This window comes from Capricornis sumatraensis, chromosome 8 (genome assembly GCF_032405125.1).
Source record: "Capricornis sumatraensis isolate serow.1 chromosome 8, serow.2, whole genome shotgun sequence".
In the NCBI taxonomy this organism is placed as follows: domain Eukaryota; kingdom Metazoa; phylum Chordata; class Mammalia; order Artiodactyla; family Bovidae; genus Capricornis; species Capricornis sumatraensis.
In genome coordinates this window covers 60,957,867-61,482,239 of record NC_091076.1, presented here as the reverse complement: position 1 = coordinate 61,482,239, position 524,373 = coordinate 60,957,867, and the positions used below count along the sequence as shown (strand labels likewise).

Genomic DNA, 524,373 nt, shown 5'->3' with positions numbered 1-524,373 from the left:
GCCCGGGGCCGAGGGCCGGAGGCGGGAGGGCCGCGCCGCGCTCGCCCCGCCGGCCGGGCTGCGGCCGCCGCGGAGCCCGCGGACGCTCGTCCCTCTTTGGGGGACGGAGGGGATGTGTGCCCCTGCCACCAGAAAAAATAATAAATTACAGAATAAATAATTAAAAACGAGTCCGAGAGGGCAGAGCCCGAGCCCCGGAGGCTGCTCCCGGGGCGGAGAGGCGCCCGCAGAGGGGCGGGAAGGCGAGAACCGGGAGAGAAGCCCAGGCCCCCGGCCCGGCGGCGGCGATGTCCTTAAGCCCAGAGTCTCCTCAGTGGCGGAGGTTGGTGGCGGCGTCTGCGGGCTCAGACCATTCTCTGGCTGTGTCTTCGTGTCGTCCCTGAGCCAGACCGGCCTAACGTCCGCTCTCCTGCGGCCTCACCGCCGGGACGCCGTAGTCTCCCCCATTTTGTGGGCCCAGCGGGCGGTGTTTTTCCCCCTTTAATCCGAATTCACGGGTTTTCCCTTCGCTTTAATGGCGGCCACAGGGACCAGCTCGCCCTCTCTGCTCGCCCATTGGCCGCCTCGAGGTCACGTGGGCCCAGGCTCCGTGGGGAGGGGGAGCGAGAAGGGAGTGAGAGAGGGCCGGGAAGCTTTCAAGCGGAGGCGCTGAGCCCCGGGGGACGGGGCAGCCGGCTGTTGGCCACCGAGACAGCGCCATCTGCTGGGTGCCCCGGCCAGTGTGCGATGACCCGGGCCCTGGCCCTCTCTCTCTCTCCTTACCCGGCAATTGACAGTACCAGAGGGTTCAAATCACAAATCTGAGAATTACGTTGAAATCAGTTTGGATTCTGTGGAAGAGAAAAGTACTGCAAAAATTCCAAGCCAATCTCACTTATTCCTCAAGGCTGTTGGGGTGCGGCACAAACCCCTGGGCTTGGGCGTCAGATCCTCTGAGACCGGACTCGGCCACTCGAAAGTTGGAATATTATGAAGGAAACATAAATGAAACAGTATAGCCTTGTGGTTCACAGCCGGGGAGTTAGAGTTACACTGCCTGGGTTCGAACTTTGAGCAGATCACTTACCTGCGTTCCAGTTTACTCATCTGTGAAATGAGGAAGACATGTCTCCCTCACGGGTTGTTGTGGTAAATGAGTTAATACAAAGAAAACACGTAGGTAAGCCTAGTGCCCGGCACAGATAAACACTGCTTAGAGTTGTCTATTACTGCTGTCATCATTACCTCGTGTGGTTATTGTGAGGAGTAAGTGACCCAAGTGTATGTAAAATGCCCACTGACAGTCATCTCTCCGTGAGAACCCACACTTACTTTGCTTTACCGCTGTATCTCCAGTGTCTCAAAAAGGTTCCTGGCACACAGTAGGTGCTTGATATTTGTGAATTTGCGACTGAATGGAAAGAAGTAGGAGCCCAAATGTTCGTTCCCGTTCCCACAAAACATTTCAGTTCTTGATTGGATCATACTTCAACGTAGGAACTCAAGACATTTTTCCAAAGTTTTAGAAGGGAGAGAAGGGGAAAGAGAGAGATGGAAAGGAAAGAGAGCAGCGAGGGGAAAAGAAGCGAAAAGGGAAGAAGGGAGGAAGAAGTAAAGGTGATTCAAAAAATTGGAGACCATCATCGAGTTAGGACTTTACCATAATTTTTCATCTTAGTTGCCTCTGTAAAATGATGGTGGATTCTTCTATGCCCCTTATTCAGCCACAGATTGGAAAGCCTTCCTCCTGTATTGATTCATATATGATAGTGAAGACCCCAGATATTGAAGCCAAAAACCTACAGGAGAAGTTCTGCCACTTACTAGTTGATCTTGGATCAAATTTGACTTTAGATCAAATTAATTTCTTCTGCTCTCAATTTTCTCATTGTGAAATAGGGATAATAAAAGTACTTTCCTCCTAAAGTGTCTGGTGGATGAAACATTGCAGACATAGGGTTTGCCACAGTGCTTGCTAAATGTTATCTGTTAATATACTTTAAAAAATCATTATTGAGCACACTCATATGAATGTGTTCCTGGTCTGTGCTAGGCCTGGGATACAAATATGAATAAGATATATGCATAACCCTCAACACTGGCCACCTGATGCAAGGAAGGAACTGACTCATTAGAAAAGAGGTTGAGGCTGGGAAACATTGAAGGCAAGAGGAGAAGAGGATGACAGAGGATGAGATGGTTGGATGGCATCACCGGCTTGATAGGCATGAGTTGGAGCAAGCTCTGGGAGTTGGGGAAGGACAGGGAAGCCTGGTGTGCTGCAGTCCATGGGGGTTGCAAAGAGTCAGACAGGACTGAGCAACTGAACTGACTGAACTGAACTGAAAGATTCCTGAAGCAAGGCAACAAAGGAACCATTTCCCACAGGATAAGATAAAATACAATGTAGGTAATTGCTTGAATAAGGTATGTATCAACTGGCACAAGAGGAGTGCTGGAGGAGAACCAAAGTCAGAGAAGGCAGCTCAAAGTAGGTAGCATTTGAAATCAGATTTGAAGGATAAAATGAATTCTTATAAAGCCCTTTGAAGCAGTTAAATCTTATTAAACCCAATTCAGATCCAAAGGCCACATATCAAAGTCAATTATGCAACCAGGACTAATTCAATCCAGGAGCTCAAATCAACTAAAGTTCACATCCTTTCTAACTAAGTTCCTGCACTGGGAGATGGCAATCTCCAGACCCAACAAGGTAAGAGACCCTCCGCTCATTTCTCTCTCCTGGAGTGAATCCTCAGGCCCTTGCTCCCACTGCTTTTGTCACCCTGAAAAGTTTTCCTCCGTCATTTATTTTATCTAAAACCAACCTTTTTAGAAGTCTCGCCCTCCACTGTCCTGCCCCCAACTTGAGCAACCTTCCTTAGGACTCCAGAGGCAGACAGGATCTGCCTGAAACCCACCTGATGGGAAGTAACATTTTGACTGGCATTTCATTTGAGTATCAATCTTCCCCTAAAGACAGGGATTGGGGGGTGGCCAAGAATGGAAGGAAGTGATGAAAAAGTAAAGAAAAACTGAGAGAGAAAGAAAGGAGAAGCAAAGTGGAAGAAAGAGACACCAACAGTGAGAGGAATGGAAACATCTTGAGATCTTGGGGAAGAGATAAAAGAACAATATATCATAGCCATCCGCATTCTCTTAAAATGGCATTTTCTGTGAGGTAAATAATAAGAAATAAAAATGTATATGTACATTGTCAAAAGTTTGGAAGACACAGGAAAGTGTAAAGGTGAAAACATTTTAAACACACGTGCTACCTCCTCCCCCTGTAAATGCCCATGAGCACATCACCATTCACAGTTACCTGTCAAATGTGTATATATGGGAAATACATATATGCATGGTTGAAGTCATACTATAATACATTTTACTACACACACTTGTCATCTAGAATGTCAGTCAGGTCATGAAAGGATAAGGTACAGGATATACAAGGAACTCATTCATAATCTTGCTAGATATGGCATTTAGACAGTTGAACAAACTAGTATCAAAACTCCACAAGATGCTTACTAGTCCCCTAACTTCCAAGAGTACTGGGTGAATGGTACCCCACTCCAGTACTCTTGCCTGGAAAATCCCATGGACAGAGGAGCCTGGTGGGCTGCAGTCCATGGGGTCACGAAGAGTCGGACACGACTGAGCAACTTCACTTTGACTTTTCACTTTCATGCATTGGAGAAGGAAATGGCAACCCACTCCAGTGTTCTTGCCTAGAGAATCCCAGGGATGGGGGAGCCTGGTGGGCTGCCGTCTATGGGGTCACACAGAGTCGGACACAACTGAAGCGACTTAGTAGTAGCAGCAACTTCCATTTATTCATTTGTAAAATGTATTACTGTGTCATAATAGTACCTACATTTTACTGTTGTGATGACAAGATGTAATTCAAGTGAAAGAGGAGAGCCAATCAGGAATCTCAAGATGAATCTAGAGGTGCCTTGAGTTGATAATCACCGATTGTCTTCTACTGTTTGAATTGTGGACTCAATGATCTACATTTAAAACTGTTGTTTCACTTCTTCATCCTTTTCAGGGCTCCATCCTGAGTGAGAAAATGGAGATCCCAAGCCTCCAGGAAGGGTGACCGTCTCACCTGAGACTGAGAAAGTCCAGGAAAGGGCAGTGTTTGTCCTTAGGACTCCTGCTTCCCTCCTGATTCTGAAGCAAGCCAGGGTCTCAAGCAGTAGAAATAATAAGAGCTAAATAAGTAACTAAATGTTTTTCGTAGCCACATTTAAAGAGAAAAAGAGAAATAAGTGAAATTCATTTTACTTTTGTACTATATTTCGGTTTCCCCCATGGCTCAGCAGTAAAGAATTCGCTATCAATGCGGCAGTCACAGGAGACGCAGGTTCAATCCCTGGGTCTGGAAGATCCCCTGGAGGAGAGCATAGAAACCCACTCCAGTATTCTTGCCTGGAGAATCCCATGGACAGAGAAGCCTGGTGGGCTACAGTCTATAGGGTCGCAAAGAGTAGTACATGACTAAAGTGACTTAACATGCACACACTCTATTTACCCTAATATAACATAAATATTATTATTTCACATGTAGTCAACATAAAAATTATTATTGGGATATTGTTTTTTAATCAAAACACTAAAATCTTCATGTATTATATTTTCACTTATAGCACATTTCAGTTTAGTCGCATTTCAAGTGCCTAATAGCCACATGTAGCTAGCGCTACTGTGGTGGATAATACAAGCTTACAGTCAAAAGCTAAAGCTAAGGACCAGTTAAGTTGTGGAAAGAATGGTCTTCAGCCTGGGGACAATATTGATTTTCTTAAGGTCATGTTAATGGTTTAATGTTGTACTTGATTCAATAGAAAACAAAACGCTGAGGCATCACAAACTATTTTATTTAGTGAATGCACAGACACTACTTAGTTGAAGATAGAAATAAAGAGATACCCTTGGACTGCAAGGAGATCAAACTAGACATTCCTAAAGGAAATCAACCCTGAATATTCATTGGAAGGACTGATGCTGAAACTGAAGCTCAAATACTTAGGTCACCTGATGCAAAGAACCAACCCATGGTTGACCTTGATGCTGGGAAAGATTGAAGGCGGGAGGAGAAGGGGGCAACAGAGGATGAGACAGTTGGATGGCATCACTGACTCAGTGGACAAGAGTTTGAGCAACCTCCAGGAGATAGTGAAGGATGGGGAAGCCTGGTGTGGTGCAGTCCATGGGGTCACAAAGAGTCCACAGGACTGAGCAACTGAACAACAATAGTAAATTAGCAAGTTGAGACAATAAGAAAACTTATTAGTTCTAAACCTTAAATATCCTGAATTATCTTGAAAGTTGCCCTGACTGGCCATTTTCTTAGTAGTACATTCTCTCAACCTTGTCTATTTCTCCATAAATGTTTTATTTTAATGTTAAATTTGAAGTCAGTTCCCTCTAATTTCCTTACTTTGAAATTAGACTTGTAAACCTTCATAAGTGAATCAGATATCTCCCTCCGCCATCTTTATTCCACTTGAGATAGTCTTTGACTCCTCTGGATGTCTGTTTCCTCAAACCTAATGAAAGAGATCAGATTAAATAGCTGGTATGATTTTATCACCTAATATGCAATACTTAATATATGTCAAGCACTGTGCTAAGTATTTGCATTCAGTTCAGTTCAGTTGAGTTCAGTTCAGTCTCTCAGTTGTGTCCGACTCTTTGCAACCCCATGGACTGCAGCACGCCAGGCCTCCCTGTCCATCACCAACTCCCGGAGTTTACTCAAACTCATGTCCATTGAGTCAGTGATACCATCCAACCGTCTCATCCTATGTTGTCCCCTTCTCCTTCCGCCTTCAATCTTTCCCAGCATTAGGGTCTTTTCAAATGAATCAGTTCTTCACATCAGGTGGCTAAAGTATTGGAATTTTAGCTTCAACATCAGTCCTTCCAATGAATATTCAGAATATTCCTTTAGGATGGACTGGCTGGATTTCCATGCAGTCCAAGGGACTCTCAAGAGTCATCTCCAACATCACAGTTCAAAAGCATCAATTCTTCAGCACCCAGCTTTCATTATAATCCAATTCTCACATCCATACATGACTATTGGTAAAACCATAGCCTTGACTAGACAGACCTTTGTTGGCAAAGTAATGTCTCTGCTTTTTAATATGCTGTCTAGGTTAGTCATAACTATTCTTCCAAGCAGTAAGTGTCTTTTAATTTCATGGCTGCAGTCACCATCTGCAGTGATTTTGAAGCCCCCAAAAAATAAGGTCTGTCACTGTTTCCACTGTTTCCCCATCTATTTCCCATGAAGTGATGGGACCAGATGCCATGACCTTCGTTTTCTGAATGTTGAGCTTTAAGCCAACTTTTTCATTCTCCTCTTTCACTTTCATCAAGAAGCTCTTTAGTTCTTCTTTGCTTTCTGCCATAAGGGTGGTGTCATCTGCATATCTGAGGTTATTGATATTTCTCCCAGCAATCTTCATTCCAGCTTGTGGTTCCTCCAGTCCAGCGTTTCTCATGATGTACTCTGCATATAAGTTAAATAAGCAGGGTGATGATATACAGCCTTGACATACTCCTTTCCCAATTTGGAACCAGTTTGTTGTTCCATGTCCAGTTCTAACTGTTGTTTCCTGACCTGCATACAGATTTCTCAGAGGCAGGTAAGGTGGTCTGTTATTCCCATCTCTTTCAGAATTTTCCACAGTTGTTGTGATCCACACAATCAAAGGGGATGGCATAGTCAATGAAGCAGAAGTAGATGCTTTTATGGAACTCTCTTGCTTTTTATATGATCCAACGGATGTTGGCAATTTGATCTCTGGTTCCTCTGCCTTTTCTAAAACCAGCTTGAACATCTGGAAGTTCAGACTTCACGTACTGTTGAAGCCTGGCTTGGAGAATTTTGAGCATGACTTTACTAGCGTGTGAGATGAGTGCAATTGTGCAGTAGTTTGAGCATTCTTTGGCATTGCCTTTCTTTGGGATTGGAATGAAAATGGACCTTTTCCAGTCCTGTGGCCACTGCTGAGTTTTCCAAATTTGCTGGCATATTGACTGTAGCACTTTCACAGCATCATCTTTGAGGATTTGAAACAGCTCAACTGGAATTCCATCACCTCCACTAGCTTTTTTCATATTGATGCTTCCTAAGGCCCACTTGACTTCGCAATCCAGGATCTGGCTCTAGGTGAGTGATCACACCATTGTGATTATCTGGGTCGTTTAGATCTTTTTTGTGTAGTTCTTCTGTGTATTCTTGCCACCTCTTCTTAATACCTTCAACTTCTGTTAGGTCCATACTGTTTCTGTCCTTCATTGAGCCCATTTTTGCATGAAATGTTCCCTTGGTACCTTTAATTTTCTTGAAGAGATTCTAATCTTTCCCATTCTATTGTTTTCCTCTATTTCTTTGCATTGATCACTGAGGAAGGCTTTCTTATCTCTTCTTGGCATTCTTTGGAACTCTGCATTCAAATGGGTATATCTTTCCTTTCTTCCTTTGCTTTTCACTTCTCTTCTTTTCACAGTTATTGTAAGACCTCCTCAAACAACCATTTTGCCTTTTTGTATTTCTTTTTCTTGGGGATGGCCCTGATCCCTGCCTCCTGTACAATGTCACAAACCTCCATCCATAGTTCATCAGGCACTCTATCAGAGCTAATCCCTTGAATCTATTTCTCACCTCCACTGTATAATCATAGAGATTTGATTTAGGTCATACCTGAGTGGTCTAGTGGTTTTCCCTACTTTCTTCAGTTTAAGTCTGAATTTGGCAATAAGGAGTTCATGATCCGAGCCACAGTCAGCTCCTGTTCTTGTTTTTGCTGACTATATAGAGCCTCACCATCTTTGGCTACAAAGAATGTAATCAATCTGATTTCAGTATTGACCATATGGTGATGTCCATGTGTAGAGTCTTCTCTGGTGGTGTTGTAAGAGGGTGCTTGCTATGACCAGTGTGTTCTCTTGGCAAAACTCTATTAGCCATTGCCCTGCTTCATTCTGTACTCCAAGGCCAAATTTGCCTTTTACTCCAGGTGTTTCTTGACTTCCTACTTTTCCATTCCAGTCCCCTAAAATGAAAAGGACATCTTTTTTGGGTGTTAGTCCTAGAAGGTTTTGTAGGTCTTCATGGAACAGTTCAACTTCAGCTTCTTTAGCGTTACTAGTTGGGGCACAGACTTGGATTACCATGATATTGAATGGTTTGCCTTGGAAACGAACAGAGATCATTCTGTCATTTTTGAGACTGTATCCAAGTACTACATTTTGGACTCTTTTGTTGACTATGATGGCTACTCCATTTCTTCTAAGGGATTCTTGCCCCCAGTAGTAGATATAATGGTCATCTGAGTTAAATTCACCCATTCCAGTCCATTTTAGTTCGCTGATTCCTAGAATGTTGACATTCACTCTTGCCATCTCCTGTTTGACCACTTCCAATTTGCCTTGATTCATGGACCTAACATTCCAGGTTCCTATTCAATATTGCTCTTTACAGCATCAGACTTTGCTTCCATCACCAGTCACATCCACAATTGGTTGTTGTTTTTGCTTTGGCTCCGTCTCTTCATTCTTTCTGGAGTTATTTCTCCATGGATCTCCAGTTGCATATTGGGCATCTACTGACCTGGGGAGTTCATCTTTCAGTGTCCTATCTTTTTGCCTTTTCATAGTGTTCATGGGGTTCTCAAGGCAAGAATACTGAAGTGGTTTGCCATTCCCTTCTCCAGTAGACCACATTTTGTCATTTTGTCACATTAATTTTGCATTAATTATCTATATAATCCTTGCCACAAGCTTCTGAGGTAAGTACACACTACTGATATATTATTCCAGTTTTCTAGATTGGGATAAGTAAGTGTTAGTCACTCAGTCATGCCCAACTCTTCCCACCAGGCTCCTCTGTCCATGAGCTTTTCCAGGCAAGGATACTGGAGTGGGTTGCCATTTCCTGCTCCAGGGATCCCTAGATTGGAATGCTGAGGCTTAAAGAGCAACTTGCCTATGGCCAAAGAGGTCTGTGTTATTTAGTCATTAAGTTGTGTCCAACTCTTTTGTGACCCCATACAGTAGTCTGCAGGCTCCTCTGTCCATGGAATTTTCCAGGCAAGAATATTGGAGTGGGTTGCCCATTTCCTGCTTCAGGAGATCTTCCCATCCCAGGGATTGAACCTGCATCTCCTGCTTGGCAGGTGGATTCTTTAACACTGAGCCACCTGGGAAGCCCAAAGAGGTACATAAACTATGCTAATCTACCAAGAGGGGCTCAGGACAAACCTCCAGGAGGGACAGTTGAAACTAAATCTTAAAGGATGAGTGGGTTGAACTAGAAATGCAGGTGAGAGGGGATGGAGAGAGACAGAAGGCACAGGGGAAGGCTGGAAAGCCTGGTGTTGGTAAGAAAATATTTGGCTAAAAAAGGAACCCTCAAGGCCAAAGCATGAAGAGTTTGGATTTAGTCCAGAAGAGAATTAATAATGATTGAAAACTTTAAACATGAGAGTGCCAAGCTAGATTTGTTTTTAGAAAGAAGATGCCAAGAGACTTGTGGGGGGCATGGTGGTAATCCAGGCAGGAAGTGAAGAGGCCTGAACTAATTAAAGGAGTTTATCTGAAAACATGCTTTCTGTTTCACATTTATTCGCTTTATTAAGGCATCGGCAAGGAAGACAGGGAAGTAGAGGAAATCACTTTTGCAAAATGCTGAGCATTCTTTTCTTACTGAGCAGATTATTTTTCTCAAAGTTGAGAGAGGAAACAAGTACAGTTTACTGAACCTGCTCCTCCTGTTAAAAGGTTCCAGGCAGGACTTTGGTCTCACAGAATAATTATTCCTGGCAAGACACAAACCGGTTTGCAATATTATTGTTCTGTTCACCCAAGAAAGGGTTCAAAGGAGTTCAAAGGATGTAACCAGCCAAGAAAATAGGAAGGTTATTCTAGAATCTTTAATATTGATACTAATAATAGAAGAAGGTAACAGTTTCATAGCATTTCTACCACTGACTTTGACATTCACTCATTCATTCACTTAATACCTACTGATATTTACTATGAGCAAGGTTCTGTACTATGTGTTATGATGTTGAGGGCAAGATGCAAGAGTATATTAGAAACAGATCTAATCCTCAAGAAGCTTATTAATGTCAGACAATAAGACATGCACTAAATAACTGTAAGTTGTGTTTGAAAATACCTTAACTGGGTATAGATTAAATGTTGTAGAATTGAAAGAAGATGAAGCTACCCCGGTTAATAAGGAACAAGGTTAGCAGAGAAAGACTTTGCATTTAAGTGGATAAGGGCTTACCCGGTGGTTCAAAATGGTTAAGAATCCACCTGCCAAGGCAGGGGACACAGGTTTGATCCCTGATCCGGGAAGATTCCGCATGTGGAGAAGAAACTAAACCCCAGCCAAGCCACAACTACTAAAGCCTGCACACCCTAGAGCCTGTGCTCTGCAACAAGAGAAACCACCACGATAACCCCAACCACTGCAACCAGAGATTAACATCTGCTTGCCATAACTAGAGAAAGCCCTCAGGCAGCAATGAAGACCCAGTGTAGCCAAACATAAATAAGTGAATAAAATAACGTGGATAATAATTGATGTCTAAGATTTGAGCTTGCAGAGATTTGGGGAAGACCCATTTAGGCCATTATTTCCCAAACTGGAGTTTGAGGTCATGTTTCTGAAGAGTGTATTGGGAATTCCATGTGAAAAAGGTCCTTGGTTGTGCTGGAAATTTGCCTATTTGTTTTCAGACTAAGTTCCTTTTCTTCCTCTGCCCTTTTTCTGTATTGCAAGAGGTTGCTGCTTGCAAATGACACTTTTCAGGCTCCCTTATCGATTTCCTTGTGGTTTGGTTTGGCCAATGGAGGCAGAGGTGAGACGCTGGGGCCGTGGAGAGAGTAGGTCTTTCCTTCTCCTTGTGCTTCAGGCAGTGTCTCCAGAAGCGGCTGCATCTTTTTTTTGTGACTCCAGCTGCAGATAGACAGCCCCTCCCTTGGTGGTCTCCGTTTCTGCTGGCAAGTCCTGGCTCTTGGTGTGTTTGTTATCCATTGCTGCATAATAAATTACCTTGAAACTTCACAGCTTAAAATAACAAACATTTCATTATCTTACCCAGTTCCTGAAGTTTATGAGAGTGACTTAACCAGGTGGTTCTGGCTCATGGTCTCTCATAAGGTTGCAGTCAAGATATTGGCTGGAGCTGCAGTCATCCCAAGGCTAGCGTACGGCTGGAGGATTGATTTCCTAGTTGACTCACATGGTTGTTGGCAGGACATAGCTTCTAGCTGGCCATTGGCCAGAGGCTTGAGTATTCTTCCAGGTGGCCTTCTCCTTAGAGCTATATACAACGTGGCAGCTTGCTTCTCCAACAGGGAGTTATCCAAGAGATGGAGATGGAGATGGAGAGAGAGACCAGGATGGAAGCTGAAGTCTTTTTAATAACCTATTCTCAGAAGTAACGTATATCATTTCTGGCACATGAGGTTGCTCACAAAGACCAACTGTGATAGAGTGTGTGTGTGTTCGGGGGAGGGGCTACGCAAGGGTGTGAATACCAGGAGGCAAGGATAATTGAGAACTACCTTGGGGGCTGGCTACCACAGTCCATCCTCTGGTCTCGTGATTCATATTCCTCCCACATGCAAAATACACTCACTTCCTCCCCAAGTCATCAAAAGTCTCATCTCATCATAGTGTCAGCTTGAAATCCAACATCTCCTCATCACTCCTTGAGGCTCCTTGAGTGTAGTTCCTTAAATACAGCTCCTTGAATATAGTTCCTCTCCCCCTGTGAAACTAAATGACAACTTATGTGCTCCTCCATACACCCAGCTCACAATGGTGAGTCAGGTGTAACAGGGTAACCGATACAGACAATCCTACTCAAAGAGAGGGAAAATGGCAGGCACATGGCAGTCACTGGCCCATTATACTTCTGAAATCCAGCTGAACAAATGTTGAACAAACCTTAATTAAGTCTCAAAACCTGGGAGTAATTCTCCCTGGCTCTCAGATCCATATTCTGGAGTCCTGGTTCTGACCCCTGAGTCATCCCCCGACACGCCCTTTTATAATGAGAGATAGCCCATGTTTACTGTCTCAGCCTACTTCTTGCCAGTGGAACTTTGAGGGTCCAAAGGGTTCTTTTCGCTTTGCTTTCTATATCCCTTTCAGTCCAAGGGATATGGATGTTTCTGGCAATGTTTCTGCACAAGTATTTATTTTTTTAAATGCTATGAGCCTTACATGAATGTTATTGGGGCCCACTCCACTAGATAAAAGTCACACCTACAAATATCTTTCAGATAAGTCATTCTCTCCCTTGGGCTTCTGATGAGATGACTGACAGACAGTGCCCTTATACTTCCTAGGTCCTTAATCATTTTCTTGAGAGACTGTGTGAAACACCTTTAATCTTCTTAGAGGACCAAACAGTATTCTGATGCACAACCTTCCATCTTTCTGAGACTTTAGGTAAAGATTTTGCAATCATACTCTTTGCTTTGTCTTAAGACCATGTACTAAAAGTGCCCTGGATTTGTAGCTCAGAAGGTACATCTTATTTTTAGCATTGTTTACCATATGAAATTAAAAGATGCTTACTCCTTGGAAGGAAAATTATGGCAAACCTAGACAGCATATTAAAAAGCAAAGACACCACTTTGCTGACAAAGGTCCATATAGTCAAAGCTATGGTTTTGCCAGTAGTCATGTATGGATGTAAGAGTTGGGCCATAAAGAAGGCTAAGCGCTGAAGAATTGATGTGTTTCAAGCTGTGGTGATGGAGAGTCCTTTGGACTGCAAAGAGATCAAACCAGTCAATTCTAAAAGGAATCCGTCCTGAATATTTCTTGGAAGGATTGATGCTGAAGCTGAATTTCCAGTACTTTGACCACTTGAGAAGAGCTGACTCATTGGAAAGTACCCTGATACTGGGAAAGATTCAAGGCAAAATGAGAAGGGGGCAGCAGAGGATGAGATGGTTAGATAGTATCACCAACTCAATGGACATGAGTTTGAGCAAACTCTGAGAGATAGTGAAGGACAGGGAAGCCTGACCTGCTGCAGTTTATAGGGTTGCAAAGAGTTGGACACAACTTAGTGACTGAACGCACACTGTTTAGAGAGGCTGAGAATTCTCAAAACCATTAAATTCTGTTTGCCTTTTGTTTAAACTGTTAACAGTTTGTCCTTTAGTTTACCTCTCTGCTCTCACATTTACTATAAGCAACAAAAGGAAACCTTTGCTTGGAGATCTCCCTAGCTAGACCACCCAGTTCATTACTCACATTTTCTGCATTTTGGTTACTGTGGGCAACAGTGTTACTTAACTTTTTGTACTATATATTAAGGATTTCCTTCCCTCCAGTTTCCTATAACATTACCTAATTTTTTGCAAGCCTTCACCTGCAACATATCAAAAATTGCGATGCTTATATAACAGTTTCTTCAACGTACCGTAGCCTTTCACTAACACTCTCCCCAAAGTTTATTGTCTGTTCCAAAGTTACTTATGGATCTAAGGATTTTGTTATGGCTGAATCTCACTTTCAGGTAGCAACATCTCTATTAGTTACCTAAAGTTTTAGGATAATTTGGTTTGCCCAAATAGGTAACTTAAATACACTACCATTTAAATATTGTTTTTCACAAAAGATGCCTATTCTCTTCCTAATTACCAGCTCAGTGGTTGTGTCGCACAGGCTTAGTTGCCTTGAGGCACGTGGGATCTTCCCAGTCCAGGGACTGAACCAGTGTCCCCAGCATGGCAAGGTGGACTCTTAACCACTGGACCACGAGGGAACCCCTATTTGTTGTTTTAAACTGCTAAGTTTCAGAATAATATGTTACACAGAAATGTTGCTATTCAGTCGCTTAGTCCTGTCTGACTCTTTGCAACTCCATGGACTGCAGCATGCCAGGCTTCCCTGGAGTTTGCTCAAATTCATGTCCATTGAGTCGGTGATGCCATCCAACCATCTCCTCTATCATTCCTTTCTCCTCCTGCCTTCAATCTTTCCCATCCTCAGGGTCTTTTCCAAAGAGGTGGCTCTTCAAATCAGGTGGGCAACGTGTTGGAGCTTCAGCTTCAGCATCAGCCCTTCCAATGAATATTCAGGACTGATTTCCTTTAGGACTCACTGGTTTCATCTCCTTGCAATTCAAGGGACTCCCAAGAATCTTCTCCAGCACCACAGTTTGAAAGGGAGTTCTTCGGCTCTCAGCCTTCCTTATGGTCCAACTCTCACATTCATACATGACTACTGGAAAAACCATAGCTTTTGATATAATATAGTCATAATGTTTAGCACAACGTCAATTAGAGTAAGGGCTCAATGAATGATAGTCATTATTAACAATTTGGGAGACTTCCCTGGTGATCCAGTGGTTAAGAATCTGCCTTTCAATGCAGGGGACTCAGGTCTGATCCCTGGTCAGGAAAACTAAGACCTCACATATGGGGTAACTAAGCCCACATGCCAGAAATAGAGACGCCTGTGGACTACAACTAGAGAAAGCCCGCATGCTACAAGGAAGACCCAGCGCAGCCAAAAATTAAAAGCCAAACAAAACAAAACCCCCAACAACAACAACGAGACAATTTGAGCAAGCAATGCTACCCATGAGAAGTTTTTTCTAGTCTTCACCTCTTACCTACTCCTAGTTACCTACTCCATAGCATCTATGAATGTAAAGTGTTAATCACTCAGTTGTGTCCAACTATGCGGCATCTGTGACTAGTGATTTCCATATATTGAAATGAAGGAATTATAAAAATAATAATGATTAAAAAACTCAATTTATGAGTGTGTTGCTCTTTAAAGTTTTCTCTGGATGAAAAGCAGTCCATTCAATACCCAATTTAAATACAGACTAGAAATTTTTTAAATTTGTTTTTTCGTACAGTAATGACTTTCCAGAAAAACAAGATACTGTAACACCACAAAATGGTCATTAGCTTATCAGTCTGGGCTTAATTTTCCCAAAGACATAAGTCTTGAGACATTTTGAGAAGTACTGAATGAACTTTGGAGGTATTCACCTTTGTAAGACTCTTTCCTTCTCTTTTGCAGATGGAAAGTGGAGAAGGATATGTTCCAAAACCCTTTTTTGTATATTCAAAGGCAGAATAGCCATGATCAAAGAGATGAATTACAGAGAATAATCAGGAATGTAAATATGTACACATTTTGAATCCTTAGTAAATAAGTTTGATACTTTACAATGCAAAACAATTTCGTACTTTGTATATATTTACACTTTGACCTTTTTATATACTGTAAAAAACTTAAATACAAATGGCACTTAGAAAAAACACAAAATGAGCATTCCCACTTTTAGGAAAAAAAATATAAGTAAATCAGGTTAAGAATACATGAAAAAAAATACATGATTTTCTTTTAAAAACTTAATTTGTGAAGCAGCTACAGATATTATATTATCAAAAACAGTTTAGACAAAGTAGGCTAGTTTTCTTTTGGGGGGAGGCAACTCAAAATGATTCTTAAAGGACCATAGCCTATATGGATATGATAGAATGCCACATAGCTATCCCAGATGACAAGAACCTAGCTTAACGACCATACATGAAAATGTGGACATGGAGTAAAAACCCAGGTCTCCCATATTGCAGGCAGATTCTTTACCATCTGAGCCACAAGGGAAGCCCATATAAACAGAAGAGACACAATATAGCATATGTGCTCTGATTAAACCATGTAGAAATGTATGCATATATATATGTATGACATAGTGTAATGGAAAGGAAAGTGGGAATCAGAAGAGGTGGGTTCAAGACTTTCCTGGTTAAGAATCTGCCTTCTAAAGCAGGGGACATGGGTTCAATCCCTTATTGCCTGTATGCTGCAATGAAGAGCCGACATAACCAAAAAGAAACAAAAGAAAAAGAAGGGCTGAATTCTAGTTTTAATAGGGCCTTACTTGGCTGGGCATCCATGTATGAGCAATTTATTTGCTTGTTTCCTTGCGTGTGAAAAACAGGAGTTGATCTCAACAGACTTCAAGGTCATTCATAAGCTGGCATTTAGTGATTCCATAGTTCAAAGATTTGGAGTGTCATAAATGTAGTTGACTATTTATTACCATCTTTCCTGTAAGGTTTTTGAGGTTAATAATAACCACATGTCTTTAGTAAGATCTAGGAGAAAAAATAATATTAATCAATAAAGAAGATTCAGCTATAGATAGATACACTATTTTAAACTTTGTTTTTTAAAAAAGGCAATAGGAAGTCACTGAAGGTTTTGGAGTAGAAAAGTGTCATGATAAAAGTAGCATTTTGAATCAGGCAATGGGACTTCCCTGGTGGTCCAGTGGTTAAAAATCCACCTGCCAATGAAGGGGGCATGGTTTGATCCGTGGTCAGAGAAGATCCCACATGCTGCAGGGCCACTAAGCCTGAGGTTACTATTCCTGAAGCCTGAGCACCCTAGAGCCTGATGCTCTGCAAGAGAGAAGTCACCTCAACAAGAGGCCCAAGCAAGGAAGACCCAGTGCAGCCAGAAGTAACACATGCAAACAAGGGAGGGAGTATGAAAGCAGAATGTGCCTTCCTGTGCTAAGTGTAGAAGAAACAAATACACTGTGAGTACACAATTATTCTCCATCCCCTTTTCCAAATTAATTATCTTCATAGAATTTATCATTCCCTGAAAATGTATTTAAATATGTGTTTATGTATTATTTCATTTTCTGCCTCACCCTCCAGAATATAAGTTCCATGAGGGCAGATAGTACCATATGCATAAGTACTCAACAAATTCTGGCCGAATTAAAGAATATGTGAAATTTATATTGAATCTCATAGACAAAGTCAAACATCTTTTCTGATACATTTCTATGGCTTTGCAGTTTCAGGCTAACTTAGCACCAAAATCCCTACAAGACCCTCCTATCTAAACTATCACTATGACTGCCCTCCTTTCAGCCCACTACTGAAGTATTTCTCCATAAATTTTGCTCCCCTTCTGTTCAAAAATTCTTCTTTCTCTGATGCAAATGAAATTAGCAGTGATGATGATGATTCGCTCTCGGCACTTCTTTCTGAATTACCTGTGTCTAGATATTTGTTTATTAACTTAATACAGTGGTTAAGTACTCAAGTCTTTTTCCTTGCAACTTCAGTTCACAAACTTAGTTGAATGTAAATAATACCAAGTACTTTCTCTCTCAAAGCTGTTGAGAGAAGGGACAGAGGTGAGTTTGGGGGGTGAGTACTGGAGTGGGGCTCAGAAGGTCTATAATTAGCAAAGGTTTTACTACGGTCTCTCTGTGGTTTTTACAACTCCCCACTGTCTTCAGCTTTAGAACTGCTCACCTCAGTCATGGGGCTCTAACACACTCCCTCTCTGAGTGACACTTGAATCTACTTCCCTTAAAAATAATAGCATTTCACATTTGTAGCATACTTATAAGTCTAAAATGCTTTTTGCCCCTATGACTTTATTTAAATCTTATTTAATCTCTTTGTTCTCGAATGGATTATTAGCTCTTGTTTTTGTTTTTCTAGGAGAACTAAGAGGAAGACTAGAGTAACAAATGTGGGGAAAGGAAATTTCTAGATAGTGAGTTATAAACTGACTAAATGCTAACACTGTAATCATGATGAGACCAAAGCTGTTTTGACTGGCTCAGGTTCCTCACTCTGGACGAAACTGATTTCTTACCTTCCAAGGGCTGTTTTTTCCCTTTGCCTTTCGCTGTCTGGGTTCTCCATAATCGGTTGTGTTGAAAGGTTGATACCACTCCAAAGGGAACACGGATCCCACTGGTCTCTTGGTCTAATCAGTACCTGGCTCTGCCTTTCTTGCAAGCTGGTTCCTGGCAGCTCCTCATCTCATTCCCCTCTTCAGGCAATCTCTATTAGCTTGTCCTTATGATAGCTCAGTTGGTAAAGAGTCTGCCTGCAATATGAGAGACCCTGGTTCGATTCCTGGGCTGGGAAGATCCCCTGGAGAAGAGAAAGGCTACACACTCCAGTATTCTTGGGCTTCCCTTGTGACTCAGCTGGTAAAGAATCCACCTGCAATGCGGGAGACCTGGGTTTGATCCCTGGGTTGGGAAGATCCCCTGGAAAAGGGAAAGGCTACCCACTCCAGTATTCAGGCTTGGAGAATTTCATGGACTATATAGTCCATGGGGTCGCAAAGAGTCAGACAAGACTGAGCGACTTTCACTTTTCACTCTCATCGCCTGCTGGGGGCCTACTGCCGACTAAGAAATAAATGTGGTTTATATATGGTTCTTCCTTTCATTCTGATATCTCTCCTCTAAATTTCTTCCTCCTATTCATTTGACCTCAGACAATTTTTATTTTCTCTTGTTGTTGTTGCTTTTCTGGCACTTCTTGCACTTGTGGATTCTCTTTGCATCTTCCATGTGGGCAGCTGATAAGCTGTTCTGTCCCCATTTTCTCAGGTTAACGATTTCACCTGATTTCTTGGGTATTCATCACTCACATGCCCTGGCAAATTGTGACTTCTCAAAGTCATCTCATTACATTTTTTTACCAAGGCAAGCCCAATATATTAGGGAGCCTGGTAATAATAAAATAATAATTACCATCATTGAGTTCTCACTGACACACAGTGCCAAGCAATTTACATAAGCGATATTATTTAATCCTCTACACAACTCTATGAGGTCAAATTTGAGAGGGTGGGTCAACAGAGGGTTTATTTGCATGACTGTAAATTAAACCATGTACAAAGGATAGTGGCTGGGTATGTTGGGGTATATAACCAGTCCTATAGGGCATCCCAGGTGGTGCTAGTGGTGAAGAACCCACCTGCCAGTGCATGAAACACAACAGATGTGGGATCGATCCCTGGGTCGGGAAGTCCCCTGGAGGCTGGCATGGCAACCTACTCCAGTATTCTTGCCTGGAGAATCCCATGGATAGAGAAGCCTGGAGGGATACAGTCCAAAGGGTTGGAAAGAGTCGGACACAACTGAAGTGACTTAGTATGCATACATACACTAAGACCCCCATCTCTCAGGAAACACTTTGTGGAGAGTGTACCACATGTAGAAAAAACTTATCCTGAATCAAAAGAGAGGTAAATCCTGGTGTACATTTACTGAATTCAGAGACTGCAAATGAAACTATTTCTTATGAATAGCAGTTATATTGATGACCCCCAATCAACCATACTTACTAATGTTTGTACCCTTATTTAGTCCTTCCCCTTGAATCAGGGGACTTTTTTTTTTTAATGTGTGGATCATATTTAAAGTCTTTATTGAATTTGTTGTTACAGCATTGCTTCTGTTTTATATTGTTTTTTTGGCCTCGAGGCATGTGGGATCTTAGCTTCCTGACCAGGGATTGAACCTGCACCCCCTGGATTGGAAAGCGAAGTCTGAATCACTGAAACACCAGGGAAGTCCCTGAGACTTGTTTTAAAGAATAGTAATGGCAGAAGTGACACTGTGTCTGTTCCAAGCCTTTGTTGTTGTTCAGTCGTTAAGTCGTGTCTGACTCTGTGATTCCATGGATTGCAGCACGCCAGGCTTCCCTGTCCTACACTATCTCCTGGAATTTGCTCAAACTCACGTCCATTGAGTCACTGATGCCTTCCAACCATCTCATTTTCTGTCTCTCCCTTCTTCTCCTGCCCTCAATCTTTCCCAGCATCAGGGTCTTTCCTAATGAGTCAGCTCTAAGCTTTAAGAATGTCTGGTAGCTTCTACTTTCCTTCTCTCAGAAGCCTTGAGCACCATTTGATAAGTTCACACAGAGACGGAGAAGCCCTGGGTTTATCTGGTGAGAAAGTGAGGTCTTGCCTTGCCAACATCCATTGCTGGGTCTGGCCTTCCAGACATCCCAGACAAGGTGTCAGACCCAGGAGAGAAGCCATCCTGGAGGTTTCAGCCCTAGCTGCCATCTGACTACAGCATGTGAGAGACCCAAATGAGACGAGCAGAACTGACCAGCAGAGCCCCAACCAGTCAACTCACATAACTATGAGAAATTAAAAAATAAAAAAAGACTTGTTTTAAGCCACTACATTTTGGAGTGGTTTAGTAAGCAGTCATAGATAACCAAAACACTGCTATTATTAATACTGTTAAGGTTATGGTTGGTTTCGAGTCTCATTGGTTAAGAACACCAGAATCAAGGTAGGGTTCTGGTATTCTTAAAGACGCTTAAGAACACCAGATTCTACCTTACACTGCAGCCATGCCCGCCCCTACATTTTTGGTCTGGAGAGAGAACCAGCCACAGGAGACAGTGGCAGAAGGAGAACGACACGTGAATTTTAGCTAAGCTTGCACAGTCTGATAAGGTCATCTGAGGCCACGTGCCTAGAACTAGATGCTTACAGGGCCTTTCTCATCGGCAAAATTAAAACTATGTGACCACCAGGACAGCTAGGATCCTGCCTAATCAAAATGGACACTGGCTGAGCCAGGCTGCACAGTTTACAGACTAGCTGACTTCTCTCTCTGAGCCTGAGAGCATGCCTGGGTTGGCGTGTCACTCAATCCCATGAGCACAAAGGGAGAAGAACCTGGAGGGCACCATACCCACATGCATGATCCAATGTGTCATGCCTGACCTTAACTGCTGGGAAATGGCCTGGTTAGGAATCCAGTCCACCAGACTGGTCACTCCTCTCGTGGGGGCAGGGGAACACCAAGGGTGATAAGAAAGACACTGTGGGAGTATCCCCTTCCCTGGGCTCTTTACATATTATCTCATGTAATTCTCACAGTAACTCTGAAAGGTAGGTCTTTTTCTTGCTATATTACCCACGAGAAATTTAAATATTAGAGAGGCTGAGTAACTTGCTTCAGGTTACACAGCCAGTAAGTATTATGAGGAATTATTATATATTAATATTATCACACGTATATTAGCATTATTATGCAATATTAGGAATTACAGGAGAGGGTTGGGGAGGTCAACAAGGAGAGATGACTTTTGAGTAGGGCACATTGTGAAGTCACTCACATTGCCATCTCAGTTTTTTGTTCAAGTGGAAAACAAAGTCAAATGAAAGTGCTGTACCATTAAAGGCACCCAAAGAAACAGGGCCCCCAAATCACCCTTTTCTGTGGCTTAATTATGGAACCAGGTGGGAGGAAGGCATCTCTCTCTGCTTCAGCAGAGAAGTTGCTGCGCGCCGGCTGTGGTTAGTGATATGAGTCAGTGAATGGCCACTCAGAAATGCATGTGAGACGTCCCCTCCCCCCATGTATCCTTGAGAGATACAGAGGGGACTTGAGATTCCAACAATCTCCCCGTGGAGGCTGCTTCTCTCCATATTATCCAGTTTTACCATCAAACTGGAGTGGCCTGGAGAGACGTGTGTTACACAAACATTACATCTCTGACAGAAAACTCCATACTTGTTCCACCCCCACAATTCTCCATTCAAGTTCCCAGAAGTTTGCAATTATCCTCACAAGACATTTCCAGACAAGGCTTACTCAGCTTTGGTTTTCAGTAGGATGAGATTATTTTGTCTTGTTTTGTCTTTTTCACTTCTTTAAATTCAATTGAGCATTCTCATTCAACCCCAGGCTGGTGTACACACACACACCTATTGCCGTTCACTCTTCCCCTGCTTGCTCTTTCTCTTCTCACCCTGGATTCTTGACCCTACACGCCAACCTATGTTGGCATCTCTCTCTTCTGTTGTGTCAACCCTTCTTCACGGGACCCTACTTTCTCCTTCAGGCCACTTGGACTTTGACCTCTTGCCCAGTTTTCAGTTGTTCTAATTCCTCTGGCTTGGTATCCTATATTGACTTAGCCAAGACTCTTCATACTAAGCCCTAGCATTGCAGAATTCCACCTGCCAACTGCACCTGGATGGCATCTATTTTCCAAGCTCTGTGCCTTTGGAAAGAAAACTACCTGACCAAAAAAAAAAAAAAGTGACAAAGGAGAGGGAAGAGTTGCTTTTAACTTGCACTTGCTGGGGCTGCAGTCAATTTTTTCTTTTTAAATAATATTTATGTACATATTTATTTTGTTTATTTGGATGCGCCGGGTCTTAGTTGTCACATGTGGGATCTTCGATCCTTGTTGTGGCATGGGGGTTCTTTAGATGCTGTATGTGGGATCTAGTTCCCTCACCAGGGACTGAACCTGGACCCCCTGCATTGGGAGCTTGGAGTCTTAGCCCCTGGACCACAGAAGTCTCTGCCAGCCAAATTTCTATCTGCTTACTTCTGCACCCCTTTCCTTCTGGATCCCAAGGATTTAGGAGGGATTAAAAAAAAATCCTTGGTTGCAACAAATGCTTTTCAATATCTACTAAAAATGAACATACGTACAACATCGGGTTCTACTCCTAGGTAATATTCATAACAGACATGCATACATATGTTTATCAAAAGATAGGTACAAAAATGCTCACAGCAGGACTATGCATAATAGCTAAAAACTGGAAACAATCCAAATGTCCAACAGCAGTGGGATGAACAAAGAGCAGTATATTCATATAATACACTATATGATACTGAAAAAGAACAGACTACTGCTATGCACAACAACGTGGATGAATCTTCCAGATACAATGTTGACTCGAAAAAGCCACATACAAAAGAACACACAGCATATATTCCACTTATATGAAATTCTAAAACAGAAGAAACTGATCAATGTTGGTAGAAGTCAGAAAAGTGGTTACCATATGGGGAGTGGTAATCAGGTGGGGATATGAGAGGACTGGATGCTGATAACATTTTGTTTCTTAATCTGGGTACTGATTAAACCAGTGTGTTCACTTTGCAAAAATCCATCCAGCTGTACACTTAAGATTCATGTATTTTCCTATACATGGTATCTTTGAATAAAGTGAATGACAGAAAGAAAAATTTTCCTTGTTTTGTTCTGGAAATGTAATTATAAAGGATATTCAAGGTTAGTGGTGGGGTAAATGGGTTTTCTTGTATTACTTATCATTTTGGAAAATGTAGCTATTCCTATCTTTCTAAAACATCTATGGATTCCTTTGCCATAATGGAAACATTTCCCCCAACCAAATATCATGATTCTCTTTTTAGTATTTATTTATTTATTTGGCTGGACCAGGTCTTAGTGGAGGCATGTGGGATCTTTGTTGCGGCATGTGGGATTTTTTAAAAAATCATGGCATATAAACTCTTCAGTTTAGTTCAGTCGCTCAGTCATGTCCGACTCTTTGTGACCCCATGAATCGCAGCATGCCAGGCTTCCCTGTCCATCACCAACTCCCAGAGTTCACTCAAACTCATGTCCATCGAGTCAGTGATACCATCCAGCCATCTCATCCTCTGTCGTCCCCTTCTCCTCCTGCCCCCAATCCCTCCCAGCATCAGAGTATTTTCCAATGAGTCAACGCTTTGCATGAGGTGACCAAAGTATTGGAGTTTCAGCTTTAGCATCATTCCTTCCAAAGTAATCCCAGGGCTGATCTCCTTCAGAATGGACTGGTTGGATCTCCTTGCAGTCCAAGGGACACTCAAGAGTCTTCTCCAACACCACAGTTCAAAAGCATCAATTCTTCAGCACTCAGCTTTCGTCACAGTCCAACTCTCACATCCATACATGACCACTGGAAAAACCATAGCCTTGACTAGATGGACCTTTGTTGGCAAAGTAATGTCTCTGCTTTTTAATATGCTGTCTAGGTTTAGCTGGAGCATATGGGATCTAGTTCCCTGACTGGGCTCAAAACAGGGCCCCCTCTATTGGGAGTGTGGAGTCTTAGCCACTGGATCACCAGGGAAGTCCCTGAACATCTCGATATTCAGCAGGACATGGTCGGTGGTATGGCAACACTCTACAGGTTCCCAGATGGAATGGAAGGAACATCACTGAGGGCCCAGCTCTAAGAAGGCTTCAAGGGGGTGTTCTGGGATGAGTTAACCAGGTTGACAGGATGAGACAGGCTGCCGAGCATGGAGTCATAGCAAATCTGGTCAAGGATCAAAGCTGGAACAGAGGACCCAGAAGAGTATCTCAGTGAAGTACCTGGCCAAAGAAACCTGCTGAGCAGCCGAGTCTAGGTACAGTTCAATGGGATAGAAATGGAAACCATAAGGGCAAGTGGGTTTGGTAGAAAATTAGTATGGAGATGAGCAACCACACGCTGTTTATAGGGCCTTTACAGTCTCAATGGATTAGGAAAGAACTGTTCTAGAAAAGAACAGGGCTTAGCTATTCTACACAAGAATGCTATAGTCTTTCCAGTGTTCTGGACGACATCCGTCACTCACATCTTCCCTCCAGACTCTCCTAAAATCTCTTCCAGGATTTTGATTCCTTGGCTATTTCCCAGTTCTGCTGGCTCTGATGATATGGCCATTTCCCACTATCTTAAGTGAGAAATTACACACACGGCCAACAACCTCCTGACCTGTCTCAGATCAACCATTCCCCAATCCTTCAGTCACCATCACCTTCTAAGAGGTGGGAGATCCTTGATAGAAAGAACCAACCAAGCCAGTTGCTTCAGATCTCAAGACCATTTCTTTGCTGCTGGAGCCACCGTATACTGTCTCTGTTCCAGTCTGTTCCCTTTCAGATTGTGTTATTGTACTTGGCAAATCCATACAAGCTGACATGGGAGCCTTGTAACAAAGTCCACTGGTATTTGCTTCCATGCTGGGAATTCCTCCAGGCTCTAGTCCTTTCTTTCCCCTTTGCTTCTACTTATTCATTGGCTCCCCTTATTTTCTTATCCATACTGATTCCATACCTTGGCACCCCTCTAGGACAGCAAGGGGACTGGGCACTCTATCTGGGTCTCTCTAGGATGCTACCCTACTCAGCCACCTTTGTTCCATTTTATCTTATCAGCAGAGGGTAATCAAAATTCCCGTTTGTTTGTTTTTTTCCCTATGGTATTTCTTGCTGCTTAACTGGCTATTTGATATTGTGTGTGTACATACTCAGTCGTGTCCAACTCTTTGTGACTCCATGGACTGTAGCCTGCTGTCCATGAAATTCTCCAGGCAAAAATACTGGAGTGGGTAGCCAGCCATTCCCTTCTCCGGGGGATGTTCCTGACCCAGGGATCAAACTCTTTATCTCCTGCATTGTAGGCCAATTCTTTACTGCTGAGCCACTGGGGGAGTTCCTACTTGATATTCTCTTTCCTAAAAGTGATGCTCAAAATTCTCCAAGCCAAGCTTCAACTGTACATGAACCATGAATTTCCAGATGTTCAAGCTGGATTTAGAGAAGGCAGAGGGACCAGAGATCAAACTGCCAACATCAGTCGGATCATCAAAAAACCAAGAGTTCCAGAAAAACATCTACTTTTGCTTTATTGACTATGCCAAAGCCTTTGACTGTGTGGATCACAAGAAACTGTGGAAAATTCTTCAAGAGATGGGAATACCAGACCACCTGACCTGCCTCCTGAGAAATCTGTATGCAGGTCAGGAAGCAACAGTTAGAACTGGAGAAGGATCAACAGACTGGTTCCAAATTGAGAAAGAGTATGTCAAGCCTGTATACTGTTACCCTGCTTATTTAACTTATATGCAGAGTACATCATGAAAAATGCTGGACCAGATGAAGCACAAGCTCGAATCAAGATTGTCTGGAGAAATATCAATAACCTCAATATGCAGAGCAGAAGGCAATGGCACCCCACTCCAGTACTCTTGCCTGGAAAATCCCATGGACAGAGGAGCCTGGTAAGCTGCAGTCCACAGGGTTGCTAAGAGTCGGGCATGACCGAGTGACTTCCCTTTCACTTTTCACTTTCATGCATTGGAGAAGGAAATGGCAACCCACTCCAGTGTTCTTGCCTGGAGCATCCCAGGGACGGGGGAGCTTGGTGGGCTTCCGTCTATGGGGTCGCACAGAGTCAGACACGACTGAAGCGACTTAGCAGCAGCAGCAGCAGCAGCAGACATGCAGATGACACCACCCTTATGGCAGAAAGAGAAGAACTAAAGATGCTTTTAATAAAGTGAAAGAGGAGAGTGAAAAAGTTGGCTCAAAACTCAGCATTCAGAAAACTAAGATCATGGCATCCAGTCCCATCACATCATGGCAAATAGATGGGTAAACAATGGAAACAGTGACAGATTTTATTTTGGGGGCTCCAAAATCACTGCAGATGGTGACTTCAGCCATGAAATTAAAAGATCCTTGCTCCTTAGAAGAAAAGCTATGACCAATCTAGATAGTTTATTAAAAAGCAGAGACATTACTTTGCCAACAAAAGTCCATCTAGTCAAAGTTATGGTTTTTCCAGTAGTCATGTACGGATGTGAGAGTTGGACTATAAAGAAAGCTGAGCACTGAAGAATTGATGCTTTTGTGGTGTTGGAGAAGACTCTTGAGAGTCCCTTGGACTGCAAAGAGATTCAGCCAGTCCATCCTAAAGGAAATCAGCCCTGGGTATTCATTGGAAGGACTGATACTGAAGCTGAAACTCCAATATTTTGGCCATCTGATGCGAAAAACCAACTCATTTGAAAAGACCCTGATGCTGGGAAAGGTTGAAGGCGGGAGCAGAAGGAGATGACGGAGGATGAGATGGTTGGATGGCATCACTGACTCAATGGACATGAGTTTGGGTGAACTCCGGGAGTTGGTGATGGACAGGGAGGCCTGGCGTGCTGCACTCCATGGGGTCGCAAAGAGTTGGTCGCTACTGAGCGACTGAAGTGAACTGACTAACTGCACTTCTTAAAATGTTGCCAACTAAGATATGAACCTACAACCACAATAAGGAGTAGTGAAAAGCTACATTTTGGAAACTGACAAAATGGAGCTGAAATCCTGGATCTGCCTATCATCTACTAGTGAGGAGACTTTGGACAAGTTACTTGACCTTTCTAAGTCAGGCAAGAGTCTCCAGGCAAGAATACTGGAGTCGGTGGCCATTTCCTACTCCAGGGGATCTTCCAAAACCCAGAGATTGGACCCGCATCTCCTGCTTGGCAGGTGGATTCTTTACCACTGTGCCACTTAAGCCCCTATGCTCTGTCTACCCACAGAGAATTCTGAAGGAAACAGTATTCATGTTGAATGTGGCAGCAGGCCGAGGGCATGAGAGAACAAGGCAGCAACAAGAAATGCCAAGGGTTTGAGCAGCAGTAAGACAAAGGCCAATTAATCAACAGAAATCAAGAGTGAGTAAATAAATATCAGAGGGCAGAACAAGATATGATGACCAAAGTACATGCAAACACTCTGCAGGGAGGAGAGCTGTTGATCAGTCAAACAGCTGGCACGTCACAGTGGGTCAGGGGAAGTGTGGGAAAGGCAGAGTTGGAAACAGAACATACAGTGCTCAGACCCGGCAGAGACGGACTCTCAACACACGTGGGTCCACACCGAGAAGGACCACATGCTCCCTTAGCCTCAGCAGCCATTACGGATCTCTCACCTTGGTGAGAAGCATCTGCAGTGAGCCTGGTCTGTAATCTGGCTGGTAATAGTGACTGCAAGGTTAAGAGTGAGGGTGAGGCTTGACAGAGCTCTCTGAAAAAGTATTTCAGTGCTGCCTTTGCTGGCTTCTTGGAGGCAGGTGTATCTGAGTGTCACTGATGGAAAGAGAGGACTTAGGGACTTCCCTGGTGGTCCCGTGGCTAACACTCTGCACTCCTAATGCAGGGGGCCTAGGTTTGATCCCTGCTCAAGGAAATAGATTCCCCATGCTGCAACTAAAGATCCTGCATGGCATAACGAAGTCTGAAGATTCTACTTCTGAAATTAAGACTGGAAGCAGACAAATAAATATTAAAAGAAAAAAAAGAGAGAGAGAGCACTTGATTGAACCATGAATCTGATCAGTAAATCCCCATGGGCAGTCGTCAGGTCCACAATCTTCCTGTTTAATTGGCAGGAGTATCCATGGTCTCTTTCTGAGGGAAGTACTTAGTGTGTTTAGCAGTTCCCCTGGTTTTATACCTCAGTGGAGAAATAGAGAAGATATTGTCTAGAAACATGTTTTTTTTAAGATGTGCAACACCAAGTATATCTTTAAAGAGTCCAGAAAAGTCAGTCTTAAAGCCCCTGAAAGAATCAAGGTGGCGGTGTATCAATTTTTATATGGATAAGCTAAGTTTCACAGAAAATTTGGAAGGCCAAGTGATATAGTGGAAGTGCATGGGTTTTCGTGTCTGAAAAATTAGTTTGAATTTCAGCTTTACCACTTAACAGCTACATTGCACAAATTATTTAGCCACTTTGTTTCTCCAACTATAAATTGGAGATAATAAAGCATAAAAGAATATGTAACAACAGTGTGTAACTGCGGAATAATTGTAGCAACCTAGATGTCCATCAGCAGATGAATGGATAAGAAAGCTGTGGTACATATACACAATGGAGTATTACTCAGCCATTAAAAAGAATACATTTGAATCAGTTCTAATGAGGTGGATGAAATTGAAGCCTATTATACAGAGCGAAGTAAGTCAGAAAGAAAAACACCAATACAGTATATTAATGCATATATATGGAATTTAGAAAAGATGGTAACGATGACCCTATATGTGAGACCGCAAAAGAGACACAGATATAAAGAACAGACTTTTGGATTCTATGGGAGAAGGCGAGGATGGGATGATTTGAGAAAACAGCATTGAAACATGTATATTGTCATATGTGAAGTAGGTCACTAGTCCTGCATGAGACAGGGTACTCAGGGCTGATGCACTGGGATGACCCTGAGGGATGGGATGGGGAGGGAGATGGGAGGGAGGGTCAGGATGGGGAATACATGTACAACCGTGGCTGATTCGTGAGAATGTACGGCAAAAACCACCACAATATTGTACAGTAATTAGCCTCCAATTAAAATAAAGAAAAGAGAAAAAAAATAAACAGAACAACAACAACAACAAATATCTGTGTCCTGGGACTTCCGGGTGGTCCATCGCTGTGACTCTGCGCTCCCAGCGCAGGGTTTAATCCCTGGTCAGGGAACTGGAATACACACGCCACAGCTAAAGATTCTGTGTGCCACAGCTAAGACCCAGTGCAGCGAAATAAATAAATAAAAATGAGTATTTTTTTTAATGTCCATGTCTTAATCCCTGTAACATGCGAATATCTTGAATGTGTTACCTCACTTGGTAAACAATATGATTGAGGTTAACAACCTTGAGATGATTATGATAGTCCAAGGAAGATTATTCTGGACTATCTATCTAGGTAGGCTCAGGATAATCATGTGAGTTCTTAAAAGCTGCAGACCTTTTCCACATGAGGTCAGTCAGAGGGAGATGTGCCTTTGGAGGGCAAGAGAGATGTGATGTAAAGAGGCCTCAACTCACCATTACTGGCTTTGAAAATGGAAGAAGGGTACCATCAGCCAAGGAATGGAGGGATCCTATAAAGTGGGAAAAGGCTAGGAAACAGATTCTTCCCTAAGGTCTCCATAAAGGAAGGAAGCCCTGATGATATCTTGACATTAGTCCAGAGGGGCATGTGTTGAACTTCTAATATTCACAGCTATTAAGACAATAAGTTTCTGTTGTTTAAACCACTAAACACTTATTGGAAAAGACCTTGATGCTGGAAAAGATTGAGGGCAGGAGGAGAAGGGGGCAACAGAGGATGAGATGGTTGGGTGGCATCATTGACTCAGTGGACATGAGTTTGAGCAAACTCCTGGAGATAGTGAAGGACAGGGAAGACTGATATGCTGTAGTCCCGGGGGTCACAAAGAGCCAAACTTAACTGAGCAACTGAACAACAACAAAGCCACTAGCAGTGTGGTAAACTGCTATAGCAGCAATAAAAACCAATATGTACAGGCAGGAGAAATGGCTCAGAGGACCTCCCTGGTGGTCCAGTGTCTAAGACTCCATACCTTCAGTGCAGGAGGCTTGGGTTCCATCCCTGGTTAGGGAACTAGATCCTGCATGCCACAACTAAAGATTCTGCATGCTGCAACTAAGATCCAGTGCAGTCAAATAAATAAATATCTTCTTTTAAAAAGCTCAGGACCATGGGGATAATTGACAGCATGGTGGGCCAATTAACCAATTGATGACTCATAATAATAAAGCAGTAATTATCAATAACATAATAAAAATGACCTTCACAACTCCTCATAAATATTATTCCAAAATAATACTTATTATTTCCTTCTGATCTCTTTTTAAAAATGTTTATGCATTTATTTATTTGGCTATGCCAGGTCTTGGTTGCAGTGCAAACTCTTAGTTGCAGTGTGTGGGATCTAGTTCCCTGACCAGGGATCAAACCCGGGTCCCTTGCATTGGAGGAGTAGAGTCTTAGCCACTGGAACACCAAGATTATTGTTGTTGTTCAGTCACTAAGTTGTGTCTGACTCTTTGCAAGCCCCTGGACTGTAGCATGACAGGTTGTTATGTCCTCCACTATCTCCCAGACTTTGCTCAAATTCATATCTATTGAGTCAGTGATGCTACCTAGCCATTTCATCTTCTGCCACTCCCTTCTCCTTTTGCCTTCAATCTTTCCCAGCATCAGGGTCTTTCTCAATGAGTCAGTTCTTCACATCATGGCCAAAGAATTGGAGCTTTAGCTTCAGCATCCTTCCAATGAATATTGATTTCCTTTAAGATTGACTTGTTTGATCTCCTTACAGCCCAAGGGACTCAAGAGTCTTCTCCACCACCACAGTTCAAAAGCACCAATTCTTCAGTGCTTAGCCTTCATTATGGTCCACCTCTCACATCTGTACAGGACTACTGGAAAAATTATAGCTTTGACTAGATGGACCTTTGTCGACCAAGTAACGTCTCTGCTTTTTAATATGCTGTCTAGGTTTGTCTTGGCTTTCCTTCCAAGGAGCAAGCGTCTTTTAATTTCATGGCTGCAGTCACCATCTGCAGTGATTTTGGAGCCCAAGAAAATACAATCTGTCACTGTTTCCACTTTTCCCCCTTCTATTTGCCAGGAAGTGATGGGATTGGATGCCATGATCTTAGTTTTTTGAATGTTGAGTTTCAAGCCAGCTTCTTCACTCTCCTCTTTTACCCTCATTAAGAGGGTCTTTATTAATAGTTCCTTTTTGCTTTCTGCAATTAGAGTGGTGTCATCTGCATATCTGAGTTTGTTCATATTTCTCCCAGCAATCTTGATTCCAGCTTGTGATTCATCCAACCTGGTATTAAGGATAATGTACTCTGCATATAAGTTAAATAAGCAGAGTGACAATATACAGCCTTATCATACTCCTTTCCCAATTTTGAACTATTGTTCCATGTCTGTTCCATGTTTGGTTCTAACAGGTTGCTCCATGTCTGGTTCTAAATGTTCCTCCTTGACCTACACACTGGTTTCTCAAGAGGCAGGTACAGTGGTCTGGTATTCCTATCACTTTAAGAATTTTCCAGTTTGTGGTGATCCACAAAGTCAAAAGCTTTAGCATAGTCAATGAAGCAGAGGTAGACGTTTTTCTGGAATTCTCTTGCTCTTTCTATGATCCAACAAATGTTGACAATTTGATCTCTGGTTTCTCTGCTTTTTCTAAATCCAGCTTGTACATCTGGAAGTTCTTGGTTCACCTACTATTGAAGCTTGCTTGAAGGATTTTGAGCATTATCTTGCTAGCATGTGAAATAAGCACAACTGGATAGTAGTTTGAACATTCTTTGGCATTGCCTTTCTTTGGGACTGGAATGAAAACTGACCTTCTCCAGTCCTGTGGCCACCGCTGAGTTTTCCAAATTTGCTGACATATTGAGTACAGCACTTTAACAATATCATCTTTTAGGATTTGAAATAGTTCAGCTGGAATTCCTCTAATCTTCAACCTTAAAATGCTGATGTGGCCAAGCAAATCTGGCTATCCTGGGTCAAGTGCGATAAGAGTTTTCTTAAAATGTGGGGTAAAAAAATAAGATAAGGATGGCAGGAGTTATAGACTAAGCCTCAACTGTCTCCAATCTGAATTCAAGTATGTCAGGACACTTTCATGGATGATGGCCACAGAAAGGGATAAAGTGCTTCATGGGGAAAATAATAATGATTCCTCGACTGTCATGTGTTATCTTCAGGCTCCCTAAAGCTGGGACTCCCAACAAGGGGCAATTCACTCAAGTTACCTTTACTAACAGATGGTTTATTATAAAGATAGTTATTTATGGAAACGCAGGGAAGGATGAGCCATCAGGATCAGGAAGAACAGGAATAGGAGGGTGGCTATGGATTCAAGGCAGTTCCAAGACCTCAGCTGCAGATTTTGTGAATCTTTATTTTAAGTGACTCAGCTACTCCCTGGGTGTCTCCCACACTTTCCACTCACTACTGCCTGGTTTTCTTCCCATCTAGTCTGTGCGTCTCTTTTGCATTATAGGTTCTGCTTACTCATAACTTAGGTTACTCATAACCTGACATAGTCAAAGCACTGACTCATTCAAGTCTCCTCCTGACTTCCCCAACTTCTCTGAATCCTTTCAGCTTTATTCATTCATTTGAGAAATACCTGTGGACCACACACTACGTGCTCCCATGCAGTTTATTATTTAGTCAGAAAGACAGACACTAATCAGATAATCACAGAAGTGCTTCAGGTGTATTCTAATTGCCTCAGCTTCTTCGTTCAAACCAGGCCTTGGGATCCGTTGTTGGCAACGCTGTGGACTAACTGGCTGCCTTCAGGAGCAGCAAGAGGCTATTATGTTTACCACTAAGCCACTCCCCTTTACCCCAGACAGAGTTGACAGGGTTGGCTTTTGACCAAGGACAATTAATACAGTGCCTGGCCAGCAACCTGCAGTTTAACTCAAACTAATAAGCTTTCCACAGAAGGAAGAAATTATAGTGTAGCAGACATTATATAGAATTAACATATTTACCACTGGGGGATAAGCTTACACACCAGAGCAGTAATCTAAATGTGGAAGGATTTCATCCATAGGGAGCTTTCTCATTCATGAGATGGAAAGTTAGAGGGCACTTATTTCCTTCAGGGACTCTGAGGAAGAAGCAGGGCAGAGGGCAGGAGTAATCTGAACATAACACAGGGCAAGGTTCATCACTCAAATCAGGAGCAGAGTCAGGCACAGGGAAACTCTGCCACTTTCCTTGCAGGAAGGTAGGGATAAATCAGTGATAGTTTCCATAAGGTGTGCTTCTCAGGGCTGCCAGGAAGAAGTGGCAGGAGCACAAGGTCTCTGGATCCTCTGAGACAGTCCTTAGTCTAAGCCTAAGTGAAGGGAATGGCAACCCACTCCAGGATTCTTGTCCGGGGAACTCCATGGACGGAGGAGCCTGGTGGGCTACAGTCCATGGTGTCGCAAAGAGTCAGACACGACTGGAGTGACTGAGCATGCAAGCCAAAGGTTTCGATGTAGTGCTGGTTTTTCATGCCAGACTTATGTCATTGTGTTTACTTTAAGCGGTTCCCAATGAAGTAATTCACTTTATTTTATCTTATCTTGGAGATCTTAGTTCTCCAACCGGAGATCGAACCCATACCCCTGCATTGGAAGTGTGGAGTCAATAACCACTGCGCTGCCAGGGAACTTCTTCAGTGATTTTTTTTTTTTAAGACAAGCCATGATATGCAAAGGCATCATGGCCACAACTATAGCATATGACCTTGAGTTCCCCTGTAGGAACCCATAGATAGTTTACATGGAGAATTTAGACTGAGGGGCAGCCTCCTACTTTGTTGATTGTGGGTTGGCAACAAAGTTGGAATGACTCAGTCAGTTAGAGGTGCTGTGCTATGTTATTATTGTGGCTGAAAAGAAGGTAAACCCAGGGGTACTGAATGGTAACAGCATTCTCTAGAAGGCAGATTGACAAAAGGGCTGGTGGTTCCTTGGAGTTTGTGTATTTTGGTTTTTGGAACAGAATGTCAGCACATTTGTTCTGCTGTCAGAAGATAGGCTTGATTTTGAAATGAAAACACACAGAGGACTAAAGTTCCTCTGGGACCATCTGGGATTGTGTCCCGACCCTAACTTAGAGACAAGTATTTGATGTCGGTCCATAGCTGCTCGAAGTTACGGTGGTTCATGCAGACCTAGTCACACTCCTGGAATTAGAGAATCAAGAATCCGGTACCTGCAGCTCTGCCAGGAGCAGAACAATGACCAACAAATAGGCTATATCAGCATTCACTGCAGAGCCCCAGGGGTTGGGGAGAGACAGACAGGAAGAACATGTCAGTATCTGGAAGAAATCTGACTGTGAGAGACCACTGGTATGCCCCATCCCAGCTCTGTACCAACCTTTAGAGGCCATCTGGTTCAGCGTTCTTGTGTTACTGGTGTACATATTAAGGCCCAGGAAAAGCCAAGTAACCTTGTCTACTTCAATCAACAGTTAAAGCAAGAACAGGACTCATGGGATGACTTCCCTATTAAACAAGGTCTGGCAGGGAATGATCACAGAGCTGAAAAGCAGGCAATGAAATGACTTTTGTGTGACCATCACATTTACAAGCGTACTTAGAATCTATGTGTACAATGGTTTCTCAGCCAATAGTAACAGTGTTGATAAAATAGTCCTGGAGTCTCATTTAATCATCAAGTGACACCATTCAACCAGTAAGCTGGGCAAGACAGAGATCTCAGGTGCCCTTGATCCCCAACTCATATTCAATCGAACACCATGTCTTGTCAATACCCTCTTCTCTCCATTTCTCTCCTTCCTCTCTATCGCCACTCTGGACTGAGGTATCATCTTGCCTTGCCTGGACTTCTGAGACATCTTTCTCATGATTTGCCCACATCTCCTCTGTCTCCAGTCTACCTTCCTACCTTCGTCAGTGGTGTTCCTCCTTCCCTATATTTATTTTTTTTAAGCAGGCCTTATCTCTTAGAGCAGTTTTCAATTTACAAAAACTGAGCACATAGTGCAGAGAGTTCTCTTATACCCCTTTCTACTCTACCCTCAGTTTCCCCTATTATTAAGATCCCACATTCGTGAGATACACTTCTAGCAATTGATGAAAGTGAAAGTTGCTCAGTAGTGTCTGACTCTTTGTGACCCCTTAGACTCTACAGTCCATGGAATCCCCCAGGCCAGTGGGAACCCTTTCCCTTCTCCAGGGGATCTTCCCAACCCAGGGATCAAACCCAGGTCTCCCGCATTGCAGTGGATTCTTTACCAGCTGAGCCACAAGGGAAGTCCAAGAATGCTGGAGTGGGTAGCCTCTCAATGTTAAAACACTATTATTAATTAAAGCCCATAGTTCATATTGGGATTCACTCTTTGTACGATACAGTTCAATGGGTTTTGAAAAATGCATATTGTCATGTATCCACCATTATAGTATCATGCATGACAGTGTCACTGTCCTAAAAAGCCCCTGGGCTCCACCTATTCACTCCTGGACAGTGGTCTTTTCAGAATGCAGATCTTACCCTGTCACTCCTCTCACTCAGCTTCACCTTGCACCACTCTCTAATTTTCTGTCTCCAACCATGCAGGTTTTTGTTTGTTTGTTTGTTTCATTTCCTCAAACTACAGTTCATTCTGCCTCAGAGTTTCACTCATTCTGTTTCTTTTTAAACTGGCAAACTTCTTTTTTAAATAATTCTTTAAAGTTGATATGTTGTATTTTCATTTTTATTCAGTTGAATAAATTTTCTTTTCTTTCTTTTTTTTTTTTTTTACTATGAGGCATGTCAGATCTTAATTTCCCCACCAGGGATCGAACCCATGTCTCCTACAAGGGAAGCACGGAGTCTTAACCACTGGACCACCAGGGAATTTCCTCATTCTGCTTCTTCTTCCTGAAATCCTCCGTTCTACACCCTGGTTCTGCTGCCCCCACCCCAGGGTCTTATCCTGGTTTGTGATTACATGTGTGATTATGGGATTGGCTTCCGTCTTGACTCTGAGCTCCTCAGTAGTAAAGCTGTGCCATTGTACCTAGCACATAGTAGGTACACAATAGATATTTGTTTAATTAATGAGTAAATTAATAAAAAAAAGTTTCACCTGGTCGTGTAGAGCTGAGGAAGAATAGTGATGGTTTCTAATAACTGCCAGACACTAAAGGGAAAGCTAATGAGAAACCAGTGAAAAGGTTTACCCAGTAAGCTGAAAACATAGCTGACAATTTGTAGAGGCCTCCATTCATCAGGTTGCATCAGGGGAGCGAGCCGGATGGGTAGTCACAGTGATAGAGAGTTTGCATTTTCCATGGTGGCGCTGTACCAGTGGTGACAAAGTACAGGGTGTGGCCATAGGAGGCACTAAAGTAGACTGGAACTGAAGACATTGAGTCTGAAAGGTCGAGAAACTAAGAAGCTGGGCCAGTGAGTGGGTGTTTCACAAAGTCAGCAAAGTCTCTCCCCAGAGGATGAACAAATGAGCCAGGCACTTAACAAAACCTAAGGGTGTAACCAGGTTGGTAGACGACAGGAGAGAAGGTGGCTAGTTGAATGGCAGGACCTCAGTGGGGCAGGGTTTTCATACTAGAAGAGAGAAGTTGCTCAATTTCTAGCTTCAGGAGCTAGAAGAATGTTGCTAGCGCCTCTCTACGTGGGGCAAGGAGGAATAAATAGCTTCTACTTGAAAGGACTGCAGGGGAAGTGGTAACCTCAGGGGAAAGCCAGGTTTCAGTTCAGGCTAGAAGGTGGTGGGAGATCAGCGAGGTCTCTCGTTGCATGTAACAGAAATGAACTCTAGCTCTCTGCGCAGCAGGGCGGACGGGGCTGGGGGAGTAACGGTGATGGGCGTGGAGAGGTGGGGCGAAGGTCTTGATGAGCTGGAATGGTCCTCCAAAGCGTGTCCTGAGAAGAAGCTGAGGAAATAGGAGCGTTTGTTCATCAACAGACAGCAGTCCTAGGGACACAAACGTCTGGAAGGGGTTAAAGAGAAGCAGAAGTAGAGGAGTGTGGGCATTAGAGTGTGGTTCTGGAGTCCATTTGTCAGGCAGGTGGTATCTAGAGTGGAGGACCTATAAGCAGAAGATGACAGTTGTCCCATCGGTCCAGTGCCTGAGCTGTTTCATTCCAGACCTCTGTCTGCACCTGACTCATCCTTACCCACTGAATCTGAATTTCCGACCTCTTCTGTCCTTATCCCCTTCCTTTAAACCCCAGAACATGTGCCAGATCCTCACTGTGCCACCCAACCCTCTCCGCCCTCCCTAAGAAGCTATATTTTGGATTCTTTCTTTCTTTTTTACTTTGGTTACACTGGGTCTTCATTGCTGTGCATGGACTTTCTCTAGTTGTGGCAAGCTTCTCTTGTTGCAGAGCAAGGGTTCTGAGCTGCAGCATGTGGGCTCTCTGGTTGCAGCAGCGAGTGGGTTTGGTTGCCCTACAACACGTGGGATCTTGATTCCTTGACCAGGGATGGAACCTGGGAGCCCTGCACTGGAAGGCAGATCCTTAACCCTTGGACCACCAGGGAAGTCCTTGTCCTCTCCTCTTTTAATGGAAGTTTCTGCAGAACAGGGCCACTTTTTTTGTTCTTGATTATATATCTCTCCTCTAATGTTTGTGATCTAGACACATGGACTGATTTATTGGATGAATAACAATGAATGACTGAGCGAGTGAATGGACTTTCATCTAACATTGCCCTGTTCCTGGAGCTTAGAAATGTTGAACTCAGAGGGATGGCCTCTCTGATGAGATTTTTCCATTCTTGACCACTGTTTTCTATGGTTACTGATTTCCTGGCCTTGATTCCAGACATAGACCATCTGCCGGGCTAGACAAATCTAGCTCATATGACACCCTGTACTGATTCTTCCTGGACTGTTTTCCCTGCCTCCTTCTGACACATGAGCCTCACACATGATGACTGTTTTCTCCACCTCCTAAAATTGAGAACTTTACAACAGGGTTTGAGTCCCCGTTTCCAAATACTTGGATTAGGGCCAGGATAAGATGAGACCAGAGACAGGCTACAGGGGCTTCACCTGTATAGGTCAGCAGTCCCCAAACTTTTTGTCACCAGGGACCGGTTTTGCAGAAGACAATTTTTCCATGGACCTCAGTGGGTGGAGAGGGGTATGATTTCGGGATAATTCAAGTGCATTACATGGTTTTATAATTTTATTTCATTTATTTATATACTTCTGGCTGTGCTAGGTCTTTGTTGTTGCACGGGCTTTTCTCTCTTTGGGGCAAGCAGGGGCTACTCTCCAGCTGAAGGGAATGGGCTTCTCATTTGGGGGCTTCTCTTGTTGTGGAGCACAGGCTTCAGAGCACACAGGCTTCAGTAGTTACAGCACAAAGGCTCTGTATTTGCAGTTCCCTGGCTCTATGAGCACCGGCTCAATAGTTGCGGTGCATGGGCTTCATTACTCCATGGTATGTGGGATCTTCCAGGATCAGGGGTCGAACCCATGTCTCCTGCACTGGCAGGTGGATTCTTTACCACTGAGCCACCAGGGAAGCCCTCAAGCACATTACATTTATTGTGCACTTGATTATTATGACATCAGCTTCACCTCAGATCATCAGGCATCAGATCGCAGAAAGTGGGACCCCTGCTACAGGTGATACTTTGTTTCTGAAGATGGGTACCTCAGGGTGCATTATTCTTTTTACCTTTTTGTAATTCTGAAATATTTTCATTTAAAAATTTAAGATGAAAGGCACAGTCAGCCCTCAGTATTTGTGGGAGAACTGCTTTCAAGCCCCTCTGCAGATATCAAAATCCATGGATGCTGAAGTCCCATAGTTGGCCTCTGTATTCTCAGACGCAGAACTGGTCAATATGGGGGCCAACTGTACTCAGCTTTGACTTAGTGGAATGCCTGCAGGTGGGTCTGAGGACAGGGACAACACTGGCTGATGGACTCTTGAGGCTATGAGGAATTCAATCACACGGGCAGTAGAGAGAGGACAGAGGGGCAGAGGAGGGCTCCTGGGCTCAGAGCCAGTATCTGAGACCACAGGCTGTAGGTTCCCAAAAGCCTTATGCATCTACTGTGTTTACCAGTGAAAAGCCTCAAAATATGCAATTTCCAGCTTATTAGTTTATTTGTTGGGTTGTTGTCTGGAACTGTGAACGAGTTTTCCTATAGAAACAATATTACAAATTGCGTCTCTGCCCCAAGGCCAGTCCACAAAAACTTACAGAGCCCTAATGTACCCAAATATTGTACTAATAATGCTAAAGACTCTGACCACCATTTATAACGGTACTTCTACGTGAAAGTGCATTTAGAGTTCTAGTACCAGTAACATATGCCTCAGCCCTGGGAGTCCTCGGGGCCCTTGACCTTATTCCCACAGTGCTGAATCTTATCAGAATGGCCCCATAGGTGGTGGAGGGCAGATTAGTTGCTTTCTATTACTATACGAATCAAACTGGAATTCCAAGTAATTCATCTCCACTGAAACGGCCCCAGCCCCCACCACATATCCTGCCCAGTGCCGCAGTCGCTCAGTCATGACTCTTTGCGACCCCCGTGGACCGTAGCCCGCCAGGCTCCTCTGTCCATGGAGATTCTCCAGGCAAGAATACTGGAGTGGGTTGCCTTGCCCTCCTTCAGGGGATCTTCCCGACCCAGGGATCGAACCCAGGTCTCCCAAATTGCAGGTGGATTCTTTACCAGCTGAGCTACCAGGGAAGCGTCCCAAGCACAATATGGAGCCTCATATTTGTCCTAGTTTCCCTGGTGGCTCAGATGGTAAAGAATCTGCACATCTCTGGATAGACACCCCGAGTCGTCATTTCATCAGAGAAGTGGTGTGAGAGATTCCTGAGTGTGATACAGAAGGGTGCCCTCGAATAGTCTCACTTGGAGAGCTCACTTAGAGAACTGAAGACTGAAGGATCCATATGGTATTTTGAGGGTCTAAAAACAGAGCTACCATTTCTCTGTAGGCAAAACATCTTGCCTGCTGGCTATAAAAGTTGTAGGAAACCTTTTTATCACATCTCAAGTTCCAGCCCCACAGAGGAGAAGCAGGGATTGCCATTCGATCAAAGTGGGTTTGAGAAGAGGCACTAAGGAGCACATGTCCAGGCACACACACTGCGCACCTGCACCTGTGCTGGCTGCGTCGCTGCTGAGCCACCTGCCTCATCGTCTGGACCACCACGGTCTTTGGGTCAGGCCAATCGTGCCTTCGGGATGGGCTCGTCCAGCTGCACATCAGCTAGGCCAGGCCTGTGAGGACTTCCCACCTGTCCTTAGATGGTGGCCATCTTGGCATCTTGCTCCACCTCCAAAAAAATCTGCACTGGAACACAGGGGCTCACCTGTGAGTCCCCTCATGTGGCAGAGCTGGGTGAGACCCTATACATGGTCATACACTGTTAAAGAAACCACAAAAAATAAAATATCCCAGCCTCAGTGGTAGAAGACAATGTCACATGGTGGTTCTGGCAACTAGAAGTGCTGAGGATTCAAATTTGACCCTGGGAGAGCTGCAGAAGCCACTGACGGAGAGCAAGCTGGGGCACTCAAGACTAGAGCAATGGTGATTGGCGGGGCTGAGGTGGGTGTCATCCCCACCTACAGAAACAATGATTCAGGTCATTGAGAAGTAATGGGCTCTACTTTACCTCAGAAGGCCAAGGTGAGTGGATAAAAGAGAAGGCTAACATAAACACTGTCCCCGGACTTCCCTGGTGGTTCAGTGGTTAAGAATCTGCCTGCCAGTGCTGGAGTGGAGTGGGAGTGAAAGTCGCTCGGTTGTGTCCGACTCTTTGTGACCCCATGGACTGACATGGGTTCAATCTTTGTTCTGGGAACGAAGGGCCCCCATGCTGTGGGGCAGCTAAGCCCAAGTGCCACGACGACTGCAGCCTGAGTGCTCTAGCCCATGCGCTGAAGCAAAAGAGCAGCCCTGCACGCAGCAGTGAGGAGCCCGTATGCTGCACAAAAGCCCCAGTGCAGCTAAAAAGTAAACAAACAAAACCCCCCAAAGCAAAACAAGAAAACATTATCCTGGGAGCAGGTTACCAACTACCAACGTTGCATTATGCTATACATCATGATGACACAATGATTAAAGTAGTGGTATTCAGTAGTAACCATGGCTTTTATCTAGCTTATTTATAGAAATAAATATATTTATTTACATTAATAGATAGGTGTTTAGGATAACAGGCAAGTTGCAGAGCCATTCCTTTGAAAGGGCTGAATTAAGATTCATCATTAAATTAAAAATAACAACTGAGACAAAGTGTGTCTGGAAGTGTGTCTGTAAATTAAACCAAACAGTTGGCCAAATAAAGTGAGGTCTATGTTTCAACTTAACTAGTTGAGATTTTCTATTTGTTTCACAACTAGCAGGCGAGGTGGCTGGGCTTGTCTAAAACAGAGCAGGCTACTTTATCTATTGAGCCTGGTGCAAATAGGTCTACTGGGCCTCAGTCTATGAGTAGCCTAGTTTTTAGGCTCACAGAGGGATGTTTCACATGTCAGTGGAACACAGGTTTGTGGGTTACAGTTTTCAGATTGAAACAAAGATGGAGGCCTTCCCTGGTAGTCCAGTGGTTATGAATCCACCTGCCAATGCAGGGGACATGGGTTCGATCCCTGGGCCAGGAAGATTCCACATGCTGCAGGGCAACGAAACTCGTGTGCCACAGTTACTGAGCCCGCGCTCTAGAGCCTGCAAGTTGCAACTACTGAAGCTGGCACGCCGAGAACCTGTGCTCCGCAACAAGAGAACCCATTTCAACAACAAGCCCGCCCTCCGAAGTGAAGAGTAGCCCCTGCTCACCGCAACTAGAGAAAACCCAAGTGCAGCAATCAAGACCCAGCACGGCCAATAAATAAATAAATAAAAATTATATCAAAAGCCAAAACCAGCCACATTAAAAAAAAAGAAGAAGAAGAAGAAAGTGGTGGATTCAAGGGGGTCAGACAGCTTTCTCTGGTCTAGCTGGTCTCTCTCCCGCCTGATATAAGACCACTGCAGGATGGATAGGAACTGGAGACATTCGATGTACATGTTGTCCCTTGATCCCTGGCTCTGACTGGAAGCCTATGACCCTACCACATCTCAGAAAACCCACTCCCTCTCCCCACTGTCATATTTCTGCCATCATTATAGCTTGTGCCTCCCATTACATCAGCTCGCAGGCAAGTCAGATCTCACCCATGATCTCAGTTTCCAGAATTCTGGATAAGCATGAGACTTCCAGGGAAGTGGCTTTAGTTTTTATTAATTCTTCAAAGTATTTATGTATTTATTTGGTTGGGCTCTGTCTTAGTTGCCGCACGCCAGATCCTTTAGTTGGGGCACGTGAACTCTTGGTTGTGGCATGTGGGATCTAGCACCCTCATCAGGTATTGGCCCCAGGCCTCCTACATTGGAAGCACAGAGTCTTAGCCCCTGGACCACAGGGAAGTCCCAGGAAGATGGTTTTTAGATACAGAAATATAAGAACCTCCTTACTGTAACGTAAGTGGGACAATTCAACAGATCCGGTGTCCTTCAGAGTCAGAGTCAGGGGCCTTCAGTTAGCAGGTGGAACTGGCCGCCTCTCACTTTGCGACAGTCTCATCAGTCTCATTGCCTCCTTCCTCCCAGTCCCAGCATCTTTTGTAATAAACAGGGGATTGTGCCCCTGTAGAATCAGCACAACTTCTACAAATCATTTGTCTGAGATCACTAACTGTTCCTACTGATCTTTGACATCTGGCATAGGTCCTTACAAAACAAAAACTTTTAAGGAACCTGCAACTTCTCCCTGATCTGGAAGGAAAATGAAAGAAAGACTGCCTATGATTAAGTCTTAAATACGTGGCATTGCTATGTTGCCTACGCGTTGTCTTAGTCATTTGTAAACAGCAACTTGTATGACTTCCTGGAGGTCATGCTCTTTCTGCAGAATCTCATGAGATACTTCCCCAATCTGACATAAGCCCGCAAACCAGATTCTTTGACCACTGGCAGTAGCAGGCTGACTAACTCCAGGCCAACTCCAAGAATTGTGTTAGAGATCCCCATGGATGTCCATGTGGTGGCCTTGTACTTTCTACTCAGCTGGGTTCATCAAAGGTATTGAGTTATTCCTGGAATTCTCCCAGGCCTCTGCCTTTCCTGGACCAAAATTAACCTTCTTAAAAGGTAGAAAAAGTCTCCCTCGGATCCAGAGTTAGCTAAAGCTTTCTAGCAGTTAAGGACTTGCTTGTCTCCTTCCCAACTTTGATTTACCATGATCCAAACAGCTCTACACCATTGAAACCAATGCCTTTGAAAGTGCAGTGACAACTGAGCCCAAGCCCTAGAGCCACAAGCTGCAGCTACTGAGACTGCAAGCCTCCTGAGACTGCCAAAGTCTGCACGTGCGCTAGAGACCGTGCTCCACAACAGGAGAAGCCACCACAGTGGCAAGCCCACACGCTGCAACTAGAGTAGCCCCACTCGCCACAACTAGAGAAAGCCCAAGAGCAACAAAAGACCCATCACAGACTAAAGAAATAAATACATTTTTAAACAAATGCTGAGGGCCATGTTTCCCAAATAGAAGACAGCCATGGCTCTGGCAACAATCAACACATATGGAAGAAGCTGGCCTGGTTCATATCAACTATCTGATTTAAGAATGGGAATCATTTATCGTCACTGCTCCCTCAGACGTTTGAAACCTTCAAGCTGGATACAGGTAACCAGTATCCTCTGAAAATGTGCTTGGACCACTGGAGCCTGGAGCAGCTGAGACAGATCCAAATGAACCCCTTTCTTCGAGTATTCTGATTTTACTGTCTCTTATAAACTAGGCAGTGAAACGGCCAAATGGGTTCCCTATTTCAAAGTACCAGGGAGCAGAGAAAACTTTGGAAATCCTCCTGCGGCTACAACTCACAGAAGCAATTCAGTGTCTGATGCTCATGGAACTAAGGGAGTCAGTCATGGAATAAACCAGGAAGACCCTGAATGCCGTGAAGCTCCTTCACCAGGACCAGTGCCTGTGTTTCACAAGGAGAGAGCCCTGTCACAAGTACTTTGCTTTGCTGTCAGGTCAGATGGTAAAGAATTTGCCTGCAATGTGCGAGGCCTGGGTTCAGTCTTTCGGTGGGGAAGATCCCCTGCAGGAGGGAATAGCAGTCTACTCCAGTATTCTTGCCTGAAGAATTCCATGGACATAGGAACCTGGCGGCTTACAGTCCATGGCGTTGCACAGAGTTGGACATGACTGAGAGAGTCACACACACACACACACACACACACACACACACCCCACACACACAAGGTACACTGATTCTCACCTTACATCACTTCTCAAAAGGAAATCCTGCTAATTTCAAGTGTTAATTATAAGATAAAATCTTAAAATACTAAATGAAAATACAATAAGATGAAAAGATGAGAATATTCACCTCATCTTTCAGATAAGGAAAAACTTTATAATCATTAAATCAATAGATGAAATGCCAAATTAACAAATAAATTCAATTAAATAGAAGAAATAAAGCAAGGTATCATAATAAAAATAGATGCCAATTGTTAATAGGACAAAAGGTTCACATACTTTAAAGAATTTATTGTTTAAAATTCTTATTTATTTATATTTTTTAAATATAGATATTGCTCCTACAGTTAAAATTTGTGGCCTTTATGTTTTGCAATTACTTTATGTCAACTTTTTTGCTGCATGGAATGTGGAATCCTAGTTTCCCAACCAAAGATAGAACCTGCACCACCCGCCGCATTGGAAGCACAGATTCTTAACCACTGGACCACCAGGGAGGTCTCTTAAAATCTTTATTATGTTTTATTTAAATAAATGCATAAGAAGAACACTGTGATCCAGATATTTTTTGTTTCTCTTTTCCTTTTCAGTTGCATCGTGTGACTTGTGGGATCTTAGTTCCCCATCCAGGGATCAAGTTCAAGCCCCCTGCCGTGGAAGGGGAATCTTAACCACTGGACTGCCAGGGAGGTCCTTCCAAATTTAGAAGAATAAATAGAAGACATAAACAGATAATTCATGACAGATGTACTATTGATTCAAATGACTAAAATTATTTTAAAATTTACAGTTCTATCAGTATTGTTTGTCAAAGACCATATTATTAATACTTAAGTAAACAACATTCAGTGCTGGTGAGAATGTAGAGATAATATAGATTTGGACAAAATGTCTGTGAAACAATTTGACCTTATATAGCAAGAGACTTAAAACACTCAGGCTCTTTGAACCAATAACTCTATTTTCCAGAATAGCTTCTAAGGAAATAATCAGAAACGTGAACACAGTTTTATGCACAAAAGATATCCATCATAGCATAATTTATAATTGAAAACAATCTAAATACTCAGTAAGAGTGAAAGCGTGTAAAAGTAATTTATCGTACATCCACATGAAATTCATGGCTCCCATATGCAGTCATTAAGAATAATTTTGTTACACAGGAAGATACTTGTAAACTGATGGTAGATGTAAAAGGCAGAATATCAAAATGAATATACTCATAAAGTGTATATTTAAAATAAGACTAAAAGACCAACTAAAATTGAGGGAGTACAAATCATTTTTGTTTTACTTATGCTTTTCTATCTTTCTCATATTTTTGAAGCCCAATAAGTGTTGTCTTTTAAATTGCCTCTGCACTGCTGACTAGCAGCACTTTTATTTTTTCTACAGATGTATCCTAAAAAGAATTTTCCCATGGAGCACAAAGTTGCTTCAGTTGTGTCCTACTCTTTGCAATCCTATGGACTGTAGCCCGCCAGGCTCCATTGTCCACGGATTCTCCAGTCAAGAATACTGGAGTGGGGCCCCATGCCCTCCTCCAGGGGATCTTCTTGACCCAGGGATTGAACCCATGTCTCTTACTACTCCTGTACTGGCAGCTGAGTTCTTTACCCCTAGCGCCACCTGGGAAGCCCATATATTAGATAATTATATATTAAATAACTTTGTGTTTTAATATTTATAATCTTGGAGCATGATTGAACTAATTAGCAGCGTTTATTAAGACTGAAATAATCATTCTGACAGTTCAGCCTGAACTGGTTTGAGAGTTTCCACATACCCCACTCAGACAGCAGCCTAGATGCTCCTGCCCTCCGTTGACTTTGCCTTAGGTCACATCTTCAGGCTCCATCTTGGTCTTGATCTTGATCTTTGCCTTCTCTGAAGGCTCTTCAACTCAAATCTGACTCTTATCTCTCACAATCCTCTTGTCTTGATGTTTCAACAGTTTCCTGGGTTTCCAGCCTGCTCTCTTTGAGACTTGGTTGTGTGAGCCTTCAACTCAGTCCAAGCTCATGCAGAGATTTCCTGAGGCTCTGGGTTTTCCTGGCCCAGGTTTCCAGAGTCTCCAGCTGGCATGGTGCCCCCAATAATCCAGTGAGGCACACACTTCTTTATTGGCCCTCTTTCCTTCCCTCAGTTTATTCTCCAAGAACAGCCTCTGAGGTCAGCCAAATTGCCTGGGCCGGCTCCCTATGCTGACGATCTGGCACCCTCCGGTGGTCATGGATGACTGTGGCTTGGCTGGCAGCTAGTTTCAGAGCAAGGTCCTACTTGAGAATCCTTGGGCCTGTTAGGGCCCTCCAGTGACAGTTAAAAAGAGCTGTTTTTAGAATCTACTGTCAGATCTTGGCAAACCTGACTTCTGATCGGTCCCTTGCAATTCAACCTCCTGCAACTTGCTGATGGAGAAATTTACCAATGACCCTGACTTTCTTTTTCCTGTAAATGTATTTGTATCAGATGCTAAGATCTACCTTCTCAAAGGAAAAGCCTTTTCTGGTTTTGCATTTGGCAGGGAAGTAATAATAAGAACTAACTTAATTGAGTGCCAGATGCTGCACAAAATGCTTTACATACATTATCAGACATAATATTCACAACAATGTTGGGAGATGGGTACCTATTTTTAATCTCCATTTTACAGAGGAGGAAACAGAGGCTTAGAGAGGTTATGCAGAAGTCAAGGTTAAGCTTAAAGGTCAAGATCTCCCTGCTAGGAACTTCCCTGGTGGAAAAATCCACCTGTCAATGAGGGGAACATGGATTCAGTCCCTAGTCCGGGAACTAAGATCCCACATGCTGTGGAGCAGCTAAGCCTGTGAGGCACAACGGCCAAGCCTACGCTCTAGAGCCCACGAGCCAAAACTGCTGAGCCCTCGTGCAGAGTCTGTGCCCTGTAACAAGAGGAGCCACCGCAATGTGGTACCGAGCACAACTAGAAAGTAGCCCCTGCTCATGGCACCTAGAGAAGGCCCATGCACTGCAACAAACACCCAGCACAGCCAAAAACAAATAAATAGACAGCTTTTTAAAAACCATAAAAGTTAAAAAACAAACAAACAAACAAAAAAAAACACCTCCCTGCTAGTTGATGGCTAAGTTTGGATTCAAAACGATCACACCTGACTTGGGGCCCATGCTCCTTAATCACTAAACCATATAGCTCTGCACACAACTGGGATGCTCGGAGGACACGTTTTCTATCACGTAGAGGGCCTTAGTCTGCAGCAAGGAGAGAGAATTTAAAAAAGGAAAGAGGCAGACATAAGAAGTAGAGCTAGAGTTCCAACAGGGCTTGAGTCCTTGGTTCGTTGTCCCTGAGGCTCAGGAGTATCCTTGTTCTTCTCCAGACTTAGGTTGTTTCATCAGATACTCCAGTTATTCCTATAAAAATCCCGCCTTTTCAGTCAATTTGATGTGGCTTTCTGCCACTTGCAATGCAGGAGTCCTATTTAAACGGGAAACAAGTAGGCTACTTTTGAAGATCGTCTAGGTATTAACACCCAGAGCAGCATTAAACAGAATAGTGATGTCTGATCCACACTGGGTTGGCTTGGTTACAAGAAACAGATTGAGTCAAGTTACTAAAGATAAATTAGTCATCACTAAGACACAGGTCGAAAGGAGGGATTCAGTTCAGTTCAGTCACTCAGTCAAGTCCAACTCTTTGTGACCCTATGAATCACAGCACGCCAGGCCTCCCTGTCCATCACCAACTCCTGGAGTTCACTTAGATTCACGTCCATCGAGTCCGTGATGCCATCCAGACATCTCATCCTCTGTCGTCCCCTTCTCCTCCTGCCCCCAATCCCTCCCAGCATCAAAGTCTTTTCCAATGAGTCAACTCTTCACATGAGGAAGGAGGGGTTATAGAAGATCTAATACTCTGGTCACCTGATGCAAAGAACTGACTCATTGGAAAAGACCCTGATGATGGGAAAGATAGAGGGCAGGAGGATAAGGGGGTAACAGAAGAGGAGATGGTTGGATGGCATCACCGACTCAATGGACTTGAGTTCCAGCAAACTCTGGGAGATAGTGAAGAACAGGGAAGTCTGGCGTGCTGCAGTCCATAGGGTTGGAAAGAGTCAAATACAACTTAGCAACTGAATAACAATAGAAAAAAAAACATATATATGCACTAAATTTTAAGTGAATTGAACCACAAGGGCTCAGGAAGAGGCCTGTACCATGGAACTGTAGCATAGCTACAGTAAGGAACAGACGCTCCATCATCTCTCAGGGCTTTTTGACCTCCCAGTGAATCAGCACCACTCTCTCTGGACCAGCCTTCTTCACTGACTTTTTGTACCTGTCTACAAAAGTGGCCACTCTACCCTCTGGACTCTGATAGCCTTCCAGTTCCAGGATATACCAAAATTGCAGCTCTCCTCTGTGTCTCTTAGTGTAGGTTCCTGGGAGAGCAGATTTCACTTTTTTTTGTCACTTTTTTTCTCTCCTTTTAAACCAAAGTACATGAGGTATATGTCACTGGATATAGTTTACGGTCAGGTGTCCAAGTAGCCATGGTAACGGTCATGTGGTCCACTGACCCCTCAGTAAGTTCAGTGGACAGGGATTTTATTAGAAACTGATCTGAGAAGGCCAGTAATAACTGGCATCTCTAATCAAGCCCACTTACATATAATTTGAACTCCTGCCAATAAGAAAAATTAAACATGTTGCAAACATGGGCAACCCATTTTCATTAATTATCTCAAGTTGGCAAGAGAGTTCACCTTCTGGTGCTTTTAGGCTTGTGTGCCATCCTCTACCTCAGAGTGCACCTTCTTCAAGCTCCCAGTCTGCCTGCACCTCCCCTAAACACTCTGCTGTGAGCGAGACTACTCCATTCACTTGGGAGTCCATTAATTTTTTTTCCCCTTAACCACACTAAAGACTTTGCTTAGTAAAGCATTTTGAAGATTTAGAAAGTGACTGCTCAGTCTGCTTAGGATTTATATCCCAAACAGATGTGCCAAGAAGTCATAGGAATCAAACTGCTGTTCTGTGAGTAGAATAATATATTAACTTGCCTTTTAGTAGTGTCGATTACACAGCTGTACAAATTGCAATGGAGTCTTCATAGCTTAAGTTGCTTTCAAAAATACATCACTTCTTCAGGCTGGAAGTTTTAACATTGCAGCTCGATGGGCATGCACCCTTGCAAAATACTTCTCATTATTTGAGAGGAAAACAGTCCAGAAAATTGAGACATGGCAGTGCTTAACTTACCTTGAGGAATTATCTGCTCTCTTTTGGAACTGGATCCTTTCATGATGAAAATAAGGAGCTCCTAAATAACAGTACCATCATCTTATACTTCTAGTTTTTCTGAGTCTTAATGTCCTCAACTCTTATGTCAGGATATTAGCATCCATTTTATTATGTTGCTGTAAGGAGCCAATGAGAGTTTTATAAAGAGCTTAGCAAATTGCTAAACATAGGAAGTGCGCAATAAATGGTAGTTATTATTATTAACTATTAGTTAATAACTATTAGTAACTATTATTATTGTATTTTGTTTCTCACCTCATTATTATTTTTCAAGGGTTTTGTTGTTGTTGTTGTTTGTTTTTTAGCACAGATTCTCATTTTCTCTTCACAAATTGTGGGAAGATATGGTGGTAAGTGGCTTCCCTGGTGGCTCAGATGGTAAAAAATCTGCCTGCAATGCAGAAGACCTAGATTTGATCCCTGGGTCAGGACGATCCCCTGGAGAAGGGAACAGCAACACACTCCAGTATTCTTGCCTGTTGGATTTCATGGACAGAGGACCCTGGTGGGCCTCAGTCCATGGGGTTGCAAAGAGTCAGACACGACTGAGTGACTAACACACTGCTGCTGCTGCTAAGTCGCTTCAGTCGTGTCCAACTCTGTGCGACCCCAGAGATGGCAGCCCACCAGACTCCCCCATCCCCGGGATTCTCCAGGCAAGAACACCGGAGTGGGTTACCATTTCATTCTCCAATGCATGAAAGTGAAAAGTGAAAGGGAAGTCGCTCAGCCGTGTCCGACTCTTAGCGACGCCATGGACTGCAGCCCACCAGGCTCCTCTGTCCATGGGATTTTCCAGGCAAGAGTACTGGAGCGGGGTGCCATTGCCTTCTCCGACTAACACACTATGCGGTGGTAAATACTAATCCCATTCCTGGGGCTTCCTAGGTGGCGCTAGTGGTAAAGAACCCGTCTACCAATGCAGGAGACCCAAGAGACACAGGTGTGACCCCTGGGTCAGGAAGATCCCCTAGAGAAGGAAATTGCAACCCACTCCAGTATCCTTGCCTAGGAAATCCCAAGGACAGAGGAGCCTGGCGGGCTACAGGCCACGGGATCGCAGTGAGTTGGACACAACTGAGTGCACACACGTGGTAGTATGTCCCCATTTGATAGTACAACAGATGGAAAGAGAGAGGTTAAATAACTTATCCAGGATAAGTGAGTTTTCTGAACACAGATAATAATTCACATGTATGCTTTCTTTCTTTTTATTTTTGGCTCCAGTGGGTCTTTGCTGCTGCGCGTGGCCTTTCTCTAGTGCTGGCGAGTGGGGGCTACTCTCCAGTTGTGGTGCACAGGCTTCTCACTGTGATGGTTTCTCTGGTTGCACAGCGCAGGGTCTAGAGCCCCCGGGCTCAGTAGTTGTGGCTCACAGGCTTATTTGCCCCACTGCATACAGAATCTTCATGGACCAGGAACTGAACCCATGTCCCCTGAATTGGTAGGCAAATTCTTAACCACTGGATCACCAAGGAGGAAGTCTTTCAACTGAGTATTCCTTCTGCATAGAACTTAAGTTCTGTGACAGGGACTTTAGTGAAAGGAGAGGCTTAATATTATACTAATGGAAGAATCCTCCACATCCTTCATCCAAGAATTGTTACTCAGCTAGAAATGTTGTATATAGACATCTATTTCTGGCAACCGGGAAAGCTAAATAAGCTGAAGGGCCATTAGCTATGAGAGAATTAAACCTGATTTGAATCAAAACTAAAAAGCACTTGAAAGGTTTTCTGGGGTTTCATGAAAGAGGTCAAAGAAGGAAAAACAGAAGTGAGCTCAGACAAGAACAGGAGGTGATAAGCAAACGTAAGAGCCGGAGCTGCCATGGTCAATGCCAGCAGCAGTCCAGGACGAGGAGACGATGCGCGAGGGCCCACTGCTAGGTGTCGGAACTACACCTGACCTTTCTCCTTTGAGCCTGGTTCTGTGAGAGGAGCTTCAGAGATCCCTGATCAATTGCCTCCCAGACCACCCCCTCAGTATCAAATGCAAGTACTCTCTGGAGGAAATTCCCTCCCAATTTGGGTCCTTGGGTTTCCATAAATTAAGTTCAATAAAATATGAGTTGTCAATTAAAAAAAAAAATCACCAACACATAAACCACCATGAGTTAGGATCAACAGAAAACAACAAAAAATAAATTTATAAGAACTGAAGAGCAAGAACTGGAATTGTCATTTACAAATAATGTTTTATGAGCCATTTAAAGAAATCAAATATGGGATTAAACAGATTAAGAGACAGACTATTAAAATGACCAGAATGATTAGTTAAAAAGCAGAACTTTTTGGCCAATAGGAGAAATTAACAACTCAGTGAATGTGTTAAAAACAAAACAAAAACAGCTAAATACAATATTAATAAGCTGGAAACCATATCTATTTAGAATACAGCACAGAGAGCATCCAGTTCAGTTCCAGTTCAGTCGCTCAGTCATGTCCAACTCTTTGTGACCCCATGAATTGCAGCACGCCAGGCCTCCCTGTCCATCACCAACTCCTGGAGTTCACTCAGACTCACGTCCATCGAGTCAGTGATGCCATCCAGCCATCTCATCCTCTGTCGTCCCCTTCTCCTCCTGCCCCCAATCCCTCCCAGCATCAGAGTCTTTTCCAATGAGTCAACTCTTCGCTTGAGGTGGCCAGAGTACTGGAGTTTCAGCTTCAGCATCATTCCCTCCAAAGAAATCCCAGGGCTGATCTCCTTCAGAATGGACTGGTTCGATCTCCTTGCAGTCCAAGGGACTCTCAAGAGTCTTCTCCAACACCACAGTTCAAAAGCATAGGAGACAGAAAATGTGAGAGGACTTAAAAGAAAGGATAGAACCAGGTTCAATATACGTCTAATCCAAGTTCTAGAAGAAAAGAATAGAGAGACTAGGAGAAAGGCAATATTGAAAAAGATAATGGCCAAGAATTTTCCTGAACTGATTAAAGACAAATCTGTAGATAAAGCACTGCATAGATCAAGCATGATAAATAAAGATAAATCCGGGACTTCCCTGATGGTCCAGTGGTTAAGAATTCACCTTTCAAATCAGAGGATGTAGGTCTGAACACTGGTCAGAGAACTAAGATTCCGCATTCCCTGGGGTAACTGAGCCCATGCAGGGCAACTGCTGAGCCACTGAGCCCTTGCAAGGAAAGATCCACATGACGCAACTAAGACCCAACACAACCAAATACATAAATAAATATTTCTATAAATAAAGCTTAAAAAAAAATAAAGAGAAATCCACACCTACACATACTGGAATAATGAACTGGTGTGATAGTGAAGACCTTAAAAATCCCAGAGGAAAAAAGTCAGAGCTCCTACAAGGAAAAAACAGTAAACTATCAGAAGATTTTGTTTTTAGAAGGAGGTAAAACAATAATTTATTGGTTCTCACAACAGTCCTGCATAGTAGTTATTATTATTGTTTATATTTTAAAGTAATAAAACTCTGGCTTGGGGAGAAAGCCCAAGGTCACTCAGATACACAGCAATAAGGATGTAGCTTAGAAACACAAGAGTGAGTGGAAAAAGTAGGTCATAAAGCCCTGCTTCAGCCATATGCAACAGCATATGAATCTTAGAACATAATCTTAGGATGAATCAGAAACATAACACTGGGTAAAAAAAGCAGGTGGCAGAAAGCTATATACAGAATATCACTTTTATAAGGTTCACAAAGAAAACTAAGTAATACACTGCTTAGAAATACATATACATGATTAAATTATTTTAAAAGCAAGAGTAATTGCTATAGTCTGAATGTTTTTGCCCCCCCTCCCCCCACCCACAACTCCTATGTTAAAATCCAATGCCTAATATGATGGTATCAGGAGGTGGGGTCTTTGGAAGGTGACTAGATTGTGAGAGGGGCCTGCCAGGTGGCCCTAGTGGTAAAGAACCCACTTGCCAATGCAGGAGACATAACAGAGACATGTTCAATCCCTGGGTTGGGAGGATTCCCTGGAGGAGGAACTGGCAACCCACTCCAGTATTCCTGCCTGGAGAATCCCCATGGACAGAGGAGCCTGGCAGGTTAACTTATATGCAGAGTATATCATGAGAAATGCTGGCTGGATGAAGCTCAAGAGGGAATAAAGATTGCCAGAAGAAATATCAATAACCTCAGATATGCAGATACCATCCTAATGACAGAAAGTGAAGAGGAACTAAAGAGCCTCTTGATGAAGGTGAAAGAGGAGAGTGAAAGAGCTGGCTTGAAACTCAACATTCAGAAAACTAAGATCATGGCATCTGGTCCCATCAATTCATGGCAAATATATGGGGGGGAAATGGAAACAATGACAGACTTCATTTTCTCGAGCTCCAAAATCATTGCGGACAGTGACTGCAGCCATGAAATTAAAAGAGGCTTACTCCTTGGAAGAAAAGCTATGACAAACCTAGACATTGAATTAAAAAGCAGAGACATCACTATGCTGACAAAGGTCCATATGGTCAAAGCTATGGTTTTTCCAGCAGCCATGTATGGATGTGAAAGTTGGACCATAAAGAAGGCTGAGCACCAAAGAATTGATGCTTTCTAACTGTGGTGCAGGAGAAGACTCTTTAGAGTCCCTTGGACTGCAGGGAGATCAAACCAGTCCGTTCTAAAGGAAGTGAAGTCGCTCAATCATGTCCAACTCTTTGCAACCCTGTGGACTGTAGCCTACCAGGCCCCTCCGTCCATGGGATTCTCCAGGCAAGAATACTGGAGTGGGTTTCCTAAAGGAAGTCAACCCTGAATATTCATTGGAAGGACAGATGCTGAAGCTCCAATACTTTGGCCACCTGATGCAAGGAGCTGACTCATTGGAAAAGACCCTGATGCTGGGAAAGATTGAGGGCTGGAGGAGAAGGGGGCAACAGAGGATGAGATCATTGGATGGCCATGAGTTATCAACTCAATGATGGTGAGTTTGAGTAAATTCCAGGAGACAGTGAAGGACAAGGAAGCCTGGCAATCTGCAGTCCATGGGGTTGTAAAGAATTGGACACGACTGAGCAACTAAGCAACAACAAAAGAAGCCTGACAGAGCTCCCTAGCCTCTTCCACCATGTGAGGTTACTGTGAAGAGATGGATGATAATGAACTGGGAATTGGGCCTTCACCAGACGTGGAAGCTAACCATGTGGACCCCCTGAATTTTTGACATCCAGCTGCCATTACCGTGAAAAAAATTTCTGTTGCTTTCAAGTCATCTTGTCTGTGGTATTTTGTTATGGCAGCCTAAACAGACCAAGACAGGAAAATACAGAGTACTTAGGAGGTAGAGCAGAAGAACTGGATAGGCAGAAGCACACGCTGCAAAGGCAAAGGCAAGGTTCTAGTTCTTACACGGGGCGGTCAGTAACAGGCAGGCACTCATCACTGTATTTAGACATGTTACTTCTACTCTTTGGTATGCACCAAATGTCACATAATATTAAAAATATCAGTAAAATAAAATAAGTTGCCAAAGGACTAATTTTTAACTGGATTTTTACAATATATATTTAAAAGCCACTGGTTAATCCTTCTGACTGATGGTTGAAAAATATAATCAGCCTCTAGAGTTTAACTGCCAAATTTTCGTAGTGAATCTCAAAAAGGCTTCCTACATAATTACTGGAAGATAATGATGGAAGTCACTCCTGGCATGGGATTTTAAATTCCTGGTCCTGTGTGTTTTCTCCAAATGGAGCAGTCTCGTCGCACAGCTCTAATAAGAGGTGTTTTATTCACTCTATTTATGTGGGTATCTTTAACTTTGTATTCCAGATAGTAAGGAAAAATTTCTACATGGGAAAAATTTGTTTACAAGATAACTATATTATAAAAAGCTAGTTTCATTTTGTGTTTGATGTCATGTAATTAAGTCAATAACAAGTGAAAAACTTTTTTTTGGTAGTCAGATTGCAAATTCACTTTCTCAGATCAAACTTTTTATGAATCAGTTTGCTCAGTTTTAAAGTAAATAAATGCACCTGGGTTTCTATTGCAGCAAGAGAGATTTACTCAACAAACTCGACACAGATGTATTTGTACTGGACTAAATTTATGTATTAATCAAGTTCTAATTGCTTTTTTTTTTAGCCAATTTTATGCAAATATGTTTGCTGCTATTTAAACATTTTTCAGAATGTTTGGAAAGTGCCCAAGCCAAAAACACTAATTAACAATAAGAAAGCAAAATCAAAATTGTTTGATATTTTCATACTTCTTAAGAGAAAGAACTCTTTGAAATGATATTGTTTTATTTTTCAGCCCTTTTATAAATTCACAATCACTAGATTAATTTTAAAATTATTTCTCCTATTCTCTATATTTCCTGCATATCTTAATAATTTCTGATTATTATTAAAGTATCTTTGAGTTTTCACTAACATTGTTTTCTTATTTTGTATAGGTGTGTGTGTTTAATGCAACGATAAAGGACTATACTGTCTTCCCTAATCTAAGTCCATCAACTTGATCTTCCTTTAAGAATTGCACCCAAAAAATCTTAACATCTCATATTCTCTTAGTACAGGAAAGGCTTTAGTATACATAATACATGCAATTTTTTTTCATGAAAAATGAAGATTAATTTGCTTTAATATAGGTAAACCAGCTTAGCGGTTTAATATCTTTAATGTGTTATGAATTGGAAGGCATAATTTTAAAGATTTCTGTATAATTTTTCACTCCTTTGATTAGGAATACAATCTGAAATCGATACTATAATCTCCTGAAAAAGGAAAAAGGATTTTTTCCATAAGTAATTAAGAAAAGCTCTTAAAATGCATCCCTACTGAATGTGTATTTACTAACATGCCAGGTCTCAAGCACTCCTTATGCTTTTTTTTTAAAGTTTTTAAAAGTGATATTCATTAGCTTGAATGTTTGTGAGGACTTCCCTGGTGGTCCAGTGCTTACGAATCTGCCTGCCAATGCAGGGGGCATGGGTTCAATCTCTGGTCCAGGAAGAATCCATGTATAGTGGGACAACTCCGCCTGTGCGCCACAACTGCCGCAGCCTGCACACCTACGTCCTCTGCTCCACAGCAAGAGAAGCCACACAGGGCAGCTAGAGATCGGCCTTCACACAGAGCTCACAGCCCTAAGTGAAGACACGGGGCAGTCGAAAATAAATAGATAAATAAACAGTATAAATGTATTTTTTAAATGTTTGTGAACATAGACTTTGATGTTTGCAAAGCATCTGTCCAGAGGCCTTTATGATTCCCCAAATTTAAAACAATCAAACAAAACAACAACAAAAGTAAGACTCTATAGCATAAAACTTGGTCTATGGAGAGAAAAATCAAATTGTGCAGAGAGCAGATTACAAGAGAGCCAGAATCTTAACAATTCCCCTGTGTCCGATGCCACTTGCTTCCTGAATCCTGGCTGTCTTCCAGCTTGAGATGACCTTTAACAAATATAATAAATCCCTCTTCAGCGTCAAGCTACTTCAAGTTGGTTTCAGTTACCTTCGTCAAGAGTGCTAATACACATATTTATGCTGCTCTATCTACCTACTGGGCTTCTCTCGTGGCCCAGAGGTTAAAGCGTCTGCCTCCAATGCGGGAGACGCAGGTTCGGGAGACCCTGGGTCGGGAAGATCCCCTGGAGAAGGAAATGGTAACCTACTCTAGTATTCTTGCCTGGAGAATCCCATGGACGGAGAAGCCTGGTAGGCTACAGTCCACAGGGTCGCAAAGAGTCGGACACGACTGAGCGACTTTTTATTTATTTTATTATCTACCTACTTGGTTTTCCCAGGTGGCTTAGTGGTAAAGAATCTGCCTGCAATGCAGGAGACGAGGAGATGGGAGTTCGATCCCTGGGTCAGAAAGATCTCCTGGAGAATGAAATGGCAACCCACTCCAGTACCCTCATGGACAGAGGAGCCTGGCAAACTACAATCCATGGGGTCATAAAAGAGTCCGATACGAGACAGACTAAACAACAACAAAAAAATCTATCTATCTAATCCTTCTGATAACTTACTGATGTCATGAAGTTAAGAATCTTTTTGTTAAAAAAAAAAAAAAGGTAACTGAACCAGCCAAATTCAGCCTGACTTTTGAAAATAAGATTTGGGGGGCTCAATAAGCACACCAAGTAAAGAGCATCCTTTACTGAAGGCGGCCCCTTCTCATCTGGGTGGTCCATAGGTTACACTGTGCAACTAGATTTAGAAGGTAAATTGAAAGAGCAAAAGGATTTCAGTATACCAGTTCTCTGCAAGATAGGTTATAACTTTCTTTGAAGCCTAATACTGAAACCAGATGCTTAGCATTATGACTTCCTTCTCTCAACAGCAAGATAAGAAGAAAAACATACATAAGTCAGTTAGTGTTATCAGGAAGTGATTATTAGTTTTGCTGAAAACATAATGCCTTTGGGGCTTTGAGTGAAAGTACTAATTTAAACCACTCAAAGAATGAATAAATATTCAAAAAGAGTAGTACATAAACTTTGCTTGCCTCAGGCTAACATAAGTATTTATGACTCCATCATGTGTTCTTTAAAATTGTCCTCTTTCATCAGAAAAGTGATTCTTTCACCTGGATACCCTTTGGGAATCAAATTTAGATACAAAGCAGCGACAGCTTGGATCTTGCCCTCTGTATAATAAATCAATTGATGCAACTCCTTTCCATTAAGAACTGCTCACTAATAGCCAAGTGGGCATGCTTTAAATTAACCTGATATGCAAGAGTTCAGTCGAGTTGTAAATCTATGGATTTCAGTCTCGCCATATCTAATTCCATGTTTTGAAAGAGTCTTTAAAGAGTGTACATTTTGTAACTATTAATAACATTCTAGTAACATCAGGATTGAAATCACATATAATGTTTCAAAATACCCTGTAAATTCCTTGGAACAGGGACTATGCCTTTCCTATTTTTAACTCCCAGCCTCTGCATGCTGGGGTGATTGAAGAGTTGTTTGGTCATGTGTAGAGCTGGATTAGTAGCAGTAAGAAATGGAGAGCTGGGCCAGAAGAGAAAAGATGAAACATGGCAAGAACGTGGTGCAGACTTAGCGAATGGGTAAAGACCAGGGCTAAAGAAAACATGGAAAGGAAGTGAAAGCAAGTATGAAACAAAATTTTGCTCATCCTGAAATACAGTTATACCTAGGATTCAGAAATGGCACATTTCCTAAACCCTGTTCTTTTGGATTTCAGGATTTGATTGGATTTAGTCAGTGAATCAAAAGAGTGGGGAGACAGAAGAGGAGGCATTGCTGTTAATTAAAGAAATCTATGATTCCTCTGCTTGCGGTGAAGTGAATATGCGTGTATGTATCGCAACCACAAATTCAGGTCTGCAGAGAATACAAATCTCTTTTCCTAAAATACTTAGTTTCTACTGAAAGTTTCCATTTCATTATGGGTATCAATCAGGATATACTAAGAAGACAGAAGCCACTGTAGGTGTTTCAGGTAGGAGATTTAATATGGGGAATAGAAGGCGTATAACCCTTTGGTGACTGCAGCCATGAAATTAAAAGACGCTTACTCCTTGGAAGAAAAGTTATGACCAACCTAGATAGCATGTTGAAAAGCAGAGACATTACTTTGCCAACAAAGGTCTGTCTAGTCACGGCTATGGTTTTTCCAGTGATCATGTATGGATGTTAGAGTTGGACTGTGAAGAAAGCTGAGCACTGAAGAATTGATGCTTTTGAATTGTGGTGTTGGAGAAGACTCTTGAGAGTCCCTTGGACTGCAAGGAGATCCAACCAGTCCATTCTGAAGGAGATCGGCCCTGGGATTTCTTTGGAGGGAATGATGCTAAAGCTGAAACTCCAGTACTCTGGCCACCTCATGCGAGGAGTTGACTCATCGGAGAAGACTTTGATGCTGGGAGGGATTGGGGGCAGGAGGAGAAGGGGATGACAGAGGATGAGATAGCTGGATGGCATCACTGACGCGATGGACGTGAGTCTGAGTGAACTCCAGGAGTTGGTGATGGACAGGGAGGCCTGGCGTGCTGTGATTCATGGGGTCGCAAAGAGTCGCACATGACTGCGCAACTGAACTAACTAACTCTTTGGAAAGGGTTGGGGGAACAAAGTTCATGGAAAAACCACCAATAATCTGAGGAAATAAGGAAATCTCAAAAGTTATCTCAGCTGCCTGCATAGCCAAGGAAGAGGAAATTCAGGTAGACATCCAGAGGTCACTATAAAACTTCCTTTAGCTATCTCTTGAGATCCATGTGCCTTTAACAAAATTTTTAAAAATCTTTATTGAATTGATTACAATATTACTTCTGTTTTCTGTTCTGGATTTTGGGCCACAAGGCATGTGGGATCTTCGGTCCCCAAACAGGGAATGAATACGCACCCCCTGCATCGGAAAGCAAAGTCTTAACCACTGGACCACCAGGGAAGTCCCAAGGCCCACATGCCTTTGATATTGGAGAAACAATAATGGCTTCTGCTTCCCTTCTACCTTCCAAATCTCCCTTGACAAGGCTATTAACAGGGGAGTTTGGTGAAAGTTGTTGCTGGGCTTCTTTCTCCTATAATAAATGGTACTGGGGAAACTAGACAATCACATGGAGAAGAATTTAAAATTGAATCCTCAGAAATCTCACTTGATCCTGGAGAATGATGCTTTTAATGTACTGTTCAATTTTCTTTGCCAAGTATTATGTTGAGGATTTTTTCATCTATGTTCACCAGAGATATTGGCCTATAATTTTCTTTTCACTTAGAAAAGTGTCCTTATCTGGCTTTGGTATCAGGGTAATGCTGGCCTCATCAAGTGAGTTTTCAATTTTGGGGAAGAGTTTGAGAAGAATTGGTATTAATTCTTCTTTAAATGGCTAGTGAATTTCACCTGTGAAGCCATCTGGCTTTCCTTAGAGATTTTTGATTACCACGTCAATCTCATTTCTCATTATAGATCTGTTCAGATTTTCTAAACTGACTCAATCTTGGCAGGTTTTATGTTTCTAGGAATTTATCCATTTCTTCTAAGTTGTCCAATTTGTCGGCATGCAATTGTTGGTAGAGTCTCATGATCCTTTTTTTTCTGTGGTATCAGTTTAAAGTTCCCCCTTTCAGTTATAATTTTATCTATTTGATTCCTCTTTTTTATCTTGGTTAGACTAGCTAACCAAGATTTGTCAATTTTGTTTATCTCTTCAAAAAACCGACTTAGTTTCATAAATCTTTTCTATTGCCCTTCTAGTCTCTATTTCATGTATATTTCCTCTAATCTTTATTTTTTTTTCCCTCCTTCTGCTAATTTTGAGATTAGCTTGTTCTTTTTCTGGTTCACTGATAAGTTTGGTTGTTTGTTTGAGATGTTTTTTAAAAAATGTAGGCACTTATTGCTATGAACTCCCCTCTTGGAATGCTTTTGCTGGATCCCATAAGTTTTGATATATTGTGTTTTCATTTTTGTTTGTCTAAATATTTTTGTTATTTCCCTCTTTATTTCTTCTTTGACCCATTGGTTTTCAGGAATATGTTGCTTACCACGTATTTGTGAATTTTCCTGTTACTGATTTCAAGTTTCATACCATTATAGCATGATTACAGAAAATATCCTTAATACGATTTCAGTCTTCCTAAACTTATTAAGACTATTTTGGGGCCCAATAAATGATGGAAAATGTTTCATGTGCACTTGAGAAGAACAGCATCACTGACTCGACGGCATGAGTCTGAGTGAGCTCCGGAGCTGGTGATGGACAGGGAGGCCTGGCGTGCTGCAGCCCATGGGTTCGCAGAGTCGGACACGACTGAGCGACTGAACTGAACTGAACTGAGAAGAATGTATTTTCTGCTGCATCTTAGGGGAAGTTATTCCTCAGGAAGGATTTCAAAGGTACAACGCAAGAGAATCTTGTAAATCCACCAATTTTATTATAAAGGAACCACTGCTGTAATCATCAGCGTCCCCCACCCCTTACTTTTCACTCATGTCTCTCTCTAATTTGCTCCGCCTTCTCCAGCTGTGTCTGCAGCTACTCCATCTAGGTTGAAAGGTCAAAGAACAGAGTGTCCCTAAGTCTCTTTGTGATGACGGCAGCAGACGCAGATGGCAAAGTCGAGGTATGGCAGGAATAGGAGAAAAGTAGAAACTCTAGACTAAGGGAAAGAGCGTGTATTTTCCTTGCTCTCATATCAGAGACTATTCCACAGAATAGATTCTCGATTATAAGGTACTGGGTGCCCACCTATGCTCTGTAGGACAGTAGAATTTTGCAATGCCTCTTAGCCCCACCTTCTTCACAGCTCCCCTGTGTCTCTTAGATCTATCTTCCCACTGCCAAGAACTCTGTTCTTATGTTTAAGAACCCTGTCCCCCTAGGACTTCCCTGGTGGTCCAGCAGATAAGATTCTGCCCTTGCAATGCAGGGGGTGCAGCTTTGATTCCTGGTCAGGGAACTAAGATCCCAAATGCTGGAACTAACAGTTCACATGTTGCAGCTAAGACCTGGCAGAGCCAAATAAATAAATTTTAAAATTAAAAAAAAAAGATCTCACATGCCAAAAAACAATAATGGCAACTTGCAAAATGGATTTTGTCTGCTTTCTCTAAAAACAAGCAAACAAAACCCTATTCTTCTTGCTCAGCCTTCAAGATTCAACTCGAGACATGTCTCCTCAAATCTTTACAGTCCCCTCTCCCTTCCTTACTTCAGTTTTTCATCCTTTCAGTTACCCCCCTCCTCTAAACTTCTCGAACACATCATTTACTCCTCTTTTATAGTGTTGATCACCCTGAACTTTGTGGCATACTTTAAGCAAATACCTTATCTCTCTTGACAGAGGATGGTGACCAACAGCACTCTTTGGGCTGAATCCATGTCTGATTTAAATGTTGCCCCTTCAAAAATAAATATGTGTACATGTATAACGAATCACCTTGCTGTGTACCTGAAACATTGTTAAGTCAACTATGCTTCCATAAAATATATATATATATATATATAAAGAAAAATAAATAAATCTGTGTCCCCCATAGCTCCTAGTATGGTGTCTTTGATACGGCAGGTGCTCCATCACGTCCACCGAATCAGCCACTTGGCCCTTGCTCCAGTACAGCTGCCATTCTCCTGAAGTTTGGGGCCCTGCATATGCTCACTGCAACTCTCTTGCCTACTTGGGAACCTCTCTCTATCCTTCCCCTCCCCTCCTCCATTGTCTCTCTCTATAGAAATTCTCATCTCTCACTCTCGCTTCCCGGTGCCATCTCCTAGTTAGTCCCAGACAATCTTTCTTTAGAGACATGCTCTTTTGGCAGCTGTTGATCTCGCTTTCTACCTCCTGATCCTCCTGAGGTTTATTTACATCCTTAACTCTACTAGTACAGAGTGCCCATGAGGCTTACTCTAACCAGAATTCACCTGTTCAAAAGTGGTACACAAGGGGATGTCCCTGGTAGTCCAGTGGTTAAGAGACCAAGCTCCCAATGCAGGAAGCACAGGCTCGATCCCTGGTCGGGGAACTAAGACGCATGCTGCACAGTGCAGCCAATAGATAAATGAAACTGATACACAAGAAAGCCTCAAAGTACAACTTGCTTCCAGTCTCACCCAGCCCTGGGGAGGACTCTTTGTGGAACTGAGCCCAACATTAATAACATGGTAAAAAATAAAATAACGTGGTAAAAAAATAAAAAGGGAGATGAGAGTGGTACCTGCCTTCTAATCATGGTGCATTAGCATTTTTATGTAACTAGTTTTTCTTGTGGGAGGCAAGACCTAACATGTTCTAGTTACAAATCCATATAATAAGCCAGGTTCTACTGTAACACTTATCCATTTCCTAATCTCCAAACACTAAACTTGAAACAGAAAGTATGCCTGTGAGAACTGAAAATTATCAGTTTGAATTTTTCTAGCCAGTGCCTAAACCACACACACAGACACATACACAGTGTTTTAGAGAAATTTTCTAACCATGACTCTGTGCTGTAATTAGAGGGCAGGTATAGCTCTACATTCTACCAGTAAGACTCAGGTCCATAGAGGCTTCCAGAGCCTCCAGCAAGAAATTAAATCTGGCTGAAAGACTGTGTTATATAGTAAGTGAACTTTCTTTGAACTCTCATCTCTCATTTTCTTAAACATGACCCTTAAGTTTCCATTTTTTTCCCTCCCAGGATGAAAATTTTTGCTAGACCATCTGATGTATGATAAGTAATTATAATGAAAATTAATATAACTATAGTAGACACTAGTGGTTGCCTACCCCAAATATGCTCTCTCCTTCTTTACTAACAGAACCCTTATATGGTTGGAGGTATTGATCTACCCAGCTAAAAACTCAACTTCCCTTAAAACCGTGTGACCTCATGACTAAATTCTGGACAATTAGGTAAAAGCAGAAAGATGATGTGGGACTTGGGGACAGACTCCTTCAAGGTAGAGAGAGAGTCCTTTTGCCCTTCCTCCTTTTCCTGTCTGGATTATAGACATGATAATCGGATTTCCAATAGCCATCTTGGACCATCACTAGAATGTCTAATCTGTAAAACAGAAGAAACCTGGTATTGGGACTTCCCTGGTGGTCCAGTGGCTGAGACTCCATGCTCCCAATGCAGAGGGCCTGGGAGCAGTCTCTGGTCAAGGAACTAGACCTCACAAGCTGTAACTAAGAGTTCACACGCCTGCAACTAAAGAACCCGCATGCTGCAACTAAAAGGTCCTGCATTCTGGAGTAAAGACCTCGCATAGCCAAATAAATAAATAAAAATCAATGTCAAAAAAGAAGAAACCTGGTGTCTGAAAACTGTTGGGCTGCCAAATCAGCACTAAATATCTCCTTCTAAACCTCTTTCAAGTGAAAAATAAATGAATGGCCTTACTTAAGCCATTGTTATTTTGAATTTTTAATCTCTACAGATAAATCTAATCATAAGTAATAAGATAAACAAGTTTAGTAACACATTTTATTGAATTCCAAATGGACAAATTAGGATTTACTTAAATTTATCTTTCTTCTCAAATGCATTATTAAATGACTACCAGCCCATCTATTTTAATTTTTAAATAATATCCTTTATCTCTGAGGGTGTAGTGGCTGTAATGAGGCACAAGGAAGGTCCTGGGTTGCCGAAAAAGTTGGTTTCTTGATCAGTTGTGTTCACTTTGTGAAAACACACTGAGTTGTATTTGCAGTATGCACACTTTCCATATATATATTCTATATCAATAAAGGTTGAAAAATATATCCACTGTAAATTTGTCTTTTTGAGTAGGAATTACTAACCAATTTAGTTATGATTAGAGATTTTAAAAGGTTAAGCCTTCAGAGAATTGTGATGATGAAAAGATATGATTAATATAAATTAGTCAGTTTTAACCTATTGAATCACACATCCATGAATGTTTTTGGAGAACTCTTACACACCAGACAAACAGGGTTAGCTGTGACTATTAGCCTTAGTGTAATTGTTTGCCAATTTGCATTCCTCCCATAGATTATACGCTTCATGGGGACAGGGACCTTATCTGTTTCTTTCCTTCTGCACCCACGGTTGTTTAACACAGTGCCAGGAAAATGGTGGCTCCTAAGGGAATGAATAAGTGAGTGAATATATTATAGGTTAAATAACCTCTTGTGGAACATTAGGAGACTGTGTTTCAGTTTCAAACTGACTTAGAAGTGATCTTTTGGAATTCATTTGTAAATTAAGGGCAATCTAGGGCTCTTCAGCACGGGTATTAAATCAAGAACTACAAGTAAAATTTCAGGCAATTCTCTTAATGCTTCAGAAATTATGTAGTCAAAAACAGAAGAGGGTGAAAATCATAATGCAATTATCACAAGAAACCATCAAAAGCTCTTAACTACACTAGCTAGAAAAAGTGGAACAGATTAACTTCTTGATATCATAAAGAAAATGCAAACACTATGACTAACACATACCATATCAAAATAGAACATTTTCATTGCATGGCAAGAAAGGAAATACATCTGTGTTTCTTAAGCGCTCAAAGAACAAAACTGAAAATGTGAGCAACTGGAAAATGGCAGCCGGCAGCCCATAGAAATTCCGTTAAAATACAGTCAGTGTGTGACTATAAATTTTCTTTGCAATTTAGAATATCTCTCTGATGGTTTTAAAAACTGTCTACAAATCAAAAGAAATAGCAGATTGACCTTTGTAGGAGACCTATTTTGGGGGTGCACACATCCTTTCAGATAAACTTGTCTTCTTGACAAAAAGCCAAGCCTACACAGCCATCTTTGACGTGTAACATCCCAGCCTCAGCTTATTGGACAACTGGAGAACTTGTGACCTAAGCTGAACCGATCCGGATCTTTCTCCTGAAGTTCTAAATGAGTAAGTATTGAGTCTGCAGCGGGCTCAGAACTTGAAGAATTCCGACTCATGTAGAGTCGGGAGACGGTTTGCAGCATTAGCCTGGAAGACTCATAGGAAGGCTGTCCAGAGTTTACAAAAGTCAAAATTATGAAGGAGCAGAAATTATACACAAGCAAAGGAAGGCTATTTTAAAAAAGGAAAATGGAATATTTATGCCAAAAATCACAAAGGCAAGATACCATGGGTACGGTGCAGAATAGGGAATAAACTCTGTTCCTGAATTTTCAGTTCTGATAAGATCTGGCTGACTTTTGTTTCTATTTTAACTATGAATCAACTAATACCCCTGTTGCTGTCCAGTGTCCTCAACCCTACTTTTAATCTGGACAAATATTTCTTCAGTACCTATCATTTGTCAGACACTGTTCTTTGTACAAAAAATATAGTAGTAAATAAAAGGGAAAAAATACAGTTGTTGGGATCAAGTGGGATCATTACAATGAACACAGAGAATGATAACACAGGGCAGTAAATGCAACGACAGAGAGAAATGCAAAATGTTATGGGAAAAGAATACTTTACTAGGCTTACAGTGAGCCTCACTCAACATTTTATTCGAAACAGTTTGTTTTGCATCTTGCAATCTAAAGAACAAAAGAAACTCTGCTTGAACATCTAATTTAAATTTATTTATGTTGTTTACCCTGTTCCCTCAACTCCAGCCAGTGGTTAAGAATACCTACAGCCTGCCCATGTTAGAATTTAGGCTCCACTACTCAGTAGCACGTGGTGTGGCACATATTATGGAATCTCTGCAGGCATTTTCTTTTACTTTAAGGGCTTGCTGTGAACACTCAATGGGTAATTCATAAGTAGAGCTTTAGAAGTATGCCTGACATTTGATAACTAACTCAACAATTGTTAGTTGCCAATATTGTTGTTGCTGCTAGGTTAATCTTGTCTTTGTTGCAATTTTAAGAAGTGTCAGCTGGGAAAGGCTAGGTAGCAGTACTTGTTTGTACTTGTGAGTGTGTGTGTGTGTGTGCTGTATACAAGTGGCACTAGTGGTAAAGAACCCACCTGCCAATGCAGGAGACGTAAGAGATGCAGGATCCATCCTGAGTCTGGAAGATCCCCCTGGAGGAAGAAATGGCAACCTCCTCCAGTATTCTTGCCTGGAGAATCCCATGGACAGAGGAGCCTGGTGGGCTACAGTCCATGGGATCACAAAGAGTCAGCCATAACTGAAGTGACTTAACGCATGCACATATATACACGAAACCACAAATAGTTATTTATTTATTGTCAAATAGGAAGCTCCTGTGAAGGTATGGGCTCCACTGATCAACTCTGCTATCAGAAATCCAAGCTGACCAATGCCTTCCATAAACATTTTCTCTTTACAAGCAGAGTACAAGACTTTCTTTCTTAGTGATTACATTAAGCCAGCCCTGCTCTCTGAGCCACCTTGGTTGGATTTGGGGTGTGCCCAACTCTTCAGTCCTACTTTCAGAGGATTTCTTAGATATGTCATTCCTGCTGAAGAATGATCACACCCATCAAAAGAACTTTTTGAGTCTTCTAATTTTATTTCTCAAAGAGGAATCTTAACTTCAGCTTTAGAGTGCATTTCAGTCATCCTCAATATGAAAGATCATGTCAACCATTTAAACATAACTTTATTCCATTTTAAATCACTGTATGCTTTTGTCCATAATGAAATGAACTGATACTCCTTAAGATGACTGGGGTCTGAAATAATCTTCTTCCCATCTTCTTGGAATCCTTGCTATTTAGATATCTCCAGAGGGGCAACCGCTTAAAGCTTTGACTCATCTACATGAATGAGAGTACTTGGCACTTAAGTATCCTTCAATAGCTATCACTCTACAGAACAGATGTTTGTGTGTTTCGTGGGCATCATAAATATTAAGAATGATGTTATATGGTTTGCAGAGCACTTCCCATTAATTGTTAATGCTCACTATGTGGATAAGAGAGGAAGATTCCTTGAGGGAAAATCGAAATAGACTTTTATGTCTAGCATTACTGTATTTCAGTTTCGGGGCTGAGGCTGGAAAGCATTGGTCTCTGATTTCTTGAATATCATATTATGATATTCTAATTACTGCAATGCTTGAGTGTTCCTTGTTCCTTACAGCTCCATAGTGAGGTATGTAATGTGTAACTATAACAGGAGTTATAGTGGAATCAGAAAGCAGAGGTGGATTCAAAGGCCAGTTCCATCTCTTCCTGGCTTGGAGATTATGAGCTTTTACTAAGTCTTTCTGAATTTAGTTATTTAACCTATAAATTAGAGACTAATAACATCTATTTCATAGGGGTGTTATGATAATTTAATAAGAAGTATGTGTAAAGATCTGTCTGCCTGGATATTAGTCTGTCTGGATTAGTCAGTATCTGGATTACAATCAATTTTGTTTTGTATCAAATTAGAGGTGGTGATTGATAGTGTGGACTCTGAACACACAAAAAAGAGCCAATGGGTGACTAAAATCTTTGAACGTTTGGCAATGTAAGACTGCTCAGGGTTTCTGACTATCATATAGAAGGCTCTGCCCATTGAGACTTCAGATCTTTCATTGCTGTCCCACATGGAGTCCTGGTGCCTGTTCATCTGTCTTAGTTCTTTATGGCATTTACTCATTCATTTGTTGAGGGCTCACTAGACGTCATGAAGATGATATGGTCTCTGACCTAAGCAAGCTCACAGTCTGCTGCTGCTGCTGCTACGTCGCTTCAGTTGTGTCCAATTCTGTGTGACCCCATAGATGGCAGCCCACCAGGCTCCCCCGTTCCTGGGATTCTCCAGGCAAGAACACTGGAGTGGATTGCCATTTCCTTCTCCAATGCATGAAAGTAAAAAGTGAAAGTGAAGTCGCTCAGTTGTGTCTGACTCTTAGCGACCCCATGGACTGTAGCCCTTCAGGCTCCTCCATCCATGGGATTTTCCAGGCGAGAGTACTGGAGTGGGGTGCCATTGCCTTCTCTGAAGCTCACAGTCTCGCAGAGGACAAAGATGCAAAAACAATTACAAATCACATGATGAACATTGTCTCTCATCAAGGCAACGTAGAGGGCCATGGAAAGCCAGAGGGAGCACACAGTTCCGTTCTGTTGAGGAACAGGGCTGGACTGAGGAACGAGAGATCCAGGGACTGGGCACAGTACAGGATGCCACCAAAACCAGAAATGTGCTAATTAACTCAGGTTTCTGTGCAGAACTCCTTAACTTTCTGGTGAAAGATAATTTGGTTTTGCTTCCACCAAAGATAATACTTTCACATGGACATAAAAAACCAAAGATCTCCTCTCTAGAGCTGACCTATGTCTGTTGATGAATTTTGCCGTGAGCAGCTGCAGATGAAGTCAACTGAAATTCTTAAATCAAGTCATGCATAGCACCAAGCTGTTTTTTCTGGAATGAATTTTAAATTGTTGAACAAAGCCTAAATTTTAAATTCTTTGGTATGTCTCCCAAGTAGTCTGATTCAGTAAATTGCAAAAGAAAATAGAAATGAGAAAAAGAATCACAGAAAAATGAGATTTCTTTTTTTCCAGAATATTGGCTCTACTTCACACAGTGGGAGTAGCAGAACTTCTTTTTTAATATAATAATAAAAATATTGGTTTCTCCCTACCCCACCTAATAGACATTGGATAAATATTTTTAAGTGAATTGTTTTGAAGAGGCACCAAATTATTAATATTAGTCTGGAATACTCTGTGTCTCAAACTTTCCCTGAAATAGGCATGGAATGGGTAAGTCATCACAGAGGAGGTGACTTGTGGGTACCTCCAGGGATGAAGTTTGTCTGGGAGGACGAAGAGAAGAAAAAGGAAGGCTCCTTCTTCCCTTAGATTCACCGTACTAAGGTCTCTGATTTCTTACACATGCTGTGTTCTTTCTTTGGAATGGCATCCTCTGACTTTGACAATTTCACCGTCATGAAGGTGAGGCAAAGCAATTTGGTTTGTAAGAATTTCTTAGAAGTATTCCCAAATTGGAAACCCACTAAGGTAATGGCCAAGATATTTCTTGACATATTATTATTATTAGCCATACCATACAGCATGTGAAACTTCCCCGACCAGGGACTGAACTCTCGCCTCCTGCAGTGGAAGTGTGGAGTCGTAACCACTGGACCACCAGGAAAGTCCTTGACACATTATTTTGACTTACAGTTATTATTAATGGTTAGGGGGCTTCCCAGGTGGCACAGTGATAAAGAATCCACCTGCCAGTGCAGGACATGCAAGGGACATAGGTTCAATCCCTGGGTCAGGAATATCCCCTGGAGTAGGAAATGGCACTCCAGTATTCTTGCCTGGAAAATTCCATGGACAGAGGAGACTGGCAGGCTATATAGTTCATGGGGTTGCAAAGAACTGGGTATGAATGAACAACTGAGCACACACACACATTAGTTAGGATTCCCATGAGGTATCAAACGTTTATTAGGTTCAGGCATGTTGAACCCATGGAAGGGAAGAAAATAGAGCCGTTGGCACAGGAATTTAGTTAGTTGGTCTTTAGGTACCAGGGAACAGAATCCAGGACTCTTCCCTTGATCTTCAAAGAGTTTCCCTTTAAATCCTGAAATGGGGAAGGTACCTCCAAGTACCAGAGGCTCCATGTAAAGTAGCTGACGACAGCTGAGCAGGGCTGACGATCCGAGTGGGGTCTCTCAGCGCTTAGGCTCTTTCTCCCTCAAGCTGAACCCAAGTGTGATGATAAAAGCAAAGCCTGGAACTTACTTCAAGCAATGCTCTTCTCGCCCTGCAAACCCAGGATCTGCACAAGGGAGTTCAGCTCATTCTTCCGTGCCTAGAGACTCCCTTCATACCTTGGCTGGGGTGAGACAGAATACTTTAAACCGTAGTTCCTGGAAACCGCTCCCACCTCCCCCCCCCCCGCCCCCGCCCCGCCAAGTACAGCAAGTTCATATGTCTCTTAAACCTTTCAACTTCAAATTCCTACATCTGTAATCCTTGTACCTTAGAGGGTTGGAGTAAATAATAAAATAATAAAAAGTAGTTTTTATTTTGGTTACTAGGAAAATTTGGACAATTAGAAGGGCCCTTTAGAATCACAGAATACCAGTGCTTCTCAGAGAATGTTGTCCAGATTCTTCATTGTACAGATAAGCTAAGGCCCCGAAAGGTAAAGTGTTTAGTCAAAAGTCTATGGCTTCTTTTTTTTTCTGCAGTTTTAAGTAGCAAGAGTTTTATTAAGCAAAAAGGAAATACATTCCCTAGAAAGGATGAGAGTGAGCTGTCTGGAAACCAGAGCGTCATACAGCTTCCTAGAGAAGGCACAGAGACTAGTGCCTAGGACTCCTCATCCAAATGCCCTTCTCAGTCTTCCACTCTGACTTGCACACAAAAACCCTGGCAGAGGGAATTCCTTTTTTTTTTTTTTTTTAATTTTTATTTTTACTTTATTTTGCTTTACAATACTGTATTGGTTTTGCCATACATTGACATGAATCAGCCACGGGTGTACATGAGTTCCCAATCCTGAAGCCCCCTCCCACCTCCCACCCCATATCATCTCTCTGGATCATCCCCGTGCACCAGCCCCAAGCATCCTGTATCCTGTATCGAACATAGACTGGCGATTCGTTTCTTACCTGATAGTATACATGTTTCAATGCCATTCTCCCAAATCATCCCACCCTCTCCCTCTCCCTCAGAGTCTAAAAGTCCATTCTATACATCTGTGTCTCTTTTGCTGTCTCGCATAGAGGGTTATCATTAGCATCTTTCTAAACTCCATATATATGTGTTAGTATACTGTATTGGTGTCTTTCTTTCTGGCTTACTTCACTCTGTATAATAGGCTGCAGTTTCATCCACCTCATTAGAACTGATTCAAATGTATTCTTTTTAATGGCTGAGTAATACTCCATTGTGTATATGCACCACAGCTTTCTTATCCATTCATCTGCTGATGGACATCTAGGTTGTTTCCATGTCCTGGCCATTATAAACAGAGCCGCGATGAACATTGGGGTACACGTGGGAATTCCTTAGTGGTTCAGTGGTTAGAACCCAGTGCACTTGTCACTGCTGTGGGCCCGGGTTCATTCCCTCATCAGGGAACTAATATCCTGCAAGCTGTGTGGCATGGCTAAAAACAAAAAACAAAACAACATACTGGTAGAAATCAGAATATTTTAAGGAGGAAGACTTATGAGGCAGTTTAGCACAGTGCAAAGAGCCCATGAATCGAAATAGGAAGAACTGCATTTAAGTTCATTAAGTCCATTTACTCATGAACTCATCATAATTACTGGGCATGCAGTGTTTTTGAACCCACGTTCTCAGTTTCTTCATCTACAAAATGGGATAGTTTTATTGTAAGACTGTTGTGAAGATAAAAGTACTTCCTAAATCATAAAATTTACAAACAAGGAGCTCTACATAAGGAGTCTTGGGTTGCAGGGAGGGCAGGAAGAGACAGTTTACAAGTTGGGCCTTAGGGCTCTGAAATGGTGTGCAAAGTGTTTTGTTCTTGTGCATTTTTCACAGTAGAGGATCCACAAGTTGCACTAGATTTTTCTTTCCCAGAAAAGGTTAAGAGAAGCCACTGATGTTAGTATTCTACACCAGTAACATTGATCTGAGAAACTGTTCTAGTTCTACAAAAAGATGAACAAAACTTAATTCCTGTCCTGGAGGGACTATTTTTGAGAAATTCAGAGTTTCCAGATAAAATAAAGGTTGACACTTAAATCAAATTTTCAGATAAAAAACATTTTTTTTAGTATGTCCCATGTAACATTTATCTGAAATTCAAATTTAACTGGGAATTCTGTATTTTTATTTGCTACTTCTGGCAACCCTAGAAATTTACTCTAGGGCTTCCCAGGTGGTGCTAGTGGTAAAGAACCTGCCTGCCAGTGCAGGAGACAAGAGACATGGGTTCGATCCCTGGGTCAGGAAGATCCCCTGGAGAAAGGCATGGCAACTCACTCCAATATTCTTGCCTGGAGAATCCCATGGATAGAGGAGCCTCGCAGGCTACAGTCCATAGGGTTGCAAAGAGTCTGAAGTAACTGAGCACAGCACAAAGTAGGCAAAAGGTGATGTGTTTCAGTGAGCTTGCCTTACAGATCTTATTGTAACACTTTCCTACTGGCAAAGAGTTGGGTAGGGATAATAATGTGTCCAAGAAGCAAAAATGAAAATCAGGGGCCACAATGAAGATTAGACAATTTAGGCATCATTTTGAATTCAAGCACGTCACTTTCTTTTTTAAAAACTAATTTTTATTTATTTTTATCTCTGGCTGCACTGGGACTTCATTGCTGCACGGGCTTTTCTCTGATTGCAGCGAGCAGAGGTTACGCTCTAGTTGGACAGCGTTGGATTCTCATCACAGGTACATTCTCTTGTTGTGGCGCACAGGCTCTAGGGTGCATGGGCTCCAGCAGTTGCAGTACACAGACTTAGTTGCTACGAAGCAAGTAGAATCTTCCCTCACCAGGGATCGACCTTGTGCCTCCTGCATTGGCAGGCAGATCCTTCACCACTGAGGGACCAGGGAAGCCCTAAAGCATGTTACTTTCTTGATGCCACAGAAGGGGAAGAGTCAATCTTTGTGTATCCTGAAATCCATAAAATTTCAGGAACCCTCTTTAAGAAAAATAATGGAGAGTTACAAATACAAAATTAGGTGTAAAAGAATATATTTATTCAAGTGAGAAAAAAAACTATAGTAAACTGGTTGGTGGTTTAGTCACTAAGTCATGTCCAACTCTTGCAACCCCATGGTAGGTAGCCCACCAGACTCCTCGGTCCACGGGATTTTCTCAGCAAGAATACTGGAGTGAGTTGCCATTTTCTTCTCTAGGGGATCTGCCTGATCCACGGATCTAACCCACGTCTCCTGCACTGCAGGCAGCCTCTGGCACTGCAGGCAATTCTTTACCATCAGAGCCACTAGGGAAGCTCCAGCAGTCAACTACTAAATGTTTAGTTGCTAAGTCATGTACGACTCTTTTGCAACCCCATGGACGGTGGCACACCAGGCTCCTCTGTCCTTGGAGTTTTCCGGGCAATAATACTGGAGTGGGTTGCCATTTCCTTCTCCAGGGGATTTTCCCAACCCAGGGATCAAACCCATGTCTCCTGCACTGCAGGCGGATTCTTTACCACTGAGCCACCAAAGAAGCCCTTACTAGATGTTTAGAACAGTGCCTGGTACATAGTAAGCACTCAATAGCTTTAAAAAATAAAAGAAAGAAAAAGGATTCTGGAAAGATGGCAGAGTAGAGAAAGCACCAGAAATCTGTCTCCCCACCTAGACAACAATTATAACTAGCAGAACCAGTCTGATGTAATTTTGGAACTCTGGAGTCTATCAAAGGCTCACAATTTCCAGAGGAAAGCTGAATGGTAAATTGTGCTTAATTTCAGTCAATTTCAGTTCTTATCACAGTAGTAGCTGAGCATCCCCACACCTCAGCCCCACTGTAGGCAGATATGCGTGTGTTCCTGAAGCAGCCTGCACACAGCTTGCAGAAACCAGAGAGGCCAAAAAGAACCCTGACTTCCAAATACCAGGGATCTATGCTTTACTCACTTGATTGCTGCTTCTAGACAGCATATTAAAAAGCAGAGACATTAGTTTACAGACAAAGGTTTGTCTAGTCAAAGCTATGATTTTTCCAGTAGTTATGTATAGGTGTGAGAGTTGTACCATAAAGAAGGGTGAGTGCTGAAGAACTGATGCTTTCGAACTGTGGCGCTGGAGAAGACTCTTGAGAGTCTCTTGGACAGCAAAGAGATTAAACCAGTCCATCCTAAGAGAAATCAACCCTGAATATTCATTGGAAGGACTGACGTTGAAGCTCCAATACTGTGCCCACCTGATGCGAACAGCTGATGCTGGGAAAGATTGGAGGCAGGGGAAGAAGAGGGCAACAGGATGAGTTGGTTGGATGGCATCATCAATTCGGTGGACATGGGTTTGGGCAGGCTCTGGGAGGTGGGAGTGGACAGGGAGGACTGGCGTGCTGCAGTCCATGGGGTTGCAAAGAGTCAGACACAACTGAGTGACTGAACAACAGTCACATAGGTGCAGATAAAGAAGCTGTGGCCATTGTTGCTGCATACCTTGCATTCCTGTTGTAAGCCCCACACGGGAAGTGAATTGGTTTTCAAAGGATCTGAAGGGGTCAGAGTAGGATATTTAAAAGCAACCACATATACAGGAAAAATTAGAAAGTAACCTCGCATGGCCAAGAGAAGGCCCAGGCTCAGAGGAGACCTGAGAAGACCTTAAGTTTATATCTCACTTTGGCACAAAGAGAGTCAACAATAATAAAAAAAAAACTAAAAACCAGAACTTAAAAAGTCACAGCACAAGAAAAAGAAATTTTTTGTAATTTTCTATGGTAATTAAATGGTACCTAGATTTAACATTGGGGTCATCTCTCAGTATATACAAATATCCAATCATTATGCTGCTCACATGGAACAATAGACTGGTTCCAAATAGGAAAAGGAGTACGTCAAGGCTCTATGCTGTTACCCTGCTTATTTAACTTCTATGCAGAGTACATCATGAGAAATGCTGGGCTGTGAGAAGCACAAGCTGGACTCAAGATAGCAGGCAGAAATATCAATCACCTCAGATATGCAGATGATACCACCCTTACGGCAGAAAGTGAAGAGGAAATAAAAAGCCTCTTGATTAAAGTGAAAGAGGAGAGTGAAAAAGTTGGCTTAAAGCTCAACATTCAGAAAACGAAGATCATGGCATCTGTTCCCATCACTTCATGGGAAATAGATGGGGAAACAGTGGAAACGGTGTCAGACTTTATTTGGGGGGGGCTCCAAAATAACTGCAGATGCTGACTGCACCCATGAAATTAAAAGACGCTTACTCCTTGGAAAGAAAATTATGACCAACCTAGATAGCATATTCAAAAGCAGAGCTATTACTTTGCCAACAAAGGTCCATCTAGTCAAGGCTATGGTTTTTCCACCGGTCATGTATGGACATGAGAGTTGGACTGTGAAGAAAGCTGAGGGCCGAAGAATTGATGCTTTTGAACTGTGGTGTTGGAGAAGACTCTTGAGAGTCCCTTGGACTGCAAGGAGATCCAACCAGTCCATTCTAAAGGAGATCAGCCCTGGGTGTTCTTTGGAAAGAATGATGCTAAAGCTGAAACTCCAGTACTTTGGCCACCTCATGCAAAGAGTTGACTCATTGGAAAAGACTCTGATGCTGAGAGGGATTGGGGGCAGGAAGAGAAGGGGACGACAGAGGATGAGATGGCTGGATGGCATCACCAACTCGATGGGCGCAAGTTTGAGTGAACTCCGGGAGTTGGTGATGGACAGGGAGGCCTGGCGTTCTGCAATTCATGGGGTTGCAAAGAGTCAGACACGACTGAGCGACTAGACTGAAGTGAACTGAAACTAATATAATATTATATGTTAATTATACTTCAATAAAAAATAAAATGACGTACAAACAAAATATAAATATCAGAAAAGATATTAGAAACCTCAGAAGAAACCATAAAGAAATTCTGGAGCTGAAAGTACAATAATTGAAATGAAAAGTTCACTACAAAGATTCATAGGTAAATTTGAGCAGATAGAAGGAAGAACCAGCAGACTTTAAGAAGGACAGTGGAAATTACTGAATCTCAGAAACAGAAAGAAAACAGGTTGAAGTGAACAGAGTCTAAGGGAACTGTGGGATACCATCAAGGGGACTGACATAACACATCATGGGAGTCCAAAAAGGGAAGAGAAAGATTTAAAAGGCAGAGAGACTATTTGAAAAAATAATGGATCTAACCTTCTCAAATTTCATGAGATACATGAATATAAACATCCAAGAAGCTCAATGAACCCCCAGATGAGCTTAGAGAGACAAACACCAGGATATATTATAATCAAACTGTCCAAAGCCAAAGAGAGAATTCTGAAAGCAGTGAGGAAGCAACTTGTCACATACAAGGGATTCTTGTAAGATAACTAGCAGGGATCAGTAAGATAACTAGCAGATTTCTCATCAGAAATTTTGGAAGCCAGAAAGCAGTGGGGTGATATATTCAAAGTGCTAGAAGAAGAAACTGCCAACCAAATAGCTTATATTTGGCAAAACTGACCTTCAAAAGTGAGGGGAAAATAAAGACATTTCCAAGTAAGTAAAAACTAGGGGGAATTTATAACCATTAGACCTTCCTGCAAGAAATAATAAAAGGAGTCCTGCAGGTTGAAACAAAAAGACACTAGACAGTGACTCATGAAGAAATAAAGATCTCAAACTTCCCTGGTGGTTGAGTGGTTAAGACTCTGTCTGCCAGTGCAGAGGACATGGGTTGGATCCCTGCTCCAAGAAGATTTCACATGTTGTGGAGCAACTAAGCCCACATGCCACAACTACTGACTCCTGTGTGCCTAGAGTCCTTGATCTGCCCCAAGAGCAGCCACCGCAAGAAGTCCGCACACCACAACTACAACTACAGTGTAGCCCCTGCTCACTACAGCCAGAGACAGCCCAAGCAGCAGTGAAGACCCTGTGCAGCCAAAACTAAGCATATAAATAAAGATCTCGGTAAAGGGAGGAAGCACACGGGCAGTTATGAAAGTTGGTATTATTGTGTAACTTCACTTTTTGTTTTCTACACAATTTAAGAGACTGATACATTTAAATATTAACTTGTTTTTTAGACATACAATGTATAAAGGTGTGATTTTGTGACATCAAAACTAAATGAGGTAATGATGGAGCTGGTAAAGGAGAAGAAATTTTGTATGTTATTGAAGATAAGCTGGTATAAATTCAAATTAGAGTGTTATAACTATAGTTCAAGGATGTTAAATGTAATCCCCATGGTAACCACAAAAAGTTTACAAAAAAGGAAATAGTAAATAAATTTAAATCTTTCATCACAAAAAAGTCAAACTAAACACAAAAGAAGACAGTAAAGTAAGAAATGAGGGTCCAAAATGCTATAAGGCATAAAAATTACCAATAGCAAAAATGACCTAAGTAAATCCCTCCTTATCAGTAGTTACTTTAAATGTAAATAGACTAAATTCTCCAGTCAAAAGACAGATTGGCAAAATGGATAAAAACACATGATCCAACCATATCCTGTCTAAAAGACTCACCTTAGGTCCAAAGACATAATCAGGTGGAAAGTGAAAAGATGAAAAGAAAATTCATGCAATAGTAAAATGGCTATACGTATATGAGACAAAACAGATTTTAAACCAAAACACTTAAAAGAGATAAAGAAGGACATTATAGATTAATATAACAAGAATATATTACAATTATAAAGATTCATGCACCTAATAACAGACCATCAAAATATATGAAGCAAAGACTGACAGAATTGAAAGATGAAATCGATAGTTCTACAATAATCGTTGGAGTTCAGTATCTCACTCTTAATAATGGATAGAACAACTGGATATCCACATGCCAAAGAATAAAGGAGGATCCTTATCTATCACCATGTACAAAAACCTAACCTCAAAAGAATATGTGACGTACATGCAAGAAGTAAAATTGCAAAACAAAGGAAAACATGGGATAAAATCTCCACATTTGACTTGACAGTGGTTTCTTAGATATGACACTAAAGGCATGGGCAACAGAGGAAAAATAGACAAATTCAACTTCATAAAAATTAAAAAAGTGTTTTACATTTATCTTTTAATTTAAAAGATACAATTAAGACAGTACAAAATCAACCCAAAGAATGAGAGAAAATGTTTGTAAATCATGTCTGATAAAGGATTAATATCCAGAATATATAGAGAATCCCTACAACTCACCACTAACAACAACAAGAAATGGACAAAGGATTTCAGTGGATGTTTCTCTAAAGAAGTTAAATAAATAGCTAATAGGGACATGAAAAAATATTGAAAATTGCTCATCATTAGGGAAATATAGATCAAAACTGCAGAGAGTTACCTCACACCTATTAGAATAGTGCAGTGCAGAGTTACTTGCTCTGTCGTGTCCGGCTCTGTGACCCCATGACTGCAGCCCGCCAGGCTCCTCTGTCCATGGGATTCTCCAGGCAAGAATACTGGAGTGGATTGCCATTCCCTTCTCCAGAGGATCTTCCGAACCCAGGGATTGAACCCAGGTCTCCTGCATTGCAGGCAGATTCTTTACCGTCTAAGTTACTGGGAACATCCTACCTATTAGAATGGCTACAATTAAAAAAAAAACAAACACAAGTGCTGGCAAGGATATGGGGAAATTGGAACATCCGTGCATTGTTGATGGGAATATTAAATGGTACAGCTGCTATGGAAAATGGTATGGAAGTTCTTCAAAAAAATGTAAAATAGAATTACCATGTGACTTAGCAATTCCAGTTCAGAGTATATAATCGAAAGAATTGAAAGCAAGGTCTTGAAGAGGTATCTGCACACCTATGTTCACAGCAGCATTATTCACAATAGCTAATACATAAAAGCAACCCAAGTGTCTATCAACAGATGAGTGGATAAGCAAAATGTGCTATATGGTATGTCTTCAGCCTTTAAAAGGAAATTATGACATATGCTATAACACAGATGAATCTTGAGGACATTTTGCTAAGTAAAATATGCCAGTCACAAAAAGACAAATACTGTAATACTGTATGCTTCCACTTATGAGAGATACCTAGACTAGTCAAATTCAGAGTCGGAAAGTAGAGCGGCAGTTACTAGGGGCCCAGGGGAGGAGGTGGAGAAGGAGATGGCACCCCACTCCAGTACTCTTGCCTGGAAAATCCCATGGACAGAGGAGCCTGGTAGGCTACAGTCCATGGGGTCTCTAAGAGTCGGACATGACTGAGTGACTTCACTTTCACTTTCCACTTTCATACCTTGGAGAAGGAAATGGCAACCCACTCCAGTATTCTTGCCTGGAGGATCCCAGGGACAGAGGAGCCTGGTGGGCTGCCGTCTATAGGGTCGCACAGCATCGGACACGACTGAAGTGACTTAGCAGCAGCAGCAGCAGGGGAGGAGGGCATGGAGAGTTACTGTTTAAGTTGTGCTTTTGAGATGAAAGAGTTCTGGAGATGAATGGTGGTGACGGCTGCACAACAATATCACTGCATTTAATCCCTCAGCACTATACACTTAAAAACAGCTATGATAGTAAATTTTGTTATATCTATTTTCCCATAATTAAAAAAATTGGGAAATAAAATAGAAATCAATGTTTCTTTCCATGAAACATAACACAAATAATGTCTGAGTGGTGCTGAAGAAGACTCTTGAGGACTCTTGGACTACAGGGGGATCAAACTAGGCCATCCTAAAGGAAATCAGTCCTGTATATTCATTGGGAGGACTGATGCTGAAGCTGAAACTGCAATACCTTGGCCACCTGATGTGAAGAACTGACTCACTGGAAAGGACCCTGATGCTGGGAAAGATCGAAGGCAGAAGGAGAAGGGGACGACAGAGGATGACATGGTTGGATGGCATCACTGACTCAATGAACATGAGTTTGAGCAAGTTCTGGGAGTTGGTGATGGACAGGGAAGCCTGGCGTGCTGCAGTCCATGGGGTCGCAAAGAGTCGAACATAAACTGAGAGACTGAACTGAACTGAATGAAAGTTTCATTTCCCATGGGAATATTCTCCAGGAATGAAAAGCAGAAAGATGTCACGATAACCTTCATGTCATTATTTCTTGAATTAATCAAAGAATTTGGAAAAACATAAAATATCTAAAAGGATGTAGAAACAATATATAAGTTGTACCTTTTCTCAATTTAACTCTTGCTTTCCTTTTTGAGCATTCTAGATTACAACTGCATGACAGAAAATTAAAATTTAAAAATACTGGTTTTCATATTTTGTATAGCCATTTTCCTCTTTTTTCTTAAAATGAAGAGCCATCTGTCCTTTAAAATAAGTTATCTACAATAGGTAACATCCTGATTATTGATCCCACAATTTACTGGCAATTTATAATGTAGTAATTGTCCACTTTGTCTTTGAATTAGAAATATCATTATAATAAATGCCAGCATTGTTTTTAAAAGCAGCTTATTTAATTTCTTTTTATATATGTTGTATAAATTTGTAAATAAAATTTTTCAGTTTTAAACTCTGGTTTTAAAAATATAGACATATATGGAATAAAAGGAAGTTTAAAAATTTATTCTATGTAATATGGCATGAAGCAATACTAATAGAGAAATTTCTGATACAGTTCTTTCTTAAAACATTTGAAAGTTCACAGAAATTTATTCCTGGAAAACACATGAAAGGGCACTTATCAAGATCTAGCAGTAATTTTCTATAGCTGATACTGAAACTATAGGCAATTTTTATCTTCTTTTTCCCTGTCCATATATTTTTTTAAAATTTTTCTCAAGTAAACATGCTAAAATGCAGAGATACCTCTTGGGGAAAAGAAAATTATTACATGAGAAATGATCTTTGGGATATTTAACTTGACATTTGGGAGTCTGAATTTTCACTTAGCATATTTTATCACCAGTAACGGATTGGAACTATAGTTCACCTTGCCATCTGTTAAATGGGAATGAAAGAAATAACTTCTTCACACAGTTACTGTCAAGAGCAGTAGAGAGCTCCTCTGAAGCATCCTGCATAGTGCCTGGCTCACTGTATGTGGTTAACAATGGTAGCTGTTGTTTTTTTAGTATATACTAAGATTATAAAAATCACACCCCTGGGCACCCTTTAAGCCTTTTAAACCATATTTTCAAGTCAACAGGAGGTAAACACTTTGATCCTTTAGAAAAGTAATCTGAATTAAGCAGCTTTTCTCTTTTTCATTTTCAAATTTTCAATTAGTGAAAAATTTCAAACATAAAGAAAATAAAAAGAGAAACCCACCCTCTTTCTCACTCTTCTTAGAAGTGAAATATTAGAGCCAAAACTAAAGCCCTAAATTCTCCCTTCATCTTTCCCATTTCTCCAGAGATAATCACAATCCTAAAGTTAATTTATATTACTCCCATGCATACTTTTGTACTATTTCTACTTGTACTCATATTATCCATGTTTACATCCACACTTACGTCCATAAATAATATATATGATTTTTTTGTGTGAGGAAACATGAAGCCTAATCAGAAATTCTTTTCACTTAGAGACGCTTTTCTTCCCCCTTTCCCCGTCTTAAACAAAACTTTTTTAAAATAAAACTTTGTTTTATCAATATGAAATGACTCCAATTGTAAATCTTGCACTCCATATTAATACACATTTAGCTTTAAAGCAAACAAAATTACAGAACTATAAGCCAAACCTCCCTGAGGCTACAAGTAGAATAGCTTGCAATACACATTCTAATTTTTGACTTTTAAAACATGCAACTTACAAAAGTAATTACATCATAATAAATTTATTTATTAAATTGAGTTTTACTCTAAAATATGTTCTTATGTAAACAGAACAGATATAATTAATCATGTCAACAAGGAAATGCAGTTACACATAGAAATAAAATCTTTTTCTAAACCTTATTCAATTTCAAAGTGCCAGATCATTGTTAGAAAACAATTACTACTTCTTCAAATTACTAAAAATGGCTGAGCACCAAAGAATTAGTGTTTTTGAACTGTAGTGCTGGAGAAGACTCTTGAGATTCCCTTGGATAGCAAGGAGATCAAGCTAGTCATACCTAAAGGAAATCAATCCTGGATATTCATTGGAAGGACTGATGCTGAAGCTGAAGCTCCAATACTTTGGCCACCTGATATGAAGAGCTGACTCATTGGAAAAGACCCTAATGCTAGGAAAGATTGAGGGCAGGAAGAGAAGCAGGCAACAGAGGATGAGATGGTGAGATGGCATCACTGACTCAAAGGACATGAGTTTGACCAAACTCTGGGAGACAGTGAAGGACAGGGAAGCCTGGCGTGCTGCAGTCCATGGGGTTGTAAAGAGTCCAATACAACTGAACGACTGAACAACAACAATAACAAGTTACTAATGCTCAAAATTCTCCAAGCCAGAGTTCAGCAATACATGAACCATGAACTCCCTGATGTTCAAGCTGGTTATAGAAAAGGCAGAGGAACCAGAGATCAAATTGCCAAAATCCACTGGATCATGGAAAAAGCAAGAGAGTTCCAGAAAAACATCTATTTCTGCTTTATTGACTATGCCAAAGCCTTTGACTGTGTGGATCACAAGAAACTGTGGAAAATTCTGAAAGAGATGGGAATACCAGACCACCTGACCTGCCTCCTGAGAAATCTGTATGCAGGTCAGGAAGCAACAGTTAGAACTGGACATGGAACAACAGACTGGTTCCAAATAGGAAAAGGAGTACGTCAAGGCTGTATATTGTCACCCTGCTTATTTAACTTCTATGCAGAGTACATCATGAGAAATGCTGGACTGGAAGAAACCCAATCTGGAATCAAGATTGCCGGGAGAAATATCAATAACCTCAGATATGCAGATGACACTACTCTTATGGCAGAAAGTGAAGAGGAGCTAAAAAGCCTCTTGATGAAAGTGAAAGAGGAGAGTGAAAAAGTTGGCTTAAAGCTCAACATTCAGAAAACAAAGATCATGGCATCTGGTGCCATGGATCTACTTCATGGGAAATAGATGGGGAAACAGTGGAAACAGTGTCAGACTTTATTTTTGGGGACTCCAAAATCACTGCAGATGGTGACTGCAGCCATGAAATTAAAAGACGCTTCCTCCTTGGAAGGAAAGTTATGACCAACCTAGATAGCATATTCAAAAGCAGAGACATTACTTTGCCAACTAAGGTCCGTCTAGTCAAGGCTATGGTTTTTCCTGTGGTCATGTATGGATGTGAGAGTTGGACTGTGAAGAAGGCTGAATGCCGAAGAATTGATGCTTTTGAACTGTGGTGTTGGAGGAGACTCTTGAGGGTCCCTTGGACTGCAAGGAGATCCAACCAGTCCTCCAGTACTTTGGCCACCTCATGCGAAGAGTTGACTCATTGGAAAAGACTCTGATGCTGGGAGGGATTGGGGGCAGGAGGAGAAGGGGATGACCCAGGATGAGATGGCTGGATGGCATCACGGACTCGATGGACATGAGTCTGAGTGGACTCCGGGAGATGGTGATGGACGGGGAGGCCTGGCGTGCTGCGATTCATGGGGTTGCAAAGAGTCAGACACGACTGAGCGACTGAACTGAACTGAATGCCAATCTTGGGGCTTCCCCAGTGGCTCAGCAGTAAAGAATCTACCTGCAATGTAGGAGATGCCAGTTTGATCCCTGGGTAGGAAAGATCCCTGGAGGAAGGCACAGGAACCCCCTCCAGTATTCTTGCCTGGAGAATCCCATGGACAGAGGAGCCTGGCAGGCCACAGTCCACAGGGTCATAAACAGTCAGACATGACTGAAGTGACTTAACACACAATGTCAATTTCAAATATTGTTTTTCAACCTGAAAATATAATTTATGGAGAACTCTTACTGCTAACTATTACACATTATTGTACGTGTACAAATAGAGGGTTACTAACAAATTAATGTCAACTTGAATGGTGAACCTGAGGCAGGAAGCAGATGGGCCCCGCCAAGGTAAAGCAACTGGAGATTCATTCTCTAATGACTGAAACTCCAAGACAAGAATAGCAGGGCAATTAAGGGAGGAGGCTGGACCCTGCACAGACCACATATTTCTGGTTCCCAAAGTCAGGAGACCTCCCTGACCATACATGCGTAGAAAAGTTTCCTTGGGGGCCAAATGGGAGTCATGTCAAGGGATGCTCTACCCAGATGCCTTTTCGGTAGGATCCATCTTGGCTAAGAGATGTGTGTGCACACATGGGAGGATCCTGAGATATAACAAATACAGACTGTGAACCAGGCAAATCAGAATGACTGGCCAAAGGAAACCTGGAAGAAATACCCCATAAAAGTAATTCAAACTACCATGAGAACACAACTCAGCAACTCAGGGACTCTCCCTCTGAGGCTGCCTGTGTGTCTATCCACACGTACTGTACTCTTTTTCCTTCTAATAAATACTTTACATGCAAAGCCAAAGGGCCAGGGGCTTTTTCAGATGGTGATTGCAGCCATGAAATTAAAAGACGCTTGTTCCTTGGAAGAAAAGTTATGACCAACCTAGACAGCATATTAGGAAGCTGATACATTACTTTGCCAACAAAGGTCCATCTAGTCAAGGCTATGGTTTTTCCAGTAGTCATGTATGGATGTGAGAGTTGGACTGTGAAGAAAGCTGAGCGCTGAAGAATTGATGCTTTTGAACTGTGGAGTTGGAGAATACTCTTGAGAGTCCCTTGGACTGCAAGGAGATCCAATCAGTCTATCCTAAAGGAAATCAAGCCTGGATATTCATTGGAAGGACTGATGCTGAAGCTGAAACTCCAATACTTTGGCCACCTGATGCGAAGAACTGACTCATTGGAAAAGACCCTGATGCTGGCAAAGATTGAAGGCAGGAGAAGGGGACAACAGAGGATGAGATGGTTGGATGGCATCACTGACTCAATGGACATGAGTTTGAGTAAACTCTGGGATTTGGTGATGGACAGGGAGGCCTGGCATGCTGCAGTTCACAGGGTCTGAAAGAGTTCAGCATGACTGAGCAACTGAACTTAATTGAATTGAAGGGCCAGGATCCTTGTCACTGACCACTGGGTCTAGTGGCTAGGATCTGGTGCCTTCACCACCATGACCTGGCCTCAATCTCTGGTTCAGAACCCAAGCCTTGCTCCAAGTCATTGCAGGCTGAGGCCACCTGAAATCAAACCCATGGTATCTCCTCTTTGTCACCACTTCTCTTCCTAAATAATCACAAACCATCCACTTTTTAAAAAATTAATTTATTTTTTATTGAAGTATAATTGCTTTACAGAATTTTGCTGTTTTCTGTCAAACCTCAGCATGAATCAGCCATAGGTATACATATATCCCCTCTTGAATCTCCCTCCCATCTCCCTCCCCATCCCACCCCTCTAGGTTGATACAGAGCCCCTGACAAACCATCCACTTTAAAAGCCATTCTAGGATATTGTCTGCACTAGCTGCCAAGCTGTTTTCTAGGACTGACAGAATTGAGCACCTGATTCATTTTGAAAAACAGCAAGTCTTGAGTCTTCCAGAATTTCTTATTCACATTTGAATGAAAATGATGCCAACAACAGAGTTATTACATCTGCAAGATCTTTCATTCTTAGCTGTAATCACTCTGGGCCAAAAGTTTTAAACTTAGTGACATCATACTGTATTCTTTAAGCATCACCACCATCATTGCTTTTCTCCTAAATATCTTATCACCTTTCCTGGTGATAGCAGCAAAAGAGAATTTGAATAGATCCCCTGTCTTTGGCTTTTCCCTTAACATGATGGCATCCGTATCAGAGAATCTAGTCACTGCCGCTAGTATTAAAAGCAAGGAAGAGAATAAAAGAGTTCAGTTTACCTCCTTCCAGTTCTTCTTTCTGCCACTGAGAAGCAATTAACGTTCAGCTTCCTTCTCTCCATACTCACCTCCCCAGTCATTGCCTCATAGGGAGATAAGTGTTAGTCACTCAGTCATGTCCAACTCTTTGTAACCTCAAGCACCGTAGCCCACCAGGCTTCTCTGTCCATGGGATTCTCCAGGCAAGAATACTGGAATGGGTTGCCATTTCCTTCTCCAGGGGATCTTCCCGACCCAGGGATGGAACCTAGGTCTCCCACATTGCAGGCAGATTCTTTACCTCCTGAGAAACAAGGGAAGCCCTTGTGGGAGATAAAGCCCTTTTGGAATTAGTGTAAGGGTAAAAGGTAGCATACATAAAACCTTGGAACAGTGTTTAGCACACACTTAGTGCTCAACAAATTTTAGGGTTTATTAATATTTACACAAAATAATCTAAATTTTAAAATGGCTAAATAAATCTTTCAACAAATGGTGCTGGAACCACTGAATATCAGCATGCAAAAGAATGAAGTTGGCTCTCTTCCCCACACCACACATAAAAATCAACTCAAATAGATTACAGACCCAAATGTAAGTGTGAAAACTATTAAACTCTTAGAAGAAAATACAGAATAAGTCTTTGTGATTTGGAGTTAGACAGAGCCATCTTAGATATGACACCAAAAGCACAACCAGCCAAAACAAATAGGTAAGTCGGACTTCACAAAAATTAAAAACTTCTGTTCTTCCAAGGATACCATCAAGAAAAAGACAACCCACAGAATGGGAGAAAACATTTGTGAATCATATATCTGATAATGGACTAGCATCTGAAATATGTTAAGAAATGCTTACAACTTAATGATAAAAAAACTAATAGGGATCGGGGGAGGGAAAGTTGGATGAAGGCAGTGAAAGGTATAAACGGCTAGTTATAAATAAGCACTAGGGATAGAATGTACAAAATGATTAATATATTAGGTTGGTACAAAAGTAATTGTGGTTTCAGACTATGAATTTTAAATCATTATAACTCGGCTCAAACACATCTTTATTAATCAAAATAGGAGCTATTACAATCAACACATTTTGGCCAACAAGAAATAAGTTTGTTTATTCCTGTAGCATAAAAATCTGTGCTTTGGGATTCGACGAACTCTTGGAAAGCATTTTCTGCCTCCTGCTGGTAGTGGAAACATTTTCACTGCAAAGTTGTCGAGATGTTTGAAGACAAGAGATCAGGTGAATATGGAGGATGAGGCAAAACCACATAGCCCAACTTGTTCAACTCTTGAAGCACTGGTTGTGGGACATGCAGTCAGGCATTGTCGGGGAGAATAATCGGGCCCTTTCTGTTGACCAATGCCAGCTGCAGGCATTGCAGTTTTCAGTGCGTCTCATCAGTTTGCTGAGCATACTTCTCAGATGTAATGATCTCACTGGGATTTGGAAAACTGTACTAGATCAAACTGGCAGCAGACCACCAAACAGCTATGATGACCTTTTTTTGGTGCAAGTTTGGCTTGCGGAAGTACTTTGGAGCTTCTTCTCGGTCCAGTCACTGAGCTAGTCATCATTAGCTGTCGTAGAAACCATCACACTTCACACTTTTTGTTGCACATCACAATCCTGATTGAGAAATGGTTCATTGTTGTTACATGAAATAAGAGAAGATGACACTTAAAAGCGATGATTTCTTTGCTTTGTGGTCAGTTCATAAGGCACCAATTTATCAAGCTTTTTCACTTTTCCAATTTGCTTCAAATGCCAAATGACCATAGAATGGTTGACGTTGAGTTCTTCAGCAAGTTCTCGTGTAGTTGTAAGAGAATCAGCTTCTGATGATGGCTCTCAACTGGTGGTTGTCAACTTCCGATGGCCGGTCACTGCTCTCCTCACCTTCAGGGCTCTCCTTTGCAAAACTTCTTGAACCACCACTGCACTGTGCAAGTGTTAGCAGTTCCTGGGCCAAATGCATTGTTAATGTTGTGAGTTGTCTCCACTGCTTTACAACCCATTTTGAACTTGAATAAGAAAATTGCTCAAATTTGCTTTTTGTCTAACATTTCCTTAGTCTAAAATAAATGTAAAATAAACACCAAGTAATGTTATTACCAAAAAACAAAAAGAGAGAAATGTACATTAAATGATGTATAACACAACCACATTTATTTAAGAATATGTTCCAATAACAAAAGGCAAAGTTCAACAATGCAAAACTACAATTACTTTTGCATCAACCTAATAATTAACACTGCCATATGCTATATATGAAAGTTGTTAAGAGAGTTTTAAAAGAAGGGAAAAAAAAGACCAATAACCCAACTAAAAATAAAGATCTGAATAGATGTTTCTCCAAAAATATACAAATGGTTAAGAACAAAAGGAAAGATGCTCATCATTAGGGGATGTTCAACATTATGTAGGCATTCTCAGAAAACAGGGATTCTCAAAAATTGGTCATTTAGAAAATGCAAATTAAATTGCAGTGAGATACCACTAACACCAATCGTGATGTGAGTCAAAAAAACAGGTAATATTGATGAGGATGTAGAGAACCTAAAATCCTTACACACTATTGTTGGGAATACAACATGGTTCATCCACTTTAAAACAGTCTGGCAGTTCCTCAAAAGGTAAAACATAGAATTACTATGTGATCTAGCAATACCACCCACTCCAGGATTCATGATGCTCTGAAACTGAGATAATACTTGTGTTTTAAGTCAACAATAGTGGGGTAATTTGTTATGCAGCAATAGACAACAAATACAAGGATGTTATAGATGGTTCAGGTATTGTGTTGGACTATTTTGTCTTTTATGATCCTTTTGGCTTTGAGAATCTAGGATTAGGTATGAGATTTTACTTGCCTAAAAGATTATTTCCCTATGAGGAGATAATGCTAAACAGAGGAAAACAAATTTCCATTGATAACATTATTTGGGGGCTGCAGAAATAACTTTGTTATATAGAACCTGACTTTAGTTGTGGTAATGAAATGATATTTCTTTGAGCCCCTTTTTGGGTGGGGGGGGCAAGAATACTGGAGTGGGTTGCCATTCCCTTCTCTAGGAGATCTTCTTGACCCAGGAATTGAACCCGGATCTCTCGCACTGTTGGCAGACACTTTACCGTCTGAGCCACCAGGGAAGTATGTTCCACGTTCAAGGTCAGGAGGGGCGGCCATGAAGAGATAACCCTTGTCCAAGGTAAGAAGCAGCGGCTGCGCTTTGCTGGAGCAGCCGTGAAGAGATACTCCACATCCAAGGTAAGAGAAACCCAAGTAAGACAGTAGATGTTGAAAGAGGGCATCAGAGGGCAGGCACACTGAAACCATAATCACAGAAAACTAGCCAATCTGATCACACAGACCACAGCCTTGTCTAACTCAATGAAGCTAAGCAATGCCGTGTGGGGCCACTCAAGACAGACAGGTCATGGTGGAGAGGTCTGACAGAGAAATATCAATAACCTCAGATATGCAGATGACACCACCCTTATGGCAGAAAGTGAAGAGGAAATAAAAAGCCTCTTGAAAGTGAAAGAGGAGAGTGAAAAAGTTGGCTTAAAGCTCAACATTCAGAAAACTAAGACCATGGCATCTGGTCCCATCACTTCATGGCAAATAGATGGGGAAACAGTGGAAACAGTGTCAGACTTTATTTTGGGGGGCTCCAAAATCACTGCAGATGGTGATTGCAGCCATGAAATTAAAAGACATTCCTTGGAAGGAAAGTTACGACCAACCCAGTTCAGTTCAGTTCAGTTGTTCAGTCGTGTCCAACTCTTTATGATCCCATGAATGCCAGCATGTCAGGGCTTCCTGTCCATCACCAACTCCCGGAGTTCACTCAGACTCACATCCATTGAGTCCATGATGCCATCCAGCCATCTCATCCTCTGTCGTCCCCTTCTCCTCCTGCCCCCAATCCCTCCCAACATCAGAGTCTTTTCCAATGAGTCAACTCTTCGCATGAGGTGTCCAAAGTACTGGAGCTTCAGCTTTAGCATCATTCCTTCCAAAGAACACCCAGGGCTGATCTCCTTCAGAATAGACTGGTTGGATCTCCTTGCAGTCCAAGGGACTCTCAAGAGTCTTCTCCAACACCACACTTCAAAAGCATCAATTCTTTGGCGCTCAGCTTTCTTCACAGTCCAACTCTCACATCCATACATAACCACTGGAAAAACCATAGCCTTGACTAGATAGAACTTTGTTGGCAGAGTAATGTCTCTGCTTTTGAATATGCTATCTAGGTTGTTCATATCTTTTCTTCCAAGGAGTAAGTGTCTTTTAATTTCATGGCTGCAGTCACCATCTGCAGTGATTTTGGAGCCTCCCCAAAAATAAACTCTGACACTGTTTCCACTGTTTCCCCATCTATTTCCCATGAAGTGATGGGACCAGATGCCATGATCTTTGTTTTCTGAATGTTGAGCTTTAAGCCAACTTTTTCACTCTCCACTTTCACCTTCATCAAGAGGCCTTTTAGTTCCTCTTCACTTTCTGCCTAAGTGTGGTGTCATCTGCATATCTGAGGTTATTGATATTTCTCCTGGCAATCTTGATTCCAGCTTGTGCTTCTTCCAGCCCAGCGTTTCTCAAGATGTATTCTGCATATAAATTAAATAAGCAGGGTGACAATATACAGCCTTGACGTACTCCTTTTCCTATTTGGAACCAGTCTGTTGTTCCATGTCCAGTTCTAACTGTTGCTTCCTGACCTGCATATAGGTTTCTCAAGAGGCAGGTCAGGTGGACTGGTGACCAACCTAGACAGCATATTAAAAAGCAGAGATATTACTTTGCCACGAAGGTCCGTCTAGTCAAGGCTATGGTTTTTCCAGTATGGATGTATGGATGTGAGAGTTGGACTGTGAAGAAAGCTGAGCGCCGAAGAATTGATGCTTTTGAAGTGTGATGTTGGAGAAGACTCTTGAGAGTCCCTTGGACTGCAAGGAGGTCCAATCAGTCCATCCTAAAGGAGATCAGTCTTGGGTGTTCATTGGAAGGACTGATGCTAAAGCTGAAACTCTAATACTTTGGCCTCCTCATGCAAAGAGTTGATTCACTGGAAAAGACCCTGATGCTGGGAGGGATTGCGGGCAGAAGGAGAAGGGGACGACAGCGGATGAGATGGCTGGATGGCATCACCAGCTCGATGGACATGAGTTTGAGTGAACTCTGGGAGTTGGTGATGGACAGGGAGGCCTGACGTTCTGCAATTCATGGGGTCACAAAGAGTCGGACATGACTGAGCGACTGAACTCAACTGAACTGAATGAAATGATACTTCTGTAGAGTTGGGGTTAGCTGGAAGGTAGGACAGGAAAGGCTCCAGTCTCCAAAGGCTCTGAGAAACCATAAATGAGAAGAAGTACTAATTAGGAAACTTGGGCACGTGAAAACCATTCAGAGTCTTGGGCATCCACTCTGAGGATATACTTTGCTTATTTCTTTTATGGTCTTTCTTGATCTGGATCTATCTTCGGTTACCTGGTAAGTTATTTTTCTCCAGGCATTACCTCATTTAATTCTTTGAACAATATGCTGAGAGTGATTTAGATTTTATTATTATCACCATTTTATAGAGGAACTGAGAGTCCCTTGAACAGCAAAGAGATCAAACCAGACAATCTTAAAGAAAATCAACCCTGAATATTCATTGGAAGGACTGATGCTGAAGCTCCAATACTCTGGCCCACCTGATGCGAAAAGGTGACTCACTGGAAGAGAACATGATGCCGGAAAAGACTGAGGGCAGGTGGAGATGGAGGTAACAGAGGATAAGATGGTTGGATGGCATCACTGACTCAACATTCATAAGTTTGAGCAAACTCTGGGAAATAGTGACGGACAGGGAAACCTGGTGTGTGGCAGTCCATAGGGTCACAAAGAGTTGGGCACAACTTGGCAACTGAACAGTAACAATGGAGGAACTGATCCTGATTTTTTCTTTGTCTATCCATTCCAACTCTCCATCCCTTTCTGGCTACTGGGTCTCTGCTCTTAGAATCCTTCTTACAAGGAGACCCACTGTCCCACTCTGCCATTTCTTTACTCTTGGTTCCACCCCTGCACATCCAACTACCTAATCCTGATTGACTTACCTAAGTTTTCTCAGAAGCAGGCTGTGTTCTACCCACCACATGCTGGCCATTTCTGATCTGCCAGAACTTGGGGATCATTATCCACTCTTGACCATGTTCCAGACCTAGCGATCTTCCCATCTAGCCAATATTCCAGCCCATCTTCTCTTCCATGCTGCCCTAGTCAGCAGGTCCTAGCACAGGGACCCTGTCAGGCACAAAGCTGTTAGTGTAAAAAAACAGGTGGGAGTCTTTTCTAGAAGGCGTCAGAGCTATATCATATTTGAACAGTCTCAGTTGGGGTGCCCATCAAGGCTCATTCTTTTCTGGAAACCTATAGTTTTGTGATTTCTACTCTACATCTTGTATACATTGGACCTTTCTTTCATTTAACTCCTTAAATGATTACCCAAGGTCTCTTCTCTGATAGGGAAACAAAACAATCTTTATAGATTCATTTAAACCATTTGTTTATAACATTTTAAAGACAGTTTTTGAGAGGTATCATAACCTAGGGATTGCCCCTAAGGCTCTCAATACAAGTTTAATAAAATAGTGATTCTTCTTAAAGAACAGGGCTGGGAAAGAATAAAGCCTAAAGAAACAGTGGTAGGGAAATTATAAAGTATGCACTTGCCTGTTTTCCTAGACTCTTAAACAAATTTTTGTACAAACCAATGCTGACAGCTGCATTAAAAGCAGAAGAGAAAGTTATTTTGGATGAGTTTTTAGCACCTACAAAATACTCCAGTAAATTGTGACTACTACTTTCAGTCAAACAGATGATCAAAGACATTCTCTCCTTTCGATCCTTGTTGTTCAGGTTCTATTGCCTTCCCCATCAGTAGGATTCACTCAATGTATAGATAAAATCTGCAGAAACCTCAGCAATCAACAGGCAACTCTACAGCCTTTTTTCTCATAGCCTTTTAGCTACGGTGCCTTACCTTGTTTTAGCACCTTATATTTCCCTACCACTTTACACCACGACATTCCTACATTGAAATCATTATGTAAAATGAAATGTGAAGGGAAGCACTTGTCAACCTTAGAAAGATCTGAGCATTTGCACACCTGGATCTTTACAGTGGTCAGTTCAAAGGCAAAGCCATCCATCTAGTCACAGAGGGAGGGGAGTTACACTGAAATTATGACTATTCAGTGTCTTTATTACTTTGAAGACCAAAGTGTGTTTGATCCTTGTTCTGATACCTGCTTCCTGGTAACACTGTGTGGAGAAGATGATGCATCTCAGCGACCACGTTACCATTTAATTCTTGCTTATACCACTTTCCCCAACCATCATGAGGAGCATAAGGAAAGAAAATAGTGTACTTAATAAACACAAGTGATGGAAATAAATACTTTAAACATAGAAGTTTTAATTTATTTGGCCAACGTAAAAGAAATATGTCCTTGTTAAAGAAGATTTTGAGAGTGTCAGAAAGGAGAAAGAAATTTTAAAATCGTGTTTATATACCCACTACCCAAAAAACCGCCATTAACAATACTTCACTGCATTGCCTTTTGGGCTTTTATTCATACACAGTTTTAAAAAGACATTGCTATGATCATTATATCTATATCTATATATCATGTGTGTGTCCTATTTTCACTTCCAATTATAACACAAGCAAAAATGCATACTTTCAAAGTTGTTAGTACAGAATTTAGTAAAAAATATGTGTTTCAGTTGAATTGAAAGTTGAGGTTATAATATCACTTTGAACATCATAATACATATTTCTTCATCATTCTACCTCATCCTATTGTTGCATTATTTAAGTTAAACATTATATCTTTTCTAGACTTTGGAGAGTGTTATCATTTTGGGCAGTGAGTATGATTGTTAGCAGATATTATATTTTATGACAAATTAAAAATGCTGCATTAAATCTGTTAGATTGCACTAGGTCTGACATTTATAATGTGGAATATTTTATTCAACTCATAACATATTACCAAAGATCTAGCATTACCTTTGAAATGAAACAATTCTATTTCTTATAATAATAATAGACTTCTGTCAATCAATGATTTAAAAACCCCAAATGACAAATATTTATTAAACCCTTCAATGTTACATTAGTTTTCCTCCCACACGCCCATGCTGCAGTCCTGATATAAGACACATAAGGAAGAGTAATCAAGAAGTAAATTTTTTTCTTTAAAAACTGTCAAAAGCTTGCTACACCAGCATCCAGCAACAGGAGGAGAAATGTCTCCAGTCTACTATACTCCCCTCCAAGCCAGGTTTTAATTTGTTGAGAAGGGGGAGAAAAGCCTATAAAAATCTTGGCAAAATACAGAGCTGCTAATTTAATCAATTTTAGTAGTTAAGGCAGTGATTCCAAGTGCTAACACAATCTGTTGAAAAGAACTAATTTCCAAGGTAGAGGAGATTCATTTATTTCTACTTTTTCTTGCCAGTTTTCCTATCTGAGGGTACGTGGGCAGCCATCATGCATCCACTGAGGGACCCCCTCCCCACCCAAGGTTTAGTAGGATTAGGTTCTAACTCAAACCCTGAAGTATCCGAGAAATATCTCTCCTTTTCCAGGGAGAGGGCTTTCCAGATGCCAATCAAGTAGACCTTGACTTATGTAGTAATAGATACCTGCCTGAGACTGTAACAAGAGATAAAATCAGGCTGAACCAAAAAAAATAACTAGGTGCTTTTTATGCTTTGCTGGAGAGAGAGAGAGAGAGAGAGAGAGAGAGAGAGAGAGAGAGAGAGAGAGAGAGAAGGGGTGGGAGACGCTCTACTTCTTACCTGGCACTGAAATCTTCCAGCTCTCATTGCCTCTTGTCATTAAATCTCTTTTATAGCAGTCAGTATAGTGGCACCATATTTTGATATATTTACAGATATGTTTCTAATTCCTGCTAGTTCATTTATGTCTTCAGTGAAAGCTATATTGTGAAGCACCGATTACCTTGAGGAAAGGCTGTTACAGCAGAAAACATTTTCAAATATGACAAACCCAAAAGCTGAAAATCTCATGAGTGTGGATAGTTTGGAAGATCTGAGGTCCCATACCACTGAGACTAAATAAGCAGTAGTAGTGTTAGGCACTCAGTCAAGTCAAACTCTTTGTGCCCCCAAGGACTGTAGCCTGCCAGGCTCCTCTATCCATGGAATTCTGCAGGCAAGAATACTGGAATGGGTTGTCATTTCCTTTTCCAGGGGATCAAATCATGGGTCTCCTGCACTGCAGGCAGATTCTTTACCATCTGAGCCACCAGGGAAGCCCAAGACTAAATAAAGTTTACTGGAACTAGAAGATGAAAAAAGAAATCAGAAGGAAAGCAGGTTTAGACACTGGTGAGTTCCTAAGAGAGAGTTCAAGGTCCTTCTCCAATTTATCCAATGTGCTGTGAGGAAACAAGGGTGGAGGAAACCCGTGGTGCATCCCCAGATAGAGCCCAAGAAGGCTTCAAGATACCAGAGTCCTCATTACCCAGCATGGCGAGGACGCCCAGGAAGCACCTGTGCCTTGGTGCGTGGGGAAGGGTTAGCCTCGAAGGCCCCCTTGGGCCTCAGTGTAGTGTGGAGAGAAGCAAAATGCTTTCCATACCTGAGAATAACACAGACCTGGGGCAGGAGCTGAGACACCCCACCTAGTTTTCTGCGGTCTAAGAATGGTGAGGGAACATGCAAGTAGGGAAAGAGAGCACATCCAGAGAGGCTTTGCAGCCAGGAAGAGAGACAATGGAACAACCACTTGGGCCAAAGTCAGAGGAGGCAGACAGGAGGTGGTACACTCCAACAGACGTGAGCACACCCTGATGAACAAGCACGAGGCACTACCCATTTCCACCCTGACACTGGGGCCCTGTGTAAGGCAGGAGGTCGCTTGGCAGAATGATACTGAAACGAGAGAGAGAAATTAAGTTGTAGAATAATGAAGAAAGATGCATTTCTTGAAAAACTAATTCATAGTAGGAGATTCATGCTGGTTATACGCATTCTACAGAATTTCCAATAAATGTACACCATGAACCACTTTTTAAAAAACAATGTCATATGTATTGGACTTTGAACAAGAACTGGACATCACGGAGGAATATGAAGAAAAGAATATCATTGTTGTGCTCTGATCAATATTATGCTCATATTGGAATCACAGCTTTATCATATCTCCTTGGGGGTGGGGTAACTATTTCCTTCATTTGTTCAAGAATGGATTGATTGAGTTATCAAGATTCTAGAAATAACTGAAGGATTATGCTGTACAGTCCAGCTTATACTAACTGCTCAGCTTGTGGACTGACAGAGTATTGTAATAATTTCTTCTCAGTTCTTGTGATGTCACTACCAGCATCTACTTCTCATCGATTTCTACATCTCTGCCACGCCATGATGACCTGGGATAAAGTCAGTGGCTCGGGATAAAAGTTGTTAGAAATCACAGATTAGACAAACTGAAAGAGACAGCAGGAGAGCATTTACTTCAGTTCTTGCTTCCAAGCAGGTCTGCAGCTAAATCATTCAAGAGGAATGCTTGTCTATTCTATTTTTAAAGATCCTGAAGGAAGGTAATCTTTAATAACATGTTTTGATATATAATCTATATTTTGAGAAGGTCCTGGGTCGGGGAGATCCTCTGGAGGAGGAAATGGCAACCCACTCCAGTATTCTTGGCCTGGAGAACACCATGGACAAAGGAGCCTGGCAAAGCTATAGTCCATGAAGTTGCAAAGAGTCAGACACGACTGAAGCGACGTAACAGAACATTCCTTTTAGCAAACCTAGACCTAAACCCATCTCTATTTTGTTCTCTTCTTAGTGAATTGTAATAAAAATATATAGTTTTGTTCTGAAATGATGTTTTGGGCTTAAATATTGGATTTTCGCTTAAAGACAGCATTTATTCTCCTAGACATGTTGACCCTTTTAGAAAAAAAGTTTCTGGATTAAATTAAGACTTCTAACATTGTTCTCTCAGAGGCAGATTACTGATTGCTAAAGCGGTGATTCTATGCTGAATGATAAACTAATAGCTGGGGTAGCTGACTCTTCCCTGAAGTGCTCTCTTTTGCTCAGAGGCTGCTTGTGGGGAGACACTCTCATAGGACCATAAAGAAGAAGGAGGGAAGGAACAAGAAGTGGAACCTGAGGCAGAACAGCTCATTACTTAGCCCAGTTCCAAAGAGGGTCACTTGAAGGGAAGTGACTGTGACAGGACAAGCCAGAATAGATGTTTTTGTGGTAAAATAGCCTCAAGTCCTGAAGTTTCTACACAAACCTTGAAAAGGACACTACTCTGAGACAAGTATTTAAGATGAGTTAGAAAACAGAACTCTATTCAAGCCTACTAAGAAAATCAGCAAAAGATTATTAAGTGATAAAGTAAATAAGGGGTAAAGATTAGTAGGAAATGTAGTACAATGTACTCGGGTATTTCTGGGTTTGTTTAACCCAATATTTCTAATTATATGAGTGATATTGAAATAGATTCTCTTTGTATAAAAGGAAACATTAATATTATGGCTAGAACATGGAAGACATGGAAGCAACCTAACTGTCCATCGACAGAGGACTGGATAAAGATGTAGTACATATATACAATGGAATATTATCCGCCATAAAAATAGAAGGAAATAATGCCATTTGCGACAACATGGATGGCCCTAGACATTGTCATACTGAATGAAGTAAGTCAGACAAGGAGAAATATCACATAACATTCATTATATGCAGAATCTAAAAAGAAATGATACAAATGAACTTGTTTACAAGACAGAAACAGAGTCACAGACTTGGAGAACAAACTTACAGTTGCTGGGGGAAAGGATGGGAGGAAGGGCTAGGGGGTTTGGGATGGACATTGCCATACATTGTTATATTTAAAGTACACATTGCTATATTTAAAATGGATAATCAACAGGGGGAGAATGTATACACATATATGTATGGCTGAGTCCCTTTGCTGTCCATCTGAAACTATCACAACATTGTTAATTGGCTATACTCTAATACAAAATAAAAAAGATATTTTTTAAACAATAGAATTATGGCTAAAGTCTCCTTTAGCCACTCCTTCCCCAAAGCTATTAGCTTTCCCAGGGAGCGGTCATTCCTTTGTGTTTTGGATATGACTGTTTTTCTGACCCGTACAACCCCTTCATCCTGGGGCAGAGGCAGATGACGAAACAAATGGTGGGGAACAGTCAGTATTCCCTCTGTTCTTAGACATTCGAAGGTTCAAAAGAGTGTCACTGACAGCTTCCAGTTCAACCAAATCATGATGCAATTAAAAAAAGAATCTATTTATTTTGACACATAGGCTTTCATTTTAAAATTTACACTATCATTGCCAACTTGTTCTTTTTTAAACTGTACAGAAATTTTAAAATTTCTTTGAGCCTTTCCAAAAACAATAGAGAGAAGACATATCAAGCCCAACTAATCTATCACCATTAACTTAGAAGGTTTTCATTCCACTTTCTGTGTGACCAGTCATCTCCTCTCATTTCTGGAATACTGTAATAATTTCAAAGCAGTCTCCATATATCCCTATTCCCTCCTCACCTCATATTTCCTCTCTCAACTCCTTCCTTACAATTCATCCAAACATTGTTATAAAATTTCATTGTCATTTTCATTTCGTGAATCTTCACAGGCTTCCCACTGCCTGCAGAATAAAGTCCCAATTCCCTTCAGGTTGGCATTCCACAATCAGATCTCAATATGGGACCTTAGTTATCCACACTTAACACTACTCATTACTCAAACTCTATTATAATCACTGTCCCTGAATATTCAATGGACTATGACTATCTCATGCAGAAGGAAATGGCAACTCACTCCAGTATTCTTGCCTGGGAAATGCAGTGGACAGAGGAGCCTGGTGGGCTACAGTCCATGGGACTGCAAAAGAGTTAGACACGACTTAGTGACTAAACAAGCTACCAAGATAAGTTCTAAGGGATCCAGCTGTCTCACGTACATTAGGGTGATGAAGAGGGGAGAGATGGCTTCCCTGGTGGTTCAGTGGTAAAGAATCTGCGTGCAATGTAGAGGATTTGGATTTGATCCCTCAGTCAGGAAGATCTCCTGGAGGAGGGCATGACAACCCACTCCAGTATTCTTGCCTGGAGAATCTCATGGACAGTGGAGCCTGGTGGGCTACAGTCCATAGAGTAGATGGGACAAAGAGTCAGACATGACTGAAGCGACTTGGTAGGCACACATGACTATCTCAACATCATTACCCCAGCTCTTATCCTGTCTGAATTCATTCCCCTTCGTTTACCTGAATTCAATCTGTACTGGAGTTACAATTTCTTTCCTTTTCTTTCTTTCTTTTTTTTTTTGCTGCACTGCACAGCTTGTTGGATCTTAATTCCCTGAACAGGGATTCAACCCAGGTCTACTGCTTTGGAAGTGTAGAGTCTTAACCACTAGGCCACCAGGAAAGTCCCTTGGAGTTACAATTTGATAATACATTTCAATAACCATGAAATGTTCAAATCTTTGGATTTGGTAATCCCACTCCTAAGAAATCATTTTAATAAACAGAAATAGAGAAAGGGTTAAATTAATTATGATACATATACTTAATAAACTATACATAGTTAAAATCATTATTAGAAACAGTATACAGCTTATGAAAATGCTGATGATAAATAGAAAAAGTAAAGTATAAAATTGCGATTAAATCTGGAAACCTGGAAAGGGAACCAGGGAAAGAGAATTTGTGAGGTGGTGGGATGGCCAAAGGGTAGATGATTCTTTTTCTTTTATTTGAATTCCCTCATGGCAATTTTAATGCTGTTCTTACATCTAATTGTCTTAAAGAATGATCTAGAGTCCAGATTCAAGATCAGACCCATGAGTTGAATCTTTCCCTTCTTAATAGTCTCTAAAATGATAGTAAAGGAATTAAAAAAAAAAAAAAGGTAGTAAAGGACTTCCCTGGCAATCTAGTGGTTAAGACTCTGTGCTTCCAATGCAGGAGTGTGGGTTCGAACCCTGGTTGGGGAACTAAGGTCCCATGCCACACCATGTGAACAAAGGAGAAAAAGGTATTAAAAGTACAACAATAAAGCCAATGAAGGCTAGAGCAGCTCTGTAATTTGGGATTAAGTTCATTTTGAATAACAGAAAAATCTAAAATAACAGTGTCTTAAATAAGATAGTTTATTTCTCTATTATGTTCCAGAAGGCCAGAAGTGGTCAGCCTAGTATTAGGGACCTCAGACTCCTCATCTTTTGCTCATCCTTGTTTCTATCCCCAAGATCACCTTAGGGTCCAAAATGACTGCTTGAATTACAGCCAGTAAATATTTAACAACATTGCCAACAGGAAGATGGAAAGGATGAAGAAGGATGTGCCTTCATTTTAAGGATGCTTCCTCATGAAAGAACACTTTCATTTATATCCCTTTGACCAAAATTTATTCCAGGGCTGTAGCTAGCTGTGGGAAGAATGACAGATGTAAACTTTATTCTGGGTGGCCACATATCCACTTAAAAATTGGGAGTTCTATTACTAAGGAAGAGGATACTGGGGGACAGCTACTATTCTACTATAGGAGTCATTAACAAATAAGAAATTGCCTTATCTTTCTGGAAGACAAAAAGCAACTGGAGAAATGTTACTGATTGATGAAGCAAAGCAAAGGAGGATGTAGCAGGAATATGCCCTAGGGAATACAGATGAGGAAGAAGTCAGTATGTCCTGAAGAGGTCTGAGATTCAGAAATAACTGGAACATTGCTGAGAAAAAGAAAATACAGGTAGTTATAAGTAACCTAAATCCTCTTCTTTAACACTGGGGAGCCAGAATATATTGTCGGAAGTTAGCAAGTTATTGTTTCAATTAGAAATAGTTTTAGGTGCAAGTAATGAAACTGTCTAATATTAGTCTAAGGTCTTGCTATTCAAAAAGTGATCAAGAGATCAAGATGGTGGAGTAAGAGAATGTAAAGCTCACCTCTCCACACAAATGCATAAAAAATACATCTACATGTGGAACAGTTATCACTGATGACTAACTGGAAACTGGCGGGAGTTCCCCTGTACAACCAAGACTGTAAGAAAGATACACGGGTAGTCAGGTAGGAATGGACGAATTGTGATCAAGTCTGGATCTGTGCCCCTAGGAGGGGACTCACAGGAGAAAGGAGATTGGATGGGCTGACACCTGCCCAGGTGAGTCAAGCCACAGACTGGGAATCCCAGTCTGGAGGCCCTACTTAAAGGAAACAAGTCCCTTTGGCTTGTTGGAGGACCACTGGATGGACAGAAATTCTGGAGAAGCCTGGACTTTGCTCATGAGGAGCACATACGCACTGGCCAGCCCAAAAGGCAGGGGAGCAAGAGGTCTGCCCTAGTGGCTGTGGTGTTTTCCATGACCACCTCCCCAGATGGCCCAGCACGTGCCTAGCAAACACTCTGGCTCTACTTGCTCCATGCCACGGTGAGGCACTTACTCTGGGGTTCCCATATTCAGGGAACATATCTGACTAAGGGCTCCGTCTACTAAGGCTCTGTCTAAGGTCCAGGCAGCACACTGGACCTCTGTATGGGCATGGGCCCCCCTTGCTTCAGTACTCCCTTCCTCTAGGGCAAAGGTCCTGAAACATGGAGAGGGGAAAAGCCCACACTTAAAGGAAACAGAGCTAGCTCAAGTCCAACCCTCAGGGCTTCTGCTCCAACAATCTGGGCTCAGATCCTGTCCCTGAGAGGGCAGTGATGACCAGTGAGCAGAGAGAAAGTCCAACCTCATGTCCAATGCCAAATCAAGCAGAAGGGAGTGGTGTGATATATTCCCTACTGAAAGGGAAAATCTTGCAACCTAGGATACTCTACCCAGCAAGATTATCATTTAGAGTAGATGGAGAGATAAAGAACTCAGATAAGCAAAAATTAAAAGAATTCATCAATATCAAGCCTACTCTAAAAGAAATGTTGAAGGGTCTTCTCTAAATGGAAAAGAAGTAAGAATCTATAAAAAAGAAAATTCCACTAGGAAAGGCAAATACATAGTAAGGATTGAAGAGAATTTAAATAAGCCAGTATGTGGATTAAAAGACAAAAAAATTTAAAAGCAACTTTATCTACAATAAACAATTAAGGGATACATATGAAGATGTAAAACATGATATCAAAAACACAAAATGTAGGTTTTTTAGAATGCATTTGATCTTAAATGACTACCAGTTTAAAACAAGTATATATAATAATGGGTCAACGTAGATGAACCTCATGGTAACCATGAAACAAAAACCTACAATAGATATAGAAAAACAAACAAACAAAAATACTACTAAAGAAAATCATCAAACCACAAGAGAACAAAAGAAGTAAACAGACAAGAACTACAAAAACAAGCAGAAAACAAGTAATAAAATGGCAATTTCTTTAAATGTCAATGAGCTAAACGCTCTGATCAAAAGACACAGGGTGGCTGGTTGGATTAAGAAAAAAAAAACCATGTCAGACAAAATGGACTTTAAAACAGAGGCTATAGCAAAAGAAAAGGAGAAAGGAATTATATAATAATAAAAGAATCAATACAAATTGAGGATATTATATTCATTAATAGATATATACTCAATACAGGAACAACTAAATATATAAAGCATATACTAACAGATAAAGGGAGAAATTGAAAATAATACAATAATAGTAGGAGACATTTATACCCCATTGACATTAATGGACAAATCATCCAGAGAGAAAATTAATAAGGCAACAGAGATCCTAAACAACACAACAGACCACAATTTCTATGTACAGAACAGTATATATATTAAAAAAACGGAATACACATTTTTTTTCAAGCCCACCTGGAATGTTCTCCAGGATAGATCACATATTAGGTCACAAAACAAGTTTCAATGAATTTAAGAGGCTAGAAATTATACAAAGCATCTTTTTCAACCACAACAGTATGAAACTAGAAGTCAACTATAATAAGAAAAATGGGAATAGAACAAACACAAGGAGACGAAACAATATTAACAATATGCTACTAAAAAACCAATGAGTCAGTGATGATATCAAAGGAAAAATCAGAAAATACCTTTAGAGAAATAAAAATGAAAATACAACTTTCCAAAATTTATGAAATACAGCAAAAGCAGCTCTAAGAGAGAAAATATTTGCAAATGACATGGCCATGTCATTTTGGTTGATATCCAAAAATACATAAACAGCTCATACAACTTTATATCAAAGAAACAAACAATCCAATAAAAAATGGACAGAAAATCTAAATAGACATTTTTTTCAGAGAAGATATACAGATGGCTAACAAGCACAAGAAAAGATACTCAACATTGCTAATTATCAGAGAAATGAAAATGAAATCAAAATAACAATGAGGTATCACCTCACACTTGTCAGAATGGTTTTCATCAAAAAGTGTACAAATAACAAATGTTGGAGAGAATGTGGAGAAAAGGGAACCCTTGTACACTGTTTTTGGGAATGTAAATTGGTGCAGCCACTATGGAAAATAGTATGGAGGTTCCTCAAAAATCTTAAAATAGAACTACCTTATGATCCAGCAATGCCATTCCTGGGCACATGTCCAGAAAAAATGAAAACACAAATTTGAAAAGATACATGCACCCCCATGTTGATAGCAATGCTATTTATAATAGCCAAGATATGGAAGCAACCCAAATACCCATCAACAGATATTTGACTTAAGAATATGTATACATGGACTATTAGCCATAAAAAGAATAAAATATTGCCATTTGCAGCAACATGAATGGACATGGAGAATATCATATTTAGTGAAAGAAGTCAGCCAAAGTCAAATACCATGATATCACTTAAATGTGAAATCTAAAAAATAATCTAAGTGAATCTACATACAAAACAGAAACAGACTCACAGACATAGGAAACAAACTTACGGTTACCCTGGTGTAGGAAATGGCAACCCACTCCAGGATTCTTGCCTGAAGAATTCCATGGACAGAGGAGCCTCGTGGGCTACAGTCCATGGGGTCACTAAGAGTCGGACATGACTGACTGACTGAGCACAGTGTGGTTACCAAAAAGGAAAGGGGGGAAAGGGATAAGGAATATGGCATTAACAGGTACACACTACTATATGTAAAAGAGATAAGCAACGAGGATTTACTGTGTAGCACAAGGAACTATATTCAATATAGGATTAAAATACAATGGAAAATCCACCATTTCCCTGGATCCTTAACAAGTATTAAATCTTGTATCATGGGATACTGGTCCACTATCAATAAGCTCTGTTATCCAACTTTATTCAGTGTCCTTTGATTTAGCAACCTCAGAGTCTGTTTCCAAGGAAACTCAATCTATGGTCCATATGCTTTCCTGGTTCCCAAGGTTACCTGTCAGCTAACTCCCACAGCAACTTTGGTGTATAGTCCTTTTCTCCCTCAGCAGGTCTCCCACTTCCCCTGCTAGATTACGCTGTGACCTAGTTATTGGTTCTATGGTCAGGAGACGAAATGGGAATAAATCCAATGAAAAGCATGAATTGTCCTGCAAGACAGAACCCCCCAGAATCATCTTCAGGAAAGGGAAGGGAAATGAAGCAACTGACAAAGTATTAATATTAATCTCCAGAATATATATGCAGCTCAGGCAGCTCAATATCAGAAAAACAAACAACCCAATCAAAAAATGGGCAGAAGACCTAAACAGACATTTCTGTTTAGAAGACATACTGATGGCTAATAAACACATGAAAAAATGTTCAACATCACTGACTATTAGAGAAATGCAAATCAATGCTGCAATGATGTATCACTTCATATCAGTCAGAATGGCTATCATCAAAAAATCTACAAACAATAAATGCTGGAGAGGATGTGGAGAAAAGGGAACCCTCTTGCACTGTTGGTGGGAATGTAAACTGATACAGCTGCTATGGAGAACAGTATGAAGATCTCTTTAAAAACTAGGAATAAAACTACCATATGACCCAGTAATTCCACTTCTAGGTATATGCCCTATATGTGCGTATGTGCTGGGTCGCTTCAGTCATGTCCAACTCTTTGCCATCCATAGACTGTAGCCCACCAGGCTCCTCTGTCCATGGGATTCTCCAGGCAAGATTACTGGAGTGGACTGCTATGTCCTCCTCCAGGGGATCTTCCTGACCCAGGGATTGAACCTGAATCTCTTGGGTCTCCTGCATTGGCAGGTGGGTTCTTTACCACTAGCGCCACCTGGAAAGCCTGTATATATCCTGAGAAAATGACAATTTTAAAAGACATATGTACCCCAATGTTCACTGCAGCCCTATTTACAATAGCCAGGACATGGAAGCAACCTAGATGTCCATCAACAGATGAATGGATGAAGTTGTGGTACATGTATACAATGGAATATTACTTAGCCAAAAAAAGAAATGAATTTGAGTCAGTTTAAGTGAGGTGGGGAAACAGTGGAAACAGTGTCAGACTTTATTTTTTTGGGCTCCAAAATCACTGCAGATGGTGATTGCAGCCATGAAATTAAAAGACGCTTACTCCTTGGAAGAAGAGTTATGACCAACCTAGACAGCATATTCAAAAACAGAGACATTACTTTGCCGACTAAGATCTGTCCAGTCAAGGCTATGGTTTTTCCAGTAGTCATGTATGGATGTGAGAGTTGGACTGTGAAGAGGGCTGAGCACCGAAGAATTGATGCTTTTGAAGTGTGGTGTTGGAGAAGGCTCTTGAGAATCCCTTGGATTGCAAGGAGAGCCAATCAGTCCATTCTAAAGGAGATCAGCCCTGGGATTTCTTTGGAAGGAATGATGCTAAAGCTGAAACTCCAATACTTTGGCCACCTCATGCGAAGAGTTGACTCATTGGAAAAGACTTTGATGCTGGGGGGGATTGGGGGCAGGAGGAGAAGGGGACGACAGAGGATGAGATGGCTGGATGGCATCACAGACTCGATGGACGTGAGTCTGAGTGAACTCCGAGAGTTGGTGATGGACAGGGAGGTCTGGCGTGCTGCAATTCATGGGGTTGCAAAGAGTCAGACACGACTGAGCGACTGAACTGAACTGAACGGAAGTGAGGTGGATGAACCTAGAGCCTCTTATACAGAGTGAAGTAAGTCAGAAAGAGAAAAACAAATACTGTATATTAATGCATATGGAATCTAGGGGGCTTCCCTGTGGCTTAGTGGTAAAGAGTCCACCTGCACTGCAGGAGTCACAGGAGACATGGGTTCCAATCCCTGAATCAGGAAGAGCCTCTGTAGAAGGCCGTGGCAACCCACTCCAGTATTCTTTTTTTTTTTTTTTTTTTTGCCTTTTCAAGTTTTTATTTTTATACATTTTTATATTAGAAAGAAAAGCATAACTACCACAAATTATAAATGACTGAAGCAGAACTAGAATAATGAATGAATCACTTCAGCCTGGAAAGCAGATACTGTCAATAATATTCATGTTATAATACAATCTAATTCAAGTATTTTACATTTTTTCCCCTTGTAAATGTGATATCCTAGCACATGGTAAAGATAATGTAGTATGAGCATAAAGTAGAGCCTTCTCCGCAAAGCCAGATGACAAGTTATCCTCTCCAGTCATAAGTGGGCTGTCATAAATGATCTTTCTTCTGCCATCCATACGCTTGAAGGAGAGGGTGGGGCTGGGGCAAATCCAGGGATCCTTGCACATGGGAGATACTTTGGGGTCCCCCTCAGGAGAGTGCCATGTGATCCAGACCGCTCTGCCCAGGCTTTTGGCAAAAAACCAGTCCACCCTCCTGAACTAGTTGCGTTCCTTGCCCCTCCTACGACTGCCAGGGTTTTCTGAGCAGCTTTCAATTTAAAATAAATAAAAATTTAAAAAAAAAAGAAAGAAAGAAAGGGAGGGCAGGGGAATGCTAGCCTTTAAGAGAGAGGAGTAGGCTACTTCTGGAAGCTCAGAGGATTCAGAAGAATTTTTAATGCTTTGACTCAGAGGATCTTGAATTCATATATAGACTCATTGATATAAACTCTCATCCCAAATCTCAGGGTACCACTTCTTCCCAGCCAGGCTCCTGACCTTGGTATAACAGAACTGACATGAAAGAAACCCCAATTTTCTTTGGATTCTGCTACTTATAAGTCCTGGTTCTGTTCCTCAGTCTTTTGGGCCTCCAAATGATTAGCGCCTCTTTACATGCTGGCAAGGAGGGCCTCTGGTTTCACACTTCAATGTATATAGGTGATTAATGACCCTCAGCTTTTCATCATCTTTCTAAAATGCATTAATAGACTGGAGAACTAGTCATCCAATTCCAAAGTCAATTGCATCTCTTGGAACTCTCAGAGAACCCTCCAGAGCATCCCCTTCCACTGGTCTTCCATCCCAGTTACCCACAGGCAGAGTTTTCACAATTATACCACTTGGCAAGGGTCAACATCTACACCAGTGATCAAGTCTTCATTGTAAGCTAGTTGTTGGGTGAAACAGCTCCAAAATCCCATTTCAGACTGCTTTTCTGAGTATCTCCCGGAACCAACTGTTACTTGATTAACTGTCATTTTGTCAATTAGGATCCCTGGGAAACAGACACTGAGACTCTGAGATTTACATGCAGGAGGTTTATCTGGTAGTGTTACAGGGATAGTGTTGCCAGATAAAATACAGGGTGCCCAGTTAAGTTTGAATTTCAGATAAACAGTAAACAATGCAATATTGGGGACATACTTATTTTAAATATTGGGCTTCCCTTGTGGCACAGACGGTAAAGAATCCACCTGCAGTGCAGAAGACTTGGGTTTGATCCCTGGGTTGGAAAGAAGGGAATGGCAACCCACTCCAGTATTCTTGCCTGGAGAATTCCACGGACAGAGGAGCCTGGTGAGCTACAGTCCATGCGGTCAGAGTCAGACACGACTGAGCAACTTTCACTTTCACTTCATTATATTAAATATGATTCTTGTTTATTTGAAATTTAAATTTACCTGGGTGTTCTGCACTTATATTTTCTAAATCTGGCACCTCTATGTAGGGAACAACACCTATGAGAGGTGAGGAAAGCAGGCTTGTGAAGCGGGAGAAGTTGAACTATGAAGCAAGAGAGGCTTCAGCTGACTCTACAGGGATGTCTAGAGATCAGAGATTCCCGTGAGGGCTCTCTGCCTTGAGGAAAAGGGATAGGACTTCTATTTCTGCATCTCAACCAGCCATTGATGCAGGCTACCCCTTGGAAGGAGGCATGACTTTGCATGAGGTGGCTCTCTTTGACTGAAGGCAATTCCCAGAGAGGTTCCTGGGAGTTCAGTCCTGAAGGGGGGATCTGAATGTAACCATTGCATCAGTATGCCTATTAACCAGAATCTGCATTTAATAAGATCTCCAGGTGATATTTACGCATATTAAAGTTCAAGAAGCACTGGAACTTCCCTGGCGACCCAGTGGTTAAGACTCCCTGCTTCCAATGCAGGGAGCATGGGTTCACTGGATCTCTGGTCAGGGAACTAAGATCCCACATGCCCCAGGGCATGGTCAAAAGATAAAGTTCAAGAAGCATTGCTTTAAGTTCTCAAACTTCTGTGTGTATTAAGTTCAGCTAGAAGGCTTGTTAAACCACAGCTTGCTGGGCCCCATTCCTGCAATTTCTGATTTTGTATGTCTGGTGTGAAGCGAAAGTGTTAGTCACTCAGTCGCTTCTGACTCTTGGGAACCCCATGGACTGTAGCCCGCCAGACTCCTCTGTCCATGGGATTTCCCAGACAAGAATACTGGAGTGAGTTGCCATTTCCTTCTCCAGGGGACCTTCTTGACCCAGAAATCAAACCCGGGTCTCCTGCATTGCAGGAAGATTCTTTACCATCTGAGCTACGAGGGAAGTCACTTGCTCAGATAGGCACAGGTGATAGGTCAGGTGCGCTGCCTAAGCAGATACATGGACATCCAGGATACCAAAATGCCTGTCACTCCTTCTCACAGGTATCCCTCAAAACACAGTTTACTAGAGATCCTCTTCGCATTTCCCATTTTACCTGGCTTGCTATGAGTAGGGGAGGAAGTTTCATCGTCATGAGCAGAGCACACAATCAGGCCCATGCTTCTCTTTTGCTATGGTGCTCAAGAGACCACAGGCGTGCTTTCTTGAGTGAGCAACAAAGGAGTTCGAACAAATGGAGTTCAAGAACACACACTTCAGAATTTATGTAACCTAGGTATGCACCTACATGAAAGACTTCCCTGGTGGCTTAGACGGTAAATCGTCATTCTTGGTTCATATTGTAACAGGAGAAAAAAAACTGAAAACCACTGTTGCAGAGACAGAATATATAAATGGACCGGATAAGATTGAGGATCATTAAGTACCCTCTTAACTTTCGGGAAAAATCATGACTCTCACAAAATAACCACATGCTGGACAAGATGTTTATTTAAACATTTGTTTGAGTACATATGAGGCAGAGTGAATAGAATTACAGAATTATCCTGCTTATAAATTCATTGTTCTATTATTTAGGCTGCATTGTCAACTTTGAAAAATAATTTTTACCTTTATTTAAAAAAATAAGTATCTTCTTAAGCCTTTTGGGAACAAACAGATATTCAAATATAGTTAATCAGAACAGTGGACATTTGTAATTTGCTTCTCCAGAACAATAATAATTCCTTTTCCAAGTCACAGCCAGGGTACTGCATACAGCTGCATAGGTTATGCATCACAGAACTCCAAGGTGGTGCCAGCACATTGCAGATGGTGTGAGAGGTAACCCTTGGAGTTGTGTAGTGCGCAACCTGCACAACATTGGCAGTAGACCTGACCACAGCCTCATTTTTGTTTGTGATTCACTGCTCACCCTGTCACAGTCAACATGATCTGACAGAATACCACCCTACAGTTAGAGCACATGACGGGCCTAATAGTCCCATTCACCTGGCCTCTGGGTCAATGGTAGCCACATGAACTAAACCTAAACTAGTCCAATCAGGGTGGATCTCAGAAATTTTTAATGGGAATGTACTTCATTATAACATAATTTTCCAAACGAAAACCTTGTCTTTTTTTCACACTAATAATAGTTAATGAAGACAGCAACTATCAATTAAATGTGTCAAAATGAAGGACTTGCTTTTTTCCTAAGCAATGATGATGATATATCTTCATTAACATAGTGACTCTCTTGGTTGGTCTCTCTTGTGCCCAGTTGACCCCACTGAAACTGGATTTCAAAGGTTCTTTTTAGAAAAAAAGGTTTTATCTGACAAAATGAGACTAAACTGGCATTGCCATAATCCCTTGGAGAAGGCAATGGCACCCCACTCCAGTACTCTTGCCTGGAAAATCCCATGGACAGAAGAGCCTGGTGGGCTGCAGTCCATGGGGTCGCTAGGAGCCAGACACGACTGAGCGACTTCACTTTCACTTTTCACTTTCATGCATTGGAGAAGGAAATGGCAACCCACTCCAGTGTTCTTGCCTGGAGAATCCCAGGGATGGGGGAGCCTGGTGGGCTGCTGTCTATAGGGTCACACAGAGTCGGACACGACTGAAGTGACTTAGCAGCACCAGCAGCAGCCATAATCTCTAAGGAACCAGTCAAGGCTAGAACAAATGGACCAAAATGTATTGAAGGTAATGAGTTTCCATCACTGCAGGTGATCAAATCCAGGCTGAGTGACTGTTTAAAGCACGTAGTAGAGGGGATTCAAACATCCACTGGGGGCCAAGGTGATGTCTTCAATGTGGTCTTTTAAATAGTAAAGATATTCAAACATATGCACACAAACAGAAACATGATATTCTAAGAATTAAATAGACTCTATCTATCTGCCTCCAAAAATCTTTGGAAGCAGAAGAGTGTGAAGATGCTTTCCTTTGCAGGGTATCATTCAATAGAATGGTGAAGCCAGTATGTCAAGATTATGAACCAGATTCCTGGGTGGTTTTCTTCACAATTTTGTTGAGACAGTCTACTTCTTTGTGCATTGTGTTATTTTTATGTTACTAATTTTAAATTTTATGAAGCTTCCTCCCATATATTTTCCCTATGTAGCCATCTAAAAAGAACATACACAACACAGTGACCAATTTTTTGTCATTTATGTCTTTTGCTTCACCAATTTATTTACAGATTTATGGTTCATTGACTTTCATAGTTTGAAAATAAATGTTAAATCAATAGTTTGTATAAATTTATTATAGTTTTACTCTAAATTATTTTGCAATAGATTGTTTGACCAATGTGGCTTAAAATTCGGTTGTTTATAAATGAAAACATTAAGCAAGTTGAAGGCATAAAATCAGCTAGCACTCTAATATAGCAGCATGTGAGTGAGAAACTATATAACATTTTTATGTAACATATGGGAAAACTGTGCAGCATGGGGTTTTTGAGTATTAATTCTACAGTTGTACTAAATCTAACATGACAGTCTCTATCTACAATCCAGCCAGATTTAAAGTGCTAAGTTTTCATTGATGCTCTGAATGTTGAATTATCTAAGTGGTGCTGTTCAAGAAAGTCCATCTTCATAAAGCAAGTTTAGACTCCTTAGCATCCTCACATGGAAATCATCTTAAGTACTAGGTATTCCAAAATGTAGTTTTCTTTCAAATTCAGGAGTCCTTCCAAAATTACTCTACTATTTTGAGCAATTATCTTTTAAGTAGAAGAAAATATCTATCAGTGTAAAAAAGAAAAAAATTTAAAATTTTGATCATCCCATTTTTCAGGGCTTAACTTTTCTCTTTTTAAAAATTTTACTATTATTATCATTTTTTTACTTTACAATATTGTATTGGTTTTGTCATACATCAACATGAATCCACCCCGGGTGTACACGTGTTCCCATCTCATCCTCTGTCATTCCCTTCTCCTCCTGCCCCCAATCCCTCCCAGCATCAGTCTTTTCCAATGAGTCAACTCTTCGTGTGAGGTGGCCAAAGTACTGGAGTTTCAGCTTTTGCATCATTCCTTCCAAAGCAATCCCAGGGCTGATCTCCTTCAGAATGGACTGGTTGGATCTCCTTGCAGTCCAAGGGACTCTCAAGAGTCTTCTCCAACACCACACTTCAAAAGCATCAATTCTTCAGCACTCAGCTTTCTTCACAGTCCAACTCTCACATCCATACATGACCACTGGAAAAACCATAGCCTTGACTAGATGGACCTTTGTTGCCAAAGTAATGTCTCAGCAAACATAAATCAAAACCACAGTAAGATACCACTTCACATTCACTAGGACGGCTATAACAGAAAAGATAATAAGTGTTGGAGACGTGTAGGGAAATTGGAACCCTAATACATTGCTGGTGGGAATGTAAAGTGGTACATTTGCTTTGAAAACACTCTGGCGGTTCCTCAAAATGTTAAATGTATAGTTACCATGCGTACTAACTCGCTTCAGTCATGTCTGACTCTTTGCAATCCCATGGACTGTAGCCTGCCCAGCTCCTCTGTCCATGGGATTCTCCAGGCAAGAATAGTGAAGTGGGCTGCCATCCTCTCTTCCAGGGGATCTTCTGACCCAGGGATTGAGCCTGCGTCTCTTACTTCTCCTGCACTGGCAGGCAGGTTCTTTATCTCTAGCACCACCTGGGAAGCCCCAGTAGTCACCATATGATCCATCAATTCTACTTCTAGGCATATTTCCAAGAGAAATGAAAACATGCCCACACAAAAACTTAAAAACAAATGTTCATAGCAGCATTATTCATAGTACCCAAAAAGCAGAAACAATCCAAATACCCAACGTCTGATGACTGAATACATAAAATGCAATACATTCATATAATGTAATATTATTGAGCATTAAAAAGGGATGAAATATTGATACCTGCTACAACATGGATGAACCCTGGAAGCATACCAAGCCAAAGAAACAAGTCATAAAAGATTAAAACCATCCTAATACTGTAAAGTAATTATCCTCCAATCAGAATAAATTTTTAAAAAAGATTTTATTTCCCCTATAAAAAAAAAGATTATCCATTTTAAGATTCTATTTATATGAAATGTCCAGAATAGGCAAATCCTACAGAGACACAAAGTAGATTAGTGGTTTCCCAGGGCCAGAGTATGGCAAAACAGGAGTGACAAGTAATGGACATGGGGTTTCCTCCTGAGGGTGAGGAAATGTCCCCAAATTAATTATGATAACAGCTGCACAGCTCTTAATAATGTGAGTATACTAAAACCCACTGAATTATACACTTTAAATGGGTCAGTTGCTTGATATGTGACTTATACTTAATAAAGCTGTTACATTAAGTGGGAAGGGATAAATTGGGAGATTGGTATTGACATATATACACTGCTATATATAAAACAGAAAAAGTTTTAGAAAAGGCAGAGGAACCAGAGATCAAACTGCCAACATCTGCTGGATCATCAAAAAAGCAAGAGCGTTCCAGAAAAACATCTATTTCTGCTTTATTGACTATGTCAAAGCCTTTGACTGTGTGGATCACAACAAACTGTGGAAAATTCTGAAAGAGATGGGAATACCAGACCACCTGACCTGCCTCTTGAGAAACCTACCTATATATAGGTCAGGAAGCATCAGTTAGAACTAGACATGAAACAACAGACTGGTTCCAAATAGGAAAAGGAGTACATCAAGGCTGTATATTGTCACCCTGCTTATTTAACTTCTATGCAGAGTACATCATGAGAAACGCTGGGCTGGAAGAAGCACAAGCTGGAATCAAGGTTGCTGGGAGAAATATCAATAATCTCAGATATACAGATGACACCACCCTTATGGCAGAAAGTGAAGAGGAACTAAAAAGCCTCTTGATGAAAGTGAAAGTTGAGAGTGAAAAAGTTGGCTTAAATTAAAGCTCAACATTCAGAAAACGAAGATCATGGCATCTGGTCCCATCACTTCACAGGAAATAGATGGGGAAACAGTGGAAACAGTGTCAGACTTTATTTTGGAGGGCTCCAAAATCACTGCAGATGGTGACTGCAGCCATGAAATTAAAAGACGCTTACTCCTTGGAAGAAAAGTTATGACCAACCTAGATAGCATATTCAAAAGCAGAGCTATTACTTTGCCAACAAAGGTCCATTTAGTCAAGGCTATGGTTTTTCCAGTGGTCATGTATGGATGTGAGAGTTGGACTGTGAAGAAAGCTGAGCACCGAAGAATTGATGCTTTTGAAGTGTGGTGTTGGAGAAGATTCTTGAGAGTCCCTTGGACTGCAAGGGGATCCAACCAGTCCATTCTGAAAGAGATCAGCCCTGGGATTTCTTTGGAGGGAATGATGCTAAAGCTGAAACTCCCAATACTTTGGCCACCTCACGCGAAGAGTTGACTCACTAGAAAAGATTCTGATGCTGGGAGGGATTGGGGGCAGGAAGAAAAGGGGATGACAGAGGAGGAGATGGCTGGATAGCATCACCAACTCGATGGGTGTGAGTTGGAGAGAACTCCAGGAGTTGGTGATGGATAGGGAGGCCTGGCGTTCTGCGATTCTTGGGGTTGCAAAGAGTCAGACATGACTGAGTGACTGAACTGAACTGGACTGAACTGAAGAAGAACATACGTATGGCATATGGAACTCTATTAAGTACTCTTTAATGGTCTATATGGAAAAAGAATCTAAAAAAAGAATGGATATATATATATATAGATAGATATAGATATATGGATATATATATAACTGATTCACCTTTCTATGCACCTGAAACTAACGCAACATTGTAAATCAGCTATACTCCAATAATTTTTTTTTAAAAACCTTGATTATATATGTCAAAAAAAATTATGTCTCACAATGTTCTAGGTGCTACAAATACAGCAGTTGACATCAGTTCAGTTCAGTCACTCAGTCATGTCTGACTCTTTGCAACCTCATGGACTGCAGCACACCAGGCTTCCCTGTCCATCACCAACTCCTGGAGCTTGCTCAAACACATGTCCATCGAATCAGTGATGCCTTCCAACCATCTTATCCTCTGTTGTACCTTTCTCCTCCTGCCTTCAATCTTGCCCAGCATCAGGGTCTTTTCTAATGAGTTGGCTCTTCACATCAGGTGGCCAAAGTATTGAAGTTTCGGCTTCAGCATCAGTCCTTCCAATGAATATTCAGGACTGATCTTTAGGATGGACTGGTTGGACCTCCTTGCAGTCCAAGGGACTCTCAAGAGTCTTCTCCAACACCACAGTTCAAAAGCATCAGTTCTTCAGTGCTCAGTTTTCTTTATAGTCCAACTCTCACATCCACACATGACCACTGGAAACATCCATACATGACTCTCACATCCATACATGCCTACTCTCCACACATCCAACTCTCCATACATCCAACTCTCACATCCATATGTAACTACTAATAAACCTGATCATATGAACCACAGCCTTGTCTAACTCAAAGAAACTACAAGCCATGCCGTGTAGGGCCACACAAGACGGACGGGTCATGGTGGAGAGTTCTGACAAAATGTAGTCCACTGGAGGAGGGAATGGCAAACCACTTCAGTATTCTTGCCTTGAGAACCCCAGGAACAGTGCGAAAAGGCAAAAAGATATGACACTGAAAGATGAACTCCCCAGGTCAGTAGATGCCCAATACATTACTGGAGAAGAGTGGAGAAATAACTCCAGAAAGCATGAAGAGGTGGAGCCAAAGCAAAAGCAACGTCCAGTTGTGGTTGTGACTGGTGAAGGAAGTAAAGTCTAATGCTGTAAAGAGCAATATTGCATAGGAACCTGGAATGTTAGGTCCATGAATCAAGGTAAATTGGAAACGGTCAAACAGGAGATGGCAAGAGTGAACATTGACATTGTAGGAATCATTGAACTAAGATGGACTGAAATGGGCAAATTTAACTCAGATGACCATTATATCCACTACTGTGGGCAAGAATTTCTTAAAAGAAATGGAGTAGCCCTCAGAGTCAATAAAAGAGTCCAAAATGCAGTACTTGGGTGCAATCTCAAAAATGACAGCATGATCTCTGCTCATTTCCAGGGCAAACCATTAAACCCAAGTCTATGCCCTGACCAGTAATGCTGAAGAAGCTGAAGTTGAACGGTTCTATGAAGGCCTATAAGATCTTTTAGAACTAACACCAAAAAAGATGTCCTTTTCATCATAAGGAACTGGAATGCAAAAGTAGAAAGTCAAGAGATACCTGGAGTAACAGGCAAGTTTGGCCTTGGAGTACAAAATGAAGCAGGGCAAAGGCTAACAGAGTTTTGCCAAGAGAATGCACAGGTCATAGCAGACATGCTCTTCCAACAACACAAGAGATGACTCTACACATGGACATCACCAGATGGTCAACACCGGAATCAGACTGATTATATTCTTTGCAGCCAATGATGGAGAAGCTCTATACAGTCAGCAAAAACAAAACTGGGAGCTGACTGTGGCTCAGATCATGAACTCCTTATTGCAAAATTCAGACTTAAACTGAAGAAAGTAGGGAAAGCCACTAGACCATTCAGGTATGATCTAAATCAAATCCCTCATGATTATACAGTGGAAGTGAGAAATAGTTTCAAGGGATTAGATCTGATAAAGTATCTGAAGAACTATGGACAGAGGTTCGTGACACTGTACAAGAGACAGTGATCAAGACCATCCCCAAGGAAAAGAAATGCAAAAAGGCAAAATGGCTGTCTGAGGAGGCCTTACAAATAGCTGAGAAAAGAAGAGAAGCTAAAGGCAAAGGAGAAAAGGAAAGATATGCCTATTTTCATGCAGAGTTCCAATAGCAAGGAGAGATAAGAAAGCCATCCTAAGTGATCAGTGCAAAGACATAGAGGAAAACAATAGAATGGGAAAGACTCAAGATCTCTTCAAGCAAATTAGATACCAAGGGAATATTTCATGGGCACAATAAAGGAGAGAAATGCTATGGACCTAACAGAAGCAGAAGAGATTAAGAAGAGGTGACAAGAATACACAAAAGGATAAAAAGATCTTCATGACCCAGATAACCATGATGGTGTGATCACTGAATTAGAGCTAGACATCCTGGAATGCAAAGTCAAGTGGGCTTTAGGAAGCATCACTATGAACAAAGCTAGTGGAGGCGATGGAATTCTAGTTGAGCTATTTCAAACCCTAAAAGATGATGCTGTTAAAGCTGACATATGTCTTCCATTTATCCTTCCAGAATCACTCTCCATCCTTCTCCATTATCCGCTCTGCCCATAGAGGCTGATCCAACACACCTCATCAAAAGGGTTCTCAGGCTTTGGTTGAGTTTGGCCAACAGTGAACCCAGCAGGAGATCAGGGTGGGAAGGAAGGTGGGATCATAATATTTATTCTTTCAGCTCTGTCACTGAGAGGGCACCTTGTGCCTGCTGTTATCGCTACAGTGAAAGTCACTGATCTTTCAAGAGAGGCAACTTTCTATGCTGTCTCTTTTATGTTCTATTAACTACTACAGCAATTCCTCTAGCTTTTATATTTATATGAAAGCCAAAGAACAACCTAGGAACATATCAGAGATGGGGGTAAGACTAAGGATCGTAAGCAAACAAATCAGTTGAGCTTTAACCCATTAAAAAAAAAGCACAATTAACATTTTGTGGAGCAAAAATTCATAAAAATAAATATTTTAACTGTTACATCGCACAGATAAATTATATCATGCCATGGGTAAAGCTTTTAAATAAAGTATTGCCAAGGTAAGAGTCAAAATTCTCTAGCCTAATTCAGCAACAAAGAACTGCTGTATAATCTTTTGAAAAAACTGAATACTCAATTTATTTACTCTAAAGAATAGGGCACATAGACTCACAGTCTCTTTGTGCATTAGTTTCTCCATCTAAAAAGTGTAGTAGTGGTTTTGATTTCTTTAAACTCTCATTCCTGGTAACAAATACTTATGCGCTTCCAGCTTCTGACTGGTTAGAGTGCCCTCATGTGTGTCTTTGCTGTAATGTTTTAGATTTCTGAGAAAGATAGTATACTCAGCAGCAAAACAATTATAATTTATTTCCCATTTATAATAGCTTCAAGTATCACTCAGCAAATGCTGAAGTGTGTGATTAATCCTACTACAGTTCATTATCAAACTTTTCATATGCCAAATTTTATTCTAAAGTAATGAAGTTATTATTTGCCCCAGTTCAAATGTTAATAACTTGAGTTTTTTTCCTTAAATCTTCTCAGTTTTTTACTATGATTTTATTATCATACCTTAATGAAAAGCTGTAGCTGATTAAGTTTTCAATTATATGTGATAGCCTGACTATACATTTTTGGAGGGCGGATAACAGCTCAAGGAACCAGTTCTAACTCAGTTTTTCCAAATAAAAATTTACTTGTTTAAATCATTGCAAAGACTACCCAAAAAGAGTATATTTGAGGACACCAACGCCAAAAGAGAATTTCATTTTTTGGAACTATATATAAAATAAAAAATCTCATAAATCCAACAATACTTTATATGACACTTATCCAACAAGTATTTATTGAGGGCCCCCACTATGTGCCAGGAATGAGATGTCAAACTGAGGAACCTGAATTTACTAAAGTAAAGCAAAAGGTGCTGTTTTTCTCTCCTTTTATAAATTGACTTAGTAATAAATGCCTCACCCAAGAGGGTTGCTGTAAAGATCTAATAACATGACATATGTGACCACGTCTTTTAAAATAGAGAAATGTTGTTAAAATGTTTTCAAGGGAAACCTTGGTGATTCCAAGGACATATTTTAGGCCTTGCCTTGTGTATGGAAGATCTTTGAATGTGAGGCTCTACTACTACTCTAACTTTTTTTAATTAAAAAATTTCTTCAAAGTTTCATGACAGGAGAGAAGGTGGGAAGAGAGAATTATGTAACCTAAGAAAAGAAGTCTGAACTATTATTTTCCTCATTGCCTCTAACCTTCTTTATCTTAGTCAATCTCAGGTAGGGCATACATTGGCTGTGGATACCAGTTAAGTCAAGAGGTCAGATTAGCCAGAATGGAGCAGTTATACTAACCCAGCAGAAGGCAGCATTACACCTTTTCAAAATCCCTGAAACTAAAAACACCAGCAAACGCATAATGTTCAAAGGTACGTATTACAGTATATGAAGTGATTATCTGATTCTAGGCCCTGTAGAAAATTGAATAGACCCACAATTCACATATCTCACATATCAGGGACAGATTTCCTCTTCTTGGGCTCTAAAATCACTGCAGATGATGACTGCAGGCATGAAATTAGAAGATGATTGCTTCTTGGAAGGAAAACTATGACACACCTAGACAGTGCATTAAAAAGCAAAGACATCGCTTTGCCAACAAAGGTCTGTACAGTCAAGGCTATGGTCTTCCCAGTAGTCATGTATGGATGTGAGAGTTGGACCATAAAGAAGGTACAGTGCCGAAGAACTGATGTTTTCAAACTGTGGTGTGGAGAAGACTCTTGAGAGTCCTTTGGACAGCAAGGAGATCAAATCAATCAATCCTAAAGGAAGTTAACCCTGAATATTCATTGGAAGGACTGATGCTAAAGCTGAAGCTCCAATACTGTGGCCACCTAATGTAAAGAGTTGACTCACTGAAAAAGACCCTGATGCTGGGAAAAGATTGAAGGCAGAAGGGGAAGAGGGCAACAGACGACGAGATGGTTGGATGGCATCACTGATTCGATGGACATGAACTTGGGCAAACTCCAGGAGATGGTGAGGGACAGGGAAGTCTGGCGTGCTGCTGTCCTTGGGGTTGTAGAGAGTTGGACATGACTTGGGAACTGAATAACAATGAACAACATATCACAGCCCCCCTTCCTGCTATCCTCTATCCACTCAGAATCTGCCACGGTATTCCAAAAAAAGTTCCATGTCCCATAGTTCTGTCTTCTCCAAGTCTCAATGTAAATTTCCATGGTTTTATGTGGCCTATTATTCAGTTATATCTAACCTTTGCAAGTTTGATGACATATACTTCCTCTCCAATTTTTAAACATCATGGAAATTATTTAACATACCAAAAGTAGCTTTAAAAAAGCATCGTGAATCCTCCACATACCCATCAACCAACTTTAACTACTGTCAACATTTGGGGAACTTCAAGGTTAGAATAGCCTGACAATGGGAGTCCCCTGGTGATCTACTGGTTAGGATTTGGTATTTTCACTCCCAAGGCCTGGGTTCAATCTCTGATCAAGGAATTGAGATCCTGCTGCACAGTCAAAAAAAAAAAGAAAGAAAGAAAGAAAAAAAACAGCACGAGAGTGGGTGGTGATTAGAAAACCAAACGGAATTTTTGAAACAAAAATATAATATTTAAAAGTATAAAATCAATGGGAAGATTAAACAGCTGAATAATTAGTGATCTATGAGACAGTCCCAAAGAAGTTACCTAGAATATACCGTTGTGGTGGTGGTTGTGGTTTAGTCGCTAAGTTATGTCTGACTCTTGCAACCCCCATGGGCTGTAACCCACCAGGCTCCTTTGTCCATGGGATTTCCCAAGCAAGAATACTGGAGTGGGTTGCCATTTCCTTCTTCAGGGGATCTTCCCAACCCAAGGATTGAACACAGGTCTCCTGCACTGCAGGCAGATTCTTTACCAACTGAGCTACCAGGGAAGCCCCAAATATACCACAGAGACAAAGAAATGGAAAGATGAAAGAGAAATTATGGGTCATAGATGATAAAGTACAAAGGTCCAATGTGCATCTGGCACCAGAAGGAGAAAATGGACAGAACAGAGGAGAGGTCATATTCAAAAAATTATGACTGAGAATCTTCTAGAATTGATGAAATTCAAATCCTGAGTTTGAAGAAACTAAATGAATCCCACTCTAAATAAAAAGAAATCCATGCCAAGACACATCATTATAAAACCAAAGGTAAGAAAAAAAAAACAAAAGTAAGAAAAAGATCCTAAAACAGCTAGAGAAAAATACAGCTTACCTACAAAGGAACAAATGAAAATAACAGGACATTTCTCAATGGCAATTATAGAAGCCAGAAGACAGTGAAACAGTATCTTTAAAGTATGAGAAGAAAATAACTGTCAACCTAGAATTATGTCATCAAAAAACTACCTCAAAAAAGATCCTGAAGTAATAATATTTTCAGAGAGACTATGGAAGATACCCACAACTAGGAGGTCAATTACCCTAAAGGTAATTCTTGAAGTTTTTAGTGAGAAATTCTAAGGCACTAGGCTTTGTAAAAGTTGTGAAAATGTATAGATTGAGAACACAAAAAGACTAAGGGGACACTGGCTCCCACCACAACTACTACCAACCTCATCTTAACATTTCAATTCTGGGACATTTTGGTTACACTGGAGGTATATGCTTTACTTTTGCAGATTTCAGGGGAAGGGAACACTTCTGCTCCATCTCCTCATGCTACTGACCCCAAAAGGCCTTTCTGGGCCCATAAGCTCTTAGGAGGAGTGGTTAACATGACTGGTCAGAATTCAAGGCATTTACTGGGCCTTATCTGCATCTTCTTCATGACTCAGGTCTCTATTCTTTTCTGCCTCTTACTGAGGTTTCCTTGGGTCTCCTCCAAAACAACTAGTTTTGGAGAAAGATGAAATAGCTGACATAATATCTCCAAAGAGAAAGTTATTATATTCTCATCCTTGCATGTAGCTCCCTAAAGTTCCTCTGTCTGGGACACCACAGGGACAAGGGGACCCAGGCATCCTCGGTTTCTGAATTAATAATATTAAAATACCTCAGAACTCATATGTGTCCTCTAATATAGATGCTCATCCCTACTCTAAGGTAACAAAGAGTAGCTGCTGTCCCTGGGGAAAGGACAAGCGGCTTCTCTGCCAAATTCAAACACAGGAGAAATAATCTTTGCTAGGAAGAAAAACACTGATTTCATAGGGAATTAATGGTTAAGCATCTTGGTGAAATCACCCAGCTCTCTAAAGAGACTGAATATTTACTGTATTACAATAGAAACAGGACAAATGTCAAAAAGAAATCTGGACCCAAATACACACTGAATTCAATATATGATAGAAGTTAGCATTCCAGATCAGTGGAGAAAGATGACTTATTCAATAAATGTAATGAGACAACTGGTTAGACTTTTTTAAAGCTGAATCATTACTTTATGCCAAAATAAAGTCCATATGTATCAAAATTTAAAGATAAAATATGAAAGCACAAAAATACTGAGGGGAACATAGATGAATATTTTTATAATCTTGGAGTGGAAAAGGCCTTTTCAAGCATGTGTTACCAAATTCAGATTGTATAAAGAAAAAAATTTTATACATTTTGGCTGCATAAAAATAAAAACTTAGACCTTTCAAAATGACATGAAAATACTACTTAAAAAAAGATATATCATCTTCTTGAATAAGGATTAAAATCATAAAGATGTCAATTATTCCCAAATTAGCAATTCAACCAGAATATATTTATTTTTAACTAACACATGCATACAAATCCAGTCAGAATATAATGATTTTACATCAATAATGTACTGATTGATATATTGATTTTACTGGACAATAACATATTCATGAGGAAGAATACATGAGACTAATCAAGAGTATTAGGTAAAGAACACCACTGAAGGGAGATATGTCTTATCACAATTCAACTTAATGTATTATTGGCACAGGAATAGAAAAATAGATCAGTAGAAATATGGAGAGTCCAAAATTGATTAAACTATATAGGAGAATCTAATCAAAGAATTGACGTGGCTTTAAATCTTATACGGTGCTGGAATAATTGAGTATATATTTTGAAGAAAATACACCTATTTCTTCTGGCAGAAACTGATAGCTGCAATACAAATTCCATTCAGAACTCTGATTTTGTTTAGGCTAGCAGTATGCTCAGTCAACTATTTACCTCCCTCAGTTCAGTTCAGTTCACAGTCAGTCATGTCCGATTCTTTGCAATCCCATGGACTACAGAACACCAGGTCTCCCTGTCCATCACCAACTCCAAGAGCTTACTCAAACTCATGTCCATTGAGTCGGTGATGCCATCCAACCATCTCATCCTCTGTCACCTCCTTCTCCTCCTACCTTCAACCTTTCCCAGCATCAGGGTCTTTTCCAATGAGTCAGCTCTTCGCATCAGGGGGCTAAAGTATTGGAGTTTCAGCTTCTGCATCAGTCCTTCCAAAGAATATTCAAGACTGATTTCCTTTGGGATTGACCGGTAGGATTTCTCCAGTACCTTATTTGAAAAGCATCAATTCTTCGACACTCAGCTTTCTTTATGGTCCAACTCTCACATCCATACATGACTACTGGAAAAACCATAGCTTTGACTAGATGGACCTTTGTCAGCAAAGTAAAGTCTGCTTTTTAATATGCTGTCTAGGTTTGTCATAGCTTTTCTTAAAAGGAGCACGTGTCTTTTAATTTCATGGCTACAGTCACCATCTGTGGTGATTTTGGAGCCCCTCAAAATGAAGTCTGCCACTGCTTCCATTGTTTTCCCATCTATTGCCCTGAGGTGATGGGACTGATTGCCATGATCTTCATTTTTTGAATGCTGAGTTTTAAGCTGCTTTTTCACTCTCCTCTTTCACTTTCATCAAGAGGCTCTTTAGTTCCTCTCCGCTTTCTGCCATAAGTGTGGTGATATCTGCCTATCTGAGGTTATTGATATTTCTCCGGGCAATCTTGATTTCAGCTTGTGTTCTTCATCCAGCCTGGCATTTCACATGATGTACTCTGCATATAAGTTAAATAAACAGGGTGACAATATATAGTCTTGACGTACTCCTTTCCCAATTTGGAACCAGTCCATTGTTCCATGTCCGGTTCTAGCTGTTGCTTCTTGACCTGCATATAGATTTCTCAGGAGGCAGGTAACATGATCTGGTATTCCCATGAATTCTCTTGAAGAATTTTCCACAGTTTGTTGTGATCCACACAGTCAAAGACTTTGACATAGTCAATAAAGCAGAAGTAGAGTTTTTTTTAAGAATTCCCTTGCTTTATCTATGATCCAACGGATGTTGGCAATTTGATCTCTGGTTCCTCTGCCTTTGGTAAATGCAGCTTGAACATCTGGAAGTTCTCTGTCCACATACTGTTGAAACCTACCTTGGAGAATTTTGATCATTACTTTGCTAGCATGTGAGGAGAGTGCAATTGTGCGGTAGTTTGAACATTCCTTGGCATTGCCTTTCTTTGGGATTGGGATGGAAACTGACCTTTTCCAGTCCTGTGGCCACTGCTGAGTTTTCAAAATTTGATGGGATATTGAGTACAGCACTTTCACAGCATCATATTTTAGGATTTGAAATAGCTCAACTGGAATTTTATCACCTCCACTAGCTTTGTTCATAGCGATGCTTCCTAAGGCCCACTTGACTTCACATTCCAGGATGTCTGGCTCTAGGTGAGTGATCACACCATGGTGGTTATATGGGTCTGTATAGCTCTTCCATGTATTTTTGCTACCTCTTCTTAGTATCTTCTGCTTCTGTTAGGTCCATAGCATTTCTACCCTTTATTGTGCCGATCTTTGCATGAAATGTTCCCTTGGTATCTCTAATTTGCTTGATGAGATTGCTAGTCTTTCCCAACTATTGCTTTTCTGTTTCTGATCACTTAGGAAGGCTTTCTTATTGGTCTTTGATGTTCTTTGGAACTCTGCATTCAGATGGATATATCTTTCCCTTTCTCCTTTGCCTTTTGCTTCTCTTCTTTTCTCAGGTATATGTAAGGCCTTCTCAGACAACCATTTGGCCTCTTTGCATTTCTTTTTCTTGGTGATGGTTTCAATCACCACGTCCTGTACAATGGGCTTTCCTCATAGGTCAGTCGGTAAAGAATCTGCCTGCAATGCAGGAGATCCCAGTTCGGGATTTCTGGGTCGGGAAGATCCACTGGAGAATGGATAGGCTACCCACTCTAGTATTCCTGGGCTTCCCTTGTGGCTCAGCTGGTAAGGAATACGCCTGCAATGAGGGAGACCTGGGTTCAATCCCTGGGTTGGGAAGATTGCCTGGAGAAGGGAAAGGCTACCCACTCCAGTATTCTGGCCTGGAGAATTCCATGGACTGTATAGTCCATGGAGTCACGAAGAGTCATACATGACTGAGCAGCTTTCATTTTCAGTTTCCTGTACAATGTCATCAACCTCTGTCCATAGTTCTTCAGGTACTTTGTCTTATCAGCAAGCTTGCCTTGAGAACCCCATGAACAGTATGAAAAAGAAAAAAGATATGACACTGAAAGATGAACTCCCCAAGTCAGTAGGTGCCCAATATGCTCCTGGAGAAGAGTGGAGAAATAGCTCCAGAAAGAATGAAGAGGTGGAGCCAAAGCAAAAGCAACACCCAGTTGTGGATGTGACTGGTGATGGAAGGAAACTCTGATGATGTAAAGAACAATATTGCATAGGAACCTGGAATGTTAGGTTCATGAATCAAGGTAGATTGTAAGTGGTCAAACAGGAGATGGCAAGTGAACACTGACATTTTAGGAACCAGTGAACTAATTCACAGAATTGTTCTAATTCACAGAATGGGTGAATTTAATTCAGATGACCATTATATCTATTACTGCGGGCAAGAATCCCTTAAAAGAAATGGAGTAGCCATCATAGTCAAAAAGAGAGTCCGAAACGCAGTACTTGGGTGCAGTCTCAAAAAAATGACAATGAACTCTGTTCGTTTTTAAGGGAAACCATTCAATATCACAGCAATCTGAGACTATGCCAAAGAAGCTGAAGTTGAATGGTTCTATGATGACCTGCAATACTTCTAGAACTAACACCAAAAAAGAAGTCCTTTTCATCATAGGGCTCTGGAATGCAAAAGTAGAAAGTCAAGAGATAACTGGAGTAACAGGCAAGTTTGGCCTCGGAGTACAAAATGAAGCAGGGCAAAGGTTAACAGAGTTTTGCCAAGAGAATGCACTGGTCATGGCAAACACCCTCTTCCAACAACACAAAAGATGACTCTACACATGGACATCACCAGATGGTCAATACCAAAATCAGATTGATTATATTCTTTGCAGCCAAAGATGGAGACGCTCTACATAGTTGGCTAAAACAAGACCAGGATCTGACTGTGGCTCTGACCATGAACTCCTTACTGTAAAATTCAGAATTAAATTGAAGAAAGTAGGAAAAACCACTAGACCATCCAGGTATGACCTAAATCACTGAGACATAATTAGAAATCTAATGGGTAGAACTTCCAGGAAAGCTATTGTTTTTTGATTAAAAAAATAAAAGAACTTGCTTCTTACCCTTTTCCCTGAAAAATTCTTCCTGTCTATTACATAAATGTGATGCTTAGAGTATAGAAACTGTATTACATGAGAAAGAAAATCATAATCTAATGACTGTCGAACAGAAAGTGAGAAGCAGCCTAGTTCTTTGATGGCATGGTAGAGTCACACACCAGTACTGACTTCTTACTTCCATTCTTTATGTCACATTAAAAAAAAAAAAACCCTATTTGATGAAGACATTTTAGCAAGGATTATATTATGCATAGTTGCATGAAAATTCTGTTAACTCAGCACCTATATCATATCATGTACAAAGATGAACTTCAAATGACTTAGGTATCTACATAAAAAATGATAAAAATATGGAGGTGTGTGGGGGAGACTTTAAGAAGAATCACTGGTGCACCCTCATGGAAAACAGTATGGAGGTTCCTCAAAAAACTAAAAATAGAATTACCATATGATCCCACAATCCCACTCCCAGGCATATATCCAAAACTATAATTCAAAAAGATACTTTCACCCCTATGTTTACAACAGCACTATTCACAATAGCCAAGACACGACAACTACCTAAATGTCCATTGACAGACGAATGGATAAAGAAGCTGTGATACATATATATATATATATATACACACACACACACACATACACAAACTGGAATATTAACCATGAAAAGAATGAAATAATGCCATTTGCAGTAATCTACATGGAATGAAATATTATCACACTAAGTGAAGTAAGTCAGACAGAGAGAAAAAAATACCATATGATATCACTTACATATGGAATCTAAAACTATGACCCAAATAAACCTATCTATGAAGGAGAAACAGACTCACAGACATAGAGAACAGACCTGTGGTTGCCAAGCGAGGTGGGAGTAAGGTGGAGTGGGAGTTTGGGGCAAGCAGATGTAAACTACAGAACAGATAAGCAACAAGTTTCCACTCTATAGCACAGGAAACTATATTAAATATTCTGAGATAAACTATAATGGAAAAGGATATTTTTAAATGTATATATATGTATAATTGAATCACTCTGCTGTATAGCAAAAATTAACACAACACTGTAAATCAACTATATATCAATAAAAAAAAAACCTTAAGATATTAAAATAAATAGATTACCAGGGGCAGGGGAGAAGAATCAAAAGGAGAGCTTCACTATTTGCATATTGTTTTTTCTATCATGAGAGCATAAATAAAATCAAAATAAACAATAGACTGGGAAAATATTTACATTAATAACATATGAGTTACAGTCCCAAGCATTCAAAAAGTTTCTACAGACTAATTAGAAACAAATGACCAGTAGAAAAAATGGGAAAGGCAATAGGCAAGGTGCAAAAGAGGAAATTCAAATATTCAATAAAAATATGAAAAAATGCTCAGCCTCACTAGTCAGGAAATGCAAATAAAAACAAGAATAAGTTATCATTTATCACTGATTTCCAAAAACCATAAAGTGTGATAATATCTGGTACTGAGTAAAGGAAACTCATACATGCTGGTAGGAATATAAACTGCTTCAACAAACTTGGAAAATATTTGAGCAAACAGTCTTGGTTTTGAGGAATCTATCCTACAGAAATAAAGGCCTCAAAATGCAAGATAAATACATGGATGACATTGGGCATTTCTTATCATGGCTGTCATATCATGGTAACTGCCTTTAATTTATTCATGATTCCTGGTATGCGTGTCCTTTTTGCAGTGTGATTTGCTGTTCCTTCCATTGAGAGTTAAAGTCTACTTCTCTACTTCTTGAATCCTGGACTTGGTGACTTTCTTCCAGCAATGGGAAAGTACAACTGTGGCACAAACAGAAGTTTAAAGCAATTGCAGGATTTCCCTCATGGCTCAGTGGTGAAGAATCCACCTGCTAATGCAGGAGATGGGGGTTTGATCCTTGGTCCAGGAGGATCCCATATGCCATGGAGCATCTAAGCCCAACTAAGCCCAGCAACTATTGAGCCTGAGCTCCAGAGCCTGGGAGCTGCAACTACTGCGCCCATGTGCTGCAACTTCTGAAGCCAGAGCACCCCGAAGACTATGCTCTCCAACGAGAAGCCACCGCAATGAGAAGCCTGCTCGCCACAGCTAGAGAGTAGCCCCCACTCACTGCAATACAGAAAAAGGCTGTGCAGCAAACACCCAGCACAGCCAGAAATAAATAAATAAAATTATTTAAAAAATTTTTTAAATGTTTTAAAAAGTAATTAGATATTGGAGCTTGCTCTTTCTTGCAGATAGGAACAGCCTCCTGGAGGATGAGAGATCATGTGGAGAAGACCCTTGCCGGGGTCCAGCCCCAGTGGATCCAGCGTGTTTCGAAGGTGGGGGTACGGCGTCGGCGTCTTTGGAAAAATACATATTTAATTACAGATATATAGAGAGATTAGAAATGGATAGTGTAGTAGGAGATAGTGTAGAAAAAGAGGCTGAATAACTTAGTCTACATGGAATAGCATCCATGCTCCAGATGGGAATTCAGCCAGAAAAACGGGAGCAAGAAAGAAGCGACATGGGGGAATCAGTCTTTCCGGAAACTGATCCGATTTCTTTATTTTGGGGTTTGCTTATACACCTTTTGTTACATATAGGGATGAATACAGAGTCACGCGGGGGTCAGCAGTCCTGACCTTTATCAAAATCAGGTGCTTCACATAAATGTATTAAAAAAAGGTCTTAGGGATATTACATCATCTTCTGGCCATGAGTGAGACCTGCTGACATTTTATGATCCTTTCTTTCTGATAACCAAAAAACTTATTTCTTCCAAGGGTGTTTTTTCTTAAACCAGGCACCACCCTCCAAATAAAGTTACATTCCTATAGAGTGAGGGTGTAGTGAGATACAATCAAGAAAGGAATTTATTTAACCCAAGGTTAACATGATTAATCTTAAAGGTTAACACTTATTTCTCCTATATGCTAGTTATATTCATTATAAGGGTAGGGAACATGGAGATTTAGCAGCAAACATCAGCCCAACAAATGAAAATCCTTTCACCAATGTTCCCCTTAAGATCTATTTAGTCTTAAGATAGTGATAAAGTTACATTTTCACATAGCAAGGACACAGTGATTTATAACAAACTACAGTGATCTATTACAAAAGAGAAAATCCATTAACTCAAAAAGTCTAGTATTGCTAACATCAAAAACTACTATATTTCCTTTTCTATATTCCAAATACACTGATTAATATATTCCCAGGTGCCTAAGGATATGGAGGCCTGGTGGCAATCATTGACTCAACAAGAAGAAAAAGCCCTATGCTAATTAAGACTCTCAAAATACACCAAAACTCTCTGTGCTGTTTATGGTTAAGAGGTAGTAAACAATCATGTGGCAGGAGTATGGATAATCCTATCACACAAGCTAGTCTGTCAGCAGAGAGGTTTGACCTGAGACATCCTTGTCCCACCCAGGGCAGGGAATTAGCAGCAATTATTGACACAACAAATGAAAAACCCTTCACCAATATAATTCCTAACCAACCCGCTATACTAATAATTTCCAACTCCCCAAAAGAATTTGCCTTTTGTAAGTCTAAAACATCTCATGCCTCTCAGATTGGGAGGCTGTAAACAATCACACGTGGCCGGATGAACCTATACAGGTGGGCTAGATAACCTTCAGAGGAGTCCATAAGCTGAAACACTCTTGTCACTCCCAAGAATTTTTATTGCCTTGGAGCTGCACGTTTATTCCTTCTCTGAGAGAAATGGTTATGGGGGAGAGCCCCCCGTAAAGTCAGAGGTGTAGGTGACAGCATAAAACAGACTCTGGTTTTGGGGTAGATGCTTGGGAACAGGGGGTTTCCTGAGGCTTGATCACGCCTTTGCGTATGCCAAGCCTCCTTCCTCATGACCTTTGCCATAGGCAGAGTTCCTCACGCTGGCCCCCGGCAGACCCTGGAAACCATCCTAGCTGAGGCCCCAGATATGTGACTGAGGGCATTCTAAACCCTCGAGATCCAGCTAAGCTGGCCCAGATGAGAACTGACCAGCCAACTCTCAGAATTCTAAGAAATAATAAATACTTGTGGTTTTAAGTCACTAATTTAGATGACTTGCTTCACAGAAAAATAAATATTTGATACAGTAGTGAAACACAAACAAAATGAGCTACAAAACTTTGGATGTAATCAATGGGAAAAGATGAATCAATTGTTTCACATCCCTATTACCAACTATTATGCAATTATTAAAGTGCTAAAATCTTCATCTATTAGTTCAGACAACCCTGCCCAATAGAAAGGTAATGTGAGTCACATGTGTAATTTTAAGCTTTTATAGCTACATTAAAAGGAGATAGACAAAATTTTAATAATCTATTTTATTTAACCCAGTATACCCCCAATATTATCACTGTACGTGTAATCCATAAAAATTATTTGTTAGGTATTTCACATTCTTTTTTTTTAAAACTAACTCTTGGAAATCTAGCATGTATTTCATACTTCAGCACAATTTAATTCTGACTAGCTACATTTCAAGTGTTCAGTAGCTATGTGTGGTTAGTGATTACCACAGACTCAAATGTTTGAGTCTCTCCACAGCTACCTCCTCAATTCCTTTTTAAGGGAATTAAGGGACATTGAGGGAACTGAAAAGACATATAAGTGTACATCAGTATGCAGAATGGGATGGAAGGATGTAACCCAAGTTGCTAAAATTGCTTTGCCAGCCAATTGAGGTTGGAAGAAAAAGCAGATTATATCTCTTTATACATTCTTATATTGTTTAGCTTCATTATAAAGGTATGTTAATTAAAAAATAATAAAGGTATTTAATATTATTTTTAAAAGTTAATCACAAAGCCTAAAATAAACTAAAAACAATGAGATTAAAAGGAACACATCAACAGCTCCTAACCAAGATTACTTTCAAGATGAAGAAAGAATTTTACTTTTTAATAGAGATCTTTTTGTACTATTTCTATTTTTTAAACTTTAATCACATATTACTTTTTTTTTTCACAATTTTAAGTTACATTTTTAGGTAAAATAAATATTGATTTGAAATACTTAATTTCTCATACTAAATATTTATTAAGTATCAGCTCTGATAGGTACAGACTCATTTTTTAACTTTAAGCCATAACAATTTTTAACTTATAGAATGTGTGGGAAATATTTTTGAGCATGGGAGACCTTTGGTGCTCCTTCCTTCTTATTCCAAGTAAGGTCACTCTCCTATTTCCAATTACTGTTCTACTGAGGAATGAAATACATGGGATTAGCTTGCCACTTAGAAACCTAATGTTCAGTTCAGGACAGTTCAGTCGCTCAGTTGTGTCTGACTCTTTGAGACCCCATGAATGGAAGCACGCCAGGCCTCCCTGTCCATCACGAACTCCTGGAGTTCACTCAGACTCATGTCCATCGCATCGGTGATGCCATCCAGCCATCTCATCCTCTGTCATCCCCTTCTCCTCCTGCCCCCAATCCCTCCCAGCATCAGTCTTTTCCAATGAGTCAACTCTTCACATGAGTTGGCCAAAGTATTGGAGTTTCAGCTTCAGCATCAGTACTTCCAATGAACACCCAGGACTGATCTCCTTTAGAATGGACTGGTTGGATCTCCTTGCAGTCCAAGGGACTCTCAAGAGTCTTCTCCAACACCACACTTCAAAAGGATCAATTCTTCGGTGCTCAGATTTCTTCACAGTCCAACTCTCACATCCATACATGACTACTGGAAAAACCATAGCCTTGACTAGACAGACCTTTGTTGGCAAAGTAATGTCTCTGCTTTTGAATATGCTATCTAGGTTGGTCATAACTTTCCTTCCAAGGAGTAAGCGTCTTTTAATTTCATGGCTGCAATCACCATCTGCAGTGATTTTGGAGCCCCCCAAAATAAAGTCTGACACTGCTTCCACTGTTCCCATCTACTTCCCATGAAGTGATGGGACCAGATGCCACGATCTTCATTTTCTGAATGTTGAGCTTTAAGCCAACTTTTTCACTCTCCTCTTTCACTTTCATCAAGAGGCTCTTTAGCTCCTCTTCACTTTCTTCCATAAGGGTGGTGTCATCTGCATATCTGAGGTTATTGATATTTCTCCCAGCAATCTTGATTCCAGCTTGTGCTTCTTCCAGCCCAGTGTCTTTCATTGCCAGACATCCTGGAATGTGAAGTCAAGTGGGCCTTAGAAAGCATCACTATGAACAAAGCTAGTGGAGGTGATGGAATTCCAGTGGAGCTATTTCAAATCCTGATAGATAATGCTGTGAAAGTGCTGCACTCAATATGCCAGCAAATTTGGAAAACTCAGCAGTGGCCACAGGACTGGAAAAGGTCAGTTTTCATTTCATTCCCAAAGAAAGGCAATGCCAAAGAATGCTCAAACTACCGCACAATTGCACTCATCTCACATGCTAGTAAAGTAATGCTCAAAATTCTCCAAGCCAGCCTTCAGCAATACGTGAACTGTGAACTTCCAGATGTTCAAGCTGGTTTTAAAAAAGGCAGAGGAACCAGAGATCAAATTGCCAACATCTGCTGGATCATCGAAAAAGCAAGAGAGTTCCAGAAAAACATCTATTTCTGCTTTATTGACTATGCCAAAGCCTTTGACTGTGTGGATCACAAGAAACTATGGAAAATTCTGAGAGAGATGGGAATACCAGACCACCTGACCTGCCTCTTGAGAAACCTATATGCAGGTCAGGAAGCAACAGTTAGAACTGGACATGGAACAACAGACTGGTTCCAAATAGGAAAAGGAGTACGTCAAGGCTGTATATTGTCACCCTGCTTATTTAACCTAATGTTACTTGGTAACGAAAAGTGATATTTCCTAACTTTCTGCCCTACTTATGCAGTGTCATTTTTTTATGGGGGACATAATATGAAGACACTGAATATCCTAAATCTTTTGTCATCAGTTTATAGGATATCTATAGTATTATTTGACTAGCTTCCACATTGTTTTCGTGGGAGCAACCATCTTGAAAAATGTAACTTTGTACCCCTGGCTATAATTAATTCTAGAAGTGGGTATCTGGGTGGATCAGAGCACACCCAAGATTATGTGGGCTTTGAATCCAAGGAGTTGAGTCAGTCTCTATCCAGCAGCTGCTGAAGCTATAAGTAAAACATCCTGGAGCTATCAGCAGCCTTGCTTCCCTTTGGATGGAACACGGAAGCAAAGGCAGTCAATTGTAGAGACAGAAAGAAAATTGCTCAGAAAGGAGCTGAAGAGAGATAGAAAGTGAGCTTTCATGACTTTTATACTCTTGGCGCCAGTTTTTTCGGAGGTTGATCTGAATCTTTACTCTGCCTTCAGCATTATTTTTCTATCTGTTTCACCATTAGCTTTCAATAAAATCTTCGTTTACAGCTAAAACCAGTTTAAGCTGGGTATTCTTTAACATGCAATGAAATAATCCTAGCAAATACAAAGGAAGACACATGTATATAGAACGATTGTAGTTGGGTTTTGGGGGTTTTTTCCTATTTTCCATTTGTATTCTAGCGTGATGTTAAACGACTTTCAAAATTTTTATTGAAAAAAAATATTTCATTGAATCTGAAATTTGCCTGTTCATGATAGAAGCATTATTAGTTGCATACCAAGCATTCATTCCTCTACTTTTCCTGCTAAAAGAAAACTTACTCGCTCAGGTACTCACCCCTTTTTCCCAAGAAGCACACTAACTGAGGGAAAGATGATCCATCCTGTGCCATGCATGGCATTTCCCTATCAGCTGTGTATTAAACCAATTACACTACAAGGAAAGATTTTTTAAATTAATTATTTATTTATTTTTGGCTGCACTGGGTTTTTGCTGTTGCACCCAGGCTTTCTCTAGTTGCAGTTGTTGTGGTGCAAGGACTTCTCGTTGCCATGGCTTCTCTTGTTGTGAGGCATGAGCTCTAGGCACACAGGCTCAGCAGTTGCAGCTCACGGGCTCTAGAGTACAGGCTCAGCAGTTGTGCTGTCCTGGCCCAGCTGCCCCATGGCATGTGGGATCCTCCTGGACCAGGGATCAAATCCACATCCCCCACATTGGCAAGTGGACTCCCAACAATGGGACCACCAAGGAAGTCCTGGGAAAGATTTTTATTCTATGGTTAGAGAAGTTTTTATGTCCTGTGGGACATAAACAAGGAAATTGCAGTTTTAGCTGTTGCTGGAAGCCATCTTCCTACTATGAAGAAAGTAACTGGAGAAGATTTAACCCCTTCTATTAAAGTTTTATTTTTTTAACTTTAATGAAAATATTTTTCATTTATAGAATACCTAATTCCTTTAAAAATATGCTTGTTCTTTTTTTCATAATGTCCCATTCTTGCTTTAAGGATTCTTTTCCTTTCAGATTTTGAATATTTTAAAGACACTTATATTTTGAGTAACACAATATAAACATACTTATATTTACTTTACCACTAGTGCCATCCTGAATGGCGCTAGTAGTAAAGAACACGTGTGCCAATGCAGGAGACAGAAGAGACTCAGTTTTAATCCCTGGGTCAGGAAGATCCTCTGGAGGAGGGCACTGCAACCCATTTTAATACTCTTGCCTGGAAGATCCCATGGACAGAGGAGGCTGGCAGGCTACAGTCCACAGGGTTGCAAAGAGTCAGACACGACGACTGACGTGACCTAGCACACACACATATACAGGAATGAAAATGGGAATTTATGATGGATTCATAGAAAGGTAAGCAGTACAGTCTGGCTAGAGATATTTGCTATCCCATGGATGAAAATCATTGGCATAACCTGGGAGCTTATTAGAAATGCTGAATTTTGGGCTCTACCCTGAACTTACCAAATCAGAAGATGCATTTTTAACAAGATCCCCTGGTAACTGGGGTTATTCATATAAATGTGAAAATTTCAGAAGCTCTGCTGCTGTAAAGGAAGAGAAAGCAATATAGTTAGGGAGGTCAATAAGACTCCTCTGCTATTTCAGATTTAAATTTTAGTCCTTTGTGGAAAATGAATACGACTACAATGACTACGCTAAAGCCTAACCTACGCTAAAGTTCTAACAGTTAGAACTGGACACGGAACAACAGACTGGTTCTAAATAGGAAAAGGAGTACATCAAGGTTGTATATTATCACCCTGTTTATTTAACTTATATGCAGAGCATATCATGCGAAATGCAGGGCTGGATGAGTTACAAGCTGGAATCAAGATTGCCGGAAGAAATATCAACAACCTCAAATATACAGATGGTATCACTCTAGTGGCATAAAATGAAGAACTAAAGAGCTTCTTGATGAGGGTGAAAGAGGAGAGTGAAAAAGCAGGCTAAAAACTCAATATTGAAAAATCTAAGATCATGGCATCCTGCCCATCACTTCATGGCAAATAGAAAGGGGAAAGGAGCAAGCATGATAGATTCCTCTTCTTGAGCTCTAAAGTCACTGCAGATGGTGACTGCAGGCATGAAATTAGATGATTGTTTCTTAGAAGGAAAGCTATGACAAACCCAGACAGTGCATTAAAAAGCAGAGACATCACTTTGCCAACAAAGGTCCGTAAAGTCAAGGCTATGGTCTTTCCAGTAGTTATGTACGGATGTGAGAAGTAGACCATAAAGAAGGCAGAGTGCTAAAGAATTGATGCCTTCAAACTGTGGTTCTGGAAAAGACTCTTGAGAGTCTCTTGAATAGCAAGGGTATCAAATCAGTTAATCCTAAAGGAAATCAACCCTGAATATTCATTGGAAGGATTGATGCTAAAGCTTATGCTTTAGTACTTTGGCTACCTGATGTGAAGAGCCAACTCATTGGAAAAGATCCTGATGCTGGGAAAGATTGAAGGCAGAAGGAGAAGAGGGCAATAGAGGACAAGATGGTTGGATGGCATCACCGATTCAATGGACATGAACTTGGGCAGACTTCAGGAGATGGTGAGGGATAGGGAGGCCTGGTGTGCTGCAGTCCACGAGGTCACAGAGTCAGATATGACTTGGCAACTGAACAAGTTTGCATAATCTCTAGTATATGTTACTTAAAGACTCTAAAAAAACACTTATTTAATTTAAAAAGTACTTCCACATTTACAAAGCTTCCAGATGATTATTACTATATTATTATTACAATAATTATAACTGATGTAAACAAAAGCCAGTTATCAGAGCTTTTTAGTGAAACAGATAACTGGAAATTTGTTCATCCAAAAGAAAAAGGAGAAATAAACTGTGGGGCATCCATACAATGGACGTCATATTTAGCAAAAAAAAAACAAAACAAAAACAAACTATTGATTCATATAATAGAATGAATGAATCTCAAAGAGTATGAATAATTGAAAAGTAAATGAATCTCAAAAACATTATGCTGAGTGAAAGAAGCCTTGTACAAGAGTATAAGGTTCTATAAGAACTAAATCTATGGTGAAAAAACAGTGATTGCTTTCAACATTGGTTAAGGACAGAAACTGACTAAGAGAGGGGGTTATGTTTTGGAGTAATGAAAACGTTCTATATCTTGATAAAGGTTAAGATTACACAGGTAAATGTATATATGTCAAACTCACCAGAATGTATACTTAAGATTTGTGCATTTCACTTTACATTTTAAAATTGTAGAAAAATTGAACCCTAGTTAACAATACATAAGCTGAAGTCTTTAAAGGTGAAGCATACTGAGAATATATGCAATTTGCTTTGAAATGCACGAAATAATAAGATGATTTGATAGAAGATGGACTAGTTGGTTATGGCTAGGAATGGTTAGTTATATGATAACATGAATATACCAAAATGTTACCTATAGAATATAAACTGGGAGGTAGGAGGAGGGTATATGGGTACTTACTGTACTATTCTTTCAACTAATCTCTACACTTAAAATTTTTCATAATAAAATATTGGGGGAGAGAAAAAAGTTGCAGAAAAATTAATTGTAATTTTGTTTAAAAATATAAAATGTGTTTTCAAGGATATATTTAAAATGAATAGGTAAAGGTATGAAAGCTACACATAATTACAAGAATTGTCAAGCTGATCTTAAAATTCACATAGAAATGAAAGGACACAAATTAGCCAAAACAGTCTTGAAAAAGAAGACGAAAGTTGGAGGACCAAAATTTCCTGATTTTAAAACATACCAGCCAGCTACAGCAATCATAACAGTGTGTTACTGGTATAAGAACAGACATACAGAAAATAGAATAGAATTAGAGCCAGAAATAAAGTCTTACACTTATGGACAATTGATTTTCAACAAAGATATCAAGAAAAATCAATGGGAAAGAGACAGTCTTTCAATAAAATGGATATCCACGTGCAAAAAATTAATTTAAACTCCTTTTCACACCATATATAAAAATTAACTCAAAAAGGATCACAGACCTCATGCAAGAGCTAAAGCTGTAAAACTCTCAGGAAAAAAACAGAAGTAAATTTTCATGAACCTTGGGAGTAGGTGATGGTTTCTAAGATATGACATTAAATAGTACAAGCAACCAAAGGAAAAAAAATTAATTGGGCTTTATCAAAATTAGAAAAAAGTTTAGATTTATTTTTAATTGAAGGGTAATTGCTTTACAATAAAATTAAAATGTTAATGCTTCAAAATATCATTAAGAAGGGACTTCCTTGGTGATCCATTGGTTAAGACTCTGTACATCTACTGCAGGGGGCATGGGTTCTATCCCTAGTCATGGAATTAAGATTCTACATCCCACATGCTGCAAGTGGTTCAGCCAAAAAAAATTTAAAAACATTAAGAAAGTGAAAGACAACCTACAGAATGAGAGAAAATATTTGCAAGTCATATATCTGATATGGAACTTTTATCCAGAATATACTAAATTCAGTAACAAGTAAAAATTTCTAAATTCAATAACAAGAAGACAAAAAAACCAATTTTTAAAGAGTGTCTGAAAAGACGTTTCTGCAAAAGAGACATACAAATGGATGATAATGGATATGAAAAAATCTTCAACATCATTAGCCATCAGAGTAATGCAAATCAAAACCACAGTAAGATTCCACTTCACTTCCATTAAGATGGTTACAAACAAAGAGATAATAACAAGTGTTGGAAAGGATGTGAAGAAATTGGAACACTCATACACTGCTGGTGAGAATGTAAAACAGTACATCCACTTTGTAAAATAGTCTGGTAGTTCCTCAAAGAGTTAAACAGAATTACCATGTGACTAATTTCACTCTTATATATGTACTCAAGAAAAATGCAAATTTATGTCCAATATAAAAACTTCTATGAGAATGTTAATAGCATTATTTATTCCTAACAGTCAACAACTGGTAAACAATTCAAATGTCCATTGGATGGTGAATGGATAAACATGTTGGTATATCCATATGATGGAATATTACTGGGCAATAAACAGGAATGAAGTACTGATACAGGCTTTGACATGGATAAACCTTGAAAACATTGTTCCAAGTGAAAGAAGCTGTCACAAAAGATACATACTCTATGATTCCATTTATATGAACAGTCTATAATAGGCAAAAAGTTGGCTTAAAACTCAACATTCTGAAAACTAAGATCATGGCATCTGGTCCCATCACTTCATGCCAAATAGATGGGGAAACAATGGAAACAGTGAGCGACTTTATTTTGGGGAGCTCCAAAATCACTGCAGATGGTGACTGCAGCCATGAAATTAAGAGACAATTGCTCCTTGGAAGAAAAGTTATAACCAACCTAGACAGCATATTAAAAAGCAGAGACATTACTTTGCCAACAAAAGTCCATCTAGTCAAAGCTATGGTTTTTCCAGTAGTCATGTATGGATGTGAGAGTTGGACCATAAAGAAAGCTGAGCACCAAAGAACTGATGCTTTTGAACTGTGGTGTTGGAGAAGACACTTGAGAGTCCCTCGGACTGCAAGGAAATTCAATCAGTCAATCCTAAAGGAAATCAGTCCTGAATATTCATTGGAAGAACTGAAGCAGAAGCTGAAACTCCAACACTTTGGCCACCTGATGCGAAGAACTGACTCATTTGAAAAGATCCAGATGCTGGGAAAAGATTAAAGGCAAGAGAAGGGGACGACAGAGGATGAGATGGTTGGATGGCATCACTGACTCGATGGACAATGAGTTTGAGTAAGCTCCAGGAGTTGGTGATGGACAGGGAAGCCTGGCGTGCTGCAGCCCATGTGGTCGCAAAGAGTCGGACACGACTGAGCAACTAAAGTGAACTGAACTGATAATAGGCAAATCCACAGAGACAGAAGGTAGATTAGTGGTTGCTAGTGGAAGGGCAGATGGGGGAATGAGAAGTGACTATTAATGGGCATTGTGTTTTGTTTTGCAGTACACATATATTCTAAATTCATAATGATGATGGCTACTCTGTGACTACCCTAAAACCTACTGAAGTGTATACTTCAAAAGGGTAAACTGCAAGTTATGTGAATAATATCTCAGTAAAGCTACTATTCAAAAAACACACCTTGGGTTAGTTGTCTGGTACACAGAGATGACTTTCAGATTTCTGCTGGTAGCAAGGGGGTGGGGAAATTGCAAGTGCGGTAACTGCTGCTAAGGAAACACCAGCAGTTTCTAATTTTATGCTGTCCTATATTCTGCTGTAACTCTCATAGTTTTTGATAATGTTATACTTGAGGCCAAAACAGAAATGCCTTTTATATTTTATTACAACAACTAAGCTGGGAAATAAATTCACCAATTGCTTTTTTAAAAAGGAAATGAGCTAAAAACAACATAGATGTAAGTGTAGCTTAAATAAACTTTTGCTCAGTAAGATGAATGTGTTCACTGGGGAGGGAAAGTTTGGTAGTAAAAATAGTTTAAAGTGTTACATTATTTTAAAAAGCATTTTGTTCATTTACTGTAAATGGTCAACATCATTTTAAAACAGATGGCAAATCTGTTGGATAGTAAAAAGAAATGACATCTTGCTTCCATTTTCCTATTTCTTCCAGTTCATTTCTTTACCACAAATCATTTTCCATTGTTGGAGGATATTAAATTTAAATCAAACAGAAAGGAAAAAAGCAGGTAGCTCTGTTCATAAATTCATGTTTCTTAGCACTGCTGCTTCCTATAGCCATTTTATGAAGAATATTTCAAATTGATCTATTCATTCTGGGTGTGAACAAACTGAGAGTTTCTTTTCTTGAGCAAACAGCTCTTTCAAGAAATATATTTACAAAATGAAAAATATATAATTATGATACATAAACATTTAAGTAAAATTTAATACTCTTCTATGAGAAAAGATCTAGAACTGTTATACATTTAAGGAAGGGTATTAAGTTTAATTTGTAAAGATAACTAAGATGCTTACCATGTTCTTAGACTAAAATGCTATACATGGAGTGTGTATATATGTATGTGGACATACATGCATTTATGTATATAAATGTCCATGTATGTGTATAATGCTCACAATTATGTAAATAAATAGGTAAAAATTCCTTACAATAGCCTAGTATGATGTGAAAATGAAGAAAGAGCAAGGTTAAGCAATTTGTCCTGAATTTGTCCCTGAATTCAGGGAGTTTGGCACTACAGACCATGTTTTTGATAATTACTCTAGGGATTCCTTGGTGGCTTAGTGGGTAAAGAATTCACTTTTAATGATGCATTAGATCCAGGAGATGCAGGTTTGATTTCTGGGTCAGGAAGATGCCCTGGAGGAGGGTACGGCAACCCACGCCAGTTTTCTTGTCTGAAGAATCCCATGGATAGAGAAGCCTGAGAGGCTACAGTCTATGGTGTCGCAGAGTCAGACACGATTGAAGTGTCGGAGCATGCATGAAGAATGTGTATAGGAAAGCAAGAATAAGCTAGACAAGTAGGGGGAAAGAGTCGTAGAGGACCTAAAAACAGGTGACAAGAGGACAGCAAAGGTATCAGTTCAGTTCAGTCACTCAATCGTGTCTGACTGCGACACCATGGGCTGCAGCACGCCAGGCTTCCCTGTCCATCACCAACTCCCAGAGCTTGCTCAAACTCATGTTCATTGAGTCAGTGACGCCATCCAACCATCTCATCCTCTATCGTCCCCTTCTCTTTCTGCCTTCAATCTTTCCCAGCATCAGGGTCTTTTCCAATGAGTCAGCTTTTCACATCAGGTGGCCAAAGGACTGGAATTTCAGCTTCAGCATCAGTCCTTCCAATGAATATCCTGAACTGATTTCCTTTAGGATTGACTAGCTGGATCTCCTTGCAGTCCAAGGGATTCTCAAGAGTCTTCTCCAACACCACAGTTCAAAAGCGTCAGTTCTTTGGTGCTCAGCTTTCTTCATGGTCCAGCTCTCACATCCAACAAGACTAGTGGAAAAACCACAGCTTTAATTAGACAGACCTTTGTCGGCAAAGTAATGTCTCTGCTTTTTAATACACTGTCTAGGTCAGTCATAGCTTTTCAAGGAGCAAATGTCTTTTAATCTCATGGCTGCAGTCACCATCTGCAGTAATTTTGGAGCCAAGAAAATAAAGTCTCTCACTGTTTCCATATTTTCCTCATCTATTTGCCATGAAGTGATGGGACTGGATGGCATGATCTTCAGTTTTTGAATGTTGAGTTTTAAGTCAACATTTTTCACTCTCCTCTTTCAGTTTCATCAAGAGGCTCTTTAGTTCCTCTCTGCTTTCTGCCATAATGGTGGTTTTGTCATCAGCATATTTGAGGTTATTGATATTTCTCCTGGAAATCTTGATGGCAGCTTGTGCTTCACCCAGCCCGGCATCTCACATGATGTACTCTGCATATAAGTTAAATAAGCAGGGTGACAATATACAGCCTTGACATACTCTTTTCCCAATTTGGAACCAGTCTGTTGCCCCATGTCCGGTTCTAATTATTGCTTCTGGACCTGCATACAGATTTCTCAGAGGCAGGTAAGGTGGTCTGGTATTCCCATTGCTTGAAGAATTTTCCAGTTTTTTGTGATCCACACAGTCCAAGTTTTGCGTAGTCAATAAACCTGAAGCAGATGTTTTTCTGGAATTCTCTTGCTTTTTATATGATGCAATGGATGTTGGCAATTTGCTCTGGTTCCTCTGCCTTTTCTAAATCCAGCTTGAACATCTGGAAGTTCACGATTCACATAATGCTGAAGCGCAGCTTAGAGAATATTGAGCATTATTTTGCTAGCGTGTGAGATGAGTGCAATTCTGTGGTAGTTTGAACATTCTTTGGCATTGCCTTTCTTTGGGATTGGGATGGAAACTGACCTTTTCCAGTCCTGTTGCCACAGCTGAGTTTTCCAAATTTCTGGCATATTGAGTGCAGCACTTTAACAGCATCATATTTTAAGATTTGAAATAGCTCAGCTGGAATTCCATCACCTCCACTAGGTTTGTTCATAGTGATGCTTCCTAAGGCCCACTTGACTTCACACCCCAGGATGTCTGGCTCTAGGTGAGTGATCACACATTGGTGGTTATATGGGTCATTAAAATCTGTTTTGTATAGCTCTTCTGTGTATTCTTGCCATCTCTTCCTAATATTTTCTGCTTCTGTTAGGTCCATAGTGCTTCTGTCCTTTATTGTGCCCATCTTTGCATGAAATGTTCCCTTGGTATCTCTAATTTGCTTGATGAGATCTCTAGTCTTTCCCATTCTATCGTTTTCCTCTATTTCTTTGCACTGATCACTGAGGAAGGCTTTCTTATCTCTCCTTGCTATTCTTTGGAACTCTGCATTGAGATGGATATATCTTTCCTTTTCTTTGCCTTTCCTTCTCTTCTTTGCTCAGCTATTTGTAAGCCCTCCTCAGACAAACATTTTGCCTTTTTGCATTTCTTTTTCTTGGGGATGATTTTGATTACCACCTCCTGTACAATGTTATGAACCTCCATCCACAGTTCTTCTGGCACTCTATCAGATCTAATCCTTTGAATCTATTTTTCACTTCCACTGCATAATCATAAGGGATTTGATTTAGGTCATACCTGAATGGCCTAGTGCCTTTCCCTACTTTCTTCAATTTAAGTCTCAATTTTACAATAAGGAGTTCATGATCTGAGCCACAGTTAGATCCTGGTCTTGTTTTTGCTGACTGTATAGAGTGTCTCCATCTTTGCCTGCAAAGAATATAATCAATCTAATTTCAGTATTTACCATCTGGTGATGTCCATGTGTAGAGTCATCTTGTGTTGTTGGAAGAGGGTGTTTGCTATGACCTGTGCATTTTCTTGACAAAACTCTGTTAACCTTTGCCCTGCTTCATTTTGCACTCCAAGGCCAAATTTGCCTGTTATTCCAGGTATCACTTGATTTTCTACTTTTGTATTCCAGTTCCTTATAGATGAAAAGGACATCTTTTTTTGGTGTTAGTTCTAGAAGGTTTTGTAGGTCTCTATAGAACCACTCAACTTCAGCTTCTTCAGCATTAGTGGTTGGGGCATAGACTTAGATTACTGTGATATTGAATTGTTTGCCTTGGAAACGAACAGAGATCATTATATTATTTTTTAGATGCACCCAAGTACTGCATTTCAGACTGTTTTGTTGACTATGGGCTACTCCATTTCTTCTAAAGAATTCTTGCCCACAGTCATAATGGTCATCTGAATTAAATTCACCCATTCTGGTCCATTTTAGTTCCTAAAATGTCAATGTTCACTCTTACCATCTCCTGCTTGACCACTTAAAATTTACCTTGAGTCATGGACCTAAAATTCCAAGTTCCTATGCAATATTGTTCTTTACAGCATCAGACTTTATTTCCATCACCAGTCACATCCACAACCAGGTGCTGTTTTTGCTTTGGCTCTGCCTCTTCATGGTTTCTGGAGTTATTTCTCCAGTAGCATATTGGGCACCTACTGACCTGGGGACTTCATCTTCAGTGTCATTATTTTTGCCTTTTCATACTGTTCATGGGGTTCTCAAGGCAAGCATATTGATAAGACTTTCTGGAATGCGAAGTCAAGTGGGCCTTAGGATGCATCACCATGAACAAAGCTAGTGGAAGTGATGGAATTCCAGCTGAGCTATTTTAAATCCTAATGATGATGCTGTTGATATGCCAGCAAATTTGGAAAACTCAGCAGTGGCCACAGGACTGGAAGAATTCTGAAGTTGTTTTTCATTCCCTTCTCCAGTGGACCATGTTTTGTCAGAACTCTGCACCATAGTCCATCCTGGGTGGCCCTACATGGCCTGGCTCATAGTTTCACTGAGTTAGGCAAGGCTGTGATCCATGTGACCAATTTGATAGTTTTCTGTGATTGTAGTTTTCATTCTGTCTCCCCTCTGATGGATAATGATAAGAGGCTTGTGGAAGCTTCCTGACGGGAGGGAATCTGTCTTGCTCTGATGGACAGGGCCAAGCTCAGTAAATCTTTAATCCAATTTTCTCTTGATGGGTGGGGCTGTGTTCTCTCTCTGTAGTTTGGCCTCAGGCCAAACTGTGGTAGGGGTAATGGTGGTAACAGCGACCTCCTTCAGAAAGACTTATGCCAGCACACCCTGTGGCTCCCAGGACTGTTGTATTCAGCATCTCTAACCCCTCAGCAGGCCACTATCGACCCATGCCTCCACCTGAGACTACTGAACACTCAGGCAAGTCTGGCTCAGTCTCTCGTGGGATCACTGCTCCTTTCTCCTGGGTCCTGTTCATACAAAGTTTTGTTTGTGCCTTTCAAGAGTCTGTTTCCCCAGTCCTGTGCAAGTGCTATAATGAATCCCACTGCCTTCGAAGTCAAATTCCCTGGGAGTTCTCAGTCCCTTCGCCAGATCCCCAAGTTGGAGAATCTGTTGAGCAAAGGTATGGCACCACATAATTAACAGATACCTACTCTGTTCTAGGATGGTGAAATGATGATTGAGCATTTATTACTAAGGTTGTACCTATGCCTCTGTGGGCTGACTGTGTAGGTGTCCCCCTTTTACAAGCATTTTCTGAACCTGTAAGAATCATAAAGACGTAGCAACTTGCCTATAAAAAATTACTAGAGAAGGGGAGAAACCAGTAGAATACAATAATATGGAAGCCTAGGCAAGAAAGAATCATGGTGAGAACAATCCTTAGTGTAGAATGCTGCAAAAAACATCAAATAAGATTTGGTCTGAAAATGGTCCATTTACTCACTTATTAAATAAATATCTATTGGCTATTTAGCATATGCCAAGAACTATATTAGGCATGGGGATACAGTAATGCACAAAGCCAAAATAGTCCCTGCTGACATTGCATGTAATAGAAGAGACAGACATTAAATGCCTATTTTAAGAAATACATATTTAGAGATTCCAGTGCCAGCCAAGAAGGTATAGTCCAATAAAGCTTGTCCTAACTGCTAATTATAACTAAATACTCTGGATAAAATACAAAAAGCAACTACCTGAACAAAAAAATCAACACAAGCAATATTCAGGAAAAGAGTCCAAACTGGAGAAGGGGCCCATACAGGAGTTTCTCCTTTGTGTGTGTATGCATATGTGTGTGTTTGTTTTACTTGAGGATGAGTGCCCAAGTGAAGCTGTCACAGTGGCAGCACAGGCAACTAAAACTCCTAGAAAAATCCTGTCTTTGTGGACAGAGGACTAAGAAAACAGGTCCCTGGGGTTCAAAGAATTGTGGGAGAGAAATCCCCATTTTTTCCTCTCTGGTTTCCTCTTGCTGTGGCACAGGCAACTTCAATTCCTTAAGAAACCCCATCATTCTAGCTACAGAACAGGGCAGGAAGTTGAGGAGTATCTAAGAGAAGAGAACATGAAAAAGGGTTCTATTTCTGTGTATGAACCAACATATGTCTAGGACTCATTTTCAAGGTACACTCCAGAGTAGCACAAGTAGCAAAGTCCCTGAGAACTGAACCATTTGATGCAAAGCACAAGTCTGAAATAAATCCCTGAGTAGCACAGAGGAAGGACAGAACTGTCCTGACACCGCAACCCATGGTGGAGGGGTGGGGGGAGGAAAGGACAAAACAGACCTTACAGTCTCAATCCAATGGATGACTGGGTGCTGAAAAAAACGAGAGAAGTCAACATGCTTCAGATGATTTTCATAGGACCTGGAGTATCACACACACAAAAAAATTTCAAAATGTCCAGGAAGGGGGTTCTTCTGCTAGGTATTGACATATCCTACTGGCTTCCCTGGTGGCTCAGATGGTAAAGAATCTAACTGCAATGTGGGAGACCTGGGTTCAATGTACCCCTCAAATATCTATAGTGATTCCCACAGAGGTGCCCCATACAGGCATCCCTTTAATAGATCAGGTTAACATTGCCCTTCATTGGCCATCATTCATAAGTTGGTAAAGACTAAAACATAGAGGCTTTTAGCATTTTTCAATTCCCACCACTGCTAGAGAAACAGCATGCAATTCAGCCCATCTTGCTGCTTTGTTTTTACTCTCTTTGATCAGAGTAGTGGCCTTTGATCAGGGTGGTTATCTGTTTATATTACAACTGCCATCTATAAACCAAGCAGCTCTTTTTTTTTTTCCTCAGCCAGTGTTCAAATTTGTTTTAATGTTGTTTTAAATGTCACAAAATTTTTATCTCATTTTTCTCAGTTTGAATCTTGATATAAATAAGTCCTACACATTGTAATTAGTAATATGTCTTTTTTATTAATTTATTTATTTTAATTGGAGGTTAATTACTTTACAATATTGTAGTGTTTTTTGCCATACATTGACATGAATCAGCCAACAGTATACATGTGTTCCCCATCCTGAACTCCCCTCCACCTCCCTACCCATCCTATCCCTCAGGGTCATCCCAGTGCACCAGCCCTGAGCACCCTGTCTCATGCATCAAGCCTGGACTGGCGATCTGTTTCACATATGATAATCAGTTGAGAGCTGTTTATTAGGGTACTGTTCAAGTGATACCACAATCTGGCAGCTCTTCATATAGTTTCAAAGTCAGTCCTAGGGGAAAAGAGGTTCCCGGCTCTTGAGTACATGATCTTTGCATTCCGCAGGTAGCATGATGCTGAATAAACCATTTCCATGTTATTATGGAACTCTTCTGGGTATTGCCTTCCCTGACAGAGTGCTTTTCTGATGCCATCCAAAAACATCATAGTTAGTTCAGGTTTCAAGATTATTTTCTATCCTTCAGGCATATGGGCTGTTTTGATTAATGTCTGATAGCAAGCCAGTAATTGCCCCTCAGATAGCAATTCTCTAAACTAAAGTCCTAGTACTCAAAGCTGGGAAGTGCACACAGGCTTTTGCAATAAGCCCAGTCTATGCTCCATACACAGCTATTGAACAGAGAATTTGTCCACGTCAGCACTCCAGTTAGTACTCTATGTAGTTTGAACTCAGGCGATCTAATTGGTTTCCATTTAACCAAATAATATTGCTTCAAAGGCAGATTTACGTTTGTTCCAGTTTTAAAATACTTTGTAGGTGAAATGTTCCCCAAATAAATGTTAATCACGATAATATAAGCAAGGTAAAAGACCCAACCACTTCATATAAAGCCTATTGAAACATACTATTCTTCAAACTTTCCCCTTAACCCCACCAATGCTGACATTCCCAGCTGTAGCCTGTATCCTGACTTCATCAACAGATTTTGGTTTTAAAACAACAGCAAGGGGAGACATTCCCCAGTCAGACATAATATTCTTTCCCATAAAACATTCAGATAAAGGAGACACAATTTCTTTGCACAAAACCTTCTAATTTTATAATCTTATCAACTCTTCTATTTCTATAATTTCTCAATTTGATTAAAGTCCAAATTAGCATTTTATAAATGGGTTTCCATACCACAGTGCATGGGGCTCTGTTTTAAGGAAGTCTCAGAAATCTCTCTAGACCTGACCACTTTACCCACACAAGTGTATATAGCTTTGGGGGTCTGGGCAGAAGACCTTGGCCTCTTGGTGAATCTTTACCTTGGTTAACCTATCTAGCTATCACCCTAGGCAATTCTGGCTAAGGTTTCTCAGTGTAATTTGTGCTTTCTGGCTTTTTACATCCTTCTAAGGGTCAGACTTTATTTTGGGGGGGGGGGCCTCCAAAATCAAAGATGGTGATTGCAGCCATGAAATTAAAAGATGCTTACTCCTTGGAAGGACAGTTATGACCAACCTAGATAGCATATTCAAAAGCAGAGACATTACTTTGCCAACAAAGGTCCGTCTGGTCAAGGCTATGGTTTTTCCAGTAGTCATGTATAGATGTGAGACTTGGACTGTGAAGAAAGCTGAGCACCGAAGAATTGATGCTTTTGAACTGTGGTGTTTGTTAGAGAAGATTATTGAGTGTCCCTTGGACTGCAAGGAGATTCAACCAGTCCGTTCTAAAGGAGATCAGTCCTGGGATTTCTTTGGAAGGAATGATGCTGAAGCTGAAACTCCAGTACTTTGGCCACCTCATGCGAAAAGTTGACTCATTGGAAAAGACTCTGATGCTGGGAGGGATTGGGGGCAGGACGAGAAGGGGATGACAGAGGATGAGATGTCTGGATGGCATCACTGACTCAATGGATGCAAGTTTGGGTGAACTCTGGGAGTTGGTGATGGACAGGGAGGCCTGGAGTGCTGCAATTCATGGGGTCACAAAGAGTCGGACACGACTGAGTGACTAAACTGAATTGACAGCTAACCTAATAGTGAAAGATTGAATGCCTTCCCCCTAAAATCAAGAACAAGGCAATGACAGTCCTCCCTGTCCATCGCCAACTCCAAGAGTTTATTCAAACTCATGTCCATAGAGTCAATGATGCCATCCAACCATCTCATCCTCTGTCATCCCCTTCTCCTCCTGCCTTCAATCTTTCCCAGCATCAGGGTCTTTTCCAATGAATCAGTTCTTTGCATCAGGTGGCCAGAGTACCAGGGTTTCAGCTTCAGCATCAGTCCTTCCAATGAATATTGCAATGAATATTCATGAACCCTTCCTATTCAACATGTGATGAAAGTTAGAGCAAAAATGATAAAGAAAGACACACAGACTGAAAAGGAAGAGGTTGTCTCTATTTGTAGACAACACTGTCTAAAATACCAAGGAAAAGAGTTCCAAAAACTAATAAATGAGAATGAGTAATGTTATTTACAGCTACAGCTTTTACTCCAAGTTTTCTGTCTCCAGATCTTTATATTCAACTGCCAACTGGATATCTTCACCTGTATGACCCATGGAATCTTAAGATTGAGTACTTCCAAAGCTGAAGATATTGTTATCCCCCCAAACTTGGGCCTTTTATTAAAAAATGCATTTCCTATGGTCTATGACTCATTCTAATATTTATACTTGCTCTCATATTTATAACATTCCAACTGATTTATCCATCCACCCAAGGAACAAACTGGGGGTTCATCTTACACTTCTTTCCCACTTCACATCTACTTGGTCACTTAGGGTATCAGTTGACTTTTATTATGAAAGAAACTGCTCTGAATCTGGAGGCTTAAAGCAAAATATTTATTATTTCCTGCGATTTGTGGGTTGATTGGCTGATTATTCTGGTCTGAATCATCTTAGTTGGGGTTAGATGGTCTAGGATGGTCTCACACACGTGTCTGGGGCCACAACTGAGGAGGCCAAGATGGTTGAGACACCTGTGGACTCTCTTCAAGTAGTCCTTCATCTTCTAGGAGGCTAGCCCTAATTTGATTACATGGTGATAGAAGAGTTGCCAGCAATAAGAGGGCAAGTCCCAACATGCAAACGTTTTGCAAGCCTCTGCTAAATTACAACTGCTTTCATCCCAGTATCTCAGTAGCCAGAGTAAGTTGCATGAGTTAGCCTGGAAAAAGCCTACCCAAGGATATGGGTCCTGGTAGGTATGGGAACTGGAGAAGGCAATGGCACCCCACTCCAGTACTCTTGCCTGGAAAATCCCATGGATGGAGGAGCCTGGTGGGCTGCAGTCCACGGGGTCGCAAAGAGTCAACACTGCTGAGTGACTTCACTTTCATTTTTCACTTTCATGCACTGGAGAAGGAAATGGCAACCCACTCCAGTGTTCTTGCCTGGAGAATCCCAGGGACAGGGGAGCCTGGTGGGCTGCCATCTATGGGGTCGTACAGAGTGGGACACGACTGAAGCGACAGCAGCAGCAGCAGCAGCAGGTATGGAAAACTAGCTCGAGAAGAGAAGTGTAACTATCTACCACTCTTAATCCAACTGACTCTATCTCCTGTATCTCTCCATACTCATTCTTCCTCTAGAATCCCACTTCACTAAGAAGTTCAAGACCTTCTCATGTCCTACTCTACTACTTGTTTAACAGTCTCCCAGCTGAGCTTGCATTGCTGTAAGTTACTAGCATGAGAATTTTTCTGGAAAACTACAAATCTGGCCACATAACTCTGCTACTTGAAACTTAATAGCTTCTCTTTGACCATGTGAATAAACTATAAATTCCTAAATGAGACCCACAAAATCTTTCATTTTCTAGCCCCTATTTACTCTTACTCTTCCCTCATATGCACCCTACTCTTTCAGAAACAAAAAAACTAAGTCTCTCAATTCCTGCAATTACAATACCATGACTTAACACATACTGCTTTCATCTAAAATGTCCTATTACTACTTACGTCCTGGTAAACTTCAACTTAATCTTCAATATGCAACTTTTTTGTCTTTGGCCACACAATGCAGCATATGGGATCTTAGTTCCCTGACCAGGGGATGAACCCATGACCCCTGCAATGGAAGTGCAGAGTCTTAACCACTGGATTGCCAGGAAAAGTCCAATGTTCATCTTAAATATCACAGACTTAATAAGGCATTTCTTGCCTGGCAAAGTTAAATGCTCCCACTTCTTGCATCCACTGCACCTCACACAACCTTCAATTACAGTGTTTATTCCAATACACTATAATTACTTGCTTAAAGACCTGTCTAACCACATATTTCACTGTGGGATGGGGATTATGTCTTTTTTAATGTCTAGATCTCCAACAATCTACTATAATTTTTGACAGTAAGTACTCAACAAATGTTTTTGAGTTTATCAATTAAAACATCCATTTCCAACATTCTAGGTGACAGTGGAAAGAAAATTTATCAGATAAGTCTATCACTGTCAAATCTTGTCATTAACTCAGTACTCTTCTTCAAATGTTACTTTTCAGTTGAGTGGAATGCGGTTTCAAGTATACCAAAACTTTCAATATGAACTAACATACCTTCAATAAATTATAAATATGTTAAAATGAATATTTAAACATTATATTAAGGTATATAAATGTACTAAATTTGCAAATGTACTAAAATTATCAGTGTACTAAAATATATTGATGCCTCATTGTGGTAGCTGGATTATGTGAGTCTATTTTTTCTGTTTCCTAAATTCCCATTAAATGTTAAAGTTTAAAATAAAAATATCCATGGTGTAGTAGGAATAATATAATATACTACATGAATAAGTTTCCTTAAAAATTCATTATAACCCAGAGCTTGGCTTCAGCCTTTGCTACATACCTAATTCTTGTGTCCCCCACAAAATTCCTATGTTGAAACCTTATCCACAATGTGATAGTATAAAGAGGTTCAGTGCAGTTCAGTTCAGTCGCTCAGTCGCGTCCAACTCCCTGCAACCCCATGAATTGCAGCACTCCAGGCCTCCCTGTCCATCACCATCTCCCGGAGTTCACTCAAACTCACGTCCATCAAGTCGGTGATGCCATCCAGCCATCTCATCCTCTGTCATCCCCTTCTCCTCCTGCCCCCAATCCCTCCCAGCATCAGAGTCTTTTCCAATGAGTCAACTCTTCACATGAGGTGGCCAAAGTACTGGAGTTTCAGCTTCAGCATCATTCCTTCCAAAGAAATCCCAGGACTGATCTCCTTTAGAATGGACTGGTTGGATCTCCTTGCAGTCCAAGGGACTCTCAAGAGTCTTCTCCAACACCACAGTTCAAAAGCATCAATTCTTCGGCGCTCAGCTTTCTTCACAGTCCAAGTCTCACATCCATACATGACTACTGGAAAAACCATAGCCTTGACTAGACTGACCTTTGTTGGCAAAGTATAAAGTGGAGACAGTAGATAATTAGAGCATTAAGAAAGGGCTCTCGTGAAGGTGATTAGTGCCCTTATAAAAGAGTTTCCAAAGCTTCACCACCTTCCCACCATGTGAGGACACAGCCAAAGACAATACTATCTATAATCCAGGAAGCAGGAACTCACCAGACATCAAATCTGCTGACACCTTGATCTTGAACTTCCCAGCCTCTTGAGCTGTGAGAAATAAATTGTTTATAAGCCATCCAGGCTATATTCTTACTGCAGCCTAAATGGACTAAGACTTTCTGACAAAGGAACCTAATTTGTCATGAAGACTTTGTGAAGTTCATGGAGCCATATATCAAAAAACAAACAGAAAATGAAAACCAAAACAAACAAAAATATCTAGTAATATCTTAATTGACAATGGGAAGTAGATCTAACACCTGTTGTGGGAAGGAGGGGGAATGCCTTTTTAACCAAAAGAAATGGTTTGGTAATAAAAATAATCTGATTTAAGTATATCCTCAAAGTGGTTAATTCAGGTTAAATAGTGATTTCAGCTGTACTCTGATACACGAGGAAATAAGGTGCACACAATTTCATGATTAAGGAGCCTCAAAATTCACACGCCATCAAACTAACGGGCAAACATGTTGTGTAAGCTGTGTGTGTTAGTGGTTCAGTCGTGTCAAACTCTCTGCCACCCCATGGACTGCAGCCCACCAGGCTCCTCTGTCCATGGGATTTCCCAGGCAAGAATTCTGGAGTGGGTGGCCATTCCCTTTTCCAGGGAATCTTCCCCACCCAGGAATCCAACCTGGGTCTCTTCCACTGCAGGCAGATTCCTTATCCTCTGAGCCATGTTGTGAATAGTTTCAAATGGTTTAAATCACAAGACCCCATTTAAATCGAGACCAAATTAAGAAAAAAAAAAAAGTATCACTTTTCCCACTAGATTTTCAATTCATGACATGTGCGCGTATGTATGAAATTTACCCTCTAGTGAGGAAGGACTGAACAGCTCACCAGCGGCATGGAATATTTAATTTCAAGACCTACATTTAATTTCAAGACCTATAGAAAGACCACCAAGATTTACTTGACGTCAACTTCTAGAAATTAAAGATAAAAACTTAAGGTTCAAAGTAGAAAGGCTATTGGTAGTTGTCGCGAATGGGGCAGATTCATAGAATACAATTAAATATCGTTTAGAATATATTTTGGCTCGGGAACAAGAGGCAAGGTTTTTTTGTTTCTTTTGTTTAAAGTTTTCCTTAATAAGTCTTTTATTTTAGAACAGTTTTAGGTTAACAATTACCGCGAAGATAGTACAGCGTTCTCTACACCCCACAGGGTTTTTAAACTCTTAACTTCTATTGATACTTACACCACCCCCTTCTCTCCCAAACCATCCCCCACTTCTCTCTGCTCCTGATCTCAGGTTTCGCCAGGGCCTCGTTCTCACAGAGCAACTTTAGGAATGTAACAAAAACCCAGTTCAGTTACAACTTCACAAGTGGGTCAGCTGAGGTGGCAGACACCAGAACGCTCCCGCCCCGTCCCGCCCTCTCAGGGGCGCGCCGACCCTCGCCAACGTGGCTCTTCTACCTCACGAGTCGCCCGACGCGAGCCAAGCGACCAAAGGCCAGAGCAGCCTCCAGAGGCCGGGCGAGCCGGGGCGGGACCAGGTCGGCCCCCAACTGCAGGCTCCTCCCTCGAGGGCAGGTTCTGGAGGCCCCAAACAGACGCACGTACGCTTATTGTTTAACGCCGACGCCGGCGGTCGGTCCTCCGCCGCACGCCTCCCTTCACCGCCCACACCCCCCGGCGGCCTCCGCCCCGCCCCGCCGTCGCAGCCCGGCCCTCGGCGCGTCGCGCGGGGGCGGGGCGCGCGCACGTGAGGACGTCCGGGAGCGCGCGCGCCGTCGCCGAGCTGGGCCAGAGCTGCCGGCGACGGGGTCTGAAGGTGATGGCTCTCACTGAAGGCCTCGAGACGGCGTTTCTCGCTGTTCCTGCCGTCGCTGCCTGGGCCTCGGTCCGCTCATCGTCATGAGAGGTCAGGCCTGTGGGAAGCGGGCGAAGGAGGAGAGGGGCCGCGGCGAAATGGGCTCTGGGGAGAATAACAGGCATTCGAAGCTCGAACGTGGGTGGAAAAATCTGTCCTGGAGATTCCGGAAGAGCCGTTTGCATTTTACTTTTCTTCCCTTTCTCGCTTCATGCTTGCAGGGAAGTGGGAGGGTTCTCGGGTTTTATTTCTGGAAAAAGAGGCTGAAACTGACCCATCCGGCGTCGGTGTCTCCAGAGATTGGAGGAAATAAAGGGCAGTCGTGGCGTTGGAGTATCGGTGAAAGCCTTTGGTGAAGAGCACTAAAAACCAAACCGCCCAACAGTCACTGAAAACAAAAAATTTCAGACGTAGAAATGAAATAGAATGACACGGAACTTGCCCTGACGTTAACCCCAGCTTCCTCCTACGGAAACGGCAGAAAGGCTCTGCTTTTCAACTGGATTCTGACGGCCACCCACTCTCGTCATTTAGGGATCTTTGGATGCCGATGTTTTCTTTCCGGATTTCCCACCTCTCCAGAGTCGCATTTTTAATGTGCAGACTACGTAATTATCTTTATTCAGAATAGTCATTTAGCAATTACACGGTGACTCCCAAAGTCTTATTTTAAAGATATTTTTGAGAGTGGCAGGGAAGAGTAAGATTTCTTGGTGTTAATTATTATTGGAAACTTTTCTTATTAGCTTCGGGAAAGCTGTTTCAGCATAAAAGGAAATTTGTAGGTCACCTAAATGAAATGTTTATTATTAGTATCAGTTACGCATGATGTTGCTTAATACGGAGTTAAGATTTGATGTTTTCTTCCTAGTCTTTGTAGGCATTAAAAAAACAGATTCACTCTTCTAGTTGCGCGGAGTAAATGTACTGAGTGTTCTAGTATGAATGAATACTATTAGTACTATTAACATCTGCTGGGCACCCATACTTTGAGTATTTTGCCAGTTCCTTCTGTCAGAGAACTGGAGGCATCTGAAGCACAACTTTTTCTGTAGCAGATGTTCCCTGAAAGATAGTTTGCATAGGGCAGCAGAGCCTTCGCGTCAATGGGGAGGAAGGAGTCGTCTAGTGTCGAGTGCTAGATAATCTGAAAATAACTCATCTGCTGTGATTACCAGCCTCTCCTTTAGCGAATAACCAATTCCAAGTGAGCCACATATTGCCTGTACTTAACTGTTCACTTAGAATAGTTTCTGCTCTTTGATTTTTAGGAGACAGAGCCCTGAAGCAAAGAAATCACAGAACAAGTATTCAAGGGCCATGCAAGCCAACTGTAGTCAACTGCACAGCCCTTCAGGTGCTGCAGGCAGTGAGGATGCCTCAGCCTCCCAGTGTGTCCAAACAAGACTGACAGGAGAAGCTTCCTGTCTTTATTCTGGAGATGTTCATATCCAGATAAGCTCCCTACCAAAAGAATGTGCTGAAAATCCAAGCTCCAGAAATACAAGGTCAGGTGTCCACAGCTGTACCCATGGATGTGTACATAGTCGCTTACGGAGTCACTCCCACAGTGAAGCCAGGCAACCTGATGATAGCGACACGGAGTATGGAGATCACGGCAGCAGCTCCTTCTCAGAATTCCGGTATCTCTTCAAGTGGTTGCAGAAGAGTCTTCCATATATTTTGATTCTGGGTGTCAAACTTGTTATGCAGCATATAACAGGTAGGGTATGATAAAGCATTGAGTTGTTTCATTGCTATATTCAGCTAATTCTCTGTCTATTGGTAATCTACTTCATATATTTCAGTTTCTTATTTCCTGTTAGCTTTTAAAATTGTATATGCTTCCTTTAAAATCATGTCATTGTGTTAGCTCTTTTTTTTTTAATTTCAATTAACTGGACCTTATTTTCTAACAGGAATTTCTCTTGGAATTGGGCTGCTTACAACTTTTATATATGCAAACAAAAGCATTGTAAATCAGGTTTTTCTAAGAGTAAGTATAACCAGCAACTAAAAAATCATTAAATGTTTTTCCCTGTAGAATTATATGCTCATTTGGAGAGAAATAGGAATTAAGATAGTTTATTTGATAAATTTACATAGGTATAATTGAACATCCATAATATATTAAATGTTACCTAAATGACCTGGAATAAATGATTTGTCCTAATACTGAATTGTTTCACCGTATTTTCTTTCTATGTTGGGTTTCTGATAAATAAAAACTAGACGGATTAAAACCTAGACAGATCACCATATGGTCTGATTTGTCAAGTGCCTTCATGTTTTAAGTTAATTTGACTACACGCCATTATTTAAAACTTCAGCCGTTGTACTCTAAGATTTAAAATACTTAAAAGTGTACATTGAACAAATGGGTACTGAATTATTTAGATTTCTCTTATTTAAAACTAAACCCAAGAAGTTTTTTCTTAATAATTGTCAGAGTCCTATTGTAAATTATTGGGAAAACAGGATTAGTTTATAAAATTTCACCTTCAAGCAACTTTGAAGGGTTATGTCTGTGTAAAGAATCATATATTTTGACCTGAAAATTTGTAGTTACAACCTATCAAACCATAAAAGTTTAATTTAGGGTTTAAAACTAGTAAAACTTTTAATTAAACTAGTAATTAAAACTTAATTATAAAACAGATTAAAAACAAATTATTCTTACTGAATTGTATGAGAATTTTTAAAATTATAAACCCTGATAACTTAATGGATTTCTACACGCCTGTTTTGTTAGGAAGGCAAATATAGGGAGCTACAGAAGTAAAGTTTTCATTTAGGTGGGTTCTTTATGTCAGTTTGTAGAAGATTTGGCTTTGAAACATAGATAATGTTGTTACACAATGAGGAAGCTTGTATTTTAAGAATCTGTTTAAATTTGTGTTGTTTTGTTCATTAAAGCTATATAAAATAGAATGATATGTACAATTTAACAAATCTATATTTTTATTAAGAGAAATTAATTAAACATTTTAAGTTAATAAATTAGTCATAAAATAGATAAATGATATTTAAAATTCTGGCATAATTCAAAGTAATAAATTATAAAATTATTTATTTTTCAGGAAAGGTGCTCAAAGATTCAGTGTGCTTGGTTACTGGTATTCTTAGCAGGATCTTCTGTTCTTTTATATTACACCTTTCATTCTCAGTCACTTTACTACAGGTAATTAGAGGCCCAAGTGCACAATCACATATTTTTATATAATCATATATTCCATAGCACTTTGTAAAGTTTTACTTGCACATACTTACTGTTGGAGTTCAAGTTTTACTTATTTGTCTAGTTCCAGGATAGTGAGCTTAAAGTGATTTATTCATGTTTTATACCCAGTGCCTTACCTCATAGCAAGTGCTCAATAAATAACTTTTGATACTAAAATTTTTACTTATATAATCAATAGTTACTAAATACCATTAGATTATTGTTGGTGACCTTTTTTATTTTTTACAAATAAAAATTGTATATATTTAAAATATACAACATGTTTTGATATATGTATAAATTGTGAAATGATTACCACAATCAAGTTAACATATCCAGCACCTCCCTTAGTTACCTTCTTGTGTGTACATGTGATGAGAACACTTGATATTTGTTTTTAGAAGAAAACTTGCTAAAGAACAGTAGTTGATCAGTTTCCATGTCAGATGGAAGTGTTCTGAATTTTCAGCTTTAATCAGATAACTAGAAATCTGGGTTTCAGTGGTATTGGAGAGATGTGGACAAATCTAGGATATAGTTTGTAGGTGTAGCTGATACCACTCAGATTGGATTGGGTGGGTGGGTGAGAGGAAAAATCAAGGGTAATGCCTGGGTTTTTTAGTCTTATGCAACTGGCTGGATGGTGGTGCCATTTACTGGGCTAGGAAAGACTGGGGAAGGAAGTGGTTTTGAAGGAAAATCAGTAATTTTGTTTTGAACATGTTAAGTTAGAGAGGCCATGTAGAACTGTTAAAATGATTATAGTTATTTGTCATAAGTCAGAGTAGAGGTTAGAGCTGTAAATTTTGGTGTTATCAGCACATGGTGGATATTTTAAAAACATGGAACTTGATAAGACGAACCAGGGAAAAAAGTATAGACTGAGAAGAAGGCCTAGGACTGGACAATGCCCACAGTTAGCCAGAGTAGCAGCAAAGGAGACTGAAGAAGCAGTCATTAAGAACAAGTAGACCATACATGTGAGAGCAACTCGAAGAGAGTGGTGTCGAGAAGTCCAGGCAGAAAATATTTCAAGGCAGGAAGGGGGGAAAGTGACCTTCAAGTTTAGCAAGAGGGAGGGAGTTGATGATCTTGACAGAAGCAGTTCACTGGAAAGGAGGGATGAGAATCTTGACTGGAGTTGGTTAAGAAGAGAATGACAGATATCTATTATTTGTGAATTTTTTAGATTACAGGCTAGAGGATGTCAATCATGACAAGTTAGGAAGACTTTGTTTTCTTTAAGGAGGAAAGATTTGAAATTAAAACATTTTAAAAGTCTCTTTAAAATAACCAAAATAATCTGTTTACGTAAACTCTAGCATCTTGTCAAACTCCTATTTTTTACACATTATTTGGTAGCAAATTTAGAACCCCTGTCAGCACTTTTATCTTTTTATGTTGCTTTTAGTAAGTTTTGATGTTTTTATCTTTTTATGTTGCTGTTAGTAAGTTTTGTGTTTTTCTTCTCTTGGTAGCTTAATTTTTTTAAATCCTACTTTGGACTATTCAAGCTTCTGGGAAGTACTTTGGGTTGTTGGAATTACAGACTTCATTCTGAAATTCCTCTTCATGGGTTTAAAATGCCTTATTTTATTGGTGCCTTGTTTCATCATGCCTTTTAAATCTAAGGTAAGCTCATATGTTTTATTGGAAAGATGTTAGCAAACTGTATCAGTGCTTCAGTTCAGTTCAGTCACTTAGTCACATCTGACTTTGCGACCCCATCAAACGCAGCACGCCAGGCCTCCCTGTCCATCACCAACTCCCAGAGTCTACCTAAACCCAAGTCCATTGAGTTGGTGATGCCATCCAACCATCTCATCCATTTAAATGATTCTTTTTATAATTTTCCAGTTTGCTCAATAACCTAATTATTATATTATCTCAGACCTATTGAAACAAGATATCCCTTCCAATAAAATCAATAATACAATACTTGCTTTGGAATAATCTAAAAATCAGTCCCCCCATCATATATGGGAAAATATTTACATTTATACTTGTTTTCCTCTGGGGCATTATTGATAATTGATAACTGACTATATGCAGTTATTTGGTGTTTTTTCATATTCAGTTAAAACTTTAAATTTTTGTAGTCAGCAAGATATTTTATTGTACATAAAACACTGTCACTCTAGAAATTTTTTGAAAACAAACCAGTGACTGTAACATCTAAGAACCAAGTTGAGGTTGTCAGTCATAATCATTATGAATACTAATTTTATAGTTGTGTTGTTGTGCCATATACTCATGATGCCCTCAGTCCAATATGGAGTATTTGTGCTGTGTATATAAGTAGCTTTGTTGGCTCTGTTTTCTTTTTTCTTCCTTTTTAGGGTTATTGGTATATGCTTTTAGAAGAATTATGTCAGTATTACCGAACTTTTGTTCCCATACCAGTTTGGTTTCGTTACCTTATAAGCTATGGGGAGTTTGGTAATGTAACTAGATGGAGTCTTGGGATATTGCTGGCTTTACTCTACCTCATACTAAAAGTAGGTAACATAATAAATTTTGTCATTTATAATGATTCATGTAATAATGTTTACAGATTTTACCTGTAACTGATTTTGTCTTTAACTGTTTTATAATCTTCATATCACTAGTTTGAAATAAATGGCAGATTCTATACTTAGAAATGGAGAAAAGGAAATAGGTATCTTTATCTTAATCCAGTGGTTCTCAGATTTTATTGGGGGAGTGGACCTCCATGTAGCATGCAGTATCTAAGGGAGAGAATGAGTAGAAGAGAACATACCCACCCCCATCAGTAGCATCTATCAGGTACATAATTCTCAAACTAGTGGAGTATCTTGTCCTGCCCCTCAACTTAGTCATTTTATGAAATTTTAAATATGTTAAGGACATGTGAACCAGGTAAAATTGCCTTGATTTAGTTAAGTATATCTTTGTCTTGACCAGATTGTAACTCTAGGCATTCAGATGTACTTCATTTTGGTTACGAGTTGGCTGAAATTGATAAGTTGAGTAAAATATCCCGTAACTGGACTTTATATTTAGAATGAAATGATTAGTTGTGATATGCAATGAGCATTGTTAATAGCAGTATTTGATATTAGCATTAATCTCTAAGTTTAACAGAGATGGCTCTTTGAATTAATGAATTAGGATTTATTTTGCCTTTCAGCTTCTGGACTTTTTTGGACACCTGAGAACTTTCAGACGGGTTTTGCGAATATTTGTTACACGACCAGTAAGTATTTTTTATCATAGGAAACTTTTTACCTTTTTTCATTGTAAAATTGGTTTAGTTCAGCAGTTACAAATGCAGACTTATATTACATGATTGTTTAGAAATACTTCTAGTACTTTGGCACTTGGGGTTATGATGATAAAGAGGTTTTATTTCTGTGACCCGTTTCTTAACTTGTGCATTGACAACACCTGATAGTTGATGAAGTAATTGTGTATTTGAGTGTGCCTCTTGCCCTTTCAGATCGCCTGACATTTTTAACCTTTTATAAACATTCCCTCAAAAATCATATGAACTTTTGTTCCTCTTTTAATCCACAATTAGTGGCTTTGTGTGTTTTCATTAACTCCTATTCAGCTTCTGTGAAACTGTTTATAATTTATTGTGTATATGAAGAAAGCTTACTACCAAAAATCATGTCCCTTGGAATTTTCTTACTGGAAACATTTCCCCAATACTGAATTCCATATGCACAAATAAGTTCTTGACAGTATCAATAAACTTTAAACTTGAGATTCCATTGTCAGTTATAACTTTATTATACATCAGTGATTCTACTGATGTAACAAACTGTAGAGAAAGGGTGTCTGTCATAGCTCAAATGATAATGGCTCATTTGCTATTTATTAGCCTCAGGTTCTCAGTATATAAGTGTGATCACCAGATTTCAGAGTTTGATTCTCAGTTATAGAGTCCATTAGGTACTTCAGCAGTTAAGTGGTCAGGACTCAAGAGACTCTGACTTACAAGAATGCCAGTCTAATAATGTGTGTTTGAAAAAACAGGATTTTACCAATGAAGTGGACTAAACTGGCCAGGGCACCCTTTCCCTAAGATAGTAACACAGTAACAAGTTTCACTGCATCCTATTCAGATTTCTTTCCTTAAAAGATACAATAAAATCCAGACTTTAGCTTTTGAATTTAGCTATGGAGTATATAATCGATTGATTATGTTTGTACTAGGCTTCTGCTGTAGCAGTCAATCTAATGAGCTTGAGCTGAAATGCCTTTGGTATTTTCTCCATGAAGCATTAAGAGACTATCACAGTCATCAACACTCTGTTTTGTTCTTGAGATTCTCATGTTCCTTAATGTTGCCCTGGAAATGGCAGTCATCATCAGGATATTTTCACCTGAAGGGAGTCTGCATTGTGCCAGACAAGAGTGCTGTTTTAAAGGCTTGTCAGCATATACATGTGCAGTGTACTCTTCTAAATGGCATTTACTAAAGGGAAATTGGCATCAAGATCATCAGTATCTTATTTCTAGAATCTTTAACATCACTGATCTCAAAAAATTTTAATTTTCAATTTATATCCTTTGAGTTTTGATTTTGTTAACTTTCGAAAGTAAGTTTAGATCATAGCCTCAGGTTGCTAAGTCATGTCACTTTTGGTCTCATGACTATGACTGAAACTTGGGTGTTCTTTTCCTCAGCTACATTTTCCACATTTCTACAGAAAGATGATCTCATTTATAACATTTTGTCATACCCCATTAATGACTAAATTCTACTGAATTTGTAAGGAAGTTATAAGATCTTAACAAGATCAGAAACTTTTTTTAGGACTTTAAAAAAGGAAATTCAAAGGTTTGTGTTGACAGTAGAGCACTATCCAAGTAACGTTTTGCAATTACAGTTCTTTTGTAAAATTTTATCATTCTTTGCTAGTACTAAATGCTAGTTTTTGTGATAAAGATAATTAAAATTATTTTTAGATTTAGTGGTGGGACAGTTTAGTGGTCCCCCAAAACCTTCTTCATATTGAACTCATGTGGAAAGCTTTCAAAAATTAGATTTCTGGGTTACCTTCTGGTATACCTGGACCTATTGAATCGATCTCCAGTGTGGAGCACAGAAATCTAAAGCAGTCTCTACATGAGTTACGTTCAGCCAACCAAGCTCAGCATTGACTTTAAACCAGTGTCATAGGTAGTAAGTGGCTCAATTTGGCAATACTGGGTTACATAGTACATGAATATAGACTGCATAATTCTTGTATTTTACATTGCTTGGTCTCTTAAACCATTTGAATTTCAAGCACTATCATTATTTGGGAATCTAACAATCTTCCAAGATTCTATTTATGTATAATGTAATGAGTTCACCTTGATGCAGACATGATTCTGCATACATAGGTCAGCTTTGAAATGTTTATATCCTTTGGGAAAGTTTTCAAATGCCTAGTTCCTTGGAGATTTGAGAAATACAGTATCGCCTATGTATTTAAGGAACAGAACCTTATCTTTATAGAGTTACGGAGTCCCTGCCAGCAAGAGACAGTGTTCAGACGTGGATGATATTTGTTCAATATGTCAAGCTGAATTTCAAAAGCCAATTCTTCTCATCTGTCAGGTAACTATTTTTAAGCAACCTTAATACAGCACTTCTCTGGACTTGCAAAAGTCACATTTATGTTAATTTTCAGGAAGAAATATGTATATTGTTTAGCAGAAACTAGCATTCAGGGCACATACTATGAATTTCTTATTTGTGATTAGGGGTTTGGTAGGTTAGCTAAGTTTTGTCCTTTATGTTCTAATAGTTTTTATGTAGAAGTGTATATGGACTGCAGACAGGATACCACAGTGACTGGGAAACAGACCATTTTTAATAATGGAATACTAGTCTTTAAGAATACCAGCGTGTTACTGGATTGTATAAGGCCATTTCCTGTTATTCCTCTAACTCTCAAAGATTGTATTAAGCTGTTAGTCATTATGTTGTCGTCATTTGGTTGCAAAGTTGTGTCTGAGTCTTTTGCAACCCCGTGGACTATAGCCAGCCAGGCTCCTCTGCCTGTGGGATTTCCTAGGCAAGACAGGTGTGGGCTGCTATTTCCTTCTCCAGAGGATCTTCCCAACCAGGGACTGAGCCCTCATCTCCTGCGTTGGCAGGCAGATTCTTTACCAGGGAAGCCCCTTTTAGTCATTATCCTTGATCTTAAAGTCATCACCTAAACATAACTTGTATTTTATTAAATGTGGTTAGGTGGATAGGACGAGTCAGAATACTTGTCTCTGCCACTAACACTGCTCTCTATGTTCTTGAATGTTATACTTTGTTGTCTCTGTTGTAAAATGAACTTTTTCTGCAATGTGATGAACTTAAAGTTAAAATGTTACCAACTATAAAATCTAGTTCTTAATTCCCTTACAGCATGTATTTTGTGAAGAGTGCATTACCTTATGGTTTAACAGAGAAAAAACATGTCCGCTGTGCAGAACTGTGATTTCAGACCATATAAACAAATGGAAAGATGGAGCCACTTCATCACACCTTCAAATATATTAAGTTTTCAACTTAATATTAAGGCCACAAAACACTAATTTTATTTGGTTACAGTGACTACTGGTAAAGACATTAGAATGGATTTTCAGGGCTGGAAGTTAAGGAAAATGTTCCCAAATGGTTTTAGAGTAATATAGTTAATACTTAAGTGTATAGTCCAGTTTATCAAAATATTAAATGAAAGATCCTATATAAGTGATGTTCAGTCAAATGCATATGAAACATTTATTCTATCCTTATTTGACTTACGATGGCAATGTTAAATTGTAAATGTGTTTTCTTGTTAATGTTACCAAAACGACAATTGGGTAATACAACTAGTGGTTTTACAGGAATTCAGGTATTCTTTCCAGACATTCTTTTCACAATAAAGAGTATTTTTCATAATATTTTAAGATATACATTATCTGAAAGTAGAATTTTCTTTAGCATTGACTTTTATAATTCCCATTCTAAAAATCTTAAAATTTTTTCTGAAAATTTGTATTTTTAAATGAAAGCTATAAATGTTATATTTTACCTGTACAATCAGAATTTTCTAAGGAAGACTAATTTACTGAGGATGAAGTATTTTAGTATTGTTATTCTCTGTAGTATGATTAGCAGTCATTGAGAATAAAAGACAAATTCCTTTTCTTTGTGGACATAATACATACAATCCTGCCCTCAGCTTTAATGTTCATGATTTTGCTTTTTGTATAGTGCCATGGACATTCTTGAATTAACTATTAAAATAATTCACATGGATTACATACAGCTGGTTTCAGTGATGATTTGAATAGTGTGACAAACAAGACCAACTCAGACTCTTAGAAAATAATTCCCCAGGTCTTCCCTGATGGTCCAGTGGTTAAGACTCTGTGCTTCCAATCCAGGTGTGTTCCTAAGCCCTGTTCGGGGAACTAAGGTCCTGCATGCCACCTGGCCCAAAAAATTTTTGTTAAAAAAGAACTCCCCTTATAACTAGCTTCTCTAGAAAACTTTTGGAAGCTCATGCTTCAATCATCATTGCTTGGGAGATTAAAGCTTGTACACAGGCCAGCAAAACTTTGGAGAGTGGTTTGTTTGCCTACAGGTATTTGTGCAGGGTGGTGCAAAGGGAAAGAGGTGCTTCCTCTCTCCCCTTGAAACCTCATGAGGGAAGCAAGATTTGTAACAAGTCTGAAGGACTGGTTATTATCTACATCTTGACGTGAGGCCTCTGCTTATTTTCTTGTTTACCATCAGTTTGCACGCAAGAAAAAAAGACAGTGGTGAGAAGGAGAAGTTAGGGAGTAGAGGCAGAAATTTTCAACAAATTTACAGTGCTGGTAGGACAAAGACTACACCACCATGGATTAATAAGGATAGTGACCAACCAGATACAGGTTACATCACTTTCATGCCTTATGGCTACCCAAACTGACAAAAGAACATTAGAAAGCCTGTAACTTTTTCCCCTGCTAGGTTATAAGTACAAGTATTTCCGTTCATTCAGGATGATATACTTAACTATGTTACCTACTTTGAGAACCACTGCGAATATTAAAAAAAACAAGCTAGCTTTAAATCACCTTCCTAATTTTGTGATAAAGCCAATAGTTGTTATTTGGGTATACAGCAAGGAATGAGTTAAGAGAGGCAATTTGAGATTAGAATTTGGGTGTAAAAAATATACTAACTTCTTGATAAAAACATAAGAGTAACATCTTACCACATGGGTTATTTCAGCCCTAACACAATACCTGCTTACCCTATGGCCATATGGACAGCTTTCTTAATATGACTGAATAACAAGTCTGTGGTGGACAGTGGGGGATTTTTTGTTTTAACAAGCAAGCACTTCACTGTGAACTAAAAAGGAGGGAAACGCAGCAGGGAGAGCTGTGTTGTTCACTAACAGCACTGATGAACTAGAGGCATTTCTGTACTTTTTTATTCCTTCAGCTCAAAAACAGGAATTAGAACCCATTTACTCTGTGAACTCATATCATACCCTCTAAAAGACTTTAACATCAAGAGTCACTACTGTTTTATTTAAAAAAAGTCCCACTTGAGAACTTCTATAGAGAAACTATATTGGCAAATGTGATTCAATTACCTCATAAATAAGAGATGGTTTACACAAAACGCCCATCTTACAGCAGATATATTGAGATATTAGTTAAAAACAGATTTGTCCACTAAGTTATCTTGTGCATACACATCAAATAATGAAGTTGGCAAATGTGGCTGGAAAAACTGTTGCACAAGAAAGTCCTTCAGTGTTTCTTTGTGAAGCTGGCTTTCACATAATTTTTCACATGAAGTTTTTTTTATTACATTCTACTATTTTGACAGAACTTGGAAATCACAGATGTTTGACACCTAATAAAATCAGTACTAAAACTTGTTACAAATTTGTTCCTTCAGTTTCTCCACAAAAGCAAATTTTACAACTGTTATTCTTCACATATATAGTTTATTAAATATGAGAACCTGAACATATCTAGCATATAAATGGGAAAAATTATTGAAACCATTTGTGTATCTGGTAGTTACTTCTTCCTATCTTAGAGTATAATGATAAAAAAATCACTTCTATTTTATGTTCATTCAAATTTGCATTTAATTTCTATTTACATTCATTCAATCTGAAATCAAATACTTTAATACAGTAAACACAAGATGAAAAGCAGAAAAGGTGTTAACCCTCAAAGCACTCCTAATAAGGCAGCTGAAGAATTTATTTACTCTGGTAGATGCAAAGCCAACTTAGGGTAGGGAAAAAAAAGTTTTAAAAGAGCAAACACAGATGAACCCTTCTTTCAAATGTTACTTCAGATAATCCACTGAGATAATACTTGTGCTGTAGTGGTAAATAAAGAATCACACACGAAGAATTTTGTATCAGTCAGCCACAGACCACAGGTCATGGTGGGACAAATACTTATGATTATTTTGTCCAGCTTGCTAGCGTCTACTCCTATGGAAAAAAGGTAGATGTTTGGACATTGATGTTTATATCTGAGGAATTAACCATTTTCAGAGCCTCAAAATCCATTCTTCATAAATTCAACATTTCTCATGAGAACAATCTTAGATCTAGCCCTTATAAGCTAGGAACCACATGACTGAATAACCGAAATAGTTAGGTCCTATTTTAAATATAAAATCCAAGGCTTGGATGCAGTTTATTTATAATCATATATTTCTTAAAGAATGTTGAATTTATGGAGTACCATACATGCATTTCTTCCCCTCACCCATTACCTTCTATCTCAAAAAATAGTATGGAAAAATTCTTGAAGGATTCAAATTAGTTAAGACCATAAAGGAGAAAAAGAAATAACATAATCTTCCTAAAAATCTGGTTCAAGTTCAATAATTAATACTTTACATTGTTAATCACAGCTGGTTTATAAATCCCAGTTTATTCTATAATGCTACAAACCTTATAAAATCAAAATTAGTAAACTTCAGTTCTCAGTGATTATATTTTAATTAAAAAACAGCATGTATAAAATAAAAAAATATCCTGTAAATAGCTGATTTTAAAGAAAATAAGTGATGAAAGAAAAACACTTAAATCTCTTTTTATACACTTACCTGGAATAATAACCCTTTCAGAAACTCAAGACTAGTATTACTGACATATATTTTAAACTATGCTTGGGTTTTTTACAAATAAATATATAAGGTAAGCCATATTGCATAGGTGTGTGCTTTCTGTCTGTGACACTAAAGTGGCACTTGACAAGTTTTCACAGTCATAGTAGGGATATCCATTTATGAAATAATTTCTCAATAAACTTGCCACAGTATAGAAAATTAATTTCACTTAATGTTTAAAGTTTGAAAAACTGTTATTTGTATGGATGGTCGGTATGAAGTTAATGCTTTTTATGCAGGAGGTTACAGTGTTTGCCACTACTGCTGGCAGTACTAATTATGAAAATGGTTTAACTGTGGGGTGGTTATAGCCAGGCAACACAACGCAAATGTTACTAGCAAATAGGACTGAGGAGGAATATTTTGGTGTAAAACTTTAACTGGAATTTGGTCAGGCAGTCAACACAATATTAATAGTTAGTAAACATATCTGAAACTATCAGAGTAGGACAAGTCATTTACAGTCTGAAATGAAGCCTGTATCTATCACCATAGCTTTTTGCGTTCTTTTTTTTAGCCATCATAAAGACCTGCACTTTTAAGTACAATTTCTGCCCTTATCATTATTGTAGCTTCTAATTTACTAGTTACAGTTATAAAGTTCAGTAGACTGCTGCAATAGGGAAGAGGGGGTCTAGAGGGAGGGATTTTCTTTTTTTTTTAAACTTCCTGTCCAAAGATGAGCTATTATCAATTGTTTATTGCCACAATTGAAAAGGTGTATTTCCAATCATTTTTCATGATTCTCTTTTTGCTTAATGTCATAGGATTTCACCTTATCTCACTTGAATTGCTGTTTAAGCAAAGCTTGTCTCTTTTCTGGTTGAATTCAACATGCATAAATAATTTTATGGCTTGGATCCTATGGCTCAAAAAGGTCTGGAGAACATAGCAAGCAGCATCTATTTAAAAAAATTGTAGGGTTGCAAAATATTACAAATTGACTTTGCGCACTCAGACTGAAGACATTATAAAAGACAAACAAAAGGAGGTGGTAAGACTCAACTGCAACTGCATGATCATCTATTATACCAGTATGCACTGAAATACACTTTTATAAAGCTCTGCAGATATTAAACCCCTTCACCATCTACAGTCACGGCAATGCTCTTAAGGCAGGAAGTATTTAAGAAAGGTAAAGTTACCTTTATTTTTATTCTTTGTATCTGTGAATCACTTATGTAGACTTTGTTACAACTGCAAAAACATAGTGTCTTGTTAACATGTTTCCTAAATTAAGCCACTAAGTTTTATTCACTGTGGAAGACATTCATCAAAAGGCCATCAAATATTTTTATAAGCAAAAAATGTAGCCCCAATATAGGAGAAAAAAATCTTTTTTCCTTTTAAAACCATTGAGGAAGAAATATAAGGAAGGTAGACAGCAAAATCAGTAAAAAGTAAAACTTAAAACCTTACCAAATTGCTGTAAAGACATTAGACACGAGAGTGGACCATGGCAACACCCTCTTCCCCTGGATTTCCCTCCTCTCCCCCTCTCTGCCACCCCACGATATGCATTTTATCCTGACTCGCTTCTGTCCTTCAGCCACGGGCTGAACATGTTTGACGTCTTGAACTAAATACTGGTATAAAGTGGCGGTATTTTTCCAGTGCAATGCAGGCCCAGGATAAGGATGAAATGAAGGACATACAACTTATGCCCATTCCAAGGCTTCCAGTTAAGCTTAGCACAGAACAGTACTGCAAATAGAAATGATTAAGTAGATTCTTTTTTTTTTTCTCCTAGTATTACAGACAGGTATTGCAGCTGGGTTACTGAAAATAAACCCCAAGTCCACCCCAATCCCTCAAACGAGCCACAGCTGTGGTTAACAATGATTCATTTGCATTTTTATTTCACCAAGAGAAGAAACAGAAGTTGTCTGGCTTTCTTCACACCAACCAATAATTTCGCATTTTTAAAGTTTGGGATGTTTTTCATAATGAGCTGAATCAAAAATCTATTTGAAAAATATATATTTATATAAAAAAAAGATTCAGGTTGTTTGCACGTAAAACATCAATTGGTAAGTGTTTTTTCATCTTTGATTCCATGTTGCTGGAAAGTTTAACCAAGCTTGCATGCTAATTTGTCCTTAGTTGCAAGTATTATAGGCAAATTCATACTTTGCCTAATGGAAGGATAACCCTTCTTCGACATGATCAGGACTCAACAGTGATTCAGAAGCAACATCCTACCCTTAATACTGTCAGTTTCGAGCCATCAACATGAAAATCCTTGATAGGTTGAGACGATGTTGCTAGGAATCAATTAATTGATGTGCCTAAGAGTTCCGCTATTTTCACTTAAGTTTTTTTGCACCATTGATTGATTTTTTAAAATCCATGTTTAATTTTCCTCTGTCCAAAGTGTTCTATGTCATGACACTGACTCTTCGAGACTGTCATTTGAGTCTTCTTGTTTCACCCTGCAGGATGCTCACACATCCCCTCCCCACCTTTTTTGCCTTCAATTCATTAAAAGCATTGTTCTGTCATAGATTCATACGCAGGTGCTCTGGTCGTTTGGAGATCATGGGAAAAGCTTGCTTTTTGTACGGTCCGGAGTTTGGCTGTCGTATTGGAAGCGGTGCTGAAGCCTCCCCGCTCATTGTCACGTCCATCTGCTCTATCCCACTTGTCTCCATGGGGTATTCCACAGGCGTCTGCGGATTTGCCGTGCTGGCTGAAGCACCTCTTCCCCAGAAATCCCCAGGAGAAAATTTGACTGGGCTTTAAGACAAGGAAGAGCTATCATTTGTCTCAAGTACTATCTCAACAAGAAACATTTCCCTTACATTTAAAGCAAGTGGGGTAATGTGATTTTTTTTCAATCAATTTCCTTTTTGTATGGATTGGCACAGAGGCAGAAGTTGAGCCATCTCGCCCCTAGACTAATTGTTACTTTCCTAACTAGTCTCTCAACCTTCACACTTGCCCTCATAAAACCATCAGTGATACTTAAAAAAAAAATTTCATTTTACTCTCCTACTTAAAACAGCTTCTCATTGCATTTAAAATAAAATATTTCTCCACACCTTTGCCATTTTCTTCCTCACTCACCACACTTTAGGAATGTTGACCTCCCTTTCATGGCCAAGAAGGCAGCCAAGTTTGTCCTCCTTGAGGACTTCCGCATGCACTTTCTCTGCCTGTAACACCCCCGTGCCTCTCTGTTCTGTATGGCTAGCTCCTTCATGAATAGGAGCCCCCATGTTGCTTCTTCAGGATGAGGACAATTCCTGTCATAATCATGTGTCCCTAGCACACAGCACAACCCCTGGTGCATAATAAATGTTGAATGAATGGTTAAAGAGGACACTTTCCAGTGCAGCAGCTTACTTTCAGGAGGGAAGGTAAACTATATAGCATTTTCTCATTGATTAGTCACAAACGGATGACTTGCAATATAAGAAGGTAGAGATGCTGTGCTTACGCCAACCAAACAGGATGACAGATTTTCCATTTATGTAACTTGGCGTAAATTTCTTAAACAATGTGCTTTCTTCTAGATTAAAAAATAATAACAAAGTCTGAATACCTGACAGGTGTTCGTGGGCTGCCAATAAATCTTCGAGGGGATCGGATTTTTGGTTCAAAGGAAAACTTTTCTTTCACGCTTTCAAGTACAGATGGAGCCACATATGTAAAACCCTGAAAGATAGTAACAGTGGACTACAGAATGTCGGGAAAATGTTTTGCTTGGTCTCTGACACACCAAGATAATGATGTACACCTAAAATCACCAATGTGATTACTCTCCAACCTCTTCAATCTCATTTCACACCCATTACCTTCCTTCCAGCCATTTCGAAAGAGGCATAGACCCCAAGACAGCAGAATTCTATTGAACCACAAAGGCCAGCAAACAAAATTTCACTGTGTTAAAGAAGTAGAACAAAACAGGAAAAATACAGGCTCTACATTAAGATGTTAAACACAGAGATATATGCAGAGAAATTCTACTGTTTCTAGCCACATACCTATAAGCAACTAACATTCTCATCCCCCAAACAGCTTCTCATTATTAGGCCAAAATAAAAACAGAATTCTCTAACTTGGTAATATGGTCTTTCTGGTTTTATGCTAATGATTGAATAGATTTGGATTTTCCTGACAAATAAAGGCCAACATTGTGAAAACTATTAACTGTAACAGGCAATAATGCAGTTTGGTAGCCTTAGTTCTTTCTTGGACCTGGCTATTAGGTTACCAGCTATCATTTATCTTGCTGTTAATGTTCATCCCTTTAACAGTTAATCCTATACCTATCTTCCTTTTTATTATCCTTGTGACCTACAAGTAGGCACTTGACTTACTATAAAAAGACTCAATAAGGCTTTGGGTGAAATCCTGAAGAGTGAGGTGCAATTCTATAGAGCACATGCTTTGTGACAGCTACATGTGGACCACCAAGGCCATTTCCACATATGTTCTAGTGGACTGAAGCTTACTACCAAGAGGACCAGACTCTGCCTTAATCATCTTTGAATATCCTTTAATTCTATTAGGATTTAAACTACTGGAGGGTGGGTGGGAGGGAGGCTCAATAGAGAGGGTATATATATATATATATATATATATACACACACATACACACACCACTTACGCTGATTTGCACACACACACACACCACTTACACTGATTTGCACACACACACACACACACACACACACACACACACACCCCACCACCACTTAACGCTGATCTGCACTGTATGGCAGAAACCAACACAGTATTGTAAGGCAGTTATCCTATGGAATCTAGAAAAACAGTACAGATGAACCTATTTGTAGGGAAGGAATGGAGACTCAGAGGTAGAGGATAGACTGTGCATACAGTGGGGGAAGGAGAAGGTACGGTGAACTGAGAAAGCAGCTGACACATACACACTATCGTGTGTAAAACAGAGAGCTAGTGGGAAGCTGCTGTGTAACACAGGGAGCCCAGACTGGCCCTCTGTGACGATACAGAGGGGCGGGATGGGAGAGGGAGCGGAAGCAAAGAGAGAGGGGATTATATATATAATTATGGCTGATTTGCCTTGTTGTATGGCAGAAACCAACACAATATTGTAAAGCAATGATCTTTCAATAAAAAAAATACTAACTGAACTGCAGTTACTACAGTCACAATCCCCAGAGAAGTGGGCTGTTACTATTTTAAATTAATTTTAAAAGAGATCTTTGTGTACAGAATTCTGGCTACCACCTAAAAATGAATTGTTCTTGTGTTCATTAGTTGTCCAATTTAAATAATTAAGAGGAGCTCAACAAATCGGAATGAAAGCTTAGCTCCATAACGTCTGCCACCACAACTTTGGATTTCTTTGTAGCAAGGTAACATGTTTCTAGACTTTTTAATGGGGGAAAAAATTGTCAAACTAGCTAAAACTCCGTGACACCCAACTGAAGAAAAGGTCTATATGTTGAATCAAAGGTATAAATTCCACATTAGTAGAAAATAAAACTCCACATCATGAGAGAAAAAAAAAGAAAGGAACAACAGCATGAAAATGAGTCATGCCTACTCCCCTAAGAGCGATTTTACTAAGGGGGACACAGTAATTTTGCAAATCATGTAGACATAACGCATTCATCTTCCTTAAGTAAATGCTATAAAATTATATTTTTCATTTATATTCTTATACTACTATATAATCATACATTTATAGAATTATTACTATTCAATGTTGTTTACTCAAAAGCATGCTATACTATGGTGATTTAAGTGTTATTTTAGATTTCTGTGTTCCATGCTAACTTTAGAATTGACCCTCTGCCCCAAAAGATACCATACTGTGTTACATTGTGATTTGAGAACTAAGTTAATGACTGCTACCGCTGCTGCTAAGTCGCTTCAGTCGTGTCCGACTCTGTGTGACCCCATAGACGGCAGCCCACCAGGCTCCCCCGTCCCTGGGATTCTCCAGGCAAGAACACGAGTGGGTTGCCATTTCCTTCTCCAATGCATGAAAGTGAAAAGTGAAAGTGAAGTTGCTCAGTCATGTCTGACTCTTCGCGACCCCATGGACTGCAGCCTACCAGGCTCCTCCATCCATGGGATTTTCCAGGCAAGAATACTGGAGTGGGGTGCCATTGCCTTCTCCAAGTTAATGACAAATCCTGTGAACTCATAAACAAGGGAGAAAAAACTTCCAAATGATTACTTTCCCCATATTCTATTCTCCCTAGAGATAGTCCAAAAAGAAATGCCAAAGGATAATGACAAATGACGAAGGAAACAAATGACATGTACTTATAGTAATAAAATAAGCACTAGGCAAATAATATGTAATGATGGTCATCAGATATAAATCTATTATTTCTGTTGATCAAAATCTAGAAGTTTTGGTTTTCTATCTGAGGAGACAAAGTATAAATCAATACAGATACTTCCTCCTTATGGTTAATTTGCTTACAATCACACATGAAGCAATGTATTTTGATGTCAGATATTTAAAATCAACAGGTTAAAAATCCCCTGAAGATAAAAATCTTTAGCTGTTTCAGGAATAAAATAGTTATTATGAGCCGCCCTTCTCCTACTGCTATGGCTGTGTGGCTTTTAGTTAAGGTGCTGAGCCAAACATTTTAAGTCAGTGGCCTATTCAAAAAATGAATAATGTACTCTGACTCTAACCGCTAAAATGGAATACTGAGTTAAGCAACATCAATTACTTATCAATAAGTCATAAGGGGATAACTTAAAAAAGCAACTCAGGTTATCTCGGAGAAGGCAATGGCACCCCACTCCAGTACTCTCGCCTGGAAAATCCTATGGACAGAGGAGCCTGGTAGGCTGCAGTCCATGGGGTCTCTAAGAGTTGGATACAACTGAGCAAATTCCCTCTCACTTTTCACTTTCATGCACTAGAGAAGGAAATGGCAACCCACTCCAGTGTTCTTGCCTGGAGAATCCCAGGGATGGGGGAGCCTGGTGGGCTGCCGTCTATGGGGTCACACAGAGTTGGACAACTGAAGTGACTTAGCAGCAGCAGCAGGTTATCTACATTCTAATTTTCTTATTGAAAACGGCCCATACCCATATTTAAATTTCCCATGGCTACACTGGAAAGTCGTTCACTTACCAGAAAGACCTGGTTGGCACTTTCACTGAGAGCTGAGTCATCTGGGCTGTCAACAGGTGTCTGACGTGTAAACTTGGAATCAAACTGACTCACATCCTCTTCTGATTGCTTTATAAAAAAATTAGAAAATGGTGAACAGACTGTATTATACATAACAATCAATAGCATTACATGCATTAGAGAAGGTTCCAGATAAAGCTCTTTTCTCAAGGTTTGACTATAATAAAAGAGTAGAACAGCCTGAGCAGGCACAGATTGAAAAATATATACAATTAGAAAGTATCAAAGGTCAAATGATATCTTTAGTTATCATTTCTATTAAAAATCTGAGAATCAATCATCCCCTCTCATAAAGCTTCAGTGTGCCTAGCCCAGTGGCTAAATCCCTTTTTAGAGACAATCTGCACAACTGGCAAAGCTGTAAAACACTTGAATCAGAGTTTAAACACAAAGTACATTTATAACATGCTCTAGTTAAAAGATTCTTCTCATAGCTTGTTTCATTCCTTTAAATTTCTCTAGGAGCAAGAATAATATTCTGCTCTGCCTGAGTGCATTTTCTTGTGAAGGAATATTATCACCTAAATCTGACTACCCGATCTGTTTCTTCTCTCTGGTGCCACATCAGACTCGTGGTTGTGTCAAAAGAACTCAGGAACCAGGACTTCCCTGGTGGTCCAGTGGTTAAGCCTCTGCGCTTTCACTGCCAGTGGCACAGGTTCAATTCCTGGTTGGAGAAGTAAGATTCCATATGCTGCACAGAGTAGCAAAGCACACACAAAAAAAGAACTTGGGAACCAACAGGATGGAAAAGATGTCTAAAGATGAGAAAAGCTGAACATCAGTAAAAATAACTGCAATGAATTAAAACTCAAATATGTTAAACAGCATGAATCCATAATTGTAGTAAAAAAATCACATAATTCATTGGTCAGTTTTGGAAGGTGCTAGGGAACTAATTCATTATTTCAGGAACTGGGAAAGAAAACATTTATCCTGCCTTTTCTATATAAACTGTGCCTCAGGAAACCAAGCAACTGAGGTAAGAGTATCTTTTCACAGGACAATTCCACCTAATAAAGAATGAATAACGATTATTAGAGTAGGACAATTCTGCAAACCCTTAAAATCTTGGAACTAACTAGGCTCTAGATTCTCAGCCTTAGCACCGTTGACATTTTGGACCTGATGACTCTTGTTGCGGGAGGCTGTCCGGTGCGTTATAGGATGTTTAATAGCATCTCTGGCCTCTACTCATAAGTACCAGTAGCACCCCTCCCTAAGTTGTGACAGCTTGTCTCTGACATTGCCAAATCAACCCTGGCTGAGAACTACTGATACAGGCAATGATTAATGACCACTAACATCACTGAAAGAAATGTTTAAGTACACATTATATCTTCTGATCAAAATATATAGCGCCAAAAATTTAATCTGAATCAGATCTATTAGTACTATTCGTTTTCAAAATATGAGGAACAGGTGAACATGGCTGAGGACATGCCATGGCGTTAAAATCAGCAAAATCAAAATATAAGGAACTGCACAGGACACATGGTAAAGTTTCTTTAGTAAGTCCTCAAAGGAGGAACTGAGAGCGGATATCAGGTCTGTCTAGTCAAAGCTATGGTTTCTCCAGTAGTCATGTACCGATGTGAGAGTGGGACCATAAAGAAAGCTGACCACCGAAGAATTGATGCTTTTGAACTGTGGTGTTAGAGAAGACTCTTGAGAGTCCCTTGGACTGCAAGGAGATCCAACTGGTCCATCCTAAAGGAAATCAGTCCTGAATATTCATTGGAAGGACTGCTGAAGCTGAAATTCCTGGCTACCTGATGCGAAGAACTGTCTCACTGGAAAAGACCCTCATGCTGGGCAAGATTGAAGGCAGAAGGAAAAGACAGAGGATGAGATGGTTGGATGGCATCACTGACTCGATGGACATGAGTTTGAGCAAGCTCTGGGAGTTGGTGATGGGACAGGGAAGCCTGACATGCTATAGTCCGTGGGGACACAAAGAGTCGGACACAACTGGGACTAAACTGAACTGATCTATGGATCAGTTAAGAAGCTGATCAGTTTCTTAAGACTTAAGAAACACAGTCAACCTATACAGGTCTTGACTGAATCCTTACTGAATCAAAACAACAGAGAAAAAAAAGAAACAACTAGGGAAATTGTTAGTTTTTTAGTTATGATGATAGCATGGTGGTTATGTTTATGTTTAAACAAGATGACTTGATAATTTTTGAAGCTGGGCAGTTGGCACATGAGGGTTCTACCCTGACGGTCATGTTCAAATTTTAAATTTTAAAATATGTTGAAATTTTAAAGCAAGCAACCCCTGTGCTCCTAGGACCAAATAACCATCATCGTTATCCTATTACTTTTCCTCCACTTCAAGAAACAGAAAAAGAAACTATCTTTTCTCAAATTCTTGAGGTGGGAAAAAGAAAGAACTAATACACTAACTCATTCACTTATAAACATATTGTTATGGTTTGAATGGTGTCCCTCCGACATTCACATGATGAAGTTCTAACCCCAGGACCTCAGAAGGTAACCTTGTTTGGAATGAAGGCCTTTACAGATGTAACTAGTTAAGATAAGGTCATTCTGGAGTAGGGAGGGATCCTAATTCAATGACTGGTGTTCTTACAAAAAAGAGAAAATTTGGATGCAGATCTGCACACAAGGAGAATGCCACATGAACATGAAGGAAAAGATAGGATGATGTGCCTACAAGCCAAGAAATGCCAAGGATTGCCAGCAAATCACCAAAGGCTAGCAGATAAGCATGAAACAGTCTCTCACAACCTGTAGCAAGAGCCAACCCTGACAATACCTTGATCTTGAACTTCTAGCCTCCAGAACTGCAACACAGTAAATTTCTGTTTAAGCCACCTAGTTTATGATACTTTGCTATATGAAAGCAAATTCAGAATGGGCTGAGTTAAGCAAAACAAAAACAAAGCAAGAAAACTAGAAGTCCCAATTACTTAAGCTATTTAATTATCTTAAGCAACCAACTTAAAACCAGTTAATACAGCCATCAATTGCTGCTGTAGTTCCTTAAAAGACTGTGCAGAATACAGATTGTGAAGAGAAGAGAGGATAGGCCAAAGGTTTTTGTATCATTAATAAATATTTCTAACTGGTCTGAGATTCTCTTATTCTAAAAAAGTACCAGGTCTCTCAAATTACATGCTTTCATGAATACACACCAAAAGAGGTTTGAAGGGGGGCTCCACCTTCCGAGCCAGCAGTTCTTCCCAGTTAATATGTCTGAAGAATGGATGAGCCTGGGAAAAAATGAAACAAAAAAAGCAGGAAGAAAGATTAAGGGGAACAGACTTTACTGGATTGACAAATTAACAGACTATTTGAAGTTACCAATCACAAAATAAGATATATTTCTAAGCAACTACATATAACCTTCACAAATATATAAAATTGGCATTATCTTCCCCTCAAATCACCAAACATGCCAGTCCCTACTTGAACTTCTCCAGCATCCCCAGGACCAGCTCCAAGACGAGACGCAGCATTTCTTTTCAGCAGCTTTTAGGAAGGAAAAGAAAAACACTGATGAAGTTAATCAAATTGATTACTTTTTCTTTTTTTTTTTTTCTCTCACTTATTTATATCTTCAGCATTTTGGCCACCTGATACAAAGAGCTGACTCATTTGAAAAGACCCTGATGTTGGGAAAGATTCAAGGCAGGAGGAGAAGGGGACAACAGAGGATGTGATGGTTAGATGGCACAAATTGATTACTTTTTCTTTATAGAATTTGCAGGTCTATTTTGCCTTGAGAACATATGCTTTATTAATTACTTCCAAATATTGTCTGGGAATAAAAAGAAAACAAAGTCTTTAAAAAAACACATTTGTACTTTGGAGGCAAAAACTGTAAGCTTTTTTGTCAACATCTGTGTATGATTCTATATTCAAAATGTATATTCAGTTCTATCTATTTAAATCCTAGTAGTTGAGACTCATGCGTTGAGTGCTGATTTTAGAATCCTACCTTTTTAAGCAGATCTCTGGCTTCTTGCGTGAGGTAGGGAGGCAAATTGAGTTTACATTTGAGGATTTTGTCAATTGTTTTCTTTCTATTCTCCCCAGTGAACGGGGGCTAAGAACAGAAGAGAGTAAGAAAAATTAGCATAGAAAGAATATAAAATTTTAAATAACAGAATTATCCATTTCCTGAATTAGTAACACAGAGATCAGAAATGTATACTGTGATGTGGGATGGGTGATCGCTAAAGAGCTGTAGTTTTTAAGCAATGGCACAGAGAAAAAGCAATGTCCTGGAAGGAACTGGTTTTCCACCATTAGCCTGGTGTAATAATGGGTGAGCCATTTGATTTTATGCTTCACTTTGTCCATCTATAAAATAAGGGCAATACTTGTTTTGCCTCTGATTCATAGGACCACAGGCCATGACCTAAATCATCTAAATGAAAATACTTCTAATACAGAGGCCCATAATACCACTAATAAAGCATTGCTAGTGTTAGATTTTTAAAAATAACTTCATTGAAAAATAAATAATTTCATTGGTAACATTTTCCAAAAATCGGCAACATCTCTTCCTGTAATGACTCTGTAACTACTCAGCACAGTCTGTAATACATGCAGCTTTTAACTGTGCACCTACTGCTCCAGTCAGCATGTCATACATTAATGCTCCCAAACTCCACCAATCCACAGCACGATTGTGGCCACTTCTCATCAAGATCTCAGGGGCCCTACAAAGAGAAAAATAATACACCTAAACAGTCCACTAGTTGCATATCATCTGAATTTAAATTTCTACAAGATACAGAATCAAACAGTGCAGCAGAAAATTTAGCACACTTATTACTTAAACCAGGTAAAACTTAGCTATTACCCCCAAACCAGTAATATTTCTTTCAACATGCAGCTCACATGTATTCTATTGTTCCACAAAAGGTGTGTGTGACTGTTCCGTCATGAATAGATTCTTTGCATAGTCCAAAATCTGTTAGTTTGACGTGACCTAGAAGGAAAGAATAAAGATGGTTATGTTGAGAATTCTAAGTACGTGCAGTGTTTAAATGTTTTCATACAAGATAACAGTCTATCCTTTCATTTTAATTTTTCTGCCTTAAATTTATTTTTTGAGATCAAGAACTAGCAATGTTCCATCCAAAAATAAGGATGCTAATTTGTGAAGGATAAGGCAAAATTACCTTTGCCAGTGATATAATCTATCTTGTGGGAAAATAAATATGAGAAAAAGATAAAGCAGCTTGTCTAAGGCTCCAGCTTTACTTTATATCAAAAATCCTTTACCATCCTGAGCAAGTAAGTCCTGGGAAAACTTGATGAAGTATGGATTAAGTATACAGACCCTAAAAAAAAATCTTCTGCATGTTTTGAACAAAGGTGTGACACTGCACTTGAAATATATTGCTCTTATCACCATGAACTGTGACCTAACAGTTCTTAAAACAGTCCTAGTCACTATAACAAGTTAGCTTATTCTGCCAATGCACTTTGGAAGAGAAGAAAGAAATGAAATTGCTACATAGCATGGAACCATCATTTCTGATCCAGAAAGTAAAAAACTCATCACCTTATACAAAGAACACTTCAGTTCAAGTTTAGTCCTACTGACCTGTCATTAGCTATCCAGTGGTTCAGCAACCCCAGGCACCCTACTATTCCCAGTTTACTTCAAGAAAAGGCAACTCATGTAAATGTGTACTTTACTCTGACGTAGAAGAAGAAATATGACATTTTCACCAAACTATCTGATACACTTAGGTTATGGATCAAAGAAGCTAACTAATCAAATTCCTATTATCCCTTGTCTTAGAATTCAGAATCTAAATCTGAGGCAATGAGGATAGAACTGGGAGAAAGGAAGATACATAGATATCCATGATAAACATGGTTAAAGACAGCATTTCTTAAAAAAAAAAAGGGGGGGGGCGAGAAAAGAAAAAAAATCCCACAATTTGAAACATTTATTCTGGCATCGGTTGTCCATAAGCCATTTTCTGTACAAGAGTTAACTACCTCTTGTGTCCTCTGATAGACACCTAAGGATCAGCAGCTGCCACTAGCCCCCAGATACCCAGACTGACGGGCTGCTCCTCTGGGATGTGAGTAAACTGCCAAGTCTCCCCAGCCCAGGTTACTCTCACGTAAGCTGAACTGTCTGTAGCAACATGCAGTTACAATCAAGGTTCACTCTGCTGTACCCACAGCTGTATAGAATATTAGTTTGTCTGATTCCTACATTTGTTACAAACTAACAGCAAGAATAAACTGATGCCTACTAAACATTTTATTTCCAAAGTATAATCAAATGGTTTGGTTCAGTTCTAATCTCCTTCTCTTCTATATAGCATTAATAAAATTTATCATGAAAACATTGTTTCTAATATTTCTGTATTTTCATCATTAAAGAAAACTCAATTTATAAAGTTAAGATTCACTTTCCAACTTAAGAAACAAACCAAAATTAGTATTTGGACTGGCTTTTGGCTCACACACTTTATGTAAGGATTTCAAAAGAATGACCAAGCTATAAAGAGTAAAGGTTAAACTAGAAAAGGGAGTTGAGTGGCCAGTTATCCTCAACTCTTTTTAATCTCATTAACCGTTAAGTACAAGCATCGTGATGCTATAAATTCTAACGGAGGAACATACAGTAACAGACACATGAATATGGGGCTTTGAAAATGACCATGAACCTGTGTGGGAAGATTTTAAGATGATTATTTACTATAGAACTGTTTACAGTATATCTCCACCTTGGTGATTAAGCATGATATTCTCCGGCTTCAGGTCTCTGTAGATGATCCCCTTTTGATGTAAATGCCCCAAAGCCATGGAGATTTCTGCCAAGTAAAAGCTGGAAACAAAAGTGATTTAATAAAATTAAAAAGAATAATCCACTCAAAGCAGTTTATGTTTGGAGCAAAATTCCTTGAAAGAAATAGACATGCACCAAAGACCAAATTAGTGGGGGCGGGTATGGGTAAAAGAGATGGCACAGGCTGCTGCCAAAATGCATGGAGACATTTATGTTTCACTTGTTTAGTGAAACTATAAAGTGTTTTATTTCATCAATAAAACATCTTGCTAAAACTGCAAAGAAGTCCAGATTATGCCAAACTGTCACTGGTCATGTTTTCTTCTGTCTATGTGGGAACTGGGCCAATAGTCATTCAGATCAAAGCAAATTTCTCCCACCCACCCCCAATTTTTAAATTCCATAGGAAATAGGAACTTCATTATTCTCTGAGATCAAACCTTAGTTTCAAAAATACCTTATAACCTGACCCTTAAAAGCCCACTCATCCCTTACTTAATACAGCTGCATATTTATATACAGCTCATGCCCACAGTATCTGCCCTCCCTCTTGCCAGCCAGCCCACAACTGTAAATTGTGTGACACTCAAATTTATCTACCTCAAAAGAATAAAGGGCTGAGTCAACCCTGTCTGGATTCGAAAAGCACAAGGCACTGCAATACTGGCTGCATAACAATGTTGCAATCCTGCAGATTACTCCAGGATGGAGAGGGTGTGTCCTAGAGAACTGAGGCAGTTTCACAGTCAGCAGGACCACAAACACAGCCTCCAACACGGCTCAGAGAGCCTCCTCCAAAAAAGGGCACTTCATCCCTAAGGCTCTTAAATGCAGCTTCTGTGTTAGAAAAGGCCTGAAATTAAACAATGGAATGCAGTTTGGTAATTACGGTAGAAAAAAACATTTAAGTGTTTTCTAATCAATTAATGTGTAGGATAAACTGATTTACTGTTACCCAGTACTGTCATCTCACAAAAGGGTATGTATATTTTTAATTTGAAGCAGATGCCATCTTAAGAAATAGAAGGGTAGATCCCATCCTGGCCACTGAATCAATCCACAGATGATGTGTGCAGACTTATCACTTCCCTAAGACTGCACCTTGGGAACTGGAAAGTCTACAAAAAAAAGGAGATGGTTTCTGATACTTTCCATGGGTCTACACATAAAAGTTTCACTGGAAAACCACACTCACCCAGAGCCAAGGCAGGCAGCTTACCAATTCAAGGAAATAAAGCCCCAGTGAGAATGGTTCTGTTAGGAACTGGTGTGAAGAACGTTCCACCCAAGGCCTGGGGGCAAAGGAATGATGTGATCTCTAATAGCTGCCAAGACCCAAAGCTGCTTCTCCCCATTGAGTCCTGAGTGACTGACTGGCTCCAAAACAATTTACTGGCTGCCCACAGTGGGAACAGGACTTTGCTTTTAATTATAGGAATTATTACCTGAATTCATGCAACCACAAAAATTTCACTTACCAGGCTGTGTCTTCCATAAATATTCCTTCTCTTTCTAACTGCATAAATAATTCTCCTCCTGTAAAGAAAAGAAAAAGACATTGGAATACAACAATCTTTATTTTCAACAATCCACTTCTAATGAGAGGGTTTGTGCTTTCCTCTTAACCATAATTGAAAGACATCAACCCTTAACAAATAAAAAACAGATCCTAAAAATTATAGGTTTAAAACTAAGTCCTCAGGATTCCATTTTTAGCAGTGTTCTTCTTATGTGGAATATACAAGTTTGGGAATTCTAGGTTTTACATCTATAAACTTCAAAATATTTACAACAGATTTCAGACTTGAGGTTAAAAAAAAATCTTGATTAAAGCTTCTCTAACATTTTACCAGTAAGTAAGAAAATGTTAATATGTAATTAAACCATCCTTGCAAATTAGTGAATACCCAAATTAGAACTCTAAAACAGAATGAATTTGTCAATGTCTTAGCTAAATAGTATGGAATGATTTGAATATCAAAATAAACAGTTACGATATTAACAAAGTATTATAGTCTACTAAATAATCTTAGAATCCATGAGTCCACAATGATTTAAATAAAAGAATAGATAAATTTCTTTTTTATAATGGGGGAGAACAGAAAGCTCTTTGTTACAGTAGAATGCCAAATAAATGAAGGAAGCATGATGGAATAAGAAAAATCACTTGGCAATCATCATAGTTAATTGTTTCAGGCAAGAATCAATGGATGCTAAAACTGTATGTGAAAGCTTGATGAGAGATGAGATATTTAAATAATTTCAAAGTATCTCCTCAAGATACTTACTAATTAAAAAAGGAAAAACTTCACCAAAAAAACCAAAAAAAACTTCACCACCTTATATGTATGATCAAAGTTAAAATCAACAGTAATGGAACAAAGATACAAATCTTAAGTACTTCTTGCTCTGATACACAGAGAAGGACAGGACGCCACTTCGATGGTCCTCCCCAAACTGCATAACCTGAGTCTAATCCTGAGGAAATGCCAGATAAGCCCAAACTGACGCATTCTACAAACTAGACTTCAAAACTGTCAAGGTCATGAAAGACAAAGAAAGACTTAGGAACTGTTACAGATTAAGGGAAACTAAGGAAAGAGATTACTGCTATCAGTGCTAATTTCCTATTTTGATAATTTTGGTATAGTTATGTAAGATACTGTGGTTAATTTCAGAAAAATATACACTGAAATATTTAGGGATAAAGGGAAATCAAGTCTGCAACATTCTCTTAAACAGTTCAGAAAAAATTATGAATATATATACACATATGTGTGTTTATATATCTATAAACATATTTATGTATATATATCTATATACACACCTGCATATATACATACACAGAGAGGGAGAAAAAAGAAAGATGAAACAAAACAATTGGGGTAAAATGATAACACTTGGGGAATCTAGGTGAATAGTAGGTGGGAATTCTCTGTCTTACTGCTGCACCTTTTTTGTGTAAATCTGAAACTATGTTAAAATACAGTTACAAGAAAAAATGGTAACAGTCACAAAAAGTTATTAAATTGTGCAGCTTTCTATTCCATGTTACAGGCTACTGTGAAATCTGTTTTTTCAGAAAACTCAAGTGTGTTTGCTGAAAATAGAAACCTGTGATCTAAAAATGCTATGGGGTGCCACGAATTCCTAGGAAGGGTTAAGTCCTGGAATGAGTGAGGGATTTCTAATGTAAAACTGAAAAATCTATCTGTAGAATTACATTAAACAAAAAACACTTCTGTTTAAATATGCAATACCAAAAATACTCATTACCTTAAACAATACTCTTAAGTTTTCTATTTCAGTTAGTGGTTTATTTGAATTTTATTATCTTACCCAAGTGCAGTTAGTTTGATGGCTATCCATTAGGTGTTTGTTATTTTGTTAACTGATTACAAGAGAATTAAGATAAAACATTACAGATGAAGAAAAAAGACAACCTTTAAAGTTTCCTTCATATTTGTCTACAAAAAGAAACATTTGGTCCCATATGAATTCCTTATGTTAATGTACTTGTCGATTTTAAGAACTATTTGGTCACACTGGGAAAAAGCATTGTTCTATTGAAAAATAATGCTCTGAACAAGTTTCTGGAGCTAATGCAAATAATTACACCAAACTGTGTACTGACCGCTGAGATACTCAAGGATGAGGTAGAGTTTTCCACCGGTCTGAAAGGCATAAATTAAATCCACAATGAAAGGATGCTTTACTTCCTCCAGAATATTCCGTTCTGCTTTTGTATGAGCTGTATCTTTAGCATTTCTTACTATCATTGCCTAAAGGAAAAGAGATGATCTATAAGAACAAAACAGTAGACATTTTTATCCTATAGGATCGGGAAAATCTACTTTGTGCTTTTCTCACCAACATTAAACTACTAATCTTAGGTCTCACCAGAGACTGAGATGGGAAACAGAAGACATTTGCCTCTTATATACATCTGCACTGTTTGGATTTTTCTGCAGTAAACATGTAAATGAAAACCTAAATGATTTGTTTTAATGTAAACTGATCCAGTTTATTAAGATATTCACTAACTTTTTGGAATGTCTACTCTTTTCTAGGCTCTTAACAAGAAAGCAGAATTAATAGGAGTCTCCAGCCCATAGCAGCCCAAAGTCCCAGGGGAGAGAGAGGAGTCAGTGGAGCTAACACCAGGTGCTATGGGTGAACCACAGAGCTAGACCCGACAGCCAGAAGTCGTCCTGTAGGTGGTATACCTGAGCTGTATCATAAAAAGTTACTGATAAAATGTGGAAGCTGGAAAAAAAAAAAAAAAGGCATTCCCAATGCAAAAGCGACCTGACAGGACTGGGCATGTTGAGAGGATCTATTAAGTAGTTCAGTATGCTTAGAAGCATTTAGGAGATGTATTAGGCTGGAGATGTAGGTGGAGGCCAGGAAATGGAAAGCCTGAGCATCGAGGCAAAGGCATTTGAATTCTATTTTTAGAGGCTGAGAAGAAATCTTGAGGGAAGGTAAATGAATAACCCTTGTCTTTAAAAAGGACAGCTCAAGTAGCAGTGTGAAGTTTAGGGAAGAAACAACATCTGTTAGGAGGCTAGTAAAGTAAGCAAGAAGTAAAATCTGTAACTGAGAAAATGAAGCTGGGGGAAAAAAGGGTAAAATTGCATCATTAGCACTTCCTAACTAATGAGATATGAGAATGATACCATGGTTTCTGTGTAACTAATAGTGCCACTGAGGAAATGGAAACAAAGAAGAAAGTTTTGGGGAAATGATACATTGTTCTGGACATGAAAAAGCATGTACACAAGGTTACTGGTTGGAATATTATCAATATTTGTAAAAGTGAAACATTAGAAACAACCTAAATGCCTAAGCATAGGATAGTGAATGAAAACCCTATAAAGCTATAAAAAGAATGAGGGGGACCTCCCTGGTGGTCCAGCGGCTAAGACTCTGCAGTCCCAATGCAGGGGGCATGGGTGTAATCACTGGTCAGAGACTCAGATCCCACACGCCACAGCTAAAGGCCCTGCATGCTGCACCTAAGAGAGCAGCCAAAGAAAGAAAGAAAAGTAATAAATATTTTTTTAAAAAAACAAGGAATATCTCTATGAAAGCAAAGTGCGAAAGAACACATATGGCACAGCAGCATACACAGTATGCTACCTTTTGTGTAAACGAGGAAATAAAAATATAATAATATGTATATCCTTATAAACACAATAATGAGCACAACTAAGATAAGTCAAAAGTTAACGAAAGGGAATTCCCTGACAGTCTAGTTCTCAATGCCAAGGTCCTGGGTTCAATCCCTGGTCAGGGAACCAAGATCCTACATGCTGTGTGGTGCGGTCAAGAAAATAAAATAAAATAAAATCCCAACAAGAAACCTATCAAACAAACAAACAAAAAAGCTAACAATTGTGGGAAGGCAAGAAAAGGAATAGGAATTTTAAGTAAGACATTAATAGTTTTATCATTTATTTCCCTTCTTACCTGAATCAAATATCATATGGTGATTATAAAATGGAGATCTTGAATTCTGAACCATGATAATGTTTTATACATTTCAAAAAATATTAAATCAACAAGGATAGGGGAGGCAAATAAAACTGAATACAGGAGAAATACATAAATTTAACTGACTTTTATTAGGTTGGCCAAAAAGTTCATTTGGGTTTTTCCATACAATAGTACAAAAACCCAAGTGAACTTTTTGGCCAATCCAGTTCTTTGATAATTTTACCACAAAAAGAGAAAAAAGATATTTAAATAACTTTACACTGCACATTCTTAAGTAACATATATGTATGTAAGCATAACAAAAATTGCAAGGAAATCTTAAGTACTTAGTAGGCTTGCAGCTACTACTAGTACTATTGGTATTATAATTCTCTAACTATTAGCATATATTGTACCACTAAGTAAATGAGTTAATGTACTGATGTTGTTATCAGGCTTTTCTCAATGTGGAAAAAGTGACGCAAATGTAGACTGAAGAAAAAAGAACCCTAAAGAACTGGACTGAAATTAGGAATATCCATGTGAAGCTATGATTTAAAACAAAAACAAAACTTCTAGCTCTGTTCTGAAAGAGCCAGAAGAATGACACTTCAGTAGCAAAGACCATAGCTTGGAAATCAGATCCTGGTTTCTCTACCAAAGAAACCAGGGCTCCATGGAAAAAGAGATGGTGCCAGGCCAGGGTGAGGGAACATGCAAGGCAAACCTGGAGCTCACTACTGTACAGAAAGGAAGTACTCCGAAACTAACAGGGACATGTTAAAAGGGCACAGAAGTCTTCTTAACAGAGCTCTCTCCAGAAAATTTGGGGAAACTTTCAGACCAAAATCTGAATAATGAAAGAAATGGACAACACTATGAAAAAAGTAGTCCATACTGTTTTAAAAAACTAAACTTTGGAACTTCACTAATGGTCCATGGTTGAGGCCTCACCTGCCAATGCGGGGGACACAGATTTGGACATGGATTTCCAGGACGATACCATGTGCCAGCACACAGCTAAACCTGTCACTACAACTACCGAAGCTTGTGTGCTCGAGAGCCACAAGCTGCAACTGCTGAAGTCCTGGTGCCCAGAGCCCGTGCTCCACAACGAGAGAAGCCACCACAAAAAGAAGCCGCGCAGTGCAGCTGGACAGGAGCCCTGCTCGCTGCAACTAGAGAAAGCCCAGTGCAGCTGAAAAGTAAATAAACATGGCTTTAAACATTAAAAAATATATGAAAAGCTCTTCTTTACAGAAAAATGATAACTTATGTAGAAAAAACTGATAAACAGAAAAGTTTCCACTTTATAATCACCAGAGTATTACCTGATTTGGCTAAGAAACAATGGATAATAAAACCATTGGGTGTAGAAGATTATTAGGATGGAATATTAGCAGAATCTCTAACTTTCATTCCATAGATACTTTTTAATTACAGAGGGAAAATGGCATCTGCAGAATGGGAAGTTTTGTGGACACCACCTTAACCAAATGATCAAACTCAACAAATAATGAGACAGACTAACATTATGAGCTTCCTAAGGACACAATACTCATGTAAAATATTCCTGCAGAAAGCATTTAACTTAAATTTAAAATTTAAGCATTTTCATAAGGAAATAATGAAACATATCCAAATCAGGGTCACTCTGCAAAATGACTGGCGCAGAGTCTTCAAAAAATGTTAGTGTCATGAAAGACGAAAAGTAAAGGAAACTAAAGACACAGGACTCTAGAGTAAGGAAACCAAAGACACAAGCCTACTCAATGTAATGTGTGATCCTTCATTAAATCCTGGATATTAAAACCAAAAAGTAGCTGTAAAGGATATTATTGACATAACTGGGGAAGTTTGACTACAATGTATCAAGAAAACAGAATTGTATACCAATATTAAAGTTCCCAAATGTGATAATTACACTGTGGTTATGTATGAAAATGCCCTATTCTTAAGAGATACATACTAGAGATTTTAAAGGCCAAGTGCCATATCTGCAAATAACTTTCAATATGTATAGCAAAAAAATAAAAACTTGGAATATACATATGTGTACATACAGAGAGAGGAGAGATAAAGGGAGCGGCAGACAAAGAAAATATGGCAAAGTTAACAACTGGTGATCACTGTACTATTCTTGCAACTCTGCAAAGTTTGAAAAACTTCAAAGGTGTTATTTTTTAACTGTTCAGGAGGTTTGAATTACAGAAGTGAAGGGAGTGTAGTTTCAAAATGCTGTGGTCAATAGCTCCAGTGCAACAGAGAGGATTGAGGATGAGTTAAGGAAAGACTCGATAAGGGACAGAAATAGTATGGACCTAACAGAAGCTGAAGTTATTAAGAAGAGGTGGCAAGAATACACAAAAGAACTGTACAAAAAAGATCCTCACGACCAAGATAATCATGATGGTGTGATCACTCACCTAGAGCCAGACATCCTAGAATGTGAAGTCAAGTGGGCCTTAGAAAGCATCACTATGAACAAAGCTAGTGGAGGTGATGGAATTCCAGTCGAGCTATTTCAAATCCTCAAAGATGATACTGTGAAAGTGCTGCACTCAATATGCTAGCAAATTTGGAAAACTCAGCAGTGGACACAGGACTGGAAAAGGTCAGTTTTCATTCCAATCCCGAAGAAAGGAAATGCCAAAGAATGCTCCAACTACCACACAATTGCACTCATCTCACACACTAGTAAAATAATGCTCAAAATTCTCCAAGCCAGGCTTCAGCAATATGTGAACCGTGAACTTCCAGATGCTGAAGCTGGTTTTAGAAAAGGCAGAGGAACCAGAGATCAAATTGCCAACATCCGCTGGATCATCGAAAAAGCAAGAGAGTTCCAGAAAAACATCTATTTCTGCTTTATTGACTATGCCAAAGTTTTTGACTGTGTGGATCACAAGAAACTGTGGAAAATTCTGAGAGACACGGGAATACCAGACCACCTGGCCTGCCTCGAGAAACCCACATGCAGGTCAGGAAGCAACAGTTAGAACTGGACATGGAACAACAGACTGGTTCCAAATAGGAAAAGGAGGATGTCAAGGCTGTATACTGTCACCCTGCTTATTTAACTTATATGCAGAGTACATCATGAGAAACGCTGGGCTGGAAGAAGCACAAGCTGGAATCAAGACTGCCGGAGAAATATCAATAACCTCAGAAATGCAGATGACACCACCCTTATGGCAGAAAGTGAAGAGGAACTAAAAAGCCTCTTGATGAAAGTGGAGAGTGAAAAAGTTGGCTTAAGATCACGGCATCCGGTCCCATCACTTCATGGGGAAATAGATGGGGAAACAGTGGAAACAGTGTCAGACTTTATTTTTGGGGGCTCCAAAATCACTGCAGATGGTGATTGCAGCCATGAAATTAAAAGACACTTACTCCTTGGAAGGAAAGTTATGACCAACCTAGATAGGATATTCAAAAGCAGAGACATTACTTTGCCAACAAAGGTCCGTCTAGTCAAGGCTATGGTTTTTCTAGTCGTCATGTATGGATGTGAGAGTTGGACTGTGAAGAAGGCTGAGCGCCGAAGAGTTGATGCTTTTGAACTGTGGTGTTGGAGAAGACTCTTGAGAGTTCCTTGGACTGCAAGGAGATCCAACCAGTCCATTCTAAAGGAGATCAGTCCTGGGTGTTCATTGGAAGGAATGATGCTAAAGCTGAAACTCCAATACTTTGGCCTCCTCATGCAAAGAGCTGACTCACTGGAAAAGACTCTGATGCTGGGAGGGATTGGGGGCAGGAGGAGAAGGGGATGACAGAGGATGAGATGGCTGGATGGCATCATCAACTCAATGGACATGAGTTTGAATGAACTCTGGGAGTTGGTGATGGACAGGGAGGCCTGGCATGCTGCAATTCATGGGGTTGCAAAGAGTCGGACATGACTGAGCGACTGAACTGAACTGAAGGAAAGACTACTGGATCCAGCAATTAGATCCCTGGTGACAAAGGGAAAAAGAGTTTCATCAAAATAGTAGAGTATGAGTTCAAAACATAGTGAGTAAAAAAGACAGTAAAAAATGACTTAAGAAATTAGTCTATGAACAGCAGAGACTGGAAGCTATGATAGACTTTGAGTGAAGAAAGGATTTATTTTCTAAATATGGCAAAGACATGAATATAAACAGAGAATGGAGTCAGGATAGAGGATGGAGAAAGAGTGAGAAGTGACGAAGAAAAGACCCTAAACAGGCAGAAAGAGAGGGGATCCAAACATAAAAGAGAGGGTCTGGCTTTGGAAAAGAAGAAGAACACATCTCCCACTATGCCTGGAGAGACTGAAGTAAAGACAGGTGAAAATGCAGACAACACGGCATTAGGGCAAGAAAGGTGAAGAGAATCATATCCGACAGCCTCAATTAGGAAGAGAGGCAGTTTGCTAAAAAAGACCAGCGGGACTGACAGTAAAGGCTCTACTAGCTGGAGAGAATGAAGGGACTGGCTAGGAACCTTTGATGGGTATGGAGGGTCTACGTGAGTTGGGGACTATGAATTTTCCCAGTAGCAATTTAACGTTTGTGTGATTTCTGCCAGTGACGTTCAATAACTGAAATACAGGAAAAAAGGAGTATTAACAAATAAACTGATTAGAGTGTTCTGCAGGATAAGGTCAACCAGGGATAGCAGGTGACTGAGAGCATGTTGATTAGGCTAGATTAGGTACAAGGCGAAATTAAAAAGGAACTAAGAGAAGAAAAAGAACAGAAAGGTCAAAGCACTAAAGGGCCAAAGACCAGGCACTATAGGAATAAAGAAGTGAGAATGCTGTTGTTCTATTATAGCCTAGTGTTTCAGAAGAGGATTATACAACTACAGGGCCTGGCGATGTGAAATGGACCAGGTGAACGCTGATGGCTCTGGGATCAATGAGGAATTAGAAGGCTAGGCAACTGATTACTTATTTAATACAAGGACATAGAAGACACCCAGGAAAATAAGACTTGGGGCGGGGGGGAACGACTGATAAACACTAAGAAATTAGTATAAGCTTAATCCTCAAAGTGGGAAGGTTTCGACTACAGTAGAAATTATAAAGATTTGCTTATCAGTTCTTCCCTTGAATTACACAGTAAGCAAAGTGAGAGCAGAGATTACATTCATCTCAAGTGCTAAACCCTAGTCTCTAGCAAAATGCCTGGCACACTACAGATTCTCAGCTGGTTCAATAAAAGAAGGAATGAAAGAAACATGACCAATCTGTGAGCTACAAGCCTTTGGCCAAAGGTTCTAAAATTTACAATGTGAGCTGAACTAATGACATGGGCAATAATATTTTGCTTCCAGAGTGTACATTTTTGATGCAACTGGTAGGACAGAGAGAGAGTTGTTGGAAACAGCCTATTCCTCAACATTCTACCCTTCTCATAATGAGTAAACAAGCCCAGGAGAACTAATCAATCCAGATGGATAATTTAGATGTAAGCAACTCATTTAAGACAAGGAAACATCTGGTTTATGATTTTATCTTTAAGGTTAGAAAGAGGTAAATTTTTACCACATACTCAGGCCAAGAGGGTTAGTACTCTCTGCTTCCAGGGATAACAAAATAAAAAGAAGAAACTCAAAGGGAGAACACAGCTATCTTTACCTAAGGATTTAGGAATTAAAACCTTACACCCTAGCCTGTTTTCAGGAACAGCAAGGAATGAATGACACAGTGTGTGATTCTCTAGCCAGGCTTAGGGAAAGAAAAACCAAACAGTGAGAACGCATGGTAACTAAGCAAGAGAAGAGGCAAAGCAAGTTAGGTCTTTGATGCCTGGGCACAAAAAGGAACCCTCACAAACAGCAGCAGTCAAGTCTATGGACTTCCCAATATATTAATCACACCCACTTACCATCAGTAGGGGAGGAAAAAAAACCCCTCTTCTTTCCATTAAAGATATCTGTGCCAGACACAAGATATAATTATGACTAATTTTGCTCAGCCCTGATTATCAGGTGTTCATAAACAACATATCAAAAGGAATGGATTATTCTAAGAAACCTGACCAGTACTCCTTTCAACACTGCAAGAGCAAGTATTATTTATACTGTCTCCAATTTTAGACTTAAAATACTTAATAGATAAAAAAAAAAAAAATCCATAATCTCATATGATTCCAAGGGGAAAGCCAGAGAGCAGATTAATTCTGGCTTACTGATGCAGAAACTGGAGTTGAAAAGACCTAAACTGCTTCTTTAAGACAATCACCAATAAAGCTGTGGTCACAGTAGTTGTTCCTCAGTTTTTAAATTAAGAAGTCATTTGTACTGCTTAAGTAAAAATCAGGGGAAATAGGATGATATATAAACACTATGTTTTTTTTTAAAAGTCATCTTCATTGTCTTAATATAGTTTTCTACTAAGATTTTAAGACAGTGAGATCTTTTCAGAACCCAATCCCAAACCAAAAGAACAGGAAATCAAACATACACAATCCAAGGTTAATAAAACAAAGAAACACACATAACTCTGCATCTCAAAAGGTGAAAACGGAGTGAGGATAAAGCAGTTGTGAATAACTTAGTATCCTGGGATATGAACAAACCTAAATGCCTGGAAAGAGACATAACTCAAAAAACGTTGAATCCAGCTGTAAAGCCCTGAATAGTTAGTGTTAGTCACTCAGTTCTGTCTGCCTCTTTGTGACCCCATCAGTCTCCTCTATCCATGGAATTTTCTGGGCAAGAATACTGGCAGTGGGTAGCCATTCCCTTCTTCAGAGGATTTTCCAGACCCAGGGATTGAACCTGGGTCTCCTGCACTGCAGGCAGATTCTTTACCATCTGACCCACCAGCAGCCCTGCTGCTGCTGCTGCTGCTGCTAAGTCACTTCAGTCATGTCCGACTGTGTGTGACCCCATAGACGGCAGTGTTCAAAAATTAGAAGTAAAAATAACAGAAAAGAAAAGGAAAAAAATATGGAATCATTAAGGACTACAGAAGGCAGAAGGTGGAGGGCTGAAAACAGGAGGATTATCTGAAAGTCTCTGTAAGGAAGAGATAGATCAGCAAGATTCCCGTATCTATAGTAACCAGCTGGGAACTACCACTTGGAGAGATGTAGTCTCCAGAAAAAAAAAAAAGTGAAGGATCAGAAACAGAGAAGAGTGCTGAAGAAAAACCTGACTTTGTTACTCAGCCATAAAAAAGTCCAAAACAATGCTATCTGCAGCAACATGAATGGACCTAGATATTACCATATTTAAGCAAAGTAAGTCAGAAAGAGAAAGACAAAATACCATATGATATCACTTACATAAACTAAAATACAACAAATAAACCTATCTACAAAACAGAAATAGACACACAAAGCAAATACACTTGCGTCTGGGGTTGGGGAAGGTAGAGGTAAGGTTTGGGAGTTTGGGATAAGCAGATGCAAGCTAGTACACAGAGGCTGGATAAACAGCAAAGACCTACCATATAGCATAGGGAACTATAATAAATGTCATGTGATAAACCATAATGGATGAAAAAGAATATGCATATGTAAGTGAATCGCTTTGCTGTGCAGCAGAAATGAACATAACATTGTAAAGCAACTCTACATCAATAAAGTTAAAAACAAAACAAACGTGATTTCAGTAAAAATCTGATGTTGAAAGGTGAGATCTCCATCTCCTGTCTGTCATCCAGCCCCAGAATGCTTTTTCTAGGCAAAACAATAAAGGATCTTTCCCAGCACAAATTGATCCATATCAGAAAAAAGACCTTTAGACACTGACGTTTAGAAGTTCTAGGTCAACTGCCAGCTAATCTCATGACTGCACACTGGAGAAGGCTACACATACACAGTTTCTGATCAGCTTCTCAGATTTCCACTCTTCAAGGACACCAGACATCTAAAGGGCCCTAACATGGCAACAAAACACTAAATCAAAGTCAAAGAAGATAGGGACTTAGAAAAGAGACACGCCCATGAAACAAAAGAATATTTCAAAGAATTTATAATTAAAATGTCTCAGAGGAATAAAAGAAGATACTGTACTCATAAAATAGATAGGTATAAAAAGAAAAAAAACAACAAAAAGAGCTTTGGGGAATTACAAATGTGATAGTTTTTAAAAAATCAGTAAGGGAATTCCCTGGTGGTCCAGGGATTAAGACTCTGTACTTGCACTGCCAGGGGCCTGGACTGGATCCCTGGTTGGGCAACTGTTAATGAAATCCCACAAGCCACACAGCAAAGCCAAATAAATACACTAAATTTTTAAAATGATTAGAAAATACATTTCTAGAAAAACCTCAGAAAGTAAACAAAAAGATAAAGAAATGGACAACTGCAAAGGAAAGAAAAACAGATGATCATTCTAGGAGGTCCAACACCCAAGTAAATGCAATTCTAAGAGAAGAAAACAACCAGGGAAAATTATCAAAGAGATCATAAAAGAAAATTCCCTGGAGCTAAAAGACTGAAAACTTTTAAGACTGAAACAGTAAAAATAAATAATAAGAATCAAAATAAGAAACATCACTGCAAAAATTTGGTATCAAATTCCCCTTCATTCAGTTTCTCAGGAAATCACCAGTAAATGGTCACCAAAGCAAGGGAACAGGACACAAACTAAGAAAGAGGAAAATCTGGGATGTAAGAAACAAAGGATCCAATGCTGATGGAGTCGGGAGGATCTGAAGGACTGTAGTGAAGGGGAAGTTAGGAGGATCTGAAGGATTGTAGTGGAGGGGAAGTCAGGAGGATCTGAAGGACTGTAGTGAAGGGGAAGTCAGGAGGATCTGAAGGACTGTAGTGAAGGGGAAGTCCATAACGACAGCTATGCCGAGAGAATGATCAGCATAGGTGAGCAAAGTCACTTATCTAATAAGCGTGATCATACACTGGCCTGAAAGGTGTTTTACAGAGTTGATGGGAGGTTTGCAAAGGCAACAGTAGATCGAAAGAAAATGATGCCAGATGAGGATGGGAAAAAGGAAGAAAGGAATAAAATAGGAAGTCAATCTGTAATTCTAAAACTACTGAATTAAGTCACAGCAGAACATGCTTATTACTTAGAAATACAGAGACCAGAACAAAGAGCTAAAAGAGTTAACCTCGGAGGAGAACTGAAGCAATCTCCTCTGCACCCTCACCAAGTAACCAAGCAGAATAAGACAGGAGTCAGAATGATAAAATGTACCCCACATTCCAAGAGGACTTATAATTGTGCTAGAAATACAATTTTTAACTGAGAATTTTAGACCAAAATATAGATTTTATAGCAATTAAGAATATAGTTGAGGGGGAGGAGAGAAATCACCTTTTTAAGCACCTTCATGGCAAATATTTTCCCGGTATTTGCTCCTGTTACTTTTCGTACTTGAAAAACCTGGATGAAAAATAAAAAGTCTGTGTTATTAAAAGCTAAACTATGTTAAGTCACAGTCCCTTAATTCCTAAGTAAACGAAGCAAATGATATAGCAGTCTATATTCTTACAGAAACTAGCACCATCAAGGACTGTGCACAAAAATGATGAGCTAAAAGAGCCAGACTACATTCAAGATTTAGTAGTGTGCTTAATCACTCAGTCGTGTCCGATTCTTTGCGACCCCAGGAACTGTAACCCACCTGGCTTCTCTGTCCTTGGGGATTCTCCAGGCAAGAATACTGGAGTGGGTTGCCATGCTCTCCTCCAGGGGATCTTCCCAACCCAGGGCTCCCACATTGCAGGCAAATTCTTTACCGTCTGAGCCACCAGAGAAGCCCAAAAAAACCGGAGTGGGTAGCATGTCCCTTTAGGGGATCTTTACTTCCCAGGGATCGAACTGGGTTCTCCTGCATTGCAGGAGGATTCTTGGCCAGCTGAGCTACCTAGGAAGTCCTTAGTAGTGAAAACTGTCATACAACACAGAACCTTCCTGTTTATTCTGCTGACATCTGGTGGCAAAGTTGGTCATTACCATCTAATAACAAGCACTGTGTTATAACAAGCACTCCATGTTACTTTATAAAATCCAAATTTGCATAGAAAAAACTATAATCATGTTTCCTAGACACAGAAATTATAAAATAGCTCATAAATTTTCAGAGATGCTTCACATATAACTATTTAATAATATTTGACAGGAATTACTTATGCCTTAAAATGATTAGCCATAATATCCTTTCATGCAACAGCTAAAATATGAGATTCACAGCGCATGTGTTACACATTCACAATGATTAAAACATATGAGAATGTGTCCTGAAGCCTAAGAATAAACTACAAATGCCATGTTTTGTAAAAATGAACACTACACAATAGCATAAATAGTTCTCAAGCTTAATCTTAACTACTAACATGTTACCCAAACTCTATCGTTTGAAAAAGAATGGCAAACGGAATGTCCAAATTTTCTTGAACAGAACACTCAAAGGTGAGGTCTTAAATTAGAAAGCTTCTGGAAAACTATGAAACCAAGAGATGTTCTTCATTTTTCTTCACCTCTCTTAAATTCTTCAACTTCCCTAACTCTATTGCTGTGAATACTGCAAGTCAAAGAAAATCAATTTAGATTAAGGTCTCAGTAATGGATACCAATCTAATGTGCCATGCCTCTTGAAAGTAAGGAGTAGTTTGTTTTTTAAAAGAATACCTACAGTCAGTACCATTTAGCAAAAGGAAGGAATGAATCCTCTAGTAACAGACACTCCCTAGCCCAGCTGCCTATTTATTTATTCTACAAATATTGACTGAGTACCCACAAAGTGCTGGGCTTTTATGTGAATGGTGGTTTAAGAGGAGGAGAGCTTCTATACATTGCTCAAATAATATAGCGTTAAATGATCCTGTCCTTTGCTGAGAGCTTACAAAGACTGAAGAAGACAGCTGGGAACAGGGTGTAAACATTAATCTACCCAAGACAGACAAAAACAGCTCTCATTTCAAAACACTTCCTACCTTTCCATAGCCCCCTTTACCAAGTACTCGAAGTAGCTCAAAACATTCTGGTCTGATTTTTTCTGGCCCTCTGTTCACACTAGTTTCTGAGATTTCAAATTTCTCACAATGCTCCATGCCACTGGGGAGAAAAGCAAAACCAAAAGTAAGTTTGCGAAAAGTTAAATTACCTTCAGCATATTGTTAGAATGAGAATTATACTCCAATTAAGTAAAAGGAAAAAAGTACATGATAGCAAATTTAGTATCTGTGCTCTAAGTTAACTAATGATTCGATGACATGGTAGGTCAAGATTAGGGTGGCTTGAGAACTGTCTGCTGATCTGCTTGTTTACAGAATGTGCTACTGATTATTGATTTTCATAAGCATCAAGTATTCCCAAACTAAGATGAATTAGAACAAATTTAGTAAGCTGACAAAGGAAAAAAGTCTTCTAGTTATTCAAATTTAGTTTATTCAAAATGTCTGAGATTAGGTATTATCCAACTGTATTTGGCAATGTCAGCAGAAAATCTAAGCATTTTCTAAATGTACCCAATCAGTTCAAGTTTTCAGCTAAAAATTCTTGTTAATAAATTATAACCATGCATCTTTCCATATATACTTAAATTAAAGGTTCCAAAAAGGGTGGCAATTTATCTGTCCTTTAAATGCTTTCTATGAGTGATCTTAGTTTCCCCACAATCCAAGGCTTTTTACTTGAAGGTGGGATACAGAGCAGATTAAAAAACTATTCAACTAATGAAGCTTTCCCAGAATGACACAAGAATGCACAAATCTCTGTTTAGATGATGCATTACAAGCAAAACAAGAAGCATTTGATTTGGGGAGCATTTCTAAAATTTTTATTGTTCAGTAGGAAAAGGTAGTTCTCCATATTAAACTAATAAAAATCTTTTACACAAGTCAGACTCATATTCAGAATACTCCAAATTTTAATAATCTTCTTCTCAAAATCCATACATGAAGGATATGTTTTCATACTGGTGCCAAGCTCAGTAAACCAAGTCTCTGTATGACTATATATGTAAGAATAGGTTATTAAAATCACATGATGGCTGTAAACTGGAGCTGATATAAAATTAAAAAGAGACAGCACAGTGAAACCTTTTCAAATATACTTACAGTTCATATGGTCCAACTCCCCCATGGTCCATGCTTTCATTTAACTGACCCTGAAAAATATGATAAAGTTTTAAAAATAAATAATCCCATAAACAAGAATTTTAAAAATTTAATGCTTCACCCCATTACTAAAGGAGAATGAATGAAAGACATCAGCTTACAAATTCTCTATACTTTATTAACAGGTAAATGTGGTGATGAAAAAGGTAAAGCACACAAACAATATTAAGGGGATTTCACTTTCAATTTTATGTGACAGCTAAGCTATAGATGCTACTCATCAATGATCTACAAAAAAAACCAGGTGATTTCTCCTTCAAAAATTACATGTATTCAAAATATGTATTCTATATTTTATTAAACTAAAGGTACCACATTCTGAGTTAATCAAATGACTTATAAAAAGTTATTTTGATATGCTTTTGATAAGACTAACATAATGCTAGAAACCTTATGTAACTGCAACCTAACCAAGCCTAAGTAACCACAACCATTCCAAGATACTGTCATGAATGATATGGCTGATCAAGGCAAAACGGTTAAGCAACACTCTCAAATTGTGTGGAGTTATACTGGCCAAACATTTATTCTGACCATAGTATAAATGAGTGCAAAACTTAATTTAACCCTCTGTACACTAGCAAAATGAACAATTCAAAAATGAAATTAAGATAACTCCATTCACAGTGGCATCAATAGAATAAAATACTTAGAAATAAATTTAACAAAAGAAGTGCAAGGTTTCAAGATTTGATAACTCCGAAAACATTGCTGAAAGAAAATTTAAAAGACCTAAATAAATCAAAAGATATTCCATGTTCATGGATCAGACAACTTAATATTGTTAAGACGGCGATAATAAACAAATTGGTTTACAGATTCAACTCAATCTTTTAAAAACACCTCGTTCCTTTCTTGCAGAAACTGCCAAGCTTATCCTAAAATTCACTTAGAAAACCAAGGGCGGGAGGTGGGGGTAGGGTGAAAAACAGTCTTGAAAAAGGAGAACAAAGTTGGGGGACTTACATGTCCTGATTTCAAAATGTACTATGAAGCAACAGCAATTAATGCAGTGTGGTACTGGCATAAGGACAGAAATATAAATCAATGAAATAGAAATGAGAGCGTAGAATAAACCCTTCCATTTATGGTCAACTAATTTTTGACAAAGATGCTAAGAAAATTCAATGGGAGAGAGACTTGTTTCAATAAATGACAGTTCTGGGCAAATGCATATCCACATGTGAACATTTACTTTGGATCCTTACCTTCACACCACGCGTAAAAATGGATCACAGACCTAAATGTAAGAACTAAAACTATAAACCATAAAATTCTTAGAAGAACTAGGAGAGAGTAAATCTTCACAATCCATAAAATAAGAACATATAAAGAACTTCTACAACTCAATAATAAAAATAATAAGTAACCCACTTAAAAAAAAATAGGTTAGGATCTGAACAGGCATTTCCACAAAGAAGCTAAGTGGCCTATCATTAGCCCTTAGGGAAGTAAAAGCCAAAACTATATTGAGATATCACTTCACATCAACTAGGATAGCTACAATTAAAAAGACCAAAAAAAAAACCCCAAAAACCAAGTTTGGCAAGGATGCAGAGAAATTGTAACCCTCATACACTGCTGGCAGCAATGTAAAACGGTATAACCACTTTGGAAAAGTTAGGCAGTTTCTTCAAAAATTAAACATAGACTTACCATATGATCCAGCCAATCTATTCCTTGGTATCTACCCAAGAGAAATGAAAATAACATGTTCCACAAAGACTCAGGCATAAATGTTCATAGCAGTACTATTTACAATAGCCCCAAAATGGAAACGACTCAAATGAACACCGTTGACACGAACGATGGAATACTATTTGGCTATAAAAAGGAATTAAATACTGAAATATACTACAACAAAGATGATCCTTAAATCATTAACTTGCGTGAAAGAAGCCAAACACAAAAGGCCACATATTATATAAGTCCACTTATGGACGCTCCAGAAAAGGCAAATTTACAGGTATGGGAAGCAGACTAGTGGCTGCTGAGGGTTGGGGATGGCAGTGAGGAGACTGTGAGTGGGCCCGGAGTTTCTGTTGAGGGCGACAGAAATGTGCAAAAACTAGATTACAGTGATGGCTGTATAACTCTAAAAATATACTAAAAGTCACTGAACTCTAAAATATAACCTGGCAGCAGAAACTCAGTCATTAGTATTATAAAATATAGCTTTAAAAGGAGTATTCTTAAATACAGTCTGATTATGAACTCTCAATTTCTATCACAGGCACCAAAAAATTAGAAGTTTTAAAGTTTTTATTAAGAATTTTGGAATAATTCAATAAATTTTAGGTGACCTCATCTTTCTTCAAAGATACCAGTACACAGTCATGATATACAAAGGAAATGGACAGTATTTTTACATAATGGGTGGTCAAATGCACTCTCAAAACAAGTGTTTTAGTCAGAACTTGCTCACAGTGTGAACAACTCAGGATGAAGTCTAACACCAAGGATGTATGTCTCATGATTAGACATAGGCAAACAGGGTGTGGGGGGATGCGGTATAAAGGGAAAAAAATACTTGCAGTTTCAACTTGATACAGCTTCTTTTGTGTGGGAGGGGCAGGCAGGGGTGGTTATCATTAAAGGATTTTTTTGGGGGGTCTCTGGGGCTTCATACAATCACCTATGATGACTTTACTTTAAAGACAAAAGGCCAACTTCTATAAAATTGGTATTATATAATTGTTTTATCTTTAATATTCACTTTACTTAATTCTAAATTAAAGACTACAGAGTGATTAACACTGAGCCAGGACTTTGAAGCCACCTAGAAAGAAGCCACATGCCCTGTGGCTATGTTTCACTTCCGGAGTCAGCCAGGCCTGTCTTGCCACCTGCACCTGGGATTAGAACTTCCTACCGTTACCTCTGGAGCACAAGCATTTTGAGGCACAATTTTTTTTCTGCTACTCAATGGTATCTAGAAGTCCAACACCAGAAACATCAAGCTATTCTACAGGATATACTGATGGTTATCCTTCACAGGAAACTTTATTCAGATTTTTTTTCTGCCTTAAGCTTTATGACGCATCTAATGCTTTTTTGTGTATGTGCCACTACAATTGACAAAGTAGAATTCTCCCCATTGTGGCTCAGGGTGAAGAATTCTCCTGCCAATGCAGGAGATGCATGGTCAATCCCTGGATTGGGAAGATCCCCTGGAGGAGAAAACGGCAACCCACTCCCGCAGTTTTATCTGGAGAATTCCATGGACGCAGGAGCCAGGCAGGCTGCAGTCCATGGGGTCACAAAAGAGCTGGACGCAGGACTTAGTGACTAAACAATGAGGTACTATAGAAGGTAACTGTTTCAAACTAGCCCATCAGAATGACTATTTGCAAAGTTTTAAATTAAAATTATATATAAATTCAAGTTAATATGCCTTAAATCCCAATTTTATAAAAATTTAAATAAACTGTTTAAAAAGTTTTAAATAAATTGTTACAGAATGAGTGAAAAATATCCTTAATCTAAATATTCATTAAATCATTTATCCACTTGCCTGGCTGTTCACAGATATTTCCTTATAAAATAAGGTTCAGTAATCTGGGGGAAAGAAGTAAATCTGGCCTCAAATACTGGGCTATTTAAAAGTACATTACAGTAAATATCTAATAAAATGCATGTATTGAGATATTAATAATCATGAACATCTGAATACATACTATCTATATAGCACTATTTTTCTTTTTTTTTTCAGGTTTTAAAACTTTATTTTTCAAAACACTAAAAATTTTAAAAACTTTTTGCTCAATAAAAATCTATGAATCTGAAATTTGGCAGTAAGTCTCTATTTCAAATTTTTAACTAGTAGAGTAAAAATTTCATGATTTTTTTAAGTTGCATTAACAATTTTCTTTTACTCTTTTAACCTGTGTCTTCACAGAAAGCAGGTTTCCAACATTTTCATAATCTAATGAAAATTTCTAAAGGAAAACTTTCCCTTAGTTTCAACTCTGTTCCCAAGTTATATTATCACCAATGAAACAGAAAAACAAAAACCCTTTCAACCACTGCTTTTAATATAGTACTTAAAACTCACTAATTCTCATCTTTTAGTCACTGAAAAATTAACTGTGCCATGTAAATATATCTATTTACTATAAATACATACATTCACTAACACAGATTCACTCAGTGTAACATACCTAAAAAGTAGGTATCTCTAGGACTTCCCTGGTGGTCCAGTGGTTAAGAATCGGCTTGCCAATGCAGGGGACACAAGTTCAACCCCTGGCCTGGGAAGGTTCCACATGCTACGAGGCAGCTAAGCCCACACGCCACAGCCACCGAAGCCCTTGTGCCCAGACCCTGTGCTCCACAGCTAAAAGAGCCGTGGCCCCGCAACTAGAGAGCAGCCCCTGCTTTCTGCAGCTAGAGAGAGCCGCACACAGCAACAAAGACCCAGCACGGCCAAAAATTATTAAAAAGGGCAGGCGGTGTATTTCTAAACAGGACCAACGACAAAGAGAAAGAAAGCAAGGAAGGAAAGAAATAAACTACTGTTCTAAAAAGGCAGTACCCCTAGTATAACTGCATTTATTATTATGTCTTTATGTACAGATGAGGGGAAACTTGAATGATTGGTTCCTTGGCAATCAGTTAACACTGACAAGCTCTATTTCCATAAACCAGCTAACTACATAATGTGCCAGGATATTTTGAGAGTACTTGATATACTCTATCTCATATAGTCTTCATTTTATGGAGAAGAAAAAAGTCTTTTTTCTGAGTCTTTAGTCTGAGAGATTAAGCAATTTATTTGAGACCATGCAGTCAGGGAGCATGGCTGGAAGGATCTGAATTCGGTCAGACACACCACAAACAGGTACATTACAAACAAGACTAGTGAATGCAGTGAAGAAGCTATGCAATGAAGCTTACTGAATTGTGTCAGAAGATACTACCACTAGTTACCTCCGTGGTCTTGGGCAATCATATCCCTGGTTGATGCCTCAGTTTCCTTTCTGTAAAATGAGGATGTGAGGCTACTCTGATATGCACGAATGTTTTAAAAGCTTGTGTACTAAAGGTTCAGGGGTAAAGAATCCGCCTGCAATACAGGAGACGCAGAAGATTCGGGTTAGATCCCTGGGTTGGGAAGATCCCCTGAAGGAGGAAATTGGCAGGATTTCTTGCCTGGGAATCCCGTGGACAGAGCAGCCTGGTGTGCTACAGTCCACGGTGTTACAAAGAGTTGGATACGACTGAGCACCTGATGGAGGGACACACTAAAGGATATAAATTCACAAACAGACAGGATTCTAATTATATTATTAGAAATTCACAGTAGTCAGACTTTCTAAGAATCTAAATTTCTCTCATTTTTCAGAATTTTAAAACCTATAGAGAAACCTGGATGTCACTGACTCTCCTTGGGTGGCCAACCCAATTCCACTCCAACTCTTTGCTTGTCCACCTTGCATCTCTTAGAATAACACACTCAAAAGAAACATTTTCAACTCCAAAAGCACTGCTATGTTAGATATATTTTGCTGAAGCCTCTTCCTCAAAATCCTCTTTAATTACCTTTGTAATTAAAGCTCCTCTCGCTAGGGTAGTAGTCATATTTCCTTCTCTTTCCTACTTCCACCAATTTCTCTGACCTCCTCTTCCACACCTGCTCAAAATCCTATTTGCCTGTACCCAGCAGAACAAACATTCAAGAGGGGTCCTAGTTCATAGCAAGAATCTTAAAGACGGTATTTTAGTTTCAGCTCATAATAAACCCAAGGTCTGGAAATTTTATCAGTTCAACTGGTGAAGATTTTATTGCTATAAAGCACCCTTATCTTTTCCTCCCCTGCTTCGCTCCCAAGCCACTGCCATATGGAGCCAATATAACTGATGAGAGTATGTTATATGTAATTAAAGTAATCCCATATTTGTTCCACTGAAAGGCTAACTGAAATTCCATATGTAAGCATACTAAAAACATACATCGGGGAATTCCCTATCGGTCCAATGGTTAGGATTTGGCACTTTCACTGCCAGGGCTTGGGTTCAATCCCTGGTTGGGGAACTAAGATTCCACTAGCTGTGCTGTGCAGTCACCAAAAAAAGAAAAAAAAAAAAAGTATATATCTCAATACCCATCTTCCACACTACCCACACTGCCTGATTTCGATTTAGACTCAACTGATAAGAAGAGCATTTCTGTTCTATAAAACCTATTTTCCTAAAGTATTTAAGGTATATAGCATCTTCTGTTAACAAGCAGGAAACAACTTACTTGCCAGAGGGAGGAGATAGGGTGGGGGTAAAAAGGGAGGCCCCTTCTGTAGTTAGAGCAAACATCTGACTTAAGTCATAAACCCATGTACTCATCTAGACAATGGAATTTACAACTTAAGTTATCATGAGGTTATCACTGATGGTCATTTGCCCCAGAATCAGTGATTTAACATGACAACACTATTTGTGAACGTCAGGTACAACTTGTGATTTTGCAATAAATTTATCCTGAATAAAGAATAACTAAGACAGCAAAGGTAAAAACGAACTATGCATTTAGGAAAAACAATTCTAAATTTAGCACCCTAAATTACAGCAAGGAAAGCCCTCACACCACCATTCACAAGTCTCAGTTCAAGCAATTTATTTTTGGCAAGCTAAATCACAGCTGTCAACGTTGGTTTTTTTCCACCCCAAAATTACATCAAGTATTTCGGAAAAAAATATAGACATCTACAACTAAGGGAAAAGTAAGTTACAAATGCCGTGTGTCGTTATAAATTATTTTTAAGTCACACGGAAGGGGTTTTTTAAATTAAAAAAAAAAAGCAAACAAACAAACCCTGGAAGATGCAGCAGAGCCCCCTTGCTCCCGAAATAAAACTCCTGGTGGCTGTAACTGCAGCGGCAGCGCTACTCCCGACAGAAGTTTTCAGCTGTCACTTCTAACAGCTGAGCGCTTCCTAGGAGAGAAGCGACAGGCCGAGAAGAGAGGTGGTTGTGGGACGTCTGAAGATGCAACACGAAATCTTACAGTCGAAGGGACACCCTTCCGCGCTTCACCTGCACTTAAGGGACATCCAGCAAACGCAGTCCCCCTCCCCCCCGCACACGCACACGCTTGCAGCACGCGCGCCCCGCACACTCAGGTCCCGGGGCTCCGAGCAAGTCCTCCGCGCGCGCCTGTCCCCGTCCCCTCCACGGGCTGCTCCCGGCTGCGCTCATCCGGGGCGAGGGGTGCGACCGGCACCTGCAAGCCCAGCAGCGGCCTCACACCTGAGGGCCAGGTCCTCCCCGCCCGCTGCCCCGCTCCGGGCCGCGCGGCGCCTCGGCTCCTCCTGGATCTCCAGGAACGACTCGCGCCCCCCAGCCCCGGGTCTCCGCGCCCTCGGACGCGCCGGGCTTTCCCGGGCCCGCGCCGCCGCCCCGGCCCTGTCACCTCGGGCGCCCCCCCACCCCACCCCCGGGGACCCCGGGCCTCACCCCCTCCTCCAGCTCATCCTCAGAGCCCGCGTCCTCCGGCTGGTCCAGGTCTATGTCAAACACCCCTGCCATGTCCTCAGCTTCCCTGTCTCGGAAGTCCGGCGCTGGGTAGAAACCGTCCCGCCTCCGTCGTCGCCTCATGGGCCCGGACCCGCCGCAGCCACCGCCGCCGCTGCCGCCATCACCGGCCGCTGGGGCTCAGTGCGTCTGCGCCTAGGCCCCAGACTGGCTCCTCAAGTTCGGCACCGAGGCATGCGCACAGGGCTCCGTGAAGCCGAGCTATGGGCAACGGACATGCGCAATGGCGCCATCTGGGCCAGGTACTGGCAGAAGCATGCGCAGAAGCGCTGCCGAAGCCTCGCTTGGAAGCTAGATCATGCGCAGAGTCAGCTAAAGCCCGATGGACAGTGAGCATGCGTGCTGTGGCCGAAGTTGATAAAGTGAACATGCGTAATTAACCTTTCTGAATGGGGAGGGGGGGCCGGAGGGAGAAAAACCACAACAAATCTGCTTGTATGTGGAACATGCGCATTCGTTCTCTGTAGTTTTTTCGGTATGGAAAGTGAGCCTGCGCATTAGGAAAATGTTGCCCCCGTGAAGTTTGAACCCGACAGAAACGGATGGTCCTGCGGTTGCCAGTGAGTGGGGTTAATGGGGAGTTCTGGGGACGTGTAGAAAGGCAGAACTTGGCTTTGCTATTTACCAGCTCAGTGGCCTTGCGAAAGTCAGTGACTTTTCAGAGCCTCGGTGTCCTTATCCGTAAAATAAAAATAATGATACCAATTTTGCAGAGTTATTTGATGATTTTAAGTACAGAGTCTGGCTTACAAGCCACGGCTCCTTCCAATGCTGCATAGACCCCGTGGTAAGGTCTTTACCAAAAACTGTCTCTTCATTATTAAAAGTAGTGGATACTTGCTCTACTATTTCTCCTTTTTTTCCCCCCTCCAAGCCTCGTCTTCCTTGCTGTCTTATCTGAGCTAAATACAAAGACTTTCTTGTAAGTGTTATGAGGTTACCAGTACAGAAAGTTGATTGGTGGAAAGAAAAAGTCGTTATTTAGAAACGAGAAAATTAACGTTAATTAAATGTGCTACCGTTGAGCTCACTTTTGCATTTTCTATGTTCCTTTGGTGTGAAGTGGATACTACAAATTACTTCAACCAGAATTCACTTTGTTTTGTTTGTTTTAAACGCATACTTAGAAAGTTGCGATTACACGTGAGATTTTGGAAACTATTGAGCTATATATGAATGGATTTGGGTACAGCAGTCCCAAGTCCCAAAACCATATACAGAAAAAGAACAACTTCCTTGAATGATTGGCTCCTTAAACAACATAGGTATTTTATCTATATATAGTATTTACAAATTATATATTTTTATTGATTGATGTGTGTTAACATATTTTGTTTGTTCTTTGTTGGTAATGTAGTGGTTCTCTAAGACCATATATTTTCTATTACAGATTGCTCATTTTTTGAAGGAGTTTGTTTTGGTTTGTTTCTCAGCATGTCAATAGTAACAGTGCAGCTTGGTCAGTGTGGCAATCAGATTGGTTTTGAAGTGTTTGATGCTTTATTTAATGACTCACACTGTCCCCGAGGACTCTGCTCTAAAAGGGAGAATGAGGCATATCAAGCATCTTGCAAAGAAAGGTTCTTCAGTGAGGAGGAAAATGGAGGTATGTGTGGTCCACATAACCAGTCTCTTCAAGGCCAGGCCCTGCACATGGTGTCTGAACCCCCTTGATCTTGCAGCAGTATGATTTTGTTCTCAGCCCTTTGTTTTTGTGTTAAGCTTTCCCTCTCCAGTGACATCATGTCCTCAGGCCATGAGCTTGCTCAAATCTTGCCAATCTAAAACCAACCAACCAAATAAAACTTGTCTCTTGACTATAGCTTTTTTCCTTCCTTCTCAACTAAGATTCTCAAAGGAGAACCCTCTTTACCAATTATAATCCTGCTTCTGCTTTACAATACCAATGAAGCTGTCCCATGAAAAATTCCCAGTGATCTCCTAATTACTAGAGCCAGTAACTGTTTTTCTTTTTGTTAATTCACTTAACTTCTCTACCAGATTTGATAACATTAACTATAAAACTCCCTCCTTGAGACTCCTTCTTCCTAGTCACTGAACTTTTCTTTTCTAGTGCTTGCATCTCAGCATCTTCCCCACTTGTATAGTTCTCTCTGGGCGAATTCAGTGACTCTCAAATGTTGCTCCATCTTTCATACTGATTACTCTCAAATCTGTAGCCTAGCATCTCTTCCAAGCTGCAGACTGGTTAGTGAACATCACCTGTGTCTCTCTTGTATACCTCAAACTCAACATCTCCATACCCGAGGGCATGCATTGTTTTTCCCTTAAAACTTTGTTCCTACTGCCTACGTTCAGATCCACTTAGTTTATCTCCTACGTGTCCCTTGAAACGCCTCTCCCCTCTCCATCTTTGCTGTCATTGCCTTAGTTCTGGCTCTTGTCCGTCCTCATCTGGATTGTTTCAAGACACTCCTTCTGAATTTCCCTGCCTGGTCTCCTGTGTCTATCACATCTATCCTCCACACTGCTGTATTCAAAAAGACATCTTAGGGACTTCCTTGGTGGTCCAGAGGTTAAAACTTTACACTTCTGCGGCAGGGAGTGCCAGTTCTGTCCTTGGTTGGGAAACTACAATCCCACATGCCTTGGTTACTTGCTTAACAATAAGTACTTAACTTAAACTTACTTAACAGTAAGTAAAGAAATAAATGTAGTAAAAAGCTGTTTTAAAAAATAATAAAGACATCTGACATTTAAAAAAAAAAAGACTTGACTATTCCTTTCATCCTTGAACGTTTCCAGAGGTTTCTCATTGGCTGAAAAACAAGTTTCAAGGTTTTTAGCATTGTGTATTAGGACTTCTAATATCTGAGCCCTGCCTGCTTCCAATCCTGTCCATCGTTTCTTACACCCACTGTCTCCATCTTCTGCTTCAATAATCCTGAGATGGTTGGCATTTTGTGCTTCTGAATATGCGCCTCTGTTACTGTGGATTTGTTCTGGGTCCCATCACATCACTTCATGATTCAGTGTTGCTGTGTTTTGCTGCCCTCCCTGGTTCTCCTCGGGCTGGGTTGATCCTGTCTTCATCTCTGTGTTTGTAGCATAGTACATAGCACATTATAAGCACTCAATAGGTGTTTGTAGACCTGACCCAGTCATCGTTTTAGCCCATATTTATTCAGCCTGCCAGCAGAATGCTGGGCAGATGAACCATCTGCATCTACCTGCTGCTGCCCACCTCAGTTTCTAAGCAGAATAACATCTTTCTATTCTCAATCTTTGAATTTTTTTTTTTTTAAATTTAGAGAAGTTTGTGCTCTGAGTTACCCCAAATAAGATTATATGCATTATTTTTCTTTTGATCTTTTTTTCCTTCTCTAGTTCCACTTGCTCGTGCTGTCCTTGTTGACATGGAACCTAAAGTTATCAATCAAACACTGTCAAAGGCTGCCCGTTCTGGCCGATGGAAATATGGCCAGCATTCATGCTTCTGTCAAAAACAAGGTTCTGGAAACAACTGGGCCTATGGGTAAGAATGATTCCTCATGCTTTTCAGTTTAGATACAGCTGCACAGTTGATGAATAGTGTAGTTATAACTGCACAGTTGATATACTAAACGTTGTTCTTTAGCCACTTAGCTGTGTCTGACTCTTTTGCGACCCCATGGACGGTAGCCCACCAGGTTCCTCTGTCTCTGTGATTTCCCAGGCAGAAATACTGGAGTGGGTTGCCGTTTCCTTCTCCAGGATATCTTCCTGACCAGGGATCAAACCCATGTCTCCTGCATTCCCATACCAAACTTTGAATTTCTGTTTTAACATTTAGAGTGTGACTTCACCCAGAAGTCACTCGTTCTGTCTCACCTTTCTATATGCTTCAGGTCTAGATACTGCTGAAACCAAGGATCTTTTGTAGAAGGGTTTCCACTTCTTCACTGTTATTCTGCCAGCTAACTTATTATTGATACAGTATCTTTATCTGGCAATTATTCCAGTTAATAGGGAATATGACTACACAGTAGGATTGCCTGAATTCTTTAGAAAATACCAGTGCCTAGGGCTCACATCCAGAAATTCTGATTTAATAGGTTTGGGATGAAGTCTGAATGTTGGAATTTTTCAAAGCTTCCCGAGGTGATTTTAATGTGTGGCAAAGTTAGAATTCCTGCTTTTGGAGTATTGTGATGAATATTGAAGATTATGTTGTACCATAATCTTGTAGATTCACACTCATCTCATGTGCTAGCAAAGTAATGCTCAAAATTCTCCAAGCCGGTCTTCAATAGCACCTGAACTGTGAACTTCCGGATGTTCAAGCTGCATTTAGAAAAGGCAGAGGAACCAGAGATCAAATTGCCAACATCCATGGGATCCTCAAAAAAGCAAGAGAGTTCCAGAAAAACATCTACTTCTGCTTTATTGACAAACTGGAAAATTCTTAAAGAGATGGGAATACCAGACCACCTGACCTGCCTCTTGAGAAATCTGTATGCAGGTCAAGAAACAACAGTTATAACTGGACATGGAACAACAGACTGGTTCCAAATCAACAAAAGAGTATGTCAAGGCTGTATATTATCATTCTGCTTATTTAACTTACATGCAGAGTACATCATGTGAAATGCTGGGCTAGATGAAACACAAGCTGGAATCAAGATTGCCAGGAGAAATATCAATAACCTCAGATATGCAGATGACATGACCCTTACGGCAGAAAGCAAAGAAGAACTAAAGAGCTTCTTAATGAAAGTGAAATAGGAGAGTGAAAAAGTTGGCTTAAAGCTCAAAGTTGGCTTCAGAAAACTAAGATCATGGCATCTGGTCCCATCACTTCATGGCAAATAGATGGGGAAACAATGGAAACAGTGAGAGACTCTTTTCTTGAGCTCCAAAATTACTGCAGATGGTGACTGCAGCCTTAAAATTAAAAGACGCTTGCTCCTTGGAAGAAAAGCTATGCAACCTAAATAGCATATTAAAAAGCATAGACATTACTTTGTCAACAAAGGTCCATCTAGTCAAAGCTATGGTTTTTCCAGTAGTCATATATGGATGTGAGAGTTGGACCATAAAGAAAGCTGAGCACCGAAGAATTGATGCTTTTGAACTGTGGTGTTGGAGAAGACTGAGAGTCCCTTGAACTGCAAGGAGATCCAAACAGTCCATCCTAAAGGAGGTCAGTCCTGAATATTCATTGGAAGGACTGATGTTGAAGCTGAAACTCCAATACTCCAATACTTTGGCCACCTGATGCGAAGAGCTGACTCATTGGAAAAGACCCTGATGCTGGCAAAGATTGAAGGCAGGAGGAGAAGGGGACGACAGAGAATGAGATGGGTTGGATGGCATCACCAACTCGATGGACATGAGTTTGAGTAACCTCTGGGAGTTGGTGATGGACAGGGAAGCCTGGTGTGCTGCAGTCCATGGGCTTGCAAAGAGTCGGACATGACTGAGTGACTGAACTGAACTGAAATCTTTAGAACCACCTGGTAATTCTAGGCAAAGGAGTGGCCTATTAAAGAGAATTTTCTATTCCCAGTAAATTGACTCTCCTAGCAGTCCTATTGGCTTTTAAAAACTGTTTGACTTGTGTATCTTATTATTTTCTTCTTCTATTTTTTCATTTTGTTTTTGTTGTATGTTATTATTATTGTTATCTTTAGGCCCTTCTATGTCATATGCAAGATCTTAGTTCTCCAACCAGGGATCCAACCTGTGCCCCCTACTTTGGGAGCACAGAATCTTAACCACTGGGCTACCAAGGAGGTCCCCTTAACTTGTGTATATAAAATTTGGTCACTCAGGGTACCTGTATGTCTCATGGGAGGTAGTTCACTTGCATAGGTTTAGAAAGCCTTCTCTCTCCTGTACCTTTCTCTGCAATCCATCTCTCTGGTTAAATTGGAAGATGTTTGTTTTGCACTGCATAGATACTCTGTTCATGGACCCAGGCATGAAGAATCTATAATGAACCTAATCCGGAAGGAAGTGGAGAAATGCGATTCTTTGAGTGGCTTTTTCATCATAATGAGTATAGCTGGAGGCACTGGATCCGGGCTAGGAGCCTTCGTTACTCAGAACTTACAAGATCAGTACTCAAGTGCTTTGAAAATGAATCAGATTATATGGCCTTATGGAACTGGTGAGGTATGAACACATCAATTTAAAAATTTCCGTTTTGTAGTCTTTGCGATTAAAACAAATGTACGTAAAAGATCTATCTCATCCTTTCTTGGGAAATGTTATGTTATTGTGTCAGGTGTGAGTATACAGTATGGTACTTTGATGAACAACTCATTTAACTTTGTTTAAACTTTGTCAAGCAAATGAGGTGTCCTTATTTATAAAAATTCCAAAGAAGAAAACTGTGTAGCTTCTCTCAGAAACCCATTCCTGGGTCAGTCCCTCTGGCTACTGACTGTAAAGCAGGGACCTTGGCCTCATCCTGCTATTGCCAGCCTTCAAAGAATTTTCATTTCTTTCCATTGAGAGGACATTTCTATGTAAGTCAATTTGCCGTTGATCAGCCTAGCGGGAGAAATAATAAAGCGGAGATGAAATAAGTCACAGGAGGAGATGATGTAGAAAGTATGATAGTAACAGCGAAAGTAATAGTATAGTCATCGTTTACTGAACCCTCACTGTGCACAGGGCACTATTCTAAGTGCTTTACTGGTATTCTGACATTAATTCTGAGAACTCTTAAGAGGCTGGTATAATTATTATCCCCGTTTTACAAATGAGGAAACTGAGACATAGAGAGATTATGTAACTTATCTAAGATCATATAGCTAGAAAGTGGAAGAGCCAGGATTTGAACCTAGGTAAGATGCCCTCTTAACTGCTATTCTCTCCTACCTTTTTTTTTTTTTTTTTTTTTTACTATTTATTAATTTGGCTGCTCCAGGTCTTAGCTGTGGCTCATGGGATCTTTAGTTTCAGCATGTGGGTTCTAGTTCCCTGACCAGGGCACGAACCCTGGCCCCTGCATTGAGAATGTGAGTCTTAGCCAGCGGACTACCAGGGAAGTCCTTCTCCTGCCTTTCTTATTTGTGGCCTTTTCCTCTCCAGGTGATTGTTCAGAACTACAACTCCATTTTGACAGTTTCTCACTTGTACCGATCTTCAGACGCCCTCCTTGTTCATGAGAACGATGCTGTTCATAAGATCTGTGCACAGCTGATGAATATCAAGCAGATCTCCTTCTGTGATATAAATCAAGTCCTCGCACATCAGCTGGGAAGTGTGTTCCAGCCTACTTACTCCGGGGAAGGCTCATTTCACTACAGGAGAAATCCACTAGGTATTTGTGCCCCTGTGGGTTATTTGTAGAGAAGTCTGATGTTGTGAAAGCCTCAAAGCTGTTCTTCTCTGGCTCTCCCCTCTACCTGAAGATATACTCACATCTCCCTCACTTCAGAACCTTCCACTTATTCCATTCTTCAGGACCTTTTCTCTTCTTTTTCTTTTTTTTTCCTTCCCTATTTTTAAAAATAATTTTGAGATATAATTCACATACCATACAACTCACCCATTTAAAATGCGCACGTCAGTGTTTTCTAACATATTCACAAAGTTGCATAACCATCATTTTCATCATTGTACAATAAAACCCACCACTCTTTTTCAGTTTATTTGTCAAGTGGTGCTTTATCCATTCAAACCATCCAGATGCAAAGGACCCAGGAATCTATACGTCTCAGTCCTACCCTCTTTCCCAAATGGTTGCCTATCCTACTTTTCCTAGTTGCATCTGCTTCTTCAAATTTAGCATGCTTTGAATGGATTCATCATCCCCTCCGCCCCCCCGCCCCCACTTGTTTCCCCTCCCCCACTTCCTCCATTCCTGTCGCCTGAATTTCTCCCACTGTCCTCTTATCTCATCAGTATGCTCAGACCTGTTGGTGCCATCTCTCCCAGCTGTCTGCATTCTTTCCTGTCTCCCTGTGTCTCTGACATTGGTTCAGTTGGTCAGCGTCTCTTAACTGATATTGCGTGCTCCCCCTGAATACAAAGTTCTTTTTATTCTCAATCTCTGCCTCTCTCTCTCTTTCTCTCGTCTCTGTTTCATAAAAACAGAAGCTCGCAGCTACATGGACATCCCTGGCTTAAGGTGGTCCTAACCCTGCTTCCCTTCCTGCCGCCTGCCTCTTCCCCCCGGCATCAGTCCTCCTGACACACTGACCCCAGTGAGCCTCCCCAAGGCACAGATCTAATCCTCGCATTCTGCTCACCCCGCATGCTGTGGTTCACGCATTACCTGCCAGATTTGTCATAATTCCTTAGCCTGGCCTCCACATTCTGCCCTGAGTCTTAACTTTGCACTTTGGTCACCTTCTGCCTCCTCTGCATAGATTCCCCACTTGCTTTTCATCCTGTCTCCACTTCCTTCTTCAGTCTGGAACTTTCCTGCTTTGGTCCCTTTGCTCAGTGTTTTCTCTTTTAAAAATCACTTCCTGCTTCCCTTCTTCACCTCTACTGAAACCTTACTCATCCTTTAGGATCCAATTCAAGTGATAATTTTTTTTTCCTTTTCTAACATTTATTTGGCTGCCCCAATCTTAGTTGAGGCATGCAGGATCTTTAGTGCAGCCTGTGGGATCTAATTTCCCGGCCAGGGACTGAACCCAGGCTCCCTGCATTGGGAGCGTGGAGTCTTAGCCACTAGACCACCAGGGAAGTCCCTAAGTAACCCTCCAGCTCTGAACTCCTGTGTGTGCATGCTCACTTCAGTCATGTCCAACTCTTTGCGACCCTATGGACTGTAAGGCTCCTCCGTCCATGGGATTCTCCAGACAAGAATACTGGAGTGGGTTGCCAAGCCCTCCTCTAGGAGATATTCCTGACCCAGGGATCGAACCCATGTCTCTTACATCTCCTGCATTGGCAGGCGAGTTCTTCACCCCTGTACTCCCTTGGCATTCTGTATCTCTTTTATGTTACTTAATGTTTTTTGCCTTTATTATTTCTTTAAGTGTGTTTGCTTATCTTTAAGAGTTACTCACATAAATGTACATATTTATTCCAGGAGTACAAAAGAATATGCAATCAAGAGTAAGTCACCCTCTGACCCCTCCCAGATGCCGCCACTGTAATTAGCGTCATGTGTTTCCTTGGAGGAGTCTGACATGTGCATGTCTTGTAGTCCCCACTAATTTGCAACTTCCTTGGTGACATGTGTCTTGTTAATTTCTGTGCATTCCACAGTACTTACCATATTGCACATCTGTCCATTCAACCAGTATTTATTGACTTCCTGCTATGTGCCAGACACTATGCTCAATGTTGGGGATTCAGTGAGGAACCAATATAGACATTGTGTTCACACTAAACAATTATGCCAAGAAGGTGTAATTAAAAACTGAGTTAAATGCTCTGAAGGAAAGGAGTGCAGATCCAAGAGAATGTGTCACAATGGAACCAGACTTAGGCTGATGAAGCAAAGAAGTCAGCCCTTGAAGAAGTTAACACGAACAAAAAGCTGGATGAAGACTTGGAGTTAACTAAGCAAAGGGAGGGAGACAGGAATAGCATGGGCAAAGGCCCTGTGGCAGAAGGAAGCATGGCCCTTTAGGGACAGAGAGAAATCCAGTGTCACTGGAGCACAGAGAATGGTGCAGGGGATGACTGACACCTGAGGCTAGAGCAGTGAGCAGGGGCCAACCTTGTAGGGCCCTGGAAGCGTGTAAAGGCCGCCTCATTCATCTAAGAGCAGGGGAAAGCCTCTGAAGGAGTTTAAGGAGGTTGTTGGCATAACCACCTTGTGAAAAATCCGCTGGACTGCCTGTGGAGAAGCCGTCTTCACAGATGGCCATCTTCTCACTGTGTCTTCACATGCCACAAAGGGGCAAGAGGCCTCTCTGGGGTCTCTTTCATAAAGAGACTTCACCTCCCAAAGGCCCCCTCGCCTCCTTAAAACCATCACCTTGGAGGTGAGGATTGCATTGTGGGAATTTGTGGGGACACACACTCAGAGTTTGACAAGGCCAAGAGTGTTTAAGATGAGACCAGGTGAACAAGAAAGCTGGAGGGAAACACAGATTTTAACAATCTGTGCGTTAGCGTTCAGGAATTATTTGCTGATTGTTTTTTGTTACACACGCTAAGTGACAGAATTCAGCTCTAGCTGCTTTACAGAAAAGGCTTCTTACGTTTAGAGGAAATGCCACTAGCCATAAGATCAATTTGTGCAACAGTCTGTAGATGTTTGTGTCAGAATCTGTTCTTAACATTAGGCTATAGGCCATGAATTTGCATTCAATGTTATCATAAAATTTATTCTTTAGTATTATTTCATTATGTGGCTGTGCAGGCTCTTAGTTGTGGCATGCAGAATCTTCAGTCTTCATTGTGGCACGTGGGATCTTTAGTTGCAGCATGTGGGATCAAGTTTGCTGACCAGGGATTAAACCCAGTCTCCCCGCACTGGGAGTACAGTGTCTTAGCCACTGGACCACCAGGGAAGTCCCCACAAGATTTAAATTTCATGTTATGGTAAAAGATTTTTCTTGCTCCTCTAGAAAGGAGTATTTTCTATAAATATATAAAATATATACAAGATATAGTAAGATAAAAATATTTTTAAAATAAGTAAGCTCTGAATGAAAAACAAAGTAGCCTTTCTTTCATTACAAGTATGACGTTCTAAAGATAGACATATTCCTGTGTTCAAGAGTTACTAATCCTGTCTTCTTTCCAAGTGGAGTTTAATGTTAAGAGGTTCTGCTTATCGTTTAACCAAATAAAATTAAGAGATATAAGAAAATTTCTAAGGGGGCATTTGGTGAACACAGAATGACAATAAAAGTGTATTATCTCTAATGCTTACTTTGTTTTCCTGAGGTTTAGCTAAATATTTCATTCACATTTCCAGGTTCTTAACTCAGAAATAATTATTGTTTCCTTTTGGCAAAGTGTTTTTTTTTTTCCATTCATGCTAAAATAGGTGCCAAAACCAAGCATTAGTTGATTAAGCATTAGCATTAATCAAGCATTCATACATATTGTCTCTGAAATTGTATTTACATTTTGAAATTTAAGCAGTTTTAGCCTTGGAGGAGAAAACACATTTGGTAACCCCCCCAAGCCGTCCAATCGTGGTTGTATATGAGCCAGCGGAAATAACATGGAATTTAAGAACTGAGTTCAGATTTTTTTTCTTTGCAGGAGACTTAATGGAGAATTTAGTTCCCCATCCAGAATTCAAGATGCTGGGTGTTCGTAACATTCCTCAAATGTCTGAGAATTCACTGGCATACAGCACGTTTACTTGGGCTGGCCTCCTCAAGCATTTAAGACAGATGCTCATTTCTAATGCGAAAATGGAAGAAGGTAAAGGGTATTTTAAAAATATGCAGCCCACAAGCTGGGAAAAATGCCTGTACTGAAGTTCCCAATATAAACTGGCTTGGGCCAGTTGAAATAATAGTGCCTTCTTCTGATCTGGGAGGCTCCTACAAAAACTCACCAGAATATCCTGGGAAGATTTCTTAATCACTTCACAGTTTCATTTCTCAAAAAAAAAAAAAAATTCAGATGAGTGTGACAATTATTTTTATTTTATTTTTATCAAAGTAATATATGAATGTAGTTTTTTAAAAAAAATCAAGTTGTCAGAACTCATTTAAGTGTATATTTAAATCTGTGTATCACATTGTATGTAAAGTACATCTTAAGTTTTTTAAAAAGTCAAGTAATTGCCAGGTATGAATTTATAATGGGGAAGAGAACAGTCAGTTCTCCACTTCTCCACAGCCCAGCGGGCACTGCTTTCAGTGATTTGAGATGTTCTTTCTGGAATTGGCCTCCATTTCTAAACATCTTCCTTATTCTGTTATTTGTTTTATTTTCTAGGTTTAGATATCCTCTGCCTTCCTAGCATAAAACTGAGAATTAAATCTTCTTACACCCTCTACACACACCTTCCCTCTTGCCTCCCAGTCTAGTGAAAATAAGTTTTCAGTGTTGTATCATTTTTGCTATGTAAATTTTATTCAGAGTTGAGCCATGTACTACATACACAGATTACATTTTATTTCATGTACCGTTTATTTTTTCCTCCTAGAGTTAATTATTACTTGGTTGATACTCTTTGTACCTATTACGAATTTAACCCTAAACTTTCCCATAAAAATGAAACCCTTCCCAGCCAACCCATCAGGTAATGTTATTACTCCCATTGCCTTCTTAAAGATGTCCCTCCCAGAGGCCGTCACCCTTCAGGCTGCAGTGGTTACTGTGCAGGCGTGAGAAGCAGACGCACTGGCCTCTCTGCCTCCTTCTGTATTCTAGCCCGGTTCCTGGATTCCAGATCTTCCTCTTTCTGCGCTTATTCCCTCATCTGGACATTGCCCTCCAGGAGCTTTGTAAGAAAGTGTACAGGGAAGGTACACATTTTCAGGCTGCAGATGTCATTATCCTGCCTTTTTTTTTGATTGATGATTCAGCCAGGTATAGGATTTGAGGCTAGGAATCATTTTTACTCAGTGTCTTGAAAGCTTGCTCTATAATCTTCCAGCTTCCAGTGTTACAGCTGAGCAGTCCCACTTCAGTCTGATTTCTAATCCTGTTTCATTCTCTCTCATATCTTTTAGGATTTTCTCTTTGTGTCTAGCATTCTGGAATTCCTTAGTGTGGATCTTTTATCTCATGACACTGTAAACTTTATGAGTGCAGAGATCTTTGTCTGGGGTGTTTATTCTTTTCAGAGGTTTAGGCTTTACTGAGTAGAAACCCCCTTTCAAGATAGGGGTGGGGGGCAGCCCACCTACTGCAGGGGCTGGGGAAGGGTCTGGAGCTCTCACTGCTTCTCATACAGGTTTTTAACTAATCCTCCCATCTCTTCCTTTTCTAGAAGCGCTTGGTCAGCTTCTAGGACCTTCACCGTGGGTACAAGTCTCAGTTTTTGCTGCGTCAGTAACCACTGGTTCATTTGCTTTCCAGTTTCGAAAATTCTGTCACCACTATCTTCTTTCCATTTTTTTCGTGCCTTTAAAAAAAAATTCGTGTTGTTAGTGAGATTTGAGGAGTAAACCGGTATGTTCAGTCTCATGTTTTACTGGAAGTTACTACTGTGTACAATTTTGGGAGCAGATATTTTACCACAGATTACAATCAGTTAGGTTTCAGTACTATGAGAGTGGATTTCCTCTACATTTACTTGTAATACCTTATGGATTTTAGATCATAGTGCCTGAGGTTTGGAGATAAGTGGAAAGTTCACATCTTAAGTAATGCTTCGGAAACTTTTTGGCCACAGGACCTGTTTTTCTGGCAATATCTGTTATCAAGGAACACAGTGTACCTCACGGTAGCTTATGACTTGGGACTCTGGGCCCTCTCAGGTCAATAAACCAGTGTTTGTTTAGTCATTTTTCCATTTGGGAATTTAGAGTATCAACATTTTTTCAGTTATAGATATGAATTTTGAACATTTAAATGTTTTCCTATAACTTTTTGTTGTTCAGCCACTCAGTTTTGTCTGACAGTTTGCGACCCCATGGACTGCAGAACGCCAGATGTTTGAGCATCTTCTGGACTTTGCTCAAACTCAGGTCCGTTGAGTCGGGGATGCCATCCGGCCATCTCATCCTCTGTCATCCCTTTCCCCTCCTGCCTTCAATCTTTCCCAGCATCAGGGTCTTTTCCAATGAGTCAGCTCTTCACATCAGGTGGCCAACGTAAATGTATGAATAAATGTATTTATGTCACTAACCAGGTTGAAGGATATAGTTTTAAAGCTCCTCATGCGTTATCGGAATGCTCTGTGTGAAGATCGACCCCATCAGTATCGCCTTCAGCAATGTATCTTTCTCCATGTCCTCAGAACAGGAAGGATGAGTGGCCCAGGAAAGAGCAAGGCAGCAGTTAGTATCTCCTGTGACCTGGCTTTGGAAGTCACGTGCCATCACTTCGCATCATCCTTTTGGTTATTAAGGTCAGCCCTTTCCCATGGGGAGAAGACCATGTGAGAGCCTGAGCATCAAGGGCGAGGAGCACAGGAGTTGATGTTGGAAGCTGGCTGCCGCCCTCTGCCCTCTGTCACCTCATGCATCACATCCCCCCATTTGCAGAATGTACTTAACCCGTCCCAGGCCCTCCAAAGTTAGCACGGCAGCCTACTAGCACATTCCTTTAGCCCATCAGCCTGAAATTCAGAATCTTGTCATCTAAAAGCAGGTCCAGGTGTGGATTTATGTCTCTCGGGTGAGATTTCCTGCGTATCGCTCTCTAAGCACGCCCCACTCCCTACAGACCATGCTGGAACAGGTGGAGGGTAACTGGTAGACACTGCTTTTCCAAAAGAGGGACATGGAAGGAACACAGGCATCATTGGTCCATAAGGATCAGCAGGGTACATGCTGGCAGTTTCTTGATTAAACCGTTAAGGCCTGGGAAGAATTTTCCACAGCTTTTGGCTTGGCCCTCTGAACCAAGCTAAATCACAATTTTACTTACTTTTAAGTTTTACTTACAGGATTTAAAAATTTTATTCAGTTCAGTTGCTCAGTCGTGTCCGGCTCTTTGCAACCCCATGAATCGAAGCATGCCAGGCCTCCCTGTCCATCACCAACTCCCAGAGTTCACTCAGACTCATGTCCATCAAGTTGGTGATGCCATCCATCCATCTCATCCTCTGTCATCCCCTTCTCCTCCTGCCCCCAATCCCTCCCAGCATCAGGGTCTTTTCCAATGAGTCAACTCTTCACATGAGGTGGTCAAAGTATTGGAGTTTCAGCTTTAGCATCATTCCTTCCAATGAACACCCAGGACTGATCTCCTTTAGAGTGGACTGGTTGGATCTCCTTGCAGTCCAAGGAACTCTCAAGAGTCTTCTCCAACACCACAGTTCAAAAGCATCAACTCTTCGGCGCTCAGCCTTCTTCACAGTCCAACTCTCACATGCATACGTGACGACTAGAAAAACCATAGCCTTGACTAGACGGACCTTTGTTGGCAAGGTAATGCCTCTGCTTTTGAATATGCTATCTAGGTTGGTCATAACTTTCCTTCCAAGGAGTAAGTGTCTTTAATTTCATGGCTGCAATCAGCATCTGCAGTGATTTTGGAGCCCCAGAAAGTAAAGTTGGCCACTGTTTCCGCTGTTTCCCCATCTATTTGCTTTTTGCTAGTTTGGATTAATGTATTCACATGAGAGTCGGAGTTCTAAGGATGTATATATATAAACACACTTAAAAAAAATAAAACTAACATCATATTCAGTTCAGTTCAGTCACTCAGTCGTGTCCAGCTCTTTGCAACCCCATGAATCGCAGCACGCCAGGCCTCCCTGTCCATCACCAACTCCCAGAGTTCACCCTAGCTCATGTGCATCGAGTCGGTGATGCCATCTAGCCATCTCATTTATAGTCCCTCTCTCACATCCATACATGACCACTGGAAAAACCATAGCCTTCACTATGTAATTTTTTTGTTCTGCTTTTTTCAATGTAGTATTCTCTAGCCTTTATTCCAATTCATTCATTTAGACATGCCTTGTTCTTTTCAGTAGCTGCATAGTTTTCTACCATATGCGCCATAACTTTATATGTACCTAAATAGTGAGTTAATTCTGTGAAGCTGGTTGTTAAAAATTCTTAGTCCATAACCTTCTTCTGTTGTCTCCTTGTTAAAGGTAACTGTCTCCCAAAACTTTCTTGTTGTTTGTTATTGTTTTTATCTATTTATTGCCATGTATAGATTTTTCATTTATTTATTACCTATTTACTTCCCACCATGGAGGGTTAGGATTTAGCTTTTTTCTAACTCTGGACCCTAAGCCCTGAAATACCCTCTGTCTCCTCATCCTTCTGATACGGTCGTAAGTGTCACCGTTGGGTTAAAGCGATACTCAGTTTTATACTATCATGATCAAGTAAATGCTATTCACAGCTGAGCAGCAGAGCATCCTATGATTACTTTTCCCTTCCTGTATAATTTTTTTTGTTTTCTTTGGAGTTAATGATTGCCTTGTTTTCTTGTTTGCTTAGTTTTTCTATGTACCTGTCAATTATTCAGCCTTGTTTCACTACTTGTCTAAATTTTTTTTTTTCCTGATACCAGGCATACCTTGTTTTATTGCACTTTGCAGATATTGTGTTCTTTGACAGATTGAAGGTTTGTGGCCACCCTTCATCTAGCAAATTTGTTGGCACCTTTTTTCTAGCGGCGTTCGCTCACTACACGTCTCTATGGCACGTTTTGGCCATTCTCACAGTATTTCACCCCTTTTTCTTATTATTATGTTTGTTATGGTGATGTGTAATCTTTGATGTTACTGTATTTTTTAATGTCATCGTGTGTGTTTTTTTTTTAAACAACTATTTCTTTATTTTGGCTGTGTTGGACCTGTGCTATGGCGCACAGGCTTTCTCTAGTTGTGGCGCCAGAGGCTACTCCCTAGTTGCAGTGCCCAGGTTTCTCGTTGTGGTGTCTCCACTTGTTGTGGAGCACGGGCTCTACAGTGTGGGCTCAGGAGTTGCAGCTCACAGGCTTAGCTACCTTGCAGCATGTGGGATCCTTCCGGACCGAGGATCAGCAGGTGGACTCTCAACCATGGGACCACCAGGACAGTCCCTTTGACGTTACTATTGCAAAACAACTTTCAAGTTAAAAAAAGGATTATATCTTGAAAGTTCAGATGATGGTTAGCATTTTTTAGCACTAATAAAGCATTTTTCAATTAAGGTCGGTATGCTGTTTTTTTAGACACAGTACTATTGCAGAATTGATAGATTACAGTATAGTGTAAACATAACTTTTATATGCTCTGGGAAATGAAAAAATATTTGTGTGACATGCTTTGTTGGGATTGTTGTTCAGTCTCTCAGTCGTGTCTGACACTTTTGACCCCATGGACTGCAGCACACCAGGCTCTCCTGTCCTTCACCATCTCCCAGAGCTTGCTCAAATTCATGTCCATTGAGTTGGTGATACCATCCAACCATCTCATCCTCTATTGTCCCCTTCTCCTCCTGCCTTCAATCTTTCCCAGCATCAGGGTCTTTTCCAAAGAGTCAGTTCTTCGCAGCAGGTGGCCAAAGTATTGGAACTTCAGCTTCAGCATCAGTCCTTCCAATGAATAGTCAGGACTGATTTCCTTTAGGATTGACTGGTTTGATTTTCTTGCAGGGGAGAAGTCTCCAGGGGACTCTCAACAGTCTTCTCCGACATCACAGTTCAAAAGCATCAGTTCTTTGGCGCTCAGTCTTCTTTATGGTCCAAATGTCACATTCATACATGACTGCTGGACAAACGACAGCTTAGACTATATGGACCTTTGTCGGCAAAGTAATGTCTCTGCTTTTTAATACACTGTCTAGTTCGCCATAGTTTATCTTCCAAGGAGCAAGTGTCTTTTAATTTGGGATAATTGACTTTATTGTGGTGGTTGGAACCAAGCATGCAAAATCTCCAAGGTCTGCCTGTATTCAAGTATTCTATCAGTTTCATCTTCCTAGAGAAACCTTCACCAGAGCCTTCTGACCTGCTTCAGTCTAGTGTTTTTCGCCCCCTCTAGCCCGTGTATGTCTGTCATGCTGGATATTCTGTTCGTCTGTCTGCTGTGTTAGATTTTCTGTCCAGAGGGTTTAGACAAAGCCCTAGTGGTCTTGGCGGGGGTGGGGCCCATGGTTATCCTGGACTTCCGTTGATCTCTCTTTTTGTTTTCTTTTTACACCTGATCTCTCTAGTTTTGGTGTGCACCGTGCCCTTAGCTCTGCCTAGCGTTCTTCAGACTAGAGACACTCAGTCCTGTCCTCTCCAGAAAGCAAACCTTTAGTTTCCTGCTAGGATAGGAAAGAGGCAGTCGTCATGATAAACAGACAAGTTTAGCAACATTCCTTGAGCAGGAGTCAAAGGGAGATGTGCCTCACATGGTTGCAAAGCCAGTTTAAGAGCCAATGACTTGGCCATACTAGGTGCTGTGAAGTTGTGTCTCCTTGTGGTTTCAATTTGCATTTTCCTAATGACAGTGATGTTGAGCATCTTTTCATGTGATTATTAGCTATTTGTTTATCTTCTTCGGTGAAATGTTTGTTCAAACATCTCTCCAGATTTTTAAGTTGGCCTGTTTGTCTTATTATTATCAATGATTTCAGTATGCCAGTATTTTTTTTATTTGTTCTGAAATTTCTTTTGCTGAAAATTGAACTGTTATTGCACACTGAAATTTTCCCTATCTTATGTATAATTTAAGAGTATTTTCTTAATATTTCCCTTTGACTAGTCAATTTTCAATCCTATTTTTGCTTGGTGTTTCTACATCCCTTAACATTTTTGTATCTATTTTGCTTGTTTATTCACAGAGACATGTAGAATGAAGTTCACTCTTTCTGGGTGGATAGTTCCATGAGTTTTGACACACTTACTACCATGTAACCACCACCACAATTGAGACAGTATTTCCATGCTCCAAAAAGTCTCCTCACACCCCTTTGTAGACAGTCTCTTTTCTCCACCCCAAGCCCCTAGTGACTATTGATCTGAATTTTATTCCTATGATTTTGCCTTTTCTAGACGGTCCTATTAGTTCAGTTCAGTCTCTCAGTCGTGTCCGACTCTTTGCGACCCCATGGATTGCAGCACACCAGGCTTCCCTGTCCATCACCAACTCCCGGAGCTTACTCAAACTCATATCCATCGAGTCAGTATGCCATCCAACCATCTCATCCTCTGCTGTCCCCTTCTCTTCCTACCTTCAATCTTTCCCAGCATCAGGGTCTTTTCCAATGAGTCAGTTCGTTGCATCAGGTGGCCAAAGTATTGGAGTTTCAGCTTCAGCATCAGTCCTTCCAATGAATATTCAGGACTGATTTCCTTTAGGATGGACTTGTTGAATCTCCTTGTAGTCCAAGGGACTCTCAAGAGTCTTGTCCAGCACCACAGTTCAAAAGCATCAATTCTTTGGCACTCAGCTTTCTTTATAGTCCAACTCTCACATCCATACATGACTAATGGAAAAATCATAGCTTAAGAGTATATGGACCTTTGTTGGCAAAGTAATGTCTCTGCTTTTTAATATGCTGTCTAAGTTGGTCATAGCTTTTCTTCCAAGAAGCAAGAGTCTTTTAATTTCATGGCTGCAGTCATCATCTGCAGTGATTTTGGAGCCCAGGAAAGTCCTATAAATGGACTCACAGTATGTAACCTTTTCAGTCAAACTTGCTTCATGCCTCTGAGATCTCTCCGTGTCTTTTTGCATATCCATAGTCAGTTTCTTTTTATTGCAGTGTAGGATTCCATCCTTTGTGCCTACTGCCATCCTTTAATATTCAGTGAAGAATTATTTCATGCCTGTCTCAGAATTGAATAGTTTGAATCACCTTAGGTCAACCAGATAAGAATGTTTAACTTTTTAGCAGAATGCCACCCCCCAACTTGTACTTATCAAATGGAAATTTCTATAAAATACATACATCATCTTACATTTGTCTGTTCTTGTTCAAGGCCATTTGTAAAATCTCTCTTTTTTTTTTTCTTTTGGTAGGTATTGATTGGCAGGTTCGGCCACCTGTATCAGGACTTCCTCCTCTTGGTGAAATGTCTGGCAACAGAGAGATTCATTTTAACACTTCCATTGCTAACTTGGTCATCCTTCGTGGGAAAGATGTGCACAGTGCGGATGTGGGTGAGCAAAGTTAAGGTGAAAATTAAGATGCACATTTTGCCGACGTTCATGGTACAGATGGCCTCATCATGTGCCTTGTGGGATCTTGAGTTCCCTGGCTACGGATCGAACCCACACCCTTAGCAGTGAGAGCTCACAGCCCTAACCACTGAACCACCGGGAACTTCCCCCCCAAAATTTATTCTCTTTTTTTTTTTCTCCTGTATCTCTTGGAATTTTTTTTAAATTAATTTTTATTGGAGTATAGTTTCTTTACAATGTTGTGTTAGTTTCAGGTGTACAGGAAAGTGAATCAGCTGTACATACATACCCCCTTTTTGGATTTCCTTCCCATCTGGGTCACCACAGAGCACCGAGGAGAGTCCTCTGCTACAGTAGTTCTCAGCAGTTATATGTCAGTGCCAACCCCCCAAATTCATTCTTTTAAAGAAAGGGAAAAGAGAAACTCTGTTTTAGTAGCAAAATGCAACCCCTGTACCGGTATGTGACCAGACACCAAAATGGAAGTGGTGTAAATAAGAGACAAGTTTTAGTTCTTTCTTCCTGAATCTTGTTGCTCTGTCATCCTCACCTGTGGCTTCAGGCTTAGTCAGAGACGTCTGTTAGCGCTTCAGCCATCAGATCATGTAGGCATAAGCAAAGCAGGGCAGGCCTGGTCCTGCACAGGTCACACCCCACGCTTGTGTTTATACCCCTTCGACTGAGTTGGACATGGCTGAGTGTGGCTTGGTGCGGCCCGGTCGCAGCTGTGACATAAAGAGAGTCAGTCTCGTTCCTGTGTTGTTTAGTCCCCCCATTGTGTCCAACTTTTTGAGATCCCATAGACTGTAGCCCACCAGGCTCCTCTGTCCCTGGGATGTCCCAGGCAAGAGTGTTGCAGTGGGTTGCCATTCCCTTCTCTAGGAGATCTTCCCAACCCAGGGATCCAACTGGTGTCTCCTACGTCTCCTCCACTGGGAGGCAGAGTCTTTACCACTGAGCCATGAGGAAAGCCCCTGTAACACCCTTAAATAAAAGAGTAGTAATAATTAAGAGATCATATCAAGTTGATCAGATGCGGTACTTTCTTCCTATTCTTCATTTTAGATTTTAAAATAAGAGAATTAATAAAAGGACATGTAAAGTAATCTAACTTTTAAAAATTTGCCCACAGGAAATGATGCAGGTACATAGAGGTGTTCTTTCAAAGATATTCATTGCAGTATCTTTCACACTGATAGAAATGTGGGAACAACAAAATGCCCAGCAGTAGGAAATGTGTTAAGTAAATGTTATGTTCATAGAAGCTTTTAAAAATATGCGTGATATTTATTGACATGGAAAAGAGGTTCACAACATATTAGTGGATGGAAAATACAAATCACATAAGAGCATGTGTGTAAAATTCCAATGAAAGAGAGGGTCAGCAGACTGTTCGTAGTCATTATTTCTGGGTGGTGACATTTCACCTGTTGAGTTGACTTAAATTTTCTTCTTAATACTTCTCTGAATGGTGTGAATTTTTTTAATAATGATGAACATGGATCATTTATCCAAAAGCAATATAAAGCTAGTTTTAAAAGGCAATACAAAAGACTTCTGGTGAAATGGAAAAGAAAGTGTTTATTAATTTGTTGCCAAAATTAATGATTTGTGATATAAACAATGGCTTGTTGTTTTACTCTAGGAGCATTTAAAGATCCAGCTCTCTATACTTCCTGGTTAGAGCCTGTTCACGCTTTCAATGTGTGGAAAACCCAGCGAGCCTTTAGGAAATATGAGAAGTCTGCAGCCTTGGTCAGCAATAGCCAGTCCTTAGTAAAACCACTTGATATGATTGTGGGTAAAGCATGGAATATGTTCGCTTCAAGGTAAGTACAAAAGAAATCTACAAACCTTTCCTAACCTGAGGCAGATAACTGCTAGGCAGGTTCGGGAGTGTCTTAGCCTGTTTGGGCTGCTATAACAAAAATAGCATAAAGTGGGTGGCTTATAAACCACAGAAGTTTATTTCTGAAGGCTGGGAATTCCAAGAGTAAGGTCCCAGCAGATGCGATGTCCAGTGAAGGCTCACTTCGTGGTTTATAGATGGCGTCTTTTTGCTGTGTCCTGAGCTGGCGGCAGAGGCGAAGGAGCTCTCGTGGGCCTGTCACTGCACTCACGAGGGCTCCACTGTGGTGACCGAATCTCAGTCCCAAAGGCCTTACCTCCTAATGTCAGGACCTTGAGAGTTAGGATTTCACCGTGTAAATTTGGGGGAACACATTCAGACTGCCATGGAGTGAGCGCTTTGTAGGTATGAAACTTTGAACACGTTACTTCTGGCTTCCTTTCCTGTATGATGGATCCAAAAGAGAGGATATATGTGGTGAAGGTCAAAATGAGATAATAATGTGGAAAAACACCTAGGCCAGTGCCTGACTAGTAAATGCTCAAGAACTGTTCCATAGTAATTTTCCAAAATTAGATCCTTGAGAATGGACGAGATCCACCTGATACTATGAAGTGTCTGCCTGATGTGAAGAATTGCGTTAGCGGGCTCCCTGTCCTCTGCCACAGTTACCTAATGTGACAGCAGAACTCCTCAGATGACTGGATAAGCCTGTACTCGGATTAGCCAGGATTCCCAAGGATCTCCCCTCCTGTACATGGCCATTCCCTGAACCCCCCTCCTCAGGACTGTGCACTTTCTGTATAGTTCTGGCCTAGTTCCCGTCCCACCGCCATTAAATGCTAGCAGCTGTTTTCACTAATTGAATTCATGTCTGCCCTTGATATTCTAATATGATTTCTCCTTCTACAGAACATTTTGAGGGGCTGGGGCTATTAACAGGATCATCTGGCCTAAGTGCAAATTAAGTGTTGTCTGAAAAACACTCGGGAGGCTTCATTTCATTCCTAGAACTGGACCTGTGTGTTTCTACAGTTTCACACCTTAGATAAGACTTCCCAGGCACTTCTCAAGAGTTTATACTGAACCCAGTCATCTCCTCTAGGGTGTTGAATATGTGCTGGGTAGACAGCCAAATCTGAACACAGTTTTTTTTCCCTGTGTGCTTTTTTTTTTTTTTGGCCATGCCTGGCAGCTTGCTGGTTTCTTAATAATAGTTCCCCAGCCAGGGATGAAACCCTGTGAAAGCTCCGAGTCCTAACCATCAGCAGGCGTGCATCCACGCTCAGTCCTGTCCAGTTCTTCATGACCCCAGGGACTGTAGCCCACCAGGCTCCTCTGTCCATGGGATTTTCCCGACAAGAATACTGGAGCAGGTTGCTATTTCCTCCTCCAGGGGATGTTCCCAACCTAGGGATCTAACTCATGCCTCTTGCGTCTCCTGCATTGACAGGTGGACTCTTTACCATTGAGTCACCTGGGAAGGTCCCCTAACCACTGGACCACCAGGGAATTCCCCTCCAATGTGCCTTTTATTGTTACTGTCTTGAATTGACAGAGCTTGAGATAAACTTTGAAAGCTTGCTAACTTTTGGAGTAAACACAGAAGCAAAGAGAAGACTTTTAAGAGAGCTTGCCATGTTCAAATGTTCATGAGCTACAAAAGAGCTATTATTTGATTCTGAGTTATTCAGTTGCCTGAGGTTTTTATTTTGTATTTTCTGTTTCGTTCACCAGAGCCTACCTTCATCAGTACACAAAATTTGGAATTGAAGAAGAGGATTTTTTGGACAGTTTCACGTTGTTAGAACAGGTTATCGCTAGTTACTGCAACCTCTGATTTTGAACCAAGAGGAAAAATTACCTTAAGTCAATTTTGGACTAAAATATTTGCAGTACTGCTTTCTAAGGTTTTAAAATTCCAGTCTGCTGATGCTACAGAGTCGAATGCTGGTTCCTTCTTCATGCTATAGCCTCAGAGAAGGAGGAAAACCTTTCATGTTTTCAATGAAAACATCTACTTGGTATTTTCCTTTGTAAGAAAAAAAAAATTGGTGCTTCTTTAAAGAACTTTGGGAACACTTGGCTGAGATGTTACAACTTTGAAACTATCAGAAAAGGAAACTTCCCTCTTTATTCCAAAAAGCATTCAGTAAATATGAGCTAAACTTTCATAGCACAATTTTAAGTTAGGAAATTGCAGTTCTATATTTAAATATATTCAACTTTGAAGTGAATGTTTTGGACCACAAGAGGGAGCTGTTGTCAAATGCTATGATGTGAACATCTCTTTTTGAATATGTTCTATAACAGGGTAAGATTTTCCACTGTAAGCAGCTATTTAAAAATAAATGTCAGGATTTTGTTAATAAATGTATATCATGCTTAAGTGCAAAAAGTAAATAAGCAAGTGTTTACTTTGTTTGCTTTTCTTAAATTGGGCATCAGAAAATTGTCTTTCTTTTACATCTTAGAATTTCAGAGTAGAAATTGATTTTGCTCAAATAGTGTTTTTAAATTACTGATAGGTATTTAGCTGGTGTGGAAGAAGGTAATTATAAGGTAATACTCTTCAAGGTGTATTCTTTTCAGTAAAAGGGGTGAGAGCTTTCACCAAACTGTCACTAGGTTGATAAAATTATCACCAAGGAAATACTAACATATTACTATTGCTAATTGCTCAGTTGTGTCCAACTCTTTGAGACTCCACAGACTGTGGCCCTCCAGGCTCCTCCATCCATGGGATTCTCCAAGCAAGAATACTGGAGTGGGTTGCCATTTCCTTCTCCAGGGGACCTTCCCAACCCAGGGATCAAACCCGGGTTTTCCGATTGCAGGCAGATTCTTAACCATCTGAGCTACAAGGAAACACTGTGCTAGATGAACTTGACACCTATAGATGCTGGTCTCATTTAGGACAAAACACATTTGGAAATTGGCAGCTGAGTTTGAGGAGAATGGTGTATTTCAATAAAACGCATCACATGAAATGTGGTTAACAAATATAAAATGGGAAACAAATAGGAACACTTGCCCTTTCTGCCAGGTCTACCAGTGGTGACTTATTTTTATATGGAAAAATGACAGTTCACAGATTCACTGGTTTCTTCCTTCTCTTTCCATATGGAAATGATTACTTTTTTGTGTTTTTCTTATCAACTGTTGCTATGATTTAAAATACTGAGCCATATCTTATTTCTAAGGAATGTAAAAAGTGGTCTCTTCATCTGCTAAAAGGCACACCCACTGCTGTATTTTGTTAACCGAGAGTACTTAAAAATCATTAGATCATAATTTTTACAAGATAAAGTTAAAAGTAATAATTTAGCATTGCAGAGATCCCAAACACTGAAACAGTTTCCCAAACCAAACCAGCCTTAATGAAGCTCTGTAACTGAATTACCTCACTAGGGGTAAGCTGGTTCTGAGGAACTTTGCCAAGTTAAGCTTGAAGAAAGCCGTAAGTTGAAATCATTTTATATTTGAGAAAAGAATGCAGAAAGTACCAGTGGGAACAAAAGTATTTCTAACTTGCCAACCGATGGAATCAATGGCAGGTGACTGTTCGAAGTAAACTCCAATTAGAGCCCTGGGTTCACTCATTCATGTGCAGCTGCTGCTGCTGCTGCTAAGTCACTTCAGTCGTGTCTGACTCTGTGCAACCCCATAGACGGCAGCCCACCAGGCTCCCCCGTCCCTGGGATTCTCCAGGCAAGAACACTGGAGTGGGTTGCCATTTCCTTCTCCAATGCATGAAAGTGAAAAGTGAAAGTGAAGTCGCTCAGTCATGTCCGACTCCTAGCGACCCCATGGACTGCAGCCTACCAGGCTCCTCCGTCTGTGGGATTTTCCAGGCAAGAGTACTGGAGTGGGGTGCTGTTGCCTTCTCCAATTCATTTATGTGAGTTGAACCTTTTTTATGTACATTATTCTTTAATGCACAACTGCATTATTTGGTAGATGTGGTACCTAAATATGTGTGAAATTGTTCTCATCTAGTTTGAATAAGTAAAGTTTTTGCTATTAGAGTTGTGATAACTTCAAAATGAATACCAAAGAGTTGATGCCAGAGCTTCAAAACAACAGCTGGTATTAGAAAGGCCTGGAGCAGCGCATGGCAACCCACTCCAGGATTCTTGCCTGGCAAATCCCATGGACACAGGAGCCTGGAGGGCCACAGTCCATGGCGTCGCAAGAGTCAGACACTGCTTGGCAACTAAACAACAGCAAAATGACCAACCAGCTAAGACAAGTATAGAATCATAACTTCCTGGGCAGAGACATCCAAAAGCTTCAAATACGGAAATTCTTTTTTTAAGAAATATTTATTTATTCATCTGGCTGAACTGGATCTTAGCTCTGCTGCTCGGGATTTTCAGTCTTTGTTGTGGCTTGCAGAATTTTAGTCACGGCATGCGGGATCTAGTTCCCTGATCAGGAATAGAACCTGGGCCCCCTGCACTGGGGAGTGACAAGCTGCAGTCACCGGACCACCAGAGAAGTCCCTGAACATGTAATTTCCTAGATTACTGAGTAACTGATTCACTGTGTCACTCAGGCTTACCCCATAGAGCCAGGATGTACCCCTGCAGGCAGTGAGTACAGTGTAAAGCCAAGCCTACTTATTATTTTAATCAAGCCTTTTCACTCTTCTCCATTTGTGCTTTTCTTAAGAACTCTTTGAGCAGTAGAACCTGTTTCTTCCCATTCATTCTCTCTTACTTCCAGCTTTGAGGATTCCCCCACAACCCCTCACCAGTATTATTCAGTCAACCAGCAACACCTTTCTCTCTTCTTTAACCTGTCCCTCAGAACTCAGAAGTGTGCCCACAGTTCACTCTCAGTCCATTCATTCATCCAACCAGTATCCATTCAGTGCCAGGCACTGAACAAATGTTAAGGATATGTGGACCAATACCATGAAGTCTAAATGAAGAAGCTTACAAGGTAGTTAAGTTTCTTTCCATATCTGGAGCTACAATTCTAGCTTCCTAATTATTGCTTACTATTTTGCCCAGGGCTTCCCAGGTGTCTCAGGAGTAAAGAATCCACCCGTGCAGGACATGCGGGAGACACGGGTTTGATCCCTGGGTCGGGAAGATCCCCTGGAGGAGGAAATGGAAACCCACTCCAGTATTTTTGCCTGGAGAATCCCTGGTGGGCTACAGTCCACGGGGTCACAAAGAGTCAGACATGACTAAGCAACTGAGAACACAGCACACAAACATCTTTCCCATGTCCGCATTCAATTTTTTTTTTAAACGGAAGATGCGGTACAAGGTAAAGAACACTGAACAGGGACCTCTGGTCTAGACTGCTAGTTTGTCTGGAACATCTCCTCACTGGCGCTGTCCTCTGCTCTGCAGTGGACATACCAGTGATTCTTCTCCTGACCACCATGTTTATCACACTTGCATTCCTGTCCAAATTTCGTCTTAAAACATGCCCCATATGTTCCCATCCTGCTATTCTCTCCCCATGAGCCCAGGGTTTGGCAGCGAACCCTTTCTCGTAGTTCCACCTACCTCCCAAATATGGCTTTGTCCACCAACTTGTCATTTTTGGCAAATAATAAGAGTTATTTAAGAGATATTTGCTCATCTATATCAATCACATTGTTTCCTATGAGTTTTCGGAATGTGAGCATAAAAAATCTGGCTTTATATTTTAAACTAGATAATTTCTTATTCCTACACTCTGAAATGTCAGATGACGCAATGTCAGCCTTATTAGTAAATGAAATCCCATTTCCCACTAGCAGGAATGTTAAGAAAAACAATGTAAATATTTTAAGTTTCTAGAGAACACAGTGTCAGGTCAGTGTTGGAGAAGATAGGGCTTCAAGAGAGAAGAGGGGAAAGATAGAAAAGCCTAATCATTTAGGCGCTAGGGAGCAAGTGATGCAAGAAAGAAATGAAAAGGAAAGTCAGAGAACTGACGATGATGATGCCAAAGAACTGCTAATAGTTTAGAAGTATTAAAAAAAAAAAGACTCAATGGTTTTTGAGTTATGGATTTTACCTAATGATAAAAAAAATATCTAAGAGTAACTTACACAAATAGCATAGGGAATTCCCTGATGGTCCAGTGGTTAGGACTCTGCACCTTTACAGGCAAAGGGCCCGGGTTCAATCCCTGGCCAGAGGATTAAGGACCAGGAAGCCACAGTGGTGCAGCCGAAAGAAAAAAAAGAACAGTATAAAAAGAAACAACAAGCCGGACTACATGTCACTTAGCAAATAATTCTGTCGTGCTTGAATTTATTTCCTTTGCCAATGATGGAGCCAGAACAACGGACTCTTTCATGGTTTCTCTCGTCCTATTTGGGTTTAATTATTTACATGGTAAGTATGCAAAAACTCAAAGGTTTTCGCACAATCTTTTTGTTCAACATTTGGTGTCCAATAAGGTAGCCATTAGACACATGTGGTTAGTAAGTATAAAATACACACTGGATTTTGAAGATGATATTAATAAAATCATGTAAAGGATTAATATTTTAAACTATGGAAATATTTTGGACACAATAGGTTAAATAAATTATCCAAATTGGTATAATACTTCTTTTTATATTTTATTCTTTTCATATTTTAAAGTACAGGTACTAAAATCTTACAAATTAGATACATGGCTTGCATAATGTTTCTTTTGGACGGGGCTACTCTAGACATTTCAGGAGCAAAATCCTGGGAATTGTAGACACTGGAGTTGAACAAAGCTTGTCCTTACTAGGTGAGAGTTCATGGGAACAAGATAATAAGACAAACATGACAGGAGGCAGAAAGGTGGGAATTTCCTTTCCTAAAAAAGAAGCCTTTGCTTAAGCTCGGCTCGTGTGACCAGTATGAAAGAGGCAGGATATGAGCTTAATTCAACAAACATCCATGGAACACCTGCAAGGAAAGACTGTGCAAAGATGGGGAAATTTTAAAAATGAGGTAACCCTGCCTCCTGCCCTTACGGAGTTCACCATCTGGTGGATTTCTTGCTGCATAGCCCATGCCTGGCTCATGCAGATACTCTCTGTTTACTGAACAGATTAATACAAATGTCTAACAAACTCTGGAAGAGATGTAAAGCTGCAAAACTACAGACATACAATAAAACCCATTAAAGGTCCTATATTAGCAACAGATCTCACAGCTATTAGATGCAACTAAGGACCTGGAAATAGAATTGAACATATTTTGTTTCTGAAGTCATCTTATATCAGTAGAAGCCACTTCAGGCAATATAAATTCAAATACCATATTAAGAGAGTGAAAAACTGCCTTGGCTTGCAAGTCCTGGTCTGAAATCTAAATTCCATCCCTGAACTCCTGTATATGCATGCTCACTTCAGTCATGTCCAACTCTTTGCAACCCTGTGGACCGTAGCTCACACAGGCTCACCTGTCCATGGGATTCTACAGACAAGAATGCTAGAGTGAGTTGCCATGCCCTCCTCTGGGGGATCTTCCCAACCCAGGGATTGAACCTAGGTCTCCCGCATTGCAGGTGAATTGTTTACCATCTGAGCCACCAGGAAAAGCCCAGGAATACTGAGGTGGGTGGCCTATCCATTCTCCAGGGGATCTTCCCAAGCCAGGAATCGAACCGGGGTCTCCTGCGTTGGCAAGTGGATTCTTAATCACTAGACCACCAGGGAAGTCTCCCTTGCATGTTTTTTTTATTTTATAACTTTGTGAGAGAATGGCCCTGTGTTATAAAAATCCAACATAAACATAAAATAACTCAAATTATTTTTAAAAAGATGTTAAAACCTGGAGATAGTTTGAAGAAGAGAGGAATAAGTCAAACTAATCAGAAGGCAGCAACAAGGGGTGGAAGTAGTAGTGGGCCTCATCATTCTGAACCATCACAGAAATAGGGTGTAGGAATGACAGGACGCCCCAGGTTGAGTCAGGGGCAGAGGAGGAAGGGAGAAATGAAAGACTTTGGGGTCCTACTGTATCACAATGTTCTAACGAACACTGCCCACTGGACGGGAGGCTAGTAAATATATCACATAAAGTCTGGGAGCAGCCTGAGAAAAGGCTGTATCAAGTCAGAAATCATTTATGTATGAAAGAATCTTTTATCTCCTCCTTGCAGAGACCAGGGATGTCTCTGATGCTCAGACATACTCTTTAGGTTTGAAGAAGAAAATGCACAACATCTGCAAATTTCTTTGATCTTACATTTTTCTACAAGCCCTATTTTGCAGCTTCCTTTTTTTTGTCTTCTGAAATGGTGCAAAGCACTTGCACACCCATGCTTTTACCAGACAGGTATCTCATTTCATCTGATTCCCTCTAAAAGCCAGGAATGTTCACACCCCAATTCTCCCAGGCTTCAAAAACTGTGCACCCTCCTGAGGGGGGAATACTCAAGTTCTGTGCCCCTCTTCTCTACCCAAGGATTATGACACAAGTAAATCTCTCCTGGACTCTGGTGCTCCCGGTGAGTGGTATGACTGTGGTCATATGTCATTGATTCTGAACTCCTATCCAAGCCAACTTCAATAAGCATAACTCATTTACTGAAACGTGTAAACAGCCCCGGCACTGAAGCAGCCAAATGGAAAGCTGCCTTTACCACATGCTCTAGAAGGTGTAATAAGGCCATGATTCTGACTTTTTGGCTTGGCAGAGGTGGCTGGGAGGATGCCCTGCTGCTTACTTGGGAATACTAATGGCATCTGGGTTCTAGGTGGCTGCCACTGCTGTCTAGGCGAGCACTGCTGGAATCTTGGACTCTGGTAGAAATATACTGGAAATCACATTGCCAAACTTTTCTCCTTATAAAGACAGACGATCTCTCCAGGAATTACCATCCTCCCCGATCTAGGAGGGAGGAGCCACTGGAGAAGCCAGCAGGATACAACTGTGGGAAGGAATTTTAAAGCAGTTTCCTGTGGCTCCAACGTCCAGTCACAGGGCCATTCTTTCACAACGGTGCCACATACGATGGGGAGGCTTCGAGGATCACCTGCAGCAAAGCATAGAGGATGTGCCACTCTACACCCGCGGTCGCCAGCATTTTGGCCCCAGGGACCGGTTCTCATGGAAGACAATTTTCCCGCGGATTGATGGGGTAGGGTTGGGGGTGGGGTTAGTTTGGGGATGATTCAAGTGCATTTACATTTGTTGTGCACTTTATTTCTATTATTATTACATCAGGTCCTTCTCAGATCATCAGGCATCAGATCCCAGAGGCTGGGGACCCCTATTCTAGAGAATTCTCAGAAAAAGTCAAGTTTATTCTCTGACAGGGAGTGGTCTGTGGATGGCACATTCACTAGGAACTGGGGAGTTGGGAAAACTGTATATATTCCTATACAAGGTCCCACTATTCTATGGGTCTCTTCCCTTCATATGTTCAGAACAGAACAGTGACGCTCTCCCTCCAACTTGATCCTATTACTATATTCCTGGCTCAGTGATCCATGGTTATTGCTGTCTGCTCAGGGTTCCCTGGTGCCTCCTTCATTTCCTCCACCTTTTACTTGCTCTTTACCTGGATTCCACTTGGGTAGCATCTCCTGCCTGCTTTGGATCTCCGCTAATGCTTCACCCACTGCAACATCCATTCAGCACACACTCAGTGTGATCCCACCCTCTGCTTGGCTCTGAGCACACAAAGGAGAACACAACAGTGTCTGCCCTTCTGGTGCTTCGGGTCGAGTTGGAGGAGACAGTGAAGATGAGGAAACAGACAAACTACTGGGTTGGCCAGAAAGTTCCTTCGGGGTTTTTGCACAGTATGATGGGAAAACCCAGACTTCCCTGGTGGTCTGGGACCTGCCAGCGGAGGCGGCACAGGTTCAATCCCTGACCAGGAAAGATTCCAGGTGCCACGGGGCAACCGAGCGCATGAGCTGAGATGACTGAGCTGTGCTCTGCAACAAAAGAAGCCACCACAGTGCAAAGCTCGAGCACAGCAACTGGTGTGAGCAGCCCCCCGCTCGCCGCACCTAGACCAAGACCACACCCAGCAACAAAGAGCCGGCCCGGGGCCCCGCCAGAATGAAGGAACAGCCTTTAAAAACAATGGATCAAACCGTACATTAAAAAAACATGGGAAAACCCAAACGAACTTTTGGGCCAACAGATGAATATTTTATGTGCGTCCTTTAAAGGAAACCAAATGAAGCTGGGCAGAGAATAACGGAGGCTGAAGCCTTCTTGGTCTTGGGTCTACTCACCCTCAACACAGCCCCCTCACTGGTGCTTCCTGGTGTCTCTCACAGGGCTTTCCCCTCACCCCACCCCTACTTGGAAATTCAAATGCCACACCCATCATCATGAAACCTTTTCTGATCCTTCCTGGTCAGCAATTCTCTTCCTCTTGCCAGTTTTTTTCTCTTACGGCCTCCATCTTACTCTACATCTGTAGTTACCTGCATATTTGCATAACCCTCAAGAAGACTGTGAGCTCTTGAAGGGAGATCCCTTTTCAACACTTTGTCTCCTCTCTACTGTATCTTAAACCAGTAGAGATTAAAAAAGTGGATAAAAAAAATCTTTCCCCCTCAATGTGGTTAATACTACAACTGGCCCTACTTCATAGGGTTGTTACGAAGATCAAATAAAACTCAAGATGTGACAGTGCTTCGAAAAAGAAAAAAGGTGTGTACCTTTGTACAGACTGCTTTGTAGTCATAATCATAGCAAACATCATTCTGGAAACCTGCCCACACAGGACGGCTAAGAGTGGAACTGGTACAGGGCTATGCAAAGCAAAGGCTGGTCATCTGGTTAAATACCAAAGGCTTTGGGGCTATTGTCTTGATTTTCTGCTATCTCGCTTTTCTCAAAACCTACCTTGTGATCACAAGATGAAACAAGCAAGCAGACACTTGGACTTTTGCACTGGACTTTTCCACAGAACTGAGTGGCTAAGAGCCAGCCAGAACACCTAGGTTTAATTCTTGCTCTACTTCCTTGCTTCCTCCAACAAATCACTGAACTTCTCTGCCTTCATTTCCTCATGGGGCTGTTGGGAGGATTTAATGATTAAATACAATAATGTAAAACAACACTGAAAACCCTGCCTGGTACAAAGCAAGCAAGCAAGCAAGCAATCATTATCAAAGTTATCATAAATCCACTGTGCTTCCTGGTACAGGGCACATCAGAGGAGGTCCCTGGGAGCCAATCTTGATTGCTGGTGGTGTGCAGCTGTTTACAAGGAACACACTCTGGAGAGGACATGGGAGTGAAAAGGAGGTTGGTGCAAAGGACCAAATGGAGAAGAGGCATCTGAAGAGTCTCAAGAGTGTGGCCAAACCATGTGAGGTTCGGTAGAGAAAGTTTGGCAGCTGTAAGAGGCTTAGGACTGTCTTCCAGGTGAAAGTGATTCAAGACACTAGGAAGCGCCATCAGAAACGAAAGGCAGAAAAAAGCCTTCCCTCATTATTTTTGGCTTTCATCTTTTTAAGTTGTAAAAGGAAGTCGAGGACAACAGGGTTCTCTGGTAACATGGAGCATCGGGCGTCAGCACTTCCTGCTGGGAGAAGTGAACCCGAGCTGTTCTTTGCTGCCTGGTAAGGAGCCAGAGCAAGACAAGAGTAATCTGAACAGGCATTCCCCACCTTTGGGGAAAGGCGGAACCCATCCCTTTTTGTCAAATCCCAAACTGCCTCACTCCACAAAAACAATTTTTCCCTCCGTCAGAAACAGACGGGGACACAATTAAGCAATGCTGTCGGGCAGGGTCAGTCACAAGTGAGTGGCCTAGAGGAAAAAGCTGCTCATGCTGTTCCCTAAAGGGGGATAAATGGCAACAAAGGGAAATGACGTTTGGAATTAGGTGGGGTGGGGGGAGAGAAAAGTGGCCGGCAGAGGCCTCCTTGAATAAACAAGGTTTTTCCCAAAGGGCTCTCGGTGGAAGGCCATCAAAGCAAGCTGTCCACACTCCTCCCTGGAAACTCAGAAGGCTGGGACTGTTAGCTTAGATAGGTGGCCCAGGGGTCCCTTTCAGCCAAGGATACCCAGAAAAAGCCAGAGCCTTCCCCTCAATTCAGGAATGCGGTTTCCAACGCAAACAGATACTAACACTGTAGAAATAGTGCTGGAGTGTGTCCAAGCCTTCCCTTTATGTCCTTTGAGTCATTTGGAAATGGTTAACAAACGGGTTGAACACCTGGGCTGATTACCCCAGAAGGGGATTTCCAAATAGACCGTGTGCTGTAAAATCATCTCTTCCCTTCCCCAAGCAATTCAGCTCCACTTAAGTCTCTGAGGTGTGCCCTGAAAGATGCCAAATTTTCTAACTCTGATTAGAGGCTTTACTGAGTTACAGCAGCAACTGCTGCTGACACAAAGGAACAAGGTGCCAAGTAACTCTGTGCTTTTTAAAAAGGTTTATTTTAAATTAAAAAGAACAGATGTCTGATGTTTCAAAAAACCACACATTTGTGGATTTGGCTGACAAAGCCTCTAAGTTGCGTTTCATTTCTGTTCCGAGACTCAGCCAGCCACTTAGAACTGACTCACTGTCTCTGGGCCACAGTTTGGGCCGGCATCCCAACTACAGAGTCTAGTATCTCAGATCTCAAACGAATCCAGGGTGTATGGGGAGAGCGGGGACCATGTAAAACAACTTTTTTTTTTTTTTTTTTAGCAGCATCAACACCCACACAGCAAACCGTGGAAGGCTAGTAGGTCAAAGAGAATGAGGAAACGGTTGGCACCTGCCTGTCCCAGCACCGCACAGCTTTAAAGGCAATGAGAAAGCAGCTGTCCAGAACAGGTTTTTGTTATAATCCCTCTTGTGAGTTCTGGTTCAGTATGCAAAAGATGTAGGTTATTTGCTGCAATTCAAGCCCTCATTCTCAAGGCAAAGACATTACCTCAAGTTACCTCTTGGCCTTGGTGGAAAGGGAGGGGCCAGGAACCCTAGCCCCTGACTAGAGACACAAATGACTCCACTGCTTTTAGAATTTTAAAGAACATCATGTGCTTTCTTTTCTTGTTGTCTTTGAGAATAAAGGAACTAAACACTTCACAGGTGGCAGTTGTGTGCAGCATTTCATTTACTATGTTTTGGGACTATCAGAGAAGCTTTGATCATGCCAGTTAGAGGTGGAATGTTAGTTGGCTTTCAAAAATGGCCACTAAAACTCCTGCTTAGGTTGTCTTAACCTTTTGGGGGCACATTAATAACTGTTTAACAATAGAATAAACCAATCTGTGTTTTCCTTTTTTCTGCTTTTTGGGTTGTCGTGCGTCCTGTGGGATCTTAGTTCCCAGCCAGGGATTGGACCCACACCTTCTGCAGTTGAAGCATGGAGTCTCAGCCACTGGATTGCCAGTGAAGGCCCCCTTGTGTGTTTTTCTAACAGGAATAGGACTTTCAGTCTATTGGGGAAGACCTGGAGGGCCACCAAATCAGATTTTCCTTTTACTGTTTAAAACCTCTTGACACTTAGCAAATATCACTGGATATTACAGATGGAGTGTTACCAAAAAAGTTATTAAAAGCTGACCATTCCCTTTTATCTACCTTCTAGACTTTTTAGCATTAACTATCTTTATAACAAATTAGAAAATGTCAACATTTAAAGCTGGTAAGGTTAGACCCTGGTGGCTTAGATGGTAAAGAATGTGCCAGCAATGCAGACTTGGGTTCAATCCCTGGGTCAGGATGATCCCCTGGAGAAGGAAATGGCAACCCATTCCAGTATTCCTGCTTGGGGAATTTCATGGATAGAGGAGCCTGGCATGCTACAGTCCACAGGTTCACAAAAAGTCAGACTTGACTAAGTGACACTACTTTTTCCAAGGTTTGACAAGAATTTTCAGTTATTCATAGTAAATTTTGTGTATCTGTGCTTTGTACCTTAATTAGACTAGCTGACCGCCCCCACCTTTTGATAGGTTAAGAAGCGGATTTACTTAGAGATGTACATCACAGACAATGCAGTCTCAAAAGGCCAGAGCCGCCATGGGAGAAACACACTCCAAGCCAAAGTGTGGGCCATCTCAGAAGACAAGAGGTCTGGAGGCCTATTTCTAGATTTGAGAAGTTTTGGTATTACTAATCAAGTCATTAGTTCATTAATTTCTGCTTTTCTCTATTAATTTGTATATTGGATTTAGTTAATAAGTTCTTTAGACAGAGCATATTTACTCCCAAACAAGGGAACATATGCAGACAACATTTAAAATCCTATTTTTGAAGCGAGCAAATGCAATGTTGTAAAATTCTCACATGCGCAGCAAATACTGTCTTTGATGAATTAAAAAATTGCTAACATACTAATATTAACAGCTTCTTTAAATTTTATCTGATGTAATCCTTAGGACAACCTGGCTATATATAATCTCTATTTTTATAGATGAAATCAAGGCTGAGTTAAAAACTTTCTCCAGGTAACATGTTAGAGGCAAAAATCTAAACCACTGTTCAGACACATGGAGGCAAACGGGTGTCAAAACATATGGAAAGGCTTTTTGATGCTAAAAAGACTGGGGTCTCATGAGTTCTTCACATGTGGGTCAGTCAAAACAGAGTTCACCCCAGTTTATAAGAGGGCAGTTAGTTGTTTTATTTAGCTTCTTGCATAATTTGTACTTACTGGATTGCTTTGAGTAATAAGCCTCAAGTTGCCCTCCTAAAGCTACAGACAGCACAGAGCACACGGGGAACACAGGCTGAGCTGGTTTGTAAGGAGCACAGGTTACTTACTCTGTATGCCTAATAAACTAGTGTACTTCAGAAACATCACTTCCAGCCTTGTCTTTCTCTGGATTTTCAGAGAACAGATACAGAGGCCATTATCCAAATGAAAATAAAATTCTTTCCTCTAAGCTCTATACTCTGGGTTATGGTTATACAGAGAATACAGAAAACACTGCATGCTCCTACGCAGTCTGAAGGGAGGTGCTCCTCAGTACTTGTGTATACACTGTAATGTGTTGCCTTGTATTGTCATTGCTTGACATTCACTGAGTTGAGACAGTTAAGATGCTGCAGATATTTAAGGCAAAGAAGAGACTTAACAAAACAGATGGAATCAAAAGAATTCCCAGGCTCCCCCTCTTTTTTTATTTGCAGGAACATCAAACCATCTATTTACAAATTTTCTGGTCTCCAATCAGCTGGAATTAACTAGGTGTGTCTTTGGGATCTTGCTGTCTGTGTCTGCTTTGGTGGATTAAAGAAAGGAACCAACCAACTGCAGGAAAAGAAGGGTAGCACATGGCTCCAGCTGGAATTCAGCAGGGTCACCTGAGCATGCCACACCTGAACACGCAGTGGAGGGAAGGAGGACAGCTGCTCTTCATTTGTTTTCAGAGCTAATTCATTTGAAAGAGTGAACAAGTCGCCATCACAAGTCAAGTGTATTATAATCACTTAGACATTCAGCCTAAGCAACAGGCTTTCTAATATGATACCCCAAAATAAACTTATCAAGAAATCCCCAAATTTGTACAAACAGTACAAATCAGATTTGCTTTCCTCTTTCCTTTCTTCAGACAAACACGAAATAAAATGCAGGTGAAGGCGATGAAAGACAACTGGAAGCTGATTTAGAGACTTACACAAACCCTAAAGAATCTAAAAAATTGTAATGGTTAACGTGACTTTACTTAAACCATCTGGGTACTGCTTTTCAAGTAAGTAACTATTGCTAGAAAGTTTCTAGGTAGGGGGTAAAAGATGGTTAAGAAGTAACCTTTCCAAAACTCACAAGGCAGGTTGCTTTTCCTTTATTTAGTTTTGATCACAGAGACTATCCCAATTTTGCATAAAATCCTCTTGATACTGATACAGTATTATGGCATAAAAGATTCAAAGTGCCACTAGACCTAAGGACCAATTCTTTCAACCATGAACCATGGTGCTGGGTAATGTTTGAATGGGAACATTTGATATGGATGGTCAGATGAAAGATACCAAAATGTCAGACAGCCCATCGACTGCTGTTGCCATGAGATTCAACAGTCAACATCAGTCTGATAAGCTACCCGACAAGGTGGTACAGCCATGGAGATGTCACGACGGTAGGCAAAACAAGCAGACATTCAGGCAGGATTTGATCAAACCACCAGGCATTTCTGGCCTGTTGAGATTCAAACTCAATTCTACACTCAATATAATGTCAGTACCAATTTTCCTAAAGGAGAAAAGTGACACTATTTATCACCGCCCCGCCCCGAGCAAAATAAAATGACCAAGTTCAACCAGGAACATCCAAAAGGAAAAATCACATAACAAACACTTACAAAAGAAAGGAAAGAAAATTAGGTTATATATAAAAGTAACTTTCTGTCCACTAAAATCAGAATATGTGCTGAGCTAAAAATTAAAAGCCATGAGAAAGCTTGTTTTTCTTTTAAAACAGGTTTTATCTCCATGTCCTTTGATTTATATACTATCATCTCTCCTGTTTTCACAAACCAAGTCCCCTCCATACACCAGTACCTAAGCTGCCCTTTCAGCAGTGTGTAGCCAGCTGCCCAATTCCAACCCAACCAAGAAACGCCTGGTGGTGGCCCTTTCATGCAAATAAATGAAGGCTTAAGAGACTGCGGCCGTGGTGGATGTGGCAAGGCTGAATTTAGTTGGTAGAAGCTAAAAGGAAGTTTAAAAAAAAACGCTCAAGAAAATGGACACAATTTTGGAATGATCAAAGATGTATTTATAAAGTTTTTTCATGACTTCATTCTAAATATACAGAATAAAAAATGGTGTCAGCTCATTTGTAAGACACCAACAAGATTTTCCTTATACTGTCTCAAAATTGAAAGATCAGTTTCCCAAGAGGGTGTGCAATGCATCATAAAATGGCCTTTTTTCGAAGGTGGGAGAGGAAGGGTTGGGCAGGATGGCATATTAAATTTTATCATGATAGACATGCAAGACTGTTATCCAATCTAGTATAACTTATATACACTTTTGATGACTTAGAAACACAAAGAAGTCATATTTGACAAGCCTAAAAAGCTTGAAATATTTAACATACTTAGGAATTTTTTTCGGGGGTGGGGGGCGGTGGTCGGAATTCTTTAATTGTACCACATGGGCCTTTGAAAGTAACAAATAGAAGGCCAGTTTCTGTTAACTTTGCTGCTGAACATCACATTCCATCCTAATAAAATACAACTTGGATTGAACTGAGGGTGGATACCTTACCTTAACAAAGGAAAAGTATGTCAGTGCAAGATGTGGATTAAACTGCTTGCGGGGGCGGGGGGTTGGGGGGGGATTAAAACTGATGCAGGTTGGAAAAGGGAATTTTCCTTCCTGATCTGGAGTCCTCCCACTTTAAGGCAGAACCCTTCCATTTTAATTTCTGCAGGTAAAAACTTTTCCTGCTTATTTGGTTTTCTCCTTTGGGTCCAACCGCTGCTGGATTCGTTTGGCATAACTTTGTGCCATGGAGTTAATGATGGACAGGATGAAGTAACACACCATTACAACAACCAACTTCTCAAACATCCAGGACAACCAGTTTTCTCCCTGCAGGAAGAAAGGCAGAACAACCCACGAGAAACGCTTCATTAGTTTGGTAGTAAACAGGGAGTCATCTACCATGTTTTAACGAAAGTAATGAGAACTTGGCGCTTATAACCTAATAAACAATTAAAAAGTCTTATCTCTTCAGCTACCCTGAAATCTACATTCAGGCCTTCTTAACCCCAGTTATTAAAGGTTTCACTTTGTTAAAGTCAATGTTGAATATAGTTTAGAATGGGGTGTGAGGTCATTTCTTGTCTTTCACTACATCAAGTCTTTGATTAAATTCTATCTGAAGTCACCATGGGGATACCTGTAGAGTAGTGTCAAGATAGTTTTATATATATTCTTGTTCCAGTATTAGGAGCAGCTTTTAAAACATAAATGTTATCTATTTCTGGAGTTATGTTTGGTCAACTGAGGGCAGCAAAGGGCCACATAAAGCGTTGTAAGGCCATTAAAAACAACAACAACAAAAATAACCCTATGCTTCCTTCAAGTTCCCCATTTCAGGTTATTGCTTACTCATCCTCTCCTAGTCATTTCCTTTCTTTGCTACAGAACTGTTTATATAAAAGGCAGGCTTAAAGTTTTTAAGTTCAGTTATGTTAACAGCTTTGGTTTATATTAAAAAAAATTATTTTCCCATCAATGAAAAGAAAAAGAGAGCAAAAATAGATATTCAAATGAACTCATTAAATCCAATTATTTTGTTATGCTATAAATCTTAAGTTTCTAATCCACTTGGAAAGTATACTTGCTACTTATAAATAAATCACTGAAGATCAAGGTAATAACTCATTCTACATAACATATCCATTATTTTCCATTAGCCCAATGCGCGCTTTGGGGAGAAGTACAAAACAGAAGTTACATTTTTCTGCTTTAGACAAAGACATTTGCCAGTAGAGGGTACAGAGCTTCAAACTTCTATTAAGCCTGACAAACCTCACTCTATTTGCCTAAAAATGCCAGTGAGTGCCGTGAATGTAACTGCAGCCTGAAACCGTGGGGGTGGGGAAGAGAAGAAAACCAGGGAAAAGTCTCACCTGCGGTGTGCCCATTTCGCTTCTGTGGTGAAGCTTCTGCCGCTGGGCCTCCAGGTATTCCTGGAATGGCTTCTGCAGAGATGGACCTATGCCGGGGACAGCACTGGAGGCGTGGTACAATAACCCCAGGAAAAAAGACACATTTGGGAAGAAAAGCAAGAAAGAATGTTAAAAGAAAATCCACTTACCGCCTTGACTCAAAAAAGCAGGGACTAGACAGAAAGAGGAAAAAACCCAACAACAATCAGCAGAGCTGGCAAAATCCTGTGAACTCTTCCCAATGGATAAAAATTCATCCTTTCACAACCCCTTACGGGAGACAACTCTCTCCCACCAACATCTTTAAGAAGGAAATAGGAGCTGAGAGTCTAGCAGAAGAGTTGGTTCTCTCAGAGTGAGGCGAGCTCAGCCGATGCTGCACACTGGTGTGGTACAAAGAGTAAAATGAATGACTTCTGAGAAGTCTCACATTTATCACCACCAGTTCCTGTAAGAACTGGTTTGAACCGATTAATAAGGAAATGACTTATGCTTGTGTCATCCCTGGTTGAAAAAGAAACTGCCCGCCCTCTCACTGACTTGTCCCATCTTCTCCGAGGAGGCGGTCCTTTCTCAATCCAAGTCCTTATTAGGACAATCTGTGCGTCATCCTTATCCAAAAAGAATGCATTAGCAAATTTGGGAGGCACCTCCTCCCAGGCAGAAGTCAGTGATTAACAAAGGAACAAAGAAGGAACTATGAACCTTGAATCACGTCGTGGTTTATGGTGGATGGCTTGCACAGAAACTACACAACGTTACTAAACAACTTGTTCTGAGATGACTGGGATAGAGATCGCTGATAAGTTGATGGACTCAGAGCTCCCTCTCACCTAGAATGTGTGCAGGCAGTGCTGTTAAACCGGTTTGGCAACTGTAGCTACCAGGCTCCGGATTTAGAAATGCTTGCAGGCATTTAAAAAAAACGGTAACTTGGGGCGACTTAGAAAACCAAACATCTCTACTTTCTATAACCTTTATTTTCTCATCTGTCATAACAGGGCTAAAAGCTAAATGAGCCCAGTCATTTTCCTGGGGCCAGCAAAGGGTATTTTATGTATTTGCAACAGTACCCAAAGTTCTCCTCTAAGCAAGTATTAATGTCACCACCTTTTTTCTAGAACAATTTCAGTTGCTGCTTTCTCTAACAAAAAGCAGGAGTACAGAAGAGAAATTTCTTGCTACTATATTTACCAGAGGGTCACAAATACATACTCCTGGCTGACACTTTTCTCGGGTCTGTTAATGATCAACCAACAAGCCCTTAATAGAGTCCTTATTTTATATCCAAACTGTAACTGGTGCTATGGGGAGAGAAAAAAACTGCAAGAAGTGGTCCATGTCCAAGAACTCAAATCATTATTATATGGATTCAAAACACGCATGCGCGCGCGCACACACACACAAACACACACACACGAACTCATTTGTGAATAAGATAATTTATAAATCAGTAATAAATTTCTCAATTTTTTGGTACAGAAGACACATTCCAAAGAAACTGCAGGGAGAAAAGAGAGACCAGTGTGGGGTGAAGTTGTTTAAGAAGTCCTTTAAGGAATACTGAAAGATGTGTAAAAAGGCCTGAAGAGAGATATGTAGCAGAGGCAGTGACTTGCATGGATGATTCCAGAAGACCTGTAAAACAGATCTCAAAGATGGAGACGTCTCCTTTCCTCTCACAGCCTTCTGTGTGGCCTCACGTGAGTATGGTAAACCAGCAGAGCTGTCTCTGAACTGTTTGCTGTTTTTCGGTAATGACTATTCTACACAGGAGCAACAACAGTACAAACTTTCTCTTTAAAAGAAAGATTTTCCCTGGGTAGTTCTTTATATAATGCGTAAAAGAATGCAAATAGCTCATCCACTTACACTTGAAATAAACCACAGAAATATAAAAAAATCCAATGAAATAAATGCGTAAGAAGACTGGCTTTGAAGATTGCAGATTTTTAAGAACTTTTCTTCAGAAATTGATTCTTTTCGTTTTTTTTGGCTGGTGCACACCTTGCAGGATCTTAGTTCCCTGATCAAGGGCTGAACCTGGCTCCACTGCAGTGAAAGTGCCAAGTCCTAACCACTGACCAACAGGGAATTCCCAGAAATTTATTGTTTCACCCTTAATAACAATACCTTATATCATCATTTTAAACTCCCAAGGGGGGCTTGTTAAGAAAAAAACTTATTTAGCGAGACTGAAATGATTGTAGGCTTACTTGAACAGCTAGGATATACAAGCAACGACTTGAACATTCCCTTTCTGATGTCCTCCAAGAGCTGGTTTCCGTTATGTGTGTCCTGTTTCTTCAGACCTCTAACTTCAGACCAAAGTTAAGCAAAACTATGGCTTACAGTTTTCCTCAAACCATTCTTGGGCTCCAGGGTCAAGTCATTATTTAAAGAGAAAATTAAGACTCAAGACCCAATGTTAGAAAGGTCTACTTTGCTGTTGTTGAGGTAAATGAGGAAGGCACTAGCAACAATCATTCTAAATTCCTTTCAAAATAACTGAAAAGGGTAACTGATTTGCCACTGTAAGTCAAATAAGGGCTACTCTTTTGCCTGATAGAGAATATATGTTTACATAATGTGTAGCTTTCAAAGAATTATCCTGGGCTAATAAAGAAGTTAATTTTTCAAGGTGCTATGTTATTACATGCTTTAGAGTTTTGGGTGGTGGGGTGGGAGATTCAGTGTTTCATAGAAACACTGAAAATAGAAACACTTGAAAATAGAAGTTAAAAGCCTTTTATAGCAACATATTGACCAAAAATATTAAGAATAAGTGCCACGTGATCCAAATGAATCGCAAAAGTTTACATATTTGAAATCTAGGTAATAAATGTTACATAACAGATTATTAGTCACATCCTCAAGTTTTTAAATATAGGCCTCAAAATCTTAGTTTTAATTTTTTTATGTCTATAAACAATGGCTTAGGGCACACATGCCTCAGCTTATACAAAGCACTCTTATACTAGAGTTTTCCAAATTAACACTAAAGCTCTTTAAGTAATGGACTAGATAAAAACTGAAATTATAGCTTTTACTCTTAACATGCATTTAAGGAAAACAAGAATGCCATCCCCATGACCTCATCCCTCAAGTTATTTTCAAGCAGCAGAAGTAAGAGCCCATTCTAGGGGGAAAAAAAAAAGAGTCCATTCTGACATCCAGGATTAATTTAAGGTACACACATGAAGAAAGGAGGGAGGAAGAACCTGCAACACAGTTGAGTGTCTTTTTATAGTTGGCTTAGGGAATAACTTAAATGCCTTTTCTGAAAGCCATTAAACTCAGAGTACCTTGTGCACCTGGCTAAGGACTCTCATCTCAACCCACAGTGGGTGGGTAAGATGCTGCAATTAGGTGCTGATTAAAGTATTAGAGTTATTCAATACTATTTTCCAGTCAGTGGCTGTATTTAAATATACTTAAACTAGCTTTTTAAACAGCCATTTTCTCTAGGTGACAAAGCCTTAAAGAAAAAAGAAGGGAAGACAAATGCAAGAATAAAATTAATCTCATCCACTTTTCCTTGCTGTAGACCTTCAGCATGGTGGGTAAAAAAAAGTTGTGTGGATAGTAATACGTTGATATTTATTTCTTGACATACAAAAACACTTTTCAGATAATATAATCATGAAGAAACAAATTTCCAACAAATTATTTAAATGGAAGTATTTTTTGAACTTAATAAAGAAAGAAAGAAATTTTCAGAAAATGCAAACAAAAGAGAAGGAGAAAAGAAATCCACAGAAGTTTAAACTCAAAAGGAGTTTCATGGGAACAATATTCTGCATGCTTATATACCTAAGTATATGTTAAAACAGAAACAAGACAAACTTCTCTGCAAAATTCTGTCAAGGGCCTTGACCAATATACAAACAAAATCTATTATTTTTCTCTAGTTTTTAAAGCATATGTAACTCTGTTTTTGGAATCACTTATGTGATAAATCTGTACCTGAAACTCTCCCCATATCAACTCATTATAAATAAAGGTCTGCACTGTGTTCCCACAAAAGCCAGAAAAATCTTCCAGAAGAAGCATCACAATCGGCAGAGGTTGCATTGAGTGGGTGATGTGATTACTCTGGTTTTTCACAATGCTTACATTTTCATTTGTTGGTTAGTCATGAGCATATACACCCATTCCAAAAATTCATAGGTCATTGTTATTTGGTTTTCAAGGAACTCCCTTCAAACTGTGTTACCTTCAAACAAACTGGTTCACTAGATATAAAAAACATACCATTTGATTTACTTGAATCTCTTTTCCATCATGGACATAGTCATCAAACTAGCACTTACTATTAAAAGACCTGAAATCTTCCTGTTCATGGTTCTTTTTGGATTTTTCCAGCTAGATGTGTTTTTTCTTCTTCTTCTTTTTTTTACTATAATTATTATTAAGTGCCTTCATAAAACTGGGGCACAGTGCTTAATAACACAGGAGTAACATAAACTTTAAAAAAATTGGTTTGTCTTGTTTAGCTCTGTTTACACAGTGTCTGTGTGAAGGTTAAGCAGCTGAAATGCTAAGGGAATTAAACAGTTATTAATAAAGTTCTAATATAAGCTCTGCTTTCCTAACCACTTTTTTGGAAGACCTTAGCATTGATGTGATTGTGTATGTCATATCATTTGCTTTCCAATATACTAGAAACTGTCTGACACGGATTTCAAGTAAGCCTAAAGGGCAATAAACCTTTGTTCATTAAAAAAAAGTTTTTAAAATTAAGAAACATTTCTTTAAACCTTTATTTCACTATTTGTGCAGTACTTTGAGGCTGATTTATTTAACATTCCTCTGATGATTAATTAGAAAATCTAAATAACATTCTCAGGGTGTGATTAGTTAAACCACTGAAAGCTTATGAATGTGAGAAAATGTTTTTACAAAATACAGTTCAGGGGTAGTATTAAAAGAAAGGGAAAAGAAGAGTTTAATCAAGTCTACTGCTGCTATAATTCAGACAGCATAATAGTCTTTTGAAGTAGCCTGTTTTTTGATAGCACCAAAAGCAGCTTTTAAAGGCAGAGAAGCCTAGACCAATGGTCTGTGAACATTTTTTTTGATATATGGACATTATTCATGCAAAGAGTAAAATGTATAAATACAAATTTAAAAGGATAAAATATAGATGAAACATTAAACAATTTTAAATGTCTCATATTAAGATGACCTTCATGCTAACTTTAGCAAATATTTCCGATTAATGGGGCATAGTAAAAACAGTAAATTGCAGCATGCCCCCTGTAAGCCCCTTTTGTACTGAGAACGCCTACTCTTGTCCTGGGCTTCCCTGGTGGCTGACTGGTGAAGAATCCGCCTGCCAATACAGCAGATGCAGGTTCAATCCCTAGGTCAGGAAGATCCCCTGGAGGAGGAGAATAGCAACTCACTCCAGTATTCTTGCCTGGAAAATCCCAGACAGAGGAGCCTGGTGGGCTACAGTCCATGCGGTTGCCAAGAGTCAAACTCAACTTAGCAACTAAACAACAACACTCCTTCCCTGTACTTGTAATACCCAATTTGTGATCTTCTGACATATGGATTGAGGGAGTGCCAACCAGACTGATGGTAAGCTATATCCTCCATGGATGTATAGCCATAATTATATCTATTTGTATAACCATAATAATGCTATTTACATTACAAAAATACACAAAAAAAGGAAATGACAAAGATGAAAATAAATATAAATAGAAGTTCTAGTTTAGTCCCACCAATGGTGGAGACCACTGGAATAAAAAAGGGAACTAAACTCCAAGGGGTACAAATACTATATATATACACACACACACACACACAAAATATATATATATATACACACCCACAAATAAATATACAGATATATATATATAAACTATACCTGTTCCCCAAAGGTCAAAATATCCTAAGGTTTAGTTAGCAGAACAACTCAATATAAAATTATTAGGTAACATATTAGAGAAAAAAAGGAAGCTATTTCCATAAAGATCCAGACTAAAGGTCTCTTTTCTCTTGCCCTTCCATGCTTTAGAATGGTTCTTATAGACCACTGTAAGGAGGACTTTTAAGAACCTAGACAGCCAGAACTCAAGAAACTGAGATTTGTGCCCACAGTTAAACTTATATTTATGTTTTAAATGAATATTAGAGTTTTTAGAATTTTATTGATTGAGTGAGGATCACTATATGTAAATCAATAAATCAAATTTATCCTCTGACTCCAGAGAATTCCTCTATCAGTTGAGATTTGGCCTGGGAGCTGAGGAGTCCTAAACAGACTCTTCTAGACTGAAGCTACAGACTCTTCTGCTAAAGAGATTAAATTTTATAATTAAGGTACTGTGCTGTGCTTAAGTTGCTCAGTGGTGTCCAGCTCTTTGCAACCCCCTGACTATAGCCCGTCAGGCTCCTCTGTCCATGGGATTCTCCAGGTAAATATACTGGAATGGGTTGCCATGCCCTCCTCCAGGGGATCTTCCCAACCCAGGTATTGAACCCAGGTCTCCTGCTTTGCAGGCAGATTCTTTACTGTCTGAGCCACCAGGAAAGCCCAATTAAGGTACTAGTAGGATATATTTTCAGGGATGAAATAAAAGCCCACCCACACCCCACCTCCATTACACACTCATCTGTCTTCTGAACAAAAGAGGCGATGACAGTAAAGCAGAAGTTCAGTGACAAGGTGGACTAGCAAGGCCCTTTCTTGATACCAGTCTTATAAGTAATTCTTTCGTTTTCAGAAATGTGCACATTTTAGTCAAACGCAGTAGAACTGAACACCACTCCTCCATAACCATCCCCCCTCACCCCCGCCCCCACTGGGCAGTGAGGCCAGGATCTCAACAGGCTTAACGGTTAGTATTTTAATGAGTTGTCATTTCCTGTCTGATAAAGATTCTCACAGTATTTAACCACCAGTTTCCCTGGGGCCCGACCAGTACTAGAACTCTATTCATAGTGACTCAGAATGGATCCCAGGCTCCTAGCCTGATTCAACAATGATAGATTGAAAAAACCCAAAAAACAAACCCAAAAAACACCCCAACCCCCCCCCCCCCCCAAACAAAACCTTTCTTTCCTCCGAAGGTAGACTGCTCAGGAGATGAAGCAGGCAAGACAAGAGGGGAGGTAGTTCATCAATCTTTCTGAAGAAGCCAAAGGCCATCATGCTAACATTGATTAATATTTATAGCCTTTCAGTCCTCAGAGATTGGAGAAAGAAAAAGAGAAACAAACTGATCTCTAATTAACCCAGGAATATGACAAGTAAACGAACTGGTGTCAGCTGCAAATCAACTTATATTTAACCTGGTAAAACTGAGATCCAGTAATACTAGGTGACTGAAATGAAAGTGTTAAAATCTAGGGCTTTCTCATATACATAAGTCTGAGTTGATAGTCTCTTGGCACCATCTAAAATTCGCTGTGATTCAACCTCAGGATTTGGGATTAAACATCTTGAGTTTCATTCACAGCTGTGCCCCTTTCAAATTATTAAAACCTCTTTTGTACTCAAGTTAGCCTATTGTGTGCTGAGTAGAATTATAAACACTTGACACCATCAGTTTCTTAGCTGCTGTGTAGAAGGAAGACCACTGCTTTATCGAGAAACATCAGGTGTATGGTTTCTACTGCCTCACGGCATATTTCTATCACAGCGTCTTTCAAAAAAAGTAATTGGCAATGGCACTTGCTTTTGAACATTTGGAATTGTTTTCTATGAGAATCAGAATGAAAGTAATACCTCCTTACAATTAGCAGCTACTCTTTGAAATACGCTATCATTAAAGGGAAGCTTTTGAAAACAAACCTTATTTCAGAATGTAGACGTGAGCAACAGAAGCCAAACAGGCATTTATGTTAATGAATGAGGCCAGAGCTAAAGAAGTGGTCTGTGAGAACCAAGTAAAGTGATTGGCTGCCAAACAAAACCCTGTTAAAAATCAACTGATTTCAGTTACAGAAAATGACAGACTGATGGTAGCTTTATATGGTGACAAATTCATCTGTGGTTGGCTGAATGACCCCACTGAGTTCTAAGAATGAAAAGAAATCAGCAACAGGGACCCACAGACCCAAAGGTCAAGAATAGAGAATAGTTTGTGGAATTTTAAACTTAAGGTGAAAAAGCATGGAACTTCACTGGCCTTTATATCATGATGGTAAATGGATTAAAAAAAAAAGTGACAATATCGGGAATTTAATCCCATCAAGAAAAATCTAGTTACTCTAACCATTAGGCAGAAAATCACTAAATGCAGTAGATAACCTCAAAAAGAAAACCCAGGATCTCTGACCTCAATGAACTTCATCCAGAAGGGTGATTAGAGGAATAAGGGGGAAAAATGCACTTAAACCTACAGTACAAACCCCAGTAGGTTTCTCAAAATAACACTGGTAGCAGCAAGTTTCAGCAGTGCCAGGCTGATACAAGTGTGAACAAGGAGACTGGCTAGAAAGAACTCATGCCGGCTTCTTGTCACATGAGGCAGCCTTTGGAAACCAGCTCTCTCATCCAAATCTCCAATTTCAAGCAGATTTCTTCACTGTCTTCTACAGAGCTATCTCAATGTCCCTCTCCTCTACCTCAAAAGATTTGGAAATCTTCATTCCAGCCTTGAAGGAAGAAGTGGTTAAGGAGGATAAATCAATTCCACTCAGGCTTTTGATCCTATCTCCTTACATTTCTTACTATTTACATGAATTTGAATACGTTTCAGTTTCCCATGAAGCCAGTGATAATACCCTATAGATTTTATTATGCAGTTTCATAAAAATATGTAAAGCATCTGGGAGAGTTCTTACTAAATGCTAATATCCAACCCATGTCCTTCCTTTTTTTTTCATTTGTATTTTCCATCTCTAGCTTTTTACTAGAGTATTTCCCTCAACCTAAAATATACAGAGGTCTCCCCTAATAATGAATAAATGAGTTCAATTAGTCCACAAATATTTATAGAACACAAAAATGTGTCAGATATGACCTTGGCCTGACTTTTTCTTTACCCACAATGTAGTCTGATATAATTGGGTTTCAGTATTCCTCATTCTACTGAAATGCTCTAATTATGGTTAATATTAACTTCCTAATACAATGTCCATTCTCACTTTACAATCTAACTCCAGAGATCTTGCTTTAACCTTTCACTATCCTGCCTCTCTGTATCTATAACAAAAATACAAAAGAGTTAAGAGTCAAAAGAGAAGATAAACTACAGGAAAAGGACATGAAGAGGAAGGAGTTTTCTACCTGAAGTATAGAAGACTATATATTAAAGTCAGTATGTACAACTGAGTCTCAGCAGCTGGGGTCTTAAAAATCTCTGTATCCTCTTCCAGTTAATACAATTATTTGTGTTCCACACTTCCATAACTTTTTCTGATTATCTTACAATGATCAAAAAAAGTCAGACAATTGAGTATGCAAACCATTATATTTTAAAATGAAAGGACAGATTATTTTTCTGTAGAAGAAAAAGTCCAGGCCAACACAGCTCATTCTGACCACCTGTCACAGAGTGAGCAACAAGAAACAACATTAAGATTCAAGCACTTAATTACTCTGGTTAAAATGATCTTTCTTGCCACAGGCAAGTCCGACTCTGAGGTCAAACGTCAAGTTAACTCAGAAATAGGAGACAGCAGAGCATGGAACATTCTGTATCTGGTAAAAAGTCCCTGCTCCAGTCAACCCCATCCCCCGAGTTCAATGACTGAATTATGGAAACTTTCTTGTGTGGTGAAACTGGGGACTTTGTCTTCCAATAAGATCCTGGCAACTGAACAATGAGCCAATGGTCTGCTTATGGCTTGTTACGAGTCATACCCTTGATGCTATTTTCTGGGAATTCTCATCCTCTATTTCGTGAGAATACCGGAACATGTCATCTTAATCATGATTTTAAAGTTAGACTTTGGTCATGCTCTTTAAGAAACAGGTCCAAGTCTTTCATTAGAGAAAATCTCAAATTAAATAAAAATTAAGTTTAAAATCTTACAAAAAAAAAAAAAAAAAAAAAAGACTGTAACAAATGTAAGGCCTTTGAAGCTCCAAAGTTTCCTGGTTCTTGTGGTTCTGTCCTCTGACTTCAACTTAGGGTACAAGAGAGTGAAAACAAATCCATCACATGCTTAATCTTTTTGCAGATCCTCTTCTTTGTCCTCTTGACAAAAATACCATAAACCAAAAGGCTTTTTCAAGGCTATTACCTTTTTCTAACCTTTCAGAATATGTTACTGACACTGTATCTGTTCAGATTTTCATATGTAACTAGATAAACCCTTTGATTTAGGAGTAGATAACAGGGATATCTTTCCCTAAGCCTACTGATACTAATGGTTACTTTCCAGAACTGTGCAAGAAATAAATCTACAAATTATTATTTCTGGTCAAGGGAGGGGAATTATTTACCCTTAAAATTACAATAAAGTTTGGAGGTAGGGCTTATATTCTCTCTGGGACCTTAGGACTGTTATACCATGATGTGATATACTAAAACAGGTCAAAGGCATACTTAATTATGTAGGTGGGCCATTTCATAGTCACACTACGACTAGAAGCCATTTGTGGAAGGGATATTTCTTTCAGCCATCAGTACAGCATTCAAAGCTGTATAAAACTGATAAGAAATCTCACCACCAGAGATCTAACGGTCAACTCTAAATGATTATTTCCTTGCCACCTGGGGAGGTAAGTAGCCTGACATGGCAGGCCACAGGTACACCTGCCTAGACAAAATTTGACCCCAAGCAAGACTAACTTATCAAAACTGAGAGTTATCTTGCTTATGTCCAATCTCTTTGCAAAAAAAAAAAAAAATTGAAACATTTCAAATGTTTATCAGTGGGAGAGTGGATGAATAATTATCTAATGGGATAATATATAATGGTCAAAATGAACAATTTCTTTTTTTTTCCCCAGGTACAAAGTTTATTACCAGACACAGCACGACAAGTGGGAGAGCACGTGGAGAAACTGCTTCGTTAGAAGCAAGGCAGAGATGCAGAGACGCATACCCTGAGAGCGAGGGTGCTCCCTTAGTGAGGAGCACCCCAAAACGAACGATTTCAGCAGCACAGAAAAATATTAGCACCATAACAATAAGCAAAAGTCTCAAAAGATTACGGATAGTCTGATACACATTATTAAGTTAAAAAGACTAAAATAAAAAATTATATGTGTTCTTGACAGCCACTCTGAGTCCACATCCTTATCAATAAAAGAAAGGAAAATACTGATCATACAGGACTGCAATTAGAACTAAACAGTAACCACAGCTGTGTGTGCAGTGTTCATGGCATTTAATAAATAGTACTCTCAAGAATTACTTGTAAACTCTTTGATGAAAAACTTTGTCCTGGTAAAAGGCATTTTACTCATCAGAGAGTAAAGAAATGGGTACGTTTTTTGGGAGAAGTAGGCCTTCCTCAATCTTCCCTGACAGCACACAAAACAGTCATCTAATGCTTGACCATTCTGTTCACAGTCAGCAGAAACTTTGGAAAACAAGAGGTGAAAAGAGGCAACATAAAAATGGAGCGGAAAGGCATTTTAAAAATCCACATGCCTTAGAATTTTAAATCACTGACATGAGTGCATTGCAACTACATGTAGGGTATTTTGAAATAGGACATTTCACATTTTGACTGCAAGTTAAAAAGATTACCAGTGGGCTCCTGAAACTGGGGAAGAAATGCTAGTCAAAAGAAACACTGTTTGCAAGAACAGCAATCACAAGTGGATAAAGAGAGGAATTAAATAAGCAGCCTGTGTCAGGGTTTATATTCAAACTTGGACTTGTTTTGTCCAAAGCCTATCTGTTCTTTTTACATTATATTCCATAGCTGTCCTTACTCTCAGGATTCATTTTTCATGCTTCCTTGGCTTTCAGTTCAGTTCAGTCGCTCAGTTGTATCCGACTCTTTGTGACCCCATGAATCACAGCACGCCAGGCCTCCCTGTCCATCACCAACTCCTGGAGTTCACTCAGACTCACGTCCATTGAGTCAGTGATGCCATCCAGCCATCTCATCCTATGTCGTCCCCTTCTCCTCCTGCCCCCAATCCCTCCCAGCATCAGAGTCTTTTCCAATGAGTCAACTCTTTGCATGAGGTGGCCAAAGTACTGGAGCTTCAGCTTTAGCATCATTCCTTCCAAAGAAATCCCAGGGCTGATCTCCTTCAGAATGGACTGGTTGGATCTCCTTGCAGTCCAAGGGACTCTCAAGAGTCTTCTCCAACACCACACTTCAAATGCATCAATTCTTTGGCGCTCAGCCTTCTTCACAGTCCAACTCTCACATCCATATATGACCACTGGGAAAACCATGGCCTTGACTAGATGGACCTTAGTCGGCAAAGTAATGTCTGCTTTTGAATATGCTATCTAGGCTGGTCATAACTTTTCTTCCAAGGAGTAAGCGTCTTTTAATTTCATGGCTGCAGTCACCATCTGCAGCGATTTTGGAGCCCCCCAAAATAAAGTCTGACACTGTTTCCACTGTTTCCCCATCTGTTTCCCATGAAGTGATGGGACCAAATGCCATGATCTTCGTTTTCTGAATGTTGAGCTTTAAGCCAACTTTTTCACTCTCCTCTTTCACTTTCATCAAGAGGCTTTTAGTTCCTCTTCACTTTCTGCCTTAAGGATGATGTCATCTGCATTTCTGAGGTTACTGATATTTCTCCCCGTAATCTTGATTCCAGCTTGTGTTTCTTCCAGTCCAGTGTTTCTCATGATGTACTCTGCATAGAAGTTAAATAAGCAGGGTGACAATATACAGCCTTGATGTACTCCTTTTTCTATTTAAAACCAGTCTGTTGTTCCATGTCCAGTTCTAATTGTTGTTTCCTGACCTGCATATAGGTTTCTCAAGAGGCAGGTCAGGTGGTCTGGTATTCCCATCTCTCTCAGAATTTTCCACAGTTTCTTGTGATCCACACAGTCAAAGGCTTTGGCATAGTCAATAAAGCAGAAATAGATGTTTTTCTGGAACTCTCTTGCTTTTTCAATGATCTAGCGGATGTTGGCAATTTGATCTCTTGTTCCTCTGCCTTTTCTAAAACCAGCTTGAACAACAGGAAGTTCACGGTTCACGTGTTGCTGAAGCCTGGCTTGGAGAATTTTGAGCATTACTTTACTAGCGTGTGAGATGAGTGCAATTGTGCGGTAGTTTGCGCAGTTCATGTGTTGCTGAAGCCTGGCTTGGAGAATTTTGAGCATTACTTTACTAGCGTGTGAGATGAGTGCAATTGTGCGGTAGTTTGAGCATTCTTTGGCATTGCCCTTCTTTGGGATTGGAGTGAAAACTGACCTTTTCCTTGGCTTAGTATCTCAAAATTTTAAATGTGAACTGTTGCTGACTTTGTCTTGATTTTTCCTTTTGATTTTTACTCTACCATGACAGTTCGTCACTCCCTTAATTGTAGGTACACAGTTTTAAACGTGGTCCATTAGAGAAGGGAATGGCAAACCATTTCAGTATTCTTGCCTTGGGAACTCCATTAGAAGTATGAAAAGGGAAGAAGATAGGACACTGAAAGAGGAACTCCCCAGGTCATTAGGTGCCTAGTATGCTACTGGAGATCAGTGGAGAAATAACTCCAGAAAGAATGAAGAGACGGAGCCAAAGCAAAGACAACACCCAGTTGTGGATGTGACTGGTGATGGAAGTAAAGTCCGATGCTGTAAAGAGCAATACTGCATAGGTTCCTGAATCAAGGCAAATTGGAAGTGGTCAAACAGGTGATGGCAAGAGTGAATGTCGACATTTTACGAATCAGAGGACTAAAATGGACTGGAATGGGTGAATTTAACTCAGATGACCATTGTATCTACTACTGTGGGCAAGAATCCCTTAGAATAAATGGAGTAGCCCTCGTAGTCAACAAAAAGAGTCCAAAACGCAGTACTTGGATGCAGTCTCAAAAACGACAGAATGATCTCTGTTCGTTTCCAAGGCAAACCACTCAATATCACAGTAATCCAAGTCTAAGCCCTGGCCAGTAATGCTGAAGAAGCTGAAGTTGAACGGTTCTTTGAAGACCTATAAGACCTTCTAGAACTAACAGCCAAAAAAGATGTCCTTTTCATTAAAGGGGACTGGACTGCAAAAGTAGGAAGTCAAGAAATAACTGGAGTAACAGGCAAATTTGGCTTTGGAGTACAGAATGAAGCAGGGCAAAGGCTAACAGAGTTTTGCCAAGTGAACACACTGGTCATAGCAAACACCCTCTTCCAACAACACAAGAGAGTACTCTGCACATGGACATCATCACCAGATAGTCAACACCAAAATCAGATCGATTACATTCTTTGCAGCCAAAGAAGGAGAAGCTCTATACAGTCGGCAAAAACAAGACCGGGAGCTGACTGTGGCTCAGGTCATAAACTCCTTATTGCCAAGTTCAGACTTAAATTGAAGAAAGTGGGGAAAACCACTAGACCATTCAGGTATGACCTAAATCAAATCCCTTACAATTACACAGTGGAAGTGACAAATAGATTCAAAGGATTAGATCTGATAGAGTGTTTGAAGAGCTATGGACAGACATTTGTGACACTGTACAGGAGGCAGTGATCAAGGCCATCCCCAAGAAAAAGAAATGGAAAAAGGGACATGAGTTTGAGCAAGCTCTGGGAGTGGATGATGGACAGGGAGGCCTGGCATGCTGCAGTCTATGGGGCTGCAAAGAGTTGTACACAACTGAGCAACTGAACTGAACTGAAGTTTTAAATATCCTTCAAAGTGCTATATTCCAAACTTTACTAGTTTACTTTGATGATTTTCCATACACACACACACACACATTTATCGTATTAACAGTGTGAAGAGGGAGAGCTAAGAAAGGAGAATATTTCTATGGCATGTTACATGCAGTATTTTCAGTTCAGTTCAATCAATCTATGGAATCAATTTAGCTGTTCTCCTTTCCCTTTTTTTAAAATTAATTATTTTAATTATCTCCTTTCCTTTTCTGAAATAAACTGCCAAGCTACTTATTATGATATAAAATAAGAGATTTAGGTCTACTAAAAATTCATTCTCCTGGTTTAAGTTAATTTCCAGTCTAGGCTTGGGGATATTATTATCACCTGAACCCTTGTATAGCATTTCCTACTTCAAAATGTAGGAAAACAAACCATGTCAAGCTTAACTGGAGAATCTGATTAAAAGATAAAAGTTATTACAAAGATGATAAAGATACCCATTCAGTTCAGTTCAGTTCAGGCGCTCAGTCATGTCCAACTCTTTGCGACCCCATGAATCGCAGCACGTCAGGCCTCCCTGTTCATCACCAACTCATGAGTTTACCCAAACTCATGTGCATCGAGTTGGTGATGCCATCCAGCCATCTCATCCTCTGTTGTCCCCTTCTCCTCCTGCCCCTAAACCCTCCCATCAGCAGGGTCTTTTCCAGTGAGTCAACTCTTCGCATGAGGTGGCCAAAGTACTGGAGAGTTAGCCTCATCATCAGTCCTTCCAATGAACATCCAGGACTGGTCTCCTTTAGGATAGTCTTGTTGGATCTCCTTGCGGTCCAAGGGACTCTCAAGAGTCTTCTCCAGCACCACAGTTCAAAAGCATCAATTCTTCGGTGCTCAGCTTTCTTCACAGTCCAACTCTCACATCCATACATGACTACTGGAAAAACCATAGCCTTGACTAGACAGACCTTTGTTGGCAAAGTAATATCTCTGCTTTTCAATATGCTATCTAGGTTGGTCATAACTTTCCTTCCAAGGAGTAAGCGTCTTTTAATTTCATGGCTGCAGTCACCATCTGCACTGATTTTGGAGGTCCTCCCCCAAAATCTGACACTGTTTCCACTGTTTTCCCATCTGTTTCCCACGAAGTGCTAGGACCAGATACCATGATCTTCGTTTTCTGAATGTTGAGCTTTAAGCCAACATTTTCCCTCTCCTGTTTCACTTTCAACAGACTTTTTAGTTCCTCTTCACTTTCTGCCTTAAGGGTGGTGTCATCTGCATTTCTGAGGTTATTGATATTTCTCCCGGCAATCTTGATTCCAGCTCATGCTTCTTCCAGCCCAGCGTTTCTCATGATGTACTCTGCATAGAAGTTAAATAAGCAGGGTGATAATATACAGCCTTGACATGCTCCTTTTCCTATTTGGAACCAGTCTGTTGTTCCATGTCCAGTTCTAATTGTTGCTTCCTGACCAGCCTATACATTTCTCAAGAGGCAGGTCAGATGTTCTGGTATTCCTATCCTTTTCAGAATTTGAAGCAGGGCAAAGGTTAATAGAGTTTTGCCAAGAGAATGCACTGGTCATAGCAAACACCCTCTTCCAACAACACAAGAGAAGACTCTACACATGGACATCACCAGATGCTCAACACCGAAATCAGATTGATTATATTCTTTGCAGCCAAAGATGGAGAAGCTCTATACAGTCAACAAAAACAAGACCAGGAGCTGACTGTGGCTCAGATCATAAACTCTTTGTTGCCAAATTTAGACTTAAATTGAATAAAGTAGAGAAAACCATTAGACCACTCAGGTATGACCTAAATCAAATCCCTTATGATTATACAGTGGAAGTGAGAAATAGATTTAAGGGACTATATCTGATAGGCAGAGTGCCTGATGAACTATGGATGGAGGTTCGTGACATTGTACAGGAGACAGGGATCAAGAGCATCCCCATGGAAAAGATACCCATTAGCATCTTGTAATATAGAATTATTACACTCCAAGTCTAATTGTTTATACTGCTTAATATTTTATCTGGAAAACAAGTTGATGGATAATCCCTGTAGATAGTGCTAGGGGAGAAATGATATCAGGACATTCCAACATGTGTCCTGTAAATAGCTTTTAAAATATGATACATGCAAAACCAAACCAACCACCCACCCATTCCAGTAGGCCTTGAATATCTCAGAATAACTTTACGCAAAATCATCTTTAAGAGGAATCACTGGAATTATTATTATTTTTTAGGGGCTGTGCTAGAGGAGACAGTCAAGAGAAGAGACTACTGATTTTGAAAAATATAAGAATAAGAAATTGTTACTTTAGTATGTTGGTCTAGCTTAAAAATACATTTATGGCTATTTACTGTAATTTTATTTTCTGACCACACTTAATGGGATCTTAGTTCCCTGACCGGGGATCAAATCTGTGCCCCCTGCATTGGAAGTGCAGTCTTAACCACTGGGTCCCCAGGGAAATCTCATATTGCTATTTATTACAGAGAAGTAATGTAACTTCTTAGAAACTCCAGCGGCTGGGGAAACAGAAGAATCTGGGCTACACAAATCATGTGCTAATTCCTATCGGCCAGATCTTTATTTGGACACCATGTGTTCATTTATTCACCAGATGTTTATTAAGAACCTGCTATGTGTCAATCAAGATGCCAGGTGCTGTGGACACAACAGCAGACAAAAATAAGCATGGCCTCTGCCATTAAGAAGCTTACAGGTTAGCTTCAAAAGGACAGTAATCATACACCCTTCAAACATGAATGTAAAAATCCAACTGTCAGCGCATGCACTACATCCTGCTAAGAGGTCCCTAGGAAAAAGGGCAACTGCGACCCAGTCAAGGAAGATGCTCTTGTGAAGATAATAGCTGAAATCTAAAGGGTATTATCCAGGCGAGTAGTTCTCAGTGGGATTGGTGGTGACAGAGGCAGTTTACTACTTGTCAGGGAACATGTGACAATGTCTGGTGACATTTTTGATTGTCACAACTGGGAGATACTAGTGGCATCTAGTGAGTAGAGGACAAGGATGCAGCTAAATACCTTACAACGCACAGGGCAGTCCCAACAACAAAAAATTATCTGGTCTAACATGTCAATAGTGTCAAGGTTGAGAAACCCTGAACAGGGCAAAGGGGAAAACACAAGCAAAGACCAGCTGTGGGAGACTCAAGCAGAGAAAACTACAGGGGACAGATCATTCAGGGCTACAGAGACCATGGTAAGGAGTTTTAGCTTTACCTTAAGAATGAAGGGGAAAAACAACAAGATCCTACTGCCTAGCACAGAGGAACTATATGAATATCCTGTGATAAACCATAATGGAAAATACAATGTCAATCAACTATACTTCAATGAAAAACAATTTTTTTTTTAAAATGAAGGGGAAAACAAATGAAGGCTTTCAAGAAAAGGGAGAACCAGGGAGTGAAGACAGTGGTGGTGACAAGGTCAGACATGATTTTTAAAAGGTTACTAACTGCAGTATGGCAGATAGACTGGAAGGAAATGAAACTGGCTGTGTGTGTTTGAGATACGTAGCTAACAATGTAACTTCTTAGAAACAGAAGGTACTAGTTTCTGGGGAAACAGAAGGTACTAGTGGTGAGGATGTAGAAGTAGCTGGAAAACTTCCTTCTATAAACGTTCAGTATGAAAAGAGGAGAAAGAATGAACGTCCCGTGTGGCATGCACAGTCATTCCTACAACGTGTGGGTTTGTGCGGTAGTCCTGTATGTTCTTCAGAATTCTCTCAAGGTGGCACAATAATCTCTAGGAAGGGATGAAGTGTCATCTTCATATTTCAAAAGAGGGACAAGAATATTCCTTCTTTCTTTTTGAATTTAACATATTGTGACTTAAAAACCACTTTATAAGTAAGAATTCAGGCAACAAAAAACTGGAGTAATTAAAATTTAATTTATAAAACATAATCTATATTTCTAATCAGAAGTATAGGAAGTAATAAAATCAATGGTTGACTCCATATTCTCAAGAATATGTTTTTCCTCAACTGCTATATTAATACCTAAGTAGAAATTTTTAAGAACTATTTTATCATAGAACATACTATACACAGAAAAGAGTAAATAATATACAAGGAATGGTCCAAAGAATAATAAAACTAATATTCATGAACTCACTATCGAGTGGCAATTTTTCAATAGCAAAATTTTTCATTAAGGTATTTTTTAATAAAAGGTTTTAGGATAAAGATTTGTATTAAACTACATAAATGGCACTTTTAAACACAATTTAACACTTTCCCACTACCCACCATAGGACATTTATGCTATTAAGTGAAAAGAAAACCTCTCACTCAAAAACACTGAATTAAAAAAAAAAAAATCATATATTGAAAAAAAAGGACTCATTTACTATCTGGCAGGATTCACATTCAAGTTGACATTAATTTGATTAACCAAATAGTCCTTTCCATACTGTTTTATCAAAGTAAAGTCCAAAAATTTGTGACACTGTCATTTAAAGGATATGTTAAAACTGCTGTTACTCATTTAGACATATAAATAAAAGCTTCGGATAGCCTTTTAAAACGGCCTAATTTTTCTCTAATGAAGTAATAGATTCGTAACACATATTCTGATATCTTATCAAGCCTTACTTAATGAAATATTAATATTTTATGTAGGATTATAACAAATGAAATACAACTGTGTATCTGGCATCCAATTTTGGCTGAAAGTCATAGCGCTGTACCAAAGCACAGCTAAACTCTTTTTTTTTTTTTAATATATATATATTTTTTTATTTTTACGATATACACACGTCTTGTACTAAAGAGAATTTCATACTTCTTTGGAGAAGCAAGTCTCAAATGCAAAGCTTCTTTTAAATCAAGAATTATATGACTTGATACATGTTTGGCTCAGAACTAAACAGGATAATCTGAGCTTCATCATTCCCTACTGTAAAAGGTTTATCTTCAATTTAACTAATAATGGGGCAAAAGATTTTTCCTACTCAAAAAATAAAGAGCTATCACAAAAGTTCTATACCAATAATTCTTTTCTATACCTCTCCTCTCATTCAAACCATGATGATGTTATTAGTCCTTAGAGAATTACTCACCCAATGAAAGCCACCATCTGCTCCACTATGTGTTTGCTGAATGTTATGATAACGAAGATTTTCTGTAAAGAAAATGCCAGTTAAAATAAATATTTCTCTTATCATCAAGAAAACCAATTTAAACTCACAATTCTGATAACAGTCTAAAAAGGTAACCATGCTGCTGCTGCTGCTGCTAACTGCAATTTAAAAAGCTCTTAAAAAACAAAACCAAACACCATTTGAACAAATGCTACCTACTTTGTATTTTAAAGATGTTTTTCCTTAAGCACAGTTCTCATCTTGCCAGGATACATGACCATGTCTGAGGGAAAAATATGAGTCATGAAACCCAAGGCTTCCACATGTTCTGTGTTTTAGAATGGTGTATACAACTGAAGTCATGGGTTCCCATATGGCCTCCATCACTGAAATTAAAGCTGATCAGTTTGATGACAGGTGTCCGGGCTAAATCTAATCCAGAGGATCTTCCATATCCTTTACGGAAAGTTTTTACAAAATAACTTGCAATCTTGAGGAAGAATAAGAGCTAGACAAATTAAGCTCCCTGACTTCAGACTACACTGCAAAGATACAGTAATCAAGATGGTATGGTACTGCAACAAAAACAGAAATAAAGATCAATGGAAGAGGACAGAAAGACCAGAGATAAACCTCACACACCTAGGTCACCTTGTCCTTAACAAAGAAGAAAGAATATACAATGGACAACAGAGCTTCTTCAATAGACGGTGCTGGGAAGACTGGACAGCTACAGGTAAAAGGATGAAATTAGAATACTTCCTAACACCATACAAAAAATAAACTAAAAGTGGATTAAAGAGCTAAATGTAAGGCCAGATACTAAAACTCTTAGAGGAAAACAGGCAGAACACTCTGACATAAATGGCAGCAAGATCCTTCTTGACCTCCTAGGGTAATGAAAACAAAATTAAACAAATGGGACCTAATTAAACTTAAAAAGCTCTTGCACAGCAAAGGAAACCATAAACGAGATGAAAAGACAACTCTCAGAAAAGGAGAAAATATTTGCAAAGGAAGCAACTGACAAAGGATTAATCTCCAAAATATACAAGCTCATGCAGCTCAATGTCAAAAACACAAACAACCCAATAAAAAAATGGGCGGGAGACCTAAACAAACATTTCTCCAAAGAAGACATACAGATGACCAATAAATACCTGAAAAGATGCTCAACACTGCTCATTATTACAGAAATGCAAATTGAACTACAATGAGGTATCACTCCACACTTGTCAGAATGGCCACCGACAAAAAAAAATCTACAAACAATAAATAAATGCTGGAGAGGATGTAGAGAAAAGGGAACCCTCTTGCACGGTTGGTAGAAATGTAAATTAATACAACCATTATGGAGAACAGTATAGAGGTTTCTCAAAAAACTAAAAATAAAACTAGCAAATGACCCAGTAATCCCACTACAGGGCATATAAACTGAGAAAACCATAATTCAAAGAGACACATGTACCCCAATGCTCACTGCAGCACTATTTACAATTGCCAGGACATGGAATCAACCTAAATGCCCATCAACAGATGAATGGATAAACAGGATATGATATATATATATACAATGGATTACTACTCAGCCAACAAATATAGTATATTAATGCACATCTATGGTGTCTAGAAAAATGGTACTGATGAACCTATCTGCAGGGCGGGAACAGAGACACAGATGTAGAGAAGAGACCTGTGGGCACACCAAGCAGCAGGAGCGGGCGGGGTGAACTGGGAGAGAAGCACTGACATGTACACACTCCCCCGTAACACAGATAGCTAGGGGGAGGCTGCTGCACAGCACAGCGAGCTCAGCTCTGCGCTCTGTGACGACCTAGAGGAGTGCGGCAGGGAGGTGGGTGGGGAGGAGGCTCAAGAGGGAGGCGATACATGTATTCTTATGGCTGATTTGCGCTGCTGTACAGCAGAAACTAACACAACATTGTAAAGCAATTATACGCCAACTAAAAAAGTATCATTGAAAGTTTTATTCTCAGATCCTGAATAAGCTTGGATTTTCAGGCTGAGAGTACAAGCAAAGATATCAACAAGTTTTGGGGAATCTTTATCAGATCTGGGTAATTTTCTGTTTGGTGTTACTGAGGTATTCTTCATTAATTAAGATACTGATACCTTACTTAACTCATAAAGAAAGATGCCTTTAGGCTTACAGGTAGCAAATATTTTCAACTCAGCAAATATTACAAAAAGTACTTACTATGGATAATGTAAGCATTAATAAGACTTTCATGGAACACAAAGATGGGAAGAATACTTCTTTAATATGCTGAAGAAATTTACAAATTTTCCGATATACATTATAAAGACAATTAAGTACAAAAAATAATGCATATAAGGATAAACTGTAAAGGCCTCAGCAGTAAAAACAATGTATTACAGAAGTTCACAGAAAGAAAGAAAAGGTCACATAAGTACGACTAATTTGAGATTCTAGAAAATGATATTAAAATTTAGCTTTAAAGGACTGATAATAATTCTCTGAATTGTTGTTGTTGAGGTTTAGTCACTAAGTGATGTCTGGCTCTTTTGCTACCCCGTGAACTGTAGCCTGCCAGGCTCTCTGTCCACGGGATTTCCCAGGTGGGACTACTTAGAGTAGGTTGCCATTTCCTTCTCCAGGGGATCTTCCTGAGCCAGAGATCAAACCCGCATCTCCTGCATTGGCAGGTGGATTCTCTACCACTGAGTCACCTGGGAAGTCCAATTCTCTGAATTAATATAAGTAACTCTAAATTCTTTTAATGCCTAAAAACAAACTCTCCAGTGCTTTGTTACTGTGCATTAAATAATAACTATTGTCTATATAACTAAATGGGAGGGAAGTGAAATTAACATCATGTTAGCCATCTACTGTGCATCTCAGTAAAGTGGTTAATTCAGACTAAAGCTTGTTATTTCAGGTAGAAGATTAATCAGGCAATGATATTTTCTTCATCAATGTCCTAGGGTTAACAAAGACACTGACAGATGCACAGATGGATATGTGAGAAAGAAATAAGGCTAGAAAAATAAGTTCATAGTCCTTTTTGGTATTTGTTTAGGTATCTATTGGGTTTCGCTGGTGGCTCACCTGGTAAAGAATCCTCCTGCAATGTAGGAGACCTGGGTTTGATCCCTGGGTTAGGAAGATCCCCTGGAGAAGGGAACAGCTACCCACTCCAGGATTCTGGCCTGGAGAATTCCATGGACTGTATAGTCCAGGGGTCACAAAGAGTTGGACACAACTGAGCAACTTTCATTTCACTGAGGTATCTATTAATGTGAAAAAGATATTTCTTATCTTATGAAAAAATTAAGCACATATAGATATCAAACAGTTACAAGACGGATGATGATTTATAAACAATCCTATACAAATGGTCTATGAAGATTATGAAGCTAATAAGACTGTAGATCATTTATGAGAAAAGCATTAATATATTAAGTATCCATACTAAATTAAGTATCCATACTAAAAGCCAGTTACTCAGAGCTATAGGTCTTTCACTAAAAACCAGAGCTAATGATTTGCCTGTCAGTGACTGCACCACATGCTTTCTCTACCATCATTTCCTAACATTCAAAATAAGCCAATGCCAGGATAATTGCACAATTTCATTTCTTGAAAACAAAACAAGACTTTCTTTTTATATATAACAGTTTGAAAATTCACTGTGCTGGGCAAGACACTTAAGAACATATGTCTCAGAACATTTAAGAACATATGTCTCAGAATCATCTGAATGGGGATTCTACCAAAAAAAAAAAAAAGGCACGGATCCCCAAAGAGCCCAATCAACCATGTGTACAAAGAAAATAAGGGTAGAGTAGAAAAAAAAAAAAAGATATGAGTGTAGGGAACTAATGGCGCCAAGAGAACAAAGAAGAAACTATACATCTGCAAAAGAAGATTCCTCCAGATTCTGGAAAGAAGAATCATAGGCTGAATCATATATTAAATATTTACTGAATGCTAACTACATGCCAGATGCTATTCTAGGCACTAGAATACCTCGGAGAGCCAAGAAACAAAAAACTGTCCTCACGGAGCTTATATTTCAGTATGTGTGCATTTGGTGGTAGGGAGAAAGCTGAGAGGCAATAAATAATACACATGGTAAGTAAATTATACGGTACATGAAATATTATATAAGCATGTTGACTTCTTCCTTTCTTCATCATTTAGGAGAAGGGAAATATTTCTAAGGGACTGTATACAGGCACAGGAATTGAACTGGTCCAGTAGAAAGAGAACCCCTTAATTAACATTAGGTGGGTTGATTTCTTTTAAGGGATGTTTAACAGATAGCAAGATATAAATAAAAGTAACAGTATATATCAAGGGAAGTTTAAACTGAGGAAAAAAGAGAAGAGGACCAGAAGAGTTTACTATCAGATCACAGAAAAGTCTGTGTGTAGTGTGTCTGCCCTATTGTTTTAGAAATACTTGTAATGTTTATATTACTCACTAACACTGCTTACCCAAGGAATGAGAAATGTTTGTGGCCCTGAGCTACATCTGGATGCACATCAAGTGACCTGCCTTTAGAAAGTATGTCTGTCTGATACAAAGGAACACAACAAACATATCCCGTGGTCTCAGTTTAGTGAAGGAACTCAGATTTTTTTCCTTTCAGAAACACAGATGGATTTAGCATTCTTTCTTTGCTTCCACATAGATACAGGGAATGAATGAGCTTTGACTTTAGAGTTTGGTTTGAATTCTAGGCCCTCCCATCTATGAAATGTGGATAATAACCACATCACAGGATTGTTCTGAGATAACCAATGCAAACTGCTTGGCATAGGTCCTGACAAATAACAGGCCTTAAACATTTCAGTTTTTGTGATCATATAAATAAATTACAGTAAGGGAATGCAAAAGAGTGGAAAGAACAATGAAGTTGAAGCCAAAAGACTCAGGTTCAAATTCCAGCTGTTACTTACTCTTTTAGGCAACTATCGCCTACTTCTTCTCTAAGTTTGATAATTACAAAATGGGAGTAATAATTTCTCTATCCCAGGATTATAAGAATTAAATCAGATGGCATACATTAAGTACTTTAAAGTGTGAAGCACTATATTAAAAAATTAAGCATTACTATCATAACTTGAAAAAAAAACTGAGAATGTTAAAAACTCTATAACTATAGGGTACTTGCAGCATAATACATTTTATCATATTTTATAGAAAGTATAATTCATAAAGCAGAATATAAAAAGTTTATGGATTCCTAGAGAAGTTGCTACTATAAAGGGAATGAAAAGAATCTGTTATCGTTTCTTAAGTATTAACACTCTCAAAGGACTTCAAAAAGCAAAATGATTTTATTATTAGAAAAATCCTATTACAGTATTTGAAATCTTTACCAAATAACTAGCATTCCAGTATTTAAAAACCCACTGTCTTGAACAACACACTTACTTAATATAAGTAGGAGAAACTATATTCCTTGAAGGAGAAAAAGTCTTGAAATTTTAAGTGATTATCATGGCAGGATTAGAAGACAAGCTCAATAAACTCACCCTAAACACCAAAATCTAGTATTAGAAACTGGGCAGGCAGAAGCAGCTCAAGTTTTCCTTTTTTAAAAATAATAATAATTTATTTATCTGTTTGGCTGCCTCGGGTCTTAGCTGTGGCACATGGGATCTTCATCGTGGTGCACAAACTCTCTAGTTGCAGTGTGTAGGCTTACTTGCCCCCTGACCGGGGATTGAACCTGCTCCCCCTGCATGGACAGGAGGATTCTTGACCTTCAAGTCTTCCTTTTTATTCCTCTCTTGTAAGAACTGGAGGTAGAGAGGTGGTGAGTAGAAACTTGGGGGACAGACGTCCTTTCAATTATTATGGAATCAGAGCAGGGTTGAAGACATTACTCACTGTTCCTCTGGTGAATGCTTCCTTGCAAGCCTCATTAATTAAGACAATCTTTTCCATGTTAACTCTATTTTATTCCAGTAGGATTTGCCTTTTATACTACTCCTATCAACTAATATCAAAGTCTTAGAAGCATATATTCATCTCCTCTTATTTAAGTCCTTGGTCTCTTTTCTCTGCTCTAGCACACACGCACACCCACACTGCCTCCAACCCCACACACCCCCACACCCTTATCCTAAAGATTATGTTAAGAGTGGCATTGAGACTAGCAGATTCTCACTTCTCTAACCAAAACCCACATCTCTTCGTCTCTTCAGGACCCACTTTCTTCTCCATTCTCCACACTAACACCTGGCTGGTATTTTGTAAAGGATACTGGTGCCTTGAGAGGAAGTGTTATATATAGAATATGTGAAAGAAAAGTAGAATTAATGAAAGAGGATACTTCCTCAGCTCAGGATCAGTTTTTGTTTGGTAAACATCTTGGATTAAAAGTTTCAGAAGGCAAAAGTAAAATAAAGATAGAGAGAAAGGAAGGGACAAAAGAAAAAAAGAAGGAAAGAAATAAAACAAGGAAGAAAGAGGGGAATAATTTTCCAACAGAAGAAGGGAAAACTGCCCCCAGTTCAGTAATCTCAGTGATGTTCTGTGTCTGAATACCAATGCACCAAGAAGCAGAACTCAAAATCCTAACAATTTGTCTTGGAAAGAGCAAGGGGAATATGTTTTCAGTGCCTTTTAATGGGTTCATCATCATTGAGCAGGGAGTCAAAGGGTATAATTACCTGGATATGCATTTTAATTATTGCTTTTCCAATCAGGGTTGCACCAAAGAAAGTCCAAAAAGGTACAAGAAAGTGTCCACATGTTATTCCAGCCAGATCAAACAAAGGATTTGGAATCTATTCAAAAAAGAAAAAGTAAAATGAAACGTCCATATACAATCCAAAAACAGTTTAATTTTACTACCTACAGGTGTTTGGAATTATGCATAATCCTTGTCTACCACTGCAAAGAGAGGTATGGATTCCCTGATCAGTGCTAGACTGTCTGGAATTTAATCCCATTCGGTAGATACTTGACCATTTGACAGCAGTGAGGTATAAATGAAGAAAAAGCCTCAAGATTATTTCAGTAGTTATTAGGGTCCTAAAATCTTTGGCTTGAAATAAGGTTATCTAGAAAGTGCTCCACTCTATAGAAAACATTCTTGTAAATTCACAAATACATTTACAGGTGGGATATGCTTTCATTTTTCAACATTAAAAAATTAATTATTTGTATTTTACTGTATGACAGTCCAAGGCCACAGGGCCATGTGATTTATTCTAGGAAAAAATCAAGTGTGGAAACACAGGGCACAGATACAGATGTTGTGAATACTCAGTCCCAGACAAAGAAGTGATTCACAGCAAATACTTTTCCTGAATATTCCCACATTTCAAGAATGCGAAAAGATAATTTCATGCAAAAATGCAAAGAAACCACAAGCTGTTTTTGAGCACTTCATCCATTCTTCTCCCGAAGAAGGACTCTTGTCCTTGTGTCTGTTGGTGGAACCATTTATAAGCTAATTAATTTATATAATTTCATGTTTGCACTTCCAAGGAAAAGTCCAGTTGTTTAAAAGATATTTGTCACGTATTTTTTTTAAAAACAATGCCATAACTAACTCAGAATTCAAGTATTCTTTTATTAATAATACTCAAATTCAATAATACAATTTTTCTTATCCAAATTTAAATGCTTTCTATAATTTCATGTCTTACAACCATTTAATAATTGTATCACTTCCACATCCTTATAACCGTCATTTCTTTTATTTCCTCATATGACTCTCACAACTCTATGAATTAAAACTTTAATAGATTCCCTTTATTATCAGGCTTAACCTCATACTGAAATGGAAATTAAAGTATACAAGATACGCAAATCAGAGTGGATAAAAATTAGAAGTTGTATGTTGGATACTCTCAGAAGAGAATAATCAATGTTTGTTATTACAAAGGCATGTTATTTACTTTTTTTCAATTGTTAACCTAATACACAGAAAGGAAGATTAGAATAAAAAGAACTATTATGTAGCTTTGAGACTTTCCCTCAGCTAGCTTTGTTTATCTTACTTTAAATGTTAACAACAAAATTACTAATTAATAAACTTCTCCTTACCTTACTCTTTACTTACTTCACCTTAAATCAAGTATATATATTTTTAATACTTTAATATATATATTAATTTCCTAGAGGGTCAGATCTATCAATTTATGTTAAAAATTGACTATTCCTAGTCAAAAATAAAGAAGACTGGCCAGCATAGAAAGTGGAATTTTAGCAGGGAAGATACAGGTATAGGTGAATGCCAAAGAATAAATACTTTTTGCTTCAATAAATCGAAGGTACTTGTATTTTCCCCAGGAATGAGGAAAGCTAACTCTTACTGAATTGTTATGTGCTTTTCTAGGATTTTTACATCAACTCAATTTCCAAAACAATGTTATATGATATGACATCCATTTTATAGATAAGAAAAGTGAGACAGACAGGTCAAGCAATTTGTTCATTATCAGTGGCGGCACAGCAGGCTTTCAACCCAAGCAACACGGCTCCCACACTATTCTCTTAGCTTCTAAACTAAGGACATTATCACCGTTTAGGCCTCTCAGCTTAATCCTATACTGCTGGGTTTCCACAGTACCTTTCACTTAGCACCCTCTCCCTCACTAGATTTCAGGATCCTTGAGAAAAGGAAATACAGCTTTCACTTCTTTGTCCAAGCACTCAGGTTGATTCAAAGCTGATGAATCCTCATGGGATCGCCAAGAGTCAGACACAACTGAGCGACTGAACGGACTAAATTCTCATATCAGTAATGAGTGTCTTGATGCCCTATTTTAAAACTTAGAAATGTGAAAGTCGCTTAGTCGTGTCTGACTCTTTTGACCCCATGGACTATACAGCCCATGGAATTCTTCAGGCCAGAACACTGGCGTGGGTAGACTTTCCCTTCTCCAGCGGATCTTCCCAACCCAGGGGAAGACCCCTGGGATCGAGCCCAGGTCTCCCTCACTACAGGCGGATTCTTTACCAGCTGAGCCACAAGGGAAGCCCAAGAATACTGAAGTGGGTAGCCTATCCCTTCTCCAGCGGATCTTCCCAACCCAGGAATTGAACTGGGGTCTCCTGCATTACAGGTGGGCTCTTTACCAAGTGAGCCATCAGGGAAGTCCCAAAATTAGAAAACTAGGGCTCAAAGAGAGTAAACTGACTGAAATTACATAGCTAGGAGGAAAATCTGGTTTAAGAACCTAAGTAAGCCTGACTCCAAAACCAGTTCTCCTCTCACTGCATCACACTACAACATACCTAAACACTGCTCAAATATTTGTCAATATTATGATAAAGAGCTTCTCCAATAAAAAGAAAAGTTAGACGATGAAAATTTCAAGTACTGTCAGGGTTAAAAGACAGTACCAGAGGCACGTGTATATTTTAGACTGTCTCTAGAATGTTGATTGCTTGCTGCTGCTCTTCGGCTGCTATCATGCCTGGCTCTTTGCAACCCCATAGAGGTAGCGTGCCAGGCTCCTTTGCGTTGCCCTCCACTGTTGCCTGGAGTTTGCTCAAATTTACGTCCATCGAGTGAGTGATGCTATCTAACCACCTCATCCTCTGCTGCTCCCTTCTCCCTTTGCCTTCAAGCTTTCCCAGCATCAGGGTCTTTTCCAGTGACTCGGCTCCTCACATGAGGTGACCAAAGTATTGGGGCTTCAGCAACAGTCCTTCCGATGAATATTCAGGGTTTACTGTAAATTTTGGCACCAAATGTCTTTCCTTTTTGGGTATGTACTTTGCTATGGTGGGAACGAGGGTTCTCAGATATATTCATATATTCATATTCATATACATAATGGGTAAAGAAACTATGTGCCAGCAGGTAATAATCTTCTGAGTTTTACTTATAGTTGCAACTTTTATCATATTAACTAGGTGCATCTAGTTATTCTGGCCAAATCTACCACTGAACTATCAAGAATTTTGTACAAACTACCAAAGAAAATTTAGATCAAAATGCTTCGTTTCAAATATAACTGTTTCTATTATATTAGAAAAGGACCAAGATAAACATCAACTCAACAAGGATTGTCAATTTCACAAATTTGCAATTTGAGACATTAAGTTTTGTTTTTTCTTTAAGTTTCTTGTGTGAGACACAAATAGTTTGACACAAATAGTTTCTTAGTTCACTGTGGCCACAGATGCCCTTAATCTTGCCACAGATGTTTCAACTACCAAGCTAGGTATTACAGTCACTTAAGGAGGTTTTATATGAATTCTTCCTTATAACTATATGCCTGAGGCTTTGGAAAAGGAGTACCTATCTCCAACTCTGAAAAGAATGAAGTCATTGTTATTCGTTTAAATGCACTTCATTATATATTCTTTATGGGAGGGATCGATTTTGTCTCTTTTTTCTTACTGAATCAAGCCATTTAGGTTTGAAGTCATCATGGCAGGATGAAATGCTTACAAGTCAGCAAATAAGATAGAAAGCTAACCAACAGAAAACAGCTCATTTGATGAGTAAGATGAATGATTAATAAAATTACATACTCATTAAAAGTGGTAACTTTTAAAAAATTCATACACTTTAAAAACAAACTGAATCAAAATATAAATCCACCGTTTAAGTACAATTTACTTACTGAAGCACAGGCCAAAATTCCAAAAAATCCAACCTTCTGTACTAGATTTTGAACTGCCAGTTTAGCCCGGGAGGCGAAATCCTGTATAAAAAGGAGGATATCGAAACATTAATGATCCCCTCAGTTGTCTATCTTATACACAGTTTCAATAGTGTATATGTGTCAATCCCAAACTCCCAATTCCTCCAAAAGAAGGGTATGTATGCATATGTATGCCTGATTTATTTTCCTGAGCAGTAGCACCTAACACAACTGTGTAATTTACTCCAATAAAAATTAACTAAAAAAAAATTAATGAAAAGTAGAAGAAGGAAAGATGGCTCTTTACAGTTTATAATATTAAATGTCTAATAATTTGAAAGCAGTGACTCATTTAATAAGATGATATTTAAAAAAATCACGGCAGGTTGCACTGAAAAACATGTGAATAAAATCTTCATAAAACATTAACTACACAACCTTAAAGATAAGCTTATAATACATTTCAAGAATAAGCCAAGACACTGTTACTGCATTTTTTTGGTTCTCTTTGGATTATCTAGAGATGAACAAAATGTTATAAACCAACCATAAACCAACCCATTTTTTTTTTTTGGAAATGCTAGTTTACTACTTTGTCATTCCTTTAATAATTCACAAGACTTACTCCCTGATTAACATCAAGGTAGGAAATCAAAGAATTTTCCAAGACAGAAAATGAAGACACCTCTACTGATCACTAGCCATAAGATGGAAAAAAACAGTTATGTGGCAGTAACTTAGCATTCATTACCCCCAAAACGAATAACGTCCTATACTGCAAAGTTTGTGCTAGAAATAAAAATGGTTTTCACAAACATCTTACTGAAAAGGCTCAAGCCTTTCAGTAATCCTGGGGTGCAAGTAGAGCAGATTCTTCAGACTCTAAAATCAGTGCTCTTCTTATCTCACCATGTCGTCTCCCAGACTGAAATATATATTTGGCTGGCATGTCCATGCTAAAACTATATTTATTTATTTTTTCTCAATAATCTTATAGAATATTCATAATATACATGATAGACAGTTCCTTCATAGAATAGGAATAGGGTTTAAAGCATTTGTGGATTTCGACTTAAAAAAACAAACACACCAAAACCACTTTAACCCAAAATATTATGTTGAACAGTTCTATCAGATTACCACAACAGTGAATACTGAAATTAAAAAAAAAAAAAGGGAAGACCTTCCTCCTACTTACTTGTTGAGGACGGTGAGAAAGTCAAACCAATTAAAGCAATAATATATATTTTCAAAGACGTTAGCAGTTAATACAAATACTTTCAAGTTCAAACATACAGACTCTCAAAGTTAATCATTAAATTCTACAATGTAATTTTGTAATTTTACAACTTATTTTCAAAGACAGAATGTTTCTTTTCGGATTAGGCTTACTATTTCAGTAAATAAACTGTTTCAGATTTAATATTTTTAAACAACTGAATTACCATAGCAAAGAGTTCTTTGTATTTAAAAAAAAAATTCTAACTGAAGATTTAATTTTTTCTTAAAATTAACATTTATTGCATTAAATGTGAAACACTGATTTTATTGATTTAAAAACTGTTTAGGGATATATAATGAAATCAGTTTTCCTACTAACATTAAAAACAAATTACACTTCCATGTTTTCAATAACTTACATAATTCACAAATTACTAAATTTGTAATTCATAAAAGCACTAAATAAAAACTGGCCATAATTAATAGAAATGTTTTGAGTTTTACATATACCAAAGAATACTATTAGATTATAACGAGTTATAAAATTTTAATTACTATAGCCCAAGTGTTAAAAATATAAATTCAGGAAAATGTCTTTCTTTACAGCTCTTAATATCTTCATAGCAAATCTACTTTAGTGAAAGATGGTATTCACCTGTGAAGAAAAAGTAAAACAGAGAAAACAAAAACTATACAAATTTTATTTTAAAAACAACAAAAGTTTTTATAAAGCTATCTTCCAAGTTAGATTAATATAGGAACATTTTTCTACCACAGAATTTATGCAATCCTCAATATATAAAGTTACAAAAAATTCATTTTTTGTGTAAAATGGTGTAGACAAGATCAACAAAGCATTGAATTTGAAAGGTTTGTTGTCCTGTTTCCCTTTATCTTAAATTCAAGGCTTTAGAATTTTGCATTTATGTAAAGCAAGTGACTACGATAGTGCCATTATTTTAAACATGTTATTTTTCTACTACAGAGACACACATACATACATTTAAATTAGAAAACAGGTATGATTATATTAGTTGGTTACATAGAGGAGAAAATATTTAACATTATGCAGATCAGCTAACATACAAAATAATACAGATAGGTAAGCCTTCATAAGTTCAAGAAATCATGTTTTAAAAAACATTCTGAAAGTAAGGAGCTGTTTTATCCCTTGACATAATTTCTTTACTCATCCGAAATGAGACAAAAACAACGGAAAAGAGACTCCCTGTTCTTTTGGATGCCTGGGTGCTCATCATCAATTATCCTTAAGAGCACTTCAAGAATCTTTATTTGAAGGAAAACAGCCACTCTACCCAAATCAGTGAAATAGAAAGCTCTCTTTACTCTCTCTCTTTCTTCTTTTTCAAATTAACTTTTAGCTGGCATGTCTCACAAAGAAAATAAGTTAAGTGCCTTTTTAATAGGGAGCTTTACTTTTTAAAAAGCCTGAAAGTCATCTACTGAAAACAGATTTCATAAATCTTATTATGTGTTACACACACACACACACACACAGAATGACCATGCTACTTTCAGTTCCTATTAATTTATTTTCCATGTCTTTCACAATATTCTCGGAATTAAAATTATATTTATATGTTAAATAACCCAGAAAAATTTATTTAAATTAAACTAATAAGTCTGCACAGTTACTTTCATTACAAGAAACCAACAGCAGGAGTATACAGCTCAAGGCAGAATTTTGTTTTTCCTTGCCAGAATAATGAAAACAAACTCAAGGAAGCATTATACTGGTATCTGTACCAAATCTGAAATATTTCACAATGGTAAATTAACTCATGTTTAGATTTCATAAACATAACTGTATTTTGTTGCTTTTAAACTTATTTCACTTTTAAAGTCATATTCAAAACTTACTGGTATAGCTTTAAAGGCTGCTGTGTTAACATATTTATTAAAAACATCATTTTTAAATTGTCTAAAATGTTCTACACATTAAATGCAGTTATATGTTTTTGTTTGCTGCTCTGCAATTTTAAAAGTTTTTATTTTTAAACAACTTCTGCATAATCTGATAGCTTTCTAATGATGTAAAAGTAACATTTTCTATGCATTAAAATATTTCAACTTGTGTTCTTTTAAAGAGAGAGAAATGTACTGTAGAAAAAATATTAGAATATAAACCCAACTTACACACACACATTCAGCAAAAAAACCCTCTTTCACTAATGTTTAAAAGAACAGTTTCAAACAAAATTTGCTATTCTGTTTAGGCCATCAGATAAAATAAACTAGTCAAGAAAAAATGTGTACCATAATAAACAATCATTTAAAGGAAAAGTTTAACAAGTCAACATGTTAGGTTTGCAACATTAAAGTTAAATATCAAAGGAAATTAATACTTCATTTTAGTCTTTTTTCTTGTGTTTGTGGGAACAGTGTAGCAAGTTCAATTTGATTACTTCCTCAATTGTCATTCTTCATAAAAAAAAATATGTACAACTAAAACCAAATTCCTTTTAACAGTTTCATTTCTCTGGACTCACATTTCACAACGTTTATGTATTTCACAATTTTAGTGCCCAAGAGATCAGAGTTTCATCCTCTAACTCTACCTAAATAAGTAGTATGCATTCACAGTTAGTAATCATAGATCACGTTCTACTTTTTAGAAGTAAATAAACAAAATACAAGTAAATAAAATTATCTTTCCCACTCCCACTGACAGCGATTATCATGCTTCTGAAAGTAAGAATGAGAGACACTAGGAACATTTTTCCAATGATTACAGAAGACAAGACGAAGAGAAAGTACAATAAGTACTTAACTACTGAGATTTCAAGGATTAATAAAGAAAAGCAGACAATGCTTTCCAGTACGAATATTTCTGTACTACTTTTGTTTTGTATTTTTTCCTAAGAAATATTTATGAAGATAAGAGAAACTATATAGCCAATTATAATTAGATTGCAAAATACTAACTTTTGAAGAGGTTCACTTAGATTTAAATATTTGCAATAATATTTATCTTCAAGTGGTAACAGTAAACCTTTTCACACTCATGATAAGGGATCACATTAAATTCTAAGATTTCCTTAAAAGCAACAGAAAATCTCTAACATGTTAAATGACTGCAATATTACTAGAGATAAATATGTATTTGGTTAACAGCTTATGTTACTTTGAGCTGATCTATCACCATCAATGTGAGGTAACTGGTCAGCAGTTTTATAAATCAACAGCTTTTTAATATATTATATGTTAAAATTTCTGCTGGGTTAATGCTCTTCTTGGGTGTGACACTGAATTGGCTCCATAGTCCATATTAAAATTCACAGAGCAACTGCTTCAATAATAATTTCTTGTTATAAAAGGAATTTGTATTAAAATAAACTGCATTTGTGAAGTTCTTCTGGCATATAAAAATGACTTGCTAATTTCTGTGTTCTACTCAAATATATTGTACCATGTTATTATTCTGTATTAACCAGAAATGGAGTTAAGACAGTAATAATGACTTAATATTGTAAGTTGTTTTAGCATCATGGACAATCATTCTGAAATATTAACTTGTTAAGATACTAATAACCATGTAATTAAGTATTTTCTACAATGAAATAATATTACATGTGGTAAACAACATAATTAATGGGTATAATTAATTATCATCTTCACAGAAATTAGAATGAAACACAACTCATAATTTTAAAATCTTTCTCCTCTTAAAAACAGAATAAAATGTTTGTTAACTGCAATTTTCTACCTGTTATCAGGACTGCGTCTGAGCTCTCTCACATACAGATATGAATCATTAATTTATTAAATGCAAAGTGAACTTTTCACTTTAGTGTTGACAACCTCAACAATATTATTAATGTAACTGATATGATTAAATATTACATATTTGAATAGGTCTCCTTTAAATGAAGTATAATTTCAAAGGAGTCACATATCACCTATTCTGTTTTTGAATTTTAATGGACTCACACAAACTAGCAATATGAAGACTGTTAGGAAATAAACTCTAGAATTATAAAAGTAGGGGAATTAACAATGAAATAAAGTGACTGTGATAATGGAAACTTAATTAATCGATTTTAAATTCAGTACCTATAAGATGCTGGATTATAAAATACAACACATTTTCCCAAAAAAAGTGATCAGAAAAGAATGGTTCAACTACTTTCAAAAATGGAAGTTTCAATATCTAATTTATAGATTTTACATAATGAAGCCAGAGATGACAACCAGAATTTCTATTTAAATTGGAAATTAGGGTAAAATTCTATAATCATGCAAACAGAATATATCACACAAACATATTTCAAAAATGCAAAGAAATTTCATTCTAAAAATAATTTATAGAGATTTAGAAGTTTTAATAGGAGATTAGAGTTCTCATTCAAGATACCAACATAGGAGGCTCCTGAACTCATCTCCTCCCATGAACACACTGAACTGAACTCACAACTCCCATCTTCTTCCTGTAAAGTGAAAGGGTTGGCTTCCCACAAACCCACATCTGATGCTCTAAGTTTTAAGACTTCTACCTGATAGATGGGCCCTGCAAACATCTAGCTTTGAATGGGCTTGTGTCCATGAGACCCACAAGGCTATAGTGAACTAAGAGATACCAAAGTAAAAAAGCAGTATATAGATACCTAAATGGAGAAAGACACCAATACAGTAAAAGAAGGTGACTCTAATATTCCACTTTTACCAATGGATAGAGCATCCAGACTGAAAATCAATAAGGAAACATTGGAATTAAATGACATGTAAGACGAGCTGGACTTAATGGACATATTTACAGAATAGTCCATTCCAAAGCAGCAGGATATACATTCTTCTTCAGCACACATGGAACATTATCCAGGATAGATCACATATTAGAACATAAGTATTAATAAATTTAAGAAGACTGAAATCATATCAGTATTCTCTTCTGGCCTCAATGGTATGAAACGAAGAATCAATTTCAAGAAGAAAATTGGAAAATTCACAAATATGTGAAGATTTAACCACATGTTACTGAACAATCAATGGGTCAAGGTACTTAAAAGTGAAATAAAAATATTATCCTGACACAAAAAATTGGAACACAAAATTTATGGGATGCAGCAAAAGCGATTCCAAGATAAAAATTCAGAGTGATAAATGAATACATTAAGAAATAAGATCTCAAACACCTAACTTTATACCTGAAGGAATGAGAGCACATAGAACAAACCAAGTCCAAAGTCAGAAGGGAGGAAATAAAGACATAGTGGAAGTCAATAAAATACACTAGAAAAACAACAGAAAACTCAATGAAACTACAAGGTTTTTTGAAAAGATAATAAATTAGACAAAATTTTCATTAGATTCACCAAGAAAGAAAAGAGAGGACTTATAGAAATAAAAGAAAAAATGAAAGAGGAGACACAACAACTGATACCACATAAATACTAAGGATCATGAGACTACTATGAACAATGACATGCTGAAAAACTGAAAAATCTAGAGAAATGGACAAGTTTCTAGAAACCTACAACTGACCAACACTGAATCATGAGCAAATAGAAAATGTGAACATATTAACTACTAGTAAGGAGATTGAATTAGTAATCAAAAGCCTCCCAACAAAGTAAAGTCCAGCACCAGATGGTTTCACTGGTGAATTCTATCAAATATTTAATGAAGAGCTAACGCCAATCTTCTCAAATGCTTCCAAAAAACTGAAAAGGAGGAATCACTTCCAACTCCATTTTAAGAGACCAGCATTACCCCCAAATCAAAACCAGACAAGGACACTATAAATATAGAAAATTATAGGCCAATATCCTGGATGGACATAGATGGAAAAACCCTTTAAAAAAATTAGCAAACTGAATTCAACAACACATTAGAAGGGTTATTCACCAGGATCAAATGGGATTTAGACAGCTTCCCTGGTGGCTCAGTGGCAAAGAATCTGCCTGCTAATGCAGGAGACACGGGTTTGATCCCTAGGTCAAAAGACCCCCTAGAGAAGGAAATGGCAACCCACTCCAGTATCCTTGCCTAAGAAATTCCATGGACAGAGGAGCCTGGTGGGCCACAGTTTATGGGGTTGCAAAAGAGTAGCACACAACTTAGTAACTAAACAACATCCGCAAACTGTTATGCACCACATGATCATCTCACAGCTGCAGAAAAGCATCCGACTAAATCCAACATCCATTCATCACACAAATTCTCAAAAAGGGGGTACAGAAGGAATCTAGTACGGCAAGGTCTTAGCTAATATCATAGTCTTGTGAAAAACTGAAAGCTTTTCCTCTAAATTCAGGAACAAGACAGGATGTCCACTCTTACCATTTTTATTCAAATGGAAAATGAAAAAGTAAAGCCGTATCTGTTTGCAGATGACATATTATATACAGAAAATCCTAAATACTTCAGCAAAAAACTGTTAGAACTAATCAACTAATTCAACCAAGTTGGAAGATTAAAAAAAAAAAATCAATATACAAACATCTATTGTGGGGACTTCCGTGGTGGCTCAGTGGTAAAGAATCTGCCTGCCAATGAAGGAGACACAGGTTCGATTCCTGATCTGGGAAGATCCCACCTGCCGTGGAGCAACTAAGTGCATGTGCCACAAATACTGAGCCTGTGCTCTAGACCCTAGGAGCCGCAACTGCTGGGCCCACGGTGCTGCAACTACTGCCTCTGCTCTGCAACAAGTGAAGCCCCCACAATGAGAAGCCTGGGCACTGCAACTAGAGAACAGGTCCCACTCACGACAACTAGAGAAAAGAGAAAAGCCCGGGCAGCAGCAAAGACCCAGCACGCCAAAACCAGACAAACAAATAAATAAATCTATTGTGCTTCTAGACACTCACAGTGAACTATCAGAAAAAGAAATTAAGAAAATATATGTGTTTACAGTTATACAAAAAAAGAATAAAAAACCTAGGAATATACTTAACCAAGGAAGTGGAAAACTTGCATACTGAGCAAAGAAATTAGAAAGACAGGATATAATCATGGATTGGAAAAATATTGTTAAAATGTCCATAACCACTCAGAGCAATCGACAGAATCAAATCAATCCCAAATAAAATTCTAAAAGCATTTTTCACAGTAACAGGAACAATCTTCAAATTTGTATGGAATGACAGAACACCCAGAATAGCTAAAGCAATCTTGGCAAAGATGAACAAAGCTGGAGCCATCATGTTTTCTGATTCCAAACTGTATCACAAGGCATATGATATTGGCTTAAAAACTGACACACAGACCAACAGAAAAGAATGGAGAGCCTAGAAATAAACCCTCATGTATATGATCAATTAGTTTATGACAAAGGAGCCAAGCATATACAATGGGGAAAGAAGAGTTTCTTCAATAAATGGTATTGAAAAAAAAAAAAGACAGCCATACACAAAAGAATCAAACTGGACCCCTATCTTACAACACACACAAAAGTCAATTCAAAATGGATTAAACATTAGACCAGATGACCTGAAACCACAAAACTCTTCTTAGAAGTAAACACAGTGGGTAAGCCCCCTGATTTTGGTCTGCAGCCCACCAGGCTCCTTCGTCCATGGGATGTTCCAGGCAAGAGTACTGGAGTGGGGTGCCATTGCCTTTTCCAATAACGAATTTATACATGCACTCATATATTTATTACCAAATTTACCTTGGGGGGAGGGCAGTAAAAAGTACTTTTTTAACTGTACAGTATCTATACAGTAATATATATAAATCTAAAGTATCCATCTTGGTGGAATTTTACAATGAACACACCCATGTAACTACCACCAAGATCCAGACATAGAGCATTACCAGAACACCAGACACCCCACTGCTGGCCCTCCTAGTAATTACTTCTTACCCCAAAACAACCACTGCTATTGACTTCTACTACAATAGAAGTAGCTTGCCTATTTTGAACTTCATATAAATGGCATTATAAAGTAGGTCCTCTTTTACTTCTGGGTTCTGTAGGTGAACATTACTGTCCATGGGGTTCACACCTGCTGTTGAATGTGGCAGTAATCAATTTGTTGCCTTTATATTAATCTATTTATTCTACTATTGGTGGACATTACAGTTGCTTCTAGTATGGAGTTAAATAATGCTGCTATGACTCTTCTTGTACAAGTCTTTTGGAGCATCTTTCTGCTAGGTATAAACACACAAAATGGAACTGCTCTATTGCAGTGTACGTTTATGTAGATAGTATCAAACACTTATAGAAAGTGGTTTGTAACATACTATAAATTACTCTTAATATTGTTTCATGTTGCCAATTCACAATAAATCTCAATTGAAAAAAAGAAATCTACACTTTTTTCCTCTCCTACAGATGATCATAAGTGCTGTACTCAATATGCCAGCAAATTTGGAAAACTCAGCAGTGGCCACAGGACTGGAAAAGGTCAGTTTACATTCCAATCCCTAAGAAAGGCAATGCCAAAGAATGCTCAACCTACTGAACAATTGCACTCGTCTCACACACTAGTAAAGTAATGCTCAAAATTCTCCAAGCCAGGCTTCAACATTATGTGAACCGTGAAATTCCAGATGTTCAACCTGGATTTGGAAAAGGCAGAGGAACCAGAGATCAAATTGCCATCATCCGTTGGATTATCAAAAAAGCAAGAGTTTCAGAAAAACATCTATTTCTGCTTCACTTACTAGGCCAGAGCCTTTGACTGTGTGGATCACAACAAATTGTGGAAAATTCTGAAAGAGATGGGAATACCAGACCACCTGACCTGCCTTTTGAGAAATCTGTATGTAGGTCAGGAAACAACAGTTAGAACTGGACATGGAACAATAGACTGATTCCAAACAGGAAAAGGAGTACGTCAAGGCTGTATATTATCACCCTGCTTATTTAACTTATATGCAGAGTACATCATGAGAAATGCTGGGCTGGAGGAAGCACAAGCTGGAATCGAGATTGCTGGGAGAAATATCAGTAACCCCAGATATGCAGATGACATCACTGTTACGGCAGGGAAGTGAAGAAAAACTAAAGAGCCTTTTGATGAAAATGAGAGAGTAGAGTGATAAAGCTGGCTTAAAGCTCATCATTCAGAAAACTAAGATCATGGCATCTGGTCCCATCACTTCATGGCAAATAGATGGGGAAACGGCAGAAACAGTGGCAGACTTTTTTTTTTTTTGACTCCAAAATCACTGCAGATGGTGACTGCTGTTGCTGCTGCTGCTAAGTTGTTTCAGTTGTGTCTGACTCTGTGCGACCCCATAGATGGCAGCCCACCAGGCTCCCCCGTCCCTGGGATTCTCCAGGCAGGAACATTGGAGTGGGTTGCCATTTCCTTCTCCAATGCATGAGAGTGAAAAGTGAAAGTGAAGTTGCTCAGTCATGACCGACCCTCAGAGACACCATGGATTGCGGCCTTCCAGGCTCCTCCGTCTATGGGATTTTCCAGGCAAGAGTACTGGAGCAGGGTGCCATTGCCTTCTCTGGCAGATGATGACTGCAGCCATGAAATTAAAAGACACTTGCTCCTTGGAAGGAAAGTTATGACCAACCTAGACAGTATATTCAGAGAAGGCTCTCGCCTGGAAAATCCCATGGACGGAGGAGCCTAGAAGGCTGCAGTCCATGGGGTTGCTGAGGGTCGGGCACGACTGAGAGACTTCACTTTCACTTTTCACTTTCCTTCATTGGAGAAGGAAATGGCAACCCACTTCAGTGTTCTTGCCTGGAGAATCCCAGGGATGGGGGAGCCTGGTGGGCTGCCCTCTGGGGTCACACAGAGTTGGACACGACTGAAGTGACTTAGCAGACAGTATATTAAAAAGGAGAGACATTACTTTGTCAACAAAGGTCCATCTAGTCAGGCTATGGTTTTTCCAGTAGTCATGTATGGATGTCAGAGTTGGACTACAAAGAAAGCTGAGTGCCGAAAAATTGATGCTTTTGGACTGTGGTGTTGGAGAAGACTCTTGAAAGTCCCTTGGACTGCAAGGAGATCCAACCAGTCCAGCCTAAAGGAGATCAATCCTGAGTATTCAATGGAAGGACTGATGTTGAAGCTGAAATTCCAATACTTTGGCCACCTGATGCGAAGAGGTGACTCATTTGAAAAGAGCCTAATGCTGTTAAAGATTGAAGGCGGGAGGAGAAGGGGACGACAGAAGATGAGATGGTGGGATGGCATCATTGACTCAATGAACATGAGTTTGGATACACTCCGGGAGTTGGTAATGTACCGGAAGTCCTGGTGTGCTGTGGTTCACGTGGTCACAAAGAGTTGGACACGACTGAGCAACTGAACTGAACTGAACTGAACAGATGATCCTAATGAATCTGTGTAATTAGGATCTTTGATAACACAAACATATTAAGGTTGAATAAATTCAAGCATGAAAAGAGAAGAAAAGCTTTAAATGCTGAGTTTTAGGAAAAATACATATAGTTTTTACTATTCATACAGAATTTTAGAAGACAAAATTACAATCTTTTTAAATAACCAAAATTCTTATTTAAAAGCAATTAAATTCAACCCATTAGTGCCGGTAACTAAATCAGTTCAGTTCAGTCTCCCAGTCGTGTCTGACTCTTTGCGATCCCATGAACCGCACCGTGCCCGGCCTCCCTGTCCATTACCAACTCCCGGAGTTCAGTCAAACTGATGTCCATTGAGTTGGTGATGCCATCCAGCCATCTCATCCTCTGTCATCCCCTTCTCCTCCTGCCCCCAATCCCTCCCAGCATCAGAGTCTTTTCCAATGAGTCAACTCTTCGCATGAGTGGCCCAAGTATTGGAGGATCAGCCTTAGCATCAGTCCTTCCAATGAACATCCAGGACTGGTCTCCTTTAGGATGGTCTTGTTGGATCTCCTTGCAGTCCAAGGGACTCGCAAGAGTCTTCTCCAACACCACAGTTCAAAAGCATCAATTCTTTGGTGCTTAGTTTTCTTCACAGTCCAACTCTCACATCCATACATGACCACTGGGAAAACCATAAAGTTGACTAGACGGACCTTTGTTGGTAAAGTAATGTCTCTGCTTTTGAATATGCTATCTAGGTTGGTCATAACTTTCCTTCCAAGGAGTAAGCTTCTTTTAATTTCATGGCTGCAGTCACCATCTGCAGTGATTTTGGAGCCCCCCAAAATAAAAGTCTTACACTGTTTCCCCATCTATTTCCCATGAAGTGATGGGACCAGATGCCATGATCTTCCTTTTCTGAATGTTGAGCTTTAAGCCAACTTTTTCACTCTCCTCTTTCACTTTCATCAAGAGGCTTTTTAGTTCCTCTTCACTTTCTGCTATAAGCGTGCTGTCAACTGCATATCTGAGGTTATTGATATTTCTCCCGGCAATCTTGATTCCAGCTTGTGCTTCTTCCAGTCCAGCGTTTCTCATGATGTACTCTGCATAGAAGTTAAATAAGCAGGGTGACAATATACAGCCTTGACATACTCCTTTTCCTATTTGGAACCAGTCTGTTGTTCCATGTCCAGTTCTAACTGCTGCTTCCTGACCTGCATACAGATTTCTCAAGAGGCAGGTCAGGTGGTCTGGTATTCCCATCTCTCTCAGAATCTTCCACAGTTTCTTGTGATCTACACAGCCAAAGGCTTTGGCATAGTCAATAAAGCAGAAATAGATGTTTTTCTGGAAACCTCTTGCTTTTTCCATGATCCAGCGGATGTTGGCAATTTGATCTCTGGTTTCTCTGCCTTTTCTAAAACCAGCTTGAACATCTGGAATTTCACGGTTCACGTAATGTTGAAGCCTGGCTTGGAGAATTTTGAGCATTACTTTACTAGCGTGTGAGATGAGTGCAATTGTGCAGTGGTTTGAGCATTATTTGGCATTGCCTTTCTTAGGGATTGGAATGAAAACTGACCTTTTCCAGTCCTGTGGCCACTGCTGAGTTTTCCAAATTTCCTGTAACTAAATATATATATATATATATATCAAATATATATGAAATATATGCAACATCAAATGACAGAACACCAACTATGTTGTTTTGTTCTATCATTTATATATATGTACATTATATATATACATTTATAAAGTATGCACATATATATACATACATATATACACAGTATATGGACGCAATGTAGTAAAGATGAGGAGACTGTGTTTAACCATTAATTCAACAAACGTTTATTACGTGCCAAACACGTGGAACAACAGATACACTGAATTAAATTGGTAATCTGGATCCTCACAGAGCTCACAGTGTAATGGGAGGAGACAAAAACCAAAGAATGGGGTGGCAGGCAAGTTGTAATTTTAAATACGATAGCTGAAGAAGGACTGAGGAGAAAAGGTGATGTTTGATTAAAAACCTAATGGAGGTGAGGGAATAAGCCAGGGTAAGAATGTAGGGGAAGAAAGTTCCAGCAAGTTTTTTTCTCTTGAGAGATAGAGGAATAATCTAGTGTGTATATGTGGGTGGTGGGTTGCAATTGGCAGAAACGCAGAAAGACATGAAGACTCGGGAAGCCTACAATGACTAGGAAAGCATGAAAAACAAAAACAGTGCTTAGAGAAACAGACTATCCGAACACCGCTTCTACAGACAACGCAGCGACACATGACAGAGCACCAGCTATGCCATTTCCAAACGTCTGTAAGCCACAATTTCTTCACCTTTTCTGCAAAATGATGATAAGTAATACCTATCACCATGATAATTTAGAAATAAAACTGATTATGGGACAAAACTGGTTATACTGATATCACTATCAAGAACAAAAACCTGCATGTGTGTGCGCCAAGTCACTTCACTCATGTCCGACTCTGTAGGACTCTGTGGATTGTAGCCTGCCAGGTTTCTCTGTCCATGGGATTCTCCAGGCAAGAATACGGGAGTGGAGTGCCATTTCCTTCTCGTGAGGAATCTTCCTGACACAGGGATCGAACCCGCGTCTCTTATGTCTCCTGTACTGGCAGGCGGGTTCTCTACCCTAGCTCCACCTGTGTGTGCTCAGTCACATCTGACTCTCTGCAACCCCATGGACTGTAGCCTGACAAGCTCCTCTGTCCATGTGGATTCTCCAGGCAAGAATACTGGAGTGGGTTGCCACGCCCTCCTTCAGGGGATCTTCTCAACCTAGGAATCGAACCCAGGTCTACCGCATTGCAGGCGGATTCTTTAACGTCTGAGCCACTACAGAAGTCCCTGGGAAGCCCCCCAAAACCTGAGACCGGATGAAATAAAATATCTTATCCGATTTCTTACTCACAGACTATGTGAGCTCAGTTCAAGCACAGCATAACAAGTAAGGGGATAAGAGGCTTTCATTTAGTTTCTAATTTCAAAAAGAGAAGAGCAACATAGTAATATCAAAGAAGGAGTGAAGTCACTCAGTCGTGTCCGACTCTTTTCGACCCCATGGACTGTAGCCTATCAGGCACCTCTGTCCATGGGATTTTCCAGGCAAGAGCGCTGGAGTGGATTGCCATTTCCTTCTCCAGGGGATCTTCCCGACCCAGGAAGAGGGCTATAAAACAGGAAGGAGGGAAGGAAGGAAATGCATTAAGAATTGAAAATCTATCAAACCTGCCTTGTACAACCAATTGGTTTACCAAATACTCCACGAAAAGAGGGTAATGGTAGAGGAGGTTACTATTTCTGAATGCCAATTCTTAATCAACATATTCTTGTCTCCAGAAAATAAGAGGAAATTTTTTTAGTTATTTACACCTGTAATGGTCACCACAGCATTATTACTTATCTTAAAAGTAAGTGAAGTTGCTCAGTTGTGTCCAACTCTTTCTGACCCCATGGACTATAGCCTACCAGGATCCTCTGTCCATAGGATTTTCCAGGCAAGAATACTGGAGTGGGTTGCCATTTCCTTCTCCAGGGAATCTTCCCAACACAGGGATTGAACCTGGGTCTTCTGCACGGCAGGCAGACCCTTTACCATCTGAGCCACCAGGGAAGCCCACTTATCTTAAAACTTACCTTAAAACTCACAAATCAACTACTGGGTGGTCTAGGAGGAAGTAGAGATAGAATAAGTAAGGTTTCAGGAGGCTTTCTTAGGGGCTTACCCTCAGCATTTGCTAACATTTTCAGATAAACAGTAGAGAACGTTTTTTGGAAGGTCCAGGTAACCAACCATTCAGAGCTTTTTCCTCCCAGTCCTATCACTTCATGGCAAACAGAAGGGGGAAAAGTGGAAGCAGTGAGAGATTTTATTATCCTGGGTTCCAAAATCACTGTAGATGGTGACTCTAGCCATGAAATTAAAAGATCCTTGCTCCTTGGAAGGAAAGCTATGACAAACCTAGCCAGCGTATTAAAAAGCAAAGACATCACTTTGTCAACAAAGGTCTGTATAGTCAAAGCTATGGTTTTCCAGTAGCCATGTATGGATATGAGAGTTGTATCATAAAGAAGGCTGAATGCCGAAGAACTGATCCTTTCGAATTGTGGTGCTGGAGAAGACTCTTCAGAGTCCCTTGGAATGCAAAATCAAGCCAGCCAATCCTACAGGAAATCAATCCTGAATATTCACTGAAGGATTGATGCTGAAGCTGAAGCTCCAAAGCCTTGTGTGAAGAGGTGACTCACTGGAAAAGATCCTGATGCTGGGAAAGATTGAAGGCAAAAGGAAAACGGGGTGGCAGAGGATGAGATGGTTGGATGGCATCAGTGGACTCAATGGATATGAATTTGAGCAAGCTCTGGGAGATAGGGAAGAACAGAGGAGACTGGCATGCTGCAGTCCATGGCATTGCAAAGAATCAGACCTGACTTAGTTACTGAACAACAGCAACGTAGTCCAAGTTATCACCAGTAAAACCGGCCAGTATCTGCTGCTTTCTTTTCCTCTCTCTATCCCTGCTTAGACTTCTGTTGAAAAGAAACCATATGGTGATTTTTAGGAAGGCAGGCAGGCAGGCATCCACTCCTATCAGTGCCTGCCGGCCTCTACTTGAAATAACAATGAACATTGTTGCCCAAGAAGAACAACAGTGCTCTTGACATTCAGGGAAAATGTCTGAGTATGCAAGATTTATTAGAAATGACACATTACACAAGTAATGCATTTTTCTTTTCTTCTCTTTTTCCTGTCTGAAGCCAGTATCTCCTCATGTGATCGCCTCATGTCTCACCAGAAAGGGTATTTACCAAATCTTATTTGATGCTAGAGAGGGAAAAAAAATCACCCTCTATTTTTAGCATTTATAATTGATTGTATTTTAGTTACAAGTAACTAATAAATAACTTTTATTTCCAGATTCAAACTGGAATTTAAAAAACAAAAATCATATGACAATCTGCTGTGTATGTAAGAACAAGAAAATGAGTTTGTGAATGAAAAAGAAAAAACTAAAAATGGTTGAGATAAACTTAAACATGCAAAGCTATGAAAACCAGGTCAGTACAGAATTTACAAAGCTGTCAGGGACAGGAAATTTAAAGACTGAAAACAAAGGATAAACATAAATGGCATAATCTCTATAATGAAAGAGCAAATAGTAGGATTCTTTCCTAAGACAGAACCAATCATCCCACTAAACAAGTCTATAAATGGTCCTGGAAAAAGGAACAGAGCTTAACTTCCAAATCTATAGTTGAAATTAGAATTTTAAGGTAGGAAGTGCCAAAATCATGGCAATAAATTTAAGGATCATGTAAACTTGAGAAGGAGGAAACACGGCAGGTAAGTTTCAAAGTGGACAACAGTAGGAGAACATATTTAGGGATTATTTAAATATAAAATGACGGATTACAAAAGTTTTAAGTTATGAACAAAGGAAAGGGAACTGAGCGTGGTCTCCCAAGTAAACAGTTTATTAAACAATTTATTTGAAAAATTAGCAAAATTCATTGCCAAACAGGTCTGCAGTTGTAGAAATCTGAAAATACACAAACATATTAATAGTAAAAAATCATGCGCAGTTCTGACAATTTCATGTTAGAAAAGATATAGAAGAATTAAATAAAGATACCTGGGGGAATTAAAATGATCAAAGAGTTTTGGGGATATTAGATACAAAAAGTAAACAATTGTTTTCTCTAGAAAGGCTGAAAAGGTAACTGACATTTCTAAGTTATGAAAAGTGGATGAAAATTTATGAAAAGAAGAAAAGGGAAGTGTTAAAAAAAAAACCTTACAATACTAGAATGAGGGTGGCACCCTTTACTTTATAATATGAAACAGGGAAATTTAAAACAAACTAACGGAAGCACAGACTTAAATAACAGCCTATAAACTTACTGAAGTCTTTAGCTCAAGAAGTAGTAAAAATATAAGTTTTTGTAAGTTTTGATAAATTATTGGATGAACACCCTTATCAGGGAATGTGGAGAAGCAAGTCTATAGAGTACATGCCTACTTTTGCGAGGAGAAATGAACTAATGACCATGCCCACTTCCACATAACGCTTTAGTTTAAGAGCAGGATAGTCATGTTGTTACATTTTAAGGCCCAAGACAGGAAAATGGGAAGAACACTACCAAGAAAAATTTCCTTAAATACTCAGCAAGAGAGAATTCCAGACCTATTACGATAAACCAAGAACCTTGACTAATCAGAAACAAAATCACCTTTTGAAATAGGAAATGAACAGTCCATGTCTTGAATCAACTCTCATCTTAGGCCAGAATCCCTAGGAGCATTCAGCAGATGCAACAGAGGGTGGGTTTGTATTTAGCATATTACTGATTTGCAAACCCATGAGCAAAAGCACAGTATACATGAAGTCCATCAGTCCAAGTTTCAGTGAAAGGGGACTTTCTAAAGGCACTTTACAAAAGGTCTTTGAAACACAAACCTGAATAAAATCTTTAAATTAGTTTAACAAAGGTAACCTAATGCCTGTTCACTGCTTGTCCCCCCACCGCATATCTGTAAACAGGTGTGCAAATAAGAACAAAGCAGACATATAGCAAAATTATATTTTTCTACAGTGTTTAAAGCAAAGTAACTAGAAAAATCTTAAACATTACTCATTGCTTTGAAAATGACTGTGTTAACCTCTATTTTCATTTTTAAATCATCTAATTTCAACTAGAATTGCCTGATCTTCAAAACAAATGTTTCTCTTCTAGAATATAAACAATTTTAAGCTTCCATTATTCTGTAGTAGTCTTTCCTGTGAAAAATAATTAGCTCAAAATTTTCTATCATGTTCTTTTCCCTAAGCTGATTTTGTTACCAAAAAAAAGGTAAGCAGAATAAAAATGATTTTTAGGCGGTTTAATTTAAATGTATTTATTAAATTTATATTTAAAATAAAAGTCTGCCCAAGATGAAGTGATTAAACACAGAAATGAACAGGTAAAAACAAATGGATTTAGGAATGCACAATGAGTTTCCCAGTGGCCATTCATTCGGCAGTTTGTGTCAAACTGCGAAACTCTCCTCCCTGTTAATACCATTCTAAGAATGGGTTAAAGAAACAGAAGAGTAGGAAAAGGAAGAAAGATCAAAAGTCTGGGAGTGGAGTGGAGCGAGAAGAATTCAAAATAAAGTGAAGCCTTTCCGAGAAAGCAAATAAAATGAGGCATTAAGGATTCCACCATAACCATGCTACATGTGCTTAAAAACTACAACTACATGACTATTTTAAGTGCTACCTTTTCTTGTTGAACCAAATGTAAGTGACCTTTATGTACCCCAAGCTAACTGTGCTAGTAGCTGCAATATCCTGCAACAGAATCCTTCAAAAGAGACCACTTGGAATTGCTTAATCTTGATGGTACTTAGTGGTAAAATCATGAGCCAGCTCTGAAAGAAGATCTAGCAGGCCTGCCTTTTCATAAACTTAACGTTGTTGGGTGTGGTTGGTTGATTTTGAAAAGAGAAACTACAATAAGCCTTGGTAGCTTTGACACAGCCTTTAAATGATAAAATAAATGGGTTTAACGTGTCTCTAATGTTTATTATGGTAAAGTTGATCAGTTTAACCCTTTGCAAACAAGCAAGGGATCTTGAAAGCAGGAAGCTTTTCTGTGGAACTCCTGACGCAACACAAACCATAGCAGTTACTGCAAAGCTTAATGCAAACCCTCTAGAGTCCACGTTGACAAATTCTTTAACAAGCCCTGTGGTTACAGGGAAGCTGGTTTCACTCTGACTCACTCCTACTCAAACAGTTTACTGGAAATGAAGGGGAGGGGGAATTTTCAGAGAAGTCATGTGATGGCCAGACAAACCACAGCCAGTAAAGGTTCAACAGAGTCAAAAACAGGTCCCAGCAACAACCGACACCCAGAGTTTTCAACTGGCACTAAATTATATGAAAATGAGTCCTGGTGGGTTTCTGATCATCCACACCATGAAGTCTCTCATAAATCTCTGTATATATTATAAAAGAACAGATACTTCACAGAGGGAAAAACCAGCAGGCATTGACATGGTCTGTGCAACTACAAACACTTCATAGGAAAATGTGCTTAACAAAAAACGGCATCAAAGGAATGGTAAAGCACTTCAGTGAGTGTGTAAATAATCATTATTAAATGCTTTCCCCTTGTCTCTAACCTCAAATGATCAAACATATATTCTATCATTAGCAAAAAAAAAGTAAAATTAAAAACTCTTTAAATATCACCTTGTGCTTTGAGGGGATGTTCACTGACTACACTACACTCAGTATCTTGTAATGACCTACAATGGAAAAGAATCTAAAGAAGCGTGTGTGTGTATATATACACACACACACAACTAAATCACTTTGCTGTACACTGACACACTGTAAATCAACTATACTTCAATATAAAAAAAGCTATTACTCAGTATTCAAAAAAAGAGAGAACAGTACAACTGATGAACTTTTTTGGTTCTTAAGTTATGTGTTTTCACTAAATAAAATAATGTAAATAACCTGAAATTTCTGAATAGGATATAGACCTTATTAAGTCAAAAAAGGGTATTTTTAGCCTCACATATATATAATACACACTAGTAAAAGATATCAGTATTTAAACTGAACTTGGGTACTTAGTTTCAATAAATCAGACTAAGTGTAAGTGGCAAGTATTAATTAATTTAAATACTGCTGTCCTAAACAGAAGCTAAGAAAAGCTCCCTTAAAATAAAATTAAATCCAGAAGCTACAAAACAGCTTTTGAGGAACTACTTAATCTAAGGTGATGTACAGACTCACAAATTATACCCAATAAAAAGACAAGCTAACCACAATAAATATGGAGGGGAATACTGTATTCTTTTAAAAGATGAAGTTCTAAGAAATTTAAATTTCTTATTTCTAACTCAATTCTCAATTTTCTATAGTGACAGGAATAATAAGAAACGGTAACTTTCACAGTCAGCAACCTAATATCTTGAGAGAAAGAATCCAAGTAGCTAGGTCACTTGGACAGATGTCGTTTAGGAAAGCAAACTTATTCAAACCATATTCTTCTAAGTAAATATGTATAACATTCCTACCCTACTGTGTAAGTTTTAAACACAGAAATACCACAATCACCCCCATGTTCCCATTCCCTATTACTTCAATAACCCTGGCTGACCTAACCTTTTAGGGTACATGAAGCAAATAAGTTACTTTATTTTTTTCTAAAACTCTTTTATTCCAAATGTCTTTAATTTTTCTTTCCTTTGGTTATGCAGCTTATAGAATAAACAAGCCACCACAATAACCTTCATTTTCTTCCCAAAGCACAGAACTTCACAAGCTTTGTTTTACTAAATGTGAATTAAAAATTATGTGATCTAACTTAATGATGTCTACTACATCATCTTCAACTCTTGCTTTCTTATGACTTTTTTTTTTTGCTGCACCACGTGGCAAGTGAAACTTCTTTGACGCAGAATCAAATTCATGCCCCACTGCGATGGAAGTATGGAGTCTTAACTGGACCACCAGGAAAGTCCTCAGATAAACTTTTTTTTTAAATGAAAGATTCTTTAAATTCTATAGTGCTTTGTAATCAGCTGATTATTAAACTCAAAGATGGAAAACGATTAAATCTGTTTTATGTAAGAGGATTTCTGTGTTGAAAATATTTTATATTTTATTTTGTGGTGGAATAAGATTAAATGCTCCGTTTTGACTGAGCAGCAACATGGCAGTCTGCCAGAATAAGCACCTTACAAAAGGTAGCAAAAAGGGAGGCTAGAGGAAAAGTGGTTGATCCATGTTCTAAGAAAAACTGGAATAATGTGAAAGCACCAACTATGTCCAACATAAAAATATTGGAAAAACTGGTCATGAGAACTCAAGGAACCAAAATCACATTGGATAGCAAGGGTCATGTTTCTGAACTGAGCTTAGCTAATCTGCAGAATGATGAAGTTGCATTTAGAAAATTCAAGCTAATTACTGAGGATATTCAGGGCAAAAATTGGCTAATTTTCATGGCACGGGTCCTGCTTGTGACAAAATGTGTCCCATGGTCAAAAAACGGCAGCCCATGAATAAAGTTCATGTTGATGTCAAGATTACCGATGGTGATGAGCTTCATTTAGGCTCTGTTGGTTTTACTGAAAAGCACAACAACCAGATTTGGAAAACCTTATACTCAGCACCAACGGATCTGCCAAAACCAGAGGATGACCTGAAAGAAGTTGTCAATAAACTGAGCCCAAAGCCTTGGAAAAGACATGGAAAACACTTGCCAATCTATTTATCTGCTCTATGATGTCTTTGTTAGAAAAGTAAAAATGCTTTTTTCCCAAGTTTGAATTGAGAAAACTCATGTTTCATGATGAAGGTAGTAATTTTGGAAAAGCGACTGGGAAAGAGACAGGGACTAAAGTTGAACAAGCTGATGGATATCAGTTACCAGTCTAGAAATCTGTATGAAATTCAGACTTGTAAGAGTGACAATAAAAAATCTTATTTGTGACGCTAATAAAAAAGTATGAATATTACATGAACTTGTTTCATGTAACTGTACATTTTCTCTCTTAACTGATATTTCCAGTTCATTCAAAGAATCTACCACTTGAGTAGTATGTGCAAGACCATGCAGGTGCTGCCAAAGATACTTCTTTTGTGGTCTCCTCTCATGGAGCTTATAAGCTCCTGGGTAAGAAGAGAAAAGCCTAAAAGTAGCTCTAAAAGAAGGCAGAAAGTGACATAAGAAAGAAATAGCAAGAGATGATTTCTAGGGAATGGGAAGATTTTTTTTTTCTTTAAACACGTGCCCTCTTCCAGGTGGATAACGTTGCTAACTGTACTGTTTAGGGAGAAAATTCACAACTTTGGGCTGATCCAGGAAAAGCTGGCCTGGATAGCTATGCAGCAGTATGTGACTGAGGTAAGGATCACCCCCTTTCTCAGAATCCTGAGGCTTTCTTAAGAGTCGGGTCAGACTACAACCTGAATGGGAAGATTTTTGAGCAGCAAAGTTTCACGACCAGAGGTATTTTTCAGAAAATTATTTTTGCTGCTTTATTTGGAAATAGACTGGGGGAAATGGGGCTGGAGGAGGAGATCTACTAGAGAGTCGCTAGAAATGTTCAGGGGAAAGCTGATAAAGGCATGAACCAGCAGTAGTAAGGGAAAAGAGAGGACAGATTTGAAGATAGTGTGGCAATAAGTAGAATCAACAGGCCTTAAATGATACTGGGTATGGGAGGTGAGGATGGCATCAGAAGACTTAGATTTTGACTCCAAGTGATTATGAGGATGGTGATATCATTAACAGAACAAAGGAGAAAAAATCATAAAGAGAATAATTAAACATTGCATGAAATAGTTCACAAGGCACATAAACAGCTCTCTAGGCCTAACTTTCATAAATGATGCTAGAATTGTTCAAGGTCATAGGAAGCTACATTCATTCATGTCTACCTCCCACAGACATCTAGTAAAAACATGATAGGAAGCCAAGGGCAAAAGGAAGTCAGCTTAGTGGAAAAACACTGCCTAATCTCGCTCTTGTGTCACAAAAATAAAGTAGGTAGCATAAAGAATCAGAATTTAAATAAATGCATTAATAATCTTTTTTTCCTCCCCCAAATACCTATAGAACAAAATCCAACCATCAGTCCAAACTGGAATTTAGGTAAATACTTAGCTTTAAAATTGTTACCTAGAAACAATTTCCTATGAAAGCATCTACATCCTTTAACAGAGGTGGAGAGCACATGGTAAGGCGATGACAGCCAAGGCTTTTTTCCACTCTTCCTGCTGATAAACTCGATTGTACCACAGGGCTTTACCTTCAAAAATGAAAACCGCATTTCCCACCTCATGTCATTTTACTTAATTTGCTATTTTACCTGATTTGCTGTTCTAGCTATAATTGATCCAGCTTTTTAATATTTTATTGACCTTGTCAAGTTGGGGGTTTTACAGAACACCATCTATGAGGAAATTCCAGCACCGAAGTCAGATAAACTTTTGGATCTTTATGAAACTGATTACTATAAAAACTTTCAAATCCCAATCGATAAACTATAGCTAAAAAGATGTTAGGATTATAGATTACCAAATAAAAATCTAGTACCTTTTTACATACCATTAATAACTATCTACAAAAATATAATATTCAATTTATAACAACAAAACCTAAGAGGAAACTATCATGTTAATATCACTGGGAAAACAGTGTCAGAACAATACACAAATAGGTAATGACTTGAAAAAGAGAAATTTAGATTCCTGTATTATATGATAGGTAAAAATATTTTAATACATAAAAGATTTAAAAGTAAAAGAATAAAACCATAAAAGGACTAAAAGGAAATGCACTGGAATATAATCATAAGGGTTCAGGAAGGTAATTTTAGGCATAACTCCAAAAGGAAACATCAAGGTAATGGAATAAAGATAAAAATGTAAACTTCTTTATCTAAAAAGCAAAACATGGTAAAACACACAATAAACAATATGGACAAATTACTAGAAGCATATGACAAAAAGAATCACCTTAAAAATGTCAAATAGGAAAATGAAAAAATACACTAAATACAAAAAAAATGGTAAACCAGAAAAAAAAAGGGGGGTAAAAAGGGGGTTAAAAAAGGGTAAACTAGATGAAGGTGTTTTTTTTTCTTTTTTGTTTTTCTGTAGTTTCAAAATTTTATACAATAAACATACTTTGCAGTCAAAAAGAAAATTATTTCAAAAAAAAGATGTGAAAAATAGGTGATGACACTGAAAAATGTTCATTATGTTTTCATAAAACATAATGAAAACAAAACAAGTCAAAATAATAGATAGAATATGATTCACTTACAAATATTTACAGGAAAAAGAATGAAGGATGAAAAGAGTTTTTGAAAGTATACAAATATGAATTTTCTACAATAAGTTGTATATAATCACTTTGTAATAAGAACACAATTTTAAAAATCAGTATTAAATGTGTTATGATATATATGCTGAAAAAGAATCTAAGACTAATACATATGGTATGATTTTAGTTTTTAATTAAAAAAAAAAGTTATCCATACAAAGAAAATAGTCTAGAATATGGTGGTTATTATCCTACTTTGGGGAATAGGTGTGTGTGGGTTTTCACTTTTTATTTTTAATACTTCTGGAAAGTGTCAATCTATAAGCCTTAACACAATATGTAAACATGCAAACCTGGAAATAATAACAGAAGTAATGAGCCTAAGACAACTTTGTTACTAAAAACATAAAGAATGTTTGCAACATCACTGATTAAGAAATAAAGCGACAAAACTGTTGTAAATTTATTTGCATAGTGAAAAAAAAAAACAAACACAAGGATGTATTCCAAAAGTGTATCAAAACAACTGAAGTATCTTACTTGGATATAGTAATATTCCACAGTGTTAAGTAAGAACAAACAAAAACAAAAATCTTATATCTGACAAACTTATTTTACAAAACTCTTCTGTGACTCATGAATTAAAACATTAGTACTCTCAGCCAATTTAAAATGTGGAAACTGGCAACAACCCGCCCCAACTATTTTTCACCCGCAAAATAAATAAAAGTTGGGATTCCCTCCTGGCTCAGTGGTAAAGAATCCACCTGCCAATGTAGGAGACTCGGGTTTGATCCCCGATCTGGGAAGATCCCACATGTCACAGGGCAGCTAAGCCCATGCACCCCAAGTACGGAGCCTGTGTTCAAGAGCCCCGGAGCCCAGCTACTGACGCCCTTGTGCCCTAGAGCCTGTGCTCAGCAACAGGAGAGGCCGTGGGGAAGAAAAGCTTTCTACCACAACTGGAGAGTAGACCCCACTTCACACAGCAAGAGAGAAACCTGCGAAGCAATGCAGACCCAGCACAGCCACAAATACATAAACAAATAAGCACTGAAAAAAAAAAGTGGCACTGGGATAACCCAGAGGGATGGTATGGGGAGGGAGGTGGGAGGCGGGTTCAGGATTGGGAACACGTGTACACCCGTGGCGGATTCATGTTGAAGTATGGCAAAACCAACACAATATTGTAAAGTAAAAAAATAAATAAATAATAAAAAACCTCATAAAACCTCTTATCTAAACCTGGGGAGAAGTATATAGGGATAGATATACCTATACATTGAAATCTATAGTAAAAGTCACAAAACAGATGGATACTGGTAAAAAAAAGGCATTATAGGCAATAAAGAAGAGAAAAATCAAATGTAGCAAGAAGAAAAAAATTTTTAATCAGTTCTTCATTTTTTGTTGGATTAACCTGGATGAAAATGTTGCTATGCTGGCTTACAACAAAGCGCTAATCTCAAAGTCAGAAAACTGGTTTGAGTATTGGCTCTGAGATTCCTGAGTGTTTCCTATTCAAATTGGGCAAAAAATCTGCATCATGGTTGTCTTGAGGCACTTCATTCAAGTGCCTTATAGATAGATTCTTATGAAATTAATCAAAAGAAAATTGATAGGGAAGATGACAAAACTGTTAGGGATGAGTTACTTTTATTATACTATTTTACTTATTATTTCTAATTTGTATATGTTAACTATGGGATGTTAACTACAATTTGGGATATAAATTTTAAATAAAATGTTCATAAAGAGTATATAATTTCTGATGCTTTTCAGTCGCTAAGTTGTGTCTGACTCTTTCTGACCCCATGGACTGCACGATGCCAGGCTCCTCTGTCCTCCATTATTTCTGGGAGCTTGCTCAAATTTCTCACTAAAGAACATGAAACAGAAGTATATATTTTGTATACTTGATTTTTTTAATACAAGCAAGTATGAAATTAGGGAATAAGAAATACACAGTTTACCCTGAAATAGCGATGGTAATTATTGGCTTTATAGGACAAAAACAGTTAAACCTCATAACCATTGGAAGTGTTGTGTACAATTCAAAACAAAGTAGAATTAGAGAGGATCTATTCTAAAAGTAATCAAAATAATTATGGTTGTAAGGGATGAAGGAAAAAGATTACTATGCTAATGGTAGATAAAGATTTAGAGTCTTCAAGATGCAAAAGTCTTTAAGAGCTCAAATTATATGAATCAGATGAAGCATGATTTACTTCATCAAATTCTAGAAGACCTGAGTTTTTGGAAGTTGAGCTCTTAGATGGTAACAAATTTACAGAATGCATTATTTACAACCCAAGTATCAAAAAAATGTGAAGAATGGAATGCCTCATCCAGCTAATGTTCTACTCAAAGCAGGGAGCTGCTATGCAGGGGTCCATGAAAGGTATCACATAGAGTGAGACAAGGAACTCATTCTTTCTGGAAATAGCAATTCCATTTGTACACAATTAAAACTCACAAGAATTTTTAAAATTGAGCCAATATGAAAAAAACATTGAGCCAATGTGGGCCTCAATAAGCCTTCACTGGCTAATTGTAAGACAAAGCTTTACAGTTTCTCACATGAGTATATCCTCCTGCCACAGGAGAGACAACTTTTTGTTATCCGACAGGCTCATCACTTCCCTCTTTCTAGGAACCATGTCTAAATTCCTTTTCTACAGTTGCTCACATTACATGATGTCAAGATCAATTATCACCTCATTCTCCTTCCTAGAGAAATTCTAGTTTGTACAGTAAGCTTTCCATGTCAAGATGACCAAATAAGACCTTTGCCCCTGTAGGAGATTAAAGACAACTGCCAGTTCTTTGCTTACTCCTCGAATTGAGAGGTGGGTCTAATTTCCCTTTCTGAATCTCCACTGGCTTTAGTGACCTACTTTGCGCCAACACAATGTGGCAAAGTGACTAGGATTCCCAAGGTTATGTCACAAGAAAATCTGCATCTTTCAGAACACTTGCCAGAACTCAGGTGCCAAGACATGAGGAAATCCAAGAAGCCCATGAATAACTTGAGGTCCTAAACCAAACGTCCAACTGAACTCCAAACCAACAGCCAGAATCAACTTACCAGTTATACAAGTAAACCATCTTGGAAGTAGATACTTCAACTGACAGTCAAGCTATTTTGCCCAAATTGCACAGCTGTGAGCAAAATAAGCTATTCTTGTTTCAAATCACTAAATATTGGGGTGGTTTATATACTCAGCAATAGATAACTGGAACACCTTTTATCTCAATAATAACCCCAAACAGAAACACTGAACTTGGTCTTTGATGAAACTAGCATTAATTAATTAAGACAGGGGCAGATGGAAAGAAAATATTGTATCTGAGAGCCTGCAGTGAAAGACACGGAAAAGAAGCAAAGTGATTTGTATCAATACTACAGAACTCCACAACGGATCACAGGGCTGAAAACAAGGAGACTATGTAAATAGTACTTAGCACTGTGAGGCAACTTCTTGCCCCAGTCCTAAAGAATAGATCAACTATAGTCTCTAAACAAAGAGAACCAAAGGTTCTGGACTCAGGACCTGTTTGTGTAGGCACTGTCAGACTTACCACAAAGTAGATTAAGTGAAAGTCTACTCAGTAAATGAAGATCTCTAACCTGCCTTCCACAGCTTAGCTTTAGAATGTCAAGAGCAAGGTTTATAATCCCTAGGCAAGAAAATAGAGACCCATCACTAGAAAAACAACTATCCCAAAGGAAAATGGATAGGAACTGATACACAGAGGTTCCAATAAACTAGGTGGCCTGCCACTCCTGTACCTTGCTTCAACATACAAAGTTCCCATTCAGCTTTATGTGCTTTATTTTTATATATAATATAAATAGAAAAAGAAGGATCACCAGGCTTTGGGGAAAGCTTCCAACAGGAAACAGAACAGACAAAGGGGGAAAAAAAAATGCCCAGAGTACTGAAAACTTGAAGAAACTAAATATCTTCAAAAAGATAAGCCATTTTGGGGGAAGTATAATACAAATTGCTTTTTGAAAATAAATACATGACAGTGGGAAAACATTTTAATACTAAATTGTAGAAGAAAAGTTGAAGAAATTGGATACAAAGTCAAATGAGATAAATATTAGGAGGAAAATTATAAAGAAAAATAAAAAAGATATGATATAGATACCACTATCAAAATAATAAATTCCAGATAGTAAGAGTAGAGACCAAAGATGGTAAATGGACACACAGAAAATACATGAAAGTTTCCCAAAACTAGAGGACACTAGGTTGACAAGTTTCCTGAGTGCCTAGCAGGATAAATTTTAAAAAGACCATATCTCAGACTTCCCTAGAGGCCTGGTGGTCAGAGTATGCAGGCCAACGCAGGGGACGTGGGTTTGATCCCTGGTCTGGGAAGATTCCACATGCCTCGGGGCAACTAAAGCCCACGCACCACAGCAACTGAGCCCCTGAGCTGCAGCTACTGAAGCCTGCGTGCCCTACGGCCTGTGCTCTGCAACGAGAAGCCGGGGCAAAACTAGAGAGTAGCCCCTGCTCACTGCAACTAGAGAAAGCCCATGTACAGCAATGAACACCCAGCACAGCCAAAAAATAAAAAAACAATAAAACCTGAGCTCTGATTTAAAAAAAAAAAAAAAAGACCCTTATCTCAGATAATGAATCTAAAAGCTTCTAGAGAAAAAAACCAAAACAACCAAAAAGACTAACTATAGAGAAGGCTCAGCATGGCACTGGCTTCCCTGGTAGATCAGGCGGTAAAGAATTCTCCTGCAACGCAGCAGACCCGGGTTTGATCCCTGGGTCGGGAAGATCCCCTGGAGAAGGAAATGGCAACCCACTCCAGTTTTTTTTGCCTGGGAAATCCCATGGACAGAGGAGCCTGGTATAGACCATGAGGTCCCAAAAGAGTTGGACAAGACTTAGCATCTAAACAACAAAATCAAGAAAGGGGAAGATAAGGGATCCAAATCAGGAGAAAAATAATAGTGCAGAGGGTTTTTGAAAGAAAAAAAAAAACCCCACCAAATACAGACTGGAATAGGAGCATGCAGGAATCCAGAGTGATGACCCCAAGATAAAAACAGAGTTGATAAATTAATTTGTGTTACCAAGTGGAAAGTGATGCTGGAAGAGTTTCACAAAACTGGTAGAAAGAAGAGACTGAAGAAACTATACAAGTGAAAAAATGATTTGATCAACTTGCTGATTTTATATAGATAAAAGGTTTTGATATGTTAAATGACATGTAATAATTAGCATCACAAAGGAAAGAGGTATCAGTTACCACAAATGGGGATACTCAACCATCTATGGACATTGTTTCAGTAAATGGAATTTACTAGTGATGCTGCCATTCTGAGTTCTCGTTCCAGCCTTACTTCTAAGCATGTAAAATTAGGGAAGTTAACCATTTCTATGACCAGTGTATTCTCTTGGAAAACTTCTGTTAGCCTTTGCCCTGCTTCATTTTGTACTCCAAGGCCAAACTTGCCTATTACTCCAGGATCTCTGGACTTTCTACTTTGGCATTCCAGTCCCCTATGATGAAAAGGACCTCTTTTTTTGGTGTTAGTTCTAGAAGGTCTTGTAGGTCTTCACAGAACTGTTCAGCTTCTTCGGCATTAGTGGTTGGGGTATAGACTTGGATTACTGTGATGTTGAATGGTTTGCCTTGGAAACGAGCTGAATCATTCTGTCGTTTTTGAGACTGCATCCAACTACTGCATTTTGGACTCTTGTTGACTATGAGGGCTCCATTTCTTCTAAGGGATTCTTGCCCACGGCAGTAGATAAAATGGTCATCTGAATTAAATTTGCCCATTCCCATCCATTTTAGTTCACTGATTCCTAAAATGTCAATGTTCATGCTTATCATCTCCTGCTTAACCATGTCCAATTTACCTTGATTCATGGACCTAACATTCCAGCTTCCTATGCAATACTGTTCTTTAAATCACTGGACTTTACTTTCACCACCAGACATATCCACAACTGGAGAAGGGGGTGACAAGAGGATGAGATGGTTGGGTGGCATCACTGACTCAATGGATACGAGGTCTGAGCAAACTCAGGGAGACAGCAAAGGACAGGGAAGCCTGGCATGCTGCAATTCATGATATCACAAAGAGTTGGACACGATTTAATGACTGAACAACAAACCATTTCTAGATCTGCAGTTTCCTACAAAATCAGCTATGAAGTTTTGCCTCATCAGCCATATTCACCTGACCTCTCAGCAACTGACCACTACTTCTTCAAGCATTTCAACAGCATCTGCAGGAAAATGCTTCCACAACCAGCAGGAGGCAGAAAATGCTTTCCAAGAGTTTGCTGAATCCTGAAGCATGGATTTTTATGCTACAGGAATAAACAAACTTATTTCTCATTGGCAAAAATCTGTTGATTGTAATGGTTCCTATTTTGAATAATAATGATGTGCTGAGCCTAGTTATAATGATTCAAAATTCACTGTCCAAAATCACGATTACATCCGCACCAACCTAGTAACACTAAGATACAGGTTGATATATAGTTTTTGCTCAGGTGTCTAAGGCCTCAGTTTTTTTTCCCCATAACAGTGGGTAAGTTTGTCTTAGTTCTCTCTTCTTGATTGGGGAATGAAGTTTCCTCTAAATGTGGTAAACTATTATTTTTCAAACAAGTAATTAGGCAGTTCTACTATTTTGGGCTCACAAGTGGTCCACCTATTTATCCCCCTTATTTATTCAATGGTCTGCTCAGTAAGACTTATAAACACATAACAGACAAATAATGTTTCAGTTCTTTAATCTCACTGGCTACATGAATTTATCCTGGTTTAGTCTGAGTTGTCTTGTTGACTCTCTATTTCTCTATTCTAAGATCATGATTATAATCTTTTTTTTTTTTTTGGCTGTGCTGGGTCTTCATTGCAGCACCAGGCTTTTCCTAGTTGTAGGGCACAGGCTTAGTTGCCCTCCTCAGCATGTGAGATCTTAGCTCCCCTACCAGGGATTGAACCCACGTCCCTTGCCTTTTAAGGCAGAGTATTAATCACTGGACCACCAGGGAAGTCTCTATAATTATTTTTTATGATTCAGCTTTTCTAAATATTTTACACTAAACCATGTATGATTTTTTTTTAACACTGGCCGTTTTCTTATTTGGAGAAACTATTAAAAATTTTACCTTAATCATAACCTGCTTAGGGATAATTAGCTATTTCCCCCCCACTGATCTTACTTGTGCAGTCTCTGCATGTTCCAGCATTTCTTCAAATTCCTGATACTCTTCATCATCCGGTTCAGCACCTGAGAGGCGAGCTGCCCTGGCCATGAAATATGGAGGTAGCTCTCCAATTGCTGTACCGATACCCTACAGAAAAAGAACAAAACAATTACATGAGATTTTCTCAACACAGTGATGCGAAGCAGATTTAATCTTTAATTTTCAATATCACCAAAAGCGTGTTAAGATGTATATATTAGGAAGGAAAAGACATGCTACACGATCAGGAGGACATGAGTTTGAATCCTGACCTTAATTCGGATCTACACAATGCCTGGCCAGATAGCATACATAGAATTCTCAGGCAATCCTGGGTACACTGCGGATTGTAAATTAATGTTAGTTAGTTCTCCAGCGTCTCTACTTATATCCTCTGCTCTTATTTTTACATCTCTTTTCATTTTATTAATTCTAGAAATAGCTCACAGTTTTCTAGACTTCTGAAGTATAGCTGATTTGTAAATTTAGTTTCAAGTGTAAAACACAGTGATTCAAAATTTTATAGATGTTATATTTAAAGTTATTATAAAGTTATTATTTTCCTCTTTCATTACTCCTGTAATCCTAGGCCTCCCCCTCATTACTCTAATCATCCTATTTCCTAGCTTATTATTCCCAACATCAAACCAACTAGTAAACAACCGCTTTATCTCCCTTCAACAATGAATACTTCAATTTGTATCAAAACAAATCCACAACACCAAAGGACAAACATGGACACTAATACCAATGTCCTTAATCCTATTCATTGGATCAACGAATCTACTAGGCCTACTGCCTCATTCATTTACACCAACCACACAACTATCAATAAACCTGGGCATAGCCATCCCCCTATGGCCTATTTTTCTTATAGCTTATTTATTTTATACACAATAGTTTGTACCTCTTAATCCCCTATGGCCATCTTGCTCCCTTGTTCCCCTCTTCCCTCTCCTCACTAGTTTTATCTGAAATTGTTTTGTTATAACCCTTAATTTTTAAAAATTTATACATAAACATATATTCATACACTGCTATTTTTGTCAGTCTTCCTACCTTTTTCAAATGATTTGCTAATGAGCACTCGCTAGTATAGCTCTTAGATATATATTTTTTCTAGGAAATCTTCTTGTATTTAGGATGTTACTTTAATCCCAATACAACTTTTTTTGTGCAGAGTTAACAAACTGTGGTCAGGAAGCCCCCTGAAATCTCAACATTAGGATGGATAAATTTTCACCACAGGAAAAATGTTGATTTCCTCAGGACATTGAGTGACTCATGTTTCAGTCACTTTGTGGATTCTTGTTTTTGAAGAGATTTTTTTTTTTTCAATCATCTTAGGATATAAGGATGAAAACAAAGGTAAACAAAGGTAAAAGAATCAGGAACTTGGTTTGAACTTAAATGGCTTAAATACAGGATAGATAATAATGCAAGAGACCTATAGTACCCAGGAAAATTCTTAACTTTGAGCCACCCTTCTCTGCCCTGAAGCATAGTAAAAAGCTTTGGTAGTTTTCAGAAGCAACTTTAGGTCTTTCTGTTTGCTCTGTCCTATGGCTTTGCTTGCTAATGCCTTGATAAGAATCCTCAAGGAAAATTACCAAATTCAAGCATCCCGTGATCACAGTGTTATACTCCAGTGTGTAAAATCAGCGATCTCCAAGTGTAACTGCATTATCTACATGTGAGCCACGAGTTAGCAAAAGAATATACTTAAGTGCTAAACATCTAGTTAAAGAACAGAGAAAGGAGAGACACACACACAGAGAAAGGTACTGGAAGAAAGCATAAACCATATTCTCTGAAACAAGAAAAGTTAACTTTGCCTCCTCTCGAGGATGTTAGAGAATTAATTATTTTTAAAACTGGTAAATGAAGAGAAACAGTCAATCATTTATCCTGTCTTATCTATATGGAAGATAACTCAGGGTAACCAAATTGATGATAAGGAGAAGTTTCTCTTTACAAAAGTATTCCAGTCATTAACCAAAGAAGAAATGATGCAATTGGAATGCCCCCATTTTATAAACCCCAGTAAAATGATGGACTTATATAATAATGGTGTTAACATAAACAGATAGCCAGCCAGACATTATTGCACTACGTGACAGAATACACTAGACCATAAAGTATATTCTTGTAAAAACATAATTTTCCCCCAAGCCTCTCAATCCAGCAATCAATTCACAGGAAACAGAGAAATATATTTAAATAACACCAAATGGAATACAAACAGTAAAATTCAGACCATGGAAAACTATACTTGACAAACAATCCAGTTTCATCAACCAATACAAAGATATTGAAAAGAAAAAGAAATAAACAATAAAAAAATCTGAACTCTAATTGGGAAACAGATTTAAAGAGGCTATTCCTAAATTCTCTTAGGTGTGACAATGTTTTTTAAGTCCTAAGGTTGATATTTACAGATAAAATATGCTGTTACCTGGGATATGCTTCAAGATAATTGTTAGTTGAGTGAGGAAGGGTCTAGATGAAACAGTATTAGCCACAGTGAAAGCTGGCTAGTGAAAGCTGGGTAGACATTAGTGAAAGCTAGGTAATAGTATATTGAATTAATTATATAACTTCCTGTACTTAAATTTTTTTATGACAAAAAAGTAAGCAGAAAAGTTAATTGCAACATTTTATTCAAAACATGAACTTTTCTTCTTCTCATATGTTCAACAGTTCTGAAAACAATCATATGATTCAAACTCACAACAAATTTTCTTAAAGTTAAAAGAAGTAATAATGAACAAATGAAATCAAGACCTACAAACTATTTTATACTTAGTTGATCATTTTCATTGTTACATTTTAATTCTGTTCATGTTTTCCCATATTAGCAGGGAGATGGTGATCAGGAGCTAGTATTCTACTTTTTATGCATATAAGCAAAAAGGAAATACAGTCTTCCAGACAGGTCCCCTCAAGACATTATATTCTAAACACAGAAGTTGTATACAGAAGTCCCATAATTTCATGATTCTTACAAAACAATTTTATAATTCTTGCAAAGTCAACATAAAAAAAACAAAACTAAACTGTGGAACACTATAAACTGTCAGCCTAAGTTTAATTAAGGGGAAGAAATGACTGGCTTCCTTATTGGAAAGGAAAGACAAGTGGTATTTAGTCAAGCAATAATTCAGAAAATCTTCTAAAAATTGTTCACTCTATATCAATTTATTATCCTGAAGTTCCTGTTTCTTGAATTGGAGAAGAGTTTAACATGCACAAAATATGCAAAACCAATAGAGAAACACAATAATCTCCCAGGGTGTTAATTTTATGAAAAGATTTTTAGGAGGAGAAAAATCCTGAATGTACTTTCAAAAAGTTTTATCAAGTGGAATCACAAGTAAATTACAAGCATTTTGCTTTTCTGTGTTAGGAATTATAAGTTTAATGCTAAAAATCTGGGAGTAGAAAATTTTATATATGCTGACTACTCAGAAGTTATAGTAGTTTGGTATTATCAGTATGTTAATAATCTTAAAAAACAAAGTCTTTTTTCCATTACATATTCTAACTACTACAAACATAAAACAGAGGTTAAAAGCCAAAGTTTGGAGGATAACTTGGAACCATTGAGAAATTTAAGGTTTCTACAGCAATGTTTAAAAAAATTATACCAATTCTAGTAAAATTATCAGATTGTTTTTACAAACAAAAAGAGAGAGAAAATGTGCTTCCAGCTTCCCTTGAGGTCAGTTTTAAAAGGAGTTCAGGAAGGAATGAAGTTCTGATATATGCTTGAAAACATTAGGCTAAGTGATGTAAGCCAGACATGGACAGATACTGTGATTTCATTTACATGGGGTATCCAGAATAGGCAATTTCACAGAGGCAGAAAGTCAAAATTACCAGGGGCTGGGGAGAGTAGGGAACGAGGAGTTATTGTTTAATGGATGCAGAGTTTCTGTTTGGGGATGACAAAAAAGTTCTGGAAGTAGATATTGATGATGGTTACACAACACGGTGAGTGTACTTAAGGCCAATAAATTGTGTACATAACCAGTTATGTACATTTTACCACAATAGGAAAAAAAAAAAACCCAAAACCAAAACCATGAATTAACTAATAAATCAGTTTACACCCCCTCACTTTATACGTTATTATCTTTAAGGAGTAAAGTGAGGTAACAGGCCAGTGGTAGAACTGAGAGACTGAGCTTATCTTTACATATTCATTGAAACATTGCTGCTTCATGGAAAAGCCCCCTGAATCACAGATTAGGAAAAAATCTTTGTATTATGCAATAGATTTCTCCTTCATAGTACTTATCACAATTAGTTTAAATACTTATATAATTTTCCTACAATACATATATATATACATTTTCCCATAACTATTTCCTTTATTAGAATATAAAGCTCCATGTTTAGTTTCACTCACTATGAATTTCTAATACTTGGAAGCTTAATAACTATTCATGGAATTTGAAATAATAAATGAAAAGAAAATTTATGAAGCATTACACAGAATGGGTGAATTTAACTCAGATGACCATTATATCTACCACTGGGGGCAAGAATCACTTAGAAGAAATGGAATAGCCATCATAGTCAATAAAAGAGTCCAAAATGCAGTACTTGGATGCAATCTCAAAGACAACAGAATGATCTCTGTTCGTTTCCAAGGCAAACCATTCAATAACACAGTAATCCAAGTCTATGCCCCAACCAGTATTGCTGAAGAAGCTGAAGCTGAATGGTTCTATGAAGACCTACAAGACTTTCTAAAACTAACACCCAAAAAAGATGTCCTTTTCATTATAGGGGACTAGAATGCAAAAGTAGAAAGTCAAGAAACACCTGGAGTAATGGGCAAATTTGGCCTTGGAGTACAGAATGAAGCAGGGCAAAGGCTAATAGAATTTTGCCAAAAGAATGCACTATAGCAAACACCCTCTTCCAACAACACAAGAGAAGACTCTACACATGGACATCACCAGATGGTCAATGCTGAAAGCAAACTAATTATATTCTTCACAGCCAAAGATGGAGACGCTCTATACAGTCAGCAAAAACAAGACTGGGAGCTGACTATGGCTCAGATCATGAACTCCTTATTACCAAATTCAGACTTAAATTGAAGAAAGCAGGGAAAACCACTAAACCATTCAGGTATGACCTAAATCAAATCCCTTACGATTATACACTGGAAGTGACAAATAGACTCAAGGGATGAGATCTGACAGACCGAGTACCTGAAGAACTACAGAGAGAGGTTCATGACACTGTACAAGAGGCAGGGATCAAGACCATCCCCAAGAAAAAGAAATGCAAAAAAGCAAAATGGTTGTCTGTGGAGGCCTTACAAACAGCTGTGAAAAGAAGAGAAGGAAAGGCAAAGGAGAAAAGGAAAGATATACCCATTTGAATGCAGAATTCCAAAGAACAGAAAGGGAAAAAAGCCTTCCTCAATGATCAATGCCAAAAAAACAGAGGAAAACAATAGAATGGGAAAGACTAGAGATCTTTTCAAGAAAATTAGAGATACAAAGGGAATATTTCAGGCAAAAATGGGCACAATAAAGGACAGAAATGATATGGAGATAACAAAAGCAGAAGATATTAAGAAGAGGTGACAAAAATACACAGAAGAACTATACAAAAAAGACCTCCACAACCCAGATAATCACGATGGTGTGATCACTGACCTAGAGTCAGTCATCCTGAAATGTGAAGTCAAGTGGGTCTTAGGAAGCATCACTATAAACAAAGCTAATGGAGGTGATGGAATTCCAGTTACTGCTAAGTCACTTCAGTCGTGTCTGACTCTGTGTGACCCCATAGACGGCAGGCCACCAGGCTCCCCCGTCCCTGGGATTCTCCAGGCAAGAACACTGGAATGGGTTGCCATTTCCTTCTCCAGTGCACGAAAGTGAAAAATGAAAGTGAAGTCACTCAGTTGTGTCCGACTCTTAGTGACCCCATGGACTGCAGCCTACCAGGCTTCTCCATCCATGGGATTTGCCAGGCAAGAGTACTGGAGTGGGGTGCCATCGCCTTCTCCGGGAATTCCAGTTAAGCTATTTCAAATCCTAGAAGTTGATGCTGCGAAAGTGTTGCACTCAATATGCCAGCAAATTTGCAAAACTCAGCAGTGGCCACAGGACTGGAAAAGGTCAGTATTCATTCCAACCCCAAAGAAAGGCAATGCCAAAGAATGCTCAAACTACTGCACAACTGCACTCATCTCACACACTAGTAAAGTAATGCTCAAATTTCTCCAAGCCAGGCTTCAACAGTACATGAACTGTGAACTTCCAAATGTTCAAGCTTGATTTAGAAAACACAGAGGAACCCAGAGATCAAATTGCCAACATCCGTTGGATCATCAGAAAAGCAACAGAGTTCCAGAAAACTACTTCTGCTTTATTGACTATGCCAAAGCCTTTGACTGTGTGGATCACAATAAACTGTGGAAAATTCTGAAAGAGATGGGAATACCAGACCACCTGACCTGCTTCCTGAGAAATCTGTATGCAGGTCAAGAAGCAACAGTTAGAACTGGACATGGAACAACAGACTGGTTCCAAATTGGGAAAGGAGTTCGTCAAGGCTGTATACATACTGTCACCCTGCTTACTGAACTTATATGCAGAGTACATCATGTGAAATGCTGGACTGGATGAAGTACAAGCTGGAATCAATGAAACATCAATAACCTCAGATATGCAGATGACACCACCCTTATGGCAGAAAGCAAAGAAGAACTAAAGAGCCTCTTGATGAAAATGAAAGAGGAAAGTGAAAAAGTTGGCTTAAAACTCAATTCAGAAAAAGAAGATCATGGCATCTGGTCCCATCACTTCATGGAAAATAGACAAGGAAACAATGGAAACTGTGACAGACTTTATTTTGGGGGCTCCAAAATCACTGCAGACGGTGACTGCAGCCATTAAAGATGCTTGCTCCTTGGAAAAAAAGTTATGACCAACTTAGCATATTAAAAAGCAGAGACATTGCTTTGCCAACAAAGGTCCTCTAGTCAAAGCCATGGTTTTTCCAGTAGTCATGTATGGATGTGAGAGCTGGACTATGAAGAAAGCAAATGCCAAAGAATTGATGATTTTGAACTGTGGTGTTGGAGAAGACTCTTGCGAGTCCCTTGGACTACAAGGAGATCCAACCAGTCCATCCTAAAGGAAATCAGTCCTGAATATTTTTTGGAAGGACTGATGCTGAAGCTGAAACTCCAATCCTTTGGCCACCTGATGCGAAGAACTGACTCACTAGAAAAGACCCTGATGCTCGGGAAGATTGAACGTGGGAGGAGAAGGGGATGACAGACAATGAGATGGTTGGATGGCATCACCAAATCAATGGACATGAGTTTGAGCAAGCTCTGGGAGTTGGTGATGGACAGGGAGGCCTGGAGTGTGCAGTCCATGGGGTTGTAAAGAATCGGAGACAACTGAACAACTGAACTGAACTGAACACTAGTGATACAGACATACTGTGAAATATCAGAAAGATACAAACTGAAAAATGGTAACCCCACTGATCAGCAACACCAAACAATTCATTTTAATGGGTTCCAAAGACTTATAGGAACAGACTTAAACTGACGTTAACGCTGATTTTTATAACGGGAAGTACATATTTCAAGGATTTTACTGATTTACTATATTTATAATGAAATAAAAAAATATGGATGTGAACACAAATGAGATCAATTTTATGACAGGATAAAATATAAAAAATATTTCCAGTATTATTATTCACCCAAATGGAAACTGTTACCCATTAAGCATTAACTTCTCATTCCCCACAATGCTGGTAATCTCAAATCTACTTAAAAAAAACAAAAAAACTACCCCTTCATGGAGCTTATTTGTAAGTTAACTACTTATTAATATTTATTTAGTGTTTGGCTGCGCTGGGTCTTCATCGCTGTGCATGGGCCTTCTCTAGTTGTGGCAAGTGGAGGGCACTCTCTGTTGCAGCAGTTTCTCTCATCTAAGAGCACGGATCTAGGCATGTGGGTGTCAGCAGTTGTAGCATGCGTGCTCAGTTGCTGCAGCACATCGGCTTAGGTTGCTCCATGGCACGTGGGATCTTCCTAGACCAGGGATCAAACCCACATCCCTTGCATTGGCAGGTGGATTCTTAACCACTGGACTGCAAATGAAGTCCCTCCAAACCTATTTTTTGTCTTTATTAACAAATCTGAGTTATCTTGATAGTTGATTTAAGTGGAATCATACAGTATCTTTCTATGTCTAGATTATTTTATTTACCATGTTTTCAAGGTTCGTCTACATTGTAGCATGTATAAAAACCTCATTGCTTTTTATGGCTGAGTAATATTCTGTGTATATACTACACTTTGTTTATCCATTCATCTATTGAGGGTACTTGGGGTTATTTCCTCCTTTCTGATAATATGAATAATGTTGCTTAACAGTGAACTGGAAGTTTCTGTACTTATATTTGAGTCCTGGTTTTCAGTTCTTTTGGGTATTTACATTAGAGGAGGGTCATAAAGTAATTCTATGTTTACATTTTTGAGAAACTACCAAACTCTTTTTCATAGCAGCTGAATCATTTGACATTCTCACCAGCAACCTAGGAGTATTCCAATTTCTCCACATCTTCACCAATACTCATTACTCTTTTTAAAAGAACAATAGCCATCCTAATACGTGCAAAGATGTATTCCCTTATGGTTGGATTTGCACTTCCCCAACAACTAATGATGTTGAGAATTTGTGTAATTACTGGCTATTTGTATCTTTTCCTTGCAAAAGTGTTTATTCAAGTCCTTTGCCCATTTTTTAATTGGGCTGTTAGTCTTTTTATTGTTGAGTTGCGTAGTTCTTTAAACATCCTGAATATTAGATCCTTATCTGATATATGACTTATAAACATTTTCTTCCTTTTTGTGGGTTCACTTTTCACTCTCTTGATACTGTATCCTTTGATGTACAAGAGGTTTAATTTTAGCAAAGTTCAATTTATGTATTTTCCTTCTTTTGTGGCCTCTACTTTCAGTGTCTTATTTAAGAAACCACTGCCAATCATTATGCAGATCTGTCTCTATATTTTCTTCTAAGCATCTTAGAGTTTGAACTCCAGTTTAGGTCTTTGATGAATTTTGAGTTAATTTTTGCATATGGTATAAGGTAAGGATCCAATCTCTCTCTTTTGCATGTGGATATTCAGTTTTCCCTGGGCTTCCCTGGTGCCTCAATGGTAAAGAATTTGCCTGCCAATGCAGGAGGTATGGGTTTGATCCCAGGAAGATCCCCTGAAGAAGGAAATGGCAACCCATTCTAGTATTCTTGCTGGGAAATCCCATGGACAGAGGAGCCTCTGTCCATACATATAGCCTCTGTATTCAGTGCAGAGGTTACAAAGAACTGGACACGAGGTAACGGACTAAACAATAACCATATTCAGTTTTCCTAGCACCTTTGGTTAAAAGGACTGTCCTTATAAATGGTGGAAACAATAGGAACCAATTTAAACATAACTTGATATGTGCTACATTTTTTGTCACAAAAGACAACTTCAAAGAAGGGAATATGAAGAACAAACAAACACTCAGACAATTAATCAGCGCTTTTTGACATTCTTGTAATACTACAAGCAAAGCCTAATGCTGACTGCTGTGAGGGTAATACATTTAATTTAAGGTACAGTCTGAATTTTTTTGAAAAGCTAAAAATTTATTTGGGGATGTAAGCCACTACACCAGCCAACTTAAATAATTTGAGGCATGCATGGAGCCAGGCCAAATAAGTGCTTCAGATAATATGCACCATGGGAATTTGGAAGAGGCAGTTATCACTGCCAGCTGGGATGAAAATTTCTTTGTTGGCATTAGTGTTAATTGAGCCACGTAAGTCATTTTGAAAGAACAAAAGAAAAACAGAAAACTGAAGTTTATATACATACACCCTTTCTAACATGTTCCAAGTAACTAGTTATTTTATTAACAGCTTTTCATCAAAGGAGTAATGTGATGAAATTTATAAAACATATGCAACTAGTACAATGAATTTGTTTCCAGTATTTTTAAGACAGTAACAGGAAATATGACAATTTTTCCTGTTTTTCATATTCAACAAATTCAATATATGGCATTTCCCTTTTAATTCTTTTAAAGCACAACATAACCTCTAACATTTGAATGTTTCAAAACTGCCTCTCCTGTGGGCACTGTATTCATCTTCACTTTAAAAAAAAACATTTAAGAGATACGTTTCACATTGTCTATTTTGTAAGAAAATGTTAAGGGAAAAAATTATAGGGAACATAAAACTTAATAACTCCAAATAATAAATTAAAAAATAATTCAAATGGTAATAGGCAGTCTTTAGCAACTGAACTATTCCTCAATGACAGACACCTGAATGAATTTAGGCATATAAAAAATGCTTTGTGTGGATATACAGATTAAAATACATTTACCATTGATCACATAGTTCAAAATTTCCCCAAATATATTAACCAAGCCATAAAAAGAATAATTGATACTACTGAAAGTAAAATCATTATATAGTTTGATCTCACCTCAAATACAGTAAAGCTTAGTTTATTAAGAAATGTCTGACTTTAGTATTACAACAACTCAGAAAATGAAATGAATCTCCTAAAACTAAACACAGAGTATTTAAATCTAAGAGAGAGACATATAATACTTACCAAATTTGGATTGATATATAACCATTTGCTACGTGTTTATCAAATTTTATAAACATATTTGCATCATTTATATTCCTTTTCCTTCTATTGAGTCCTTGGCATCAATACTTGGTGGTACCTATAGATTCCTGCCTTCCTTATGCATGTTATTCACAAAGAGAAGCTCTAGAGATTTCTTTTTCATGGAAGTTAGGTAGTTGGTGACTTTACGAATTAATTATTTACTGACTTGGTATATGTTTGGATTCAACTTCAACGAGGTACAAAGAATCAAGACAGTGAGGTTAATTTTAGGTAAGCATGAAAATGGACATCTTACCCACATGCAGGCCTCAATCCTAACTTTTGAGATGATGCTCCATAAAGAAATGGTTCCTTCAGTGCCCTCTTCATCTGGGCAAATAATCTGATCAGGATAAGGTGGTTCAGGGAAATTAACTGAATTGCACTCATAAGCAGCTAATGTAACTGAAGCTATATGTGGACCCTACAAAAAAAATATGAGAAAACTTTGATGAGAAATATTAAAGAAAAAGGAATTATCATGATGTTATTTTAAAGTTACCTTAATCATCACACATTAATAGAAAAATGTTAGCTTTTAAAGAATAAGAATTCACTCAAGTATTTCAAGATGCAACTGATAATTTGAAAAAATAACCACTCCCAGAATCTCAAGGTTTACTTTTTTAAAAAACAATTTCAAATTTATGGGGATATAATTTACATATAGTAAGAGAAATTTTTTAGATCTGTTGTTCAGTAAGTTTTGACAATTATATTTAGTCATATAAGCATAACTAATCAGGATACAGATACACAGCATGTCCATCACTGCAAAAAGTTCCCTTGTGTCCTTTTGTAGTCAACCTCCTTTCCCTAACACGAGTCTCTGGAAACCATGATTTCTCAGTTGATTCTTATTTTATTTATCCATACATCTCATTTGTAAGAATGCTATGCCCTGTAAAAAACCTCCTGTGCCCCTATTTTTTTAGGCCTACTTTGAAAATACTACTTTTTCCCTTACTTTACAAAGTTGATACAGACACAGAAAAATAAACTTATGTTTACCAAAGGGAATAGTGGGAGGGCAGGAATTAGCAGTTTGAGATTAACATATATACACTACTATATATAAAACACATAAACAAGGACATGCTGTATAGCCCAGAAAACTATATTCAGTATCTTGCAATCACCTACAATGGAAGAGACGCTGAAAAAGTATATACATACACATATATAACTGAATTGCTTTGCTGTATACTTGAAACTAACACAGCATTATAACTAACTATATTTCAAAAAACAATAGTTGATGAAGTAACTACCTCACTTATCTTTCTCACTGAGATTGTAAAACAATAATAAAATTGTGGAACCAGTACCAATGAAATTTTCTTTTAAAGTAATTTTTTCTATGGAAGATTTTGTGCTGCTCTGTACCTTTATTTTGAAACATTATAAATTAATAATAATATATTAGATTAAAATGAATTAGTATTTAGATGTGTGATAAAAGGTTTAAATACAGTGGTTCTCAAATGAACATGTATGCCAATATGAAGTATCTGTGTAATAATCAACAAGGGGCTTTGTTAAAAATATAAATTCCTGGGTCCCCTAAGCATAAACTGATTCAATAAGCAGACATGGGAACATGTATGTTTTACACAAGTTCCTTTAGGGTTTCAAGTAGGTTCTTACAGTCTATTAAGGGTCAGAAAATAAGCAACCTCAGAAAAATCACTTAACCCACTCTTTAGCAAGGCAAAAGAATTAGATTCATTTGACAGCTTTATCTAGTTCCATAATTAAAAAACCCTAAATACAATCAAGCTGACAATAAAATCCATTACTAATTTCCAAGGTTCTCATGAAGTGTAAGCTCTAGAAGTTGGATGTTCTTAACATGTTGCTCTAACATACATGATGCCAGTATTCACTTTAAAACATACTGTTGCCATAAGCATAACTTCTACAGCCAGATGTACTCACTCAGGTTCTGGCCTCTGCCTCTTACTAAGTCTTGTTTTCCTCATCTATAAAATGCTAATGATAAAACACCTTCAGGACCTACATTCTGGGGATACTGTGAGGTTTCAATTAGTCAATTTATATAAATATACTTGACTTAGTGCTGGGCATATAGTAAGTCCTCAGAAAGTATTAGCCATTCACTGTTATAAAGAAAAATACTGTATTTATAGAAAAAATTATACATATACATATGGATATATATATAGACACACATATAGTAAGTGATCTTTGGATTTAAAAAAGTCTTTTTAAACCACATGGTAAAAGAATTTGTGGTTCAAAGACAAACTGAGTAAGATGTAGCAATGAGAATAAAACATTAAAGAACTCCTGTTGCTATCAAAATAAAAGGTGATATTAAGCAAATTTTTTTGTTGCCTGTAATATGAAAAAGAAAGATATTCATAAATCTAAGCTCCATTTCCCCCTAAATGCAGTGGCACTTTGTGTTCAAAAATCTATAAAAAGAAGGCCTACACTTGGCACTGAATCAATTAACTATAAAGTTTTCCTCTGAGCCAAAAAGAAACCTATGTGAATTTTTAGTCTGTTCCTCTTTTTCTTGAGTTTTAATTCACTGAAAACTATAAATAGTAATAATAAGTTTAAAAATAATTACAGAATATTTTTAAAAGGAATGGTATTTTTTTGAGAAGCTATAATTAATCATGAAATCTACAGCTATTTCTCCGAATATTATATGTGCATAAAAGATATTTCACAGTTACAGAAAAAAGAATTATTTTGTGCTTCTACATACGCACACAAACTAAAGTTTGTAGAATTCAGAGGAACTGAATAATTAGTGAGAAATTTCTGGTTGTACACTTACAGATAAGCACCAGACGCAATTAAAAAAAAAAACAACCTGTTAACTTCACATTTACTGTTTGAAAACACAAAAGTGATACTACTTAAGGCAAAACAAAAGAAATTCAAGAGTTTGTTCATGATATCCCTACACAACTGTCCTCTAGAAATGAACTCTAGGAGAACAAAACTTGAACTTAGACACTAAAATAATGAGATTTCTGGGATACAGAGGAAGGAAAAAAACTACATTTCTATTCTAGAAATATAAATAAAATATGCACCCCAACTGATTAAACAGGTCATTCAACAAGATAAAAGACTTTTTCACAGTCTTAATTTTAAGTGATTCTAAAAAGGGAAAATTTTCAGCAATCTGTTGAAAATATTTTCCCTAAAGAAAGGACGGTTTACACAATTAAACTGATATATACTTTCCATAACCACACTAATAAGTCATGATTACTCAGCCTTAGTGGCAGATGTGGTGGTTCCCAGACAAAATGAACATGAATAACTCAGCTTCTGGTCTGTTGCTCATTCTCAAGAGCCCATTTAGCCTGTACTTCAACATTTTAGTTTAAGCTATGTTAAGTGATAGCAAGCCTCAAAAGTTCTTTTTCACATTACAGGTTAATAGTTCCTAAATATAATGGACTTGACTGAAATAAATATTAGTTTACATGAAGAATCCAAACACAAAAACCAAAAGACGATCATTTTGATTAAGAGAATTTTCGATCATTTTGATTAAGAGAATTTTAACAGTTACACGTATTAAATTACCTTTTAAGTCAATTTTCTAAAACCTACAATTTACTACAATGTTATCAAACATAAAAGGATCACATTTAAGCCATACTAAATGAAGAAATGAGGGAAAAAGACAAAAAGCTATAGTATAAGCAGCAAAGGCTACCTGGAAAGATTCACCACAAAACATAAAAGTAATACCATGTACTGAGCAGGAGGTTCCAGCTCTCATGCGAGTAGGCAAGTATTGATATGCATGGGCTAGAGATTCTGGCCTGTGGCTGAGGTTTTCTGCCTTATATCATGAAGTGACTGGAACAGATGTTCACTCCTACACGAAACAACTGGAAACCTTACAAAATACATGGAACAATTCTTTTCAGACGTTGTACCACAGGCAGTACGGTATTTCTTGACTGCTGAGAAAAGGGATACAAATGCAGAAGCCCTGTGATGACTCTGGCTTTCCACGTGTAGACACACTGTGTGTCTGCAGCAAAATCCACAGTCCAGGGGACTTCCCTGGTGGTCCAGTGGTTAGGACTCTGAGCTTCCAATGCCAGGGTCCTGGGTTCGATCCCTGATTGAGGAACTAAAATGCCACATGCTTCAGAACAACTAAACCTGGGTGCTGCAACTACTGAGCCTGTAAGCTCTGAAGTCCCCCTCGCCACAACAAAAAGATCCTGTACGCCACAACTAAGACCCGAGGCAGCCAAATTAAAAAAAAAAAAAACCATTAAAAAAAAATCCATAGTCCATGGGACTTCCCTGGAGGTGCCGTGGATAGAAACTGGCCTGCCAATGCAGGGGACACAGGTTTGATTCCTGGTCCAGGAATATTCCATATGCCACAGAGCAGCTAGGCCTGTATGCCAACTACTGAGCCTGCGTGCCCAGAGCCTTTGCTACACAGCAAGAGAAGCTACTGCAATGAGAAGCTGCGCAACGCAACTAGAGAGTAGCCTCTGCTCATCAAAACTAGAGAAAGCCCACACAAAGCAACGAACACCCAGTGCAGACAAAAAGTAAAATAAAGAATAAAAATAAAATCTGTTGTCCAAAGAGGAAGACCCTAAGAAAAGCATGGTAGTACTGCTGCACTGAGAAGAAAATCTGAGTTTGGGGGGTGCTGAGTGGTTGAAATCTGTGGGGCAGAGTACTTAATGCAGGGAAAGGACTCTCCATTTGTGTATGGGGGTCCCCCTGAGACTCTAGCATACAAAGCTGCATTGCATGCTATGATGAGATTCTCTAAGGCCAGGCAAAGTACAATTAGTGAGAAAAGAAGCTGAACAATTCCAAGACTTCACCCAGGGCTGGGAAACACCTGAACTTCATTGAGCTGGAATGGAAAGACTTAGCATTCAGGGATGACCTTGGAAAGAGCCTAGTAAACGCTAAATAGATCATAATAGAGGTTTTAAAAAGACTTAAATGAACCAAGCCAGCCCACTAGTAACTTAGTGCCCTCCCAAACAAAAAAATTGATACCCTGTAAAGGATGATGACAAAATCCAAATAATCAATAACTTAATACCACATTTCAGCATCTAATAAGAAATAGCTAGATATGGGAAACAGTTTGGAAAATATGACCCATAACCCAAAGAAACAATAGTCAACAGAAACAGACCCAGAAATGTTAGATATAATGGAATTAGCAGACAAGGCCTTAAAAATATTAGGTGGGCTAAAACCCAGAAACAGTGGGTTTCTCTGTTATGTTATGGAAAAATTCAAATGAACTTTCTGGCCAACCCAATATGTTCAAAGATTTAAAGCAATAATGGGCAAATTTTAGCCCAGGGGCCAAATTCAGCCTACCACCAGCTTCACAGAGTTTCAAAGAAGGTAACCATGTATACATGGCTATACATATCACCTCTGGATAATTCTGTGCTACAAGGGTAACAATGAGCAGCTCTGACCTAGACTCTGTGGTCTATGAAGTCTAAAACATTTATTATTTGGACATTTACATAAATAGTTTGCTGATCCCTGATTTAAAGGAAAACATAAACAACACGGGAAGAAATACAAGTATAAAAATAATAAAATGGAACTTCTAGAGCTGAAAATGTAATATCTGAAAAATATATTTGAAAAATATGAGAAAAATTCACTCGATAGTCAACAGATTAGATACCACAGGACAAATATTAGAGAACTTGAAGATAAGGCAACAGAAAGTATGTGAACCAAAGGATACAGAGAGAAAGGCTATGGAGAAGTAAACTTCAGTAACCTGTGGAATACCAAACAGTCTAATATATATGTAACTGGAATTCCAGAAAGAGAGGGGAAAGTGTGTGTGTGTGTGGGGGGGGGGGGGTGTGCACATGCATGCATGTTGGCAAAGGGGTGGCCGAATATTTTCAAGATCTGATGAAAACTATCAATCCATCAACTCACAGATGTAAGAAATTCAACAAACCTCAGTCAGGATCAACATAAAACACAATCAAATTGCTGAAAATCATCATAATCACATCATAATCAAATTCTATAATTCAGCAATATCAAGAAAGTCTTAAAAGCAGAGGGGATAAAAATAACACATTATATAGGCAATCTCGCTTCACTGCACTTTGCAGATATTGTGATCTTTACAAATTAAAGGTTTGTGGCAATCTCGTGTCAAGCAAATTTATTGGCTCCATTTTTCCTACAGCATTATTATTTAAGGTATGTATATATTTTTTAGGCATGTAATAGAGTACAATATATAGTAAACGTAACTTTTAGATGCACTGAGAAACCAAAAAATTCATGACTTGCTTTCTCACCATACTCGCTTGTGCTCTGGAACCAAATCTACAATGTCTCCAAGGTATGACTGAGTCATCTACAGGGAAATACAGATAGGGTTTTCTCATCAGAAACAAACCAAAACCAATAGAATTACTTCTCTAAAGTGTTGAAAGGGGGAAAAAAAAAATCTGTGAATCTAGAATTAAGGAAAAATATACTTCAAAAATAAAGATGAAATAATAACATTTTCAGACAGACAAAAGCCAAAAGAATGTGTTCCAGGAGAGAACACCGTTTTTCCTCATTTTAAAATCTCTTTAAAAAAATAACTAGTTGTTTAAAGCAAAAACCATGATGTATGTCAGACGTCCCAGGTGGCTGAGCCATAAAGAATCTGCCTGTCAAGGCCAGAGATGAGGAGACATGAGTTCGATCCCTGGGTGGGGAAGATCCCTGGAGGAGGAAATGGCAACTCACTCCAGTATTCTTGCCTGGAAAATGCCATGGAGAGAGGAGCCTGTTGGGCTACAGTCCACAGGGTCACAGAGAGTCAGACATGACTGAGCACACAAGCACACACACGTGACATATGCAGAAGTAAGATACAAGAGAGTTCAGTTGCTCAGTCATCTCTAACTCCTTGCAACCCCATGGACCACAGCATATGGAAGACAGCAAATATAAGACAACAACAGCATAAAGTATGGGAGGGAGAAAAGGGATTATAACATTATAATGTGGTTATATTATATAATCCTAAAATACTACTCATTTCAAAAGAAGGTAAGAAAATAATAAAAAACAGGTGGGGACCAGCAGTTTAAGGGTAGACTTAAACCCAACCATATCAACAACTAGATTAATTGCAACTGTGCCAAATATACAAATGAAAACGTAGAGAGTGTCAGACTGAATTAAAAAGCAAGACCTCAGTATATGCTCTCTACAAAAAGCCCATTTAAAATATTGAGATCCAAAAGTAAAGGGATGAAAAAAGATAAACTGTGTAAAAATAATCATACAAAAGATAGAGTATTCTACATTAATAAGAGACTAAGCAGATTTCAGGAGAGGGTATATTATTTTACAGAAATGAATAAGGACATTTCATAATGATAAAAAGGCTAATTCTCAGGAAGACAGAAAAATCCTAAATGTGTATACACCTAATAACAGCATGACAAAATATATAAAGCAAAAACGAACAGAACTAAAATGAGAAATAAAAACATATCTACAATTAGAGTTGAAATTTCAACACCCATCTCTTTCATTGACAAAATAAACAAACTGAAAACCAGAATGAACACAGAAAACTTGAACAACATGGAACACTATACCCCAAAATAGCCAAATACATATTGAAGTATACATGAAAGTCACCAAGAGAGATCATATACTGTGGTATAAGTGAGTCTAAGCACATTTAAAAGAATGTACCATGTGACAAGGTAATACAAGCAGCACTTCTTAAGGAAAAGTAGCAAATGATAGTCCTCAAAAGTTAATTTTTCTATTTAAGCACAGTGTCCTTAAATCTAGGTAGTGGTAATCAATGGAAGTTAACAGCTATATACAACGCAGGCTGTTATTCCCCAGCACAGAAAGCTCTATAAATTTCCTAGCTAGCAACCAGGTCACTAGTAACATTCACAAACTGCCTCTGAGAGTTCTGAATTACTGCCAATGGAAGTTCCCTTTAATGATTCCAAAGGTCAAATTTTATAATTGGGATGAAAAGTTACACTCTCATCAGAGTGACAGGTTTTTAGGGTCCTTTTTTGGGGTGGGTGGTTACTTTAACATAGTCATTCTAAGTGAAGTCAACTCAACAAGACAGTTCAGCTCTCTGTGATATATCGAACATCTGGTTTTGCTTCAGTTCAAAGCCTCATATATCTTAGTCTCATGAGCTGTATTACACTGTATTTTCCAAAGTTTTGATAGGGGAATAATTTTGCTCTGTCCAGGATAAAAAGATGTAGTGCTTGGCCAGGCGAGAGGATGTCTGGGTGAGAGTAAGACCATAGTTAGCTAGGGGGTGGGTGGGAGGTTGAGGAGGAGATAGGATTTCTAACAAGAGCAGATACAGGCATTTGCAGGAAAAGTATTTTAACTTAAAACATTCTTTTAAGATAAATTTTTAAAGTTACACTTCTATAATTTACATTCTTTCAGGAATAGTAAATATACTATTAGCTCTATCAAATTAACAGAAATTTAGAATTAAAAAAACCCATTATCCCAGAGGTAAAATGATCATTCCTGAAATTATAACACACAAAAATATCCCAAACTGGTAGTGAGGAGTTCTAAGCAGTGCCCTGATAAAGCAGGACCTATATAAGTCCTGAGAAAGCAGTCCTGGCGCCACAAACACAAATTAGTAAATGACAAAAACTAGTCTATGTATTGTTGCTCCATTTAAAGACAAGTGTTTTCTGGATTTTTAACTTTATTTGGTTCTTTTGGGGGCCTTTTTTCCAGAGACATTTTTGAAAAAGTGAAAACCTAAAATGATCGTATCAGTTAATCATAAGCCTAATTTAGCCAAGCTTTTTTATCAACCAAGATGACAAATATGATATCACAATAATAGTGCAGTACAGGGACTTCCCTGAAGGGCCAGTAGTTAAGACTCAAGAGATTCCAATGTAGGAGGTCTGGATTTGATCCCTGGTTGAAGAACTAAGTTCCCACATGCTGCGCAGCTAGGGGGCTGCCCCCGCCAAAGAATAGTGTAGTATGTGTATGTATGAGTTTTTTTAAGGAAGATGAGCAGACAGACAGACATTCTTCCACTCCAGGCAGCTCCCTCAGAACTGATAAAACATTCCTAAAGACTGGAGTTGTTTGTATAACATCTGTAATGTCAATTCATAGCCTAATCCATCATCCATATACAGAAGTCAAGTGTGATCCCAAAGGCAAAATTTCCAATTAGTTTTGTCTGGAAAGTTTAAGGCAAAGGTAATAAAATCAAGAATTCTGTGCTGATTCACTGGGAAAACATTTGTTTGCCACACTCCTTCTCTGAGGAACAAAAGGAGTCAGTGGTTAGTCTGGAATGTGATTCATTAGGAATATCTGGGTGATAAATAAATGAAAAGAGATGACAAATGGTTGTCTGTATGACTTGCAAAACCTTTGTTTTCTTTAAGTCCAACTTTCAGGGGAGTTTAGAAATGCTTTTACAAACAGGAATTCTACTCTTCAAATTCTTTTAATCATTGCTTTTCTCATCGTAGTAAGAAAACAGTTTACCTAAGGTTATGGTGTACAACAAATAACTCTAGAAGGCTAGAGCATAAAATTGTTGATTCCAAATGGACACTGAGAAGTTTAACTAGTGTTTGTGGGTTTTTTTCCTATGAAAAAGAGTTTATAAATTAAGCCCCTCTTCTCTCCCTATAAAAGGTTCTACAGTGTGTAAAGAAACAGTAATTTGGCCATTAGCTATGTGGATTTTAGTTTTCTAAAAATCTGTTAGTAACTTAACTAAATGTACTCAGACTTCTATCTCACATTCTTCATTTGATGAAAAGCCCGATAATAATAATGGTAATAATACCTGTTCAACCTAAGTAAGAGAGTAATATAATGAGGTTATGTGTAAAAGTGTTATGATAAGTATAAAACAATCAAAATGAAAATGTGTAAACTCTATAGTTCAGACTCTAAGTTATAAGGACGTGTCTTCAAAGTCATTTTTATTATATTAAATCAATCATAGTAAAAATATGTTTCACTTTTCTTCTCTAAACCTAAACAATTTTGATCATAAAGTTGATCTAATATTCAGGAGGAATGGACCACGTATTTATAAAGAGAACTTTTAAAAAGGTTATAATTTGTCTAAAACAGATATCCAAAAGAACAGATTTCAGGTAAATTGAATCTTACTCGCTTTCATTTAAGCGCACATTAATAGATAGTGACTTCAGGGCAGGAAGTCAGTCAGTCTGTGCATATCCTTCTGGGTTTGGTGAAAACCCAGCCCTGTCCTGGAGATCCTGGTTTCTACTTTTGATGTGGTGATACTCTTAAGAGTTAATACATGAGTCATTCCTTGGGGAAAGACTCAGAGCTGATCATGCCCTCATCAAAAAAAGGGCAAACAGATCTTTTCTAAGAAGGGCCTGATGGTCTTCCCGCAAGAGCCCTGAGTCACTGCATACTTATAGCCAGAGTCATTATACCTATACAGAGCAATATTAGGTCACACTAGAACCTTCCTTTTGGCAATTTCTTCCCTTTTTTGTCTTACAGAGGGACAGACAGGTAAACTATGGAGCAATCATCAGAAATCAAGCAGGAAAAAATGTGAAGAGGTTGGCTAACAATTTTTAAAAGAACTGTTCCAGCTCATGGCATTAAATGATTCCTATAATAGTTCTCTTACTGAAACTGTTTCACTATTTCACTTCAACCCATATCCATGCAGTTTTTCAAATAACATTTTCTTTAGGCAATAAGTAGCCAAGAGTCAAAAAGCATACGAAAGGCTTTATATGTATACATATAAAAGAGTACTACAAAGCACTATATACAAACCATGAGGCACTTATTCACTAAAGAAAACAGGGCGCTACAGACAGAAGTTCTGCGAACATTTGATAGTAATCAAGACGTTGGACTTCTTAATACAATTTTTACCACATTTTAGCAGTGAAGCAACATTAAACTTTAAGGCAAAAGCAGACTTTTGCATTTTATACAGGGGCAAATATCTCACTACTTACTTTCCTTGTATTTACTATATAACAAACAGCCCCAATTTTTTTTTTATTAAAATGGTCTTTGTTTATGTTTTCAAGTAGAATTCTTTATTCATTTATATCTTATTACCATATCTGATAACCACATTCTAAACTTACAGTTTTATGGCCATGGTTTCTCATGGTACTTAAAACACTCTTGACATTCACTGATTTTTAGATGCAATGTATTTAAACTACCAATCTTTATCTATAAAATGATATTCTTAATCTAAAACAGTCATGTAACACAACTGACTCATAAATACCATTCAGATGATAATGCCCTGATGGTATATCTTTTTATAAAATCTCATCTACTTTACAATGTAACTAAATAGCTTCGAAACTTTTCTATGTTCCAATTGCCATCTAAATAAGGCAGTTCTAATGTGAAAATTCCTCCCGTTTTGATTCCCAAAGGTGAGGGAATTCAATGGTTAAAATAGATGCCAAAGAGAAAAGGCATTTTGTACAATACATTCAGCCTTCTATTTACAGCTCAATATTTGAGAGTCTTTAAAAACTTTAAAGTGATTGTGGATAGTTTTTGTTCTCAGAGTTCTTTGTCTAAGAGCTGGGCTTGTTTTGAAAGGAACATAGGGCTTGGTAAACCTTTCTCCAGGAAACTGCTCCACCTAGTGTCAAAACTGTCTGTGTACACATTATTTGTAAATTGTTGCTGAAGGACTCATTCTCTTTGTTATTGTTAAACAGAACAGACTTTATAATCATTAATAGCATACGCAGTTTGTTGCTGCTGTCTGTCGCTAACTCGTGTCCAGCGCTTTTGCGACTCCATGGACTGCAGCCTGCCAGACTCCTCCGTCCATGGCAGTTCCCAGGTAAGGATACTGAAGTAGGTTGCTGCTTCCTACTCCACGGAATCTTCCCAACCCAGGGATTGACCCTGGGTCTCCTATATTGGCAGGCGGATTCTTTACCAATGAGCCACCTGACAGTTGTTAAATCACCTTCTCTTACAACATTAGGAATAATAATGTACGTGCATATAAGGAGCATGTCTGAGATATATTTCTCATTATCAAGTTCCAATGTTCCTGCTTTTAACCTGGTTGTTTACAAAATTACGAATCATATATCCTAGTAATGGGAATAATTCTAATGTGGCTACTGACATTACCTTATCGCTTCTCCCAATTATTTGTAACAATCTAAATGTAATTCAAAAATTATTTATTTCTCAAATGACTGCAGTGTTGTAAAGGTTGTATTTTTACAACAGACTGGTTCTGCACACATCAATGGTTTCAAACATGAGATCAGGACTAAATTTTGTTGTCATCAGGCAGCTCAACCGGAAGAAATTCTTTTACTTTTCTCTTCATGAAAAGTTGCCTTTTTTTTTAACCCCTTGATGGTCTTCCAGACCACTCAAGCACTTGCACAACTATAATTCTCTCCCAAAACGTCATGTTAAGTCTACTCTTATGACCTGGAAGAGAGAAGAAATCCTTTTTTGGCAAATGGAGAAATCAAATGCATAACATGTCACGTAGAAATCCTTAGAGAGTAGTTAGTTCACTAAGGCTCCCGAGTTCAATATGCTTCTTCTGGTGTACTATCGTCATCCCATGAATTAGACCCAGGGTTAGCAAACTATAGCCTGCGGATTACCCAGTCTGCTATTTGTGTTTTTGAATAAAGATTGACTGGAAAACAGTCACATTCATTCCTATATACTGTTCCTGGGTGCTTTCTTGTTACCATGATAGATCAGAGGAATTACAAAAGGGATTGCATGGCCTGCAAAGCCTAAAATATTTACTATTTGGCCCCTTTACAGCAAAAGTGCAGCCCCTGGGCTGTCATCGTTCCCTGGGCCAAATCATTATTAAGGTAAAATTTCTGACATTCAAACACAGAGATACATCAAAGAAGTTAACAGCAGTCACCTTCTCTTTATTAAGCTATTTTTACTCTGGGCATTATTTCCACTAGTAAATAAGCACTCAAGTTCTGAATCACCTGAAAGGAAACCTGCTACATACATGCTAAGACTAAAATAAATTTGTTAGTGGATTTCTGGAAATTAGTATCTAAGAGAAGAGGGCTTAGAAGATGTGATCTTAGAAAAATCTACCCGCCACAGAAGCTCTTCTGACTTCTGATCTGCTTATAAAAGGGGATTCCCAGGTGGTGCTGGTTATAAAGAATCCACCTGCCTATGAAGCAGACGCAAGATGCAGGTTCAGTTCCTGGGTCAGGAAGATTCCCTGGAGCAGGAAATGGCAACCCACTCCAGTACTCTTGCCTGGGTAATGCCACAGACAAAGGAGCCTGTGAGCCCATGGGGTCGCAAAGAGTCAGGCATGACCGAGTGTCTGAGCTGTGCGCGTGTACACATGTGCACGCACACACACACATATTACTTATTAAAAATATGAGGAAAGTAAATGAATGAAATCAGTAAACTTGCGCTACTTGACAAGCAAAACCAGCTCACGAATTAGACATCAAGTTTATGAAATAGTCATCTACGAGAGGTGTACTTATGCAACATGACTATAAAATTCTAAAACAAAAGAGCAGATGAAAAAAGTGTGTAATGCAAGCATCTTAATGAATTATTTCAGGCACAGGTAGTGGGTTCAATCACTGGGTCAGGAAGATCCCCTGGAGAAGGAAATGGCAGCCTACTCAAGTATTCTTGCCTGGGAGATACCATGGACAGGGAGGCCTGGCAAGCTACAGTCCATGGGGTCGTAAAGAGCTGGACACGACTTAGTGACTGAGCATGAGCACCTACTTGTGTGTGTGTGTATATATGTCTATGTGTATATCTATGCATATATGTGTACATATATCCGCCCTTTTCTTAATCTTTATTCACGCCTGAATCTGTGCTTCAATGTAGAATCACTTTCCTTCCATTCATTCAAAGAACACTGTTACCGTTTCCTTTACAGCATGTTTGCTAGTGGCAAAGTGTTTGTTTTTCTGAAAACATCTTTATTTAATACTGTTCACAGGTCACTTTCGAGTGTCACCTGTTGGCAGTTATTCTCTTTAGCCATCTAAAGATAGCCCACTGTCAGCTGATTTTTTTCAACAAAAGCTATGACAAATCAGTCTTCCTGAAGTTCCTGTGAAGACAGTATGTTTTTTCCCTCCATCTCTCCTTTCTCGTTCTAGATACCTTTCTCTGGTCAATTAATCCTGTCTTAGCTGTGGTCTGTTGAAGTCCATTCACTGAGTTCTTAATTTCAGATACTATTCTTTTAATTCAAAATTTCCACTTGCTCTTCTTTAAAGTTTTCAACCTCTGGTAAAATATTCTAACTTGTTTTTTACTTCTTTGAAACACACTGATTTGGGATTAAGGTACACGCCTACTAACCTTATTAAATAGATACCCTGTGGATCTATTTCTATTATTTCTTGTTTTGACCAAATTATATTGTTTCCTCAGATATCTGATTACTTTGGATTGAGTGTCTGACTTATTTTTTTTTAATATCATGTGACACCTAGGATGACTTTATTTTCCTCCAGACTTAAAATTTACACCTGAGCTTCAGCCTCTGTATGGGCTGATTTGTAGGACACTCATCCTTACATTTAAATTGTGGCCTCTCAGGGCTCCAAAGTCAAGCCTGCAGGTTTATCAGGGCATATACCTGACCAGCTCCAAAGCATGCCTGAAAAGGAGTGTTTTAAAAATAAACCCAGAGTACGACTAATGATTATAAGAATAATAATGATGATGGTCACTTAACATTCACTGAGCACCTTATATATACTAGCCACTGAACTGAAAAGTATACGTGTCTTACTTACTCCTCCAAATAGCCTTATGAGATAGGTACTATTATTATCACTCCCATTTACAGTTGAATGAACTGAGGCTTAAAAAGTTAAGATACTTATGAAATATCACAGAATTAGTAATACTGGACCATGCATTGAAACCCAGCTCTGACTATGCCCTATTACTTACCTCCCATGATAGGAATACGTTAGTCATATAACAAAATCACCCTCCATGACTTACATATTTTTAAATAATAAATTAAAAGAATTAAGGCATTGTACCTGAAACTGGGCATGCCACAGGAGTATGTTCTGCCTATAAACATGTATGACAATGAAAAGAAAGTCTAACTAATAACTGGTTAACTAATTAATGAATGTATAAAATTAAGAAAACTTATTTTCATTCACATGCATTAACTGGTATTATGCAGCCATAAATAAAGAAAAAAACAGAACATGCCTCTAATCTATTTGAGGGTTTCATATTTACCCAGAATAGACCCTGCAAATACAGGATATTATATTGGTTGTATTAGCAATGCCACCTAGTGGCAAATTAACATAGCCATAGATAGAAAAAAAGTCCCAGAAGAGTGGTTCTTAACCTTGCATGGGTTACAGAGTCTGGAGACTCTAACACTATAGGTCCTTTCTCCCAGAAAGATGCACAGTTGTGAAGATATATAACAAGTACAGTGTTCAGGAAATTAAAAGACCTCCTGAAGCCCATCAGTTGACTGTTAGAATTAATGGAACGAACCAACACAACTAGTCGAGCTGTGCCATGCTAACTTGTTTCAGTTGTGTCCGACTCTTTGCAACCCTGTGGACCATAGCCCTCCAGGCTCCATGGTCCATAGTATTTTCCAGGCAAGATTACTGGAGTAGGTTTCCACGCCTTCCTCCAGGGGATCTTCCTGACCCAGGAATCAAACCCACGTCTCTTACGTCTCCTGCACAGGCAGGTGGATTCTTTAATGTGAGCGCCACCTGGGAAGCCCCTCAACTAACCTAGAGGTCCAAACAACTTCCCACGAGCCTTGAGAAGGAATCTACTCATTTTTCCATTCAATCTCTTCCTTTCTGTTTAGCAATCACTATTTCTGCATAAACAGTATCTAACTTTTCCTTTGTGGTTACACACCTGTTCTCGGCAAACCTCAAGATTTCTACTACTCCCAAATCAATTTACAAAATTGGACAGTAGACCAAACAAGTCATTTTTCCTGGTTGATTTTCATTAATTTTAACATTTAAATTTAATTAAGCAACTAGTCTTACTCCTAATGTTTAAAGAAATGATGAGAATTTCTAGAACATCTGAATTAAGTTATAACTTTCAATTGTAACTAAAAATTTTTAATGAAATTGCTGAATGACAAACTTAAAAATCCAACCATACGCCCCAACGGTAATCCAAGCCTATGCCCCAACCAGTAACACTGAAGAAGCTGAAGTTGAACGGTTCTATGAAGACCTACAAGAACTTTAAGAAATAATACCCAGAAAAGATGTCCTTTTCATTATAGAGAACTGGAATGGAAAAGTAGGAAGTCAAGAAACACCTGGAGTAACAGGCAAATTTGACCCTGGAGTACAAAATGAAGCAGGGCAAAGAATAGAGTTTGTCAAGAGAACGCACTGGTCATAGCAAACACCTTCTTCCAACACCACAAGAGAAGACGCTACACATGGACATCATCAGATGGTCAACACCGAAATCCGACTGATTATATTCTTTGCAGCCAAAGATGGAGAAGCTCTATACAGTCAGCAAAAACAAAACCAGGAGCTGACTGTGGCTCAGATCATGAACTCCTTATTGTCAAATTCAGACTTAAATTGATGAAAGTAGGGAAAACCACTAGACCATTCAGGTATGACCTAAATCAAATCCCTTATGATTATACAGTGGAAGTGAGAAATAGATTTAAGGGACTATATCTGATAGGCAGAGTGCCTGATGAACTATGGAATGAGGTTCATGACATTGGACAGGAGACAGGGATCAAGACCATCCCCATGGAAAAGAAATGCAAAACAGCAAAATGGCTGTCTGAGGAGGCCTTACAAATAGCTGTGAAAAGAGAAGTGAAAAGCAAAGGAGAAAAGGAAAGATATAAGCATCTGAATGCAGAATTCCAAAGAATAGCAAGGAGAGATAAGAAAGCCTTCCTCAGAGATCACTGCAAAGAAATAGGGGAAAACAACAGAATGGGAAAGATTAGAGATCTCTTCAAGAAAATTAGAGATACCAAGGGAACATTTCAGGCAAAGATGGGCTCGATAAAGGACAGAAATGGTATGGACCTAACAGAAGCAGAGGCTACTAAGAAGAGGTGGCAAGAATACACAGAAGAACTGTACAAAAAAGATCTTCACGACCCAGATAATCACGATGGTGTGATCACTCACCTAGAGCCAGACATCTTGGAATGTGAAGTCAATTGGGCCTTAGGAAGCATCACTACGAACAAAGCTAGTGGAGGTGATGGAATTCCAGTGGAGCTATTTCAAATCCACAAAGATGATGCTGTGAAAGTGCTGCACTCAATACGCCAGCAAATTTGGAAAACTCAGCAGTGGACACAGGACTGGAAAAGGTCAGTTTTCATTCCAATCCCAAAGAAAGGGAATGCCAAAGAATGCTCCAACTACCACACAATTGCACTCATCTCACACGCTAGTAAAATAATGCTCAAAATTCTCCAAGCCAGGCTTCAGCAATATGTGAACCGTGAACTTCCAGATGCTGAAGCTGGTTTTAGAAAAGGCAGAGGAACCAGAGATCAAATTGCCAACATCCGCTGGATCATGGAAAAAGCAAGAGAGTTCCAGAAAAACATCTATTTCTGCTTTATTGACTACACCAAAGCCTTTGACTGTGTGGATCACAACAAACCATGGAAAATTCTGAAAGAGATGGGAATACCAGACCACCTGACCTGCCTCTTGAGAAACCTATATGCAGGTCAGAAAGCAACAGTTAGAACTGGACATGGAACAACAGACTGGTTCCAAATATGAAAGGGAGTACGTCAAGGCTGTATATTGTCACCCTGCTTATTGATCTTCTATGCAGAGTACATCATGAGAAACTCTGGGCTGGAAGAAGCACAAGCTGGAACCAAGACTGACAGGAGAAACATCAATAACCTCAGAAATGCAGATGACACCACCTTCATGGCAGAAAGTGAAGAGGAACTAAAAAGCACCCTGATGAAAGTCAAAGAGGAGAGTGAAAAAGTTGGCTTAAAGCTCAACATTCAGAAAACTAAGATCATGGCATCTGGTCCCATCACTTCATGGGAAATAGATCGGGAAAGAGACGGGGAAACAGTGTCAGACTTCATTTTTGGGGGCTCCAAAATCACTGCAGATGGTGACTGCAGCCATGAAATTAAAAGACGCTTACTCCTTGGAAGGAAAGTTATGACCAACCTAGATAGCATATTCAAAAGCAGAGACATTACTTGGCTAACAAAGGTCCGTCTAGTCAAGGCTATGGTTTTTCCAGTGGTCATGTATGGATGTGAGAGTTGGACTGTTAAAAAAGCTGAGCACCGAAGAACTGATGCTTTTGAACTGTGGTGCTAGAGAAGACTCTTGAGAGTCCCTTGGACTGCAAGGAGATCCAACCAGTCCATTCTAAAGGAGATCAGTCCTGGGTGCTCTTTGGAAGGAATGATGCTAAAGTTGAAACTCCAATACTTTGGCCACCTCATGCGAAGAGTTGGCTCATTGGAAAAGACCCTGATGCTGGGAGAGATTGGGGAAAGGAGAAGGGGATGACAGAAGATGAGATGGCTGGATGGCATCACCGACTTGATGGACATGAGTTTGGGTAAACTCCAGAGTTCATGATGGACAGGGAGGCCTGGCGTGCTATGATTCATGGGGTCGCAAAGAGTAGGACACGACTGAGCCATTGAACTGAACTGAAACTTAAAAATTAAGAAAACTTTTCATTTCAAAGGCAGATATGTAGGTAAATAATATTTTAGGAAATAGAGTAACATTTTTAGATCACCATTTAGTTAGACAGTGAGTTATAATTAACTAAATGATTACTTCCAAAAGAGGTAACTTCCATACTGGGAAGAACCTAATTGAGAAATTTTGTCTATGCAGGAAAAATTTTCCTATTTCACTTTAAAATCATAATTTCCATTAAAGAGAACCATGATCAAGAATGACTAAATTTTTTCTCTTTGTTAAAGTCAGTTTCTTTTTCATTTATTTTACTATAAATTATCTTTAAGTTTTTCATGTAGACCCTTCTTAAAATCTCTATTGAATTTGTTACCATATTGCTTCTGTTTTATGTTTACCTTTTTGGCTAAGAAGCATGTGGGATCTTAGGTCCCTAACCAGGGACTGAACCCCTACCCCCTGCACTGGGAGGACAGAGCCTTAACCACTAGACCACCAGGGAAGTCCCTTGCTGTAAACTGTTGTCAAAAGAAGGGTCATATTTCTGACCAAACTTCTCTCCTAATATAGTCAATTGTTTTCTTGACTTAAGAGTTATATGGGTACATGGAAAGGTTGCCTATTTCATCAGAATAAAAATGTATGGCATAAGAACATTAACATCACATCTCCTTAAGTGAGGACTATGTGAAGGCTCATAAATGAAAGATGTAATTAGGACTTTCCAGATATAATCACATTTCACATATATAATACAAAAGGAATGATGATCTATAAAGAAAAAACTATGTCAACCATTACCACCAAGAAAATGTTAAAAATCTAACCATAGATTTTGAATAGCTTTTTAAATAATAAGAGATCGAATTCTTAAACTTTTATTTGATGCTGCTTTGCCTCTAGTTTCCTGGCTATTTTTCTCCATAACTGCCAAAGTTCACAAATGCATAGTCTATACTTACTGATGACATTTTTTTTTACTACACATTTGCTACACTATTGTTTATTGACTAGCTTGGCTCTTGGAAGGACTACAGGAAATAATTCAGGTAAAGAGCTGAGCACAGAGTCTAGCATGTGGTAATTAACATTCAATAAATGTTAGTTTATTGGTCAGGATAGGTTAAAATAACAAATAGCCCCCAAACTCAGTAGCTTAAGACAACTAAGTTTCTATCTCCCTTACTCTACATATCCATCAGAGGCTAGCAAGGTGAATCTGCTCACTGTAGTCAGAGACTCGGGCTCCAGGTGAAACACAGCATGACAAGCCTTGAAGCTTCCATCAGGAAGCAAGATCTATCAGTTATGCTCACATTTCTTTGATGAAAGCAAATCACCTGGCTGGAGTTCAACAGGATGCGGATGAAACATCTCTCAAAAATAAATACCAAATATGGATAAAAAACCAACAGAATTGACTTCAGTTAGTATTACTCTGATGACAATAATGACAATGTTTGCCATTTTTTGTAGTAGTAGTAGAAACAGCTGTAGTTAATTTCTTAGAATCTGACTTTCATCCCATCAGGTAATTAAAAATAAACAAAAACCAGTGACATCTTTTATCTTCCTTTTGCTTGACTTCTCGGAAAATTATTTTTTCCCAATATTTGTTTTTCTTCATTTTCCCTATTATACCTAAGGAATTCTGGAAGGAATTCTGTGTTTAAGAACTAACAAATTTAAGAACTAAAGATAATCTCATCAAATGGAAATGGGATATTCTGGGTATCTTTTTATTTTTAACATTCATATATTGCTCTTCAAGACTTCTCATTCTGAATTTGTTTGCTATACTGACCTTTCATCCATTTTTGATCACTACTATCTAAAAAAGTGTTCTCCTGACCAAATCCTCACTGATTCATGATAAAAAAAAAAAAAAAAACTCTCAAATACACACACAACTCACAACAAACTAGGAACAGAAGTAAGTTTCATCTACTTGATAAAGAACACCTACAAAAACCTGTAGCTAACATGTAGCTTCATGGTGAGAAACTACAGGCTTCCTCCCTAAGGTTGGGAACAAGGTGATTTCCCTGTCACCACTCCAATTCAACATCAGACGGAGCTAACGCAATAAAAGACAAGGGGTAAAAACGAAAGGGTACACAGATTGAGAAGGAAAAAACAAAACTATTTGCAGATGACATGATTATCTTATATAGAAAATCCTAAAGAATCAACAACAAAGTCCTGAAACTACTTAGGTTGCAGGATACAAGGTTAATATACAAAAGTTGATTACTTTCCTATGTATCACCAATTAATATACATAATCTACAGATCCTGTTCCTAGGTATTTACCCAAATGAGCCAAATTCTTATATATATATCCAAAACCCTGCACATGAATATTTATAGCAGCTTTATTCATAATTGCTATAACCTGGAAATAACCATGATGATCTTCAATACATGAATGGATAAACAAACTGTGGTACATCCAGGAAATGGGATATTATTTGGGAATAAAAAAAATGAGATATTGGCACTTCCCGGCGACCCAGGGGACTTTGTGCTTCCAATGCAGTGGGTGTGGGTTTGATCCTTGGTTGAGGAATTAAGATCCCACATGAGGTGGGGCATGGCCCCCCAAAAATAAAGAACTGAGGTATCAAGCCATGAAGACAATGGAGGAACTTTACATAGATATTGCTAAGTGAAAGAAGTCAAGCAGGAAAAAACTCATACTATATAATCCCAACTATATGAACAAAATCAAAACTTACAGAGAGAGTAAAAGATTAGTGTTTTCTTAGGGTCTGTGAGTAGGGAGAATGAGAAGGGTAAGAATAAACAGGTATAGCACAGGGTATTTTTAGGAGAGTGAAACTATTCTGTGATCCTGTAATGAAGAATGTATAACATTAAACTCTTGCCAAAACCTATAAAACTATATAAAACACAGAGTGAATTCTAATATAAACAATTGGCTTTAGTTAGTAATGGCGACCCACTCCAGTACTCTCACCTGGAGAATCCCATGGACGGGGGAGCCTGGGAGGCTGCAGTCCATGGGGTCTCGAAGAGTCGGACACGACTGAGCGAGTTCATGTTCACTTTTCACTTTCCTGCATTGGAGAAGGAAATGGAGACCCACTCTAGTGTTCTTTCCTGGAGAATCCCGGGGACAGCGGAGCCTGGTGGGCTGCTGTCTATGGGGTCGCACAGAGTCGGACATGACTGAAGCGACTTAGCAGCAGCAGCAGCAGATCAATATTGGTTCCTCAACTGTACAAAAACAATCTTAATGATCAAGATTAACCATGATGGTGTAGTCACTCCAGATATCCTGGAGTGTAAAGTGAAGTGGACCTTAGGAAGCTTTACTATCAACAAAGCTAGTGGAAATGATGGAATTCCAGCTGAGCAATTCAAAATCCTAAAAGATAATGTTGTTGAAGTGTTGCACTCAATATGCCAGCAAATTTGGAAAACTCAACAGTGGCCACAGGACTGGAAAAGGTCAGTTTTCATTCCAATCCCAAAGAAAGGCAATGCCAAAGAATGTTCAAACTGCCACATAACTGCTCATTTCACATGCTAGCAAGGTAATGCTCAAAATTTTTCAAGCTAGGCTTCAACAGTACATGAACCAAGAAACGTATAAGCTGGATTTAGGAAAGTCAGAGAGGCCAGAGATCCAATTGCCAACATCTGTTGGATCATAGAAAAAAGCAAGGGAATTCCAGAAAAACATCTACTTCTGCTTCACTGACTAAGCTAAAACCTTTGACTGTGTGGATCAGAGCCAAAGCCTTAACTGTGTGAATCACAACAAACTGTGGAAAATTCTTAGAGATGGGAATATCAGCCCACCTTACCTGCCTCTTGAGAAACCTGTATGCAGGTCAAGAAGTAACAGAACTGTACACGGAACAATGGACTGGTTCAAAACTGGGACAAGGCTGTATATTGTCACCCTGCTTATTTAACTTATATGCAGAGTACATCATGAGAAATTCCAGGCTGGATGAAGCACAAGCTGGAATTAAGATTTCTGGGAGAAATATCAACAACCTCACATATGCAGACGACCCCACCCTAAGAGCAGAAAGCAAAGAGGAACTTAAGAGCCCTTGGTGAAAGTGAAAGAGGAGAGTGAAAACTCTGGCTTAAAACTCAGCATTCAAAAAATGAAGATCATGGCATCCAGTCTCATCACTTCATGGCAAACAGATGGGGAAACAATGGAAACAGTGACAGACTTTCTTTACTTGGGCTCCAAAATCATTGTGGACAGTGACTGCAGCCATGAAATTAAAAGACGCTTACCCCTTGGAAGGAAAGCTATGACAAACCTAGACAGCATATTAAAAAGCAGAGACATCACTTTGCCAACAAAGCTCCGTATAGTCAAAGCTATGGTTTTTCCAGTGGTCGTGTATGGATGTGAGTTGGACCATAAAAAATGTTGAGCACGGAAGAATTGATGCTTTTGGATTGTGGTGCTGGAGAAGACTCTTGAGAGTCCCTTGGACTGCGAGGAGATCCAACCAGTCCATCCTAAGGGAAATAAACCCTGATTATTCACTGGCACAACTAATACTAAAGCTGAAGTTTCAACACTTCAGCCACGTGATGTGAAGAGCTTTCTCATGGGAAAAGACCCTGATACTGTGAAAGACTGAGGGTAGGGGGAGAAGGGGGCGACAGAGGATGGAGATAGTTGGATGGCATCACTAACTTAATGGACATGAGTCTGAGCAAACTCCAGGAGACAATGAACAAAGGGAAACCTGGTGTGCTGCCATTCATGGAATCACAAAGAGTCAGACATGACTGAGTGACTGAACAACAAAAGTACAGATCTGGTTATTTTGCTTTTAGGGCACTTAAAAATAACTCTAAATGCTACTGACAAACAACAAACAAAAACCAAATTAATCTAATGCTGAAAAACGTGGTCTGATCCATCTGGATGACAGTTTATTACCAGCAATGATAATACCACAATGTTTTTATATGGTTTTTATGTATAACGCAACACAGTTTCAGATGTTCCTTGATTTTATCTCCACATTTGCTTAACTAGTAATAATATACATGGCACTGAGAGTAATGACAGAGTGATCAGTTCAGTTCAGTTCAGTCGCTCAGTCATGTCTGACTCTTTGTGATCCCATGAATCACAGGACGCCAGGCTTCCCTGTCCATCACCATCTCCCGGAGTTCACTCAAACTCATGTCCATCGAGTCAGTGATGCCATCCAGCCATCTCATCCTCTGTCGTCCCCTTTACCTCCTGCCCCCAATCCCTCCCAGCATCAGAGTCTTTTCCAATGAGTCAACTCTTCACATGAGGTGGCCAAAGTACTGGAATTTTAGCTTTAGCATCATTCCTTCCAAGGAACACCCAGGGCTGATCTCCTTTAGAATGGACTAGCTGGATCTCCTTGTAGTCCAAGGGACTCCCAAGAGTCTTCTCCAACACCACAGTTCAGAAGCATCAATTCTTCGGCGCTCAGCTTTTTTCACAGTCCAACTCTTGCATCCATACATGACCACTGGAAAAACCACAGCCTTGACTAAGAGTGATACTTTCCTTCAAATAGTTTTTGAAGAATTCCTTCTAAACTTGTGAAAAATCTAACTACATTCCCTTAACCTTGCACTCTGATTGAGGGCAGAAATAACTACTTAGTTTACGGAAACAAAGGTTGACTTTTCAGTGAAATACACTTTGTAATAAATGCTTATTTGTATGTTTTAAATCCTTTACTGGTTACATGGATCAATGGAACTAAAATAAGAATGTTTTCACAGCAAGACAGTTTATAAATGCCATTTTATAAAAGTTTCTCAAGGATATGAAAAGAAACAGAAAACGTGAAACTTCTAAGTTTCAAATTTTTCTTATTCTTATTATGGGATTTATAGGGTTCATTAGAATCCCTTTAAAGATTCAGTACAATCTGCTAGCTAGGTAGCTTTTTAAATACTTCCAAATTAATCAAATGCAACTAATGAGTTCCTTACTCTGGTCTTCCCAAGGAATCTAAGAGGACAGGTCTAGTAAAGAATAGAAAGGTAACTGGCATTTTCTTTTTTCCTACTCTGTCGCAACCTCTAGTATAGCATTATATTTCTAGAATAATTAAAGAAACTCTGATATGATCACTTATCCAGGATTTATGTTTCTATCTGGGTTAAAATCAACAAGCAGTCATGAACAGAATTCTAAAACTCCATGTTTTAAAATTCCCATAAACTCACAGAACTTATGTATTATAGATTAATCCTTATTCTTCAGATCATTAGTTAAGCAGCCTTCTGAATACTCATTTCCTAATATTTCTCACACCTGCTTCAGAAATGCATTCACTGAAGCATAGAGATTGTTTGCACTGCTGAACTCCATTCAGCAATCAGTACTGCTATGACAACTTCTCACCTATTTTCTCCACCAAGAGCAAGCTGTTTTCAAATATGAAATTGTTTTCAATATATTATTCAGAGACAGGAAGAGAGTGAAACAAGAGAGACATCCAGGGTACAAATTAAATGAGGCCTTCACTCATGAGCCCCACATTTCTATGACCCTAAAAGTATATAAATTCTGTGCCCTCGATGTCACGCTTGTCACTCCCTAGTCCTAGCTCTGCCATTATTTCATTATATTTGCCAGTGTCCAAAGCAAATACCTCTCTTTCATTTCTCTAATTTCAACTAAGTAAAAAAAATATATATTTTTTTTAGGAAGGGTACATTTTATATCTTGATTTAAAAGAGTTTAAGATAGCATCAGTTCTACACACATCACACTTTATGAGCCGTGTTCAGTAAGAACACCAGAGTAACCACCCCGTTGTGCACACGGTTACCTGAGGGTGTGAGGGAAGACACCATTTCTCATTGGCTATTAACAGAGAAAGTTACTGTCCAAGTCAATTCCAACCCGTACATGGAATTTCGTACAACTAAATAACTTCAACTATTACAATGTAACTGCATAAGCAAGAGAACCACTATTCCGAAATCTCAACAGAAAAAACGTTTCCTGGCTGAATTAATATAAGTAAACAATCTCATTTGCCTAAGGCTTTTCCCCTCCCTTCTCTTTTTAAATTCTCAACTCGAAAGAAAACCAAAACAGAGTTCTGAATCAAATCTAAAGCACTGATTGGAGGATTAGAATACATATAAAACACAAAGATAGTCAAATAAAACCTTAGAATTTTAACTTCTGAAGTATAAGGACAAATTAAAACATAATCTCTTTCAACCTCGATTATTAAAAGTTAATCTTACCAGATAAAGCAGAAAGGTGTGCAGCCCTGTTCCAAGCCCAACAGAAGACAAAATTCCTAAGCCTATCCAGTAGGCATACAAAAGAAACTGTTTCTCTATCCGTTGCACATACTGAAAAACAAAAGAGATAAGGTGATAAAAAACAAAGTCAGAATTCTTAAGCAGAAATGTATTTATCAACTACAATTAAAAAAAAACAAACCACTAACTTTCCAATAGGAAGAAAGTATTAAGATTCAAGGCTCCTTAAAGAGACCTAATTCCTCTAACATGTGATAGCAGAGATGACCAAAAAAAAAAAAAAAAAAACCCATGTGACTACAATAAAGCTCATTTCTAACATTTTAAAAGTCCTACTATTACAATGACATTTGTAGGAAATATGCAAATTACTGATAACTATGAGAATAAAAATTTTAAAGACCCTTAAAAGTTTCACAAATTTTGTTTAAAAAAGCATGATAATATACAGTGGTAAGAGATGGGTGGTTATTTATATAATATTTGGAACCAGAACATATTCTTGTTGATCCTAGTAAAAAATGTACATAAAATTATTTTTATATATTTAAGACCATGATGCTTTACAAGCAAAAGCAAACTGCAGCCCACTGGGATACGGACTTGGAAGATTTCCAGAGTTTAGATGCTCATACTGGACAGTAAATCTGGTTCCCTGGAAACTCTTAATAGCACACACAGATTTCTTTAAAATATATTTAAAACTTGCATTTATATGTATAAAGACTTCTCTGATTAGAAGTAAACTGCTTCACCCCCCTCCTTTTAATGCCATTTATTGTTTCCTACTTTTATAAGCAACATATGTTTATTACAGACAAGTAAAAATACATAAAGTAAAAAAACAACTATCGTCCATAATCTCCACCCTACCAAAGATAATCACCACTGGCATTTTGATGAATAAAGAGGTAAACTGCTCTAACATGTGAAATGGTATCATTTTAGAACTATTTCCTATCAGAATACATGAACATTTTGCTATTTTAACAAAAGTTATTAACAAAATGTCCTATTTTCCCTTCATTTATGCTGTATTTATAGACAACAGGCAAGCAAACTTCCCCCCACTTTATACATATAAAACCGAACTTTCAATCTAGGATGAGTATATGAGCTTTGATAGGTCACAGTATAGATAACATGAAGACTTTGGTAGTTATTAAAGAATTCATGCTGCTTTGACTAAACATTGCCTGGAAAGTTACATTTAAATCCTTAAAGGTAAAAACGAATGATATATACCAAATATAAATACCGAGCAGCCATGACTTACCACAAGAATATTTTTAACATTTGACCTTAAAAATAAGACATTAAGATACCACTTATGAGATAAATTAAAAAAAAAAAACCAACAAAACCCAAAACAGTTCCATTCTGAAACTGCCTGGGATTCGGGAAGGAACCAGAACTGCGTTGAACCTCGTACCTGTTGATGTGCTCCTTCAATATAATACGTAGCTGTAAGCACAGCAAGCAGCAGTAAAAAAGACACCACAATGCTTTGACGATGCCATAATCTTAAAAACAAAACAGAAAAAATGAGATACATCACAGTCTCATTTTTAGGATTCATCACTCTCAAGACATTTCTCACTTAAACAATGAAGTTTTTTTAGCTCAGGTTTAGAAGTGGTTCTTGGTGGACTGAGCTCTTCTGCTCTTAAAGACTATGGTCTCTTGATGTACAGAAGAGAATAAACAAGATACATGGGTACAGAATCTAATTTCTTCCTAGAAACCCCACTGCGGCCCTCCCCAAACCCCCAAATTGCTTGTATATACTCCAGCCTCTAACTGGGACAGGACGAAGAGGATATATGTATACTTCTGGCTGATTCATGCTGCTGTATGGCAGAAACCAACACAATACTGTAAAGCTATTATCCTCCAACCAGAAATGAATTTGAAAAAGCATTTACTGGATAGGGCATTAGCCTTTAGTCAGAGGACTTGGATCAGAATCTCTGAAGTACTGCACTTAGAGTAAGACACTCAACCAATCTGATTCTGTTCCTTGTTTTTAAAATCATAATGATCATATACTTATTTTACCTTCTTCGCAGAATTGCTAGAAGAATCAAATGAACTAACAAGTGTTACAAAATACTTTATAAACCGGAAGTACAATAAAAATGTAAGGTATTATTACAGATATCTTGGAAAGGTAAACCAGAAAATGATTAAGGCAATTAAAAGTTCAACTCGCTCTTTATGCTATCAGAAACAGGGCTTACAAGTACTAAATTCAAACAGAGAACACAATTTCCATGGCAGAGTCCTTTTCATTGGCTCAAATTATCAGTAGTGCCATGTATCCTGAACCTTGACCTGCTAAAGAATCAGTGTATCTAACATACACAGGCCTGATTTCTCCTGAAGGTAAAGCCAGAAGAAAAAACTTTTTGTTCTTAGGGTTCTCCTCTGCATAAAGGATTCAATAGGAAACAATCATCAACTGTAATAATCCAGTGAACAAATAGCAGTAAGTTTCCCTAATCTATTTTTCTTCAAACTACCTATAAAAAGGAAAATAAATGTGTTCCTGTAACATTCGAAATTTAATTAATCCATTTTGATAGACCAGGTAGCAGGAATAGGAGCTTGCTGAAGACTTCTAGAATTAGTAAAAACAGTTTATATAAAAGTTAATGGAAGACTCTTTACTTTGAGGTCCATTCCTTCAAGATTACTAGGGTTTCCAGAGAAAAATACTGCAAGGTAATGAGTGGCTGTCTCCACAGGACAATATTCTGTCTTTCTTCTCGATCCCTCCTCTTCTTTTCATTCACTGAAGAGGGGTCTGAAAAAATGAGTGCAGAAGTTAAAACAGGATGCTACTTTTCCCAGTCACTCTCGAAACTCACCTATCTTCCCATCCCGCGTTTGAAGGACTGCAGAGAAACCTCAAAAGCAAACAACCCGATTCACACTGTGCCAAGTCTAGGCTATGTCCTGCTGTTCTACTCTTACCATTATTTTTGGAATTATATTAGAGTCAGGACACAAGTTTCTCTTATACATTACTGAAAGTGAAAGTGAAGTCGCTCAGTCGTGTCCAACTCTTTGCAACCCTATGTACTGTAGCCTACCAGGCTCCTCCATCCATAGAATTTTCTAGGCAAGAGTACTGGAGTGGGTTGCCATTTCCTTCTCCAGGGGATTTTCCTGACCCAGGGATTGAACCCGGGTCTCCGGCATTGCAGGTAGACACTTTACCATCTGAGCCACCTCGGAAGCCCACACATTACTGGAATACTAAATTAGTCCACTTTCTGTGAAGGGTAATTTAGCATCATATCATAGAACAAAGTGATTGAGAGCTCAAAATGTGAAGGCCAACTAGTAGTAGTAGTGTGAGTCACTTTATCATATCCGACTCTCTACGATCCCATGGACTATAGCCTGCTAAGCTCTTATGTCCATGGAATGCTCTGGGCAAGAATACTGGAGTGGGTTGCCATTGCCTTCTCGAGGGGATCTTCCCAACTCAGGGACTAAACCCAGGTCTCCTGTATTGCAGGCAGATTCTTTACCATTTGAGCTATCAGGGAAGACCAGCAGGTTCTGCTCTAAAACAACCTTGTGAAGGGATATCAAACCTTGGCTCTGCCACCTACTGGTCAAAGCCAGTTAACCTTTTGCTGTGCCTCAATTTTCTCTTCACTAAAATAAAAACAGTACTTACTTTTTAGGGTCTTGTTAAAGATTAAATGAGTTAATTCATGTTATATATGTACAATTAAGGTTACTTATTATTGTAAATCTCTTGGCATCATCTCTTGAAATTATAAATGCATATACTTCCAGTTGAGCTATTTCAAATCCTAAAACATGATACTGTGAAAGTGCTGCACTCAATATGCCAGCAAATTTGGAAAACGCAGCAGTGGCCACAGGACTGGAAAAGGTCCGTTTTCACTCCAATCCCTAAGAAAGGCAATGCCAAAGAATGCGCAAACTACCACACAATTGCACTCATCTCACACGCTAGTAAAGTAATGCTCAAAATTCTCCAAGCCAGGCTTCAACAATACATGAATCGTAAACTTCCAGATGTTCAAGCTGGTTTTAGAAAACACAGAGGAACCAGAGATCAAATTGCCAACATCCGCTGGATCACGGAAAAAGCAAGAGAGTTCCAGAAAAACATTTATTTCTGCTTTATTGACTATGCCAAAGCCTTTGACTAAGTGGATCACAACAAACCGTGTAAAATTCTGAAAGAGATGGGAATACCTGACCACTTGACCTGCCTCTTGAGAAACCTGTATGCAGGTCAGGAAACAACAGTTAGAACTGGACATGGAACAACAGACTGGTTGCAAATAGGAAAAGGAGTCCGTCAAGGCTGTATATTGTCACCCTGCTTATTTAACTTATATGCAGAGCACATCATGTGAAATGCCGAGCTGGATGAAGCACAAGCTGGAATCAAGATTGCTGGGAGAAATATCAATAACCTTAGATATGCAGATGACATCACCCTTATGGCAGAAAGTGAAGAAGATCTAAAGAGGCTCTTGATGAAAGTGAAAGAGGAGAGTAAAAAAGTTGGCTTAAAGCTCAACATTCAGAAAACTAAGATCATGGCATCTGGTCCCATCACTTCATGGCAAATAGATGGGGAAACAGTAGAAACAGTGGCAGACTTTATTTTGGGGGGCTCCAAAATCACTGCAGATGGTGATTGCAGCCATGAAATTAAAAGACGCTTACTCCTTAGAAGGAAAGTTATGACCAACCTAGACAGCATATCAAAAAGCAAAGTTATGACCAACTTTGACATTGCTTTGCCAACAAAGGTCCGTCAAGTCAAGGCTATGATTTTTCTAGAAGTCATGTTTAGATGTGAGAGTTGGACTATAAAGAAAACTGAGCACTGAAGAATTGATGCTTTTGAACTGTGGTGCTGGAGAAAACTCTTGAGAATCCCTTGGACTCCAAGGAGATCCAACCAGTCCTTCCGAAAGGAGACCAGTCCTGAGCCTTCACTGGAAGGACTGATGTTGAAGGTGAAACTCCAATACTCCGGCCACCTGATGCAAAGAGCTGACTCACTGGAAAAGGCCCTGATCCTGGGAAAGATTGAAGGTGGGAGGAGAAGGGGATGACAGAGGATGAGATGGTTGGATGGCATCACTGACTCAATGGAGATGAGTTTGGGTAAACTCCAGGAGTTAGTGATGGACAGGGAGGCCTGGCGTGCTGCAGTCCACAGGGTCGCAAGGAGTTGGACTCGACTAAGCGACTGAACTGAACTGAACTGTCACTCAATAATTCTACTTAGGAGAATGATTAGGTGTGAGGAGAAATGACTTTTGTACAAGTTTATTCAGTGTAGTGTTATTTGCTTTAATAAGACAGAGGAGTGACTAAAATATGTTATACCTGAACAACAGAACACTAAGCAGCCATAGTAAAGAATAAGTTCTTGGGACTTCCCTGGTGGTTCAGTGGATAAGAATCCACCTGCCAAAGCAGAGGACTCTGATTCAAGCCGTGGTCTGGGAAGATCCCACATGCTGTGGAGCAATGAAGCACGTGGGCCACAGCTACTGAGCCTGTGCTTTAGAGCTTGTGCCCCACAACAAGGGGAAGCACAGCAATAAGGAGCCTGTGCATTGCCATGAAGAGGAAGCCTGCACGCAGCAACGAAGTCCTAGTGCAGCCCAAAATAAACAAGTAAGAAAGAATAAGCTCTTCATGTACAATCTCTAGAAAATAGTAAGTTAAAAATCTCAAACAAATGCACACCATGGTACAGGACAGTAAGTGTGCCATTCTCACATTAATTTTAAATTCCAACGGTGTAAGCAATAGTAGAAGAATATACAAATGCACGTGCTTGCTGAAAGGAAAGAAAAAATGACATGTGAAAGCTCCGAATGGGACGAGACTCTGATACATACAATGCCTATCTCTGAATCCTGAGACTCATGGTGAAACGATACAAAATTTATTGACAACCAAAGTAACCCAAAAGTCAGTTAAGTGCTGCAAACACGTTCTACAAAGCAATGTAGTGATCAAAATGAACAGATTGGAACTGCTACTTCAAAAAGCTTGCAGTCCTTCCAGTAGAAGATTTCTATAATTATAACCCTGCTGAAGTACTGATATTATCTGCAATGTGTTTGAGATGTCAAATGATCCAGTTAAATAGAAAATCATTACAGTTAACAGAAAAGGAAAACCTTTCACTTTCTTTTAAACACATAAAGGAAAGTTCTTACTTAAATCGTCTATATAAAAGATAACCGTAATTTTTAGGGTAAATGTATAAATAAGAGTCAAATATACTGAAATTTACCACAAATTCCTAATTCAATTAAAATACAAATTTATTTGTCTCAAACTAAAATTTAAAAAGAAATCCACAATAATCACATTCTGACTTTTTGGATAATTATAAAAATTATAATTAGCATAATAAATAAATTTATAATCTATTTCTAAGGTTACAAAATAGCAGGATACAACTGAATGGCAAACAGAGTCAAATAAATATTTATCATACCATAAGATTAAAAAGCAAAAATTTTGTATCTAGAATACAGCTGATGTGACTATGGCCAAACTGCTTCTGCTATCACTGTGAAAAATCACCTTACAGACCCTTATACATCCGCAATTTAATTTACTATGAAGATGAAACAAAAGATAATCTTTTATAAGATTTATAAGAATTTTATGTATTTTATATTACTATATATTATTTTATTAACAAAAGATAATACATATTAGATATATTTGAATTTTATTCCAATGAAAAGGATATCATTTAAACCCACAGATCTTATCCCTCCAAACCACCATCCTTTACCTGTGAAGTTTCCATTATATTGTTCCTTGTTCATTGCTACACGTCTCTGGTCACAATTTTTTCCATTCTCTGCCATTTCATAGATCAATAACTCTTGAGGAGCTAATAAAACAAAATAAAATCCAGTGCTATGTTACATATTCCTGCCTTGTATCTGTGGATTAATGAAACTGAATACAGGAAGCACAGGATAGGAATCCCCACCTGCTATCTCAACGTGTTGACACCTTAATTGTCTCTTTTATAATCAAGATTTAATAATCTGCATAAAAGTCTAGTAGAAGTATTAAATATATAAAAGCCATGTTGTGGCAATCCTTTTCCAAACAGCTATCCCAGTGCTTTTCCAGATTAAAATTTGGGGACATTTTGTCCACAGAAGGTTATAAAATACTAGTACTTTCAAACAGATAACTTAAATCGTCTAAAGTCTTTCTAATTCATTAATACCATACACACTATCTACTCAAATTTTACCAATCGTTCAGTCCTTTGGCATTATTTTTTTAAAAAAAGATTACATTATCAAACATGTTAAAAATGTTGACAACAGATCCAAGATTAATTATATTTAGCAAGCAATTCTACTGAAAGAAAAAAATGTACAGGCATAGAAGGTGAAAATTTTAAATGTTTAAGATGAATTAAATGTACTCTTTAAGGACTTGCCTGGTGGTGCAGTGGTTAAGAGCCCACCTTCCCACACAGGGGACACGGTTCCAGCCCTTGGTCAGGGACTAAGGCCCCACACGCCCTGCCTAACTACTGAGCCTGTGTGCCTCAGCTGAGACCTGAGGCAGCCAAGAATGAGTGAGTATCTAAATGGACTCGTCATATTACACTTTATGTTACAAGTACAGATGTAAATCTTTTACTTAAAATCTCTAAATTACAACATATAAACTGTGCTGATGTAATTATTCTACACAAAAACATCAGATTACCTGTGCCTGAATCACTCTTTCAGGTGCTAGTAAAGCAAATCTCGCTACTCAAGGTGTGTATCACTTCAAAGTCCCAGTGCCGAGTCCTCTGCACCGGCCGTGAGTCCTGCTAGATTTAGATTCAGCATGCCCCACGCCCAAGGCCAAAGAAACCCAAGTAAGAGGGTAGGTGTTGCAAGAGGGCATCAGAGGGCAGACACACTGAAACCATATTCACAAAAAACTAGTCAATCTAATCACACTAGGACCACAGCCTTGTCTAACTCAAAGAAACTAAGCCACGCCCTCAGGGCAACCCAAGACGGGCGGGTCATGGTGGAGAGGTCTGACAGAATGTGGTCCACTGGAGAAGGGAATGGCAAGCCACTTCAGTATTCTTGCCTTGAGAACCCCATGAACAGTACGAAAAGGCAAAATGATAGGATACTGATAGAGGAACTCCCCAGGTCAGTAGGTGCCCAACATGCTACTGGAGATCAGTGGAGAAATAACTCCAGAAAGAAAGAAGGGATGGAGCCAAAGCAGAAACAATACCCAGCTGTGGATGTGACTGGTGATAGAAGCAAGGTCCAATGCTGTAAAGAGCAATATTGCATAGGAACCTGGAATGTCAGGTCCATGAATCAAGGCACATTGGAAGTGGTCAAACAAGAGATGGCAAGAAGGAACGTCGACATTCTAGGAATCAGCAAATTAAAATGGACTGGAATGGGTGAATTTAACTCAGATGACCATTATATCTACTACTGTGGGAAGGAATCCCTCAGAAGAAATGGAGTAGCCATCATGGTCAACAAAAGAGTCCAAAATGCAGTACTTGGATGCAATCTCAAAAATAACAGAATGATCTCTGTTCGTCTCCAAGGCAAACCATTCAATATCATGGTAATCCAAGTCTATGCCCCAACCAGTAACACTGAAGAAGCTGAAATTGAACGGTTCTATGAAGACCTACAAGACCTTTTAGAACTAACACCTAAAAAAGATGTCCTTTTCATTATAGGGGACTGGAATGCAAAAGTAGGAAGTCAAGAAACACCTGGAGTAACAGGCAAATTTGGCCTTGGAATGCAGAATGAAGCAGGGCAAAGACTAATAGAGTTTTGCCAAGAAAATGCACTGGTCATAGCAAACACCCTCTTCCAACCCTCTTGTGTTAACAAGAGAAGACTCTACACATGGACATTACCAGATGGTCAACACCAAAATCAGATTGACTATATTCTTTGCAGCCAAAGAAGGAGAAGCTCTATACAATCAACAAAAACAAGACCAGGAGCTGACTGTGGCTCAGATCATGAACTCCTTATTACCAAATTCAGGCTTAAATTGAAGAAAGTAGGGAATTGCAACCCACTCCAGTATTCTTGCCTGGAGAATCCCAGGGACGGGGGAGCCTGGTGGGCTGCCGTCTATGGGGTCACACAGAGTCGGACACGACTGAAGTGACTTAGCAGCAGCAGCAGCAGGGAAAACCGCTAGACCATTCAGGTATGACCTAAATCAAATCCCTTATGATTATACAGTGAAAGTGAGAAGTAGATTTAAGGGCCTAGATTTGACAGACAGAGTGCCTGATGAACTATGGAATGAGGTTCATGCCATTGGACAGGAGACAGGGATCAAGACCATCCCCATGGAAAAGAAATGCAAAACAGCAAAACGGCTGTCTGAGGAGGCCTTACAAATAGCTGTGAAAAGAAGAGAAGCGAAAAGCAAAGGAGAAAAGGAAAGATATAAGCATCTGAACGCAGAATTCCAAAGAACAGCAAGAAGAGATAAGAAAACCTTCTTCAGAGATCATTGCAAAGAAATAGAGGGAAAGAACAGAATCGGTAAGATTAGAGATCTCTTCAAGAAAATCAGAGATACCAAGGGAACATTTCAGGCAAAGATGGGCTCGATAAAGGACAGAAATGGTACGGACCTAACAGAAGCAGAAGCTACTAAGAAGAGGTGGCAAGAATACACAGAAGAACTGTACAAAAAAGATCTTCACGACCCAGATAATCACGATGGTGTGATCACTCACCTAGAGCCAGACATCCTGGAATGTGAAGTCAAGTGGGCCTTAGGAAGCATCACTACGAACAAAGCTAGTGGAGGTGATGGAATTCCAGTGGAGCTATCTCAAATCCTCAAAGATGATGCTGTGAAAGTGCTGCACTCAATATGCCAGCAAATGTGGAAAACTCAGCAGTGGCCATAGGACTGGAAAAGGTCCGTTTTCATTCCAATCCCTAAGAAAGGCATTGCCAAAGAACGCTCAAACTACCACACAATTGCACTCACCTCACACGCTAGTAAAGTAATGCTCAAAATTCTCCAAGCCAGGCTTCAGCAATATGTGAACCATGAAGTTCCAGATGCTGAAGCTGGTTTTAGAAAAGGCAGAGGAACCAGAGATCAAATTGCCAACATCCGCTGGATCATGGAAAAAGCAAGAGAGTTCCAGAAAAACATCTATTTCTGCTTTCTTGGCTATGCCAAAGCCTTTGACTGTGTGGATCACAAGAAACCGTGGAAAATTCTGAAAGAGATGGAAATACCAGACCACCTGACCTGCCTCTTGAGAAATCTGTATGCAGGTCAAGAAGCAACAGCTAGAACTGGACATGGAACAACAGACTGGCTGCAAATAGGAAAAGGAGTACGTCAAGGCTGTATATTATCACCCTGCTTATTTAACTTATATGCAGAGTACATTATGAGAAATGCTGGACTGGAAGAAACACAAGCTGGAATGAAGATTGCCGGGAGAAATATCAATAACCTCAGATATGCAGATGACACCACTCTTAGGGCAGAAAGTGAAGAGGAACTAAAAAGCCTCTTGATGAAAGTGAAAGAGGAGAGAGAAAAAGTTGGCTTAAAGCTCAACATTCAGAAAACAAAGATCATGGCATCTAGTCCCATCACTTCATGGGAAATAGATAGGGAAACAGTGGAAACGGTGTCAGACTATTTTGGGGGGCTCCAAAATCACTGCAGATGGTGATTGCAGCCATGAAATTAAAAGACGCTTACTCCTTGGAAGAAAAGTTATGACCAACCTAGACAGCATATTCAAAAGCAGAGACAAAAAAAAAAAAAAAAGCAGAGATATTACTTCGCTGAAGTAAGGTCCGTCTAGTCAAAGCTATGATTTTTCCAGTGGTCATGTGTGGATGTGAGAGTTGGACTGTGAAGAAGGCTGAGTGCCGAAGAATTGATGCATTTGAACTGTGGTGTTGGAGAAAACTCTTGAGAGTCCCTTGGACTGCAAGGAGATCCAACCAGTCCATTCTGAAGGAAATCAGCCCTGGGATTTCTTTGGAAGGAATGATGCTAAAGCTGAAACTCCAGTATTTTGGCCACCTCGTGTGAAGAGTTGACTCATCGGAAAAGACTCTGATGCTGCGAGGGATTGGGGGCAGGAGAAGAAGGGGATGACTGAGGATGAGATGGCTGGATGGCATCACGGACTCGATGGACGTGAGTCTGAGTGAACTCCGGGAGTTGGTGATGGACAGGGAGGACTGGTGTGCTGCAATTCATGGGGTCGCAAAGAGTCGGACAGGACTAAGCGACTGAACTGAACTGAACTGATGAGAATACGACGTGGCCATGGGTTCAATCTGCCTACAGTTTGTTAGTTAGAACAATTTTATCCCTTGGCTAAAATTCCAACCATACTTTAGGCTTCATAAAGGAAAACAAACATAAGACTATAAAGGCTGAAGAAAAAGCCTACCTTCATTATTCCAACAGAAGGTTTCTTCTTTTCGACATAATTCATTTCTGGACACCTTTCTTTGTTGCCTTCATTTTTCAATAAACAAATTAACATATCAGGAAATAAAGCACAGGTTTCCCTCAGCACAGATGGAGAGCCTGGAGCAGAGGACTGTGAGTCTAAAATCCAGATTTGCACACCAGATTTGCTACTAACTAGTTGCATGATTTTAAGTTAAGTCTCATTTTTCCTAGATCTTGATTCTTTGGGTCTACAAAAGGAGAAGAAAAATTCTCATGTCCACAGGATTGATGACGATGAAGGAGTGTATGTTTGGGCATGCCAGTGTGCATATAACCATAAATGGCCAATACACCGAAGTGAAATCGCTCAGTCGTGTCCGACTCTTTGTGACCCCAGGGACTGTAGCCTACCACGCTCCTCTGTCCATGGGATTTTCCAGGCAAGAGTACTGGAGTGGGCTGCCATTTCCTTCTCCAGAGGATCTTCCCAACCCAGGGACTGAACCCAGGTCTCCTGCATTGTAGGCAGATGCTTCACCATCTGAGCCACGCCGAAGAACCGATGCTTTTAATACACCAAAAGCGTAGGTATATGAAGCAGTAAACCTAGCAAGTGTCTGTATGAGAGAAAGTACTTCACAGCACAAGCCTCATGGCTACCACATAAGCTACATGAGTGTCTTTCATTCAACACTCAGTATAAAGGTTCTGGGGTCAATAATGGCCACTGAAGACACAAATGTGAATACCGGAAGATCCTTATCCTCCAGCAGGTCACAGTCTGGTAGGGAAACCACATGAACATAAGACTTCAATTATAACATGAAACAATGAAACAGATGTACAGTAAATAACTTAGCAGAAAGAAAACAGGTTTTGGAATCTAACAAAACTGGATTCAAATCCAAACTTCCCAGTATCTATTTTAAGCTTTGGCAAGTTTTTACATCTATCTATCAGTTTCTTCAAAAGGTACTCTGAGGATTAAATAAAATAATGTACATAAAATACTAATATTGTCTCATCTTTTATAGGCACTCCATATATACCAGTTACAATGATGATAATGTTAGGTAGTTAGAATAGGAAAAAGGAGTCCACAATGGCGGTGGCTAAAAGACAAACAAGGGAAAAGCTTGTGAAAACAGAACAAAGGAAGGTCGGAAAACCGGAGTGAGGACCTCGGGTAAAACAAACAGCCCTCCAGGCTAGCCCAGTTTACATAGGGCAGGCCCAGGAGGAGGAGAAAAAAACATGTAAAAAGAGGAACCAAAATTGGGCCCGGGCCTCTCTTCTCTTCCTGTCTTTTGGGTCGGCATGCCTTCATGCCTCAAGGATGTATTTTCCTTTGCTTTGTAAATAAAACTGAGCTGTAACACTGGTCTGTCCAAGGGCTGTAATGCTGGTCTGTCCAGTTGCTTCAAATTTTTGTTGCGACAAGACAGAACTGAGGAAATTACAAACTCCCTGGTGGTTCAGAGGTTAAAGCGTCTGCCTCCAATGCGGGAGACCCAGGTCGGGAAGATCCCCTGGAGAAGGAAATGGCAACCCACTTCAGTATTCTTGCCTGGAGAATCCCCTGGACGGAGGAGCCTGGTAGGCTACAGTCCACGGGGTAGCAAAGAGTTGGACATGACTGAGCAACTTCACCTTCACCTGGCAATAAGGAGACAGAAAGTACAGGATAAAGTATGGGAACTCAGAGGGCAATACGTTCATAGCAGTCATAGAAGCTGAAACTTGATTCTGTAAACTTAAGTCATACTTCTGTGACGATATTTTCAAAAGACAAGCAATTACAAAAAAATGTGAAGATAATTTGTGAAAATCTGTATGATCAAAGCATCACAATAGGTTTAAAAAATACAAATCTATTCCACAAATCATGCTTTCTGGTTTTATTAATAAAATTAACTGGATATATCTTAAATGAATCATATAATAAAGAAGTTAAAGATTATCCATCTTCCAATCATTGAACATGAAGTTAAAGATTTTCCATCTTCTAATCATTCATACATAAGTTCTGTAAAGACTTATAACTGCAAAATCATATTCAGCCAAATTCTGCAAGCAATTCATTTTCGAGATGAACAGCCATTCACCCATATCACAATAAAGAACATTTAATTAATTTGTGATGCAAAGATGTAAGAAGGCAGAAAACAGCTCACGTGTTATGAAGGACACACTCTAAAACCTTTCCCCCTACAAAACACCAATAACTCATTTCCCCAGTCTTACTCTTTGCCATGGTATCTTTGAGAGACAAAGTTTTATTCAAAACAACTTGGGTCTGTTTTAAGTTCTTACTTAATAACAATGGTATTATGCAACCACTCAATGACGTTTTACAAGACGTTTCAAGAGGAACTTTTATTTGAGCAAATAATGTGTTCTTACACAATGCTAAAGAAGAAAACAGTCCACTGACATTTCCTACTCAAAAAATTATCTAGAAAAAAAGTCTGGAATTTTGTTTTGTGAGAAATAACATAAGAGACTAAGTTATTTTGTCTACTTCTTTACAAACAAAATAAATTCACAGTTTAAAAAACAGTTTTTGAAAAACTTTTGCCAACCTCTAGCCCCACTCCCCTACTAGAGGTTGGGAGAGGAGGCTGAAAGTTCAAACCCTCTAATCACGTCTAGGTTTTTTTGGTGATCAGTCCCCACCCTGGAAGTTAACAACGGGCCCAGCAAAAGTTGCCTCATTAGAATAAAAGGTGTGCCTTTCACTTACATCACTCAGGAAAACTACAAGGGATTTGGGAACTTTGTGCCTGGAATTGGGACAAAGACCAAATATATATTTCTTATGCCATAATTACTCAATTACATAAGGACAGAATTACACACTCACAGAAGAAAAGAATATGCTAGTTATGTGCTGAATTGTACCTCCCCCTCCCTTATATGCTGAAATTCTAATCCCCAAAGTGACTGTATTTATATTATAGTTGGGGCTTTTAAGCAGGTAATTAAGGTTAAATGAGGTCCTAAGGGTGGGACCCTAGTTAGATAGATCGGGCGTCCTTAGAAGAGAAAAGAGACACCAGAGACCTCTCTCTGTATGCATACAAAGGAAATGTCATGTGAGCACACACAAAGAAGACAGCCATGTCCCAGCCAAGAAGAGAGCTGGCACCTTAATTCTGGACTTCCAGCCTCCAGAACTGAGAACATTAACTCAGTGCCCCAAAGCTGCCAAAATGTCTCAACTGATCAGAGGCCAAATCAGGGCAAGCGGCATTTCACCTGTACTCCACACTTCAAGACTAATACATCCATGCTATTCTAATTCTGTTCTCCTTCCCACCTGAAAGTAGTTTTATTTCCTTGGTGCTAAAAAAAAATCCTACCAACATCACTTACTAGTTGCATAACCTTGGGTAAGTAATTTAAGCTTTTGCATTTGAGTTTACACATAAAATATCCCCATTCCTATTTTCATGTCATCCTTAAATGTTCTTCGTGTTGCTCTGGGGACTCTCATTTATTTTCTCTACTTTCAGAAAAATTATACATAATTGTCCTGCACAGAGTCTGGCTGGCACACAGTACGCACTTAATGTTAGCTTCTCTACACCCTTTCCAGGAATGTCTCAATTTTCCAAAACAACCATAGTCAATACTGCCCAAGTATTCATTTACAGGTACTTGTTTTCCATATTTCTATAATATTCAGGAGCCTGCAAACTGATTTTTACAGAAGCATCGACAGAAAGATCTTGGTTTGTTATGCTAGATAACAAAAATGAATTCTTTTTCATCAATGCAACCACTTTGAAAAGTACCAAAAGGACAATCTGTAAAAAATCATTACAGGATAAAAAAGAAGACGTTTGCTTCTTGGCAAGAAAACTATGACAAACCTAGACAGTGTGTTGAAAAGCAGAGACAATACTCTGCCAACAAAGGTCCATGTTATAGTCAAGGCTGTAGTCTTCCCAGTGGTCATGTACAGTTGTGAGAGCTGGACAGTAAAGAAGGCAGAGGGCCGAGGAATTGATGCCTTTGAACTATGGTGCTGAGAAGTCTCCTGAGAGTCCCTTGGACAGCAAGGAGACCAACCCAGTCAATCTTCAGGGAAATAAACTGAATACTTGTTGAAAGGACTGTTGCTGAAGTTGAGACTCCCATATTTTGGTCATCTGATATGAACAGCTGACTCACTGGAAAAGTCCCTAATGCTGGGAAAGATTGAGGGCAGAAGGAGAAGAGGGCATCAGAGGATGAGATAGCTGTATGGCACCTCTGATGCAATGGACATGAACTTGGGCAAAGTTCGGGAGATGGTGAGGGACAGAGAGGCCTGATGTGCTACAGTCCATGGGGTCGCAAAGAGTTGGACACGACTGGGTGGCTGAACAACAAAAAAGCTCTAGCCAATGTATCGAGGGAAAGGGGAAATAAACATTTTTAAGGAGAGCCGCTTTTCAGTTTAATGAAGTAGCACAAATTCTGAAAATCTGTTACTGAATATTGTCAGTCAGATCCCTGGATGTGGGAATAAACCCAACTACTAGCCTGTTTAAAAGACTGAAATCTCCTCAAAAAGGAACCTAGCACATAGACGTATTCCTGACACTCAATGCAGCCTTGCACTGAGACTGTTATAATGTCGATTTGAATAGCGTGCATCGAAGTCAGTTTTGTTTCTAAGAATAAAATTGTTGAAATAAACTCTACAGGTCTATGGATGGGATGATAAGACAAAAATATGAAAGCAGATTAACTCAAACATGAAATAATTTTCACCGTGAAAATATATCTAGATACAAGAAATGCTTTAAAAGGCTCTAACTAGCAGATTTTAAATACAGCTGAAGCACACTTAAAACCTAAGGTTGATATTAAAATATGTGGGGTTTTTTGTTTCTTAGAAAACTGCTAAAATCAGCTGACAAAGGGTCTTTGTAGGCTGTACATCCAGTGTACTAAGACTATAATGCTCCATTCATTTTAAACATTAGCTACACTTGTAACGCAAAAACAATGTAAAAGCAAATTACTGTGAGTCCCCTCAAGTGACACAAAAAACACTGGAGGGTGTCATGAAAATACAGCTTACTGAACGACCCAAGACTTACTGGAGAATTTACCAAGATGAAAATAAAAAGAAAACAGAGCAGGGAATCTTCTTCATCACTGAATTCCAAAATAAAGTGAACATACTTCCTTTTAAGAAAACCATCTTTCCACATGATTCTACTTTCTCACAAAAATATTAAGTCAGCTTTCTCAATAAAACTACAGTGTTTTTCATATAAGGCACACAAAAACAGCCAACTTGAGAATATTACATCTTTTGGTAAACTTTTCTGCTTTTAGAGTGTGTGTCCTTGGTTGGATTATTTAGTATATTCAGTCACAGACCGTTCCAAAATAGTTGTAGACTTTCCTAAAAAAAGATTAAGAAACTGCAATTTCTTCTTGGAAACATAATAAAAATAAACACTGTAACTGAAGAGTAATATATCTTGACCAGTGAGGTTCTGACACAGTTTTCTGTTTTTACAGGAGCAGAAAGGCAAAGATAATTCCAACACCATGCACAGTATCAGAGTGATTATCAGATCATCTGGCTCTGAGCTAGAGAGTATCCATCACATGGGAGTGACAGTCCAACAATCTGTTCTCTGAAAATTCATAATTTGAATGAGAATATATGAAAAATATTCCTTGAATCTTTTTGAACTTTCTGAAGTTTGGGGAAATTAAAAAAATTAAAATCCCAAGTTAGTTAACAATTTAAAAGCATTCAGAATCTCAATAAATCTAATAATGTATTAGCAGGTTATAAGTATATTTTTCTGGCCTAAAATATCCCTCAACATAGTGAAGCGAAATGTAAAGTATATGCAACTCATCAAGGTCTTCTAATTGCTGAAAAAGGCCACTGCTTCAGGCCTAATTTTTAATTAAATTTTATGTAAAAATCCAAGTTAAAAAAAAAATACAACCTGAAAGACACTTTAGGTACTCCCTTTTTGTAAGTCTGATAGATTTGCGATGTAAAAACACGATTTTATCATCATAGGCAAAATGCATAACTTGTAAAATTACAACCTAAAAATCCCATTTTTCACCTTCTCTCAATTATTTCTAAATGTTCGTTCAGTTTTTTTAATAACCAATGCAATCTTAACAAAACATTTTCACCAAAAAGATGGAGAGTAAGCATAAGGTAATAAAAGGAGTTAACAGTCTAGATTTGGGAGACTCCACCAACTGAGAGACCTTCCGAATGTCATTTTGCACCCTGACTCTCCCTTTCCTCATCCAATTACTAGGTACACAGAGTGAGAGACTGCCATCATTTTCTTCCTATTCCAGTAGTCTGTGAATCCTACTCAGACCAAGGCCAGGGTTGTGGATTTCTGTAATAAACTCCTTCTGTACAGTGATATACAGGTTGCACAAAGAGTAGCTAATATGATACTAACAACATTTTGTAAAAAACAGTCATTTTTACACTTGCCTTCTACAAATGAGAAATTGAGGGCTCCAAGGGCCCCAAAGAGCAACTCAGCAGCATATAAATGACAAGGTAAGAGTTCGACCTCACTTTCTCAAGCCCAAATTCAATGTTTCTTCTACTACAAAAAACAGTCAAATGACAGTATTTTTCAATTCTCATCAATGAATTCTGGAGTCACAGGGGGAGAAAAAGGCCAAAAAAAAGTCTCAAAGGTTTAGCTTGTCCTAGCATTTATAAATGTTCCCCATTATTAGAATTAAGAAAACACTAAGCTCTATTGCTTCTCATTATTCAAACTGACTCATCTGTAGGTTATTACTGTTTGTATATTTCACTGACAAAACTTCACATTCAGATTGCTTAACAGACCTCACTATCTTATTGCCCCTGAGGAACATAAGCTGCTTTATACAAGTCATTAATATGAAAAGTTAAGTCACAGAATATCTTCAAATGGCAAGGGTACATGCTTCAGATTATTTATATCAAAATGAAGGCTTTAATCCAGATAATTCTAAAATTTGTGATTTATAAGCAGATTGTAAAATTTGGGCAATGGTATATAAATGAGAAAGAGAAAAGATTAAAGTGTTCTAAAGTGGAGGAGCATCAAAACAATACTTGATACCAAGAAGTCCAAATAGTCCAATATGTAATCACAATAAACATGAACAGATTAAACTCATCACTCAAAAAACATATTGCAATTTTTTTCTTGGGGGGAGGGCCACGCTTCGAGGCATGTGGGATCTTAGTTCCCCAACCAGGGATCGAACACTCACCCTCTGCAGTGGAAAGAGGACCATCAGGGAAGTCCCTGCAAATTACATTTTTAAAAATTCCATGGTTTTAAAAGTAGGATAAAGAAAGGTTGAAAGTAAGACAAATGGCAAAAGTCGTTATTAGGGAAAGAGAACATAATGATAATAGGTTCAACTCATCAAGAAGATATAACAATTCTAGATTTGAATTCACCTAAAAGAATATAGCACCAAAATTTATAACATAAAAATAGGTTACAGATACACAGAGATATGAATAAATCCAACATTATATTGGGAAATTTCAAAAAACTATTAATTACTGATATTTCAAACGAACAAAAAAACAAGAACAAAACATTCAGTAAGATAGAAGATTTAACCACAAAATTAAGAAATAAAATACGGGGGGGAATATGTACAAGATTCAGCATATGACAATTAGAAAATATAGATTTTTTTCATAAACCACTTATGATTATTAAGCTAAGAAATAAGTCAGAAAAAATTCTAAACAATGGGCATCATAGGCCACATTCTCAACCTAGAAATTATGTCAAACTTTAGCAACAAAAATATAAGATTTGTACATATTTAGCAGCTAATGCACACAATTCTAAATAACTTGGGTCAAAGTAAGAGAAAACTGAAAAATGCTCAAAACTACTGGAATTAATACGTGAATTTAGCAAAGTCACAGGAGAAAAGGTCAAAATCAATATTATATACTTGGAATAAACAGAAAGTTAAATTTTTAAAAAGTGCATATACAATAGCATCTGAAATACTTAAGAGGTAAGTTTGACAAAACACGCACAAGACCTATTCTAAAAAGGTTTTAAAAAGAAATCAGGGAGGATCTAAATAAATGGGAAAATATGTATCAAGCTCACCATTAGGAAGACTCAATATTGTTACTATGTCAATTTCTCTCAAACTGATGTATAGCTTTAAGGTAATCGCAAACAAAAACTTAAGCAGGCTTTCAAAAAAATCCAAAGTGACAAATGGATTCAAAATTATATAGAAATTATATAGACTAGCTAAAACAATTTGGATAAACAACAGTAGTGGAAGACTTGCGCTAACTGATTTTAAGACTTGCTTTACTATAAAGCTACAGTATTCATGACAGTGTGGCTTTGGCAAAAGGATAGGTATAAATTAATAGAACAGAGTAGAGAATACAGAAACAGACCCACACACATAGGGTCAATTAATTTTCAACAAAAGTACAAGGCCATTTAATGGTGAAAGGAATATCCACTCAACTGAATATTCTTATAAAAGAACATTGACGCTTATTTTCATATGATCAACTGATTTGAAATGGGTCACAGATCTAAACACAGGAACTGAAACTGCTGCTGCTGCTAAGTCACTTCAGTTGTGTCCCACTCTGTGTGACCCCACAGATGGCAGCCCATCAGGCTCCCCGTAAAAAAAAAAAAAAAATTTTTGGCAGTTTTTGGGTAGATAGATATTTCTTAAGATTTAAAAAGCAGGACCCATAGGAAAAAAAATGTATAAATTGGACTTCATCAGGTTTAAAAACTTTTGCTCTCTGAAACACATTGTTAAAAGAAAAAAAAAAGGTCAGCCACAGAATGAGAGCAAATACTTGCTATATATATATATATATATATATATATCTGACAAAGTTCTTATATCCAGACTATATCTATCTTTCTATACATACGTTAGAGTAATAAATAATGAAGATGTGCTTTACAGGCACGGAGACAGACAAACTGACCAAGAAACAGAAAAGATGGCTTCTCAAAAGATTCTTGTTGGACTTTCCTGGTGGTACAGTGGATGAGAATCCGCCTGCCAGGGCAGGGGACACGGGTTCAATCCCTGGTCTGGGAAGACTTCACGTGCAGAGGAGCAGCTAAGCCCATGCGCTGCAACTACCAGGCCTGCACTCTAGGGCCCAGAAGCCACAGCCACTGGAGCCCAGGAGCCTAGAGCCCGTGCTCCACAACAGGGAAGCCACTGCAATGAGAAGCCCACGCACCACAACGAAGAGCAGCCCCCTCCCTCCACACCTAGACAAAGCCCAGGCAGCAACCGAGAGCCAGCACAACCGAAAACAAATGAATTAACAAACAAATAAAGTTTTTTAAAAAGATTCTTGTATATTTGGGACTCTACATGACAGAAATGGCAAGACTTCAGTGGGAAAAGGAGAGACTATTCAAACTGATTATCCATAAAAGGAAAGAAAATCTGGATCCCACTTTGAACCATGCACAAAATTCAATTCCAAACGGACTGAAGATTTAAAAGTCAAGAATCAAAACTTGTAGAAGAAAACATAAATTCCTTTCTGCCTTGGGGTAGGGAAGGATTTCCTGAGACACACAAAAGAGCTAACCATAAAGAAAAAGACTGATAAATTGGACAACTTGAAATTACACTTAAAATTCATCACAAAGTATCTTAACGAGACAACAAACCACAGGAACACATAACTGAAAAGAACTAGTAGCCAGAGTATACACAGAATTTTACATTATTAAGAAAAAGACAAATAATGCTACAAAACTGAAACAGGCAAAAGGCATGAAGAGGTATTTCGTAACAGAGATCTACCTGATCTTACTGATAAGCAAAAAATATAAACCAAGGGACTTTTCTGGTGGTCCAGTAGTTAAGAATCTGCTGCCAATGCAGGGTTTAATGCATGGTCCAGGAAGACCCCACATGCTGCAGGGCAACTAAGCCCCCAAACCACAACTACTGAAGCCCACTCACTGAGAGCCTGTGCTCCACAAGAGAAGCTTCCGCTCCCTGCAGCTAGGGAAGGCCCATGCGCAGCAAAAAGGATCAGCACAGCCAAAATAAGTAAATAAATTCAAACACACACAGAAAAACACCAAGATCGTAGTGAGATATCATTTGCATCCATTATCATCTTAAAAAATGTTTTATTGGTGTATAGTTGATTTACTATGTTGTACATCCACTGACTTTTGCAGGTGCTTAAACAACTGAGCCGGAGAAGGCAATGGCACCCCACTCCAGTACTCTTGCCTGGAAAAACCCATGGATGGAGGAGCCTGGTAGGTTGCAGTCCATGGGGTCGCTAAGAGTCGGACACGACTGAGCAACTTCACTTTCATTTTTCACTTTCATGCATTGGAGAAGGAAATGGCAACCCACTCCAGTGTTCTTGCCTGGAGCATCCCAGGGACAGGGGAGCCTGGTGGGCTGCCGTCTATGGGGTCGCACAGAGTCAGACACAACTGAAGTGACTTAGCAGCAGCAAACAACTGAGCTCCAAAACTTACTTAAAAAAAAAAATAATTTACTATTTCTCATGGTTCTGTGAGTTAGGCTGGGCAGTTCTGGTCTCAGCAAGCTTGGCTCTTGAGCTGGGCTGGTCTAAGCTGGATGCTACAACTGGTTGTCCACACCCTCAGCACGTTAGCCTGGGTCCTTTTTCACATGGTGGGCTCCGGGTTCAATAGAACATTACGAGAAGACCGGCCCCTCTGTGCAAGTGCTTTTCAAGTCTCTCCTTGTGGTCATACTTCCGGATGTCCCTTTGCCCAGAGTAAAGCACGTAGTCAAGTACAAAGACAAGGGGTGGAATAACAGACTCTAGAAGTAAAAATCATATTGCTGAGGGGTATGCATATAATGATGAAAAGAATCTGTGACCATCCTGTAATCCAACAATTTCATAACCCACTATATCACTCTTTACATGCATTCCTTTGTATTGAAATTTGTATTTCTCTTCCTGACCTCTAGATTTGTATACCTGATGGCAGTACTTGGATGAATCCTAATCACCTCAAATTGAACATGTACTTTCTTCTCCCTCCCCATCCTCCTTCTTGTAACAAACCTGGTCGTTCCCAAACCTTTCCTCTCCCAGTACTTGGCATAACCATCCACCCAGGTACTAAATCCAGAACAGTCATCCCTGACTCTTCTCAATTCCTTACCCCTCACATCCAAGACCAAGTCCTGCTCCATACATACTTAGTGTCCACCCACTATGCTCTCCACTTGTTTGCCCCTACTCTGATCCAGGCCATTTTCATCTCTCACTTGGACTACTGCAATGGACTCAACGTCTCCATTTCTACTCTTGCCCCCTTCAATTCATCCTTCACATACGAGCAAGAGTAAACTGCTTATAAATCATACTCCTCTCCTACTTGAAACTGTAGAAACACTTGCTAATTACCCTAAAAATCAAATCCAAACTCATTTCCATAGCCTACAAACCTCTACATAATCTGGACCCTGAATGTTTCCTACCTCATCTCACGTCACTATATTCTTGGTGCACCATGCTGGAGTCTTAAACAAGCACATATCCACATTAACTCTCTCTTAAACCCTTGTTTGTTTCCTTCATAACATTTATTACACTGTGCTTATTCTTTCATTTTTATATTTTTTTCTCTACAGGGTTCCTAACTAAAATATCTATCAGTTTGTGTGTCCCACTGTTTTCCCCAGAATTTGGTAAAAGGCTTAAGACATAAGGTGTTTGATCACTGATTGGATGAATGGACAGATATGACAAGAGATACTGCAAGATGATCTTCTCAGGCAAAGAAAGTAAGTGCTAGAAGACATTGTTAAGCATCAAACCCTCAAATTTCAATTCTCAAATTCTGTGTTATGGCGTACACATATAATGTAAACTGTTAATAATACAAAAAAGTTGAGGTAATGCCCTACAAGAACAACATATTTGTAAAATATTCATGAAATGTGAATATATACATGTAGATATTTATTGAAACTTCATTAATAATGAGGTGACAATAATCAAGTAAGCACCAACACAAAGATATGCTTTCCAAAGAGGGTGGGAAAAATATCTTAGCAACTGCTTAGTAGACCACACAATGACGTAACAACTGTGGTTAACTATATGGCAGCGCTTTTCTAAACCCTTTACTTAAACCTTACTCACTTAACCCTAACAATAAAGGTATGTACTAACTTCAATATCTAGGAGGAAACTGAGATAATAAGAGGTTAAGTAGCCCAAGGGTTACCCAGTAGTAGATGTGGAATTTGAACGAAGGCCATCTAAATTCATAGCCGAGGCTCTTAACACTATTTACGTAGTCCTTCCAGGAAAACCTTTATAAAGACCAAGGTTTTATTAATGATCCTCAAGAATAAGAGAAAACACCACAATGACCTACTGAAAAGATTTTCTTCATTTCTGGAATCCTGACAAACTCTTTAAATTATAGTTAAGAGACTTTGGCCACCTCATGTGAAGAGTTGACTCATTGGAAAAGACTTTGATGCTGGGAGGGATTGAGGGCAGGAGGAGAAGGGGACGACCGAGGATGAGATGGCTGGATGGCATCACTGACTCGATGGACGTGAGTCTGAGTGAACTCCAGGAGTTGGTGATGGACAGGGAGGCTTGGCGTGCTGCGATTCATGGGGTCGCAAAGAGTCGGACACGACTGAGCAACTGAACTGAACTGAAGAGACTAAATAAGTTCTGTGAAATCAACAGAAGCAAAAAGATTCTTAACAGGACAAAAAATTAACTCTTCCACAATGGCTCTTTACCCAGAATGAAATAATTACACTGAAATTATAAACAGCTTGGGGAAATTTTTTTATCAGGAGCAAAGAAACTAACACAGCTTCCTCCTACTCATTAACAAGAACACTCACTCAAGTAGAGACATGTGTTACAAAGATCTTCTGTCTTTTCTACTTGCCAGAAAGAAGACACCTTGATATCCGATAGTAGTGAAGCATGAACTCAAGAGTAACTATTCTGAAGAACAGAACCAAATTTTTCCTATCTTTATGCCACTCCACTGCAAATCTTGCCAAGCATAGTGTTTGTTTTCCTAGAATTTACAAGACTAAATCAGCTAAAAAGGGGAAAAAAAAATGTATTCACATATATAGATCCCTTTAGTACATAAGAAACCATTTTCGTGCACGCCAGGAAATATTGCCAAACCAAATAAAGATGCCTGGAGACAACCTCAGCAGAAAGAAAGAACACTTGGGACCTCATTTCCAGTTCAGGTTCTGGCACTACCTAAGCCATATGACCTCAGGCAAGCCAATTACTGACTGTTTCTGGGCCCTAATGTTCACCTCTGTTAAGTGAGAAGAATCCAACTATGTGTTCACAGAGGTTGCAGCTCATTCTAAATATTGCTTTCAATAACTTTCAGTGAAATAACGTAAGGCTTTAGTTAACTACATGTAAGCACCCAAAAGTTCAACTTCCCCTACTCTTGTAAATTCTTAAGCGACAGTACCTGATGGCCAAAGAAGATCAAACCTAAACTCCCAAATGCAAAACTAAACTCATTTTCAAGTCACCTACTTATTAACTAAGGTGACTAATACAGTAGATTACCGTTTCAACTACTCCTGGCTAGCTTTTATTGAGTTCAAAAGGAGGGCAAAGATCATCTCAGAGAAGTATGTGATAAAACTTTCAGAGAGGAAACATACTTAATAATACCAAACACCAAATTGTGAAATGATCAAAGTTAACAGTATTCTCCACTGATATACTTCCTGCTTTCAGAATAAAATAACAGTATCACCATATTGTCATTTATACAGTGATTTCACATTCACTACCTCACTTAAGCACTGTGACGATCCTATGAAGTAAGCATCGTTTTAATCAACACAATTCAGGTCAGTTCAGAAAGTCAGGTAACTTGCCAACCTATGCTCAAGAAGTGCTGGAGCCCAGACTCCACTGTAGGTCTTCTGATTTAAAGTTTAATGATCTTTGTAATCCTAAAAAGTGGTAATTCAAGCCAAACTCAAGAAGAAGCTGGAAAGTGAGAAAATCTGGATAATCAATCCCTGAATAACTGGACTGAACACAAAGAATATAAGACCAGGTTTAGCAGTTTCAAGTCAAAAAGCAAATTTACCAGCTGTTAAAAATGGTAACATCTAATTTATATAATTCCACATCTCAAAAATCTTGTCGCCTGATTTCAGACAACTATGAAAAAAATTTCTAACTCAAAAAGAAGAAAAATATGTAAATAAAAACAAACTGATTAAAGTAGCTATAAGGTATTAAATTGCTAAAAGGCACATTAAATCATTATTTCAGAAATTTGGTAATTCTGGAATGTGAATCACAGGAATTAAATTATGATAATCAGGTAGGATATATTCTTCAAAGGGAAAAAAATGCTCCAAAGTTTTAAAATAATATGGGCAAAGAAGTATGATATAAAAATCTCTACCGTACAGTATAAATTTGCCTTATTTATGTCTGGGACACACCACCTCTTCCAAAGGTCAATAAAAACATAATCCATAATGCATAGAATGTTGCCTAGTAAATAACAGTTTCTTACTATTATCATTTATGCTAAGAATACACAACTAAAATCAGGGCTGATGACAACACAATTAATAGGTAGTAAGCAGTCAGAACATTAAATTCTCTACAACATTAGAAATACTTGTACAAACTCCTCCAAAGGATCAGTGCAATCTATCTACAAAATTTTTGACAAGCTCTGAAGGAGAGGTGAAAGACGTTAAAGTTAGGAAAAGGAGCTATGTTGTCAAGACAGCTATCAGTTCCACAGCCTACATATTATGAGATTTTTTTGGTATGAATTTTCAGAATAACAAAAAATAACAGTACAAAACTTACTGGAAGTCACCAATAACTCTCAAGCAATGTGACATAGGGTCACATATGGCTTCCTGTAAGAGATGTAGCTAACCTTCATGTTTTATTGCAAATAACCCCACTGTAAAGAAATACAGGCGGTCAGGGATTTGGAAAACGCAGAGAATGCTATTCCTCGTGGAAGTAGGAAATAACATGAAGGTCCTCTGCTAGAGATCTACGGAGGGAGGCCCCATTCCCTTGGCCACCGACGCTTTAGAAGGCACTCACACGTCTGAATTTTGTTTAGAAATGGATAGATGACAGAAGCAGGGGCTAGTGGTTTGGGAGAACGAGAACCCCACTGACAAATCCTGAGAAACAGCTTGGTCATCAGCAAGGGAGATCTTCATTTACTCTAAGGTTCTAGACTCCCAGAGACGAAGAGGGGCTGGGTACTCTACAGAAGCTCAGGACGGCTTCCAAGCCCACCACGATGAGGGGAATGGTCGGGAGTTCAGTGCATGGGTTCAGCTTACCAGTGGCCAACCACCAGGAGGTGTCCCAAATAATTTAGATATTGTCAGACTGAGACAGAGTCAGCAGCGCTCTACAACACGGCTGGCAGTCGAATCACGGTGCCCTAGATCTGCACCGTCTGGGCGCAGAAGTCAAGCTCTGAGGATGCCTCAGGAGTCCGTCCCCAGTTCCCCGCGCTCGCTTACCTACCCGCTCTGACTCCGGCTTCTCGGATCGCGGGATCCTGGAAGCGACTCCCGACCGACTCTCACACCCGCCGCTGGGCTCCGGCCAACCGGAACTCGCTCGCGTCACTTCCGGTCCGTTTCCCCCCGCGGGAGACCGCCTCCAAAAGAAAAACGTTCCCCTCTCCTTTGGGCCACCTCCGCGGGTCGTCGCGGGATTTCAGTTCGGGTCTGGGTTAGGGACCTGTGGGCGGGGCCAGAGGAAGAATGACTGTTCCCGTCGCCGTTCTTGATCCGGAACTTGTTGTCGAGATACCCCGGAAGAGGTAACTCGCGTGAGAGCGGCGTGTTCGGTACCCAGAACTGAGGAACGAGAAGGCGCCAGTGAGGCGGAGGAGAGGTGCGCTAGGTAGGTAGGCCTCTCCCAGGAAGAGGGATGTTCTTGACTCTCCAGTTGGAGTGTTTAATACTATTTCATTCTATAAAAAATCACCCCCCCATCTCCTTTCTAAACTATCTTCCACCCAAGTGGCCCCTGGAGCTACTCTTCCGGTTTGGCCAGTCGAAAGAAAGGACCTAGCTGCTGGGGAGGGGAAGGACCCAAAATTTTAGTTCCCAGTCAAGGGCTCCGGTCGGGCAGCATCGATGCCCTCGCTCCGAGTGTGAGAAAATACGAGCAGGCCCCACACTCTGCTGAGTATTGAACACCCACAGCGTAGCAAGTTGTCCAGTGCTACGAGGAAAGAAAAGACTTCTAAGAATATGATGGAAAAGTTGCCCCGCTGTGTCACACGAACATAAAGAAGTCTGTAATCCTTGAACATTTTACTCCAGGTGCTGTACTAAATGTCGCGAGTATGCGCTACAGTGGTTCTGTGTAATTGCTCCACGACGTGTTTGTGTTTTAAGTGGAGAGAATTATTTCAGGGAGAGATTGCTGCTTGAAAACACCTGGTAATTTGGTGTGACTCAATAGTAGATTATGTAGCAGGAGTTTAGGTTAGAAGGATAAAGTAGGTTGAAACCAAATTGTGTATTTGAATTTCTGCTGCGGGATTTATATTTTATTGTCACCCCACCAACCTGAGTCCACTTGTGCAACACGTAAGGAAAACCAGTCTGTTGATACTGGGTTGTGGTGAAGAAAAGCACAGCGTTTATTGCAGGGCTCTAAGCAAGGGACTGGGAGACAAGCCTCAAATCCACTGCAATTGGGTGTTTAGTTAGCGTTTTGTTTTGTTTTGCTTTTTTTAAGGGGAAGAACAAAGAGGCTGGAACTAATCATTTCATAACATTTCTGTGACTTTTTTTAATTGGAGGATAATTGCTTTAGAATGTTTTGTTGGTTTCTATTGAACTCTGTGATTTTTTTCATAATTATAGTTTCAGGAGTCAGGGTGTCTCTGGTTTATAATTCTTCTCTGGCCAGGTGGTCCGTGGCATGAGGGTCTGTTAACTCATCTTGCCCGGAAGAAACAACCTGAGTTGTACATGATATCTACAATTTTACTCTATTGACAGTGTATTGACAACAGCAATTTTAGTCATCAGCTCTGGTTGATTAATGTCCGTTACGCAGGACTGAGGTCACAGTGGACAAAAGAGAGAATAAAGTTTTGGATAGAGAGATTAATCATAAACTTGATAAGAGGACTCAATTTTAGGAGGACTCGGTTTCCTTATTCCTTAGATGCTTATCCAGTGATTTCTGAGCAGAGAAAATACAGATTACAGAGAAATTACAAATCAGATGTGTGCTTTATAAGTACAGTTAATTATAATGGCAGATGTACTAGGACAAAATGAAGAATATGGAAAGATTACAGGAAGTTTGAGAGGGAAAGAAAAATATTGAGTTCAATATAGGACATAGTCTAGACCACTTCATAGACATCTAAGTGGTAAAATCTAACAGAAACTGAAAGTTCAAGTGTGGAGGCCAAGAGAGGCTGTAGGAATCCTCAGCATCTATTGTTTCAGGAGTAAGAGAGATTGTTCATTTTACAAACGACTTATATGTTGTATCTCCTCCTACTAGAATGTGAGCTCCATGAAGGGTAGGATTTTGTTTTGTTCAGAGCTCTGTCTCCAGGGTCCAAAACTGTGCACAATAGGCTCTCAGAAAATATTGATTGAATGGACAGAGGATATATAAACAAGCCCTGTCAAATAGAACTTTCTGCAGTCATGGAAATGTTCAGTATCTCGCTAATTCAGAGTGGAGCTTAGCCACTTAAAAAAATTATTTAGCTGTATGTGGGATCTTCGTTCCCTGACCAGGGGTCAAACCCGTGTCCCCTACATTGAAAGGTGGACTCTTTAAGTAGAAAAGAATAGCTTTATTGCTTTGCGGGGCAGAGGGGGCCACAGCAGGCCTTCAAAACCATGTGTCCCCACTTGGGGAAGATAAGTTTTATAGTAACCGTTCAAAGAGGGCATGACCAGCTCATGGACATTCTTCTCATGGGTGGGTGGTGAGGTTAAGTGAGAGTCTGCATCATCAGCCTTCAGGTCCAGCTGGTCTGGGGTCTACATGCTTGTGGTCCACTGGACCCTCAGGGAAGCTCCCTAGCCACTTCCAAGTTGTTGAGCTATTGAGCATTTGAAATGTGGCCATACGTAACTTAAAAACTGAATTTTTATTTAGTTTTAATTAAGTTTAAATACCTGCATTTGGCTAATAGTTGCAATATAGGACAACATAGGTAGAGACTGAAAAGAGGTCGAAATGTGTAAGCTTGGCTAATACTTACATCAGCGGCAAACAGAAAGAGACTATAGATAATGAGGAAAAGGTGTCAGAAAGGTAGGATGATATTAGGGTGAACGTTGTGTTAAAGAATTCAAGGGAGGAGGGCTTAAAGAAAAGTTATCAGTGAGTGGTGCAAAAAGTTTTCAAGTTTAGGCCTCAACTGAGGCCTATAAAGCGGCAGCTAGATAGTGTCTTGATTCTTTAGCAGTTTCAGTCGAATGGGAAAGGCAGGCAGGTAACTGAAGAAGTTTAAAGATGAAGGGAAGAGGAAAAGTGAGGCAGTGGTTTAAGGGTCCAAGAGGATGGATTTTTAGGTTGGAAAAGTCCAAAGGGCAGTAGTGGAACAGGGTCATCGGGTGGAGCGTGGTTCAGGAGGTAATAGGATCACAAGCACTGGTGAGAGGGGTTTAATCTGGCCACTAGAAGGCACCAAGCAGAGGGTCTTAGAGGATGTTTTCCTTTTGGGATGCCATCATTGCCTGGGACAACAGAGATGAGGCTGAAAATAGTTATGTTTACCTTCGTTTCAAGCACTGGGTTTATTGATAAATGTTTATAATAGATACACAGAAAGGGGGACAGGCTGAAACACCTTTTACAAGGGTTAGATGATGATCTGATCAGGCTGATAGATTAAAAGAACAGAGATGTTAGCATTAAGCTCAGCATTTTGGAATTAGGGACTTCATAAGATTAGGGACAGAAGCAATAAACAAATTGGTTCTTTCTGGAACTTTTTCTGCTATTTATGGTGACTCTTATTGGTAGATCTGTTTCTAAATAAAGGTGAGAGAATGAGAAACTTTCCATCATGACCTTTTCGATTAGTATATTTTATATTGCTCTTACTAGTTTTGTGGCTGTGGATAAGCAACTTCTCTGATCTTTATTTTTCTCATCTTTAGAGAGAGGCTGGTATTACTGTCTTATTTTCCCAGCAACAATAATGGAAGTAAAGGGTTTTTAGCTTGCTGTTCAACACACAATAGGTCCTCTATATGTACTGCCTTTCTCCAGATAGCACCTGAGTCTGGTATGTGGAATATTTGGTTATTTTGCAGCCTAGTAATTGGTGCAGAAAATCCTTCTAATTCTTTGACATAGAAGTTTGTATGTATGTATTTTTCTGTAATTGAATATTTGTTCTATTTGTAGTCTGACGGTTAGATTATCATAAAGAAGTTCTGCTGATCTATAAGCATCGTATAGTAACTAAATGATAGATGCATTAGAGATAATGTGAGTTCTGATAAGAATTTTTTTTTAATTCTTGTGTGTGTGTGTCTGCCAAGGGATCTAGAGCCATAAAGTGCTATGGCAGTAGAGCCCTGTCACCATTTTAGGCACAGTTGTGAAAGAGGACTGAAACGAGGTGCTGAAGACCTGGCCACTTGTGACCCTCTCTGTCACTCTCCTTTTATCCCTGAATACTTGTTTCCTCAGGGTTCCTTTCTTCCCTCTGTACACTTGACCCAGTGACCTTATCCGCTTATCAGCCTTCAGTCAGTTTGTTAAGTTCTTTTAAACAATGTGGTTTCTAGCCTGCGCTTATCTTCTGACCTCTAAAGTGACATGTCTTTTTCTTTTTTCTAGACATCTCAACCAGGATGTCTTTTGGTCAAATCTGATGTAATATATTTGAAACCTTTCAGTGCCTTTTACTTTCAAACCTGCTCTTTTCATCAGTAAAGAGTATACTCCCAGTCTCCATTTGTTCAAATCTAGGTGGTGGTCTAACTTCTCCCTTTCTTTTATCACCAGACTTCCAGTGAATCACCGATTTATACAGGTGTGCTTCAGCCACTTCTTTGCTTTCCCATGTCACCACTCCTGTCTGACTGTCATCTCATCCAGACTACTGGGAAAGGCAACGTAGAGTAGTGTTAAACACACAAGCTCTGGAGTCAGGCTACCACTTACTAGCTTTTTGAACTCGGGTGAGTGACATATTCTCTGTGAGCCAATTTTCACATCTGAAAAATGGGGGTAATAATCACATATTTACTTAAAGGACTTCAGTGTTGGGAACACTGAAGGAGACAGTTCGTGTAGAGTGTCAATACCTAATATGTAGCAAAATATTTATTAGTTACTGTTACTGTTATTACATTATAGCAGTCTCCTAATCAATCCCCTGTATCTATTCTTGCCAGCTTCTAATTCCTTCTTTATACTGAAGTCCCAGGTGATCTTTTAGAAAACAAAAATCATTTCCCTGCAGCAGTGTCTATCATTCCTAGAATTCCAAGCTGCTAAGCGTGGCTTACGAGGCCTTCTGCGATCTGCAGCCTGCCCTTCTTTCTCGCGTTTGTCTCTGCCGGTCTCCCCTTCCGTCTTTGGGCTGTCTGGACCACTCTCAGGTCACTTGCACACCTTATTTCTCTCCTCTGGCTTTTCTGTGTGGTGTTCATTCTGCCTGAAATGATCTTTCCTCATCTGTCTTCTTATTGCTTTGTTGCATTTTAAATATTCCCTCAACGTGGCCTTCCCTGACCTCCTAAACTGAGCTAAAGCACTTTATACACTCCTCTAACATCTTTCCATAACATTTGCAGACATGTAATTGTCTTCTCCTCCGATTACCTAGGAACTGTCAGTGGCCAGTATTGTTCATCACTATACTCCCAGTCTAGCAAGGCATGTGTCTGGCATAAAGGAAACCAGCAGACATTCGTGTTTGTTATTTTTTCTGTTTTTAACTTCTGTTTGCCTTCATTTCCTCATTTTCAATATATAGAAAGAATGCTGACCTCTTATGGTTATGTGGATCAAATAACACAGTACCTTCAAAATACCACTGAAGCTTTGAGTTATGACAACATGAAGTCTTACTAAAATAAAATGAAAGAGGGACTTCCCTGGCAGTCAGTGGTTAAGACATCATGCTTCAACTGCAGGGGGCACAGCTTCGATCCTTGATCGGGTAACTAAGATTCCTGCATGCCACATGGCGTGGCCAAAATTTCTTTAAAACATAAGAAAGAAATTCGAAATTAGGATTGGGTCATCTCTAAACCACTACCAGAATGTAAGCTCTGTGCATGAAGGGACTGTTTCTCCTTTATTCCCCTAGATTCTAGAGCAAGACCAGTTAATATCTGTGGGATAGAGGCATAAAAATAAAAAAATTAAGAAAGCAGACGCGCTTAATGACACCCTTTTGACTGTACTGCACATACCTATTCCTGTAGCTACACTCTGGACTTTGTATCACCTTAATGTTCTATTTCCAAACTCGAAACCCCAGACATCTCTCTCTAACCTCAGCCAACTGCCTTTCCAGCTCACTTCCATCATACCTGTTCTTAATAGCATGTGGATATCCTGTCACCTTCCTGTGCTTACCTTTCTCATGGCCTGTCATTTCAAACATTCTTGCTCTCACCCCAGCTTTCCTTATGCCCTGTATCTCAGTGCTTACTCTTAGTAGAACTCAAACTTGGATAAATCCAGCCATCTGTTAGAGAAGGGAGAAGATGAAGGAAGAATATGGGTGCGGCAGATTTCGTTACATGTTTGGAGGCAGTGATTAGGTGGTTTCAGTCTTTGGGCTTCTACTTTCTCTGTGAAGTATGGAGTTACCCCTTCTGTGTTTTCACCTAAGCTCAGGCTGCTAAGTACTGCTGGAGGAAATCAGCTGGTAGGTACGGAACATTATTCATCATCAATGAATACATCAATGCTTTATTGATGATTCAGACACCATGAACAGCTTTGCTGGGGTAATAGGAATTTCTTAAGTAATAAAGGATGAAAGATCATCTTCCTTTGTTTTTTTATCATGGTTGTACTATTGGTAAATTCACTGTGTATGAAAACTATGCGAAAAAGGAATGAAGTGTTGATACATGGTACAGCATGGATGAACCTTGAAGATATTATGCTGGACGGTAGAACCCTGAAACAAAGGCCACCTTTTGTATGGTTTGATTTATACGAGTGTCCAGAATAAGTAAATCCATAAAGTGGTTACCAGAGACTAGGGGAAGAAGTGGGAAGTGACTGCTCACGGTTACAGGGGTTTCTTTTGGGGGGGCAATGAAAGTGTTCTGAAATTAGATAGTGGCAATGGTTGCACAATATTGTAGATACGTTAAAAACACTGAATTGTACACTTTAAAAAGGTGAATTTTATAGTGTGTGAATTACGTCTCAAAAATGAGGATATCCCTGGTGGTCCAGTGGTTAAGAATCGACCTTGCAGTGCAGGGGACGTGAGTTTGATCCCTGGTCAAGGAACTAAGACCCCAAATGCTGCGGGGCAGCTAAGCCCATGTGGAGCAACCCAAGATCCCACATGATGCAACTAAAACCCAAAGCAACCAAACAAATAAAGTTTAATATCCCTGTGCAATATTCACCTTAAAATATTCGAAAACATCACACACTTTGCCTACAGTATTATTTCAATTTTACTGTCCTAATTTTAACTTAAATGAGGATTCTTTAAAAAATTTATGATAAAGTATGAATCTCCAGGACTGCTATCTATCTGTGCCACGCAGGTTACACACTGTAGAATTCCAAGGGCACCACTTGTAAGTTCTGCAAACATGATGTACTTCATAAATGCTTAGATACCATGTATTCCACCGGAAGAAACTGATTACTGTTTATACCTATACATTGAAGTATGTTGAATCCAACAGCCTCAAATGTAGACTTATGTAAATGCTTTATTGATGATTCAGACACCATGAACAGCTTTGCTGGGGTAATAGGAATTTCTAAAGTAATAAAAGATGAAGGATCATCTTCCTTTGTTTTTTATCATGGTTGTACTACTGGTAAATTCAGTGTGTATTACAACTGTGCAAAAAGTACTCTGCATTCATATGCAAGCTGACACTGGGGTTTTCACCTACAGTAATGTCCAGGGGCACCAGTATTCACATGTGAGGCTTTCAGCTTTCCGTGCGAGGGTCAGTAGACGTCAGCAGCCCACCTCACTCCAGGCCTGTTGCTATGACAACCAGGAACTTCCCTGAGGGGTTGGTACATCGAGAACTACTGCATTATTGAAGACACAAGTGAAAAAGCACTATATTTCAGAAAAGAGTGAGTTACTCTTGGTTCTTTTAGCTACTTTAGGCATTTTGGTAAAACAGAACATTTCCTTTCTCCACAAGACTTAGCAAACACTGGGGAGCAGAGCTGTATCTGAGGGAGACATACTTCTCACATTGAGATTCAAAGTGACCTAAACTGCTTTGCCTGTATTCTTGAATTTTTTCTAGTACTCAGGGGAGAAAAAACAGTACCTGCCCAAGATCCAAAACATATTTTGCCTTTTTTCTGGATGAATTTAAAGTACTGCTGCTTATATACTGTCAGGGCGTTGTATCTGATAAACTATAACTTTCCCTCCCTTGATAATGACCGCTTTCTTTTCCTTTCAGATGATCTCCAGATCCCTGGTTATGGAGTATCTGACTAATCCTGGTGCGCTTAGCTTGGCTGCTGGAGTTGCCTGTGGCGTGTGCCTGGGCTGGGGCCTCCGAATGCGCTTTGGGATGCTCCCCAAGAGCTCAGCGAGGGAGACAAATGCTGACACTGAAACAGAAGCAAGTATCCTCGGAGAGAGTGGGGAGTACAAAATGATTCTTGTGGTTCGAAATGACTTGAAGATGGGAAAAGGGAAGGTGGCTGCCCAGTGCTCTCATGCTGCTGTTTCTGCCTACAAGCAAATTCAAAAGAGAAACCCTGAGTTACTCAAAGAGTGGGAATACTGTGGCCAGCCCAAAGTGGTGGTCAAAGCCCCTGATGAAGAAACTCTGGTTGAATTATTGACCCATGCAAAAGTGCTGGGACTGACTGTAAGTTTAATCCAAGATGCAGGACGTACTCAGATTGCACCAGGCTCTCGAACTGTTTTAGGAATTGGACCAGGACCAGCAGACCTAATTGACAAGGTCACCGGTCACCTAAAACTTTACTAGGTGGAATTTTGTATGATGGTGGTTCCCACCACCACAAGTGTTTGAAACTGTCAAATTCTAACAATAAAAGCTGACTTCTTCCCCCAGCTAAGATTCTTGAGATGAAATTCCATTCACGTGTTCTTCTGTCATGTACTTGGCCTGGTTAGAGAGTTATCTTGGGCTAAAAAAAAAAAAAAAGTTTGGTTAATAGTCCTGGTGATTCAAGTGATGAGTGCTGAAACAAGAAATGTTTAAGATGAGAGGCACAGATCACAATAAAATTGGACTAGAGGTGGGAAACAGCATTTCCTATGAGTGATTAGGCCCCGTTGTGTTACTAGCTCTTCTGGAGAAAGCAATGGCACCCACTCCAGTACCCTTGCCTGGAAAAGCCCATGGATGGAGGAGCCTGGTGGGCTGCAGTCCATGGGGTCGCCAAGAGTCGGACACGACTGAACGACTTCACTTTCACTTTTCACTTTCATGCATTGGAGAAGGAAATGGCAACCCACTCCAGTGTTCTTGCCTGGAGAATCCCAGGGTCTGGGGAGCCTGGTGGGCTGCCGTCTGTGGGGTCGCACAGAGTCAGACACGACTGAATCGACTTAGCAGCAGCTCTTCTTCCAAGACTTATGTTGCTGTCCTTGGATGATCAGGGGTTCTAGGGTATTCCCAATTTAGATGTAAACTGCAGTTTGTTTCTCCTTACCTCAGTTTTTGAGTATTTTATCGATAGATAATGGTATAGCCACCCACAATGAATTTAAAAGCTAACCTTGTGGATTTTTCTCAAAGTTGAGGTTTTTACAGCACTGACCTAACCCACCTGTGCCATGCTTCACATTTATTCCCTCAGCCACGCTGGCTAAAATTTCTCAGCAGTGGTTCTACATCTCTTCAGTTCACCCCTTTCCTAACAATGAAGGCAGTGAAACTTGTGAAGTGACTTGCGTGGACCTTGAAGGTGGTTATGGGCCCACATAGAAATGATGGTAATTGTGAACTGACTGTTACTTACCATTGTAACATCCCAGTATTTTCTTTACCTAGAACTTAAGGAACTGGACAATTCAGCTATTTAAGGGCACCTTATCTCCCTTTTGATCTTTATACGTTCAGCATGACATAATCCAAATAATTACCAGCTGCCCAGAATATGATGGTTCCCAGCTCCCAAGAGCCACATAGCTTCCTGTATCTCCTTTTTTGCAAAAAGCCATTTGTCTTGAAAGCTCTCTTTGGGGGGATTCTGACAGTATTTCTAAATTCAGTATATGCCTAAGAACTTCGATGTCAGGGAGAATTTTGGTAACAGGCCAAATTTTGATTGCAACTCACCACGGTTAACGTCAACAATTAGCATTAGTTAGTTGTTAACTTCAACATAAGCAGCAATGTAGCACAACTGCAAGGTCTACAGTCAGTGGCGTCTGGGCAGAACACTAAAGGCTACCGCAGCCAGGCGTAGAGGTCAGTCTTCTTTTACGCTGGTATCTGACAGCACAGAAGAAATTGCAACTGAATGATGCCACAGTAGCGACTGTTACTAAACAGAATGTTTATCCTGGTTTCCAAAGTGATGCAACAGCATGTAGCTGAGCTGAAGAGAACTCAGCCCTAAATGTATGATTCCACTTCAGGTAATTTCTGAGGCTTGCCTCAGAGAATGATGGTTCCAGGTTCAGACAGTGCATCCCAACAGGACCATCTGCCCTGGCTGACAACGTAATTGAAGTCAATCATGGCATACCTACTAGGATGAATAGTATACAAACACTGGTAGCTATGGAAACATATGTTTTCTAGCTCACCCGTACTTTGCTATTTATTTTGTAAGGTTCATAATTTTATTTCATGGTTCACAAAGCAGAGAACCCTGGGTTCTCTAAAGACACCTGCAAAGGGTCAAAACAATGTTCCTGATACTTTCTTTTCCATTGTTTTGACATTTGCAGTGATGATAAAAAAGCAACGGTGGGTAATACTGCTGGCACCTTTCACAAATCAAGACGGGCACCTATCTGTACAAGGAGTCATTATAGTTTTCACTGCCCTACATTTACTTTAAAAAGTTTAATGTCCTTGATGAAGCAGTAAAAAAAATTATTAAATTTGACCGTTTACTGTTTGTCTTAATATTCTATGTAACATCAAACACTTCTGGTGCACACTGAAGTATAACTGTTATCTTAAGGAAAAAAATAGACTTGTGTGGCTGAGTCCTGAGCTGAACTAGCTGCTTTTGTCATTTTTACTTGCAAGAACGGACAGAATCTAGTTATCCACATCTAGATTTTCAGCAGATATAAACTACACGATTCATTTTCATGGTTTCAGAGTCCACATTTCAACTAATCACAAGTGTCTGGAAAGGTTATTAAATCCACCTTCCAGTGCAGGAGACACAGGTTCAATCCCTGGTCAAGGCACTAACATCCCACATGCGATGTGGCCAAAAAATACTCTCTTCCTTTCCTAACAAAATTGCTGTATGAAGCCAAGTTTTTGAATACAGAAGTCTCTGTTCAGATGAACTTTAGAGACTTGTAAAAAATAGTACAATGCCATTCATTCTAGCTTGACTTTTGTTTGGGGAAATATGCTCACGTTATTGCTTACATTAACAAGCAATGCTTATTACTGTCATTTAAATGGGTTAACAGTTTTAAAAAGTTGTTTTAACTATTAATAATAGTAAAGTAGGAATAGATACAATCCCACATAAACTAGTGCTCTTTGGGATCGTTAATAATTTGAATATGGTTACTTTATAGTAAACTTTTAAATCAGGGAGTTTAATATCTATTCTTTTTCAAAATCAAGCTGATTATTCTAGGTTTTTTAACTTTCATATTTATGTGAATTTATGGTGGGGGAGCCTTCTATAATACTGACTAATTACATCAGCTTTGTAGGTATTTTTGGTGAAAACTGGCATCTTACAAGTTCTGAATCATGAATGTATTTTCTCTCTCCATTTGTTTTAATTTTCAGTTTCTTTCAGCATGATTTTGTAGTTACCTTTTGTTAAATTTATCACTAGTTAATACTCTTCAATTCTCGTTTTGCAAAATTTCATATTGTTTTTATTGCTCTTGTAATTTTGAGGCCTTAATAACAAGCTTTTTAAAGAGTTATTTTTATAAAAACACTGCTTAGGATTTTCTTCATACAAGATTAGGTCATCTGTGAATAAAAACAGCTTTACGTCTTCAAAAAAAAACTTGCATGATTTTGAGTACAGACAGATCCTAACACCTTTTTGTGTGTGTGTAATGTCTACATTTGGATTCTGAGGAGGATCACTGAAAACATGTTTACCTTGAAAGTTTCCTATTAACCTCTTTCCCATTACTGCCCAGTATTGAGCTACCTGTTTTGTGATTTAAACATGTCTCCAAATAATCCTGCAAAGTATTCATGGTGTTAACATACATGTGAGGGAACAAGCTCAGAAGTTCAGCTTACTCTCAATTTAAGCCTAAGTAATACACTGCTGCAGTTTCTCTTTCTACTATAGCCCGTTATTATGGATGGTTTAAGTGGCAACTCAGTATCACAGACATAGCACCAGGTTAAAATTATGTTTTTTTAAAAAAGATTCTTAACTATGCTGTAAGAAAACCTTTACTGAAGAATTTTAACTTGTTTCTATTAGGGAAGGGGAAAGAGAAAAATCATTCTAGTGATTCAAAGTATGTCCAGGAGAACAAATCTTGATTGTGAGAAGGAGTCCCCTGGGACCATTACTATTCTCCCTCTTGATGTTGATAAACATGAAGAAAGAGAGCAGAGACCCAGGAGAAACACCAGTATGCCCAGGACCTGAGCAGCAAGATGGTCCCTAAGACAAACCAAAAAATGAAAAGGGATTTTTCCAACTAATACCGCAATTTCCTATAGGAATATAGGTGGTGGGGAGAGGAAGACAGGAGTTCTAAGTTTTAAAAAAGCACTTCTGTGGAGTTTATGGTCAATGACTCAACTTTACAGCAATACAAAGCTAGGTGGGGGCTCTCTAGCTCTACTGAGAATTAACTGTGAAATGAACTTAGAGTAATATTCAGTCATATGCAAAAAAACTTGAATTCAAACACTGGTTTAAAAAAAATCAACTTCAAATATTCATAATTTGAAGGCCTTTACAATTCATGGTGAAGAACAGCATGTTGACTATGTGCTTATACATTCTTATTTCAAGTTAATATAATTTAACATCCATGATCTCTTCAGCTGAATGAAATGCTCAGATAAACAGCTGAAGTGCTGCCTGGTTAAAATGATGGAGGTAGCCCCCGTCAGCACTGATGGGTTTTTCTGACCTCTGCATGGACCTCACGAACTACTGGAACGCACACAGCATGATGCGGTGCTTTCCCATGTCCCAGCCCGCAGCCCCCTTCTCCCTGTACCACCTGAGTATCCAATATGAAATGGTTCTTGTGGTTTAAGAGAGACTTAAGTAAAACTGCCATTCTCCATGTTATTTCCACAGTCCAGTAATTTATTTTAAATTTGAGTAATTTCAAATTCCACAAACAAAACTGAAGAACAGCAATATTTTGTTTGAAGTCTTTCTTCTGTACACTCAGTGATCTAAAACACCACAATATCCAACATACACAAACCGCAGGGAGGGGTTAGTAAATACACACAGGTTGGAATCATGGTGCTCCTCGCTCCTGAATGGAATGGTCCCACAGGAAAAGCACAGGATACAGCACAACGTAAGGGCACCTGTTACATATGAAGTGAGCAGAACACACTAGCATTTCCTATACGCGTAATGAGGAAACCTGCATAGGTTAGAGGGCCTTTTATGCTCATTTAAAAGTCAGGCAAGTTGTCTGTAATGCATTTTTCAAACAATTTGGAGAGCACTGCGATCCCACGGAGGATATGCTCATTAGTGTTGTCTTTGTTGGCATTGACAGTCTTGCATGGTCATATATCAGTATTTTTGCTTTAGCTTTTCTTTGAATAAAAGAGATTTAAATGCATTTAGACAATACATACTGTAAGCTGTTTACATACACTAAATTTAAGAGATTCAATATGAGAGGTTTTTTTTTTCCTTTAAACACTACAGAGTGCAAATCAGGTTCTCCACAACAGACTGAGTATTAAGCAGTTCTTCAAAGAATGAGGGGGGAAGAAGAAAAGCCCAAGTGAATAAAACATTGAAACTATTCCCCTTTGAAAATAAATTCTAAAATGATACGGAATGTGAAATAAGCTTTAAACATAGGTGATCCGAGTTTATAGTTAGAAACAAAAAGTAGTCCTTCATGAAATAAAGGTTACAAGAACATGTGCCTGTTTCCCCTGTTATAAACTGAGAAGCGGGTAGAGACGATGTTTCGGTACGAAAATAGGCGACTACAGGATCAGCTTTCCGTCTCACATGCTGTACCCAAAGCCGGGCTGTGGTTGCCCGTAGGCTGGTGCAGTGTAACCATAGCCAAAAGGTGCCTGGGGAGGGACTGCCACGCTCGGTCCTGCTGTCAGCATCAGCTGGGGCTGACCTACAGAAGAGAAGAGAGAGGGCAGGGCGGGGGCGAGGAGGCGGGAGAGACTGTTAGCACCGCACGACGGCCACACCCCGACCCCGACTGCAGCAGCAAAACCGCAACTTGGAATGAATTTGGGGGGGGGGGGGGGCGGGCGGCACTTCTGACTGACTGTCTCAATTTCAGCATGGCAGTCACCCTAGGAAGGGTCCTGCCTAAAAAGCCAACAAAAACCATGCAGGGCCAAGGGCCAGAACTATATAAGTAATGATGTTACTTCATGTCATTTAAAGCAATATGCACATGCGCGCTCAACAGGCTTAGGCAGCACAGTCAGCAGTAAGCCTATCACCACCACATGGCGTTTGCACATTGTATCTGGTGACAATATAATTAGCCCAGGAAAACAACTTTTTAAGATACATTTTAACACAACTGAACTTTTAAAGTTAAGGTTTAAATTCTTGATTTAGATGTGTCTAAATGGTAACAAAACCAAGCATCCAGTACCAAAAAGAACAAGTTAAGACATATTCAAATATGCATTAGGTGTGAAATACATTAACCTCTTTCAAATACTTAGCTAACACTCTCATGAAGTTTAAATAGTTACTGTACAGAGGAACGGACCTGTGGAGAAACTGGCTAAATAGAAGAACATACCTAACACCTCTCCCTACCTCCTGCAAAAGAAGTACTCTTAATCTCCCTCTCTAATGTAAATCCAGAGTAGTATTTCTCCCACAATTGACCTAATGTCTCTCCTTCAGTGAATAAAAACCCAAACTGTTTTCAGTGAATGAACTCTAGGAACCAGCAGTTTGTTAAACAACCACTTCTAACTTTGATATTGAAATCTACCTTGAAATTTCAACCCCACTTTTTTTTTCTGAACAACGTAAGCATGTTGTTTTTTCATTAAGCTTCTCAGTTTCTTCATATCACAATGGAATCGTGAGAAAACAAGAATAAAGAAAAACCTGATGAGTGTGCAAATCTAATAAAGAGCAGAGAACTTCAAGGCAATGGGGGGCAGGAGGCGGTTGCCTGACAAAGTGCCAGACTAGTTCTTTCTAACATCATGCTTCTCCATAGCCAGCTACCCACGACTGGGGTGTGTGCGGGTATGTGGGTGTGTGGTACAGGGGGTGGAAGGGTAAGAAGGTGGCACTGTCAACAGCTGTCTTTGGCTCAACCCCATTGTCAACTGCTTACAAGGACTATCCATTTAAACACCCTGAAGAGAAGCCAAATTCAGTAGCTTCCCCCAATTATTACACCCACTCTGTTTCTACCTTGTTTCTTATCACAAATATGTCAAACATCTTGTTCCCATCTCTAAGAATCTACTTTATGTTCTCCAACTTTATCAAAACTACCCTGTCCTCTAAATTCCCAAAGTCCTTTTTATGTAAAGTAAAAAATGGAAATAATGCCACAATAGATTTGTTTACTATCATTTCCTTTAACAGGTTGAGATACAATAGTTGTAACTGTATACCTTCCTCCCAACACCACCTGGTTAAAGTGCTGTAACCTACACCCTTCAATTTCACTGCTCAAATCACTCTGTTCTCCGGGAGAGAAATGGAAAGGGGAAGGATTTCAGAAAGGCACAAGTAAGAAAACATTAAATTGCCTTAAATATTCAGAGTCTAAAAATCCTCTCTGGAAAATCTTCAAATGGAAGCTACTCAGTCATCTGTCTCAGTCAGAATTTAAAGAGATGTACTACTTCTGTAAAGCATACTTAAGATGACTATGGCATGTTCTCTCACCTTCTCCACTTTTGAAAATTTAATTCACCAATAATTCTTTGTCAGTAACTCATGATCAGGCCATAGATAAATCAGGTTCTGATCTCAAGAAACTTTTTTGAGATTTTTTTGCATTTAAAATTATCTTAGTGAATAAGGTCAATGCCTGCTCTAAGGTTGTTTTCAAAAAAAAAAAAAGACAGTAGAGGCTTATTTCTTAACTTACTGAGCCTTCTGCACTTTAGAATGAACTGTTTGTCTACTATATTTCTGAGGTTAAGCAGAGAAAGAGATTACCATAAACAATAGGTTGTGTCTCTGTAGCTTGTTCTTCCTCTTTTCTCAGGGATTCTGAAGCATCTAATTTATCCACCTAGAGAAAAACAAGTAATGGTAATTAGAACCTCAAAAGTATTATAGACCTAGATTTATGGCAGAAAGTGGAAAAGCCTTAGTATGTTAAATTTTGTCAAAATAAAACAGACCAGAGTAGAAAGAACATTCTCAGTCCCCTTCAAATTCAATGGCAATGTTCATACTTCAGTCAAGGTGATTTTTAGCACTGTCATTATAAACCCTCAGGAAGGAGGGATTTATAAATGCCATAAAAGCTCACGCCAGGCTAAAACTGGGCATGCCAGGATGCAGCCAGCCTGAGGGAGGGAGATAACCAGAAGGAACCACTTTCTCTGATGAAGGTTTAGCCCTACTAAAGATAACAATGATGAACTCATGACTGGACAAGACTTCCTTCCCCAAAGGAAACGGTATTCAAAAAAGTGAAACAAGTCTTGTGACGAGGTAAGTATGTCTGCAGAACCAACTATCTTTTTTGCCAACTGTGCACAGCTTCTGTCAATATTGATTATGTGCAGGCTGAAGTTTAAGATTCAAGTGGCTCCATATTTAATCTTTTTTATATAAAGACAGGCTGCATGTGTTAATGCTCTGTTTTCTAAGTAACCAAGGAATGCCTGATTTTTCCCCAACTTCTTAGAGAAAGAAATGTTTACCTTTTAATTAAGCCCAAGAAGTAAATGACTGTTATACACTAGCTATTCTAAATAAAAGTGGATAGTATCAGACAGAAATAATACTCTAGAGGAGTCCAAACATATTAGTGAAAGAAAAGAGCTGGAATACATAGATCCTTCCCTAACTAGTTGTGTCACCTTGGCAAACCACTGCACTGACCCTCAAATTTCCTTGTCTATATAGTGAGTCAGCTGAATGAGAAAATCTACAAAGCTCCTTCTAGCATTAGCATGACTTGGAATCTGGAATTCTGTGAAGGACTAGGGAGGATGGCAGCAGGACACAGACCAGGAAATCTCCCCCATACCACTTCCATTTGCCTTTAAACTGTGCTGTATCTGTCTTTTAGACTATATAGTCTTGTCGTTGGTATAGCATTACACTTGATGTAAAACTGAATTTCAAATCTCAGTGTTATCTACTACTAGAGGGTTTCAAAGTCCTAGGGATGCTGAGATGGGGAGGCAGAGTGCAGAACTTTTTTATGAGTGTTCATTCCATGTCCTTCAAAAAGGCGAAGAGTGAAAAATCACTCACAAAAAAAAGACATGCAGGACTTCAGCAAAAAGGCTTTAAAGACTTGGTCCCAGAAAGGTTAAAGCAGAACCTAGTTTCTACTTGCAACTATCTTAAAAACAGTGTTTCAATCCTACACAGGCCATTAAGGTTAGGACAGTATGTTACATGTATTTTAATTGTTTTATAGTGAGTGTCTTAAATGTGGGTCTAATCTACCCTAATTTGTCAGGAAGCAAAATGTGAGAAAAGTGGTAAGAGTCAGATTCTAGACACCTTCAGATAAAATGTGGTTTTTCTACCCTGGGAAGATGGGTTATTAGTTTGCTTCTGTATTTCATTTTTTTAATTTTATAACCTAAGGACTCATGTGTTAAAATTACCCCACTATCAAATTAAAGACTACTATGGAGTATAAGTACCACAAGAAACACTCACTGTTTGGCACCCAAACTTAAAAACAAAAATCACTACAGCTCTCTAATCTAAAGTACAATCTGTGCCACCAAGGACCAGTCAGATGGGGTTTTGCTAAGTATCCAAGACTGAGCTAAAGAAGTTATTTTTAAAAAGTACATGGATGAGTGTACATTAATAACTTCTAAGAAGAAAAATCAAACAAAACAACCCACTGAGTAACACACTGCCAGACTTTCAAGGAAAAGATTCTAAAGTGAACATGTGTTTAAAAGTTAATGTCTGAGTCAGATGTTGAAGACAGAAGTCTGTTAAAGATTTAGAAGAGCTAGCAATGTCATAATGCCCAGGCATAGACATAGGCAGGTTGGGCATAGAGACAAAACAAAAAGTAACAACTGTGAAGGAGGAGCATCATGCTAAGCAAAAATTGATTTTTCTATTTAATGGGACAGCCTCTGGCTCAGCAATATCCAATTATTGTTTCCAATGACCCAATTTGGACTCCTCCAAACAGAAAAGCAGAGAAGACTTTTATGAACACAAGCTTTTGTTAAGAGCTGTAACAAAAGTTTCTGATCCTTGGATTAAAAAAGAAAAATTATAGGTAAGCATGTCACTGAGTTCAGTTCCATCTGTACTATTGAATATTCATGATAATGTAAAAGGCTTTTCCACAGAGACTGCAATACGCTGCAGAGGAAAAGTTAACATGCAGTCAGTTATTTTGGTGTATGTGTGCATGAAAAAAAGGCAAAAGTACTGAAGCAAGAAGTGAGATCTGAAGATGACTGTCGCTATACAGGCTCTCAAGAAACACACACAGCCCACAGCAATGCTTTAAGAGTTTCAAAAGTAGTATGATGTAATTGCAATGACTGTTGTACATGCTTGATTTAAAACAACGCATAACACTGCAGTTCAATTACCTATTTTTCACACACACGCTTTCTAACTGCCTTGCTTACTAGCTGCTGAAGGGCCTCACACACAATGCATTTTACTCAGGTTTGCCCTAAGTTCCAATGGTGACTCCGGTTTGGTTCAACGTAATTCCAAGGCACTGTTCCCCCTCCAATTATTTTAAATTGTTTTAACTGTCCTTTATCTTCCCACCCTTTTCTCACCATAATTTGATACCAGACACAAGTTCGTAAGTTTGTTTCATTTATACGGGGATGGAGACAAGCCAATGACGGAAGCAGCAACCAAAAGGTGCCTAAATTTGACTTTGGACAAGCCAAAGGGATGAGTAACAGCAAATTTGTAGCTTCAGAGATGTACCTTATTATAGAAAGCAGAAGCTAATATGGTTCCATATTTTACAGAAATAATCCATGTTGCTTAGCAACAATTATAGCAAGCTAATCTGATGATTGTAAAAGTTTTGATTTCTCTTGAAAATGAACTAGCACCATAAGAACTGGACACCTGGAGAAACATGAGGAAAGTCTCTTCGGAAGCAGCTAGTATCTCTTGTATCTACTTTCAGCAAAAAATTAGTAAGAATCAAGAGATCAGAAACTGGATCACAGTCCTTCAATACCAAAACAAAAAAAAACCCCAAAAACAAAAAAACCCCAAAAAGCCTTTTAGGGCATATATATACATATTTAAATTCAACAACTGTCAGGCACGCTCACAAAGTAATACCAGAGGCTGTTTAATTTTACTTAGAATATTGATAAATCCTATTATGGTCCAGATACCCTGACAGGGAAGAGAAATCTCCTGAAACTTTGGAATTAATATGGAAACTCAACATGCTCAGTTTTTAATAATATATTTAAGAGAGACTGTGAACCAACTACTGATTAGCCTCCTGCCCTTCCTAAAGCCTATTAGCCGATTAGTAGCAAACATCTACTCATGTCCTAGAGCTCTATTATAGTTATACTTTAAGGGACTTGCAGAGGCTTTAGTGAAAATTTATTGGGGGAAAAAGCAGAAGCAGCAGTGTAGAAAAGGAAGGAAAAAAAATCATGCAAATTCCTTAGACTTAGTCCTCCAGACTTAAAGATGGAAAAGAATCAACTTTCACCTTTTCCTTTATTGCATCAACCTGCAAAGGAATTCAGAAGGTGCAGCTTAGAAAAAAATCAAATTCCATATTGAGCATAAAAAGGTAGAATCAGCAACAAAGGTTTAGGGGAGAAACATCTAACCACTAAAAAAGGTATGAGAGAAGTGAAAATAAAGGGCATACTGGAAGCAAAACTCAGAATTTTTTTTTTTTAACTTCAGAGTTTATTGCAGAAGAATTTATGCTAGAGTCAAGTGTGAAAGAAAGCAGCTTAATCGCTAGTAAAATTTACAGCACTTCGGTTAACAGCAGCTTAGAGCCAGGTCTCACAAGTTGGCATTATGCATAAGAAAAGAAGCTATTCTCATCTGTGGCTAAGGTAAGACAACTTTCTTTTTCCTCTTACACTGGATTTAAGCAATTTCTACACAGAAAAATGCTAATTCTCAAAAGAACTGTAACTTAACACAATGATATCTAATTGGATGGCAGCCCAAGGAAATGCTCAGCCACACTGGGGGTTGTTAGTAGTGCACCTCCCACCCTGACACACGCCTTTAACTCAGACATGCTGAAAAGACCAGATGCGAAACTGACTTTAATAAGCATGTTTTGCTTCGACAAAATGGATCCTTTAGGACCATTTTAAAAATGCTCCACAGCAGGACAGGGTAAAAACATCCCAACATCAAAAACAAATACTAAGAAGAGTAAGTTAATCTTATAAGATGATTATACTCCCAGCTTGTTTAACGCACTTTTAGGAAATGTGTCATTAATTGTTAACCTCCTGTAATATTTTCTAATAAGGGGTTAAACTATCAAAATATTGAGAAGATTAACAGGACATTAAGAATACAGCTGAAGCTTTCCCATGGGAAACAGGCATACGTATTAAAGTCAAGAACCAACCAAAGAGAAGGGAATCTAAACTACTAAGTAATGGTCATCTGAGTTACAAGAGTTGATTAGAGGAAGACATTATTTTGACACAAAATGTTTCTATCAAATGTTTAAAAAAAACAAAGACAGAAACCCATACAATATGGACGTAATACTATGTGCCACTCAGAAATACATTCTGTGGTATTCTGAGTATAAACAATCTGCCAAGATATGTCTGAGTTACCTTTCCATTCAATGTCATTTGTCAGGTATTAAAAACTACTGGAGAATAGGAATATTTCATGATCAACTAAATTAATTATTTAGAGAAAACCTTTGGAAACAAAGTCTATACATGGATTCTACATATCCTCAGGCTGATTAGTTCTCAGAGGCGCCATTACCTTTGTCAAGTACTCCTTCATGACTTGGATGAAATAGGGCATGGCGAAATCCATGATGTTGTGCCTCCATGCAGTTTCCAGGACAACATCTGGCCTTAACAGATCGTAACAAGTAAAGAGACATGCTCCAAAGCACTCTCTTTTTTCTTCCTGCAAAAACCACTGTAGGAGCTCTTCAGCCAATTCAGTATCTTTAGATTCAGAGGCATACTGCATTGCATCCTATTTAAAGGAAAGAAAGAAAGTCAAACATTAAATTCAAATATGATGAACTGATAAATTAAAGTAATGCAACGGGGGAAAAAAACCTCACAGTTATATCATTTAAATTAAGGATTTCCTGAAAGAAAAGTAAAAGACAGAGGAAAGCATTCTCTTTTTAGCAGAGAGGTCTGACAGAAGCATATGAGAGCCTCCAACATTAAGAAGTGACATAATTATCATCTCCTCAACTGGGAGCTTAAAGGCAATTCCCATATTTGCAAAAACTAATACCTTTATAGACCATATCACTTCTAATATGCCATCTTAGGACTCACACAGATCATCTAGTTCTTGGCTTAATAGGCCCACCCCACCATCTTTCTTCACCTTGTACAGGCTATCTTTCTTGCACAGCTCTACACTCTGTTTCCAGCGATTATTGCCTTTGAAGAGGTAAGCAGCAATTCTTCTGAACTCAATGAGTTCATGCTTTTCCAAACGCTGAGCAAGTGAGATATTGTCAAAGTTGTCATAAGCATCTATCGATGTTCTCAGAGCCTTAAAAAATAAAACAAAGCCACTGAAATGCCAAACCAGTATTTCATTTTAGTTTAAATTTTATGTTCCATCATTCTTGATCAATGAGCCGTTACCGTATATAACTGACTGCATGTAATGTGATCAGTATCTTGCATGATAAATGTTTAATAAGACTTGATCAATCAGCCATTATTGTAATTAAGACAGCCTAGATTCAAGAATCAAACCATAAAGTTATACTATGAACAAGTATCAACATTGCTCAATCTAACTGTTCAACAATAAGGTCCTTGAAGGCACTATAAAATTTCTAGGGAACAATTTTCTCCAAGGTTTTTGGTATCAAGAACTAACTTGAATGGTTATGAAACTGCAAAGATTTGTAATTTGGAGGGTAAGATTTTATGCCCTAGGGAAACTCCTGATACAATTCAACATGGTATTCAGTCATAGAGATCAGCACTGGATCTGCACCTGAAAGAAAACCATGTTGACAAGAAGAGAAAGAAAAGGCAATTTAGCTTAATCTTTACTTTTTTACATTTCTGAAAATTCTTCACAAAGGAAAGTTTACTAAAAGACACATACTGAATAAGCTATTGGGCAAGAGAAACAGTGAATAAAAAAGTTAATACCATATAAGGTTTATGAACCAGTTTAAGAGATCAAAAACTTTTCAACTCAATCTACAATCTAGATGTTTACAAATGAAGTAACCATAGTATTTTTCTAAAGCATTAACTTGGACTCTGCAAACTTGGCATTTAATTAGAAGACATCATGTTTATCAATCCTGAAAACCTGACTAAATTTAGATCCAAGGCATACAAGTACCTACTGTTTACAGTCCTAAGGGATGATAGGCTTTTTTAACTGCAAAACATACCAACTTTACAATTTTGAGAATTGTAAATTTTGAGGAAAAAATAAATTTTGTGAATTTTGAGAATATGTGAAAGAACCAAAATGTTTTACCTGATAATCTTCTTCTGTAATAAAGAGGTTGTTCAGTGATTCATTCACAGATTTGTTGTTGTGGTTCTGAACTGAACGCAAATAGGGTTTCACCAGTGGTAGCTGTTTAACCTTTAAAATAAGGGTGTGTTACAAATGTAGTACATTGCTAATGGACAAAGTTATCCAGGAACGTCTTTAGTTTCTTGCTATGAATTTTTGAGGTTTTAAAAATTATTACCTTGCTGAAATAATTGACTGCACGAGTATGATCCAACCGTGGAGACAGCACCATCAGCAAATCATTTAATAACAGTGGCTTGAATTCTAAGTAGAATTGTATTGCTCTGTAGTATAGCTCCACATTGGCAACCTAAGACAGCAAAAATCCATAGATGAGGTAGAGTTATTTCCTCATGAGCTTCCTCCTTCTAAAGACTATCTTCTAAAGAAGGTGCACACCTTGGTAATGATGTCTTTGAACTGCCCTTCTTTCCATGCATCAGTCGGATGATTCATCATGGTAATGATGGCATTATCATATTCTTCGTATTTGTCATACAAAAACACCAATTCTGCCCACAGATGGGCTTGTTCTGCAGCTCTTAGCACCTGCACAAGGAAGATTTAATTGCTTTAGATATGGGTCACTAATTCTAGTTAATAGAAAAAAAAATTTTTTTTTTTTAAATGAAAACTGAAGTATTAGTTTTAGCTATAGAGTTGCCTTACAATGAAAGGTTAGTTACCTTAGGAATATTCACTCTGGACCAGAACAGCTCCAGGTGCTCCCTCATTTTCTGTGGCTTAAACTTAGAATACAGAATAGCTAATTCGGTGAACATCCCCATGTGAGCTCGCTCAAGTCCCAGTGCTGCTTCCAACATGGTTATCAGCTCTTCAAAATACCCACGATCCTATATAGGAGAAAGATGCAATTAAAGATGAGAATATCAGTGACAGATCTCAGTTAACATAAAAGACTTCAATGCGTTACCTGATAGTAGTTGATAAGTTCCTCCAACTCGTCTGCATGTACTACAATATGAAGCCCACACATCTGAGCGAGACGGAACTCCTTCCCATCTACACAGGCAAAGCAGACCTACGATTTAAAAAATTGCAATTATGCGAACTCAAGTGTAACATGGATGGTTAATTCAATTAATCAGTTTAAAGAATATTCCTAAATAGCATCTTAATTCATCAATCAAACTGTCAGATTACCTCTTTCCATGTTCGAGTACTGTTGGCTTTCCTAGCTCCATCAACAGCTGCCTGATATTCACCCAGGTGAACCAGAGTGGATGCCAAGCGTCCAAAATTGGAAACATTATTGTACAACAACTTAGCAGCATCATACATTTTTTCATCGTAACAACGGTCACCAACCTGAAAAAAACACAAACCATTTTCAGCAAGCCGAAACTCAGTCTTTCCAAAGTTAGGACTCAATTTAATATGAAGAAACAACATTTTCTCAGTAAGATATTTCCTTAGAAACTTTCAGTTGTCATGTGTTGATCCTAATAAGCTAGTAAAGTTACCCAACTATTTTTACACTCCATAAAAAAAAAAATCTGAATGAGAAACTCACTTGCTGGATATGAGCATTATTTGGCCCATTGATGAACTCTTCCAACTCTGCTAGGCGGTTTGTTTTAGCCAGTGCAAAAATCAATTCTGTCTCCACATAGGACTCACGAGCCTTCTTGCGGGCCATCTGCAAGTACTTCACCAGCTCTTCCCAGTTTCCTAAGTACAGAAAAACAAATGAATAAATCCAAACACTAACATATCAACATCTATCTTCTCGTTGAAGTAAATGAGAACTGCTATTAATTTCCTTTTCAAAGAAACAGTATAGAGAATAACAAATGTAAACTGTGAAAGGTATCAAAATAGTGAAACTCCGATTAATGCCTCTGTATGATTACTGACCAAATGAAGAGCTGAATCCCTCTTCTCCTTAAAGTTATCAGATTAGAACTAGATCAGAATCTAATGAGACTTCAAAACAGAAAATTAAACTTCCCGATAGAGCTTTTAAGTTCATAAAACACAGCCTCTCTTTATCTGCACTAAGGAAGAGGGCAAACCACCAGACAGTCTCTAGCTCCAACACAATGCAGAACAGACATAAAACTTAATGCTTAGCTTAGGCACATTTTCTGGCAAACACATAAAGGTGAGAAGTCATACCACTAGTATTGGCGGCCTGAACAACTTCCATGTAGGATGAAGGATCATCTGCTTTGATATAAGAATCAATGGCTTCTTTCACCATTCCTTTCTGCAACTGGGCTTTTGCGAGCTGACTCCAGACTGCCGGTTCATTGCAGCGTTCAGCAAACTCATATGCCCGATCCAAGTTTCCAATATGTTCGATCAAGACCTAGGCAACCAATTCTTCATCAGTTATAGAACAATGAATCTTACCATGTAGCAATTACATTTAAACGGTTAGGATTTTATTGCTCTTCTATTACCACAGCAATAAATTATGCCCTTTCTCAGAGGACAATGCATACACTGAACCAAGAGAAGGCGTTACACAGGAAATCAGCTCGGGTAATGTGAAGATTTACCTGCACTGCTGAGGTATTGACATCAAATTTCCGGAAAATGGCAAATGCTTCTTCAAAGAGCTCATTGCTGATGGCGATGTTGGCAATATCTGGGGCATCGTAATTATCCAGGCGGTTAATGTACTCCATAACACGGGTACGGTCAGCCTTGATTGCAGTGAGGATGAGGAGGTTTTGCAGGTTCCTTTAAGAAAGAAAGATTTGAATGTAATATTTGAAAAGTTCATTAGTCATAACAAACACTGTAGCTATAAAGTATTCCATCTCAGGAGAGAGGGTCACAAGAGAGTATCAGAAGAGTGAAAATTAAGACAACATTCTCTAACATTTGTCTCTTTGTTCCTTTCCCAAACTGACAGGCCATAATTACTGACTGACTATAAAGAGCAAGGAAACCCTCTCATAGCATACCTGTGTTCACTGAATACAGAGTTATCAAGGACAATTTTCTCCAGCAGTTCAATGAGTTCATTAGGAAGGTCTGCAGTCATAAAGGCCTTGACAGTTACTGACACTTCCTCAGGGTCCTGAGTTTCAGACAAGGCTGTCTGTACAACCTGCAGAGGATATACAAAGAATAAGTACTGAGAGTCCAGGTGGTTTTGATGATATTATCTAATAAGAATAAGCTGGCCTCTCAGTAGAAAATGAAACAGATTGAGAAGGAATGAGATAAAATACCTTTAATTTACCACCCAAAGATCTTTCTACGTAAATCCACATATATCCATAACATGTACTTCCAATTTTTTTTGTGGGGGGTAGCGGTGCCTACTAGTATAATTTCTATCTTTTCCCTGATTAAAAATTATTCCTAATAACCACTCCTCATTATCACTTTAATGGTCACGTAAAGTCCAACCATATGCATGTGGCATTATACACTCAGTAACGCTTCTGTTTATGGCTATTTGCATGGCTCCCAGATGCAGCAATGAGTATTTGCTCTAGGAAGCTTTGTATCAATTTGGGAATTTTCCTTAAGACATGCTTCCAAGGAGAGGAATGAAAAACTGATATTCTTCAATTTACTCTCTTCCATATTCATACTTCTATTTATAATTTAAGAACCATTATTAACAACCTTCAATTTTTAAGGTTTTAAAAAATGTTTTCAATTATTTATATAGCTATAAACTCGCATCTTCCTTGCTTACTATTGAGACTTACTTAACATTTATCTACTAGATCATTCACCAGTCTTTATTCTTTGCTGATTTACCCTTGTCTTGAATGTTTCCAATCAATTTAATTACTTCTCAGGTATTTTTAACAGTAATTCTTACTAATTTTATTAAATGTCTGATTTACTGGTATCCTTTTAGCTATGATGAGTTGAGGGAGTCTTATGTAATTAAATTCTCTCCTTGGGGACGTATTTTCTTGGAGAAGATATACTTCATTTTCGTTAACATTTATATATATATATATATTTTAGTATCATCTTTATTTTCTATTTTTTACTGCCATCTCTCACAGTTAAATATGATCCATTTGAGTATATTTGGTATATGATGAGGGAAAAGGTTTTATTTATAGTTAAAAAGATGAGCCTTGAATGCATTTGCAAATTTTACCTGATCAATGAGGGGTCTCCTGTAAGGATTGCTTTCCAGCAGCACACTACCCCACAATTCTGGGTCCTTCCGCCGTACCAGATAGCGAGAAAGACTTTTGAAGAGGGAATTCTCATTGCAGACCTAAATAAGAAATTAAAGATTAATTTCAAGGTAAACAATAAAACCTTTCCACAGACTGACTGTAATTTTAAAAGATTATATCCTATCATTATACCCTATTTAGTGTTTTATACCAAAAAAAAAAAAAAATCCATTACTTCTACATGTAATCTTTAAAGTCACAACCATATTTTTCTTATTAAAATTCAAATAACAGAAAAAAGTTGTTATATTTTTGAAGGCTTTTAAAAAGCACCCTGATGGTGGATCTATATTTGGACTTTATATTTTACTCTACTGGCCCGTGTATTCATGCACCAGGATGCAATTTTTAATTATAGAGGTTTTTGTAATGTGCTTTAACATTTGGTAAGGCTAGTCCACCTTCAGAGCTTTCTTTCAGTGTTCATTTTCCCATGTGTATATGCATACATATGTTCATACGTATATGAATTTGTATGTTCACAGATGCATACAGCTCTGATCACTCAAAGACCCTAGAAGGAAATACACCGTAGAGTCTAGATCTGGGTTTCTAATAGCACTCCCCACTGAACAAAATCAAAGTTCTTCAAAAAAATGAATGATCCACGGCTGGGAGGGTATAAAATAAGCATGGTATAACTTGCTGGGCGAGGAAACAAGATGTGCTCAAGAGCAATGAGATCATGACACAAAGCCATGAGAGGCAGGCTGATGGGATTTCTATCAGCCAAAAGGGGGATAATTTGAAAATCAAAAACATGCATCATTAACCCACAGAACTCATAAGTCCATGAAAATATGCACGTTGACTGATAAATACGGAGAAAATGATGAAGTTGGAAAATTGTCATTTTGCAACCAACACATTAAGAATAGCTTAGTAAGAATTAATAGATTCAAAATTGGGGGCGGGGACACACACAAATAGGATACTAGAATGGTCTTAACTGTCTCCTCACAGACTACTTAATACCTGCAAGGGGAAACACATCTATAAGGGGTAATTTATTTCTATAATGGAGAAGCTGACAAGTTGATGAAAAGTGACCCTCAAAATGAAGGACTAAGGACATAAGGTGCTTTTGCATGTTACAGCATAAGAAAAACATCACTTAAGTAATGCACTTTGGATGGAAACATACAATCTAAATCTAATCAGGAGGAATAATAAGAGAAATTCAAAGCGAAGAACATTCTATTTTTTAAAGAGAATTTTCACTAATAAGAAATATCCAGAATAGGTGAATCCAGAGAGACAGAAGGCAGTTTGGAGGCTGTCAGGGGCTGGAAGGAGGTAGGGAATGTGGGACAACTGCTTAGTGAGTACTGGATTTCCTCGTGTGGTGATGAAAACTTGGAATAAGAACTCCGTACAAGAGAGATATGATTACACAACACTGTATATGTACTACCTGCCACTGAATTATTCACTTTCAAATGGCTAATGTTATGTTACCTTCAATTAAAAAAGAGAAAAAGACTATTTTTCCAATTATGTCTGTCACTAAAAGACAAAGGCTGAAGAACTGTTTCAGGTTAGAAGAGACATGAAAGATATGACACGTACAAGCAGTATGTAATCCTAGACTAAAGGGAAAATTTTCTTTTAAAAAACATTCTCAGGTCAATTGACAAAATCAGAACGAAACAGATTTTTAACAGTATTCTACCAGTGTCAGACTGACTGAGGTTGCTATCCATAATGTGGTCATGAAAGAGAATACCCTTATTCCTAGGAAATACACACTGAAGGGTTATAAAGCCATGAGGTATGCAACTTATTCTCATAAGGTTAAAAGGTTAGATGTGCCCATACATATACACGTATATGTAAAAAATATATACATGTATGTTACATATGAGTGTATGAGAACATACGTGATAAAACCGGGGCATAAATGTCAATGGGTGAATATAAATGTAATCAACTACTTTGGCCAGTTTAAGTTCATAATTATCAGCAGTTTTTTTTTAAAAAGCATGTACCTTCTAAAAATGCTCCATATTACCTAAAACCACTCTAAACTCTCAAAATTCACTAGTCTAACATTATGTAACAGGTTTTAAAAATGCTGTCTTCTCTATATGTCAGCCGGCAGTACTCACATTGATAAGCTCCAGATCACACTGGCCACGCTCATAAGCAACACAGGCCAGATGCGGATCTCTCTTCTCACAATACTTTCCAACAACACGACTGTCATAGTAAGGATTTTCCCGAAGAAACCGCTCTGGATTGTTATTACTGTCTATGTAGATTTTGGCTAATGCATTATGAGTAGCAGGCTCTTCACAGCCCTCATGAATTCTGGCCTCCAGCCAAGGCAGAAGCAGTTTCAATCTAGTAAAAAAAAAAAACAAGAAAAGAAACACACAAAAAAACCCACATATACATAATACTATATTATAAATAACACACTCTTGACATGCTATGTACCTTATGGTCTATAAAGTGCTTTCCCATACCCTATTTTGAATTCTCAACATTTCTATCAGAAGCTGAGAAATGAGGACTCAGAGATCGTTAAAGGATTTGTCCAATGTTACACAGAAGGTATGTAAGACTGTCCTTCATACTCTCCCAGACCTATCTGCTACATTATCTAGACAGGATATGGAGAGAAGAGACTACAGATTCACAGATTATTCTTTTTTATATGGGGCAAATGGCTGGACTTCTGAGTAATGTTGCTTAGGAGTAGGACAGAGATGTGGTATGAGAAAACAAGCCACATTATCTGAGGTTCCTTTTAATTTTACCACAATTACCATGCGACATTACATACAGCAAAAAGCAGCAGTACCGTAAACACATACTGGGAACAAAATCTGGTAAAATTCTAGCAGTCATAAAATCAATCACTCCACCAAGGGGCACGGTTTTGCTAAGTTATAGCTTATTTTCCAATGGTTCAGATGACCAACACTCTTACCATGGTTTAAATAACATGTTAAATAGTTACAAGAAAGCCACGGAAAGAGGCGCCTGGTAGGCTATAGTCCATGGTGTCACAGAAGAGTTGGATACAACTTAGCAACTACACAATAATCACTTTAAACCAGTCTCAAGCTTTAAAAAAATAAAACTCAGTATTATATTCTACATCTCCATTGTCCTTAAGTGCAGAATTTTTCATTTTCTGAAACATTTAGCTTGAAACATTTAGATATAAATTCTGTTATAAATTACCATTAGTAGAACACTTGTACCAACTCAGGTTAAAATTAAACCCTATTCTTGAGATGGTTTCATTGCTAGAGGAACTTCCTACTTAACCTCATTACTTCTCACTAACCTCATTTACTATGTCAGCACTTTGTGAACACACAATGTCCTGGCTAAAAAAAAGACTTCATGATCTAAGTATCAGAAGCACTCATATTATGTTCTCTTCTATTGGAAATTCCTAACTTATATTATATCAAGGTTCAACTTAAAAACAAGTTTAACCCAGAGTTATACAGGGAATGTTTTTCTCTTGTCATACTTGATAATTTACCAGAGAGTAATTAGTTACTAGGTATCATACCTAAAAGGAGGCTTTTTACATAGTTTACATTAAAAACACACAGCTATGTGGTTTGACTTAATGTAATTATAAACATGCAAAAAGAAGGTGAACACTCATTACTAGAGAAATGCAAATCAAAACCATAGTGAGATATCATCTCACATTTATCAGAATGGCCACCATCAAAAAGTCTACAAACAACGAATGCTGGAGAGAGTGTGGAGAAAAGGGAGTCCTCTTACACTGCTGGTAGGAATGCCAACTGGTACAGCCACTACAGAGAACAGTGTGGAGATTCCTTAAAAAAGTGGAAACAGAACTGCCGTATGACCCAGCCATCCCACTGGCGGGCATACACATCAAGGAAACCAGAATTGAAAGAGACACGTGTACCCCAATGTTCACTGCAGCACTGTTTACCACAGCTAGGACATGGAAGCAACCTAGATGTCCATGCGCAGATGAACGGATAAGGAAGCTGTGGTACATATGCACAATGGAATACTACTCAGCTCTAACAAAGAATTCATTTGAGTCAGTTCTAAGGAGGTAGATGAAACTGGAGCCTATCATACAGACTGAAGTAAGTCAGAAAGAGAAATACCAATATAGTAAAGACGGTAAAGATGCTATATGCAAGGTGGCAAAAGAGACACAAGATGTAAAGAACAGGCTTTTGGACTCTGTGGGAAAATGCAAGGGTGGGAAGATTTGAGAGAACAGCACTGAAGCATGTGTATTACTGCATGTAAAATAGATGACCAGTGCAAGTTCAATGCGTGAAGCAGGGCACTCAAAGCTGATGCTCTGGGACAACCCAGAGGGATAAGGTGGGGATGGAGTTGGGAGGGGGGTTCAGGAAGGGGACTCACATGTGCACCCAATGGGTGATTCATGTCGATGTATGGCAAAAACCACCACAATATTGTAAAGAAATTATCCCCCAATTAAAACTAATTAATCAAAAAAAGGTGAATGACTAGATTAACAGATATTCTATATGACAGCTGTATACAGCAAGTTACAGCTAGCTTATCACTTCTAAATTAGGTATCTCTAGGGAATTAAGATCCATGAGTACTGAGTAGTTTTAGGCAACTGACAGGTTATACTTCTATTTAATACCATGCTAGGAGAGACTAATAATTTATCCTACTTGTGAATATTAAAATAGTACTACACCTGTTTCTTTTTTCAACCTCAGCAACAAGCTCATCAGTAGAGAATTGACCTCTTACAACAAGAATCAAATTTTTAATGACATCTTCAGAGCAATCAACATCAAGTAATCCCCCAATAACCACAGGCAGTCGACTTGGATTCACCTATGGTTTTAAAAAAAAAAAAAACGTCATTATGTTACCAAGAAACAAAACTGAAAAGAGTTCTTAAAAAAAAAGCAAAAAGCAAGAAAAACACATCTTCCTCTTCAACCTGTTTTAAAAGTCAGTAATAAACGGATTCTAAATTTGAAACTAGACAAAAGAATTTAGTAGGAGGTCTGCCTTATTACTCCTAAGGAGAAATAAGTCCAAAGAAGCGAAAGGAACAGAATGACTGAAAATATTATCTGGTAAAAAGGCCTCCTTCGTAGCAGAACTGCCCTCTATTTCTGGAGTTAGAATGCAAAGTTTCTAATACCTTTATTTAAGATGGTTTTAATACTGTGCTTTGGAGGCTATGGCCTCTACATGGATACCTCAGGGACTATCAGATAAGTAAGGCGTAGGCCACTCAACTTTTCAACTACTGCAGTTCTGTTCTGTTTTACATACTTTGGAATGCATGTAAAATTTTAATCCAAGAAAGGATTCTACTGGGAAAAAAAAATGGAAAGCCACTGTAGCACACCACTCTTACTGAGCACAGGGTTTCAAAAGGATGAAGATGTCCAGTGTAAGAATTAAGATCTGTAAGATTATATTTTCAAATTATCTAAGTTTTACTTACCTTCTGTACATATATTTCTATATACTTTTGAAGATTATTTCTATATAAATAGAGCACCAAATCGTGGACAAAGTCAAATCGATCGCACACAATGATAAGTGGTAACTGATCTGTTAGCTTTGCTTCCTGGAGGGAAAAAAAAAGAAACCTTAATTTTCTTCTTCTGTGAGGTTATCAGTGTAAAATAAGAATCGGTTCCACACTTGTGGGAAAGGGTCACATAAACTTGGTTTTTCTTTTAAAGAAAGAAATGTCCCAATAGTTGGAGAGCGTCCAACTCAGTTTCCATGAATTTTTATGAAGTAATATCCAGAGTCATAGCAAAATACCAGGTCCTTCCCACATATACCCTTTACAACAAAAGAGTAACATGATTTATAAGTCTCCAGCAGCACTCAGGATATAAAATCATCACACCGGGACTTTCATTAATACCATCAGCTGAATTTGTAGTTGCTTTAAGAGCTAGACTCACATTCTCAAAATTAGGCATATATGGCTCACATTTGTTTCAAACTGATGACTTTCTAGAACACCCCTCCCCATTCAAATCTACATGGCCAGCTTCTAATACTGTTACAATAAATCCTACAAGGAGCAGAATGATGGTGACAGCCATAAATTTAAATACACCACATGTTGCTATAAAAAAAAAAAAAGGTTTACAAAATAAAAAGCATTTAAATCATTTTTAAATTGCGAACTGCTTTTACCATTACAAATATCAAGCTATAATCCTACTTACAGACTGACACAGATGTTACAGACAGGTAGGTAACACCTGTACTGGGCATTTACCTGATACATGTCCTGTTACATTCCAAAGACATGAGGTACAGCACAAAAAACAACAGTTTCCATCAGGAATTCATTTACACACAGTGAAACATTTCTCAATAAATGATTCCTCTATGACAGTCTACTGAAGGAGAACTAAGCAGGACAGGACTCTCCTCAATGACAGCCAAGGAAAGAATAAAATTCCTAGGTCCAGCACGTATAAGCCACCCAATTATAAATAACTTGAAGATTGGTCTACAAAGTGTTCAGGGAACACTAAACCTTGGAGTTCTAAGAAATCCTGTAAAATAGTAACTAAAAAATCAAAATGGCTGTAAATCTGAAGTGAAATCCAGCTGCAGATTTTTTACATCAAGGAAAGTCCTTTAGCACCATGGAAACTCTGTACTAACAGCTGCTACAATCATTTCTAAAAAGTGTTCCATCTACCTATGCAGAAGATTTTTAATAGGGCAGGTTTCTCCTACAAAACAAACACCAACACGCTTAATCATTATCTTGTTTACTACATATATAAAGTATTACCTACTGTATTTTACCAGTTAGGGATAAAACATACTTGGCAAGTAATCCAAGATTACTTAGGTATTCTAGTCTCATGCATGAGTGTTTAAGATTTCTACTGTGAAAGATAACTTATTTGTATTGGCAAAGAAAATTTAAATTTGAGAAAAGGAGAAAAATTGGGATACATTCTCAACTGCCTAAATTTGCATATGATTTCATATATAAAAACAATGCTATTAACATTTTAAAATTTTACTTAAAGGTTGCTCCTTAGATACTATGATTAAGAGACATTAGGATCAAAATGGCAACTATATAAACACATTCAGGTTTTCTTAAATACAAAGTTTGGATATGTATCAGGGGACAAAGTAAGCATTCCCCAAAGAGACTTACATTCTGGTGGGAAGAGACAATGTTAAGTGTTATAAAGAAAAAGAAAACAAGATAAGGGGGTAGTGAGGACAGATAGGTTTTATTTTAGATAGGAGGAGGGTAATCTGAGACATCGTTCCTTGTGACATTTGGTTAGAAATCTCTAAAAAGGTACAGAAGCAGGTCAGGAAGGCCTGTGAGGAAAATGGGAAAGGGCGAACAAAGGCTCTGGGACAGAAGAGGTTTTGGGGAGTTACAGGAAAAACAAGCAGGCCAGTGAGGTTGAAACAAAACCAGGAAAAGAAAAAAGATGGAAAATAAGATCAAAAGCAGCCAAGAGGCATGGGTCTGAAGAATAGTTTTATGTTTTCTATGTTTTCAAGTTCAGGGCACAAGTCAAATAACGCTAACGACAGAATTTCATCCTGCTTACAGTCTACTTTAAAGGAGAGTTCATATTCTATCACTCTTTGTTCTCCTGGTGGCACTTGCTAATATTCAAGATTAGATTCAGAGAAGTATTTTTATCATCACAGTTTACATATAACACCAGTCAATTATAATACAACCAGTATCTCCAAAATGAAGTTGAATACCAGTGATGATAAAATGCAGCATGTAGCTACAAATGGCAGATCAATAAGGAAAGTGAATAAATGGTCCAGTATGTTCCATCTCATTGGGCTGAATTATCCAACAGTAACATCTTAGCACTGAGCTCCCATCTCCAATTATTCAAAAAGAGATTAGGTTTTTCCTCTAACTTGGGCGGGAATTAAAATTCTTTCGAGTCAGGAATAACTTAAAACCAAAACGAAACAAAACCTGCCTGCTAGAAAGGTTGATAACAGCTTGTTTTCAAGGCCACCCACACAGCTTATTAAGCACGGTTATCACTTGAATACCTATGGCATCAGGTCCCTCACAAACATAGCTCATGGGTGGGGAAACCAAGGCTGCGATAGGTTTGTTAATTTGCCTGAGGTAAGAGGTAGGCATTTACTGAAAGAATAAACAGCTCATTATAGAAAAAAAAGGAATTTGAACCAGGTCTGACTGGTTCAAAAGTCCATAATTCACACCCACTCTCCTCTATTAGATTTGCACACAATTCACAAGCATGGAGGGGGGATTCCTCATCTAATTAGATCTCGTGGGCTAAGCAAGGTAAGACAGCCACATCCTAGTTTCAAGAGTTTTTTTTTTCAATGTTAAGATCATAATTAGGTGAAAATAGTTAACTTAGTCCTGCTTTACATATATATGATAACTCAAATATTATAACTCAATGCTAAAAAAATTACAATTGAAGCATAAAAGCTGAGAGCTTAATGAAAACAAAATCAGTAACATCTGGTAGCATTTTTTCAAAAAGGATGCAGTATTGATATTCAAAGGAGGAACTGACTGGTATTATAAGTACACTAGGTCAAGCACGGAGTATCAAATCTTTCTCATTTGGATGTTTTTTTCTGACACCAGGAAGTCTTGGGTTCACATATATCATACTAGCCAGGATCTTCAGAATATTCACTATGGCCAAGACATTATACTTTGGGGGGAATGTTTATCTTGTAATCTAAAATATAAGGCAACTTCAGCATTTTACATCATTACACTAAAACTCCTAAGGGTTTAGCTATTTAATCTAGGTATTAAGTTCTTCAAAAGAAGAATCAGTTAATACAACTACAGATTATCTGCAAGGAGGCCAAACCAGTCCATCCTGAAGGAAATCAGTCCTGAATATTTATTGGAAGGACTGATGCTGAAGTTGAAGCTCCAATACTTTGGCCACCTGATGCAAAGAGCTGTCTCACTGGAAAAGACCCTGATGCTAGCAAAGATTGAAGGCAGAAGGAAACAATAGAGGATGAGATGGTTGGATGGCATCACCAACTCGATGGACATGAGTTTGAACAAGCTCCGGGAGTTGGTAATACACAGGGAAGCCTGGTGTGCTGCAGTCCATAGAGTCGCAAAGAGTCAGACATGACTGAGCAACTGAACTGAACTAAAAGTATATAAGTATATATTGGGGGGATCTGAATGTTCTGTAATTTCCTAATTTTTATAAATGACTGCCAAGGTTAAAGTCTTATTTTCCCCACAAAGTAATTAGTAGGAATGACAAAGCTAAACATTAAATAAAATAAACTGCCCTTAGGTATGCCTGAAAGACCTAAGAATCTTTAAATTATTATTCTTCACTCCAACACAGGCAGTTCTACTTCTCCATAACCAAATATGTGTCACAAAGCTGTAGTTTTTCTGTTTGACTGTGCCTTCAGTTTACAAATTATGCATGATTAATATTTAATTTCTAGAATTGGGCTAATTGATGACAGAGAAAAACCTGTTTCCTTTACACAGTGGAATCCTTTGCATAAACAGGCCCCTTAAAAGAATACTGAGGGCAGGCTGACTTTAATATTCAAAAAGTGCCTAAATGATATTCTAAAATAACACTGAGTGTCTACAATCACTTAACAAAAATTTTCTTCTAAAATTAAAGTGCAAGAAAGGAAATTCCTTAAAGATAGTGATTTTTTTCTCTTCACTTAAACAGATGGTCATTCTTAAATATTACTTACCAATTTCCTTCCTTATTTCAAAGGAAACCACAGACTATAAAATTTGGAAGAAATCATTCAGTATACAGTTTTGAGATTCTGAGAATTTCACTTTTAGGGAAAAAGAAATTCTAAACTATGAGCAAACCCTTGCAGGACTGCTGATCTTCAAGCCAACCAGAAAATGCACTACTCAAAACCACTTACCTTGAGAAAATTCTTGACTCGCTCAGGATCATAGCAGTTGCTTTCTCTGCAGATTCTTTCTACTTCTTTGATCTGCCCAGTCTTGCAAGCTGCCTGAATATATTTAAAGTGCACATCTGGGTCTTGACTAAAATTAACAATGGATCCCAGAAAATAAAAAAGACCTTAAAGAAAGAAAATAATTGAAATTAAGCACAGGTGTACCTTTGAGAACAACTGACCTGAAAAAATACTTAAGCAATTAAAAAACATTACGTCAATTATACCAAACTTCTAAAAAAACAAGCAAACAAAACACTGTTATACTGCACACTCCACTCCCAAATAAAAACTAGTTGGTCTAAGTACTCAATATTAAATAATCCACTAATCAGTTCAATAAATGGATTTATACTTTAATCCCTACTGAACAGAAAATTCAATGTTTTCTACTAATGGCAGTTGAGAAATAGGAGACAGCTACTTAATATCAAAACTAATTATCACAACATATTCCAGATGAGAAATTCTGACTAAAATCCACTACACCAGGTGCTTTTACATATGCAGTTAATAGAAAACACACAAAAGTAGCTTAAAAAGAATTTGAAGCAGTGCTGTCCAACAGGATTTTCTGCAGTGATGCAAATACTCTATTAAGATCAGCACTATCTAATACAGCAGCCACTAACCAGATGTGGCTTCCAAGCACCTGAAATGTTGCTAGTGTGACTGAAGAATTAAGTTTTAATTGCATTCAATTTTAATACTTTTATTTACACAGCTACATGCGGCTGGAGGCTACGTATTGAATGAACAGTATAAATGTAGTACATAGTTCACTTAAGAACTGAAAAATTTAAGAAAATTATGTAGAAATCTTTTTCCTTCTGTCTAGAGTAGTCCAACAAAAAGAGGGAGGAAAAGTTAAGCAGAGACCAGATGTTTAGCTAATGAACCTAAAAGCCACTGACAGTGATCACATCAGCACTCAGTACAACAGTGGTTCTCAACTGTGGACGAAATGGTTTTCTTCCCAGGAGACATTTTCAGCGGTCACAACTGGTGGAGCTGACACTTCTGGCATTTACTGAACTGAAGCCAGCAATGCTGCCAAATATCCTGCAGGCATACAACAACATACCCTCCAACTCAACAAATCATCCAGCCCAAAATGTCGATAGCATCGAGACTGAGAAAACCTGCTACACGGACAAGTCATAAAATTTTCTTGGCTAGAATCCTTTGCCATTACAAAAATCAGACAATATAAACATGATCATTACATACCCGATCATTAGTATTTTCATCTTATTCAAATATGACAAAGCTACTACAAATATTTGTATGTTAAGATTCTGCCTTTAACTGACCTATAATATATCCATGCAGACAGTCTTATTCACTTCATGTCCCTAGAACCTGACACAGACAATGCCTGACTGTATTTGTTGACAATAAAACTTAAAATATTCCATCAAAATAAGCTTGTAGAAAGAATTTCCAATAGCCTATGACCATTAATAACCTATGACCTATACCCCTCTTGGCTATCTTAAGTCATTTAAAACGACTCAAACTTTTAATTACCTTCAAAACTCTTGAAAGATTCAAAAAGTTCAATCAGAGACTGAGTGGACAGTTGTTCATGATACTTAGAAGCCACCTGTACACAGATCTGGAGATTCTGACGAATATTGGCAGACAGCATGGCCCTGAGGCATTCTAGGGAGTCTTCCACTGATAAGGACCCAAAGTAATTCACTAACCACTAGAGGACAAAATAAATAAGTAAATGAAATAATATTAAATCTAATGGATCATTCGGCTACACAAACACATTTTCAGTATACCAATTAATGGTAACTAATAGGTAAGACACTGAAATACCTCAGGGTTAAGAAGATGGGTGTGAACGACCGCACGCTTTATATCATATAAGTCAGTGAAGTGTTCTAATGCACGCTGCAAGAGGCCAGCCTTTTCACACAGCTGAGCGATATGAGCCCGGTCATAATGTGTGAACATCTGATTGCCTAGAATAGCATCTGCGACCTAGAAAACCATAAAAGAATGAGTTTATCTTACCACTCCATCTGTATCAGTAACTCCATATCCAGATTACACCTTAAGATCCAATACTGGACTGGTAACGGAGAGAAAGTACAGAGAATTTTAGCCAAATTTTCTAAAATGAGGAATGGGCATCTCAGTAGCTTCAAATAACTTAATCTAAGCAGCTCTGAAAACAGCTGTAGAAAAACAGTGATGGAAATATGCTCTAAAATGCATGAAAACACATACCTGAGGTGCATGCATAAGGTTCATCTCAAGCAACCTCGTCTGTAAAGGACCTTCAGATGGGCGATTATTCTTCAGGGCATCAAGCAAGAATGCAGTACACTGCTGAATTAGATTGTATTCCATAAACACATCGACAATCTGCAAAAAAAAGATGTAAGGGAAACTGTTTTAAGATACTTAAAAACTATTTTATGTTACAGTTAACAATATAGTAAGTGAAAGGAAATTAAACATTATCTGTTTCTTCATATATAAAACACTACCAGATCAAATCCCAGATTTAAAGATTATTATTTAGATAACATAACCTCATAATTTATCAGGAAGTTTTATCTTCCGCAGTTACTTGAGTTCTAGTAAAAACACCCATAAAATATTCGAAGATACTATACAGAGGCAGAATATAAACTGCAAGATTTAACATCTTGATTGACTGACTGACTGATGCACACGTGCATGCCACGCCACAGGGCATGCCCGACTTTACTTCTCTGACCAGGAACTGAATCTGTACCCCGTGCCGTGGAAGCATGACTGCTAACCACTGGACCACCAGAAGTCCCTGATGAACTGTTTAAAATACACAAAAGCATAAAAATGAAAGAGTCCTTGATTCCCACTTCATATATGCATTTTCTCTCTCCCTTCACCAAGTGGCAGAGACTAGCCTTTGAGTTTTACTGTACCTGTATTTTTTGTATTTTTAATACATATATCATCAAAATGAGGTGGGATTTGTTTTGCATGTTTTAAAGCTATATATATATATAGATGGTATCTTACTGTCCATTCTTCTACAACTTGCTTTTCTTGATCAACATAGTTGAAATTTATCCATGTAAATAAACACAGCTCTAAGTTCTACAATTAAAAAAGTTAACCTTTTCTCCTCCAGGTTGGTTTAAACTCAGATCCGCACCCCCGACCCCGATTCTCTACATAAATTAATTTCTACAAGATACATTTTAAATTGTTTACCTGGGTGATATCAGCAAGAGGTTCTTCATCCTGAACTAACATTTGAGCGAACTGCTGCCCCTGATCTGGACTGATACGCATAACATTTCTCAGCAGAAAGATCCAGTCTGGAGTATATCCAACCTAAAAACAGACAAAAATGTAAGCCCTGCTGCAGAGTTCCAGTTTTATATTACTTAAAGGCTTTTTCGCAACTATTCTCCAATAACGAATTTTAAAAGGGAAGAAATCACAGAACAAAAACAAACCAAAAGCAACGGGCGCCCCTCCACCCCCGTGGGAAATAAAGGCTTCTTCTACAATAGAATCTTCTTCCTACAGAACTACTGGTGAAAGCACAGATTCAGTTTTAACAGATGCTCGATCTGATCTTGGTTTATATAAGACAGTTTGATCTTGGTGATAATATATTTGAACAAATGGCTATAAATTTTTATAATCAGCTTATTCAGTCTCATTGAACATGAAAAAATTTGTTCTAATAGGTTAAACATGCCCTAGCAGTTAGTTCTAAATGCCATGCAAGAGTAACTGTCTCCATTTTTGAAAAGTGATTCTGTAAATGAGAACCATAATAGTACTTTATACTTTCCCAAGTAATCATAAAAATTTAAGGAAGTCTACTATTAAAACTGAGAGTGACTCTAGGATAATTCCTCTCTTAATGTTTTAATGAGTTTATGTTCAGAATTTGTTTCATCGAACTCACTTTTTTAGCATATAAAACAATCTTCTGGACTTGACCTGTTTCTGCAAAGCACTGAATGACTTTATTTGGAACGTTAGCCCTTAAGTACACACTAAGCGCCAATGTAGGGTCCACAGATTTCACAAGGTCTCCTAGTTCTTCAGAACATTCCAGCTGAACAAAGGGAAAAGAGAATGTTTAGTAATCCATGAGCTATTTTATAAATAAGCAGTTGTTACTACTTCCATTATAAATAATAACTAATATGACAGGCATTTAGTTACCCAGTTGTCCCAAAACGTATTATAAATATGCAGGAATTATGGTTATAGAGACTACTCATTTTGTATTCAGAGCAAAGTCTCAGTAGAATTCTCCACACACTCTACTTAAGGATAAAAACCCACCAAGACTTCACATGTACAGATTCTACCAACTATCTTGTTAGCCGTATAAATATTTAAGAAGCAGAATCTCGCACTGCTCACTTTAAGAATACTCAGGTGTCAGTCCCAGATGTTCTCAATTTTACAAGAATAATCCAGCTCCTAATGTAATGCTATCAAATGAAAATCTGATATTCAAAAAGCCGGCTGAGGTTTACCATAAAGACCACTTTAAAATTAGGGAATAAACTGTAGGACCTAAGCTTCATTATCTTCTTGACTTTTGGGTTTAAAAGTTGTAAAGCAGGACACTAATTTCACAAAGTCAAGCAGATAAAAATGTTAGAATTTTAAGGTGGTATACATGCAGATACACTCCTCTGTGCCATTCAATCTGCCTAAGCTGCTCAATCTGGAAAACCACTTCTCTAAAGGAGCTTTGCTTTACACACTAGAGTTGACTTTCTATTTTATGAGTATGTCAAAAGAACAGCGCTTATCACTGATATTCAATAATGAGACGTTCTATCAGAGTCTATACCCTGTCAACTGAACACACTAATGAAGAGTTGACCAGTGTCCTTTTTACCACAAATGAATCCTACATGACCATTCACCAAAATAGGTAATGATACGCAAAAAGCTCTTACATTGTCATATTGGTCAACTCAGTTACCTTGGCTGTTCTCATCCTCCCTTATCTTAAACAATTAGGATGGACCTCAAGTACTATGTGGCTAGTAACTATTCTTCAGCAGACTCCTGTCCAAGCATCCCAATTCTGAAGTTCTATCCTCCAGTATCCTCTAAGACTGCCAGAAGCTAGGTCAAGAAACAGGGATTTAGCATTAGTAATGTAGAAATACTATCAACATACACTAAAGCTGAAAGGTCTAACATTAAAAGTTATTCACAACCCAGAGTGCTATAAAATAGGACCACCTCAGTTTTTGACATTGACCTAAGACATGACAATTCAGTATTGCCACTTTGTGCAGAAAGGCTTTCTATAGTGGTATGAAAGCAATAACATCACTAATGGGTTGTTTAAACTCATTAGTTGTCTTACAAATAGGTGACATTTTCCATAATATACACTAGAAAACACAATACTATTAGATGCTCTATGGGAAAAGAAACTCATAACTACTGAGCGAATATAAAATGGATAGAGAAATCCCACAGTAAAGAAAGCTGGTTAACAACTGTTTTCAAATATTCATATTTAAAGAACTCCAAGAAACTAATCAGTTAAATATTTTTTCATGTAACTCCAGCTAACATTCTGTGAAGTGACTCTGGGGATCTGCATCGCTGCTAGTCAGACAGTCCTGATGTCTTGTTAAACAATTCCACGTTGTATATAATGTATTTCCCTTACACACCTAACCAATTACTAGCATCAGATACCACCATTTTGATACTTGTGAAGTTCTAAAAGAAAAGATACAATGTTGTATGGCTGAAAATACTGGGCATCCCAAGTGTGGGATGTGGGAGACAGGAATATATTCTTAGGTCCCCATGAGTTTACACATGTTGACAAATATAAACATGCAAAGTGTCTCATGCTAAGCTTAACCACCAAGCAAGTAATCCTGGATTCCCTTTTAAAATAAAGATACCTCAACATGCCACAAAAATAACCCAATTTCAAAAGAAAACACATCTTTCAATAGACAACACATATGTGTTGTCTATTCTTTCACCATTCCTACAAACAATGAATCATGGATGGAGATATTCTGGCACAGCCTGTGTTTTTAACTTGCTAACATGGTATTTAATCAAAGTGAAAATATCTTAATGTAAGTTAATATACCTTATCTTCTTTTAACCATTTCTCCAAAAGCTGTTTCCGCCCCTGCTGAAGTACAGGCCTACACAGTTCTAAGGATTCATATTTGTTTAGCTGGCCCTGGTCCAAAAGGATTCCAAAGTACTGAAGTAGGGGTGACGTTTGACCTGGCTGAGCTGGAACACTCTGGAACCGACGGATGGTGTCTGGGGTACGAAGAATTCCCTTTAAGAAACAAAAATGTTAACGACTCCTTTTAAAGATGATTCAATATCACACTAATAACTCCATAGATCTGTTAAGTCAATTTTAAAGGCATGATTCCATCTACTGAAACCAAATCTCAACTTTTCAATATCTGAATGGTAAAGATTCAGGCAATGTCTATCACACTTCTGGTTCAATGTTATGAGATTATTCTGAATCAGAAACATACCAACCTAATCATAATGCTAATGTGTAAGAGGATAGTTACAACTAACTATTATTCCAAGTTCGCATTAGGTTAAGTAAAAATTTCATTACCGGTCAGGGAGTAAGGTATTAATTCAGCCCAACAAAATACAAAAATGATGAGGATAAATTCAGGTCAAGTTCAGACAACTCTTCGTACCATGAATTGAACAAGATCTGTTTCATCTTTAAGATATAAAATCAGTAGCTATCATAAGATCCAACTAAGAAAACATTATTACATCTATGTCAATCAGAGCCTGTTAGATCTACACATCATTCTAACAGTCTGAGTTTCAAAAAGTTAACCAAATCTAGAGCACAGAAAAGTAACTAACTAAATCTAGAAGAAACTCATTCTACTGGAAAACATACCCTTAAAAAAGACTCCTTTCTCTGTGGGAAGCTGGTTCCACTTGAAACAGTCTTAGAAACAGAGCACGCTGGCATCAATCCAGACATGGCAATTTTCATTTTCATAACTACTTACCTTTGGAGCATTAGCAGCCACCTTCGCTGCCTCTGAGTAATTTCCCTGGGCAAAAAGAGCATTAAATTTCCGGGCAAAGAGTTCTTCAGCACCAGCTAAGTTGTTACGTACAGCCATTCTCAGAGCCAAATCAGGATTTTGTAGGACATTGGTGATATAAGGGATTATGTTTTCTTCTTCCACACATACTGAGAGAACCTGCAATTTAAGATCTAATGAACAGCTGCAATGTGTTCACATGAGTATCAGATACTAAATATGTTAAATGCTGATGACTACTGAGTGACAAAGTAATAAAACTGGGATGGCTGCTTTCTTGTTGCCACTTTAAAAAAAAAAAGAGGGCAGAAAAGAGAAGACTAAGGGGTGCTGCTAAACCAACTGGGGGTTCCTAAAAAAACCTATATGCAGGTCAGGAAGCAACAGTTAGAACTGGACATGGAACAACAGACTGGTTCCAAATAGGAAAAAGAGTATGTCAAGGCTGTTTATTGTCACCCTGCTTATTTAACTTCATGTTCTCAGAGTACATCATGAGAAACGCTGGGCTGGAAGAAACACAAGCTGGAATCAAGATTGCCGGGAGAAGTATCGATAACCTCAGATACGCAGATGACACCACCCTTATGGCAGAAAGTGAAGAAAAACTAAAACGCCTCTTGATGAAAGTGAAAGAGGAGAGTGAAAAAGTTGGCTTAAAGCCCAACATTCAGAAAACTAAGAACATGGCATCTGGTCCCATCACTTCATGGGAAAGAGATGGGGAAACAGTGTCAGACTTTATTTTTGGGGGCTTCAAAATCACTGCAGATGGTGACTGCAGCCATGAAATTAAAAGATGCTTACTCCTTGGAAGGAAAGTTATGACCAACCTAGATAGCATAATAAAAAGCAAAGACATTACTTCCCAAAAAAGGTCCATCTAGTAGTCAGGGCTATGGTTTTTCCAGTGGTCACGTATGGATGTGAGAGTCGGACTGTGAAGAAAGCTGAGCGCCGAAGAATTGATGCTTTTGAACTGTGGTGTTGGAGAAGACACTTAAGAGTCCCTTGGACTGCAAGGAGATCCAACCAGTCCATCCTAAAGGAGATCAGTCCTGGGTGTTCTTTGGAAGGAATGATACTGAAGCTAAAACTCCAATACTTTGGCCACCTCATGAGGAGAGCTGACTCACTGGAAAAGACCCTGATGCTGGGAAGGATTGGGGACAGGAGTAGAGGACGACAGAGGATGAGACAGCTCGATGGCATCACCAACTAGATGGACATGAGTTTGGGTAGACTCCAGGAGTTGGTGATGGACAGGGAGGCCTGGCATGCTGCAATTCATGGGGTCGCAAAGAGTCAGACACGATTGAGCTACTGAACCGAACTGAACTGAAAATAGAGCTGTCTTGTAATATAAATAACTCCCTATCTCATACAGTCCAAACTCTTAATTGCTTTCCTACCATCCATTCTTAACATGGCATGGGCTCACCTGGAAGAAGTTTAAGATAAACTCCTCTTAACTCTGATTTTTCAGTAATTTTAATTACATTTACATTCCCAGAGTTCAGATTATATACTCAAGGAGCGAAACGACCACTGAATCCTCACACACCTTATATATTGCAAGGTATACAGTAGATGCTTAATAAATGTAGCACCAGTAAAGAGCAACTTCTAATTGCTTCTTTTTGAAGAACAATTAATTACCTACCCTCAGTCCTGCTAGTAAGTCACTGTCACAGAATGCCAACCAATTGGCTTAAAAGCTGAATTCCTGTCAGTTGCCAAAGAGAAAAGGAGCCCTTCGTCATGCATCCATTCCTCTCCCCAACACCAGATCTGGGGAGCCAGCTTACACATTACTTCTATTCCCCGTAATGACAGTTCTCATACCATCATTTCTCACCTAAGTGTTTCTCAGTCACTATTCCACATAAAGAAAGGAACTTGTCTTTGTCTTTAATTCTATTTTTCGCACCAGGGCAGTGTTGAACACAAAGTAAATGCTTAATATTTGTTAAATAAGTGAGAACTCAATAACCAAACAAGTAATATCTATTTGCCTGTTCTATTATTCCCTTTGAGGAAAATGAAATTTTAACCTCCAAGTCTTTCATTTCTACAGATCTGACCCCCATCTTCCAAAGCTTAGGTCATTCTATATCTGCAATGTGACACTATACCCTATATTAAGATTTCTTTTTTTAAAGGGAAGAATTCTTTCTTTATAGTTATTTACATTTTCATTTTTAATACTACTTCTTAGGAAAAATAAGGAAGATGAACAAACCCACTTCCAACTGTACTTTCTGTAGCCTTCTTCAAATACCAAATCCATAGTTTCATCTTTATCCCATTTTTAGATTGTATTAGCAGGGTTCTAGAAACCAGTACTTAAGACATACAGGGGGAAAGATGGTTCTTGTATCTTCTAAAGTATTCAGTTCTACCAAGTTTAGACTGTCATCTTGATCACTTTTAATTCTGCAACCAACAGAAACCATACTCATTCCTTCAGGGGACTGAGTTGGGTCCAGCTATAGTTGGCTCTGATCAAAAGAGTAAAGCTCTGAGCCCTATAGGTTATTGTGAACATTCATCTCATTCAAAGCAGCTGGCAAAGAAAACTTGTGGAGAGAAGGGAAGGGAAACAATCAATAATCAAAATTATGAATATTAAATATACAATGGTAAAATTTTCAGGATATTTTAGTTAAAACAATTATCTCTGGCTTAACAACTTTACGATTATAAAATTATCAGTAATCTAGTTCACCAAAAGACACATTCACTCCTGATTTTTCCAAGAGAGGCACATCAATAAATGAACACAACTCAATAAATGAATAAATGAATGCAAGTTGATAATGAGTCTTACAGATTACAGAAGAAAACCCTATTAAAAAGTATATAGTCTGGGAATCCCCTGGTGGTCCAGCCCTAGGACTCACCACTACTGGGGCCTGGGTTCAATCTCTGGTTAAGCAACTAAGATACCACAAGCCCTGGGGTGCAGCAACAAAAAAAAAGTATATAATCTATCAGATGTCATCCTATCAATTTCTTTGCATGAAGAGGTACTTCTCTTGATAACAGAGACACAAACACAATCCTTAGGTGGCTACACTGTATGCCAAATAGTTCCTCTCTCTGAGATAGTGTTAAAGAGAGATTCTGAGTGTAAAGTAGTATATAATATACATATGCATCTGTATTTGTAGATATACATTATTTTCTGACATCCAAAATTACCATTTACTTTTTGGAAAAAGGCTAACCATGTTAAGTGCTATTTTCTTTATCACCTAATTTGATTTTCAAGGTGTCCTTACCTGTCCCTTTCTGTTTACTCCAATTATTCCAGCTGTGGCTTCATGAGGTGCAGTGACAAAGATCGTTTCTCCACTGATTCTATTCATGTAGATGCAGGTACCAGTCTCAAGGTCATAGAGGTGGATGTAACCATACTTCGTAATCAAGAATACTACATCATGCTTTTCACTGATCTGTATAAAGAAAATAAACACTTCAGTAAAATAAGTGAAAGTGAAGTGAAGTCGCTCGGTTGTGTCCGACTTTTTGTGACCCCATGGACTGTAGCCCACCAGGCTCCTCCGTCCATGGGATTCTCCAGGCAAGAATACTGGAGTGGGTTGCCATTTCCTTCTCCTCAGTAAAATAATGAACCTACAATCAGAAAATTTAGTCCCATTCCATTTCAGAGATGGTAAAATTCTAGGATTTTGACAAGAGGCTTTTATGAAAAATTAAAAACTAGTATTTATGGTTTCTTCATTTTTATTGCAGATTCAAACATGCAATGTCCCAAGCTCTTACATAAAATACAAGGATATTAATAAACTGTATAAAATAAAAGAGAAAACATAATTCTGAAGAACCTGAGATAACCCAATTTATATATTACATAAAAGAGTATTACTTTACAAAGTTTCACTATTTCTGAGTAAAGGCACCACTTAAATTATACTGTCAGTAGTATTTTTTTAATTACTCATATTTAGAGGACAAATTTTAAGTTCTTTAATTTTTCTTAAAATACCTGCATTGCAACAGGAAAGTCATTTTGTGCTTCTGGAGGAAAGAAAACATCCACTGCCTTCTTTGGAAATGGTTGGTTCCCTGTCGGTGGTGTGCCAACTTCAATGATATGTAACTGTTCAAAAGAAAAGTAAAACTTATGATCAACTGCTTAAAAGGACCATAGCAGCTTTATTTGTGAAAACAACCAAATGTCCTACAATAGGTGAACACTAAACTATATGGTAACAACCATACCATGGAACACTCCTCAGTAATAAAATAACTTTCAGACACAATGTCCAGTGAAAACACATAAAAAATGGCTACTCTTCATAAGAGCACATACTATATGATTCTACTTATAAAGCGTTCTTGAAGAGACAAAATTCCAGAAATGAAGAGTAAATTAGTGATTTTCAGGGGCTAGAGAAGGCGAGCTGGCAGTAAGCGGTTGTAACTATCAAGGGGTAGCAAGGAGGCAATCTTTGTGGTAATGGAATAGTATGTATCTTGAATCTATAGGTGACAAAATGACACAATTATATAATTGTATCAATGTCAATTTCTGGTTTGTCAAATGTACTAAATAGCTATGTAAGACGTAACCATTAAGGTAAACTAGGAAAAGAGCACAGGATCTGTCTATACTATCTTTGCAGTTTCCCACGAATAATATGTATTACTTCAAGATGAAAATTTTAAAGTCAGTTGAATAGCTCAACCACATCTCAATCTACCTTAAATTAAGAATGGTAAAACAACACCCACAAAAAGGCATTCTCATGGCTTTCGATTATAATTAAATTTTCCAAACAGAAATCTAACAAGTTATTAAATTCTTCTCTGCCCACACCTACTCTAAATACAGGTAAGTATACACCCAATACTGTCAATGGAAGAGTACTATATATTTTGCTTAGTCATGTGAGGAATGGACTTAAACAAAAAATAACTCGTTTTCCAAGATATATAACCATATGAAAGTTATAGGGTCTCATCCTTAATTAGAATGACTAGCTATACTGAAAAAATTGTCTTCCCTTAAAAAAAATATGGCCGACTATAAAATATATAGCATGATATATCAGGTAAGCTCAAGATCCTATAAACTGGTTTTCTGATACTACAAAAATTATATACAAGGTTTTTTCTTAAGAGGACTTTTCAAAAAATGTCACACCCTTGTGTCTTTGTTAGTGCATCTAATTTCTAATGTCTATGGGTTTTTTGTTTAAAATTCATCAATTCAGATCTAAATATCTAAATTGTATTTTCTATCCTTGGCCTATTGAGAGGCTGGTAGGAACACTCCTCGGTTCAGGGATTATTCCTCTGAACTTTTGGGGAGAACTCTACCTCTGTACATATGTTCCCGGCCAGATTACAGGTTACTGATTACTGTATTTTAAGCAATCTCTATCTTGGTTTTTTAAAACTACTTAACATGGAAAATATATTATTTCAGAGAACCTGCTATGGCGATGAGAAGAGCAGTCAGACTGCATTTCCAGGGGCAGTCATGCCAAGCGGGCATCCAGCAGTGCAATCGCAGCAGCAGGGCCTCAGAGCTTTGCGCCAGGGCTTCTGGCTGCTGCCCACTCTCCTAATTCTCCCACCTTGGTTCTAAACCTTCTTAGGTAATGCAAACTACCCACTGTACTTTCATTATTAAACTTTATGCTCTAATCAACCATACCCTGTTTCTGTTGTCTGCAACTAAGAACCCTACAAAGCACTTCAACTTGTCCAAGTGATTTCAACGTATAGTCAGGGCTGAGAAGCTCTGATTTAAGGGAACGGTACTGAAATTGTGGTCCACTCTATCTAGTCATCTACAGCATTTAAAATGCACACTATGAGTTCCACTTATTGAATCAGACTCTCTAGATGGAAGGCACACAAATGTACATTTTAGCCACCCTAGTGATTCTTAATGCACAGGAAAGCCTTTGGTAAAGGCAATGAAATAAAGTCTATAAACAGCAGATACAGATAAGCTGCTTAAGAAACATTCACTTTAGACAAGTATCACCAGAAACAGGATTTAAAGAAATTAAGTCACCACAAATCTGAATGTTGAAAACAAATTAACAAGAGAGAAGACTATTTTGAAATCAGATAACAAATTAATTAGTAACAGAAAGACAAAAGGCAAATTGTCATTAAACCAATTTCCAAAGGCAAAACTTACCTTCCCTCCTGCTTGACCCCGTACTGCAAAACAAAACAATGTTGACTCTTCTGCATTGCCTTCCATCTTAAATTGTGCGAAGCTAGCCGCGTGTCCTTCGATGGGCTGAGACACCTTCCTATCTACAGAATATAACTGCATAGCTCCTACCACACGATTTTGCTACAAAAGATCAAGCAGAATAAAGTTTGGGGTCCCAACGAACCAGTAACTTCCACATACAATAATCAGTGAAATAATTAAAACACTTTATCATCTTTAGAAGGATTTACAATTCCTTTTCTCTCAATGTAGATTTGACACTTCTTAATTTAAAATTTAGTTGCAAACATTCTATTAAAGCTTAACATGAATGTTTACAATGTGCCTCACATACAACCATCTCTTTACACTATTTTTTTTTTTCGCTCAGTCGTGTCTGACTCTGCGACCCCATGGACTGTAGCCTACCAGGCTCCTCTGTCCATGGGATTTTCCAGGCAATAGTACTGGAGTGGATTGCCATTTCCTTCTCCATACACTATCTTTTTTTTAAAAAAAGAAAGATACAGGAGTACTCATTCTGCAGTAAATATTCACAATAAATTCCAAATCACTCCAACTCATTCCCTCAGCCCACAGAGAAGACCTCAAAACACCTTGCTAAGAGTACTCCAACCTGTATGACAGTATAAGGGCATAAAACCAGCAACTTTTTAAAAAAAAAAGGGGGGGGTCAGATTGGCAAAGAAGATACAATTTCAAAATAAACTACATTCCAAGCACATAAATTCTCTAGACCCTTTCTTTATTAAAAACTAGAAAAATGTTACCTGTGCAGATATGCCAGTCAGAAGTAACCACTTCTGCTTTGCATCAGTTCGATAATTGATAATCTGGCAGCCTGCGAGGCTAGAGTGGCGATCAAACATTTTCACCGGCTGCGACTCCCCTTCCATACTCCAATGATAAACTGCATTATCCGTAACAAGAGCAACCGTATTCAAAGAGATCCATTTCCAGAAGGTCACATCATCAGTCATGGTATGGGCCTTCATTTTACTTTTCATTTCAATGTTAAATATCTGGAGAGTTTTCCCAGCTAAAAACAAAAGTAAGAATTAAATCACTAAGAAAGCAAAGCTCAGGATAAATTAGTATCTAGCTAGATCAGCGGCAAAATCTGTAACTTCCAAACAAAATGGTCCTAGCATGAGACTCAATATCTACAGAAGTCACATTGACAGAACTGCAACCACTGAGGAGCTGGGACTGAGCAATCTACACCTAAACGTGAAGCAAAAACGATCACCTCTAATAAACACATTTTAAACAGACAGTATGACTTCCAAAGAGTTTTAAATCCCAACTAAAATTGAACAGCTCCCTTAATGATGAAAAACAAGTTGTAACCTTCATACTTAATTAAGAATGCTTACCCATAAACTTAATGGTTGGTACACAGAAAAAAACAAATCTGATTCAAGCACATGGGGAAAACATCTACTTTTTAAAAGGCAGCCATCCCCCATTCAAATATATCTTGTGGAAACTTCTTTGGAAGAGGATCTACTGCAACTCTACCTTGTGCCACTAACACATGAGAGAGGTGCAGGCTACACTGTACTGGTTTAAGATACAAAGGGAAGGTAGAGGTGCTACAGGAAAGGAGAGGAAGACAAAGGAGGGTGGTTTCACATTTAATATATTAAAGGTAAGCACAAAATTCAAGCCTCAACCAGTTAAAACAGCAAACATTTAGTAAAAGAGGATGAAATCTGCTATGAATGTTAAGAGTTCACTGAGTCAGATGCAAAGGTTTATACTTAAAATTTGAGACCCATCACAATCCAAAAAGTGATTTGGTTTAAGTTAATAGAGATCAAAGCCCACAGCTAACACTAGGCTGTCTAATTCGTATTAGTCCTTTAGAGACTAAGGAAAAGTCCATTCCTGAGCCTCAGAGAATTTGGCTCCTGAAGAACAAAAATTATAAGCTAACAAGGGAGTGGGGGTGGAGAGAGGGATGGGACGGGACACAAAACACAGAGCTTTGCACCACAGCCCTCCTTAATCACTGCACGGGCAAAAACTCCTTCCACAAAATGAGAATGCTATCCCCATCCCACACAACATGTAAACCACAACCAGACCTGGACAACTGTGAGAGTTATGGTCCTGTTTATAAAAAGCAACCAAGGGATTTGAAACTGGATTCAGGAGGAAGCCGTATTTGGGAATGACTTAACTTTCCTTTGTTTCTTCCCCAGCCCTCAGTTAATTACATGTTTTATTCTTTATGTGAAAGAGGTCAGAGCATACGTACATGGGGTGTTTTGGGGAGGAGGGCAACGGTTGACAGCTGAACTGTGCAGTATAAACACACAGGCACAAATCTATAATGGTATTACTGTATGCGGCTCTGAAAACTTTTTCAATTTATTCTTTTTATAGAACAGGACAATAACTAATACAATCTAATTTAAGAAAACTCACCATCTGCACACATAAGAAAGCATTAAGAAATGTGATAAAATAACAATAACATTAAAAATAGAAAAGAATTATGAGAAAATTAAAACGATGGCCTTTTAATAGAGGGATGAGAGCTGTTAAGCAGTTGAATTTAAATTCTTTATAAGGAGGCTGAAGGGAACTTACTACCTTAAATATGTACTGCAAATAACAGACCACCACAGAGTAAGTATCCCAGGTAAAATCTGGACCATCTTTCCCAGAGATGAGATCAGCTTCTATCTTAGAGATGTAACAGTGACTTATTTGAATATGTTTTCCTCTCTACCCCTCGCCAAACCAATTTAATTTCCAAACAGTGTTACTACTAAACACAAAATATAAATCATGTGGAAAAAACAAGTCTATTTAAATACTTCAGCACCTGGAACAAGTCACCCACAAATTTACCAAGAAATTACCAAGAATCTGAACACTTCCTCCTACTATCAAGAATAAAAGCAACAAACCAAAAAAGAGGCAATTAAATGTCTCTTTCGGGTTCAGATAGTTTGTTACCTAGCCCTCTTAAGAGTCTGTTTTAAACAGTCAATTCTGCTCTCAGTCTAAAGTTCAAAGGAAAAAAATTAACGTAAGACTCCCAGAAAGTATGAGGGTCTCTGAACTCTGTTTGGACTGACAGGTTGTAGAGTTAGTTCCCTACTACGACAATTAAAAAGTTAGTCTGAATAACACCACTGATTCCAAAAAGTTAATACCCACCTATATATACACACACACTTTAAAAAATTAGTATTAAGTTCAAGCCAGTTTTAGAATTTGTTAATTTAAATGTAACACAAACCTGATGTATAAAAGACACAGAATGAAGTTTATCACCATAACAAAATTCTGCAATATTTAGTTGCTAATACTAGTAAAGTATATTTTACTCCAGAAAACAAATCACTAATTTCTTGTGTCTTCTGTAAAAGGGGTCATGTTTTTAATATAATCTTACCACACCATAGGTATAAAGCTTAAATTCATTTAATCTAAATCTTAAAATTTTCCAAGTATAGGCAGAAAGTAAGACAGCTCACAGAATTATGCCAAGTAAAAGTCATGAAAATAGTTTAAAAAATCAAACACAGTAACAGCTTTCACTTTGCAGATCTATTTAACCAAACTTAATATACTAAAAAAAAAAAAAAAAAGATTCTAATTACTGTATTTGAATAAATTCCTATAGGAAAAGTTTTAAGAAAAAAACACAATCTGTTTATACCTTTCAGTGCAATTACTTTGCTGGCTGGATTCATGATGGCGCTGTCTGCTGAAATTGGTCTTCGAATTGGATTACTTGGGTCATTCATATCAATAATTACCACCTGGGCCTGCTCTCCTACTTTCTCTCTAATGCAGATGAATTTGTCTGACTCCATAGTCAAGGTACTGAAGCCAATGTTTGCTGGGTTTATACCCAGGTTCTGGAGCTGGGGGAAGAAAAAAACAAAAAATATTAATAAATCATGCTACAAAGTGAATTAGAAAGACTTGATATTCATGTGTGGTCATCATTACAAATCCTCATTTAACCATTACTACTTCAAGGTCAACACTGACAACTCCATTACACGGATTCAAATGAGGCAATTAATATAATGGACCTTCTCTCTTCCGACAAGTATGGCATTCGATTGTTTTGTTATAATCCTGCAGTTGTAACTTGAGAGGTATAACCATCTGGTTACAACTAAAAGGAAGAACAGACAGATTTAAAGGGAAGAGCTACATCTGAGAGGTAGCCTTTATGGGTCAAGGAACCTGAGGTAATCAATGTTTCTTGGCTTGGGATCTCTTAACTATTGGACCTGTCCTCTCTAATTCCCTTCAGCATTTAGTAGTTACTTGATCATATGAACTGGACTTCAGGAAACTGAAAATTATTGGTAAATTATAGCATAAATTGAGAGAGTTAAAAATTTCACAGGGTTCTTGGTCTAAAGGAACTTGGATCAGTCAGAGCAGACAAGTTACAATACTTGGCAAAAAGTGCCAAAACAAAGATACATAAGACAGATCCAGTCAAAGGAAGCCTACAGGCAAGGGAGCGAATGTGTTCAACAGAAGCAGACTAGAGAACACACCACAGAAGGATGAGCACATATTAAGGCCTAGAGATATGAAAGTGTGGTCTGCTGCGGCTGCCCTGGTGGTCCACTGGTTAAGAATCTGTGTTTCAATGTAGGGGATGCTGGTTAGATCCCTGGTTGGAGAACTAAGATCCCACTTGCTGGGGGGCAACTAAGCCCATGTGCTGCTACTAAGACCCAAAACAGCTAAATAAATGACTAAAAAAAGAAAGAAGAAGTGTGGTCTGCTAAGGGAATTCTAAGTGCTCTTGTAACACTGGGAATAGAGATTATGTATGAAAGGCTTTTGGAGAATTAAGATTACAAACACAGGTATGGGCTAGACTGGTAAGCTAGATGTACCCCAGTAAGAATCCTGAATTGATCCTAAGGAAACTACTTAAGCATTTTAACAAGGAAAATAATGGAATCAGATTTGCTTTGTGTATGCAGAAGCTATTAATTTGCTAAGCAAATATACAAGATCTAAAAATGACACGTCTTTGAAAACTAGTTACATATATAAGTGAGAACAAGAGAAGATTTCTACCAGAATGGGTCATTTCTCTAGGTAACTAAATGTAGTATAATAAACCACCACTCAAAGGCTACCTGAAGGCTTTCTTAGCTTTGACCAGCCTGAGGGTTTTATTTTATTTTTTTCCTCCAACAAGTAACAAATTCACATGGAACAAAATACAAACAAAAATGTAAAAGCACAGGAAAAGAAAAATCACTGTCACTACTCTCTGCTGGACCAGCTGAGCCAAGGTAACTGTGCAGGCATGCTCAGTCACTCAGTCCTGTCCAACTCTGTGCAACCCCATGGACTGTAGGCCATCAGGCTCCTCCTCTGTCCATGGAATTTTCCAGGCAAGATACTGGAGTGGGTTGCCATTTCCTACTCCAGGGGGTCTTCCTGACCCAGGGATTAAACCTATGTCTCTTTCATTGGCAGGTGGACTCTTTACTGCTGAGCCACCTGGGAAGCCCTAAAAGTTATTCTGTCAAACTCTTCTGCTAATAGAGCTTAACTATAACCAGTCCAGGATTTCAAAAGAATACAACGTAAGATTAAGAGACTACATTGTAATTTCACTTCCCTCTTACACCTCAATGACTGCAGGCACAATGATAAAGTATAGTTACAGTAACTTTGTCACTGAATACTAGGGTAAGTAACCAAGCAATTGTCTAACTATTAACACAAACATGGTAATAAAGTGGAAGATTAACTAGTTGTACAAACTCAAGTATATGCTGTAGTGCAAGGCAAGTATACAAGCTGTGAGATATGTAACTTATAAGTGAGTTTGGTTACAACAACACTTTATGAATTACCAATTTTCATTTCTTCCTAACTTTAACTTTTAGTGACATCCAGTTTCAGAACTAACGGAGAAAGATAAAGAAGTGGTCCTCAACAATCCATGAAGGGAACTTGTCAGGGGTTAAGGCATGCCTTGTGCAAACCAGGCTGTCTAATTTCATAAGAAGTGGATACATTTCTATTTCTGAGTAGACCAGTCCTCATTCTCAAGTTTAATTGAGTTACCTTTCCAATAATTAAAAAAAATTTCAGCGATCCTAGAGCTCCCAGAACCATATATATAAAAGCAACAAGTTATCTTCTAAACTACGCTTTAAAAGAATTCTAGGCTTCTAAGTTACTACCAAGCATTCACCAAAGGCAATTTTGAGTCTCAGCTGTCACAGCTTAAATCCTACAGTGTCGGAGAATGTAAAAATAAACAGTGCTAGTCAAACAGTAAAATTAAAACAAGGATGCAAACCACAAACACACTCAACTAAATGATTCTAAGAGATTTCTTTTTATTCCTCCACATAAGAGGTAGGTAGAAGGCAAGTGTAAGAAAAGAAAACACTATGAGATAATAAAGAGGAGGGAAAATGGTAAGTCAAGAAACATGTGTTTTTTATTCTTTACCAGATCTCCAGATAAATGCAGCAAGAAATGTCTTCAAAAGCCAGCAAAGACCTTCAGCCTCAGGGCTGTTTTATTTGCAGAAAAAGCAAAGATTTGGTGCAAAGTGGGGGGCATTTCCTGATACTTCTCCTCAATCTACGTAGTACTTTTACTTTTTTTTCTCATTAAACAGATTCTACTAAGAAAGTTGTGTATACATATATTTTTTAACCACCTCTATCAACAATGTACTCCATATGAAAGATTTACTTTATTAAAAATAAATAAGAAGTAGGTGGCAAATCCTCACCAATCTACACATTTAAATATTTTAAGATGCATACTTTTTTTAAAAAAAGCATACTTAAGTAATACCCATTCACACAACTTAAATAGGAAACTGCTCCTTCCTAAAAAGCCTCTCCCAGTTGTTAGGATAAGTGACCTATTCCAATAGGTTAACAGAAAGTTACTTTTTCCCCCTCCTCTTCGAATAAGGTCAGTAAGAATTTTTCTTTATTGCTGATACTTCTCAGTGAGAATGCCCAGAACACTCACCAATTCTTCCCAAAATTTCCAAGGATATATTAAAAAGGAAAACATCCCAAAACAATTCTGGTTTAGATGCACTCTCAAAATGGGGTCACATAAAAGGGTCATCATACTACATATCTATGTCTAATAGTATTTGTGTAGATTAAAACTTTAAAATACAACGAAGGGAATTCCTGGCGGTCCAATGGCTAGGACTCCACACTTCCACTGCTACAAGCCCAGGTTTGATCCCTTGTCAGGGAACTAGGGTCCCACAAGCTGCACAGTGCAGACAAAGACCAAAACCCAAAACACTATAATGTTTTTAAACAGGTTTCATTTTCAAAACAGCATATACTAGCCATAAAATATTCCAGTCAGGTATAAAGGTCTAATGGTGATGAAAGTGAAAGAAGAGAGTGAAAAAGTTGGCTTAACGCTCAACATTCAGGAAACGAAGATCATGGCGTCCAGTCTCATCACTTCATGGCAAATAGATGGGGAAACAGTGGCTGACTTTATTATTTGGGCTCCAAAATCACTGTAGATGGTGACTGCAGCCATTTAATTAAAAGACACTTGCTCCTTGGAAGGAAAGTTATGCCCAATCTAGACAGCATATTAAAAAGCAGAGACATTACTTTGCCAACAAAGGTCTGTCTAGTCGAGGCTATGGTTTTTCCAGTAGTCATGAATAGATGTCAGAGTTGGACTATAAAGAAAGCTGAGCGCAGAAGAATCGATGCTTTTGAACTGTGGTGTTGGAGAAGACTCTTGAGAGTCCCTTGGACTGCAAGGAGATCCAACCAGTCCATTCTAAAGGAGATCAGTCCTGGGTGTTCACTGGACATCACCTTCAACATCACCTGATGTTGAAGCTGAAACTCCAATACTCTGGCCACCTGATGCAGAGAACTGACTCATTTGAAAAGACCCTGATGCTGGGAAAGATTGAGGGCAGAAGGGGATGACAGAGGATGAGATGGTTGGATGGCATCACCAACTTGATGGACATGGGTTTAGGTGGACTCCGGGAGTTGGTGATGGACAGGGAGGCCTGGCGTGCTGCGGTTCATGGGGTCACAAAGAGTAGGACACGACAGAGTGACTGAACTGAACTGAACGGTTATATGAGCTATATACCACAGAAACTGAATCACAGATTGTGGAACAAACCATTAATAAATTCAGAGAACATACTAAGCAGCTACATACTTGCAGCTGTTTTCAGAGAATACACAATAATACTCAAAACTCTGTCCACATTTTTTATCCTCTCAATTGGCAAAATTTCACTACTTTTGAAGTTGTTTGTTGTTCAGTCGCTAAATTGTGTTGGACTCTTTGTGATCCCATGGACTGTTGCATGCCAGGCTTCCCTACTGTCCTTCACTATCTCCTGGAGTTTGCTCAAACTCCTGTCCATTGAGTCAGTGATGCCATCCAACCATCATGTCTTGTCACCCTCTTCTCCTTCTGCCCTGAATCTTTCCCAGTATCAGTGTCTTTCCCAATGAGTCAGCTCTTCCCACCAGGTGGCTTAACTCTAATAGAGCCTCAGCTTCAGTCCTTCCATTGAACATTCAGGGTTGATTTCCTTTAGGACTGACTCATTTGATCTCCATGGTCTCCAAGGGACTCTGTTGAAGATGGGAATATTCTATTTGGAGATATACTTGGAAGTTTCTATAATAAAGTATCTTTTTTAAACTTCAAGTAATTTTTATTATTTTATAACTATTATTTATAAAATAAGAATATGGAGTCAATGCCCTTCAGTCCAAAAAAATGGATTGTTTTCTTTTTGAATAGTTGTGACATGCATATGACAAAGAATTCATTCTATACAAAGGGTGTAACTACTATTAAAAGTCATTCACTCCACGTTTCCAGTAATAGCTCTCTCCTGCCAGCAATTAGGGATACTTTTCCATCTTAGACATCCTATGTCTAAGATTAAAAAATATATATATTTCCAGTTTCCCTTAAAAAGAAACAACATTAGTCTCCCTTATAAAAAAAAAAAAAAACACACTAATGGCACATGCACCAAAGCACAAAACTACCAACTGCTCCTTTTAAAGAAAGTCACCCAAACTTTGCAATTCGTTTAGTTTCCAGGCTAGATTCTCCATACTAGTCTGTAAGTGGCACTACTCTAAGACTTGACACTTAAATCTAGTTCAGAAGCTAAAAAACAAGTAGTCATCCATCCCTAGTTACCCACTGGGGATTGGTTCCAGGTGCCCTGGCAGACATCAAAAATCCACAGATGCTGGTTAAGGCCTTTATATGTATGGGAAACCACAGATAAGGAGAGGAGAAAGTGAAAGTGAAGTCGCTCAGTTGTGCCAGACTCTTTGCCACCCCATGGATAGTTGCCTGCACCAAGCTCCTCCATCCATGGGATTTTCAAGGCAAGAGTACTGGAGTGGGGTGCCATTTCCTTCTCCAGGGAATCTTCCCAACTCAGGATCGAACCTAGGTCTCTCACATTGTAGACAGACACTTTACTGTCTGAGCCACCAGGGAAGTCCGTAAGAGGAGAGTTGACTGTAAATAGATTTACTGTTAATCAGCACACCCAAAACTCTGGAGTGCCCTGGAATTATATTTTACAAATGATACAGAATTGTTTCCTTTTCCTTTTCCCCTGTCCCCCCAATTTGGATTGACATGCCAAAGGCAGGGGTGGGGGGAGACACTGCATTCTTAGTTTTGTACCGAGAAACAGTATTTCAGATTCCCCACAATCCAGAGAACACAGTAGGTTCTTCATTCAAATAGACAATTACTGTACAAATGTCTAACTCTGACTATAAACTACAAATGATTATGAACTACAAATCAGTTCTGTGGATTCATCATAAGAAAAAAATGTCTGGGTTTAGCCCTAGTTTTGCCACATAAATGACCAAAGGTAAATCAGTTATCTCTGTATATCTACCATTTCTTTATCTGAAATATCTGAGATGATAGTACATTGCCCACAATGGTGAGGATTTAATTGAAGTGCTTTCAGAACATAGTAAAGCCTCAAAAGATACTACTAGTACATATAATACATGAGTACCCTGGCCAGCTCAAGATTAGCTTTTTTTGAATTTGCATTTTATCTGCTTAGTTCAGCTGTGCTAGAAGCTGGCTAAAACTCAGGGTGTGCATTTCTTTGAACTACTGATAAAAAGATTACTAGTCTCTCTGTGCTCAACTTAGTATACACTGCATGTTTGTTTGTTTTTTCTTTTGAGAAAAGGAAATTACTCTTTAAAATTTCCAATTCTGCTCTTTAATTTACCTAACTAAAAGTCAGGTAGAGACCAGAATCTTCAAAATCATGTAACATGGAATCATGTAACATATCCATGCCAAGTAACCCCATTTTATTTCAATTATTATTTTTACAGGCACATGGAAAAGTACTGTTGAGGCTTTCTAGCAAACTTGGCAAATATATCTCCTAAACCTCTATTTAGGGAGCAAGCCAGGAAAGCTAATGCAAACAGAAGGCGTAAGGTCAGGAGCAATAATTCTCTTTACCCTAAAGAGCTCAAGGCTAAGAAACAGGTGAAGTGGAAAGCACTTTCTCCCTTAGTGAGACCAAGAGTTGAAACTACCTGGGTCAGAGAGACACACACACACTGCCCCCCAGCCCCTGATACATTTCCAAAACCAAAATTTCCCAGTTTTTCCTAATCTGCCCATGCCCCACTATTTCAGATCCATTTACCCAACTAAACCATATATCCTCAAATAAAAAACACTTTCTTAAAGAATGAAAGCCTCTGCCATTTTTGCCTCTCAATAGTTCTAAAGGCTCAAATATTCTTACACAAAAGGACAACATTTCTTTACTAATTGTATATGGCTAATTAGCATATTCAAAAGCAGAGACATTACTTTGCTGACTAAGGTCCGTCTAGTCAAGGCTATGGTTTTTCCAGTAGTCATGTATGGATGTGAGAGTTGGACTGTGAAGAAGGCTGAGCGCCGAAGAATTGATGCTTTTGAACTGCAGTGTTGGAGAAGACTCTTGAGAGTCCCTTGGACTGCAAGGAGATCCAACCAGTCCATTCTGAAGGAGATCAGCCCTGGGATTTCTTTGGAAGGAATGATGCTAAAGCTCAAACTCCAATACTTTGGCCACCTCATGCGAATAGTTGACTCACTGGAGAAGACTCTGATGCTGGGAGGGATTGGGGGCAGGAGAAGAAGGGGACAACAGAGGATGAGATGGCTCGATGGCATCACGGACTCGATGGATGTGAGTCTGAGTGAACTCTGGGAGATGGTGATGGACAGGGAGGCCTGGAGTGCTGTGACTCATGGGGTCGCAAAGAGTCGAACACGACTGAGCAACTGAACTGAACTGAACTGAATTACTTTCCAGGATAATTACAGATTAAAGGATTTATGAAACCCAAGATTCTGCACTAATATTAATAAAACAGGAGAAGTTGTTCCCTGCAGAAGAAAGCTAACTTAAAAATGGTAAAACACTGATGGAATTCTTCAAAAGTCAGTATTTTGCGATCAACACAATAACTGATTCAGACAAAAATCATCAATGGATACAAGAACAGATGAAATTTTGAGAAACAAAATGTATTTGTAATGTCTCAAAATACCTCCCCACAAAACAAAGGGAAAAGTAGATTTATGGTGAAGAAAACTGTTAGACCCAACCCTCAACAAAGTGAAGTGAAAGTGAAGTCGCTCAGTCGCATCCAACCCTTTGCGACTCGTGAACTGTAGCCCACCAAGCTCCTCCGTCCATGGGATTCTCCAGGCAAGAATACTGGAGTGGGCTGCCATTTCCTTCTCCAACCCTCATCAAAGGGTTGTGATAAAAGTTAACATAAATAACTAGCCATGAGTCAAAATAAGAGCATGTGCTTCCCTTCCCAATGTGAGGCATTACAAAGAACACATCACCCCTGCACTATTCCTGACAAAAGTATACAGCCTGAATTCAATCATGAAGACACATCAGACAAACAAACTGAGGAACATGCCACAAAAAAAATGACCTACATTCTTTTAAAAAGAGACAGGACAACTCAATGCAATTCATGATCCTGAATTTTCTTACAAAGAACATTACTGGAACAAGTGATGAAATCTGAATTGAGCCTGAGATAAGAGTAGTCTGTCAAATTCTTCACCTCAATCACTGCAGTATGCCTGTATAAGACCATTTTGTTATTCTTATTAAACACATACTACAGTATGTAGTGGCAGAGGCATCATATCTGCAAACCACTTTCAAACAGTCCAGTAAAAAAAAACGTACTGAAAGAAGATAAATCAAAGGTAGCAAAAAAAAAATTAAGAACTGACAAATCCAGGTAAAGTGTGCAAAGAATCTCTGTACCATTCTTCAACTTTTCTGTAAATCTCAAACTCTGTAAGAATTTGAATGTTTCTTACAAGAGTCGTAACTGAAGGCGACAAACAGGTCTTGCTTGCCTGGATCCTGCTTTAAATAAACCAAATTAACATTTAGGGACAGTAAGGGAAATCTGAATATGGACTGGTTTTCAGAACATCGAGGAATTGTTAATTATTAGGATGTTATAATGCTACTGTGATTATAAAAAGCTTTTCTTACTTTCTAAAGATGCATGCATACTGGAATACTTATGAAACATTATAGTAGCCTAAATTTTTTAAAATGTTTAATTAAAACAAATACAGCAAAATAGCATTAAAAATCTAGATGACTGGGTATACGCTCTTACCAGTATTATGAAAATGTACAAAGTTATTATTTTTTGAAGTTTTAAAAAAGGGATGAATCTCTGCTCTTATAGGTTACAGAACTTGAAAATTAAATTGAAGCTATAAGGATTAGACTTTATTGGACAGTTTACCTGTAGGGCAGGAAGGCAGAATACAACCTCAAAAGGCAGAGATGAAAATCAAACCATTCATCTGGTTTGATTTTGCTCTGTAAAGGAGCTGAAGAACATCTGCCCAATTAGAACTGAGAGGTTTGCTACACTGTCCAATATGGTCACATGTAGCCATTTACTTTAGCTTAGTAAATAAAATTTAAAATTCAGTTTCTCAGTCACACTGATCTCATTTCAAGTACTCAACTGCCACATGTGACTACCATGCTGGAAAGCACAGAATGTAGAATATTTCCATTATTGCACAGTTCTACTGGAGAGCACTGTTTTCAGAAGTTTTTCTTGCGAGTCCAACTAGGAGAAAGGGAGAACTTCTTTTAAATTAAACTCTGGCAAAATATAAAGGACAGCTGGCAAAAAGACACACTCACCTTAGATAAGGATTTCAGACAAGACAAGGAGAAGCAGAAAAAAATTACAACTTTCAGGTTTCGGAGCCCAGGTAGCTGCAGGAGGCTTAAGAGAAAAAAGTCTACAAAGTTCAATGCTACCACAAGTCCAAGGAAGAGCTCACCTCACTCTGGGTGCTTCTTTCAAGAAAGCACTAAACATTCAAATAGCTACTGCTGCTGCTAAATCGCTTCAGTCACATCCGACTCTGTGCGACCCCACAGACGGCAGCCCACCCACCAGGCTCCCCCGTCCCTGGGATTCTCCAGGCAAGAACACTGGAATGGGTTGCCATGTCCTTCTCCAATGCATGAAAGTGAAAAGTGAAAGGGAAGTCACTCAGTCGTGTCCGACTCTTCGTGACCCCATGGACTGCAGCCTACCAAGTTCCTCAGTCCATGAGATTTTCTAGGCAAGAGTACTGGAGTGGCTTGCCATTGCCTTCTCCGTCAAATAGCTAAGGCCCAGGTTAAAAGGGGCTGATGTAATTTCTTCAGAGAACAGGGGAAAAGAAAAGCCCATCTCTGTGCCTGATAAACTACCACTGCCTCAATTTCTAAGATGCTCATCAATGTAAAAAAGCTTTTCGGGAAAGAGTACAACTGTAAGATGAACCCTCAATTTAAAAACTGTTGACTCTGAAAGAGACTGTATTAAAATCAAAGAAATGTGGTCAAAATTTTTTAACTTCAGCAATATTAGATTCAGAAATCTAAGTTAAATGCTCATCAGCTTTTAACATTTTAAGCTTTGATTTTCCAGTCTTGGTTTTGAAACTATACTTGACTTAACTGTCCATGCGGCAAACAGAAAAGAGCAAGTGTCTATCCCTGTATGAGGGGGAGCAAGGCATGCTTAGGTGCTGCATAAAGGTCTAAGCAGTTTAATAAACGGCAAGCTTCCCTGGTGGCTCAGATGGTAAAGAATCCGGCTGCAATGCGGGTCGGGAAGATCTCCTGAAGGGGGCATGGCAACCCATCCAGTATTCTTGCCTGGAGAATCCCCATGAACAGAGAAGCCTGGTGGGCTACAGTTCATGGGGTTGCAAAGAGTTAGACATGATTGAGAGACTAAGCACACAAGCTCTCAGAAGAGCATGGGGGCACGTAAGAATTTGTTTTAGAGATTTCTGTCCTTTTACAGTTATTTAACTCTGGGACCATGGTATCATGACAAACTATTCTAAAACAGATTGGCTCTGATATCACATTACTAACATTACATAGCGAGGGCCAAAGTGGGAATCACCTTTTTTCAAAAGTCTTGTTACTAAAGAAAGCTTGGAAAACCTTCACTTATCAAGGAAATCAGGAAATCCAGTGACAGTGAGTCAGCATCTATCAGAATACATTTAGTGATCAAACTATTAAAACATTGTTAAAGGAACCAAATGGACTATGTCTATAATAATCCAGTAGTATACATGTATTAAAAAGGGTAGAAAAAATAAATAAATAAAAATAAAAAGGGTAGAAAATTCTGCCATAAGGCAATTCAACCAACTAAAACTAGACTACTTTTTCAATGTCCAATTCTTTGACTAGCTAAAAATGACACTCTCCATCAGCATAACATCTGTCTAAGCAATCAATCACAATTGTGTCCGTGCCTACAAATATCATACAATTTAAAGAATAACAAATTAGCTTTGAGTCTACTAATTTCATCCAGCACTTCCTACCTCTGATCAGACAGGAATATTTACTGGAAACGGGCTTCTCTATAAGCACACCGGGGGAGTCTGCTTCCTAATGAATGACTAGTAAGCTCAGAACACAACTCATTTACCAGCTGAATCAGCTGAAGATCAAAATACATTAAATTTTGTGTTTATGACAGCATTATTATGGATTATGTTTCACAATTAGTGCTTGGCTTTACACTTTCCGGTTCCTTCCTCGTTTCGTCCTAACAGTTAGAACATAAAGGAAGGATGTACAGACACTGCATTTCAGACAAGGCAGTCTTTGTGCCTGCTCTCCGTATAATCCTACTTGAGTTACATTTTCTGTACATGAATCATGCATCTTTTGGGGGGAGGGGGAGGTGCACCATGTGGCTTGCAGAATCCTAGTTCCCCCACCAAAGACGGAACCCTCACCCCCTGCAGTGGAAGGAAGCACAGTCTTAAGCACTAGACAGAGAAGGAAGTCCCTGAATCTTGTATCTTGATAAAGGCTTAAGTCTTTATTTACTTTACTGCTACAGAGCAAAGAAGTCAACAATTTTAGTCCTGTTGATACTTGGATGTCACCCAATACTGATATTTTTAGGTGCTTGGAGATCTGGTTAACTTCCTACCCAAGGATTTCACTCAGCATGACTTCCTTTAAAAGTTCTAAACATCCTCTACCTTCACCAGCATTAATCACAGTGAAGAAAATGCTGAGGGGAGTAACTGCTGAGCCTTTCCAGGAAACCAGCACAACGTCAAAAACTGCAATTGCTATTTTCCATAGGAAATTTTAAAAATGCTGAAAACGCAGCATTCCTTTAGTTCTTTCATCAACAGTATAGCAGCCACTGTTTTCTACGTACTTCACACACTTTAAGCAACAAATAAAAATGCCCTTGTGGACTCCATACTTAACATATACATTTGCTTCTACTCCATGTAACTCTGAAGCAATCATTCTCAGGAGAATTTTTTTCTTTTTTTAACTCTGGTCACTCACTCCAAAATGTTTAATACTTTCAGGAAAGAACCATAGTTGCAGACAGGAACTGTAAGACTACTAGCTTTGGTAAACGATCAGGAGACTCAAAGAATTTTTCCTACTTGTAGCCAGCTAATTGGGAAATTTCAAACCTCGTGTGTGGCTCATTCTAATATAAGAACCCAATAATTTGATGAAATATCACATATTAAGTCTAACCAAGCTGCAGGGAAATACATTTATATGCCAAATCTTGCAGATAGATGTGACTCCCCAGGGTTTTGCCCTTTCATGTATAAATGCCATTTAGCTGGCACAAAACAACTGAATGCTACCAAAGCTATGACTGGTTCTAGGTGGTAGTTACAGGTATTATCTCAGAAGAAATGGAAATGCAATCTAAAACAGGACACACAATTTAATGGAGGGCAGAACTACAAAGATTGGGAGAGAACACACAGAAATAAAAACATCAAACAGGGTATTCATTTTCCCAAGCAGACTATTCCCTGGTCATCCAAAAAAGCTTTTGATAACTGTTGGAGAGAATGTGGAAATACTAGAACTCTCATACATGGCTGATGGGGATGTAAAATGGTATAGCCACTGTGAAAAAGTTGGGTGGTCTCACAAAAAGTTAAAATACTGAGTTTATCACAGTGTTACAGTATTAGTCACTCGGTCATGCCCGACTCTTTCTGACCCCATGGACTGTAGCCCACCAGGCTCCTCTGTCCATGGAATTCTCCAGGCAGGAACACTGGAGTGGGTTGCCATTTCCTTCTCCAGGGGATCTTCCCGACGCAGGGATCAAACAAACCCTGGTCTCCCACACTACAGAGTGCAGAGTTACCATATGACCCAATATAAATTCAAAAGCATATATTCAAAAGAACTAAATATAGGTATTCAAACAAAAACTTGTACATTAATGTTCATAGCGGCACTATTCACAACAGTCAACAGGTAGAAAGAATACATGTTCATCAGTTGATGAAAGGAAAAATAAAATGTGGTATATCCATTCAAAGGAGTATTATTCAGCCATAAAAGAATGAAGTACTTATACATATGGCTAAACCTCAAACAGTATGCTGAGCGAAGGAGGTTAGACTCAAAAGATCACAGACTGTATGATTCCATTTACAGATAAATTTGGAGACAAAGCATATTAATGGTTTGAGGGGATGGGAGGAAGGAGACAGCTTAACGGATATGAGGTTTCCTTCTAGTTTAATGAAACGCTTTGGAACCAGATACAGGTGATAGCTGCAAAATATTGTGAACGTACTAAATACCACTATATTGTTCATTTTAAAATGGTTTTAATTTTAGATGTGCTTAATATACAATTCAAGTAGTCATTTGACTTGTTTATAGACATATAAAAGTATAAAGTAACATGGAAATGACTTTCTATTCTTCACATTTCAGAAACCATTTTAAACTCTTCAAATGCATGTTTCACAACAGAGTCTTCATTAGCAGTAGAAAAGTCATCTCCATTCCATCACAGTGCTTTTAAAAAATTCATTATGGTGCAATCATGGGAAATTTATAACATGCCTCTAATTTCTTTTTATGTATCAGGAGGTGTTTTACACTTCTTTTTGGATTATAATCTCCAGAAACATCTCCCTAATGGACTGGTTTTCAAGCAGTACTTAAAATGTTTGCTTACATTGTTGTTGTGAGGCAACACAGAGAAGAATACTTATTTAGGTGTTACCTCTTACCAATGCAGCTGATTTCAAGTCCATGGTAGCCTTCACTGAATGGTGCTGTAGTAGTCAATTCAAACAGAAGCAACTGTGAAAGGACTCAGTAATATGAGTACTTGGTAAGACTGCTTATGTAACGAAACTCTTTCCAGAGGAGTATTTTATGGTTTAAAAAAGAAACCTGCCATAGATTTGCTCAGTTCAGTAGGAGAGAATGTAAAGTATTACAGAGAACTGGGAAAGAGATGGATTTAGTAAACTATCTTCTGCCTACAAGTTGTCTTCCCTAATTATTAATCTTTCAAATAATGAGATCTACCCAAAGTCAGTTTGTCAAGCTGAGCATATGTGGATAGTCTTTTGCTTCCCTCTGTCCACAACAGTCGTTTTTAAGCCCTCTTCCTCAGAGGAGCAGCTGGTCATTTTTTTTTCCCCTCTCGCCTAGCATATACGTTCAACTCTACTGGATGAAGAGGCCCTCCAGCATAAGGGCCAAGGATGAATATTTGAGTATCTGTATGGGCTAAGTATCATGACATAAATACAAACACATACTATAGTCTAACAACTACCAAAAAGTATTATTTTAATTATTTAATAAATGAAGAAGTTGAGGAAAGCTAAGAAGATAGAGCTTGGATTAAACATCTGAGACATTTTCCACAATGGTATATTGCACAATTAAAAAATTTTAACGTGACAAAATGATTTCAATGGACCCAGTTCCTACTCTCAAGAATAGGCTTTAAAATCTGCTGTACTTCAGGGGACTTCCCTGGCAGTCCAGTGGTTAAGACCCAAGCTTCCACTGCAGGAGGCAGAGGTTTGTTCACTGCACAGGTTCAGTTCAGTCGCTAAATCGTGTCTGACTCCACGTGTTGCCACCCTATGGACTGCAGCACGCCAGGCTTCCCTGTCTATCACCAACTCCAAGAGTTTACTCAAATTCATGTCCATTGAGTCAGTGACGCCATCCAACCATCTCATCTTCTATCGTCCCCTTCTCCTCCTGCCTTCAATTTTTTCCAGCATCAGGGTCTTTCTCAATGAGTCAGTTCTTCACATCAGGTGGCCAAAGTATTGGAGTTTCAGCTTCAGCATCAGTCCTTCCAATCAACACCCAGGACTGATCTCCTTTATGAGGGACTGGTTGGATCTCCTTGAAGTCCAAGGGACTCTCACGAGTCTTCTCCAACAGCAGTTTAAAAGCATCAATTCTTCGGTGCTCAGCTTTCTTTACAGGTAGGGGAACTAAAGATCCCACATGCTTCAAGGCACAGCCATAAATAAATAAATAATAAAATCTGCTGTACTTCAGAATTTAAAGAAAAGCCCTTATTTACCCAATGATTCAGAACAGGAAGTATTAATATTACTGGCAGTTCTGCCTCCAAAGCCCAATCCCACAAATCTCTAACCCCTTTCCCATTTATGGTTATGCTATTAAACCGAACGAGCATGCTCTACTCCCACTTTCCCCTTCCCTCCTCCCCAAGCACAAGAGTCTTCCTTGAGTTCCACTCTAGTTTTACACTAGAATAAACACGAAAACATGAATAATACAGTAAAGCAGAAGCTTCCTGCTTTCACAAGTGGCTTCAGACTGGAACATATTCACTCTCCAGTCATTAAAGAAAGAAAGAGAAATCTGAGTTCAGCCTTATGAAAGGGATATAGATAATTCTTGGATATTACAAGTTAACCAGATCCCAATCATTCTGCACGACTTTTTACCAGGAACCTGGATAAAGCCCTTTGAAAAACCTCAGCCAAATAAATGTTTAAAGGCATAGAAAATCAGATGTTGGTTCACCTGGCCACTACTTCTCTCGTAATACAAAAACTACTGACCTAAAAACAACCTACTGTTGCTGCTGCTAAGTCTCTTCAGTCGTGTCCGACTCTATGTGACCCCAAAGACGGAAGCCCACCACGCTCTCCCATCCCTGGGATTCTCCAGGCAAGAACACTGGAGTGGGTTGCCATTTCCTTCTCCAATGCATGAAAGTGAAAAGTCAAAGTGAAGTCACTCAGTTGTGTCCGACTCTTAGCGACCCCCAGGCTCCTCCTACTAGTAGAATGTATACAAAGATCACCACAGCACATATACAAAGCATACAGATCAGTCACCAAGTGAGGCAACATGCCACAATGAAAGAGCCAATATTAAAGTCTAACCTCCCATTCACTAGCTGTGTGCGACTCTATAGGTTAACTGCTATGAACTTCTATTTTCCCCATCTGCAAAATAAGGCTAACCTTACCTACCTGAAGGGATGTTCTTGCTAATCACATGAGATCACGAATGTAAAATATTTAGCAGAGTTCCTGACACACAGTAGGTGTTCAAATAACTCTAATGGTCAATTTTTGATCTTGTAGATTTCAAGACAATTAAGATTTGATGAATAGTTACACCCTCTATCATAAATTATGTCTTTCATAACACAAAAGAAGGGACAAAAATCTAAGTCTGACAGATGGGTTTTGCATAATACATTCAGATCCAGGCCTCCTGCCACCCCCTTGAGTTAAGAGCATTAGCCTCGGGCGCTTGGCCAAGAAGGGGAGAGGGGAAGACATCTAGAGCTGTAAACTTTGCTATGGCTTACAATTTGATTTTATGAAGCAGCTTAAGCACAGCTATGTAAATAAATTTTTAAAAATAGCCTCTTTCTAATATGAAGGACTAAGATCTCATTTCCTATCTAAGCGAACACACATTTCTGCACTATCATTTTATATAAGAACAAATAAACAACACTAACAAAGGCCTGACTGGCATTCCAGGTGGGCATTTTATCAGATGTGGTTTATTAGGAGTCTCATCTATCTGACCAAGGGACACTAATTACAGATGTACCAATGGCACATGTGAGCACTCATGGGATATAATAAATGATTAATGTACAAATTTCTTTCTTTTGGGTAGTTTCAGAGCAGAATCAATTTTGTGTCATACGACTATCTGTATTAAATCCTGCACTGTATCAAACATTCAGTAACAACCATGGTTACAATTACATGTGGACAGCCTCTGAGAACTAGTCAATGCAAGCTGCTGTCAGTTTTGTTCACCACTTTGTCCTTAGTGTAACATAACTGTTGATATAAAGTAAATATTCAAATTTCAGGTTGAGTACCAAATATTTATAAACCATAAAAATCTAAGTCTTAAGTCTACAAATATGTGTCACTGGCTGAGAGGTATCTGAATAAAATATACTGGACAAAAATTATATAGCTAACAATTAATACCCTTCAAGTGATACACCAAGTACTTTCACATACATGATAGACAAGACCTTCACGATAATTCTTGTGAGGTAGTACACCTATTTTACAGAGAAAAAGGAGCAAGAGGCAAGTCTTAACCTGCCTTCTCTAATACTCCAGCCATATTCTACAAGCCACTCGCAGTTCTGAGCACCTGAAATGTGGTCACTGTGACTGAATTTATTTTCAATATTGTCATTAAAATTAAACAGTAACAGACAATCAAGTCAATTATGGCAAACTTATGTTTGAAACAACATATATATGCAAACCTGTTTTTCCAACTGTAACTTTATGAATGCTGAGATGTGCCCTAAGTATAAAACACCTATCAGATTTTGAAAATTCAGTACCTCCAAAAAAGGAATATAAAATATCTCACCTGAAACATTTATAATGATGACACACTGAAATAACAACATCTGGGGTCCACTGAGTTAAAACATTAAAATTAATTTTACCTGTTTTTTACTTTAAATATGGCCACTGGAAAATCAGATCTGGCTTGTATTTTTCTACTGGATGGCACTGATCTCAACACCCTCCAAATCCCTGCTCTGTCTACTATACCACGTCATTAACCACACATTAAAGCAGTAGAGAAGTCACTTCTCAGAGCAAAGTCTAACAGAAAAAAAAAAAAGGCACACCAGGATACTTCGTAACTTCTCATCTTAATGCCATTGTTTTTCTTTGAAGTATTTAGTGTCAGAAGACCTAGATTTAAATCTCACTCTGCAGTGTTCCTTTTGGCACTAGTTTGAGTCTCACTTTCTCCAGCTGTTTAAGATATTAAGTGAAGACTTGGAAGCGCCCGCCACATTCATAGGACACAACAGACTCTCACAAGTGCTGCTCCTTCCATTCACTAGTCACTGTCCATCATCACCACTTCCCCAAAGAGACAGTATTCAACCAACACACTGTATCACTAAGCGTTAACTAACACAATGTCCCGGAGAAGGCGATGGCAACCCACTCCAGTATTCTTGCCTGGAAAATCCCATGGATGAAGGAGCCTGGTAGGCTGCAGTCCATGGGGTCGCTAAGAGTCAGGCACAACTGAGCGACTTCACTTTCACTTTTCACTTTAATGCACTGGAGAAGGAAATGGCAACCCACTCCAGTGTTCTTGCCTGGAGAATTCCAGGGATGGCGGAGCCTGGTGGGCTGCCATCTATGGGGTCACACAGAGTCGGACACGACTGAAGTGACTTACCAGCAACACAATGTCCTAGGGACTTCCCTGGGAGTCTAGTAGTTAAGAATCCGCCTTCCAATGCAGGGGACGTGGGTTCAATCCCTGGCCCAGGAACCAAGATCCCACATGCTGCAGGGCAACTAAGCCTGCATTCTATAACAAAGACCCAACGCAGTCAAGTAATAAATATTTTTAAATGTTCTAGACATATAAATATGGGTGACCAAATAAATCTTCACTCTAACAAAGCACATCAGAATTGTCTGCAAGTGTGCAGTCCAATGTCCCCGTTAATAACTTCATGTAGCTATTGACATTTACACTAACTGAAAAGTAAAAATTCAGTCCCTCAGTTATAACAGTAACATTTCAAGTGCTCAATATGCCTTTGTAGCTAGTATAAATTTTCATCATGGAAGAAAGTTCTATTGCAGAGTAGCTTTCAAAAAGTTAAAGCCACATAGTAACAGTAACAGGAAAACATCTTATTAAATAGAATTCAAATATTATAGGTTAAGGTTCTTGAAATCATGTACTTCACTCCACACCAAAATGAAAATGACTGTGATTCTACACACACACACACACACACACTTTATGTCTTAAGTTATTCACACACACACACACACACACACACACACAGCATTTTATGTCTTAAGTTATTTCCTAAACAGAGTGAAAGCACATTCCCTAGGATTAGCCACACCCCTTTAAAAGCTGAGTAAATTGACCATTAGGAAAATACTGAAAAACCTGATACATCTTAAACGTGGGAGCTTTTCCTAGAGTAGACTGCCACATAATTCTAGGCACTATGACTCTCCCAGGTAGTAGAGTTAAGCATATAACATATCCCAGTAACTCAGCACTGATTACTCTTTGCAAATCAAAATAACCATTATCAAGAACTCCCACATTCCATGCCTGCATTTATGGATCAAAGGGAAAAGAACAGGGTTGGGAGATTTTTCATTCAGACCCCAAAAACCTGGGAATACAGCAGAATGTGTCAATCAACATAAAGATACTAAATGAGCTAAGAAATGATAACTGCAGGCAACTCTATACACAGCCGAGGATCTTTTTCAGAACCTGCAATTCTAACAAAATCTTGTTCAAATAAGCACTCATCTGTTCACTGCTATCGGCCTAAACATCTTAAAAAAGAAAAAAAAACTTTGTAACTTAAAATATTAATGTTCATTTGATGTAGTTCTAAACCCTTGATGACAGACCCTTCGGTTGGTCCAAGTAGTTAGATGGTATAAAAATAAATTCATTTCAAGTTCACCCTTTGAAGCTTTCACAGGTTAATGCTACACTCAAGTTCCTCAATTCTTCTTCCCAATTATTATCTTAAGTGTTTCAGAAAGTTTTTGCTACTTAGCAAACTGGCAGGGGCTCAGAGGTCAAAGACCTAAGATGCCAATTAAAATAATCACTGTAGCAAGCTTAAGCTTAGGCATGGGATATATATACTACTCCAGAAACTGAAAGACTGAATTCTTTAAGTATATTTGCATAGCTACTTTACACTCAATTCTTCAAAGTATTTGAGAAGACAGCTTCACTCAAGTATTTGCAAAAACTATGAACCACTTAGAAAGGAGACCCATACTAAATGTGTCTTCAGTTAGTGACAAGGTTGGAGTCCAACCTTTGGAATTATTCAATAATCTTGTTTCTTCATTAACAGAAATGAAAAAACTATTGCTCAAACTACCACTAGTCAAGAAACAAGATTTACTAGTGGGATATGCCTCTGTTTTGTAAAGCAAACAGCAACTGTTAACTGCTTTTCTTGTGTATGATTTTACATACTTTCGTCTGCAGGAAGATTATATTCCAGAAGCAGTTCAGCGTGAGGACAAGGGTGTGTTTTCCCTTCATACTCAAAAACATTATTTTCCTAACCCTTCACATTCAACAATAGTAACCACAGCAATAAAAATTTGGATGGAGCATGAACAATAATTTCTGGGTCCATTCTGTCACTTAACGTTTTTTGACCTTTTGTCAAATAGTGTTCTATTGCATCGGATGAGTTATCTGAAAACCAAAAATGACTGAATAAAAGTACATTACTTAACTCATTTTTTTGAGTAAAGATTACTCATTATATTTCAAGACAAAGGAAAAGAAGTCTTGCTGATGCAAGCAAAGGTGATAATCTGTAAAAAACGAAATTATGTTGACAGGCAGAATATTAAATCTAATACAAGAAGGCTTCATATACGTTATAACAATGGCAGAAGGTAAACAGCATTCCATGATAAAGTGTCTAGCAGGTCACTAGTATTAGTGTCATGTCAAACCACTGGCATCTCTTATCATTTACAAATTAGTCCTTCAAATAATTGAGGGGAGGCAGGACTCTTTAAGGAGCTAACTGGAAAGAAAACATACTTTATGAATAAATTTATTTCAGCCAAAGTAAAACAAGGATTGGTGGACCAGGAAAATCAGAAGCTCAGAAGACGACTTAATTCAGTCAAGTCCTCCAAAGATCACCTGCCTGGGCCCGCCGTGGGCAAGCTGCCAGATAAGACAGTCTGTTGCCTACAGGATACTGCACCATGGAGAAGAACTCTAGAACCTACCAAAGGCAGCCAATTACAGACCAAATAACCCTGCATATCTCAGGGCAAGTGTGCTATATCCCCAGGGTTCATTCAATTCCTTGCAATGCTGAGGGAGGTACTCACGCCAAGCCAACTACCTGCTAACCTCCGGCAGACCCCACGATAACCTCTGGACAACTCTTTCTCTTTTCTAGAACCAAAGAGGGGATAAAAGCTGCACCATTCGCAGAGAAATCTAGAGAGTGAAAAAAGGCGAGTCCCCCACATCCCCCACGCAATCTGAAATTGACACCACACTAATAAATACATTCCCTCTTTCTATCCTCCTCCTTTTCCTTCAGTGACCTTCCCTGTTCCTACTGCCTTGGGCAAGGCAAGAGAGGAGCTGCTGTCGTTCCCCCACCCCCGGGGAAGGTGCCCTTCCCTCTGAGAGGCGCAGAGGGAGGAAGAAAAAAAGCTTGCTCCTCCCCAACCCACCCGCGCCACAACTCCTAGGTGCAGGCACGATGGGGGAAAAGGGGAGAGAGAGAGAGCAATGAAAAGTGACAGCCCTGCGCTGGCTTGGGAGAAGAGAATTCCTGCTCCGGAAGAAACGCGGGAGATCACCACCACCGCACAACTCCATCCGTCCCCGGCTCCACGAACCCAAATGAATGAACTGAATAAAACCGGGGGGTGGAAGGGTTTATCATGCGCAGTCCTCGCCATCCAGGAAGCGAAGACAGAGAGGCCTTCAAACCCCAGCGTGGCCTCGCTTTCCTACGGATCTCGACTCGCTTCCTTGCCACCCAAGCCCCACATCAATCATTTAACCCTTTAAGCTTTCCGAGACAGTGCACCGTCCTCCGGCTACCTCAGGAACCGATACCCCCCCTCTCCGATTCTACTCTTTGGGGCTTGGGCTCAGACTCCCGCTTCTTCCTTCTGACCTCCCTCGTCTCCACAGCCCCCACAAGCCCCGGCCCGCCGCACCTGAAGATGCTCCTGAAAACGAATTGGCAGAATCTGGGCCATGGCGCTGTCGGGGGGTATGGTCTCCTCCTGTCACTGGGGCTGCGGGGCAGTGGCTGCCCGGGCTCTCCAAGGAGAGGAGGAGAAGGGGGGAGGGGGGAGGCTGGGCTCAGCAGGAGAGTCTCCGGGGACGCAGGAAACTGGCAGGCAGACGAAAGAGCTCAGGTCGGGGGCGGAGGCTCCAGGGTCCAGGAGAGCCGCAATGGCGGAACCGGGCGCAGCGCAGACTCCGGAAACGGCTGAGCCCTGCGGAGGGATCCCGGCAACAGAACTCCGCCCCAGTTACTTCACCCCCCCCTCCGCCTTATGTACCCCTCCACGGAGTGCCGCGGTGCCGCGGTGCGCAGGAATTCGGGGCGCAGTGCGCCGAGGGAGTCGCTGACGGCTGCGACACTGCAATAAATAGAGGCATCGAAGGGACTACTTTTTTGCCTCATCACTTTCCCCAGCCGCCTGCTTTTCCCTCCCCCTCCACCACCTTTTTTTGCATTTTGCCACATCATGCGACTAAGGGCGACCAACGTCATTTCCGTGGGCGCTTTAGGTCCCACCCACGTACTTCCGGGTGCACGTGACGCTGGTCGGGAAAGGTCGGCTGGTTGCTGCCAGAATGCAGAGCGCGTTCTGGGGAAGTGCGGCGTCTCCTGGGAATGAGGTGGCTGTTGGGCCGCCCTGAGGAATAGTAGTGTTGCTGCCTTCTCCTGTGCGCCCTGTTTGTTTAAATCGAGTTCTTTACGAAGAGGACGTGGCACGGGCAGATGGGCCCAGCCTCCCGCCCTCTCCGTGACTCAGGGAAACGGCTTCCCTGCAGAGCGCGCTTGGCAGTAGGCTGCTGCCCTCCTCCCCCGCCTGGTTCCGTGTGGTGGGTGGGTGGTGGTTACATCCCAAGGAGGGGACATTGATGGGGTTTAAAATTCTCTCTGCCCTTCTGACGGTTGGAGAAGCTGACACTTGGATTCTACCAGAGCTAATAGTCTCTTCGGATGTTAAACAATTGACTCAAAGGGCGGTGAAGGCCATTGATGAGGTATCTCAAATAGGCCTTGTGATGGCCTTTCTTAGCGTTTCTGCGGACATTTTGGCAGACGTGTTTATGAGTGTAGTTTAGTAATTTGTTGGAGATTTTGAGTGTCCTAAATACTCTCAAGAATAGGACTGAAATTGTAGCAGGAGGACTTTTTTTTCAGCCATGTCAAATAATGAGCCTCAAAGATTTACGTTAAAGTTGGGTTTTTCCTCCTCGTGGGTAAGATACGCTCTTGGAGAAGGAAATTAACCATTAGCGCTGTGTTTCAGTGGGACCACCTCAACAGTGTGTCAGTTAGCTGTGTTTGGGAATACAAGTATCTCAAAGCTGAAGCATCGTGTCTTGTCACTGCGTTAAGGTGTCTACGGCATTCAGTATCGGTTAATAACCTCCCCAGTACTTTGTTGCTAAGTATAAGCTATAATGATGTTTCATAACCGCACAAATACAATAATGGATAAAAGAATTTTCGTTCTGTGCCTTTCATTTTAAGAGAGATGTAATGGTTTTTCCAGAAAGATCTTGAGGAACTATTCAAGTACACATTAATTATTTTTAATGCCCTTTTCAGTTAAACATAAAACCCCTATTAGGTAGAGAGTAATTTTGTGTGTCAAGCAGTTTTACTTAGAGAAATTTGCTTAATCATTTAAATTGCTTTTAATGTTTTCCCCAAAGTATATCTCACACACTGAGAATGAGAAAAGAATCTTTGGCAGTTAAAATAGCAGATAGACTATTCTGCAAAGAAAAGCCCCACCACCATGTCATCAGAGTGAATATTTATGGTTGGCAAAATTTCATTATGTTTTGTTAAGCTAAATACTTGAAGATGTTCTGTATTCTGCAGCATTTGAAATGACCTAATAACCAGTTTAAACACGAGCTGCTTTGAATCTTTTTTGGAAGTATGCAAATTCTAAATTAAAGATCTAAAAGTATTGCTGCTCTATTATACAGTTAAAGCAGTAGCTTTAATCAACATATTTCCAGTCTCAGAATCCGGGATACAAATGAGCTATAATATGAACCGGCAACCAAAATTTTATTAATAAGAGTCTTGCATTTTCAGACAGACCTCTAATTTTAAATATACGGTCAGAATCCACAAAGCAATGGATTTTAGTTTGGATATTTGGTGTGGAGTATGTAACCAAAAGTGCACTGAGATTGTTAAAGTGACTGCTGTGTCATCACGCAGAGAAATTAATGCCTTGTTTTCACAATCATTTCAGTATACCAACTCATTTTGAACACTGTATCCTTCAATAAATCTAGAATTTTTCAAGAGAAAAAAATGTACTAGATGATAAGGAACACCAAAACCCAAATCTGTGCCTTAACTAAGGATTTTTGGCTGAGATAATGAGAGAGCTTTTTATGGTAGTACACTGTTCTTGTTAATGTGTAGAAGCAGGACAAAAGGTTATCAATACTTTTTTATAAGCCCTAGAGGCTGAGTCACTGTTAACGGTTACCTGAGCAGTAACTATATGGCTTTGTTTTCAAGCACTACCTTAAGGTAGAGAAGATGGGGGGCGGGGAACACTCAGCATTTGTTATCTGGTTTATAAGGCTATCAAACTATGACAAAGTCTTTTAATAAGACTATAAATGTTATTGTCATCATGGCTTATGGTTTCAGAAATCCAATGTTTTAGTAAGGTAGCAATGTTAATAAAATAGTCATTCTTTTGAATTTGAAGGTATTTTTAGCAGAATATTCAATAGTAGGTACTTGCTTTGAGTTATACCAAGTGCCAAATGCAAAAACTGCATTGCTTGTCAACTATTTCGAGGAGTGCCAGTTTCTCAAAACCTACACAAGAAAACTTTATTGTCTCCTGAACATTATGCCAAGACCTGTGTTATACAGGACCTGGGTTATACATATCAGTGAGAATGACACATCAGAAAAACTTCATTGTAGGATTCCTCTGTAGTTTTTCATCTTCAAGCAATGATGGATTTAAGGCCCATACCTTTTAACTTGACCTTTTAAAAATAGCCTGAACTAACTGCATTGCAAAAGCCACAAAGTAAAGGCATTTCTCAGACATTAAGAGATTAATTTTGAAGCAGAAGTTTAAACTTAACCCACTGTATCAAATATTTTAAATTCAGATTTTAATGAAATCAAGGATATACTTTAGCATTACCTAAGTAAGATAAGTGGTTTTGCCACTTAAACGGCAGCTTTGAGAAACATCTCAGCGCCCTAGGACTACTGCTGTGAATCCCAGCAGGATTAAAGAACATATCAAAGGCCAATAAGTGACTCGGTATCAGTGCCCCCTTTATTTCGATCCTGAACAAGTCACCAATCAGGTAAAGCTCACCCAAAATGACATTTATAAAGCAAGACAATAACTTTCATGGTGGTATTTTAGTATAAAATGGACCTTAACATACACTCAGTTATAACTCACTGCCCAGGCCTATTCTAAACCTGATTTATATAGACAAGTTTTATAATGTATCATGGATGGCAATAAGATCTGAATTGAATCTATTCTGCATCAGGATCAACCATGTTCCAAGTAAACAGTCAAGTCTACCCCTGTGGGAATACAATCTGGAATCTAGCATATTTTAGGCCCCTCCCAAGTTTTCTAAAGGTTAAATCAGATTCCAGCAGAGGAATGAAGTAGCTCAGAACATTACCTTAAAAAGTCAGCTCAGAAAAGTTGGTTCAAATATAGTGATACACAGAGCTGTGGGGACAGAAAAACCCAGAATAGTACCAACACTACTGATCAACAAAGTCAAATACTGTGTCACAACCTCCCTTTCACATGGAAAAACAAAAGTCAAAAAGAAGCTTGAGAAGATCTACAGAATGAAGGGGTGGGAATGATTGTTATGGGCTCCCCCGCCCCGCCCCGTTCTAAATATGTACAACTGTCTCCTTTCACGGCCTGGAGTTACTATTTCCAAAGCAGGGCATGACCCACAAACAGGTTCTCCTACCAATTTTAAAATTCTGTTACACTGCCGGGGTCGTTCCACAAGTAGCAATGCACTTTGCTGCAACGCTGTTGCTGCTCAGTCACTAAGTCATGTCTGGCTCTGCAACCCAATGGACTGCAGCATGCTGGGATTCCCTGTCCTTCAGGATCTCTAAGAGTTTGTTCAAACTCATGCCCATTGCATTAGTGATGTCATCCATCCATCTCATCCTCTGTCACCTTCTCCTCCTGCCCTCAATCTTCCCCAGCACCAGAGCCGATTCCAGTGAATCGGCTTTTTGCATCAGGTGGCCAAAGTATTGGAGCTTCAGCATCAATCCTTCTAGTGAATATTCAGGGTTGATTTCCTTTAGGATTGACTGGCTTTACCTCCTTGCTGTCCAAGGGGCTCTCAAGAATCCTCCAGCACCACAATTCGAAAGCATCAATACTTCGGAACTCAGCCTTCTTTATGGTCTAACTCTCACAACCATACATGACTACTGGAAAAAACATAGCTTTGACTACACAAACCTTTGTAGTCAAAGTGATGTCTCTGCTTTTTAATATGCTATCTAGGTTTGTCATAGCTTTTCTTCCAAGGAGCAATGTCTTTTAAAATTTCATGGCTGCAGTCACCATCTGCAGTGATTTTGCAGCCCAAGAAAATAAAATCTGTCACTGTTTCCAATTTTTTTCCCATCTGTTGGCCATGAAGTGATGGGACCCAATGCCAGAATGTTGAGTTTTAAGCCAGTTTTTCCACTCTCTTCTTTCATCAAGAGGCTCTTTAGTTCTTTGCTTTCTGCCATTAGAGTGGTATCATCTGCATATCTGAGGTTGTTGATATTTCTCGTGGCAATGTGATTCATCCAGCCTGGCATTTCACATGATGTACTCTGCATAGAAGTTAAATAAGCAGGGTGACAATACACAGCTTTGAAGTACTCCTTTCCCAGTTTTGAGCCAGTCCATTGTTCCGTGTCCAGTTCTAACTGTTGCTTCTTGACCTGCATACAGGTTTCTCAGGAGATAAGTAATCTGGTATTCTTATCCCTATAAGAATTTTCCACAATTTTTTTGTGATCCACACAGGCTTAGATGGTAAAGAATCTGCCTGCAAATGCAGGCGACCTGGGTTTGACCCGTGGGTTGAGAAGACCCCCTGGAGAAAGGAATGGTTACCCACTGTAGTATTCTTGCCTGGAGAATTCCATGGATAAAGGAGCCTGGCAGGCTATAGTCCGTGGGGTCACAAAGAGTTGGACACAACTGAGTGACTAACACACTAAAGCAGAGTCAAAGGCTTTAGCATAGTCAATGAAGCAGAATTAGATGTTTTTCTGGAATTCTCTTGCTTTCTCTATGATCCGACGGATGTTGGCAATTTGACAACTGGTTCCTGTGTCTCTTCTAAATCCAGTTTATACATCTGGAAGTTCTTGGTTCATGTACTGTTGAAGCTGAACTTGAAAGATTTTGAGTATTACCTTGCTAGCATGTGAAATGAACACAATTGTATTATAGTTTGAACATTCTTGGACATTGCCCTTCTTTGGGATTGGCATGAAAACACCTTTTCCAGCCTTGTAGCCTTGTTATGGTATTATAATAAACTCATCCTCAGAAGAGAATATTAAGGACTGACATTTGGTTAAGTTTTGGCTAACAGAAAGTCAAGGAAAAGTCAAGGAAACAGGATTTACTCGGTTACCAAACACTTCAGTGTGTAACAATGAAAATTTATGTTAAGGGGCTTCCCTGGTGGCTCAGTGATAGAGAATCCACCTGCTAATGCAGAAGACATGGAGGATCCCACATGCCACTGAGAAACTAAGCCCTTGAGCCACGACTATTGAACCTGTGCTCTAGAACTAGGGAACTGCCACTACCTCCTGAGCCCATGCACAAGAGCCACCGCAGTGAGAACGCTGCACACCACTAGAGTAGCCCCCTCTTGCTGCAACTGGGAAAAGCCCGCGCAGCAGTGAAGACCCAGCACAGTCAAAATAATTTTTTAAAAAAGTTACCATCTTCTGAAAAGGCTTTCTTTATTTGGCTGCACTGGGTCTTAGCTGCAGCACATGGGATCTTTTTTTAGTTGAGGCATACAGGATCTTTAGCTGTAGCATGTGATATCTTGTTCCCTGACCTGGGATCAAACCTGAGCCCCCTGCACTGGGAGCGCAGAGTCTTAGCCACTGGACCACCAGGGAAGTCCAATCTGAAAGTCAGCTTGATTGAAAAGGTTTTAAAAAACATCTTTTATATGGAGAAATCAATTCTGAATCGTAAAGAGCTCAGGTTCATCACTGTGAAGTGATATATACAGTACTGTTGCAAATGTAGTGTGATCTGAATATGTACCAAATGTAGAAATTACTGTTTTTTTTCAAATGCCTTAAACTTCGATGTGTCATGGTGATAAAAGTGCATTAGGTAAAATAAACCCACAACCTGTGTACTTCCTTTTCTTTGTTGCTTATATTCCAAATAACTGAGTTTAATGTTGTACAGTATACAACCATCTAATTATTATTCATTCTGTAACACTCCAGTAGTGGAAAATATGCCAACTTCAATTTTTTTCCTACATCATATTTACTGATTTACATTTTTTCTTTTCTAAGCCAGTCCTATTAGCACCAAAAGGCATGAAAAAGATCTCTTTGGGTTAGGCCAATCAATATATAAAGTTGGTCACTCAAATAAAGCTTTGCACAGGGTGAGAATAAAAACTAACCAGATGAACAGTGCTTCATGTCTCCATATTTGGGGACTATCAAGCTGATCAGATCAGATCTAAAGATGAGATAATACTCATTACTGCAGAGGCCTTAAAAATTCCATTTCTTGAATGGGAACTAGATGGAGTAGCAAACTAGCACAAAACGGCAGCCTATAAGCGCTCACGCTGTAAAAAGAAAACTCCAGTCCAAGCTGACTTTCAGATTTTCCTATCTGTAAGAATGAATAGCACTCAAATTATCATTCATATGACCTATCTAATCTTAATCCAAATTACAGAACTGGAAACCTCAAAACCCTTCAAAAGAGCCCTTCTCAAGGTGACACTGATAATCTTTCCATTGTTTATCCCTTAGTCCTCTCGCCAACCACACAAATTCTCTGTTTATGTTCTAGTCCAAGTCCAACTCTTACTTAAAAATATACCTTCAAATCTATTTGCCTTACTTCTTCAGCTACTATAGCATTTATCAACTGTACTACCTATTTAATTTGAAGCCCAGGCCAACTTACCTTGTGAATAATCACACCTGGAGTTAGCACAACATTTATAAATATCAACCACATACAAAAAGCACCACATCAGGTGTCAGGTTATATTCTGGGTCATCCCATCTTATTTCTTATGATTTAGCTGAGCACCAAGGCAAATTGGGCTAAGAAACATATGTTAGATTTTATCTGGACAAGTAAAATAGTTGATTATTTGAAAAATCTTCAAAGCTTCATTAGAGTTTTGTATTATTTGTATTTTCAGGCTTCCTTTAATGTAATACAGGTTACTTTGAAAATCTTTGGGAGAATAAAGATAACAAATTAAAGTCTTTTTTAACAAATTAAATTACTGCTGTGTTCAATCCTGTCAGGTCTGCTATAAAGAAAAGTTGGGAATTCCTTGCTGGTCCAGTGGTTAGAACTTGGCGCTTTCACTGCTATGGCCCGGGTTTGATCCCTGGTCAGGAAACTAAGATACCACAAGCTGTATGGCATGGCCAAAAATAAATTTAAAAAAAAGTGAAAACCAAAAACCCCTTAGTATTTCATGAAATTAAGTTCTTTTCAATTAAAATAATTTGAATCAGAATGGGCTTATGAAAGGCAGCTTTTCTGGAATCAAGTGCAAGTGGTAAAAAATGAAATCAAAAGAGTATTTCTTGACATGCAAAAATTATATGAAATTCAAATTTCACTGTCCGTAAAGCTTTATTGGAACACAGCCTTATCTGTTTATGTACTGCCCATGGCTGTTTGTATATTACAACAGCATCGTGGCTGCAACAGACTGTATGCCTTGGAAGTTAAATACTTACTCTCATCTGGCCCTATCAAATTCATATCAGTTAATTTTATTAATTTCATTTCTTGCAGACAATTTAAAATGACAGAAAAAGAGTAGAATATCTAAATATGTAAATTAACATAATCATGAGACACTTTCTTGTCTGTATTTACAAGGATATTTTTGAGGGACCACATTCATACAGTACAGTAAGAAAGGTTGTTAACAACACTGCATTGCTGTTAGGAATGTAAAGTGGTTCACCTGATAGGCAACAGGAAAATCAAAAATCACTTCCACTGATGTAAAGAATTTGACCATAAGAACATATCACAGTTTACTTAAACATTTCCCGCTATTGATAGCTATGTATTTAATTTTCAACTTTTTACTACTAGAAATATTTTAATAACTATTGTAATATAAATCATCAAACTGATTCTAAATCTCTAGGAGGCAAATTTTACTAGAAACAGAATATTTTATATACTCTCAGAGAGTTCCTAGGATATAAATTTAAAGTTGGGCTTGCTGCGTCACAGGTTGTGCACATTTCAATTTTATAAATATTGCTAATATGTCCTCTAAATTAAGAGCAATTTATCCTATGCCAACACTTTTCAGGCATGTTAATTGTTGCCAATATGATGGAAAAGAATGGGATCTCATTTATTTTCAATTACATTTCCCGAATTTCTAGTAAGACTCACAAAATGACTGACCATCTTCTTTGCCCACATTTCTATGATAACATTCATCTTTATTTATTTTATTCAGTAATTTAAGGGTGAATCCTCATTCTATTTTTTTAATGGAAAGATAATTGCTTTACAGAATTTTGTTGTTTTCTGTCAAACTTCAACATGAGTCAGTCATAGGTATACACATACCCCTCCCTCTTTTTTTTTTTTAAATATAAAACCCCTCCCTCTTGAACTTCCCTCCCAATCCCACCCCTCTAGGTTGATACAGGGCCTCTGTTTGAGGCCTCTGCAAATAAATTCTTCAGTACCATCTTTCTAGATTCTGTACATAAGCATTGCTAAGCTGCTAAGTCGCTTCAGTCGTGTCCAACTCTGTGCAGCCCCATAGATGGCAGCCCACCAGGCTCCGCCATCCCTGGGATTTTCCAGGCAAGAATACTGGAGTGGGTTGCCATTTCCTTCCCCAATGTGTGAAAGTGAAAGTGAAGTCGTGTCCAACTCTTAGCGACCCCATGGACTGCAGCCTACCAGGCTCCTCTGTCCATGGACTTTCCAGGCAAGAGTACTGGAGTGGGGTGCCATTGCCTTCTCTGATATAAGTGTTAATATATGATATTCATCCTTCTCCTTCTGGCTTACTTCACTCTGTATAATAGGCTCTAGGTTCATCCACCTCATTAGAACTGACTCAAATGCATTCTTTTTTATGGCTGAGTAATAGCCCATTGTGAATATGTACCACAATTTCTTTATCCATTCATCTGTCAATGGACATCTAGGTTGCTTCCATGTTCTAGCTATTGTAAACAGTGCTGCAGTGAACAATGGGATACATGTGTCTTTTTCAATTTTGGTTTCCTCAGGCTACATGCCTAGGAGTGGGATGCTGGGTCATATGGTGGTTTTAGTCCTAGTTTTTTAAGGAATCTCCATACTGTCTTCCATAGTGGCTGTATCAATTTACATTCCCACCAACGTGCAAGAGTGTTCCCTTTTCTCCACACTCTCTCAGCATTTGTTTGTAGACTTTTTGATGATGGCCATTCTGTCTGGTATGACATGATATCTCATTGTAGTTTTGCTTTTCATTTCTCTAATAATGAGCGATACTGAGCATCTTTTCATATGTTTGTTAGCCATCTGTATGTGTTCTTCAGAGAAATGTCTGTTCCTCTTTAAGAACAAATTTTTCCATAACCACAACCTTTCCTCCAAGACTCTTTCCACCTTAACTAGATTCAAAATTCCTCTCATACTTCTCTGACAGTCCTCTCAGTAGAAATCTATTTTTCTTATCAATACCATTGTCACAATTACCTTAAAGATGTAACAATGTCATTCCCTGCCAATAAATTCATATATAGTACCAAAGTGAAAGCTGCTCAGTCATGTCTGACTCTTTGCGACCCCTTGGACTGTAGTCCATGAAATACCCCAGGCCAGAACTGGAGTGGGTAGCTGTTCCCTTTTCCAGGGGATCTTCCCAACCAGGGATTGAACTCAGGTCTCCTGGACTGCAGGTGGATTCTTTACTAGCTGAGCCACCAGGGAAGCCCACATAGTACCAAGTAAGTCCAAATTCCGTTAACTTGGCTTCCAAAGCCTTCCATAGTCTGTCTTCAACCAATATTTTCAGCCTATTACTCTTATATATACATACATACACGCACACACACACTCAATGTACCAAATAAAGTAAGACTGTTTGCCACCCCTCTCAGATTTCTAATTCTGCCTTGATTTATGCTGTTTTTGGCACCCAAGTGTTTATTGGAAATTCTTACCTCAAGGAAAGTTCTTCCTTACAAAGTAATGCCATTAAATAAATACAGTTGATCCTTCAAGACCTCCGTGATCTCGGGTGCCCACCCTCCCTGCAGTTGAAAATCCTCTTATAATTTTACAGTCAGCCCTCCATATCAGTGGTTTCGCATCTTCAGATTCAATGAACACATGTAGTATTCAATACTCTACTAGGTATTAATTGAAAAAAAATAAAAAACAAAAAAAACCTTGTGTATAACAGGTTCCCTGGTAGCTCAGCTAGTAAAGAAGCCACCTGCAATGCAGGAGACCCCAGTTCGATTCCTGAGTTGGAAAGATCCCCTGGAGGAGGGCATAGCAACCCACTCTAATATTCTTGCCTGGAGAATCCCATGGGGTCCATGGGGTCACAAAGAGATGGACACGACTGAGCGACTAAGCACAGTGTATAACAGAACCCACGCATTTCAAACCCATGTTAAAAAAGCACCATTTTGCAACCATAAGAATACAACTGATTCAGGCAAGAATAATCAGCTGATAAATTTGGAGGGTTAATAATTTATGAGGAATAGGCTATTTCATATAAAGTATTCTTCCCACAAACTACTTTTTAATTATAAGAGTAACTAGACTGAAGAAATAAAAAAACCACCCTAACCAATTAATCAAAATTAGGGAGAAGGCAATGGCACCCCACTCCAGTACTCTTGCCTGGAAACTCCCGTGGACGGAGAAGCCTGCTAGGCTGCAGTCCATGGGGTCGCTGCAAGTCGGACATGACTGAGCGGCTTTACTTTCATGTTTCACTTTCATGCACTGGAGAAGGAAATGGCAACCCACTCCAGTGTTCTTGCCTGGAGAATCCCAGGGACGGGGGAGCCTGGTGGGCTGCTGTCTATGGGGTCACACAGAGTCAGACACAACTGAAGCGACTTAGCAGCAGCAGTATCACCAATAAGGGGCAAATATCATATACCTCTAGATTTGATGCTTTGGCAAAAATAATGTATCACCTATGTAGTATTCCAGTAACAAATGCAAAACCATGAGGCAACATTAGCGAAATCCAAACTGAGGACATTCTATCGTATAAAATAACTAACCTGTATTATTAAAAAAAGTCAAAATGTTATTCAAATGTGAAAGACAAATACATGTAGGAAAGGACATGGAGAAAAGGGAACCCTCTTACAATGTTGGTGGGAATGTAAGTTGGCACAGCCATTATGGAAAACAGTATAGAGGTTCCTCAAAAATTAAAAATAGAACCTAAGACCTAGCAATTCCACTTCTGGGTATTTTCTGAAGAAAACAAAGACACTAATTCTAAAAGATATATGCATCCCTATGTTCACCGCAGCACAGTTTACAACAACCAAGATAAGGAAGCAACCTAAGTATCCATTGATGGATGAATGGATAAGAAGATGTGATACAAATATTTACAATGGAGTATTAGTCATAAAAAAAAAAAAGACACCTTGCCATTTGCAATAACGTGAATGGATCTGGAGGGTATTAAATAAGTCAGAGATTGACAAATATTATATGATTTTACTTCTACGTGGAATCTGAAAAAACAAAACAAACGTAACAAAACAGAAGCAGTCATAGATAGAGAATAAACAGGTGGTTAGCAGAGAAGAAGGAGTAGGGGGATGAGTGCAATAGGTGACAGAGATCAAGAGATACAATCTCCAGGTTTGTTACCTTCACAGGTAAAAAATAAACAAGTCTTGGGGATGAAATGTACAGCATGGGGGACAGAGGCAATAGTATTCTAATATCTGTGAATGGTGACAGATGGTAACGGGACTCTTTGTAATGGTATGATCATTTTGTAACGTACAGAAATATCAAATCACTATGTTACACACCTGGAACTAACAAGGTTACAGGTTAACTGTACTTCAGTTTATTTTCTCAATTATTTTTTAAACAGGAGTTGACTTATAAAGTTATATATACATACACATATATGTATTTTTAAATTTCTCTTCTATTATAAGATGTTGAGTACAGTTATTATAGGTTATTGTAAGGTATTGAATATAGTTCCCTGTGCTATACAGCATGTCCTTATTGTTTATCTCTTTTATATATAGTAGTGTATATCTGTTAATCCCAGGTTCTCTACACTTCAATTTTTAAAAAGGTTAAATGTGAAAGACAAAGAAAAACAGAAGACACCTTTTCCACATTAAAGAATATTAAATACAATACATGATTCTTGACTGGATCCTGAACTAGGGGAAAATGCTATAAAGGACCTTACTGGAAAAACTGATGAAATTATAGATATAGACTATAGATTTAGAATGTGTGCTTAATAATAATTTACTGGAGTAAAAGAGCTTTCATTCCAAGAATCCACATACACCCCCCACCACATCAAAGGAAATACACTGATACGTATACCTGGGAAGAGAAAATGATAGGGCTAATATGCTGAAACAGTGTCTTGAGCACTGAAGATTCAAAACAACCAATTAACAGTGCTAAAAATGTTCCAAGAAACCATCCCCACTCACCTTACCTCAAAAACAAACATGGATTTGGGTCCTCATGTGATTTTTCAATAAAGGCTTCAAGTTTCTAATACTCAACAGAAGAATGCCAAAGGAAAGAACTGCAAAAGACTGCTATCTATAAAAATTTTAGATTCTTAAATTTTAGCGAAAAATAACTAAAAACACACATTATGATGTCTTTTGAATCTGAACAACACTAATAGCTTTATTTAACAGACACTGAATGACTACTATGTGCAAAGCACTGTGTTAGGTGCCGTGAAAGATACAAAGATGAAAAAGACACAGTCCCTGCCCACAAGGAGCGTATAATCTAGTGGGGGAGACAGACAAATACACAAATAACTAGAATACAAGGCAGTAAACAACGAGTGGACAAGTGCTGAGCGTGGCCTGAGTGTGATACTAATTAGCCTCAAGGTTCCAATTTGAAACACTGCTGATGTAGAGTTGGCTGCTTTGAAAATCCCATTTCAAGATCACCATAATAAATGTTTAAATGGTCCTATCCAAGCAGCTGGAGGCAAGACAGTAGGCCAGGTGGAAGGCTGCTTGGAACACTGTCACATTTACATATGTGGTGCTGATACAAGTATGCAGGGACAGCTAAAAAAAGACCATATATGTATCATCTGTCCTTTGGTTAATGGCTATAGCTACTGTTTTAAACAATATACTTTTATATAAAAAGGAATTTGTATAATTCCAGAAAAGTCAACTTAAGGATTAATATTAATTCAACAAAGAATCTTGCCATAGGCAATTTTCTTATTTACTAATTGATTAAGTATTTTCTCTAAATATCTATAAAGCTCTGTAGCAATTAAACAGTTAGACGTATAAGTATTGCTGAGTAAAAACCTCTTATGTTTAGCCTTCTGAAGGAAATGGTCACAAACCTGATAACCTGATAAAATACTACTCTATTAGCAACAAGAAGGCCTTAAAGAGATTTAAGGAAAATAACTTTTAATGCTTCAATGCAAATGGAATACATACTGATTAAATACAATTCAATGTTCTTTGAAAATATCTCACTGACAGCATTTGATACCAGTCAAGGCCAGCAAAACTGAAGTGAGGAAAATGCCACATATATTGTCTTTCATTGGTTTCATGTATCATTGCCTATGACTATGGCAACTCAATTTTTTTCTTTGAAACTTCCATTTATTGGTACCGATGAACTCTGATTTGCTTTTAAATATTATGCTTAAAAACAGCTGCTGACCACTTCCTCTTGGTAGTGCTGTCTGACATACACGGCAAAGTAGAAACATATTTTCTGGCTGTTTTTCCTACTTCCTGAATTGGAGGGTTCACTGCTTAGCCAGTTTCCTTCAGTGTGTCGCTGTGATCTTGGGACCTCTGCTGCTTCCGCTCAAGGAAACGAGCACGTGCGTCTGATATGGATTTATCATCATTTCTTCTTTGCATTTTCTTTAGGACTTCTTTGGATATTCCATCTGAAAACATTACAAATTAACCCAATAAAATTTTAATTTTGAGTTCAGTATTAGAAATGTTAAGAGAAAGAGATGCTCTTGTTTTTTAATGTTTAGATGGGGGGGAAAGGAAATTAAATTTTGCCCTTTAAAAAGAAATGAGATAGAGGCTTGAGAACTCAGAAAAACTGACCCTAATTCAAGCAAGCAGTGCAGTTATTACTGTTGCTGTTGTTTAGTCACTAAGTCATGTCTGACTCTTTTGCAACCCCACCAGGCTCCTCTGTTCATGGGATTTCCCAGGCAAGAATACTGGAGTGAGTTGCCATTTCCTTTTCCAGGAGGATCTTCCTGAACCAGGATCAAACCCCCTTCTCCTGCATCGGCAGGCAGGTTCTTTACCACTGAGCCATGAGAAGCCCATAGTGCAGTTATACGCTGCAACAGAACACCCAGCAGTTAGCACTGCCAATGGCACTCCTATAATCCTGGGCAAAATTCCCCCCCATTCTATTTCCCAGTGATGTTAAATAAGGATAATGCAATTTGTTCCATCAATCAGCCTCAAAAAGTTTTGCTGGAAAGCTTTTTTCGCATGTGAGCTGAGAATTAAGCTTTCTGTCCTAGTTCACTACCACAACTGTTTATGCCTACTGAAGGAAATGGTCCAAAAAAGCAAAAACTAATGAGACAACTTAGTCATTTCATAGTTAAGTACAAAACTTTCTGGTTGATAAGTAGTAATATTAACTACTGCAATTAGGGGGCTAACATTTCAAGGAAAAAAATCTCTTGGGGAAAAAAATGTTCTGAGGTAATATTTCACAAAATTTTTTAAATGAAATAAAAATAGTAAAGCACTACTGGCAAGCAGTATGGCGTAATGGTTGAGTAGAGGCCACAGAATCAAATTTCCTGGACTCAAAATCCAGATACACCAAATATTAGCTTTGAGATTTTCAGCAAATTACTGTAGGCTACTAAGTATTTCCTCATCCATACAGTAGGGATATGTAGTTACTTCATATGATTATCGTGGAAATTTATAAGTTGTTAGCACATGATAAAAGTTCAATAGATACTATTAATAATGCTGCTGGACAAAGGGGTTAAGAAAAACATGATTAACTGAAAGGAAAGAAGGAAGTCAAAGTACGTCGGAGGCTCATGACAACTGTCTGCTTTTCTGAGGAGACACCCAGGACCTAAGCCCTGTAACAGCATTTCTGCAACAATATGAGAATGTGGACGCCTACGCTCTAGAACAAGTGATTCACTCACCCTTTCGGTGCTTTACATTTTCCTTATTGGTCCACCTCCTTCGCGCATCTTCTCTCACTTCACGGCGGGCCACACTGCTCAAATCATGTGCGTTCAATTCATGCAACTTGGGTAGCAAGTCTCTCACCCATTCATAACGGATTGGACACACAATTCTTGCATAGACTTTGGTGGTAACTAATACCTCATGAAAAATGATCCATTCAAGTTTCGTTTCCTGTTCATGAAGCTACACAAAAGAATTCGTTTAAGGATGACAACTCAATGACCTGCCTTATTCCAGATTAGACCAACCAAACATTAACAGCCTAAAGTTTTCTGAGTTAATTTTTATATTCTTCAATCAAATAGGAGGCCACATTGACCAATACCTTTATGTAATATAGACATATGCTAAACATATCCTCACATCTCTTTTTTCAGAGAAAAGTAGAAGACATCTGTATATTACTTATTCCTACATCTTTACAAAAGGAAGAATTTTCTACAGCTTCCTTTACAAAAGGAAGAAACTTCCTTCTATTTGTAAAACTTAAGGTACTTACTGCTGAGGAAGGATGAATATGAACTGGGCTTCCGCGCCCATCCATTGTGCAAAATGTTCTCCCAACAGACCTAAGAACCAAAAAGCCAAAGGATCAAAGACAATTACAGCAAAAACAATTAAATAAGTAGAGCACTAACAATGAAAAATTATATGTCCTACTACAAGGAGTACTATATTTATTTAACTGTATTTATTTAACTGTCACTAGAACTTCTCAACCAATTCATCTCAAAACTAATGATTCAGGGAATTCCCTGGTGGTCCAGTGGTAAAGACTCTGTGATCCCACTGCCGAGGACCTGCATTTGATCCCTGGTCAGGGAACTAAAATCCCTGAAGCAATGCAGTGCAGCCAAAAAAAAAAAAAAAAAAAAACCTAATGAGACAACTTCTATAGTCATTTTCAGTTCAGTTCAGTTCAGTCGCTCAGTCATGTCTAACTCTTTGCGACCCCATGAATCGCAGCACGCCAGGCCTCCTTGTCCATCACCAACTCCCAGAGTTCACTCAAACTCATGTCCCTCGAGTCGGTGATGCCATCCAGCCATCCCATCCTCTGTCGTCCCCTTTTCTTCCTGCCCCCAATCCCTCCCAGCATCAGAGTTTCCAATGAGTCAACTCTTTGCATGAGGTGGCCAAAGTACTGGAGTTTCAGCTTCAGCATCGTATAAAACTTTCCGGTTGGTAAGTAGTAATATTAACAATAATACGGTATTTGTGCTTTAGAATTTCCAAAGTGCTTTCATAATGAAGCATCAAATAAACCTACTAGTTTTGACAGCCAGGTACTTTATTAAAAGATCAAAACTGAGATTCAAATAAATCAGATAGTTTTCTCAAGGTCAAAGAGCTAATGTATGGTGAAAGCAAGTCCCAAACATAGGTCTTTGAACATAAATACAGTATTCTTTATATTGTATTATACTAGATCTCCTTTCAAAGGTATAAATAATTTTGACCATTCTAAAACAGACAATTAGAACAGTTCATCTATAATTTTTCTAATTCTTATTAACTTTATAAATTCTTATCCTCTTCTATACTTCCCTACATAAAGGTTATTCCAAAAACTTATCTTAATCACTTATCTTAATCCAAAACCTTAGCTTAATCACACAACTGATTTCCTATAAAACTTTACATATATTCCTATTATAACTCAGGTCAGACTGCATTATAATTATTTGTATATATATCTATACAGTCCATATTTGGACAGTACAAAAATCTTTTTTACTTGAATCATTTGAAAGTTAGTCACCAATCTTATGCTTCATCATCCCCAAATACCTGAGTGTTCATTTCCTATAATCAAGAATATTCTCCTACATAACCATCATAAAACCATCAAAACCAAGGAATTAACACTGATATATTACTAGCATCTAATTCTCAGAACTCAGTGAAGTTTTATCAAATGTCCTAACAATATCCTTTATAGCAAAAGGACCCAGTTCAGAAATCATGTATTGCCTTTACTTTTTATGATCCTTTAGTCTCCTTCATTCTGGAAAACACCCCCAAGTCTATCTTTGACCTTCACGATCTTGACACCTTTAAGGATTACAGGCTAGCTATTCTGCAGTATGCCCCTCAATTTGATTTCGTCTGTTTTAAGACAATTAGACTCAGGTTACAGATCTTTGGCAAGAATATCACAGAAGAGATGCTCTGTTTTCATTACATCCTATCAGGCGGAACAAGATTTTGATTACTTCATTTCTGATGATGTTCACTTTGATTGTCTGATTTAGGTAACATCTGCCAGGCTTCTTCACTAAGAAGTTACTTTTTCCCTCTGTAATTAACAAAAATTTTGTGAAGAGGTGCTCAACTCTGTAAATAATTTCATTTGTCATTAAACTTTTAATTTACTCATTCATTAATTTATATGATCATAGACCCAGGATTTCACATTTTATTTAATCCATTACAATCAGTATTATGAATGTCAAAATATCCCATCTTCGATCAGCCTGGGCCTATTCAAACTGGCTCCTTTGTACTTGGTCACATGGCCTCCACCTTCACTGATGACCATTTTGCTTACAGGTAAAATAAGATGTTTTGGCCTCACTGTGTACTTTCCCAGACCTATTTCTCCAAAGGTCCTTTATGTGGCAGATGGTTGTTCCAAGTCAAAATCAGCACAGAGGGACTTCTCTGGTGGTCCAGTGGTTAAGAATCAGCCTTGCAATGAAGGGAACATGGATTTGATCCCTGGCTGGGGAACTACGATACCACATTTCTCAAGATTAAAGAGCTAATATATGGTCAAAGCAAGGCCCAAACACAGGTCTTTGGACTTAGATACAGCATTCTTTACATTTATTATACTACATCTCCTTTCAAAGGTATAAATAATTTTCACTATTCTAAAATATGATAATTAGAACAGTTCATCTATAATTTTTCTAATTCCTGTTAATGTGAAATTCTTATCCTCTTCCGTACTTCCCTACATAAAGGTTATTGCAAAAACTTATCAGAGTAAAACCTTAACTTAATTGTCACAACTGATTTCCTATAAAACTTTGCACAAACTCCTGTGGAGCAACTAAGCACACATGCTGCAAGCACTGAGCCTGAATGCCACAACTGGAGAGTCTGTCCATGGGCCACAAAAAAAGATCCCGCATGACCCAGCAAAGATCACAAGTGACGAAACTAAGACCTGACACAGCCAAAAATTGAAAAAGGATCTGGGCACAAAGTATACTCATTGCTATTATAGTTAATGCTCCTAGTCCATCTCATAGCGAGGCTACATAAATATTAGACATATAAATACATATACACACACACACACACAGAGTAACACCTACTTTTTATTATAGTACCTATCTATCCATCCACTTAACCATATGAAAAACTGTAATATCTGAAATTTCAATCAATACCACAGGGTTCATTCATGTTTTTAGTATTTCTAACTCCCTTCACCATTTACTTTAATGTCTTCAATTACGTGATCGACTCCTCTGTATATAACGAATCTCCCATCACCACCACTCTTACCCCTTTCCCCACAAAGATGCCCTCCCTCCACTCAGACTCTGACATTCAAACAACCAAACAACTCCCATGTGAGTACCTTCCTCAATCCTGCTCAAGCCCTGACAGTCCACACCAAACCAACCTTCATCAGGGATGCCATCCTCAACCTATTTGGCTTTCACACTCCACAAAAAGCCACTCCTCTGGCTTGGGCACTAACACCCCATGCTGGACAGCTGTCCTACAGACTCCCCTCCTCCCCACATGAGTTTCAATATCCCACTCTCAGCCACTGCAGTTCCCCCGGCACGAGGGACAATTACAAGAAGGTTCACTGTAATTGATGTCATCATAAACACAGAGCTTAAATCAAATAGTCTTTAATATTAAATAGTTCAATATGGTCATCAAATACAGTTACATTTCTCTATCCGTCTCAAGCTCTTAGTGCTTACCTTCTCGCTACGTTTTTGAAATAACCCGCACAAAGACATCTTCGCAGGACTTCATGTTTAGGGCCTTCAAAGGTCTCTCTTGGGAAATCACTTTGCTATAGACAGAATACACATGCAGTGGTAAGTCTCACAGAACAATTTGTAACAATCTTTTGGTTTGAAAACTCCATATTTCTAAAGACTTCTGTTTCTGGCCAATATGGAATATGAGGGACCAGATTTACCCTTCTGCTTGAAACAACCAAAAAAATGGACAAAACATATGAAATAATGATTTCCAAAGCACTATATGAAGGACAATGAGTCTGAGAAATAAATAAATGAAAAAAAAGTGAATTAACTCCAACAACTGTTCCAGCTTACAGTCAACCTTGAGAGAGATTCTGGACCAAGGTGAAGGAAAGGAAAAACCCGAGTGAAACCTAGAGAACTCCCCGAGTTAGAGAGACAGAGCTCAGAATCCAGAGAGACCAAGATGACTAGAATTCCCAGCCGAAGTTCAGGAGAGAAGCAATCTGCAGAGGACCCCAGAGATCTATTGCAGGGCTTCCAGAGTTCAACTGAGAACTGATAAGCACATCACTGTGAGGAAATTACCCAAGGCCAGGAAAAGAGCCTCCCAAAAGGATAAGGGACAACAGAGTTGTGTGCACAGGGTCAGGAACGGCGTTTGTTCCTACAAGTCATTCTTCAACACCTTATAATAAACACGGTTTTGGGGAGAGAACTCAGAAGGTCTTGCCAAGACGCCGCTCAAGGGAAAAAAAAAGTCACAGCAATCACCTGTTTAAGCTTCCTGATCAGTTCTCTAAGTTGAGCTTCAACACGAAATGCAGAAAATAAGCACCTCCAATGAATCCAATGTTTCTGGCACCATGAAGCTGGAGCTCCACTGCAACATAAAAATACTGGTGTCTCAAAAGTATCTTTCATAAGTGAAAGTCTAACATTCTCATTTCTATTACACAACTAGAAACAGATAAGCAACTGTCAGCTCTTTTATGAGACCTGTCCAATTAATAAGAAAGCACTTTAAGGAATATGAAAAAACAAATTAATACACCTCTAAGTGAATTAAAATAACTTGTAAACAGATTTCTTTATATACATATATGCTTTAACAAATATCCAATCATTTTCTCATCTAAGCTAGTTATACAGAACCAAAATTCTATGAGGTCAGTTTTCAGGAAAGGTTAAGGAGAGAAGAAAGACAAGAGTTAATGTTACACAATAAATGACGGTCACAGTCACCTCACAGAGAAATCTCACTAATGCTCACAAAAATACATTGAGGTCAGTATAATCCCCACTGAAACTTACTGTCTGAAGTCATATTCTTACTGAAGCTATATTTCAAACTAAGGTTCTCCAGTTCAAAGAACTATCTCACATACCTTGATTTGCACTGTTCAAAGATGACGGCTAAAGTTGCAAAGTCATTAAATCCTCCAGCTTTAGCTGCCAACTCTCGGTGTCTCTGCTCTGCTTCCTTCTGGTACTCTGGATCAACTAAAATGACAGTTGGAAAGGCAGTTTAGTTCCACTCTACAGCAAGCCTCTTTCTTCACTTTGTTTACTCAAGCATATTGAAATCTGCCTCACCCTCTGAGGTGGAGTAAAGAATGACATTAACTCTCTGGTGGGGGAGTGTGGGCCTCTAACCACTCCCGCAATTCCTTTTCCTCCTTAATCACACTTTGGAGATTTTTGCTAGAATAGCAACATTACTTCTCTTAATTGATTTACCTTTAAAAGAGTATTGGAATTTACTATTTGTTTTTACCATAAGAGTAACCTATGTTCACATTTAAAAAAAAAAAGTAAAAGTTCAATGTTCCCCACTTTGTCACATTATCCACAAGTCAATCCTCAGGGCTAACCACTGTTAACTATTTAGTATGTGTCCTTTAACATATTTTCTACATATATATATATATATACAAGCATTGTGTATGATGGTTTATTTTCTTCATAAGTTTCTTCTGATACTTATTTTATTTATTTAATAACAGTTTAACCTAAGTATTATACGTATAGAACCATTCATTCGCAAACACACCTACATTGTTATTTCTCAGGGGTATAACGATATAACACAATTTAACCTGCCTCTATTTATCCAATTCCTAATTACAGACAATTAGACAGGACCATCACATATGTAAAACCAAAATACTACAAACTTTTCTCTTTTAATTTTATACTGAAGAATATCATGCATACAGAAAACTACACAGGTTCTGTATATTCACAAATCCAACATACCAATGTACTCTACAGCCAGATCAACAAACAGAGTATTACCAGCATCCCAGAGCCTCTTCTTCACTCTCCTTTCATTAACTGCTCAGCCCCCTCCACAAGGATAACCATATTCAGACTTTTAACCCAATGAAAGGGCTTTACTTGTTTTTAAACTTTATATAAATGTACTTTATGCGTCTGGTTTCTTTTGCTCACCCTTATGTTTCTGAGATTTATCTATTAGTGATTTTGACCCAATCCCACTCAGGAATTATATGTTCACTGATTGCCCAAGTTCCCCACACAGCACTTTACCCAGGCTAATCTCTTTCGGAGTCCCCTAGCCACATTTTTTTTCTCCTCAGAATTTTCTAGGGCTTCTTCCTTCATTGCACAACATCAAGCCACAGCTCCTATTATACCCACACAACTAGATTGAGCAGAGGCCCCACGTTGCCTAATTGCAGGGAGCAGCGCTTACACAGACTACAGTGTGAATCTGCAAAGCATCAGTTCCTGGTATTAGGAAGAATGCAATCTGACTAAACAAAACACTCACGAAGATATAAAGTCTTCCATCCCAAGTTTTAAGTCGTTTTCACCTAAGTGACCTGGGTAACAACTGAAGGAAGTAGCCAGAGACAAAAGGGGAGCAAATACGATTTATCACAGACCACAAAAATGGTCCTGTCAAGGTAAAGGCACAATGCTCATGTCTTGAATCAGTCATGAGTATTGATTTTTTAAGCTGAAATATCTAATTTTGTCTAATTATCTAATAGTATCTATTTTATCTAATAGTATCTAAAGATACTATCCCAAAAGACAAAATGCACTAAAATAAAGCACTAACCATGTGTTGGCTTCCAGCACTAAGAGACAAGCTTACCTATTAACCAGGGGCTCCGACGTCCTTGAATGGATATAAACGCAGAGTCCCTGCTGCCTCGGACCTTTGGGCTATGAAGCCTCAGAGAAGCCTCTTTATGGTTCACTTCTTCCCTGCACCTGACCCTAGAAACATTCAGTTTGGCTGCAACACCTACCACTATTCACTGTTCACACAAACGGCTTACCCTTTCTTATTAACATGTCAGAGTAACTACAGTAAGGGCTTCCCTAATGGGTCAGATGACAAGGATTCTGCCTGCAATGCAGTAGACCCCGGTTTGATCCCTGGGTCAGGAAGATCCCCTGGAGAAGGGCATGGCTACCCACTCTAGCATTCTTCCCTGGAGAATCCCATCGACAGCGGGGGTTACAGTCCTCGGGGTCAAAAAGAGGTGGACAATAAAGTTTAGTGATTACAATTCTAAACTCAGTTTATATTTTGTGATGATTAACTCTGCATGGTCAGTGCTGGATCTCTGTTGTTCATGGTGGCTGCCTGCTCAGAGCCCACTGCTTTTCTGGCTGTCCTTCCCACGCAGCTATTATCTTCTCTCTGCCTCTTCCCTCAGTTATTCTCAAAGCCAAGAGAAAATATAGAGAGTATTTTTTTCTTTTCCTTAACTCTTCCCTCAGAAATAACCTAATTAATTAAAATTAAAACTGATAGAAGTCCCAAAGTGAATTCAGGAAATGTAGAAAAGTAAAAAAACCATTATCACACACAGTTCCGACAATCTCAGCAAGTTTACCCTCTGACTGAAAAATAGTTTGACTATCTATCTTTAATTACTTTCCCAGTAAAGTAATTGTCATTTTCTTTAATTTTTTATCTTTCCCCAGATGAAATTCTATTATGTTTTACCTCAGACAAATAATACTCTGAGGCAAAAACCATAAACAAGGAACTGAAGCAGCAAAACAAGACTGTAGACTGTATCAGCTGAACTTCTTCCTTTGGGAAGATAATTCAATACTTTTCTATATACAATCAACCAGAAAACAAAACTAATACATAGAAAGAGTTTCAATAACAACAATCCTCAGAGCAGAAGCAGGGCAGTAAGGCTATAATAAAGTACCACTTATCTCTAAATATATCACAGTTTAAATATTAAAAAAAAAATTAAAACCAACACAATGTTATTTTAAATTTGGTCCATTTTAAGGCAATGCTGTTTACCATCTCAAAAACATTTAAGAGCCCTCACTCCATTGTTTGACTACTAAAGCAATATCTATACTAGCAGACACTGTGTACACAGCTTACTATAGCAAGAGAGAGATTATTAAAAATGTTGACGGCATCATCGTTTTGATGTTTTAAAATCTTTATTCAATGATAGATCTGAAAATACTAGCCAGTTTTACCAGTAAGTATAATAAACCGGGCCTCCCAGGTGGTACCAGTGGTAAAGAATCCACCTGCCAATCCAGGAGACGGGAGAGACGTGGGTTTGATTCCTGGGTCAGGAGGAAAGGGCACCCTACTCCAGTCTTCTTGCGAGAAGAATCCCATGGACAAAGGAGCCTGATGGGCTACAGTCCATGGGGTCGCAAGGAGTCGGACACAACTGAGCGTCTAAGCAGAGCGGATGTAGTAAACTAAATCAGGTGATCTACAAAGACTAAGACCCAAGCCAGAAAAGAACTGCTTAACCTATAAAGACTATATATGCACTTGAAAGCAGCTGGACAACAAATGCTTATTTTTGGATGTAACAAGATCTCAGCAAGTCACATGCTCAAAAACTGAAGCTGCATTTCGTAGCAGCTAAACTTCTTGATGAGCTAAGTTTAAAAATTAACCCTAAGTCACATATGTACATATAAGAAGAGTGTCTCTCTAAGTATGAATAAGAAACTGATAGCAATTGTTGCTTCAAGCAATTAGATTTGGATGATGCAAAGGAATGCCCCTGCCAAGGTGTCTAATTTTACTTAGATCAGACTATGTAGCAATTTGTGCTCAAGGGCACTGTCAGAAACAACACATCAATCAGCTAGCAATGCATGGAGACTAACAGCCTGGTGTAATACCAATAGAGGCAGGCCAGCAAAAATTGAAACAGAGCAGCCAGACTTTAAAAATGGCTTTTATTGAAGTATAGTTGACTACAATATTATATCAGTTTCAGATGAACAATAATATAGTAATTCAATATTTTTACAGATTATACTTCACTTAAGTATAATCTTACTACTATACTTTATATTAATAATATAATGTTGGAGAAGACTATTCAGAGTCCCTTGGACTGCAAAGCGATCAGACCAGTAAATCCTCAAGGAAGTCAATCCTGAATATTCACTGGAAGGACTGATGCTGAAGCTGAAGCTCCAATAGTGTGGTCACCTGATGCGAAGAGCTGGCTCACTGGAAAAGACCCTGATGGTGAGAAAGATAGAAGGCAGGAGGAGAAGGGGATGACAGAGGATGCGATGGCTGGATAGCATCACTGACTCGATGAACATGAGTTTGAGTAAGCTCCAGGACCAGGAGATGGTAAAGGACAGGGAAGTCTGGTATGCTACAGTCCGTGGGGTCAGAGTCGGACATGACTGAGTAACTGAACAACAAATACTTCATTTAAAGCTATTACAAAATAATGGCTATATTTCCCTGTGCAATAAAATATATCTTTTTTGCTTATTTAATTTACACATAGTAGTCTGTATCTCTTAATCCTATACCGCAAATTTACCTGTCCCTGCTTCCCTCTCCTCACTGGTAATCATTATTTCTTTCTCTATATCTGTAAGTCTGTTTCTGTTATTTACATAAATGTATATGTGGTAACTCAGATGGTAAAGAATCTGCCTACAATGCAGGAGACCTGTGTTCAATCCCTGAGTCATGAAGACCCCCAGGAGAAGACAATGGCAACCCACTCCAGGATTCTTGCCTGGGGAATCTCATGGACAGAGGAGCCTGACAGGCTATAGGGTCACAAAGAGTCAGACACAACTGAGCAAATAACATACTATATTCTTTTCTTAGGTTCCACATATAAGTGATAACAGAGCACCTGTCTCTCTGTCTGACTTCATCCACATTGTTGCAAAAGGCAGAATTTCATTCTTTTCTATGCCCAAGATAAATATATTCTATTGTATGGGTGTGTGTGTGTGTGTGTATGCTTTGCTGTAGCAGACACAGCCGAAAAAGCATCGCTATAGTTCAGTTCAGTTTAGTCGCTCAGTCATGTCCGACTCTTTGCGACTCCATGAATTGCAGCACGCCAGGCTTCCCTGTCCATCACCAACAACCGGAGTTCACCCAAACTCATGTCCATCAAGTCGGTGATGCCATCCAGCCATCTCATCCTCTGTCGTCCCCTTCTCCTCCTGCCCCCAATTCCTCTCAGCATCAGAGTCTTTTCCAATGAGTCAACTCTTCGCATGAGCTGGCCAAAGTATTGGAGTTTCAGCTTTAGCATCGGTCCTCCAAAGAACACCCAGGACTGATCTTTAGAATGGATTGGTTGGATCTCCTTGCAGTCCAAGGGACTCTCAACAGTCTTCTCCAACACCAGAGTTCAAAAGCATCAATTCTTCAGTGCTCAGCTTTCTTCACAGTCCAACTCTCACATCCATACATGACTACTGGAAAAACCATAGCCTTGACTAGATGGACCTTTGTTGGCAAAGTAATATGTCTGCTTTTCAATATGCTATCTAGATTGGTCATAACTTTCCTTCCAAGGAGTAAGCATCTTTTAATTTCATGGCTGCAATCACTATCTGCAGTGATTTTGGAGCCCAGAAAAATAAAGTCTGACATTGTTTCCACTGTTTCCTCATCTCGTTCCCATGAAGTGATGGGACCAGATGCCATGATCTTCATTTTCTGAATGTTGAGCTTTAAGCCAACTTTTTCACTCTCCTCTTTGACTTTCATCAAGAGCCCTTCTAGTTCCTCTTCACTTTCTGCCATAAGGGTGGGATCATCTGCATATCTGAGGTTATTGATTTCTCCTGGCAATCTTGATTCCAGCTTGTGCTTCTTCCAGTCCAGCGTTTCTCATGATATACTCTGCATATAAGTTAAATAACCAGGGTGACAATATACAGCCTTGATGTACTCCTTTTCCTATTTGGAACCAGTCTGTTGTTCCATGTCCAGTACCAACTGTTGCTTTCTGACCTGCATATAGGTTTCTCAAGAGGCAGGTCAGGTGGTCTGGTATTCCCATCTCTTTCAGAATTTTCCACAGTTTATTTTTTTATTCCACACACACAGTCAAAAACTTTGGCATAGTCAAAAAAGCAGAAATAAATGTTTTTCTGGAACTCTCTTGCTTTTTCCATGATCCAGCAGATGTTGGCAATTTGATCTCTTTCCTCTGCCTTTTCTAAAACCAGCTTGAACATCTGGAAGTTCATAGTTCATGTATTGCTGAAGCCTCACTTGGAGAATTTTGAGCATTACTTTACCAGCGTGTGAGATGAGTGCAACTGTGCGGTAGTTTGAGCATTCTTTGGCATTGCCTTTCTTTGGGATTGGAATGAAAACTGATCTTTTCCAGTCCTATGGCCACTGCTGAGTTTTCCAAATTTGCTGGCATACTGAGTGCAGCACTTTCACAGCATCATCTTTCAGGATTTGAAACAGCTCCACTGGAGTTCCATCACCTTCACTAGCTTTGTTCGTAGTGATGCTTTCTAAGGCCCAGTTGACTTCACATGCCAGGATGTCTGGCTCTAGGTGCATGATCACACCATCTGTTAAAGAGTGCTCTGCTTGCTTTCAGGTCTTTAATCCATTTTGGGTTTATTTTTATACATGGAGTGAGAAAACATTCTAATTTCATTCTTTTATACATTCTTTTTCATACATTCCACAAGTATGTATGTAGCTGTCTAGTTTTCCCAGCACCATTTACTGAAGAGACTGTCTTTTCTCCATTGTATATTTTTGCCTCCTTTGTCACAGATGAATGAATCGTAAGTATACAGGTTTATCTCTGGGCTCTCTACTCCGTTTCATTGATCTAAGTGTCTGTGTGTGTGTGAGTGTGTGTGTGTCAATACCATGCTGTTTGATTACAGTAGATTTGTAGTACACTCTGAAGTCAAGGAGTGTCACATCTTTAGCTCTGTTCTTTTTTCTGAAGACTGCTTTGGCAATACAGGGTCTTTCATGATTCCATATGAATTGTAAGATTATTTGTTCTAGTTCTGTGAAGTGTCACATGTATTTTAAAAGGGATTACATTAAATCCATCGATTGCTTTGAGTAGTGTGGACTTTTTAACAATACTAATTCTTATAACCCAAGAACATGAGATATCATCCCCTTTCTTTATATCATCTTTAATTTCCTTCCTCAATAACTTAAAGTCTTCAGAGTATTTCTTTGATTAAATTTATTAACAATATTTTAGTCTTTTTGATGTAATTCCAAATAGATTACTTTCTTGCTTTCTCTGATAGTTTATATATTAGTGCATAGAAAATCAACAGATTTCTGAAGATTAATCATATATCCTGCAACTTTACTGAATTCACTATTAGTTCTAATAATTTTTTGGCAGAGATTTTAGAGTTTTCTATGTATGAAGTGAAGTGAAGTGAAGTCGCTCAGTCGTGTCCGACTCTTTGCGACCCCATGGACTGTAGCACACCAGGCTCTTCGGTCCATGGGGTTTTCCAGGCAAGAATACTGGAGTCGGTTGCCATTTCCTTCTCCAGGGGAGCTTCCCACCCAGGGACCAAACCCAGGCCTCTGGCATTGTAGGGAGACGCTTTACGGTCTGAGCTACCAGGGAAGCCCCATTAGGATGGTAATAACAAGAATGGAAAGGCAGGACAAATACAAATGACACTAGGAGATAATAACTTAAAAATCATTGGTGTCAAGAGGTTTCAAGTTTGAGCTCTGGGTAGAAAAGAAGAAACAAAGAAAAAAGTTCAAAAGAGTCAACCTGAGATATGTATAGTATCATGTCATCTGCAAACAGTGATTAAGTTTTACTTCTTTTTTCCAATTTGGATACCCTTTATTTCTTTTTTGTGTCTGACTGCTGTGGCTCAGACTTTCAATACTATGTTAAACAGAAGTGGATAGAGTGAGCATCCTTGTTTTGCCCCTGTTTTAGAGGAAAGGCTTTCAGCTTTTCACCACTGAATATGATATTACCTATGGAATTGTCATACATAAGACCACCCAAATGTTTGACAGAAAGATCAGAGAAAGCTACCAAAAAACTATAGGTTGTCCTGATGTTCTGGAAGACTGTGCAGATGCCCAAGTAAACCTAATAAAACCTAATCTTGAGTCTGACAAGACAATACAAAAGGCCACTGCTTTACAGTTATATTTTCATTGTTTGGAATTTAAAAACACTGATAAATCTCTGTGTTATTTGACTACTTTCAAGGTAATTCATCCTTTATATCCATTAACATCACCAACATCAAGTGCTTCATAAAGGTAAAACTTACTTAAGAATTTCCCATCAAAGCACAGAATACAAGACATTCCTATCGGCTATTATCTCAATATTCTAAAGAATTAGACTGTCCTACATTCATAGATACCTAAAGCCAAATATTAGGCAAGCAAAGGGAAGTCCCTCCTTTCCTGATGTTGCTAAACTGTAATAAAGTTGTTGCTAAACACAACTAAAAGCCTTCAAGATACCAAAAACCACCTCAAGGACTTAATAAAAAAGAAAAACCTAAGAACATATAATCAAAACCTAAGACCTGAACAACCTGAAGGGCTACAAAACTAAGAATCAACAGTCTATCACAGATAGAGGTTCTAAATGAGAATTTAAAAACCAGGAATTTTAATTCTAGCTATGGAAACAACTTAATTTTTCTCTTCTCTTGACTTCTTTCAAAGATATATGAAGCCTTAAGGGAAAAATTATACTACTGTAAATTGTGAGGTTTATAATGTATGTAAATATAATATATAATGACAATAATAGCACAAATGATAGAGGAATAAGTGGAACTAAACAATTCCAAGGTTTCTTATATTTCACATGAAGCAATAAAATATTAACTTTGAGTAAGTTTCAATTAAAGATGTGTATTATAACCCCTAGAGCAAGGATATATTAAGAAATGGTGAAAAGCCAGCAAAAGGTTCAGCAAAATCCCTATCAAAATTCTTAGCAGGCTTATGTCGAAGAAATTAATATGCTGATTTTAAAAACTTATATGGAAATGCAAAAAATACAGAATGACCAAAACAATACTGATTTCAAAATTTACCGCAAGAGTTGGCAATTTCTTAGTTCACCTAAGATAAATAAAAAATACATATCTACAAAATACTTGCAGAAGAATTTTCAAAATAGCTGTATTCATAAATAACACCAAACATGAAACAATTCAAACATCTATCAACAGGATAATGGATAAACCAATTGTAGTATGCAACAGGATACTAGTCAACAATAAAAAAAAGAGCATTGATACATACAAAAATATGGATGAATCTCACACATAATATGTTGACCAAAAAAGTCAAACACAAAAATGCACATATTATATAATTTTATTTACATGAAGTTTCAGAAGAGGCAAAACTAACCTGAAAAAACTCAGAAAAGGGGCTGGCTGTAAGAAGATGGGATGGAATCTGAGAAGGGGCACTGAGAGAATTTTCTGGAGTGATAAAACTAGATCTTGACAGGAGTATGGGTTACAGTAGTTAAAATTCACTGAATTACAGACACAGCACTTATACTTTTCACTACATGCAAATTTTACCTCAAAATAACAAAAAAAAAAAGAAAGAGGAACACAGAGAAATAAAACCAAAAAAAAGAAAAAAAGAAAAAGAAAAACAATAAACAATAAAAATTTTAAAAAGAAGAAAAAACTATAAGCAAATATTGAACTCTAGTTATAAGGGACTGCCTTTCACAGTGGTATAGCTTAGTGATTCTAAAACCACTTCTGTATATTCTAGGGACAATGAACAATTTGAATATGAACTCTGGACTAGATAATAGTACTGCATCAGGTATCAATGTTAACTTTCCTAATTTTGATACATGTGCCATGGTTAAATAAGAGATTGCCTGTGTTCTTAGTAAATTACAGGTAAATATTTTGTGGTAGGGGAGCACAATGTTTCCAATTTACTCTCAAATGATTCAGAAAAAGAAAATGCATATTTATAAACACTTATAAATATGTATATGTACACACGCAGGGCTTCCCTGGTGGCTCAGCTGGTAAAGAATCCGCCTGCAATGCGGGAGACCTGGGTTCGATCCCTGGGTTGGGAAGATGCCCTGGAGAAGGGAACAGCTACCACTCTAGCACTCTTGGCCTGGAGAATTCCATGACTGTGTCGTCCATGGGGTTGCAAAGGGTTGTGACTGAGTAACTTTCACTTTTAAGGGCTTCCCTGATAGCTCAGTTGGTAAAGAATCTGCCTGCATTGCAGGAGACCCCGGTTCGATTCCTGGGTCAGGAAGATCCGCTGGAGAAGGGATTGGCTACCCACTCCAGTATTCTGGCCTGGAGAATTCCATGGGCATAGTCCATGGGGTCACAAAGAGTCAGACACGACTGAACGACTTTCAATTCACACATGCACAGAGAAAGAGAATAATAAAGCAAATGCGGCAGAATGTTAAAAACTTGCTGAAACTAGATATAAAAGGTACAACTACATATAAAAAGGTACGACTCTTTCAACACTTCTGTTGGAGCTGGATCACCTCAGTCCAACTCCCTGGTTTTCCAAATGAAAAATGAAATACAGAAAAGCCAGACCAACAGTCTAGAATCCCGATCTTTTGACTCTCACTTCAATACTCTGTAATAGTTTTCAAAAAGAGTATTATTAGCTTTGATACTATCTAATGAAAGCCAGCCAACCTTATTTACTGCAGACAGTATTTTATTAAGAAAAAGAAAAAAAACTGCAATTAGGATACTATTAGAATCAAAATTCTGATACTTAAAAAAACTACACTGCAGGGACTTTCCCAGTGGTCCAGTGACTGAAACTCCACACTCCCAATGCAGGGACCCAGGTTTGATCCCTGCTCAGGGCACTAGATCCCACATGCTGCAACTAAAAGATTCCATGTGCTATAACTAAGATCCAGGACAGCCAAATAAACAATATGTGTGTGTGTGCATATACATATACACAAATAATATATATATAAAATAAATACAGAGGTGTGCCCATATGTATACACAAATAAATAGTACATACAAAATAAATAGAGATGTGTGTGTTTGTGTGCATGCTCAGTTCAGTTCAGTTCAGTCGCTCAGTCATGTCCAATTCTTTGCAATCCCATGAATCGCAGCACGCCAGGCCTCCCTGTCCATCACCAACCCCCAGAGTTCACCCAAACTCATGTCCATCGAGTTGGTGATGCCATCCAGCCATCTTATCCTCTGTCGTCCCCTACTCCTCCTGCCCCCAATCCCTCCCAGCATCAGGGTTTTTTCCAATGAGTCAATTCTTCGCATGAGGTGGCCAAAGTATTGGAGTTTCAGCTTTAGCATCAGTCCTTCCAATGAACACCCAGGACTGATCTCCTTTAGGATGGACTGGTTGGATCTCCTTGCAGTCCAAGGGACTCTCAAGAGTCTTCTCCAACACCACAGTTCAAGAGCATCAACTCTTCGGTGCTCAGCTTTCTTCACGTCCAACTCCCACATCCATACATGACCACTGGAAAAACCGTAGCCTTGACTAGATGGACCTTCGTTGGCAAAGTAATGTCTCTGCTTTTGAATGTGCTATCTAGGTTGGTCATAACTTTCCTTCCAAGGAGTAATGTATGTATACACAAATAAACATATATATAAAATATAGAGGTACATATATGTATATACAAATAAGTGCATATAAAATGTAAATAGTATAATATATATGTGTGTACAATATGTATACACAAATAAATAACATATAAAGTAAATGTTAATAGTATAATTAAATAATATATACACATATATGTGTGTGTACATATACATATACACAATAATATATATAAATGTGAATAGTATAAAAACATATACACATATAAATATATACACATGCTGTTCAGTCGCTAAGTCATGTCTGACTCTTTGCAGCTCCATGGACTGAAGCACACCAGGCTTCCCTATCCTTCACACACACACACACACACACACACACAAAAAAAACCCAATACTACTCTGCAATCTATTTGGGTTAGGTAGAACATTGATTGGACTACAGAGTATTTTTATACAAAAATTTATCCTCCATTATAATCATCACAATAATAAACCAATCCAGAACCAACACTCATAGCCATAAAGTGATATGGCCAGTGAGATAGCACACTACTGTTAGTCTTGGTTGCAGGCAAGATACACTATCAATTCAGAAGCTCCTTGAAAAGAAAAGAAAGTTGTGCCTCCCCTCCCCACACACATAGTAGAAGAGAGCAAAGCTTATGTATGATGAACTAAGTTGTGTCCCATATTGACACGCTAAGAAAGGAAAGAAGCAGAAGTCTAAAGAAATGAAAACCTCAAAATAATCCTTTCTCTAAGGGTACAAGGGCTGAACTACCATTTCTTTTGATCACAGAGGAAAAAAAGTTAATATATTACTAATGTACTATAACAAGGCAAAGGTTCATCATACTATCTTCCTTCACCAATTAAAGGAAATTAACTCTCAGCCAGGATCGTTATATACCGCCTATACTTCAAAAAGCTAAGTTAAAGAATAACAAAATGAAAAAATTGTTTATCTTCAGTTTCATATCCTGTAGGGCTAGACATCAGAGAAGGCAATGGCACCCACTCCAGTACTCTTGCCTGGAAAATCCCATGGACAGAGGAGCCTGGTGGGCTGCAGTCCATGGGGTCGCCAAGAGTCGGACACGACTGAGCGACTTCACTTTCACGCATTGGAGAAGGAAATGGCAACCCACTCCAGTGTTCTTGCCTGGAGAATCCCAGGGACAGGGGAGCCTGGTGGGCTGCCGTCTATGGGGTCGCACAGAGTCAGACACGACTGAAGCGACTTAGCAGCAGCAGCAGCAGCAGCAGGGCTAGATATATGGTAATTAAAATATGTTCGGTAATTTCAAAAAAAATGTTCAGTGAATTACCGGAGATATAAATAAATAGATATTCCACATACATGGATAGGAAGACAATACTGTCAAGATGTCCCTTCTTTCCAATTTGATCTATAGACTCAATGTAATCTCAATTACAGTCTTAGAAAGGTATTTTGTGGATAGCAACAAACCAGTTCTAAGGTTTATGTGAAAAGGGAAAGACCCAGTGGCTAAGACTAAAAATTAACTAGAAGTTAAAACAATGCTGAAGGAAGGGAAAGAGGAAAGCTGGAGAAATAACCCTATCTAGGTTCAAGAGTTACTACAAAGCTTCAGCAATCAAGACAGTGCGCTATTGAGAGGCACAGAAAAACAAATCAGTGGAAGAGAATACATGGACCAGAAACAGATGCATACAAATTCACTCAAATGGCCTCTAACAAAGGGGCCAAGGCATTACAATGCAGAAAGGAGACTTTCGAACACATGGGGCTGGAACAGTAGGACATCAGTTTCTAGAAGATGACATAGGAGAAAATCTAGATGAACTTAGGTACAGCAATGATTTTTTCAGATATAACACAAAGGGATGACTCATCAAAGAAACCACTGATAAACTGGACTTCACTAAAATTAAAAATTTTTGCTCTGGAAAGACAAAGTCAAGAGAATGAGAAAACAATCATAGACTGGGAAAAAATACGTGTAAAAGACACCTGATAAAGAACTGTTATCCAAAACATACAATGAACTCCTAAAACCCAACAATAAGAAAACAAAGGGCTTCCCAAGTGGCGCAGTGGTAAAGAATCCGCCTGTCAATGCAGGAGATGCAAGAGACAAAGGTTCGATCCCTGGGTCGGGAAAATCCCCTAGAGTAGGAAATGGCAACCTGTTCCAGTAATTTTGCCTGGAAAATTCTCTGGACAGAGGAGCCTGTGGGCTACAGTCCACAGGGTCGCAAAGAGTGGGACATGATTGAGCAACTGAGCAGACACACAAGAAAACAAACAATTCAATTTAAAAAGACCAGACAGATATCTTACCAAAGAAGATACACAAATGGCAAATGAGCACATGAAAAGATGATTAACATCATACACCATCAGGAATCTACAAATTGAAACCACTATGAAATACCACTACACACCTATTAGAATGGCCCAAATCCCAAAACAATGCCAACACAAAAAGCTGTTGAGAATGTAGAGCAAAAGGAATTTCAGGCTCATTGCTGGTGGGAATGCAATATGGCGAACACTTTGGAAGATAGTTTGGCACTTTCATATAAATATAAACATATTCTTATCTTACAATTTGGCAATAAGTTGAAAATCAATGTTCACACAAAAACCTGCACACAAATGTTTATAGCAGCTTTATCTGTAATGGCCAAAACTTGAAAGCAACCAAGATGTCTTTCCATAGGAAAACGGATAAACAAACTCCACACAATGGAATGTTATTCAGCAAAGAGAGGAAATGAGCTGGGACGTCCCTGGAAGTCCAGTGGTTAAGAGTCCACCTTCTAACACTGGGGACATGGCTTTGATACCAGTCGGGGAACTAGCATCCCAAATGCCACGAGGCAACCAAGGCCACACACTCCACGAGCTATGACTGGAGAGTCTATGTGCTCCCGCCAAAAAAACAGAAATGAGCTATCACGCCACCAAAAGACATGGAGGACCCGTGAAAGCACACTGCTAAGGAAGTCAATCTGAAAAGGTATTGGAAGGAATACCTTCCAGTACAGGAATACAGGGATCTGTATAGTCGAAATATATAGTTGATGATATTGGAAAAGGCACACACAAAAAAGATCAGTGGTTGCTAAGGGTTTTGGGGAAGGGATGCAGGAATGACTGGGTGGAACTCAGTATTCTGCACAATATTCTGATGGTGAATATGTGTCATTACAGATCTGTCGAAAAATAGAATTTACAACACAAACAGTGAACTCTTCAGTAGTAATAATGTATCAATATTGGTTCTTTAATTAGAACAAAGGTACCATGCTATGAAAAATGTTAATAATAGGGAAAACTCTGTACTTTCCCTCAATTTTTCTATAAATCTAAAATTGCTCTAAAAAATAAACTCTATTAATTAAAAAAAATTCATCAATGAATTTCTTACCAGGTCTAATGAAGACATTTTCCACAGACAACATTGCTGCTATTGGAAGCAGTAGATCTTCACAGTCGAGAGAAGCAGCCTTTATTACCGCACATGTCAGATGGGGAGGGAGAGGAAATTCTACCATAGACAAACCCAATCTGGTCACATGGCCACTCCTTAACGGAAAGAAAAAGTTCTTAAGTCTTTCTGCCTTCAAAGAGTACAAGTGAAATGTTTATCATCCAGAATAAGTCAGATATAAGTTAGATCACTTTAAATTACCTCTAGAAATTCAATATAAGGAATATGATACACTGTGGACACTGTTAAGAGAAACATAAGGATGATAAAATTCCTTGCTCTCAAGGGCCTATATATCCAACAAACGAAACAATAAGGCAGGATAAAGTAACATAATAACAGACACACAATGCTACAGAAGCATGGAAAATGTCCTTAAGGAAATGAGACAATGATAATTACCAAATCTTTCCCCATCACAGTCATGAGAACAAGGACTCTGGCTTGCTTATTTTGATGTGCCCAGCACAATGCCTGGCAATAGAAATGGTGCTCAGAAATTACTTGTTAAATACTACCAATACTAAACAAAACCAGTTTTATGGTATAATTTCAGAATTGCGGTGAGGGAAGACTGAGAACAAATTCTAATTTCAGGCAAAACAATCCATTCAATTCAAACAAGTCACTTTCTAATGATAAAGGAAAGTATTAAGAACCCTTAGAAAAAAAGAGAGAGATTAACATCTATTGTGGTTGGTTTCGTTTTGAGGGTTTTTCTTCTTTACCTGTCAATAGCATCACACTGGTAAAGTTGTTTAAGAGCTTCCAAAATAAGTCTTTCATTAGGTGGATCCAAATAGGGGAACCTGTGTGTTTAAGTGATACATAAAATGAGACTTCATTCCTTGAACATGGCAAGATTTTATACAGATTTGAAAATTTCTTTAAAAGGTTTTCCTTCTGTTTTTCAAGTCTTTCTTTTCTCTCTTTTCTTTTTAGCATTCTATGATGGTAATCAGCATTCGACAAAGGAGGACATTTTTTCTGAATCACACTCTTCTATTTAATTCAAGAAGCCCTTTTTTTTATTCCCCCTTAGCTCCAATACTCTCACGATTCCTCTCTACTTATCTTAACAAAGGTTCTTCAGAGCCCATATCGTCTATTCTGTTCTGTGGTTGTAATTTTTATTACAACTTTAAAAAGCAGTGAAGAATTAACTGAAAGTGGCTAAAAAATTACAAATTATTTAACAATACCTCAAAATGGTTTTTGATACAATGATAAATATCTTCAATTAACTTTACCAATTTGCTTTATTGTCTTATGGATATGTATGGACTTAGTTTCTCTTGAACTGTCTGCAAACAGATTGCAAATACAATGCCAATTTACCCCCAAATATTTCAGAGCATGTCCCCTGAAAGTAAAGACATTCTCTTACATACCACACTATCATTAAGCAACATAAGACAATTAACAGTATTCACAAAGGTCAGTATGACTTATTGAGAGATGCCTCTAGAGCATGGGATCTATTTCACACTTGAAGATAATTATTTCTTCAAATATGGAAAAAAATAATATTCACAAAGAACAGCAGAGAGACATATAACCAAGGTGAATATACACCTGCCCACTGGGACAATAATTACTTAATACTATCTGCACTGGATTATTTTTTCCACCATTAGTTTTGAGATGATACATTATCCACTCCAATTTCTCACTTTGGAAAAGGTCCACCCAAAAGGTCCAATATCTTACACAAAAAAATGTCCATTCCAGGATTGACACCTCTATTTCAATATAAATAAACAAAAATCTGGTCAATTGTTCTATAGTCAGCTTTCCTACAACTTGTACCAACAAGTCCTGTTACCTGCTAGAGCAAGAGCTAGCAAGCACTTTCTAAAGGCCAACTGAGTTATAAGGGAAGCCACTTTTTAAAGGCAAGACAGTAAATATTTTAGGTTTTACAGGCCATATGGTATCTGTCACAACCACTCAACTCTACTGCTAAAGCAAAAGCAGCCATACATAAATGAAAGGGCATGGCTGTGATCCAATAAAATGTTATCTACAAAAACCATCAGTGAGCCTGGACCAGATTTTGTGACCCCAATCCTAGAGCAATACCAAACTAGTCAGCTTCCTCATCTACATCAGAGCCATTTTAGATTTGTTAAAAGTACAATTATTTCTCCCCTTGATTATATCAAGTACCAATTCTGTCCAACTTTCCTTGTATTATCTGGTTTCTAAGAGATCCATCATACATAATTAGAATTTTTTTTTTTTTAGAAACAATCTAGTCTGTCAAACTCCTCATAAAACACAATGACATGCAAAACTGAATTCCAAATGTAGAGTGACCAACACTGAACAGGAATGCTGTAATTCCCAACCATCTGGACACTGCAGTCTATTAATAACCATAGTTTATGCAGTAGGGTTTTTTAAAATTTTTAAACAGAATAACTGCAAACTCATATTAAGTTTGTGGTGACCAGATAACTTCTGATTTTTTCCACAGTGAATTTCTTTAATGTGCAATCAAAACATAGGGTTTAAGATATACCCTTTCAGACTTTTACCTTGGTGATTTTTGCCCAAGGTTCATAGTTTTAATCATCTATCTGTTAGGTATGCAAATTTTTACCAAAACTCTGGAAATCATTATTTTAATACATTTATTTAATATTTTCGTTAAAAGTGCTTATCAGGAAAAAGTGAAATTCAGCATACTACCAGTAAAACCCCCATCAAGGCTTGGTGAACAATTAATCAATGCTTTCTGGGTTTGGCTATTTGGCAACTATACCCTAATTCAGCAGTACTGTCATATTCCTATTCACAAAGATGTCAGATGTAATCTTGTTAAACACTGTGGTGGAAAAAAAGAGACATCAGGTTATCACTCAATCATTTCTTGTGGTGCATCCATTATGTGAACGGTCCTGTCTTCAAACTGAAAAGGGAATGGTTTGAGGACATATTCTTTGTGATCCATTTTGATTCACATTGATGATTACAAATCAACATTATATTCTCTTAAACCATTTTCCAATAAACAATGGTAGAATTTGCTAAGAATCAATGTAAAGCTTACTAGGCAGCTATTTCTATAACCTGCCCTTTTCTTAAATGGAAAATTTATTTTTTTTAGTTTTTCACAATTTTCTGGTAACCTGTTCTGCACAGTTTCTCAGAGATGACCTACAGTACCTCTGACATTATATCAGCAAGTTATTTTATCGTTGTGGAAATAATGTCTAAAGCCTCAAGACGACCTCATCTATGGTTGTTAGGGTTTCTCTCAGTATTTTCTAATCCATACTAGTCGTCATCCCTTCTTATCTAGACTTGTTCTTCTCTTTTCAGTTTTAAAATCATTCTTTATTAAAAATTTTTATTTGTTTATGTCGGCTGTCCTGGGTCTTCGCTGCTGCACTCGGGCTTTCTTCAGTTGCCGCGAGCAGGGCCTACTCTTCGCTGTCGTGCGTGGGCTTCTCGTCGCGGGGGCTTCTCTTGTTGTACAGCACAGGCTCCAGGCACGCAAGCTTCCGCAGCTACAGCTCACAGACTCGGTAGTTGCGGCCCACAGGTTCAGTAGTTGCGGCTCGCAGGTCCTGGCGTGTGCCAGCCTCAGCAGCTGAGGCACGTGGGCTCAGTAGCTGTGGCGCATCGGCTTAGTTGCTCTATGACACGTGCAAACTTCCCAGCCCAGGGATTGAACCTGTGTCCCCTGCACTGGCAGGCGGATTCTTATCCACTGTGCTACCCACCAGGAAAGTCCCTAAAAATCAACCCTTGATGGAGGAGAATGGGGAAGCACAGTAACAACAAAAGCTCCATTTTCTTTTGTTACCTCTGAATACTATACCATCTATTTCAAATTCTGGTTCTCTGTTGTGGGGAGATAGAACATGGTAAATATACTTAGCACTGCTCTATGTTATATATGAAAGAATTCTCAACGTGAGGAAAAAAATTTTTTTCTATTTCTTTAATATTTTATCTGTATGAGATGATGGACGTTCACTAAACTTACTGTAGTAATCATTTCACAATGTATATGTCATTATGCTGTATACCTTAAATTTACAGTGCTGTATGTCAATTTTATCTCAATAAAACTAGCAGTAGAAAGAAAGAGGGGTGGGGAAAGAAGTCTTTTTTAAATTTTTGGTCTCTTAACATTTTAAGAATTTTCAGTACTTTCTAAGTCTTAAAACTTAAGATGGAAAAATAATTCAGTGCAGATGATATTGAGTAATTATTGTTTCTATTTTTCTAATATATATTTATTCTTGGTTATATGCTACTCTGTTAGCCCTTATAAATACTTTCAATCTAAGTTCATCTATTTGGTCAATTAGATTTCTTTAAAATGGTCTTTCTCATAGGTATCATTTATGAAAACAATTTTATATATCTGCTTTCTTCTTTCTAGGATTTTTATTCTCATCTAGAAAATCTCTGATGTTAAAATAACTATCAAAAAAATCTTAGATGGCTTTCCAAGAGTATATAAAATATATCTAGATGTATCTAGTAACTATTTCCCTTATTATGAATTTAAAGAAAGCATGAAAAAAAGAAAAGAATGCACGGTCATCTTCTCCCTAGGTTCCTGACACTTCAACATCCCCAGGCAATTAAAAACAAAATTAAGATAAAGACAATACTCTTCTTTCACTATTTCTACTACCATAAATTTTATAATGGTAAAATTTCAAGGCCCCGAAATATTCTGTCCTATACTAATTATATAGTTCAACATTTAACTAAAATTTAACTGTTGTTCTATTCTTTGCTTCATGTCTGAATCTCATTTCCCCATTAGAATTTAAGCTTAGTGAAAGCAAAACCTACTGAGTATTCCCCTCTCGTGGTACTTGGTACCATGCTGGCTACATAAAAAATGCTAATCCCCCCCAAAATAAAACACAACACTTTCTAAGTGGAATTAAGGTCATTGTATACCTTTCATTACAGATAAACAGTGGTCACTAAATGATCCAATTAAACATCAGCCTGAAACATTCCATTAAGTCAAGGTTAAAATATGAGCAAGGGATCAAATCCCGGTAAAGCAAGGGAAAGAAACCTTTTATTTGGGTTTAGTTAAACTCTGAAATGGAGGTCATTTCAAATATCTGTCAAATACTTCAAAAAAATTTTCAGAGGAAAAAATCTGACTCCCTAACAAATTTTTCTTTTTTTTCAAATTGTCTACATACCTTATTACATCATGTATGGCAAGGCACTTTAAGGTCAGAACTACAGATGTCAAACTAGTTCTCTTAATCTCAGGTATCACATGGTCAGGCATACACTGGTTCCAAAAATCTTTACTATAGATCCGAAAGCATTTTCCTGAGGAAGTCCTGCCAGCTCGGCCACTTCGCTGCAATGCCTCACTCCTTTAGGAAAAAAACAACAAAAAAGTCCCCAAAATGTTCTGTGATTTTTTTCCTAAGTAATTCATTTTCTTTCTCAAAGCAATTAGAAATTATCTAACGAACTGCTCTTTGAACAAAAAGGCTTAACACAGAGACTTACTTCGAAATTGGAACCACCTCTAGGATGTCCAATCCTAACCTGGGGTTGTGATTTAACTGCTTCACAAAGCCACCGTCTACCACGTATCTAAGGAGCATGGAAAAAAGTTAAGTTTCTAGAAAATACAGAAGGACTTGCTAATTTTTAACCACTTTGGGTACTTCTTTTCTATCAAACTAACAACTACACAACAACTTTTCAGTTAAGGGTAAAACCTGAAAGTGAAGAAATTGGAACTCTATTGGTTCCACTGCTATTGGAAATGTAAAATGGTTCAGCCAATATGGGAAATGGTTTGGTGGGTCCTCAGAACATTAAACGTAGAATTACAACATGACTCAAACTCTCCACTCCTAGGTATACACTCAGAAGAACTGAAAACAAGTACTCAACATATTGCACGTGTGTGCTCAGGCGTGTCCCACTCTTTGGGACCCTGTGGATTGTAGCCCACCAGGCTCCTCTGTCCGTGGGATTTCCCAAGTAAGAACACTGGAGTGGGTTGCCATTTCCTCCTCCAGGAGATCTTCCCCACCCCGCGATCAAACCCATGTCTCCTGCACTGGCAGGCAAATTCTTTACCACTGAGCCACCTGTGAAGCCCACTCAACAAATACTTGCAGACCTATATTCATAGTGCACTATAGGGGCACTATAAGAGCCAAAAGGTAGAAACAGCATAAATGTTCATTAACCATTAAGAGATGAAAGGGTGAACAAATTATGGTCTACACATATAACAGATATACTCAGCTATAGAAAAGCATGAAGTACTGATACATGCTACATCACGGATGAACCTCCAAGAAACATGCTGAATGGAAGAAGCCAGGCACAAAAGATCACATGCTGTGACTCCATTTATATGAAATACCCAACATACGATATTCATTAAGTGGTGGCTGCCAAGGGCTAGGGTGGAAGCATATATGGGCAACAACTCCTTAAAGCATATAGTTTTATTTGGAGGTGATGAAAAGTTTTAGGACGAGATAGAGGTGATGGTTGCACAACACTGTATATGGAATAAATACTACTTTATTATCCACTTTTCAATGTAAATCTTATGTTGTCCCATAGGAAATACGGGCTTCCCTAGTGGCTCAGTGGTAAAGAACCCACCAGCCAATGCAGGAGATCCAGGTTCAGCCCCTGGGTGGGGAAGATCCCCTGGAGAAGGAAATGGCAACTCACTCCAGTATTCTTACCTGGAAAATCCCACAGACAGAGGAGCCTGACGAACTATAGTCCATGAGGTCGCAAGAGTCAGACACGCATTTAATGACTAAACAACAACAAATGAAAAACTTGAAAATCAGCTCTAAATCATTCTAACAGGTTCAGAATTAACTCCATTTACTCTTTAACAACACCACTTTAAGCCAATTAAATGGAGAACAAGTCAGGTAAAAAACTAAGTCAGGAACAGTACTAAGTCTATCATTCACTAAGGGAACATTCTGAAAGACGCTATTTCATGACCATTGCCTTGGCTGGAAATGAAAAATTACAGAGATCAATTTACTCAAGAGAATTGCTCACCTAAGCCCTTAGTGAAACCATTATTTTTAAAGTTAAGGAGAGAAGCAGAGGAAATTAAACTTCCTCTTAGATCTGGACGATCATTGTGTCCAAAAGAAACATACAGAACCTTTGGGGCAGGTCCAGTCATGCTGTGGCAGAAGACAGACTTAGTTAAGGACATAAAATATACCGAGTAAAAGATAAGCATCCAGAAGGAATGAGGCTCAAAGGTCTAAAAGAACTTCTCATTTAGCTATCAGTCTAAACTTAAAATTTCCAAGTGTTTCTCTACAAAATTTCTCAAAAATTTGATGGCATCATTGATTACACTGAAATATAAAGTCCATTTCACAAAAAGCTGAAAAGCAAGAAAACAGTACCTCCAGATAAATACTTGGATTTACAAAGCTAACTGTATGAAGTGGAGCTGACAGGTCAGAAAGGAATATCAGATCATCTTAGGTATCCGCTGGTAATGGGAACATAGAAAAACAGGTCTGGCCTTCCACTTACAGAAATCCGTGAAACATTACACATAATCTTACATTTGGGAAGAGAAAGCTACAAGTTGCCAAGTACAAGTATTTAAAAGTATCAACAGAAATACTATATGCACCTCCTACTCCATTTCCTATTCAGAGCAAACAATAATTACAAAAAAACGGTGGGTGATTACAAGTTAAGGAGGTGAGAGGGGAACTAGTGGCAGGCACAGAGACACAAACTGAATATTTTATGATTAGCTAAGTGGCTTCCTTGGCTTTAAAACCAATTTTAAAAGTTATACCTGATCCCGTCTATTGTCAAAGATGTTGCAGAAATATTGGTGGATATGACACATTTTCTAATTCCAGGTGGAGGTGGCAAAAATATTCTTCTCTGTTGATCTAAAATATATATGGAAAGAAAAGAATTCACAACATGCATGTGTCAAACTCAAGTTCTGAAAAACTCATTTCTTTCCATTAGGAGTCGTTTTCTTCACCTCTTTAATTATCTTGAATTAAAAATACAACAGCAAGAACTACCTTTTTTACTCATCTTTTACTATCAAGATATCTAGATCCATGGAACCAGAGTATTATTGCTAACATAAACCCTACAGCAGTCCTTTATGTAGGTCATAGCTCCCTTCGAGACTTTAAAAACTGTGGGCCTCGTCTCCATTAAAAGTCACATATGTACACATATACAAAAATTTTCTAACAGTATCAGGATGCTCGGGGGCTCTCTAAAGCCCATCCACACACTACAGATTAAGAACCTTTCTAAGCTTTAAAGACTGATTAACTAAGGTTAATCAGATTTTACTTTTTCAGATGCTGCTGCTGCTGCTAAGTCGCTTCAGTCATGTCCGACTCTATGCGACCCCATAGACGGCAGCCCACCAGGCTCCCCCGTCCCTGGGATTCTCCAGGCAAGAATATTGGAGTGGGTTGCCATTTCCTTCTTTTTCAGATGACTCCATTTCTCAACAAGTATCACCATCCTGATTTTCACAACCCACGCATTCTGAAGGGTGGGCCCCAGCAGCAATGCTTAGAGTAACTTTGCTCCTCTGGCCATAGTTTATGGTGCCAAGGGTAAACCTCTCTCCAACTGGACCAGTTCTCATTCTCCTTTGAACCTCTTGGAATAAGGTCCAAGTGGAGAAGGCAATGGCACCCCACTCCAATACTCTTGCCTGGAAAATCCCATGGATGGAGGAGCCTGGTAGGCTGCAGTCCATGGGGTCGCTAAGAGTCGGACACGACTGAGTGACTTCACTTTCACTTTTCACTTTCATGCATTGGAGAAGGAAATGGCAACCCACTCCAGTGTTCTTGCCTGGAGAATCCCTGGGACGGTGGAGCCTAGTGGGCTGCCATCTATGGGGTCGCACAGAGTCGGACTCGACTGAAGTGACTTAGCAGCAGTAGCAGCAGCAAGGTCCAAGAGATGCTCAATTTGACTAGGACAGTCTCTTGCAAAGAGGAAAAATTAACTTGTGAACCATAGGGAAGTGACTAAATATATATGGAGGAAAGCTAGTCTAAAGAGAGGAAAGAATGAATCATCTGTAACAGTTCACAACAGAGTATTTCTGGGTGCCTGGCAATCTCCAAGCCTTAAGAGACATGGAATAAAACAAGCAGAAAGATGGATTTGGCCAGACTTGCCCACCTGCCTGGTTAAGCAGAGAACAGAATAGGAGAGTTACTGTTTGCAAGGAAATGCTAACAGCATAGGTAAAAGGAGGTAAGTGAAAACTGTTAAAAGTCTTGATGCATTCTGAAAATTGTTAAATTCAAAGAGTGAACTAGCAGAAACAGGAAGTAATCATGAGAAAGATGTTTAAAACTGAGATCAGAAATGATGATACTGACAAAGTCTACAATGCTAGGTTTTCAAATGAGTGGTTATGGTGGGATGAAGGAAAAGGTTACTAAAGCTCAAGGGGTCAACCAAGAGATTTGGGTAGATTGTCTATTTCAGTGATTTCCCAAAATTAGGAGTGGTCATTCCAGGCAGTACACAAGTCAATCTACTGGCATATGAAAAGAAATTATCAGCATATGTATTTATATTTGTATATATAAATTTGTATTTGTATCTGTATATATATATTTCAACATATATATTTATACTAAACAGTTAAGTATATACATATACTGTAAAAAGAAAAAAAAATTTAAATGCATGGTTGCATTTGATTTCCACAAGATATACCCACATTCATTTAGAAAAATTTTTCTACTTGAGCAACCTCAAGTTGTTTTCTCCTCAGCAGCCAAGGAAATCTTAACCAAACCTATTTTTAAATAAAGTACAAAACGTGTTTCCAAATAAAATCTTACAAAGATCCAGGTATTCCCAATATATAAAACAGACCAAAGTTGAACTCACAAACGAGAAAAGGAATGACACAGACAAGCACAGTTTTAAAATCATGTACTAGGCCAACCATCTCATTTTATAGATGAGAAAAGTAAAGCCCAGAGAGGTCAAGTGGCTTGCCCAAGATTCACATATAGACAGGCAAGTTTAAAACCAAGTCAACTATTACTGCTCTTCTTCATCATCCTGAAATTAACTTAAGTAAAAAAAAGTGCTAGAGAGGCAACTCACACATAAGTGATAAAAATTATTTTTTAGGTGTTTCTTAGATTTAGGTAGCTCATTTCTTCCAGATAGTTCAAAGGAGTCATACACTACCTGGTATTTCACATTATATGTTTACACATTTATCTGCTGTCTATCTATTCTACTACAATGTAGCTCTGTAAGAACAAGGACTTTTTCTTATTCAAGACATACCACTCCCCTCCCACCCCAGTACCTAAAATTCCTAGACCACAGAAAGTGCTCAATAAAGTTCAATGAATTGATAAATTTTAAAATGCATGGTATAAATAATAGAGATCCTTCTACTTTTAAAATTCCACATTACCGTAAAAGTTTAAATAAATTAGAAACGTCCATTCTGAACATATTTATGATCAACTCTGTTTTTCAATTAATTCATTTCTAAAAGTATTTAATTTTCATCTTCAATTCAAGCAAGATTTCAGTTTATCACTGTTCACTAGTCAGTTAAAAAGTCCTTAACCTGCTATTTTGACAAGACTCACATTTGTTCCACATTTACATTTCACCCATATACTTTAACACCATATTCCACAAGTATGAACATATGCCAATTTTATGTCTCTTTGTAAAGGTTCAGGGGAAAAGTTAAATACATATATCCTAAAGCACATTCTCAGTTTCCACAAAGAAAAGGGGAAACAATACTTTCACTGCATGCAAGCTTAGTTCCTTAGTCGTGTCTGACTCTGTGCAACCCCATGGACTGTAGCCCACCAGACTCCTCTGTCCATGAAATTTTCCAGGCAAGAATACTGGACTGGGTTGTCATACCCTCCTCCAGGGGATCTTCCCAACCCAGGGATCAAACCTGCATTTCTTGCATCTCTTGCACTGGCTCTTTACCATGTCTCCTCCACCAGGCTATTTACCACTGAGCCACCAGGTAAGCCCACCTAATAAGGTACCAGGATGTAAATTAACAGGCGAGCAGTGAGGATTGGCAAAAAGGCAGAAAGATGTTCCATAATCTACCAAGAAATAAAGACACTGAGGCTAGACCACTTAACAGTTTTAACATTCCTAAAATATACGTATGTTCCATATTATATGTTAAGGCCAACTGAAACATCCTCATAAAATTTGTTTCAAATTGTTCCTAAAGCAGAAACATGTTTGAAAGAGACAGTGTGAGTGTGTGTGTGTGTGTGTGTGTGTGTGTGTGTGTGTGTGATAAGAGAAAGAAAGAGAGAGAAAATGTGTATAAAAGGGACACAGAGCTATAAACAGAAACTGTTAATCAAAGGGGGAAAAAATGATTCTGGGACAAAATAAAAGTAGTACAACACTGTTCAGCTCAAACTCTACCCCCACCGGAAGTCATTTTTGGGTGCATCAAAAATATCTTGAGAATCCTCACTAGCACAGCTGAAAATCTTCTGACACAGAGAAAAGGCTTGAGATAATCAGTAAATGTAGTTGAAAAGATAAAGTAACTGGAAGGAAGCTAAAATATATGGAAGAGAGGCAATCCAACATAATTATTAAAATTGCAGTTCAAAAGAGCAACCAATTTATCATGTTTGTGGTGGTAGTTACACACATACGTGTGCATGTGTACCCCATTGCTAAGTCGTGTCTGACTCTTTGCAACCCCATCGGCTGCAGCCACCAGGCTCCTCTGTACATGGGATTTTCCAGGCAGAAGTACTGGAGTAGGTTGCCATTTTCTCCTCCAGGGCATCTTCCCGACCCAGGGGTTGAACCCACGTCTCCTGCACGTTTTGCATTGGCAGGTGGATTCTTTACCACTGAGCCACCTAGGAAGCCCCTACACAGATATGTACATTTCTCAAAACTCATGAAACTGTATACTTAAAACAGGCATAGTTTATTGTATGAAAAGTATCTCAATAAAGTTGACTTTTTTAAAAAGCACATAAAATTCCAGGAAGTTTTTACTATAAAACACTCAACACCAAAAAATATTCTAAAGGAAACTATTGAACTTAAAGGATAAAAATAGGAAATTTCAAGCAATCAGACAGATAAAACAAATCACTTACAAGGAGGGGAAAAAAAATCAGGTTGGCCTCAGACTTCTCCGCAGCAACACTCAATGCCAGAAGACAACTGGACAACGTCTACCAAGTTCTAAGGAAAAGAAAGTGTAACCCAAGAACATAAAACCCAGCCAAGATGTAACTCAAGTATAAAGGCAAAAGCCTGACTTTCTTAAACAAAAGAACTACAAAAAAACAAAAATACCCAGGATCCCTTCTATTAAAAAAAGAAAAAAAAAAAGGTTAAAATCTACCCAATCTAAAATTAAACGAAAGTAGTTTAGGAATGGAAAAATTATGGTAAAAGGATTGATGATAAACACTGAACATCTGAACAATGTAAAAATAACTGACAAAAATCAGAATGGGAGGATATAGAAGAATGTAAGTACTTAACTCTTCATCTTTCAAATCAGGCAATAGATAAGATCTCCAATCAAATATTGCCTAACTTTAGCATATGTGCGGCCAAAGTAAGCACCAAATATAGTCTAGAAGGAAGATATTAACTTCAACTTAATATTTTCATTTTTTTAAACTTAGAGCAATCTTTATTATAAAATATTATCTCATGGTAAAGACTTACTTGAAGTTAAAAGTTAACAATTCCTTCAAGTAAATTCAAGTAAAATTACTTTCTAAAAAAGCAACTAATAGTATAATCTCACTCTTGAAAAAGTATTTCTTTCAGCCTACCTACTTACTTATCCTTCTATATGTACACACGTACACACACACATACACAGAGATCTGAATAATGTTTTTTCTAATGTTAAAGATGGTTATTTCTGGATGGAGTTTGAGGTGATTTCTTTAAGTTTACCTTTGTAATTTTGTACACTGCTTGAATTCGTTATAATGAAACTGTATCATTTTCCCTCAATTGAGTAATTTTTCTTTAAAGAGAGACACCATCTAGGTTAATTCTGCATAGTGGAAAAGGCATTTTTTGGTACTTTTCTGTACTTTTAAAACTTCTACAAAGGGCAGAGAAGAAAAACAAAGGAGCATATGTAAAATCAACCCATTTTTTTAAATCTAAACAATAAAACATATCTAAATGTATAAATAAAAAGGTCAGAACAATATACCTCAAAATATTAACAGTGATTATCACTTAATCATGTTGATGGCATCCAAGTTTAATTATTTTTCTTACTTTGATGATTTTACTGTTTTAAAAAAGTATGTATTTCTTTCTAAGATAAGATAAAATTTTTCATTTGGGGAGAAAACACATAGACTAAAAGCCTTTATGTGAAACTCACTAGCTTTATTCCCCCACATCTTTAATCTTAACATTTAAGGAAACTATCCTAGACACTCGGTACATGACATATTGAAAGTAGTATCTTTGTTTTGTAAGCAGAAGAGAAAAAACTATTTTGGGATGTATGCAATAATCTAAATGAGCAGTTTGTCCTCTTTTAAAACGCTGTACACCACCCAAGGTAAAACTGCTCTCCTTTCCTTCATCTACTGTGGAAACACACGTACTGTTAGACCCTCCACTACTGAATAGGAACAAAGCGAAAGTGAAGTCGCTCACTCGTGCCCGACTCTTTGCAACCCCATGGATAGCAGCCTGCACCAAGCTCCTCCGTCTATGGGATTTTCAAGGCAAAAGTACTGGAGTGGGTTGCCATTTCCTTCTCCAGGGAATCTTCCCAACTCAGGGATCGAACCCAGGTCTCTCACACTGTAGACAGACGCTTTACCATATGAGCCACCACGGAAGTCCCCACTACTGAATAAATAACCAGTAATCAAATGTAGATTCACCATGTGACCTCAGGAACATCACTTAGCCTCTATCTGTAAAATAAAGAAATCTGATTATGCATATATATTCATATATATATATATATATGGGTATATATGCATTTTTCTAGAAAAACAGCCATGGCTTTTATTACTTAAAAAAAAAATCTAAGATTCCCACCCTCCAAAAAAGGCTTCTGCACTGAATTAGAGAATTACTTCAGTGGTAAAAATGCCTAATTCAATGCAATTAATCGTCACTTATGAAGCAACAAGTGTACTTCAGTTCGTAAGTTTTTGTAGGGGTTTAGCTTTCCCTAAATGCACAGCAAACATAAAGGAATGTAAGACCTGAACAAAAAGGAGGAAGTAAGAAGAGAGAAAAGGTTTGAGAGAAACAAGAATAAGATTCTTATTCTTGAGTTCGGTATAAGACATTAATATAACAATATCAAGCAGAAAGTGAAAAAACTGGAACTCAATTTAACACGCATTTAGTTAGGACTTTTTCAACACACAGTACTTGTCCTCAGGAAGTTCACAACCTCACAGAGAAGATGAAACAACCGTAACACAAGTTAAATGTGTTAAATGCCACAAGCGGTGCAGTAAAGCACAGTGAGGCTCAAAGAAGAGATAAAAGCCAGTGAGGAGGGAAGGCAGGAAGGGTTTTTACCCAGTTGGTTACACTTGTGAAACAAAATAGCAGAATTTTGAACAGTGAGGGGGGAGAATAAAGGGAAAGGAGGAGTTCAAGTTCAGGGAGGAGCAAACACAGAACCACAAAAATGCGGCCAGAGAAGAAATCAAAAATAGCTCTTCCATTCTGAGCCTGAGTGAACATCACAAGGGGCGGGGGTCAGGGGGAGTTCAGCCCAGTGAGCAGGGTCCCTATGACCTGGTAGTAGTAGGAACACCTCAGCACCTCTTCACAGTTGACAGATGAGAATTTTTTATGTCAAACAGGGATATATTTAAAGAATGTGTCTCTTTAAAACAGCCACACTCACAGCTAGCTCAGAAGTTAAGAGCAAATATAAAATATCCACCTCATAATGTCTACCCCGTCACTAAACCTACCGAACCCCCTCACTCCAGGCTATAGGGAGGACGCCCTTCTTCCCTCTCCTCACTCCCAAATGCAAGCTTTCTGTTCCTCAAGCTAATAGGGAATAAAAGAAACAAGACTGTATTAAGGTCTCTCCCCACAACCCAAAGTAGCAATAACAAAGAAACTAAGTGCTATATTCTATTTACCAGGCTTATAAAGAAAGCCTTAGATCCCAGGAACTTGCTACTGTCTCTCTACTTCATCAAACTCCATCTCACCCATTACTCAGTACCTCATCGGCTCCATCTGAATGCCTCTTTGCACTGTCATAAACTGCTACAATAAATATGGTTATGATCATTATGGATCACCAGTAGCTCACCTTACAGTGCCCTTGGAACCAGAAGGGGAACTAAAATAAATAAACAAAACACTCAGTAATGGCTCTACTCAAACTTAATTTCACATCCTTACCATTTACCTATATACACCAACTGGAATCAAGATTGCCAGGAGAAATATCAATAACCTCAGATATGCAGATGACACCACCCTTATGGCAGAGAGCGAAGAAGAACTAAAGAGCCTCTTGATGAAAGTGAAAGAGGAGAGTGAAAAAGTTGGCTTAAAGCTCAACACTCAGAAAACTAAGATCATGGCATGTGGTCCCATCACTTCATGGCAAATAGATGGGGAAACAATGCAAACAGAGACTTTATTTTTTTGGGGCTAAAAAAATCACTGCAGATGGTGACTGCAGCCATGAAATTAAAAGACGCTTGCTCCTTGGAAGAAAGGCTATGACCAACCTAGACAGCATATTAAAAAGCAGAGATATTACCAACAAAGGTCTGTCTAGTCAAAGCTATGGTTTTACCAGTAGTCATGTATGGATGTGAGAGCTGGACTATAAAGAAAGCGGAGCACCAAAGAACTGATGCTTTTGAACTGTGGTGTTGGAGAAGACTCTCACGAGTCCCTTGGACTGCAAGGAGATCCAACTAGTCACTGATTTTCTAAAGGAAATCAGTCTTGAATGTTCACTGGAAGGACTGATGCTGAAGCTCCAATACTTTGGCCACCTGATGGGAAGAACTGACTCACTGGAAAAGATCCTGATGCTGGGAAGATTGAAGGCAGGAGGTGAAGGGGACAAAGGGGGATGAGATGGTTGGATGGCATCACCGACACGATGGACATGAGTTTGCGTAAACCCCGGGAGTTGGTGATGAAGCCAGGGAAGCCTGGCATGCTGCAGTCCATGGGGCTGCAGAGAGTCAGACACGACTGAGCAACTGAAGTGAACTGATATACACCAACAAAGAAAATCACATACACTGGGATTTAAGGCTGAAAGCTGGCTAAAGTCATATTGGAAGGAAAATGGACGCCAAGTTATGAAGCTGGCATTTTAACTCAGTTGACAATAGGAAATGACTGGAGGTACTGAATAAGAGACTGACACAATCAGAGCTGTGCTTCTGGAAGATTATATTTACCACAGCAAGTAGGATGGCAAATTAAATCAGGGAAAATCAGTTAGCTGGATATGTCAACAACCCAGGAAAGCAAACTGAGGATCCCAATTCTAACGACAATAAGGGAAAAAAGAAGAAAAACGAAGGCTCTGGAGAAGACTAAGGCAAAAGAAAACCTGTAGGAGTTGCCACGTGCTTGGGCTGTATGATCTAGGAGATGATGAACACACCAGAAAGCCCCATGAGACCCAGGAGGCCTAGAGTGCCAGGAGTCATCACAAAGAAGTGACAGGTGAACCCTAGAAGCCAACCTCTCCAAAACAGAGAATTCTAAGAAAATAGCAAGCTAAGGAAGAAACCTTAGAAAACAGTCATATTCAGAGGGGAACAAAAGCCAGGGAGAGTGGTAAGGAAACAGCCTTATGGATAGTGGTCAGAAGAACCAAATAACTACCCTACACAACAGCATTTAAGGAGACTTATTTTTAACCCAAAATCAAAATACAAACTAATAGAAAAATGCCATGAGATTTGAGGAACAGGTCATTAGCAAGCTTTAATAGTATAAAAACTGAATTTCAGGAAGATAAACAAGAAGCAATGGCAGATAAAGAACAATTATTTTCAATGTGGCAGTAAGATGGAAAGAATGAACTTTATACGGAAGTATGTATCTATTAACAATTAACACAAAGCAACTACACCAGGTTTTGAATTACCTTATCAGTTACAAAGTAAATTATAAAAGAATTAGTAGATAAAATCTCCAAAATGAATGAGAACCTTAAATACCTAACAAAGACCCTACGAATTCCCTTGAAGATGTAACAATCTAAAATAAATGTCAATGTTGAGTGTGAGGGCCCAATACCATCCAATACCATCATCACAGAAGGAATTTCTAAAATGGCATGTCTACGGTTGTTTACCAACACATACATTTCTGAACTGTTTTTGTTAATATACGGATAAGAACCACCTACTCAATGAAAACAAAACTACACATAAAATATAAAAACATTCAATTGCTTTTTTGCATTACATAAATGCTAATCCCAGTCAAAGTCCAAATAGGAGACTACAGGTTAACTTCCCTTTTGTATTATAAGTCAAATTCCGTAATACGATAGTTACACAAAACAAATTCTAAACCTCATTCAGTAACATTTATTATGAACAAATAGAATGATCAGAGTTAGAATTTGCTCTCTGAACTTAAAAAAGAACTACATCATACTTGAAAAGTAGACTAGTATGCTTGGCTACATAAAAAAAAAACAATCCACTCTCTCTGATACGTCTGGATATGTAAGAGTCCTAGAAATTCTGTGGCAGCGGCAAATTAGATTTGATTTATGGTACTACTATCAAGGAATTGTAGCCCTCATTTAAAAAAATTAATAACAATATTTTTGTATTGCTGGGAGAGGACACAGCCCTCTCTTAACAACAGTAAGGGGGATAGATGACCAAAGTCTTGAAAAAGTGAATTGTGAAAAGGCTTCAATAAAAAAAAAAAAGTCATGTCTCTCAAGGGATGAAGGATGGTTCTCCAAACACTATTTCTTGATCTGGGCTGCTGGTTACAAAGGTAAGTTCACTTTGTGAAATTCATTAACCTAAACACTTACTATCTGCACACTGTATCTGTAAACATGTGATTATCCAATAGATTATTCAGTATAAAGTTCTTTAAAAATCAAATTTTCTGTTCTAGTGAGGAATTACCTGTTGTCATAGATCCATAACAGGGCAATATTAACAAGCCATCTAGAGTGGTATCTTGGACATCATAATCATAATCAACAGATTCTGCCATCTGAAAAAGTAACTCACAACTTTTTTCGATTTCAAACTGACCTGAAATGAGGGGAGAAAATAATGTCAGCAACTGAAAAGCAAAATTAATTTAAGAATGAAAAAGAAAAACCCTTCTAGATTTATGTTAGTTTTGCATATTTTAAATATCTCATTTGATCTAAAGTAGATGAACACAAGTTGTACCCAATCCCAACATAAAATAAAAAATACAAGAAATACCAGTTTCCAAGGAATTTAAATCTCTAAAGGAATAAAAACATTTACAGTCATCAAGTCTTTCATCTTGCTAACATGGTATTTGAGGAAGATTCAATAAAGTTAATCATTACCATAGGAGATACTGCATTTGATGTCAAAAATACTTAAGTTCCTTAAAAAGGCTAAGAGATTGTTACAATGTCTCACTTCTGACATTAGTACAGGCAGTGTAGGAGGTGAGCCATGAAATGACTCAGATCTGTTAGCAGAATGCTGCTACTTGAAGAATCACACCAGTCTGAGATTTAACTATTCTATTTTTGATCAAAAAAGCATGCCTATGAGACACGGATTCCACACCCTATGCACTGCTACCACACAGTACCATCCCACCACTCAAAGAAGAAAGCAGCCAGTAGGATGTCTTTTGAAATAATGAATTAGTCATCCAGATCCAGGACTGTTTAGTGGTTAACAGCTCTATGCTGCTGCTGCTACTAAGTCGCTTTAGTCGTCTCCAACTCTGTGCGACCCCATAGACGGCAGCCCGCCAGGCTCCCCTGTCCCTGGGATTCTCCAGGCAAGAATTCTGGAGTGGACTGCCATTTCCTTCTCCAATGCATGAAAGTGAAAAGGGAAAGTGAAGTCGCTCAGTCGTGTCCGACTCTTAGCGATCCCATGGACCACAGCCTACCAGGCTCCTCCATCCATGGGATTTTCCAGGCAAGAGTACTGGAGTGGGGTGTCATTGCCTTCTCCATATATGGTAACAAAAATATTAATATTTTACCATTTAGTATCTTCCTACTAAAAGGTCAGTGTATTTTACATATGTTTACTAAGGAGACTTGTGGTTTTTAGGGCAGTGTAGAATTATCTTACATCTAAAACTGCTCAGATAACCATAAAAGGCTAGGAAAAAATGAGTAGAGCCTAGATTTTCTAACAAAGGTACACAGTAGTGTGGTGCCACATTCCCCTCGTATAAAGGGCAAAATTTTTAAACCTGGTACTGAATGCTCACCAGTCAGAAAAACCAAGATGTCTCCAGCCATTTCATTCAAATGGATATCCATGGTCACTTTCACAATCTAAGGCAAGAAACACAAGCATAAAATGCTAGTGGAGATAAGGTCCCCACCACCATTACCGCCACCTCCCTCGGTTCCACAGAAAAATTTAATTCTCAAAAGTCCTAGGACCTATGAAGGCTACCATTAAAATACTAGAGAAAAAATGAATTACCAAACTACTCAGTCAACTAGAATCACAGATACAGAAAAGACATAATAAGGATGTCAAGTAATACCGCTTGAATGTATGCAGTATTTTCTCTATCTCGTGGACCAATCAAATTGCAGAATTTTTCTCTGACTGGATAAAGCCTTCCAGGTATATCAAATATTGGACAATTTCCAAAGAACGCAGAGAGCTTGGCTAATTCCATTGTTGCTGACATCACTACAACCTTTAAATGCTCCTTCCTGTTAGGAGACTTCTCCTGAAATAGCTTCTTCAATAAACCAAATAAGATGTCCTGAAAGAAAAGTAAATTTCTAATAAGTCACAAGTGTACATAACAACCAACTTATTTTAAATAGTTTGCTCTCCTTAACCAAAGGATTCATATTTTAATCAATTAAAATGCACGGAAGGAAAGGCAATTCACTGTACAGGACAAAGCTACCCTCAAAGAAATAAAACTAATAAATAAGCAATAAAGTTAAATACTCACTGTAGTTAGAGTTCTCTCATGGGCTTCATCCAAAATAATGACACTGAACTTGGTAAGATTCGGATCTCCCAAAATATGTTTCAGTAAACATCCATCAGTCATGTATTTGATTGCTGTTTCCTAATGTTCGAACAGCAGAGTATATTAACATACACATAAAAATAAAAATCACAGAAATGCACTCCTGTTTCGCAAATTAAATTTTTCCCCTCAAATGTACAGACATCAAGGGATCAAACTAATCTGACTAAATAAGAGAGTACATAAAATAGTCTAATAGCATTTTTTAATAACATGGATGGTAAATTATGAAACTTGTAATCTACATAGGCAGGAAAACCAAGGGGAATGTTCTGGGATAAAGCAACAATAAGGAAATACAATGAAGTCTGTGGAAAGTGGTTAAGACAACGCAGTGACCTCTGGTGAGCAAGCTGTGGGAATCAATAATGAAATGGGACTCATCCCCCTGTCTCAGCTGCTATCACAGAGAACTTACGAAAAAAAGGAAGGTGGCACCATTCTTCTCATGCTATTCCTCCCTGACCGTTTTCCTATTACAAAAATAGGATTAGCCCACTAGCATTAAAAGAAGGTGAGAACGGGAGTTAACAACAGAGCTATCCATAAAACAAGGCAAGGAGAAAAGAAAAATCCCAGCAGTGACCACCAGGAACGCAAAGACAGTATTTGGGGGAGTTATTCTGGGCCACTATTGCTAGCCATTCCTATTAGGGACCACAAGCAAATCAGGGATTATTTTGCATCTGGTTCAGGATTCAGAAACCCTGAGGGGATATAAATTGTGGCTATGAACTATTACCATGAATACAGAAGATGCTCGACAAATATTTGCTAAGTTTGTTAACTATCAGTTTTCCACTGACTTCAAGAATTCAACCATATAATATGGATGAAGCTTGAAAACATTAGCTAAATGAAATAAGCCACACAAAGGCACAGTATTGCATGGTTCCACGTTTTAAGTATATAGAAATGCATAGAGATGTAAAGCAGAATAGAAGGTACCAGGGACTACTGGAGGTGGGGGGATGGGAACATGGAGATACAGCACTGTTGTTTGGGATGGTGAAAATGTTCAGATAATATAGAGAGTGGTAATGGTTACAGAACACTATGAATGTACTTCATGCCACTGCACTGTTTACCTAAATGTGATCTGAAAATACTAAAAATGGTAAACCTTATTTTATGTATATTTCACTACAATAAAATTTATTTTCAAAGAACACAAATGTAAGTTACACATCAAGAACTGTTACAGCTAAAATACACAAGGGAATCCTATGAAAAAAATCGACATAACCGTCACAAAACTAATTGAGAAGGAGAAAAGGAGAAAAGGGAAGGCACCCAGGATAAGACATTAATAACGGGCAATACAAATTAATTCTAATTTGAGGCTTTGTTTCTTTAAAATGCAAATGGAATTTTTGAAGTCAAAATCTTCCATAACTTTTCCCACTCTTTCTATAACTTTACACTACTTAACTAAATACAAACAGAACTTTGGTACCTTGGAGCTGCAATCATCAAAACGAACTTGGTATCCTACTTTGGATCCCAATGTGCATTTCATTTCTTCAGCAACCCTCTGAGCAACAGATATGGCAGCTACTTTTCGTGGTTGGGTCACACCAATCATACCATGTTGTGAAAACCCTACCAAATGAAGAGGTGAACAACACAAAAATGTTAACCATTGCTTCCCATTAGAGTTAAACTGTTTCTGGTCAATCGATACAAACTGTTCAAGAGTTTCTAAAAGAAAACTCTGCAAAATTAACAACACATAGTCTTATATTTGCACCATGGAAATTTTAAGTATTAATTAAAAATAAGTATATATGAATAACCATACACATATACATAATAACCATTCTCACATACATAAGAATACATATTAACAACCATTTAAATGCACATATTTTAATTAGATTTTTTTCCAATTTCAGTCTTAAGATTTACTCTAAAGAGTAAGCCAAGAATTTTTAACCCCTAGGAAGACATAAAATTACACACACTTCCTAAAATAGATTTACTTTTTCCACAGAAGTTTAAACACACCACTTTTCATAGGTTCTACCATTTTAGTACCTCAGAAAGCGAAATGGATCTTATAACTGACGGTATTTTTTTCTTTACTGCTGCTGCTGCTAAGCCACTTCAGTCGCGTCTGACTCTGTGCAACCCCATAGACGGCAGCCCACCAGGCTCCCCCGTCCCCGGGGTTCTCCAGGCAAGAACACTCGAGTGGGTCACCATTTCCTTCTCCAATGCATGTGTCTGACTCTCAGCGACCCCATGGACTGCAGCCCACCAGGCTCCGCCATCCTTAGTTTTTCTTTACTAATAGTATGTAAAATAGTGGTATGTCTTAACAGAATCTTTCTTTAAAAATTATTTATTTATTTTTGGTTGTGCTGAGTCTTCATTGGTGCGTGGGCTTTTCTCTAGTTTCAGCAACAGGGACTCCTCTCCGGTTGTGGTATATGGGCTTCTTGTTTCAAGCTCTAGGCTGAGAGGGCTTCAGGAGTTGCAGCTCTTGGGCTCTAGAGCAAGGGTTCAATAGCTGTGGCACATGGGCTTAGTTGCTCCACTGCATGTGGGGTCTTCCCAGACCAGGGATCCAACCCATGCCTCTTGAATTGGCAGGCAGATTCTTTTCTTATCTGCAGGCAGATTTTTTACCACTGAGCCACCAGGGAAGCCCAACAGATAGCATCTTAAAAGACCTGATTTATCAGAGTAAGATAATATATAAGCTAAGAAATTTTTATAATATCCAACATAATTTTGCTGTATACCAACCTTATGATATAAAGTTTTACCATATTGAAAGGAAAGACACTGTAAGGGTAATTTGTTGGCTGGCTTGGTGTTACAAAAATCAAGGAATAAACAGTTACCTGATATCACTCTGGAAAAAGAATCCAGAAATAGTAATGGCAGCAACAGATATCAATATATCCCTTCCCCTGAAAATCATTTCAATACCCAACGTTCTACAGTCTACTGCAAGACAACCTACTCTACAGCAGAGAATCAATATCTACCTATAATTCTATTTGGAATTTTTATGGTAACTGAAAATGCCATTCAACTAATTCCGGAATCTGAAATAAGACTGCAAAAAAGAGCGAAATATACATGGACAGTGTGCCAAGAGAAGAATCAGACTGTAAAACAAATGATAGGCATTTATGTAATACAGAAGTCCTATTAGCTTTTAAGAGGATATTTTTCAAATGCTCCAAATATTATCCCAGAATAAAATTACCTGCTTCATATAGATATTTTGGGAGTTGAGTTGTTTTACCACTTCCTGTATTTCCAGTAACAATAAGGAATGAATTGTCCCTCACAGCTTGAATAAGCTTTTTTCTTTGTTTCTGAATGGGAAAAGTTGGAGTAGTTCCTCCCTCCTGCGATGTGCATCCTTTCTCTTCTGTAACGACAGGGCGGGGGTAGGGGGGAATGTGCAATTAAAAGGCCTGTAAAAATATCTCAATTTCCCCAAACTGAAAAAGAGACTGACAATAGAATTTTAGGGCTGGAAAGAATCAACCCATGACTTCTCGGTGAAATCCCTTACATCCCTTTTGCGAGCGAGCGTTTCTAAGCTCAGAGCAACTTTTTAGTGAGATCAACTTGAGCATTTCTTAATGCATGACTCAAAGTATCTGACAAAGTAAGCCTAGCACAAGGCAATGTATTTGCAGGTATACCTATCCAGAAGCACAAAACCCAATTTTATTAAATAATAGACCTCAAAACTGGAACAGGGCAGAAAAACTCTCAGCTGAATGAAAAGCCACCTGTATTTGCTTCTGATTCACGGTTCAAGTTAGGTCCCCGTTCAGAGTGACTGATATCCCAGAAGGCCAAGTGGTGGGTAACCATGGAAACTGGCTCCTGGAAACTGGCTCCCTTCATACCGTACCCAAAGGCAGGCTGGCGGCCCGGCGGAGGGGCGGAGGAGTGGGGGGGGTGGAACGGGTGGGTAGAGAACAAAGGCTTTCTGAGCCTATTTAAGAGCAGGACGCGTCCCGGCGTTGGGGTGCACTTTTTTTGCCCCTCAGCAGGGTTCTCGCCCAACTTAGGTCTGGGACCGCCCCTCTCCAGTCCAAAGTGGTTCACTGGACGCAAAGTTCGCCTCCGGCTTGGAGGGAGATAGGAAGGCTGCAGCCTGCAGCCTCCTCTTCTCCGCCTGTCTCAGGCGGACTTTCATCCCCCCCGCCATCCTCCCAAAGCCCCGTGCTACCACTCCCGCTGGCCTCCGCGGGGTCCCGCGGACCGCACCTCTATCCGCGACGGAAGCCGAAGGCCGCTCTTCCTGGAGGTCTCGCGATCTCTCACCTTCCTCCTGCCGCCTTGGCGCCCTGCCCGCGACGGCGGGAAACCGGGACATAGACCTGGCCCCGAGCAGAGGTGAGCACGTCCACCGGTCCTGGGGAGATGGGCGGGGAGAGGCGAAGACGCGCCCTGATGACGTCGCGGTGTTTACTTCCGCGCGTGCGACTCGGGCGAGGGGCGGGGGAGCCGCCCGATGACGTGGCGCTACGAGCCCGCCCGCCCGGGCGGGTGTTTCCCGCCCGCCGTCCGCGTGCGCTGCAGCTCCGCGCGCGAAGCCAGCCCCGACGTCCGGGAGGGCCCGGTCCAGGGTCTCCGCTTGTGCCCAAAAGGGCCGGGAGACGCCTTTTTTAAAATCAGTGGTCGCTGCAGACGTATCCAACCTTCACACACCTAACGTGATGTGACCCTTCGTCAGGAGCTGAAATCTTTGCTAGCGTTTGGCGTTCCACAACATTCTCACCTTCAGTGAAAGTCGGTCAGTGGTGTCCAACTCTTTGCGACCCCAGGGACTATACAGGCCATGGAATTCTCCAGGCCAGGATACTGGACTGGGTAGCCGTTCCCTTCTCCGGGGGAATCTTCCTAACCCAGGGATTGAACCGAGGTCTCCCGCATTGCAGACGGATTCTTTACCAGCTGAGCCACAATTGCTCGTGCTGAAATGTCCTGCAAAGGCACACGGGTTATGAGTGGCACACCCGAACTTCTTGTGTAGTGTCAAAAATTAGGCTCCCCACGCTGTTCATCGGGGACGCTGTGAACATGCATCGGACCCTGCATGTTAAATTATATTTAGATGCGTATTTTCTTCTCCTTTCCCCCAGCTAGACGCAGGGCAGCAACTTTAGAAAACTGTGATACACTCGGCCCAGCATCAAATTGGGCTGTTAATATTTTTTGAATTTGCTGGATGGTTGGATGAACGATTTGATTTCCAGAGAAGTTAATCGCATTTATTTATTTATTTTACTGCACCACGGGCATCTTGTGTGATCTTAGTTCAGCAACCAGGGATGAAAGCGGTGGCCCCTGCCCTGGAATCAAGGAGTCTTAACCACTGGACTGACAGGGAAGTCCGGTAAGCTCATTTTAATGGTTGTTGATTCCTTGGAAACCACAAGAATTGAAAAGTTAAACACATATACAACAATTGAGGTGGGGTGAATTTTTCAGCATAGGTACTTTGTGAAGCAGGTCTTTCTGTTGTAGAAACTTGCAATTTTGTAAGTAGTGTCAATCATAACAAAAGCTGTGCAAGAAGATTATTTCTTGGACTTTCCAACTGTTCCTGCTGTTAGTACTTCCTGTTCAGTACTTACTGCCAAAGACAACTCAAATTATCACTTTACATTAACTAGAAGTCCCTACTCTCCTATCTGACTAGGCTTCAAAAGATGTCATTGGACCTTAAGATTTTGTTGTACTCATTAAGAATATATGTATACCAACTCCTTGTAAATGGGACTGATAAACATCTCCTAAAATGCAAGTTTATCAGATTTTGAGTGAGAGCAACTTTCTAATAACTTTGTATCTTCTGCATTCTACCGGAATAAATCTGTAGAAGGACATCCCAGATTTCTCTCATCCATGAAAGGAATCTCCTAACATCCTGTATTCTGCTAGAAATTTAAGCTATCACAAATCAGAGAAACCACAAAAAAGCAAAAATACATTTGTAGTATTGGCAAGGTATTGGTGAGTATAGGGCATGATAAGTCACTTTTGGGGCTTCCCTGGTGATGGTGTTGTTCAGTCACTCAGTTGTGTCTGACTTTGAGACCCCCTTGGACTGCAGGAGTCCAGGCTTCCCTGTCCTTCACCATCTCCCGGAGCTTGCTCAAACTCTTGTCTATCAAGTCAGTGATGCCATCCAACCATCTCATCCTCTGTTGTCCCCTTCTCCTGCCTTCTAATCTTTCCCAGCATCAGGGTCTTTTCTAATGAGTCGGCTCTTCACATCAGGTGGCCAAAGTATTGGAACTTCAGCTTCAGCATCAATCCTTCCAATGAATATTCAGGATTGATTTCCTTGAGGATTGACTGGTTTGATCTCCTTGCTGTCCAAGGGACTCTCAGGAGTCTTCTGTAGAACCACAGTTCTAAAGCATCTGTTCTTCGGTGCTCAGCCTTCTTTATGGTGACACGCCCATATTGGGCGAATTTAATTCAGATGACCATTATGTCTACTACTGCAGACAAGAATCCCTTAGAAGAAATGGAGTAGTACTCATAATCAACAAAAGAGTATGAAATGCAGTTCAGTTCAGTTCAGTTCAGTTGCTCAGTTGTGTCCAACTCTTTGCAACCCCATGAATCGCAGCACGCCAGGCCTCCCTGTCCATCACCAACTCCTGGAGTACACTCAGACTCACGTTCATTGAGTCCGTGATGCCATCCAGCCATCTCATCCTCTGTCATCCCCTTCTCCTCCTGCCCGCAATCCCTCCCAGCATCAGAGTCTTTTCCAGTGAGTCAACTCTTCGCATAAGGTGGCCAAAGTACTGGAATTTCAGCTTTAGCATCATTCCTTCCAAAGAAATCCCAGGGCTGATCTCCTTCAGAATGGACTGGTTGGATCTCCTTGCAGTCCAATGGACTCTCAAGAGTCTTCTCCAACACCGCAGTTCAAAAGCATCAATTCTTCAGCGCCCAGCCTTCTTCACAGTCCAACCCTCACATCCATACGTGACCACAGGAAAAACCATAGCCTTGACTAGACGGACCTTTGTTGGCAAAGTAATGTCTCTGCTTTTGAATATCCTATCTAGGTTGGTCATAACTTTCCTTCCAAGAAGTAAGCATCTTTTAATTTCATGGCTGCAGTCACCATCTGCAGTGATTTTGGCACCCCAAAAAATAAAGTCTGACACTGTTTCCACTGTTTCCCCATCTATTTCCCATGAAGTGATGGGACCAGATGCCATGATCTTCGTTTTCTGAATGTTGAGCTTTAAGCCAACTTTTTCGCTCTCTTCTTTCACTTTCATCAAGAGGCTTTTTAGTTCCTCTTCACTTTCTGCCATAAGGGTGGTGTCATCTACATATCTGAGGTTATAGATATTTCTCCCGGCAATCTTGATTCCAGCTTGTGTTTCTTCCAGTCCAGCGTTTCTCATGATGTACTCTACATAGAAGTTAAATAAGCAGGGTGACAATATACAGCCTTGATGTACTCCTTTTCCTATTTGGAACCAGTCTGTTGTTCCATGTCCAGTTCTAACTGTTGCTTCCTGACCTGCATACAGATTTCTCAAGAGGCAGATTAGGTGGTCTGGTATTCCCATCTCTTTCAGAATTCTCCACAGTTTATTGTGATCCACACAGTCAAAGGCTTTGGCATAGTCAATAAAGCAGAAATAGATGTTTTTCTGGGACTCTCTTGCTTTTTCGATGATCCAGCGGATGTTGGCAATTTGATCTCTGGTTCCTCTGCCTTTTCTAAAACCAGCTAGAACATCAGGGAGTTCACGGTTCACATATTGCTGAAGCCTGGCTTGGAGAATTTTGAGCATTACTTTACTTGGGTGCAATCTCAAAAAGGACAGAATGCTCTCAATTTGTTTCCCTGGTGACTCAGTGGTGAAGAATCTGCCTGCCAGTACAGGGGACACAGGTCCCATCACTGATCCGGAAGGATCCCACATGCCTCGGGACAGCTAGGCCCATGTGCCGCAACTGCTGAGCCTGTGTTCTAGAACCTGTGAGCTGCAACCACTGAAGCCGAAAAGCTTGGAGCCCATACTCCACAATTAGAGAAACCATTGCCCTGGGAAGCCCACACACAGCAACTAGAGCGTAGCCCTCACTCACTACAGCTAGAGAAAGCCCGCTTGCAGCAACAAAGACCCAGTGCAGCCATAAGGAAATAAATCTTTTTAAGAAAATAGTCACTTTCTGAGAAAATGAGCAGAATCATTTCAGACCAATGACAGAATTTATTAAACAGTTAGCAGTCAAACGTATAATATAAATTTTTTCATTTATTCTTCACAAAAACCCATAAAAGTAATTATCACTAATTTTCACATATGGAAATCAAGGCTCACATATTTGCCCAAGATAACAAAACACAGAGGTAATAGGACTAGGTTTCAAAGCCATACTAATAACTACTGTACTGTAATGGTAGATGGAATTACCTAAATCTTGGTGCCTAATATATTTTCTTCCAATGTTTGTAAGTCAGCTATTATAAAATTATTTCATTCTCATGTGAGAATCACCCAATGAGGATTCAGAATAAAACCTGCAAGCCAAGAATAAGAAAAAGTAAAACTGAAAAGCTCAAATGTTGTTTAATGCTATTGATTTTAAACCCAAGGCCATTTAAAGTATGTTACCATTAATAACCATGTGCTCAGGGTTACTTCGTATTGAAAGATCAACAGTTATTTCCTGTTCAGTGAGTTTACAAATTATAATGGCAAGTAAGATACAAATACAGACGGAAAATAGAAAATGCATGGGTTGAATCTGCAAAGAAAAGTCAGTGTTCCCAACAACATTGACTCTACTTCCTGTTATCTTTGCTCACAAGGAGAACCTGAAGGAAATAATATTCAAAAAAGTGTGAGAAGTGTGACTTGCACCTTGCTGCTATTGATTCATAAGCAGTCTTTCAAAATGTTCTTGAATCCATACAATGTACTTCTGAGCATTCAAAAGACAGGAAGGAGTCTCAGTATTCAGTATTTACAGGGATTTCCCTGGCGGTCAGTGGTTAAGACCCCACACTTCCACTGCAGAGGGCTCAGGTTCAGTCCTCAGTGCAGGGGGAAAAAAAGACTTACAAAAATAGAATCTAATTTTTAAATTGGAGAAGGAGATGGCAACCCACTCCAGTATTCTTGCCTGGAGAATCCCATGGACAGAAGAGCCTGGAGGGCTACAGTCCATGGGGTCGCAAAGCGTCAGACATGACTGAGCGACTAACACACGTACACAGAATTTTTAAATCCTTTTCAGAAAGAAAGAGTAAAGAACCATGGTTATAATTTAAAAGAAACAAGTGGTACAGAAAGAAAAATTATCACAGATATTAATACAGTAAAATCCAGAAAGTCAAAAAACACCAGACAAATGGCAGTATGTTGAATGTTAATCATAACAGAAAGTCAAGAAAGAGAGGGAGTGATAGTGTCAAAGTCCTTGGATTTTTTTTTTTTTAATCCATGTATTTGACCAAACCAATAGTTGTTTTGGTAAAAAGAAGTAGCTAAGAGCCAGACTGTAAGTGGGTGGGAAAAGAATTAGAGAGCACACTGAAAAATGTACTTAATGCACTTGAAGATGTTTGATTAGAATCAAGGAAGGTAAATAAAAGGAGAGAAGAGAATAGCCAGAAAAAGCTGCTGCTGATACAGTGTACGCGTGATGATTCATGGTCAGTGAAATTGTTGGGGGTGTAATTACAGGGTGTCTTTAGGAGACTTGAAAACACAGAGGTAGTGATGAGGGAGAAAAAGTACATTCACATTTTGAGAATGAATGCAGGGCTACAAGAGGGGGAACAAACTTTTAATCAAAGTAGGTGTAATACGTCTGCATTTGTGATAAGTTTGTATCCCCAAATATGAATCTGATTATTCCTCTCTGTCTCTCTCCTTTATTTCTGTCTTTCTTGTAAACCAAAAGAGTTTTCTTCTGCTCCAGTCCTCACCAGAGAAGAAACAAAGACATAAGTACACGGCCGACCTAGAGGCCTAGATCGGAGATTTCTGTGCGTGCTTGAAGAACTGGTTATTGCTTCTCTTAGGCAGGTAAGACTGAACCTCAAGAAGGCAGAGAGAAGAGAGGATGTAAGGGGAAAGGAAGAACTGATTGAAGGAATAAGGAGCCCTCAAAGTAACCAAGAGAAAGAGGATCTTGAACTAGAAAGTCCTAGTGGCAGGCATTCAAGATGAGCCACCTGAAGTATGTTATGAAATAAGTGAAAAGCCAAAATAAGTGAAAAGCCTAAACTATGACCAGTTAGTCACTTAGCAGTCCTGAATGCATGTAGGCCTGGAAAGTGAGAGGGAAGCTTATATGTTTTGCAGGGAATGAAGACATGAAGAACCTCACTCCCTAAACTAGACAGTTAGACAGAAACAATAGAGAATTTTATAAGTGAGGTAGTGGACCCTATGCCACTGTTATTTATTCTATTAACATTTCTGTAGATGTTAGTGATTTCGGCATTTTGTGGAAAACAGTTAGATGGCCATACCATTGAACTTATAGACCCGCGTGCTGAGAAAGATTGAAGGCAGGAGAAGAAGGGGATGACAGAGGATGAAATGGTTGGATGGCATCACCGACTCAATGGATGTGAGTTTGAGTAAACTCCGGGAGTTGGTGATGGACAGGGAGGCCTGGCATGCTGCAGTCCATGGGGTCACAAAGAGTCAAACATGACTGAGCGACTGAACTCTTTCTGAACCCTTCAGTTCAGAAGTGAAAAATCAACATCATCCTACTTTCTTCTCTTTGTTCTTTTTTTGGTGTGCATATATTAAGATTTGATGAGTATCACGAGGCCACTTACCAAGCAGTCATTAATCATTCATCAATAATATTTAATTGAAGGACTTCCCTGGTAGTCTTTAAGACCCTGTGTTTCCAATGCAGGGATTGAGAGTTGATCCCTGGTGGGGGAACTAAGTTCCCACTTGCTGTGTGGTGAGGAAATTTGTTTTAAATTTTATTTCATACAGAGGCTAATAAAACGTGTGACACTTTTAGTCATTGTCAATGAAAATTAATATTTTACATATATATGTAATAATCGTGCATGAATGTGTGGTATTCCTATTATTCTATCAATAAAACAGGAACTCTTTCAAATAAAAGCTCAGTGAGGGGCTTCCCTGGTGGTCCAGTGGTTCAGAATCTGCCTTCCAATGCAGGAGACGGGGGTTCAGTTCCTGAGGGACCTAAGATCCCACATGTTCGTGTGCCACAACCAGAGTCCCCACACCACAATGAAGATCCTGCATGCCACCACTAAGACCCAAAACAGCCAAAAATAAATAAATATATATTTTTTAAAAAGCTCAAAGAGTACTCTAACTTCCTGTTCATTCATTCATGTGTTCATTCAGTAAGTATTAGAAAGCACAACCATATTATTCACCCTTCTTAATAGCCATACAGAGGCATAAAAATACCTTCATTACCTTCAAGTAGTCAAGGAGCTAAATAATTACAGGAGGAAAAACTAGCTAGAGTGATCAGAGAGTTTTTTGGAGTTAATGCTATTTGAACTGAGCTTTGAAAGTTGGAAAGATTTCAGTAAATGCCAGGGAAAGATTTTGGATAGAGGAACTCTCACAAAGACACTAACAGAGTGACCAAGATATTAATTACAGATGATTGAGAAATCTACAAAATTAATATTTTATCTCTAGTGACCATCTCTGTAAATCTTTCACTTGCCTGAAGGTGGCAAGCTGGGTTTATCTGAGAAACTCCAGCATCAACATTATTTGAAGAAAAAAATGAAACAGTACTATATCTCTTGGAAGAAAACAAAAACAAAACCTTTTATTCACATTTAACTCACAAAATCAAAAAGTAAAAAAGATTGAAATTATATAAGGAAACGTTTAAATACTGTACATAGTTAATGTTACTTATTTCAAAGCACAAAGATTTTGTATCATAAGTATGTTACATTCTAACTTTTAAAGTTTTATTGTTCTTATTGATTTCTCAGTTATGATACAATTTCTTCATAGGAGAAAGAGAGGAACTATACTTTTTAAATACGACCATTAAAATCTGTGATAGAGCCTGTGTATAAGACTTTGGGGATGTGGTAAATTTTATTGAGCCCTAATTTCTGAATGGTAAAAAGTATTATTTTTAGTGTAAACATGCATGCATGCTCAGTCACTTTAATCGTGTCTGACTCTTTGCAACCCTGTGAACTGTAGCCCGCCAAGCTCCTCTGTCCATGAGATTCTCCAGGCAAAAATACTGGAGTGGGTTGCCATGCCCTCCTCAAGGGGATCTTCCCCACCCAAGGATCGAACCCTCATCTCCTGCATTGTAGGTGGATTCTTTACCTCAGAGCCACCAGGTAAACCCTTGTAGTGTGTAGTTGTATGCATTTTTTGATGAGTGCATATGGTATATAACCACTGCTATAGTAAAGATATAAGATAGTTACACTATTCTAACAAATTCCCTTGTGCTCCTCTGTGGGTCAGTCACTTCCTTCCCCTCTGGATGCTGGCAACCACTTGTTTTCTGTCTATGGTTTTGCCTATTCCAAAATATTATACGAAAGGAATCAGACAGTCTGTACTCTTTTCTAGTCTGGCTTCTTTCATTCAGCATAATTACCTTAAGATTCAGCTATAATTGAATACAATTGTTGTGTGTATTAATAATGTAATCCTTTTTATTGTTGAGTAGTATTTCGATCTATGGATGTATCACAATTTATTTATCAGTTCATTAATTCAGGAAATTTATGTTGTTTCCAGTTTTGGGTGATTATGCACAAAGTCACCATAAGCATTGGCATACAGATTTTTGAGTGTCCTTATATTTTCTTTTTTCTTGAGTGAATATATAGGAGTGGAATTGCTAGGTCAAATGATAAGTGTATGTTTACAAGAAACTGCCAAACCATTTTTCCAAAGTGACTGATCCATTTTGCACTTCTACCAGCCATGTATGAGAATTCCAGTTGCTTTCCATTCTTGCTAGGACTTAATATCGTCAATTTGATTGCTTGTTTGTCTTACCATTCTAATAGATAGTAGTCAGATGTCATTGTGGTTGTAACTTGCATCTCTATGGAATGATGTTGACAATAGTTTATGTATGTATTTATAGTCTGTGTATCTTCTTTGGTGAAATATCTGTTTAAATCTTTTGCCCACTGGTGTATGGGAGGGAGAGGTTACTTACTTTAAGTTTTGAAAATTCCTTATGGATTCTGGATTCAAGTCCTTTATCAGATATATGCTTGGCAAACATTTTTACCTAGCCTTTGGCTTGCCTTTTAATTTTGTTAATTGTATCGTTCAGAGAGAAGTGTTTAATTTTGATGAATTCAATTTACCAAATTTTTTTGTGTCTGTGCTTTTGGTGTGGTATCTAAGAAATCTTTGCTTCATCCAAGGTCACAAATACTTTCTCATGTGTTTTCTTCTAGAGTTTTTATAGTTGTAGGTTATATAGTTTGGTTTATAATCCATTTTGAATTGATCTTTGTGTAAGATATGGGTCAGGTTCTTTTTAAAATTTTAATTAATTAATTGATTATTTGAATTTTGGTTGCACTGGGTCTTCATTGCTTTGGGTGGGCTTTCTCTAGTTGTGGTGAGCAGGGGCTTTTCTTGTTGCAGAGCATGGGCTCTAGATCCTTGGGCTTAGGAGTTGAGGCACATGGGCCCTAGAGTGTGCGGGCGTCAGTAGTTGTGGCAGGCACACATGGGCTTCGTTGCCCTGTGGCATGTGGGATCATCCCAGACCAGGGGTGAAACCCAAGTCCCTTGCCCAGTGGGTTCTTAACCACTGGAACCCTAGGGAAGTCAAGGTTGTATTTTTTCATATAGATATCTGATTATTCAAGCATCATTTCTTCATGGGAGAAAAATGTAGCAGAAGTAGAGACTTAAGCTTTTAAATTATACAGTTAAAATCCATGATAGGTTCTGTTTGAGAAATTTTTTCAACTTTTTCTTTTTCAATTTTTTTACTTTATTTTCCAATTATTATACCCTGTCTAAAAAGAGCAATGTAGACAAATAACAAGGTCCTATTGTATGGCACAGGGAACTGTATTCTATATCCTGTGTTAAATCACAATGGAAAAGAATATGAAAAAGAATATATATATGTATGTATCTATGTATGTATAACTGAATGGGCTTCCCTGGTGGCTCAGATGGCAAAGAATCCATCTGCCATGCGGGAGACCTGGGTTTGATCCCTGGGTCAGGAAGATCCCCTGGAGGAGGACATGGCAACCCACTCCAGTATTTTTGCCTGGAGAAACCCCATGGACAGAGGAACCTGGAGGGCTACAGTCCACGGGGTCACAAAGGGTCAACACGACTGAGCGACTGAGCACATAATCACTGAGTCACTTTTCTGTACGATGTAATTAACACAACATTGTATACTTGTGTTATACTATACTTTGTATGCTATATTTCAGTCAAAAAAAAAAAAAAGATGTTTGACAGCATGGATGGACCTTGAGGACATTAAGCTAAATAAGGTAAGTCAAGTAGAGAATGAAAAATACTATATGATATCCCTTATATGTGAAATCTAAATGAATGAAAAAAGAAAAAACTGGAAAAAAAAATATATGAAAAGAGCAGTTTCTGTCTCGGATTTTCTGTCTCAGTTCATTCTATTTATCAGTGTCAGAATTTTATCTCTGCACTATCTAGATTTACGTACTTTTAAATGCAGAGGGTACCAGCCCCACCCAACCTCCCTTTAGAGATAAGGAGACCAAGAGCTCCAGTGACTTGCCCTCAGTCAAACAGCTAGACAGAGGCGGTGCAAAGTCCAGGGCACAGCTTTGCATATCTCATACCATTGCTCTTTCAGCCAACTGTGCCCTCCTTATTGAATGTGTTACTAACTTTATTTCTATTTGCTAAAATTACATATTTGCTGTAACAATAGGGTTCATCTTCAGTGCTTTACTATCTACTACATGAAATTTGCCTTTTTGCATTTCTTTTTCTCGGGGATGGTCTTGATCACTGCCTCCTATTAAGTGACACAAACCTCCATCCATAGTTCTTCAGCACTCCATCAGATCTAATCCCTTGAATCTATGTGTCACTTCCACTGTATAATCATAAGGGATTTGATTTAGGTCATACCTGAATGGTATAGTGGTTTTCCCTACTTTCTTCAAGTCTGAATTCTGCAATAAGGAATTCATCATCTGAGCCACAGTCAGATCCTGGTCTTGGTCTTGTTTTTGCTGACCATATATAGAGCTTCTCCATCTTTGGTTGCAAAGAATATAATCAATCTGATTTCTGTGTTGACCATCTGGTGATGTCCATGTATAGAGTCTCTCATGTTGTTGGAAGAGGGTGTTTGCTATGATCAGTGCATTCCCTTGGCAAAACTCTGTTAGCCTTTGCCCTGCTTCATTTTGTACTCCAAGGCCAAACTTGCCTGTTAATCCAGGTAACTCTTGACTTCCTACTTTTGCATTGCCAACATCCATTGGATCATAGAAAAAGCAAGAGACTTCCAGAAAAACATCTGCTTTATTGACTATGCCAAAGCCTTTGACTGGGTGGATCACAACAAACTGTGGAAAATTATTATAGTGATGGGAATACTAGACCACCTTACCTGTCTCCTGAGAAATCCGTATGCAGGTCAAGAAGCAACAGTTAGAACTGGACATGGAACAATGGACTGGTTCCAAATAGGGAAAGGAGTACATCAAGGTTGTATATTGTCACACTGCTTATTTAACTTGTATGCAGAGTACATCATGCGAAATGCTGGGCTGGATGAAGCACAAGCTGGAATCAAGATTGCTGGGAGAAATAGCAATAACCTCAGATACACAGATGACACCACCCTTATAGCAGAAAGCTAAGAGGAAGTAAAGAGCCTCTTGATGAAAGTGAAAGAGAAGAGCGAAAAAGCTGGCTTAAAACTCAACATTCAGAAAGCTAAGATCCTGGCATCTGGTCCCATCACTTAATGGGAAATAGATGACAGATTTTCTTTCTTGAGCTCCAAAATCACTGCAGATGGTGACTGCAGCCATGAAACTAGAAGACGCTTGCTCCTTGGAAAAAAAGCTATGACCAACCTGGACAGCATATTAAAGAGCAGAGACATCACTTTGCCAACAAAGGTCCATCTAGTTAAAGCTTTGGTTTTTCCAGTAGTCATGTATGGATGTGAGAGTTGGACCATAAAGAAAGCTGAACGCCGAAGAATGTCTGCTTTTGAACTGTGATGTTGGAGAAGACTCTTGAGAGTCCCTTGGACTGCAAGGAGATCAAACCAGCCAATCCCAAAGGAAATCAATCCTGAATATTCATTGGAAGGACTGATGCTGAAGCTGAAGCTCCAATACTTTGGCCGCCTGATGTGAAGAAGTGACTCATTGGAAAGACCCTGATACTGGGAACGATTGAAGGTGGGAGAAGAAGGGGCCGACAGAGGATGAGATGAGATGGTTGGATGGTATCACTGACTCAATGGACATGAGTTTGCGCAACCTCCGTGAGTTGGTGATGGACAGGGAGGCCTGGTGTGCTGCAGTCCATGGGGTCGTAGAGAGTTGGACACCACTGAGTGACTAAACTCAACTGAACAAGAAATTTGACTAAGCAGAATTGAAACCAATTCTTACAAAATACTTCTCAGCTTTATGCAACACCACTGACTTTACAAATCTCATCACAAAGTAAATATACACAAAGGAAATACAGCCTAGACAAAGGAAACAAATCTAATAATCTAGGGATTACAAAAATGATGAGATTTTAGTTGATAGTTATAAGACTTTGCACATATGCATAATTTTTACTTTATATTAAGTTAGCCATGTCTCTCTTTACATAATTGTAAGTTAGAGAGAAAGTCCATCTTTTTGACTGTGTGGAATTTCCAGCAACCTAGTGCGTTAAATCTGAATGATCCTGTCTTACCTTATGGAAAAAAAACTTACAGATGCTTGATAAAATATTAGAAAGAGAAAAATCCCTAGATGCCAAAAACCAATGGGGATTGCAAATCTACTAGAAAATGAAAAACTGTACTTGGGGATGGTCTTCTGTGAGGACCCTTTCAGGGCATTTCCATAGAATGAACATCCCCTAATAATGAGGAGCTCACAACAAAAAATTACACATCACATGAAGAAACACATCATCAGGAGAGAGATTAGGAAGCCCAACAAACAGGAAAACTATCTCAAGAACTAGAAATAACAGGAAAACTTGAAAGTATAAAATAAATGTTTTAAATTATTTAAACGATTTAAAAAATAGAACCATAATGGAAGAAGAGAACATGATAAAAGCAAACAGGTAGATCTGCAAAAATAGTGAAATCAAACATTAAAAAATTAAAAATATATTTATTTGACATTAAAAAGCCCATGGACAGTTTAAACAAATCAAGAGAAAATTATAAAGTAGAAGACACTGCTTAGGAAATCACATAGTTATGAAGAGATAGAAAATATGAAAAAGAAATGAAGAGATATGAGGCCAGAAGGAAAAGACCCTATGCATTTTTATATATTTATTTTTATTTATTTTGCTTTTAAAAATGTTGTCTGTGCGAGCTCTTCATTGTGATGCACAGGCTCAGTTCCCCAACCAGGGATGGAGCCTGCATTCCCTGCCTTGGGAGGCAGATTCTTAACCACTGGACTACCAGGGAAATCCCAAAGAAGACTCAGTAGCTGTTGAAAAGGAGCTCCAGAGTGATAGAGTAAACAAAATACAACAAAGAAGCAATATATGAGTAGATAATCACTGAGGCCTGAGCAAGGGACAAAAAATCATATATTTTCATATGAAACATATAAATGTTTATGAAACATGTTTTATATGAAACATATCATATGTTTCATCTAAACAAAGTGAAACAGAACAAAACTGAAAAAGAGAGAATCTTAAAAGCAACAAGATAAGAAAACATTTCTTACAAGTGAACAGTAATACATTATCAGCAGATTTCTCATCAATAAAATAGAGAAAAAACAATAGAATGGCAGGGGTCACCACATGGTTAAGGAAAAATAGTCAAGAAGTCTATACGCAAAGTATCATTTGAAAGTGAGGCTGAAGTTAATGTATATTCAGACAAATATTAAAATAGTTTAATAGTAATAAATTGCTGCTTAAAATATGCTCAAGTGTATAGTTCAGTATGAAGGAAAATGAAACCAGGAAGAAACATTGGCTATACGTACTAACTGTGGACAGAAAAGTTAGTAAAGCTTACTGGTAGATCTAAATTAAACCGAGTATTTATAGGAATATAGATGCTTATTTCTAAGTTGAGAGGGTTTTTGAAAAGGTGAAATCAAATTATTATAATAACATGAATGATGGGAGAATTGATGCTTCTAAGACTGTATATTGTTCAAAAGAGGCTGACGATATCTTAGACTGGTTGAGTGTGCTTGTTATAAGTTTAAGGGTAAACACTGAATTAATAAAAAGAAAGTGTGTATTGTTATATAAGTATGAAGGAGAAGCAAAGTTAAGTTCTTGTTAGTTTTACTATTATGAAGAAAATATACTTGACAACCATGAACTTCTAACCCAAAGAGAAAGAATCCAAGGGAAAAATAGATAAAACAAAAGCTTAAAGCTTTTGTATAATTACAGTGAAGAAAAGATGGATTTCAAAATGTGTAAGCCTATAAGAAAATAGCACAATTTGCTTTCTGATACTTTTTCTGTATCGCATAAACGATTATATAAATAAATCTGAAATCCTGTCTGTTTACCAGAGAAAGTTCTTTTTATTCCCATAACAAATAAAGGTTAATGGTTTTTAATATGCAATGTCCAAGCCAGTAGAAGTGAAGGAAAAATAAAAACTTAATAGAAGCCGAGAAAATACAGAAAAGAAAGTAAAAACACGAACAGAACATGCAAAATAAGATAGTAGAAATAAATTCTATATTAGTGAGTTGCAAAGTACACTTATAGCATGATACAAAAAAAAGGTTTAAATACAGCATGATACAAAAAAAAAGGTTTAAATACAGCATGATACCGTCGCAATAACACTGTAAACACAAAAAAATAATAATATTGCTTATGGACCCACACCTGTGTAGTAAAATATTAAACAAAAAACAAGGGATACATACTGACTTCTGGACACTGGTTACCTGTGGTAAAGTAGGAAAGCAAATGAGATGATGAAACGGTTGCTTTAACTGTATTAGCAATTTTTATTTTTCTGAAAAGAATCTGAAACTAACATGGCAACATGTTAAGATTTTCTGTTAAGTACATAGTTTGACCTCTGGGTCAGGAAGATCCCCTGGAGAAGGAAATGGCCACCCACTCCAATATTCTTACCTGTGAAATCTCATGGACAGAAGGAGCCTAGCAGGCTACAGTCCATGGAGTCTCAAAAGAGTCAGACACGACTTAGCAGCTAAACAACAACAACATAGACTTCTATTATTTTCT

The 524,373-nt window shown here is 39.1% G+C and overlaps 7 protein-coding genes and 1 pseudogene across 20 annotated transcripts; 4 read left to right on the top strand and 4 right to left on the bottom strand.

The window, feature by feature from the left end:
- Positions 1-154,010: 154,010 nt before the first annotated feature.
- RNFT1 (ring finger protein, transmembrane 1) lies at positions 154,011-164,545 on the top strand. Its single transcript, XM_068977565.1, has 9 exons — positions 154,011-154,133; positions 155,354-155,805; positions 156,002-156,078; positions 157,163-157,263; positions 158,781-158,934; positions 159,642-159,800; positions 160,454-160,519; positions 162,776-162,877; positions 163,682-164,545. Exons 2-9 carry the CDS (start codon positions 155,403-155,405, stop codon positions 163,814-163,816), a joined length of 1,197 nt encoding a protein of 398 aa, XP_068833666.1. The 5' UTR covers positions 154,011-154,133; positions 155,354-155,402; the 3' UTR covers positions 163,817-164,545.
- Positions 164,546-168,988: 4,443 nt separating this feature from the next.
- Positions 168,989-206,539, bottom strand: RPS6KB1 (ribosomal protein S6 kinase B1). Of its 5 annotated transcripts, none has more exons than XM_068976563.1 (15): positions 206,385-206,539; positions 198,876-198,925; positions 197,751-197,871; positions 196,129-196,197; positions 185,027-185,174; positions 182,871-182,928; positions 181,331-181,431; positions 179,475-179,565; positions 179,203-179,293; positions 178,567-178,674; positions 178,035-178,097; positions 177,761-177,838; positions 174,537-174,644; positions 170,988-171,100; positions 168,989-170,179 (listed from the first exon to the last, which is right to left on the bottom strand). In XM_068976563.1, the coding sequence occupies exons 1-15, from the start codon at positions 206,523-206,525 to the stop codon at positions 169,942-169,944; spliced, it is 1,578 nt and encodes a 525-aa protein (XP_068832664.1). In that variant the 5' UTR covers positions 206,526-206,539; the 3' UTR covers positions 168,989-169,941. The 5 variants fall into 5 exon arrangements, with proteins under 5 accessions (XP_068832664.1, XP_068832667.1, XP_068832668.1 ...); XM_068976566.1 differs by having other exon boundaries at positions 185,027-185,066; XM_068976567.1 differs by lacking the exon at positions 174,537-174,644.
- A 1,357-nt stretch (positions 206,540-207,896) lies between these two features.
- TUBD1 (tubulin delta 1) lies at positions 207,897-229,769 on the top strand. Of its 3 annotated transcripts, XM_068978262.1 has the most exons (8): positions 207,897-208,068; positions 209,811-209,958; positions 212,363-212,579; positions 213,504-213,735; positions 217,599-217,763; positions 225,919-226,059; positions 227,726-227,909; positions 229,667-229,769. In XM_068978262.1, exons 1-8 carry the CDS (start codon positions 207,897-207,899, stop codon positions 229,767-229,769), a joined length of 1,362 nt encoding a protein of 453 aa, XP_068834363.1. The 3 variants fall into 3 exon arrangements, with proteins under 3 accessions (XP_068834363.1, XP_068834365.1, XP_068834366.1); XM_068978264.1 differs by lacking the exon at positions 217,599-217,763; XM_068978265.1 differs by lacking the exons at positions 217,599-217,763; positions 225,919-226,059.
- Positions 229,770-244,552: 14,783 nt separating this feature from the next.
- VMP1 (vacuole membrane protein 1) lies at positions 244,553-372,434 on the bottom strand. 6 transcript variants are annotated; one of them, XM_068976085.1, is made up of 12 exons: positions 372,368-372,434; positions 352,101-352,202; positions 347,942-348,077; positions 346,704-346,794; positions 345,251-345,361; positions 319,483-319,650; positions 308,466-308,597; positions 276,893-276,973; positions 272,975-273,091; positions 266,285-266,346; positions 246,427-246,529; positions 244,553-245,380 (listed from the first exon to the last, which is right to left on the bottom strand). In XM_068976085.1, the coding sequence occupies exons 2-12, from the start codon at positions 352,174-352,176 to the stop codon at positions 245,237-245,239; spliced, it is 1,221 nt and encodes a 406-aa protein (XP_068832186.1). In that variant the 5' UTR covers positions 352,177-352,202; positions 372,368-372,434; the 3' UTR covers positions 244,553-245,236. The 6 variants fall into 6 exon arrangements, with proteins under 6 accessions (XP_068832186.1, XP_068832185.1, XP_068832188.1 ...); XM_068976084.1 differs by having other exon boundaries at positions 372,372-372,428; XM_068976087.1 differs by lacking the exons at positions 346,704-346,794; positions 352,101-352,202; positions 372,368-372,434 and adding exons at positions 247,022-247,033; positions 247,282-247,291; positions 252,738-252,750 and having other exon boundaries at positions 246,427-246,533; positions 347,942-348,069.
- LOC138082717 (small ribosomal subunit protein eS1-like) lies at positions 298,126-298,865 on the top strand (annotated as a pseudogene).
- Positions 372,435-372,594: 160 nt separating the features above from the next.
- Positions 372,595-381,104, top strand: PTRH2 (peptidyl-tRNA hydrolase 2). 2 transcript variants are annotated; one of them, XM_068978699.1, is made up of 3 exons: positions 372,595-372,755; positions 376,860-377,035; positions 380,498-381,104. In XM_068978699.1, exon 3 carries the CDS (start codon positions 380,498-380,500, stop codon positions 381,035-381,037), a length of 540 nt encoding a protein of 179 aa, XP_068834800.1. In that variant the 5' UTR covers positions 372,595-372,755; positions 376,860-377,035; the 3' UTR covers positions 381,038-381,104. The 2 variants fall into 2 exon arrangements, with proteins under 2 accessions (XP_068834800.1, XP_068834801.1); XM_068978700.1 differs by lacking the exon at positions 376,860-377,035.
- Positions 381,105-385,523: 4,419 nt separating this feature from the next.
- On the bottom strand, positions 385,524-448,608 carry CLTC (clathrin heavy chain). Its single transcript, XM_068978400.1, has 32 exons — positions 448,484-448,608; positions 426,462-426,669; positions 423,553-423,821; positions 422,741-422,902; positions 420,569-420,682; positions 419,841-420,014; positions 416,518-416,715; positions 415,599-415,799; positions 413,412-413,564; positions 412,703-412,825; positions 411,725-411,862; positions 411,311-411,475; positions 411,011-411,191; positions 409,442-409,605; positions 404,979-405,104; positions 404,211-404,353; positions 401,623-401,857; positions 399,430-399,552; positions 398,264-398,409; positions 397,853-398,036; positions 397,467-397,659; positions 396,862-397,019; positions 396,492-396,656; positions 396,262-396,369; positions 396,014-396,181; positions 395,727-395,876; positions 395,506-395,637; positions 395,286-395,396; positions 394,158-394,328; positions 393,567-393,788; positions 388,584-388,659; positions 385,524-386,544 (listed from the first exon to the last, which is right to left on the bottom strand). Exons 1-32 carry the CDS (start codon positions 448,523-448,525, stop codon positions 386,420-386,422), a joined length of 5,028 nt encoding a protein of 1,675 aa, XP_068834501.1. The 5' UTR covers positions 448,526-448,608; the 3' UTR covers positions 385,524-386,419.
- A 13,188-nt stretch (positions 448,609-461,796) lies between these two features.
- DHX40 (DEAH-box helicase 40) lies at positions 461,797-509,264 on the bottom strand. Of its 2 annotated transcripts, XM_068976777.1 has the most exons (18): positions 509,156-509,264; positions 508,134-508,301; positions 506,370-506,515; positions 504,833-504,952; positions 504,407-504,634; positions 504,122-504,188; positions 502,807-502,938; positions 492,447-492,546; positions 490,136-490,222; positions 489,814-489,996; positions 485,353-485,433; positions 484,562-484,719; positions 469,649-469,763; positions 469,035-469,143; positions 468,252-468,346; positions 464,798-464,867; positions 464,253-464,481; positions 461,797-462,992 (listed from the first exon to the last, which is right to left on the bottom strand). In XM_068976777.1, exons 1-18 carry the CDS (start codon positions 509,262-509,264, stop codon positions 462,853-462,855), a joined length of 2,337 nt encoding a protein of 778 aa, XP_068832878.1. In that variant the 3' UTR covers positions 461,797-462,852. The 2 variants fall into 2 exon arrangements, with proteins under 2 accessions (XP_068832878.1, XP_068832879.1); XM_068976778.1 differs by lacking the exon at positions 506,370-506,515 and having other exon boundaries at positions 508,219-508,301.
- Between the last annotated feature and the right edge of the window lie 15,109 nt (positions 509,265-524,373).

Excerpts from the sequence above, each read along its gene's own strand:
- RNFT1 (XM_068977565.1), top strand. The coding sequence starts at position 155,403 with ATGCAAGCCAACTGTAGTCAACTGCACAGCCCTTCAGGTGCTGCAGGC. Across the intron at positions 156,079-157,162 it reads TAAATCAGGTTTTTCTAAGA|GAAAGGTGCTCAAAGATTCA; the intron begins GTAAGTATAACC and ends TTTATTTTTCAG. Across the intron at positions 159,801-160,453 it reads TACTCTACCTCATACTAAAA|CTTCTGGACTTTTTTGGACA; the intron begins GTAGGTAACATA and ends TTTGCCTTTCAG.
- RPS6KB1 (XM_068976563.1), bottom strand. The coding sequence starts at position 206,525 with ATGAGGCGACGACGGAGGCGGGACGGTTTCTACCCAGCGCCGGACTTC. Across the intron at positions 181,432-182,870 it reads TTTATGGAAGACACAGCCTG|CTTTTACTTGGCAGAAATCT; the intron begins GTAAGTGAAATT and ends TTTTGTTTCCAG. Across the intron at positions 178,098-178,566 it reads CCAGAGATCTGCTTAAAAAG|CTGCTGAAAAGAAATGCTGC; the intron begins GTAGGATTCTAA and ends CCTTCCTAAAAG.
- TUBD1 (XM_068978262.1), top strand. The coding sequence starts at position 207,897 with ATGTCAATAGTAACAGTGCAGCTTGGTCAGTGTGGCAATCAGATTGGT. Across the intron at positions 212,580-213,503 it reads GGCCTTATGGAACTGGTGAG|GTGATTGTTCAGAACTACAA; the intron begins GTATGAACACAT and ends TTTCCTCTCCAG. Across the intron at positions 213,736-217,598 it reads CTACAGGAGAAATCCACTAG|GAGACTTAATGGAGAATTTA; the intron begins GTATTTGTGCCC and ends TTTTCTTTGCAG.
- VMP1 (XM_068976085.1), bottom strand. The coding sequence starts at position 352,176 with ATGGCAGAGAATGGAAAAAATTGTGACCAGAGACGTGTAGCAATGAAC. Across the intron at positions 345,362-346,703 it reads TTGAAGGAGCACATCAACAG|TATGTGCAACGGATAGAGAA; the intron begins GTACGAGGTTCA and ends TTTGTTTTTCAG. Across the intron at positions 308,598-319,482 it reads GGATTGAGGCCTGCATGTGG|GGTATCGGTACAGCAATTGG; the intron begins GTAAGATGTCCA and ends CTTTTTCTGTAG.
- PTRH2 (XM_068978700.1), top strand. The coding sequence starts at position 380,498 with ATGATCTCCAGATCCCTGGTTATGGAGTATCTGACTAATCCTGGTGCG.
- CLTC (XM_068978400.1), bottom strand. The coding sequence starts at position 448,525 with ATGGCCCAGATTCTGCCAATTCGTTTTCAGGAGCATCTTCAG. Across the intron at positions 415,800-416,517 it reads TGGCTGCTAATGCTCCAAAG|GGAATTCTTCGTACCCCAGA; the intron begins GTAAGTAGTTAT and ends TGTTTCTTAAAG. Across the intron at positions 411,863-412,702 it reads CTCTTGCTGATATCACCCAG|ATTGTCGATGTGTTTATGGA; the intron begins GTAAACAATTTA and ends TTTTTTTTGCAG.
- DHX40 (XM_068976777.1), bottom strand. The coding sequence starts at position 509,264 with ATGTCCCGGTTTCCCGCCGTCGCGGGCAGGGCGCCAAGGCGGCAGGAG. Across the intron at positions 492,547-502,806 it reads TTATGGATCTATGACAACAG|ATCAACAGAGAAGAATATTT; the intron begins GTAATTCCTCAC and ends TATATATTTTAG. Across the intron at positions 469,764-484,561 it reads AAATGTCTTCATTAGACCTG|TTGATCCAGAGTACCAGAAG; the intron begins GTAAGAAATTCA and ends CTGTCATTTTAG.